Here is a 576,716-nt window from a genome sequence, read left to right on the forward strand (position 1 = left end):
TTGGCTTCAATGTTAGATCTTCTCATCAATGACTATGTCATATTAAACCTTGGTTTGGAGGTCTCTTGAATAGGAGATGGAAAAAGGAAGGAGTCACCATGGTTGTGGCTCCAAAAATGAGGCTGTAATTTAACCATCAGTCTGAGGCAGCTAAGTCTGCAAAAGTAAAAATGCGAACTCTGCTGTTGCTGCTACAGTGGCCAGGGATTTGGAGGTTTTTACTTTGGATTAAAATCAACACCTTGACTTAAACTTGGAAGCTGACTGAGAGCCAGTGTAAATTAAAAAGTTAATGTCTTGGGCTGGAAGTCATCCAACTGGCTCTGGGAAAAGCTGCACACCAGACACAGGCCCAAGAAAGCTTCCCTGTTATCTGCATAGTGAGCCTACTTTGTGAAGATAATGTTATTGTGATGAGCCTGGATGTCACTGAGTAGGGCCACATGATGCTACACACCATGGTTTTGTCCTTTTGTAATCCCATGAGAGGATTCTGCTGTTATGCCCATGCAGTGTCCATGGCTCTCTCATCTCGCTAGAGTACATGATTTTCACTTGGGGAACTCTCAATTTCATTCCATGTGGAGAATGCTGACTCACTTCAACCTAGGCTAGAAAACCAACCTGCTCCTTGTCAATTAGAAAATGTCTACTGGCCACAGACTTGGATTAAAAAATTGACACATAACCCAACCTAGGCTTATTAGACTCAAATTTTCTGGAATTACTAGAAAGATGTCCTGCTTTGGCTGGGCTGACCAAGCTGCAAGAAAATAAGGTCACTCTAGATTCACAGAGTGAAGTAAAATCAAGAGACAGGTAATTTCCAGGTAACACATTTTGAACCCCTGGATTTGGTCATTCCAAGTCCAGCAGTTAAAATTCTCCTTGTGTTTAAGTCAGTTTGGGGTGGCATTCTGTCATTTATCACATAGGTGATCTGAACATAATACTATACCGAGCTAAATAATTCCATAGATCTTTCTCCTTATTCCATAAGTCTATATCTCATGTCCCACATGGTTTGGAAGTTCCCAGGGGGCCCTCAGAAGGACTTGAACTCCTTTATGATTTATCATAATGCATAGCACATCCCTGAAATATAAGAGGTACTCAATAAATAAATGATAATTGAGCTCTTCCTCCCTCAATCATCCCCCAGTCAATTGCATCATTTCTGAATTTGGGAGGCCAAGGTTCTAAGTGAGTACAGACTAGTGGTAGTGTCTGGGAGTTTTATTTGTTTCTTTGGCTTTTTGTTTTGTTTGCTTTCTTTCTCACAAGTGAAACTCTGAGGGTGTGTTTTTAGAAAGATGCGTTGAGCTTTTTTTGTAATAAAACAAACTCACCCTTCAAATACATCTCTGTATTAGACATCTCTGTATCTCAGCACCCTCTCTTTGCCAATAAGCTCACTTCCCACATTCCAGACCTTCTATCACGTGACCTAAGCATTGCCTTCCATGTCAAAGATTCGAGCAATCCTGGCATAAGTACTGCATACCAAGCTCAGTATTTACTCTTAAACATGCGCTGGGTGGTTTACTTAAATGCTTTAAATTTTTAAGATCACCATTCTTTGCTTTCTTGTGTCTCAGGGAGTAAGTAGGTGGTGCTAAATTGATAGTTTAAGGTCCAAAGTGGGCATGAGCAGATAGATTGCTTCAGACATTACTTGAGTTTATCTACTGACTCCAATTGGTTTTTCTCATAAATAAACAAATGCATAAAAAAAGGCATGGAAGTTGTCTTAGGTAGTGACCCAAGCAAGATCACTGTGGTGGGGTGGGGATGACGGTTGTTTGGTTCTACTCTAGTCTGGTGATGCGATTAAGAGTGTTAAATTGCAGCCCTAGCCGGTTTGGCTCAGTGGATAGAATGTCAGCCTGGGTACTGATTCTGATCAAGGGCATATGTCTGGGTTGTGGGCTCGATTCCCTGTAGGGGGTGTGCAGGAGGCAGCCAATCAATGATTCTCTCTCATCATTGATGTTTCTATCTCTCTCTCTTCCTTCTCTCTGAAATCAATAACTGTGTGTGTGTGTGTGTGTGTGTGTGTGTGTGTGTGTGTGTGTGTTAAATTGCAAGCCGCTGGGTTTGAATCACCACTCAATAGCTGTGTAATTTTGAGTAAAGTGTATCTCCTCTCTGTGACTTTGTTTTCTAATGTGTAAACTGAATTCATCATAGAATCAACCTCATTGGGTTATTTTGAGGATCAAGTAATCCAGGACACGTAAAACATCTAAAACAGTGCTGGCTAGGTTGTCAAACACCTGTACATTGCAGAGGAATGGAAGGATGAGCCACTGCTCCTTCCATCGGGGAAGAAAACCCTACTCAATAAAAGACAAATAAAGCAAAACAAAAACCAAAAACATTCTCTCATCTCCTCCCAAGTGTTTCTCCCTTCTCTCCCTCACAGGATGGAGAGAAAAACAAGGCAGCTCTGAAAATAAACAGGCAAGGGCTGTGTCTCTGTGGGTAACGTCTGCATACATCTTCCCTCACTGCTCAGAAGCTCAATGCTGACTCACAGACTGTGGGATACCATCTCATGTTTATCCTGAGGTGCCATGTTTATTTTCTCTGCTGAGACCTTAAAAGAATGGTAAAAGTCACTATTGATGAAAACTGAATACATATTTCTCATTCTCAGGTAACAAAGTGCTATTCATTAGAAGCTAGCGGATTCTTTTCCTTTTGTTTGAGTATCAGAAACCAGTGGGACTGGGAGGAACACGAGCAGCCCATCCAGGCAGGAGAGCTCCCGTGTCAGTACCAGCACCAAGGCTGCCCGCAGACCAGGGAAGAGCCTGTGCCATTCCGGAACTTTACCTGGCTCTGCTCAGGCACCGATGAATAATTTATTGAAGTGGAGCTCTGCCTCGGACTCATCCTCCAACTACCACAGAAGAATCTAGCTTTGCCCTCTCCGGAATTGATCCCACAGCATCACTGATTTTTCTCATTTGCCCTCAAACCTGATTTTTTTTATCTTTGCTGTCCCACTATTTATTTTCAATGCCAGTGCCTGCATTCCCATTTCTCCATTGTCCCTTTCCTATTTTACTGCAAAGAAACCATAAGGAAAAAAGGGTGCCAAAATAATGTAAGGTTTTTCTAGGGAAAGCTTAGTGTAGGGTAGTAATAGTCACATTTAACTCTAAAATGGGCCACCTTTTTATGTAATAGATATGCAAAAAACCCCATTGCTTCCAAGTCAATAAAAATACATCTCATATCCTAATATGAGAAACATCAACTTGGAAGAGAGGCGTTAGGGACACAGGCATTTGCTACTTCAAAATCAGTAGCTCTGAAGCTATTCAACAGGCAGCCCTGGGGATTGAATGAGCTTCCTTGAGCCTCAAGCTCCAGATCTGTCAATGAGGATGCAATACAGGCCACCTGAGCGGGTGGCTGTGCTGACCAAAGGTGTTCACATGTGCAAGGCTCATGACTTTTTAGGGAAACAACAATTGTCGTTTCCTCTCTCACACCACCATTTTCTCATTAGTAAAAAGATGATAATTTACCTGAGATTAATTTAATTTGCTTCAGATTCTATGTTCCTTCCTAGGATTTTCCTGAACTCCTACATTATTTTTTTAAATATGTTTTTATTGATTTCAGAGAGGAAGGGAGAGGGAGAGAGAGAGATAGAAACATCAATGATGAGTGAGAATCATTGATCAGCTGCCTCCACCATGTACCCTACTGGGGATGGAGTCCACAACCTGGGCATGTGCCCTTGACTGGAATCGAACCTGGGGCCCTTCAGCCCTCAGGACAATGCTCTATCCACTGAGCCAAACCAGCTCTGGGTCCTATATGATTTTTTAAATCTAAACACAGTCTGCTGGAGTATTCTCTCTAGCTCTTTTTATTCTATTCAGGCCTTCTACTGATTAGATGAGGCCCACCCACATTAGGAAGTGCAATCTGCTGACTCAAAGTTAACCAAATGTAAATTTCCTCAAAAAACACCCACCATATTAACACATACATTTAACCATCATAGAGGTTCATATGAGACATAAGGATTTTTAAATATAAAGTGTCTTTTAACAAGAGGGACAGAAAATGTAACCAATAGAGAACTGTTGAAATTTTAGAAGACCCTATTGACATTGAAGTGAAAGAACAAGTCTCATAGAAAACTGGGGGGAGCATATTCAAGGAATATGTACCAGTGAGTGCTAAGAGGACTAGTGTGGGAGTGTATTTCTGTAAGAAACAGGGAAGGGATCAGTGTGGCTGGAGCAAGCAGCAAGAGCACAGGGCAAAGGATCAGGAGCTGAGGTCAGAGTGGCATTGCAGAGTCAGGTCATAAGCCACTGAAGGCACATTGGGCTTTAATCTGGGTGTAATAATCAGCCGTTCCATCTGGGCAGAGAATTAACGTGAGTTCATTTTGGAATATGCTTTTATTGATATGATCTCAATTAAAATAGGCCTTACGGATAGAAAGGCAGGCACTATTTCAGACATGTTTCAGATGTCATTTGAACTAAAGTTCAAAGCACCTAAGTGGATTTATTGAAATTCATAATGCTAGCAAGTGATAGAGCCAGATCTGATTCTCTTTGCTCTCACATAATATGCTGACATCGAGGTCATCCTGCCCCTTCCTTTAACCTGTGGTCTCCAGGTTATTATTTGGTGTTTTAGAGTTTCAATTATTAGAAGCATTATTTAAAATTCTCAGAAAGGGTCAGATTCGTCCAAATATAAAATGATCCAACTCCTTTCTTTTTGGTGAGCTCAGGACTAGGATTTGTATGCAGTAATGGAAGCTATTTCAACCTTCTTCTAATGATCCTTTGCTTTAAAATGTCAGCTTGTTCATTTCCCCAGATTTCAATCTACTCAGTGAAATAAAGAAACATGTTTTTTTTATTTCCTTTTCCTTCAGTTAAAAGGGAAAGAAATATTTCCCTGGATGATGCTATGACAATATTCAACAGCAGCTCCCTGGGGAGGAAAGATAATTCAAAATCTTAAATAAGATATTCAATTTGAGATTAGCTAAGTGGTTATTTGGCTGAAAGGGGTTTGACAAACAAGAAACACTTCTGCATCTTCAGGTAGAGGAAATATTCCGTTGGCTTTAATTAGCAAGGGGACTTTTCCGGCACCTCTCCACGATGAACCTTCAAGCACTGAAAGGATAATTAAAATCTCTGCAGGTTAATAGTCACAATAAAGTTTCATTTAAAGGAAGTGAGGATTCCAAGCTCACGTGCAAAATGCCGGTGTGGGATTCCCAAGTGTATTTCCTCCGAGATCCTGGTTAATATACAGACTGTAGTCATGCATTTTATTAACAGTTGTGGTCTTGATCAATTTGCTTTGAAATCACACAGCTCTCAAGCCTGGTAATTTTCGGCTTGGAAGAACATACATCATGAATAAATGTTGGCACTGAGTTTCTTCAAAACTCTCCAGGAAGCACATTATCTCCTGGCACAGAAGAGACACTCACAGGTTAGAAGGGAGCCCTTGTATTTGGCGTGTCTTTGTTGAGATTTCTTTGTGAAGAGGTGGTGGCTCACCACCAAGGATTGCTGACAAAATCACAAGGAGGGTGAGAAAGATGAGCATTTTGGCAGAGGGAGGTAGTGGGCACCCAGTCTCTATTATGAAGTCTCATTTTACATTTTGTAAATGTGAAAGGACATGATTCTCCTCCCTCCTTTGTCCCTTTATTCCTGGCTGTTTTATTTTGTTTGTTTGTTTTGCCTGTTTTTTGTTTTTCGAATCCTCACCTGAGAATATTTTTCCATTACTTTTTAGAGAGAGTGGAAGAGAGAGGGAAAGACAGAGAGAAATATCAATGTGAGAGAAACGCATCAGTGGGTTGCCTTCTGCATGAGCCCAGACCAGGGCCCGGGCTGGAGAGGAGCCTGCAATCTAGGTAAGTGCCCTTGACCCGAATCAAACCTGGGACCCGTTAGTCTGCAGGCTGATGCTCTATCCACTGAGCTAAATTGGCTAAGGCTTCCTCACTGTTCTTATCCCTGGTGTGGGAGAAGGCTTGAAGCATGACAATCAAAAATCTATGAGAGATGACAGATACCAGACAGCAAGAAGTTTGCTTATTTTTTAGGTACTTCATCCAGAAAGAAGTTGAGTACTTTAGACAAAAGAGTCATACTGGAAAAATATGGCTTCTGTGAGGCCAACTCAGCCCTAGGGGAAGAGTGATAGAAAAGAGAGAGAAACGAAAGGGAAGTGATGCCAGGTGGCCACGGGGACTGCAGGCGCCCATGTAACTAGAAAGGGGCACAGAGAGTGGAGCTAAAAAATAATTCCTCTGTCCTCTGGATACTGTGAGGATGGCTGGTGGCTTTCTAAGGGGCTGCTATGCCTTCCCACATTTACAGAGCACAATCAACTTCAAAAGACGGCCTTGCATATACCATTCATTCACCTTCCAGTTCTTGCAGTGATGTACAACCAGCTCACACAGCACCTGAGAACCCGCTGCTGAACCTTTTCCCGGGCACCACTGAACTTTGCTACTCACTACTCAGCTCCGTGCCATGTGCTCTTTGCCTCACTTTTCATCCCGCTTGCAAGCCTCCCTTAGATGCCACAGATGGCACTATCTCCAAATCCTGCAGGGACTGTCCATGTCCTTCCTGATCTCCCAGCATTTGGCAGCGTGAACTGATTCCATCTTCCCTGTCCTCTGGCAATACTGTTATCTCTTGGGCCTCAAGTAATTCCAGACTCTTTCCTTGGTCAGTTACAATAGGTCTGTTTCTTCCCTCCTTCCCTTCAACGTAACTATTTCTCCTGAGTCTGAACTGAGCCTTTTTCACCCTTTCTCCCTTGCCCAACTCATTCATTGCCTGGTGTATATTACTTTTCAGTGCAGATTCTGACAATATTGAGACTCACAGTTCAGTTCCCCCCCCGCTAGCGTTTTCATATGGTGGGACTTCTAATATCACAAATTCAACCTTTCCAGAGGCAAATGCACTCTCTCCATCTTTCCTCAGACTATCCATCGACATTCTTATTTTTACCGATGATGTCATCACCAGAACAGTCCCATCTACCATATCTGATGATCATAGGTAATTTATAAATGAGAAAAATTTGAATGTTTTTCTTTCAGTTCATGGTGGGGACAACTTAAGTCCTGATGCACACTGTCCATTTCCAAGGGTAAAGAACCTTTTTTTTTTCTGCCCAGGGCCACTTGGATATTTATTTATTTATAAAATATATTTTATTGATTTTTTTTTACAGAGAGGAAGGGAGAGGGATAGAGAGTTAAAAACATCAAGGAGAAACATCCATCAGCTGCCTCCTGCACACCTCCTACTGGGGATGTGCCGCAACCATGGTACATGCCCTGACCAGAATCGAACCAGGGACCCTTCAGTCCGCAGGCCAGCGCTCTATCCACTGAGTCAAACCAGTCAGGGCCACTTGGATATTTATATAACTCACTTAATATAAATTTATGTTGCTATGAACAAAGCTCATAAATTTATTGGTTGACTTGGCAGGGCCAGACCAAGTGATTTCATGGGCCTTATAAGGCCCTTGGGCCAGATATTCCCACCCCTGATTTAAAACAACTGAATTTATTCATATGAATGAGTTAGGGCCTCCCTTTGCCCAAATCTCCCATGAGAACACAGTAGTCAGGCATAAGCCAGACTATTTGATATGCTCTTAGAGTGGGCAATGACTTGTAACCTCCTCAAGTACCAGACTACTAATTTGTATCTGAAAAAGAAAAAGAAGCTATATTTGTTCTTCAGGACTATCACATATTTGTGTGACATTTCTTACACAACAATTGATAGATCCTCCCTTCCCCCAACTGGTGGGTGGGGTATGATGTAACCTGCAGCCCAGAAATACCTGAGTGACTAACCAGGTACCTTATATGGACTATACATTGGACCACCAATCCACACCTGCCAAATACCCTAAGCCCTCGTCCTATATGGACAATGCAGTAAGCCACCAATCAGTGTTTGCCGAGTACACTAAGCCCCCCACCCCTTCCCATTCCGCCCCTCAAAAGGCATGCCCACCCCTGCATGTGTTGCTGTCTTCCCCTTGTGAGGCAGCCCGGCAGGTGCTTCTCCTCTAATAAAGCCTGTAGTCCTGGTTTTAGGCCTCCGTCTGATCTTTCAATGATCACCTATCAACTTTCCTGCAACTTAATCTAAATTTATGTTTCTATGAACAAAGCTCATAAATTTATTGGTTGCCTTGGCAGGGCTAGGAAATGCATTAGAAAGAGGTGTGAGAGATCATAAAGACAATATCATCTACAGAAGAAAATTGAGGCTCAGCAAAACTGGTGACATGGACAAGGACACTAAGATTTCTTCTTAATGGATTCAAATGGGGCAAACAGCTACCCAATTGCCAACCAGTGCATATTCCAGGGACTTATGCTGATGGCATGTGATGGTTAAATAATTTTATGTGTCAATTGGACTACGGTGCCCAGTTGTCTGGTCCAACACAGACTCTTTTTATTTTAGTGGAGAAAAATAAACCCAGTAGCCCAGCCCTCCTGTACCAGCAGCTGCTGCAAGGAGGGTAGACTTTTTGACCTCTGTTGATCTGAAGGTATTTTTCAGATGTGATTAACATTTAAATGAGTGGACTTTGAATAAAGTAAATTACTCTCCCTAATGGGTGTGGGCCTATCTAATAAATTGAGAGCATTTAAGAAAAAAGACTGACTTCTGTAGAGGAGGAAGGCATTGTGCCCTGTCAAGAATATAACAAAAACTCTTCAGAATGACCAGCTTGCTTGTCTTGTGGATTTCGGACTTGCCAGCCCTTGTAATCACATGAGCCAATCCGAAATCTATGTACATGTCCTGTTGGTTGTTTCTCTGGAGACCCATGTGTAACACAAGATGCTACTTCATTGAAGCCACGCTTATCGCCTATTAACTTAAATGACCAGAAACAGGAACATTTATGCTGTCGTTTGCTACTGGTACTGCTCACTATTATTAGAATTCCTGGCCAGTATGTGTTGAATTCTCACTACATACAGAACTCTGCACTAAATATTGTTCATGGGTTATATTTTTAAACCATACATTAGACATTTGAAGTTGCTGTATATTCATTTTATACAATTGGCTTTAGGGAGAAAAAGAAAAAAAAGGAAAAGAAAGGACAGGAGAGAAAAACAATAAATAAACAAACACCTGGACACACAATCAGTAAGAAGATCGAGGACACCAATCCAGATTGAACCCCAAAAGTCCCACTGGTACCAGAAAATGATCTTAGGGGCAGGATAATCCATTAGTAATGTGTGAATTCAGCCTCTGATACTAGTGATCCTCTGTCAGGGCCAGCCTGACAGGGTTGAGCCAGGCTGAGGCAGGGAGGTGGGAACATCTGGCCCCCAACAATCCTCATAGCATTACTGAGGCAATTTGTAAGTAGCTGGCCTCTGGTGAGAAATGGGTTAAGCCTAAACTGAAAAAATAAGGAGCATGAGTCCTTACACAGAGACACTCTACAAATCAAACCTCCAGGTTGGCTGGATTCTTTAGAATAATTTGAGTATAGAGGGTTCACACCCCATTGAGGCATTAGGAGTTTTACATAAGTGAGGTTTTCTTATTTGCATTTAAAATGGCTGAACCATATGACTTTAAATGGCAAACCAGTTTTAAATAATTGTCAATGGATTCCCCTAAAATATACTATACTAGCCACCCATCCTCCCAAAAAGAGACTCTGAACATAATTCAAATGCATGTTTCTGACATAGGATCACCATTATGATGACATCCCTTTGTTCACAGAGACACCTCCCAGAACTAATGATGTATTTAGGATATTGTTCTTGCACTGCAGAGCCCTGAATGCCTGAGATTTTATATTTTTGTCTATGTCTTATACTGTCGGCTAGTACTGCTCACCACAGCTGTAAGTATGCCTCTTGTATGCAAGTTATCTAAATCTGAAATCATTATCGTTGCCCAGGTCCTCTTTTTCAAATAGCCTTACTATTCTCCAGACTCCACATGTCATATTACTGTTTAGTTCCTCTTTGTCTCATGTTGTTAAACTATTGAATCTACTTTCTCCTATGAATTCCTATGGGATTCATGAATACATGTAATTCTCAAACAAGATTTATTAAAATGTACGTGTTCTCCCACCTCCCTCTGATCCACCAGTCTAAAAGAGATCTTTTGGAAAACAGAATCCAGTGAATGGGTAAAGATCTGGCCAGAGATTGGATTAAAGCAGCAGTCTACATTGATTTTCCTAAGAAAGAAGCCTGGGAGGTGAGTGCCTGCAGGAGTGGAGATTAAAGGGAAAGTTATGGGTCAGATTTGGCTGTGACAGGCTCCTTAAGCAACCGTGAACAGCAGAATAATTGGTACATGTAAAAAGTGCTCTTGAAAATTTTTACTAGTTATGAATCACATCCCAATGATATCCCTTGACAAATGCCAGTAAAGGTTAGACATTTTTTTTAATTACTAGTGATGCCTAGACTGCTACTTTAAGTTACACACCTTGGGTTCGGTCTTGTAATGCAATAGTTATTCGGATTGAGTTTGGTGAGCAAACGGATTGAGGGCCATTGCACACCCTCCAAGCCTGGGTTTTGTGCCTCTTTACTTACTTCCCCTGGATCCCTTTCTTTCTTTCTTTTCCCCCACCCCCCACCCAAGAATCTTGGCTGTGTTCTGCGTACTAGTAGATGAAGACAGAAGAAGGTATCACAGAGGAAAGAATAGAGATTAACAAAACAGTTTAGGAAAGAGAGTTTAATCTGGATACACGAGTCTTTGCTACTAATTTGCTATGTGTCCATGAAAAAATAGCTGACCTCAGTCAAATGAGGTGAGTGGCCAAGTGCATAGCATGATACACAATGCCCAATCAGTAGTCAAGAAACATTGAGGGAATGATTTCTAATTTCCCTTCCCGCTCTAGAATTTTGAGTCTATGATTCTAGAAAATCAGTACTGGCAGACTTGATTCTTAATACAATTGTCCCCTGGGCTCTGAAAACTTGGACGCAGGCTATTACTTTCTGCTTCCCACATGTGGATGGATGGCAGATGCATTTGTAAGGTCTCTGCAGTTATGCAGAGTGGGTCGCTGTAAGATGCTTACTAATCCATCCTGGAGTTGTTTTTGTTTGTTCCTAGAAACTGCCTACCATACATTATACTCTGTGTATCTGCATATACACAGAGTCCACAAATCTGCTTGTTCACAAAAAAGTTTTCCCTGAAAAAGAGTTCAAGGTGAGTTGGTGGCCTCTTTAGAGTTATCCCCTAACACCACTGAGCTGGGACCCAGATCAGTGCTGATAACAAAGAAAGAGGAATAGAGTGGAGAACCTGCGGGGAGAGGGGAGAAAGTGCAGACAAAATCTATTTGAAACTAACATATGGGCAACTGCTCTGATTTATTTCGCTTTTCATCGTGTCACTTTCTGAGAGGACATCAAAGAAGCTTGGAAATCACCAATCCATCCCGAGTTTGGATGAAGTGGAATCCACTTGGTCCCAGCACCAATGCTACCCGGATAGAAGAGTCTGTTAGGAGCCACCAGCTCAGGTCTCCAGCCTGGAGAGGTTGGGACACTTTCAGCTGTGGGTCTGGTGTACCTGGGACTAGCTCTGGCTGCTGTATTTTACTGAATCCCAGCTACTCTTTTGTCTCCAACACACAGTTCACACCTAGATGTCGGCCTGCATCTCAGTTTTTTGCTTAGACTCCAGACCCCTAACAGGGCACCTACATTGAAGTTGATGCCCTGACTTGTATCTGCCATTCCCTGTCCTGCAAGGTCAGACCTTGCCCACCTCCTATTCTTAAAAGACTGATACCAATGATTGAGGATCCCCAGGTACCTCTTGGATTATGGCCACCAGCCTGACTTCTGGTTTAATCGCTGCTTGGAATCTTCAGGTAACAAGTTCCACATTTGGGATTTTGCCTCACACAATCTAAATGTTGTCTTTTTGGACACCTCACAAAATTCAAGAAGCAGCCACTTACCTGGGTCAGTCCTGCCTCACCTGTCCTTTCCAATCTTGATTTCTTCTTTCTTCCCATTTAAATAGCCCCATGATGCATCATGACTGAACATGTCAAACCAAGCAGATTTTTCCTATTTTCAATACTACTGTGGACTGTCACCCATTATAAAATAAAAACAACTCTTGGTCACATGTTCCCATATACATCAGAGGCACAGAGCTTCATTCGGAGTTACTGCAAAAACACCTTCACTCCATGGGACAAAGTGGGGAAGGAAGGGCTTGCTCTGCAATCAGGCCACTGAAAGGAAACCCGTGCACTAAGGAATCCAGTCTCTAACGGGCTAGGGCCAGTTGTCGGCAACCTGCGGCTCGCGAGCCACATGCAGCTTTTTGGCCCCTTGAGTGTGGCTTTTCCTAAGCCTTAGGAGTACCCTAATTAAGTTAATAATGATGTACCTACCTACATAGTTTAAGTTTAAAAAATTTGGCTCTCAAAAGAAATTTCAATCGTTGTACTGTTGATATTTGGCTCTGTTGACTAATGAGTTTGCTGACCACTGGGCTAGGGCATACCACATGCGGGCGCGCACGTACAGTGCGATTGAAACTTCGTGGCCCATGTGCAGAAGTCAGTATTTTGTGGAAGAGCCACACTCTAGGGGCCAAAGAGCTGCATGTGGCTTGCGAGCCGCAGTTTGCCGACTGGTAGGCCGTGCCTGTGTCTGTGGTTTACATGCAGCACTTTGGCTTACAGGAGCAGAAGGGTCTCAGGCTCCTTAGTGTCCGTATTTGGAAAACACTTTCTCCGTAACCACTTCTTTACTGAAGTTAGTAGCAACTGTCAGTTCTTTCCTCCAGGGTGGCTTAGGTGGCTTATCTTCCCTCGTACCACCTCAAGTAAGGTCAAAAGGAATATCAGTCTTTATGTGTGTAACTCAGTAGTAAGGGCTGAGACGGGATTTGGTTGGTGCTTTCAAAAGAATGATATCTCTTTTCCTTGTGTAAACACTTTCCCACCACCGTATTGGAGCAGGGAAACATGTGACCTTGCACTTTACTTGTTTTGAACCATCACCAACGTGTGGCTTACCTGTAGCAGCGGAGGGGAGGGTGGTAGAATGGAGACAGGAGCACGCATGTCCATTAGGAGTCCTGGGTGGAAATTGTGATTTAGTACTTGATGAACTATGTGACCATGGACATGGAGTCTTAAACTTCCCAGAACAAGGTTTCTGCATTATTAAATGAATATTCCTACCTTAAAGCATTTGCATGTTTAAAATCATTTATTCTTTATGACATAGGAAATGTACCACACTTCACCAACATTTTTTCTCTCCTTTGATAGCTCATTGGCCCCTACTTATATCAAACTCTTCGTACTCTGTCCCATAGTCCCAATACCCTCATAATACATTGCATATGAAAAAGAAGAAATACTATTTATGGCACATTTGGAAATAATCTATAAATTTGGAATATATACAAGGCAGAACAAATAACTTTCTGAATTGTTTATCTGATATATTTTTAAAAAATCAATAGTTATCTGTTCTGGATTTCCTGGGAGCATTTTCAGCTTATTTCTATAGGAAAAATCTCATCTCATGTTAATGATTATTTTCCTTGTTCTTGCTAATCTAGCAATTCACCTAAAAAAAATAAAGCATGTGTGTGAGAGAAATCCATTTTACCAACTTATGCCTACCCTCCTTCATGGATGCCCAGAAATCTGATTTCATAAATCCCAAGAAACATCAATTCAACCCCAAACAGGAAAAAACTTCTGCAAAGTGAGAAGGACAAATTGAGTCTTTTCTGGGTTTTGTAACTTGGCCAGGCATGTCACCCAGGATGGCCGGTCTCTTGTTATGAGCCTTCTGCAATGCATCACACTGAAGGATTTGGTAAACAGTCCTCATTGCATTTTTCTCTTAGCTAATCCAGCTCATGAGACAACTTTGATTTGGAATCAACCCAGTTGTGTTTCTAAGCTGCCCAGGCCTGAGGCCTGTCTAGTTTTGGAGTCTTGACCCACCACCTACTAACCATAGAGATGAGTGTTTGTGTGGTTTTGTCAATGAGAAATACTAGGTGAACACAGAAAACTACACCCAGCTGGATTCAGCTGAATTCAGTCATATAAAAATACATATAACATGGTCGTAAAGGAGGAAAAGTAATAATAAAGCTGGCCTCACAGTGCTTATAGTCTGTGGGCTAGTTTCAAACAAGGTAAAAAGAAAAAAATACATAGAACACACACACCCCTCATACATCTACCAGCTACCTCCATTTGCCTTGTGTGTTTTCAGCCATACCATCCATTCAGTGGTACAACTTTCAGATTTCACCTCTTAACAGTAACCACAAGCTGTGAGCACTCCATTGCCCACCTTCACAAGCAGTGAGCCTCGGGTATTTTTCATGGGAAGTGTTTTATTTGTGTATTTCTTTACCATTTAACATGAATGAAACTGTGATACCATTTTTATTAGGTTTTACTATGGTCTACGGAAAATGTTTGTGTCCCCCACAAAATCCATATATTGAAAATCTAATACCCAGCGTGAAGGTATTACAAGGTGAGGTCTTTGGGAGGTGATTAGGTCATGGAGGGCAGAGCCGCCGTGAATGGGATTAGTGCCTTTATAAAACTGTATGAAATAGACCATCGAGATCCCTTGCCCTTCCCACCATGTGAGGACCCAGCGAGAAGGCATCATCTCAGAACCAGAGAACAAGCCTCCTGAATCTTTTGGCACCTTGACCTTGAATTTCTAAGCCTCCAGAACTGTAAGAAACAAATTTGTTAGTTGTAAGCCACCCAGTCTCTGGCACTGTGTATATAATAGTAGACTAAGACAGGCTCGTATCTTTAATGTGACACTGACTCGTTGAACAGACACAAGAGAAAGTTTCTGCCTTGTGTCCTGGTCCCAGTTTTTTCTAAGCCCTCTGGTTTTTACTGTGCTATTTGGCATAATGTGGTGAGTTTTAGGAACATGTGTGTTATGTAATAGAATTGACTATAAATATATGATTCCCTGGGGAAATTCCTGTGGAAGCTATTTGGTCCTTAAACTCAGAAGCATCTCTAAATGTTGTTGAGATTCAAAGTTGTTCTGTTTTCTGGTTGAGGTTCCACAACTGACTTTGAAAAAGTTGGTACAATGTATGTGTCTTCAAATGGCTGGTTTCTTTTTAGCTTTCAGATCTCAGAGAAGCCAGGGACCAACACCCTCTCTCCCATCCCCATCCCCGGTCACTCTGCTCTCTCCTATGTTTTATTTTTCCCTATCAATGTCTTAAAATGACCCTATATTGTGACAGCACTGTATAGGTTACATTAAACAATGTTTATCTGTTCATTGTTCCTATCAGACTACCTGCTCCTGAAAAAGTCTGAACCACATATGGATTAATAAATATCTGTATTCTGAAAACCAAAGATTACTTTTCATGTGTTGAAAATGAAAACTATAACAGCTTTTTCCTTGTATGTGTCCAACTGGAATTATTTGATGTTCCCTCACTAGGAAGCATTAGCCTAACAAGCATTTTCAAAATATTATTAAGTCCTAAGAAATAGATAAACAGATTACATAATAATTCAGAAACCAAACAGTCTGGTTTTCACATTGCTTTCTAGCAAGTTTTTTTTTCTTTTTCTAAACTGCAACTGTTTTACTTTAATTAATATCTAAGAATAGCTTCCTGACTTCAGCAGCTGGAGGGATAACAGAGAGGGAGGGTGAGCATGTGTTCTTGACAAACACCTGAGAGTCAGACCCAAGATGACCCCTAGGAGCTCGCTGCTAAATAAAATGGACTTGCTCCCAATACCTGCAACTGAAAACACGGGGTTTTGTCAGCAAACATTTATCTAGTGCCCTCTAATGGCAATGCCCAGTGCTAAAGACTGAAGGAGTGAGATGAAAAGTAAATCAAGATCTTCCCCTAGATGAGCACAGAACCTGGCGAGAAAGGCAGAACGTGGTGCACAGAAACACAACACCAAGTCTTAAATCCATGCTGTTTAAAGGGGACTATATGACCGAATGTCACAGAGAAACAGCATCTACTGTTTATAAGTGCCTTTGGGTTGGGGCAGATTTGTTGGCTTTCATGTGGACTGAACTTGAAGGTGCTGTGCCAGTTACCTGCCTGTGTTCTCTCAAGTCCACTCCCCACTGCTCCCTGCTCTGCTTTGTATTTCAGGGAACTACATTTCCCAGGCTCCCCTGCCCCCGGCTGGTGGCTAGGAGTGCTCAGTGGGAAGCATCCACTGGAGATGGAGTCCAGAGCTTGGGAAGCATAGCTGACTATCGTCCTGTACTCCTCTGTGTCTCCTCCATGGTTCCAACAACTGCCAGACACATCCTTCCTTCACCTGGTGGTCCTAGGTCCTGGCCTCTGGGAATCCTTGTGTCTTTCCAGCCCAGGGAAGGTAAAGGCTTCCTATTGATGCTAAACTTGGGGTCATCTCCCTTTCCCCCTTTTTGCATCTTGGCTATTCAGTTACTCAAGCAAAAAACTCCCTGTATCAAATCCCCTCTGTTTGAAATCTCTAGTAAGGATTTTGCTTGACTGCCTAGACCCTCAGGGACACAGGAGACAAACTGCTCCTGGTGGGGAAGAGCGGCCTAGGGTCTGGCCTGGAAGAGAAGGAAGGTTCAGAAAGCAGATTTAACCTGTGGGAAGGAAAGGTTAAAGGCCACCTGACAACCACAGGAATCCTGCATGCTGAGCCTCATGACTCTTTGGGAAGGCTAAGGAGGATGTTATGTGCCTACACACATATTTCAATCAAATATAAAGGCAAAACATTGCCCAAAAAGGGATGTGTTAGGCAAGCCACGAGGCCAATCCACCAAGTTTAAATCAGCTTTTTGAGACTCTCAGGAATGACTCATCCACTCTGAATATCAAAGCTGGGTGTCTTGGTCCTTCAAATGAGATTCATGAGGACACTAAAGTTTTTGAATGTTGAAGAGCTTTGCTTAAAGTCACACAGCTGGCACAGCCAGAAGGAGAACGCCACTCTCTTAATTCCAGGTTCAAAGGCAATTTCACACTACCATGGGAGCCTTTACCATTCCCCAAGTTCATTTCAAGCAGGTTTGGTCCTTCAGTAACTCCAAGCTTATGAACAAATTTGAATGGGTTTGTTCCATAATAATCACTTCTAATGAGCATGTTACGTATTTCAAAGTAACCAGTTTGGAGTGATTTTTAAATAGAATAAAGCAAGAAACATTATATAGTCAACTGAAATGTAGACAGAATTCAGGTGGTAGAATATATTCTACTTTGTTAGCAAAAAACAAAACAATAGAAAAATCAATCAATCCATTAATCAATCACCCTTCCAACCTGTGACCTTTATTATAATCTCATAAAATTAGCCTTTACGAAATCCTTCAGGTGTGGTCCAGTACCATACTTTGAGAAACAAGGAGGTAGATCAATTCTATATCAAGACTGAATATTAAGGTTTGGGATAAAATAAACACCCTGAAACCAAGACTTTAGAGACATTATCTGTTTAATAAATATGATTGTAAAAGCAATAAACAAGAGCAATTATACATTACACTACATAGTATTTAACAAAAAAATACATCAAAAAAGTCATTTGAAAATTAGAAGTAGTTCCAATACTATAAGAAAACTTTATTTCTTTTTTAAATTGGCTTCCTATAAAAATAAGTTGGCAAATGAGGGATTTCAATGCTCAGTTGGAATCCTGGAAAAACACAGAACAGCTGCCAAGCACCCCATTGCTCTCAAAGTTGCTGTTTTGAACTTTTGAAGAAAAAAAAGCAAAGCAAACCTTTGCATTTTGGACAGGGAACCCAATTAGGAATAAGGCAAGGGAGAAAATGTGGGCTGGGTAGTTCAGGGTAGAGCATGCACAGCTTGCCTTCTGAGATTTGGAAAACATTGCGATGTCAGATTTTTATCTTGCCCTGAATCTTACCCTCTACATCTATCCTTCCCCACCCACTCTTCTGGCCTCAAGCCCACCACACTCTGCCTTGTGTTTGTACCTGCTGTTAGCGAGTAGGTAGGCACTTGGGTCCCTCCCAACTATAGACTGTTATTACTAAGTTCTCTTCGGGGACTGAGCTGGAATGGCCTAGAACAGTGGTTCTCAAACTTCAGTGTACTTCCCAATTGCCTGAGGGGCTTGTAAACACAGATTGATTGGCTCCATCCCTGGAGTTTCTGATTCAGTAGAGATGGGGTGGGGACCCTAAACTGTCATTCTAACAGGTCCAAGGTGATGCTGATACTGCTAGTCCAGTACCACACTTTGAGAAACACGGAGCTAGATCTTAAGAACAATGAGATTCCTACTGAGCAGTACCTTGCCTCTTGAATCTCCTACAGGTAGGAGAGGCATATGAGGACCTGGGAGATGCTGCATCTAGAGCTGGCCATCTCTGGTCACTTCCCAGAATGCCAAGCATCTCATGTCCACCTCTGCTCTTCGTTAGGACTTACAAGCCCATTCTTCCCTATGTCTTCTCATGTCATCCATCATTCATTTATTCCTTCAACAAATAACCATCTTTATAGATACTCTAGGCAAGGCACTGTGCTAGTTTGAGTGTTGGTCCCTTTTTCATCATTTTCCAATTAAAATGAACAGAACTGCAACTCTGAGGACTCCCTCAGCCTCTTTTGGTTCCCAAACACTTGGTCTTCCAGATTAAATTTGGGAGGGTCTAACTGAAGAGGATCAATAAGGATGTTTCCTATGGGATAGGAAGCCTGGCAGGTCAGGGAGCAATTGATTTCTACAAATAGATGGCCGCCTCAGGCACAATCCGTTTCCCAAATCCATAGAGGGCATCTTCAACCATAAAAATTTCTGCTTGATTAACCTCTAACATCAGCTTTGCTGGTCTTCCTCTGCCTGGGCTACCGAAGGGCCGGGGCCCTCAGGATCTTTCGGACACCCAGGGCCCTGTTATACCCTATTGTTGACCAAGAAGGAGGCCGCGCTCTGAGTAGTTTTTTCAAAACTGTTTTCTCCTGAATTTTAGTGGGCTTTGCCGAACCCAGAATATTCCAAGGGCTTCTGCTGGACATACTCTCGTTTCCTCCTTTCTCGGGGCCTTCTCTCCTGATTGCCCGGGGAAAACTGGAATTTCTTCATGCTTTGAGCCAATCGCTTAAGTTAGTGGGCTAACCCCTCCCCTTTATGCTATTAATGCTGCCTTTGCCAATCCTATGATACTCAGAGATCTGGGAGCACGTAAGTGAAACGGCTGGGATCATCCTATACAATCAAAATCTCATCCTTATGTAAGACAAGACCTCTATATATTTTCAGACCTTGAACATTGAACCCATTAACCTGCTTCTTCTGCTGAAACGGTTTTATTTTACAAATATTTTTACTCTACTGGGAGACAAGAAATACTGGTACAGCAATCATCACAGAAGGAAATTGCCCTGCCATACAGTAACATGTTCAAAACATTTCTCACAAGAATCTTCTAAAACCTGCCTGCACGAGAGTTTTGTGAGGGTGTGAGGATACCACCATTCATTGGAATGCTTTCTTTGCCAATGCACCTGGCCAGATTTGAACTGCTTTGCAGACATACCAACTCTTTCACACACATGGTATGTGTCCAGGTGGGAGAGGACAAGGGTATTTGGAAGAGGAGGAGACAGAGGGTGCATGAAGCTGAACCCTGCAAGGCAGGATGCAGTTGGTCAGTGAGTACGAAAGCTGGCATGCTTGGGAGTGTCCAAAATTGACAGTGACGAGGAACTTGTGGGCGGTGGAGGTAGGGGTGGCAGAGGCTAGACCATTATTTAGGGAATGTCAGGGTTAAGGTCCAGAATCTAGCAACATGTTTGGGAAGAAAAGGCAGGAACAGGTGAAGGGTAACTTGGGGACTGGAAGGGACAGATATAAAGACATCTACAGATCATGACCACAGGGACAGCATACAAATGAGAAGGCAGGTCCATGGGTAACTAAGATTCTGTTTTCCCTATAAACTGGAGGAGGAGTAAAGAAAGCTGTAAGGGAAGCAGTCATAACCGGAAAGGCTGAACAGGAAACACAGGTCCACTTCTGACATGCTTGCCCTTGCCTGGTGCCCTTCCCTACTCTGCCTGCATACAGGGAACTTCAACTCAGAGCTTCATCCCCATGGCCACACAGGATGCAGAAAGCAGCCTGTGGCCACTGCTGGCCAACACAGATAACTTGGAAGTGGACATGGCAATAAGGAAGATGGAACAGAGAAATAGCTCAGGGTTTCGAACTTCTGTGCATGTCCTGGTGTCTTGTGAAAAGGGGCTGGGGTGGCTAACCCACCCATCAGCCGGTAGAGCTGAAATAGCTGTGAAATCTAGAGCCAAGAAGAGTTCCAAAAATGCATGCAGATTTCCTTGGCCTGTATATGTTAGGAATTTTCTACAAACACGACGGATCAGAAAAAGAGAGAGAAGAAGAGAGGGGGAGGGGAGTGTTTTTCCATGAAAAGAGCACCTGTCCACTGCCCCTCCGAGCGTGTTCTCAAGGTACCGTCCACATGCACAGGCTTAAAGCTAACAACCCTTGTCGTCTGTGTCTGGAGAATTAAAAAGTCCCGATGCAGTGAGTGTTTGTTTGTTTGGATTTTGATTGTTTTTACTTTATTTGTTTGGTTTGTTTGTTTTTGTTTGTTTTTACTGGCGTCCTCCATTCAAACATTTACATAGGTAGGGATTTCGTTTGTGCTTTGATTCTCAGCAACTATGGAAATACTTCCTGGCAAAATAGGAAACAGAACAACAGAGGAAAGAAAGAAAACACAGAGTTAGTGGTCATGAAGGGTGATGCACTTGACAAGAGCGAAATTCTTTCCTGATGGGTGGCAAGCAGGTCGCCTGGAGCCTCTGGGGGTTTTCCTTAAATTGCAAAGTGTGCCCCAGCAGATCCCCGCTTTGGCGTTGAAGGTGGAGTGGCGTGTCTTGCTCTTTGCAATCGGAGAGATGAGTCACCAGGTTGAGCAGGAGGGGAGGGAGGGGAGGGTAAAGCTACTCTCCTAAGAGAAAACGTGCAACACTTACTCACTTAATGACACTGGAAACAGAAAGGTGTCAGAGACTTTGCAATGTCCTGGCTAGGGAGGGAGGGCTACTTGGATAAAGGAAAACAGTGGCTGTGCTTCGGACCCAGTGGAAATGGGATTGAAAAGCAAATGACCCACCGAGAGGCAACCTGGAAGCTCCAGCAGTGAATACACAGGGTGAACGCCTCTCTGGGCATGCAGACAGAAAAGCCTTTTTCTTTCCAACCCAAAGCAATTACGCATTTATCGCCCTGTCTCCCCAGATAAAAGAGAGCGGCTGTGAAAACCGGACACCCTCCGGGGCTGCAGTGGTTATTACCTCCAGCACCAGCCAGTCATTGCATTTAAATTTCCCCTTAACACAGCCACGGGGCTGTCCGCTATCGGTTTAAAGACAGGGCGATGTTTTCATTTAGGTACTCATTTTTCCCCCAAGTGACAATCTTATCAGGGCCTGCTAGGTGGCTTGGCATCATCACATTAGAGTGAAGCATGAATGGTTACATAGTAATTTATCCGTCGGAGTCAGCATTGCAGGGTCTAGGTGGGAACAGTTACGGCTTCAACTCCTGTTGCCAACAGACAGGAGGAAACAAGAAGAGAAATGGGTCACAATGGTGGCCTCACGCATTTGTCTAACTTCTTGGGAAAGTTTCTCTGCCATAAATAAGAGGGTCTCACAGTCACCCTGGAGACTCTATTCCTAGCTGTTGGATTTGCATGCTTACGTCACAGGCTCTATTGGTATATGACAAAGCCAACTTTAACACTTCTGGTAGGGGGCAGGAAAAAAGGAGAAAGAGAGCTGCCCATCTAACCCTCCAGTAGCTCCCTCAGGAAAGCCCACTCCTGGGCTGTTCTACAAACTTGGTGCCTCTTGTCCTTAAAATTCTCAGGTTCTGTGTTTTCTGGGGGATGATTTTTAGATGACTGCTAGATGTTTTTAAAAACCCCAGGGTGATCGGGCTGTCACTCCTCTAGGGCAGGATGCCCTCCTTAAAGCAATCTCATGGTGAGGCTGCCATATCTTGTTCTGGTTGTCACGTACCCCATCCCTCACACCCTGCCCGGCCCTCCAAGCCACCAGGGCCAGGCCTGGGGCCAGCCCTTCCCGAGTCTTGTCAGAGCCAATGTTTTGCTCTTTGCCCAAGAAAGCTTATAGCCCAACGTTTTAGCAAGGGGTTTTGCAAAGAGAGGAACAAAGCCACGAGGGGGAGGGGGACAACTAGAGAGGAGCAGGGAGGCTTTTTTCCTCACTCCAAGGGGAGGAAGCAAGGAAGGAGGTATCTTAGCTGCTTCTCTGAGGGATGTTAGTATAGAAAACAGTGGTTATGTCAAGCCAGAAAGGGGTTAGAGAGAGAGTCAGCCGCTGACTACTCAGGCTGAAGGGCTGACAGCTACTGGGAATCATTTACCTATGAGCTGGGACTCCACCTTCTCATCTATCAGCGGGCCAGGCCTCCTCAGTTCAGTCTGAGAGATATGGGGCCTGCTTTCAGTGGGACTGACTCGACTGACCATCTCCCGTTCTTTCTCATTTTGCATCTGGGCATAAACATTAATCCCGGGGATCTTCCTAAAACATTAACAGAAACCATCACTGCCGTGCGCGGGAGACGGACATCACGTGCGACACGTGCTTCTGAACCTGTCCCGGAGAAGGAAGGGGGCGGGGAGCCAAGGACAGAGGCACACGTACCTTTTAAACTTGTAGATGACGAACACGGCCAGCCCCACGAACACCACGGAGAGCAGCATCAGCATGGCGGATCCACTGTGGGTCGGGGTGAGGTCGATCAGTGGGGCTGGGGGAAGCAAGGCATGGGCATGAGCAGGGACGTGGGCAGGCGGGACACGGCGCTCACCTAGAGGCAGGGGGAGTCCCAGAAAACCTCGTGGCACCTGCATACAAGATGCACGTCACACAGCTGACACGTGGGTGTGTCAGAGCCTGCCCCGGCCTTCAGAATGCTCCAACCAGCCTGCCGCAAAGGGACAGTGAAGCCAGATTACTTGGATTCAAGGCCAGCTCCACCACGAGCAAGGTGTGGGATCCTGGGCAAGTCATTTCAACTTAATGTGCCGCATGGGCTGAGATGAGAACAGCAGTGCATATCTCATGGGGCTTTGGTCAGGATCTAATGAGTTAAGGCATGCAAAGCATTGATAACAGTGCTGGGCCCATATGAATCTTCTATAAATATTAGCTTTTACCACTACTGCTGCCGCTATTTTTTTCTAATCAATATTTGTAATAATATACTTAGCCAATTTTCCTATAAAGTGAATGTAAGCATTTCCTTCTTAGCAATGCAGATAATCAGAAAATCTACCAAGGGAATATGTATATGAATTATCCATTTTTTCTCACTGCTATCCCAGTCATTGTCATGTGAAAGGAAGAGCTGAAAAGTAGTCACAGAACACGCTAATGTTTTTCACACACAGAAAACTGGTAGCTTAGTGAATATATCTCAAGGGCTGGGGGAGGGGTGTGCCATGGGTGTGGTTTCTACAACCTCTGGAAGCCCTGACAGCTTGTGCTGGGGAGCAGCGGCCTTCTAGGTGAGTGGAATTCACCTCTCGGACCAAACAGATGCCTTTGCTGCCATAGAGGATTCTCCCTCCAGGAGCCTGCCCTTAGATTGCAGGTCCAGGGAACATCTCTCTCCGCTCCCAAACCTCTTCCATCTCAGGATCAAACCTGTTGTACTTTAAAACTTTGTTTCCAATTAAATTTCGCCCTCTTGAAAACTGACATTTTGCAAAAATAGTACAGCTCAAGCATAAAAGACAAGCAACATGTACCCCTTAGAAGCCTCAGTGCTGACCTTTTAATATCCATCAATTGAAGCAAAGCCTGATACTCAGAAATGTGGGTGACCTTTAAGCACCACTTTCTCTGGCTTTTCTCCATTGAGGGCCAAGAGTGCAAAGTTTTGGTCACTAAAGTTCAAGAGCAGGTGACTGTAATACAGATGATCTCTGACAAGGCTCGAGGCTGCTCTAGGCTGTCTGGTTATCCTGTATAGTAAAAGGCTAATATGCAAATAGACTGAATGGTGGAATGACCAGTCGCTATGACATGCACTGACCACGAGGGGGCAGATGCTTAATGCAGGAGCTGCCCCCTGGTGGTCAGTGCACTCCCACAGGGGGAGTGCCGCTCAGTCAGAAGCCCTGAGCTGGGCTCACAGCTGGTGAGCGCAGCAGTGGTGGTAGGAGCCTCTCCCGCCTCCAGGGCAGTGCTAAGGATGTCCGACTGCCTGCTAGCTTAGCCATCAGTTGAACATCCCCCAAGGGCTCCCAGACTGCGAGAGGGCACAGGCCAGGCTAAGGGACGCCCCTCCCCAACACTTCATATATACTCAACCCTGGGCTTGCATTTCAGTGAGGGATAGAAGAAATTTTAAAAATAGTTTTCAGGCAGGGAATTAAGGCAAGATCAATAGCACAAGAAGTAAATGAACAAATGGCACAAGTTAAAATATTAAGTTTTAAAATCATACACTTTGAAACTTGGATGACATGTATACACACATATCTGTATATATGTGTATATATGCATATTATGTGTGCCTAGAGAAATGAAGTCTCATGGATCCACCACCTGTTTCCATGACCATAAATCAACAGTATTATCATTTCCTTTCTACCTTCATCCACTCCCCACAACCCCCAACCACTGGATTATTTTGAAGCAAATCTCAGGTACCTTACAAATTCATATACAACTCTAAAAGATAAGGTCTCTTGCTCTCTCCACATTATCACGATTAAGGAAATAAGAATAGGAAGATATTTTAAAGGCAATCTTCTAATGCAAACCTTTACTTTGGGAACAAATGGAGACCCAGAGAGGACGAGGATGGTTAGGATGGTTAGAAGCAGGTTATTTGCTAACCTTCTAATTCCTAGCTGACAGCTCTTTTAGAATAAGCAGGATATCAGTGTTGTGCTATAACTAGGAAGAATCTTAAGGCTGCTTTAAGGGTTTGGCATTTGAAATAAATGAAAAGCTGAAGAGAAGAAATTACTTTGGCTAGCCTCTCTAAGACAGAAAGCCAACACACACACACACACACACACACTCTCTCTCTCTCTCTCTCTCTCTCTCTCTCTCTCTCTCTCTCTCTCTCTCCTTCCCTTCCCCCATCTCTAGCTTAACTCTTCCAATTCTAAACCACTCCCACTCAAATCCACATTCCTAAGCAAGCGGCATTAATACTGTTTAGTAATTAGCACATTATTTTGGGAAATGAGCTTCTGTGTCCCATATTCTAAAACCCACTCCTCTCCCTCTCCCACCCGTTCCACACTTCACAGAGGCAGGCCAGTGGGCAAGCAGACGCAGCAGGCAGAGGCGGGAGGGAGACCGATAGCATTGCCCTCTGTATTCTTCTTGCTGAGCTGCGCCTGCATATAAACAGGCCATTATTGCTCCACACAACAGCAGCTGCATGTCTTAGTTTGCCCAACACTTAGGTGCGTTTGTATGTTTTGCTGAGGAATGGAAAATTGTGATAAATGGGCTTTAGCTTGTTGTGTGGAATTAGCAAAACTTAATCCCTCTCCAATTGCAGCATAAACAAGGTGGAAGCAGAGGGGAAAGTGCTGAGCAGTTTATCTGCCATTATTCATGCACAGAGCAACAAGGACAGGACAGCACTGCAAGTCACCGAGCGTTTCTCAGTGTGGGCGCTGGCAAACACAGTTCTAAAATCCCATGAGGACCTCAGAAATGCACCGAAGTTTCACCTTCTGTGCATGAACACCTAGATTGATTATAATAATAGCCGCGGTTACAGTAATAACAATAGTCTTGGTATATAGCAAGAGCTAAATAAATGGTCATCATAGATTGCATGTGTGAGAACAAAGTCAAAATTCCACATTTAGGGTGAATTAATTGATAGATATGGTCCCTTTTGTGGAGTCAGATTCTCTTCCACTTATGGCTAAGTGGCTTAAACTGAATCTAAGTTCCCTCATCTACATAATGGAGATAAAACACGTTTATTTTAGAAAGTTGTGAGAATAAAGTAAGATAATATCTTTGAAGCCTTAGCATAGTCGCAGTGATGGCGAACCTTTTGAGCTCAGTGTGTCAGCATTTTGAAAAACCCTAACTTAACTCTGGTGCCGTGTCACATATAGAAATTTTTTGATATCTGCAACCATAGTACAACAAAGATTTATATTTTGATATTTATTTTATATATTTAAATGCATTTAACAAAGAAAAATCAACCAAAAAAATGAGTTCGTGTGTCACCTCTGACACGCGTGTCATAGGTTCGCCATCACTGGCATAGTGTCTGGTACATGCCCAATATATATTTTTTAATATATTTTTATTGATTTCAGAGAAGAAAGGAAAGAGAGAGAGATAGAAACATCAGTAATGAAAGAGAATCATTGATGGGGCTGCCTCTTGCATGCTTCACACTGGGGATTGAGCCCGCAACCCAGGCATGTGCCCTGACCAGGAATCGAACCGTGACCTCCTGGTTCATAGGTTGAAGCTCAACCACTGAGCCACATCGGCCAGGCATGCCCAATATCTATATATATAAAAGGCTAACATGCAAAGTGTCTCCTCGGGAGTTTGACTGGGAGACCAGAAGTTTGATCACTTGTTATGATGTGCGCTGATACCAGGGGGTGGCGCAAACATGAAGGGTGACCAGCAGTGGAGGTAAGGAGGCGAAGAGTCAGAGGGAACCATGCAGTGGCGGCATGCGGGTGGTGAGGGAAAGAGGAGGCAGGGAGGCAGGGAGGTGGTGAGGCGGGGAACCTGATCAGTCCTGAGAGCTGGCCAGGCATAGGGACCCTACCCATGCACGATTTTGTGCACTGGGCCTCTAGTTTTTAATATCATCATGTCATTGCTACCATATAGCTGAAAGCGTATTCTATAGAAAACAAGCCCTGAAAGATGACGAAAGAGTTCTGTGGTCAAATACTTTTTATAAGTGTTAGATGGGAATTCCCCATCTTGGAGATTCATGATGCTCAATAGTGTATTATGTTGAAAGTTCACAGCAATCGTGCATGAACAAAACTAATTTAACTTTAGAGTTTCACACACTCATTAGACCACAGACCCATGTGCCACACAACACATATTAGGAAATGCCTCCTCCTGAGCACCACTTTCTCCTTTGCTGCAGCCTTCGCTCTTTGTATGGTTATTTCCAAGTTTTAAAGTCCACACCATGACTAGGAAAGCTGTGCAGAAAACCCTTGTTGCTGTCTGTATTCACTCTCATTCTATCCAAGAGACTTTCTTAGAAAGCGTGTATCTGCACTATGACCCTGACACTTTGAACTGTTATTACATCCCTAATCCAGAAGTTGGTGCTATCAAAAAGTTGCAAAAACAAGTTCACCACAGCTTGATTTTCTTTTTTTCTCTCTTTCCTCCAAAGAGAGCCAAGCTAGGCTTCTAGTGACATGCCTTGAATATCATAAAATCCATGTGGTCTGAAATACCTTTTTTAGAAATTGAGATGGTATGAGCATATAGAGTAAGATTATCTAGAGTGCAGAAAGGTTTACATGTACAGAGCACCCTCACTTGGCCAATAGGTCTTTTCTCTGGTTCAAATCCAACCCAGTTGGGAAGTCTTAAGGATGGCTATGCCCTACTGAATTGAAGCCAAGATCTTGGAGGCCAGATTGAGTGGGAATTCCCGGGGAAGCTCTAATGACTCATGAAGCTCTGCTGCTAATTCTCAACTTTGGATGAGTCTCTAAGAACATCTAGTCACCAGATGCTGAGGTCACTTGGCCAACTAATAACAACCATGGGTACCACAAAGACCAAGCTCATCACCATGCTGAACAGAGAGGAAGAGAAGGATGCCTTTGTTTTCTAGGATTGAAAGTCAAGGAAGAACCCTACTTCCTAAGTAAATAATTTCTCAAAGTATAGTTAACAGACTGCCTGAATAGAATCATGTGGAGAACTTGTAAAAAAGCCGTTTCCAAGGGTTCACTTGAGAAAACATACATCAGTTTCTGAGAGTAGGTCCCAGAATATGTAACAAGCTACATATGCATCTGTGTTTGAGAGTACCACATAGAAGGCCCCACCTACTGCTACTCATAAAACCTCTAGTCCTTGTCTTTAGTGTGTGCCTGAACTTTATATTTTCTGGGTCACTAAAAGAAAACAAAGCAAAACAAAACACAAAAATACATGTCTTTATTGCTAACAGTGGACCAAGCTGGCTATGGATAAATTGCATTGCTGGGTCAATTCTCTACTTCTATCTTGTCCACGCCTTGTACAATTTGAGTTTGAAGCTTATCCCACCAAGAGGTGACATCTACTTCCTCACCCTTGAATCGGAGCTAACATTATGATGTGATTTGGGAGTGGAATGAAATGGAAGTGATGGTATGCCAATTGTGAGCTTCCAGGCCTTGAGTACTTTCTCTTTCTCTGCCCCTCCCAGAATCCTATCGCTGCCATGTGTGAACAAGCCTGGAGAAGCCTGCTGAAGGATAAGAGAACACGTGGAGAGGAGTTTAATTATTCCAACAGAGGCCATTCTAGAGCAGCTTACATCTAACTGACCCCCAATATATGTGGGGCAGCCCAGCCAACGTCAATAGAGCTCTCTACCCAACAATCCATAGCTGATTGTAGACACACAATAAACACAGACCAGAACCACCCAGCTGATTCACAGTCTCATAAGTAGTAACACATGCTTATTGTTAAGCCACTGAATACCTAGGTGTTTGATTACATAGCAATAGGTCATGCATATCTTCTTTCCTCAAAACTGTTCTCTTTCTACTAGTGAAATATCCAATGAGCAATTCTCACCTTTGGGTTCTACTTTATCCAATTCTTTATCTTGTTCTGGACTTCTGTCCCCACTGGTAGGGTAGCAGGGTCTAAGTATGATGACCATGAATGTTCACTTCTAAACCAGAACACTTTGAAAATGAAAGGGAGTGCTATTAAAGCTTATGCAGACACAACAGATATAATCCAACAGTTTTGGCCACTCTAGGTTTAAGGAACTTGGTGTTTAAGAGGTAGCTTTTCCTAGGTTCTGGAATCTTCTCTATATTTTATATGTATTTTCCTGCCTTCTTTGTTTCACTGCCAGTTTTTCTTGACTATCTGCCTTGCCCTCCCCTTGGGAAACAGTATCATCTAACTACCATTTATTCTATCTTGATGTTTGTGTATTGCCCATGAGTTGTTCATCTGATCACTCCCTCCCCCTTGACTACCTCTGCCCAAGAGTTTCTAGATACATCCTCAAGCTTGGCCAATTCAGGCCAGTTACTCTGTCCTCATTTCAGGCCCTTTAATGAGGCCAGAGAATCAGGAAATGGTGAAGACAGACTCTGTTTGAAGCTAAGGAGCAACCTCATTGCGGGTCCCTGGCACATTTATGAAAATATCACATTCATTTAATTACACTGGGGATAGGGATATGTTTAGATATCTTCACATCTGTTATTACTTATAACATCACAACAGCTCAATAACTGGCAGAAGCCACTGGGTCTATGTGTCTGTGAAAAAGCCTAATTATTTATAGAGGGGGGAAAAAACTGTATTTAGTTTTGTGAAAAGTACAATTAGCATGACTTTAGTCACAAAAGACTTGTAAATGACAACTGTGTAAATAATAAGAAAACCAGAGACTAAAGAGACAGATCAATTTATTGGCTGTGGAAGAATTTCACTAGTACTAATTGCATCCCTAAATGGAAAATGTTACTGCAACAATTTGTTTCACTTTACAGTTCAGAGCTCCACAATCTGGCATCTGCATCTATAATCACGCGGCGTAGATTATATTGTATTTTCTAAAGCTTCTTGACCAATGTTAATTCTACCTTAAGTGGCAGGGGTCTTCCTCCATGTGAAACTCTCACATGGGATTCACAATGTACCCTGACCTAGGCTGGAATTCTGACTTCCTTAGCCCCTCCAACATTTACTCATAACATAGCCAGTGACAGCAACGGCAGCCTGGAAATATTAATTCTCTAATATCTCTGCGATACTATCTTTTTTATTATACCTGAAAAAGAAATTAAACCAGTCAGCAGCAACGATGGAGGCCGAGATAACAGTTTTATGAAAAACCCACACATACCCTTGACAAAGGACAGTTTTCCTAGAACAGAACGGCTTACACAAGACAACTGCCAGATGGGAGGGGGTGGGTGCAGTTACTGTGTATTATTATTTTTTTAAAAATTCAACCTGGGATTTGAGGCTCTTCCCTTGAGAAATATTAACTTTTCTCTTTTTAAAAGCCTATGTCTCAGAAACTCCAGAAGGGCAGTGACCCCACTGAAAAGCTAAGGGTTGATGAGTACCCTCATTCTCCAAGACATGCAGAAATATAGTGAGATGCAGATGGATCGTTTTCTGCTCATACTAGCACATTAACGGCATCTAGAAAACATCATTTGTTTAACTTGCATAAAACTCGTGGCTCTCCAAGCACATCTGCCACTAAGACTCTAGTGCGACTCAAATCATTTGTCAACTGCTTCATGGCCACAGCGTTTGGCTGGCCTTTGCCATTCATCTAGATTATGGATGTGGTCTATCTCAGATCCAGAGACATGCTTCATTTCTCTCCCCTTACTCCCACTGTCGTCTACCCAGGCTGCCAATTAGGTTGGCACCAGATATGCCGAGAAATTAGATTTTAATGTTGATGACGAATTTCCTCCTACTCTTAATATCACAGCACCCCCCCCCCCTTTTTTTTAAAGCATGCCTCTGCTTTACTGGATGCTCTGAGTTATAAATCAGATTTATTGCTAGAGATAGATGGGCCCCTTTCCTTGTTATGCAGATGAGTTTCTGTCCCTGGAATGTTCTGTGAGAGTGGTTGTTGAGATTGTGAAGGGCAGGGCTGCCTGCATGGGCATCATTCTGGGAACTTGTTAAAATTGCAGATTTCCAGATATCACTCCCTGGGATTCTGATTCAGGGTGTGTGTGCGGTGAGGCCTGAGAAATCTCTGCTTTTGTGAATCTTCCTGGGTAGCAGTGATGCAGAGTTAGGCGCAGGAACAGCGTCTTTATAGCAGGGATCTACACGGAGTTAGAAAGAGTCTCCCCAACCACAAACAGGGTTTCATTTATCCCACATGTACTGAGGGAACCTGTGGGCTCCATCTCTACTAGTCCCTCTATGTAGAGGTCCTGCTCCCCAAGTTTCAGAATATTTGCCCAACAAATAAATCCTGTGAAATGCAAATGACCTTGGAAGTGCTGTTGTTTGTAATTTAGTATGAATCACTCTAGTTAGGTTTTATGTTCTCAAATAAGATGCTAGCCCATTCTTTAACGTCTATTTTCATGAAGAATCTCATCTATTCTACCAGGGAAGAATCAACAAGGTTTTAAGTTTCTTCTCCCCTTCCCCTAAACCACCCCCCCCCCCCCCCCGCCCACATCAAATAAATTACCACCTGTTGCCACTGGGGTTGAAAACTTCTTGTAAATATGTAAATAATTTATTTAAAAAGAGAAAGGATTATGGATTGTTGCCCAAACCTATTTTTTAAATCCCTTCATCTGCCCCTTCTTCCCTTTTCCATGTGTATCATTTTATTATCTCAAAGCTTCATTAACAAAAGGTTTCTCACTAGCATGCACGGATGATAAACAAAGTTAATAATATATAAGGCATATTTGTCTTCCCTGAATTTCATCCCTTTCTCTTTCCCCGACTCATAATTTTACCTTCAGGAAATATACCCAATGGGAATATTTGAGAGCACGTATCTAGGTGTTCCAGACCATGTCCAACTATGCCTCACTCAACATATAAACCATGTGATATCACCTTGCTGTGCTTCTGCTCAACACAGCATTCCAACTGGGTGTGCTTCGTTTTCCTTCCTTTGGTGAGCTCCTATTCAACATGAAGGTTCGTCTATACTAGTGATGGTGAACCTTTTGAGCTCGGCGAGTCAGCATTTTGAAAAACCCTAACTTAACTCTGGTGCCGTGTCACATATAGAAATTTTTTGATATTTGCAACCATAATAAAACAAAGACTTACATTTTTGATATTTATTTCATATATTTAAATGCCATTTAACAAGGAAAATCAACCAAAAAATGAGTTCACGTGTCACCTCTGACACGCGTGTCATAGGTTCGCCATCAGTGGTCTATACTGAACCTTCTATATGGAATATTTTTCATCCTCTTGATTTAGAATGAGTAAAGCTTCATGCGATTAGTATTTGTGCCTCATGTCTAGCCAGTGTGGAGTGAGTGAGGGTTCTAATTCATTTCATATCCCTGGATGAACCATCGTTTTAAAGGAACAATGACAAAGTGAGGCACAGAATCATGTGATAAACAAGAGAATAAATCTAAACTGGAACTTATCCTTGAGTAAAGTCCAAGCTATAAGAGGCCATGAGAAGATTATTGGCATTTTAGGGATATTTTTGTAACGGGTTACGTTACTTTTCCATAAGGACCTACAGAGGTGAAATGTTCTGCAGCAGTTTCAGAGCCGTCCTGTGAGTCTTGCTGGAAACAAACAAACAAACAAACAAACAAAAACCCTCTCTCTAAGATGACATCATAGCTCTTAAAAAAAGAATATAAATAAGTACAAAATCACATAAATAAGTGAAAAAATAGAAGGCAGGGTAAAAGCATGGAGGAGAGAGAACTCAAGGGAGATGTCACAAATGACATGAGGAAGGGCCAGCTTGTCTGATAAAGTGATTATAGTGCGCCCTAAGGTGTGTGACTTGAGCTCTTTCATGAAGTGAGGGTGCTCTCTGATATTTAAAACATTCCCCTCAGGGGCCAGAGCAGGAAAATAATGGCCCTTAAATTACACCTGCTTTAGTCTCTTTCAGGAACAGCTCCTCAAGCCTGCCCTACTCCTGTTGTCTCCGGAATCTCTTCTTCCAGAATACAGAACTCTCATTGTCCTTCAACCTTCCCCTTCCCACAATGTGCATATCAATGATTATAATATGTAATGAATTACATATTCTGGCACAAGAAAAACACAGAGATGGGTTTTCTCTGGATGCTTATGAGATAAATGAATGCTAGGCTATTCATTTATCAATTACTTCATAAGACGCAGCATCTCATAGAACAGGTTCAAAATTAAACTGAATCTGTAGGTAAGTGGGGAAACAAGATTTTGAATATATCTCTTCAACTTAGAAACTGATGATACATCTAATTATTTATAAAGCAATATTTATTGAGCACCTGATATGTTGCAAGTTCTCTGTTGGGTACCAAGGTAGAGACAATAATAAGATGTGCTAAGCTGTGTCCTTAAGAAGTTAAATAAGAGTGATGATGATGATGGCAACAATAAAGATTTTAAAGATTTTAATAAATATTTTCATTTATCCCTTGTCTGTGAGCTCAGACAAGGGATAGATGAAATCCAGGGAAAGGTCTCTAGAAAAGATTCATGCACATGTTGACATTGAGTTGAGCCTTAAAATAAAAATAGACTTAGGAGGTGTAGACAGATGGAGAAGCGGGAGAAAGAGTCCAGTTTGGAATAGAATGAGGAAAGGTACACTTCAGTCAAACACCAGTGTGTCCAGTCCAACATCCAGCTTGATAGATGTCTACTCCCTTTTCCAACTCCCTGGGTTGTTTTGTAACATCCTAGCCTTTTTCTGCTAAACATCCATGCCAGCTACCATCAGGTTCTAAAAGCCAAAGAGAGCCACCCTGGCCATGGCCCTCCCTCAAACTTCCCGACAACACCTTCTCATTCTCTACCCGTTCTCACACATTTTCACATCTCTCCCTTCTGCAAAGAGAATTTCAGAAACATATCTGTCAGAAGTGGTATGGTCTCAAGAGTAATTGCACAGAAATGGAGACGCAGAGGAAAGGCTGAGAATAAACAAGGACTGCTAAAACCAAGTTTAGCTCAGCTTAGATATCAAAGTTAATGAATTCCCCGATAGACCATGAGAGCGGGGGTGGGAAACGAACTCAATCCAATCTCTAATGACACCCAGGTATTTGGAAATGCTTACCTTGTGTTCCCATAAAACTTAACAGGGAGCTGAATTTGAGACACAAAATAAGGATAGTAAATTCCTGAAAGGAGACAGTTCTTTTTCCTTGGAGACAAACCAAATTATGCATTGCCTCTTTCACCAGCAACATATTCTGGCTCAAACATTTTTAAAAGAAGGCTGCTGAACATCTGCTGAGCAATTAATGGAAAGCAGCAGTGTGCTATAATGGTCCCTGGGAAGGTATTAGCAATCCTGCTTATGAGACATGAAATGTTGCAAACAGTGGCCCTTTTTCCTTTTTTGAAAAAAAAAATTGTATTTTCTTCTGCCTGCTGCAGGAGGAAAAGAAGAAGGGAAAGGTAGCTGAGGTGAAAGTTCTGCATCAAATACTCTTCCTCCTTGTTTTTTCTTTTCCCCAGGTTTCTTCATACCCATAAATAGGAATGTGTTCATTTTAACTTAATAAAAGAAATTGTGGCAAGTGTCTCAATGCACTGACTCCCCCACCCCACATGCCAAGCTTTCTATGTGCAAAGGAACTTTCTCCACTGTCTCAGTAGATATACTCTACCACCCTGTTCAAATAGTTTTTAAAAAATCATACAGTTGCAGCTAACTTAGTAACAATCTCCAACAGACAACTTGGCCCACATATATTTTACTTCTCTATCACAATTACTGAAATACTAATCTTAACACAAACATTGTCTTTAGTATATAGAAGTCTGGCTGAGTGAGCTGGTACCTGTGGGTACCACCAGTTCTAACACTATTGTGACAAGCATGGCTAAACTCAACATAACAGAAGTTTCCAAGACCAAGTTATTGAGTCAGCCCTTCACATTCTTTTCCTTTACTCTTCAAACTAGAGCTAGTTATTCCAATACAAGTCTACATTTACTCCAGCCCCTGAGCCAGTCATAACAGGAAGCTCAATAAGCCAGTTGATTGGGTTGGGAATTACAACGCCAAAAGGTCCTACTATTAAACCTAACAGGGAAGAGCCTCGAACAGCCACAATGGTTGGAAATCAAATATTTTTCTCACTCTATCCAAATTGGCCCCGTTTAAGATTGGGCTTCTGCCTTGAACTGTATTGTTATTGTCTTATTCTTTGGCAACCTCACATCATACTTATGTGAATTGCAGGGCGCTCGCATTCAAATCTCAGTGTGCTAACCTGAGCTCCCAGAAACATCCCTCCCTTTGGCTGGTCCTTCTTCCCAGAGATCTGAGTCCTGCTCTCCAAATTCCCCGTTACAGAATAAACTATGAACATTAATTAGGGAAATTTTCCAGATCTTCCAAATTTTGTATTATTCCTTGCCACCTGGAGCTTAAACCAATCACAATAAACCTGTCATTGCTATGGGGAATGGGCTGTTTCTCCCACATGGATTCATGGATGACTTTGCTGGATCCCTTTCTCTGGCCAAGCCACTGGCCAAACCAGTTTCAATTAAATGCCGACTTTTTTTATTCTTATTTTTCAGCTTGATCCCAGCTCTATACCAGATGTCATTATAGGAAAGCATCCTTAAGAAACATTTGAGATAAGATTTCAAATTCAGCAACATGATCTGACCATCTGACCATCTTTGGAATGTGATATGACAATGAGGTCAATAAAAACCAGGCACATAACATAACTGATAGATGAGAGGTTTGGGAGAAGAAACGAATGAAATGTTAGTGGCCTCTAGAATGATAGGCTGGGAAAGTAGATTAGGTCTCTATTCTGATCTGTGATGCTCCCCTTTCTAACAGAGACCCCTGTTTAATAACAGGGGAGTGTTTCCTAAGAAATCAAAGCACCCAGCTGAAAACAAAATATACTGCCTGAAGACAGTGCTTATTTAGAAGGTGAGCATGCTGTAAAGCAAATTTTGCCTCCCAAGCGATGAAGTAGATGAGGTTCAGTCTTCCCCCTAAACAGATTGGACCATCATTTAAATTAAATAAATAAATAACCTTTTGTTTTTCGGTTAATACTAACCCAAGGATATTTTTTCCATTGATTTTTAGAGACAATAGAAAGGAGGGAGGGAAAGGAAGAGAAAGAGAGAAAAACATTGATGTGAGAGAGACACATAGATTGGTTACCCACATGTGCCCCTACTGGGGCTAAGGACCGAACCCTCAACCCAGGTATGTGCTCCTCACCAGGAATCAAAACCATGATCTTTGGTCTGCAGGCTAACGCTCTAACCACTGAGACACACAGGTCAGTACAGTAAACCCATTTAAAACTATTTCAAGTAGTTACTTTCTACTGATTTGACAAAAGTTGTCAGTGACATAGCTATTAGCATGATGTTTCGGACATTGTTCATTCACTTTAACCAGCTATGTGTAACAGTCATGTGTCAGTCACCACTATTCACCAAAGGCCAAAGGTCAACCTTCTTGGTAGGAAACGGCCAATTTAGATCATCAAATGCCCTGAGATAAGTAGGCAGACCTTTAGCTAAGGGGTTGCTCTAGTAGGGGCTACTTAATACTTCTGATTTCTTACACTTTATTTCTTCAGGGCATTTTCATCAGCAATATAATTCAAAACATGACATTTGTTAATTTGCTTCCTGCCCAGCTTTCCCTTGTGATGGAAGCTTCATGAAGGCAGAGACTATTCCATTCAGAGAACACTGCTTGGCTCAGAGCAGGCAGGCACTCAGTAAATGTCTGTTCAATGGATGCATTAGGATAGCAAGCTGTAGAATAACAAATCAACTTGACTCAGTCCTCCTTCCTCTTATGAGTCATCTTCCTCATGTGACTCTCAGAATCAGCCATACCTCTGCTCAAAGCCTTTCCAAAGCCCAGCAAAGGAAGTACACACTGCCAAGCCTGGCGGAATTCCACACGCTACCTCCATATCCCATGCTTAGGAAGATTGACTTAAAATTTGTTTTTATTGATTTCAGAGAGGAAGGGAGAAGGAGAGAGAGAGAGAGAGAGAGAGAGAGAGAGAGAGAGAGAGAGAGAGAGAGAGAGAGAGAGAAACAACAATGATGAGAGAGAGAGTCATGGATTGACTGCCTCTTGCACACAACCTGGGCCTGTGCCCTGACTAGAAATCAATCCATCCCTGACTGGGAATCAATCTGTGACCTCCTGGTTCATAGTTCAACGCTCAACCACTGAGCCACACCAGATGGGCAGGCATAGTGACTTTTAAATATTCATTCTTTTAAGGCAGAGGGATTATTTTTTAACAAAAAATTATGAAATCATAATAAAAGGAAAAGATACAATATAAAAAGAAAAGAGGCCAACCTTCTTGGCCTTCCTATAGACCTAGGCACCCCTCCATAGTCTCCAGGAAACCAGAGACTAAATTTGGCAACTCTTGCTCTTTGTCCCTACCTATTCCATGTTCCTTCCTTGGTGCTTTGGTGCTTGGAATATCTCTGGCATTTAATCCTAACTATCCATCCACCTTCTCCAAGATCCTTTCCTGTATCATTTTGACTGGGTATAATTTATTTCTGATTTACGCTTCCTATACATCTTTGTTAATAATACAAGGAGTAAAAAGAAAAACACACACAATAGCTTACTATCTGCCAGACATTACTCTAAGTGCATTACTTAAATTAACGCAATCCTCACACAATCCCACTGACATAGGTGCTACTGGCATCTCTAAGGCCCAGAGAAATGAAGTCTCTTCTCAAGTTCTACATAGTGAGTCAGTGATGGGGCCAAGATGAAAACCATTGGTCTGACTGCAAGATTGAAAACTCTAAGTGCTTAAGTGTGCCCTTTTGCCTCCCTACCTGAGCATGTACGCAGGTTACTCACTGACATATCCCACCACTGCCCATCCCCCCCACTCCAGAGCACCACTACCACTGCTACAGCAAACTTTGCCCCATCACAACCAGATCATATATATTTTGGGGACAAAGATCATCTCCTACTGTACCAGCAAAGTAATTTGCAAAAATAAGTACTCAATAAATATTAATTTAATTTAGTATTGATACAACCAATGATAGCTATTTCTATTTACATGGGATTACCGGCATTATCATTGAGACTTCTATATAGCCTTAGGAAGAGGGTTTATTTCTCCTACCTTCTATAGGTAAAGAGACAGAAACTCAATGACATTAGTTAATTTGTAAGATCATGACCAACTTGTGATTCAATTCCTGGCTACAGCCCTGTACAATTGCTAAGTCCCAGGAATTTCCACTGACTACTGTATCTCAAAACTTTAAAAAAATATTTGTAACATGAATAATTTGAAAATAAGGTTTTGCAGAAAGACCGGGAAAAAATGTTATTTGTAGAATTAACTTTATTTTTAAGATTTCTGTTCAGATGAAACTTGCTATTATTTGAGGAGTATGTATTTAGGTGAATCATTATTGGTTTTCGCCAGGACTAAGAAAATGCACTTTATTCTGTTGCCTTTCTGATAAGGAGAGACACCATATAGTTTTGCTATGGTAAAGGATTGAGAATCCCCTTTACTAGAGCCACTAGGAAAGGCAGGGGACGTGCAAACTGACCTGCTGTTAAGTGTGCTGCGTGGACGAGGACTTGGATCCCGGGTTTCAGCTCGAAGTGCACCGAGTTCTGGTTGAGCTTGTGGATCAGTAGCTCCGATATCTGAAAGAAGCAGTGTCATAGTGGGTGCCACCAAAACTGTCATACCGACTATAAACACATGTGCTGAGAAATATGTATTGCATTTACCAAGGCATTCCCAATAGTATGCTAATGAATTATATAAATAAGTTTTAATAGGATGCTTTATTCCAGAATATGAAGAATAATAATTATTATTTTTTAAATATATTTTTATTGATTTCAGAGAGGAAGAAAGAGAGAGAGAGAGAGAGAGAGAGAGAGAGAGAGAGAGAGAGAGAGAGAGAGAGAGAAACATCAATGGTGAGAGAGAATCATTGATCAGCTGCCTCCTGCATGCCCACACTGGGGATCTAGCCCCCAACCTGGGCATGTACCTTGATGGGGAAGAGAACTGTGACCTCCTGGTTCGTAGGTCAGCACTCAACCACTGAGCCACACCAATCGGGTAGAAATAATTATTTTTAAGCATGACCTGACTTTACATGCTAAATGCTACAAAATAGGTCAAATAATTAGTACATCAAATACTTTTTACAATTAAAAACTATCCTGTGATAGCTTAGAAAAGTCATGCCCAGTTTTTAGAATCTGTTATATACAGAGCTTAAAAGAAGCAGACATGTACAAGTTATACGTTGTGGTGAGACTCATATACAAGTATTTTATTAACTGCTAGATTCCACCTTATTCCTCCCTATGCCGCCCAACCCATGCCTTGTGGTTTTAACAGAATAGCTACTTTATGAATATTTATTGAATGGCAAATGTAGTTCTTCTAAAATAATACATTATATAGTTGAAACAAAGTGCAACCACAACTTAAGTAATGAATTGGCTGACCCTTGTTGCAGGTGTAGGACATCAGCTGACTGGCTACTTGGGCTGACATGTGTACTAGACAGATGCAGGGAATTCTGGGCCTCAAAATATCTAACCCCCAACATGGGGCAAAGAGCTTTATTTAGAGCAGGGGTGGGCAAACTTTTTGACTCGAGGGCCACAATGGGTTCTTAAACTGGACCGGAGGGCCGGAACAAAAGCATGAATGGAGTGTTTGTGTGAACTAATATAAATTCAAAGTAAACATCATTACATAAAAGGGTACGGTCTTTTTTTTTTTTTTAGTTTTATTCACTTCAAACGGGCCGGATGCGGCCCGCGGGCCATAGTTTGCCCGCAGCTGATTTAGGTAGTAAGAGTATAAGGTAAGGTTTTAAAGTCAAAGTAAAACTGTTCAGTTTAAAGTAGAAAACCAGCCAAAACCGGTTTGGCTCAGTGGATGGAGCGTCGGCCTGTGGACTGAAGGGTCCCGGGTTCGATTCCGGCCAAGGGCATGTACCTGGGTTGCGGACACATCCCCAGTGGGGGATGTGCAGGAGGCGGCTGATTGATGTTTCTCTCTCATCGATGTTTCTGACTCTCTATCTCTCTCCCTTCCTCTCTGTAAAAAATCAATAAAATATATTTTAAAAAATAAATAAATAAATAAAGTAGAAAACCAAGCTCAATTTGTTTGGTTTTGCTTATATTTTTGAGCAAATTATGAAAAGTTATCAACACACTCCTATTATTATTATTATTATTATTATTACTACTACTAGAGGCCCGGTGCATGGGTTCGTGCACCAGTGGGGTCCCTAGGCCTGGCCTGTGCCCTCTCACAATCCGGGACCCCTAGGGGGATGTTGGAGAGCTGGTTTCGGCCCTATCCCAGCAGGCCAGGCCAAGGAACCCCAGTATGCATATAAGATCTTTGGTTAATCTCTTCCAGCCCTCCCCACTTCTCCCCCCTGAGATTCATCAGTCTGTTCCATGTTTCCACGCCTGTGCATCGAGAGTCTGCCCCCTGGTGGTCAGTGCGCGTCATAGCAACTAGCCAATTGGTTGGTAGTAGATTAGGCTTTTATATATATAATTTTATTTAAATCTGAACCCAAGGATGTGCTTTCATTCCTAAGAGGGAGAGAGGAAGAGCTAGCAAGGAGAGAGAGAGAGGGGGGGGGGGAGGTGTGAGAGAGAAAGAGAGAAACATGGATCATTTGCCTCCTGCATGCATCCTGACTGGGGATTGAACCTGAAACCTGGATATGTGCCCTGACCAGGAATGGTACCCACAACCCTTTGGTGCATGGGAGGATATTCCAACCAACTGAGCCACACTAGCCTGGGCTCACTCCTATTATGATTTGGTCACCTTGCCTTATTTTTAATATCCTAATCATCAATTTAGTATTTATTTATGTTACTTTTAAGTCTAATTAGATGCTTCCTGACCATGATTCTGCTAAATTATTAAATGTGTTTCCTTTTATATTTATAGAATTTAATTTAATCCACTGAGTCACAGAAATGACGCATTTGATTCTTTCAGCAGTTAAGCAGGGTCAGGTGGTTTTGTTTTGAAGCCAAGTCCCTTCTGGAAAACTCTGCTTGGTCACAGAGCGGACTGCCCTGCGGATGAACTTCTTTGCTGGAGGACTGTCAGTTACCTGTAGCTGAGCACCTGGGATCCGTGCAAGCTCAGCCTCTCTAACGTTTCCATTTGGCAAACCATGCATAAAAACAAGATCATCATACAATTATATCGAAAACAGCTTTGTTCTCTATATTAGGCTGTTCTTTTCCCTGGGCACTGGGTATCTTTCATTATGCTCCGGGTTTACAGGAAGAGCGGGTTTCTAACACAGACTGAAGAATGCTTTTCCTCTGGGTTCTCTACATTATTGCGACACCCAGTTCCCACTTAACCTTGTTCTTCTCATTCAATTTGTAAGGTCTTTATAGGGATTTGACCCTGGATTTTCAGTGGAGGTCAATCATAAACGTTTTGATTATGAAATGAACACATGTACACATACAGAAATGTGTAAATATGTATGTATATATATATATATGAAATATGTAGACAGTAGTAATCATGTATGTATAAAATATGTTTATCATGTTATGTAGATACGTACATGTACACACTTATATTTATAGGAAAATGTTTTAATTCAAATAGGAAAGACTTATCAGAGGTAATTAAGGAATTGCTCTGTGTTGTAGAGTCCGTCATGTGGACAAAAGGGAATATGTATTTGCCAGAGAAAGACTTTTCTTTTTCAACCAGGTGGAGTGATATAGATTTCTTATCCCTGAGAATGTTTTTTCCCTCAAGTGAGTAATATAAATAACTAAACAAGAAAATAAAGTTCATCAGAATGTCATACTTGTAGATAGTCCCTTATGAATATGATGAACTTCCCAGAATTTTATTTGTTTTCATTTATAACATTGCTTCATTGGCTTTATCTGTGTCATTGACCAAATTAAGCAGGCTATGAAAAAATCATCCAACAGCAAAAGGTATGTTTCATGTATTTAACTTGTGTCAAAGGACATGCAATGAAGAACACATCGTTTGCAGGAAAGAAATTATACATGGAGATAAAACTAAATAAAATTCACCTTGCATACAAGAATCATTTCAATTACAACCATGTACTTCTCTACTCACATAAATGAGTGTCAAACTGTTGACAATATTTTAAATGTTTTCCATGCCACTTACAGAAGTGTTTGTCCTCTATTGTTTTCATCGGGTCAATGGTATGTGTCTTAAGTATATTATCTATGCATTGCACAATTTATATCGGTACAATTGCATATTTTTATTGTTTTGTTTTGTTTTTCTAACTCCGAATCTTTCAGGTGTTAGTGCTGGTATCTGCTTGGGAAGGAACACGGACCTTACAGGATATACCTCAGTTTTTAATATGTGAAGAGTTGAGTCTAGACTGCAATATTGTTTGACTCTTAGTCCCTGGGCATTTTCGGCAGAAACATTTTCCTTTAACCAGCTGAGGAAGAAAGAGAGCAAAAGATATTTGGAAAGAGGAGGAGCTGGGCAGGCTTAGGAGGTTTTACAGACACATTTCATTCATTACTCTGCCATCTCTTAGTCACCAGTGAAGCACACAGCTTGTAACTCCAGTCCCATGTCAGCTGACCAGCATGAGCTATGGGAATCAGCAACTCCTAACTTTATCGTCAGAATGGCCACAGTCTGTTTACCAGTTAATATAACATGCAATGTTTGGGAGAGTCTTCGGCTATGAAAGGAGTAAAATAAACTGGAATCTCTAGAAAAGTGTGGTGAGAAGGACAAAACCTTGCATGATAAAGAATCAAGTGAAATAATGTGTGCTTGCTGGGAGATTGGACCCGCTGAAGCAAGTTAAATTTACTTTTCTTTTCTGTCCAGTGAGAGTGTACTGTCTTAGGAAATCTCATTTATCCTTTGTTCTGTCACCCCCCAACCCCCTCTGCTGCTGACCCACACAGTCCATTTTCTGGTCTCCTTCAGCTAAATAATCATGACCGAAGAAACAACTTATTATCCTTGGCATCTGCCAAGTGGTGGAATACGCCTGTGCTTCACATATAACTCACACTTCACCCAAAGTACCACTTCAGAAGACAGTGGGGATTCCAGAAAATACTTGGAAAGCTACCTTCAAGAGGATGCAGGGGGAGGGACCTGCTGAAGGGAAAACACCAATCTTCTCCATATCTTCTTCACCAAGTATGAAATTTAAGGGTAGCAATGACAGCAAGCGAGGTGAGGCTGAAGTCACTAGGTTAAAATCTCCAGGGCCCTGAAGCACTGAAGGTCCCTTTCTTGCTCAAACTGCAGGTCAGCAGTGGTGCTGTGCTCATTGTGATCACCCAGGGCCGTGGTTGGCAAACTGCGGCTCTCGAGCCACATGCGGCTCTTTGGCCCCTTGAGTGTGGCTCTTCCTAAGCCTTGGGAGTACCCTAATTAAGTTAATAACAATGTACCTACCTATATAGTTTAAGTTTAAAAAATTTGGCTCTCAAAAGAAATTTCAATCATTGTACTATGATATTTGGCTCTGTTGACTAATGAGTTTGCTGACCACTGACCCAGGGATACAGGCTGGTGAACAGCACCCTCAGTGCTGCATTCACAGCACCCTAGGAGGGCAAAGGAGTTTGCAGATGGCATTCGGATACTTCAACTTGGAAGTGATGCATCTCACTTCTGCTCCCAAGTCATTGGCCAGAATTAGTCACATGGGTCTGCCCACCGAAGGAAATTATGGGAACAACCCTACCATGTATCCAGAAGTCAGTGAGTTGGAAATATATAGGCAATAATGGTGACGGTTACTGCACAAATAACACATTCAACATCTAAACCGTTTTTAATAAAACAAATTGGGGGCAAACACAGACTCAGATTATTAGAATGGTAGTGTCAAACACCGAAACATGAAAAAAGAGAAGTAGAAGGACAGCAAAGCAGTTGATAAATTTATAAAACATGTAATGCAAAGAAGTGGTAAATGTGAAACTATAGATTCAAAAGGGGCTTTGGCAGACTTATCAGTGGCAAAGCTACATTGGGCTAAAATACTAGCGCTTATCTCTGAAGTTGATAGAAGGAATGGAAACCCTATTAAATATAAGTAGCATCCTGGTGCCATATTTAAGGAGAGACTTTCCTAGAATGGCCTTGGAGCTGACCTACTCAATCAATCTTGATTCTGCTACATGATTAAGGTCCCTTCAACTAGCAATTGAAGAATCTTTTTTTCAATTTCAACAGAGGAAGATCTTCCCCAACTCATACAATTAGTGGGGAAAGCAATGGGGCCAAATACTAAATCTAGTTAACACTAGCTCATCTATTTCCATTCTTTCTTCGCCCAAGATAATCAGCGTGATGAAAGTGCCTAAGAAGTTTCCTGGGTGATATAAGGAAGAAATAGATCAGCCATACACACTTCCTCCTCTCGTATTCTTCAGAACCAGCTCTATGCTCGGTCTCCTTTTGCCAAGTTACTTTTGGGCCAAATCTTATCTACTCTACTTTTAGTTATGGTTTCTTACTTTAATGATCTTTTTGTGAACTCCAGAGGATTTCTATGGTTCAACTCCTCACATTAATAAATCCAGACAAAGTAGACTCTGTGGGCATATAAAAAATAGTCTGTTTATGAATTATATTTCAGAGTAAATGTTTACTTCCTTAAAGTGCTGCCTATAGACTGTCCCATTTTCAGAGACACCTTTCCTTTCCCTGAATCTTAGACTCTGCATCTGTGGTGAAGTGTATATGAGAACACAAACAACTGAGGCTCAAATACATTGTTGGTGGTTGACATTTTTCCCATAGTCCTTTTCTTCCTTTTAAGTGTTTTCATGCCCTTTACAGATTCTGCAAAAGAACCGGTAGGGTAGGCTCCCTATCTCTCCAGCCAAGCACCCCAAACAACTTTCACAGAGGAGGATGCTCTTCCCTCCCTCCCGGGAAGCCAGATACAAATCTGCTTACCTCTGATGATTCAGAGAGAAGGAGGCGCAGCCATGGAGGGGAAGGACTGCTCTATATCTGCGCAGCTGGCCTCAGGGTAGCAGAATGTGTTGTCCCTGATGAGGCCAGCAAAGGGCAAGCCAGCTTCTCCTCACTCACTGGAAATCTGAAATCAAGGCGGGTGGAACCCTCCCAGACAGAGGTCACTTGATTAACCCGGCCCACGTTACTTGATAACAAGGTCAAGTACTTCTCACTGTGAGGGGATTTTCAATTTATTTCACAGAAAAGATAGCTCAGTCTAAGCCATCATCCCTCTCCCCGGGGAATGCTGATAGAGGAAGCTAAAGGAGGAAAGGCAGGAGCCCTTTGCTGGGGCCTTGTCCTTACAGTCTCCAGGGTTCATCTGGCCAGGGTCCCATTTCTTCCCCTGCTGGGAGGAGGGGGGGTGGTCCTATGCTGTATCTTTACAAGAAAGGGGCCAGGGCATTAAGAGGAGGGATAAGGTGAGTCCTTCCAAAGTTCCACCTGGGATTCAGTGTACAGCCTTCAAATAGGGGGTAGGGGATCCTTTGGTTTCGTTTGGCTTTGAATTCATTTAAAATTTCTGTATAATTTATTACAAAGGGAGTCAGTTGCTTTGGCCTGCCCAGTGTTCCTTCTCTCTTATTATGCTTTTCTTTAAAGAACCATGTCCTTTATTATTTTAGTCCTTGATTTAGGAGCCCCTTCCACCTACATCCCTGATCCAGGGAGGGTATAACCCAGAGGTCCTCAAACTTTTTAAACAGGGGGCCAGTTCACTGTCCCTCAGACCGCTGGAGGGCCGGACTATAGTATAAAAAACAAAACAAAACTATGAACAAATTCCTATCCACACTGCACATATCTTATTTTGAAGTAAAAAAACAAAACGGGAACACATACAATATTTGTATTTGCATGTGGCCCACAGGCCGTAGTTTGAGGACCCCTGGTATAACCCATCAGAATTGACACAATCTATCCCTCTGACCATTGGGCAAGTTAAGAGATGCCCACTGCACCCAAGTCAGGCCAGTGGGAACTGTCAACCTGGGCTCTCGAGATACAATCAGGGAGGCACTGGATGGGATTAACAGCTGACTCAACAGCAGCTGGGAGTGCCTGTGGCCACTGTTGCTTTCCTAAGTGTTAGCTTCATTATTAGGCAGTCTTCCGACATGGCAGCAAAGAACAGGAATAGAAAAAAGAGGGAGAGGGGAAGAAAGAGGAGCAATTTGATGATACTTCTGAGTGACCCAGAATTCACCCAGGCCTGAACTATAGCCTTAGATTTCTCAACTAAATAAGCTCTTAACTTCACTTTTCCCCTTCAATGTGTTTGAATTGGATAGCTGTTAATTGCATTCAGAAACACACACAAATGCAAAACATATCTCATTCATTTCCTAGTATAGTGCATCAGCCTTGGTATTTCTGGGCCCACAGAAGTACAGTGGTATCCAAATCCATGTCTGTAGCATGGGATGTCAGGGGGAGGAGAGCACTAGACTGGACAGCCAGTTGCAGAAACAGAACTATTAAGAGTTGTTTCACCTCAGGCAAGTCACACCTCCACCTTGGGGCCTGAATTCCTTCATTTTAAAGCCACTGAGTCAGAGAGAGAGAAGGGTCAAAGGACCCCTCTTCAGAGGAAAACTACAGGTTTCTGATGGGCAGCCCATGTTTCTCAGGTGCTTAACACCTGGCCGTTTTATATGTTGATCCCATTACTGCCCTTTTCACCAGGGGTACCACCATTCTCCCCAACTAAGAAACTGATCTCATGTGCTTATGTTGGCATTTGCTTGGTTGCTATGTTTAGTTTAGTTTGAGCCCTTAATGAGGCTGAAACACTGGCAAATTCCTTAAACAGAGTTACAATCTCTGGCTTGGTGCTTTGCTTTCCTTTAATGCTACAAATCTGCATGATGACTTAAATGTGTCATCCTCACTCCAGTATAGTCATTCATACATGCTCTTTCTGTTTCTTACTGACCTTGTTCGCTTGTGTAATTTCATTCATTAATCTTTTCCCCCTTACTTCCACCATCCTCTTTCTTCTAATACATGCCCTGACTGTATCAAGTAGTCTTAAGTTATTTTTACATTTTCTATATTTTCTCCTCCTAAATGGCCATAAACCTAACCACCATCCATTTAGCAATACTGGACATCCACGATAGGACAAGTACCTTGCCATATCGTTTCTTTAATGATATCTCAAACATCCTCTGAGATGGATGTTTCTTTGGCTGAATTATTGAACTTTTCTGGTCCTATTTTCTTCATCTATAAAACAGACACAATGACTATCACAGCTTAAACTAGAAACCTGGTTTACATTTCTCCAAACCTGTGCTCTTTCTAATAAAGTCGTTGGACTCCCTATACATGTGCCAAATGCTAAGTCACACAGCCTTCAAAGACGACAGCCACCATCAGGTCTCTGATTAATGAATGGTCTATTAATACCTGGTCTCAGGCTACCTGGGGACCATCCCTCAGCTTTCTGACAATGCCTTTGTAGGGGGCACTCAGACAAGACAGAGAAACAAGAATTACAGAGAAAATAGACAGTCAAAACAAGATACATCCTTACACAAGCAGAAGAAGTTTCACAGAACTTACCCCTCTTCTTTCTACATGTCCCCCCCCCAAGGAAAACATCTAGAATGAATTATACTTTCAGAGAAAAGTGGAAAGAATGAGAAATATAGATGCACAGATGATGTTGTGGCTAGAGAATTTGCTGGTTCTAAACCTGGACTATCCCATACTTGCAAAGACTATGATCTGGACTTCATGGATAATCAGTAAGAGGAGGACCTAAAGGCCTCAGATCTCCTTTCCCGGTAGGTTCTCATTAGTAATGCTGTAATAAGAAATAATCCATTTTTCCCCTCCAACTAAATTGCAGGTGCAGGTAATAATTTGTAGAATATGATGGGATGCTGAGTGGTGGGCAAGGTCAGATGCAAATCTGATGGGTTACCTGCTGCCCCCGCTTCCATTGCAGTTCACTGGGAAGTTGGGGTCAGCAGGGCTTGCTTTCCATGACAGCTGTGTTTATTATTTGCACCTGGAGAAAATGACAGAGGCGAGCCTTCTGCCAGGTGACAAGGTGGCGGGGGAAAGAAGAGTGTGTAGGAGGCAGCCCATGCTGTAATTTGGGGTTGTTGTTAGTCAGGCTGTTCTAGGGGATGCTCAACGCATCTTGGAAATCTACTGATCATAGGACTTGATTATGGGTTCATTCTAAATAAATGGAAAAGTTCCAAGTACTAGAGGGGGAAAAGCCAATATTTACCTAGTGCCCCAGAGAAATCCTATCTTTAATCTATTGGCCAGAAAGAATTAAGAAACTGAAATCATATAGTTTCTAACAGGATAACGAAGACTGATCATTTTAACTCAATGGGCAGAGAAAAAGAACAAGAAAAATAACAGCAACATAATAATAATATCCACTACAGAGATTGGAGAGACTTGAAGTTAAAAGGAGGGGTGGAAGGAATTAAAGGGGGCAGGTAGGAGAGAAACACACAGAGATACACACAGATATAAACACACACAGAGTTACATTAATATTCCAGAGGTGGAGGTTTCCTGGAGCCGATATTATTCATTTGTTATCAGCACACATTAGGTCATCATCTTAACATAGTGTGATAAAGAGTATTCATGATCTGTACAAAATTTGTACCTTTTATAAACAACTAGAGATCTGGTGCATGAATTTGTGCATGGGTGGAGTCCAGCTGGCCTGCCCTGATGGGGGCCCATTGGGCCAGGCCGGTGGGGGGGAGGGGCTTTGGGTTGTTGGCCGGCCGGCCCCACCCCCAATCTGGGTGATGGAGGCTGATTGAGGACAGGGCCTGCTGGGGGGATGGGGGCGAGAGGGGGGGTCCCTGACTGGGGCCCAGATCAGGCTGGTTGGCTGCCACAGTGCCCTTCATAGCCACCAGTCGTTCCGGTCATTCTGATTGTTTGGGCATTCTGGTTGCTGGGTTTTTATATATATAGATATCATGCATATGAAGTCATTTAATTCTCATGATACTCTGGTGATGAGAATAAGTAAAATAAGATATAAACAGGTTCAAATTCTGCATTTTGTTCAGCCACTTGCCTTTTTCTTAACATCTTGGACAGTTTGTCATGTCAATATGCATAGACTTATCTAATACACTGTAAATGCTATAGAGCATTCCAGTGTGGATATACTCTGAGTAACTTAGCCACGGTGTACAACAAACACTTGGCATTGTTTTTTTGTAAAGCTGTAGCTAGATCAACAGGTTATGAAAAAGAAATGGAAGACCAGAAAGTCTAAGACTCCACCAACAGTTGGTGCTCTTGCTCTCAAGCCCAGATCCCTGAGAGCTGCTGTGCGGTGGTTAGACACTAGCAGGAGTGTGATGCAGGCCTCTGGGGAAAGCTGAAATGTCACCTGGGGGACTCACCTGCTCCAGATCCTCTGCTGACCTTTTGTTCTCTCCTGTTGGATCCTGATATGGCAGGACAAAGAGCTCAGCAGCCGTGGGTAAACCAGGGAGCACTGCCACCAGGATGTGGGGGCTCGGAACCCCAGTGGCCTGAGGGGGAGACACGGAGGAGCATGTAAGTCCTGCAGGAAAGATGATGAGAAAGGGCCAAGCATCCAGCAGGGAGTGGGGGTGGGGTGGTAAGAAGACGCAAGGGGGTGTGGGTGAGGTGTGCAAGCAGGGTCCTGGGTGCACCTTGTAGGAAAGGATGTGAGAACCAGCACTGGGCTGCAAGTGCTGGCTCAGAGTCAGACTGTGTGAGGTTTGATCTCAGCTCCATCCCTGTGAAACCTTAAATACTTTATCTCCTCTGTACCTCCATTCTCTCAAGTAAAAAGTGGGGAGACTGGCAGTACTTATGAAAGGATGGTTTTGAGAATTAAGTAACTTGGGCCTAAAGCATCCCTAGTCATGCCTGGGGACTCAAATGTTAGCTCTTCTTCCTACAGGACATCTCCGGTGAGTGGACCTTGTGAGGAGAAGACCCTCACTTACTAAACGTTATCATCTGTCCCTCACACCTTAACCCTTTTTAACCAAACTTCCTCCTTCCTGGTAGAGTTACTCCTTCAGATGGACCAATCACATCTGGTTGAATGACTCAACCTAATATAACTCCCCCATATCACACCCCTCAGGCACCTACTGACTTCTCTACATCACAAGAACCTGAGGACCAGCCCGTTTCATGAAGCACGTTGAGCCCTTCCCTTTGTCATGCCGAATCCTGTTAACATTACAGTTACCACTCAAGGATTTCCTCTTAGTTCATTTGCTCTATTTTGAGCTTATATCCCAGCGTTTCTTGAGTCCACTCTCCAGATGGTCCTAGAATCGATCGATAGCTCCAATCCCAGCCATAATCTTCCTTGGTCAGTTAGAACACCATTGTTTCACTAGGACTTCCGACATTCATGTCAAAAAAGGACCTTCTCATTTTCAGCCATAAAGTATCAATTCTACATGTGGATGACTCAGGGTGGTCCTTTCCCAGACACCCTGGCTCGAAGCCTTCCATTCGCTTTGACATTATACTCCCCTCCATGTATTATCTTTCAGTCTGAGAGATCTTGACAAGTCAACCTCCACAGCAATGATCCTATTGGTTCCCTCCTGTTTAAATACCCGCTGCTAATATCCCAATTCAGCATTTACATACTCTCTCCCCTCAAGTTTTACAATAATCTCCCCATTTCCAGGAGCTTGGCTACTACTTTCAGATTTAGTTTCCTTCAGTCCAACTCAGACTGTGTTTGCCTGTCTAAATCACTGCAGTAATTCCCACTACCAACTGGATTGAATATACATTCAAAGTCGTCTCCAATATGGTCCTCCTCTTCCTTTCCAAATGAAATTAACCACAACTCACACAGTCATCTTATGCTCCAGCCAAATGGAATCATATACAATTTCTCAGAATTACAGCCTTTTCCTGAAAATGTTTCTGCATGTTCCAGCTTCCTGAGAATGTCTTTTCTCTACATTGGCTGCTGAAACCCTACTCTCCTTCATGAGTTTTCTTTTAAAGTCTGCTTGCTTCTATATATTTTTCAAGATTTCCAAATTAGGTGACTTTTTTGTTTGTTTGTTTCTGAACTCCACCTTGATTTATAACTTTTTCAAAGTTGTAAGACCTCCCACTTATTGGGTCCTTCCCATGTGCCTAGCATTGTGCTAAGCAACTTAATATTTTGTAATGCAGCCTTCCATGACAACTCTTTGATACAATTCTCATTATGCCCCTCTTTGTTGGTAAAGACATATCACAGGTTGGGGTATTCAGGAAGCTGACTTGAGTTTAGTATTTGGGGTGTTTATTAAGGGTGCTCTTGGGATCAACAGCTATGGGAGTGAAGGGAAGGAAGCAAGAATGAGCAGAGGGAGAAGTTGAGCTGTGATGAAGGCCCATGGCAGCCTCGGGTGGCCTTACAGGGAGTGAGGATGGTGCTTCAGGTGTGTGTGAGGTTAAGCCAGGCCCTTCTCTAACTGCATCAGTCACTGGATGTGAGCACTGGCATGACCTGGAGCAAGGCAGGTGAAGCCTCTACCCACAGCACTCCTAGCAGTTAAGACAACAGTCTTTTCCCGAATGGGGATCTGGGCAATGCATCTCTATTTCTGTCACAGGACAGATGGCAGATGGAGGAAGGGGAAACAATGGCTCAAGGCCACATAGGTAGTGAATGGTGATGATTAGTCTGGGACTTTGGTCTGACCATGAAGCCTCTGTTCGTCACCAGTGCTCTACTACCTCCCCTTTCCTGACAATGATCACACAGCAGTTCCTATCACAGCCAATATTATGCTGTTCTATGCCCCTACTAGATTTTTAACTCAAGATTGTCTAAACCATCCTTATCATACTAAAAAATGCATAATGAAGGCTTTTGGTGAAAGATCCCATGGTGAAATGTCAACAGAAAAACCCCATTTGATGAGAAAAAGGTGATTGTTGAAAGTATCGCATATGTCTCCTTTATCCCCCATTGACCTCTTCCCACCTGCTCCTGCCCCCCAGCACATGCCCTCACCCTTCTACTGTCTGTGTCCATTGATTATGCTTACATGCATGTATACAAGTCCTTTGGTTGATCTCTTACCCCTCCCCTGCCTTAATTCTGTCATGTAATGAACAAGAAAAGAACAAATACGTTGACCGCAAGTTGTACCTCTTGTTGGGTTTATTACGGTAAACTTGGCAATGTAATACTTCAGGACTTAAGAAAATGGCCAAAGACAGGGTGGGGCGCTAGGCACCAGGGGCTGGGTCAGCTGCCTCTTGGGACTGGGGAACCAGGGAGTTTTCAAAATTGCCTCTATCCATCACAGCCTGTCCTGAGGGATGTTGAGCCTGTTTACTTTGCATTGGGCTGATTATGCTATACGTCAGCCTAGAAATATTCTTGCGCAGTCATTTCTAGCCCACTAGACAGCTGGTGGAAAGGTGGAGGCCCAGGGCATCTGGTCCCCAGACAATAAATATGAAGAGAAATCAGCCTGAAAAACTGGTGACTGCTGAGCTAATGCCTGGTTGATAAATCATGTGGGGACACTGAACAGCTGCCTGGGAGATCTATAGGGACATGGATCCCTAGAACGCTGCAGACTGAAGGAGGAGGGCAGTGAGTTCATTGAATGGCAGGCATCAGTCATCTCTCTTGGACAGCAGAGGAGAGAAACCAGTTATCACACCAGAGCCAAACAGGGCAGAAGGGCTTATTCCAGTGGGTCCTGTGGTCTAGCAGCTGCACCCTCTGGTGGCCATAGTGTTTAGCCACCCATAATGCCATGGATGCTGAGTCCTGAAGACAAAGGTTGAGAAAGGCATGTACCCAGACGTGTTTGAAGATACCCCTTCCACAGCACAATGTTCCACTTACCCCTGTTTCTCCATATAATAAGACAAAGGATGGAAGCAGAGTGGAGTGGTTATGAAAGTATGAAATCAAGACTCAAACCTTGATGGTCTGAATCCAGAACCTGAATTTTAACTGTTATCTTGGACAAGTTATTTCTCTAAGTTCAGTTTCCTTGTCTGTAAAATGGGAATAATCATACCATCCACATCCTAAGCTAGTTTTTTAGTGATGAAATGTGTTAAAATTGCAATGGCACTGAGAAGAGTTTTGGAATATTGTAAGTGCTAAGTAAATACCAACAAAAATAATAGTATGAATATGGGACAGGCCAGCTGTTTGCCAAAAGGGTGGATGCAAGATCAGTTTTCTGAACAAGGTTATCTGAATGCCTTTAGCCCATATCTCTTTGTGGCATTTACTATCATGTATTGGGTGCAGGAGAGAATGTACAAAAAGGTACACCTACATTGACTTTCCTTTGCGGCTAAGAATATACCCTAGGAAAAAGTCTCTCAGCTCTGATTTTCTGGGTGTGTGCAATAATTCCAAGCAGCTCCATAAGCAGACATCCCTGCTCTGATCATTCATGAAAGTGGAGTACGCACAGGGCAGTGTGTCTAAAAGAAGGTGTCTTCTCGAAATGCCAGTGACATTTGCTTGGAGAGGGACACATCGCGTCACCTGGTTATTTTCCCAGCAACCCCAGGAGCTGTGTTTCACAGGTAGCAACCCAGACACTGGACTCAGAGCCTTCAATTCAACGTTCTACCTTCATCACTTATTCGCTTTGAGGCATTAGGCAAGTTAACCCCTCTGAACCTCAGTTGCTCAATCTGCAAAATGAGGACAAATAATACCTTCCTGTCAGGGCTGTTGCAGGCAACAAATGCCTTTAAAAGACCTGGTCCTAGAAGGATGACTAACCATCATGTTCTGAGTGCTCACTGTGCCGTTATGCTCACCGTCTGTGGAGCTGGAACCCAGGGCTGCTCTTCCTAATTGGATTCACACTGTGTCTCTCAGCATTAAGACACGTAAAACCAGAAGCTGATTTTATATGTACTAATGGCTCATCATGAACTCTGCGATATGACTGTGTCACAAACTCCCACACTCTTCTCTAAGTAGAGTTAATGGCCACATATTTGTTTACCGCTTCACCCCCCGGAAGCATCTATTATGCATCTGCAATCACGGAGCTCAGCTCTGCAGATATCAGACAGATCTCCCAGGGGCTCCAGGTCTCTCCTGTCGTTTCTTTGCATAAGGATTCCCTCACCGTGAAGCTCTTCAGGGACAGTCCCTTCTCAGCCTGGGCAAGAGAGAACCGTGTGCACTCACTTCCACCAGGGACTTTTTGATGACTCTGCTTATGTCCCTCCTCCACTCAGGGATGTCCGGGTTGTAGTCGTCCAGGTTTGGAGAAAAGGACAAGCGAAGAGATCGAAATTCCTCTGGGAACACAAGAGTAGGGTGATCACTGTAAGTCAAGTAGTTCTCTCAAGAAGTCTGTATACTTTGCATTGTGTGCAAAGCCCTAATGGAGGGTCCATTTCCTCCACACTCACCGGAAAGACCCGGCTAGAAGGCAAATTCAATATCCCATCCCTGTTATCTCCCCGCTCTTCTTTTTCCAGAACAAAGCCCTAGGCCCTGGTCCCTGCTCAGCTCCGAAGCCTTTGTCCATTGTCCCTCAGTTCCAGACTCTGTACTCCTGACATGAAATGACCTGGAGCACCCTGAATGCACCTCAAGTTCATGACCCTGGGCCTTTGCACACACTATCCCTTGCCTAGAATGCCCATGTTTCCCATCTTCCATGCAAACTTAGAGCATTTACTAAATGAGTGCCCTCTCCCATCTTGTTTTAATTTTCTTTTTTATGGCACAACTGCATTTTGCACACACTTTCATTATTATTACATGATTGCATACTTATAATTATTATTATAGTCATTCTGTTGTTATTTTTTATCTTTATTGTTCAGATTATTACAGATGTTCCTCTTTTCCCCCCCATAGCTCCCCTCCATCTGCTTCCCACCACACCCCAGGCCCTCCCCCACCCCTCGCCACTGTCCTCGTCCATAGGTGTAAGATCTTTGTCCAATCTCTTCCCTCACCCCCCACACTCCGTCCCCCCGAGAATTGTCAGTCTGCTCCCTTTCCATGCCCCTGATTCTATTACATTCTGTTGCTATTTGGCGTTTGCATGAAAGTTTTATGTAATGGAATTTAAAGCTCCTCAGTTCAAGGATTTTCTTAGTTGTCTCCCTGGTCCCTGAGTTAGTCCCACTCCTCCAGGAAGTAGGTGGGATGACAGAAGCGAGAATTTTATGAGGAGAGAGTTGGAGAAAAAGCCACAGGAGCTTGAGCACCCCTGACTGTGATCACAGACAGGCTCTGCAGTTTGTGGGAGGTTCAGAAAGACTGTGGGAGAGTCTTCCAGCCACAGTCAGCCAGAGGGGTCCCCTGTGCCCCAGGAATGGATCTGCCCTGGACTTCCTGTCTTAGTCACTGGTGGGCATCTGCACATGGAAGGTGTAGCATGGTGCTGCATTTCAGAGCATAGCCCAGAACCTTAACTCAGCTCAGCATTTGGCACATGGCTCCGCTTAGCATGTGGAATACAATTTAATAGATTCTTACCACAGCCCCTCATCCCACACAACCCAATAGTGACTTTCTCTGCTGCCTCATGTCCTGCAGGGTCCCCACTCCAGGCTCCTGTCCTTCCCTGGGTTCCTCAATCTGCCCACATTAGCACCATGCTTTCAGGTCCCTAGACCAGTGATGGCGAACCTTTTGAGCTCGGAGTGTCAGCATTTTGAAAAACCCTAACTTAACTCTGGTGCCGTGTCACATATAGAAATTTTTTGATATTTGCAACCATAGTAAAACAAAGACTTACATTTTTGATATTTATTTTATATATTTAAATGCCATTTAACAAAGAAAAATCAACCAAAAAAATGAGTTTGCGTGTCACCTCTGACACACGTGTCATAGGTTCGCCATCACTGCCCTAGACTATAGCATTCTCAACTTTCTTACCTTTCAGGCTCTCCTGGGAGAACCCCCTCCCACCAGCCACTTTGGTATCCTCCCTTTCACCAACTCAAACACCTTCCATTATATGACCCTGCTTGTCTTTTTCATATTTCTCGCTGCTTAAATTATTTTGTTTTTATTGTCTGTTTCCCACTGGAATATAAACGGAATGAGGAAAGGGGTATTGTATTCCTGGCTCTATGAAATAGTTTCCTGTTCATGGCTTTTCGATTCCTATCTATAAGTCATTTAATGATTAAATTTTTTTGTTGAATAAATAAATGCATGAATTAAAGTGCAGGCTCTCTGTAATTTCTACATTTACTATTTAACATTTCTTGACTTAAGCGGTTCCTTGTATTTGGGGGTTCAGCAACAAGGGCAATGCTGCGTACACATTCAGGAAACATAAACACCCACTTGCATTTCCTAACAATGCTAGGACTCCTGGGACCCAAGTTTTGATGACTCCTGCACGGTAAGGTGTGCATTAGCGGCAGTCCAGAGATGTCTATTTTCAGAGTTTGACTATTTTATGAGTCACTGGTTACCAATGTGAATCCCACCATGTCTGTTCTGATGGAGAGCAGTGAAATGCATACTAATTAGTAGCCTGGTCAATGGCAGTGCTAGAAAATCACCCACTGAGTCCTAACTTTTCACTTTAAAGATATGTTTATGTCATTTTCACTTCCCCAGAACCTCTTATCAAACTGTAGAAACTTCATCTAAAAGGGAAGATGTTTATCTTAATAAAAGGACACAAATGATGAAGCTCCCTCTGAAATTACTTAGCATGTTAAACAGTGGGGCGGGGTAGAGGGGGATGGCTGAGCAATGTTATACTTAAGTTCATTCAACAAATAGGGGATGCATGTGGGAGGACTGAGAAGGGTAAACATCAATAATACATATGCACATCCACATCCACACACATCCAAATATACAGACATACACACACACACACACACACACACACATATATAGTAGCTTCTGAGAGAGAAATTCTACATATTCATATATTCTTTATTGTATTAAAAGAGTAAACCTGTGCCCTGAAGCACATTAAAGGCAATAATAAAAAGGAGATTTTCTTTCCTCTGGTCTATTACGTGTCTTTAGGTGGATAATCTTTCCTCTACTTCCCAAATACGATGCCTCCTTCAGTGTGACCACGGTGGCCTTAATGTTCCCTCAACTTGACTACATTCCAGACAGGTTCCTTCCTGAGTATAGGTCCCTGACCTCTCTTTTCTAAGAGCATTTACTTTGGCAAACTTGGGATTGCAAATTCTTTCTCTGCCCCTTTGAGATATAAATCTTCTATAAGCCATGAATAGCTTTCTCAAGGACCAGGGAGCCATGCCTTTGCAATGCCATCATCAAGAAAATTAGCCCCCTACCACTGAGGGTGGGACAGGAGCCTCACTTTCTAAGCACCAATTAGCAAACACTGATGTCCTAATTACATTGATAATCCCCCAAAGTCCTCTAGTACTTTTCCACTAGCTCATCCCAGAGTTTAAACATCTCCCTGCCTTTTGTTTAGGTTGAATTAAATCTTGCCTAACTCCATGTGCTGCAATTTGCCTTTAATATGTCAAAAGTGTCATTACAATTTTCTAGTCATTCATATGCAACTCTGGACAACTCATCTGACTAAAGACAACTTTTAAAAAGTGTGATGGTTCAGGGACTTGGTTAGAGGAGGGGAAACCACTTCACCTTTTTCAATGAAGATAACCCATCTGAAGGGGTGACTCTCTTTCGGATTATGCCTCTTAAGGAGTTTTAGGAAGAGGAACAACTAAGTAGCAAAGTGGTGGAAAGTGGTTATAAATGCTCCCTCTGAATTCAGAGTCTTAGACTCTGTTTACTATACTTACCTCATATTTTCTCATTTGTAAAACAAGGATAATTATAGCATATTCCTCATAAGTCTTTCTCAACTCTGTTCAATAAAATAGATCATATATATCAAGTGCTTAGAACAGATGCTGGTAATGGTTCCATCAATGTTAATTATTAGCACTACCATCATTATTGGATCTGTCACTGAACAGCAGAATAATGTTAAGTCAGTAATTTCCCATTTCTGGGCCACAATTTCCTATCTGCAAAATGACTAGTTGGACCTTGTAAGCCTAGAGAATACATAGATTTAAAGTTCTCTCTGTTGTTCTAGTAAGAAAATATTTGATACTCTTAACCAAGTGGACATCTGTGGGAAGAATGGGTCAGTGACCTAGTGACACCTGTGCCATCCAGGAAGATGAGAGAGGAAAAAGAGCATCAGATGGAAAAGACATGAGGGCCAGCGCAGTCAGGAAATCTCAGAAGCATGAGTCCTTGGTATGGATGTTCTGTGTTGGAAGCCCAGTTCCACCACTTACTAGGCGGGGCAAGTTATTTACCCCTCTGCAAAAAATAAGAGTAATAATTATACCATCGTAATTAGCTAGTTCTTATGAATAGGAAGAACACAAAAGGGAGCGAAGCATTGCCATCTGGGCAGCTTTACCAGGAAGCTGCAACTTTACCCTCCCCAGAGAACCATGGGTCCACTTCCTCCAGATCACTGGGGGAAGGGAGTGGACAAAGGGGGAATGGATGCATGAGCAATAAAGTTGGGGTGACATAGGGAAGGTGCCTATTGGTCTAACCTGGGAGCAAAAATAATTGGCTAGAGGAGGTGGGGCCACTGAAAGCCTGGGAAAATTGGGGGATACATAATCCCCCAAACAATGGAATACTTCACTCTCTTTTGGCTCTCTTGTTCCTCTGGCTTGGCTCCTGCTTCTTTGCATTTACCCATGTTCCCTTCATAGCCATGTGGCAATGGGCTGATAGACTGCAGCTGGGAACACAAGCTACAGTCCAAGTTAGCCTGGGCTATGCAAATATGGAACAGAACCTTGAGCAATGGTTGTAATCCTAGTGCTGCTAAAGACACAGCTGGACTTCTTCCTTGACTGGATGAAGGAAAATGGGATCTTGGGAAATCATGGATGTAATTTCACACAACTAAAAAGCCACTCAATCTCCTGTGCGAGTCTCAGAAAATTCCTCTCTTGTGACATGGCAAGAACCACACATTCACCAGCAACAGATGGGGATGCAGAGAGCTCCCCACCAATAACAATAATATCACCTATCCTACACTGGGGTTGTTATGAGGATTCAATGCAACCCAGGGCATAGAAATGGGTAAAGAAGTAAAGAGAAGCCAAATTTTCCTCCTGATTGAACTCTGGCTGGGCCATTGCCTCACTGATGGGACCTTGTGAGGAAAATCGCAGCCCTGGTCTACTTGCACTTACTATTGGGCTTATCAATTTCTTGGCAGGGGTGGGGGGTTGGGGGAAAAGGGAGGGGACATTATGAAATCTAACACCCAGCTATGCAGGGAATATCCTTCTCAGACATGTTCCAAGTTGCTTACAAATTACTCTCTGAATTTGAAGGTCAAGTTGGCAATATGAGAAATGAGAAAAAAAACCTGCATCAGAATCAATTAATTCTGGAACTGGGACAATTGATATTATCTGAACCACCAGCTGGTTTGTCTGTCTATCTATCTATCTATATATCTATCTATCTATCTATCTATCTATCTATCCATCCATCCATCTATCCATCTATCTATCATCTATTCTCTCTCCTTCCTTTCTCCCTCCCTTTTGTACACTCTCTCTCTGCACAGCATTTACTGTCCCTATCTTCTTTAAAATTCTTTTTTTAATTTTAATTTTCCATACTGCATATGTACCACTTCCATATCAACAAAAAAAGTTCACATTTTTGTTATCCACTAATAACAGTGCATCCATCTGAATATCCTTCTATGCAGAAAAAAATTTCCCAAATGAGCTCAATTTGTATAAACTGTTTTTTCAATCCTCATTTTCAATTAATAATTCCACCTTTCCAGTTCAGTACATGTTCATTCCATCTAATAATCTGACCATATTCAACTTCCCAATGGATTACAAAATTACAGTGACATGTTCAAATCAATATCCAGTATATGACATCTGCCTGTTATGACCCTTCCGTCTCTTTTAATCTAGCATCATTTTTATGATACAGATTTGTGTAAAATATTTTCAGAGTATTTAGATATTGGTAGATTCCTTAACGTTGACTTTTGTAGAAAGCCTCAATATTAACCATTTTCTTTTATAATCGGTTTTAGCTATTCAAACAACACCAAGATGCCAAATGGAATGGAAGAGCCTTACACATAATGAAGCTCACCTTACCTAAGGTGAGTGAGCGAATGGACACTCTATGTGCACCAGAGACACGTGGAGAGAAAAACAAAACAAAACAATAACCCCTCTGGGGTCTTGTGACTACTATTTTGCTGGTGTCTCTTCCCTAAAAGAGGAGACCAGACCTGACTCAGCTCTTTCTCAACCACTGTCCTCTGTGCTCTGGTTAGAGGTCATAAGCCGGATGGCCTCTGGCACTCTGGTACCAAGTAACCTCTGAGCATGGGGGCAGCAGTGAATCAATGAAGACAGAGTACTCACCATACACTGCAATGGTCTTGGTGTCTTGCAGAATGGCATTCCCAGCTGAGACCTGCACTGTGATGGTGTTCATCCCTTCGGAGGTAAACTTGAATGATATGCTGCCTTCCAAGGTGATCAAGGGCTAGAATAAACAAAAGCATGGAGTAAGGGCAAAGCTATATATATTATTGATTTCAGAGACGAAGGGAGGGTGAGAGAGAGAAACATCAATGATGAGAGAGAATGACTGATCTGTTGCCTCCTGTACACCCTCTACTGGGGATCAAGGCCGCAACCAGGGAATCAAACCTTGACCTCATGTTTCATAGGTGGATTCTCAAACACTGAGCAACACTAGCGAAGCCAAAGCTCTTCAGTTACAGATGAGACAGCCATCAGCAAGCATCTTAAATCAGTGGAGGCTCTTTTTGGTGACATCTGAGTCCATCCATACCTCCCCATCATCTCAAGTCCAGAGCAGAAAGGGGCTATAGAGCTATGGCCCCAAGTAGCCCTGCCCATGTCTTCTGAATTTGACACTTCTCTCCTGGTACCATACTGAGGGCTGGGAAGATTGATATATTGTGCTTGTTGATGGGATACATGTGTCTTTGTGGATAATCTACTCATATTAAGCAGATCCTTTCATTCAAGGAAACATTCAGATCAGACCAAAAGAGAGGGCCATACGAACCCCGATTTAAGCAGCAGTCACTGAAAATCTACAAACTGCCTGTTGTTTATCTCCAGGGTATACTAGTCATAATAAATTGCAATGAAACACAGCAACCGTGAACACCAAAACCACAGTAGTTAACAGGAGTGGCCTGGCATGGCTGGGCTTCCTCTGAGAGGCCTATCAGCATTTTATGGAAGCAGCTTCCATGGAAAAAAGGACTAATTGGATGGTGGTTTGAGGACTCAAACAAATAAATAAATAAAGACAATGACTTGGACCAGTGCCTGTGCTACAATTGGATGCCGGGCTCCTGAAGGAAAAGATAATTAGCCCATGACCTCCCTCAACTCACTCCCCACAATCATTTCTTTCCTGTCTTTTCTTAATTAATTTTAAAATCAAAAGTCATTTAATTCCCTGGATGGCAGAGGGAAGATGAAAGCCAGCATAAGAAGGTTGCTCAACATGATCTATTGAAAATGTGGTTTTCTGCTAAAAGGTAAATAATAGGAGACGGAGAATAACATTGTTTAGGACTTTCACCTTCCAAGACTAGCTTTCAATAACATAGATTTCTACTCTCTCCCTGTGGGTCATGTCCTCTCAGTTTGGGATGAATTTACATGTATAGTTTCAGAAATAATAAAAAATGGGCTTCTTTTCAGCTGAGTTAATGTTAATTGTAGAGATGAGAGATTCCTTCCACTGTCAGGCTTGTAGCAGGGCTAGAGGGGAGTGTTCATCGTTGGCCTGTGCAAAATTGTCTAGAGTTAAAGCCAAAGTTCAGCTCTGGGGTAGAACAATATTTGCATTAAAATAAAATGCATTGCGTCAGAACAGTTAAGTCATCAAGAGACAGGGACTCTGCTGGCAGAAGATGAGGCTTCCAGTCCAGGGCAGTCCGTCCTGTGCCCTATGCTGGCGGACACTCTGGGGCCTTATTTTAATTTATGAGAATGGAGTGAGTTCAAAACTGAAACAGAGCACACGTCCAGGTATAAGGAGAATAAAAGTCCATGTAGGCATCAGAAGGCCTTGGAGCTGATCCCTGCATGAAGCAGCTGAATGGGATTGGAGCAGGCCACTCTGCCCACCTCTTCCTCACTTTTGTTCATCTGCCAAATGAAGGACTCAGAGTAAATTAGGTGACGGTCTCTACTGGTTTAAAAATGGCTGCTGACTTTTGATCACAGGGGATGTTTTGGGAAAACAGAAAGGTAAAGCTGACTAAAGAAGTTGGCATGTCTGATGCAGGGTGAGGAGGCCATCTGGGGAGCTGGGTGGTAATGGGTGTTGGGGAGCACAGGGGACTTGGTTGGAAAGTTTGTAAGGAGGACATTCTGAGAAAAGGGAAGAGTGCTGAAGACAGCCTGCCCTATTGATCAGAATTCCAACTTAGGGGAGTGCTGAAGGTGGCATCCCTAATTTTTCTTTGACCTTTCTAAACAAGTCTGTGCACTTGCAGACCCCCGGGTGTTTACTGGAATCCTTATGCTTAATCTTGGGTGTCCATGCTTAAAGGACACTGCAAACACATGTACCCTCCCAAGATTACTTATCTTATCGATTGTATCTAAAAGATAAACTTTATCTCAAACTGCTGTTACAATAAAAGCCTAACGAGGCAGGCGATTGAGGCTACCTGGTTCCTTTAGCCAGGCAGTCCCTTAGCCCTCTCTTTCACAGCAAATGTTGTGTCAGAGTAATCATTCATCCATAGCTCAGGGTCTGCTGGTCAGCCCCAGCAAATGGGCATCTGTTGCTTTTGCCTGGCCCATATCCATTCACCTCTTTTCCTTTTGGGAACCATTCCCTCCCTTGTCTTGGTTCATGTGGTTCTCAGGAGGCTGACTTCCACACCTCTTTCCACCCCAGCGCTGTGACCAAGGCCTGGCCAATCATAGTCCATCCCACGATTTGTGTTAGAACTTTGGAGAAAGAGTTTGTTTTCTCTGCTGAGCTGTGAGGGTGTAAGCTTGGGCTTCTGCAAAGGGTCACTGCAAAGGATTGTCCAACTAGAGAAGGGCAGTTACACAGAGGAAGGCAGAGGCAAGAAGTAGGGGATGGCATGGTGAGAGAAAGAAACAGAGACAGGCAGAGAAACAGAGACAGAGAGACAAAGAGAACACACACATTGATGCTCTAAGGGCCTGCTGGCCCCGAGGCTAGGAACCCCCGCCCCCAGACTCTTGAGTTCCACAAGCCATCTCATTCCCTTTCTGCTTCAGCCAGTTGGAGTTGAGCTGCCACCAGCTCCCATGCGTGTTGTTTCCAGCATGACCCACCTCCGTGTTGTTCCCGTACCACCACACGTAGGTGAGGGTGCCCACTTGGCTGGGCCACAGCACGGCGGTTGCATTGACCTCTTTGTTCTTCGTGGTGACAAAGGGCAGGGCCAGGTGCACATGCTCCAGGGGACCTGAGGCACAAGAGGAGAGAGGAGGGATGGAGAGGGAAGAGCTTTCTCTGCTGCAACCTCTCTGCTCTGGAGAGAATACGCATGACTCATTCTAATGCCTCCAGAACACAGCAGTCATTTTCCTGAGGAAAGTGCTCTGGAGTTTTTGCTACCTTGGAGAAAAGGATATATTGTGAATAACTACATCTCAACATTTTCCATTTACCGACTTTCTTCCAGGCCTAAAATGTCTGAGTTGTTTATATGTAAAAGTTTAAAAATTAACAAATAATTTATGAAGTCTTAAGGCGAAAAGGCATAATAGGAGGTTTCACAGGGAAACAGAGAGTCTTTCCAAGAGGTTATATGCTTGGTGATAAACCAGGATTGTGAAAAATCTCATAGACTCCATGTTGCGTGGTGAGAGAAGGAGGATAATTATTCTTTATTATTTACTGGATTTTAAAGATCTGTGTGCATGTAAATGTGTGTGTGTGTGTGTGTGTGTGTGTGATTGTGTGAGTGTGTATGTGTGTGTGTGTAGGCTTGTCTGTAAAGCACCTGGTTAGGTAGCCATGGAGTAAACTGTGTTTGGTGTTGAGGTAAGCTTGTCCAGGACAAAGGCATGCCTGAGTGGGCAGAGAGCTCTCTGGTTCTCACTCCTCAGGATGTGCTAAACTAAACAAGGGATGATGCTATCCATGGAGGCCCCTTAGACCAGAAATCTTAATTAGATGAACAAATCCACAAAGATACCAATATCCTCCTCCTAAAGAACCACTCAGACCTTTCCTAGGACCCTGACCTTCCCTTTGAGTCGCTGTTCCCAGGAAAAATGTGATTTCCTCTGAGGTTGAAAATGACAGAAATCTATCACCTCCACCATTATTCCACAAGGTGCAGAAGAAGGGGGTGCCTCAGGCCTTTCCCCCTGCTCAATCACCGCCTCTTCTGCTTGACCTTTACATGTGTTTCCTGGTATACCGTCTCTGGCCTTTTCTCCCTCCACATGCTCTTCCACTGAGTCATATCACCCATACCCTGACCTTCAACTGATGACCACATGCTATGGGCTCCAGACTCAATTAGCAGCCAAAGGGTTCTGAGAAACACATGATTCTCCCCATTCTATATTCTCCATCTGTCGAATAAAACCAGTGTTTATCCAGGGGAGCAACCCAGAAGTAGAAAGTCAATCTAGATTGCTTATTTCTTACCTCCCACATCCATTTAGGCCACCATTTATTTGGTTTCAGAAATATGTCTCTACTAGAGCTCTTCTCACCTACCCCAATCCTGCCCTGATTCATGCACTAACTATCCCCCCCCTACCTCTACCTGGACCATTACCACTTTCTCACTGACTTCCTGCCCCTAACCTATCCCTACCTGATCCACCTGTTGCCCTACATGTTCAATGCCTGCCTCCCTCAATAACACATAAGCGGCACCCAATGCCAGGTGTCTCAGCACCTAGAATACAATGTATGCTCCAGGGTGAGGGTGGAGCAAGCACATGGACCTTGAGGGAGAGGTGGCTCTCCATGTTGGAGGAATAGTAAGAAAGCCTGAACAGCTGCAATGCAGAGATGGAGGGAAGGAGTGGAAGCCAATGAGATCTAAGAGGTATTCAGGACACGTAGCATGTCAGCCTTGTAGGCCTTGAACTATATGCGTGTGTTTGTGTAGCTTCATTCTTGCATGTATCTACGTTACATATGCATACAAAGCATGGTGATGGTGAGGTACCTTCTCACCCTCCAAATTGTTCTCAGAGAGATTTTCCTAGAAAGCCATGTGGATTATGCTATTCACTTGCTCAAATTAAAACCCCCATTACCTAATTATAATAACAATGATACCTAACACATATTGATTTAACATTTGTGGGACAGGGAACACAGGCTGCCAACTTTGGGAGTATAAGAGCCCTGTGCGTTTACCTTTAAAGATAAGGCTAGGACAGTTTCCAAGACATAGCAGATACTCGAACATTCTCTGGGTAACAAATGATATAATTTCCTGTCTCTGCTTTTGTCCATGCTTCTCTCTCTTTACAGAATTTGAGGTGAGGCTTTGTGACCAGCATACAGAATAGAATTGATTTTCTCGCTTAGAAGCCATACGATAAAAATTCGTTGGTCATAAGTCAGAATAGTTCAATGAGGTGACCAAAGGAAGCACTACTGAGGGACAGCTGTGCACCACACATTCTGCTAATGGTTTTTTATTTCCCTTTCATCCTCACAACAACCTCACGGAGCAGGCACTGCCATCATCCCCATCTAGAGACCAACAGAGAAAGGTGACCTTCCTTGATTCCAGGTTGTGAACTAAAGCAGCTCGATTTCAGGGCCCATGCTCTGCCAGCTGAAATTGCTCGATAAAACTCTCCCATTTTAACAAAAGAGCTAGGAAGAGTCACTAGTTACTGACGATTTAACTATGATCCAGGCACTGGAAAAAGAACTTGACACATGCCCTCAGACTTTGCATGGCTCCTGCTAGTCCCCTGTTGGCTCTGGAAGGCCATGCCGTGTTCCACCCCAGGGCCTTAGCTTTTACACCTTTCTTATGGCACCTGTCAGATTTTTAGATTCAGTTCCAGGGTCCCCTCTTGTCCTGACTCCTCAGACCAGGGGTCCTCAAACTTTTTAAACAGGGGGCCAGTTCACTGTCCCTCAGACCGTTGGAGGGCCGGACCATAGTTTAAAAAAAAACTATGAACAAATTCCTATGCACACTGCACATCTCTTATTTTGAAATAATAAAAAAAAACCCAAAACAGGAAAAAATACAATATTTGTATTTTCATGTGGCCCGCGGGCCATAGTTTGAGGACCCCTGCCTCAGACAGATCTGAGTTAAATGAATCCGCTGGAATGCAAGTACTACACCAGCTCGGTTAGTTCCATTCTAAAGGGGTTAATTTTCTTGGTCTCTGTCATATAGGACTTTTAACCACATTTTAAAGTCAGAACACACAGGAGGGATGATGTCTGTGTGTCCTGTTAGTGACAAAACTGAATCTTGTTACTAAAATATGCTCATTCGTCCATTTTAATAGTTTTTGAGTGCTACCATGTGTTGGGCATTGTTCTTGGTGCTGGGACACCTGGTACTAGATGGACGTTACGTGTTAATGAGGGGGGCAGGCATGGGGTCAGTGAGAGAGTGCTGTCTTTGGCAGGCTGGTCAAGGAAACGATCTCAGAAGAAGAAACGACATTTGAGCAGTGACCTGCATAAAATACAGGAGGGCACCAGGTGTCTATTTGTGATGATCTGGGGTGAGGAAGGAGCAAGTGCACAGACGCTGGGGAGAGCGCCTGCCCTCCATGTGTGAGGAATAGCAAGGATGGGCTGCAGTGCAAATGGAGGGGACTGGAAGCCCCTGCGATCTGAGAGGCATTCAGGACACTCAGCATGTCGGCCTTGTGCAGCCTCAGGTGTGCATGTGTGTGCTCGCATGAACTCATTGCTGCAATATTTACACGTTCCATGCTCATACGAATGTGTGCTATTTATCTTTCAAATTCCCACATCCTCTTGTATTCATTTACTTTTTAGGTGTCTAATATACTACACCTACTTCCTGCTGCCCCAAAGCCTACTCTCTAACATCTCTTTTATGCACATAGAGTGCAGTCTGCCCTAATGGATGGACGGAAGTGAACCTCCAGCCCTTGGAGGCCCCAGAGGGCTTGCTGCACTGAGACAGGAGCTGAACAAGCTGGCTGAAGCCTCTCCATCACAGAGGTGCCTGCAATACCAGAAAGGAACGGCAGGTGGCAGTGCATCACTCCATATGAATCTTCCTGGCAGGGTGGCAGAGGGGACTGCAGAATTGTGTGAATGAGGTTTCCCTGCTCTTTTTTCTTGTTTAGTCCTCCTGTGCTGCATGGAACAGCTGACGTCTGAGACTGGACATCGTGTGTGTGTGTGTGTGTGTGTGTGTGTGTGTGTGTGTGTGTGTGTGTGAGAGAGAGAGAGAGAGAGAGAGAGAGAGAGAGAGAGAGAGAGAGAGAGAGAATGTGTGTGTGTGTTCTGGAGATCTCCTCTGACTGCCAAATTAAATATTGTGTATGCATCATATTTCTGTTTGTCTGAAATGTTTCAAAATCCACCAGAAGAAACAAAAGCATAAAAGTATAAAGATGAGAACCTTGATCCTTGAACTTCAGCAAGCATAAGGATCATCTTAACATGTTCAAAGCAGGTTATGCTGCCACACTTGTGGGAGTTCTAATTCACTGGGTCTGGGATGGGGCCTGGGACACGACATTTTTGTCATGTAATTTCTGGGCAGGTGACTCATTAAACCACACCTTACAAAATCCAAGTATGGCATTTGCTGGCCAATATCATGCTCTGGGGAAAAGTGGCAAAGCTACACAGGATCACTAAGATGGGGCAGAGGGGCACCTGCAAGGGCACCTTTGTAAGGCACCAGCTGAAGAGAGAGGTGTGGGAAGGACTAGGAAATCCACTTCATTTCTTTTACCTTCCATTCTGCAAATTTGCATTTTTCTGTGATTATTTTTTTCCTCTGCAAGACTGGCTGAGCTAGGGCAGAGTTCTGAGCAGAACCCTGCATGTCCTCTAAATGCTCTGTCCCATCCAAGGCAACCCTGGCTGCACCTCAGGGGAGGGGTCTCATTAGATTGTAAATAAGCAGAGCACAGTGAATACTCTCCCCAAGGGGTTCAGGCATTTAAGGCTTCAACTGATTACCCAGCCCACCCACCCCCATGCCTAGCAACCTTAGTTTCCCTTAGTTTCTCATGGCCTTTGCAAACCCCTACTGAAAAGCCTCTGATTTGAAATCAAATCACCTTTCTGATCTGGAACGTGGGTGTATGTGTGTGTGTGTGTTCTAGATGGGCAATGGGGGGAGAGTCCCCAGGTGGAGGGAGGCAGAGTCCAAGGCTGAGGGAAGGGAGTTGGGTGAGAGGGCAGAGGGTAGGCCTGGCAGGCAGAGCCGAGTTGCTGCTGTGAACCCATTAAGTCAGTGGTTCTCAACCTTCCTAATGCCGCGACCCTTTAATACAGTTCTTCATGTTGTGGTGACCCCCAATTTCACTGTTACAAATTGAACATAATTAAAGCATAGTGGTGAATCACAAAAACAATATGTAATTATATGTGTGTTTTCCGATGGTCTTAGGCAACCCCTGTGAAAGGGTTGTTCGACCCTCAAAGGGGTCGCGACCCACAAGTTGAGAACCACTGCGACTAAGTCCAAGTGTATATGTTCCTCTGTGATCACTGACACTCAAGCTTTGCTAGTGGACAGGGCGCAACAGATGAGGCTCCACAGAACCTTCCAGAAACAAACTGCTCAGAGGAAAGGAGTGACTGGGCCAGGAGTTCAGGAGCCAGGAGTTCAGCCACTGCACCTCCCACTCAGTTCAGGCTCAGTTTTTGTATTTTTTTTTCTTCTAAATGCCCACCCCTACCCAACCCTGGCACTGTGACACTGAAAATTGCCAGTTTGAGATTTTAGGAATACGAGTCAATGATGGTCTTGTTTTGATTTCCTATTATCATTAAAGAGGTCAAAGTCACAGAACATCTCCGATCCGTGTTTCCTCCACTTGAAAGGCCCGTGCTGCCTGCCAGGGTATCAGGGTAGAGAGGTGGGGAGAAGAGTAACACACCCTGTGGCGTTCAGGAGAGAGGCGCTCAAGAACATGCTGAAAACACTCCTGATGTGGGTTTTGGATGGATGTGAATTAGTGAAAGTTGTAAAATAACCCTCTTTAATACAGTTAGTGCAAAAGAGTTAATTTTTGTCCCCAAGGCCGGGTTTAGAAAGGGGTTCCATTGTATGAGGCATGCTAACCCAACCTCTTAATCCAAAGTGAGTTTAACAAAATTAAAACCAGAAAACAAAACTTTCCATTACAGATCACCTTCCACCAAGGTTAAGGTCAGATCATTTAGTGGCTCAACTAGGCTAATGAGACCAAATAAAATGCAAGTGAACAGGAGCTCATTTCGCTGAGCACTTGTGGCTTCAGCAACTTTGGGTCTTTAGCAGAGGCCAGCTCTGCGCTGTTTCCCTGCCAGGATTTAATAAACCTGGGAGAGGGCTGGGGCCTGGAGGGACCCCTCAGGGATATGAGCATTTATACCATTTCTATGGGGAGAAAGAATCCACGGGGCAAAGGGAGAAAGAGCTGTGGATGACTCTGTCAGAGACCAGGAGACACAAAGCTACTGCTGAATTTTATATCAGTATTTACACGTGGTTAGAGTACAGTAGCTGTTTCATCCATATATGGGATGTGGAATAAAGCTACTGTAATTGTTAAGGAGAATAGCTTTCTAACAAAAACCCCCCTTACGGAACTGTGGACAGTGATAGGTGGCTAGGAAGACAAGCATCTTCAGCAAATGTGTTGTCACTTGGTTGCAAGTTATCTTAACAACCAATGCTTGCGTTGCATTTTTTAAAATTTTATGATCATTCCTATGATATCATCACTTGAGATTATTTGTTGGTCAGAGGCAACTGCAGAAAGTCTGAGCAGACAGCTGAGGAACGGCAGTCAGCAGGAAGGGAGCCCTGAAGTGGGTCTTGAACCTACGTCACTGACTAGCAATGCACTGCTCCTAACTTCAATACGCATGCTCCTTCAGGACAATCTGCAAACACGTGGAAGGAGGAGAAAGGCTGATGGAGACTTAGTTCCTCTAACCCCGAGCTGCTGTTGGCAGTGACAATAACCTTCACGATCAAGAGCTGGGATTTGAGGCGGGTAGGCCCGAGTCTGAAATCCGGCTCTGCGGCATGGTAGGTCTACAAATTCAAATAGATTTTTTAAACTCTTGGGACCCCACTGTCCTTTGAAAGTAGGGTTTCCAATAGTGCCTGCTTCACAGGGTTGCTTTGAGGACTGAGCTTGCACACATAAAGAGCCTGACTAGCACAAAGCCTGGCGCACCCTAAGAATTAAACATTTTTAAATGAAAAGAGGGAGGTGGAGTTGGCAACCTGGGAACCTTGCAAAACTTTGTTTAAACCGAAAGAAGGTGGAGTGTCTCTTCGAAGTTCCTCTGTCATGAGGTTCCAGAGAGACAGAAGGAGAGTCACTGATAGACCAGGATTCTTCAGGAGCCCAGCGATCTTCTGGGGACCCTAAACAGTGTGTCCTCCCCTGGACCACAGCAGCTTAAAACACTTCAGTCAGTACATTCTGCACTCAGTTTGGTTCAATGGGCAAAGGGCAGGTGAGAGGCATGGGATATTGCCTGGCCTTAATACTCTTGGCCTACAACTTGGAATTCACTTGAACAAGGCCATTCATATAAAAGAGCTACAGTCATTTTAAAGTAAACTCTTTCTCTAGGAACTTAAACAAGTCCTTTACCTCTGCGGGGACATTGACAAACCTACTATAAAAGGCATTCATGGCACCGTTATTACTCAACACGACTGAGGAGCTGTCATGGACTCATCAGACTTAGCGCACCCTTAGATCCCGCAATGGGCAAGAGCATTAACGTTTCTTGGAGCTGTTTCCTAGTGTACTTTCCTTATCATTGTTTACACTCTTTCCCTCTATACCACCTTCTCCCTAACAACAAATCATCCCCAGACCAGGGAACGCACTTTTTAAAAAGGAGCAAAATATTAAATAAAAGAGAGAGAGAACTCATGGACAACAGTGTGGTAATTGTAGGGGGGGGTTGTGGGTGGAGGTGGACAAGGGAATAGGGGGGATAAGTGGTGATGAAAAGCACAAAACAAAAAAATATTTAAAAGAGAGCAAAACTCTAAAAGAATATTAATAGTGAGATATAATGTAGGAGAAGAATAATCAAATGGGGAGAAATTCCTTTACTGATGCTAATTATCAATGCATTAGATTGAGCCATGCATGTGTTTTCAAACATTTCTGACAAAAAGCAACAACCATATTCAATCAAATAGCTTAGCAAGTTTCTCAAGCCAAACCCCCAGACATAGGGATTGTATTTCGGGTGCTCAGGTACCTCAATGAGACCCAGTAAGGGCAATGAAAAAATCTGAAGCAAAGCCGAGTCCAAGATTATTCAGATTCCACTCCCTGATTTCCTTCTTACCTCCTCCCCACTTGGCTCTCTTATTCTCCTTTCCCCTCCTGCTACAATGTAACTAACTAGTAAGCTTCCTCTAGGTATGAAATTTTAGATCACATTTTAAAAGGGCACAATATTTAAATGATGTCATAAATCAACAACAGTAATAACATACAAGTTACATGTAAGTACAGGACGGCGCTGTCAGACCCGAGACTGTTGTCCACCCGCACGGTCACTCGGAAAATTCCCACATTGTGATAAACGTGTTTGATCCCGTCTTCCATGGAGCTGAGGTTGACATACGACACTGCGATGCCATCACCGAAGTCCACTTGGATGAACGTCCTCTGAACGTCGCCCTAAAAAACAGCCCAACATCAGAAGAAATGGAGTCTGTACGAGGGTGCTTAGCTTGGGGGCTGGGGCTTGTCCTGGTTGCTGGCTCGGGAACAATGGCAACCCTGGCTCCCTCCAGGAGCTGGGAGGATATGTCTGTGGGTGACAGAATCCCTGTGACAATCTGCAATAGCCTAGTGCAGCTGTGGGCAAACTACGGCCCGCGGGCCGGATCCGGCCCGTTTGAAATGAATAAAACTAAAAAAAAAGACCGTACCCTTTTATGTAATGATGTTTACTTTGAATTTATATTAGTTCACACAAACACTCCATCCATGCTTTTGTTCCAGCCCTCCGGTCCAGTTTAAGAACCCATTGTGGCCCAAAAGTTTCCAGGTTTGAAAACTTAAGTGTCTGATCATCAACTCCAATTTGATAGCCAATTCCTCTGGAGGCTTTGCCTATAGCATGAACTCATTTTTTTGGTTGATTTTTCTTTGTTAAATGGCATTTAAATATATAAAATAAATATCAAAAATATAAGTCTTTGTTTTACTATGGTTGCAAATATCAAAAAATTTCTATATGTGACACAGCACCAGAGTTAAGTTAGGGTTTTTCAAAATGCTGACACGCCGAGCTCAAAAGGTTCGCCATCACTGGCCTATAGGCTTACCATCCATGTGAATAAAAAAAGTGTGCACAGTTTTAAATATGCCGCCTACCTGACACTGTCACAGAACACTTCCCATGTGCTTGGATCCCTGAGTCCCCTGCTTTATTTCTGGTTCCCTGACCATGCTGGGAAAAGGATAGGAGACACCTTGCCTTAAACCTGATATGACATTAGGCTCAGCCTTGTTATTATTATTATTATTATTCACCTGAGGCTATTTTTTCCATTGATGTTTAGAGAGAGTGGAAGGGGGGGGGGAGAGAGAGAGACATTCAGGTGTTTTCAAAGAGAGAGAGAAAGAGAGAGAGAGAGAGAGAGAGAGAGAGAGAGAGAGAGAGAGAGAGAGAACACACACACACACACACATTGATGTGAGAGAGACACACCAATTGATTGCCTCCTGAATGAGGTCCCAACAAGGGCCAGGGATAGAGCCTGCAACCAAGACACATGCCCTTGATTGGGAATCCAACCCAAAACCCTTTGGTCCAAGGGCCAACAATTTGACCACTGAGCCAAACCGGATAGTGCAGATCTATTATTATTTAAGATAATGATGGTTAATTTTTTTATACTGCAGCATTGTTTACTATCAAAATGATCTCATTCTTCACAGAATCTTAGTCTGGAGAGAAAAGCAGGCTTTGTTCAGCTAGCTTACAGATGAAGAAACTACAGTCAAGAAAGGTTTAATCACTTGCTCAAAGTTAACAACTCTAGTTAGCACCAGTCTTGAGATTTGAACCCATCTCTCTGGGTTGCATTTCATTCATTATCTGTGGCTAAAGAATTGACAGCTCCTCCAGGCTTCAATCTTAGCATGGCTTTCACAAGCGAGATGATTTCCTGTCTGTCATTCTACCTCCTTTGGTCTATGAGATGGGCATAATACCTTCCTGTCTTAACTCAACCCACTTTTATAATAGAAATGGGAGTAATTAGTGATGTGTAAAATTATATACTGAAACAAATGACGATAAAAACAATGCAACTGTAGAAGACCTGCAATGCCCTTTTAATGCTTATTTACAATCACAGGGTGCTAAATTTTCTGCAGGTGGGCAGGAAAACATAAGGTCTATACTTTAATACACTTTTATTTGTTTGTTTTGTTAGCTTTTCCCATTTTCATGGGGAAGAGAGACCCTTTGAACTAGAAATGTATTTTCGATTAAGTGAGGTTCATATGGTATCATATTTTGAAAAGGCCAAGTTGAAAATGCTGACATTTAAAAGATTAAATCACAGCAAAAGGAAAAGCAGTTCAAATCCTATGAATCTATGGGACCTGCTCTTCTGATCTATGCCAGGCCAGGCATTGTGAGGGGGACACACCACAGCTCTCAGTAAGGACATGGGCAAGTATTCTTCCCTAGGGTGGGAAAGAAACTCCATTCCCAACTGCAGAACAAATATCTACAAGCCTAGACATTGTTCAATGACTTGGATTCCCATCACTAATAAATATAAATGTCAACCATTCTTGCTGACTTGTCCTTCATTTGGACAACCAACGTGGACTGATCTATTTCTCATTCTTTTTTCTGGTCAGTTTTCACTCCCATGTTTTCTGAATTTTCAACAGAGTCGCTGCCAGCCAACCCTAGAAGAGCCCACCTTTAAATCTACTCACATTATTTGGGACAGGGAGATAGCAGGGATAGTTAGAGTTACCCATGTAATAAAACAAGCAATACAGTTTCTGAGAGAGAGGGGAGGAAGGGAGGGAGGATGGGAGGGAGTGAAGACATAGAGGGGAGGAAGGAGAGAGGGAGAGAGAGAGATGATTCTTTGTGGGGACAGAGTAGACTTCAGGGCATCAGCATTTGTGAGATCTGGGCCTCCTGATGTGGGCACAGGCCTCTGGGCTTCGTACTCCACACTAGGATGCAAGAGCCTCAAGGGGTCTAGTCTGACAGTTGACGGAAGCTGTTGTCGCTTTGCCCACTCAAGTGTTGTTCCATGGATCACATGCCTTTGCCTTCAGGGGCTCTTAAGGGCTCTGTAAGCCCAATACCATTTTAACTCCAGGACTCTGGGCTCACCTGACATCACATCAGCTTCTGAATTCCTTGGGCTGTAATTATAATCTGAGGCAGGGATGCTAACTCCTTTCAGAGATTAAGAAACAGGCCTAAGGTGTTTTATATATATATATATATATATATATATATATATATATATATATATATATATATATATATATATATATATACATATTATTGATTTTTTTACAGAGAAGAAGGGAGAGGGGTAGAGAGTTAGAAACATCAGAGAGAAACATTGATCAGCTGCCTCCTGCACACCCCCCACCGGGGATGTGCCTGCAACCAAGGTACATGCCCCTGACCGGAATCGAACCTGGAACCCTTTAGTCCGCAGACCGATGCTCAATCCACTATGCCAAACCAGTTAGGGCAGGGCTAAGGTTTTTGAGATTAAGAAATGGTGCCAAAGTCCTAGGTCACCATTTGATTAGGCAAGCTGGCCTGGCTTTAAATGACTGTCTGCCCATCCATCCATCCACCCACTCACCCACCCACCCACCCAACCAACCAACCATCCAACTATCCAAACAACCATCCATCTAACCACACAACTGACAGATATTTATTGAGTGTTTATCTTGTGTCTTGCCCTACATGAGAACAATAGATATGACCAAACAAACCAAACAGATTCGGTCCGGGGTTTCATGAGCATACAGACTACTAGTGAGACAAATGGCCTTTAAATAAATAATCTCAAAAGTAAACATAAAGACATTGTAGGGGGTCATATGAAGGAGAGGGCCTAACGTTATAAACCTATACAATAGCGAGAGGTGGCATACTGAAGACCTGATCTGATTAAGAACGTAGAGAAAGCTTCTTTCCCAGAAGAAGTGATATTTGAGCTGAGGAAGCTTAAAGCAAAGGAATATACGAATCAAACAAGGGCGTGAGTGAATGTGATGGAGGCAAGGCGTCCAGGCAATGAGGACAGAGGAAATGGACATGCAAGGGCCCCGTGGCAGGAGTGGGTGGCATCGTTGGAGGAGGCTGGAGATACAGACACAATAGGACCATGTTATGAAATGAGACTGGAGGGGAGAAAGTAACATGTTAGGACTTATGGGTCAAGTTTCTGATTTTGATCTTTTTCCTAAGAGCTGGGAAGCCATTCAAGTGTTTTAAGCAGGGGCTTGGGGGATAATGTCATGATATTTTTTAATTCAAAAATATCACTCTGGCTACAGTACAGAGGCTAAATTAGAAAGAGGCGATTTCTGGGAATCCAATTAAGGGAGCTCAGGGCAGATGATGGTGCACTGAAATATGAGTTGCAACAGGAAATTATATGCACCTTCCTGGCAAAATTAACTCCCATGGTTTATTAGTTTTGAAATCAGGGAATCTCAACCTTTGATATCAGCCTCTCTTACAAAAATTAAAGGAAAAACGCTGATGTCCAGCTACCATCCCAGACCCACCTCCTGGTCAGGACCTCTGGGGAAGATGCCAGGCCCTGCTGTGGTCTGAGAAGGTCTATAACTGATGCTTGGATGCACCAAGGGTTGGGGCCCTTCGGTTCAGATTCTTCAACATTAGTTTTTCGTGGGATGGAATTCTGAAGATGAACATATAGTCCAGGACAAGCTGACACTGTCCTTATTTTATTTTGGTGGGATGCTAAAGTTTTCCCAGGACGTTTTCAGATGCCCAGTGCTAAGGGTGCATTAATAAAGTCAGGCAGGAAGATCTGAACCCATTGTTGGCGACTGGTACATAAGCACAAACAAAAGTTCCAGGATCCATGCTCACTGGTCTAGGAAAACGAGCTGCTAGGTAAGATGAGGGCAGTTCGTGTAAACTTCTAAGGGCCGAGGTGTGTCCTTCATGACCGTATCCTCAGTGGCTAATACAGGGCCCACAGAGGGTTCTTTTTCGCTGAAGAAAAATTGGATATGGTGCATCTCTAATGTTTGTTCACCAAAGTGCCTTCTTATGTATTACCTCATTTGGCTGTTAGGAATCCTGGGAGACAGTGAGGACAGGTGCCATTCCTATTTGATATTCCAGAAGAATAGGGTCACAGACGGGCTAAGTAAGATGCTTAAAGCCCCTCAGCTAGAGAGAAAGAAAGGGTTTAGGATGATCTGTGGTTTAACGCTACCCATGCAGCTCAGCCCTTGTTGAGCTTCTTTGATTGAATGGTACTTGAGATCCCTTTCAGAGTGAGCGGAAGGTGATGGCAAAGGCAGGGCATCCCTTTCTTCTTTTCTTGTTAGTCTCTATTCCTGGCGCTACCTGTTTCCCCCCTGACAACACTTCTGTTTACAAGTAGAAGGATGGGCTGTCAGGAGGTCTACACAACGTTCTTTTTCTTTTTTGAGAATTTTTATAAGAGTTTAACTGAGCCAAGCTGCTGACAATTGCCAGGAAGCAAGATCTCAAATGCTCCCTCCATACACCATTCTTATGTCCCCCCCCCCGCCTCCCCCCCCCCCCCCCCGGTGAAGCACTTATTATGCTCAAGCCATAGAGGAGATAGAGAACATGGTATTCGGAATGAGCAGCTGGGAAAATCTTGTGTATAACTGAGTAGCTTTAAGCTAATAATTCACAAGTCATCATTCCTGAAACAGGACCTAGGCTGGCAAATACCTAAACTATCATATACAATTCTTAAGCCTGAACGCCATTCAGTCACATGCCCTAATATAGATACAGAACTGAGAATACTAGCTCAAAAGAAATGCCAGAGAAAGGCACAAAAGCCAAAGGAAACCCATATGGGGATTCTCCAAGGGCAACACTGACTCTGTGATAGAAAAACAAATACATCAAATGGCCTCAGTGAAGCCAAGATTAGCCTGAGGAAGGAAAGGTGTGTGAACCTATCAGTTCCTGTAACGTGGCTCAGAGAAAAATGGGAAAACAAATGAGGCAGTGACTCAACAGGGACAGCTTCAGACCAGAATGAGACTCCCAGATGCTCCCAATTGTGTTAGGGACCTGGGGCAGGTAGACACCGGGCTCATATGTCAGAGCCTGGTCTCTGCAGAACCTCAGCGTGGGCCTGACTCAGGCGTCCTTAAAGTTTATGCAAAATAAGTACACTGTTGAGGAGTGACTATAGTAAAATCTATTTTTGTGCACCATTGTAAGTACTAAAAGCCTATGGGTGTTTGTACAGGGGAAGGTGCCAGCAGATATAACCCAGCCTGTTAACTCTGGCTGAGGGTGCAGTGAGGTGAGGGGCAGGGAGAGCAGCAGGGTTAAGAGAGAGGGGGAACAAATGAGGGGAAGAAAAGATTTCACCAGATTTAATAGGGGGTAGAGTATTACATAGCACAAGAAACAGTAAATAAAACAACACACACACTATTTGGTCTCTACTATCACTGTAAACATGTAAATCTTGGTTAAGTATATGAGAACTAATTGGAAGGTAACACAGATATAGGTTAGATTGATGACAAGATACAGCCAACTTTGATATTGGATTTTGGTTGTTATTCCAATGCTCTTTGGAACACAAGTAAGATTCAAAATATCATTAAGAGCATTGAATGACAGAAACAAAAATCAGATATTTCACTCTCAAGGCTAAAGATATTTAGGTTGTGGGAGGGGGAAAGAGCATGAAATGAAAGTAGCCCACCACTGGCTTGAGCAACCCTTCTTAAGGTAGGAGTGGACTGAGGTTAGTACAGCTGTGGGCAAACTACGGCCCGCGGGCCGAATCCAGCCCGTTTGAACTGAATAAAACTATTGAAAAAAAAAGACCTTACCCTTTTATGTTATGATGTTTACTTTGAATTTATATTAGTTCACACAAACACTCCATCCATGCTTTTGTTCCGGCCCTCCGGTCCAGTTTAAGAACCCATTGTGGCCCTTGAGTCAAAAAGTTTGCCCACCCCTGGGTTCGTAGGTGTAGACTGAGGTTAGTAGGTATAGACTGAGGTTAGTAGGGGTAGACTGAGGTTAGTAGGTGTAGAATCAGGTTAGCGAGGTCTTGACCAGAAGCAGGAAAGGAGACAACTAAGGTACAATGTATCCTGGCCGTCAAACAAAACATCCCACCAGCCTGTGGACATGAGCATATGGAGAGAAGTGCTATCTAACTTGTGCTATTCAATCCAAACTCTGCCATGTGACTTATTTCATAAAGTGTGCAAGTAAGATTGTTCTACAACATCTCCTGATGGTCATTAAGGGAGAATAGAGAACATTTCTTGAAACCCTGAGCCAGAAATAATAACTTCTGTATATATAATATCTCATTTAATCTTCAACCCTAAATGAGTCAGACTTAAAAGATGGCTAAGATTTGCATGGCATCACAAGATGAGGTTGAATCAAGCTGTTCTTAACTCCAAATTCACCATGCCTACTACTTGTTCACAGAAGACTGTCTACTATTCTATTGTGCTCCTTCCCAGGTGGGTGCTGAAGAATGGAGACACTCACATGTGAAACCAGACAGCTTTTGTAAGCTGCAGTAACTGAAACCCTTTCGAAGTTTAGAGGAATGCCAACATGCATCAAATTCTTCATTAAGTAATGATGGAAGAGGAGCCCAGTGTAAGATGCCAGGTTCTACAGATGACCATGGAAGTGTAAGGTGTGCCTGCAAAGATCCCGGTTGGCATATGTTCAACAAAGAGTGAGATAAGTCTATACAGGAATCAAATACTGTATCTGTCCTGGACCTGCTATTTTATAACAGTAAACTGAGTCCTTCTGGTACAGGCACATCAGTCTATGATAAAAGGAAGTTGAACACGCATGTTCTCATGCTGGTCCTCTTTAGTATCCCTTCCAGAAGGCACAACTCTTGCTGAAAGCTGGGGCTGCCTCACTAAATCCGCTGGGAGAGAGTCTTTCTTGGATGTCTGGTTCAAATCATGCCCTATGAGCTTCTTTTCCTTTTTAAAACCGAGCCCTGGAAAACAGTATCAAGATATCTAGATATCTCATCATTGCGGAATACAGAGTCAGCGCCTCCTCTTCCCTATTCAGAGATGGCTTTATAGCACAGGTGTCTCTCCAAGTGCCCAGAACTTGGATGCCCTGAACTGGAGGGAGAACATTCACAAAGGTGAGGAGGGCAGTGCATAGGTTTTATGATCTCACCAGAGACCTCAGGTGTGACAAAGCCAGGGAGACCAGACTAAGGACCCACCCAATCATTTGATTGGATACATGCTATGTCACCTTTTCTCTGATGAAATGCAGATGGCTGCGCTCTTCTTTGAGGACTCTGATCCTTGGGACTTGCCTAGCTCTCCATATCAAGAACTTCCCATTGGAACATCAAAATAATTTAAATCTTCACTTGCAAATAAGCCATAGCACCCTGTGTTTGAATGCACAGCAAGCTTCATAAGTTCCCTTTTGTGTCTTCTGCACTTGGTGCCTGGCTTAGAATGGAACAGAATGCTTGCCATACGGCAGGAGGAACACTTGGCTTGTGTAAGCAGATAAATGACTATGATCCAAAGCCTCTGCACTCCATCTAGACATCGTGGTGTAGCGAGGTCAGGACCTTGGCCACTTGTGTTTTGGAAACAGTTTTCAGGTGATAAAGGACATTGCTATACCGATACCTTTGCATGGTAGCTTTAGAAATCACCTCAGCAGGCTTTGGCAGGAAAACTACGGCACTGCCAAATAACTTAACTCTTACAAATGCTTTTGAATGACTGTAAAAAAATCACTCTAAAAGTAAAACAGTATGGTATGTAATAGAGCAAATTGTGCAATAGAACAAAATTTACACCGTAAACACAAGAGCAGAAGGAAAATTTCTTTAGGAATATACCTATGTAATGAATTTTTTTGGCAGTAAAATATATAATAGAAATATGTTAGTCTTATTAGAAAATAAAAATAAAGAGAAAAGGCATGGTGTCTCACTGAGAAAATGTAAACAATAAATAAAATGAGGGGTAAAAATTCAAATCACCCATAATCTTATCACCCAGAGATTACATTAACAGATTAGTGTATACCATATTAACCAATGAGAATGTACCATCATCACCACCACAGTAACACTGAGATCACTGTACTGTTTTATTTTATGCTGTCACTGAACTAAAACTCCCAGTAATGAGACAGGTTTTCTCTTTGCTTGTCAAGGCAGACTGAAGTTCTTTGCAAACATCTAGTCCCTGAAACCCTAGAGAATAGCAACGCACCAATGGCTGTGGACCAGTATTAAGGGGAGAGGGAAGTGGAATCTTAGAAAGAGTTCGAACCAATCCAACCTGAACTTCAGACACTAGGCCTCTGACTAAAGACAACCTATATTGCCTGTCTCATTTCCGTCCTTCCTTTTTAAATGGCAGCAACAAGAAAGAAGAAAGGAAGAGGCTCAATTACCTTTCTAGAGTCAAAGAGAATAAAGCTGAATGGAGTAAGGAATAATACATGAGAAAGTCTCTGAATCCCCATGGCTCGTTGAAATCAGCTCTTGCTCCTTTGTGTGGAAGGAGAAAAGAGCTGAGGTTTCTCGCTCAGATCTGGGCTGGCTGAGACATTCACACCTGCCTAGACATCACATTGCCTGCTACCTCTTTGTGCTATCGCTAACAGCCCCAATTCTTCTTCAGATGAAAAAGTAGGTCACATTCTTTCAGGATTTCAACCAAAGAGCGTCTCACAGAAAATTTCAGCGGGAGTCATCTTCCCTACCATCGGAGGGCTGGCAGCGCCCTGCAATATTTATGAAGCGTTATTACGTTATGGTCACTCCCATGCTGCCATACATCTGTCAATGTATGTGGAGCTACCGATCACTGAAATCCATCAAACGAGGACACAACCTCACGCCTTGAAGTTAAATCTCACAGAAGCAATACTCATGAATTCTCCTTATTAAGTTTCAGGCTTTGTATGTAAATGAAAGTATTAAAACAATGAGATACAGATCAAAGTCTTCATTTTGGTCTCTCGCCTCAGATTTAATTTAAAAGTCTTAAATTATGCAGCGAATTGCATCTCTTTATTCTTATGGCTGTTTAAAATGTATTTAATTATCTTCCCTAACATGCAGAGACTACTTCTGCCTAGCAGTCCTCTCAAACGAATGCATTCCAAATCGGTTTCGCTGAGTTCTTAAGAATAATTAGGCCCTTCACCATCCATCCTGTGCCTTCAGGGCCTTGCATTGGGTTTCTCTGGGAAGCCGGAGTGATTGCCTTGAACGTCTATAGGCTCATTAAGTGCTCATTAGTGGTCCAGAGGACATCCATCTTCAGCAAGTCTCCAGACAGAGTGATGCCACTCCTCACCAAATGCTTGAGTCTCAGAAAACACTTTTGATCAGCTTCCCGAAATTCAGGGGTAATTGGAAAGCAGCTTCTTTGACAGAGTTTTATGAACTCCACCTCTCCCCTCTAGGTTGGTCCCTTGATCAACTGTTCTTTTTCCTTAAAGAACCAATGATGCGTGAATGCATTGGTGGTGGTGGTGGTGGTGGTGGTGTGTGTGCGCGCGTGTGTGTGTGTGTTTTCCTCTTGCGTCTCGAATGGAATCAAGGCTGGCTCCTTTACCCTATGACTTCTAATGAAGGTTCTCTCATTAGAATATATTGGAGAGAAGCGTAAAAGCAGCAGGGATGGGGTTCCTGACAAGGCACCTTTTTATCAACTTCAATAGTTATGTGGTTCTTGGAGTAATCCACCAGGTGAGCCACGTTGTGGGATTTGAAGACGTTGGTTATGGAGTCACTTTTGTCACTTAGATGTGGCGGGTGGCCTCACATGCTATTTGCAGGAAGGGGTTCTGCTTCCGGCACATGTGAAAATCTGAAAAATTCTGACTTGGGTACATCTTTTTGTACATGGAGATACAAGCTAGCATCTCTGTGCTTAGCCTTTGATTATCTCTGGTCGATAACAAGTTTTCTTCTTGATTCTGGTTTTAGCAAGGTTTTCATTGATAGTCTTGTTAGATTTAGGACATAAGCTAGTAAATAATGAAGGAGGGGATTTAGGTTTCAGACCAAGACTTTAATAGCTCTTGGATGTTATTCAAATTATAAGCAAATTATATTCAAAGGTTGGGCTTTGTGACCACTCTGGAAGCCTATCCAAACCCAGACACATTGAGTTCCTAACAATCTCTGGGGCACAGTGAGCAGAGATGCTAGAGCTGCAACCAGGAATGGCATGAGCCCTACCTTAGTAATTATTTATAATTTATTGGGTGGGTAAATATTATTACAATAAAATGTAGTAACTTAGTTTTTCATTTTGTTTTAAATGGACACAAAATATTTATGTTCTATTTCATGTGGTGAGTTTTTTTTATTTTATTTAAAACTTGATATAGCAGAGGTCTTAGTTAACCCAAAACATGATTTCCACCAACTGAACTATATATGTATACTCATGAATGAAAAGTACATGGTTTGAAATCAAAACTTAATGAAATATTTGATAAAGCACAAATAAACACACACACACACACACACAAGGCTTACTATTTGGTGGGGCAGGTAACTCCTCAGGTTTCTAATGCTTTGGTTGGCATGCACACGAGATGGAACCTACATGGAGGGGTTTGTATGCAAGTCACTGGGGGCAAAGAAAGGAGGGTGGCATCAGCCTCTAGCCCAGCCTAGCCCTATGGACAGACACAGCCTTATAGGAGAAAGAGAAACCATGAGACACAGGCACAATCATTGGTGCCAAAGTGACAAAATATACCGACGTGGAGAGGTGAGTCTCCTGCCCACTTCTGTATTAATCACACTGTAGTGTCATAGCAGAGGGTAGCAGAGACCTCCTGGTCCCTCTGGCACTGGAGGACCTTCTTCTTTAGGGCATCAGAAGCATGGCATATCTCCCTACTGTTAGGAAGAATAGGCATGAAGTAAGGGGGCATGGATAAGACATTATATTCAAAGTAAACTGAGGAGCATCAAATTCAAATGAGAAACTGACTCTTAGAAATTTTCAGGAGGACATGGAAACTCCATGTATTACCAGTGACATATGTCAGAGATTTTTGTTTCTTTTTGTTCTAGATTAAATTTTAAAAATATTATAGCATCATTAAGTTTGGATGGTAAACTCTTTGAGTGCTGCCTTCATATCCTGTGCTTTCTGATATTTTTAAAATAGATCAAACAGTTCCAGATACATAGTAGCCATTCAATGATGGCATGGTCTTGCACAGAGGGGGAAACTCAAGAGAGGATTTGACTTCTCTCTTGGCTTAAATAGTTTTTAACAAACTGATCTCACGCATGAACCTTTTCAGACAATGAGGGGGAAATCTTGGTTTAGATATGGACTAGTGTCTCAGAATATAGGAGCAGCCATAGACCAGCCTGGCTTGGACACTAATCATTTTACCTCTTCTTTCTATTCCTTGATCTCTGTCAATCCCTGTCCGCAGCCAAGCGTTTATAGGGAGCCTTACCAACCACATAAAGTTCTTTCCCAGAAAATTGTTCTTTCCACCATAGAAACACCATGGACAGGCAAGATACCATGGAGCCTGGATTTGTGGTATTAGATAAGTTACTTTTCCTTTCTGTGCCTCAGCTGGTCATCTATAAAATGACAATGATGATAATCTCTACTCATATAGGGCTGCTGTGAGATCTAAATGTGACAATCAGTGAAAGCATGCACAAACCGGACTACTGAGAGTGCTAAGTGTGGCCTATCTGAATTGTCCTGGTGCCGTTATTTCAGTGCTATCCAGCTACTCAAGGACATCCCGCTTCTCTTTATTCTGCACAGATTATCACATGCATCGTCCATGCTTACGTATATAATCCAGAGATGGAATCTAATGAAAACAAAAAAGCTAAAACTGATGAACAAAATAGATCTAGAGACATGGAAGCAAGGGAAAGACTGAGGAATCTCAGAGAGAAAAGTGGAGGGGGGGCTGGGAAGAGATTAACCAAATAATTTATATCCCTATATGCATAACCTGAGGACACAGACAATAGTGAGGTGAAGCCTGGGAGGGCGGCAGGAGCCAGGTGGAGGGGGTCAATTGGAAACAGGGTGACATCTGTAATACTTTCAACAATTCAACAATAAAGATAAATTAAAAAAATAATCTAGAGATCAATAGAGAAACTGAAGTTGTTTCTGCAAGAGGAGCTGGTGAATCATTAGCACAGAACCCTATGGTCAGACATGAGGTCCCCAGGGCCTCCTGATGTGGGCGCAGGCCTCTGGGCTTGGTATTCTGCACCAGTTGACAAGAGCATCAAGGGGCCCAGTCTGACAGCAAAGGCAGCAGATTGCTTCCCTGCTGTTGCAGCTGTACCCACTCAACTGGAATGACCTGACTTACTTTTTTTTCCTTTCTTGTGCCCAGAAGGCATGCATTTACATATCTTAGAAGCAGATTCCCCAATCTGTTCCCACTTCACTCAGCCAAGTTTGAGGTGCCGGATAATCTTACAAGGAAAGCAAAGCTGTACAGATAAGAGCCTGGCCTCTGCCCCAGGAGGTGCACTCCATTTGTACAAAGGCTAGAGCTGACCAGGAGTGAGTTCTTGTTTCAGACCTGGTTCTGCTGTGTTCTTAGAAATAAAACAGAAACCTGAGCTTGCCTTTCTAATCCTTAGAGACTACTTGCTTTTTTGCCCGTATCACTTAGATATTGTCCAATAACCCAAGGATGGGGAAAAAAGCACAGAATATCATACTGCTTCTCTGTGCTTCCCTTCCCGCTGGAAGGTGACCTTGTCAGTCCCAGCTGCCTCGGTTGGCCCCGAAACCAACTGTGATCATCCCATCCCTGTGAGTCCATAAGAGCAGTTGAGCCAACACTTTCTGTTTGAACTTCCACGGGGAATCTGAAATCTGACCTCTTACACAGTGTGGTGTATGAACTGGCAAAGTTCTTGCGGGAAATACTGCAATGAAAATCATGGAAAAAATGTCTCAGAGAAGATGAAATGATAACCACAGAAACAATAACCAAAAGCAGAATACAATAAAAATTTAAATAATAACATTAGAAATATGTAAATAAAGCCCCAAAAGATGTATATAAACTAAGCCATGATTTCTTGGGGAAAAAAATCACTGGCTCTGGAAGGCAGAGGGGAGAGGGGAATCGGTCCTACCTCTTCCAATTGCACCATGAGAGTAACATTGTGCCCTTGCTCGGCTGTCAACTTTCCATCCGCCGTGACGATCCGGAGACCCCGTGGGGCCTTCCCTGGACACTTCTGTGGTTTGGCCGTGTACTGTTCTCTCACGCCATCCGTGCAGTTATTGGAAACCACCTTCCTATACCTACATGGAGAAGAGCTCAAGTTGTAATCCAGCTCATTATAATTCAGATCACACTCCCAATGTTTTAAACGGAATCTGCTGCCTAGCCCTGAGGGCTATCAATAACTACATTTCATGTTGCTTTGAGGATTATAAAGCACCCAACAGGAAGGTGGATCATCATAGCAGCATATTGGACCTATTACTAGCACTTTCATATAGTTCTTTCATTCATTTAGTCAGTCAATAAATCATTTCACTTCGGCGCTGCGGGAAATGCATAGCAGTAGAAGACATGGTCCTTGCCCTCACTAAGTTTATAATCTAGTTGAAGAGATATGCGGATAATCTAGGAGATACTCTAAAGGTTACATAATTAAGGGTTAGAATGAGTAATATATATATCACAAGGGAATTTGCCATTCAGAGAAAGACTAGATTGTTATTGATGATGACATGGTTTAACATTAGATCTTACAGAGCATGATATAGTAATGGCATAGTTCAGAAAGTTGGCTAAATTTGATCATTTCTATTCAATATTTCCTGTGGGGTTATACTGGCTAAATCACTGAAACTTCATATTAAGGAGACTTCACTATGCAGATTGAGTCAATCCTTCCTACACTTTTGCTTATTTCTTCTTATTTTCACTTTAATAATATAATAAATTATCCTATAAGTTTACTCCATACAATTGATCAGAGTCATAATAAATTAAATCTGTGGTTTCAGGATGATTAACCTTTAAGGCTTTGCAGGTTCAGTGTTACCTATTCATCATCTTTTTTGTGCGGTGGTCCACAGTAACCATTTTATGTACTCATATATAGGATGCCCTTCCAAAAATGTATACACATATATTTTTTGATAGCTCAATCAATGCTTCTTTCTTTTCAGATGTAACCCATTGCAATGAATAATTATTCAAAGTGTGTATCCATTTTGGGGGGACACCCTGTATTTGATTACCCAAGATTAGTGTCTACAATTAGTGGTAGAGTTCAAACTGGAAGCAAAGCCCAAGATCTTCCTCTCTTCCAGACCAGGTATGAAGGGCCAGATAGTACATGCTTTAGCTTTGTGGGCTATATGGTCTTTGTGACAAGCGTTCAACTCTTTGGTTGTAGCATGAAACTGAACATGGAATGAATACAGCTGGGTTAAAAAAACAACAACAACACCTTTATTTACAAAAACTGGCAGTGTGCTGGATTTGGCTCGCAGGCTATTGTTTTCCAACCCCTTCAGAGCTAGCCAAAGTCCTTTCCTCAGGTTCGGAGTCTCAGAATTGACTACCTAAGCCCATGGTTGAGAAAGTCAAATTAAATACTGTGTGAGAAAGTGCTGTGACCACTATGTGTCTCTACAAGGTCAATTATTAATCTTTAACTTACCTTGTAAGGTAGTCGTGTGGGTTAAATGGATTAATGTACACAGAGTACTTAAAACCACCCTGGCAATTAGCAAGTGCTGGTGAAATGTTATTTCCATTTAACAATAATAATGTTATCAATTATTTTTATTTAATATTATTATTTGACCTGTTAACAACCTTTATGTTTTCCAAATGTCCTTAGGATAAGTCACAAATGCCATAAGCTTCTGCCAGAAGCCCTCCACAAGCTAACTTCATTCTCATTTTCTGGACACGGTCTCCCCCACAGCTCATTCTGCTCCAGCCACACTTCTCTTTTCAATCCTATTGAAAGTATTTATCTTCTTTTGCTCTTTCTGCTTCTGTGCCCTCCTGTATGTTCCATCACTATCATGCTTTCAGTTACATCTTATCACCTGTCTTTTCCTGACTGTGATAGTAAAATAGTAAGATGTAAGAAGCTCATATTTCTTTAAAATAGATATTTTTATTGACTTCAGAGAGAATGGGAAAGGGAGACAGAGATAGAAACTTTAATGGTGAGAGAGAATCACTGATTGGCTGTCTCCTGCATGCCCCATACTGGGGATCTAGCCTGCAACACGGGCATGTGCCCCGAATGGGAATTGATCTGTGACCTCCTAGTTCATAGGCCAACTCTCAACTAATGAGCCATGCTGGCCCGTCAGAAGTTCATTTAAAAAATATATTTATTTTTAGAAACAGAGGAAGGGGGAGGGAGCTCGAGAGAGAAATATCGATGTGAGTGCAGAACACTGGTCAGCTGCCTCCTGCATATCCCCTACTGGGGATGGAGTCCGCAACCTGGGCATGTGCCCTACCTGGGAATCAAACCGGCAACCTTTCAGTGCATGGGACAACACCCAATGAACTGAGCCACACTGGCCAGCACAAAGTTCAGATTTAGAAAGTTCTTATTGCATTGTAGTTTAGTCATAGGGCTAAATTCTTAACAAGACTTTTCTTACTCATCTTCAAAATATCCCTAGTAAGGAAGGGATTCTTACTCCTGATATAGGGATGAAGATGTTAAGATTCAAAGAAGTTAACTCATTTTCTCAAGATGACATAGCCAGGACCCCGGACAATTTGTCTCTGGAACACATCTGCTTTTTACTGCTGCACTGTACCTATTCTTTAAATGGGGCAAGATCATCCCTCCTCTAAACTCCTTGAGGAATCCTTCTGATTGACTTGATAGGAATCACGTATGCCTTGCAGGACTGTCTTCCTGTGTATGACTGTGAACTTTAAGCTCCTTGAGAGCATCCGTGTGCCCTGCATATGCAAGCCTGGTCATCAGGAGGTCCACACTGGGATGTGGTTCCATTTTAAATATTGAAATAGCCCTTCAGGCACCTCACCCACCAACCCAGCTGTGCAGATCCCTCTCTTTGGAATCCCTGCTTCTCCTTACAATTCAGCAACTGAAGGATTCACACCTAGCACAAGTGGCAGCCTCAAACCGCCACTCCTGCCCTAGCCGGTTTGGCTCAGTGGATGGAGCGTCTGCCTGAGGATTCAAGGGTCCCAGGTTCGATTCCGGTCAAGGGCATGTACCTTGGTTGCGGGCACATCCCCAGTTGGGGGGTGTGCAGGAGGCAGCTGATCGATGTTTCTCTCTCATTGATGTTTCTAACTCTCTATCCCTCTCCCTTCCTCTCTGTAAAAAATCAATAAAATACATTAAAAAAAAAAACAAACCCGCTCCTTCACCGAGATCTCCACTCCTTGGATACTGGAGCATAGTGGCATTCTGGTACCAGCAATGGTAGCAAAAAAATAACTGTCAAAGTCACATAGTGAATATGGCATCCCACTGAATTTAACTGTGTGTCAGTAACTCCCTGTTTGTGAGGTGAGGCACTACTAGGCAAATGGAAGGCAGATTATAATTTTTAATCACTTAGCATCCAAGCACACCTGTGACGGTCTTGGCAAGCAGCTATAGAGGCATGGGCTCACCATCGCCACTGTCATCATCATCTAGGGAACATTCCTTTTGTTTGTCTGGGCTCTGCCCCATCATTGCCTCAGGCTTTCCTGAATTCTGTAGCAACAGGAGTTCTGCTTAAATCCAAAGCACGGATCCTTCCCCCTGGGATTCTGCCACAGAGAAGACTTGGTAATTTTTTTAAACGCTCATTAAAAACCATTCTGAAACTATTTCATTTCCTGGATGAAAATGGAATCGCATTAGCCCGACCAGACCTGTCCTGGAAATTTAGAAGAAAATTGTGTATAAATACACAGTTAATTTACTCAAGTAAGCACACACCTGCTTTTTGCAATACAGAATGCTCCTATTTTCATACCCGCAGCTGTCCCTGGGTCTGAGTTACATAAATGAATAATGCATTTAATATGTTATTAAATGGGGCTGCTGCCTCCACAATAACAAGGCAACTTATGATTATGTTGGACCTAAGCTCTGAATATTGCTGGGATGCATTTAGTGGATAAAGCACTCTTCAATCTACCAAGAAGAAAAGCGATCTCTAATGGCAGGGGAGTCTGTACAATTACTGGAAAGGAAACATTCTGCAAGTGTGCCTTTGATATTACCGACCACTCATCAGTAGATAGTGTCTTATTACTTCAACAACCCCGATTCAACTATTCTCTTCTTATCTTGATACTCCTGTCACCTTTTCCTTTTTACCTCTACTTTCTTTGATTCTGCTTTTGTTAATTCTGCCAGTTTTAAAAAAGATGAAGGCCATAGTTTCTCTTTGTGAGAATAAAACTGTTATTTTATTATTTAGCAGGCTTTTTTTAATCTTGCGATTTGGGGTGGAATACAGAGGTTTATGACTATTCAGTCTATGCTGAGGTGACAATATAGTCATGCTCAGCCCATAGAAATCCTGTCTGCTCTTTAGGATTACTGGGAGGAACTTTTAAAATAAAATGAATGATGCCCTGGCTGGTGTGGCTCAGTTGGTGGAGCATCATCCCATGCACTGAAAGGTCACCGGTTCCCACATGCCTGGGATGCAGCTCAATCCCCAGTGTGGGGCATGCGGGAGGCAGCAGAACATTGTTTCTCTCCTCCATTCCTCTCTCTAAAATCAATAAAAACATACTTTTAAAAACTAATAAAATAAAAGAATGCCAAGAGAATTCCTCCAGGAATTATTATTTAACCGAGAATTCTGGGTATCTGTGTGTTTTGTTTTTAAGTCCCCTTCATGATTCTAGTATGCATACAGATTACAAACCACTACCCAGGTGGTTAAAATGTAGGATCAAATTGCCTGAGTTAAAATTCAGGCTCTTACATACCATATGAACTCGGCCAATTTACACAATCTCTCTCCAATATAAAATAGGGGAAAATTACAGGATTTTTTCATGCATCTCCTGGGAGGACTAAGTGAGATTATGAATTCAATAGGGCTGAGGATAGAGTCTGGCACACTGTAAGAACGTAACAAATATTAAAATATCAAAAGTTAGTAAAAATCATTAGTATTTACATAATTAAACATTAACTTGTTATTATCCAGCAAATTCCCTAAAAACGGAAACTATACTTCAAATAGAAGCTGCGCTATTATCGCCAAGATTATATCAAGATCAAATGTGTCCATGTCAATTCTTTTCTTAAAATCATTAAAAACTTACTGTGGGCTTATTCATGAAGGGTACAGTTCAGGCCTCAAACAGAGGTGCACGATCCAGCCTAATGTCATTTTCTAGCTTAAGCCCTCCCATTGTCCACGACACTTGCCCAGCTCTGGCAAGCTGATGTCTACAAGCCTTCTTTTGCTTGTTCTGTTCATTCTGCCTAGAATGCTCTTTCCTCCTGTCAAGCTCCAATTCATTCTGTAAAAATCACCTTAGAAGCCACACCTTTCTGTAGAGTTGTCTCTTCCCTTTTCCACAGTAGTTACTCCATGCAGTGACCAGTGCAGAGCTAGAACTCTAGGTCTTCTTGTAGCCGAGGCTGGTCTTATTGACCCTGAAGCTGGGGAGTCCTCATTTGTGCTCATGAGAAGAATTTAAATAGTTTACTTTTTTGGATTATAGGTACTATATGCCTTTGTTTTCAAGGGAAAACTGCATTGTTATAATAACACTTGACTTAATGCAACAAGAAATAGAATAAGCCTTGGGGCGATAAACGGGGGCTAGTTCTGGGTACAGTGTAGAGATAATACTTAAAATCTTCTTAGACCCAGTGTACTCATATTTAACAATGATCTTGTTCAGGAGACAGAACATCAACATTTAGAAAGAATTGGGCTCCATGGCTGACTAAGCAGGTTGTTCCCCTTAACCTAAGTTAAGTGGACCTTGGAATTAGGGGACTGTCATAAGGCAATCCTAGAGGGGTGGAGGAAAACTTTTCTTGCAAGAAGCAGGATGGAAGTACATGCCATTTCATTTCAACAATAAATGGAAAGTGACTTTGTTTTAAATGCCAACTTGATGAAATGGGGCATATGGCAACACTAAACGAAATGACTTAAAATTGAGAATCATGAGAATGACTCATGGAATCCACTAACTAAGTCAACCAGTTGTACAACCAATTTATATAAAGAACTTTTCCCTTCTTTTGAGCACCTGCAATCCAAGGAATCCTGATAATCATTTCAAATTGGCCATGGACATGGCAGAACCAGAGGGGATCTCAGGCCATCCAACACAACCTCTTCATTTTGCACAAAAGGGAAAGCAGGTACAGTTTAGAGAGGTTCCCAAGGTCACACGTGGGACTAGTACCAGTTCTGGGCCTCTGGACGGAGACTGGTGTTCTCTTACCACTATGCCTTGCCACCTGGCTGAGAACTGGTAACACCACTAAGTGGACAAGAAGAACTATGTGAGAAACAAGCTCTCCGCATACAGTGACTTCACGTTTTTCATTTCCCAACCCAGTACTATCCATGAACACAACATCTAAGAAAGGCGCTCTGAAACATCAACTTGGTAGCGACAATGACTGAGTCTCTCTGGGAGACTGCACCATGCTTTGCTAGAAAACAGCTCTGTAAGCCCCTGCAGTGTCGAGTCTGTAAATAATGCAAGCGATGTCCTTTCTGTGCACTTCAAACACATGCACCACTTTGAGGACCAGTTATTGTCCATGATACACACTGAGGAGATCAAACTGAACATGAAGTCCCCACCAAGCACAGAAATGTGGTCACCTGGGTAAAAGCCAGTCCCCAAACACCCTGGAAATAGAAACTCCACCCTTTACCCTCATACCTTCCATTAGCCTGCAATGGCAGGGTAGCCAGAGTCTAAGTATTTACATGGCTTATATAGGGAGAAAAATGTTTATAGAAAGCACTTAAAAGTATTCCAAATGTATACTGATAGTATGAAGATTACTATTTTGCTAGAATTTATGTATGTATATAAATATGTTTTTTCTGGACCCACTAAATTAATGCTATTTTCCAATCATTTTTTAAGCTTCCTGAGTAAATATCCCTGTTGTATATTGAGAAACTAATCATCAGGAACAATAAAAGCTTTCATTTTACATTCGTCCAGGAGGAATTCACAGCTCGTCTAAAAAAACTCCACAGGCAGAAATGTCTATGCTCACCTTTTTTTTTTCAACACATCTAGAAATATCTCTAGCTTAATAGCAAGAACATAATCTCTCCCTTGAGAAGATTATCTTGGTTTCTTAGAATACACCAGACCAACACCCACTTTATATTTACAGAAATTTTTATGGTTGGCATGAAACAAGTAACGTCCTAGTTAATTTAGCAGCTTAAATTTGCAGCACATTCCCTGGATCCCGCACAGTAGAAACAAGATATAACCACATATGAGTACAACTGAATGAGCTTGTGCTTGTGTATGTGCAGACTGAGATATATACAGACTCTGATAGAGAAACAGAAAGAAATGATTTGGGGGTTATTTCATGTAAGAAAATATACAAATGAATATTGGTTTCATGTTTTACAGATGAGACAAGGGAGACTTAGATTAAACACATCTTAGATCTCAGTATTAAGTAGTAAATAAATGTCTGAACTATATATACACAATAAAACAATCCCCCCCTTTTTTCTTTACTGCAGAGGAGCCCTTAGCTGATGACTATTGGTGATGGTATCGGCATATTGTAAAGTGACTACTGTTTGCTAGGCATTTTGCTATATGTTCATAATATCTCTATATATAAAAGCCGAAGATGCAAAGTGATCCCTTGGGAGTTCAACCAACAGGAAGTTTAATCTCTCGCTATGACATGCACTGACCACCATGGGGTGGCGTGGAATGACGTAAGGCCCCGGCTTGCCAGCAGCTAAGAAAGGGAGTCCCCGGCCGGCAGCTGGCAGCTACTAGGGACCCTACCTGTGCGTGAATTTCGTGCACTGGGCCTTCTGTAGTATTATATTTATCCCAACAGCAAATGGAAACATTTTATATACTAGGAAACTAAACTCAAAGAAAGGAAGACATATGCTAAGAATGGTAAATGGCAGAGGTTGTACTAAAATCCTTTTTTGGCCCAGCTAGTGTTGCTCAGTTGTTGAACGTCAACTTATGAACCAGGAGGTCACAGTTCCATTCCAGGTCAGGGCACATGCCCAGGTTGTGGGCTCGATCCCCAATGTGGGGCATGCAGGAGGCAGGAGATAAATGATTCTCTCTCATCACTGATGTTTCTCTCTCTCTCTCTCTCTCTCTCTCTCTCTCTCTCTCTCTCTCTCTCTCTTCCTTTCTGAAATAAATAAAAATATATTTTAAAAAATAACATTTGTTTAATGCTAAAATAGCTGTTTTTCACCAAATAAAACATCCCCCATTATATTTCATTCTCCATCCATAACAAGCTTAAGCTCCAGCACCAGCCTCTTTGCTTTCCACAAAATGGCTAATGGAAGGTGTGAGGGTAAAGGGTGAATGAACAGAGGCAGGGAGCTTACAGTGGAGAACACAGCCAGACTCTCCTCACACACTTTTCCATGGACCAAGGATTAAGGACTGGTGGCTACAGCCACCTGGAGGGACATTCTGCACCCATTTCAGCTCTTATTCCAACTATATCTTCTCAGTCCTAGCCAAGAACTAAAACAAAACCTGCACAATTATTCTGCACAGTGAAGCTGATAAATATTTTGGCATCTCCTCAAGATAGCATTTCTATGGAGCATGATATTAGCCGATGCTAGAATGTTTCCATCACGGTGAAGTGAGTGAACCTGAGAACACTGCTATATATACAGGGTAGTAAGCTGACTGTGAAAGTGAACAGAACTATTTATAAAGTGGGGCATTTAAAAAAAGAATAAAAGGAAAAGGAAGGTTTACCTGCATGCTTTCAGCTAAACTGTAAGATAGGTGATGTTGGGAGGTTTGCTTATTTAGCTTGACTGATAAGAAATGATTGTTTACTAGACCCATTCAATTCAAACTCTGACTGCATGACCACAGGTGTGCTCTGCTGTAGGAGACAGGGTGAGAAAGTGAGGTGTCTGGGGAGCAACATTTATGGAAAGTCCACGCTCAGGTAGACCTTGCACCTGTGATGCCCTGTGCTTCATCCCTGCCCAAAGCTAATACAGATTCTGTACTGACTCAGCAGGCAATGCCCACAGATGGGTTAAAACTGGCATTGTAGCAACTTGGGATGCATGGTGGCTCCTTAATTCTACAGGCATGGTGGCCCTTTCACCAGGTAGTCTCTTGGTTTCTTTTTTCTGAAATGACCTTCCTCAACTTGTTAATGTGGGTAATGCTCCTCACCCTTCCTCTCAGCTTTGCCTTACAGAATCTATGGGCATTTATATTTTAAAGGAGAATGTCAGTTAGTACAAATGAATCTCTGTTGTGTGGGACCCCAAGGAGGTTTGCAAGCAGGAAGCTAGTATTTTAGCCCATATGGGGCAGATATCTGGCAAAGCCTGGATACAAAGGTCCAAGAAAGAACCAGGCACTTGGGTGGAATTTGCTTTACAAATCAGCAGAAACACCTCCAATTGCCAAAAGAGACTAATTATTGCTGTATGCTTTTAACAACAATCATGAAAGTATGAAATATTAATTGCAGCATTGTTTATAGAAGAAAATAGAAAATGAGCAAAATGTCCAAAAAGAAGATGCCTTAGAATCCCAGGTGCTTTAATAGCATGGAATTAAATGTACTTAGAGAAGGCAACCTTATATAATCCAACTTGAAAAGATGTTGAAGATATGTTTTTGAATGAAAAGTGGGGGGAAAAAACAATATACCTAGTAGGAAATCACATATAAAAACAACCTCCCCAATTAATTTCATATATTTTTTCTTGGCATAATTATCCACTGGCAAATGAAAAGTGTTTGATAACACACATGGCAATCAGATCACAGTTGTGTGGAAAAGAGGGCAGGATTGGAGTGATGATCTAAATGGACTTTTTAAACATAGAACCTGTGTATACATTTCTTTTGTAATTAAATATTTTCAATGAAAAGCTAAGTGCTTAATGACAGCACTGTAGCGGCTATAGCATTAAATACTGAACCTGTGTTTAGATGCCAATGAATCAACACACAGCCAAGTGACATCTCAGGTGAGGGGCTAGAGTGACAGTTAGAAAGGCAGAAAATTCCTTTCCAATTTCATCCACATTTTACCTCTTGCCAATTCTTGCAAAATGCAGTGTGTTTAGACAACACACTGACCGCTGAGGTTACTATTGTCTCTCTCTCTCTCTCTCACACACACACACACACACACACACACACACACACACACACACACTAGCCCATTGAGCCCTCTGTGGGTGGTCACTCCACTTGTCAGCATCTTACTCTTAACAGCAGGGATTTATCAGACCTGCTGATGGCTGGTATTTATCACATGCTCTCTTTACACAAGCTTACTCACTGAGGCTGGTGCCTTTTTGCACAATGTTTGCCTGGAATAGATGAAGGCAGTACATGTGGTAACTTAAAAATCCTTTAGGATCAGATGCTATCATGTAAAACCCACTGACATGAACCAACCTCTTAGAGTGAAGGCCGAGCCCTGGGAGTAAAGCTTGTCATTCTGTGATTAATAAACATAACTGCATTGGCGAAAACTAATGCACCTGGACGCTGATCACTGAATCACACTTTTCAATTTAATTTTATAGGGAAGAGATGAAAAATGCCATTGAATAATTTATGCATCTGTGACATTTCATTTTACATATGGTAAGTCAGAATTTATTCGGATTTCAAATACTGATTTGCCTAAGGATTGGTGAAACCTATTTAGAGGTAGCTTTAAAAATGTGTGTGTGTGTGTGTTCATTCTGCCTACTGAGTAGCATCTGGAACAATTTAGAATCCTCTATACTTCAGCCTCTTCTCATCAATACCAGAGAGAGAGTAATATAACTTCCTTGACTGATTGAAGTAGTGAAAAGAAATCGATTCTGAAATTAGCTGTAGGGGTTTCCGATGCCCTTCACAAGCTCTAAACATGCCGGTACATACAAGCAATATAAGTTTAAGTTATGTGTTTAATGTTATAAACTTAGTTATAACATTAAGTTTATCTATTCCATCAGCCCTTTTCAATTGTTTCCCAAGGGTATTAGATGCTGATGATCTCAATGACCCATTGCTGAGAAAATGTTATTTGTATTTTTCTTAGATTTTGTGTCATGGATCAAAGAAATCACAACTTATTCCTTCATTCAAAGGTTCTAGGAATCCATGACATCAGAGAAAATTATATTTGAGGTATTCGTCCATGTTTTTTCCCTTCCTGTTGAAGAGCAGTATATATTATTTTGGAAATATTTTTTAATTACATATAAAAATATAAAATTTTCAACTAAAGGTAAGTGCATAAGAGAAAACCCGCAAGTCCCCATTCCTGTATGTAGCTGGCATGAAAAGTGAGGAGTTGTCAAGTAGAACTGGCCTGCTGGTGAGATGCCTATACCTTACTCTCTCCTCCCTCCCATTTCCTCTTCCTCTCTTCTTCCCTTTCCCTCTTTTTAGTTTTTTAACGTCAAATTTTAAAATATGCACAAACTATAAAATATAGTATGATAAATCCCCATGTCTCTTTAACATCTTCAAATATTACCAGTATCTTTTCCTTTTTTAACAATTTATAGGAAATCTCACACATTATGTATCTGTAAAAGATAAGGTAGATTTATTTATTTATTTTTGCCTAACCAAAATACAATTATCATAGCTAAATACATAACTATAACATATTTTGTTAATATAATATCATAAATATAAATAATTAAATTTAGATATAACCTGTGATGGTTAATTTCATTTGTCAACTGGAATAGGCCACAGAGTGCCCAGAAATTTGGTCAAACATTATTCTAGGTGTTTCTGCCAAGGTGGTTTTGAGTGAGATTCACATGTAAATCAATATATTGCATAAAGCAGACTGCCTTCTCCAATGTGGGTGGGCCTCATCCAATCTATTGAATGTCTGAAGGGAACAAAGAAGCTGACCCTCCCCTAAGTAAGAAAGAATTCTTCCTTTCTGGTGTCCTTCCCCTAAACATCAACATTTTTCCTGCCTTCACACTCAGATGAAAGCAGCGGTCTTCCTGGGTTTCAAGCCTGCTGGCCTTCAAGTAGAAAGTACACAGTCAGCTCTCCTGGTTCTCTTGCTTTCAGACTAGGACTGCAAGCATACATCAGTTATCCAACGTGCCATGCACCCTGCAAATCTTGGGATTTGGACTGGCCCATCTCCATAAATATGTGATCCAATCCCTCATAAAAATAAATTCTCTATCCATTTAGCTAGCTAGCTAGGTAGCTATGCTATATAATAAAAGCCTAATATGCAAATCGACTGAACTGTGGAAAGACTGGTTGCTATGATGTGCACTGACCACCAGGGGGCAGACGCTCAACGCAGGAGCTGCCTCCAGTCTACAGGCCCCAGGCCAGCCAAGGTGGGTGCCAGTGGGAGGGGGCCCCCAATCGCCCCACCAGTCACCCCACAGATCGACCCTGATTGCTGGCAAGGCCTAGGGACCCAACCCGTGCAGGAATTCCATGCACTGGGCCTCTAGTCTAATATAAAAACATACCCCTGGAAAACCCTGACTAATACATCACCTAATCACAAGTCCATACTCAAATTTCCCCAAATAGCTAAAATATGTCTTTGTACAGATTGAATTAGCACCCAAATATATCACATACACTATTTTTAAGTCTATAAACAGTTGCATTTGTGGAAAAGTCATAGATTATTTTCCATTTTATTATATTTCTTAAATAATACTGGATAAACTCCATAACACAGAACATCAAACCCAAAACTTTAGAATCTGATTCCAGATTTATAAGGATTTGAATGCATGCCTTCAACGTGCCAAGAACGGACATGGAAAGAAAACATTTCTGCTAATATACTCTTGAAAAGTCAATGAGCTTCTTCTCTGACTCTAAGTCCCACATCCCCACATCTACAATGCAGAAAATGCAGATATGAAATAGTTACTTGGCCTTCCTCACAGGGATGCATGGAGGGTAAAATGTAGTCTTTATTGAGGAGTTCTGAAATAAAGTATTAAAAAATAAATTAATTTACATATTATCACCATCATCTTCGAACCTGTTTTACTTCTTTATTTACAACTGGGGTTTTATTCTCAGATGAAATGTGTGGTATTAATGCAAATCTGTGCTTCCTTACTAAAATGAAAGAAAGCAAATAAATTGTGCTGTAAAGAAATAGGCCTGGTTTTTTATCAGAAGTAATTCAGTACCTTTAACACATGCTGAAAGCAGCAAAGGTGGACCTCTCAAGGTCACTGCTCCAGACACTCACCCAGTACTGTTGAGATAACTCTGTCCCAGGCTGCAATCCTTGGACAGAGAAGATGGATTGAACCAAAACGCTGGCAGGCACTGACCATTGCTGTGTCGCTCATAGCCATAGTCACTGTTGGGGAAAGATCCAAGAGAAGCCTTTCAGTAGGTGGCAAAATTACTGAGAACAATTTCCTGTTAGTCCACAGGCAACTTCAACTCCAGTCACTTAGTCAAGAAAGAGGTATTCACTAAATTCCAAAAATGGAAATTTTTTCCAGGTAATATCTATGTTACCCATGAAGGTATCCTACAGAAGCCATTTTCAGAAATGCTGACTTGGAGGCAAGAGGGATGCCTGTGTAGAAATGAAGGCTCAATGACCAATAATTCTTTCTAAAGAAATTATATATATATATATATATATATATATATATATATATATATATATATATATATATATGATATTTAATTGATTTTAGAGAGGGAGGAAGGGAGAATGAAAAGGAGGTAGAAACATCTATGAGAAAAAAGAAGAACATTGATGGGCTGCCTCCTGCACGCCCCATACTGGGAATCGAGCCATGCCCTTGACCAGGAATCAAACTGGGTGACCTCTTGGTGCATGGGTCGATGCTCAACCACTGAGCCACAATGACTGGGCTCAATGCCCAATGATTCTAAGTAAATACCTTGAAGCTGATAGAGCAGATACAATTTTCATTAGGAGGTTACACAATACCGATCGTGGTTGGTCCAGAGGAAGCTATAGCTAGCGAACAGGCAGTGGAGGAAGCTCCACCCTCGGTGTAAAGTTTCACTGCAGAGTTTAACACAGCAACATGTGGCATGGTGCTCATTCATGTTGATGTCTTTGGGGTGCTCTTCCAAGACATCTGGATCTACTAAGTAGAGGAGCCAGGTCTGTCTGTGCACAAGCCATATGCTTCAAAGTCACAGCAGGAAAGGAAGTGTCCTTCAGGAGTGTCCTGAGAATTTCCCCAAGGAAAAGTTTTGTCCTGGTCCCAACTGGCAGTACTAGCTAAGTAAGAGGATTTAAAAATCCTCTCTCTAGTTGGGAACAGTCAAAGCCCTTTCTCTCGGCCTCTTCTCATTCTTGCCCCCAGGGGCCTCCGAGTGGCCTGACATCCTCGGCTTCTGGAAGATGAACCCAGGCAGAGGCTGATGACAAAGTGCACCTCCACATGCACATACAAATTGCAGGCAGTGACCAGCAAGCGCTCATATGAACTGGCCCATCTGTGTGATGGAGGTGAGATGCTGGCGCACAGGAGCTGGGAAGGGAGAAGAGGCTCAGCTTAAGGGGCCTGTCACCAGGTAGCTGGCACTTAAAATTCTGCACATACCAGCTGGACTTGGTGCTGGTTCAACACAGCATGCGTAGGAAGCCTTCAGAATTGATGCCCACAGGACACCCAGTGTTCATTTCAGATAATTAGTTTACAACTGCTGGAGAATGACAGGCAAGGTCACCCGGGGGACTGTCCAGGGGAGAGCCAAGGCAACAGGGAACATTCAATGACAACCACCTTTCATTATGCTACAGTCAAGTGGGATCAATAACGCTCTAGCTACTGGTAGAAACTCCTAAGGTCATGGTAAGCTTTCCAAAATACTTTCAGAAATTATGCCATTACAAAAATCCCCTTCGGACAGAAAACAACACAATGGCCTCATTCACAATTCATTTCCCACTTCTCAGAATACATGTCAGTTTGTGCTACGAGAAGCAGATTCCAATCTCAAATGAATATAAGATTTGGGCCAAGACTGAGGGGTATGAGAGGTGGGGGAGGGGAGGTGGGAAACCTGATTGCTTTCCTTCCCCTGTGTTTCTTTTACTCTAGACTAGCTTAAATTTGAAAGAGAAAAACAAAAATGACCGTGACAACAAACGCCTAGCTTATTTTGGCACCTCATGAAAAAGATTCCCAAAGGAAGACATATTTCCCGGAGAAATCAGGGAACTGGGGCATCTCACCTCACTTCTTCCCAGTGGTTTTTATGAGAGGATACATTTGCTCCCTGCACAAGAATGGCTGTTTGATAAGGCTAAACTTCAATTGCAAAGGTGAAATGCTCACTTCCTTTACAAATCCCCTTTGAATACAGTGGATGAAGGAGAAGCATTTTGGCTTCAGAAAGAGGGATGGGATGAATAACTTAAAATTCCCAGGAACATTTTCCCTGTCAAGGTATTTCAGGGTGTCAATCCTGAAAGGTAGGAAAGGGATAAAGTATTTTTGTCATTGGAATCATGTTGCAATGACTAAAACACAAGTCATGGCTGGGGAGGCCCCTGTAGAATTCATTGTGAGCTCCACTGTAATAAGCTCTTCTGCCCTCTGGCTGAGCCCAGAACAGAGCATTGGCTCTTGCCTTACCTGTCTACCCACAAGTGAGGAACAGCCTTTGGTGATCAGTCTGAGTGCTGGTGGCCAATTTTGCCAGGCCTTCCCAGTGCTACTTATTCAGACATCTCCAGAGGTCTCCCATGAGAGCAGACTTACTTTTTCTAAGATCTGTGATGTGTGTGTACATAATACCTCTCAGATATTTTGGTGATCAGAGATGTGACCAGTGATTGCTACACAGCTTGAAATAAATTCTTAAAGGAATGACTTTGGTTCTCAAGCAGGACAAGTTTCAGTCATTGAACACTGACCTACATATTTAGCAATTGCATTTTCTAAACTCAAAACATAGAAAGAAATATCAAAGAAAAGGAAAAAAAAATAAAGGGCAGGGGGGAGAGGAGCAGACAAGGAAATGGATATAATCAATGGAGTTCCCACCCACTCATTCTCAGTAATTTTTCAACCTCACCTGAATGCGAAACACTGGCCTAGACCAAAGCAAGGGAACTCCTGGCCTCGTGAGCCATATTTCTGCTTCCCAAATGTTACAGGAGATTCACACTGGAACTCTTTTACTTAACATCTAATCCTCTCAGGACTTTTCCAGTTTAAATAAACCTACTCCCTGTAAAGGGAGACTTGCACCTTTAGTGCTAGGGTCACGGAGCTGTAGACTGGCAATGTCAGCAAATGGAGAAATGCCTTCTATGCTCACATAAGCAAGAATCAGCTGATCACCGAAAACTTCCAGGGATAGAAAATTTACTGCCTTTTAAGGCCATCTTTTCACCCCCAGGATCCCTAGATTCTAGAAAGCTTAATCTTGAGCACACATATGTTTGCTCTCTGAAAAGACACTCCTTGTTTCCATCGTTGCCATCTGAAGCAACTCAGGGTGTTTTGTCCCAGGATCTATCACACAGAGGAAAATAATTACCAGCCATCTTTGGAATCCTCTTTAAGTCTACAGAAATGCCTGGTTTTTCCATATGCACATGTACAAGTACACCATGATGTCTTCAAAGGTAATTTTATAACAATAGGAGGCTCAATCTAGCTAGGTCACTATTATTTCAAATCACAGCTTTCATTAAGGACCCCGTAAAAAAGCACGGGTTGAACATTCTGGCTTAGAGAACCCCAGTTCCTACACTTGAATGACTAGCTTGCCCCCAATAAACCCCATGGCTTTTGCTCAGCATCCAGTTCACAGCGTTCATAAGATAAAGCTAACTGTAATAACACCAACAGTTATAACAACAACTAGGATTTGATACACTGAGGGACTCCTTGGGATAAAGGCACCAGCTCACCAGTCGAAATCGGCCTCTGTGCAGACACAGGGTTCAGACTCCATGGCTCCTGCATACTTTCCTTGCATACATTTCCGCTCTGACTTCCGCTTCTTATATATCCTTTTGGCTCCCATGATGCATGCTTCCCCCTGGAAGGAGACAGGGATCTCAGGTACTTGAGCACAACACTGGGATCTTCCCTGTGCCACACTGGGCAGTCCAGGGAGATGTTCTCAAACCTCAGTGTGATCTGGACTGAGGTGGTCTGCTCTGTGCTGACGGCTTTTTTGTTTTGTTTTGGTTTTGTTTTTTTGTTAATCCTCACCTGAGGATATTTTTCCATTGATTTTTAGAGAGAGTGGAAGGGAGAGGGAGAGACAGAGAGAAACATTGATATGAAAGAAACGCATCAATTGGTTGCCTACTGCATGAACCCCCACCAGGGCCAGGGAGCCTGCAACCAAGGTATGTGTTCTTGACTGGACTCAAATCCAGGACCTTTCAGTCTGCGGGCCGACACTCTATCCCCTGAGCCAAACCACTAGGGCTGTCAGCTTCTTCTTTTCAGTGTCAGCAGCCCTAGAATAGAATGTGACTAATAAAGTCAGTCTGAAGAAGCATGGAGGGTGTGTCTAAAAGTGTCCTTCACTCCTGGCGCATTCAGCAAAGCTCTCCTTGGCATGGTGTTAGGCGCAACGCTGTGAGGGGCACATGGATCATGAAGACTCAGCCCCATAAGTGTATTGCCAACAAACCTGGGATAATTACATTCAATCCTCCTATTGGAAAAGATGTATGTTCTTGCTCACTCGTGAGCATATGAAAGTAGAGCATTGCCTAAGAAATATAAAGATCCCTTTTGCCCCGATTTATGCTGCTTCTGCCCACGCAGCTTTTTACACTGATTTTATATCCATCTATCAGACAAGCGAGAAAACTGAATTCAGTGTTTCTCTACAAAATAAAAGCTTTGAACACACAAAGCTCCTGCCTCCCAAAGGGGAAAATATCAGCCATGTAGATGAGTGATAATTTTATTTTTGCATCTCTGAATGGAGTGGGCGAGTCAGCAGATGCATCTGGCACTGCCAAACACAGCTCCCTCCGCACGTCTGAAGGACCGGAGCACAGTTCTGTCTGTCTCAGCTACTGCAACCTGTCCCTCTTTCAAAACTCACTTTAACCGGCTCCATTCCACACATACATGTAAATATATCACAGTCTAGGCTTGGGGTAAACGATGTGTTATTGCCTGAATATGGCGATGGTTTTGCAATGGACCATCCTTTCAGGGCCCTGGATGCTGTCTGGCTTGGGAACTCAAAAGAGAGAGGCTTTCAGACAAGCATTCTGATATGAGCTAAATAGCTGAGGGGCCAGGAGGAAGGAAAGGTTCCTATTAATAATTCTGCATTCTTGTACCATGAGTACCCTGGAGGAGGCAAGAATCAGTACCTGGTCCCAGGGAGTCACAGGAGTGGGGAGGAAGGACACTCCTGGCATTGCTCACAGAGCATAAGCTTGTTATTTTATGTCTCTTGTTTGCTTTGCTAGATCAAATTCAAGACCCTTTGCTCACCCCTGCCTCCACCCTGCATCCATATGACATGCTCAGATAAATTAGGTTTAGATGCCCGTGCTGAGTTGGTATTTCATTTTGAGTTGTAAGTCTAAGCCAAACACATTTGAATTTTATCTCATTATATCCCAGTACAATAAAAACAGAAATTACTTCACAACAAGCTATAAAATGTAGAGTTTGTTCACTGCTGTCGAACACAAAACACGTAAGAAAGCACAGAGGAGCATTCTGGCTTAGAGAACCCCAATTCCTATACTTGAATGACTAGCTTGCCCCCAATACTCCCCATGCCTTTCGCTCAGAATCTGCCCTCTGCTCTCTCCCTCCTACCTGGCTGTGCAGCTGCCAAGGTCTGTAGTCCTCCTCGGCACACCTTCTATCAAAAATGGACTTGTAGTCCACTTTGACCAGCTGCCATTCAGAGCGGTGGCTGAAGTGTCCAAACACTCTACAGAATTCATAAAGATAAAGATAATTGCAATAATAAAAATGCCAATAGTTATAACAACAGCTAGCATTTTCCCAGTGTCTACTATGAACTTAGCAAAATGCTAATAAGTACATTGCATTGATCATACCACTTAATCCTCAAAACACATTTATAAAGGGGGTGACTATTATTGGCCCCACTTCACCTCTGGGTAACGTGAGGCTCAAAGAGTTTTGTTCATTTGTAAAAACCAATGTCAAATCACTAAAGAACTAGTAGAGCAGAATGTAGAGTGTTTAGCGTAAAAGACCACTTCTATATATCATACCAGAGAATGGTTAACAAAAAAAATCAATCAATCAATCAACCAACCAACCAATAATGGAGAAAACAATCACAGATACTGCTTTCTACATGGTCTGAGATTGCACTTCTAGGCTGTCTTGCTAATGTACATGATTTTCATGCTATTGAATTTCCTACCAGTCGCTAGGGAAAGTGGGTGGCAAGGCCAAGTGCTTACAACTGCTTCCTACACTGTGCATTCTGCTCTGCTTACTGAAAAGACACAGGTATTTAATGAGGTGTTTGAATCACTAATCGCAGATAAGGATAAAAACCACAAAGCAGCCTTTTTGGTCAGCATCTTTTATCTGTTTTGCAAATATAAAAATTAAATGAAGACAAATTATGGAATATATTGCTAATCTAGCTATGTTTACCATGGCCAAAAGTGTAGCTATTAGGCATATTAAATATTTATTGATTTATTTTCTATCATTAAAAAAAATAAAAAGAAAAGGGGACAGAAAATTTAGAAAATCCACCAACGCATTGCTTTGATTTTTACAGTGTCATGTCCGACAGGATCAACTACTTTAAAACCTTCCCTCTGTTTCCTAGGTCTAATTTTCTAGGGGAAGGAAAAGGCACAGTTTCATATTTTAAATTCAAAGCCAATGTTTTGAACCCCACAGGCAGGCAAGTCATTAATCAAGTCTTTCACAAATTAATGATCATCTCTTTCCAGACAAGAATGAGTGCAAATGCAATTTCCCAAGAACAGATTGTTCTCAGGGTTTCCCTAATATGCCTCACAATTGGGTTAGGTAAAGAGCCAGGGAAAAAGGAAAGCCTGCGTGGGGGTTTGCTCAAGCTCTGAGTTCTGCCTTAAAGTGAAACCATTCCTTATATGCCCATGTCTTTCTATATATTGAATTTGTTTATTATTAAAGTTTTAAATGCATAGCTTTCTTTTCAATTGCAATGATCTCTTCGAATTTCCCTCAGCCCATGCAGGAGGGGAAGAAATGAGCTAGTTTGCCACCCACCCTCAGTGTGGGACTCCCCATAATTAGTAAAAGCCAGGAAACTGGTGCCCATACTTTTCTTTCCTCTTTACGGGGGGATCATGAAATCACATGTTCGGACTTTGCCGGCAACTCCAAACCTAACAGCAGCAAAGCAAACAAACAGCTAAAAAACATGTTTCTGGATGAATATCAAGACGTGTTCCACTTACGTCATGATTAGAGTCTCTTCCCCAGGCTCACCCAGAACCCCATCCACAAAAAGGGGAATAGATGTGAAACTGTATTTGCTCCAAGATCTCCCTTCATCAAAACTCAACCTAATGACAGAAGGGAAAAAAAAACAAAACAAAAACAATTACAGTCCTCAGATCTCCAAAGGAAAAATAAAAATCCTTTCTAAAGAAAGATACTACCAACCAGGAGAGAATCCATTTGAAAAGTGCCTAAGGCATTGTCAAAGTGAGCCGTGAATAAGTGTCCTTAATTACATGAGAAGGTAGAAATACAGTTAGCCCAGCGATTTGGGACCCGGGTGTATTATTACATTAACAAGGGGAGAGCTGCATGAAATGAGAATAATAATGAGTCTTTGATAGAATCCGTTTTTAAATTTGGATATTTTATTAGATCTTAGATCTCAATGTGACTCTCTCCAAAACCTCAGGGTAGTCTAGTAGTGAACCTTTCAGGTGACTCTGAAGAGCAATGGCCATAGGGGACCTATTTAGATGGACTTGAGCCAGCTGCCTCCAAGCATTCAGAGCTTGACAGAATCTCTCCAAGCGATCAGAGCCTTACAGAATCTCTCTCACATCATTATAAATCCTGGTTGACTCACTGAGTGAATGAATGGGTGCAGAAGGACAGACTCTTGATAGCAAGAGGAGAGAAGTCTGCAACTCTGAGGGTCACGCAGGATGTTTCTTTGGCTCTGCCCTTCCCTATGGATGCCTTCCACCAGGCTAAGCCTCTGTTTCTCTTATTTCTGCAGCTTTCCCTTCGGTCACCAGAGTAGCTACCAGAGGAGGGAAAATCGGGCTTTTGACTTGGAACAAGCTCGCATGTGGAGAGAGTCACTTTCAAAAACACACATGAAGGAGTTAAGCTACTCAGAGATTATACCTGGAGCAGCATTTTACCCACAATTGTACTAAAAGGATAAGGCACTGGAGAGGGTATTGTCACATTTAAAAACTACAATGTAATTCCTCTCTCAGGGGCAGAGCTCATCCTCCGTTTTTCCCTCCTTCCCTCCCTCCCTCCCTCCCTCCCTCCCTCCCTCCCTTCCTCCCTCCTTTCCTCCCTACTTCCCTCCCTCCCTTCCTACCTCCCTCCCTCCCTTCCTCCCTCCTTTCCTCCCTACTTCCCTCCCTATGTCCTTTCCTTCTCCAACAGGCCACAATCTTATTTTAAAAGAGCAAAGGTGTAAATTATGTTCTAGTAGACCTTGACATTTTACAACAAACATGATCACAGTCTGATAGCCCGACTCCTAGCCTTCACAGTGAGGAACCGCAAGGAGTATGACTCATGGGCAACAGGTGCCTTTACCAGAGATGTCGAATTGGAAGAGACGTGTGCTTCATAGCAACTAAGACTCCACCTTGATCCAGATACAGGACACTGTGCTCTTCTTCAAAGATCTGGAAGAGGAAACCACATCCACATGGACACACATCCATGTCCACACACATCCAGAGTTCAGATAATTCGTCTTCACATGAGGAGAAAAAATAATCCCTCTCCTGATTGAACAAGGTTTCCCCAAATCTTTCGGAAGACCCAATAATGAACAATGCTTCACAAGATGGGCTACATGTACCCCTGGAGTTACATAGAATTGTTTTAGGTGCACCACAAAACAAATGTAAAGAATAGTTATGTATTGATGTTTATATTCTGATCTCATTTTGTGGCATGTTCTATTGATTCCCATTGATAATCATGTCAGAATATTGGATAACTCACACTGGGTAACATTCTAAGGTAGAAGAAACCTTAGAGATACTTTAATCTCACATTCTCATGCTTATATACGAGGCCACTACGGTTGAGAGAGATGTCGAAACTTGCCTACGAGCATGTATGTAGTGATTGATGGAGCTGGAGCTTGCAGCATTACAATGACCTTCCAGATACAGTTCTTTCAAACTTTCCAACTATTCTAGAAAAAAGGTGTTCTTGTTCAATTAATAGGTCTCTACCAAGTTATAAAGTAGCTCTGATGAAAATGGAATCATCATATTTGGGTACATGTGCCATTGGATCTTTTTCTAAACGTGGAGAAACCAATGTGAAGTCAAATGGAAATAGAGTGAAAGCAATTTCTAAGTCCTCTCTATGTAAGATGCATGCTGGCTTCTCACAGTCACACTGTTAGTATAGCTCTGTCTGTGGTTACACTATAGACATAATATTCTTCCCCTTTACTTCTTTTTTGAAATTTTTAAAATGTTTATCAAATTCATTGGAGTGACACTGGTTAATAAAATTATATAGGTTTCAAGTGTACAATTCCATAATAGGTCATTTGTATTGTATTGTGTGATCACTACCCCAAGTCAAGTCTCCTTTATTTACTTCTTATGCCCATATAAAGGTATATCCTATCCAAGGACCATAGAAGTAGAGACTTACTTTGCTTTGTTTTGGGTTTTGGAAGGAAAAAAAAAAAAGGATCCTGGCTCTCTAACTATTCTCTAGAGGAAAATTAACAGTGCTCATTGCCTCTAAGATCAAGAGCCCTGAGGTTTTTAGGCAAATTTCTTTCTTGCCCTGCCCTTCTCACAATATATGAATCCCACTGAGGACTTATTAGGGGCCTGGAATTAGGAAATAGCAATTGGACCATAGCATGGAGATCTCTGACTAAAATATAAAGCAGAGTTGTTCTCATTGCTCTGTGATTACCTGTGCATTAAATTTCAATTTACGGTGCTAGTTATTGTATGATAATTAAATGTCAGTGGGTTATTAAAACATATTTATTGAAGGGTAACAACCATGCATTAGGCACATATCTTGTTATGATTGCAAAAGCTCATTAAATGCCTGTTTTATATGCTATGGGTATCTAATTTTCATTCAGAAGAAAGAGAGAAAGCATTTAAGCTAAACACATTGGTTTAAAGTGATTCCATTTCTACTTTCCCTAGCATATGCACGGTGATGGTTATTACTCTGTCTTTTGCTCATGAGATTTAAACATCTCAGAAAACCACCTGGGTAATTGCTATTTCTATATCACTGCATTGCTCTCTATTCTGACTTCAAGGCACGGGGAATTTATGGAGATAACCTAGCATTAGGTATATAATCTACCTTCTAGGCGCCATGTTCCCTATATGATAAACTTTAGGGTTCTGGTTTTCTTTTATGGGAAAAATTCAGTCAGATCTAATTTGGTTTCACTGTCCCTTATAAACTTTCTTCTATAAAGGCTCTGCAAATGGGTCATTTTTATTGAATGGCAAGAAAAAAATCAAATTGTAAAAAGATTCACTAACCTCAGAGACTTAAGACTAAATAAATGCATTGGAAAGCTTTAGGATTTATATGTAGTTGAATAAGTTGTTATGTGTAGGAGAATAAGTTCCCAGAATGGAATCGAGTTGAGCAAATTTAATGTCAGTTAGACTTCAGCAACTTGACCCAGCACGCTTTCTTACCTGCCTCCACGTGTTCCCTGCATCTGAAGAGACAAACATGCTGATGTCGCTGTCTGACAATTCAGAACCTATGTTACCTAGAAAGAGCACAGAGCCATGAGTGGACGGAACTTTCTGCACAAGCTAACAATGAGCCACATGGGCAGTCTGCATCGCCTGAGATGGACTGAGATTGCAAACATATCTGAGCAGCGTTTTTCAGCATACTTGATTCAGGGTCAATAGCTTAGGTGCAATTCGAAAAATATCTTTAGCTTGCTCATGAAGTTCCCAGCAGAGATATCTAGCTTCTTAAAATAAACACAATTTACAGCAGCAAGCAAACCAGGTGAGCTTCTTACCTGAAGCCACTATGATGCTGGGAGCTGTCTCTCGGCTGGCAATGATCCCTGATGTGTAGGGATTCTCAGAGACCTTAAGGTGAAGGTGTAGTGAGCAGTAAGGCTGAGAAGAGGAAAAATGAGTGTCATGAAAGCACACAATCTAAATAGTCATTTCAATCTCATGTTCAGAGCATCTATCCAATCATCCAACCATCCCATCTATGCATCCATTCATGTACCCTTTCATTCACCTGTTTTCAATCCACAAATACCTAGTGTCCACTAAGAATAAGATAGCTGCCAAGCTGGTGAAGGGAAGGCCTCTTCATTTTAAATTGAACTGACTGCCTTCATTGCCATTTGAGCATTTACCAAAACATTTGAGCATTTTATTTGTAAAAGGCTAGGTGTAGCTTATGAAAGAGTTACATTGACTCAAATTTGGTCTTGACTATCATGGAGTGTAGATTTTAAGATCTTTTGATTGATTAACATAAATAGAAAATATTTTAATACCATAAGATCAGTACAGATAGAATATGAGATTCTACAGGGTGACAAAATGATGTCCAACTTTTGATCAGGAAGGCTCCAAGGAGAAAGTGGTGCCTTGGGCAAAGATGGGCAGGTTAGGAATGGGTAGGTAGGTAAGATGTTCAGAATAAAGGACATTTCAGTCACAAAGAAAAACCACAAAGAAAAACACACAGAAGATTTGAGTTACAATACAGTATATAGTCATACAAAAGAGGAGAAATAGGACATGACGTCAGGAAAAAAGGTTTGGTGAGGCTGGGAGAGCTGTTAAGAAGTCAGCCGGCATCTCTTAGCTACTCTCCATGTGAGAACTTGGTCTCAGTTGTACAAAAGAAACTGTATGATGTGTGAGACTATCCTAATGTCCAACAGACAATCAACAGGGTATTATCAGAATCAGTATTATTCAATAGAAAAGTCCTCCTTGTAGGCAAGATGTACCAATAACAGCAATTTCAATGAAAATTTAAGAGACTTGTTTATTTGTGTGTGAAAATCTTGATCAAATTTTCTGATTAATATATCACCGGTTTTGATAATAAATCTTATACAAGCTTCATTTGGAATAGTTCTTATACTGAGTTGTCAAAAACTAAGAACTTGTGTCTGAATCCACACTTCTTTTCATTGCTGAGGAAGATTACTTTCTAATCTTATCCACTCGAGTTTTTGGAATCACCAATGTATCTCTGTTATTACTTTGATTCTGCTCTCTAAGTCGCAACCAGCAGATACTCAGAGATCTAGAGAGGCAGTGATTAAATTTATATCAGATAGGGTAAAATGACAAACTAAAAATGAAACTCAGCAAGAAAAGCAACCAAAATACTGGTGAACTAAAACAGTGGACCACAATAGGGTCTTTGTCTTCCACCGACAGAGAGAGTAAACTCTCAAGGAATGACAATAGTAATATATTATCAGTTTTACATGAAAATTTCATGTAAAGCTTTCAAAAAAAGGGAATTTTTACTTTATAATGTTCCAAAAGAGTAAAGAAGATTCCCCTCCATAAGAAGAAATAATTAGACCCAAACACTTGGCTCCCTTTCATCCAAGAGAAAGACCAGAATGGGTATCGTTAAATTGCCAAGGTCCCAGGTGCTAAAACAGGATAAAGCAGAGGTGTCAGGCTCTTTTTCCATGGAAGTTTTGCTGACAGCGGCAGCTTATCAGGCTCTCCCTTCTCAGGTCTACAGCGCTTTATTTTACTAGTCACCATCCTGTACCTCACGTACCTCACATATGGTTCAATCCCCCCAAGAGATACACTCTGCAAATAAAGAGAAAATGTCAAGTACTCCATTGCATCATCTGTGAAACCCAGCCTAGAATCAAAAATGAAAGTTTGAATGAAGTAACAAGCAATGCTTTCATGTTAGGAAGTGAACGATACCACTCTTCTACTCAGAACACTGCCAGAAGTACCCAGGCTTATCTGTAAACCACATCATCAGAGTAATATGAGCACTTCCATGGCATTAGAACCGCATCACTCCTTGGGACATGCGTAGGTAAATGGGTTGAATGGAGCACCTCTGAACCACCCAACAAGGCGGAACATCCCTGGACAAGGGAGCATCCAGCTTGCAATCTTGAGCGGCCACTTGCCACAAACTTCATCACTCAATGGTCTGGAAGATTGTGAAGCTCAGTTGCCACAGGACACACAGTTTCTTTGCTATGGGGACTTGCCATTGCAAAGGAAAGAGTGCATTTCCAAATGACCATATCAGCACAGCCTGGGGCTATGGCTTTCAGAGCCCAAGAGAAGTTATTTTGAGAAGAAAAGACAGCAGTTCATGCAGTAGCGGCAACATTAGAAATGATCTCTCTGGTGCACTTTTTCTCCGTGTTCACATTTGTAGTACTGGATTGCCCCCAGCTGGTATGAGGAGAATATTCCGTGGCTTTATTTTATTTCTCCCATTTTTTTTTCAAGGAAGTTAGTCTACATCAATGTTCAATGAAAAACAATGGTAAGTGATTCATCTCCACATGTTTAAACTTAAACGTTTATACCTGGCCAGTTTTGGACATGTGTCAAAGTCACTAAAGCTTAATAGAGAGGTTTATTATAATGGCTATTGAGCCACTACAGACTCCTGAAGGACAGAACACAGTTCTCTGATTCTTCTGTACTTTTTGCCTGGATAGGGGACACTCTGTTCACATCTGTCTTCTTTCCTTTCTGCCTTCCTGCCTTCTTTTCCCCCATTAGCACACAAGTACCACATACGTGAGTATCTCTCCAGAGTTATCTCCAATTCAGTGCCATCAAAAAACACAGCTTATCCCAAAGGCACTTCTCTCTTTTTCTTATTCTTCCACATTAGGACAATATAGAACTGTGCACTAAAACGACCATGACCTAGCACCTGACTTACAGGGAATGGAGGGACCAGCATACATGTGTGGATGCTGCCCTTTGATATGTCTCTGCATAGTCACAGGGCATGGAATGTAATCAATCAATTCTAGGAGCAGCTGGGTCCTTAATCTGTAATCTTTGCAGGGTGAGATACAGACTTTGAGAGCCTGATGCCAATAAAGGACTCTTTCCCAAGAAAAAGGGCACACAGAATTTTATATCCCATTTCAGAGAGTGCACAAACTCCTGAAGTCCATGGTGGACTTCTAGGTCCCAATTACCTTTCTTTCATCTTGTCCTTTTATGTCTTATTTTAGCAAATAAAACTCCTTTGGCCATTGCAAGCATTCAATAAATATCTGTTGCATTTAACTGATCTGTCTTCCTAGCACTGTGAATGGCCAATGCAGAATTACTAAATGATAGAAGATATTTCCCCACCATGCAATAGATCAACTCAAAAAATGGATAGATTACTTGAGGATCAACCAGCTTCTCATTCCACTTCCTCTTTCCCTGGAACCTCTGTATCAATAACCTTTAGGTCTCATCTTCATGGTACCATTATCCCTGGGGATCCTAATCCTAGGATTGTCCTGAAAACCCAGATCCGAGGTTTCATAAATAATAAGGCAGCAAGTAAATTCCCAAATAATAGCCTCCAAATCCGCACCCCCCACACACACACTTGTTTCTGACTTTGAGCTGGAGCTGGGAATCCATTAGATCTTCAGTAAAGAAGAGGGTCAATGGCAAAGAAGAGCGAGGCCCCTGGACCAACTGGCTGGGTATGGGGCATTCAGCCCCACTCCAACCCACACAACACACACAGTCAAGTGTGCAAAGGAGTGGAAAGCAGAGGCGAGAATCTCTAGGATAGCTGGCTCCTTAGCTGCAACCGAAAGCGGCCAATGAATCCATAGAGAAATCATAGTCTCTCTCCATAAAACACTAGGCTTCCCCTGGGGGCTCAAGGATTTGTCACAGGCTCGACTCACATCTTGCCTCCCAGGAGCCAAATCTTGAGGCTTTGGAGGCAGGTAGACCGTGACCTGTAATACCCCATCTAATTGTGCTACCCAGTCTTCAGAGGAGAGAAATCCCAGCTGAGCCCTCCAGGCAATCAGTCTGAAAGTCCTAAAAATACAGCCATAAATTACCCTGGATGTCTTATTTCTAAAGAGTACATTTTAGCAGGAACATTCCTTTTGGGCTGTAATTCTGAACTTGCTCCACATTTCTAACAGCCCTGGGAAATCTCTCTTCTAATCACTAGGCTGTGCTTTTGGTGACACTGTCACTTTCCAAGTGCTCACAATTCAAAATCACTTCTTATCTCCAGCAGCTCCCAAGCCGAAAGAAGATTTCTAACCGTCAGGGTCTCCCGTAGCTCAAAGATTTTCTTTCCAATTTTGTGCCTTTGCCAGGTTTTATAAAATGATTTTGGTCTGTCCTCCCCACCCCCTTTGTTATTTCCCCTCCTCACCCTGCTGCCTGTTTTCTAAAACTCAGATTAAAAAGACATTAAACAACAAGGTTAATGAGGGAGGGAGGGAGGCCAAAAGACTCCTGGGCACTGTCCATCCCCATCCTACTAGCTCATCTTTACTCTGTCTTAATGAGCCTGCTGATTTTGTCACCTCTGGGGTCAAGGTGAGCCCAGGAGCTTCAGAAGGTGGCATTATAAGTCCTTTCCTGTGACTCTCAGTGGAAGGGAGGGCATCCACTAAAGTTCAATCATAAATCTCAACAACACAGTCAATGGAGCCTCTGCTTCAAACAAACACAACGCCTGCCACAGCACCTGCGTTGAGCACCTACATTACGGCAGGTCTGATTCTTGAGCTGATTCTTGGCCAAAAAGAGAGCAACAATTCCTCGACTTAGGTAGCTCACATGTTAGCAGGGGAACACGGACAATTACACGTGCTGATTTCAAAGAGTGAGAAGGCTCACGCAAGAAAAGGAGCTGGGACAAATACAACTTGAGAAAAAGTTTAAGTGTACTCTCTGAACAAAGGTAGTCAATCAAGGATCTGAATTTTAAGAAAAAGCCAGGCCCTAGCCGGTTTGGCTCAGTGGATAGAGCGTCAGCCTGCGAACTGAAGGGTCCCGGGTTCTAGTCTGGTCAAGGGCACATGCCCCGGTTGCGGGCTTGATCCCCAGTGGGGGGCATGCAGGAGGCAGTCGATCGATGATTCTCTCTCAACACTGATGTTTTTGTTTCTCTTTCTACCTTCCTCTCTGAAATATATATATATATATATATAGTATTGATTTTTTACAGAGAGGAGGGGAGAGGGACAGAGAGCCAGAAACATCAATGAGAGAGAAACATCGATCAGCTGCTTCCTGCACATCCCCAGTGGTACATGCCCTTGACCGGAATCGAACCCAGGACCCCTGAGTCCGCAGGCCAACGCTCTATCCACTAAGCCAAACTTGGGGGGGGGGGGCAATAAAAATATATTTTAAAAAATAAGGAAAAAATAGAAAGGCCAGACTAGGAAAAGGGCATTTTGAGAAAAATAATGATAAATTAACAGTCTGAGACATGAATGAGCACGGTAAGTTAATGGTAGGGGAACAGGTAAGTTCCTCCCCACCATGTTTTCTATGTAAGGAAGGAAGGGGAGAGAGGCCTAGGACCAGGCAGGAGAAGTAGCCAGAGGCCAGACCATATGGGACACCTTGGAGGGAATACTTGCTAAGGGAAAGTATTTGCATTTCATTTGACCTAACTTAGTCATAGAAGGTTTAAGTAAAAGAGAGACATGACCTGAATGTTTCAAGCACAAGTTGATCCCACTTACATAAAAATGTAGGAAAGAAAACCCTACCATAAAAGAAAGAGGTTAGTGGCTGTCTAGGGCCAGAGGTGTGGATAGTGATTGCCAAGTGGAACAAATGAATTTGAGGAGGTTATTAAAATGTTCTATCTTGATGTGGTAATGGTTACATGGGTATATAATTAGTTAAGATTCATCAAAGTACTCTCTTAGAAAGGTACTTTTTATGTATGTATGTTTTAACGCAATAAAGTTGGATTAAACACACACACACACTCACACAGGAGACTGCCAAGTAGAGACAGGAGGAGCAGTTAGGAGCCTGTCACTGTAGGGGGAGTAGAAATCATGATGGATTCTCTGAGGATGGTCTCAGCATTTATACTTTGGGGGCAGAGCAAAGACTTTCTAACACTGGGATGGGGTGGAGCAGGGAACACCTTGCCAAGTGCTTTGTGGAAGAGGCATTTCTAATGGTTCATTTATGACACCAGAGGGCCCAGGGAAGCCTCTTCATATGATGGCTAATTCTCTCATGGACATTTAATCTCCAACATGCACGAAAGGAGAGAGGACCACATTAAGGCAATGGTGCAGGCCATGCGCCTTGAGCAAAATATCAGGGTGCTCCAACTTGCCATAGTTAAACTAGGAAGGTGGCCCTGTTTTTCAAAATGCTGCTGAACTATGCCTCGCATAGAGAAGATATTCAGTAATAACTGCCCCGTTTACTGACTGTCACTGGCTTTGTGCACTCTCTGTAACAACTGGCTCCCTAGTCCCTCCGTAAGTTGCCAGTTAGAAGGATAGAAGCTCAGTGGGAGGCTGAATTGCAGCCCGCTTTCCTGATGCACAGTGACAACCATGATATCCTCTGCAACTAATAAGGTCACCCTATGGCTGCTGGCATGTTCTCGAGTAGGAGGCGACCTGCCTACAGTCACAGGAGATGAACCTGCAAAGTGACTGTTCCGACTTCATGGGACACAAAAAGCAAGCTGAGTGTAGATATTGTGAAAGTCAGAATTGTATGATGACTGTGAATACTGATTCATAATTTCTTTCTCTCTCTCTCTCCCTCTCCCTCTCTCTCTCTCCAAGCTCTTACTAAAACTAAGAGGTCTTTCCTCCAGCTTAACATACTAGTCTCTCTTTTTTGTGTGAATATAAATACAACTTCTAGATTGTTTTAAAGGCGTTAGCATTTGATTATACTTTGTTTTGAAAATAATCTCTTCTTCCCCTCCTTCTTCATTCACTCAGTATCCATTCCTGGGTGAAGTATGGGGCAGGCACCAGCATCACTGAGGGGAGTGAAATGTAACCCTATAATCTTTCATGTATTAGTCTAGTCCCTTTCAAGTAGACCTCACACTCTGTGTAGGCAACACCCATTTTTTATCCCTCTCTCAGACCCCAACATATAATCAAATTATAAATAAGTTCATGCTGATCTATTTATTCCCCAAATGTTAGATAATTAAGAGAGAGCCATACTTCAAAATAGGGGTCAGCAGACATTCTTTAAGTATTTTTAAAATAATAAATATATTAGGCGTGGTGGACCATAAAGTCCTGCTATGACTACTCAACTCAGCCACTGTAGCACACAGGCAATATATACATGAATAAGAATAAAAATTTATTTTAAAATACAAGTGGTGGGCCATATTTGCCTCAGAGACCATTGTTTGCCACTACCAACTTTATATAATGCAGCATAAATGAATGGAACATATCATAAAGAGTTCCAATTAAAATTCACATCAGTAGTTCATACCCTTGTTTGGGGCATAAACTCCTCTGAAAATATGAATAAGCATCTCCTCTAGAAAATACGACTACCAAATTTTGCATTCAGTTCATCTATTCTACAGCGGAATGTATGTGTCATTTGATCTGTAACAAGTTATCCGTAGGGAATTAAAGGTGTATCCCCCACCACAGTGGAAGCTATCAGATTCTCCCTTAAACTACAATGTGAGCTCCCCATCAGAATCCGGGGCACAACTGAACATCCTTGGAATGAGTAAGAAACTTTCTGCTTTTCTCTGATCTCTCTGTTCCATCTCAAAAGGCAGGCCAGTGACTCTTCTACATGCTGCCTTCATGCTTGTCCCTGTCCCCTTTGGTTCAGCAACTAAGCAAGGAACCCTGGAATCACCTCCCTCTGTTTGTTAACACCTATTTCCAGCCCCCACTGACTGGGACATTCTGCCCCAATATGAAGACTCACCAGTAAGCAGTGCACAGGGTCCCCCCTTAAATCCGTGTCCGGCGCCTGCAGCAAATGCCAGTCTCTGCCTTTGTTATAGGTGATGAACGTCTTCACTTGGTTGTCAATCTTCTTGTTAGCCAAGAACATCCCCTTTATCCCTGCTACCTGGGAAAAATGGACATGGCTGAAAAATACATCGATTTGAGAAGGGATGTCTTTGTTTACTTAAAAGAACAGAGGCCGACTGTTTAATTCAGCAGTGAGCACTTGTCTTGGAGGGAAGAGGGGGTGAGGATGGTAGAAGGAGGGGGTGATGATTAAGTATAATGACTCCCTGGACAGTGAGGCAGAAAGCAACAGAGCTGAGCCCCTATGGTACGGGGGGCCTAATGCAACTGTGATAGAGAATTTTTATGGCCCCTAAGGTAGGTTGGTAGTAACTTGCCGTTGCCTAGAGATAAACTTTGATGCTTTCAGTTTTGCTATTCAATAAATGATAAATGAATAGAGGCTATTTTATTTTATGTTACCCTCAGCACCCACAGTCTTAAATATTTTATTTCATTTAAATCTTGTAACAGCTCTCTTGGGTAATTATCACCTATTCTATGTTACACATGGGGAAACTGAGGCTCATCCAGGTTAAGTAACTTGCCCAAGGTCACACAGCCAAAGGAAACACTGGGTACACAGGATAGTAAGTGGCTGGGATTTCAACCCACAACTCTATGTCTTCACAGCCCATGCTCTTAAGAACTATCTAAATCATGGTGCTCTCTAGAGCTGTGGGCGATTAAAAGAGGTCAGTGAAAGCTAATGATCCAATTACTATTTTTTCCTGTAAGAGATTGCTCTACTAAGCCACCAAAATACATTGAGCAAAAGAGAACTGCTCTTAAACTTAAGGAAGTAATAATCTCCCTACATTGTTGACTAATCCCTCCTCCATGCTCATAATACTATTGTTCCCACTATAAACAGTCCTTATTAATTATTTGGCTCTGAAAATATGACTGCCTTCTCTGTTCTATAAGTTATGAAAGAGGTAACAATTGGTAAGTTGCCCAAACTGTGCTCTAACAAATCATGAAGGATGCATTATATCTTTGGGTGTTTTTGTGTTTATTAAAAACATTCATGCATATTTTACTCTGCTTGGAATTATGACAACCCAGGAAAACTGGAGGGCAGTGAGGAAAGGGTCTGCGATATGTTAAATTGTGCATTCCAAAGCTATGCACAGGTGACCTCACTTAACTCTCACAGTAAGCACATGATACAGTTATCATTACGCACATTTTGAGGATGAGGAAACAAACTGAGATTAATTGGCTTTCTGTTGCACAGACAGGGATGAAATGTATAAGCTCACGGGCATATCTGAGCCCATTTCATTTAACTCAGGCCCTTTATATTACCTTATAAAGGTTTTAGGCAGACAAGTACAACAGCATTGATCCTTGCCATGCACCAAGAAGTATGCTCAGTACTTTATACATAAAAAACTTTCAATGTTCACTGCAAACCTGCCACCACAGCTATTATACCCATTCTATGGATGGGGAAACTGAGGTATAAACAAAAATCAATTGTTTAAGATAACAGAGCTGGGGTTCACTCACACCCGGATTTTTTGACTTCCGCTGATCTTCCAACAACTACAGCTCTGAATTTGTCTGTTCAAAGAGGCTGGGTTTCAATCAGTAGAGGATCCAGGGCTTGCCTTTGCTTTTGACACATTCAAACCTCATTAGCTTGTACCTGCTGATCTGGCATCTGGGGTAATGTAGAGTTGGGCCAACTTCATACACTTTTGGAAGACAAGTGTGTTATGCAAGTAAATCTTGAAATGAGGGCCTGGTAGGAATGCTTTGAACTACTACTTAGGGCAGCAAGCCTCATTGGGGGCAATCAGCAGCAGCCAGAGCAGTTTCTTGATCCTCCACAGTATGGGAGGCCTGCACTCCAGGAGCGCTGACCTCCCAACAATGGCATGTGAATTACAAATTGCATTTAGTTATTCACTCACTATACCAGCTCCTGAAGGGTGACTCACCAGGGAAACCCACATTGATTTTGCATATGTTCCGGAGGCTGCTACATATTTCACTACAGCTAAACTGCCAGTTCTTTAAAAATTAAATTTCACAGATCAGAATTCTCACAAAGTCGCACTGGTCTTCCCTCCTCAGGGAAACCCATACATGAGAAATGGCACTGTCTTACCCATCAGACATGCTAGGAGGTGACCATAGGTACAGAGGGGATAGAAATATTGCCTCTCCCCAGAGTTTCATTGTCCATTCCCCTTCCTGCGCTGCTCCTCCTCTTTTGGTCAGAGCAGGGCTCTGTACATTTAGCAGCTGGTTCATTTGCTTAGTGGAAGTGGTGACTTTATTGGCCCCCGACTGCTTGGCATTATCAAAGGCCACTTGAGCTGAGAGCTGTGCTTTGTAACTCATCTCTGGCAGCTTGGCCTTCAGGTTTATCTTGAGGAATAAAAACCTGGCAAAGCGCAGGGAATGTGTGACAAGTGGGGATAGAGCTGGAGAGGGTCTGCTTATCTCCCTCCTGCGGCCAGGGCATTGCTCCATGGAAGTCCCATTCGAGGTGTGTTTTTATTGTTTGCTTCTTTGGACTTGTCTGCAAGTCCTGGTTTTGTTTTTAATGTAACAGGTAATAAGAATTCTGCATTGGAAGCTATAATCACAATAACAGCACCCCGGATTTCATAAGCACTTATGAAATGTTAGGCATTACACGACAGGCTTTGCAAGCATGAGCATTAATCTGCCCATGCAGTCTAAGTGGCAGAGTCAATATAATCCTCATTTTACAGAGGAGAAAACCAACATTCAGATGTGGCCAATCACTTGTCTAAAGTCATTCCCTAGAGAACCTTAGAACTGGACTCCAAGTCAGTCTGTCTAACTCTAGAACCCATACACTTCTGTACTATTTCCTCCAACTTCTCTCTCAACCCAGAGCATTCAGAGAGAAATACCACCTACGGGTATCACACTTACAGGAAGCTGTGTTTTATTCATTCAGTAGTACATTTACTCAATAGTTGCTCAGTAAATATTTTTGAGCTTCTATTTATCATGCATTCTTATAAGTACTGGGGTCATAGTACCCAGGGTGTCTAAACAATTATATATTCATTCAAGAGACCTTTTTTGAGAGTTAGAATATGCAAGGCATGGATTCTTTGGTGTTTTAACGGAAGAACCCAGTTATCCCCTTTTACTTTTCATAGTTCATACCATAGGGTCCTTCCGGTCCCAATCTTTCATATGTTGCATGTGGAGGCTAAGTTGGGAAGATTCTTGCACAGAAGCTTTTGCTCTTTTCCATCTCTGATGCTCAGATACTTCCTCCCACCCTCTCTGACTCTGACTGAAATTACAAATCCAAAGGGTCAACATGTGAAGAAAATGAAAAAGATGAATCAAAACCTGTGACAAGAAAAAGAACATATTCATGACCTTGATTTCTTTGGTCTTTGAGGATAGCATATGTTTCCGTTCTGAAGAGAAGATCCAGGAGAGACATAGTCAGCGGGAACAGGGGTGCCTCTGCCACCAGAGAACCCATTGCCAAAAAATATCTAAATGTTCTTTCCTCCCCCTGGGCCTTGATCAGACAGCACTCCTCTCCCAGGGAGACAATCACCTTCAATAATTAGATGGCACGTTCCATGTCCTGTAATAAATATGGCCTGGATGGGAAAGCCCTTTTCTTTCCCACCTCCTGTGCTGGATTGTATGAGGCAGTCTTTCCCTAAGAAATCAGGGTATTAGATATGCTTGGTGCAGACCAAGGCCCCTAGGTGACCCCATGAAGGCAGGCTGGGCCCAGGGTGAAAGCCCACCCTTCACCTCGCCCCTACACACACACACATCAGAAATGTGGCCTCCACCACCCTGGGCAAACCTGGGGCTCCAGGCTCCTGAGCAGACATCTCTTTGCCCTTGTTTACATATCTGCTGGGGCAGAGGAGGCTCCCGCCCCCCCCCCGCCACCGCCCCGCCCCCGGCCCTGTCCAACACCTGGCTGCACTGCCATGGGGAACAGGGAGTGCATGCCCATAACTATGGAGCTTTCTCTTTGAAAGAGAGGACATTCATAACGTGGAGAAGACCCCGTGTGCTTAACAAAACACACACCGTGTCTGGCATGGCACCCAGTGTGGCTCACTCATGTGCGCACGCATTCTGGGCATTCTGAATTTGCTGGCCAGGTGGCTTGACTGCCAACACAAACCTTTCCGCTTGGCTGGGTGGACTGTCATTGTCCATTAAGCCAAAGTGCTCTTCATCATCATTAATTAATATTCCCTTCCCCGAGGAGGAAGGATCTTGTCTAAAGCTGTCAGACTCCCTCTCATCATCCACACCAGATGAACACACTAGGAACCACACGTTGCAGACACGCTCGTCACAGCTCTCTTGCTCTGGTCACCATCAGGCATGCTGTCTTCTGTTAGCCATCCACATGGTACCACGGGAATGCTGTGCTCTACATGAATGACAGGATTTTAAGACACTTGTTTCTAGGCTGCTTTTACACAAACACATCACTGGACAGCACTGAGGGCCACATTATTATAACACTGAATTTAGCTACAGCTGCAGGCTCCGGTCTTGGTTCAGAAGGTAGTGAGCAGGTCTGGGACAATCATCTTCTCATTCTGTTTATGTTGGCTTTTCCCCAAACCATTTCCTTTTTCCAGTCTAATTTCTTCTACTGCTAAGTCCAATACTAGTCATCCTGCCCTTCAATGTCCTTCTATCTTACAGCTTTTACTTGGTCACAATCGAATACAATCCCAAACACTGATGTTTCCAGAGACACAAAATAGTTTATAGGTAAGAGTTTGCATACTCTAGGCTTCAGATCCTAAATCCACCACTTACTATCTTTGTAATCTTGCAGAAATGATTGTACTCTCTCTGCCTGCATTTACTTATGTGTGAAATGGGAGGAATTATAGTCCCTCATATATGAATTGAATTAAATATTCACTAATGTTTTTTTACATAGTGCTTGGCACATAATGGCATCCAAAATATTAGTTATTATTATTATTATTATGCTCTTTCATTTAAAAAAAATCAGTTTCTAGTACTCTTGCTGTGTAGCCAATGGCTCATTTTTATTGATTCTCTTGAATGGAGTCCATGTTCAATTGAATAACTCATACTGAGGGAAATGTCTGGTGTTTCCATAACTAAACCATATAATCTACCCCCACAACACTTTGTTCCCAACATTTCCCCTTCTCCTATCTCGTCACATACACATGTTCTAGTGTAGAGAGAACTACATTTGTCACAAGGGTCCAATGTGTGTGGGAATAGAATGATTAATTCCTTCTGCATTTCCCACAAAGACTCATCAACAATATGTATCCTTGATACACAGACTCGTCATACATCTACACATTATAGTTTCCCTCTGCTAAACTAGCTTAAAGAGCATACAAATACAGGACTCGCAGGTAATTGGCAGGCATGCAAAGAACACATACCAAAAGTCACCACAGTTACCCCCAATGGTGAGCAGACATGTACTAGTATTCTCTTATCACCCATCACCTCCTATGCTGCTCATCTCTGCTTCTTTTTAAATCAGCTACAGATTTTCTTACTTTTCATTTATCTCTAAGTGCTCATCATTCACTGTAAGTCTCCTGGGGAATTCATGCTGGTTGGTTCTCAGCTTCCTGCTAGCCAGAACAATCACATTGAAGGAATGTTGGTGCCAGGTTCTGTGTCAGCCAATATCCCTTCTAGCTAGGTAATCAAAAGATCTGGCACTGCCATTCTGATCACATCCATTTCAATTCAAGTTGCAGTGAACTGTCAGGCTAATAAAAGAACGATTCTTCTTCCCAGCCCCAGGATGCAGAGCACCTTTACATAATGCAGTTGCACCACTGCTCACAGTGACACTAATAAGAGCCCGCAGATCTTCTACAGATAGCCGAGAGAGACACAAGGGGAAACACAAGGAATTACCAAAGAATGGTTGCCGTGGCCAGAGGTCAACCAGTTTCTTCTTCTCATTCTGTACCCGTGGTAGTGATGTTTACATTCAGAAAACCACTTGAGCAAACAGTTTAAAATAACAGGACATTGCAAAGTCATTCCTGTCCAAACCTGTCATCTCTTCTATCATCAAGGGGCCAATTAAAATGGTGTCTATTTTTGCAGTAAACGAAATTTATGCAGAGAAATTTTTCCACATTGAGTTGAGAAGAGCGGAGGGCATAATCAGAAAGGGAAGAACTCATCCCTTGGTCATAATCAAATACAATCCCAAATACTGATGCTTCAGAAAATGTTTTTGTGGGTTTTTTTGTTTTTGTGGGTTTTTTTTGGGGGGGGGCACAAGGAGGGGGAGCCAGGACAGAGACAAGATCAGGGAATCAAGCTACTTTGACTTCAGATCAGCAAATACCACACATGGAGCAAGAGCTTTCCATTGCAAGTGCTGGATGAAAGCAAGACAACACATGGCATTTCAATGCAACACCCTTAAAGTTTAAATGTTTATAAGACATTTACAAATGAGGAAAGAAATGTAGCAATTTACACTTGTTTATAAGGAGACAACTCGTTGGTGTTAAAGAATGTCATATGGCCATGCTAATTGCAATATGGGAGAAGTAGAGATCTGAAATAGTGGAAATGTGTTAGACATTTAAACAATGTGGGCAGATTTAAAAAAAAATAGGACATCATACTGGGGCTTAAACTTATTGGAACATAATATTAATTATGCTATCTATAATTTGTTGAGTATTTTAGGCACCGTTCACAGTACTTCAAGAAGATTAACTTGTTTAATCCTCAGAGAAACCCTGTCAAGTAGGCACCCTGTTTATCTCCATATTTTCAGTAAGGAAACTGAGTAGCAGAAGTTACTGGATATGTGTCAAGAATACATATCTGTGGTATAGCTAGGATTTAAACCCAGAAAACCTGACTCCAACATTCATACTCTAAGTCACAATTTTATCCAACAGTAATTTGAAACTAAATCACCAGAAAATGTAAATGTTTTCCCAAATACATGTTTAGTTTGAGGCTGAGATTTATGATACTATATTTATCTGGGACATGAGCAGAAAAGGAAGTGGAAGAAACTGTGAATATATTAAAAAAAAGTTTGCAGAGTGTTTTTCTAAAGATATACACACACTACACTCAATGCTCGTCTACCACAATTTCCATGACAAATCCCCAGGCTCTGAATTGGGCATATAGTGTGTTATCATGCCTTTATACATACAGAGAAGTTTAACTACTAGGAGAAAATCCCTAAGAACTCCTAGCGGAGAAAGAGTATAGATAGCATTCAGAAAATTAAAATGATAAATTTGAATTTCTTCAGAGACATTGGTTTATATCCTTGACATACTTGATACGAATTTCTCCTTATAAAACCCCTTGACCTTCAGAGCTTACACTCAGCCAAACAATAGCATCATTGTGACTACACATATTTGAATCGGTTTTAGAATATTTTTCACATAGAATATAGGCATATGATTAAACGTCCCACATTCTGAATGTGTTTTTAAATGGGTCATTATAAGCCATTATAAATCATTCATAGCATAAGATAAGACTGACAAATGGCTAAAATCCATCCCAAAATAGCAGCTTTATTCTACCTAACTGTGCCTTAAATGGCAATTAGAGTATTGGTGTTTGCCATAAAAGCTAACTGATCCAACATACAGCATTTTATTTTCAATCTTGGTCATTTTGAGAAACAAAGGGCCAAAGTTCCTTTAAGGAAGCCTGGGGAACTCTGCTCTGTCCCCCTCCATCTGTCATTTAGGAAAGAAAGAGCTATTACTCTTATCTCACTCACTGTTCCTCTGAGAGGCAGGCAGTCAGCCAGTGGAGGTTATCTAGTTGGAAAGGTGTTCAAGTCCAAGGGAGTGTCTTCTGATGCAATGCGAAGGTATCCCCTCTCTTATTTTCCTCAGACAGAGATAAGGGACCACTGTCCCCTTTGCTCTACATCAGCGGTTCTCAACCTGTGGGTCGCGACCCCTTTGGGGGTTGAACGACCCTTTCAGGGGTCGCCTAAGACCATTGGAAAACACATATATAATTACATATTGTTTTTGTGATTAATCACTATGCTTTAATTATGTTCAATTTGTAACAATGAAATTGGGGGTCACCACACATGAGGAACTGTATTAAAGGGTTGTGGCATTAGGGAGATTGAGAACCACTGCTCTACATCCTGATACCCTGCTGGCCTCTCAAGACTATTTTCAAATCGCATATTCTGTGAATCTTGTTGAAATACTTCTTTTTAAATATATATATTTTTATTGATTTCAGAGAGCAAGGGAAAGGGAGAGAGAGAGAGAGAGAGAGAGAGAGAGAGAGAGAGAGAGAGAGAAACATCAATGATGACAGAGACTGCCTCCTGCATGCCCCCTACTGGGTATTGTGCCCACAACCCAGGCATGTGCCCTGACCAGGAATCGGTTGTATGCGACCTCCTGGTTCATGAGGTGATATACAACCACTGACATACAACAGCATCCAGGCTCTTGTTCAAACCCTGTAATTGCTTTACCGCTTTCCCTGATGCTCTCCAAGTCCTCTGGGGCTTCCTGGCCTGTGAACTTGGTGAACAAAAGATCCTTCCCAGAGCTGTTCTGTGGGTTGCATTACAAATGTTCTGCAACTCACTCCCTCTCCCAAATTGAATGAGGCCACATAATTTGCTCATATCAAAATGATGAAGGAAACAGCCAGTTGGGCCTTCATCAGCCAGTGCAGGCACTGGAGTGGCTCAGGACCACACGTGCCTTGTGACATACCTCATAGAGGTCGATCATGACATTGCCCTCAGGGCCTCTGCTGCTCTGGACATTCTCCAAGGCCAAGGTGAAATAGACACCCCTGGTGTCTGAGATGTAGAGGTTGTAGGTGTCGTTTTGGTTCCATTCTTGGACCGCTGCAAACACTTGATTCTCATCTGTGCTGATGACGTGCATGTCCTAAATAAAACACAGGAGAGTGAAGAAGAATTTTATAAATAAATCTGACATGCATCCAAACAGCGTAGAATCTAATGAGGAATACCGAAATAGGCACTTCGGCAACTGTAAGGGAAGGTAGAGATTTTCCTTTCACGTATTTGTGATGTAATAATTAATTAGTTAAGTGTTATTCATGTATGTCCTTTCTCTTGTATGGCGTTAGGCAGCAGTGTTATGAGAAAATAGGACAGAGAGATGCTTGGTAGCTCAGTTATGATTTGTCTCATTAGATAATTGAAGAATACTTTCTCAAATATGTATGACTTTGGAGAATCAGTAATTCTGATATATTTGCCAACTACAACATGGTTCATGCTCAGAAGGATTATATGGAGTTTATTCCTTCATAAAAATCTGGAGGATCAGAGAGAAACCTGACAAGCTCTGCACATTCCAGTGTGGTCCATGGACCAGTACGGGCATCACCTGCAAGTGTGTTAGACACACATAACTTCGAGTTTCACCTATTGAATCAAAAATCTGCATTTTAATAAGATCCATGGGTGATTAATATGCACAATAAAATTTGAGAAGCACTGCCCAAAGGTTCAGGATCCCCTGGAAGACCTTGAGGAATAATGTTCACCTGAGAAAGCAAAGCACTAATATTCATGTTAATGTGTGTTCAAGGTCTTAGCTGCTAATCTAAACCTTTACTCTTAGTTCAGCAGGAAACCTTAAGTAAAAGAAGAAAAAAAGAGAGAGAGACTGCATAATTGATGATGTTTTCATACCCTGGTAGTCCTGGAAGATAAAAAGAAGACAAAAGTAATGTGGGGGCAGTGAGAAGATGTCCCTGGGGTGGGAATTTCAATTCCTTCTTCCCCTATTCTGAACTCCAGAGAAGTGAATGTTCAGAGAAAAGCAGACACAGACCAAGGCTTGCTGTCTCCCTTAGGAGATGTCTGCCCATGTGCTGTTTGCCCAAGGTGGTAGACATTGATATAACTTTCAAAAACCAAAAATCAAAGCAAAACAACAAAATTATACATAAGCACAAAGAACAACAAGGAAAGATTCTTGGCTTTTGTGTAGCTTAGTACTCAAGTTTTCCCAGATGAACCTTCCTCTACCCTTGAAAAGCTTTAGGAGATCTGTCAATCTTCCTTGGTCAAAATTCCAGTACAGCAAAATTCTACCTACCTTCTAACCTGATTTTCTCCTTGTAATATATGCCTCTGTTCTCTCAATCAATCAACCAATCATTCAACCAATCAGCAATTCAGCTCTGACTGTGCTTTAGACATAGAGGAACAGTGACTCCCTCTTTTTCAGCCTTGATGAAAGTGAAATCAAATCAGTCCAGAAGGAAGAAGTCTTTATCTATAGGGCTTTGCATTCCTCAGGCCTAGGGTTTGGTTAAGCTTTTGTAGAATTAACCCAGAGTTGGAAGGCCAAAATAAATCCTTCCCATTGAATCAATGTTAATCAACAACAAAAACTAAATTTTGGAATAAAAGTGAGCCATTGCATGTATCTATCCAATGTCTATTTACATTTTTTCTGATCATTGTATCTCAATCTACTTTGAAAAACATCCTCATCCCTCTCAGACAAATTCCTTCTTAACCCAGTCTCTCTTGTTTTCTTTCACCCTCAGCACCAGAAGTGGGCTGGTAGGCCCAGCATTCAGAATAGCTAATTTCCCTGATGATAGCAACTTGATCAGTGTTGAATATATGACCTATGCAAAATCAATAACACATGAATCTGGAACGAAGCTGGGACTATTAGAGTGGGGGGAAAGCATCTCTTACTATTGGTTTGTAAATAGTAAGAATTTTCTAAAGTCTGGATCTGTAGAAGATGACGTCAATCCTGAAGAAAATAGTCTAGAAAGGTAGAGAAGAGAGGCCACACTCTGTGACATTCTTTGTCTTTGAATGTGGACAACGTAAAAGCCTGCCCCACCTGTAAAGTTTTGGGTTCAAGAGGACAATAGAGCAAAATTATTTTAAAAAATGGATTCTGAAATAAACTGTTTGAGTCCAAATCTGGGCTCTGTAACTTAACTATGAACTGAACGCTGTGCCTCAGGAGTTCTCATGGGCCTTCTCATGGGAGTTCAAAGCACTGAACATCTGCTCCACTTAGCAGTGGTTTTCAGATAAGCACGCTTTTACATCCCCTTTGTTGATTAAGCAAGGTCCATGTGGCCTTCCTGTTCACAGCCAACGCTAGGGTGCTCACTAACATACTCTACAAAAATTGGTTCACCCAAGGGTTTTGTTCCTTTCCAATGGAGGGAATTAGCTGTGGAAATTATGCCAGGGCCAGTCAACCATGGAGAGCAAAACCTTCTATGGCTCCCCATTTCCTATAGGATAAAGACCAGATGCCATACCCTGGTATTTAGAATCCTCAAATAACTACTCCCAATCCAAGTTCCCTTCCATGTCAGCGGGATACACTGTCATCCCTCCATTCAAGTTAAGGTACATCGGCAAGAGCCTGGCCCCTACAAAACTCATTCCTGTGCCTTTGGAGTCAAAGTGAAACTCTGAAGTCTGGGTCACAAGAGAAATCTCATTAAATAATTCCAGGGGCTACAGTACATCCTCTAAACTATGCCACACACTTGAACCTTTAGTTTTTGGATGTTGAACTGAAAACGTAGACACATAAAGTGTTTCTGTCACTCAGAGTACTAGTCATATAACCACAGCAGATAATAATAGCAGATTAAAGTGGCCACCTCTGGATAAGGACCAAGATGAGGTGTCCTTCTCTCCATATAATCTAATTACATACACTGAACAATTTAAGAAATATATGTTTTTATTGACTTCAGAGAGAGGAAGCTAAAGGAAGAGAGATAGAGAGAAACATCAATGTGAGAGAGAAACATTGACTGATTGCCTCGTGTACACACCCTGACTAGGGAACGAACCCACAACCTAGGTATATGTACTGACCGGGATTTGAACAGGTGACCTTTCAGTGCATGGGGTGATGCTCAACCAACTGAACCGCACTGGCCAGAACCTTTGAATTTTTTTTTAAATGAAGTTGGTCTTAAATATTTTAATTGGAAGATTTGACATATTTAAATGACATCTTCATTATTTCTTCTTACCTACATCCACCTCCTCTATCAGGAAAACATGCTCTTTCGCTCTTTCTCCCAGGTAGCATGTTATGTTGAATGCTTTTCCTGAGCCACAGAATTACAGACCTAGAAGTGATCCTTGAGATCTTCTACTACAGTCTTTCCCAAAGTCTGTTCCATAGGAAAGTGGCATTGTTAGATTTTTAATAGATTAAAAAATAGGTCCTTTGGTAAAATGGTTTGATTTATGCTGAATTACTAGTATATAAGTTTCTTGTTAACAAGATGTCCTAGACCTAGAGCCTTCAACATACCAGCTAGCTACTGTTACTCTCTGGTCAAGGAACAAAGAATAGATTTTATTTCTTTTTTTTTTTTTAATGTATTTGGTCATAGAATTAAATTTTCATGAATCATCTCTAAGGACATTTTATTCTGAGTATCACATGTGAGAACATATGGTTGTGAGTCCAAACTCCTTATTTTAAAAAATGTAAGAAAGAACACAAACAAAAACAGGGAAAGAGAAATCGGTAAACCAGCCAGGTTTCAAAGCAGGGTAGTGGCAGATGTAGGTCTGGAATTCTGTTCTTCTGCTGTGAATCAAACAGCCTTTGCACAACCCAGACCCCAGTTTGCATCGATCTTCGACCACACAGACAACTAGATCCATACTAATAATAATATTACCTTGCTTTTATAGAGTATCTGTCCTCCGAAATGCTCAGAGCACTCTCATATGTATTGCCTCATTTATCTCACTTGAGTAGCTCAGAATGAGCTCCAAGTAAGTTAAGGGAAGGAAACTGTCGCTATCTCTCCCTGTCTGGTGAGACTCATGCTCTTCATGGTGACAGCGATATCAGACTCCCCCCACCCCCCTCTCTGGTCATCTTTACCATTATATTAAACCTGTGTGCGTGTGTGTGTTTTTGACACAGCTCTGCATAACCATGGTGTTTCAGGAGCTGACGCAATGGCAGTGGATGATAATTTGAGCACAAAAGTGCTGGTTTGTCTCAATTGCTTTGGGGGACACGAAGCTTTGTTCATTTCCAGCCACAGCAGCCCCGGCTTTGATAGAGGGCCGTGAAATATTCGCACCGTCACTGCGGATCACTCCACGAAGCGGGCTCTTTGAAGGGGTAATGGGACTGTAATGAGGCATCTCATTGCCTTAAATAGTACACACCCACTTGGACCAAAGAATACATTCATTTGCTATACGGGGACGAGCTGAATGAATCACTACCCTCAAATGAATCATTACCCTCTACCCTCAGAGCTCAGGCCAGGCTGAGTAATGGGACAGGCTCATGTGGGAGAACAGGGGGAGGAGACAGATAGCCGATTCAGGTGTAAAGTCAAACTTGTCCTTCTAGATTGGTTCCATGCCACCGGGGGCAACTGCCACCAGTGATCTGCGTGACGGCTCTGAACGAGAAATGCAAGGAGTGTGTTTCCTCACATTCTCCAATAGGTGCAAGGATGTTTCTTTGACTTTAAACTACCATTTCTGGGGTTCCTCAGGTCAATGGGAATATTTTTCTTGATGTTCTCAGCTGATCAAAATTGGGGGAGGGGGGAAATACTACTATCTTCCAATAATAGAATACATTAATTTATCCCAAGAAAAGAAAGGTATAATACAAAGTATGCTAGTTTGGGAGTCTGGAGACTTAAGCTCTAGCCTCAATGCTGCTTCAAATAGAATTTCGTTTGGCTGAGACTTATTCCACTTAAAAAAATGTATTTCTAACAGTAAGCATGAGATGAGTGACTTGAATCTGCTATTTACTAATTTCATCTCAATTCCCTCATGCATTTTGAACAAGAGTATCTCATTGCATTGAGTATAATTCTCCCCTTTAAAGGTGTTAAATCTTGTAAGCCAACTGCTTTAGTTGCTGGTCAATCAAAGAAACAGCAATTGATTTCCATGCTCAAGAGACAGGAAAATCAGGTCCGTTGGACTTAGTGAGGTACCATGTTCACCTCTCTCAAGGGCCTTTCTAGGATATTAGCAAGGGCAATTTTAAGAACACCCGCCCTAACCGGTTTGGCTCAGTGGATAGAGCGTCGGCCTGCGGACTGAAAGGTCCCAGGTTCGATTCCGGCCAAGGGCATGTACCTGGGTTGCAGGCACATCCCCAGTTGGGGGTGTGCAGGAGGCAGCTGATCGATGTTTCTCTCTCATCGATGTTTCTAACTCTCTATCCGTCCCCTCCCTCTCTGTTAAAAATCAATAAAATATATATTTTAAAAAAAGAACACTCAGTTTCCCTTTACATACTGACTTTACCCAATTCTCATCTAGGCACACCCCAAAGCTGTAAGCTCTTGTCTCTTTGGTAACAATTTTAAGCCAAATCAAGATCAAGGAGGATTTAAATGTACACAGGTAGAGACATATAGTTAGTTCTGGGCAATTACCACTGTCATGAATCTCTTAGCAGCTGAACATAATAACTACTAACATGAATATAGTTCTTGGCAGTTAATAGCGCAATTTAATGTGTATTATTATCTCTAATGGGCTGAGGCTTACAGCTCACCTTTCATGGTGCTAGGGGTAAGGACAGAGTGATGGCCAGAAGGAAGAATTCTTCCTGGAGAAGCCAGAGCAACTAGCTACCATTGGCTCTCCTAGAAGAGGAGCTCTGCAATGCCCTTGTGTTATATCTGTCACCTGATTTCCTGGGCAGCATACTGGTGTTAGGTCAGACAAGCATACTACAAAGTTATGGATTAAAAATACTAGAGTCATAAAAACTCCATCAAAAGTAAGTGCTTTATGTACTTTGTTCAACCCAAAGGTTTCAAAGTTGAGCTGTAACTATACTTACACAGTCTCTGTCTTATAGCCACACACCTCTGTTGCTCTAAAATCAAGGTCCAATGCATTAACAATTTATGGCCACTTTTAGTACACACAATGGCAGCAAGACCACAGGTCTGAAACTTTGAGCTCCCAAGTCAGCTTGACCTCCACTAGGTGGTGCTCCATATTAACGCAGTGCCTCAGAGTGTGTGGAAAGAGCCAGGGACTTGCACAGATGAGGGTCTCTAACTCTTATCAGCCACTGTTTAGAAAGGCATCTGTCTTTGGGCAAGTCTGAAAAATTAGCTGTGACTCAGAACTCTAAAGACAACCTGTCTCAAGTTCCATTGAAAGAGAAAGCAAAGGTTGGATACCATATAGGTGTGTCGCCTCTCAGTAATTAATAAGAAAAAAAAATTGAGATGGAAACATATCATACCCATTGCACTGAAACACTGTGTATCCCAAGTGTATTTTCTGTCTTGCTAGAAAACCAATACCTACTGCTTGAAAATCTTTACTATTGAAAAGCAAAAGCAAATCAGTTATCAATTTATTTATTCAGATGCTCCTATAGGATGAGAGAGAGGCATGGAGAAAGAGAAAGGGAGAGGGAGAGAGAGGGAGGAAGAGAGAGAGAGAGAGAGAGAGAGAGAGAGAGAGAGAGAGAGAGAGAGAGAGATGGAGTGTGTGTGTGGGTGTGTTGTGTGTGTGTGTGTGAGAGAGAGAGAGAGAGAGAGAGAGAGAGAGAGAGAGAGAGAGAGAGAATATGCTGAGAAAGGATAGTGATAAGATTGGCGAAAAAAAAAATAGTGACGCCAAATGAACTTGAGAAACAGAGATGGTAGATGAAAATAAATACATGACAATGAGAGATGGAAAGATGCTTGGGAAAGAGGGAGGCTGCAGGACTATGGGAATCAGAGGAAACACTAAAATGAAAAACAATTCAGGTCATACCTTGGGCAGAGCGTACTTGGGCAGCTTCATCTGGGCAAACGCATTCCTTCGGTAGGACACGTAGTAATGCGGCCGTCCTCCCGACGTCAGCTGGACCAGAAACACACAGTTGTAAGAGGAGCTACTGTAACAGTTACAGGCCCTGGAAGAACAGCCACTAAACAAAAGGAGGTCGCTGCCAACACATCAGTGTGAATGACTACCGTGGACAAGTGTCAGGAATTGGCTTTCAGTTCAAAAACGACTTAAACAGTGCATGTGAGTTGGTCAGATGCCCAGATGGAACCCACTGTACAAAAATACAATTCTTCAATTTGCACTGTGGCTCAGAAGCCAGGAAACATTGTCAGTGATTATGAACTTTCAAAGATACAAGCCTCGAGGGATATTGGATCCATGTCCATGAGCAGCCCAGCTATCTAGCCCCAAGACTATGGCCATGCAGACAGGTCCCCAGTCCTATCAGAAGGAAGCGGTCCAGGTCCCACATCTCTGGGCACTGATTCCAGTGTGTGGCTGTGACATTGATGGCTGTGAGCATGTCCAACACACAGCAGGGCTGACCCGTTAGGTGGTTCAGAGAGCTCTGTCTCTGAGAATTGATTCTGAGCAACCTTCCCCAAGTTTGTCCAGCACACAGAGTCCAATGAACCCCATGAGTGTGAGGGAGGGTGAGTAGGGTGTGTTGTCTACCCCAGCATGAGCACCATTCAGTGCAGAGTATTAAGGGTGCCACTGCCAATCTCTCTCTCCGTTGTCACTCCTTTCCCCCCAGCTTTATTGAGATATTATTGACATATACCAGAAATTTTCAACCAGTATTCCCACCACATTTTAAAAATATGCAATACCTGACTATTTAGTCAGGGGCACTGACCTTTTTTCCCTTAGATTTTCAAGTTAAAAAATGACAACAGCCAACACAACAGTAACTATCTGCTGTGAATGAGTCATAATTTTACCTAATTTTTATCAGGTCCGCAAAAAATATATTTTGTGTGTCTCAGAATGAAAAAGGTTGAAAATCGCTGACACATATAAGAGTGACGTGTAAAATGTGATGATTTGACACATATATATTGTACAGAATAATTACCACAAATAAGGTTAGTTAATACCTCCATGCCTTCACTTAAGTAAGATTATTGTATGTATGTATGGATACCATTTAAGCTCTTAACAACTTTCAAGTGTCTAATACAGTATCATTATGTATAGTCACTACGCTCTATATTAGATCCCAGAACTTAGTCATCTTATAGTTGGAAGTTTGTATCCTTGACCAACATCTCCCCATTTCCCTACTTCCTAGACCCTGGAAACCACTAATCTACTCTATTTTTGAGTTCCTATAGCCACTCTTAACCCATATAAGCCTCTGGAGTTTGAATGTCAACTGGAGTTTGCATATTCAGAATGCCAACATATGCTTTGGGTGGCTGTTCACCAGACACATAAAAAAATAAGTAAAATACCCATCAATATGTGGCCAGATCACCTACTCCCCCCAGTGATGAGTTGAAGGGTCACGTTCACAGTGGCATGGGTAGAAAAATAAGAAACACTCTAAATGCAGAACTGATTCCCATATGTAAGTCATATATGTAGATTATAAATGGTTATTAGAAAACAGAAAAAAAAAGTTCCAGGAAGTAACCCTGATAGAGAAATAATTTAGAGAGAGAACCAATGTGTGTAACCATTTCAACGTCACTTGATAATTGATACTGAAGTTATCAGAGTACTCATTACTCATTTTCCTGAAGAAAAAGAAAATGTGTGTGTGTGTGTGTGTGTGTGTGTGTAATCATTTGTGAAACATTTTTAAAGTACATAGGCTGATGTTAGGTATTTTGAACATTTATTTGCTTCCTTAAATCATTGGATTAAATATTCTAAATTATGGTTTCTTTCTCAAATATAATAGTGTGGATCAAGCTTAGTGAAATCATAAGTATTTGTGTGTGTAGGTATAAATATATATGTATATATAGAGAGATTATACACACACACACAGACACACACACACACACACACACACACACACACACACTAGTTAACAATTATACCTTTACCATTTTTAACATGGAAAGAAAGAACTGAATTTTTCACAGCATTGTCCAAATAAGCCTAAGATGTTCCTTAAAAGCTGATAAGAAGTGAAGCATACTTGCTTCCTGTCTCTTCTAAACACTCATGAAACCTCAGCTACTCAAGCTGTTTCCATTCTCTGAGGAGGTGCCAAGCCTGTCTGAATATATCTCATCTAAATTCGCTCCATCCTAATCACAGTCAGGGCACGGCAATAATGGCTGATTACTACCACCTTTTCTCTGCTCCCACCACCTCCAGCCACCCCACTGCTTCCTCTTCCTAGCTGCCTCTCTATTTTTAAACTGGATATTGGGGAGGAGGCTGATGGGCTGGCCGTTCTCCTGGTAGGAAGAGATGGACATTTCTGCTCAGCCCCGCTGATGGCTGCTGGCTACTGGGAGCTCCTCAGAATGCAGATGAGAGGGATGAACAGCACTCTGCGCTGTGCCTCCCTGACCCCTGACCTGGGCTGATAAGGTCCTCCACACACTGCCCAAAGGAACTCATTAATATTCTGTTAGTAGAGGAGATCTGATGCTTGGTAATGATCCTTTTGTTGAAAAGATAATGTTTTTTGTTCTTTTTCCGGAAGCAGGCAAGCGGGGCTGCATTAGGGACAGAAAAAGAAAAAGGTCTTTGAGACAATCAGTAGAAGTGGATCTTTCCCACCTGAACAAACACGTAATCATCCTGCACAATCAAGGAGTCCGGGTCAATGTAGCCCGGGAAAGGTCTATTTCTGTTGGCCTCGGTGCAGTTCTGCATGCGGCAAGTCAGGTATTGCGAATCTGGAAAAAAACAACAACAGGGGAGGGTGATATGCACACAGAGAATTAGTCTGAGTGTATATTTTCTATTTCCCTTGCTACCTCCAAGTATTTAAATAAACCTCATATTCTCTGTTAACCACATTATTGTTGTCATAATCATTGTTATCATCGCTGTCATTACGATTTTACTCACTTGCTATCAACCCACTACGCTGTTTCCCAGTGCCTATGCCATCCTAAACACTAAATTCTCCTTAATTCATTTCTTTCCCGTTTAAACCAAATGAAAGTATTTTCAAAAACTGGCAATAATACTTGAGCTTTCTTTTTATTTTACTGATTTTAGAGAGAAGAAGGGAGAGGATGAGAGAGATTGAAACATCAATGAAAGAAAAGGAATCATTGATTGGTTGCCTCCTACAAGACCCCTACAATAAGGGATCAAAGCCCACAAACCCAGCATGTGCCTCGTCCAGAATCAAATGGCAACCTTCCAGTTCAAGGGTCAATGCTCAACCGCTGAACAACACTGGCCGAGCAATACTTGTGCTTTCATAGTATATTTTCTCACTAGGCTTCACTGCCACACTTTGACTGATTAACAAACAGGGAAATACACACCTATATATGCAGTCATCCATCATCTCACGCTAGAAGTGCTGCTGTCATAAATAAGAGGCTCTATGTCAAGATAAAGGTTTTCCTTCTACTACTAATTGGAAGTGAAACAGAATACAGAAGGGATTCCTGAGTCAAAAACTTTGTTCTCATCTTATAGATGAATTAATTAAGACCTCAATGTCCATCTAAGTCTCTAAGCAAGATGATAAACATATAATAACTCATAATTTTGAACTCTGTTGGACATATATTGTATCAGGGAGACTGTCCTTGCTTTCAACCACAACTATTCTGTTCTCTCTACTATTCAGATGTCACTTGGTTATTTAAAACTCCTTTGGCCTCCTTGACTTTAGAATAAATTCAAACCCTCCACTGTCTACCGCCGCAACCTCCCCTCATGCTAATTCCTTCTTCTCCCCAGTGTGATTCTTCTAATCTGTCCTACTTTATGTCCAGAAAGTGGGCCAAACTTCCTACCACTTTATTTTCATTTGTATTTCCTCTACTTAAAATGTTCCTCCTGCCTTGACCTGTGTTTGCAGTGGTTAGAGTGTTGGCCTGCGCACCATAGGTCTCGGGTTTGATTCCAGGTCAAAGGCACATACCTGGGATGCAATACATTAATGGCACATAGTACACAATAAATATTCATTGAAACATGCCTCTTCATTGGACTGTATCTTTTTGAATGAAAAAATCATTTTACTTTGTTGATGCTTAATGAATTTGATTTTAACACATTAGTGATGTATGCAAAAATCCTTTCTTTCAAATAAATCAAAATATATTTACATGAAATGGGGGTAGCATTACCATATACAGTTGGATATAAGGGTTCACTAATTTCCTTTAATTAAAGTTCCAGGACATTTACTGAAGGAACCTGGGTATCCCTGAATTCCGCTAGGAGAGTCATGAGGGGCAACCAGCACACGTGCTCCATCTGAACAGTGACTGATGGGGGAAAGCTTTACCCTCAACCTTCCTCCATCTGGCTGCCACATGTATAAATGACAAATGGGGATAGCTCTCAAGTCCTTTAATCCATCTAGTTCTGCTGAAATCACTTCCAATGATAAACTAAAGAAGAGCCTTCTACTGATCCTTTCCTATCCTCTTTTACAGACATTATAATAGTTCCATTTTAGGGCATAACTCAAGGTCTTTGTCCTTGAAGACAATTTCTGGGACTTAACCCTTCCAAGAACAATCCTCCCCACAGCACACGAAATCTCTGCCTCACAATTTCACACTCCACCAGACCCTTTTACAATTTTTAGTTGACGTCTGTTTTTCAAAGGTAGCTTGGGGTCATAGAAACAATGGAAATTGGTGACTATGAGACTTGTGCTTAAGTTCTGTCGTGTGGTCACTTATTAGATGCATAGTTCAAAGGAAATCACTTAGTCTTCTTGAATCTTGCCACCTTCATTCATAATGGAGATGCCAATGTCAACTATCTTGTAGTGTGGCTGTAAGAATTAACTGAAATAAATAAAACATATGCTAAATGTTTTGAAACTCAAACTTTTACAAAGGCCAGTTGTTACTAATATTGATAAAATCCCTGCTTTCTCTTTTGCTTTCACAAACATTATATCAGTATTCAGCACATAGTAGGTCCTTCAAAAGATTGGTTGAACTGGATTTGAGTACTCTAGCTGTATCTCTGCATCAGGTACTGTTGGTGTCCAATACCCATTCCTCCCTGTTTCTTTGCTGGAAAAGCCAAAATGGATTTGTTGGCTCATCCTTTCTTCACGTGATTCAGAAGTTTCCACAATCCTCTTGGGTCTATTCCCATTCAAGGTCTACCTACTTTCTCACCACTGGTTGAAAGGGACATTTAAATCCAGATCTAGTAAACAAAAAGTGAGACAGTTCTTTTAAGGAGCTTCTATTAAAATCTTGCTTCTAAAGAGTATATAAGGTGTTACAGAAATGCTTAATATAGTTTACATTATAAACAGAGGTTACTAATTACTAATGTTTTTTCACTGTTCATTTTTTAGTTTTAAAAAATAGACCATGGTTGTATAAGATGTTAACATTAGGAGAAGCTGGGTAAAGCTGTACTGTCTTGGGAACTTTTCTGTTTATTTAAATTTATTCCAAAATAAAAGTTTCATAAAAGTAGGTTACCAAAATATGTGCATATGGACCCGATTTTGTGCCAGGTGTATATATAGATATCTATAGATGTATGTTTGCACAGGAAAAATGAATAAAAGATGTATATGAAATGTCAACAATAGTATAGAGGCAGCGACGTGACAGAGGCAGACAACCTGCATACAAGCCTCTGGTCAGCACCCCTCACCTGGGTCGGGTAGGAGGTCATGGGGGGCTTGCTGCAATGAGCCCATCCTTGGGCTGACTGTACAGAATGTACAACTGGGTGATGCAACAAAAGCCCCAGGAAGAGGTCTGGAGAGCATTTCTTGCTCAGAGTGAAATTTCCAGCCCAAGGGCAAGGCTCAGTGTCGCACTGCCTGCCCTTGGTCAAGTGCTCTGGTTCCTTCCCTTTCCCCTCCTAAAGGCAACAGAACGAAGCTGGCTGCGCTTCCTAACCAGGGACCAATCACTCTCACTCCCCTCCCCTCGGGCTGGCGGTGATAGCATTAAGTATGATGAACTCTTTTCATATTCAATTCCAGGGAGTGCATGATGTGATTCCATAGGAAGTATCGTGTAATTTGGCATTAATTAACGTCAATTAATGTATGCAACTGCTCGACTTTAGAATTAATTTCATTACTTTCCCCACACAGATGTTTTCCTTGCCGTAGGTAATTAGGACACAGCGTGGCTCTTTTCAAGCACTCTCGCTCTGCAACAGCTGCTGTTTGGAATAATGGAATCCCCATCCTCCCAAATGCGTGAGTATCTCAAGGAAGCTGCCTTTGACAGGCCAGGCTTGGAGCAGAGGAGCAAGGGTTTAGCTGCAACCTCAGAGCCTGCTTGCTTGGTAAACCCAAGCTAACACTTGGCCTCTTTAAATTCTGATCTGTGAAGTGGGGATAAAGAAGAGCCATCATGCTAGGGGCTGTGACACTTGTACTAAGTATGTTTGGTCCAGTGCGTGGCTGGACTGTGCTTAAACAGGTGCCTGTAGTTATTGAACTCCTCCCTCTTCCATTACCAGGACTGCTCACTGTGTCTTAAGGGAACCAACTGTAAAGTATTGTACAGACATTTCTACCAGAGTCAATGTTTGGTTTAGGTTAAAGTTTTCTTAAGTAACTTTTCAAAAAGCCATGAAAAATATCCTCCTTGAATAATAAATAGGTAGCAACTATGCTGGGCAGGCAGTTTAAGGTGGTGGCCAGGGGAGAATTGGACGTGACCTTGGTGCCCAGCGCATGGGCCAGCCTGCCTGTGCCGTGTTGTCCTGCGTGCCCTCCCTCCTGCTGCAGTGACGTTCTAGATCCCACCTCTATCTCCAACAAACTGTGTGACTCTGCGGTCACTGACTAAGTGACATAATGAAGGTTATTAGAGTTTTAGAACTAAAAAAGGATGTCAAAACCAGACTATTACTTTATGCCCTGACAGGTCTTTATTATGCTTTACCCCTTAAAACCTGTTTCCTTCCATTCCTGCCCAGAAAAAGCTCCCTGATGCTGGCAAGTCTGTGACTTCAGGCCTTCTGCTATGTCTAAACAGCGTGTCCACTCCAGGCTGAGACCCTATGCTCATTCACAGAGTTCCCCCAGTTTGATCTGTCTTTTCTGGTCCTGTTGCCCTGTCCATATCCTTCCTGGGCCTTCGTCTGCGGAGTTTCTCTTAAAGCTCAGGCAGACCACTCCCTTCCCAGCCTGCCTCCACTGATGGCATCTGCAGTAGCATTAACCTCCGGATTAACCAAAGGACCTCTACTCTGGGTCAGGAACTATTCTAAATAGAGCACTTGCTTTTTCTTTTGTAACTTCACCAAAAATTGCACTCCCGACATAGGGATGAGATTTGTAGAAGCCCATATGCTAGTAAATGACAGAGCAGAAACTATATCTCACAGATCTCCACGACTCTATCCATTGATTCTCTCAGTCAACAAATCTTTAGTTAGCACCAAGTCTTTATATATGCTTTAATACTGTAAAAGGGTAATTTCAAACAAAACCATCAACTGCGTAGGCAAGCATGAGTACTGTGAAGCTCCCTCCACAACCCCATTAATTTTTAACTTTAAGGAGAACATACCTCTGCAGATAAATCTTTTAGTTCGTTCTATGGTTCTATTATTTGTTTTAGAACATTCTTATTAAAATGTTCCCACCCAATACACACAGGTGTGCATGCATGTGGGCACACATGTGTCGACATGCTTGTGCTCATTCCCATCAAGGCTCTAGAGCCCTCTCTGGCATGTGCCTGTTAGAAACTGAGATCTTCAAAAGCGAAGCTCTAGCCTTGGCCGCTGAAAGACTATGCAGAGGAGAAGACATTTCTGTGAAAACTACTCACTTAGACCAAATGGTCTCCTTTGGTGTGAGGAGCTCGTAGCAGTGGTTTCTTCTAGGAAGGCTCTTGATTTTGGTCTAGTGTGACTTTCTAAACCTTGCCTTTGATTGTTAGCCTTTGGACATTCAGGAGGCCACGACTACTACAGAGAAATTTCTGGGATCATATTATTTCACGAAGCACAGGGTTAGAAATTGAGGACATGAGAAGGAAGACAGGGGCATGCCAATTCCCATGCAGGTGCCTTTAACATTGAATATCATACTTAGACTGTGGTAGTAGTTTGGCAAAGATCAATAAGGTACAATCTCTGCCTTCCACAACACTGTCACTTAAATAGACAAAGACATATGACACATTTTGCTGCCCTCTCTCTATTCTAGCCACCTGGCTTGCCTGCTATCCCTCACCATGCCAAGCAGGCCCATACTCCATATCCTTCACATGTCCTATTCCATCTGTCTCTTCCATCAGGCAGACACATAGCCCTCTCCCTTACTTCCATAAGGAACTGGCTAAAATATCAAATGTCACCTTACCAGAGATTCCTCTGTTTTGTTTTTCTTTCTAGAACTTATCACCACCTGGCATTATCCATTTGTTTATGATCTGTCCCCCTAAGTAAAGGGTAAACTCAATGAGAGCAGGGCCTTTACAATGGCCCCTACTATCCATCATTCATGCCTAGAAGAGTTCCTACCGGAGAATACATGTCCAACAATATTTATTGAATGAATGAATAATAGGTCTGGAGTGAGCCAGACCTGGCTTCAAATTCTAGCCCGGAAGCAACAGCAAAACCATTTAATCATTGCAGGCCATGTTTTCCTCAGAGTTAAAATGAGGAAAATAACAACACTGCCTACTTCCAAGAGTTGGTGTAAGTAGTGCAGATGCGAAGTATCTCTTGCAGCGTCCCAGGCAAATGATAGGAATACAAGGCATGGGACTAGCATCAATGTTGCCTGAGAACATGCAGGAAAGGAGACGTCTAAGAAAGTGCCCCAATCTTTATGATGCTCCTTTTTTTTCTTTAAAGCAAGAGCTGGAAGCATTAGGAATTTCCCAAACACTTGGATGTTGCCACACACACATTATGTGAACTGGTGCTGCTGTGCACTGGGGATCCTGAGAACCCAACAGAAACCCAGACCTCTGTCCTGGAGTTGAGGCCGGGGGAATGACATCTGTCTCTTGTGCACGTCCATCCTCTCATCCTCAGGATGGACTGAAAGGGCACAGGTCTCTGCACAGATGGGTGGACAGGCAGGATGCAGGGGAAACAGCACAAACTGGGTATGAAGAACCAGATGTGAGAGCTGCTCAGCTGAGCCTGTGGTCGCACGTCCCCACTCAGGTCTTCCATTGCTGTGTGTGGAAGCTCGTGTTACCTTATTTCACGCTTTGCTGGTTAGTGTTCAAGTTTGTCTCTCGGCTACTAAATCAGAGAGGCCAAGTTGAAATCAGGAGTAATTGAGACCTAGAGACTTTTGCAGAATGAACAACGGGATCAAAATGACATTGCTAGAGAGAAAAGCAAAGTGCCTGGTGCCCCTGTACTAGCTAGTCCTGATGCTTGACATGAGGATAGGAGGACAGAGGCGCCTGTTTGGTGTGTGGGCAAGTGGTGGGGAGCTATCAGTCTGAGGCTGAGCAGAAATGCAAACTTCTAACCTCTTCCCTTGAAGCTATGAATAAATTAACTGATTGAAAAAGACGGTAAATGAAGGCTCTGAGGGGTCCAACAGGGTCATTTTGCGAGATAGTGATGGGACTTTGGCAGGAGTGGGGGGGTGGTAATGTTGATATTTTTCAATTTTTATATAAATGCCGAAGTGTCCATCTTACCTAGACCATGAAAGAGAGTTTATGTCTTTTGAAGTTTCACTGGAGAGGAGATATAAATAGCCAAAAAAAATAAAATAAAATAAAATAAAAATTTTTAACCTCACTCATAATTCAATGAATGCAATTTAAAACAATAAAGATAATACCATGCATTCTACTCAGTAGATAGATTCTGTTTAAAAAATTGTTCATAGTGTCCTTGGTGACTGAGGGCTTGCAAACACAGACATTCTCATTTTGAGAGAGTGTACATTGATGCAACTATTTCAGAGGGCGATGTGACAACATCTATAGCAAATATATATATATATGTATATATATCCTCAAGTCCAGATGCTGGCAACTTCTCTCTCAGCAGTGCTTGCTCCTTATGTAAGTTTGCATGTTCACGGGTGTATGTGTGTCAGCACTGTTTGAAATAGCCAAACATGTATGTATCTATTAACAGGATAGCGACTTACTAAATTATAGTAAACTGTATAAGGAGGAATCTATGTAGTGATTCCTCATGAAGGGGCTAAATTTGTATGTGCTGATATTGAAAGAGTTTTAACTTGCGATTGTATCCACTAGCACTGCACTGGAGTAAGAGTTTTGCAACATGATCATCTGTGAGTGTGTGATGTATGTGTGTGCACACATGCATTGATCTACATCAGCCCTGGATACACTTGAGTACTGCTTATCCTTCTTTTGTCCTTGCTACCCTTGTTGGTATAAAAGTAATCTATGCTTATAGTAAAAGCTCAAAACACCCCATCGCTAATCTCTTGAGGACTGGAGAGAACTGAGGTCTCTGTCACCTCCCCACAGCATTTACACTGAGTGGCCAGATTATTATGACCGGCCAGATTATTATGACCACCCCATCAGTACTTCGTTGGGCCACCTTTTGCCTTCAATACTGCGGCGATCCTTCTTGGCATTGACTCCAGGAGATGTTGAAAGGTGATACGAGGAATCTGACACCATGCCTGAATAGCACTGTCCAGTTCTGTGAGATCTGATGGTTGTGGAACCAGCTGGCTGATGGCTCTTTTAACTTTGTCCACAAATGCTCAATTGGATTGAGATCTGGTGATTGTGGGGGCCACCTAAGCAAGGTAAAGTCTCCCTCATGGTCTTGAAAGCACTCCTGCACAATATGAGCACCGTGGCATGACGCATTGTCTTGTTGGAAGAAGCCATCTTCACTGGGATATGCCATCAACATGACAGGATGAACTTGATCAGCAATGATACTTAGGTATGTTGTGCTATTCAGACGTTTATAATGATCTGGACCTCTAGCAACTTCAGCGCGGAATTATAGCTAATTTGCCTACAAACTTCAGGTGGTCATAATAATCTGGCCACTCAGTGTATTTCAGCAGTGTTCACCTTTTGCAGGTTTTGATACATAGGCTGTTCCATGTAGAAATTAGACTGGAGGGCTGGAAATGGTAAGTAGAAATGAGGTGTCCAGTTCTCACCCAAGACCAGAATTGGTGGGATGATAGTTATATAAAGTTGTGAGTTTCCTTTTATTTCAGCTTGCGAAATTCTCCTTTGTGGTTCATTTCAGGAAGAATTTTTAAGCAGTTATTTTCACAGCTGCTTAAAGGGCCATGGTTGTTTTTCCCTAGTGAAAGAGATTAGTCCTTGGGCAAGTTGTTGCAAGGTTACTTACTCATGAAAGTAGACCTGGGGCCAGTGATGGTTCTGGCTCCTTTCTGTGCTAGGCCTGGTCACCACTAGCATGGAGACTTCCAAGTCACCAGTTCAGCCTTTCATTCGGGAAGTGAGAAAGGTCAAATGTGATACTACGTGTTCTTTTACAAGATGATGTTTATAGATGAGAAAAAATATAGAATTATGAATACATGTGAAATTGCCATGTGAAGAATTCTGATACAAGCCATATCCTCTTTCTCCAAAATCACATATATGTATAATATGTAGCACAAAATTGCAGGGAGTTAGTGAATTTTTTATGCTCATCCATTAGTCCCAGAGGGCTCCAGATATCCTATGGTTAAAAGCCCCAAATCATGCCTATATCATGATATACGCATATATATTTATTAAGTCAACAAACTTTAAATGTGTCAGGCTCTGAGCTATGGTTCCCACACAAGCAAATTTAAATAAGACAAGAGTTTTTACAAAGTTTTCAATCCAACGGTTTGGTCCCCATTGTCTCTGTAACTATGTACATTACATACACATACCCAAATGTGCCTATATTAGGCAAGTCAATAGAATGTAGGTTTTCTTCTTACTATTTTGATGTATGGGTGGCAGGTTTAATGTACTGTGTGCATACAATGCATGGGTGGGTGTATACACATTCACGTACTCACACACGTACACACAAACACACACGTGTGATTTGTAAACATTAACATGTTTGTTTCCTGGATGAGGACCTGCCAGTGTGTTCTCAGTTGAACGTGGGGACCAATAACAAATGCCACATTCAAGAAATATGTTCAAAAGTTTCCAATAATACCTCCTATGATTGATTGTAATTGAGGCTGTAATTCAGCTTGTCTCCCAAGACAGAGGTGATACAAGAAAGAATAACATCCTTGACATGACTGTAAACTACAACACATCCAGGTCTCACAGCACAATGGGCATGACACATCTATGCCAGCCATAGACCCTTGTAAGCCAATGCTTCCCAGAGCTCACCTCCCTCACATACAGAGACTTCCAATGAAACAGATATTAATTAAAATGTCATTTAGGGAGATGTGAAATGAGACTAACACGAACCTTTGAGTAACAAACCCACATAAGCATTTGCAACCCATCCCATGGGGATGAGCCAAATAAGCAAGTGAACAAATTTTTCCTGTGTCACATGTCTCAGTGCCTTGGCTACAAAATCCCTAAAACCATTACAATCAGAGAAAACAAACATGCAACAACAATGTTCAAATTAAAAAGTATTATATTATTTTTGCACATTCCCTACAAGACCCATAACCTAGAACAGTGATGGCAAACCTATGGCACGCGTGTCAGAGGTGACACACGAACTCATTTTTTTGGTTGATTTTTCTTTGTTAAATGGCATTTAAACATATAAAATAAATATCAAAAATATGTCTTTGTTTTACTATGGTTGCAAATATCAAAAAATTCTATATGTGACACGGCACCAGAGTTAAGTTAGGGTTTTTCAAAATGCTGACACGCTGATCTCAAAAGGTTCGCCATCACTGACCTAGAATATAAACAATGAGTTCCATATACTTAAATTATATACTAAATAATAATGAAGAAATAGAGAATCAAGAGGGGTTTCAATCAGGGAATGGGAAAGAGAAAACATATAGATATTGGAATTCTTGGAGCAAATGACTCTCAGCTACATTTGCTAACACCTTGCTACTGACTGAGCTGTCTGAGCTCTTTCCTTCCTCCTCCTCCTCCTCCTCTCTATTTCTTTTACTTGGTGCCAGGGTTACTGTGTTGGAGAAAGAGATACCAAGAAAAAAGAGAGAGAAGAAGGGAAGGACGGGGGGGAGGGAGGAGGAGGGAGGACATGATACCGAGAAAATTTCATTTTTTACATTCGGTCAGGTCAGGCTTAGATCCTTTTCTTCAATCGGTAGGTAATTTTTTTTTTCTGCTTTGTTTTGACAGGGATAACTTTTCAAATTAAATCCCTTTATTGAATTTTCACTCTTGAATAGTTTCTGAAGATGCTGCCTTTGCAAAAAAAGTAAAATAAAATAAATAAAATTAGAACTGATATATTTCATGCCTCGCGCAAGCTGGGCCTGAGATGACAGTTTGACATTATCAACCTCCATGCCTGCAGGGAACACAGGAATAATGTTGGGTGGGAAAAAAAAGCACAGATCAGGGAAAGTGATGGCCTTGTCGTTTTCAGGATATGGGGTTATGGGCATTAAATGCCACAAACCAGAAAGCAGCCATGTCCCCAAAAGTTCAGAAAGGAAAGCAATCTAGGATTACATCCAGAGCTTTCTAAACAAGGGTGTAGTCATGGGAGACAGACCCTGAAGCTCTTTCATTAGTTTTTATTGTGGGACTTTCTGACCCTAAGCATGTTCCACTACCAGCCTCATCAGCTTCACCAGGGAGCTTGTTAGGAATGCAGACTGTTGGGCCCCTCTACATCAAAATTTACATTCTAACAAGGTCCATAGGTGGGATCTGTAAGTGAGGTTAGGTAGCCAGCTGGTTACCCTGATACGTGGTCAACTATGCATTCATTCATTGAATAAATATTTATTAAGCTCTATCTACATGTAGACACTGTAGCATGTGCTGGAGACAGAGTATTGAACAAAGGGATACATGCCCCCTGCACCCATAGCACTTACTGATGGAGAGGGAAAACACTGTGATCCAATCATCACGGAAATGGAATGTGCAATTAAAAACTGAGATGAGCCCTAACCGATTTGGCTCAGTGGATAGAGCATCGGCCTGCGGACTCAAGGGTCCCACGTTCGATTCCGGTCAAGGGCATGTACCTTGGTTGCGGGCACATAACCAGTAGGGAGTGTGCAGGAGGCAGCTGATCGATGTTTCTCTCTCATCAATGTTTCTAACTCTTTATCCCTATCCCTTTCCTCTCTGTAAAATATCAATAAAATATATTTAAAAAAAAAACTGAGATGAGCACAATAAAGAAAAATATTAGAGTTGGATGAAAGCAAACAAATTGAGAAACTGGTTTGGATTGGGAGTTCAAGAAAGACTTCCCCTGGGAAATGATACTTTCCAGGATTTTGTTATAGTTCTCTGGGTTTACTGGATGCTATCTTTAGGGGAAGCTGGTTGAAAAGTCCAGGGGAACGTGACTATTCTTTACAACTTTTATGTGAGTCTAAATTTATTTCAAAGTGAAAAGTTAAAAAAAAATAGAAATGGATGCTTAATTTGAGATCTGAAAAACTTATAGCGATTAATTACACTGAATTCATCAGGGAAGGGGGAGGGCATTCCAGGCAGAGGAAACAGCGCCATCTGGGCCTTAAACTAAGACCTAGAAACCCAGATGGTCCAAGACTTGAAAGCAAATTCAAGGGTTTGTAGGCAAGGAGTGAGGACAGGGTTAGAGTGAGATGTGGCTGAGGAAATGGCCAGGGACCAGCTTATGCTGCAGCTAAAGGTCAAGGTGAGAACTTGGCTCTTTATCGCCAGAGCAGTGGGAAGTCAATCAAAGCTCGAAACAGATGACAGGATTGCTTTTACCTTAGGAAAAGGCTGCTCAGGCTATGGGGTAGTAAGAAATGAACCTTGGGATCCAAGATAAAATAATCAGCTGCAGGGCAATGGAGGTGTCTCCACTCATTCTGTGCCAGGCACAGGGTGGGGCAGATGCCATGATATACCGCTACCCTGCCTAAATTTAAAAAGGAGGAAGGTGCTGGTCCCTGACCTATCCTCTCATTGATTCTGCCAAAGCATATATTCATTCTCCGAAAGGGAAGCAAAACCTCTAGAGATGCAGAATCTCATGGTGTGTGCAGAGTTGCAGAGCACATGCGATTTCTGAAGAGTCTGGGCTGCAGGGATGACCGGTGACTTTTGAGTTGTCAGCTGGTAAAGTGCAGGTATCGCTGCTGTCTTTGTGTTCAAAGAGCTGAGGACAAGTAGACAGGTGCAGGCGCCAGTGACAGTGATGCTTTTGAATTGTGAGGGATACTTTTTAGATAGGAAATGTCTCCATAACTAAATTAACATTCTCTTGCTCAGTGTCGGACAACCTCTAACAGCCTCATTGCTTGGTGGTAACTGTAGACAGTCCATTCTCTTTCTCTCCTCTACATTTGGGGCCTCTTTCTTCCTCTGTCTTTCTTTCCTCATCCCTTTCTTCTATACATGTTCCCTTTCCCTTCATCCTTTTCACCTTTAGTGCCCAATCTTAGACCTAGTGGTAACCCGTCAACTCTCAGACCTTCAGGAGAACCTCAGGACCAGAGAAGAAGAAGAAAAGGTATATTGCTGTTGTTTAAATATATTTGTTAAACTTTCTATGACTTGATTTCCTCATCTGCAAAACAGGAACAACAACCCACAAATTGTGAGGATTCCTTGTGCTAAAGGAGATAAAGTGTCTAACATAATTCTTGGTCCGGGGTAAGTGCTCTGTAAATGTTAGCTACTATAGGACACATTTTTGTTAACTTATTTAATTTACAGTGAAGAAGCTGAGGCTTAAAGGGTCTAAGTAGATTTTTCAAGGTCACACAATTAGTGAGCAGGCTTGATTTTTTTCAGACAACGGTTTAAATTCTAGATTTGCACCTTACTTTCCTCTCGGTCATGTACCTAAAGCCATGATCTTCACATCATGTGGAGTCCTTCACTGTGGATGGCCTAGCTAGGGCTGCTCTGAACACCTAAGGTGCAGACTTTGCCCTCCTGCTGCTTCTCATAGGGACACACAGGATGATTCTTTTCTCCCCTGTGCCCTCTAAATGCTTTGTGTGTCTCCGAACAAGACAGGGAGACATTGCTCGAACGACATCCAATAAAATAAGGAAACAGGAAAAACCAATCAAAACAAAGCAGCAGCAATCACAACAATAAAACATGGTAGAAATAAGGAATTCTGACTTTTCACATTACTAGGAAAGCAAAAGAGCCTGATTGAATGAGAGTTGTCAAAAATGATTAAGACAATTCTGAATTACTAAAAGCTGGAAAAGTCCTCATGTCCAAATGAGTTGGATTATTGCCAACGAGTTTCCTGAACAAAGACGTGGTTCGTGGTGGATTGATCAAACTAGTATCACTGTGAACACCTTGGAAAACTTGATTTACTTACGACCATCCACAGTTCTTGCCTCGAGATGCACAAGATCTGGTTCCTTGTTTGAGCCCATCACAGACCTAAAAAGTGAAGGAACATGAAAAGGAACATCAACCTTAGCAACTTCACACATGCCTTAGAGAAGCTCAGCTGAGCCTGCGTACTACTGATGTCCACAGGATTCTAAAACCACCATCCTTGGGGCACATCTACCCTGTTTACTTGTAAAGTCTGACAGCAAAATTTCCACTTCACATAAAAACAATAATGAAACCTTTCTTCAGTGGAGTCCAGGCTTGACTTGGGCAGAGATACTGTGTGTTATTAGCTCAGGCTTTTCAATAAGTCCTACGCATGGCACGTGGTCTCCAGCAACCATCTCCCTGACAGTGTATTAAACTTTCAAGACTTATCAGGCAATGCCAGGCAGGTGGTTTTAGCTGCCTGACTTGAACAGCGATTGCATAGCAAAGTAATCTAATTAATTCTCTCATTTGAAATTTGCAGAACTACCTACTGTTACCCTATGAACTATGAAAACAAAACACATGACCTAACCAATGTGAATGCAGTATAGCAAAAGAATAACCATTCTCTTTACTGTTGGACCAATGTCAGGGACAAATACAGATGTATCACTATGGTATGTGCCCGAAACTATATGTGTAAATAAAATAAGGGCCTATTTAAAATGCCTCAGAGACGCATATTATGTAGTGTAATCTTGCAGCGAGCCATATTAAATCGAAAACAATTATTTTGTTACATAAGTAATACGGGTGATCATACTCTCTCTCAGACTTCTATACAGGAAGATGAATTAAATGTGGGACCGTCTATAATTTGCTCTCATCAGGATCTGCAGAACTTCCATTTAATTTGTTTCATTTCTACATGGAAATAGTCACATGCCTCAAAACTGCACCTCTGACTGCCCTGAGCTAGTGCAGCCCGGCCATCACATTCATGCGAGAACATACCAATGTTACCCATGGACACAGACAATAGGTGGTGGACGCCTGGGGGGAGAGGGGACAGGATGTAAGGATTCGATGGCAGAAAAAAGGGAATATATATATAATACTTTCAACAATAAAGATTTTAAAAAATACTCATCAGAGTCAGGACGCAGTGGGGCCCTACCTGATGGGTCCCATCTCACTTCTGCTGCCCCATCTCCGGGCACTGCCCCATCTCCAGGCACACTGAAAGATTGCCAATCCCCCAGAAGTGCCCGCTAGCTGCTCAGCCCTCTGTAAGCCTCGGGAAGTTTCTGTCTTCAACTTGAAATGCTCTTCTCCAGTTTCACCTAATTTTCTTTGACTCTAATTTGAAGACACAACTGAAAATCACTTCCTCCATTGAATATTTCCCAGTTACACCAGGAAAATCATTCTCCCCCTACCAAGAAATATTTTGATATAAATCCTGTAAGAGTTCGTTATCATCATTTTTGTGTCCTCCCCCAGATCAAAGCAGCTCCTTCTCCAACTTGCATACCCCACCCCACCCCCAGCCCCAACTGGGAGCTAGTGGAGACTTTTTTCTATATGTAGGCTTGAGCTATACTAGTTAAATGTTGAAGGAAAGAAGGAAGAAATAAATGAATGAAGGGACAAAGGAAGGGAAGAAGGAGAGAAGACAGGGAGGGAGGGAGATTGTATAATGGTTTGTGAGCTCTTCAAAATAAGTAAATTAATCATTATCCTAAGGGCATGCCCATAACTCTTCTTACTTGAACCCATTTTTCCCAGCTAAAGACTCTGAAACCTAGGTGGCTTAGTCTCTCTTCATCTGAAAATAAAATAAGTCTCCTGAAGGCCCTATTATCACTGTCAGTAAGTTTTCTGATTGATAGATGGCTTGAAATTTAGTCTATGCTCAAAACATTAAGTCCTGCTTTCTTCTTCCAGAAAGCAGAAATGCCCTAATAAGGGTTTATCATTGACCCCAAAGAGATAAGGGCACATGCTTGTGTGAATTTCATCACTGGAATCTGAATACAGGCAGACAGTGACACCTTCACCCCCAGTTCAGTTAAGTTTTGCTGGGACTGCTTGTCCAGGAACAGTGGCCCTCCACTTCCATACTGAAGCATTGACTGGATCCAGAGCTGACCTCTTCTGACAAGGCCAAGGTCACCAGCATTAAAAAGCAAACAAGCTCCCTGACAGGCCTCAAACTAGAAAACCTAATAGTTAACTGGTTTTGCAAATTACAACTGGGTAGTTACCCACTGTTCACCTCCCATGTTGCGTGCTCAGAGTTCCTTTCTTGAAATGAGTAGCACCAGTTATTCCTAGAAGACTGGCATCCCTGAAACATGTTATTGAAACTAGCAAGTGAACCTATCTGCTTGGCTTATGCTTAGTGTCCATGGGAGGCAAAATGATGACTCTGCACCCAGTTGCATCGTTTCAAGTGCTCATGGCCCCAAATCAGCCGTGGGCAAACTACGGCCCGCGGGCCAGATCCGGCCCATTTGAAATGAATAAAACTATTGAAATAAAAGACCGTACCTTTTTATGTAATGATGTTTACTTTGAATTTATATTAATTCACACAAACACTCCATCCATGCTTTTGTTCCGGCCCTCCGGTCCAGTTTAAGAACCCATTGTGGCCCTCGAGTCAAAAAGTTTGCCCACCCCTGCCCCAAATCAATAAAAGCAGTAGCTTCTGAAGATCTTTTGATGTATGTAAGGGCAGCAGCTGTTGTTTCAAGGGGCTGTCCCTCTTAGTTAAGGAAATGAGGCGGGGACAGCACAGAGGCCTTTGTTTCTCCAGCGTCTGCTGGGCCAAACCAGCTCCTGTACCCTGCTTGAATACTTGTCCATCCGTAATAAAACAACTGCAACAACAAAATAAAACTCTCAAGCCAAAACCACCGAGTTTCCAACTATTTTTATTTGCTTATGTGCTCTCACCCATGTTCTTGCAGTCTAGGAGTACCTCCAGGTTATAAAGAATTATTGCTGCTTTTATGTGTAGCACTAGTGAATTCTCAAAAGCGGACACCAAGCCATGCTAAATGTCTGCGGAGGTACTGGTTTTAATGGTCCTGGCATTGACCAGGCACCTTACAGAAGCTCATGGGTACACTGAACAACGTATCATTCTCTAGCCCATTTATAAATGTTGATTGGAACTGCAGTTTGGTGGTTTTCTGTACATTTTAAGACCACATATTGTACTTGATGATGATAGATAGATAGATAGATAGATAGATAGATAGATAGATAGATAGATAGGTAGATGGTTGCTAGGGGCTGGGGAAAGGGGAAATGGGGAGAGGATGGTAAGTAAAAGGGCACAAGCTTTCCATTTTGAAATGAATAAGGTCTGAGGGTCTAATGTATAATAACATGGTGACTACAGTTGCTAATACTGTGTTTATAGTTGTAGTTTGCTAAGAGAGTAGAAATTATGGATTCACACTCACACACAAAAAAGTTAAACATGTGAGGTGATGGATGTAATAACTCAAAGTACCCTTGCACAGTGTACACATTATACACTTTAAATATAATTCTATTTGCCAATTTTACCCAAATAATGCTAAAAATGATGATAAACCAAAGGAAAACAGCATAAACATAAAATTTAATCCAAAATGTTCTCTTCATCTTATTTTCAGAGTGAGATGTCAAGAAAGGCTTCAAGCCCTATCCGGTTTAGTTTAATGGCTAGAGCATCAGCCTGTGGACTGAAGGGTCCCGGCTTCATTTCCGGTCAAGGGCATGTACCTTGGTCGTAGGTGCATGCAGGAGGCAACCAATGGATGTGTCTCTCTCTCACATCGATGTTTCTCTCTCTGTGTCACCTCCCCATCCTTCCCACTTTCTCTAAAAATCAATGGAAAAATATCCTTGGGTGGGGATTAAAAAAAAAAAAGAATGGCTTAAAGTATGTCTAGCCAGTAATAAGTACAGAGTGTGGGGCATCTTTGCTTGATGCTTCTAGCCTGCCCTGTGCACATGTCCCAGTCATGCTTCATGGTTGGCTGGACCTCTTTACATAAATGCTTCTCTGATTTCTCTGGGCTCCAGAAAGGCAGCTGCTCATTTTTTATCAGTAAACTGTCTGTGCTTACCAGAGCATAGAGGGGAAAAAAAGTTTCCTAGATAAATACATAGGTAATACTTTTACACGGGTCCATATTTCCTATATATCTATCTGATCCATCTGGTTGGTCCTTTATGGAAAGGTCCTTCTCTTCTTTCCCTTTGGTCAGAAAGAATCTCTCCATAAATATGAGAGGAAAAACGTGGTCCTTTCATGATATGAAAAGTCAACAGGGCGGCTGTATCTTTATATCTTCATATATCTTTATATCTTCATATTGCCTTTAGGTCTATTTGAGAGAATTCCCTTCTAGAACTGAATTTCACAGAAGGGAAATCTGCAGGTCTTTGCGTGTACTTGCATCTGTGTCTAGAAAGCCTTCTGACCTCCTTCTACCTTGTTAACACTTACAGTCATGGCTCAGCTGCAGACACGTGAAGTTGAAAACAGGCTTCCTAGCAGGGGTGCCACTTAAGCTAAGCTGGTTCACTTTTGACACTTCCAGAACCATAGGCGTACATTTGCACGGCATAAATGAGGCCGGGTTTCAACTGGTGACTCATTTGTCTATCCCTCTTATTCACAGACAAGCTCAAACCTTTCTGAATTTCCATGTAGGCACCAAGCATGCCATGTATAGATATCCAATACATGTTTACTGAATGTTTTTGGATACAGAAGAAGTGCACAACCAGCCATATCCACATTTATCACTTTATCTCTGTGTGTGTGATATTTGGCAAGTCACTTAACATCTCTGTACTTTGATGTTTTTTCATGTATAAAATGAGGCTAAAATACGTTTTCCTAGAATATATATCTTAAAGCACTTAGCAGATTCCTGGCACATAGCAAGGGCTCAGAAATGCACCCGATTTCTTTCTTCTCTTCTTTCCCTTTCTTATTCAGGAGGCATATGGAGAATATTAATACTCATCTCAAAATTAAAATTAATGTTGGTAATAAAAGCTTCTTGAGAGATCACGGGTACCCTATTAGCAGAAATGATTAATCATCATAAATCAATAGACAAAAAAAAAAGAGTCAACAGCTCAGAGATGAGGTACACGAATGAATAAAAACACTTATGCACTCAGTGAAACATCTCAATGCCCTGTTATGTGATAAGAACAAGAGCTACAGATGCTCTGCCCAGAGAAGCCTCCGAACTATGAAAGAGACAATAACCCAATGAGATGGGGTTCTAATATACAAGGTGCTCTTGAAGACACGGGATTGCTGTCCTTTCACTTGCAGAGAGAGACCTGGGGGAGAAGGAAGGAACAGGAAGTCTTTAGAGTAAATGGATTGAATCTTAAAGGAGATGTAATAGAGAGGGGGTGGAAGAGCATAGAAGCTAAAAAGGTCCTAGGTTAGAGAGAGGATGACCCAGATAGGCATCCGCTAGTAAGTCAATAGCGTGAATCTAATGTTTTCAGAGGAGAGCAGTAGAAGATACAATAAAAGGCTGCGCAGGGGCCCTGTGTGCACCACGTTTTAGGTTTTGTATTTGATGCAAAAGGCCATTGAAGAAAGTTAAGTGCTCAAGTTTATAAACAACTGAAAAGAACCGTGTCCCCATCTATCTATGTGTAGTCCTACCTGTCAAAGCAAAGTGTAAGGGGAAGGCCCTCAGGCCATCCCAGATCCAGCTCTGTTGATAAAAACAAGACAAAGCCAGCCTCCTGTATCTACACTCAGAGTATCTTCAGCTGGCATCACACATAGGAGACATTTATGAATAAAATCTGAGACTTACCAATGTCAAGAATGCAAATAAAACATCCCCTCCCTGGTCCAGTCCACTGTGATGTGAGCAACACAATGTTAGCTTTCTGAAATACAATCGCCAAATGCAGCCTTTGTCAACATGTTCTACAGAGAGAGTCAGAAATGTCACTGGCTTATCATTCTCCTGGCATTTTGTCCGAGTTTATACCAGTTTACTGTAGTGCTCAATAAATGCTGCAGAGCCAAAAATGCCCTATGAGATAACGGCAGAGCAAGCATTAAAAATAAACATGGTGATGGGACAGCACCTGTTTATTGGGGTTGAGATCTGCAGTAAATGCCATGGAAGGAGTGATGAGGAATCTGCAGAGGGACAAAGCGGGGGAGGTGGAGACACCTGTCTTCCTCTGTCTTGTTGTAGATGGAGCACTCCTGGTCCCACGGGTCTCTCCATAAACAAAGCCCATTGAGGCAAGTGGTGCTGTCTGCTACAGAGGGAAGTAACAAAGTGCCCACAGGTATTAGCAACTGGACACCCGGACTTCCTCTTCTGTAGTGAAGCGTTTCCCCTTCCCTCGCCACTTCGGTTAGGTCTTAAGACAGATATCATCAAGAGAGTCCAGGTGAACACGGCAACTTTTATTCTTGAGCAAAGCAGCTTAGCCTGAGGTCTCATCTCTGCCCATCTAAGGGAAATGGGTTAGAAAAAAATACAACACAATCTGAAGGTATCATTTTAACCTTGACCTTAAGCCCAAGAAGCATGCTTTCTTTCATCTGGTCTCCATACTGTCACACTGGTTACCCAGAAAGAAAGGTAGTTATTATAGACAGACAAGTAAAAAGATGCTAATTTTTTTTTACTGACAATCAGCATGGCCAACAACTTTGAACTCATCAAATTCTGTATTTTGTCATCCTTACTCCTAGAACCAGAAGCCTCACTGTTAATTATATGAGGTCTGCAACAAAGTACATCAGGGAGAGAAGAGAAGGGAAGGGAAGGGGAGGGGAGGGGAGGGGAGGGGAGGGGAGGGGAGGGGAGGGGAGGGGAGGGGAGGGGAGGGGAGGGGAGGGGATGAAAGGGGAAGGAGGAGGGAGGAGAGAGGAGAAAGGGAGAGAGGAGAGAGGGAGAGAGGAGAGAGGGAGAGAGGAGAGAGGGAGAGAGGAGAGAGGGAGAGAGGAGAAAGGGAGAGAGGAGAAAGGAGAGAGGGAAACCAGGAATGGGGTGTCTGACCCAGAATGAAGGAATATATAATGCTTAGGATGATTGTGGGAGATAATGATATTTGCTGCACAAAGTGTTTGATAGAAATAAAGTTGAGTTTGAAGAGCCATGCTTAGAAACACGAAACATGCCTTGGCAGACATCAAATGACCAGGTCTAAATTGGTCAAGACAAACCATTCTGTGCCCATGCTCCCCTCCCCTTCCCTACTCTCCCTTGTCTGCATTTCCTGCTTTCTTATTTCCCAACTTTTTGGCTCCTCCCCTTGTTTGTCTGTTTTTTGGTGTGTTTTTTCCTGAATACAGATGAGGGGATCTAGAGAGACATCAGGAGGATGACAAGATCACCCTCCTGACCCCCCGTTTGGAAATAATAGTGTGGATAAGATGCAGAGAAACACATTTAAAATGATCAAAGAGTTTGGGGTGGAGGGAAAGAGTAACTCACAATATTTTTAAATAAGGTTTCTTATTATCTTTTTAAACTTCAGTGATATCATACCCCATGTATTTTTAGCAACTTGTTAATTTTAGTCAATTTATCTTGGAGACTGTGCTATGCCAGAACATAAAATTAATGAGATAGATCTCTAACTACTTCTTGCAATCTATTAAATGAAAATACTCAATTTATCTAAATTCTGTCTATTGATTAACCGAAAGCAAATAATAAAAAAAAGCATACCCATGGAAAAAGAGTTACTAGAGATACACATTCTAAATTCCTAATGGTAGCCACCTCTGGGAGACTTTAGAATTGGGGGTGATAGTCAAAAGGATCATTATCTTCAGCAGCAATTTAAAAACCTTTTACAAGGAAGATGTAGTTATGGATTATTCTTAATATTAGTAAATCTGCATTGTTAATAAAAACAAGAATATTTCTTCAGTCTGGGAAACAAAGTTCAAGAGGAGATGTAATCATTGTGTGCAAATCACAACAGGAAAAATAGAAGAGTAACATTTATGTGAAGAGAAGATCTGGAATTTTCTCAAATCTCAGAATACTTACAACCCTGACACCATCTTACTAAGACTGCTAGGAAAGCTAAGCAGTTGAAGAGTGTGGCAGTGAAAGACAATGCTAAGGACACCAGGTGTGTGTTCCTGTTCATCTTCAATTCAGACAGAGAGGAAGAAGGTATGGTGGTCTTGTTTGGGACCAGAAGGGCCATATTAACAGAGACAAGGAGCGAAGAGAACCTTTCCACTACCTGTTTCTTTCCATTTCTGTTAAGGACAACGAACTGCAGAATAGAGGGTAGAGCAAATATGAGCGTAAATTAATGGAAACCTGAGCATTTGGATGTTGGAAACTATCTGACCCAGAGAAATTAAATTCCATAAAAGGATTCCAAGAATGACACTCTCCAATTTTTTTTTTGTTTGAACATATCAAGCAAGGGGAAAAAATTAGCAGATGCCCAATACAGGATGTGTGTTGTAAGCTGTAGAAATATACTAGAGTATGTACATATTAACTTTAGAAAATATACACAAAATAAAAACTAAAACAGAAGCAAATAAATCAGAAATTGTAAAATTTTCTTCCCGCATTTCAATGAATCATCTTGTACATCTCCTAGGGTGTTGTTGCAGGTAACTTGCCATGGAGACAATTGCTCTAGACTGAAGATGCCTGGGGTAGCCTTGACACTGAACAGCAGCCGGGAAGACAGTAAAACCTCAGTGGAATTTGTTAATGAGTGCATAGTATTGACTGAACGCTGACAATGTGCCAGTGACTTTTCTAGGTCCTGAAGGTTTAGCAGTGAACAAAACAGAGCAAGGTCCCACCCCTCATGTGGCTTATATTTCAATAGAGAAGATAGTGTGTATAAATATAAATAATATAAATAGCATAAATATAAATATAAATTATATCAGATGGGGACAATATCTCTTGAAAGTTGTATAGTAAAAATGTTAATGTATATGAGCTATAAGGATGCTTTAACTACATTAAAAAATATATTGTGTTTTTCATATGGTGCTGATCTGTGGCTGGTGTACATATTTTAAGTGTGGGACTGATATAATACAGGCCCTGTGAGGCTGTGCCCTTGTTGATGACCTGTTCAGCAATAGTCAACATCTTCAATAAGGATATTGTGTGCCTAGGAAATTCACACGTGACACAAATTCAGGGAAAACATAATGGTGAGATAAAAGAAAAGCAGCATTATCTCTGAAAGCAATTTACCTGCTCAAGGGCATACAATTAATAATGATACAATCAGATTGGAACCTACGCTTTCTAACTTCTCTACAACTCTATGTACCAACTGTAAAACAGGATAATGACAATAAAACTTAAGATTTGTGGAGAGTATTGGTGAACAGTATGAGTTAAGGGTCCTTTAGGGGTGAAAAGTTTGCTGGAGATTAACCAGCCCTAACCCCTCATGTCACAATTAAGGAAACCAAATCCTCAGGAGAGCAAATGCCTTGTCCAAGGTCACACCACGCACACAGGGTCAAGGATGGAAACACAATCCAGGTTCCTGACTCACTCCAGTGATCCTTCTCATGGGAAAACCCAAAAGCCAAGAACCCCTTTTCTTTTGACCTCTTTGTATCTCAGGGAAATCGTGTTGACTCAGAAATCAATGTGTTTGTCTCACACTAACAAATATCGGATAAATAAATGGGGCAACTTCAGTTATGTTGACTTCCTGCAAGGATTTTGTGTTGCCATGGGATGAATGTTTGTGTCTCTCCAAAATTCAGATGTTGAAATCTAACTCCAAGGTAATGGTATTAGGAGGTGGGGGCCTTTGGGAGGTGATTAGGTTATGAGGGTAAAACCCTGATGAATGGGATTAGTGCTCTTATAAGAGAGGCCAGAGTGATCCCTCACCCCTTCTGCCAGGAGAGGACAAAAGGAGAGAACAGCTGACTGAAACCCAGAAAAGGCCTTCATCAGAACCCCCTGGAACCCTGATCTCAGACTCCCAGCTTCCAGAAAGGTGACACATAAATTTCTGTCCTTCAAGTACCATCCAGCCCGGCCAGCATGGCTCAGTGGCTGTGTCAACCTATGAACCAGGAAGTCACAGTTCGATTCCTGGTCAGGGCACATGCCTAGGATGCCGGCTCGATCCCCAGTGTAGGGCGTGCAGGAGGCAGCGGATCAATGAATTCTCTTCATTGATGTTTCTATCGCTCTTTCCCCTCTCTCTATCTCTCACATAAATAAACAATAGATTTTAAATTTAAAAAAAATAAAAGCCATCCAGCCTGGGTACTTTCTTACAGCAGCCAGAAGAGACTAAGAGGTGTGTTGGCAATTAGGGTAGCACAGGTAGGAACATTAGAGAGTTCCGTGTCCTAGTGCTTGGAAACAGGCTGAATATTACGTTTAGTTTATACCTGCAAATATCAGGGCTTCTAAGCTTGAAGTTGGGAATTAAATCCATCTTCACAGCAGAGACAAAAATTCCTGGGCTGTCAAAAGGAGCTAGTCTCCTTGGTACTTTGCTTATTTACAAAGCACCTGTGGAGTTCTGAGTCCAGGTTTGAAGGGATTTGCAATGGGCAAACACCGAGATGAGATCCTGTGAAAACACTCTGAAGGCTATGCCAGTTTGCCTTTGAACTCTTGACTGCTTGACCAAGAAAACCAATGTGATGATGAAAAATACACCTTTTAATGTATCTTTTTTAAAAAATATGTTTATTGATTTCAGAGAAAAAGGGGGAGGGAGAGAGAAATAGAAACATCAATGATGAGAGATAATCATTGATCTTGCACACCCCACACTGGGGATTAAGCCCAAAACTCAGATATGTGCCCTGGCAGGGAATCAAACTGTGACCTCCTGGTTCAGGGGTCAATGCTCAACAACTGAGCAGCACCGTCCAGGCTTAATTTACCTTTTTAAAAGAAATTAATATTGTACTATCAGTGTAAATTCCTAAAGTTAGAGTTGAAAATCTATTAGAATGATGGAAATAGGAGAGGTGGGAGAAGAGGGGGGTTTATAAAGGTGGGTAAACAGGGGAGGAGAGAGGACAGGGAAGGTGGAGGAAAGAGTGAAAGAGAAAATGAGGAAGAAAATATAGAAGAAAAAGAGAAGTAGATGAAAGAGTTGGAGACATGATGAGGATGACAAAGGGGAGAGGAGGAGGAGGAGAACAAGAAGGAGGAAGAGGAGAAGGAGAGAAGAGATTCCATTTTCTGTGGCTATTCTCCAGTGGTCTCAGTGCCTTTCTGTTGGTTGTCGTCCACCAATCCACCTCATTGGGAAATATGCTTGATTTCTTTATTAATATATTTGGCATAATTGATATAAATCACACTTTTTATTTTTATTTATTGATTTCAGAGGGGAAGGGAGAGAGAGAGATAGAATATCAATGATGAGAGCAAATCATTGATTGGCTGCCTCCTGCATGCCCCCCACTGGGGATCAAGCTTGCCACCTGGGCAAGTGTCCTGACTGGGAACCGAACTATGACCACCTAGTTCATAGGTTGGCACTCAACCACTGAGCCATGCTGGCTGGGCCCACACTGTTTTTTAAAACTCTAATACTAAAAGCAATATGTCAATGGATACATATGTAATACCCTTTGTAATACTTTAAGCAATAAAAAAAAATAATAAAAGCAATATGTCAAACATAATGGAAAGTGTGCTGAAGTTTAAAAAGAAAAACAACAACAACATTCACACAATCCTTCCATCTAGAAATAACCACCTTTAATGTTTTGTTGTTGATCCTTTAGTACTTTTTCTCTGTGTAGGCATTCCTTTATAAAAAATAATTTTTGCATCATACTAATAATATAACACAACAAAATTTACTATGGACATCACTGTTTTTCTAGCTTCACAATATTCTATAATATACTTAAGTCACATTCTGACCATGGGGTATTGGTATTGTCTATACATGACACTGTGCTAATTATCTTTGTAGGTAAATATTAGCATGTCTCACTGAACTCTCAGTTTTCCAATTGGAAGAATTATTAAAAAAGGGAATTTCACTGGCTTGAAGAGAATAGATATTTGTTTAAGACTCCTGATATATTGTCCAACTGTCTCCTGGAAAGTTTATACAAATTACACTCCTAGGAACAGCATATAAAGCTGTCCATTTCCCAAGTTCTCACCAAGGCTAAGCATTACCTTCTCAAAAATTTAATCAATTTGATAGACTAATAAAAGCCATGTTATTTTTGCTCCAATTTTTATTTTCTACATGTGAGGTTAAATATTTTTATTTAATTGCCACTTTATTCTTTTATAAACTGCCTGTCCATATTGTGGGTCTACAGAGATGGTATCATTCAAGGTTTTCATTTATAAGAATGCTTATTTGTTTAGGATAGTTACCCATTTTCTGTACCATATTTTTCATATATTTGAAAATAGGTCAGTTAGAAACCTGGTTTCTTTGTTCAGGGAATTAAAATCACTGTGAAACAACAGAGGTCAGCACCTCTCAATAGGTTTGTTTTGTTTTGAGGGAGCAGCAAGTCTTGCATTTTTTCTTGGCTAGGACAGAGAGACAGGGAAAGGGAGAATAGTGTGTGTGTGTGTGTGTATGTATGTGTGTGTGTGTGTATGTATGTGTGTGTGTGTGTGTGTGTGTGTGTGTGTGTGAGAGAGAGAGAGAGAGAGAGAGAGAGAGAGAGAGAGAGAGAGAGAGAGAGAACCTGCACATCACCCTCCTTATGGTGAAGATTCAGTTTCAGTGAGATGCCCAACTAAACAAAGAGGGGAGGATGCAGAACCCCTGGGGGGAATCCCCACCTCTGAGACCAATAAAGGGAATGCATCACTGGGAAAATGCATTTACTTCTGAGATCTTCATTCCAGGTCAGACCCTAAAATATTCCTTTCAAAAGAACTTTATTAGGCAGGGAGGTTTTGCCCTTATTTAACAGGTGACATCTTATGACACAGTAATATCTACCAGGAATTATCTAGCTACCAGCTCCAATCAAGGGCAGAGAGATACCTGAGACAAAAAAGAAACAAAACATAATCCAGTATTGGGCTTATTCACCATCTTTTCCAGTCACCTTATTGGTTGAGAAACTACACAATGGTATCAGTAAGCATCCAAGAGGGGGCAATTATTCCTCAGAGAAGAATCCTATATAATAAAGAGCTAATATGCTAATTAGACCGGACAGCACAATGACCATCCGGATGACCTTCCAGACGAAGCCGGGGTTGTGAGGACTGAGGCAGTCGGGGCTGCAACTAGTTCCAATATATAAGAAGTGATCACAATAGAAAATGTCCATGAGAACGCCACAGTAATAATTGCTAAAAGCAAAATCAACTGATAAACACTAAAATTAGTGGGTAAAATTCATATCATTAAAGTATCTCCCAAAATATTTACTAATTATTGTGGCAATCTTAATATATGATCACACAATTTTTGATACTCCTCCTGCCAGGATTTGGAGCTTAATTCTCCTTCCCTTGAGTATGAACTTCGAAAAAATAAGGGCATGAAACAAAGAAAACAGTAACTGCAGTGGAGAAACCTGGCAGATACCACTTAGGCAAGTGGTCAAGGTGAACATCATCAATAATGAGATATATTGATGCTTGTACTTCTTGATACGATGTCATAAGAAGCATACATCATTTCTGTGACATACTTCCTGACAATCTACAACCCTGTAATTATGAAAAAATACTAGCCTAACCCAATCTGAGGGACATTCTACAAAACAACTCACTAGTCAATAATTTTATAACAACTGTGAATGGTGTCGGGTGATACTGGAAATATTGGGAGAACACTTTGTAAAGTATATGATTGTCTAACCACTATGCTCTACACCTGAAATTAATACAAAATAAAATTGAATCTAAATGGTAATTAAAAAAATAACTGATTAGTGATCTCTAAAATTATTCAGTTCATCAAAGGTAAGGAAATACTGAGGAACTGCCACAGATTTGAGGATATGTGAGATTGCAGAAATATGATAAATAAATGCAATGTAGGATTCTGGGTTGAATCTTGGATTGGAAAATAGGACATTAGTAGAAAACATATAGAAACCCAAGCAAGATTTCCATTTTAGATGGCATAATATGTTAATGCTATTTTCTGGTTGTGAATATTGCACCATGATTATATGAGGTGTTAATATTAGAGAAAGTTGAGTGAAGAGATATGGAAACTGTCTTATCTTTGCAATTCTTCTGTAATTCTAAAATTATTTCAAAATAAAAAGTTAAGGGGAAAAAAACTATGCCAAATCTTGTAAGAATATACTTATTTATAGCAAAGCTACTATAAATACTCAAGTGATCTGTTTTTACTAAATCAGATCACTGTGATGGACTGATGATGTAATTTCATCATGTACAGCAGATAAACTACTGTAGCATTTCAGGCTGTCATTAGTTCATGATTCACAGACTTCAACGATCACAAAAATAAAGTTATATTCTTTTTTTAAATGATGATTGGAAAAATGGCTCATTGCTGAAATGTTCTTACTCTTCTTTTATTCAGAAGTAGAAAACAATATGGACATCCAGAGTTTTTATTTATTCTAGGTCTGCCCTGGTTATTATGGGAAGAGCCTGACGTAGGCTGACAATATAAATATGGTGGGTACAGGAACTGTTGAATGTGAGGTCAAGTGTGGGGTTTGTGCTGATGTGGCTCTATGCTATATCTATTTTGGATTCTACCTCTTGGCTATTGAGTTACTCAGGAAGGCTAACTGCTCATGAGAGACACATGGAAGAAATGGTGTGTTCTCTGGGTTGGTGATGCAGAAGGGACTCCAGGCACATAAATATTCTAACAAGTTTCCTCCTGTCACAATAGAGTCATAAAGTTGCTCTGTTCAGCACATGATAATGACTTTGTAATTCAATTATGGGTAATATTTGTCCTCTGGGATTTATTTGCCTTAAACTTCAGCCTTCATGTAAATCCCTTTACCATAAATCTCATAAATGCTGCAGCAGGTTCTGTCCCCCATCCCAGGGCACATCTCGCCATGCCTGTGAAAACCCTGACAGCTTTCTCTATGTGATGGAATTGCTGTGTTTGAGGTGTTGCTGTTTTAAGTGCCAGAGCCAACCATAAAAAACAGTGGGACAGGTCCATTTCCTCGGTTACTCTCTTTATAGAAATATAAATCCTGATGGACAGATAGAAAAGTTCCAGTTCACCCAGAAGGCTGTTTTCAGCCATTTAACTAGAATTTGGTAGAAGGGAGTCCTGCAAGTCGTAGGAGGTCTGATGCAATGGTTTCTATGTTCTGTGAGAATCCTGAGATTCTGATGCACAAACACATCAGGGCCAGTCATCTACATGGATTCACTCATCTGATAGTTGTTTTTTGGATCTTTCTCAACCTGCTCTGCCTTTCATTCCTGCCTAGTCAAATGAGCCAGTCTTCTGGGTCTTCTCTACGCTCCTGTCTAGAATTTATGGCCCCACATCTTATTAGTTATCTACTAAGACAATCCTCTCTAACCCAACCTTTGATTTGAAAAATAAATATCTTTGGTTGCCTCACCCTCAATATCCATTCTTCATTTTTCACTCATCCCGCAAATATTTATTGTGCACCTATCCCATCAATTCCAAAATGCTCACTTTTTTTTCATTTTAACATCTTTTAAATCAGTAGTTATCTTACAACCATTGTGAGATACATAATAAAAGGGTGCACCTTCATTCAATGAAAATTTATAAAGTTCATGATATATGGTCTGTGCCAGCCACTGTTCTAGGAACTTACCTATCTTAGCTCTTTGGTCAATTTCTTCTTATCTTTGGCCCATCAAAGGGCAAATCCTTTTCCTTAGGAAACATTCTCTAGAGATTTCCCACCACATTATAGATTAATTAGAGGCCTTGTGCACAAAAATTTGTGTACTCGGGGGAGCGGGGTGGTCCCTTAGCCCAGCCTGTGCCCTCTCTCAGTCTGGGACCCCTCGGGGGATGTCTACTTGCTGTCTTAGGCCCGCTCCCCGGGGGGAAAAGGCCTAAGCTGTCAGTCAGACATCCCTCTAGCAGCTCTGGAGTCCTCGGGGGATGTCCACTTGCCAGTGGGGAACAGGCCTAAGCTGCAGTCGGACATCCTTAGTGCTGCTGAAGAGGCAGGAGAGGCTCCCGCCACCACCGCTCTGTTGGCAGCCATCAGCCTGGCTTGTGGTTGAGCAGAGCTCCCCCTGTGAGAGCGTACTGACCACCAGGGGGCAGCTCCTGCATTGAGCATCTGCCCCCTGGTGGTCAGTTTGTGTCATAGTGACCAGTCATTCCCAGTCGTTCTGCTGTTAGGGTCAATTTGCATATTACCCTTTATTATATAGGATAGAGGCCTGGTGCACGAGTGGGGGCCAGCTGGTTTGCCCTGAAGGGTGTCCTGGATCAGGGTGGGAGTTCCACTGGGGTGTCTGGCCAGCCTGGGTGAGGGGCTGAGGGCTGTTTTCAGGCTGGCCACAGCCCCTTCAGGATGGGGGTCCCCACTGGGGTGCCTGGCCAGCCTGGGTGAGGGGCTGATGGCTGTTTGCAGGCTAGCCAAGCCCCCCAGCAGGGACCCTCACCCCATGGGGGTTTGGCCAGCCTGGGTGAGGGGCTGAGGACTGTTTTCAGGCTTGCCACAGCCCCTTCAGGGTGGGGGGCCCTACTGGGGTGCCTGGCCAGCCTGGGTGAGGGGCTGATGGCCATTTTCAGGCTGGCCATGCCTGCAGGCAGGCTGGAAGCAGGTATCTGGAATTTATTTATCTTCTATAATTGAAACTTTGTAGCCTTGAGCGGAGCTCAGGGCCGGCAGTTCAGGCGGGAAGCATGACTTCCTCCATTGCTGGGGGCAACCCAAGCCTCCTGATCACTCCAACTTCATGGCCGCCACCATCTTAGTTGGATTAATTTGCATACTCACTCCTGATTGGCTTGTGGGCATGGCTTGTGGGTATAGGGGAGGTACAGTCAATTTGCATGTTTCTCTTTTGTTAGATTAGATATGCATATATATTTGTGTGTGTGTGTACATCATTTCCCTTCCTTTTCATCTCTCCCACTCTTCTTCTGTGTTTCAACAAAGATGTGTTAGTAGTGGTTGACCTTACATTTCAGTATTTTGGTTATAGAATATGGGGAGGTGGGTAAAGATATGTTTATAATTGTTTGTTTGGAAAATGACAAGTAATACAAATAAATATTACAATAATTAATAAATAATAAGACAAGAATAAACTCTGTTTTGTATACTCACAACTGTAAGCCTACTTTGCCCACCCTTGTACAGAAGGCAGAAGTATGACTCAGTTAGAAGAGAAATGTCATCCAAACATAGATAATGTGGCATTTTCAATTTGTTCTCATTTTGGGAGGAAGATGTGTCACGTTTTAAGTTGTATAGAGAAAATCCTATCAGGCGAGGAACAAGCATAATTTTGTTTTTGTTTTCATTTGAAAGTTATATGTGGTTAAAAAAGATGTGCACAGGTGCCAAGTTTTCAAGGGGTAGACTGTAATGTTCCATGCTGGATCAACCTGGCTGACCTACAACTATATTCCCCAGAGTCTCTGCATGGTTGCAGGTTAGGAGGGGCCAGAAGGAAATGTGTGTGGGATTTAGTAGATCGGAGAGAAGCAGCAGACTCTGAAGGTCATTCTGGTTAAAGGTGGTGAGAGGCAGTGCAGAAGTAATGGTAGTTATGAACGTGTCCTTGCTCTTCCCTTCCCAATTCCATGTCCAGCTTGACCCCAGATCTTGGCTGCAAACTCACAAAGGGGCGGCTATGCAGGGGCAAGATCCTTCCCAAGTACTTCTGTAGGGGCTCCCTGGAAGTTCCACCTCAAGCTACAAGGCCCTCAAGAGCAAGTTCCCTTTATCTTCATGGCCAAGAGTTAGCTCTAAAAATTACTCAATGGATGCAAATTAAATGAACTGGGTAAAGAAAGTTGTCAAATAATTGAGAAGGTATAAAACAGAACAGTAAGCTGATTTTCTATCCATTATTCCTGATTCTGGGGCAACAAAGAAAAATAGATTTGTACACATTAGAAATTCTCATTGAAAATTAATTATTAAGTTGAATGAAAAAATGAGGCTGCCACATTTCAGAAACTCATGAATACCTAACTCTTCTCCATTTCAGTTTTAAATAATAGTTAATATTTATTCATCATGTATTACACATGTTTAGAATGCAACCTGAATTCTCACTTTACTCCTGACAAGTCTATGAGGAAGACACTAGTATGATGACTAATATATATTCCATCACCATAACTTAATAACATATAACATTAGGCAAAATTATTTGACCTCTCTGGGATTTTGTTTCTATATCTATCTTAATTATTTCTCATCCTAAAAAGAAAATGACAACACTTCCCACTAATGGACACTTCTTGTTGATACCTTCCCATGAACATACTCCCTTCTTTTGTAAAAGTTCCCCACCTTTTCTGGGGTTTCACCATTCCTTACTTTCTATCCATGTAGTTAATTGGAATTGATTGTACCCCCTGGTCTAAATGTGAGCATGTTACCTAATCAAGTCCCATAAGTTTTACTCCCAGGAGTTTTCCTGGAACAACAAGAAAATGGTGTTTTCTTTTCCATTGGAGTGAATCTGGGAAGATGTGAGGTGCAGAGGCCACCAGGAGGTAAGAGTCTGGCTGAGAGTGAAGCTAACACAGTGGACAGTAGAGCTGAGCGGTGGGGAGAGATGAAGACCCGATGACTTTAGTGAGCCTCTGCATCTAGTACGGCCTAGATAAGACCGTCTGACTTTCCAGACTCGTGAGCCAATATCTCCTGTTTATTTATTTTTTCCTAAAAATAGGTTGGATTTTTCTATCACATCTTGAGAATGAGTTTTGATCAGTAAATTATTTCACATTACTGATTTGAGGCGTGCTTAAAAATATATGTGCAAAGAGGTTGGCACACAGCTTGGCGCACAAACATTTAGCAAATGTGACTTGTTGCCAAAGACATGGCATGGGAATCCATTCGCATAAATGGCACTGGGCCATGAGGAAGAATGAGGATGTGTACACATGTTCAAACATATTAAGGATGGAGTTATCTCTCTGCTATGTAATACCACTGTCATATGTCCTCTGAGGGACATCACTGGAACAAGGCTGGTGTTCTAGAATAACAGAGGTTCATTGTTGAGCCAACTCTTAGTTTTCCATGTGTGAATTAGTCACAGAAAATATGTAATGACCAGACATCTGCCCCTGTTTCCAGTCAGCCCCCTATATGTCAGAGAAACATAATCAATAAGGTAAGTCTGAACCTACTTTTAATTAAGCAAAGCAGCCCTAAGATTGCCTTGTCTTTTGCATAGATGATAGATTGCTGAGTGGGTTATAATTGAAACTGTCTTCTGTTGCACTGACCTAAACTTGAATTAGATCCCAACAAACCACATTCTTCAAGTTCTAATAGCAAATTTGGCTTTTGGTTAGGGCTTATTCACAGCATTTGAGTACTGCTGATGCTACAATACCATGTTCCTCTTCAACGTCAAATTCAACACTTGAGGTCCTTAACTACTGAACTGTTATACTAACCGGTATTACTGGAGGATGTGGATGGGAAATAGGTCTTGAATTTGGGGCTGATCTTGGCTACTGAAAACAAGAGCCATAAACCCAGACAGACCAAGTTCCAAAACTTGACTGTATTGCATATTATGTATTATGTTGGATAAACTACGTAATTTTATCAAAATGAGGGTAAGAATCCCTACCTCACACTCTTATTTTGAGAATTAAGTAGTATGGGTTATCAAGTGCCTGAACCATTGTATTTACTTAACAAATATGAATACCTACTATGAAATTTTATCTTGGGGACAATCAGTCCTCCCATCTTAGATCCCCAATGAGAATCTATACTCCCATTTGATGTTAACCAAATAGATTTTTTCCTTTTTAGGAGTCATCTAAATCATGGACCCTCATCTTTGAACCATGAAGTTTGACTGGGTCTCAATCCCATCTCCTATTTTAGTTCCTAGAGTAGATATATGTCTGATCAAAACAAGTAATGCATTACCTTATATAACCCTGATCCAAGCCAGGCCACTCAGATTCAATCCTTGGACATAGAGGGGAAGAGGCAGACGGGGTTGATGGGGAGTCAAAGCTGATGATATCCCTCATTGCCACAAATTAGGGAAAGCCAACTTGAGAAGGCAGCCAATAAAACTGATAGATGTAGAGAGAGTCAGCCACTCTTAATAATATTATTACTATGAGTCAGTGGGCACTCAAGACAATTCTTAGGTGCCAAGCATATAACCAATTTATAAGAAACATCTAGTTTAATAAAGTAGGTATTGTCCCCACTTCACAGAGAACAAAACTGAGGCACACAGAGATTAAGGAACTACCCCGTGATCTGTTACTTAGCAAATGGCAAAGCTGGAACTCATACTTCCTATCTCTGAGCCCCCTAACCTTCGGTCTGTACTGCCTCCCAATATAACTGATTTCTGAAGGGTGATATTGTGTTTTATAATATACCCTATACATGTAACTTGGTTTTGGAAGCAATTTGTACTTCTTAGAGGAATACTTACATTTATGTTAGCTATGGTAATACTAACAGCAACCACTGAGATAGTATAAGAATAAGCTTTTATATTCTATAATTATTTTATAATTGCCAATGACTACTTTCAGGCAATAGTAATGCCACCCACGCCGAAACCAGTTTGGCTCAGTGGATAGAGCATCGGCCTGCGGACTGAAAGGTCCCAGGTTCGATTCCGGTCAAGGGCATGTACCTGGGTTGCGGGCACATCCCCAGTAGGAGATGTGCAGGAGGCAGCTGATCGATGTTTCTCTCTCATCGATGTTTCTAACTCTCTATCTCTCTCCCTTCCTCTCTGTAAAAAATCAATAAAATATATTTTAAAAAAAAATAGTAATGCCACCCAAAATAAAGATATATCTCAAATGTACTAATTGATGAGGAAAATATGTCCATTGATCTTCATTTTTCTCTATGGGAAATGCTATGTTACTACTCAGGGTGACAACTCAATTTAGCACTAGAAAGTTTCCTTGAGTCCCTTCCACGCCCCCACAACCAGGCTCCAAGCTGAAATTATTAAAGGAGCTTCTTTGCATTACACCTTCTGAATAATCCCAGACATCCCCAAAGTTCCTATGTAATTTGAATTAACTGGTTTCCAGCAGCAGGTCTAACATATATTGCTTTAATTGACACCTTGTCTGCCAGTCCAGAAAGTTGAACAGAGTTAGAAAATACAGACCATGTGGACAGAGACCAAGAGATTTTCATTAATAGTCTTATGCACTGTGCAATTCACCAGGTCTCATGCCCTCTCTGGACAAAAACAACTGAGCTTAAAGAACCCCCAGGGTCCATTTGCCAAGACCAGCCGGAGAGATACACATGCAGGCATGGTGGTCAAAAGAGCCTTGGGTTTTCTCTACTCATCTGCCTGAATGGGCCTGATTTCTAGGGCTCACTCCCCCAGGCCAGAAGGCCAAGAGGCAGAGGCTACAGTGCACTGAATTGGTAGGGCATAGATATCGGAGACAGACAAGCTGTATTTGAACCCTGGCCGTGTCGCTTTCTGGCTGTGTAACCTTGGCTAGATTACTTAACCTCTTCATGCCACAGGTTCCCCATCTCTTAATGATGATAACGCAAAGCTTACTTCATAAAATTGTTATGAAGATTAAATAGCTTTGCATAAAGCGGATCACACTGTTAGGGCTTGAATGGGGAAGATGTACCTTTCTGTTTCCCAAGGCGGAGGGAGGGGTGCTGTTTATTTTACTTAGCAGACAGATGGATTAGAATTCTTACACAACCATGTGTAAAGTTTTTATAAAGATGGTCCCGTTATGACATTTGTTTACAAGGGCTTCCATAGATAACCACACTTTCAGATAGAAGACCCTCATTCAAAGACTAGAAAAGAATGGATTGCAATTAGCACCCGTTGAAGCAATGATGGGGCCCATTCACCTCATGATGCTGTGTGGAAACAAGACCTTCAGTGAGCCATGGAATATTGTGTGCCATGTGCCACCTACATCTGAGGTGTGTGAAATATTCTCATCTCTGTCCTTTTGCCTTGTCCAATTTTTTAGTCAATGCTTTTCTTTGTCCCTCTGGGTAGGAATACACTTCCATTCAGCGCTCTATGAATTGTAACTTTCTGCCTTCTAATGCTGGGTTCACGTGGAGATATTTTCAGTACTTTGGAAGGGGGACCTGAGGAAAGGTTTGTCCCTCACACCTTCTCATTGGCAAAGCACCAACTCCATTTCTAGGTTAAAGTAGGACCACAGTCATGTAGGCCTTCACTTATTTTCCAAGGCCATTCTGGCACATATAACACCAAGTGAAAGAGAAACTAAACAAACAAAAAGCCATGGACCCTCTTTCCCAAAATGACTTTATAATTTCCAGGCAAAACACACAGAGGTGCAGTGACTCAGGAATAAGGGACACAAAGAGCAAGAGACAAAGAGAAGTGAGGATCAGAGGAGGGAGACTCAGGGATCGCTAGGGCTGAGTTCCTGGAGAAGGGAGAGGCCCACGTGGACTCCAAAACAACTCTCCCGCCACTCCTGAGCAAGAAGAGGGGAATGGCTGCTAAGCACAAAAACCTCCTTCGGTTAAAAATGCCTTTCTTAAATATATTTTTATTGATTTCAGAGAGGAAGGGAGAAAGAGAGAGAGATAGCTACATTAATGATGAGAGATAATCATTGATCAGCTGCCTCCTGCACACCCCACACTGGGGATTGAGCCCACAACCCTGGCATCTGCCCTGACCAGGAATCGAACCATGACTTCCTGGCTCATAGGTCGATGCTGAACCACAGTTAGAGCCATGCCCGCTGGGCTATAACTGTATTTTTATGATGGGAAAAATGATATTCCACACAGAAGTCTCTATGTGTTATCTTTGACCAGTTTATTTGTAAATGGTTGTCTTTCACTTTTTCAGGCAGTTTCACACTCATTTTAAGAGATTTCTCTAATGCACATCTCTGGCTTTCAACTCCCACGGGGGTTTTAGGGCCGTGTTTGAAAATGAGAAACACAAAAATGCATTCCTCCTCGAAGTGCATGCAAGTCCAGAGGCTGATGGGAGGCAGTGTGATTTCAGGAGGCATGAAGGGAGACACCTGTCACTGTCCTATTCCCAGGAAGCGCCTTGGCTCCGGAAAGGTCATTGCCCCTGTGATTATGGATGACGTAACAAGGCATCCTGACAAGCTGCTCTGGGCTAGTGCTTTCTAGCCCAGTTTATAGCAGCAAACGTCTGAAACAGTCTCAGTGGCTTTTCCATGGGCAGATTAGATATATCCGGGTAAGGAGCCGCATCTTATGGCAGGGTTAGGATGTAAACTCCCAAGGGTTTGTCATGTAATGTCAAATTACACTAGAATGTTGCATACTTTGTTGTTACGTTGCGTTTCCAGGTCATAGAAACACAAAAGCCGAAGGAGCTTGTGCTATCCCCCTTCTTGTCACCTGTAGTCACCATGGCCATGGAGGGAAGCCATCTCTAGTTTAATCAGGAAGATGGGCTCAGGTTGTTTAACAATACATACGTTACTTTCTCTGCCTCTTTTTCATTTGCTGTCTGTCTCTCTCCTCCCTTCCTCTTATCTTCTCTCTCTCACACACATATTTCTCTTCCCCCTTGCACTTATCCACCAATATACACAGTCTATTTTTGTTCATTAAATAAGCCTAGACTTTATCTCCAATCTATATCCTTAAAGGAAAATGATACTTAACTATTAAAAAAAAATGATGACATGTATTGTTAACTGCATCCCCTCACATGAACAAAGAAAAAAGGCACAGAACAGGGTGTGTAAGCTAATATTTATGTCAATGCAAATTTATGGGCTAAATGTTTTTGCCCCCCTCAAATTCATATGTAGAAGCCCTAATCCCCTAAGTGGTAGTACCAGGAAATGAGATCTTTGGGGGGGGGTGGTAAATAGGTTTAGATGAGGCCATGAGTGTGAAATCTCTTGATGGAATTAGTACTTTTATAAAGAGAGGAAGGGAGACCACAGTGCTCCCTCTCTTTTTTTTCCATCCTGTGAGGACACAAAACCAAGGCACCCTCTGCAGTATCCTGCCATATTCTCTGAGACATTCCAGCCTTCACCAGGAAGAAACTATGTCAGCACTTTGATCTTGAACTTCCCGGGCTTTAGAACTCTGAGAAATCAATGTGTTGTTTAAGCTCCCCAGTCGACGTCTTTTTGTGAAAGCAGCTTGATCTAAGAATATATTTGGTAATTCATGGAACATTCTGGAAGGCTAAGTAAGTAAGAATATTTGTTGCTTCCCATATGATAAGGAGAAGGTCTAGAAACCTTGGAATCAGGAGTGGGAGGAAGATCCGCTTTTAGACTAAACAAGACCTACTTATTTACAATGAAAAGCTTTATTTGGACATGTAAAAAAAATGCATGCATAATGGTTTCAGTAATAAATGTCACTATTAAAATGTTAAGTGTCTGTCTCATAAGTCTCATCCGAATAGAACAAAACACCAGTTCCAAAGCCCCTGCTGCTCACTAATCTCAGTCATCTTTCTGGGGTTTATTAAGTAATCTGTGATACATCTCTAATATCCCCTTAACATGTTTGCTACACCAGTGCCAGGTCCTGTCCGAGGGGGCTGTGGGCGTATCCCAACCAGAACAGGCCTCATGTGAGAGCTCCAGTGAGAAAAAGAATCCAGTGCTTGTTTACTAGGTGACATCTTAATACGGTCCAAAATAAAGCGAGACTCACCAGTAGAACCTGTTGGGTACAACCCCTTCCTGGATAAGCTGCCACCTTCTCCCAAACTCGGCGGAGCTGTATAACTGCAGAGAAAAGAAATGACTTAGCACCACTGAGTACACAAACATCAGTTCATCAGAACAGTAACAGTAATAAGAGCACCTACCATTTAGTGAGCATCTGCCACAGACCAGGTGAATGCTCCACATACCACCTCTACTCCCCCCATACATTCTGCAAGGCAGATATTAATATCCCCATTTTACAGGAGAGGAAACTGAGGCTCAGGAGGATTAAGTGATCTGCTAGAAATCGCAAGCCCTCTAAATAGTAGAATGGACTGGGATTCACACCCCATTCTGCCTGGAGAAAAAGTCGCCCGAACCACTTGACCCAGCATACACAGAAGTGCAAAGTCTAGTCCTGGCTCTCAAAGAGCAGATGATGCAACCTGACTCTGACTTCAATAATGAGAGATGCATGAGGCAGCTGGTGATAAAAGGATGCTGAGGAGTGAGGCTCAGCAGCCAATCAAGGACGCTTTTCAGACCTTGTGGAGATTCCCTTGGGATCAGAAGGAATGACTGCATTCAAACTGACAACTATAGGACAAGCATTACTCACAAAGGGAACAACATAGGACAGAGATGTGAGATATGCAGGGACAAGATATGAATAAGCCTGGCTTATCCAGATATGTTTGGATGAAAATGTTGAGGGCAACTTGGAAAAGGCTTTGAATGGTAAGTTAGGGAGACCAGAACATATCCTGCAGACAAGAGAGGCCAATGTTAGTCTTCATAAGAGTAACCAGAAGAACTTCAGGCTACAACAGCAGCCGGCATTGACTAAGTTCTTACTTAGTCATCCAAATGCTTCTCGTGTACTATTTCATTTAGTCCATACCCCATCCCTGTGATATATGAAGTTATTTTGACCATTTTACTGATGGTTATATAGCTGGTAATGGTTCAAGTCTATGTGCACCACTGTGTAAGCATTCTCCAAGGGCAACTGCATAGAAACACTGCTCAGGAGACAGGGTCTAACCCTCCACTGTTCCATCCCTCCTAATGTCTTTCTTCTCCTACCTCCTGTTGTTCCTTGCTCACATGACACCCCTGCTTCTCTCCGATATTCTCTGCAGCACCATGGAACCCTTTTGTGCCTCTCCAAGTATCCTCTGATGGTAGCCCAGAGATTCCTAATGCTGTAGGCATCCTGGTTTCCATTGGTCTCTTGGCTACTGTCTTGAAAAATATCATTTGGAACATTATCTTTCTGCTATATGCCTGGTCTGTAACCCACTCACAAACTCCAAACTCCCACCATTGCATTTGCCAAATCCCAGAGTGAATGAATAGTGAGTCACTGTACTGAGGACCCTGCTAGCCCAGCCTTGTCCTCCTGCCCCAGCCCCAGCACTCAACAAAGAGTCAAATGACTCACCAAGTGACTCACCAGGGCTGCAGATGCGCCCGGCATGTCCAAGGAACAAGGCAGCTCTAGTGAGTAAGCACTGACCCTTGAAAAAGCTTCCTACACCATTGTGTCCATTGGATCAAAACACATCCTACAGCCAAAAAAATCGGAGATATCTGGCCACTAAAGCAAGCAGTTCGATTGGCTCCAACTACACAGCATTTGGGCACCCGGCCAAGGAGCATCTGTGGCTTCTTTCTTTCAAGTCTTATTATTCTTTTCTGCCCCATTATGTCTGGGGAAGAAAGTTTTCCTGGGTACATTTCATGCCTGATTCATTTTAAGAGTGTGAAGGAGAGAAGCAGACACAGCTCCCCTCATAGAGATAACAGAGGAGGGCACCGTTCACTCTTAATTCAAACCCAAGCAGCCGGAGGACCCAGGTCCTGTGCTGTAATCCCAGCAAGTCCTGAACACCTTGCACTTTAACATGCAGACTGCTAGGTCAACAGCAAGCACCTGATCTGGGACTTCTGCTGCTCCCTCTCCCCTCACTCTTATCTTTTTTAAAACCCAGAACTGCTTTGCATGAGTTTAAAGAGAACGTAGTGCACACCATTGTGTATGCCTCTGTCTATATATAAATATATATATATTAATATTAATATTTATATACAAAGATTTATGCCAGTGTCACAGCATCAGGGTGATTTAAAATAATAATTCCGTGTGAAGGCTGATTCACATATATGCTGAAGATCATACATAAACTCTGAGAAATCAGATGGCTACTCCAAGTGATTGCTATCCATGCTCCCACACAGAATTCATTCCCATGAGGAACTGCCGGATGCCAGCATCTATATGTGTGTATTTCTTTCCCTTCTATGTCTTTTTAAATGGATCCCCCAGGCTTGGATTCAAACCCAGGGACCAGTCAGGTATGTCCCATAAAATTTGTTTTTATCTTCTTCAAGGGGCTGCTGTGTTATCTGTGAGCATCCAGAGGCCCCTCAAGCAGTGGATGTACCGAGTAACCCAATAAGCCAAGCTTCTCTTAGGCAGCTCAGTGACATCCTTTTCGGGTTCTTCTCTCACAAGATACCCTCTGCCTTGACTCCTTCCCATCCACACCTGAGCACACTCCCCCTGCCACGCCTCCATTCAGGCTACCCACTCTGGCAGGGGTGGCTTCCACATGTGCCTACCTCAGTGACTGCCAGTGGTCTGTTTAGGCCCAGATCAAGGTCACCTTCTCCGTGAAGCCTCTCCTACACACTGAAATCCATAGTGGCCTCATGTCCAAAGAACTATGGTATAGTAACAAATGTTATAAAACTACATGGCACATGTTTCTATTTAATTTTATTAGTAGCCTTTCAAGAGAGTCTTCTATGAATGCAAGGCAGAAACTCCTTCCTATGTAAAAATCACCCTAAACTATCTGAGACCGCACCCACGTCTTTGATGGGAGGTCACAAAGCTTTTTTATGTCAGGAATCCCATCCCTGTTTACCTGCTCAGTGCCTAGTACATAGTAGATGATCACGGGGCAAAAGTATCAATTGAGCACCATGCAAATCTCTTAGTGATGATTCTACCAAGTACCCAGACTTGCTTCCATGGATTCATAGTTAGAGGGCTATACTTACACAAGTCAACAAACAAAACTATAAATATCAGCACTTGTGAAACTCCCAAGGATTTGCAGCAAGCAGCTCTTGTATATTCATTCATCCCCTACACAAAGCTGCTCTGTGTCCTCCACATACCACTTCACAGATTTGCCCCCTGAGAAGTTAATAGTCCATCCTGGTGTTCTACCAAGAAAAGGAAAAAAAAGGCTCAAGCCATTCAAAAGTTAATGTGTTAATTAAACCTGCAGAGTCTGACAGCAAAGTTCTCCACAGAGAAGGGAATGAAATCAAAGACTTTTACCAATGACTCTCTGGGCAGTAGTAGAAGGCTTTGGTTAGAACGACTCAATGTCCTTCAATAAAATTAATGGAGTCACCCTAGCTCTTTTGGCTCAGTGGATAGAGCATCAGCCCGCAGACTGAAGGGTCCTAGGTTTGATTCTGGTCAAAGGGCATGTACCTTGGTTCAGGATCAATCCCTGGCACAAGACGGGGCATGTGTGGGATGCAACCAATTATGTGTCTCTCTCACATTGAGGTTTCTCTCTCTGTCTCTCTCCTCCCTTCCACTCTCTCTAAAAATCAATGGGAAAATATCCTGGGGTGAGGATTAACAACAACAACAAAATTCATGGAGTCATCAGCACCTACATAAGATTTCCATCCCTCCCTGTATGTCTTGGCCTCCACAGCTCTGAGGACTGTCAGGACGCAGAACTGAGAACTACCATCAGGACTACCATCAATGTCTATTGCATCAACAGCAGCAGAAACTGCATTCTCCAGCAATGCTGAGCCTGGAGAGGACCTCAGAGAGGACAACAGGGCATCTGAACCGTTTTAGGAGAGCAATGTTCACCTACGAACCTTTGGTCATGACCAGCAGAATGTGATTCGTGAAGGGGGTGATGTTTTGTTTTGTTTTGCTAATAACCCTGGTACAAAATATTGAGGAAAAGACTGAAGGAGCAGAAACAGTATAAAGGGAGGGAAGAAGGAACCAAGGCAGAAAATCCTTCCTGCCTAAAATCATTCCAAACTATCTGAGGCCCTTCCTTGCCTTAGTACATAGAACTCATAAGCTCACACCGGAGGCTCAGCTCTGCCCAGGATCCACCAGCAGTCTCAGGGCCTGACCCTCCATTCTGTCCTTATGCTGGTCTGGGGCGGTCAGCTCTTCCCCTCCCTGCTACGCTCCTCTCCTAATGAGGGTTTTCCTTTTTTTGACATTTCTCACATTGGCTTGTTTTCTTGCCACCTGCCTTTGTCTGCTATAAGAAGAGGGTAGATACAAAATACAGAGGATTGCAGAGGATGCTATTGCAAAGGTTAGTTTTTGTGTGTTTTTTTCCTAATATTCTCCCCAGGATATGTTTATTGATTTTTTTTTTTTTACAGAGAGGAAAGTGGGGGGGGGGGGACATCACCAATGTGACAACGAAATATCAATTGCCTCCCAGACACACTCACAAGTGGGATTGAACCGCAAGCATCTGGTGTATAGGACTATGCTCCAATTAACTTAGTCACCTGGCCAGGGCAAGGTGAGTTTTAAGCTTTTAATCAACTGTTCAGTCATCTCTGGGGCCACACTCAGGAGGCCTGTAGAGCTGCAAGTTGGATGAGGGCCACAGGGGACACACAGCATAGCTTGGGGGCTGGGAAAGGGTGAGACTCATCGGCTTTGCTCGGGATTCTAACCTACAGCAGATTCAGATGGGGCGAGAGAAGGGGGTACGATAGTTTTCAACTTGGCTTTCCCATCCTCTTAGCATCTTTCTTTGAAGAGAAATTCAACTTCCTTATGTTGATACGAAAGCCTGCCATTGCCACCATCTTCCGGCTGGAACGTCTTCTCAATGTCCCTAAGCTGCATCAATACAGCCCCTCCTTTCAGACTGTTAGGAACTCATTAGACACTTCCTTTTGCAGCTAGAAAATTGGTCCAAGGACACAACTGCATAGGAGAGAAGAATGGCAACGCCTTTGGTTGATGGGATTGGAAGTGGTTCCCCAGAAACTTCCCCATGGCGCCTTCCCCAGGCAGGAGGCTGGTCGCTGGGTCTCCTCCACAGGCTCCTCAAGACGCTCCACATCCGCCTCGGTGGAACACTTCCTGCTGTCGGCTCTTTTTAAGGTTTCCTGCTCCTTCCTCTTTGCTTCTCTGCCCTTCACATTTTAGAGGCAGGAGGCCTGCAAATTGCACTTCTTGAAAAGGCTGACAGAAACCCCTGCCAGTTCTATTTTATTTGCCTCATCCTAACGCTGCCCTGGGGATGGTCTGGGTACAGAGCTCTCATCCAGCTCATGATTCTCCACTTCTCACTGAAAGTTACTGCTTTCTTTTTAGCAAGAAAGAGATGGTACCTTCAGGACTTCAGATGAATTCCTAATGCCGGGCCTGAGGCATGGCAAATATCAAGCTCTTTCCTCCCCCGGCCTCCACAGAGGGAAAGAGAGAGCCACAAATCACTCCGAGGGGAAGCTGCATTCTCTGCTTCCTGAAATAATTTCATGAAACTTCACTAAATGCTGACATGAGCCTTTTCATTGGTGGGTGGGTACAGGGATGGATAGAGAGAAAATCATGGTAACCATTCCAGACCAATACCCCTAACCCCACCAGATGTAAGTTCCTCAAAGAAAAAGCTGGCTTGTCAGGATGTATCACAGACCTAGTGATGTGCAGTATTTGGTTCAGAGTGCTATGGTGGAGGATGTTGGAGAGGAAAATTTGGGAATCTGCCAAAGCTTTCTAGGTGGGCCTAGGAGTGCAGTTAAAATTTCTCATGCACCAGGAGGCCGCTGGTTTGATTCCCAGCCTGAGCACATACCCAATTGTGGGCTCAATCTCCAGTAGGGGGCATGCAGGAAGCAGCCAATCAATGATGTTTTCTCTCTCATCTATGTTTCTGTCTCTCCCTCTCCCTTCCCCTCTCTCTCTAAAAGAAACAATACCTCCCCCCGCCCCACCCGCAATTTCTCAATATGAAGATGTAGAAGAACACTGTTGCAGGGTGAACAGGTCAGTCTGAGCAAATTAACAGAGCAGCAAGCTCAGAGTGGAACAGAGCGACAAATCAGTTAGAAGGTGACTGCAACCAGGCAGGGAAGAGATGAGTGTTTGAATTAGCCAGGGCCCCTGGATATGAGAAGAATAAAATGGATCACTACTTAAAAAATAAACAAACAAAAATAAACAAAATTAAACTTTAAAAATAAATCTGACCAGATGTGGAGAAGAGAAGGTCACTTCTGAAAGCCCCTTCACTTGGCCTGAGCAGGGGGAGAAGTACATGCAGAGCCCTGGGACTAAAGCCGGGAGGAGGTTGGAGGCATAGATGCACAAGGGTCACAGTGCTGTATCTCTCAAGGTGCCAGAAGCTGGTCTGATGAATCACAAGGGGCTGATGGATGCCAGGCAGCCAGCCAGGGACATTTCCTCTGGCCACAGGTCCCTCCCTGTCCCTTCTTCTCCTGCCTTGACCATGATCATCACACAACAGCCCTCCCTCTGCTGCGAAACTCAGCTCTTAGAGTGGGCACCTGTCAGAGGGGACCATGATTATCACACCACAGCCCTCCCTCTGCTGTGAAACTCAGCTCTTAGAATGGGCACCACATGCTAGGTTGGACAGGAAGGCACCTGACTTCGGGTTTCTCTTCCTCTTGGCAGCTTTGAGATCCTGGCTGGGGCGCTGAGTCTCTTAGAACACTGAGTGTGCCATGTGTAATCCACACTTCCAATATCCTATTACAATGAAGGTAGAAGGTTGGCAAGATAACATTTTTAATTTTTTAAAAAAGGTGAAAAAAGCCCAGCCTGTGTGGCTCAGTGGTTGAGCATCAACCTATGAACCAGGAGGTCGAGATTCAATTCCCAGTCAGGGCATATGCCTGGGTTGTGGGCTTGATCCCCAGTGAAGGGCATGCAGGAGGCAACCAATCCATGATTCTTTCTTATCATTGATGTTTCTGTCTCTCTCTCCCTCTCCATTCCTCTCTCTGAAATCAATAAACACATATATATACATTTAAAAAGAAGGTGAAAACAATAGAGACATAAATTCACAAAATGTGCCTATTCTTTCTTCTCCCAAAACCACTTCCCTCCTTGGCAACATCCTTGGTTGCGACTACTCTTGGCAAGAAACCCTGAGCACTGCTAGATTTCTAAAGGGCCAGCCTTAGAGATAGGCATTTTTCTGGGCCTCCCTTGGACTCATTTAAGAAAGAGATCCATGTTCTGAGGCCAAATGTCCTTCAAACTTCCCCACTAGTACCTGGATTAAGGAAGCGTCTTAATCTATTCAGACAAATGGTGGTGGGTAGACCGGATCGAGAGAGTTGGCTAAAAGATGCACAGGCAAACATGTAAATCTATTTTAGAGCTTCAATAGCTACTAAATAGCTTCGTTGTGCCTGTCCAAGCCTGAATACCAATTAGTCCTTTTCAAATGTCCATTAGTCCTTGTTCTTGCAGCCCATTCTCTCAAACCATTAGGAATAGGTGGATCCAACTGTTCAAGGTAGCAACTGAAAAATAATGACACAAACTGGTTAAACAAGAATTCTAAGGTGAACACAAGCCTTCCTTGTTTGCATATGATGGCATTTCAGCTCGAAAATTTGTTTTATAAACAAGCATTGGGGTTGACATTTAGCAAGCTCCCTGATTTCCACTCTAATCGCCAGTTTTGTATTTGGATACTTAAATTATGTATATATGCATAAGATTAGAAATCAGCTCTGACATTGGGAAATTTCAAGCACATGGAAATCCCGCCACCCAGCATGGTAAAGAATGCTCAACGTATTCCTTATAAATAACTGAGTGCCTTTTTACTTAATGCAGGGCCTTGGGAAAACGTGATGGCATTAGGCAGATATCAGTTTCCTAAGTGTTTGTGCTTGTGCAGGAATCATTTGAATATCCCCAGGGGGTGTGGATTTCAAGGAGCCACTTATCTTTTATTTCAATTAGCCCTTTGACATTAAAGGGCTGCTAGGTGTCTTTAAAAACCAATGAAGTTACTGTGAAGACAAATACTGTAATATTTAATGGTTTACTGTTATTATAATCAATGGTATTTCCTGAGCACTGCATATCTCCCCTACTCCATTCTTTCCGGTTTCATGGTACCTTTTAATGACTAAGAAGGCATTGCACGTTGACTAAAGTGCCTCTAACTTCAGGTACTAAAAAGACACTGAACAACTGTGAAGGCAGCCTTGTGTGTAAATCCAGCAATGCCATACCAGGTTGCTTATCTCTCAGGTCTTTGAATAATACACTGGGTAGCATCTATGCCTGCTACGTTCCAGGCTCAGTGGTGTTTTATGTATGTTATTTCAGCATCCACAAACAGTCCTGGGAGAGGCAGGTGCTATTATTATTACTTCCACTTTCCAGTTGGAGAAAGTATAAAATTAGGTGACTGCTGAGGGTCACAGGGCCATTAGTAGGGCCTGAGAGAGTAGAGAGCTGATGCTCTCACCTAGTTTGCCATTTTGTCAATCAGTGGTGAGAAACCAGAATGACTGATTGTGGAAAATATTGGCATCTATTCCCTTATCAAGTAGTCATTACTTCCCACGCAATGCCCAGCATTCCAAAAAGCCATGATAAGCAATACCCTTCTCTTAGGATCCAGGCAGAAGAAGAAAGATTAAGCCTGACCAGTGTGGCTCAGTGGTTGAGTATTCACCCATGAACCAAGAGGTCACTGGTTCAATTCCTGTTCACTGTTTCTATTCCTGGTCAGCACACGTGCCCAGGTTGCTGGCTCCATCCCCAGCAGGGGTGTGCAGGAGGCAGTCAAACAATGTTTCTCTCTCACTGATGTATTTATCCCTCTGCCTTCCTCTCTCTCTAAAATAAATAAAACATATTTTAAAAAAGAATGCTGACTATTAATATTGTGTTTCAATTATGGGTGCCAGGAATCTCCAAATCAAAACATGCTTCCCCCTTTAAAACCATGTTCTGGTTTTATGTGCATCTTAGCCATATATACCAAAATATTGAAGGTGAGGCCCACATTCAATTTAAAGATTTATTTCTTTCATAACCTGTTTCTTTGGAACATACAGGAGATCAGGGATCATGCAGGTGCACGGGTGGTATTACTGCTGACTCCCAGAGCTCCAAAAGAAGTGAGAATATAAACTTGTGAGTTTTCCAGAACTGCCCAGAATGAAGGATGGCCCACCAAACTGTCTTAAGAGTTTGTACTCCCTCCACAGAACTGATAGCTCATTTGGATGGATTTTTTTAATCACAAAATGATTTCACATCTCCTGAAATAAAGGAGACAGAGCAACCCATGACCAGGAGAAAAATAAAGACACTGGGAAAGACAGCAGGAAAAGAAAAAAGAGATTCGGGGACTAATACAAGGTGGCAGATGAGCTTCCGGCAAAGCTGAAGTATACATACATCCTTGGACTTTTCTCCTATTCATTTTTTCTCTCAGTCACATCTGCTCTTTGTTTTCTCTCATTTCAAATGTTTCCCAACACATCATGTTTAGTGAGGTGTTTAAGACAGACTGAGAGATGCTGTTGGAGGCAGTGTTTTATAGCACAGTTTGTACACTACTTTATTGCCAAATTAAAATAAAGATGTAATCTGGCAGACTCAGCCTGCTGCTAAGCCTGCCTTGGGTGGTTTTCTGTATTGAGGCAAGAAGATGGGGTGGGGAGGGGGGGGGCGGGGGACTGGCAATGAGGTGAAGAACTCTATCTCCATCCTCCCACTCACTTCATTTCCTAATGCAAAGAAAGCAAAATAATAATAATAATAATAATAAATGAGGAGGATGTGTGGTCTCTCTACAGCTTAAATGCAAAGATAAAAAAAGTACAGAAATAAGTAAAGGAAAGCAAGATTTTCGCACTCCTATAATAAGTGGTTCACTTTTTCTTTGGAAGAAGTATAAGAGGTAGGACCTTCTATGATCGCTATCCCTCTTCCCATTGGGTATAAAATGTCTGTAATGCCTGTCACGTTAATTTGCTTGAGATTTCAGGGCTTTCCAAAGGTTCCTCCTCACACAGACCCTTCAGAGGCCAGGGAACTCAGTTCCTATTTCTAATACTAAGTCCTCAATCGGGCTTCCCATTTGGTCAGGCTACTGCTTTAATTTTACTTAATTAGCTAATCTATTTATTTATAAATTTTAGGGGGGGGAGAGGGAAAGAGAGATAGAGATAGAGACAGAGACAGAGACAGAGACAGAGATAGAGATAGATTTGTAGATCCAATTATTTATTCATTGATTGGTTGCTTCTTGTGTGTGCCCTGATTGGGGAATGACCCTGCAATCTTGGCATATCAGGACGATGCTCTAACCAACTCAGCAACCCGCCAGGACCCCAGCTACTTTTCTTGGAACCTCAAATGGAAAAAGGCTCTGAACCTTTTCCTCCCAGTCATCCCAGTGGGGCCTTGAGAGCCACATGCCAATTCAAGAAAATTTTTACTTCTTGGCCACCTCCCAGACCCTGACTACCACAGAGAGATGTCTCTCTCTAAGAGAAAAGACTACAGCCATATTTTATGGATTTTGAGGGCATTTGACCATACACATTTCTCCCTGATTAAATCTTAAACAAAAATACACACACAAGAAAAACAAACAAACAACAACAACAAAACCCTGGCTTCCTATGGAACTGATGGCCAGCAGAACTGTATCCTGGGCCAGAACAGACAATCTGCTCAACAAAGTCTTGGAGTGTCTTAAAATGCTCACATCAAAAAGCCTCCCCCAGGGTTCAGGCCTTCAAGATGAACTGCAAATGGAGCAGGACAGCGCAGCCCACATGGGCTCCATCCTGGGAGCCAGCGACCCATGCTCTGTGCTCGTCCTCAGGGCCTTGCAGGTCTTATTCGTGGAAGGGAAGAAAGGCATTGACAGGGAAGTAAGGGGGAAACGAAGGTGGGATGTATCCAAAAGTGAGAGTGTATGCCTGCAAGGACTTGGAGGGGCACACAAGGAAAGAAGAGAGGAGGATTCTGCTCGGGGGTGAGTTCTGAAGGAGCTGCCACCTACACAGGATACTTTCGAAGAGACAGTACCTTTTATCTGAAAATCCTGTCCACCTTACGTGGGTGTAAAAGAGCATCCAGCAGAGACAACTAGCACTGAGGCTCAGCTCAGAGCTGGGAGTTTTGTGGCAGCAGCAATAGCAGCTGTCACAGAAAAAACTGATGAGCAGTCCATGAAAGAATAAATGTTCCTTTTCCCGGGCAAACATGGTCATTGGTCTGCCAACACCAGCATGGGGCCCTCCTTGGTGCTCAGAGCCACATCTCATTACTGTTAAAAGCTCCCTGATTCATGGGTAATCGCCAGCTATTATTTCCATATCACTGACCCACCTGAGTGGCCACAGACCCTCTCCACTTGACTTCCAGCCAACCCCATTAGCTAATGGCTCCTCTGATGGCTACAGCCCCACTCCTCATTCTGTGACTCAAGCCCTGAGATGTGGAGTTCTTCTACAACCCCTCCTTGCACCAGCAGGTTACCCCTCTTTCTTCCAGCATGATTTCACCTTCATTCTCTCCTGGAGAAACAGAAGTCTGCCCATCTCAAGATAGCATCCTTAAATATGAGATTCCTACCAAGTACTACGTAAGGCCTTCTGTCATTTACTGAACTTTAACATATGGTAGCAAAGTGTGGGTTTTCTCTGTGGGAAGATTGGTTAGCTTCTACAGCACAAAGATTGTTAATGTTTCTTCCAGCTCCTAAATGACAGAATTTATTTGGTGTATGGTCACAAGACACTTTTTGGTCCAGTCCATAATAGCTATGCTATCATCCTAACTGGACTTCTGGCTTTTGACGATGTATTACCACAATTCACTATGATATTTCTACCAGATTAACTTTTGTAATCTGTAGCTCTGAACCCATCATTCCACTGACCAACATTTTCAAAAGATGCCTAGTGAGAAGAACAAAAATTACTTTGCCTAACAACCAAATAGCCAAAACAATAAAAAATAATCAAGATTGTGTTCTGGAAGTGTATAATGAACTTTACCAAATTTCAGTTTCAGCCAAATAGTCAAATTCACAATCCTGTAAACAGGGGTTTTCTAACTTTGTATTAATGTCTGTGACATTCCTCTTGTGTAAATGTGTAACGCCCCCCCCCACAACCACCCCGAAGAAATATGACATATTCATGAATGTCTAGGTAAAATAATTTCATGAGATCATCACTCCTGCACTTTGGGCTGCCCATTTCATATAATCCATCCAGCTATCTTGATTGGGCACCTATTAAATGTGGATGAGGGCATGCTCTTTTGGCCTCTTTTAGACTATTGGTGAACTCATGTGTATTTAATCTTCTCTCCCCAGATGGATTATGCTCCTTCTCAAGTGATTTTATAGCAACACTACAGCATACAGAACACCTCAAATGGATGTGGACTTTAATATTCATGTTTTTTCCCCAATCTTTTTGGAAGTGCCCCTGCAATTATAATCATCTGTATGAACACATTTTACAGCAAAGGAAGCCAACACTAATAGCGCTCACTATGAGTGGCTGAGCTGGGGCCAAAGCTCAGAGGTCCTACCTCTTCCAGCACTACCCACTCTACCACTGTGATCCAGGAGGCTCTACTTAAAGTGCTGGGACCTGAAGGGTTACATCCTGGGGCATCTCCTCCACAGGATTGTAACGATGCACAGGGTTCCCTTGGCCAGGTAAATCTGGCCTTTGCTGTGCCTCTAGCATCGCGTGGAAAATTAACCAACTATCAGATAAAACGCAATAACGCAGCAGATTAAATGACTAATATTCTGTGTCTGGAGCTTCTCAGCCTCGCCCGTGGCCACTGCGCCATCCAGGACCAGATGCACTGTGGCCTGACTCTGGGAACGAAACTGTACATTCTGCTGAAAGGGCAGCCAGGCTGCTCAAGAGGAAACGACTCCTAATTGTAAATCTTTTCTATTTTTAGACTTAATGTGCATTCCATTTGGCAGGAAGGGCAGCATGAATAAAACTGCAATACCGAGAATTTTAATTTGCTTCCTACAAAATGCTCTGTCAGTAGAGACCTGGGAAAGGTGCTTCCAGCCTTCTGCCCCTTCAGGAAGAACCCCACGCATCGCCACCCTCTCCAGATAAAACCCGAGGGCATCCCCCTCACTCACAGAAGCCCGATATGTATAATTTCTAACACATGAGCCCTCTAAGGAGAATTCTAAGAATGACTTCACTGAGCCATGCATTTCACAGACAATATTCCAATATCTCCCTATGTTCCTTTTTGGCTTCTATGGCTAGAGTCTCTCTCCCATTTGCCAATGTATACTGGTATGTTGTTTCTTTTTCATTTTATTTTAATTGCATTTTATGTTGGTAGCCTTATATTCTACCAGGAATGTAAGGTCCTGAAAAGCAGGGGCTATATGTATTTTATAGTGTATCTGTAGTATAGGGTACATGATATATTTTGTAGTATGTATTCCATAGTATGGAATACATCACACACCCAAAGAGAGAGAGAGAGAGAGAGAGAGAGAGAGAGAGAGAGAGAGAGAGATCAAATAGCAAAACCTCATGCAATGCTTTCTTTAAAAAGTGGAACTCTCCTTCAATCCAACCACCAAGAGAAGAAAAGTCTTGAGATAACCTGTTTCTGAATGATGTTCTCTGTGGATATTATTATTATTCCTCTCACCATTTTAGAAAGTTCTTAGTGTTCTTAGCCTTTGGCGGGGGGTGGGGGGTAGAGGGGTCATCCTTCCTTTTAAGGGTCTTAAAAAACCTATCCTGGGTCTTTATCTAGAAAAATGATCACCTCTTGATACACACATAACTCATTCTCAAATTCCATGACGGTCTGGGGCTCCTAATGGCCTGAAACATCTACATTAAAAACTGCTTCTTGCCCTAGCTGGTTTGGCTCAGTGGAGAGAATGTTGGCCTGTGGACGGAAGGGTTCCAGGTTCAATTCTGGACAAAGGCACATGCCCAGGTTTCGAGCTCAATCCCCAGTAGGGGGTATGCAGGAGGCAGCCAATCAATGATTCGCTCATCATTGATGTTTCTCTTTCTCTCTCTCTTCCTCTCCCTTCCTCTCTGAAATCAATAAAAATACATTTAAAACAAACAAACAAATCAACAAACAAACACTGCTTCTCCACATTGAGTTCCTTAGTGGCTGGCTTTTCCCTTGTGTGCTGGGTCAGCTGTTTACAAGCTCAAGCCAGTGACCTGAGACCCGCTCTGCTGCCTCTCATCCCCCAGGCACCCGGTTCAGGCGACTGCACAGAACAAAACTGGTCATGGGGAAGAAGTGTGGAGATGATCCACTAGGGGCTTCTCCCAGGAGAACCATGCACTGTTGTCTCAAACAAGGTTCCGTGCTCACCTTCTGGTCTTGGCTGTACGCCAGAATCCAGTCCTCCTGCTTGGGGTGGAAGAGCAAGCTCTGGATGTAGAAGCTCAGCCGATACTTTTGATAGGTTGCTCCTTCATCTGAGCTGATCAGTAAACTGCTCTCAATCTCCGGGTCCGTGAGTAACATAATCTGCAGCAAAGAATTGTTGGGGAAAGATAATAACAGGAAGTTAAATTTATGAATTTCCAAAACTTAACAATGAGCTACAATTTTGACAAGGAAGGGAAAAGGGGCAGGCAAGGAACACCTGGGGACTCTGTCAGGGTGGCTCTCCTACCTTGACCCAATGACACCAAATGAGATTCACTACGGAATGAAGGAGGCAGCACAAGTTGGAAGGAAGAGAGAGGAAACAGAAGACTGCATTTTCTTCGCTTCGATATGGCTCCTGGATGTTCTCTTTTCCCCAAAGTTATTTCCTTCATCTGAACTATTTCCCACTGTTCCCCTGACCTACTTTGCCTTGTTTACTTTAATTTGGGGGGGTGGAAAGATTAAAGAGCAAGACTTGTAACACCTGTTGTTGGAGAGGTGGAAAGACATGGAAAGAGATGGAGTTCACAGGATTTTCTTGCTTGCATAGGCCTCTTGTTCATGTCAACAATATCCCATGCCATCCTACGTTTAGCCTGATTTTTTTTGTTAGTCTTGTGTCAAAGGCTGGGTTTTCTACAGCCTTCTCTGTGAATTGTACAAAGGCCACTTTATCCTATTACATAATTTACTTAATTTATTTTGATTACTGTCCACATACCCTCTACTAGAACTTTAATTTCATGAGAATAGAAGTAGTTGATATTTCTCTATTTTTCTCCCCCATAAGTGTGTTCCCAGCAGCTACAGTAAGACCTAGGTTATATTATACTAGAGGCTTGGTGCACGACATTTGTGCACTGGGTGGGGGGACCCCTCTTGCAGTCTGGGACCCCTTGGCAGACATCCCCCAAAGGGTCCTTAGCGCTGCCTCAGAAGTAGGAGAGGCTCCCACCACCGCCGATGTGCTCTCCAGCCATGAGCCCAACTTCTGGCTGAGCGGCGCTCTCCCAGTGGGAGCGCCCTGACCACCAGGCGGCAGCTCCTGTGATGAGCGTCTGCCCCCTGGTGGTCCATGTGCATCATAGCGATCGGTCGTTCCGCCATTCAGTCAATTTGCATATTAGCCTTTTATTATATAGGATACTCAGTAAATATGTGTCAAATGAATGAATGAATGGGAAAAGTTTACAGAGTAGTCACATGGACCTAGAAATATGCCAGGCACAGTGTGAGCACATATGAATGGAGGTCCCTGAGAAGAGTAGCTGGATCTCCCCATCAGTCATCTTCCTGTCTACAAGAGACTATGCTCTGACTGTTAGAAACTTAATAGTGTCAGCTGCTTTGCACTTCCTCGCTCGGGTGGTTCATCTTGGTCAGAACAGTAATGAACAATCCACAAAAGGAACACGATGGAGAAGCTGCCCGAACACTGATTTTTTTATTCTCTCATGCTATACCTCTAGGAATGCGTGATGAAGTACCTCATTCCCCACTCTCTGCAGGTTCCTTTCACTCAGTCAAAGTGCACATCTAATGCCTCCTGACAGGTGGCCTTAATGCTACCCTCTGGCTTCCTCCCCATCAACGTATTAATTGACACTCTCTGAGTTTGGTTCGGAGAAGCATGAAAGATGTGCTTAATGTGTGGCTGTATGAAGAGAAATCACTGCAGCCCAGGGTTTTTAAAGATTACCAGTGGAGGAGGCAGCAGGTCTAGGATAGGAAGAGCAAGAGAGAAAGGAAAAATAAAACAGAGCCATGTCATATAAGAGTAGAGTGCCAGGCAAACACACTGAGATTTCTCAAGCATTTGGAGGCAGTCATATTAAAACCTTGGGATAGTGCACTAGCTGGTTTGGATCAGTGGATAGACCATTGGCCTGTGGACTGAAGGGTCGTGGTTCGATTCCAGTCAGGGGCACATGCCCAAGTTGTGGGCTTGATCCCCAGTGGGGGGTGGGGTGGTCATGCAGGGGATCAATGATTCTCTCTTATCATTGATGTTTCTATCTCTCTTTTCCTCTCCCTTCCTTTCTGAAATCAATAAAAACATATTTAAAAGAAAAAAAATGGGGGGATAGTTAGTATCATCTTCAATAGTGGTGTCCTGCAATGTCACTGCAAATGTTACATGAGGATTGCACACCAAACACACTCAGCCTGCACTGTGTTTATGTCAGGTGGGGAGAATTGAAAGCTCCTTGCTGTTCTTTCAACCTCCCTTCTTTTTCCTTTTTCTTTTTTAATTTTTAAAATTGATTTTCAGAGAGCGAGAGCAAAACATCTCAAAACAGGGACTGACTACCTTCTGCATGCTCCCTGTTGGGGATCGAGCCCACAACCTGTGCATGTGCCCTGACCAGGAATTGAACTGGCAACCTTTTGGTACATGGAACCACACTCAACCTCCCTTCTGGAAAAGGAGAAGAGGGATGTGAGGCAGGCAGTGTAACACTGTGGCTGCCGGTGCATACGGACAAGATGGAAAGCACACACAAAATTGGAGACTAAATACCTCTCAATCCATGTTCTGGTCAAGCCACTGTTCCCCCCCATAAGTTCTGGCAAAGCTATCGTTTTCTTGTCTTGAGTTTACCACGTAGATAGGGTTCCCGCATTGGATGGCTGGCATGGAGCCATCATCTAACTGTTAAGTACTAACTCATATACATGGCTTCATTAAAATCTCTTGCATGCATTAAACAGGGATGTTCATATGGCACCTAAATTCACAAGAATATTTCCAGGTGATTTCATATTTACTAGCACAAACAGGTGTTTTCCAATCAACAAATAAGTCACCAAATGATCACATTGCTTTGTGTCTCCAACCACAATTAACAATAATATATAGCATGATTTCTGCACTACTGCCCAAAGTAATTTCCATAATAATATGAAGCGGCTCAATTTTATAGGGCATCTATTTTCTCAGCAAGGTGATTCCCCCCCCCCTCCTCTGATATCCTATTTCCCTGTTAAGCAGAATATGTTTTCCTTTCTTCCCACGAGTGCAGACCCCACCACTGCTTCTCCTGGCAGACCACTTCAGCAAAATAAAAAAACTGGGCCCTAGCTGGTTTGGTTCAGTGGACAGAGTGTTGGCCTGTGGACCAAAGAGTCCCGTGTTGGATTCGGGTCAAGGGCACATACCTTGGTTGCAGGGTCCTCCCAGGCATGGACTCTAGTTGGGGCTCCTGCAGGAGGCAACCAATTGATGTGTTTCTCTCACATTGATGTTTCTCTCTGTCTTTCCCTCTCTCTTCCACTCTCTCTAAAAATCAATGGAAAAAATAGCCTCAGGTGAGGACTAACAAAAAATAAAAATAAAATAATAAAATAAAAAACTGGGCCTCCAGAATATCCCCAAATCAAGCTGATTTTTATTTATCATTTATTTAACATATCTTTGACAGTTATTTATGCTCCAAGTTATGAGACTGTATAAGATAATTCTGCATCCAGGTGCTATTACATAAGGGAGGGCAGAGGTAGAATAATGCAAATCTCTCTCAAACACATGACTACTTATGGGCGAGTAAATGAAACTCCTGGCTTCCATGGCAGCTTTTTCTGGGTACTAAAAACATGTAGACTAAAATCTCACCTTCTCTAAATGGCCCTCACCTAAAACCCTCTGTTTTGGAATTTGACATTTTACAAATGACGGAAGATGCTAGGAAATACCCCCTATAAGATTTATAAGTGCCTGTATTACACAGACTTTCCATGGGTTCTTCTTTCAAACCTCTGCTCAAATCCACTCAAAACAAACAGGTCAACTGGGATCTATTTCTAGTTAGCCTTTTTTATTGCACAAACAACTCTGTAAGACCTCCAGTAGATGAATTGAAAATAAAAGAAAAATCAACTGCTCATGACCCTATCCTTTCAACAGTTTAAACAAGGTTGATGCTTCTTTCTACTTTATCCACATCAACATACCCTATCATAGATTTTTTATTCTGATTTTTAACAATATTTTAATTTCATATTATTGCCTATATTCAAATCCAACTGAATGAAAAGCACACAAATGCATGCACACATAATAATATACTCCACTATAAACCATGTGTTACTTAATCAAAACCGTCAACTTCATTAGTTTACAACCAGCGCAGTGGTTGAACCATAGAACATATTTAATAAATTATTGTTAACTAAGTAAGTGAAAGCTTATTATTTCAGTCTTTAAACATTTTAATAGTTTTATTTCCAGTGGGTTGAGGTTTGTTCTGTCATTTTGTAGGTTACTCAAAATAAGTAAGTTAATAAGTAAATAAAGTTTTTAAGCAAAATATACATAGAAAATGTTTAACCTATTTGAAAAAAAGAAACAACGTGAATAATATGTGTGATCCCATTTTTAGACAGGAATGATGTCATTTATAAACAAATATGTTCTATCCCAGAAGGTATTATACTGTGAAATATCAAAATGGCAACCTCAAATTCATTAACACTCCTCAAAAATGTGTAGGTTACACTCCTTAAACATGTCCAATAATCACTGCTTGCTGGTTCACACTGGATCTCTCCTCCTCTGGTTCATTGTGCGACTTTAAGTAAATGGTGCTTTGTTGTGTTGAATCCTCTGCATTCTGGAATATGATCTGAATGACGGGAATTTTGGAGCACTTTGTAAAAGGCATGAACCCAAACTCTGCACAATTCCTGAAGTGAGCTCTCTAAAAAGAGGGGTCATTATTTGTCTGACATACCAGTAGAGCTTGGGCTCTAGTAGAAGTCTATACATCTTTGTAAGTGAACGAACAAGTGAATGAGTGAATAGGTGAATCCTCTTCATTCCTGAGACCCTGGGAGTCTGCGTTGTCCTAAGTAAACCCCTGCTGTTCTACTTGGAGGCAAGGAGGTTAAAAACAAGGGGAAGTGTGTCTTTAACAGGGAAGTAATTATTCTGTTCAGATCAGCCCACGGGTATTAGAGCCAGTTTACTTATGCCTTGCAGGGTGTGCAGATGCTGTGTTGACTGCATCTGCAGATGAATTGTTTTCTATAGAACGTCAATAATGGCTACACAGGCTCCCACCACCCAACCCCAAGCTATCATTCATCATCCACTTCTGGAGAAGGAAAAAACTTTATTTGCTTTTCCAAGAGTTGACAAATGAACATGAACTGCAATCTAGAGATTTCAACTATGTCACTTCTCACTTTTTTTTTTAGTATTAGTCCTTCGGACATGTTAGTGTCATCAAAAATTAAATGCATCTTCACTCTCTTTGACTTGCTCCAGATTCAACATATGGGTACATGATGTAACTCTACAAAAAGGTTGGATAGGAACTTTTTGATCCTGCTAGGTTGTCTACAAGGGACATTGCTCCTCCAGAAATGTCACTATTATTTAGTTTTTCAGACTCTTTTCCTAGGTGTGTTGTTTTTGGAATTCCATAATTTAATAGGGTGGAGTTAATAAAGAGCAGCTTCAATATCTATAAGCATACACTTTATCTCACCATTTCTTCAGTCCTAAAGCAAAGACTGAATATTTATTTTATGTTTTGTTCATTTTTTCCCCCTCTCATTTGTCTACTCCTTATTATCTGTGGATTGGAATCAAGAGGAGATAATGTACTGATGCTATGTCTCTTGATTTGCTCAAGGCTTAAACCCAATTCAGATGACCATATCACAGCTGCATAATAAATACTTTTCATAATGATGATAATGAAAAATCGCAATAGCACTAATTGGGCACTCCAGTTAGCTACCCACTTTAGCCAAACAAAATTCTACCTAGGAACAGTATAACAGGCTATTTGCAGGCCTCTGGCTTCAGTATTAAAAACAAATTAAGCAAAGTGTAATCAGAGCAATTGAATAGTTTGCAGACCACTGTGGGTGATAAACTACCTATTCCCAATGTGAGCTGAATGTTTATCTTTCCCAGATGAATTGAAAGTGAAAGCAATGCATGCTTATCTGTTGACAACTGTTGGGCAGGCAGTAGTGGGAGAAGTTACACAGGATTTCAGAATGGCCCGTGTAAAGGAAATCACTGAAATACAAACAATAGCGAGAAAAGGAGATGAAAGTGAGTAAATGGAAAATGTTTAAGTAAGTGAACACCGAGAAAAAACAATCTGTAGAAAGATGGACCCAGTGTGCAATCACTCGTTCTAAATGCTACTCCCAACCCCCCAAACTCAGTGAAGCTCACCTTCTGCACCATTAACACAAAGTAGGCTTATTTGATACTAAAAAAACAAAAAATGTTTGGGCAATAGGCCATCTACCTGTGTGACCTGAACATTAATTCAGTGAAATTGCTAGGACAACTTGGCATTGTATTCTAAATAGTTTATTCTGTGAGTTTACTTTAAAAACTTTTTTTAAATGAGGGCCTAATGACTTTTTATTTTTTAGGGGGAAAATTAGTTTTCAAGAAGTGTATAATAATATTTCAGTTCTTCATGTCTCTTACTAGCCTTGTCAGAAGACCCTACTTATTAATTATTGTGTAACATTTATGGTAATTCATTCAATACCCCTTTTGACCAACTATATAGAGTACACAGGAGAAGAGTAAGGTTCACCAGGAATGACCACATATGGGTTACACTCCTTGGAAGTCAATTCAAGAAAAAAAGTTTATATAAGATTTCTTCTCATTTCTCTTGGGATTACTGAACACAACCCTTGCCTGGGTCAATCTTAAAGGAAAAAAAACACCGCTTCACTGCAAGACTCTGCTTCCAAGACTGTGGATGGCACTGACCTCCCACAAGGAAACACAGGCCCATGTGTTTGGACGAGTTGATCTGAAGGACTACCCACGTAGCCCATGAACCACAGACCTGTTTTCCATAAGAAGAGCCCTGACCAAATCCTAAACCTGATCCCAGCCAATGTTGCCATAGTTGTGTGCACTTCCTCAGAAAAGAGAGAGTGTGTTTAAGTGACAGTCATTCATACCACTGGAAGAAGAAGGAAAAACAAACCATAAATAGATACTATAATCACAGAAAATACCATGGGGCTTGACTTCAAAGACAGATTTGAGTGTCATCTCTGCCACTCTGGAGAGCTCATAGCTCACTTAACTTCTCATGAGCCACCATTTTCTCATCGAGGGTAATGCTACTATAAAGAAGTGTACATTTATTGAGCATCTGTTGGGTGCCAGGCACACCACTAAACCTTTACAATATGTCACTTCATTAAATTGTTAAAACACAGTTCATATATATATTATTATGTCCATTCGACAGTTGGGGAAGTGAGGTCATTTTCTCAAGGCCATGCAGTTGGTCAGTGGTAAAGTCATCCATGTGTAAAGATATCTTTACACAGATCGTTGCATAAGTCTGTGTAAAGATCAGATCATCTGTGTGAAAGTGATGCTGAATTTTGAGCAAATGTTATTATTATGACTTCACCAAGGATGGCACATTTAGCACTATATGTTCTGCTAAAAGGTGATAGTTGAGTTCTGAGGGAGGGAGGGAGGGAGGGAGGGAGAGGGAGGGGGGGAGAGAGAGAGAGAGAGAGAGAGAGAGAGAGAGAGAGAGAGAGAGAGAAAGAGAAAGAGAGAGAGAAACCTTATAAGTATCTCATAAAATATTGCCTAGCTGGGAAAAGGGGGGGGGGGTTCCAATGCAAGCTAGGAGCTACACAAAGGAGACTCTCTATAACAAGATAATTGGTAAGAATATTCTTGAATAAATAAATATTTTTTTGCTTTAAATATAAATTTATGGTACCAAAATACTCAGCCCTGTTTCACAATCAGATTTTCACAATAGCCTTGGCCTCCTTTTTCTTATCCTTCTATCATTGCTCCTCCAAAAAACTGTTTTCCTGTGCTTTATCATAGGATGGGTGAGGGCTTGGCAAAAAGCTCTGACTTAATGATAGTATAGGGAGGGAAACAAACATTTCCCTATAAGCTACTTCTCAGGGAATTTTATATTAAAACCAATCAGAACAAAAGCAATATAACCCTTCTCCTAATAAACTGATCCTAGGTTTAATTAGCAGCAAAATATTAGCTCATTTTGCTGGAGAAGTAGCCATCATCATATTAAGGGGATAGTAGAAAACACAAAATATTCATTAATGCTTAGCATGGTATCATCTTGTTTTTAAAAATGGCATTTTAGAGGAAAAGAATGATGTACAAATTTGAGAGACGTTTTTATTATTGCAGTTGCTATGGAGACTGATCAAATACCTTGAGAATATTTGAGCCATGTTAAATATCCCAGCATTATTCTGTGGCCTCTGTTCAAACTCAGTCAGAACACACTTTTGTGGTCATTACAAGTCCCAAACAAAATTCTCTCCTAAATCCCCAAAAACCTATAAATGCCAAGAGGCTACATTATTTTAAAATGTTAGCTGCTATCAGAAGGAGCTGAGATACGGTGAGAAATGGGCATTCATCTTCTTTGCTGATGAAAAACTTTACGAGAAATGATGTTCATTTCATGATAAGAAATCTCTTTATTCTAGAAATGATAAAAGGTGAAGAGGTGGGGAGAAAGAAAGAGCAAGAAAGGGAAACTTTCAGTACATTTTAACCTCAATTTAGGTGAGGGACACAGCATTTTTGGTAAAATCTTAAGTTGTGCATTTGATTGGAGAGTCTGAATAAATGTCAAGTTGAAAGTCAGGAAAATGAAAAGAAGGGCCCGCAGGAATGAGTTCCTTCTAAAAATTAGTGAACAGAACGTACTCACATTCTTCATTCCTTGCTGCACTTGAATCATTACCCTGACAAGTATATTTTAGCTTTACTTATATTAGTGCTTCATGGTGAACAAGCAAATACGGGCAGGGTGTACAGGGGAGGATTAACAAAGCCTCAGCCACATGAGACCTTGCTAATATATTTGCCTATTAGTTCCCCTGAGAAGACCATGGAGATACCAGAGGTTTCTCTCAAACAGAATGGGCAGGGGAGTAAAGCGAAAATCGAGAATGGCCTGGGCCCCTCCGCTGCAGAGCTCTCAGGAAGACAGGGCTGGAGTGGATCCATTAGGAAGAAGTGCCTCCTGTTAGCAAGGAGATCTATTTCATGCAAATTTTTCCTTCATTCTTCAAGTATTTAATGATAGACATTGATCATCTCAAGTTGTTTTAGAGAGACAGGAAAGGGGGAATATGCTTAATAGACATGCCCCTGAGTGTAATTGCATTAGCAGCTGCCTTTGCTCTCTCCTTTTCCCTCAGTCAGAACAGGAGATAGACATGTAGCATTTTAAGACATTTTTTTCATGATTTTATTTTCTAGGTGGTTCTATATCTTAGCTAATTGCAGCTCAGAATGCATGCTACAGAAGCAGCCGGATTGGCGCATTTTATAGAAGAGGAAAGGACCTCTGCTGCACTGATGAATAGCTATGTGACACACTACTTCACCATAGTGGCTTAAGACAACCTGTGATTTTGCTCATGGTTCTGTGGGTCAGAAATTTGGGAAAAGCTCAGCTGGGTGGGCAGTTCCAGGTCCCTATGGCATCACCGTGGTGGCTGCAGCTGGAGTTTCCACCTCTACGATGGCTTCTTCACGCAGGCATTTGGCCTTAGCTTCTCTCTTTCTCTCTACGGGGCATTCCATCCCGCAGGCTCTCTCTCCTTGTGGCTTGAACTTTGCATTGCAGTTTCAGAGTAGCTGGATTTCTTGATGGGTGGTGGGCTTGCCACAGTGTGAGCGTCCCAAGAGAAGCATGTCAAAGGGACTCAAGTGAAAACTGTCAGGCTTCCTATGACCTGTCCCCAGAAGTCCCAGGGTATCCATTTTGCAGCATTTCTATTGGTGAAATAAGTCACCACTTTTAAGTTAGACTGAAAGGGAGGAGAAAAATAACTCCATCTCTGAAGGGACACGCGCACACGCGCGCGCGCGTACACACACACACACACACACACACACACGGGATGGCAAGTATAATGGCAGCCACCATAGGGCTCTATGATCACAACAAGTTCATATACAATTTGTCACTTGTAATTAAAAGAAGGGGGAAATGAGAAAAAAATTATTAGTTTATATGCAATATGAATAACAAGGTCTTCTCATAATCATATCTGAGATACAGATAACTTGAGGTTATCAGGTTTTTCATTGGGTTTTGGCGATGAAGTAGCTCCGTTATATGTTTAAAAGCTGTAAATTCCTAATCTGGCATCAATTCAAGATGAATGTGTATTGAAGACCAAATGAATTATGTTGTTAGTCAGTCTCAGAAATATTAAGAGACCCAAGGTCAAGGAAGGCCAGTCTGAGGATTTTCAGGATACATCAATTACCCAGGTTAAATTAAGAAGTACAGATCTGTTAAATGTCTATTAAAATGTACTTAACTAACTCTTTAATAGGAAAGTCCATATCTAGGCATTATAATCCCATCATGTAAATTAGGATATGACATCATTAAAAATGGATTTCTTAAGAGCAAAATATTCTTTGTCCCTTTATGTTCACAACAAAAGCACCAATATCTATTTCAACATAACCTAGCAATTCAAAACAGAATACTTATTGTTCTCATGGATCTTAACATAAACCAATTGATTTTTTTATAGTCTTGGACCAACAAACACAACAAAAGGTCATTTGGGTCTGAGGATGAACGGATGAATGAGAAATATGTCCCAGAAATATACAGCAAGTTTGATTTTTATCATGCGCAGGCCTGTGTAAAACCATCCAACATTTTTATTTTGTGTTTCTTATTCTATATGCATCCTGCTACTATGCAAACCCTATAAAACACTCAACTGCTCCAAGTTACTACCAACAGGGAATCCACACTTTAAGAAAATAACCACAAAATTATATCTCTTGAGTTTAGTGGTATTTCTAAGCACCCTGATTCCAAAGGAATATAAGGGTTCTCAAAAAAACCTTCAAAACAAAAAATCTGCCATCATAGAACATTTGCAAATTACATGATCTTTAATGTATTCGGGTTAATATCTTGTGTGTATCTAATCACAGTTGCTCAGAAGTTAGCATCCTCGCCAATCAAAAATGATTCTTAATCAAGGGGCTACCGTGCAAACCAGTTATAAAATGGTCATTCTATCTTGTGACCATACAGAGGCATTTTAAAACCCAGATGCATATTCATGATGGGTTCAACATGCCCACAAAGATGCTATCGCTTACAAAGACCCTACCACTTCCAAAGTTGGCTGATCTTGATTTAGAAGCTACTTTGACCCTATGAGAGACTGTTCAGAGACATTTTGGTTTTCTTGGAATGGATCACAGGCAGGGTGAACATGTGTCATGATTTATCCTGGAAAGTCGTAGTTCACTCCTTCTGCACCATCATAAATATTATTACTGATGCACATCTGTATGGCTTGGATGATAAATTATATACTTGTCTTAATGAGAGGAAGATTTCTGAATCTTGTACCATTACAGAATATCTCCCAACAGTGAATTTTCCAGGTAATTGAACCAATTTTTTAAAAATACTGACCATATTTAATGACAAAGAAATCCTCAAACTGATGGACAGACTGGCACCTTCCTTAACAGGATATATCAGAATCAGTTAGCTTTCCCTGAAACTAAGGGTCATGAGAATATCTCTCAATTAATCCATTTAAAGGATAGCAATGCTTTCTGGAAATACTGAAATATGCTGAGCTCTCTCCTGAAAATTAAATAGTTTCCATACTTCTAATCATTCTTATCTCCTCACCCCATCCCTTTCCACTGTCAGAGAGGCTCCTATTAATATAATTGAATCCTTTCTCCCACATTTCAATCTAAAAAATGTCTTCTGACATATTTTATTAAATTAAGACATTTCCAAAGTAAACCTAGCCTAACACAAATATATTATTTTCTAAAAAAATATCTTGATCACCAAATGAAGTCGCACCAGGAAAACACTGAGTGGCTTCCCAGTCTGAGACATTTTAGACTTTTCCTAGTGAGGACCAGCCTATAATACCGGCAGGTTCTTCTTTAGAGCCCCCATCGGCCACGACCTTGGTCTCCGAAGGCCATACTTTGCATCAGGCCACAGCTTAGTCTTGCCACTGGGGAGCCCCTCGAACCTGGTGTCTCCTCAATTCACGAACAGCTGGTACTGAACCTGACTCCTTCAGTTTGGAATAAAAGGCTGAAGCCACAGAGTGCTCTTGGGGTGCAGGTTTTTAAGCTACCTGGCAAGTGTCTAGTTGTTGGAATGTCTGTGCCAATGCTACAATAACTTTGTTTCTTTTAAATTATTCATCCCATTTGTGATAAAAAGTAGTATTTTTTTCTCAAGTACGAGTAGGAGTTAACATGTATTCATTACGGGAAAATGTAGAAAATGTCCTCCAGAAAGTAGTTACAAAAAATAAGAGAAAAATCACTCAAATAACACTACACCGAGATCATTATCACTAACGTTTTTAAGTTTGCTTTCTCAATCTTTGTTCCTATGTATATATGGGTACACATATATACATAATTTTGTGTGTATATATAGAAAGAGAGAGAGAAACATAAAGAGAGAGAGAGAGAGAGAGAGAGAGAGAGAGAGAGAGAGAGAGAGACACTACCACATGATACTTTCTGCTTTTTAACCTGCTTTCCCCAGTTTAAAACTGTACTGCAAACATTTTCCAGGCTATTAAAAATTCTTCTGTGTTATCATTTTTTATTGGATACATTGACTTTGATTATATGGCTAAACCACTATGTAATTAATCTCTTATTAAAAGGTTTCCAAATTTCACTAATATAATCTTATGACCTAATGTAGATTAAAATTTCTGTACATCAATTATTGTTTCTCCAAGTAATCTCCTCAAAGTAGAATTTATGGGTCAAAGCATATAAATGTATAATTTCTTTTGAAACATATTACCAGGTACTTGCCCATTACCAACACTAAGACTTTTTCTCCACCCCTCCTCCCACCCCGCTTTAATTTTTACAACATTTTCTAAGCTGACTGGGGAACGAGGTACATTTCATTTTGTGTCAATACACATTACTAATAAGAGTGAATTTTGCTTTCTTTCATCCCTTGCTTCCTTTTGTCATTTGTGTGTAGTCATTTAAATAGCCTTATTTGGTAGATTGCTTGTTCATACTTTTCCTTCATTTTAAATTATCATTGTTTCTCTTTTACTCACTGATTTTTATATTGCCATTCCTACATCATATTCTATTTAGAATATTCTGCTTAAGTATATTTTATATCTCCATCTAAAAAAAAAATAAAGTATCATTCTGTATATATTATCTACACATACACATAGGTGATCCCAGGTGAGTATTTCAAGCTCAATGACAGTAAAGAAATCAGAAACTTTAAACTTTATAAAACTTCAATAACTGTGTTCCCTGAATAAAGAAACTGCAGAAAAAAAAAACATTTTTCTCCATTTTTGACTGTTATCAATTCATAGACAGAACTTTCATATCACCCATTTATCATAAATTGTAAGCTGTTAAAAAATAGCCCACTGCACAAAGAAACTCAAATTTGTTAAACTACTCGTCAAGAAGATGGCATACATACATGACGTTTCATTTAAGAATTACATAGCACTTACAGATGTGAATTAGGACATTCCAACTGGGCACTGAAGAAACCTCAAGGGAGTAACATTAGACAAGGAGGGGAATGATGATTTCTGCATGGTAATTCAAGAACGTTTTTGGCATTTCTATGTCTCACGCCCAGAAGCCTGTTCCCAGATCTGCATTTTAAACATTTGACAACATAATAATCCAGGTCTTTTAACCAGTGAAGCAAGGCCTGGAGTGGTTATTGAACAACATGTTTAAATTTTTTAAAGAGAAAATGTAACTAAGTGGAATTTTCTCTCTTTGATACAATTTTACTAAATGCAGTCTTATAATCTCTCTTATCTATAGGATATTTCAATAAAATTATAGAAATATCTTCAAAATTAACATTTTCAAAATCCTTTTTTTAGTTATTCTGAGAACAAATAGAAAAACAAGATTTGGGAAATAAGAAGTTTTTGTGTGTTTTTTAAAGCAATTGTTCACTCTCTGTGGATTGGCCAGATGCTTACCATTCAACCATTCATTTCTACTTTTTCCCCTCTAATATATGTAAGTAGTTTTAGGCACTAAGGGATAGCTACTGTGCTTAAGACTGAAGATTAAATTATGAATAAGGCACTGAATGCCCTACTATCCTGCGAATTCTTCTACAGTCTGCCCCAAGACAAAAGAGAAAATTCAGTGGGAAAAGTACACGTGTATAGGTCCTGACACAAAGTATTGTGAGAATGACATTCCTGTTGTTGGAATGAGGGAAAACAACATAGAACATCGGACACTTAAGTGGGTTTTGAAGGATGTCGAGGTGTTGACAGGGGCAGGGAGGGTTTTCATGGTGGTGGAGTTAACATAGGCACGGACAGAGAAGCGTGAACATACACAGCATGTTCAGATAACAGCAAGCTCATTAGGGTGGCAGACGGCAAGTAATCCAGTCTACAGCCAAGTTGAAAGAATTTCACTCGTCATGCACAGGGGGTGTCAGAGAAGTAGCAAGAGAACCTATTTATTCTGAGTCATACTTACAGAGTCACGATTTTAAAGTAGAAAATAGAAAGACTATAGCTCCCTTCAGTGATCACTTTGGAGGTAATACAGAATGTGGATTAAAGAGAAGAGAACATGGTGCTGGGAGCTTCTGAAGACATTACTGTTGTGGTTCAGCTAAGACAAGTGTGCCAAGAACACTTTAATGTTAGACCTAATAACATATCCCGAAGCTGGGCAGTGAAGTGTTAGCTGAAGACTTCCAATCCACTGGGATCCCAATCATACTTCAGAGTTATTTCCAGACAAATCTGTAAGTACTGGAGATTCTGGAAAAGATTTTTCAGAAGCACACAACTTGGGAAATCACAGCGGAGTCTGACAATCAACACTCTTCAAGGATCCAACAGGAGGGGAGAACAAAGAAAACATATGTCTCCCCACTTCAACACTTGCCAATGTAAATGAGCATATGTGCCTTTTTCAATGTTCAACAAATTCCTCAAGCCACAGAATGTGGAGCTGCCACGAAGGAAACCATCAGGCGAAAAAGAATCATTTCAGTGAGAGACTTTTTTCCTTGGCCAAAAGCACAGTGACGTGCATTGGTTAAAACCCCATGGTCCATAGGCTGACTTTGACTGGCACCCAAGTTCTGTTGCAAGTAGATAGCATAACATGTGTAATAACATTTGCCATGAATTCAAAGACAAAATCTGGTTTGTTCTTGGAACTTCAAAAGAACTAGTGCTCTGAGGAATGTAGTTTGGGAACTATCAATTGACTATCTACATTGCTGGCTCCTAGGAGGCATAGAACATTTGTTAGTTCATTCTTGTAACACACGCATCTCCCTCTTTTTGCTTCAGAATATGCTTTTCAGAGACTTTAGCAAATGAACAGAACTGGCTTTCGACTTTTTGTGGCCTTAGCTCAATCTCATTACTTTCAAATTTCTATGTGAGAACCAGGTACAAAATAGTAAGAATGGGAACAGCAGGGACAGATCAGGTGCCGCTGACACTGGCCTCATGGGCGGAAAGAATGCTGTCTCTGATTGACCCTTCATGTTTGGCGAGGTGACCAAGTCAGCATCTCTTCTGAACCCCTTTTTTTCTGTTATCTTTGGCATTTATGAAAAACAAGATGTTTTTTACACGTACTCAAGTTACCCAACATGATCAAGCTTAAAATGTGCCATGACTAGAGGCTGAGAAAGAGGTCCAGTCTTCTAAATGTGACTGTTCCCAGGCGGTGGGTGAACTGCTTGAGGAGCACAGGGGGAAGCCACTGGAGTGGGAATGGGGTCCATGTCTGCCACTGTCCAATTTGGGGACCTTGGGGAAGTCACATAACCTCTCTGAGCTTGAATTTCAACATTTTAACATGTTGAGTTGGAACTAAAAGGTAATTTCTAGTGACTCTTGCAGTTCAAATATTATATAATTTTTGGGGGGAGGGTGGGTAAAAGGTACATTCTAGTGAGATTACAGGTAGATCAAATGTTAGTGAATCAAATCCTATGTACCTATAAATGATATTATCTTTCCCCCAAACACCACGCTTCATCTTTAATTAATCTTGGCACTCAATTCTGGCATTTGAGTCTTAAGTGTTACCCTAATTCAGCAGAATGTACAAGGAACCTATTTAAAAGAAGGCAGTGCTGCTTCCTTTTGTCAAGTGAAGTATTTCTTAATTCACATGTTGGCAGTTCATATTTTCTGAAATCAAGGTAAACCTATGATAACAAGGACAGCAGAAAGAACGTTTGTGCTAAATGGAAGCTTTAAATTGTGGAAACGTCAACATGCTTCTAAATCTAAGGTGGCACATTTTCAAGAAGATGTAAATCGTCTTGGCAAACCACATTTTTCAACAGTCCTTTTATAGAATTTGTCTTATCCCTGAAGGTAAATTCTTCTAGTACTGCATTATCGCTGTGCACCCCATCCCACCAAGGCTCAGTGGCCAATGATATGATACTGGTAAGATTGTATTTCCTTCTCTGAGCTAAAGTGTAAAGGTCACTTTGTTTATTAAAGCTCAGCCTTGAGGCTAAATATCTTTCTTCATTGTTCTTGGAGAAAAGGGAAGAGAGGGAAAGAGAAAGACAGAGAGAGGGAGAGGGAGGAAGAGAGAACAGGAGAGAAGGAGAGAGAGAGAGAGAGAGAGAGAGAGAGAGAGAGAGAGAGAGAGAGAGAGAGAGAGAAAGCTTGGGAAACTGACACTTTTATTGATGAATTCATCTGAAACTAAGTTCCCTGGATCCTAACAAAATTTAAATGGACTCATCTATAGCTAAACCAGAGTTTCACTTGGAACCAAGATTATATCTTACATAGAAGAGATAGTGCCTTTTCTGATCAAATAACAACCGTTTTTCTCACTGATCTATCATCTTTACTATAAGAGATTCAGTAAGATTATCGACTGGGAAAAACAGTGCCATTTTGCTCTGGTTCCTTCTGTCTGCATGTAGCTCTTCACACACCTCTGAGCATTTTGGGATTCAGAGGCAATAGAATCCCACCCACACTTCCATTTTTCAAATACATCACTTGGCTAAAGGATGTTGTGCTCTGAGACTCATTGAAAAGTAAACCGCACGATGCTGCTAACTCTTGGGAATCTTGACCTGAAAAACACCCCATGCTTTCCATTCACAGCACCTATACTTAGGCGATTTTCATGAAAGCGGCATGCATTTTCTTCTAAGCTCTGAATACAACCCTTTTCCAATTTAGTCTCTTGCTGAGGAGTCTTTGGGCTGTGCCAGAATAGATGAGAAACAAAAGATAGAAACAAACAGCCAGGTGCAACCATGAATTTTTAAAGCGGGTCTGTGGAAAAACATGCAAAACAAAACCCCTCCAGCCACGCTTGGGGTAAAACATCAATCTGAATATTATCCAAGATCATCTCTATTATGTGTCTCCACCAGCCCCAGACAGATGGCCAATTTGCTTTTACCACATTCCAGTCCATGAAGCCAGGCGCTCCCAGTTGATGGCTTCTGCAGGCTGGGGCTCTGTCAGGCCACCCAGGGAATGGTTCGTCGCTAGAGTGGCACTGGGGTGTAGAAAGTAAAGACAAGCACAATCCTCCAAATATATGTATTTGAAGAAAAAGGCACAGTAGGTACAGATTGGACTAAAAAGTAAAGCTATCTGAAACAAAAAAAAATATTTCTTTGAAATAGGAGGTTCCATTTCTTAAGGGTCCTTAAGGTTTTATTCTTCTGTTTCCTGCAAAGAAGCCTTGGATTCTTAGATTAAGGCAAAGATCGGTAGGCGAAATGACTGCATCACATCCGCACACATAGCACTGGGCTAAAGGGATGGAGCAGGGCCTGTCACAAGGATTCAGAACTGTCTACCTGTCCTATTTGCTGCAACTCAGGCAAAGCTTCCGATTGGATGCAGCATCGCAAATGCCTCATCTGTAACCCACCTACAGTGAGCGGTGTCCTCTAACACTTTTACCCTAAGCCAAGGCTCCAGCCACTCAAGCAAGAAATGGTGGTCTGTTCATGAAGATTAAATGCACACACAGGTCTCACCCACTATATTAGGTCAATGCTCCCTTCCATGAGTCATTCTGAAAACAATGAACAAGTATTCCCTACACAATACTTACATAAAGCCAACATATATACAAGACTTTCTAAAGGTTACTGCCTGTCTTCCAGAACATTTCTAGAATTGTAGACAAAACCATATACAAGGGGTTACTCGTCCATCTGTGTAGGTCACCAATGAATCACCAACATCACAGAGGGACCAGCAAGTAACTAGGCTTTAGGTCAGTCTTGAAAAGAAACAGGAAGTCTCACATGCCCTCAGCAGGCTGGGCTAGAGCACTGTCCTCTGCCCTTCAAAAGGGTACTGGGTGTAATGTTGTCCCCAAATGACTCGGTGTTGATGTTGTTTATCTGTGTCTCCTCTACTGGACTGTAGTGTCAATGCCAGACACTGAATCTTTCATCTCTTCTAGTACCTTCTACCTAGTAAGTTATCAATACTTGGTGGTAGAATGGATAGGGAGAGGGATATATATACATATACATACATACATATATACATATACATATATATATATATATATATATATATATATATATATATATATATATGGAGTTTTTATTCAGAAATTAACTCATTAGGTATTTAGATGAGCACTTAATATTCACATGTTACTATATAATAAATGTGCCATTGTTCATCATTTTAAGGAGAGCAGCTGGGACAAGAAAGAAAGGGAAAGAGGAAAATAAGTAAGCAGAATAGGGACAAAGGGAAAGGGAAGAAAGGAAAGAGAGGGAAGGAAGGAGAAAGAAAGTCTCCAACTAACATCGTTGGGGTCATTAAACTAAATCCCGGTATGTGCTTTATATATTAACCATAGTCTATAATTTTGATGTGTTACTAATTCATAAGATATCATATTAATAGTGAGCATTCAATAGCCCTTACTATATGCTAGGACCTGTTCTAAGGGCTTTATATATATTAACTCATGTACCCCTATAATTCTATCAGTCAGGTACTATTAGTATTATCACTTTATAAATAAACTAGAGGCCTGATTCACAAAATTTGTGCAAGAGGCTCAGCCCCAGCAGCTCTAACAGCCGTGGCCAGCCCTCACAGCCCTGGCCGGCCCTCACAGCCCCGGCTTAGTCTGGAAGGTCATCCTGACGGTTGTCCGGACAGTTGTTTGGCTATACGGTCCAATTAGCATATTAGCTCTTTATTATATAGGATACACTGAGAAACAGAGATGTTGAGTGACTACCCCATGATCACACAGCTGCTATTAGTATCACTATTTTACAAATTAATACACTGAGGCACATCGAGATTAAGTGACCAGCCCAAGATCACACAGATTATAAACAGTTTAGCTGCAGAAGCAATGTGTTACCCATTATGCTATAGAGCCTCATCTTGGATTTGTAAGCATGTATTGAGCACACATTCAAAGTCCAGGTCACTTGGTCAGGTGCATGAGGGGTACACATGTCTTAGCCACTGCCTTATAATGTCAGTCCCTTTGCATGGCATTCCTTCTATAATAGAAAGTGAATGTCTTGAGAGTAAAGACAAAGTCCCATAAAGGCTGTAAGTAATGCAGAAGTAGAGAGAAGACATGTTTGAAGATTGGGTAGTTACAGAAGAATTGTGAGGTCGATACTGTAAGCCTGGCTTCAGGGAGGATTTGCCTGTGGAGGAAAACATGTACAATGTAATAGATGCTTAGCAAAACTGACTTTAAAGAATTTTTTTAAAATGCAAGAAAATTCCGGTTTTCTTTGTTTACAGATAGGAACCATTTTATTTTATTACATTTTGGTGGGGAATTTGGATTTTTTTTTTCCAGTCTTGTTGAGAAACAATTGACATCCATCACTGAATAAGTTTAAGGCATACAGCATGGTTTGAGAATGAGGGTAGGATTCTTGAAGAAGCAGATTTATGACAATACAATCATCCCTCTAATTAAATATGCCTTTACAAAGATGTATAGTTTATGTTATAAAAGGAGCACATAATTATTTGGAAATTATTGAATAGTGGGGAAATATTGGGGCACCAAACTGCACTTATGACTAAATGTATTATAAGAAGCTATAATCATTCGCCTATGCACAAACAGAAACACACACAATCTCGATGCCTGGCAGGGCCTCTCCCTCTCACAATGCTCTGCACTTTGGAACAATTAGATTCTGTCCCTTTGATAGTATGGCTGAAAGTGGTGAGAATCAAAGCTGGTCTGGGTACTAGAAACACTTCAGGATCTCTTCTCTAGCATCTATCAGCTCTTTAGGCCTCGTTATCTCAATGACACACCTTGGCCTCTCTCCAGCTAGTTTATTGTTTATTGATTGATGTGAATAAGGTAGAGAGAGTAGAACATTCTTTGAAACTTGTAAAAAACTGATAAAAGAGGTTCTGAATGTAGTATCTGTCCGAATCATAACTGCCAAGGGATTCTGTGAGATAGATTATCTTCCCCTCAGCTCCCAATCTAGGCTCCTTGGCAAAGAATTGCTGGAGAAAGTTTCCCATTACAGTTGATTTCTACAGGGACATTTTTCATACCAAAATCTCCGAGCCTCTACTGTACAGATGATTCCTGTGAGTGAAACTGACATGCAACCATTTAATAGTCAGCCTATCATACAGGTTAAATTTGAGGAGGAGATGGGGCCAATATGTGGGGATAGCATCAAAGAAGGTAGGCATTTAGAAACCTGGCATTTCATCAGGAAGACAAAGTCAGTTGGGCAAGGCACAGGTAATTCAAACAAACTGATGGGAGAGACAATGAAAAAGTACTTGTCATAATTGCTCCATCCAAAAAAAAATCTCTTTTTATTCAAAAAAGAAGACAGTGTGCCTGGGGACTATTTCGGCAAGTTTCCTTATCAGTTGCAGTTTAGAAACATAATTAAGAACTGGGTGCATAGCAATAATTAATCTCATCCTCTGGGGAGAAACGGTATAGTGCAGTGGTTCTCAACCTTCCTATGCCGCGACCCCTGTGAAAGGGTTGTTTGACCCCCAAAGGGGTCGCGACCCACAGGTTGAGAACCGCTGGTATAGTGAAATGTTGCTTCAGGGAGGCAATGAAGGATGATACTTGGGAATCTGGACAGCTGGGAACAATGCTCAAGAAGGAGAAACTCCTAGGTCAGTGATATCATGGATTCAGATTGTATGATTCTTGGATGTCATCCTGGACAAGAGATGAAGAAAGGTATGATGGCTGCATACATACCTGGAAATTCTACATTAGCTTTGCTCTGGGAAAGCAAAGCATCTACAGATGCCCCTGAGATCCTCTGAAATCACAGAGCAGGGAATTTTTCTCATCTTCAGAGGGCTTTGTTTTTAGATCACCCAAGCAAAGTCCTCCCTCAGAAATCTCTGAGTAAACTTTAGATATGAGGTCTAACGCCAGGTGGGAAAAGGGATTTTCATCTCAGAATCTACAAAGGGAAAGGTATGAATGGGAGAGTTCTTGAAACTCTTCAAGAGGCAGATATCCACCTTCCCCTTGGCCTTTTATATCAGGACCACATATTTATAACACATCATGATAATTTTTATTCCTGGTCTTCCCAAATCTCAAGTTTTCAGATCTCCATAAGTTTGGACTTAAACTCTTTGATCCGCTCCCTGGTTCAAGTGCACTACAGGTCCTTCCTCCTGTCTCATCCTTGGTGGATAATATAGAGCTGATGCTACTGCCAGGTAGTGGGTTACGTTTGCTCATTAATTTCTCTCAGTCAGTTCCTGGGGGATAGGAATGCATCTTCTTTTTCAGAGGTTGCTGCCCCCAGGCTCCTAACTCCTGACACTGCCTCCACTCCTGCCTCTCTCTGACTCTCCAAAAGAAATGTCTGATCAAGTCCATTTTTCTAACTAAAATTTCCAATGCATGTCTCTCCCTTTCAGCATGACAGTTAAACTCATTATGGTAAACAAAACCTTTTATGGTCTGCCTCCTGCCTCCTCCTTCAGCCTCATATAACTCTTTTTCCCTCATCCACAATTCTAACTCTAAGGAATTGCCTGATGCCTATGAATGCTTTCTCAGTGCAGTTTGCTCAACAGATATACTTTCTTATCCTCCACACAAAGAGAAACTAATTCTTCTTTATTTCCTTAATTCCTCTGAGACATCGCTTCCCTTGGAAAGCCTTCCCTAACCCTCTGCCTTCCTTAAATCTGGGTCAAGTGCTCCTCTGAGTGCTTTTCCTGCCTTCTGTGAGGCATAACAATTAGAAATTAAGTATTCACTATATAATATGCATTGTTCACTAGATCACAGACTATGGAGAAGATGTATCCTGGCCATCATATTGCTTACTTAGACTAGTGCCTCACATACTGTAGATGTTTAGTAAGTGTTGGCCGAATCATAAAGAGTATGGCCTTGTTCATGACAGGGCCGGGAACTTGGCTCAGGACCATAAAAGCTCTACAAATAGAATTGAGGGGCTTGAAAGCAATTGAAAATCCTGTGGTAGGATTTGTCTCTGTCTCCCTTCTTCAAATATAGTTTCTATTGCCTTTTCAAGACCATCATTAACATTTCCACCTCAGAGAAAGAACCGAGTTAAGTCATTGAGGCCACTAGTGGAGGGACATGGGGTGACTATGGGCCATGTTCTATCTTCAAGAGATGGTTCTTACCCAACCTAGGAATGCCACTGATCCACGGACTATCTCTGTGGGTTCTGTCATCCGTTTCAGAGGTGGAAGAGAGGATGGAAGTAGGTGTGGAAGGATAGTTCCTTGTTTTCTGTTGTTTTTTTGTTTGTTTGTTTTTTCACTCAGAAGGTACCCATTTCTTCCCTGCTTCAGGTATGCTGGGTACCTCTACCCTGAAGATCCTATATGGAACTTCAAGTATAAATGTCACTCAAGTAAAGCTGCATCCTAGAAGTTTGGTTGAATAAAGTTAGAATTCCATTGATGATGCCTCAAGGATAAGCAAATACCACCATCTGAAAGTGGTTTTGAGATGGGAATGGAAAGCCAAGCAGGGAAAATTGAAGGCATTTAAAAAGAATGTGATCCTTGTTAGAGAGATGCACAGGTTAGCAGGGGAGCTACTAGTTAAGAGGTCCACAGACATCCTTCACTTTCATAAGAGGCTAATCAAAATGTAATTGTTTCAAATTAAGTCTTTATAAAACTTTCATTTCTTTATCATTTCAGATTTGAAAAGTCCTTTTTAAGAGCATAAAACCCTTTATATATATATATATATATACACACACACACACACACACACTAGGGGCCCCGTGCACGAAATTCGTGCACTGGGTGGCGGGGTGGAGGGTCCCTCAGCCCAGCCTGCCCCCTCTCACATATTGGGAGCCCTCAGGCGTTCACCCCCATCACCCTCCAATCGCCGGATCGGCCCCTTGCCCAGGCCTGGTGCCTCTGGCTGAGGCGTCCGGCCCGGGCAGCGGGGACCCGCAGCTGCAGCAGCCCCACGATCGTGGGCTTCGCTTTAGGCCCAGGCAAGGGACCCCTAGCTCCTGGGACTGCCAGCTTCGACCGTGCCCAGCTCCCATCGCTGGCTCCACCCCTACTTCCTGCTATCACTGGCCAGGGCGGAAAAGGCGCCTGATGCTCCGATCATGGCTGGGGGGCAGGGCAAAGGCGGCCCCAGGGCCGCCTTTGCCCTGCCCCCCAGCTCTTAGCTCCCCCCTGGGTTTCCAATCACTGTCATTGGCAGGGGGCTTCTTCCTGCTTTCCCTTTCGCCTCCCTGCATTGTGCCTACATATGCAAATTAACCGCCATCTTGTTGGCAGTTAACTGCCAATCTTAGTTGGCAGTTAATTTGCATATAGCCCTGATTAGCCAATGAAAAGGGTAGCTCGTACACCAATTACCATTTTTCTCTTTTATTAGTGTTGATATGCCTAAGCAAAGGATGACTGGCCAGTAGCTATTATGTGCACTGACCACCAGGGGGAAGATGCTAAATGCAGGACTGCCACCTGGTGATCATTGCACTCCCACAGCCAACCTCCTGAGGCCTGACAACCTCCCGACGTCCCTCCCCACCCACGCCTGCCTGCTGGCCATACCATAGACCCTCCCCCCAGTCAGGCAGCCCCAATCGGCCCCCATGGACCCAATCACTGGCCAGGCTGAGGGCCCCACCTGTGCACAAATTCCTGCACCAGGCCTCTAGTGTAGCTATAAGAAAGTATTTATCCAAGGACACATTCTCCCATATGGCAAACAAAAGACAGAAAAGCAGCTTAGCTACACCAACAATATTTTGTACAAAACTGTTATTCAATCAATAAAGAAAATACTTATCACTTATATACTACAATTATTACAAAGAATAGTAACACATTTAAAGTTCATTTAATGAAGGAAATAACAAATACAGAATACTCTGTTTAATAAGGAACTTGGGATTATAATGTAATTTTGAATACTTTTTAAGTAAATTAAAAGAAAGAAAGGTTCTATGAGCTTCTAAAGATAAGCTTCAATTATCTAGAAACTCCACTTAAATAGAGCACTGAAATCTCTTAGCAGGGTGCACCCACAAGAAAAATTAAAATATGTGCATCTCTTAATGAACATATCATAATAAAGACACTACCACCACCACCACCCCACACACAGATAATTAAATCTGAGATTCTGAGAAAAAAATCTCATTGTTTCTAAAGATAGATAACTCATTATGGGATACACGTGAAAAAGAAAAGGGTATGCATCTATATTTACTTTTGCAAACCAGCTCCTAGCCATTCAATATTTCTAGAATGACCTTTCATTGATGCCCTAAGATTATGTGCAAACTATAAATATGAAAAATTAAATTTCAAAACCATTTGTATCAACCTCAGGGTCCAATTGTCATAACCTTTTAAGCCTCTCTGAGCAGGGGAGATGGATGACTCCCCAGACTTTCCAAAGGACTTGAAAAGGTGTTTTATTTCAATATGCAGCATTTGAGTTCATTCCCTATAATCACTTGCTAATGGACATAATAGCGGCAAATCAGACTAAAAAGACATTTGGAGATAACAAACCAATTGATTAGATTAAGTGATATTATCAAATGAGTATCAGAAAGCCTGATAAAGATGGCGTAGAACTACCCACAGAGATTTGAAAGGATTAACTTAGTCCTTGATGAAGTATGTGCCTCAGTCTTGTAAGGCTTGAAATCTATTACCTTCAGGGCTCCCACGCAGAAAGCCAGCAGCTGCAGATTTTGACTTAGTTGGACAAAGTAAAGGTCAAGTAAAGAGAGCAGATTGCAGTAGACATCAAAGAGCTAGAAAATATTAAGTAGAAAGGACCCCCATAGCATTAATATGAGATCAGAAAGTTACTATCCATTGAACTCATTTAAAAACATAATCCTATGATGCTAAGTGTTTTATTCCCACCTGCCAGGAAGATTAGAGAAGTTGCCCAAGGCCACTCGGCCTGCCTGTTGACTGGCTTGTCATTCAGAATTCCCAATAAGGAACTAATTTATATGCTCACAAGGCATCTGGGGATGGCATTCATTCGGTTTTTTTGGTGTGTATATTTTCTCTGGATGGACACACACACACACACGCACACACAGAAAAAAGTGATATGTATTTCACGTTTCACAATAATCTAAAGAAAATAGTGCTTCTTGAAGCAACCTCTACACTTGGGTATTCAGAACAATACAGAAACTACAAATTATACAGCGAGCAAAGTCCTGTGGGACTAGAGCCCATTTGATGGGAGAGGAAGCCTTTTAAGGAAAGAAGAAAACTCCATCTTCTCTACTACCCATGACAAAAGCATAATTGCTTGGCTCTTTTCAACATCCTGTCCCCCTCACTTACTATCACGCTATAAGTGGAGCTGAGACACTGTATTTTAATTTCCATAGCCCTGAACGGAATATCAATAAAGGCACTGGAGAAAAGCACATATGTTTACCATCCCACTTCTCTTGGAAATTCAGCACAATGAGATTAACTCAGGGGAACCCAACTCCTTTTCCTTTTCTTTCCTCGTCTTGCTTTAGATTACTTCTGTAGCGGCTGGGCTTGTTTTGTAATGTAGGTCAACAACACTATCAAAAGGTTTTCTGCTAACATGACGATCTGCTTTGGAGAAAGAAGAAAGGAAAGAAGCCAAGGAGTAAGGGATTCCGTCAGTTACAAAGCAGGGCTGGCTATAAAAACATGTCTCCTCATGTCCGTGTCTGGATAGAGACCAAATACTAACATAAAGGGGAAGCTGCCCCTTCTGAAAATGTAAACTTCTGTGTAAATGGCACTGAAGACATGGCATAATAAACTGTCCCACTGGCTAAGCACTGGGACTCTGGTTTACATCTCTCCCTCAGGAGCCTGAAGGCCCTCTTGCCCGCCCCTCCTCTTTGGGCTCAGATGTTGAGTTTGCAGATCTAAGCAAGAATAGTGAATTCTCTTGGCTGCTGTCAATTTCTGGCTGTGGTTTCGCAGGCTTTTCACTGGGAATTAAAACAGAGGTCCTGACCACTCAGAGTCATCAAGGCTCCCTGGAAACTTTCTGCAAGAGTAGTGATATTAACAGCAACTGCCCTGGCCAGACTCCATTCCAAGTAATTGCATTTCACCAGGCAGTTTGAAACCAAAGCCTCTTCGCATGCTGTCTTCTTGGGCTCCTCTGCCAATTATATACCAGCTGCTGAGCTCCAACCACTTTTGGAGCTCAGTCATTTGGGGAATATGCACTGTGAGCCTCCTTTGTCATCTGCTGTGATTCCCCCATTCGCTTGCCATGTCAAAGCATTCCATACTGGTAAGTCCTTCCCCTTTTCCAAGTCCAGCTTAAAACTTTTTCTTCCACAGGGTCCTTCAAAGTCCTGTCCTGTAGGGATGAATCATACCGTCTGCCAGCTTCCTCCCCGAAATGCTGCGTTAAAATATTGAGTTCAGCTCAATAAATATGCACCTCTTTGTCATGTGATTTCCGTCCCCACCCCCATGCTATCTATGAGCTAACAAGATACCTGTTATTATCTCTCCTCAGAGATGAAGAAATAGTGACGGCCAAAACTCTGCAGCTTTGCATGTACTCAGGAAAGAGTATATTTAAGGCAAAGTAATGACTGATGTCTTGATGACTTTTGCTAAATGGGATGGTAATTAAATCAGAAGACTCTGTTGCCTTCATCCCAGTTAGGGATCTTTGCTTCTTCTGAAATTTCTCTGTTCTAAAGGTCGCACTCTGCACATTTTGCAAAAACCAAGCATATATATGTAACTGCAAGGTTTCAGGCATATTCTTCCTACTCTCCCCTTCCCCCATATACTTGTTTCTCCATATCTCAACTAATGTGTCCTCCATATAAAGCATACATTCTCTCCCCAAGGTGACATTTTTCCAAAAAGTTGTCTCAGAAATAACTACCAAAAAAAACCACATTGATCTTGTACATCTGAAACTTATTTTTCAAGTATTAACATATCTGTTCATATATGATTGCATTTTGCTCTTCTAGAGGCAGGAGGATGAGTACTTTCCCCACTTCTCAGATGTTTAAGAGTCTAACTCAGCTGTGGGCAAACTACGGCCCGCGGGCCGGATCCGGCCCGTTTGAAATGAATAAAACTAAAAAAAAAAAAAAAAAAAAAAAGACTGTACCCTTTTATGTAATGATGTTTACGTTGAATTTATATTAGTTCACACAAACACTCCATCCATGCTTTTGTTCCGGCCCTCCAGTCCAGTTTAAGAACCCATTGTGGCCCTTGAGTCAAAAAGTTTGCCCACCCCTTCCGAAATGAAACAACCTCCTGACTCAGAATAAATGGTTCATATCCCTCTGGGCTTCAATTTCTCCAAGATGGGTCCCTTAGCCAGGTGCCCTGACCTGAAACAGCAGGTATAGACTACCTTCATGGTGGGGGGGGGGGGGGGGGGGGTTGGGAGAAAAATCCCTCCTTCTTTGCCATTGGACTTTGAGGTTTTTTCCCTATAAAAGGCATTTAAGAATGAAATGTCCTATGGATTCTGAGTTCACAAAGGAGAAGCAAACCTCGAATCTTGGGAGGAAATCAGTACCTAGTACATAGTCAGTACTCAAAGGTATTGGCCACATGCTTTGTGTGTCATTTCATTTAATGTTCACCACCCACTCATCCCTGTCATCATCCCTTTGCACTAGAAGTACAACCTCAAGCACACACCCCCACATCACGGAGGCTAAGATTGGGGTGGACATTGGCTGCCTCTAGGAGCCAACCTCAACCATTTTTTGCATCACCTACGTGTAGGCAGGATGGAATTACTCTATCCCCTGATTCATCTGCTCTATCCCACTGCCACCTAGAGTAGTCATGCTGCTTCTTTTTGTTTCCCTACAAAATTTTAGAGCTAAACCTGGATAAGAAAAGGAAATAAAAAGTATATTAAACATGCTCAAAATAAAACAGAGAGGGTTTCAAAGCAGTTGTCCCTTTAACTGCCAGTTGTAAAGAAAACAAGATATGGGCTTTGAGCCAAGTAATCAGACACTGATTCAGTCTTTGCACATTTCTTTCTAGCCAAGGCATGTTTTCTCCCCTTCTTATTTCCCTTCTTTCTTCCCTAATTTCTCCCTTCTTTCCTTCCTTCCTTCCTTCCTTCCTTCCTTCCTTCCTTCCTTCCTTCCTTCCTTCCTTCCTTCCTTCCTTCCTTTCTTCCTTCCTGTTCTTTGTCTCTTTGGGTGGGAGAGGAGAGGCTATGTAAGTATACCATTTTTATTTTTTTTAAAGCCTCCCAGATTAAAAATCTCCTCCAAGTTCCTGGATATCGGAAATGAAACTTGACCTTAGGTTGGCACAGGGACAGAAGGTGCTGGGGTTGGAGAAATTCATTCTTCTCTTGGCTGAGATGCCCTGCAGCCAGGATGCCCTTTGGAGAAGGCAGCAGGGTCCGACCTGCTGGTCTCCCAGGAAGGCCCCCTCTCCTGCGGGGATCCCGCTGGCCCTGTTCAATGCCACTTGTCACTGCAGACCCTTGAAAGGCGCGACTGCCAAACTGCAGAATGGAGACGAGTGACAGCCAGGCTTTGGCGATGCTGGGGCAGAGGAAGGCTGAGCTGCTGAGTACAAAGGAAGGGCCTAGAAAAGGCACACCGGACAGTGTCCAAACCATTTACTCTTCCCTTTGATCCCCAGCCTTTACACACTCCCCTTCACTCTGACCAAAACCTCCAGAATCTGTTTGGTAGGCTGACATGGCACCTCCTCGTCGAAAGTGAGAGAACCCTCTCTGTGCATCCATGATTTTCTCTTTTCAAACGGGAGTCCTTTCTTGCTTTGTTTTTTATTTCCCTCATCTAATGTTTACGGGTGAAAGAAAAGAGGCATCTTTCTCTCTTTTGAGAGGTGGAGAAGGGTTCAAGTTCAGTGATAAGGCCAGAGCTCACCTATTCGTGCCTTCCTAAAACTATCCTTTAATTGGCCTAAACTCAAAGCAATGATACCCCCGCTTCATTCATCTTGCAGACAATGGCACATGTTAGAATTTATCCCCAAATCTGTTCTTCAAAAAATATCTGCATTTGTCCCAAGTTTCTCTCTCATAGAGTCTTTGAATAGCACTTTGTATCGAATAAGTTTGTGTGGGCTGCCCGCGTTTCATACCAAGACAGAGGCACTTGCTGTGAAAAGAAATGAAGTTAGAACCCTGGAATAATGGAGTGGAACTCTCAACAAAAAGTTTTTATTTCAAGAAGCACCCCTCCCTGAGCTTAACAAAGGTCTTTGGAAGCCTCCCACCACTCTGCAAAGTTAAATTGTTAGTAAGCACCCCTTCGCCATGAAGTAATTGGGACTTATTTATCTCAACTCCTATGTATTTGATTCCTGGGTGGAAGAGCAGAAGGGGGAGCATGCTGCCTGCATCCTGAGCTTCCCTGATTCACTCTTCAAGGCAGTGGCTAACCCATGTCCTCAAACCCCAAACCCCAAAGATAACCTGAGTACATCTATGTGCTCTTGACCTTTATCCCATCCAACAGTCAAACACATCACACAGTTGTCTTTCTGTGAGAGGAATAATGAAGCCTGTTTTAATGTTAGTCCAAGAGACAAATGGAGAAATTTCTATCAAAGTTCCTGTTGTCCAATAGGGGGCAGCTGGTTCCAAACACACAACAATATTTTATACTTGTGTCACCAACACCAAAAGATTGACTTATTTTATTTTTATAAAGAAAAATGAAACCAAGAAGTTCATTGGGGGGAAGATGGATGGGAAGAGAGCAACCAAAAGAATTGTATGCATATATGCATAACGTATGGACACAGACAATAGGGTAGTGAAGGCCTGGGGTGGGGGTAGGGATGGGCTAGAAGGGGCCATATGTAATACTTTCAACAATAAAGATTTAATTTAAAATAAATAAATAAAAAGAAAACCAATACCTACTGTGAGTACAGCCCCCACTCTGTTCAGTAAAGTGCAGTCCTAAGTCTATATGCCTCAGAAGTATGGGGAGGTGGAGAGGCGATATCTGCTTTTCAAAATATAGATCCTCAGGGCTTCTGAGCCAGCATTTCTGAGAAACAGACCCTCAGAATTTACATGCCAATAAGGTCTTTAGATGAATCTTTAAAAAAATAATTTATTATTGATTTCAGAAAGGAAGGGAGAGGGAGAGAGAGAAACATCAATGATGACAGAGAATCATTGATTGGCTGCCTCCTGTACACCCCACACTGGGGATCGAGCCTACAACCTGGGCATGTGCCCTGACCAGGAATCGAACCGTGACCTCCTGGTTCATAGGTCAATGCTCAACCACTGAGCTACGCTAGCCATGAAGTTTAGGAACCTCAGCACTAATTTGGCCACTTCATTCCACTGATCTCTGAAAGGCAGGTGGAAATATCTTTCAGAGGGAAATCCAAAAATATCAAAACGTTTGAGCCATGGCACTCTTCCATAAAGGCTAACAGACAGAAATACCGTTACTGCTCACTTCAGTGAGTGGACGCTATTCTCTCTCATGTACCCTTAGGGGAAACAACTGTGGCCCTGGAGAGATTATACTCTTTAGTTAATGCATAAGGATGGTGACTGTTAACCAAGAAGCGTGGGGAAATCCCCCTGTGTTCAGGTCCTTGTGTGGTTACCGCCTACACAACCTGGACCACCCTCTCTGATCCTGAGTTTCCTCAACATCACAATGGGGTTAATATACTCACACTGCTGATTTCAGAGTTTTGTTTAGTTTGGTTTCTGCATCAACTATCATCATACGTGGGACTATTCTCAGTACATTCCACATATGCATATCTTATAGCTTCCATGTGTATTATAATTACTGACTTGAGAAGCAGGAAGCATTGCTGTTCTATTTCTTTTTTGAAAAGTGTGAGTCTGGAATACTTCAAGCTCTGCTTAGCTCAAAGAGATTACTAGTTCTGATTAGATCTAGTTTATATAATTTCCTTTCTAACACTTCTCGTTACATACCTCCCTCTAATAGTTTTAGCAGTTTCCTTTATTCATTTGGGGTAGAAAAAAATAAACAAGGAAGGGAAGGAGTTATTCTCTAGGGCCCACATGTCCAATCTTAAAGGATAAATGCAATTTCCTTTATTTTTTAATTTTATTTTTAGTTTTTTGGCCACTGATGCCACAGAGAAGAGGATCTGCTTCCTAAGAAACTGCAAGGGAGTAGTAACTCATACAGAAAAAGCAGGTGCCTAGAAACTTCCCAGTGGTTGCTTCAGAGTAAAAGGCATGACAGAGTCACAGATATATAGTCAGAGCCCATGAATAAAGCTAGGCCAGGGGAAGAAGGCCTGGCCAGCATGGACATGAAGAACCACTTCTCAGTTGTGATTCCTCCAAGGAGCATCATCAAGATAATGGGATCTACAATGGCCAAGCTGTCCTGCTCATGTCACTGACCACAGGTGTGATAAGCAGGCTAGATGTATTTCTGATATGCACTGCCTACCTTGGATAATAACAAGCCAGAGTATACGAATACATATTGTGAGTAAATAGAGGCAGCCTACCAGGCCACCAGGAGAGCTCAGAGTCAGGACAAGGGATAATGCCAGTTACAGGAATGACAAGCAGAGTTGAAAAGTACTATGAGGGTCATTTTATCCATCCTCCTGCCTTAGAAAAGCTGTCCTGATTATTGTTGGCAACTCTAATCTTGAAATATTGAGGAAGTAAAATATTCTCAAACTTTCTGTTATTCATTCATTCACTCATTCATTCATTAGCAAGTGTTTGTTGAGTTCTCACAGGGAGCCAGGACTGGGGTTAAAATGAGGTTTCCTTCGGACCCTCTATGTGGAATTCTTTTCAGATTTGTAAGAGCATCAGGCTTATCCTGCGAAGCTGCCAAGGCCGTTATCACGAAATGATAAGCAGGAGGCTGAATGGTTTTGTACAAGCTGACTAAAAATGTGACATACGGTTTGCCTCCACAGTTTCTCTGTGCTTTGCATTTTATCTGAGATTATGTAATTCATATTTAAAACATGAGCTTTATTAAAGGTCTATAGAGAAATCAGTCCTTGGCCTCACGAACACTAGTAAAAAGTAACCCTCCCAGACAAGGACACGGGAGCAATGTTTGGAAAATGGTAAACTATGATAGAAGAAACATAGGCCAGAATGCAAAGTCTTGGGTTCTAGTTAAAGGCTACTTAATCGCTAATTAGTTCTCAGATATCAAATACCATAACCTCTCCTATCCACCTCATAGCATTTTTATAAAGATAATTACACTCAGGCATGCAAACACACAGGTACACACTTCTGTAAGCATTTTGAGACTATATTCTATTTTAAATATGTAATAAGGTGATCTTGGTACTCCTTTCATATAAGTGAGCTTTGTGAGGGAGAGCAAGAAGAAGTGAAGAAAATAAAGAAGGAAGGATGGAGGGAGGGAAGAAGCGAGGGAGTGAAGGAGAAAATAAGAAAAGAAAATGAGAGAGGAAACAAACTAAGTAGTTGTAGACAGGTAATATTCAATTTCAACACCACTCTCTTCCACATATTTATTTCTTTGTTATTCCCCTGAGTTGGGTTTATACGGGAGGAACATAATGAAACATAGGTGAAACTTGGTGTTTATGATAAATGGAGCCAAATGGCTTGGGTTTGATAATCTTCTGGGCTTCATCATATGAGCTTAGCCAGTTTGCACTGGCTGCTGGGTAATGGAATGCTGACATGGATCTCCTGGGAGCCAGATGACTTCCCACTCTCTGCATTACATTCCCAGGCTGAACCAAGACTGGTGGGTGGCAAATGCGAATGTTGTGGCTCTTGGGAAATTTGAAGCCCTCCTACAAGTATTACCTTCAGAAGTCTATAAAATTTCAAATAGGAAAGAGGGGGAAAGGGGGGAGGATAATATAACTGCAAAAACCCTTTTCTCTGCAGACCAAAGAATGAGCCGTATTCTCTCAGCCAGGTTATGTGCAGGGGGAGTGTGGGAGGAAGAACAGTGCAGGGGGAGGGGGAGAGAGGAAGAGGCTTTCTAAAAGAGGACCGCGCTTTCCGTCAAACTTTAACTTGCTTAGAACTGAAATTGTAAACTAAACAGGGAAAGAAAGGCAAATTTCAAGCTCCATTTCCTTTTAGCAAATCGGGACTTCTCCTCTCATTCTGAGTACAGCAGCCTTATTCCTGGGTCATTGTGTTTACACTACGGTCATTGCTATTAAAATTACAGGGTCAGTATTCAAATGTCAGCATTATCATACCCCCGCTCAACAGAGGATGGGGGAAACAGAAGTAAAGAGTAGAAAGAGCTGCAAAGGAGATGATACACCTCTGAATACTGCCACGTTTGTTTCCCTCCATTAGCACATTTTAAGAATACTGCTCTGCCAAAAAGAGCGATCATTTTATGATGAACATCTGTGATCACAGACCAACTACTTCCAGCTCTAAAAGCCCTGATCTCTAATTCCATTATAAAGAGAGACTCTAGTGCCCTGGCCGGGTTGCTCAGTTGACTGGAGCATTGTCTCAATACACCAGGGTTGCAAGTTCAATCCCTGGTCAGGAAACATACAGAAGTCACCCAACAGATACATAGATGGGTAGAACAACAATTCAATAATCCAATGTTCTCTCTCTCTCTCTCTCTCTCTCTCTCTCTCTCTCTCTCACCAATAAATATATTTACAAGGAAAAATAGAAAGGAAAAAGAAACTCACATTTACCTAAAAAGCTACCATTCTAGCACTGTACTAGTAATTCATGTAATTTGAATGTGGAGGGCTGGGTGCCTGACTCCCACTGTTTGGGACCTTGGTCTCTCTATCAGCTTGCTGAGGAGCAGGCCAGCTATGCATAGGGCAGAATGGCCTGCAGTTAACAACAAATCCCCATCATGTTATGATTGGAGTGCTTTCCTGATAGGTGAATCTGGGATAAAACTGCAGACAATGTCCCAAAATTTTGTGTAATTCTTTTATTTATGTATGTCGGGTCCTTATTTTGTGTTGATACAAAAGGTGATCTAACTAAAAACTGTTGTTAACTCTGGTTGTCTGCTCCTTTTTCTTCTACAGAAAGCATGCATTTCCATTTGCACTCTCTTCTTGTTTGGAAAGGAAAAATAAGCAGCTTAGGACAAAGAGGAATGCAGCCCACCAGTTAGACTGGGCTTTGAGCCAGAATTACAGCAAGCACTGCAGGAGTAAAAAGCAATAGATTTTAATTGGTGCCTAGGGGTGAAGGTCAGCTCTCTTGGAACAATGGGTGTCTATGGTGGTAATTAACTGAGTCCTCCAAGGGAGTTTGTAAATGTCAGTGATGTATTTCCAAATGGAAGCACAGAGGTCTTGAGCCTAAGAAACAAAGACAGCATTAGCTAGTCAAGAAAATATGTAAATCTGCTGGTTAAATAATGCATTAATAAAACATAAGGGGTGGACACGCACAAACACACCACATAGTGTACATTCAAAAGAAAGTAGACGTTCCAATATCAGACAAGGGCCTTCCTAAGATCCAACATCTTTTTCCTAGCAGCAATCGGCTCTTACTGGACATGCTCTAGAATTTAACTGCTGTAATTCTTTGAGTCAAGCCAGAAGGGTGGTTTTGCTCCTAAAGCTACAATCAACCCAGTAAAATGTGGGTTTGTTGAAAGAGAAAGCATCAGCATTTAAGAAGTTCTAGCTATTCTATCTTTCAACAGAATCTGGGCCACTTTTAGAAAGTGGTGGGGGGAAAAAAGATGAGCCGCTAGCCCCTCCCATCCTGATCCCCCAAACGTCTGACTGCTTCTTATATTGCCATGTTTCACTCTAAGCTTCTCACTTCACTTCCCCATGATCCTTGATAGTTACTTACTTCCCTGATCTGGGCACTCTCCTAAGTATTCAACACTAGAGGCCCAGTGCACGACATTTGTGCACTGGGAGGGTGGGATCCCCTCAGCCTGGCCTGCACCCTTTAGCAGTCCAGGAGCCCTCAGAGAAGCAGGCCTAAGCCATCAGTCAGACATCCTTAGTGCTGCTGCAGAGGCAGGAGAGGCTCCTGCCACTGCCACTGTGCTTGCCAGCCATGAGCCCTGCTTCTGGCTGAGCGGTACTCCCCCTGTGGGAGTGCACTGACCACCATGGAGCAGCTCCTGCATTGAGTGTCTTCCCACTGGTGGCCAGTGTACATCATAGCAACTGGTCATTCTGCCATTCAGTCAATTTGCATATTACCCTTTTATTATATAGGATGTTTAATGAGACCATACAGGGTGCTCCCCCCCCAAAAAATATATACACACTTATAGGTCAATTTTGAAAATGAAATATATTTTAATAAACAATGCCTTTTATAAATATTCAAAGTATGTGTATACATTTTGGGGACACTCTATGTTTTCTAAATCAAGATTTAGAATAAACAATCTGTCAAAGGAGCACTTTTAGGATGCCAACAAGTAGGACATGAAATATATATTACTCATTTATTGATAGTTCAAGAAATGAAAGGCACAGTACCTGTGCCAATGTGAACCCTATGCTCATTTCTACCTACACACCTCTCCCTTCATCTGCCTGTCTTTGCAGACAGGACCCTGTTTTATGCATGTTTGTATCTATTGCCTAGCACTCAATAAATATTGGTTCACTAAATCATATTTTTCTGTTGTGAACGTCATACCAGTCTATTTCATTGGGCAACTGAAGACCTCTCGTGCTGCTTTCCTGAATATTCCAGGTTACAGTCCTCTCTAAACCCTTGTCATCTGATGATGCTGTGTCAATATCAAAAGGCAGTTTATTAGAAGAGTCAAAATAGGCCAAGAACAGTGCCTGACTCATAGCAAGCATTGGAAAATGCGAGTCTCATTGCTATCATAATTATCTGTTTCAGATGGTATGGTCATGCCTTATTGACCCAAGATCAGCCGGTCTCTTCTGTCTTACACTATTCTTTAATTGCATCCCTGCACTGGGATGGGAGACTACATAAGGGCAATGCAGGGGTCATGCTTTTTTAAAATATTCACCAATGTGCTCGCAAAGAACTCGGCACAGACAGTGAGTTCCATGAAATATGTATCAGTTGAGTTTGGAAAATTCACCCCAAATCTTACTGATAATTCTAACTGACCAAAAGTTGTTTAAGATAAATGATGAATATTGAAAATCCATAAGGTAAATTATAGTTTTATTAACTTAATATTAAGAATGTTACCACTGCCCATTTATTGATTTTATAGGCAACACAGAAAGAAAGTTTATAACAATTAAAAAGAAATTGTGCTATTATGTTAGAGTTATAGTATAATTGGATCATGGAGACTGAAATATTTTGGGGTCTAATTAGTCAGTTATGTCAGATATGAATGGAAATTAACATGTCTTAAGAGTCAAAACACATGATTATCCATTTAATATTTGCAAATCAATCACAGCTATATTATGCACTGCAGTCTGTGAACAGTGGTTTCTCACAACACATACACTGAAAAATAGTTTTCATTTGTTTCTCCTTCTCAAGTTGACAAATACCTGCTTCTCTTTAAGGCCTTCCTTGAGTCCCCAAAGATAGAGTTCTGTGTACACAGCTATTATGATACATAAGTTCTGTCCTGTAGTTAGCTGTTTACACATTCATCTCCTCTCCCAGACTGCACATCCTTAAAAGCAAAGACAATGCCTTATATTTCCATCCCACTTCCTGGTTCTCAACCAAGATCTGCCACAATATACACATTTAATAATTTTGGTTGAGTTGACAAACAACAGCATAAGGCACGACCATATAATTTGAAAGAGATAATACCAATGATAAGGAGACTAACATTTTTGAATGCTTGCTAAGAGTCAGGCACTGTTCTTGGCTTTTTTTGAGTCCTCTCATAGCTACCTTTTGATAATGACGCAATCATTATATTTTATAGATGAGGAAACTATCATGGAGAGGTTAATAACAAACTAATCTACAAAGAAAACCTTGTTTAAAGGCACACAGCTGGTTTGTGGCTTAGCTGGAATTTAAAGCCAGGGAGATGGCTCTAGGATTCACTCTATTAACCATGACACCACAGCTAGTGACTCTACCCGGCAAAAATTCACAATGACCATCTTCAATGACAAAGTGCTGCCTGGCCGGTGTGGTTCAGTGGTTGAGCCTTGAAGCAGGAGGTCAAGGCTCAATTACAGGTCAGGGCACATGCCTGGGTTGTGGGCTCAATCCCCAGTGGGGGGCGTGCAGGAGGAAGCTGATCAATGATTTGCTCTTATCACTAATGTTTCTATCACTCTCTCCCTCTCCCTTCCTCTCTGAAAACAATAAAAATATTTTTAAAGTGTAGCTCCACAGTGACTGCAAATAGGTGTTGAGTTAGTACACCTAACATATGCAGATACTACACATAAATAGAAGAGAACATTCTACAGAGGAGTGGGGAGAGAGAGCATTGGAAGGCACAAGTTCAGTAACTGCAGACAATGACACTTGAGTCTGCCCTTGGGGAGCTAGGGAGCCCAGATCTAGGTCTGCCACTCCCCCATACTTGAGTCATAATTGTGCTTTCCTTCCTGGCAAAACCACTTTCAGCTACAGCCATCAACATCCTTTACCCCTTTGAAAGCACTCAGGAAGAACAGAGAGATAAGGGCAAACTGTACTCCCTCAGAAAGTCTTAATAAGTTCCTGGGAAATTGGCCCTCCTCTCTCTCTGAGAAATCTCAAGAGATTCTAAATCTCCTGCTGAAAATATTTATGATTTCATTCTTTCTTTTTCTTCTGCCCAATGTCTTCATGGTGCTCCTCGTATTAGGTTTCTCTCATTACTATTTTGTTACTTTCAATGCTCTGTACCAATCTCTGCCATCTTCCCCCCGTGGCTTAACAACTGTGCCTTTCCTCATATACCTCTCTTATCTGTAAGAGGCTGAGAATTCAGGGTGTTTTCTTGTCCTGATTCTTTATTTTTTTTTTATTCCCCCTCATGGTCATTTTCTCCTCTATAGGCATGCTCATTTCCTGGTGGCAGATGCTGTCAATCATGGCAATACTTGGTATTCTAGTCCCCAAACACACACAGCCCCAAGCAGCCAAGAAAGAAGAGATCGCTCTTTCATTCATCAAATTACACATCCCCTACTGCAGGCCTTTTTACCTACAAATATCTAAGCCCATCCTATTGCCAACAAGCTACAGTATTTTGTTTTGCAAAAGTTATTTTAAGTCATTGACTTGGAGGGTCAATGAGAAGGGTTTAGAGTCAGGGACCCAATCAAATGGGAGGTAGATGTCTAGAGGAACAGAGGGACAAAAACCATCAAAAGGAGATTTGGTCAAGAGAAAGGTCAGGTCAGAAAAAGGAATGTTTACATGGAAACAATTTAGCCCCTGAGTCTGGTGGTACTCTCTTAATTTCACCAGGGAAGAAAAAAAAAAGTAGTTTTATTAAAGATTCATCAATATTAACTTTGTTTTCCATGACAGCACCAAGAGAAAACTTGGGCAGATCTGATCTATTGCAGTGAGATGTCCCCACCCTAGTAAATATGGCAAATTTCCGGGCGCTGCTGGCATTCATCTCCATCCATCATGAGAGCAGCACGGGCTATCCACTAGAAACAAATGTTCTAGATACAGTATGTCAAACACCAGATGATGGAAACCTCTGAGAAACCACAGGGAGCATGCTGGAAGCAAACAAACCAGAATGTTGAAAAGACCTCTGACCATTTTTCCGCAGCAGAGCGTAACTTGGAATCAACCTGAAATAATGCATTTGACCTTCACAAAAGGGTAATGGATGGACAGTTAACATTAGGCCAGCCAGGCTTCAGAGAATGCCGGTTCCAGCAAAGACAGATGATGAGGCAAACATACATAAATACGTAGGTAGAGATATAACTGAATTTGTAAGTCTGCTTAAGCAGATAGTCTATGATGCACATTTGAAGAATGATCAGCCCGTATGCAGGCTTCCATTCATTGCTGACAACTTCTGCTCACGTGGCCACAGAGCAACCTGCCTATGAGACCCCGTCAGTGGTGTAAGAAATACGCAATGTCCAGATCAGTCTTACTTCATAACAATCTGGAGACCCATACAGGCTATCTCTATCCTATGACCTTCACTTGTTAAAAAGGAATAAGACCAAAAGGCAACGTTTTATTTATCTTCTCCGTTTTGGTAAAGAAATAACTTCATGAAGCCAACAAGAAGGCATTATCTAAATGTAGAAAACGTTGATGTGTGGATCTATCTATCATCTTTCTACCTATTTATCTAGCCACTACCTGCATTTTTTAATAAAAATAGTAAACTCTGCATTATAACATCAACATCATATAAACTTGATCATCATACAAAGATAATTTTTAGATGAGAAATTCATGATTAACAATAAAGTACTAGATGCATATTATATGGAACGTACTAGACACAACATCTTACAAATGAGGGATAACAAATATGTACTATTATGCAAGAAGCTTCTTTCCAACAAAAACGTACTTAGTCCTACTTAATGATACATGAAATAAAACAGTAAACTCCTAGTTAAGGTGATCGGTTCTGAGAAACCAGGCATATTATGAGGTGCTTTTTTTGTTGTTTTTTAAACAGTAGTGTTAGACACAAATATGATTCAAAAGAGGTACTCCATATGTAACATGCTGTGCTGAAATAAAAAGACTGTGGCTTTATTAGCTTTTTAATTTATGAATGTTATCATAGGTGCTTTGGTTCTATAAAATAGTACAAGGTACATGGCTGTTTCAAGTGTTGTTCAGTATATAGAGGAGGGATGACCTAGGATCAGTGTGGGTTCTTTTTCTCCTCCCAACTGTGTTCTGTGGAGCCTAGGAGTTCCAGGGAGCTCCCCAGGGCCACGTTAGGGCAAAGAGGGAGCTCACTAGTGGGCACAGCCCTTGGCACTCTGCCTCTATTTCGAAGAGAACACTTTGTACTTATTATTCTATAACTTGTTAGAAACCCAGGGGCTTGGATGACTATTGGAAAATCACCCAGAGAAAAAATAGAAATGTGGCATGCCTTCTTTTGGGATGCTGGAGAATGGAGCAACGCCTAGTGGACTGGAACAGTATAAACACTCAGCTGTACCTAGGCAGGGTCCCTTCCTGTGGCCACCTCTGCCCTGGTTAAGTGTAGGGGGTCGTAAGCATGTGTTCACTAGCAAAGTCACCTGCACTGGAGTCTGGAAAATGCCATGTCCACTACTTCTGAGTCTATGCATCACACTTCTTTATGAATGAAACGTACATTCCTTTTAAAAGATTAGAGGCAAAGGCATGATCTTGTGTACAAAGAGGCAAATAAAAGAGTTGGGGTGGAATGAGCAAGTTTTGAATGTCCCCGCGGGAAATGTCAGGCACCCCCTTTGATGTATTATGCAATACGCTGATTCCCCGTGGCCTCACCAGATAATGTCGGGTGAGTGCTCTGCAAAGTCTCGGCATTTTAAATATTGATCATGTTCTTTTTGGCTAGAAAAGATAAAACTATACCTCCTGGCCTAGACATGACTGAAACCTATAGGGATTTTTTTTTACTATCTTTGTTTATTCTCTTGAAAGAATTTTATAATTAGAGAAAATAAATGCGTCAAAGCTGGTTTCACAATGTACTTTCCTTTTCAAGATCCAGCCTAGGAACCCCAAATCCAGCCGCAGTTCAATTCAAATCCTCAGCCATAAGCTAGACACCCATTCTATACCAACACCCATGCTTGGCATGTTAGGGGCTGCAAAACTGATCAAGGCACTTTACCCCATCTCGGACTTTGCATTCCAAAGGGCAGAGGTCAGATGTAGTCAAAAACGACTATAATCAGAAGTGAGAGAAAAGTGCTAGAATAGAAAAGCAAATGTCTTGGAGATAAGAGTGAGAAAATCTCACTAGTGGAATTGATTAGATTTTATAGAACAGCTGGCATGTGAGGTTTGCTTTAAAGGTCTAATGCTCTTAGTTTTTTCATTCAGCAGCTACATGGAGCCTCACACAGGCAAGTCACTCAACTTTCCCTGACTTGGTTTCCATACCTGTAAAGTGAAAAGGCAGAATCTGACTCAGTGACTCCATAATTTTCCCTAAGAGACACTGGCAGACTCTATCAACCACTTCTTCCCTGTCCCCAACAGGCACATACATGATACAGACCACCCAAGCAAATGATAAGGGGAATTAAGGAAGTCCAGCATGGAAAGAGAAGGCAAGGAGTCAATAATTAAATGCTTATTTAGAAAGTGCCACATATGGTATAGTAATGAAAACCCAAACATCTGGAGAAAAGTGTTTAATGTTGGCATGTACCAAGAGACCCAAAAGAATGATCGATGCGTTCTGGGGAGTCAGGGTCCTATTTATAGGATGAAAGTCTTGAGAGGCTCTCTCAGCAGAATTACATTCATTAAGTGGTGATAACACAGAAAGCGGAAGGAATAGGAATGTGAAGGGGGCACAGCAAATATAAAGAACAAATACGCTCTGGATTTTTTCTTTGCTGGGAACATAGGGTGCAGAGAGTACAAGGATTTAACAACAGAAAGACTGACTGTTGCACACATTTAAAGAAAACACACTTTTTGCTTCTTTTGTCTTCCAATGAATTCTACTTGGGATTGTGTATTCTTTAATCCTTGTAGATGTTAACATCTCATGAAGGGAGAACGGCTAAGTTTCTCTAATGGGAAAGTATTGCTGATAGATACACACAGAGGATAAAGAAAGTTTTCTTTTTAGGCAGAATACCAATAAACTCGGGAGAATTTAAAAAGGAGGCTGAGCTTTCCGCATTGATTTTTTCTTTCTTTGCTACATTTGAATTGTTCTTCTCATTTACCCTCTACAACCCAGCTGTTTATTTTGGGCATCAGTTAAATCATCTTTTCTCATAGAGGATTATATGTATGTACCCAACATACCACTGCTGACACCAACAAGCACTGGGATTTACCATGAAGTCAGGAGCTGGGGCGGGGGGGGGGGGGGGTAGAATGCTCTCCTTTGGAGATACAGGACAGACAGCTAAGCCTGCCTATCCTCTGCCACTAGGATGCACCTCATCCCTGCTCCTGTGAGCCTATCTTATACATCAGAAGTCAGGTGCAGGGTTCCTTCTGGAAGGCAGTATAAGATAATGCTGGGGGGAACTGGAAGGAACTTAAGTGCCTTTGTCCTGCATAATGAATAGAGCTTGATCTTTTTCCTTTTCTTTTCCTCTCTCTTCCCCAGACCCCCTCCCCCTCGTTTTTTTTAAACATATTTTATTGATTTCAGAGAGGAAGGGAGAGGGAGAGAGAAACAGAAATATCAATGATAAGAATCATTGATTGGCTGCCTCCTGCATGCCCCCCACCAGGGATTGAGCTGCAACCTAGACATGTGCCCTAATGACGACCAGGAATTGAACCATGACCTCTGGGTTCATAGGTCGACGCTCAACCACTGAGCCATGCAGGCTGGGCCCTCCCTCCCTCCCTTTTTTATTTTTTTAAATATAAATTCTCATTGATTGGGAAAATATATTACCACTTTAAAATGTTGTGCAGGGACTTTCTCTGGTCCAAGTATGTCCCTTTGGGGGGAAAATATGTATTTCACGGTGATGAATTCACTTCATCAGTAGAAAAACTGTACACAAATATACTGCTAGGATAATACCTGGCAGCAGCCTTTCTATGTCTCTGAATCAAGATTTCCTACCCTGACCTATGACGAGATTACAGTTTTCACGGTAACCGACCCATCCAGGGAAAGCTGCTGTAATTTACAGCAGGCTTGCAGCGAAACAGCCAGTGGACGATCATCAATTTAAACTGTAAATAAGGGCCTGCTTTGTTCTGGACTCGGATCCCAGGAACGCCCCTAACAAACTGCCTGCAAAGCCAGGGCAGGCCGGCTGCCTGAGACCGGGTGATTGAAGAGCCCCACTGGTCCTCAGGAGCAGCTACAAATAGCAACGAGAACAGGAAGGCAAAACAGGTTTCTGGGACCGCAAGGCAGTGACCCCGATGTCAGTTTTATTCCAGTTGCTCCCACAGATATGAAAAGCAAATAGAAATATCTGGTACAAAAGATGTTACCTGGTTTCGGAGCTCCCTAGGGAACTCAAAAGAACTAACACAACCCTTTACAGAAGCCCGCCTCTTCACTGGAGGGCACAGAAGTCCTGCGGGAATTGGGAGGAACTTAAGGGCCTTTGTCCTGCATAATTAATACAGCTTGATCTTTTCCTTTTCTTTTCCTCTTTCTCCTCCCCCTCTTTTTAAATCTAAAGCTTCACTGATTGGGGAAATATATTCACACTTTAGAATGTTGTGCAGGCACTATCTCTGGTCCAAGTATGTCCCTTTGGGGGAAGAATACGTATTTCATGGTGATGAATTCCCTTCATAAGTAGAAAAACTGTACACAAATATATTGCTATGTCAACTTTATCAGTTTTTGAACCACTGGAAAGACCTCCATGGTCCTCCAATATTCCTTAAATCTATCAACATCACGGAAAGTGACCCTGAAGGCTTCAGTTATCTGTAGAGGAAGAGAGGCAAAGGTCCCTTCTCTTAGGTTCTCTCATAAATATGGTGACTTAAATAGCTCAGGCCTGGCTCTGCTTCTGGAATGGAGCTGTCCCAGAGGAAACCATTGTCTCATAGTCATGGGCAACCCCTTCTCTTTCTCTGGACTTAGGGTTGGCCAAGTCTTGCTTTCGCCTGTGGCCAAACACGCTCTCTAAAGTCCTCCAGATAGCTCTAGATCAGTGATGGCGAACCTTTTGAGCTCGGCGTGTCAGCATTTTGAAAAACCCTAACTTAACTCTGGTGCCGTGTCACATATAGAAATTTTTTGATATTTGCAACCATAGTAAAACCAAGACTTGTATTTTTGATATTTATTTTATATATTTAAATGCCATTTAACAAAGAAAAATCAACCAAAAAAATGAGTGTCATAGGTTCGCCATCACTGCTCTAGATTCAGGTGCAGTGGGAGTGAGACCGGGGTACTAACATGAGTGGACTCCATGGCAGGGCACCTTGCTGTATGCTGTCTAAGCTTTCCTTTCAGTCTCAGGAGCTACCTACCTTAGGACTTCAGAGTCTCACTCTTCAAGTCCTGCTCCTGAAAACACTCTTGGAACCTCTAGGTCATCACCTATTCTGATGCTAATGAAAAGACTATGCTTACTTATGATATTTGACATCTTATATATTTTAAAATATATTTTTATTGATTTCAGAGAGGAAGGGAGAGATAGAAACATCAATGATGACAGAGAATCATCAATTGGCTGACTCCTGCATGGGGATCCAGCTGGCATCCTGGGCATGTGCCCTGACCAGGAATTGAACCAGGACCTCCTGGTTAATGCGTCAATGCTCAACCACTGAGTCACTCTGGCTGGGCAAAATCTTGTAATTTTAAATCATATTTTCTTCTAATGGACATCATTAGATTAGAACAATTCTCAGACCTCTTCTAGTAAATGTCTTTGTTTTGCCTAGATCAGTTTACAAAGGGGAAATGTAAATGACTCACCCACAGTCACCTGCAAGGTGGAAATATTCTCGAGGAAACTTTCAATGCAAAAATGTCATGTTCCATTCATTACGAAAATACAGGACCTCTGAGGGTGGAATGCTGGTTTATTTCTCTTTGCAGCCTATGGTGCTTACAGTTTGTTGATTGCTAAACAAAATTTATTAAAAATGTGAACTAGAGGAAAAATCAATAGGGTTTACAAGAATTGATTCAAAGCTAAGCAAAATAACTAAAGCTCATCATAAAAATAAAGGATAGCCCAGCCAGTGTAGCTCAATGGTTGAGTGTCGACTTATGAACTAGGAGGTCATGGTTCAATTACCGGTCAGGGCACATGCCAGGATTGTGGGCTGGATCCCCAGTGTGAGGCATGCAGGAGGCAGTCCATTCTCTCTCATCATTGGTATTTCTTTCCCTCTCCTTCCTCTCTGAAATCGATAAAAATTTTTTTTAGAGAATATAAGTTCAGCTCCTCAATTTAGTTCTATATACAGCAGATCAAAATTGTTTATATCTAATTATTGATGATGGACCAATAATCAGCCAGTAAGGGGGTGATAGGAATGTTCAGGGTCTATCTCTCAATATTGAAGATGACATTATTAAACTGTGCTGTGTAATACTGTGGCCATCAGCCACATGTGAGTACTTGCCTTTAAATGAATTAACATTACATAAAACGTAAAACCCAGTTCCTCGGTCACACTAGCCATATTTCAAAATACTCAAGACCCCAAGTGGTTCCTGTTTACAGTACTGGACAACTTAGAGAAACATTCCTATCACTGTAGAAAGTTCTAATGAACACTGCTATTTATAGAGGATAATCACTACTGTGACCTCCAATAATTATATGAAGGAGGAGGAAAAAGAAGGTGAGAAAAGAAGAACAAAGGGAAGAGAAAACATTGATTAAGCTTAACTAGTCTGTGCTCAACACTGGAAATGACTTATTTCATATAATATTCACAATTCTCCTCCTGAGGTATGTCCTATAATTATCCTCTATTTTACATTTGATGACACAGTGCTTGGAGAGAGTAAGAAGATCACCATAGTTGCACACTTGCTAATTGGCTTAGCTGGGTTTTTACTCCAGCCATCGGACCAGAGTCTATGGGCACCTGGCAAGTTCTGCTGCTCCTATTGAAGAACTTGACATGTTTAGAGCCACAGGGAACATTATACTTTGCATAAGTGGTTCTTCATCCTAGACACAAACCAGAAGCATCTGGGGAGTTTGCTCAAGGTACCTGAGCCCTAATCCAGAGCAATAGGATGGGACCAGGGCGTGGACATTTGGGGACCGCTTAGTGCTTTGAATGTGCAGCCAGTGTTGAAGATAACTGTTTAGAGTTGTTCTCATCTACCTTCCACAGTCTGGGTAACAAAATGAAGGCCCTGCCCAAGGCCATTAACAGTCACTACTGATATATCTGAAATTTTCTTATTTAAAAGCAAACATTTTCTTGCTAAGAAAATATCTCTTTTGGAAGAGTAATAGGAGCAGTATATCGTACTATGACTGTCAACCAAGAGACCTGAATTCTAGTCCCAACTGTGCCCATAACTCTGCCATGGGAGCAAACCACTTCTCTTCTTTAAACCTTAGTTTTCTCACCTGTAAAATTAGGGTGTGCTATATGATGATCTAACGGGTTCATTCCAGCAGTAACTCCATCCTGGCATTTGTAGGCAGGTTGCATAAACTTTAGAAATACAACTTCCAACCTGCTATAGTAACAATGTACTCACTTCTATTCTAGTTCATTTATTTACTCCATGTCAATGGAAAACGGGGGGACATCAGACGAAAATCCCATCTTTTTGTCAAGGCTCATTCTGATTCTCATCGCTGATTGGTCAGAGGTCTTATGAGAGAGTCAGCAGCCTCCATCTAACAAGACTCATTGCCTGTAGTTGCCTTTTGAAAATGGTAATGATATACCTACACCTTGCCCTCCTTACAGTCACAGCTGCTGATCTGAAAATTACAATGTCAGGCATTTTACCACCTTAACGTTCATCAGCTCATCTATACATCTCTTAAAGCTTAACTGTAATGGATTTTTAGGTGGCTAGAGAGGTTAGCCAAGCAAAACAGAAATCATATCATGACTAAGTAGCATGCTGAATATACATTTCTTACCTTACGCTTGTTGGTAGGACACACGTAGAGATAACTTAAAATTGTTTTCAACCCAACTTTATCATTCAGCTTCTCATAGGTTGTCCCATAATCGGTTGACCTATAATTCAAAAGGAGCATTAATGAGGACAGAAGGATACGTCATTTGGCTGCTTGTCAGTATAATGTATGTTTTCCATAGTAGAATGGCTCTAGGGAAGTTGCTAAGTGATTCATGCAGTATATAATGATGCTTAATTATGTACACAGTGGCATCATGTGATGATTAACATTTGCATTTAAATTGAATTGATAAAAATTAAAACTCCATCTCTCTACTGCTCCTTAACCCTTGATGCATGCACATTGCCTAAAGGATGTGGTTAATTTTAAAAGCTTAAGAGATGAGCATTTCCCTTGTATTGACCAAAGAATAAAGAAATTTTTTTATTTAGATTTGACATTTCCAAACTTATGCTTTTAATCTTTGGCACAATGGAAAAGAAGATTCTCCTGATTTATCTACAAGTTGTGTCTTCTTCCATGAGTCATAGAATATATGGTGGGTCAGTCCTTTCAGAGGTCATTCGGTCATTTCCTGTTATTGAAGAGCAAGAAAATGTCTTAAAGTGTGAAATTTCACCATCTTACTCAGTGGCCTTTTCCAGGGTTAAGCAACCTGGAGGTGAGAGGACATTGCTTCTTGGCACTGACCCTATCTCTGTGGAGATTCTTTCATCTTTATCCAGTCATTGGTCAACAACTTATTGATTCAGACTGAATAAATAGGCCTTAATCACCTTCTCTAGGAAAAGCTATTATATATTTCAGAATTGTAATTGTATTAGACTATTATTACCACTGTGTGCAGCAGAAAATATTATCTGTGTTTGAAGAAATTGGTTGAATGAACTTAAGTGACCTATTCAAAGAAAATAGCTGATAGGTGGTCAGCTAGAATTTGAATCTAGGGATTCTGACCCTCAGTGCTGTGTTACCAATACTATGCCACAGCTTTATTTTTTTTTAATTTAAAGTAAACAAGTATAAATAAAAGTTCCTTTCAGCCTACTTTTGACATATAGGAGAGTCCTGATACCATTCATTCATTCATTCATTCATTCATTCATTCATTCATATATGTTTATAGAGCTCCTAAAAATGTACCAGGACACAATACATTGCTCCTACTCTCAAGAATCCAACAGCTTTACATGAGAGGCAGACACATATAAACTTATGATGTGTTAAGTGCAATGATACTGATAAGAATTAACAAGGCTTAGAAAATAAAGTTGGTTTAATTAGAAAAATATAAAAATGTAATTACCTTAATTCATTTCTAATACTGATAAAGTTATAAATTCCTATAGGTCAGAAAGGCTAAACAGAAGTTTGTGGTAATAATCTCATCACCATGAATTAAGTGCCTACTCCAGACCAGGCACATCAGCATGAAAGCTGTGTAACATGTGATTCTGGAATTAAGGAAATAAAAATTTATTCTGGTTGAGGATCCAGGGTATTTTCACCCTAAAAAAAATAAACAAACATATATATATGCTGACTGTGCCGAGTGATCGGGGCCGGTGTTGGGTGCCAGCAGCGGGTGTGAGCGGGGCCAGCACCAGCAGCACGTGCAAGTGCCAGGCAGGACCATGGTGCACGGGAGCAAAGAATTTTCAGTAACCACTAGAGGCTCGCCCCAATGACAGCAACTGGCACCCTGCCTTTGTCCGGTGCTCCCGCTCACCTGTTCCACCATCCCACTACGGCTGACACCCTCCATGTTCCATGCTCTCCCACTTGCTGCCAATGCCCGCCATGTTCCAAATGTGCCCCCTGGTGGTCAGTGCACATCATAGCAACCGGTTGTTTGGTTGTTTGGTTGTTCTGCCGTTCGGTCTATTTGCATATTTGCCTTTTATTATGTAAGATCACCAATCTAAATCCTCTGAGGTATCTGCCATGACTTCTTGTGCTGTCTCTTGCCCCTTGATTTTTCAAACCTCAAAAAGTAAAATAAAATGTGTGAATTCTCAATTCCAGCAAAGCTACATGTTTAAAAATTATTCTACTCTAACTATTAATAGACATGGAGAAAAAAAAAAGATGCATTTTCACAAACCCAAAATGGCATAGACTAGCAGTTGCTCAAGGTTATCCCATAGAACTAGAATTAGAGAGTTGACATGTGTCATGGATAAAACTATCGATCAGTTGGGATACATTGGCATAATGGTACCGAAATGAAACCATTCCAACATTTGCAAACCAGCTGGCAAATATTTGCAGCACCAAGTTCTCTGGGTAGCACTCGTGCCAACCTCACCACATGATTTATCCCCTGGAGGCCTCCTAGATCTCTTTACAGTCAAGCAATCAGAAGACGGTGGGCTGGCAACGCAGAGGTCCTCAAGGAACTTGCTCCAACACTAAGTGGAGCCCATGTTTTCATTGGTCAATTCTTTAGCCAATCCCAATGAAGGCGACAGTGCCCTTGGGGAGGCACTGCACCCTGGAAGGCAGTTCCTAGTGGCCATGTGCAAACCCCATTCACAGCCAACAGATGTTTCAAGTTATCTTTCCATGGTTAACTGTGGGAACTGTGTCTCCTAGGGATATGGGCTCTGAAAGAGCAGAGGAGAGACAGACAGTTGAGCAGCAGGCTGCCTGGTGAGCCCAAGTACAAGCTGTTAATAAGTTAAAGTATCATCCCTAGGGATGGGGACAGAGCAGTATTATCCAAGATTTTTAAAAAATATATTTTATTGATATTTTACGGAGAGGAAGGGAGAGGGATTGAGAGTTCGAAACATCGATGAGAGAGAAACATCAATCAGCTGCCTCCTGCACAACCCCTCTGGGGATATGCCCACAACCAAGGTACATGCCCTTGACTGGAATGGAACCTGAGACCCTTCAGTCCACAGGCCAATGCTCTATCCACTGAGCCAAACCGGTTAGGGCTATCCAAGATTTTTTTTAAAAAGTTACGAAATGTTTGATTAAACAAAATTTAATGTTCCTTTACTTCAGAACTTGTAAGTTTCATTATTCACATATACATAAATGTTATTATTCTAATAAATACTGTGAACCGCTTAAGTGCATATGTCATATAGCATTTTCCAAATATATTTGATTATAAGATCCATTCTTGAGGTGTATGTAATGAGATCTGAACAACATACTTTGGGGGACACAATATCAGTTTAAAAAAAGGAAAAGAAAGATTGTGGATCTTGGCTTTACAAGAAAAGGGGAACCATAAAAATATTTAAAACCAAATTTGCAAACAGAAAGGCCAGTCTATGCGAACCATAATGTTACTATTGTTGTAAAGGCAAAACACCACCACCAACAACAAAACCCGAGAAAACAATATTTAAAAATTATGCATCATACAAAGACACAAATATATTTAAGATGCAATATAAGTGGCCTTGATGTCTCAATCTGTACCATTTTTTAAAACATTCCAAAACAAACAAAATTTTTTTCAGGTTTTGTTTTCAGGTTGACTTATCTACAGATGAGAAACAGAACTCCTGCCAGCACCTATGCTGTAGTAGAAAAAGCTAAAAGCTTAAAAAAAAAAAAAGCACTCCAGGAAAATACATATGTAAGGCATTAAATCAAAGCTGGAATGTGTTTGCTTTTGAGCTTTAATCCCTGCTTTACCCTCTTTACAAACATATCCTAAATAGTGACTTTTAGAACATTTGAAAGCGTGTGTCTTTATCCATTTACCATATGCACAGAGCTAAAATGAGTTGCTTCAAGGGGTGGAGGAACCACGGTAAAGGCATGGCACCTGTCTTCCAAGAACTTATGATCACTTCCAGATAGCAGTGTCCCATCATGCTTGAAGGGATCAATACAGGATGTGACTAGTTTCCACAAAGAGCAGCAGAAGTAAAAGGTGGGATTGGATTTCTTCTACTATAACCTTATACCATCAAATGAGATAATAAATCAGCAAAAAAATTGTCTGTAAACTAAATTAGGCCATAAAAAGTGCCCAGCACAATGGCTGGCATATAAGAAACTATCTTTAAATTATAGCTTCTGTTATTCATGTTATCACTCCTTTGTTTTTTTCTTGTTTGTTTGGTGGTGTGTTTTTTTTGTATTCTTTGCCTAACACTTACTAAAATCCATTAAAATCCTCAAGGTAAATCTCAACCTCTGAAAATGACTGAGATTTAGTTTTCTGAGAAAAGAAAGCTATTCGTGAAGCTATTACCATTTTTCAATGAAGCCGAATTTAGAGTATTATATCTTATTTTATTTATTTGTTTTTAATATGTTTTGATTAGAGAGAGAGAGAAAGAGAAAGAGAAACATCTATGGGCTGCTTCCTGCACACTCCCTTCTGGGGACTGAACCCACAACCTTGGAAATGTGCCCTGACAGGGAATCGAACTGGTGACTCTTGGTGCATGGGGCGATGCTCAACCAATGGCACCACAATGGCTGGGCCATACTGTCATGTTTTAAAAGGCATGCATTAGTTTCATGTGGGACTTGGATTGGTGAAGTAAGGATAAGAACTGAAATTTACAAGTTAAAGAATTACACTGCTTCTATAATAAATGTGCCAGGATCCCACTGCTTAATAAACAATTATGCTTCACAAACCTAACAGATAATACAATTGAACATGATCTAAGCACTTCATGTGCAGAGTCCTATGAAATGAACATTGATATTAACCACATGTTACAGATATGGAGGATCCAGAAGTATATCCAGCCTCCCAAAGGCCACACAACTTGGAACTTGCCCCACTAAACCCCATGGGACGCTGCCACTCTCAAAGGCTACAAGAGTTGAAGAGAATATATTTACAAAATCTAGTCCTGCATTTCTTAGTAAAAGAAATATGAACTGAGACTGTTCAAATTCCGACATGGTGTAGATCAAAACCTGGGTTTTCTTCACATCCAGTAAAAGGGCAGAGGAAAAATCGATTTTAAGAAAAGTATAAGCAGAAACTCACCCAGCGATCCAAGAGGAAAAGGAACTGTGTCATGTATCTGGTCCACCCTGGCTTCTGGAAAGGCTAGAGATATAGGCCACATGAGTGGGCCCACCTCTTAATGATCTCACGATGTCTCATGCAGGTTACCAAGATACCATGGATGCAGAGCACTTGGCATCAAATCGAATCTGATGCAGAGCCTAACTGAGTAACCATTCAGCCCCCTGGTTCCCTCAACAAATAAACTCCAGATCTGCTATTTCCACATTTACTTTTTTACCTGAAGGTCTGAAAGATAATAATCATTAATCCTTCTCTTTTTTTCTGCCTGACCCCTACCTCTGCTCATCCTAGTCTTGCTATTCCCTATACTTCAAAAGCTCTTTCCCCAGATACCTCGACAGATGGCCTCTCACTTCTTTCTGGACAATGGTCACGCTGTATGACACAATAACCCCTCCTCTCCCCCCAGCACCCGGATCCCCCTTAGCCTCTTCCATTTCTCTTTGTGCTATTTACCCCATCTGATAGATCAACTTGTTTTTTGTTATCTATCTTCACCCACCAGATGTAAGCTCCATGGGAGCAGGAAAGATGTCCATTCTGTTCACTGCTGGCTTCATAGCTCTCAGAAGAGTACCCCGGATGCTCACAGTGTGGTTCTGAGTAAATCCTGACTTGACAGATGCTTGCTGTTCTTGCATGGCCAATTGGATTTCTACTAAGTCAGCAAGAAGCTCATGCAGCCTGGCAAAAGACTACTACTCCCTGCTCTTAGCAGACACAATCAGCTATGTGGGCTGAAGTGGGATGAGTGGGCATGTTCCATGCTCCTGTACCTTTCCATCAAGAAACCTCTGCCTGACATCCATGTCCTGACCAAGTCATTGACCTCAAAGGCAGTGACTATCTTTGTTCACCTTCTCCTCCCAAATCTCCATTCTCCAGGACAGTGTGGACACATAGCAGATGCCCTCTGCACATGGAGGGTAAATGAATGCATGATGAGTAATGGGCACACTCTTTGAACCAAGGATGACCAAGGCTACTTCTTCAAAAGGTTCTAATCTAGAAAGTACCCAAATGCCCTGAGCTCCTCCTTCTCCACCTTCAGATCCCAGAAAGAGAAAACATTCTACCCCAGACACATCAAGCCACATGGCCAAGGTCACAAAACAAGAGACAGGGGAAACTCTGAGACAGGAAGCGCCAGGGCTTTACTCAAATCAGCACCAAGGAGATGTCCTGCAGAGCAGCGTTCGCCTCTAAATCGCAGCTGTGGCGTGTGTTTTGCTTCTTGCCTAAAATCGTGAAGAACAGCCCCTTTCACTGCACTAGTGCATTTGGCAGCACAAAAATAGCTTCCAAAGCCAAAGGCACACGGGCTGCATCGCAGACTCTACTCTTGGATAACACAGGATGCACCAGGTTAAAGCCATGGGAATAATTTAGGGCTCAGAAAATGTGTGTGAGTCGACATTTAAATAACTTCATTATCATTCACTGGCAGATTTTTTTAACCTGTCAGCCCAACTAATAATCTATGCCCATGCTGTAGCAAACCCCTGTACATTTTAAATACAGTCACCAGATTCCGGTAGTCTGCTCACTGTCAAGCAAAGATCTCCAAATGCATTTTTCGTAATACCCCGAGAATATAATAGGCAATCTACATCAAACGATGGCGGGGAGCTGAAGGCAATTGTCTCCTGCTTTCGAAGGATTCTGCCCTGAAATTCCTTCGCCTGGCAGCCTAACCATAGAATTTAAACGCGCTGATGAGACATTATGGTGCAGCCGAGTTGAATAAGCTCCCCTCTGCTTCTTGGATTCCCTGAACTTTTCAGGTTAACTTGCAGAATTAGAGGGGGAGAAGTTAAACTGTGGGGTTAGGAGGCAGGCCGTGTCAATGGGATGCAAAGGAATGACCACTCTGCCATATGTCACAGAATTTAGAATTTTATTTTTCAATGTAAGACATGGGTGGGTACCTACATGTTCACAGGTTGTGAAAGTTCTCTCTTATCTTCCTGGGCTTTCTGGGCCATTGTCCTTTGGTGTTAATGTTTCCAGTCACACGGGGCAGTTGAGGTAAGAAACTGAATGTTATTTGCTTGTGACGGGATGCATGCTGCTCCACAGAAAAGGAGGTGATATAGTATATAGCACATTGCCACATACATGCCATATATTTCTGCTGTAGATAAAATTGGAGATCTAAAATAATGGTAACAATAAAGATAGGGGTTAACCTTTACCTCTGAAATACCTTCCAGTTCATTGCTGAGTATAAAAGTAACCCAAACTGGTTGGCACTGATAACTGGATTTCTGACTATTTTGCTTAAGAAAGGGAAGGCAATTCCCTAGCTGGTTTGGCTCAGTGGATAGAGCGTCAGCCTGTAGACTGGAGGGTCCTGGGTTCAATTCCAGTCAAGGGCACATGCCCAGGTTGCAGGCTCAATCCCTAGTAGAAGGTGTGCAGGAGGCAGCCGATCAATGATTCTCTCTCATTACTGATGTCTCTCTCTCTCTCTCTCTCTCTCTCTCTCTCTCTCTCTCTCTCTCTCTCTCCCCCTCTCTCTCTCTCTCTCAATAAAAATATTTTTTTAAAAAAAAAAGAAAAGGAGGGCAAATTAAAGGTCTTCTGTTCAGGAACAGGTATAGGAAGAGAATTCTCCTAACTACACATACACACGGGAGCGCGCGCAGGACTGTCTGCCTCCAGTGTCTCTCATTTGAACCTTCCACTTCAGTTTAAGTTCCATACTGGGCAGGCCCCGACCATATCTGCGGTGTCTGGGACTTAACCTGTGCACAGCAGCAGAGGGGAAACTACTGCTTGTTCTCCCTCACAGATGCATCCTCGCTCATTCTTCTGTGTCTTTGCAGTGCAATACCCTCTACTAAACAGACACACCGGTGCTGGGGGCCAGGGCACATACTCCTTCCCATCTTTAGCGATCCTACTCCACAGGCACCTTCTTGGAATGCCTGACAATGCCATCGCCAGTAGTCTTTCTTCTTTCTAATTTCTTCTACGACATCCCAGACCCCTCTACACTGAAACTGCAGATGTTCAGAGTTTCCTGTGCTAATAGACTCTGCTCTCTAAAGGCAGGGTGAGCTCCTTTCACCCTTCTTTCTGCCCATCAAAATCCATTTGTCTACTTCAAGCCTGGATGTACATATCCCTTCCTCCACTGAGCTTTCTCACATCACTCTGCGAAGTGAAATGATTCCTTTATAGCCCATGTAAGCACACCTGAACCTCTCCCACAGGCTGTTTATTCTCTGCCAGGTATTACCCTCATAGGGATCTGATGTTTCCTACCTGCTGGCCATCTACTAGAGAGCAAGATGCATTTCCGCCCACTCTTCTATCCCTCTCTCCACCATTGTAGCTTTTGCTATTATCCAAAAAGTGCTCAAACAATGTTACTGCTTGAACACACTGCTCTGAAATGTTCTCCTCTATTATCAGAAGGTATAATTTGAGAAATTCCACATTTGGTCTTTTCGTTTCTTTTTAGAGGGTGAGGAAGAAAAAAAAACAAAAACCCAAAAAAACATTCAGGGCTCCCCGGTGAGTTTTTGTGTCAGATGGTTAATCATGACACAAATGCAAGAGAAATCAGGTTCTTACTTAGAAAGAACTCATACTAATGTTTTTGTAAAATGTACTATGCATCAATTTCTTAAAATATTACATATAAACATAGCGATGTGCCGGGAGCCGGTCCATCCTTGCTGTTTCAAGGGACCTGGCATATATGGCATACGGTTCTTAATATGTTTGCTCACCTTCTTGGCGCTGTGTTTTAACCAAAGTCACCTCTCCGAGAAAGGTTGAATCCCCAGGTAGGGATTTTCCCCTGAAGTTAGGGAGGGAATAAAACCCCTCAACTAAGTGCCAGGCGGGTAATTAATCCCTTTAACTACGAACAATCATGCTTAAACTACATAATCTTTTCTCCCTGGAATGGAGATAAGAAACGCCCTAACCTTTGTAATAGAGATTGATAGGATTGAATCAACTGGTATAAATACAGTTGTAACAAGACAGAAACACTCAGAACTTAGAACAGAATCAAGAAGACAGAATCTACACGGGGCCTAGAGACAGAAGAACTTTGCTGGAGAGAGCATGCCGGAGGATCCTGGAGAGGGACTGGCCTCGGAGCCTAGAGACAGAGCCTAGCGGGAGAACATGGCAAGGGATCCTGGACTGAACCTGACTACAGAGATTGGAAGGAGAACCTGACTGGAACCTGGACACTGAGCCTGACTGGAGAGCCTGGACAGAACCTGGCTGGAGAACCTAGCAAGGGAACATGGCTACAGAACCTCGCTGGAGATCCGAAGCAGAGCCTCTCTGGAGATCAAGACCAGAACTTGGCTGGAGATCCTGGCTAGGCTGCTGATCAACTGAACGCTGTCTCCGTGTCATTCCTTCTTCGCCGACTCCATCCACACCTTTGGGGACCCCTGGACCCGCTGGGGCTGGACCCCGGCATCTGGCGCCCGAACAGGGACCCCTTAGGTAAGCCCCCCCCCCGCCCCCCGCACTCAGGAAGGATAGGACTCCACCGTAGGAAGATGGTGGATAGTCTTCGCCAACTCCATCCACACCTTTGGGGAACCCCTGGACCCGCTGGGGCTGGACCCCGGCATCTGGCGCCCGAACAGGGACCCCTAGGTAAGCGCCCCACACTCGGGACGGATCGGACTCCACCGTAGGAAGAGGGTGGATAGTCTTCGCCGACTCCGTCCACACCTTTGGGAACCCCTGGAACAGGATTCCCTTAGGTAAGCCCCCCCCCCATTGAGAACCTCCACACTCGGGATGGATCAGACTCCACCGTAGGAAGAGGGTGGATAGTCTTCGCCGACTCCGTCCACACCTTTGGGAACCCCTGGAAAGGATTCCCCTAGGTAAGCACCCCCCATTGAGAACCCCCACATTCGGGACGGATAGAACTCCACCAGGGTGCTACAGACTCCCCTATAGAGGATAAGTAGGGTAAGAAGGTGGATAGTACAGAACTTAGATTAAGAAGATGTGCCATACTGAGTCTAAAGAAAAAAGACTCTGTATTGATCTTTTAACATATATGCTTGTTAGCAGAGGAATTAAGGTTACTCCCAGTCAGACAGAACATTTTATACAAGAAATACGTCCATGCTTTTCTGAGGAAGGAAAGGTGCCGGAAAGGTAAATGTAGAGGCATGGGAGAAGGTAGGCCCAAGGAGCCTTATCCTTAACCCCACTGCAGCCTTTCCACCCAGGGAAAGTGCAGGATTGGCAAGCTCTCCCTGGGGTGATAGATCAGGACTCAGGTAATAGCAGAAAGCGCCAATCCTACTCTTAAAATGGATACAAGAGAGCGTTTCAGGTTTTTCTTTTTAATGCCTGCTTTTAAAAAATAAAAAAGGGGGAATTTGCCGGGAGCCGGTCCATCCTTGCTGTTTCAAGGGACCTGGCATATATGGCATACGGTTCTTAATATGTTTGCTCACCTTCTTGGCGCTGTGTTTTAACCAAAGTCACCTCTCCGAGAAAGGTTGAATCCCCAGGTAGGGATTTTCCCCTGAAGTTAGGGAGGGAATAAAACCCCTCAACTAAGTGCCAGGCGGGTAATTAATCCCTTTAACTACGAACAATCATGCTTAAACTACATAATCTTTTCTCCCTGGAATGGAGATAAGAAACGCCCTAACCTTTGTAATAGAGATTGATAGGATTGAATCAACTGGTATAAATACAGTTGTAACAAGACAGAAACACTCAGAACTTAGAACAGAATCAAGAAGACAGAATCTACACGGGGCCTAGAGACAGAAGAACTTTGCTGGAGAGAGCATGCCGGAGGATCCTGGAGAGGGACTGGCCTCGGAGCCTAGAGACAGAGCCTAGCGGGAGAACATGGCAAGGGATCCTGGACTGAACCTGACTACAGAGATTGGAAGGAGAACCTGACTGGAACCTGGACACTGAGCCTGACTGGAGAGCCTGGACAGAACCTGGCTGGAGAACCTAGCAAGGGAACATGGCTACAGAACCTCGCTGGAGATCCGAAGCAGAGCCTCTCTGGAGATCAAGACCAGAACTTGGCTGGAGATCCTGGCTAGGCTGCTGATCAACTGAACGCTGTCTCCGTGTCATTCCTTCTTCGCCGACTCCATCCACACCTTTGGGGACCCCTGGACCCGCTGGGGCTGGACCCCGGCAGCGATGGAACACACAATATGCATTTATCATTTACATGGGTGAAGATCCCCAGACATTTCTGATCCAACACTTCCATCTTCATGCTGAGGTCACCCATGAATAGACTGCATTACCTTACACTCATAACCAACTGCGTCAAATGGTTTATAAATAATAACAGTGACCATCTACCAAATGCTCAAAACATACCTTACTCTGGGCTAACAAGAGCTTTACAAGGATTGTCTCATTTAATTATCATAATACCCTATAAGTACTGATATGACCCACGTTACAGATGTAGAGATGGAGACTTAAGGAGGATGACCAACTTGCCCAATGCCACACAACCATCATACTAGAACCTGGATTCAAACCCAGGCAGTTGATTTTTGAAGCCAGCATGCTTAATGCAGAGACAAGACAGCTCAGCCATTTATGTGTTGTGCTCTTTGTAGAAAGATAGAATCATTTGTCTGGAAAGAAATGAAAATTTCCAGTGGAGCTCCCAGAACTTAGATCACCTGACTCCCAAACAAGGAACCACCACTGTTCATAACATCTTCCAGGTATCATCCTAAAGTCCATTTTCTTTTTGAAAAAGAATCACTAGCCAAACATCTAATAAGCCAATATGAGGGACTAGTTCTTTAAAACCAGGCACAATGTGTAGTCTCTATGAAGCTCATTCATTCAAGAATTCTGTATGTTGTTTCTCCCAAGTTCCAGGCCCCCAGCTGAAACGGCATATGTATACATCTTCCTTGCTTTAGAATCCTTGTCAGAAAATGAATTTGAGCTGGGACTGCTCATTGTCCTGTGCTGTTTCTCCTCTCGCATGGCACTTGGGTTGGCTAAAGGAGCACTGGGAATGCCTCGCTGGGGAATAAGCAAATATAAGTAAAACGTTTATCAGATGAAGCCAATGTTACTCGGTCCTCCTAGCCCTTCCATCAGAACATACAAATGAACATTATACAAAATGTATTCCCGGAAGCACAATCAACTAAATATTTAGTGGTGCCTGTGGGCTTTACTTGGTTCCCTGGTATTAAGATGATCCAATTATCCTAAAATGTAAACGTTGTTTTCGGAGTGTCATGTCACCTTGCTGTGTTTTATCCCAGAGATGGTGGGAGCCTGAGTTTCTCGTGATGGTACATAAGTGAGCATTTGCTGCCTTCAGTTTACTGGGAAATGAGACATTTGCTTCCTCGTATGTAATGGGAGAGGACTGGAACAGCTGATCTCCAGGCATGACTGGAACATTCAATAATTCCCATAGCAGCAAAATTCTACATTGACAGGCCTACAACAGACCTCTGAGATGTTGGCCTTAGAGATAAATCTCATGGTAACATTGCAGGAGACACCCGGGGTCAGGATGGAGGTACATACTGTCTGTTACATCCTCTCTGTTTTCCACTTAACTTTTTTAAAAATATATTTTATTGATTTTTTACAGAGAGGAAGAGTGAGGGATAGAGAGTTAGAAACATCGATGAGAGAGAAACAATGATCAGCTGCCTCCTGCATACCCCCTATAGGGGATGTGCCAGCAACCAAGGTACACGCCCCTGACTGGAATTGAACCTGGGACCCTTGAGTCCACAGGCCGATGCTCTATCCACTGAGCTAAACCAGTTAGGGTTCTACTTAACTTTTTAAGGGTAAAATGATTGAGCCTGGTTAGAAAACACGGTGTGTCCATTATTGTGCATCATTATATCATTTTAAAATATCAGCTTTTTATTTAGTTATTTTTTAATTTATTGGGTGGCACTGGCTAATAGGATCAGATAGGTTTCATGTGTACATTCCTGTGATACAAGACCCGTAACTTGCAGCTTTTTAAAAAATTTTAGTCCCTACCTATTACTTTGAAAAAAGCTAAAATTTCTAGAATGACAGAGCTTCAGTAAGGTCTTCGATGATTTCACCTTGGTTCGATTAAAAGAAAAAAAGCAGTGGGAGAATTTAAGCCCTAGTCTAATTATATATTAAACAGATATGGATTTATCCTCATTGAAACACCTGTCCTCCACCCCACTCTCCCCTCCTGCATCCTTGCTTCCCCCTTTAGTAACTCTTTAACACTTTCACACGACCTCTTGGGATCAATAGAGCGCAGTTTCCACAGAACAGAGTAAGTCCAACCACGTGAATCTGCTGATGAAGAGGCTCAAACTCAGAGAAGGCGAGTCACGCATTAGTTGGTGCCCAAGGGAAAAGAGAACCCAGGTTTTCTGATTCCTGTGCAATGACATTTCTCAAAATTACAAGTTATCAAATATGAAAGGGACCTTCATCTTATCAAAGAAATTTAATAAAGCCTAGCCATCTTGTCATCAATATTCTAAGAAAGGAATGTAATACTATATATGAAAAAGTTCCTTCTCCTCCAATACAAAAACAAAACGAAACCCAAAACTAGAGCTTAGATGTGTTAGAAACAGCATACAACTGCACCTTAGAATTACATCAACCAAACTGAAAATTATGGTCACATTTGGGAATGGGGTGAGGACTAGGGATGATTGTCAGGCAAAGAGGATATTAACAATTAAATAAATACATATAATGCTTACAGAGATGTATCCCAGCATCCCTCGTGGAATAGAGTGATACATTAGTCATCAATTAATCCTTATCCTCTCCAGTCTGCATGCAGTGATATCCAACCTACTCAAAGGTAACATTACCTGTTTCGTAAAATCTGGGCGGTACAGCTGACTGGGGATGGAGTTCTAACTCACACTATTACTCCAGACCACATAACATTTGTCCACAAGTACCCAGGAGAACCACCAGATCCCAGTACCTTCAGCTTTTCCAATTTTATTTAAAAAGCGAAGTAATCCAGGAAACACTGGTAGTCCCATTCACAATTGGATCCTAGTCCCTTCTCTGAATTCTTAAGTGCTTCACAATGAACACAGGATAAACTAAAACACTCAGCTCCTTCCTGGCTTTCATCTTTCTGTAGCATCAGTGGTACCTGAATATTTGATAATGGGTGCTACAAAATGTTCTCCAAACATCCAAGACTGATTCTTCAAAACCAGTCATAATATGTAGTGTCCATTAACCTAATTTAATTGTTAGAAATACAGTGTAGCAAAACAGTGTGATGTCCATTCATTCCACAGTTATTTATCCTGCACTTCCCATGTTTCAGGCCTTGTTCTGGGCACTGGCAATAAAACACAGAAAGGAGAAAAAGAATACAAAATTGCTGTTCTTGTGAAGCTCAAATTCTAGTGGAAAGAGGCAGATTGCAAACACGTTAACATACAGTTCTTCAAGTGATGGTAAGCACCACGAAGCAAAAGGAAAGAGTGAGGAGGGCCTACAGTGAAGATGGCATGTGCCACTTTATACAGTGTAGTCAGAGAAGGCCTCTTGGATATGGAATTTGACAGTAAATCTGAATGATACAAGTGGGAAGTGCCTATGTCCAGATAAAGTGCCACAGGCAGAGGGGACAGCAAGTACAAGGACACGACTTCAGGCCCAAGCTCAGGGTGCCAGACTTATGGCAAGGAGGGGAGTATGTGGGGATCAAAGGCTATAACCAAAGAGGAACTTGTTTATCAAAGTTGGCCACTCACCAACATAACAGCGCCTAAAGTACATGGAGTCTGCCTGCGCTGTTAAGTCTTTGGAAGATCCTGAGAAGGGGAAGATCTCACTAAGGTTTTTGTAGAGCGAAGGTTCTGGGTTTACACCTGGGAGCTTAGTTTCCCAGTCTGTAAAATGGGGATCACAATGGTAATGGTCTCATGGCATTGCTGGAAGGGTTACATGAGATGCTCCCCAAAAAATGTTCTTGGCATGTATTAAGTATGTGTCAGTGTAAGCAGCTATTACTGAGGTTGATGGTTTAGTTCAAGAAAATTTGCTTCCAATGAATAGAATTTGGGAATCTAAATTGAAGATCCAAAGGCCCGAAATTATCTGGGACTTGATAGATCACTGACTTAGAACTACTTATAATAAACCCTAGAGGAAGAAAAAACACAGGAAAAAATATGAATGCCAAGTGGGATGCAGCAAGATTTCTTAAAACTGAGATTGCTTTCCTTGATATATATTCCTAGAGGGGCCTTAGCAGGACATGTTGGTAACACTGAGCCTGGGTAATATGTATACTGGGCTTCAAGGATTGTTATAATACATATTTGAAAATCAAATCTCATCCTCCCAAAGCATCAGAAAACCCTGCTTAATGGAGGTGAGTTGGTAGCATATTGTTTTGGAGAACTCAACTTATTTCTAAATAGAACTTATCTCTGATACCATGACCCATATTTGTACTAAAATTTTTGTAAAGAATTTTTGCCCTAGAACTTCTTATTTCTCATTCCCCCATAGCACTCAAATTTATTTTCTACGTACTTCCTGCATTTTACAATCTTATTTTTCAAACTCCATTTCTCTCATTCTCTCAAAAATAACACGTCCTCCAATTCACTTCCGTTAAGCAGCACTTTCAATTTTCAATAGCTGGCTCCAGTTTCTAATTGCAACACGAACTCCTTCAACTCAAGGCCTCCACACCTCTCTCCCTCCAGAACATTTAGTGTTTATATGCCTACCTTACAAGAAAAGTGATTAGGGGGTCACCCTTTCAAGAGGAGTCAACACCAGGGCTTGTCCCAGTAATGGGCTCTGAAGGTGCCAATGCAGGCTTTGCCAATGACCTGCTGAGTGACCTTGGGCAAGCTGCCCAACCTCTCTGAGCTGTTCTTTAATAATGCTGATTGACCTTACAAGGTTGCTGAGAGGAATCATTAGTCAATCTGATTGTGAAACATTTTGTCAATATAGAGTGCTTTATAAATATTTACTAATACACAATGAGCTCACTGTGTCTGAGATCTGCATAATCACAGAAACCTCTGTCTGGACCCCAGAATCACAGTCAACATTATGCCTAAAACAGTTTTCTTCTCTTACCATTTATAAATACCTTCATTCTGAGATGGGGTAGGTTTCTTCTCCTAAGTGAGGGGAATGAATCAGATCAGTGAAGGTTTAGTTATCTACTACAGCCTGTATTTTATCATGAAAGACAATCAATCCCACCCATAAGACTATTTGATATTTTTAGATGAAAACAAAAGAGAGTATTGTTGTAAAAAGTGACACTGTAGTGGCTACTTTAGATGAAACGGCCTTACAAGGTCTCCCTGGGCCAATGACATAGGCTGAGGAGGGGGTGAGTGCCGGGAACCGGTCCATCCTTGCTGTTTCAAGGGACCTGGCATATATGGCATACTGTTCTTAATATGTTTGCTCACCTTCTTGGCACTATGTGTTTTAACCAAGGTCACCTCTCTGAGAAAGGTTATTTCCCCAGGTAGGGATTTTCCCCTGAAGTTAGGGAGGGAATAAAACCCCTTAACTAAGTGCCAGGCGGGTAATTAATCACTTTAACTACGAACAATCATGCTTAAACTACATAATCTTTACTCCCTGGAATGGAGATAAGAAATGCCGTAACCTTTGGAATAGAGATTGATAGGATTGGAATCAACTGGTATAAATACAGATGTAACAAGACAACAGGACACAGAACCTAGACACAGAACCTACACAGAACCTAGAGACAGAAGAAATTCGCTGGAGAGAACATGGCAAAAGATCCTGGACAGAAACTGGACACAGAACCTAGAGACAGAACCTAGCAAGAGAACCTGGCTGAAGAACCTAGAGACAGAATCTGGCTACAGAACCTGGATAGAACATGGCAAGAGAACCTGACTAGAAGCTGGTGACTGAACCTGGCTGGAGAACCTGGACAGAACCTGGCTGGAGAACCTAGCGAGAGAACATGGCTACAGAACCTGGCTGGAGAACCTAGCAAGAGAACATGGACACAGAACCTGGCTGGAGATCCTAACCAGAACTTCGCTGGAGATCCTGACCAGAACTTGCCTAGAGATCCTGGCTAGGCTTCTGATCAACTGAACACTGTCTCTGTGTCATTCTTTCTTCACCGACTCCATCCACACCTTTGGGGACCCCTGGACCTACTGGGGTTGGACCCCAACAGGTGGGTGTGCACCAGAAGCAGAGAAAAGTACAAGTAAAAAGGCCTTTAAGGTATATTTGAGGAGCCACAAGAAAGGCCTGTGCTTACAGCTTAGAGCAGGGGTGGGCAAACTTTTTGACTCGAGGATCACAATGGGTCCTTAAACTGGACCGGAGGGCCGGAACAAAAGCATGGATGGAGTGTTTGTGTGAACTAATATAAATTCAAAGTAAACATCATTACATAAAAGGGTACAGTCTTTTTTTTTTTAGTTTTATTCATTTCAAATGGGCCAGATGCGGCCCGCGGGCCATAGTTTGCCCACGGCTGGCTTAGGGGGTGGTGAATGGAGAGAAACAGGCAGGGGCCAGATCACATAGGCTTCCTCCCGAGTACAGGGTAAGAAGCTTGGATTTTCTCGCCTGTGAGATGGAAAAGACATGGGAGGGATTTGATCAAAGGTATGTCAAAAACTGACAACCTTTTTAAAGATAACTTTGGCTGCTGAGTGGGGGATACACTAGAGCAGTGGTTCTCAACCTTCTGGCCCTTTTAATACAGTTCCTCATGTTGTGATCCAACCATAAAGTTAGTTTCGTTGCTACTTCATAACTGTAATGTTGCTACTGTTAATGAATCATAATGTAAATATCTGATATGCAGGATGGTCTTAGGCGACCCCTGTGAAAGGTCATTCGACCGCCAAAGGGGTCGCGACCCACAGGTTGAGAACCGCTGCACTAGAGCATGGCAGAAGTGGAAAAAGCAGTGAGGTGGTTGGGTGATAAGTTTGGCTTGGACGAGGGGCGTGGGTCAGGAGTCATTCATTCCTGGGCGAGGTTGGTTAGGGAGGAATACTTGGAGGTAACCATGGCATTATCATTTGCACTAAAGCATAGTAATCTAGAATTATTTCTATTAACAACATAATGATTTCTATTTACAAAATGTCTACTTTTAATTTAGAGTAATTTCTTCAATGTAGGCTCTTCTTTAGCATAATCTTTCCTTAACTGTCCCTCTATTTACTTTATTTTATATTTCATTTACAGTTTACATTCACTATTATTTTGTATTAGTTCCAGGTGTATAGTGCAGTGATTAGACCATAATATACTTTACAAAGTGATCTCCCTGATATTTCCAGTACCCAACTGGCCCCATGCATAGTTATTACAATATTACTGGCTATATTCCCTATCCTGTACTTTACATTCCCGGGACTATTTTGTAACTACCAGTTTATACTTCTTAGCATAACCTTGATTCCATGCCTGATTCTCCTGTTCCCTTAGGACAGGGCAATTCCTAAGACACCATGGTTACTGATACACTGTAAGGAGTGTGGCAACTTTGAGATTGAGGATGTGGTTTTTATAATCAACATAAATAATTCAGCCGTGTATTAGCTGTGCTTTATTGTTATCATTTACTTCCACTTGAACTATAGTTTGGGAGTTATGGACATTTTATTATAATTAACAGAAGCTCATCCATCACTTGGCATCCCTGGGATCTACCAGGTTAGACAACTTGCTATTCATAGCAACAATCATGATTCAAACTGAGAATCAATATTTTCTCCCCCTGACATCGAACTTTAGGTCAAGCACAGGATCTGCAGATGGATTTTTACAGGAAGTGACCTTAAAGCACGTCCCTAGAGATTAATGCCAGTGTGGTGGCTCTAGGCGATGCACCCTCTGTCTGCTGCCCGGAAGGAATATAGTGGGTAGTGTGAACTGTGTGTGGGAGCTGCACAGAGGGGTGGCAGAGGAAAGACAGACAGAATGCCCAGATGTTTCTACACCAAGGTGCATGAGCCTAAATCTCTCAAAATGAAGTGGGATCTCCCCAAATCCTTGAATACCAACTGAATCAGTCTTTCCATCCTGGGACCCAAAGATGTGGCCTATGCATGCCATGAAATTTTTCTAGAACAAACTCTGGGGGACAGAGATCAGCCCTGTACAGTCTCCTTGGTATAGTGCCTAGCATACGGCCTTAAGTAATCAGGCATTTACCAAATGTTTCTGATAATACTGTGGCTAATGAGACTCAATTGCTAGTTTCATATCTCCAAAAGCATGTCAACCCTGTTTGCTTAAACTATTTCTGAAAATCTTGAGGCAGACCTTTTCTTTTTGCCACAGCTGGGTTTTATACAAATTATGAATAATAACCAATCGTCCTTAAAATCCAGGGAACAAATCTCAGGCTGCTTAATGGGCTTTAAGAGAAAATTCAAGCATCAATGTGTTTTTGAAAAGGGAGAACTTGGTTCAAAAAATGGGCACAGCCCTCAGCAAAAAACACAGGCAACGTTTGGTGACCAGTGAAAAATAAAGATTTGATGTACTCAGCGTGACAAAATTCCAGGACCTGTTGGTAGTACAGTGGGGCCTTGACTAACGAGTTTTTTGAGATACCAGCTGTCTCTTGGCCAATTTTTTGCACTGAGTTGACAGAGTAATTTGAGTTAACAAACTCCTTAACGAGCTCGGTCTCAGAACAAATTAAACTTGTAGGTCAAGGCCCCACTGTATTCTGGAGAATGACCTGGTGGTAATTTTCAGATTCGGGAAGAGTACAGTCCCTCTGGGAACCCAATCTCATTGTGCAGATTCAACACACACCTCCCCCTAAAGATGAGTCCACTGAAGTATACAGAACCCCACTCTGCTGCCAGGGTGCAGAGAAGAAAAGCCATGGGAGAGGACATGCCTGAAAAAAAGCAGAGGATTATTCTACAGCACCTGGCAAGGGATTCTTATACTAGTAGATACCCATCCCTATTTTAAGATGGTGAAAACAAGGCTCCTAGAATGGAGGGAACTTGTCCATACTCACACAACTGATAAAGGGCAGAACTTGGTGTCAAAGGCCAGTCTATCTGAGCCCAAAGTCTGTATCTGAAACCTATATCTTATACTGTCTCCCAAACATACCACCCAGGAGGGAACTGAGTACTGCAGTTATTTCCAACCCTCACTCCCTACCAATCCATGTCCCCCTGGAATAAATGATCAGCTCGTGTGTGACCTAGGGGATTTGTTTTTGGCAACTTATTAAACCTTTATGAGCAGGCCAAGAATAGACAAGGCTCTGTTTAAAGATCCAGATTAGAACCAACCAATATTTTCAAGCTGGAAAATTTCCCTAAAGTGTCTCACACTTCAGCCACATTGTAGTTAAAAAAGTATTAACTAGAGTAGCTTTGGGACTAAAGAACTAGAAAATATCTCTTTATGTTTTTAAAAAATGAAAAAATCTAAAAACATAATTTGGAAAACATTTCTAAGTTGAAGAGTTCCTAAATCTTAGGTCATCAAACTACATCAAAGGGCCAGCTCTCTATAGGAAAGTCTCCCTGACATTTATGATGGGGTGGGGGGTTGTAGAGAGGAAGAAAGCTTGTTATAAGTTCAGATTCCTGGGTCTCTTCGTCAGAGCTTCTAATCCAACAGGTCCTCGAAGTGCTCAGGAATCTACAACGCCCCGGATTTAGAACAATACATTTTGAGAAAAGGTTTAGAGTGTCTGAAACCGTATAGGATGAACAAGGAGTAGGCTAACAAATGAGTAGAAGAAAGAAAATGGTCTGTTACTTTTGTGTGTGTGTTAGGAAAAAGAGAGTAGAACAAAAATAGAATTCCGCTCTGTACGAGTACGCAGAATCAGGTGCTACCCTAAGAAGCAAGCATTATCCTCCTTTCAATAGCACAGTGACTCTCTTTAAAGAGGACAAAAAAGAACAATGACTTTCCAACAGAAAGGCTACAATGGTCCAGTGGGAAGACCTTGACTTTGGAGACATCTAGGCTTCATTCAGATCCTGTCTGGTTCATTCACAAGGTGGCTATAAGTAATTTCTGCATCTTCTCGAAGTTTTAGTGTCTTTTTCCGCAAAATGAGAACAACAGTACCTAACACTTAGAGTTGTAGTGAGAATTAAAATAACTACTATGATTTTGGCTTGTTTAAGAAATATCTATTCTTCTGTGTGCTCCATGATTCGAAACAAAAGTTCCAAGGGTGACAAATATATTCTAAGTTGACTAATCCCGCCCCTGGTCTTTAACCTTTCCAGAGAGATGAGCTTGTATCCCATTATATTTTAAAGGCCAGAAAAGGAAATTCATTAACATCTCTTAGTCATTTGTTCCAGTAACATCATTTATATCAGGAATGCCTTCTTCAAATTCCACTTAATAAAACTCAAGCCTATTATCGATCTACAACATGTACTTACAGAGAAGAGGAAAAAATGAAAATGAGACATTAAGGTGGTTAAAGACCAATGACCTTAACAGCAAGAGACAAGAAGCTGAAAATCTGCTGCCATCCTAATTCACTATCTTTGGAATAAACTTCTTACTGGTATCCTATCAATCATCAGAAGATTGGCAATAATTATGGTGGCAATCGTCCTTCAGTAGTCTTGTATTTGTTCAGGCAACATGTATTTACCATGTTTGATTGTATGCCACAGGCCCTGTAAATACCTTGAACACTGAATGAATATGAATTGGTCCATTTCCCACTGGCACCTCTGAGGGCAAGCTCACCCAAAGTGAAATCTGAGTTACTCTCTCTTTCAGATGCCCAATGGAGACTAGTAAATACCTAAATTCCCTGCCTCTGGATCTACTGTGGCTGCTCTTGGGTTGTCTATGCATCATCCTCATCTTCACCAAGATTCCTGCAGAATGACATGCAATTCACTTGGTTCTACCAACCTGATCCTGGGCATTCATACTGTTGGTAATATGATCTTGAGCAGGCTTTGAGAAACTTTTCTATAAATGGCCAGATGCTAAATATTCACATCTGTCATGCAATTATTTAACTCTGCCACTGTAGAAGGAAAGCATAGACAATATGTAAACAGATGGGCCTGGCTGTGTTCCAATAAAACTTCATTTATCAAAACAGGTGGTAGGCAGATTTTGACTATAGCTCTGTTCTAGATTCTAGATTCTCTAGACCAGAATTCCTAGTTGCTGGCCTTACCTTCTTATCCTGAGATTACTTAAGCGTGCGCGCGCACGGGCGCGCACACTCACACACATGATCTAGGACAGGGCATGGGAGAAAAAAAGAAAAGCTGAAGTTCTCCAGATAGAGGACTTTCCTAAAGACTTTTAATAAGAATAGGGCAAAAAACAAGTACATTGTCTGGAGATATAGCCTGGGGCTAGATTTGAAGCTCTGTGCTAAATTATCCCCAAAATGAATAAACAAAAAAGCCAGCAAAACCGGCATAAACTCAAGTTCCATTCTGATTATACTGAACAACTATCACCACTTACACATTAAAAGTTGTATCACTCTGTCCACCAAAGCCAGGTGATATGTAGAAATAATTGTTGAAAGACCCAGAGGGGTTTGGCATAAGGTGTCCCAGGCATGCGTGGGAGATATCCACTCAGTCTGCTCTCCTTGCCATTTGTAGAAAATCATTGAAATTTCAGAGCAAGCATATGTCTTTCAATTTGATTTGATTTTAGAAGAGCCACTTGCCACAGACCAGAGTGATGTGTCTTATCTGCATAAGCATGTTATGAGCCACAAGAGTACTTCTGAATGAGGGGTGAGATTCATAAGTTTAGAATATATTATCAGAAATGTGAATAATACCTTCACATTTTCCTGCTTTGAAAGTGTTTCCTTTCTTTTTCATCTTATAGATCCTATGCCTTGTTCAAAGATTGAATGGGACATAGGAGCTAATGTAACAGTCATAAAAAAAAGAATTAGCAAATCTGTTAACTGAAGGTCCAGGTCGTATCCCTGTTGCTCTCTCCTCATTTCTTTGACTTTCACTTTTCTGACTCACCAGGGTAAACAAAATAAGAAAATAATGCTGTTTCTGACCTTGAACAGGTAAGCTGACCCTTCACACAGTGTCTGGTTTGTTCAGTTTTTATATGTTGGCATCTCTAATCAAGATAGAAAGTCATGCTCAAACTTGATAATACACCCATAGCTAGAGCTCTGAGCCAATCAATTATTATTTTTTCTGCTGAGAACATCAGTTATTTCTCAGGTCACATCTCTATAACACTGTTTCCTTCTTTTTAATTCTGTGTGCTAGGAAAGTTGTCAAAACGTATTCTTCTCTCCCTTGATCCTTTTCTTCCTCTCTCCTTCCTTCTTTCTTTCTCTCATTCTAAACCACACTTATGACATTCCACCATGTCTTATGGGATGTGGGGCTTTTGGAATCCAGCAATGTGAAAAACAATGACATTCTATGCCTTTGTAGATTCTGAATAATGCAGCCACAGCCTGCTGTGGAATGAACACTTTCTTTCCCTCAAACAGAGTGCTGAGATTCTGAGATAAGATTATCCACTTAGAGAATGAGGCACCTTAACCTTCACATTCTTTTTTTCTCTTTCTCTTTTAAATTTATGACACCATTTAGGGAGATTTCAATTCCCATTAATAATATGTGCAATTGATCTACATTTAAGAGAATTTAATCATGTCTTGGTGACAAATTTAGCTTAAAGCAGAGCTTCACTTAGGACTTCCAAGTAAATTTCTGTTGAAAAGGTCAATCTCTAACATTTGTCAGTTAAAGCCCATACCAGACAAATTAAATTTCCCTCCACTTGTCTGGAGCACAAAGACTGTCAATGCCAAATATCACCAGTGGTTGTCAATTAGGAAACCCACCCAAAACAACAGAAACCCAAAACATTTTTTAAGAAAAGACCTGAGATCAACGGAAGGACTTGTATGCATGCATATAAGCATAACCAATGGACACAAGACACTGAGGGGTAGGGGAGGCCAGGGGAATGTCAAAAGGGAAAAAAAAGGGGAGACCTATGTAATAGTCTTTGTAATACTTTAAGCAATAAAACAAAATTTTTAAAAAAAGAAAAGACCTGAATATGGATCTATTCAAGAGTTAAAATTTTTGTCCTTACTGAAAAGCTAAAATGGTAATGAAAAAAAACAAAACATGATCTTACTGGATAATTACAGTCATGTCACTGCCACAAGCATCTGAACATCTATTGTTGAGGAAGGACCTGGGGGAGGCTTTAAGCCCTCACTAAAGCAACTGCATCTCTCAGGGGAAACAAAAGCACCTGAACCATGGAAATTAACATGTAATCATCATCAAGGACAAAGCTTGAAAAACATCATGGTGCCCATGTGGTGCTGAAGACAGAATGTGTTTTGGAGAGGTGAAAGGCCATGTTGTTTTGGATTTCTGGAAAAAGGTTCATGGAACAGAAAGGATTTAAATAGTCAATATAGACAGACAGTGCTATAGTGATCTCATTATGGGTGCTGCTGTGTTTTGTTTTGTTTTTTTCTTTTTCATCTCTGTTTTCTCATTTTCTACATGAATTATTATACTAAAAAGATGATTTAAAATATTTAAAGAGAGAGTTTGGACAAAAGAGAAAATAAAAGAATTATTCTACAATTTCCACAGGTCAGTCTCAGATCAAACAAGACTGGATGCTCTGGTTTCTCTGCTTGTTGGCCCACAATTAGTAAATCGCTCATCATTTACTTTGAAGAAAAGGACTCATGGCCAAACATCTACAGATGATTTTTTCCCTTGGCGTAAGCAGCGAAGGACTGAGATTTGGCAGATCTTACAAAAAAAAGAATGCATTCATTGTTCCAGCAAATCAGGCTATCTCTGAGCACCACGGGGGGCAGGGGGGTGGAAAGGGAGTAAAGAACACCTTCAGGAGAGGGAAAGCTGGGATGGGGTGCCCATTGCTTCATTTACATGCCTATCTTCTTTTTTAAAATATATTTTTATTGATTTCAGTGAGGAAGGGAGAGGGAGAGAGAGAGAAAAATGTCAATGATGAGAATCATTGATTGGCTGCCTCCTGCATACCCTACACTGGGGATCAGGCCTGCATATGCCTTGACTGAGAATCAAACCATGACCTCCTGGTTTATAGGTCAATGCTCAACCACTGAGCCATGCAGTACATGCCTATTTTCTAATAACCAGGAAGACCTGGTGTGTTGTGTTTTTGCTTTTGTTGAAATCCTTAATTTCAAATATTACACACTCACATCCTCGTCTTGAGTTGAGTGACAACCCTAATTAAGCTGTCCCAAGATTACAGAGGAGGCAGTCTTTTCCAAGCACCCTGTGATTACTATCGATCTGTGCAGCTCGTCGAAACTCAACATTACCAGGCTGGTCATGAAAGAAGGATGGACGTTATTAAAGATCTTGAGGAGCTGCTCTGCAGGTATCATTTATTAGAAGTAAACTAAATATACCGACTTTCAAGCATACAGAAGGATGATGTAGCAGATTCATTGCCTTTCCAGAATCTTGAACCTCTAATGTCCGAGAGTTACAGACAGGATTAAGTGGTAAGTACCTACTCTCTCAAAGTGTGATATGGAAGCTCAACTTTATTAGACAATACAAATAACTGAGCAAAGCTAAGACTGGAGTCGTTGGACTCAATAACCAGCAGTTATTTATGAAGCTATCATGTATCCAGGACTCTGCCAGCCACTAAACAGAGAACATTCAGAAAGAGAAGACCAGGATCAGAGGAGAGGCCCCTGACTTTCTTTGAAAAAAACAAAACATGATCTTACTGGATAATTAGAGTCATGTCACTGCCACAAGCATCTGAACATCTATTGTTGAGGAAGGACCTGGGGGAAGCTTTAAGCCCTCACTAAAGCAAATGCATCTCTCAGGGGAAGCAAAAGCACCTGAACCATGGAAATTAACATGTAATCACCATCAAGGACAAAGCTTGAAAAAAAATTATGGTGCCCATTTGATAGCAATCTTTGTAGATTAAAGAGTCAAAGTCTTCTGAAATATCAGTTAAAACAGATTCACAAACACTAATGAAGTACCAATGGACACATCAGTTACATAAGAGAAGATTAATGAATTAATGATAATTAATATTAATATCAACTAATAATTGCTCATGCTTACAATATTTCAACAAATCCAGCACAATTCAGTAAGTTGTTAAACCAATATTAAAGTTAATAAGGTAAAATAAAATTTAAAAATGTGTTAATTGAGAGGGCAATGGGGGGAAAAGGAGAACATATGTAATACTTTCAACAAAAAATTATTTTTAAAAATGTGTTAATTTATACTATTTTGAGATAGCATCACCATTTGACCTCAGCAATAATTCATACAATCTTCCTTATAGTATTTTCGGTTAAAAAGAATAGAGATTAAGATAGCAAAATTGCAGCTGACATTCAATAACCTTGGATTAAAGGGTTATTGGGAAATGAACAATGTTATTACTGTGGCACAGAGTTAAAACACTAAACTTAAATGTAAACTCCCAATAAAAAAGGAGATAGAAAGTGCATGGCACACAGTAGGCTTCTAAAAAGTGGTTACTGTCATTAGTAGGACAAATAATTAGCTTACAAAAAACTTGACAAGTGACACAGAATAACCTTAAATAAGAAATCTAGTGTTGAGCATTTCAGAGATTTACTTTTATAAGCTACAGTCTCTAATGTTTAAATGACTATAATTTTCATTACAAATGCATTGTTTCCTAAAGTGTGGGCAGTTTACTGAATACCCTGTGTTTTTTTTCTTTCTCGCCCATACAGATACACTATATTTGAAGATGAAGTAGCTATGTAGGAAAAGTCACAAAACTGTGTGCTCACCAGGCTAGTTTTCTACTTTTTCCTCTGTCACTAACTTACTGGGTGACATGAAGCAAATCCCCAACCTTTTGGACCTTGGTTTTAGCAACTATAAATGGGGACAGGTCTGGTTTTCCTCTGCCTTCCATGGTGTCATGGAAGATTCTATATGGTAAAGAGCATCTGAGAATGTTCTTTGAATTCTTAGGCAAAAAAACACAGAACATAAACCCTTTTCCATTCTTCAAAAGCTAGAGCATTATATATCTTATAGACTGAATGAAAATAATAAAATGTTAGGGCTCTAATAAAGAGATAAAGTCCCCAGTTTTCTAACTTTATAGCCTCTTGAGTAAGTTCCGGGTGACCAAGGCCTGCTCAAAATTATAAGGTATTTGAGGCTATCCTACTCATTAAAGAGATAAGAGCCTTTTCTTTTCTTCTTCTTTTTTAAATGCTAGAAAAAGCATTGAAAGAAAGTCAAAAGATGAAGCCATGAGCAGTATAGGGGAAGTCATCAAGACTGTTGAATCTCAGAGGGAAGGTGGGGTGGGTAGGAAACATTGTCCAAAAGCCAGACCTCTTGCCCTGGTTGGGTGGGAAAAGATTAACTAAAGAACTTATATGCTTATTTACATAACCTATGGACACAGACAATAGTGTGGCAAAGGACTGGTAGGGGGGCAGGAGGCCTAGAAGGGGTCAACGTGGAATAAGGGGGGGCACCTGTAATACTTTCGACAATAAAGATTTTTTTTTTTAAAAAAAGACCGCCTTGTTTACCAAGGATGTGGTGTTAGGAAATGGTAGATAACCAATAAGTATTCCTTGAATGCAAGTTTTCAATCCTACTTTTACTCTTGATAAATCAATGAGCCTTGGTTACATGACATAAAATGAGGGTAGCACTATTTTGCTTTGTTGGCCTCAGAAGTTTCTATCCCATGTCCAATTGAAGTGTCACTTCAGTGGCCCTATCAGATAAAAATAACCTAATCTCCACTGGACTGAATATCCTATTTGCATACAAAAAGAAAAATACAGGCAATAATACATGATATGAAACCATGTTTTATTTCCTTAATTAGGTTGTAAGTTCTTACGATTTTATAGAAGAACCCAAGTCCTAGTGCTCACCACAAGCATGTCGGACACTGGAGGGATAGAACAAAACTCATATTCAAGAAATTCATTAACCACAGATGTGAAATAATCTGTAAAATGTGAAAGCATTTCAAATTGCTAGGTGCTGTTTTTAGGGAGAGTCCTATATAGCAAAAGACTTGCTGGAGAAAAATTATTCACCAAACATAAAGGTCATTCCAATAAACTCTTCCTTTCAATGGGTGGTTGATTAAAAAGAACAGAATGCCTGTCTTGTGTTATGTATTCATAAAATAGACATAATTCTTCTATAGCTTCAGAGAATGATGGAAAGAGTCAAGATGTTACTGAGACTGTTGGCTGAGGCATCTTGGGACTCATCCCCATTCTCTGGTTCTCCAGGCAGCCAGACATTGTCCAAAAGCCAGACCTCTTGCCTTATGACTTTTAGCAGCTCTACTGGGCAATCTGACCTCTGCCCCTGCCTACTTTCCTGTGGGCAAAGCATTGGAGAACCGAGATTCCAGGGCCTCGCCACCCCAAGAGCATTCCACTGCCAACAGCAGTGGCACCATCACCTGTGAGCTTGTTAGGAGCACAGCTTCACACCACACACATAGATAATGACATATGTAGACCCCCAGGTAAGTGGTGCACACAGTAAAGCATAAGAAGCAGTGCCCTAGGCTAAGGTGGTATTAGGAAAGCCTGTTATCGTCATTATTTTACACCGATGTTTCTCAAAGTGCATTGTATCAAGGACCAGTGTCTGGGATGAATAACCTGAGTGTTCGTAAAAACACAGATTTCTGAGCTCTATCACATATCTACTGAGTTGACTGGTGTGGGGAGAAGCAATCTGAATTTTTAAGGAATCAGTCCAGGTGATTCTGATGTACACAGCATTATTCTTGGAAGGAGTCTGATTCTGAAGACCTTGGGTCTATTTCTCTCTCACCCTCCTCCCTCTCTCATTCAGAAATCTGACATTTCAGGTTGACTTTCTATTCCCCTCTATGTACACAGATTGAACCTTTTTCTTATCTCTAAACCATCTGAGGACTGTTTTCCTTTAATAAAATGGCTACACTCCTGATTAAGGAATGTGATAAACCTACTGCCGATTACCTAATTGATCTGACAACCTGATTAGACCCAGAAAGGGGAAGGTTTCCTCAGTGCAGCCTCATAGGAAAGGAGAAAGCCAAACAAAGGCCCATGTAATTAAAATATGATCACTGGTGATGAGTATGTAAGATCAGCCCTGAGAGGCATTAGTGATGGCAAACTTTTCTAAATGACATCTGAGAGAAGACAAAGGAACACAAGACAGTGAAATAATTAGAGTACTACTAGGGGAGAATGCTCAACAGAAACATAGGGCACTTGGCTCCATTGCAGCTCACCAGAAACTTTGAAATTAACAAAACACGCTCATGATTTTTGGTGGGGAGAACATAGTTACTGGCCCCATCTGTGACACTGTAAACAGCCTCCCCACCCCCCATAGAAGCCACTTACTGGCACCATTTGTGATTACACAAATTATTTTTTTCTATACAATTATGCTGAAAGGAAAATCTTGGATACATATTTAAATAGGATTTGAGTAAGTTGTCATATGGAGCAGAGTTCAGAGCACTGATGCCACCTTGTCATCTTAGTAACCATGCTTGTTCCAGCAACAAAGTCAGCACTCAACATGTGTTCCAGTTTCAAGGATTATTCCTTTACTATTATTCATGATCTGTTTTCTTCTCTGACTCCCTTTCAGTAGAGCATATCTTCTGAACTTGGGTAGCCCCCAGGCCTTCAAGAACAGAAAGGAAACATGGCAACTGTGTTATTTTACACAACAAAAATATCTAGGTCCCAAGAGTATGCTGAGAAATAGAATATTACTAGCTAATTAAGATAAACTGTCACACTGGAGTGTTTGATTAAATTAATTAATCAAACTGATGATGGGTCTGGAGGGAGTAGGAAGCTGTTTTTATAGTGCACCTGGTAAAGTGTGCTCTTAGACAGCGGCCCCTTAGAAATTTAAAGAAAAAGTATTTTTGGATGAGAGATAAGTATGTTAGTGCATAGTAGATAGAGTGAGCAGAATGAATGACAATGCCTATGTAAAGTAGATACCAAATACACAAATGAGTGCACAGATTTGACTCTAGAGTTCCCTTGACCCATATCATACACTAAAGTAATTGGAAGTGTTCATTCAGATCTTCTTTAAATTGAATGCAGTGATTTCCCCTTTGACAATTATACAAGGCTAGAGGCCCGATGCACGAAATTCATACAAGAGTGGCCTTCCTTCCCCCGGCTGCCAGCACCAGCTTCCATCTGGCACCCGGGACCCGGGCTTCCCTTGCAGTCCCTGCTTCCTCCGGAAGGACATCCAGTCTAATTAGCATATTATGTTTTTATTAGTATAAATAACAAATTGAAACAGGCCAAACAAGAATCAACATTAAAGACTTTCATTTTAATTTAAGATTCAACTGAACCAATTCATCCATCCATTCTTTTTAAAATACATCAAGGAGAATTTAAAGACCTCCAACTTAATTTGACAATCTACTCCCATGCATAACTCACTTCAAGGATTATAGAGTTCTTTTATTTTCTTCTGGGTAGGGGATAGACCATTCTTTCCACTATAGCTTTCTCAATTTGGTAAGCTTCAACAGTGCCATAATCCCAAGCCTACCATTCTATGCCAGACTACATATACATGTGACCCTGACTATGCATGACACAAAGCCTTCTCCATATCTGTGAGCCAAGTCTCCAGGCATTTTATACCCTATATTAATTTGCTTTCAGGTTAATCTGCAGATGTGAAATTAAATGGAACAGACCAAGATTTTCCCAATAGTCAAACTGACTGGTCTACCTATCAACAGGTCACCAACACTCCTTGGTGACCCTAGAATTAAACAACTTTCAAATAGGATTGTAACTGCATTCTATTCCTCTGATTCAAAAATAAACTTTTCTTCTAAATTCTCTAGAATTTGACTTATTTTAAACAGATGTGGCTGTTTACCCATTTCAAGTAGTCCCTAGACAATGCCCTCAATCAGAGCAGAGTATCAGTTGGGAAATCTCAGTGACTCTGTCATTCTTATGCTCTATAGAACACCTAACACGTTTCACTATTCCGTGTGAGTATTTATCAAAGTATTCTTACAGTTCAAAGCCTTTAAACTTGAATAACAAATGTTGTAAGCACATATGTTGGGACCTAATCAAAGGCCCAGGATTCATCCGTTCATTTACTCGCTTCATTTATTCATCCATTCCAAGGAGTCTCTTTCAGACAAAATGTAAATATATAAATAAGTATTGTTCATACTCTTCTACAGTTCATAGTGTGTACTAAAGGGATTTACATAAATTAAACCTCATATATTATCTACAGAATTCCATGTTTCAAATGAAAAAAAGTTTGGTCTTTTTTATAGTTTCTAAAAACCCCTCAATAAATCACAGGGGAAAAAGACCCATTTGAAAATTTTATCTATTGTCCCCTACTCTCACCCAAGGATTGAGTTATTATTTTTCTAGAGCCGGGCTCAAAGGATAAAGTTTTTGTCATCAGATACCAAAGCTGGTCACATTCATAAATACTTTAACAAGTGAATGAAGTCAACAAAATAATTGAGACAAACTTTTGATATAAAATATTTAGCTTAGCTCAGAATTTATAATGATACATTCATCATAAAGTTATTCATCTATTTTTTCCTTCCCTATTTGTCTAAAAGCACCATAAGGTTAAGGGCTATGGGTATTTCTGATCATTAATGTATTATCTTCACCAGCACAATGCCTGGCAAATACTGTACTCATTAATTATTTAGGGAATGCATGAAATGAATGAATGAAATTAATCCAATATACTCTTACACACAAAAAGTTGTGAACAGACATAAACAGCCTTCAAATTAAAAAATTACCACGTGCTTTGTCAGTCTAGTTTAAAATAAGTAGAAAATTACAATAGATAATTTTAAAGGTCCAGGAAAAATAATCTCCTTTGTGTTTTGGTTTATTTTTATTTCTAGAAGATTCACAGGAAAAGAAAATGTGAATAAAAAGAAATAGGAGAAGAAGAGTAAAGGAAGAATTCAGCTCACATGCCAAAATAAACATTTTTATTCAATACTTCATGGTCTTCAAAAATAGATAATTACGTGCCCAGCTTTTCAGGCCAGCGGCATGAGGCTGAATACATCATCAGTTCTGCTATCAAACATGAGTTTGCAAGTAAACAGGAAGTTTGTCTTAGAAAATGAAGCTTTTTGTTTTCATAGAAGTTCTTTATTAATAACAGAGATGGACTTGCAACTACTTACTACAGCTGTGGCTCTCTCCCTGACATATGGAGCTCCTTAAAGGAAGAAAACAAAACACAAGTCTGGGATCTCTTAGAAAATTCCATTCCATTTATTTTCCGGAGGGGTGGGAGTGAAAAAGCAGGTGGCAAGTTCATTTTTATCTAATAACGTTTGATCATGTGACATGTTTTCTTTCTAGTTAATATAGCTCAATGAAAAGCAAATTGGGGAAACCTGTCAGCATGTGGAGTGTGTGTATGTGTGTGTGTGTGTATGTGTGTGTGTGTGTGTGTGTGTGTGTGTGTGTGTGTGTGTGTGGTGTAGACAACAGGAAAGTGTTTGAGGTAAAGGTGAGGGAAGAACTTGGTCTAGTCCAGTGGTCGGCAAACTCATTAGTCAACAGAGCCAAATATCAACAGTACAACGATTGAAATTTCTTTTGAGAGCCAAATTTTTTAAACTTAAACCATATAGGTAGGTACACTGTTATTAACTTAATTAGGGTACTCCTAAGGCTTAGGAAGAACCACACTCAAGGGGGCAAAGAGCCGCAGTTTGCCGACCACGGGTCTAGTCTGTTACATGTCCCACACAGGAAAACTTTTAAGTCAGTAGTTCCAATCCAGGCAGAGAGCAGTTTAAAGCAATTATGTAGGCTGCAGAGACCATCTTTATTAAATGAGACCTGGTGATCTTAGGCCAGGTCCTTAGAAGAATGAGCTTACAAAAAATAACCCCAAGTCTGACAGCGGCAATGCTGGGGACCTCCGAAGTGGGATGACAAAGACTGTGTGGAATACACCTGCGTAGCCTATGAAGGAAGAACAGGAATTGAGGGAGCCAGATGTCAGACCAGGAAAAGTAGTTGCTCAAGACTTTCAAAATTATACCTAGTTTTCGATGCATGGAATACCAGGAAAACAAAGCTTTTAAACAGGTAAAACAAAAAGTGACTTGTTATTTTTCTGACATGATTGATATTACGAAGGATCCCAAATTCTGGAAGAAGAGCCAGGGATGTACCTTTTCCATCAATTCAACCTTGGTCTGAAATATTAGTATTTGAGGATCCCACTATAAAAAAGCAATTTTTGTGGTTAGACTTTTCTACCACCTCCATATTGTTTCCACAACGAAAACTTGCCTATCTGCATGTCTGTATGTTTGTGACTTAAAATGTATTCTTCCTTCCCTTCCAACATCCAAAATCCTTCTAGGGAATTCCCTCTCCACCACTGATAAGGGTCAGGGGTGGAATGGTCAAAAAACAAGCGTCTACTTCTCACTGTGGAATTCTAAGGGGTGGGAATCCTCTTCCCTTTACTTTTAGGGTCACAGAATGATCCTATAACCAAAGCTTAGCCAATGGGGCCCACTAACCCAGGATTTTGAACTTTAAGTGAGAACATAAGCATGAAAAAAAACATGGGGGGGGTTGGACATTTGCTATCAGCATCCTGGCCTGATGGTTACTGAAGTCTCTTTTTTTCTTGTTCTTGTTCGGGGTTGGCCACCACCCATTCCTAAGTTGGGACTTCACCCCAACTGATTGTATAAGCACCAGTTCTCCTGCAAGTAAACCTCCCGCAAATTAAATTAGCTGCATCTAGTCCCTGATGCTTGCAAATAGAAAACACTGCCTGACAATGTTTATTTGCACAAATAACTTCAAAAAAACCATGCCATGGCCAACATTTCAACAAGCTCCTAGCACATCATGAACACCTCTCACCCTCGTGGTTCTTTTATAAAAAGATTTTTAAATGTCTCCATGTTTCTACTCCAGCCTTGTCATTTGCTCTTCATATTTCTTTAAATCCGTGCTGATCAACTGCTACTCTCCCCCAATGATGTCCCAAACATCATTTATTAAAATAAATACACCTACAGCACTGAGCCTGCTAATGATCCTCCCACCTAATTAGATGTCTGACAGCCAACATCTTCAGCAGGATTTCTGTCCTTCTGCTGGGCTTTCTATGCAGGAGTTTTATAGATAGATTAGGCAGTAGTTAACCACCCACATCCATAATCTTTGTCCTCTGTTTATTCATTAAAGAACAACCATTCCCAAATCCACATGGTACAGGGAGCCACAATCCCAGGGTCTAACAAATGGCCACAAAAATGCAGGGATCAGAGGACATTTTTGCATGGGGTGCCAGAAGTTGGTTCTCAGGGTGCAGATCTAGGTTACACGGCTGAGGAGATGTAGGTGGTATGGCTGACACAGCCAGAACCAGCCTTGTGGGAGAGTGAAAGACTGGGGCTGCTAGCCTGATTACATAATTCTCCTTCTCCTTCTCTCTCTCTCTCTCTCTCTCTCTCTCTCTCTCTCTCTCTCTCTCTCTCTCTCTCTCTCTCTCTCTCTATTCTTCCTTACTTTTTTCCCAAGGAAAGGGCTCCTGGTTTTATTTATCACTCTGATGGTTTCCTCCTCTGTTCTAAGCCATTGACTTCTGCCTTTATCTTTATGGTTACCTTTTCCCATAAACCTTAAAAGACAAGTATTTGGACTCTGTCCCCAGTTCATGCTTAAGGGACCTACTGAATGGTCTTGACTTTTCTTATGAGATTAGTGCTGGCTATTCTTCTTTCTTTCCCTTACTTTATAAATTAGTTCTTTTTATATTTATATGTTTCTTAAGTGTTTACCCAGCAGATTTTTACTCCCATGTCATTCATTTCTCAAAACAATCTTTCCCGGCGGTGAAGGACACAACCCAATGTTTTACTAGTAGGTAATGGTACTGTTGGGATGAGAAATCAGCACCAAATCATGATTTTTTGTTTGTCTTTTGCTTTTCTCCCCTGTAGTAGTTAAAAACCAACCTGTTTGTCCTTCCTTTCGGTCTACACATGAACCCAAGTGGCAGCCCCCACTGAGCCCTAGGGGCTTACAATAGGGTTTGGGAAGAAAAGTGAAATATGCCCTATTGGGACTGAGAATTCAACTAGGCATTAATGGGGAAAGAAGAAGGGAAGGGATGGCAGATACCAAAGAAAGTTAAGCAAGCAACACCCAGCCCTATTACATCATCCAGCCCTCCTGCCCCTACATGGTCAATCTCTCTTTACAGTAGCCACACCATGAGTGGCATAACCATGCAGTCAGTTGCCTAGTCTATAATCCTAAAAATCATCCAAGGCTATTCGATCTCACTCCTCTAGCCCCCCAACCCTCACGGTCCACCTCATATCCTTTTGATTCTACCTCTTTACTATGACTTAAATCCATTCTGCCACCAGGGAGTATTACCTTTTTGCTAACATTTCTATAGTTGTTCCTGAATTGGTGTCCTTGCTTCCAGGATACCACAAAGTATCTTCCTAACAACACATTCCAAGAGCTCTCTATGTAAAGTCCCAAGGCTTTCACGAGGTCCTTCACAATGTCCTCTATCACCTGACACCAGCATGGCTCTCTAGACTCAACAATTACCACCTGACCAAATAAACCCTCCCTGCTAGGTACAAAGAAGTATTTTTCAATACCCCTTTTTATTTCACTAGCACATGCTTTTGTTCATTATAGTGCATAGATTTTTCTCCTTGGGATGTTGCTTCCTTCCTACTCTTACCTTATAAGGTCCCCTCTATTGGAATACCACTCCCACACACACCCAAATTGTGGCTTCCCATCCTGAGTTCTCATGGTTGTCTCTCTTACGAGTTTCCATTGCACTTAGTCTTTGAATCTGAAACTGTGCATTTATCACACTGTTTGTTGACTTATTCCTCTGTTTGTAACAAGATTGTGAGTGACTTGAGTTCAGAAACCATGTTTTAGTCAATATATCCCCAGTGGCTTTCACAGTGTCTGAGAACAATGTCTGTTGAGCAGAACTGAAATCAAAAGTCATATTGCTTATTTGTGGTAAGGCATGACAGTCATAGCCATGTTCAGATATGTCTGTCCGGGAATCTTTAGTGTCTCTAGTGTTAGAATAGTAGCTAAGCTGTCAGTCCTTCCCCCAGGTCTCCTTGGCCTCACCACTATAATGTACTTCGCTCTACTTCCAACTGCCTGTGGCTTTTCTCTAGTTGCAGGGCCTTCTCTTCTCCTCCAGTGACTGCAGAGGCAGGCAGGAGGTGCCACAGAATTATCCCCTGCAGCAGTCCTCCCTCAACCAATGACAGATAGGAGTTGGGGAATAAATAATCAAATTCTATCAACCTTAATATCGCATAAGAAAGGAGTGTAAGTTCTACACTCCCCGACTTTCCCAGTGAGATTAAGCTCCAATCACCCACAGTATTGACTGGCTGGAAAATGCGCCCTTTATTGGCTGGCTTCCTATGCCTGCCTCACTTCCCCACTCTCTAAATGTTGTTTCCAGGGATCATCTCATGAAAAAATAACTTGCTCCAGAATCCTACTCTCAGAGTCATTTTCTGGGGAACTCAACTAAGACAGTACACAATATTATTTTTAAGTTTAAAAACAGTTATATCACTCTATGAATTAGGAATATTACCATATGAAGAAACTGAGGCACAGAAAGGTTAAACTTCCATTAAGTTGAGGCTGTGTAACTGAAGAACAATAGGCCACAAGGAGGGCTGTATGGGGGTTTTCTCTACCAGCTTTGATCTTCCACTGGTCCTTTTCTCATCTTTAATGAAAACGTTCCCATGCCAGTTGTTAATGGTGTCCTTCATCCAAAAGGCTGCCCTCTGGACAAGGTTTATAGCCCAGCACCTAACATAGGTGAGCTTGGCGACTCAGTAAAGATGCAAGCTACACGCCACCCCTAAGAACACATTATGGCCAAACAGAGATCACTCCAGAGTCTTGGAAACAGTATCACCATCATGATGTTCACCCAAGAATGATACGCAAGAGACAAATTTATCTACAACATGAGAGACAAGAAGAACACATTAAAATGCTCAACTTCTTAAGCAATCATAGCATTCAACTTTGAAAGATGAGATTTTCACTATTATATTACAAAATTAACAAAGATTAATTTGAAATAATGTATAAATCTTGTGTAACTTTAGAAAAATAGGGACTTGGTATATTTTCAGTGGGAGTATAATTTGGTAAAAAATATTTAAAAATTAATTTGATCTTCAGCTGGGTGGCCCAGTTGGTTGGAGCATTGTCTCATACACCAAGAAGTTTGCAGGTTTAAATCCCTATCAGGGCACACACCTAGGTTGTGGGTTTGATTCCTGGTTAGGGCACATACTAGAGACAATCGATGTTTCTCTCTTTCTCTCTCTCTCTCTCTCTCTCTCTCTCTCTCTCTCTCTCCCTCTCCCCTTCCCCTCTTTCTAAAAATAAATTTGAAATTTTATAATAGAAAGCCTACTTAATATAGACCTTACAATCTGATCCAGTGATTTTTAAAATAATCGCTAAACTATAGATGTGCCTTAATAATATAATTCACACCTACATATATGTACATATAACAAAATTATTTAAGGAAAATAACCACAATATTTTTGTTAGAGCCAATTAAAAGAAATCACCTAAATGCCAACCATGAGAAAAAAAGTTATTCAACTACATTTTAAAATACTTAAATGTTAAAATTTTAGCTTTTGAAAGCTACAAATGGCATGGAAAATAATACATAAACTTTAAAAGTTGGATACTCTGTATTTTTATATAAGATACAAAGTTACGATTTTTAATTTTTAATGTTCATAAACCCAGAAAAGAAGACAGGAAAAAATGCTTCAAGTGATTAAGACTTATTATAATTGATAATGGGATTACGGGTGACTTGTTTCCAAACTTTCTGCAACAAACACATAATTTTTACATTCAGGTGAAATGATTTTAAAATATGTATTGACTATGCCTGGGAAGTGAATCTATGGGTGGTTATTCCTACATAACAGGATACCAGGCATTGAATCAAAAATAAACACCAGCCGGTGAAATAAACAAAATATTGTATGTAGTATTTCCTTTGCCTGATGCATCTTCCAAATCTAGATGGTGCATGCCTCCTTGCACATTCCATTTTAATATTTTCAGTCATAACACCCACCATTGGAGAGTCTGTGGTGGTTAATGGATATATGCTAATTCTAAGGGCTCATGGACCCTATGAAGGCATTTGTTTCTCCATTTTCAATTAGGGTGGCAACTGACAAGCATAAAAAGCAGCAAAGCCAAGGCTATGCATCTGGTAATGAACTACTTTCTGAATTGAGATAAATGAGGTTGACTGTGCGTGCCAGTTGCTTCTTGTCATCTCCAAGATTTCCAGCAGAATAACCTTTAAAAAATAAAAAATGCAATCCAAGACACTCCTGTTTTGTGTTGGCCCTGTGTTGATTTACCACACCACTGTTTCTTCATTTTCTCTAAAAGTTTGTAAATTAATGAACTTTGTTTATTTTGGAAGCTCTAACTGACTCAGCAGAGCTTTCTCAGAGACAAGAAAGAGTGAAGATTTCAAAAGGAAAGCAACAACTAAACCAAATGTATTTTTAATTACCTTTAAATTACATCAATAACAACATTCTCAGCGGGACAAAGAAATCAAATCCTACTTACTATGAGACAGCTCATTAGCCTGGGTAAAGGTTTCCCTTCCTCATTGGCTTGGTTTTGTTTTCGGGACCTGACTGCAGATATTTGCAAATTTCATTAATGAGGTCCATGGTTGTATGCATAGGACTAGATTGTTGACTTAGTTTTTGGTTTGTGCCTGTCTACTGTGGTCTCTCTGAGGCAAGTAATGGGTTTGCATCATTGCCGTTGTTTGCCATGTAATAACATAAAAACCATCCTTCTTCTCCCAGTCCTGAGGGAGACAAAAAGAAATCAGGACTCCTAGTTCAAGGAAAACATGGGTTCTTCTTGCTTCCAGATGAAGCAGAGAGAAGTTAGTTGACATTGCCTAAGTTCACCTGTTTGCTACTGGAATCATGGATATCATCCAGCTCCTTTAAATTTCTCCCCGGAACATTTTCCATGTCAACACCAAGGAAATTGTCTATATAGTAAAGATAAAGCTCTGCCTATTCCCACCACTCTCATAGGCAGACATGATATCTGCAAATCACACAGATTTACATCAAGTTTCAAATTTAAACTTGATCTCAACATGTATTTGAAGAACAAAACAAAACTTCCTTTAGTGCTCATGTGCATGGTATATGCTCAGGGCTTTATCAAAATATATAAGAACCCAGAATGGTCTTATAGGAGCTTCCCGACTAATGGAAAAGAGGAGAGCCATATGTCAATGCCTCAGGCCCAGAAAAAAGAAAAGCACAAAGTGCCACAGAAAAGAATGCATCTGAGGATCGAAGAGACAAAAAAAAAATCACACTCCTGGGCTAGATGGAAGACAATTACCCTGGATGCTTACACCACGCCTTCAAATAGACCAGCAGCTGTTTTTGACAGAACTTCAGGGTTTTAATGGCATCCAGAGGCCCCCTCCTGTCTCTTGGACAAACCCAGGAAACCACAGAAAGATGTTCAGCAATAGAGGTGAAAAGTAAGATTATAGCTAAATTATGCCAAGTTTGGAAAAATCCTACCTAGTTATTCCACAGATGGTGCCAAGGGATAGACCCCTGTTGGCCAACTTATATTCAGACATCTGGTCTAGAAGTAGGGGGAGGTTGGGAGCCATGACTCTGCTGCGGTGAGCCATATAATTTGCTAACTGCAAGAAGTAAACATAGCCCTCACTGGTTCGCTCAGTGGATAGAGCATTGGCCTGCGAAATGAAGGGTCCTGGGTGCAATTCCGGTCAAGGGCACATGCCTGGGCTGTGGGCTCGATCCCCAGTAAGGTGTGTGCAGGAAGCAGCTGATCAATGATTCCCTCTCATCATTGATGTTTCTATCTCTCTCCCTCTCCCTTCCTCTCTGAGATCAATAAAAATATATTTAACACATTACGCGCCCTGTCAGTCACCGGTGACTGACACTATACTTTCCTTCCGGAAGACAAAACAGGCTGGGCGCTTAGCGTATTAAAAGTAAAAAATAAAAGAAGTAAACATAGATTATTAAGCAATTTTAGATAAAAGTGACATTATACTAAAATCAAAAACAATCTCTAAAAAGAAGTATTGAGTGAAAGAAAAAATACAAACTATAATTACAGACTAATTAGAAAGTAATGAAAGTATAAACACTATCAAAACAAGGAGTCTATTACAACTCCACCAAACAGATAAAATAAATGTGTTGAACTCAAATGTTTTAATAATTCAATAGTTAAAATGAAAGTAAAAAGGCAAAAATTAAATTTAAGAAGCTACAAGTAACCACAATCCTTACAAAATCAGGAGAAAGAAATTAATACAAATAAAGGCAAAAAAGGATGACTTAAGAGAGAAGAAAAACATTAAAATTGCTTAATAAATCCAGATGCTGCTTCCTAGGGAAGCAAATTTAGTATATTAATAGTAAGCATTTACGTGAATCTGGTGAATATAATAAAGGAAAATAAATAAATAAGTTGGAGAAGGAAAATATAAGCATATCGTGTTTAAATAATATATAAATTTCTCTATTTAACTTGATGTTAGTATATTTTAAAAATCTAGATGAAATATATACATTTCTAAGAAAACAGATATTATCAAAATATAATAAAGGACTTGAAAAAATTACCAGAATTATGGGGAAAGATTATTAAAAATTAAACTATTAGTCCTTCGTCCCTGACACTCCTTTTACCTCCAAAAGGCTCTAGTGTAAGGCTATTTGGGCATTAATTTAAATACTACTACGGGTACATGTGTACATGTGTGTTCATGTATTTTTGTGTGTGTCACAAAAGTGAATTATAGTAAATGTTGGCCAACTCTACTATTAACCATGGAAACACTGAAGTTTAACCTTAGGAAGCTTTAGGATGCTTTAAAACAATCTCACAATTTATTGCCAGTCTCTCCTACAATCTATTGAGAACTCTGTACTATTTCTGAAGTTATAACTAAGTCAGTTTGTATCCTCTTATAACCCCAATCTCATTTATCTCATACCAACACTTTTCTCTCGTTTGGGGAAGTATTTAGGTTCAACAGTTATCCTATATAATAAAGGCTAATCTGCAAATTGTCCCTTCAACCAGGAGTTCAACTGGGAGTTTGACCGGGAGTTCGACCAGGGGGTGGGGCTGGCCCAACAACTGCCTGCGGCCCCTCCCCCAGAGCAGCCCCCCCACCCTGATCTGTGATGGGGCTGGCTGGCCAAACTCCCACATCCCCTCCCCCCAGCAGGCCTGGAACTGCCTGATCAGCTATTGGGGTGTGCCAGCTGGACCCCACCCATGCGTGAATTCATGCACCGGGCCTCTAGTTAAGTTGTAATAACAGGTGAGACTAGTTTAAATCCATACTTGTTCTGCAAGCATCTCTAGTCATTAGAGTGTGGAATGTTCAGTTGTAACACCCTGGGGAAGGAGCTGAGTGTGCAATTAAGGCTTGTGCCAAATGATCAATTTGCCATAATATAAAAGAATCAGCCTCCAGATGAAAAGGTCATACGGACCCAGAAATGCTATTTCACCATGCCTCCTTTCCAAGCCAGCAGATGGACACAGACTGAAAAAGAAAGATGATACCCACTTCTGCCAAGTGTGTATGAAAGCAGGCGCTTGAATAACTTTGCCAGTAGGAGTATATTCAGTGCAACTAGTGAGAGGACAATTCGCTACAGTTTGTGTGAACTTTTGCAAGATTCCTCATTAGGAATTACTAGATCAGAGGACTTATCCCAGTATGACATACAACAGTAACACATCTGAAAGGACCTAATGTCCGATACTGGGGGCACTGAAAACATTAAATAAATATTGCCACATATCAAACCAGTGATGTACATTGTCATTTACTGACATGGAATTATGATTAGTACACACTGATATTAGAAAAAAAGAAAAGTATACAGATCAAACGTATTATGATTAAACTAGCTATCTATTTGTGTCTATACATACAGAAATAAAGAAGCAACACACACACACATTATCTTAGGGTGCTGGGATCATGTTGTACAATACATCTGCAGGTATTGCTTTGATGTGGTGGCTGGTTTGGAGGAAGAATGAGATCTCCAGAGCTCGGCACAGTGGGGAGGAATCCATGCTATACGGCACAGCAGGAAAATGACTTTCAAGTTCTCTAGCAATTTTCAGTCCTCCTTGGCATTTTTTTTTCTCCCCCATCCATGCCATTCCTTATTAGCGAAGTAAAACCACTTGTCTACATGCATTACTGGAACAACTCTGCTCTCTGTGGCCCCTATATCTGAACTTGGATGTATTCGGCCCCGCTTCGCGTGTGCAGAAATTCTTTTCTATGGCCGAAGCGGAGGGCAGTGATTGAAAACTGGGCTCTGGAGATCAGGACGCTGATCTTCTACTAGGGTAACATTTGGGATAAGCTACATCACAATTCTGCACCTCTGGTTTTTTTATACATAAAATGTGGCTAAGTGCAATGCTGACTCGTGGGGCTTCATGGGATGACACAGGCAAGGTGTTCACCGGGTGCCTGGCACAGAGGAAACTCTCTGTAAGTGCTCCCGGAGGCAGAAGGTCACACACAAGTCCTCATCCCATCCCTCTCCCCCATCTGCTGCTGCAAGAAGTGTACAGTGTGTGGATTTATTATTACCAGTGAGTCATTGATGCAAGTGTCTCCCGTGAAAGACACATGAAGCTCTAGGAAGTTGTTTTGATTCAGCACAGGTTTTCTCCACTCGACCTAGCCAGTGATCATTATCTATAGAGCATCTATGCACATACTATGATGGTAATACCCCAGTTTTGGTCATCTGTGTGCCACCTCCCCAGGTTCCACCTGATCCCTGGACCACCCCACGTGCTGTTATTCATGTCACTTGATCTAAGGTAATAACCATGACTTCATAGGGCTGATGTGCTGTTAATCATCACTTAATGTGCACAAAATAAGTGGTAAAACCTAACATTGTAAATATGTCCATTTATGTTTCAACTATGAAAATTACCTGCATTTAAAGCTGAATCAGAAGACTTGAATTATAGTCCCAGAGTATTGGTTAATACACTCTTTTTTTTCTTTTTTAATTACAGTTGACATTTGGTATGATTTTATATTGGCTTCAGGTGTACAGTACAGACAATGATATAATTTACAAAGTTATTTATAATTATATAATTTCAGGTTAGACAATTATATAATTTACAAAGTGTTTGTCCGGTAATTCCAGTACCCACCTGGCACTCTACATAGTTATAACAATATTATTGACTGTATTCCCTATGCTGTACTTTGCATCCCCATGACTACTTTGTTGCTACCAACTGGTACTTCTTCATCCCTTTCCATTTTCACCAAGCCTCCCAAACCCCCTCCTGTCTTTGGCCAATACATTCTTGAGGTTTGCCCTTGGATAAGGCATTTAAACTCTAGACCCCATTTACCTCATTTGGTCCATTTCACGGGTCTCTTGTAAAAGCCCGGGGAGAAAATATGCATGAACGTGTTTTGTAAACTGTAAAGCACTGCACAAGTGGACGGTGTTGATTTTCAGTAAATGTCCAAGAACTATCTGCTGCTGCTGATATGTATAGATTTAGCCTCCACAACCAAGAAGCTGGCTTTTCAAAGAGAAAAGAGCTTCCTTCATCCCTCAGCTCCCTGGTGGATGAGTCACTCAGGACTCCAGCAGGGCGTGCACCCCCGGCCAGGGGAACACTGGGTTTCCCTACTGGAGCAGCACAGATTGTCAACATCTCCCACAGAGTCCAGGAAGGTGAAGGAAACCTGCAAATGCCCTTTTATTATTTCTCTTGACGTTTTTTTTTCCCAGTCACACAGCCTCAGTTCTATTTTCTCTGCAGATTATCTTTATGCCATCAGCCTCAGGAAGACAGGATCCTGAACTCAGTATTGAGCAGTGAGGTCCCCAGAGACAGAAGACTTGACCCCACTCATCACTGTCAGAACCTGCGGCCACAGCACAACCCCTGGTATATCTCTGCCAATCCCAGGACTCCTGCGGCTGTTCACATTTCTCTAGGCCAGTGGTTCTCAATCCTGGTTGCACATGGCAGTCACATGGGGAAATGTTTATAAATACTGACCTGGACCTCGTCCCAAAAAATTTAATTAGGAGCTCTTGGTGGGAGTGGGGCTCAGGCATCAGTTTATATTAAAAGCTTCTCCAATACGAACGCTGCTTGGGAATCACTGCTCTAGGTTAACCGTGGCCAGATGGTAAAGCTGCACCGACTGAGCATGGAGAGAAGTAGGAGTAAAATCTAATTAATAAGCTTCAGTTGGCTAAATCCCATAAGGCAGAATAACCAAGTCAGAAATGAAATGAAACAAGAAAAACATGATAGCAACAACTCCTGACAGTCTGCCCACACCACCTTTTCTCACGAGATGATCTTTTCATTTCTTGCACAGGAAGATTTTGCTAAATTGTAGATATCTGGTCTTCACCCCCAAATCTATAGGAACCAGTCTCTGGGGGCCAGAAAATCTGCAATGTACGGGCTCCCCAGGGCATCTAAATCCACAGAACTTTAGGGCCACTGCTCTGGATGCAATTACATTGAGTAGAGACTGCACAGTCCTGTTGACAGTGGAATCCTGGTTGTGCGAAAATGACTGAACTATTGGAGCTTTAGAATATAAGCACCCAGACGCTTCCATAGGTGGCCAGGTGTAGGACTGGCATTGCTAATTTTTTTTAAAGCTTCCTAAAAACCTGCAATTGAGGACGAAGAGGGGCCGCATACAAAACCTAACAAGCTCAGGGGAGGCCTGCATGGCAGGCCTTGCAAACTCAGACATAAAATAACCACATTGAAATGAAAACTTCCTAAATAAAGGTGAGCCATGGATGGTAGGCAGTCCTGGGTGGGTATCTTCTTTGAGAAAGGTCAACCTTTACCATAACTGAGCCTGTCTATTGCCTTTTTGCATTTACAATTATATACCTTTGGAATGTCAGAGTAACCCCTTTACTCCAGACCCCTCAGGGCACAATCACAGCACAGAGACCACAGAACCCCTCACTATACCTTGTTCCCCGCGTACCATCTCTATGTGTTGAAATGCTAATTGTTAGCTATTCTACACCCACCAATGTAACAGAAGTGTCTATTTGTATTCCTTTTTATCCATCTTCAGAGATTTCCCCTCTTTCCTTTGTCCTGCTCCCTAATCTATCACCAATGGATTTTATGTAACGCCCTTGCGTCTTCCCTTTGAGTCTGGCGTATAAAATAAGTGGTAACGCTGCCATTTTCTAGAGCATTTTCTCAATCTGTTGAGATTTTGCTTCCCGATAGTTGCCATGAGTTGTCAAACAAACTCATCACAATTCTTAAGGTTTGGACATTTCTTATGTCAATACAATAGACAGAAAGATGGTGAGCCTCTATTACAATGGCAGTGCCCCTGGGCCTTACAAAGAAAAAAATGCAGGGACCACATTGCTACAGTATCTTCTCTTTGGCCAGTCAAGATAGCTCCTCTTGGATGTCCCAATTACACCTCAAAATCAACTTCTCTGAAACTGAATGTATGATCTTCTCCCTCCAAATGGCTCCTGCTCCAAAGTGTCCTCTCCTCTACGTCATTCTCTTTAGACTGAGAAATAGAAGGTCTCCTTTCCATAAACCTGCCTTTTGCACAGAAGGGGACACACATTTAGAAAGTGTTTAAAGCGGTGGGCACTAGAATGTTCATTATTCAGTGCTGGAACCCAAGGCCTCCAGGCTTTAGTAAACAAACTTTTGAACACTGTGGATGGACTTAGAGGCAACAGAAATGCTGCTGGAACTGAAATATACTGATTCTTCACCTAAAAGTCTTATAAGTAAAGACCCAGGAAGGGACTTCATGGATTTTCATGTAAATGTGATGGTGTTTACATCTCCAAAGCCCAGGTGCACAGCCTTCTCAGAAATGCTGGCCACTGGGGATTCAGAGAATGGCCACAGGATGAAATGCAACTTAATTCTGTCTGTTAAGGAGAGAGGAGCTCACCCTGCTGGATGCTGTGGGTGGTGAGGCAGCTATTGTGGCCTGAACAAATGGAAACTCAAGCCAACCACCGCTTCAACTGCCTGGTTTGCTTTTCAGTGGGGCTTTGAGGCATATAGACAGATGGAGAGCTGGTCTGATCTGAGTTCATGACTTAACACAGAAAAGTAAGTTTTTCTGTAAGTGTTAAAGGCAGGGAGGGATGAACCCCCAGACCAGGCCATCCATTTCCACTCTGTGGGGGGCTACTGAAACTGAGCACTTGGGGGGCAGAACCCTAAGAAGTGCCCTGTGTCCAGACCACATTCTTTTAGGTGACAAAAGGGAAAACAAGAGTCACCTGCCACTGATGGAGAAAAGGCAATCAGATCTCATCCTTGCTTCGCTCTTAAGTTCCCTCAAACCAAGACAACCAACAGGTACACCCAGTCAGAGGGAAGACCACAGTGAGTCCCCATCTCCCCCAACTCTGTGATTGGCTTCAAATCACTGTCCTCAGTCATCTCAATAAGCACTTAGAAAATAACTCAAAGCCGATTAAAACACCTTTGATGGAGCTTGCTCCCTCAAGCAAACCATAAACTCCCAGAATTTACAACATTTGCTGGGGGAAAGGAGGAAGATGCTGGGTTTTAAAATCAAAGTTATTAACTTGCTATTAATACTGTTTCCCCCCTTTCTCCTGTTGGAATAGCGATAGCTAAAAATTCCAGAAACTGTAACAACCTGCTACATTTTAAGGTTCATGCCATTATATGAACTCTCCTGAACTTTTGTGGGGTGACTTGTGTGTTCTAACAAAAAGCCACAGGACACTTTCCCCTAAGGGCCTAGGGCTGTGCGATCAACATTTATACTCACAGTGCAGAGCAGTGAGATAATACTGTATGTCACTCTCTTCACAGTCTAAATTCTGGGGCATAGACCAACTAGGTCAGTGAGATAGATGGGGGCCAATGGCAGCCACACCATCATTAATAAGTAGAGTAAACGTGGATATGACCCGTATCCTCTCCAGACCTCAATTTCATCGACAACTGTAAGAGGCATGGGTTGATCTAGACAACTTTGAGGATCCCTTTCTAAAATACAATCCTATCATCCTATTAGCTCCTTAGCCAGCAGAGCATTAATCAGCTACTTCTAGGCTTATGTGACTGGCTAAGGTGAGACCCAATTCTCTCTCTGCAAGTTACATGAGACGGAAGTGTGCCTCTCTTTGGACTGACCTGATGCCTGACCCTTCACTTTCCTTCTCCCCTCAACTCATGCTCATCCCTGATCTTGGATTTAAACTCTCTTGGCTCTTTGCTTAGTTTCAGATTAGTGGTGCTGTGCGCTGGCAGGGGTGGGATGCACCATTTCCAATCCTGCAGATGAACGGAGATGGAACTATGAGGAGATGGGACTATGACAGGGGCAAGGAGCCAGTCTCTGCAGAGGGAAGTGTCAGCTTTTAATCAAGCAGGAGCCCAGTGGCTGCTTATCTGCGGCCCAGACCTGCAGTTAGAAACTCCTTCTGGATAACTCAAACACAGCTCCAAATCCTCCTTTCTAACACTGAACTTGTAATCTCCTCCCAAATGGGTCCCCTGCCAGTTTCCTCTCTCAGGGAATGGTTCCGTTATCTATCCTATTAGGCACTCCAGGCACCTCGCCTCCACCCTTGACACCTCCATCTTCTTTATCTGGTTGATCCCCAAGTCTTATCTTTTACCCCTTGAGCATTTCTTAAAAAGGAACAAACCAATGCATTTGACCCCAATATGACCTTGCAGTCTTTCTCCTGATTTTCTGCAGTACTTTCCTACATGATTTGGCAGCATTTCATCTTGGATCCTTAGAAATGCATGTTTGACCATTTCTCTCCCTCCGCACGGGACTCCACTCCCATCCGTTCTCCCTTCCCTCCTGCTCTCCCCACCATTTCACACCCTTCCCCATTCCAGTCCTCTAGGAGATCCCAGTTCTCCTTGTCATGACTCTTCCCTCCACAGGCCAATACCTCTGCTGGAATCCCCACACCTTCCCTCCCCAACCCACCCCACTTTCCAGGTCAACTTCTACATACCTCTTCTTCATTCCTTTCTCAAAAAAATCCATCCTGTCACTCTTGTCTAGCTTGAATTCTCTAATCACACATTTTAAAATATATTTTTTATTGATTTCAGAGAGGAAGGGAGAGGGAGAGAGAGATAGAAGCATCAATGATGAAAGAGAATCATTGGTCAGCTGCCTCCTGCACACCCCACACTGGGGATCAAACCCGCAACCTGGGCATGTGACCTGACTGAGAATTGAACAGTGATCTCCTGGTTCATAGGCTGATGATCGCGTCCGGCCAGGCTCTAATCATACATTTTCATAAGTACAAATATCCATACAGCTCAGTATTTAACTATGAACACCTTTTTATTTTTTAATTTTAGTGGAGTCTGTCCTGAACTTCCTGTGAGCAAAAATCATTTTTTATTTTGCTCTCCCATATGTTCCCAGGGTCTGGTACTAACACACTCCAACATATTTACTAAGGGAATGAAACAGACAGTTGCCAACAGCAATAGGTTTTACTTTTCCCCATCACACCATCAGTCATCCAGGTCCAAGTCCTTGCTTTTAATCTTATGATTTTCCCTGCTAGAGATTTCATTTCTTCCACGCAAAGTTGCCTGTACCCATCCCTTTACTAAGAAGCGTCTACTTTTCCAAAATGTTCCCTTTTTTCCCCCCATCACTACATATGATGTCCCCAAAGGGCCCCATTTCTTTGGTGAACACTGACATTTCTTTCTCTCAGGTTCTGCTTTAACCCAGGAAGCCAGCTGTGCTTATTTCTCTCTCTGAACTGTAGCCTGTGCACTCCCATGTCACCCCCGCCCCCCAAGTCTTGATTTCTTCCCCTAGATTTTCCCTGTGAGCCTTATCTGTTTCTTTTTCCTTTCTCTGCATTCTTACTAGATTTATTGGCTTGACTACCCCCTACCTATATACACTTCCTACCCATCCAATTATGCAAACCACACACTTTTCCCTGCCTCTGAGCCTGGAGCCACATGGCTCCCTCTGCTTGCCTTGGTCTCCCTTCACTTCTCACCTGGCCAACTTTTCTCAGCTTACAGTTCTCCCCTGACCAGCCAACCAAAGACAGCCTTCCTGTTCTCCCCTGTCGGGGCAGCACTGGCTTTCCCTTCCAAATAGGAGCTAGATCATCATACTGTGAATTCTGTGATTTCCTTTTTAGCATGTGTCCTCCTCAGGAAATGCTAAGCCTCTGTGGACAGGTAGCACCACAGCTACCAGCATTACTAAAACCTTGCAGTGTCCCTGGCACATAGTAAGTGCTCAGGAAATATTGCTGGATGTGGAATTATTTCAACTAATGAATGGGTGTTTTGGACTGGTCTCTGAGCCATAGCCCTAAATCTCTCGAGGGCAGAGGTCATATTTCTTATTGTTTTGTGTTCTCCATGGTGCTATATCTGCAGTTAGGTAAGGCCAGAGTTTGTCAATTCTGACACTATTTACTTCCGGGTACACTAATTTGTTGTGTGGAGCTGCCCTGGGTACTGGTGATGTTCAGCAGCCTCCCTGGCATCCACCCACTAGATGCCAGCAGCACCCCACTCTCAGTCAAAATAATCAAAAAATGTCTTCAGACATTGCCAAATATATCCCTGGGCAAACCCACCCTCAGTTCCCCACTAACATCACTGCCTTAAGTGCTGAATCCAATCAGTGTTGATCAATGAATTGCAAACTGACTCGGCAATCTCTGGGTCCTAGAGACCCTCAAACTCTCCCAGGGGTTGTTCCACTGCAGTCAAGGCAGTGAACAAATATTTGAAATACCTGACAGCTCCTGTGAGCGGTGCTCACTTCAAGTGTCAGAAACAGAAGCCAAATTGGCTGGGAGCCTGTGCTAACTTCTTCCTCAGCAATTGTTTTCTCAATAGCTGCAGCTCATTTGGAACATCTTTGGAACACTAGATGAATTCCTATCTTGTTTACTATTCCCTGAACTCACCAATTAAGTTCTCATCGCTGTGACTTTTTTTTTTTTTTTTTTTTTTTTTTACCTTCCTGCCCGCTCCATCCTCCTGTGGGGGGAGAATCTGCACCTGTTTTATCACAGGGCCTTCTGCCAGACACAACAGCACCTGAGCAAGGTGGCTTCCTAATAACACACATTTGGTTGGACTCTTCCATTGACTGTGCTCTCACCCACACATTGTCTCACCAACAATGGGGGGGAGGGAAGGAGGGACGGAGGGGGAGGGGGGGAGACACTCACAGAGAGAGAGAGAGAGAGAGAGAGAGAGAGAGAGAGAGAGAGAGAGAGAGAGAGAGAATGAATTTGGCCAAGAGTAAAAAAAAAAAAAAAAAAGTGATTATCTCCTTACCAGAAGTTTCTACATCTGGACTCAGATGCAGAGAGAAAAAAACCCAGGCTGAAAAAGTTTTCTACTCAATTTTAATAGTAAATAAAAATTATATTGTGATAACTATGTATGCTATCAGATAGGTACTAGACTTACCAGGTGATCACTTCCTAATGAAGGATGGTAGCAATCATCTCAGGGAGAAACTGAAGTTTAACTTTAACCCTGCTGTTTGGCTTCTGTACTTATTTGCTTTGTTTAACAATAGAAAAGTTACTTTGATTTTCTGAATTATATAAATCATCCCATTCGATTGAATGTCTTATTGATTGTAATATGAATACCCCATTGGTTGTGGTCATACTGGTTTTAGAAAGCACATTCCTCTGTACCTGGGAACCACAACAGCACAATTATCCCAAGGCCCAAGGGTTCCAGATAATGTGTCTCTGTCAACTCAGTGGTCCGAAGACCCAAAACTATAATTTATCGTTGTAGATAACTAATCGGCTCAATCTCGCTTCTGTAACTGCTTTGTGCAAACCAGGGTCCTCATTCCAAATCTTGGGATGTAATCGATACCTTTGTGATCTTTGCCTATATAAATCTGGTGGTAGGCCTGGGGAGGGAACTGCGAGATTTGGAGTGCATGGCTCCCTCGTAGTCCCAGATTGCAATAAATGTGACTCTTTAATTCGACTTCTTGAGGCGTCCTTCTGTGATTCGTGGGGTATATTACAACATTAAGGTATATAAATATCTTATCACTATGTTGTATACCTGAAACTGATTGAAAATTAGTGTTAAAAAAAAGAACAGGGGCTTTCATAATGACTGCCTTGGACACTGTATAACCTAGAATGAATGTTAATGTTCTCTGTAATACCGACCTCTTAAACACAGTCTGATAGCAATGCCCTCTTCACTCAGGGAAGATAAATATTTGATAAATCTTACAAAGTGCAGGAGTGATGGACTTAAATCCAGGTCTCCTGCTTTTAAATCTTATATACTTCCCACCCTGGCCCCACCAGCTCTTACAAGGAGCAAACCTAATTGGGACTCCCCATCCCCTGTGCTAAGAGTAGAGGTCATTTTTTCTCTCTCACACTCCTGAATGTAGTCTGCCCTGGGGAAGAGTATGTGCTGGGACCTCTAACCAGGAGCCCGTGAGGATCCCGGGGAAATACACTGCTTCCTAATCAGATACCTCGGTTCAAGTGCTTGGCTGGATTCTGATATGCGAGTGTGTGAGCCACAGTGCCATGAAGCATGAAGTGAATAAACAGTAAATTCCCAGAGCCACTTCGTTCAGGGGATGTGTAATAGTGTTGCACAGTGAATGGCATGAAGCTGCACAAAAGCAGGGGATGATTCTATCTCTTGCTTCCAGCAAATAAAATAAAATAAAATAATTCTACCGAATAGAAGCAGCAGAATGTGAGTGGAATGCTCATCTCTGTCCTGGTTTGCTCAGGACAACCCCAGAGCATTCCTGTTATCTCAACATGATTATTCTCAGTGCCCCCTCTCCAAGGAGTCCCAATCTGAAAGCTAAATCATATAGTCATTCTAAACAGGGCTCCAGTTTCACCATGGATGTGATTGGTTTCGTGTATTAAGCTTCGTGTATAATCCCATTTACGATGGTCATAGGTTTCCTCCCATAGACTGTTTATGGTTTCAGATAGGTTTGAGGGAGTGGGTGACAAATCCTCCACCTTCTTCAGAGGCTATAATATTAAATCCCCCCCCAAAATGAGTCTTCCACTCACATCACTGGTACCCCGTCACCACAGTCGGCCAGAACACAGGGACCAGGGCAAAGAGAAGCAGGCGCAGAGCAAGAGCTGCAGGGCAGAGCCCCCATGCCCACAAGGGATGCAGGACCCACATCCACATTCCCACCTGTATCTGTAACCAGGTGCCTAACAAACCTGACTAGTGACTTTAAACACGTTTGTTTCTATCTTCCCTTAAATATTAGCCTTTTGGAGGAATCTTGCCCTACTCCTAGATCAAATCTGTGGGAGGTCCCTGGGCTTTTTGTTTATTTTATTTATTTATTGTTTTGAGAGAGAGGGAGAGAGAGAGATTAACCAGTTGCCTACAGTATGTGCCCCGACAGGGGATTGAACCCATAAACTTTTGGTCTAAGGCAGTTGTCGCAACTGGTGGTCCGTGAGGTCTGAAAGGTTGGCGACCGCTGGTCTAAGGGACGGCACTCCAACCAACTGAACCACCTGACCAGGGACTTTTTGTTTATTTCAATGTAGTAGATATCTCCAAAGTCACTTTAAAACACATGTGCTATCTTAATTCCATACATAAAATGTCCAGTGGAAGACAGAGATAAAAAAAGCTGTATTTGACTGTATTCTATCATCCCCCTTCTCCTTCCCTCTTTCCTACCTTCCTATCCTGAACCCTCCTCCCCCTTTCAGGTAGGAAAGGGCTGTGGGCTGCTGCTCTCTACCTCTAATCTACTCTCTTCAGGAGAGCAGGACAGGGAAAAGGGGGAAGGGGGAAGGGCCATTCTAATGGCTGGTTGTTTTCCAGCAGAGACGCTGGGTCTGGCAGATGGTGAAAGAGACGCTTTTCTTTGGTGAAGTCTTTAGGGCCCCTGGCTGAGCTCCCTCCCTCGTGTTCATGACCTGAATGGTTGTATCTCTAGTCCAAGTACCAACTAGAGAGAGACCCTTCCCCCAGATGATAGTCACCTGGCAACCCAACTCCAACCCTTTTCACGTTTGGCCTCCTGAAGACCTGAGAGGAACCCAGTGACATTCTTTTCCTCACCAAACACTCCGGCTTCTCCAGCCCCAATGCACCAAAGCACAGCACCCTCTCTGACCCAGCATCCTGCAGTGGTCAACTCCTGCCTCTCCCTCTAGATTTCCTAGGCAGAGGTCAGACCCCACTCCACAAAACGCTGTGTCTCCGTCTCAGATGCCAGTGTTTGTATTACAAAATTTGGGGGGTAGAGGTGAAACTGTCCTGAAGCCCATTCCTTCACCCCATGAACAGGAAAGAGTCCAGCACTCTGACAACTCATTCTCAAGAAACCATCCTTCACCCAGCTCCTCACATGCAATCCTACTGAATGCCTCCGCCTCCCAGGTCCTTACCAGGCTCAACCAACGTGACCCATCTCCTGAAATAAGGAAGATAAGATTGAGTGTAACTTTGTCTTCGATCTCTTTGTAAGGATGCCAACCTACAAAATTCTCTCATCCTCCTGACCTCTTTGTATATCCTCTATCTGACTCTTCTGTTTGATTGAAAGCTGTCAGCATCCTGACAGGTTACAGAAATCATCTCCCTTGCAAATCAGTACACTGGAGGCCTAGGCTGAGGAGGAAGGGGAGCCTCCATCTCACACTGGACCTGAGAATCAAAACATCTGTAGCACTGGTACCTCAGTAGAAACTATACAGACTCAGGAGAAACTGTAAGAAACTATAAACCCTCTGTGAGTATTAACATAAAGGATCTGGTGCCAAGATGATCAAACCAGGTAAGCAGGCTGGCATCCCTTCCCTGCCCATTACAAATGCAGTCTGAACAATGCTTATTTCTTTCCCCTGTTGGCTAGGTTTCCAGGAAAACTATAGTCTCTCAAGGGTCCTACCTCATACAATTCAAGCACCTTACCCCCTCAAGGGAAATCTAAGAAATTGCCTTCTTGTGTGTTGTACTGTCTACAGAGTTGAGAAATCCCCTATGATCTGCTGAAATTTGGAAGTCCTAGAAGTTAAAACCACCATGAAATACATAAAAAGGTCAAGAATCTGAAAATGCCACTTGTAAATGGACAGTCTTACTGAATAGACAGGTCTCCTCAGGTGGTGAGCAGGAGAGCTTAAGAAAGAATGAAAGGGATAAGTTATTTTGGGCTCTTTAATTTTGAGCCAAGGACAAATTTTGATTTCCTTGGAGCATTTTCCACATGTCACGTGCTCAACATACAGCCACCACTGAGCACGAATGAAGAACCTCAACAGAGTAAGAGATTATAGGGTTGCCTTGCGAGGGACATGGTGGGCGGTGAGACTACCTAAACTTCAGCTCAACAGGAAGACTGCAGCAGGCTAGGTTACCTGGACAAATCCCCTGCTCCCCTTTGAGGGACTTATAAGGGTAAACAAACAATACATACAGGTACAACTGCTGATCAGAAAGTCAAAGGACAGAGATCATAAAACGTAGAATTGTTCAAAGACTTTTTTGTGTGTTCTTTTTTAGAGGCTTTATTTCTTAGAGCAGTTTTGGATTCATAGCAAAACTAAGTGGAAATTATAGAGAGTTCCCATATTCCCCCGGTCTCCAAGCACACACAGTCTTCCCCACTACCAACATTTGCACCTGTGTAAACTTGTTATAATGGATGCACCTATGCTGGCCCATCAACCATCACTCAAAGTCCACAGTTTACATTAGGGCTCATTCTTGGTGTTGTACATCCTGTAGGTTTTGACAAATATACATACTATGTCATGTATCCTGTATTAGAGTATCTTACAGTATAGTTTCACTGCCCTAAATACCACTCCTCTCCTCCCCAGTATTCTGTTTTGTTCTACCTATTCGTTATTCCCTCACCCCAAACCCTGGCAGCCATTGATTCCTTTTTAATCTTCACATTTTACCTTTTCCCACATGTCATATAGTTGGAATCATGTAGCCTTTTCAGATTGGCTTATTTCATTTAGTAATACGTATTAGAGGTTATTCCCTGTCTTTTCATGGCTTGATACCTTATATCAGTGCCAAATAATATTTCATTGTCTGGAATTACCAGTTTATGTACCTATTCACCCACTAAAGGACATTTTGGTTAAATACACACTTTTGCAATTATAAATGAAGACACTATAAACATCATATGCAGATTTTTTTTGTATGGACATGTTTTCAAGTTATCTGAGTAAATACCAAGGAGTAAGACTGCTGGGTCATAAGGTAAGATCATGTTTAGCTTTGTAAGAATCTGCCAAACTGTCTTCCAATGGCTGTACCATTTTGCATTCCCAACAGCAATAAATGATAGTTCCAATTACTCCATATTCTCCCTAGCATTTTGTTTTTCCAGTGTTTTGGATTTTAGAAATTCTAAAAAGTGTATAGTATAAGACTATTGTTTTAATTTGCATTTTCCTTATATGATGTTGAACATCATTTCATATTCTTATTTTCCACCTGCATTATCTTCTTTGGTGAGGTATTTGTTCATACCTTTTGCCTGCGTTTTTTTGTTTGTTTTGTTTGTTTGTTTTTAAGTGAGTTATTTCCTTACTGTTGGGTTTTAAGTGTGCTTTTTATTTTGGATCACAATCCTCTATTACATATGTCTTTTGCAAATATTTTCTCTCAGTCAGTGTTTTGTCTTCTCACTCTTTTGAAAGGACTCTTCAAATGATCATTTACTTTTTCATTTTAAACACCTTGTTCTAGTGAGAAATGTATGATGACAGGGGTGTATGATAAATTGCTCAATGATTGAAAGAAACATTTTAGTCAAATGGATATGATAAAACTACCCATTCTGGTAAAAAAAAAAAAAAGCAAAACAAATCAACAATAAAAGTTCCAATATTTGTTAAAATTATAAAAATTATACAAATTTCACTACATTACAGCTACATAAATATAGGCATACATTCAGAAGCTATTTTGAAATGTATGCAAAAGGCAAACAAAAGAAAAATAAAGGGAAGTGTAAGAACAAGAGGATTAGGTGGCATGGAAGGATTTTGTTGAAAGAGTTGCCCCCATCACCCTCTCTATCTCTGCAGATGCTCATGACCCTGCTGACATCACTGAGCGGCAGATGAGTAGGAACCCCTGCTCAATTAAGGTAACATGATTGTAATGCGAATTGTTTTCTCTACAAGAACAGTCACCAAAATGCATTCCTTGTGTAATTTTTGTAAGTATCCAGGGCTTTATAAGTCTTTATTCTGCTTTCAACAAACATCAGATATTCTGATCTATGCAAAGTAATTATTTTGCTCATTCAGGACATACCTTTATACTACAGAAATGCCTGCATACTTTCTAAAACATAGCTACTTCAAAAATTACTAACATTATACTTTAACTCTTTTTTTAAAAAATATATCTTATTGATTTTTTACAGAGAGGAAGGGAGAGGGATAGAGAGTTAGAAACATCAATCAGCCGCCTCCTGCACATCTCTCACTGGGGATGTGCCCGCAACCAAGGTACATGCCCTTGACCAGAATCGAACTTGGGACCCTTCATTCTGCAGGCCGACACTCTATCAACTGAGCCAAACCGGTTAGGGCTATACTTTAACTCTTTGAACCTATATTATATATTATACAGCAAAAGGGTGGGGCAAAAGTAGATGTACCGTTGTAAGTACACAGAGTTTATTTTGGTATTATTATTTATTATTATATTATTTTCCATATGAACAACTGTTACCCTACTTTTGCCCCACCCTGTATGCACTAAAATATATCCATCTGTAATCACTGAGTCCTCACAAGTTAAAAATATCAAGACTCTGGCAGTCGTCCTCTTTGGAAGCAGGCAAAGCTTCAAGATTCTGGATCTTGTCTTCTATAGGTTTTCTGTTGAGTAGCACAAAGGTCCCTGCCCCTATCCCCTCTTCCTCTGCAGCAAGGAGCTTCAGACTCCCCCAGCGATCCTTGCAGCCAGCCAGGTCATGCTGCCCCCTCTGCATGATTAGCTTTCCACAAGGTAGACTAGACTGTGCACACTCTGCCTTGAACTCCTGGGTGGGCCCACCACCACACTCAACTGGCTGTCCCTACTGCAGCAACTTCACACCCAAATTACACTGGCACCCTGCTTAGCATGAAATTGACTTGAAATACAGATGCTAATTGACAGACCCTCTGGATAGCCTCAAACTCCCATTAAGACCCCAGGGTAACAGCCTGAGTTGCTCCAATCCCGAACAGAATTTCCCCCCTCACACAGTTGCCTCTATTTGACAATTGCTTGAAAGAAATAAGAATGTTTCAGGCTAGACAACCAGTTTCTCCTTTTATGTCTAGATAACCTGAAAACTGTTCATGTAGCTTTTCACAAATAATTGCTGTGAGTCTATTTCTGTGTTTTTATGGTAAAAATTGTTCCTTCCCAGCAAAACAACACCATAGAAAACCACTGTCCAGTATCTGAGGGGGTAACACTAGAGTCCAAGGGACAGTAGGTTCCAGGGAGACATGAACGCAATGTTTTGGTTAAGCTTTTCTTGATGAAAAGGAGTTACAAGTGTAGCAGGGTCTCTACAATAGCTGGGTTCCTGGAAATCTGGGCACAAACCAAATGTTTTATATGAACACACTATTAGGGTTCTGTCATTAAATAGATTCTAAAATAAAACACTTCGAAAGTGAAAGGTGACTTTTTAAAAAAAGATAACTTCCTTGTTGGCAAATCTGGAGGCTCATATTAGATACTGCCCATTTTTGGATAACACAGGAGGAGCTCAGGAGACAGCAAATTCATTTATACCCAGCTAAAACATACAGTTATAAGTAAACTAAGAGTGAAGTCCATCAAGGCATTCATTGTAGTAATGAGAGAGTAAAATCAATGTAAATTTTAATCAGGGGATTTAGTACTTTTAAGATAAAAAATACTAAAGTAAGATCAGTTCAATAAGCAATTAAGAATAGCTATTTTTGCCAATGGACACAGACACTGGGGCCATGGGGGCTTGCCCGGGATGGGAATGGCTGGGGGTGGGGGAGACATCAATCGGGAAAAAGGAGACACGTGTAAAACTTTAGACAATAAAAAAAAGAATTATATTATCAAAAACAGAAAACTCATACAAAAAATAGCTATTTTCAAAATAATATGTGTCCCCTGAACTGAAAGCTCCGAAGTCAAAGAGAGCACACTTTTTAATACTGGCTTCCTCCTTATCAGCCTTTTAATATAACAGTCACTTTACCTTTCTGAGCCTCAAGTGTTTCATCTGAAAAGTGGGGATTAAAAAAAGAATTACTGGAGTGGATACTGTGACAATTAAATGAGATGGTCTGTGTGACATGCTGAACAAATGATAAAGTTTAAATGAGTATCACTCTCTATTATTATTATTATTAGATTGAACCATTTTGTAGTTCAAAAATGGCCACAAATTATAATCTTGTATGATTAAAATTAATATAACAAAACATTAGGAAAGAAGACAGGATACACAAATAGACTGTCAAATCTAACAGTTAACCCTGAAGAAAGAGAATCAGTAAATCATCTAGTAGTAGTAAGATATTAGACCAACCATAACCATTCTTCCAAAAATGTCTATGTAGAAAGGCAGTCCAATCTCCAGGGCGGAGGCAAAAAAGAGGCAGGAAAAGGAAGGCTGCCCCAAACACACAGAGGCTAGTTCACAGTTTGCTCCTACCCACCCCTCATGTCTACCTTTTCTTACTTTTTTTCTTTAGCAAAGAAACTTTCTATATCTGTCACATCTTTTTCTCCAGTGAGAATGATTGTATATACATGTAATTTCATAGGAAAAGAGAAGAGTATTTTTTTACTTGCATTTACATGCAACTAAAGAATGCTATTAAAGTATGTATGCTGATGACTAGACACATTAAAACATCCACAGGAAAGGTGCAGACCTCACAGGTGAGAAATCAGAGCTCTTCATGTTCCAGGATGGCTTACCTTATACCAGGGACTTGGAAGGGGATTATATGGAAGACCAGAAAAGAATGAATTTTTCCAGAACAAAATATTTCTCTTTTTTTAATATATTTTATTGATTTTTTACAGAGAGGAAGGGAGAGAGATAGAGATTTAGAAACATCGATGAGAGAGGAACATCGATCAGCTGCCTCCTGCACATCTCCCACTGGGGATGTGCCCGCAACCCAGGTACATGCCCTTGACCGGAATCGAACCTGGGACCTTTCAGTCTGCAAGCCGACGCTCTATCCACCGAGCCAAACCGGTTTCGGCAAGAACAAAATATTTCTAAAATCTCAACTGTTCATCCTTTTTCCATCTGCTTTTCACTATACATTATACATCTAAAATGAAAAGTAGTGAAATAAATGATGCACAGTCATTAAAATTCCTGAACTAATAATTTTGAGGATGGTGTCAAATGATGATTGCTAAGAGAAAAGGGATGGGAAGGCCCCCTTTTGCTTAAGCAAATGAATTAATTAAAGGGTTAAGACCTATTGGCTAGAAAAATGCCAGGAAAGGTCACTCCTAGCAGAGTCATTCTGCTGCGAGTCAACAGTCATGGGCTTACCCTGAAAAGCAAAAGGCAGGGCTGCCGTATATCTGAATACAAATTGTTTGCAGAACCCTCTGCTGGCCTTGCCTCATTTTGCCACTGGGAATATGCAGAAGCTGGCATGTGTAGGTTTCTGCATTAAGTGTGCATTAGTGCATCTCATTATAAATGACTGTCCTTGTATTAAAGAAAACAGCAGCTCACAGGCATGACACCCACGCAGGAGAGCACTGTCTGTGTCTGTGTCTCACGTGCTTGAATCAGCTACATCTTGTTTCATGCTTTTCACTTTTTAGTCCTCACCCAAGAATGTTTGTTTTCCTTTCTTACTTTTTTTTTTCTTTTGAGAGCATCAGAAACATAAATGTGAGAAACATCGATCAGTTGCCTCCTGCATGTGCACTGACCTGGAATCTAACCCACGATCTTTATGATGTACTGGACGACACTCCTACCAACCAACTCACCCGGCCAGGGCTGTTTTGTTTTTTCTTAATAGAATCTGGGAAGACATAGTGGCACTTAGGAGTCAGGTGTGTGTGTGTGTGTTAAAGTTAAATTTATTGGGGTGACATTGGTTAATAAAATTATATAGGTTTCAGTATACAATTCTATGATACATGATGTGTATATTGCACCCAAGGTCTAGTCTCCTCCTGTTACCATCTATTTGATCCTCTTTACCCTTCACTACCCCACACCCTCCTTCCCTCTGGTAGCCACCAGGCTGTTCTGTGTCTATGAGTTTTGTGTATCTTGTTTGTTCATTTGTTGCTTTCAGTTTTTATCCCACATATGAGTGGGATCATGTGGTTCTTGACTTTGTGGGTGTTAGTTGTTTAAATCACACTGTTAGGTAAGGTTCCTAAGTGAAATTGCTGTCAAAAGTCTAGGAAGCCTCCAACGACCTCCTCCACAAACCACACCTGCTCAAAGGCTGTAGTAACCAAGGGCATTCTGTAGGGAGTCTGCCTTCCAAAGACAGGGTAACCTGAGCCGATTTCAAAGGAGCTTTGCCATCAGAATTTCCTAGAGCTGAACTGTGGTGACCACCTATGAGGCATATGAATGCAGATATTGTGACCTCAGGATCTTCACAAATTATAGGTGGAAATCCTTGTCCTGCCCTTCCTCTCCTGGCAGACCCTGAGGGTTCAATAACATTTGGGAGGAGGTCTGACTTAGATCCTACCTAGAGAATCCCAGAAATATTCTTTTGGATCTGTATTCACTTGGTCACTCAGTCATTCATTCAATTAATTTTAATGAGTCTACCTAATGTACCAGGCGCTTCAGTGGGTGAGGGGCATACAAAGAAACCTTGTCCTACCATCAAAGGGTTGAGAGCGGAGGCAAGACAGGAAAATAATGAAATACATTCAACGTGATGGAGCTAAAAGCAACTGCAAGAGCAGGGTCCCAGAGCTCATCGGGGAGAGCACGGAAGGGGGCAGGGGAAAGACTCGGTAAGAAGAGCAGAAAACTCTGTCTTCTCCTGCTGGACTCCAGTGTGAAGTTCTTTCTCTGAAAGTTGGCAATTTCCCCAAATGCGCAAATACAGATGTTTGCTTGTTTCTGACTCCTGAACCGGAGACCCACCAGCTCAGAGGCATCATCACAGGACAGCCTCCTGCAGTTTGCATGGCTCACGCCTTATGAATAATGGAGACATTCGAGAATGATTTTGGTTTAAGATCAGGGATAATTCCTTCTTGTGGGGCTGTGTATGCCAGCACTCTGCCCTGGTAAATTGTCTGCAGACAGCACAGTCTATCACAATGAGCACACCACTGTTCATTGTATCCTGCCTGCCAGGCTATTTATTAACTACTATCCATTATTTTAAAAACACTTCTGGAATCAAAGGGAAGAACAAAAAGAGAAACAAAGGGGTGATGGGAGATAAATGCACCACAAATCCGGGGGCATTTGCCAGTGAGATAGGAAAAATGCCTGGGGCGGGGTGGGGGGAGGGGGGTTGGGGGATCAGATTCTTCCAGAGCAGCAGGAATATCACAGGCATGCATGGTCCCAGAAGGCTTGGGGACACTGACAATTGTGCTCGGGGGGGTGTCCTTATGGGGAATGATGCATCAAGCAGATCAGCTGTCTACCCGATGATCCCTCATTCTGGAGCAGTGACATGATGTGAATTTTACCACCTCCATGCTCAACACATACTATGGTATTCATATGCTCTACAATTATATTATTATTTTGAAGAATTGTATGACGTTTTTTAAATACCTGGAGACACCCCAAAACAGAGTAGAAATCACTGCCTTGAGTGAAAATAACTTCACATTTGGCTGCTGATAGCTCCCTGGATACCATTCATTTTGGCATCTAATCACCCTTCCTTGAAGCATCTCACAGCCTCCTGTCAACTGTGTTATTACTGGGACCTTGAGTTGTTATTTCACAGTGTCACTGGATCACTGGGTGACAAAGCAAAGGTACATGTTGTCACCTTAGAGGAGTGGTTCTCAACCTTCCTAATGCCGCGACCCTTTAATACAGTTCCTCATGTTGTGGTGACCTCCAACCATAAAATTATTTTTGTTGCTACTTCATAACTGTAATTTTGCTACTGTTATGAATCGTCATGTAAATATCTGATATGCAGGATGTATTTTCATTGTTACAAATTGAACATAATTAAAGCATAGTGATTAATCACAAAAACAATATGTAATTATACATGTTTTCCGATGGTCTTAGGCGCCCCCTGTGAAAGGGTCATTCGACCCCAAAGGGGTCGCGCCCCACAGGTTGAGAACCGCTGCCTTAGAGTGATAGTGATCTTTCCCCTTAGCCTGCACCACACATGTGCATGCCTGTCTACCCTTTGATGTTTGCTCCTTGCACAAAATCACACTTTCATGGGACTCAGGAACTAAAGAATAAAAATGTTAATCATCTTAAAAAAAAAGGCAACAATTCCAAAGAATCCAGACAGGTTTTATTCTGAAGACATCCTCAACCAACATGCAAAGTGAGCCCATCTGGTCTTCCCTCCTTATAATCAGAAGCACCTTCAAGGTGGCAATTTTTAACTTGTTTTTGCCAACAGAGTTACAAACCAAACAAATAGGAATTAGCCTCCAATTCACACCACCTTGCCGGCACTGCCTCCTCATTTCACATTGTCATAGAGCAATTACCAATAGTTGTGATTCTGAAATCAGTCCAAGACCCAGGCCTCAGCAATTTGCAACATCTCTGTCAACTTGCTCCATCCTGATTAACATGTCTTCTTTCACGTGACGAAGGGGTCTAAGTTTATGATTTACATGGACATCATGACTGTGTTTCTTCAGGACCAGATGCAGAAGAGATTACACGGTTAATGTGGATGATGACTTTGCACCCTGGACAATGTAGAAGACTTAAGCTATGACAAATGGCAAGATGGGAGAGCATGCTCCCTGAAAGCTAGACACTCAGAAGTAACTGGCAACATTAGCAAGCAGCCCGGTCAAGGAAAACAATGGATCAAGAGTTCATTGATTCTATGTCCCTTGCACATTAAAGTCACTTGGGTAGCTTTTAAATTACCTATGTCTGGGCTCAGTCACAGAGATTCTGATTCAATCAGTTTTCAGTGGGGCCACGCGTATAATATTTTTAAAAGCTCCCCAGGAGATTCTAATGTGCCCAGGATTAAGAGCCCCTGGGTATAACATATACTTAGTATACTGCCAGGCATATGACCAATAGAACATAAACTAAAATAAAATCAGTGACTTATTAATTCACTATTTCATTAAAGAGATAGGTATTGAGAATTCTCGAAGTGGCAGGCACTGTTCTCTGCTCCCATGCTACAAGGCAAACATTTGCAAACTAAACACTTTCAAGGAGTCCTATATCCGATGAGCTACAATGACTGGATGGCTCCATCCAGCATGCCCCCTGCCCTGGTAGGGGAAAGTACAAAGGTCAAGTTCTTCCTGATTCCACTCCCAACTAAAGATACCTAACACCCGCAGGGCACTTTACAACCAACAGAGCACATGGACCATCTTGATATCTGGTTGTCAGACAGTTGTAGCAACCTTAAGAAAGAATTTTTGGAATACCATTTTACAGATGAGGAAACTGAGGCTCACAGAGGCTTTTCAGTAAACAATAGCAACTCTTTTTCCCTTTGCAACCAGAAGGCCTGAGTTTCAGTTAAGTTTCTATCACTTATAATTTAAAATATGCCAGACAAGTTCTTAAATTTTTTTTATTTATTCTTTATAGTAACCTGATTGATGGAATTATTATTATCCCCAATATATGAGATGGAAATCAAGGTTCAAAGACAGAAGTTAACTTAGTCAATGTAATTCTCCAGTTTCTATTATTTCAACCTGGGGCATGGGTTCTCTGTGTCAGTGGCCATGAAAACCAGGTTTCCTAACCTGCAAAACCACAGTGTGTTGCCTGCCTCTGTCCACCTCTAATCATCTACTCAAGAGTCTTGATGTGTACATTTGAAGAAAAAACATCCTAGGAGGAACAGGAGTATGAATGTTTTCCTATTACAATTCTAAAATGTATGAGGACATCTGCTTCAAGCAAGGCAAATATTAGGGGCAACATTCTTAGAAATATGGAATGTAAAAGTGAGGTTGAAAATCGGAGCCCCTCTAGTACACACTTGTCTTCTTATAAATGAGGAGCCCACGATTCTATGAATTAAAACAGTTTGTCTAAGATACCACAATTAGTGGCAGTGCTCAGACTGCAACAAGAGGGGCTTACACCAACTCTCGGGCATGCACAGGACATACTGCTCACTTTGCATAAAACTCCACACAGCAACGATCTCTCCAGTGGATGTAATATTTTAATCATATTTGCAAGAGTTTGAGGAAAACTCAAGTTGATGAACCATTCAATTTTCATTTAGAATTTCTAACATTTCTAGAAAGTACTTAGAAATTTCAGAATTAAATTTTAAGGACTGGCAGCCTGTAAACTTCATTCTTTTGAATACAAACCCCCTATGATCCTCTGATTAGGGCACATTTGAATGCTGACTATTCTTTAGTACCTCCTGAAAATATGCAAAAGTGATCTTTGCAGAACAGTGTAGGAAGCTAAGTATTCTTAAATACTGATTAACAGGTGAAAATCTTAGTTCCCCTTTGTTTCTAACTTTCAACTTGGCCCCAAGCCATCAGTTGTGACATAAGGACCCATAAGGACATCCTTGAGTCTTTTCCTTCCTGTTTCTACTTGAGTTACAAGTGATATCTTTCTTGTGAGTACTAGTTGCATGATTTTCTTAGGCACAACTACAGGATGGTTACTAACCCGTTTCCTCAGATCCTACACCCAGCAAACAGCACAAAACTGAGATGAAATGTGGTGAAGAGACATTCAAGTACAAGACAGGAGCTTAGATTTCTGTTAGCTGACCTAAGAGCAGGCTTTCTCTTACCCCCAGTACATCTTTGGTGAATCAATACCAGCCCCTTCAGGCATCAAGAAAGAAAGAATGTATGGAAAATGCTATGAGTAGAGGAAACTTAAATTTAATGAAATCCATTATGTATCTGAGGCTTCATATACATTTTTCCTGAACATAAATCTATATGAGATGTACTTATGGGCAATTAGGTTTTCATGGATAGTTGAAAACGAAGATATTGTTCAAGGATCCACTGAGCTCTGATTTATTCCACAGATCAAATGTGGCCTTGATGATTATAAGTTTCTCCCTACCCCCAGAGGAGAATTATATCCCCATTCCCTTAATACAGTGGTTCTCAACCTGTGGGCCGCGAACCCTTTGGTGGTCGAACGACCCTTTCACCAGGAATCGCCTAAGACCATCGGAAAACACATATATAATTACATATTGTTTTCGTGATTAATCATTATGCTTTAATTATGTTCAATTTGTAACAATGAAATCGGGGGTCACCACAACATGAGGAACTGTATTAAAGGGTCGCAGCATTAGGAAGGTTGAGAACCACTGCCTTAATAGGAAATATTAACTGAAAAAATTGTTCTTGAATATAATGCAAGCCTCAGCTATAATAGCATTGTGGAAAATCAAAATAATAGACTTCTCAGATATGGCAGAGCACTTCCCTACCCTGACAAAACACTAGTGGTTCTTGGGGACCACCTTGCTTTTTTTTTTTTTAGTTTCTGCCCTTGGTTAATACAATGGACCCTCAATCTAATATTAAATTAGCATATGTGTGCTCCCTTGAATCTGAAATGCTGAAGTATTATTGGTCCAATTTACCAGATGAAGAAAATGGGATCAAAGAGAATAAAATTAACTAAGCTTTGAATAGATTAAGTAACCAACTCAACAATATTTATTCCATAAAGATAAAGAATCCACAAGAAAAATAAGGCCAGTTTTATTTCCAATGGGTGAGTTTTGGGGACTACTGAGTGGTCGAAAGTGTCATATCAATGAAGAAAACAGGTCTAGGAAGTGGGGGGAAGAGGACCCAAAATCCACAATCTTGGTCTGCTTTCTCTTTCTACAAGGCCTATTTCAAGGGCTTGACACACCCCACACCCATCATCTTGATGTTTGCCATTATAACTGCACCTTGATCTTTGCCCTGCTACAATGGGTCTTTGGACTGAGAGAACGGGCCCTAAATTTCAGTCTGAATATATCCTGTAGAGTTATACCTGGGGAAGATGAGGAACACGAATAAATTCAGACCAAAGAGCAAAGGTGGCAATTTGATGTAGCTCAGGATGTCATAGTGGCTAGTGAACTTGAACTAATCAAGGCTGCATGCAAGCAGCCACCTCAGCTGTTCCCTGCTGCCTGGAGCACTGAAAGTAGCTGACTTCACTGTTCACCTTCCTCATCCTACATGCTTCCTGGTGATTGAAGGAGCAATTGTACCATGTGCTTTGACTGCCCAATGAATAAGTAAGCATGGTCCTTTTGAGCAAGAGTCTTACAGTTTTTGGATTTTTAAAAAATATATTTTTATTGATTTCAGAAAGGAAGGGAGAAGGAGAGACAGAAACATCAGTGAGGAAAGAGAATATTGATTGGCTGCCTCCTGCATGCTCCCTACTGGGGATCAACCCTGCAACCTGGGCATATGCCCTAAAGGGGAATCAAACCATGACCTCCTGGTTCATAGGTCAATGCTCAACCACTGAGCCACATGGGCCAGGCAAGAGTCTTATAGTTTTATAGATACTAAAAAACTGACCCAAATGTAAAAAGTGGGTACAGACAGAGTGCACAGATTCATATGTCATCTCAGCATGGGAGTATCGGCCTCTGACTTCTGCAGGGTTGCCAAGAAGGGGAACTCCAAGGCCAGACTTCCATCAAGAGTGCAGCAGGCATTAGAAGCACTTGGTGTCAGCCAAAGTCTAACTGCCAAAGCTATTACAGGCTGGGACTCATTGGGGCCGAGAAAAAGGATAGTCTCCATGTTATAACATTTGTTTGTTAAATTTTTTAAAAAATATGTTTTATTGATTTTTTACAGAGAGGAAGAGAGAGAGATAGAGAGTTAGAAACATCGATCAGCTGCCTCCTGCACATCCCCCACTGGGGAAGTGCCCACAACCCAGGTACATGCCCTTGACCGGAATCGAACCCGGGACCTTTCAGTCCGCAGGCCGACGCTCTATCCACTGAGCCAAACCGGTTTCGGCTGTTTGTTAAATTTTTAAGAGACAGTCATTGGGATTGCTTTCTGTAACCCAGAAAGGGGAACTTTCCCATGCAAGGTAGAAGGAGGAGTGGAGTTTAAATTCTGACACTCATTTTTTTTTTATTGATTTCAGAGAGGAAAGGAGAGAAATAGAGAGATAAAAATATCAATGAAGAGAGAGAATTATTGATTGGCTGCCTCCTGCACCCCCCATACTGGGGAACGAGTTCACAACCTGGGCATATACCCCAACCAACCGGGATTCAAACCGTGACCTCCTGGTTCATACTCCTTAGAGGTGAGAAGTGATAAATTCTCAACAAGGAGAATGACAATAGCAAATGGAGAAAGGGTGACCCAGAAAGTTGGGAAATGATGGCAATGAAAGAAAAACAAACAAACAAACAAAAAACCCACAAAACCTGATATCCCAGTAAATAGTAATTAAGTACTAAGGGTTTTCAGACCAAAAAATCTTGCCCCTCCACAAAGAGAACTTATTTATCAACCTGTAGGCATGGCTAATCCAAGTCCCCAATAGCATCAAAAGGTACGTGTTTGGCACACTGCAGTGAGTACACATTTCCCAATGAAGGTGGGTCAGAGTTGTGGATGGGAAAAGACAGACTTGTGAAGTCATCTTATTTCTTTCAAACTCAGATAGTCAAAGCTAAGTTCACACTGGCCCGACTCACTGTTCTTATTTGAAAGGCGTGATGAAGCAGGGCATTCAAAGATCAATTCTTTTCAAATGCTTTTTTAAGTCTTAGTCCCCAGAAATGCTGGCAGAAAAAAATATATACATTTTTTAAAAGAAAAATAAGTCCTGTGCCTTTCATGAATTGATTGCCTCCCCGGCTTCTGGCTTCTGCAAGCTTAGCTAAGAAGTCATAATCCTCCACAATCACAGATTGTTTGAAACCAATAAAGCAAAGGTGATGACCTTGCTAATACATCCCAGCAGGAGAAAGAAATAAAGCTGTGCTGAGGAATAACTCTTCGGCACACCATTTCCCTTTGGAAAGAGGAGAACAGAGCTGAATGTGCCCTGGCTTGATTCATGGATGAACAGTGTCTCGGAAACCTCACCTGAAAGAAGGAACAGGGTTTTCTAAAATTCTCTACTAATGCTACTTGTATTCCCCTTGTCCTGTGATACAAAGGGCAAAGCCCCCTCCCTGGATGCCAGCTTTGGTGACATGCATGACTCCCTGGTCACTGCTCACAGCTGAGCCTGGTCTGCCATTATAACATATCCCCCTGCCTGGTGACATCACAGTGTGCTGTGCTCAGGACTGATTCAAACGGGCACGACATGACAATAGTTTTTAAACAACACTCTAATGTGAACAGAAGGCAAACAAATGAAGGGACACTAACAGAAATTCACTCATCCCCACTTTACCATCACATCAGTTTCCAACACTCACGGGACCCCCATTGCAGACATGCAGCACAACGTGTTGCTCGACATGCTGAAATCAAATTGATATTTGTCACCTACTGATGGGCAATGATAATAAACGAGAACAAGACCTGACATCTGAGTACACTAGCTTCTGTTAACCTGGGATGGCCTGTGAACTATAGCAAAGAACAAGCTTCGCATCAATTAGTTAAGTCCACAGATGACACAGGGAATTTTTTAAAAATCTTCTTCCCCAATATATGTGTCTTGGTGCTCCTTTTCAGGGAACACATATGGACAAATAATTGAACTTGCTCCTGAGGATGCAAAGGTGAATAAGATAACAAGCAACCTTTAAAAATAGTCCCAGGAAGGGTAATAAATATACAGAAAGTGCTTACAATTCAAAATGATACATTTGAAAAGGAGAAGATGGCAAAAGTGACAGCACATGAGCGGTAATGTATTCTGTGTGGAAGAGGGCGGTCAGGACAGGGATCACACAGGAGATGGTCTGTGTGGGTTTCAAAGCCTGGGCTCTGGAGACAGACTGCCTGGATTCCCATCTCTCCTCTACTGCTCAGCATTCTTGTGACCGTGTGTACAAGTTTCCTCACCTATGAAATGGGTATAAAGATGGTACCAAACTCACAGGGTTATTGTGAGGATTGATTTAGTTGATATGTATAAAGTGCTTAGAGGAGTGCTTTGCACATTAGGAAATCATCAAAATTAATGTCTATCATTACTTATTAGGTAAAGCAAATAAAAGGGAAAATGTGTTTCAAGCAAAGACTAGAAAAATACAAGATCCAAAGTGGTTGTTTTGTATTACCAATGCATATTCAGCTCAAGTGTCACCATAATCCCAAAAGATAAATACGATTACAGCCGGTTTTTCTGATGAGGAAACGAAGCAGAGAACTAAAGGAGCCTCCCCACCATCTCAGAGAGCGTGGACAGAGCCTAGATTCACACCCAGGAAGTCCAACGCCCAAGCCCCAGTGCTTACCTGCTGATGGAACAGCCTTTCAAGAGCACATGCTGTTTGGCAGATCCTACAAGTGGTTCAACGTCCCTGGGAGCATATAATGGTCTTTTTTATTGAGAATTCTAGTAAGTGGGATGGTCAAAGCCAAGAAATATGAATACCCAATAGAAGAGGAATTGGAGAAACCAAAGACAATTAAATGTCCACAAAATTAAACTAAAAAAAAAGATGTTTAAATATAAATGGAGCACATTTTGAGCAAGGGCTCCAGAGCAAATTGTATTTAGAAAAAAATAAAATACTACTTAAAAACTAAAACAAAACGGTGACCAGAAAGGAAATTAACATCACACCAATATGATATCTGGGGTTCCCTCCCCACCCCACCCCCACCCTCGCCCCCACCCTCGATGACTGTGGGATGTGGTTAATATGCAGGTCTTAGGTCTTGGGTGAGGAGCTGCCTGGAGAAAATCTACTGTAACCAGAAGAGAGAAGGCTGCTTAGTGTTCCTGAAGGTACAGAGGTGAGCTGTCACATGTATCTCTGAAAGTGGGGGACCTGATAGCAGATCCAGGTGCCCCCAACACATGCAGAAACACAGCAGTGCCTGCTCCTATGGAGCTCAGTGGATTTCTAACCAGGAGCTTTAATAAAACGCTCTTCTGATTAACACCACCTGCCATGACCAGTTCCCTTTCCCAGAGTCCCCTGGGGGGCTACATATGTTCTAAGGTTCATGTGAAAAGTCGCACTTCTCTGCATCCTATTATTAAATGTTTCTTAGGCTTTAATACATGATCCCATGGAGGGCCCTGCTATTTCACTGTTTGCCTGACCCCAAACCCCAGTTTCACTCTTTTCTTGTTTTAGCCCAGACCCCATCATCCACCATTCTAACCCACACAGTCCTTTTGCTCGCTTCTGCTTTCTCAGTGCTTCTCCTAAACTTCATAGCCAACTGCCTTCTTGATTATTTCTCAAGCACAACCCTCCCACTGGGACCCAAGCATTGCCTGCACAGCACTTGTGTGTCCCTGAGCCAATAGTCCCTCTCCATGTCCATTCAGCAGTTCTCCCAGTTTTCCAAGCCTCTTCTGAAGTCCATTCGCCATTGACCGTACACCCCAATGGCAGGAGCTCCCTCAGCTCTGGGTTTCTCAGAAAAGTTGCTCTATGTGAGAGCCCCCTCTGGCCTCCCTGATTGGTGAGAGGGATGCTCCCCCTCTGCCCAGCCCTCTCTCCACCCTGATCTACCGTGGCTGGGTAATTCCCCTGTGCAATTTTCAAATTCATATCCTCTCTGCCAACTGATTCTCTACCAGCTTTATCGCCCCGTTTTCCTACATTTTCGCCCTCTTCCCACTGATTTCTCACCCTACAAACCATGGTCAGTGTTGTCCTCACTTAAAGAAAGTCCCTTTGGTCTATGATCGCTGTTATGCAACGTCCTGTTTCTTCATTTATTTCCCTTTACAGCTTCTTCCATCGAAGAGTTGTCTTACAGACAATAGTGAAGGATGGGAAGGGGACAATGGTGGGGGTGTGGAGTGGGTCAGTGTGGATAAAGGGGAGACATCTGTAATACTTTCAACAATAAAGATAAGTTTTAAAAAATAAAATAATAAAAGTAAAAACTCTATAAGAAGATTAAAAATAAAAAAAAGAGTTGTCTCCATACCCTTTTCTCACTCACTAGTTGCAGGTGCTCAGTAGACCATGTCAGTAGAGCAGATGTGTGCATTCAATACCTCACTGTCAACTCTGCTCTCCAAGACAAAGGCAGGAAGCCATTGAGATATGTCTCTTCCTCTCACCTTTCCCACTCATCCAATTTGCCCTGTTCATGTTTACTTTGTAAGATCAATTGGAATGACCGCCGCCCCCATATTCCATTCTACAATCTTCATGCCTACAAAGTCAGCTCCCTTTCATCTCTTACTTCTTATCTCAATAGCCACTGTCCTCATGCTCAGCAGTTTTGCTCTTTTCCAAGTGAATTCTCAACATGAGACTAAGGTCATTCCCCCCCTACAATTCACCTCCATCAAGTGTTTCCTTTGCCCCAAATCTTTCTATGGTGTATTACTGCCTCTGGGAACACACAGTACAGAAAACTATGCATTTCTATGTAAAACTAGCCATTTCTATTCTTCCAAAATCATCTCCAAGTGCTCAGCGCACACAAAATTGTATGGCAATCTTGTGCGGTTTCCTCAATATGCCATGCTCTCAGCACCTAAAGGTGCCTAGAATATAGCACAGACGCAACCAAATATCTATCTGATAAGCAGTGTAGGACAAAGTTACAGAATACACTACAGGATTGCTGAGGAAGGAACCACTACCTTTGCTGCGGTGTAGGGAAGGAGGTCAACCTTGCCACACACCAATGAACATATGCTCAGTATCACGAATAGTCAGGGAAATACCCCCTTAAAACACACAGATCAGGCCACCATTTCCACCCAAAAACTAGTAAAATTTTAAGTACTGAAAATACCCAGTGCTGGTTAAGTCATTGGGAGATATACAATCTGTCATTGCTCATGGGTACGTGAACTGCTCCAACCTTCTTAGGAAGTAATCGCCGGTACCTACCAACATTATAAATGCATGTATGTTGCTACAGCAGTATCACCTTTGGTACTCTAGAGTACTCCACAGAGGGGAAATTACCGAAACGCAAGAACCTGCTTACAAATATGTTTATTGAAACACTCTAATAGCAAATATTGTGGAAAATGAGCTAAAGATTCATTTAACAGGTAATGGAGAGGCAGTGTAGCACTGGCATTCAGAGAACACGCCCGGGAAGCAGCTCTGCCAACTTACCGCTGTGTGACCATGGGGCACATTTCCTTACTTTTTCTAAGCCTCATTTCTCTGATATGTAAACCTGAGCTACTGGTACTGCCCGGTCTCTAGGGTTGTTATGAGGATAAAAAAGCCCTGAGGACACCTGAAGCGCTGCATAAGTTAATTAAGTGTGCAATCGTTTAGTTCAGTACACAACATCCACACTATTTGATGCTCGTAGACCTGACCCATTTTTTTAATGTATTCCTCTGGACACGCACCCGTGACTCATTAAGTGAAATAAGCAGGTCGTCAGAGTCCTATGAATAGTCACTCCTATTTTCTCACACACAAATGTGACCCTGATATAAGTATATATCTGTTGGCATTTTCGAGTCGGGTCATAAGGATATGAATAGACTCAACCAAAACTCTAAGCATCACACATCTTGGGGAAGCCAGACCTGAGTGGGAATTAAGACTCTATTCACTTTCTGTTGTTGTTTCTTCATTGGCTCATTAAAATAGGCCTACATTCTATTTTACTTTTCAAAAATAGCAATAAGGTTTAATAAAGTAAATGTGTAATTCCAGGAACCACAAGGCGCTCCGTGTGACACAGTTATGGAGATGGGAGAGAGAGTTATAACGCTGGACAGAATCCACGGACCAGATCCAAAGCACCTCCTCATCCTGCCGGGGATGTGGGTCTCCGGGGGCCACTGGGGCTGCACCGGATGAATAACAGGCTGTGTAACACGAGCAATTCTCCTGCCGGGAAATGACCCTACTCTAGCTTTATTCTCTTTCTTTTTCAGGGTGGGTATTTCTGTTTTAGATCCTTGTCTTCACAGGTGACCGCAAGCTGGGTTTTGTAGCAAAACTTCCGTTAGGGCAGGATTAACAATCTTTCCCGAGCTGCCCTTTGCTTTTCTCTGGATGAAGAATAGGAAGGGAAAATAGAACACTAGCTAATAGGAACCACCACGGCGCTGGCAAGGTCACCGACTTCAGGTCAGCTTCTGTCAGCCTGAAGCCTGGGTACTCTCCAGAGAACACTGGCCAAAGCCATGCCATTCTCTCCACAAACACTCCACTGGGACAGGTCTCAATAATCGCTGTGGGACACACCCAGAATGGGACAAAGTGGCTCCTGGATAAGGACACAGGTCTGGCTCCCAGTGCAGAATCAGAGAGACAACCTAACCCGCTCTCTCTACTTGAACCGTATGTTCCTTTGTCCCACGGAGAGCAAGAACTGCTGTCTGACTAGTGCATAATGTTGGAGATCTGTTCAGGAGATTGTGTGTGTTTCATGTGGATCTGAAAATAAGACACCACTGAAACGGAAAAGAAGTCAGCTGTGTCAGGCAGGCTGTCACAGGGAGGCGCTGGCGGTTGTGGGCCCCTTTAAGACAGCTGTGACAGCAAGCTTTGGTCCTTCCAGAATTGCCTGGGGCTTTTTCACCAGCTAAGCCTCTGTCAGCACCTCGCTGATTACCCTGGCACCAGACAGGAAAAGGATGAATAGATTTCTACTCAGAAATACTGTATCCAGATTTTGATGTTTTATTTATCTCAGCCCTGAAGCTGATCTTGCTTCAATCTGGTTAAACCGCCAGCTCTACCAAATCTCAAAGCTTAATCCACTGTAAGGTGAAGACTCTGAGGGGTAGTTCATTGTTCCATGTTGGCTCATACTCCTTCCTTCTCAGGTTGACTCCCCCGAGTGAACCACAGCACAACACAAAACCAAATCAACAGCATGCTCCAGGATTAAGGGGTAATCAATAACAAGTCCAACAGGGAGTGAAAGCTCCCTCACTCAGTACAGAGGCCTCTCACTCTGCCATCCAGGGCTCATTGACCCAGTGAGGTTAAAAGACCTAGGACTTCACCACAAGGTCAGCCACCTTTGGTCTCTCTCCTACTCTAACACCCCAGAGGCATTTGCCACTTGCCCCCTGTTGACGATTCAGCTGGTCAAAGTTGTGAAGAATAAGGGCTCAATTGAAAAGTACATGTGCCTGTTTGTTGAACAAGAAGCCATTTCCCAGTGGCCCGGTATTTTTCAAGAATAGGGCTCAGAATGTCAGAGTTCTTTGAAAAACAGATACATATAAGATTAAAATTTTATTTGTTCTGTCCTGTCCAGGTAGCTTAGTTGGTTAGAGCATCCTCCCTATACACCAAGATTGCAGGTTGGATTCCATTCAGGGCACATACAAGAGTCAATCAATGAATGCATAAATAAGTGCAACAACCCACCGATGTTTCTCTCTCTTTTTCTCACATCAATTTCAAAAAAGTTTAACATTTTATTTGCTTACTTGCTTAGGTATAGAATGATCAACCATAAGGCAGATAGGACTCCAGATGACCGATAAGCAGTGAAATGATTAAAGTTTATTAAATAGCATCCTTATAACTGTGTGGGCTATTATTTACTAACTGTGTGACACTGAATATACTGTAAAAGTAAATTAAGAGGATGCATATCTAGCACTCAGCATCATGCCTGAGACATGGTGATTATTCAATAAAAGCTAGTTTCTATCACTGTTGTCATTATTAGCGGCTCTGTTGCTATTATCCTTAAACCAGCAAAATGCTGTGTTTAAGGGCTTAAAGTCTAGTTGAGAAAATATACACATGAGCAAAGTAAAGAAGCAACACTCACATCTTTGTTACAACATGCATGGTTGTGTGACAGTTTTTAGTTTTTATATTAGATTTATCTCCTTCTGGGATCTGGCAGTTCTGGGTGGCTGCTTAAGTACCTTTCCCATACAATGACACATGGCAGGTTATGAGCAAGTTCACAGACCTCTCTCGCTTTAACTGCTTTAAATGTCCACAGACCTTGGCCCTAAACAATGAACACCTGGAGGACAAAGTCTATATTCTGTTATCAATGTATCCACCCATGTTCCCTCTCCTGGACAGAACCATAAGACTAAAGGAGTTCAACAATTATTCTATGTTGAATAAATGAATAAGAGACAGAAATATATATTGGTGACCATGCAGAAGAGATAGAATTGTAGTGTTCACTGGTCTGTTCAAAAACAGATACTTAGTGAGCATCATCTATGTGTTAAGTCCTGCACTCAGTGCTGGGCTGCCATGTGCCTCTACCAAGCCCCCTGATTGTGGGCCTAGGCAGGTATTCTGAGAAGAAAGTACAAGCTGGTGTGGGAGAAAATGAGTCAGTACTAACAGTCTGCAGTCCTTCAAGGAAGGCTGCACTAGATGGCTACTAGTAGAACCATGAGGAGATCTAGGCTCAATTCCCACCCTTGACCCACCTAGGCCTGTCCCATGTCTCCTCTGTATGAGCACCCCCCAAAGAGGTTCCCCAAAGACCAGAGATGGGCATTGTGAGCTGCCTGAAAATGCAAGGTTTATTCTAAATATTATTCCTTCTTCCCTTTTTGCTTTTCTAAACTATATTTTCATTGAGGCTTGTGCTCATCTATCAAAGCATTATAATAAGTAGTCCTAATAGATGTTAGAAAATAAAAACATGTGGGTACATTATGTGTGTATGTACATATGGGTGTATGTATATCATATAAATGTGTATATGTGTGTGTGTGTGTGTGTGTGTGTGTGTGTATCCTTTAGTGAAATTGATTCTAAGATTGAAAAGTCAGTGGGTCATTCTTGCCACACTCACCCAATCTTAACCACTGGGGTTGCTCCCTCAGAAGAAAGGCCTAATATTACTGAAATATCACGTCATTTTTATATAGTCCTCCCGTAAAATCAGAAAAGTACATTCTTCCCTGACTGGGGCATGGGTAACAATGCGCCCTGAGAGAGAAAGGAGCCCTTGAACATGAGCTTCCATTGTCTAGGACAAACTGTTCCTCACGTCCCTCCGGCATGCCCTTCCCACTGCTCAGGTGAAGAGTTATAGCTGCTAAAAGCCTGTCCCATGGAGACAGAATTGCACACCTTTTAATTTTCTAATATGCCGGCTACACTTTATGTGGCAGGTGCACTGCAGTATAAAAGCCGGCTTTTACTTTCATATATTTAAATACATTAGAGAAATCTATCAACGAAGCGTAAACTTACTCAGAGTTGCTGCGATTCTGATGAACGGGGACTGAATTTAAACAATACAGCAGGTGTCAGGCCCTTAATGCTGTCAATAACTCTACTTTTTGAGGCTCTACCAAACTTCCCACATTTTAATTCAGTTACAAATGTCCTTGTGATATAAACTCTGCATAATTGACCTCCTTAGTTGGAGGAGGAGTTCAATGCCTGACAACAAGTAAAAGAACAGAATCTAGCATTTTCCTTGGTCTACTAGAGTCCTCCTGAGGTGCAGAACAATTGACTTGGGGCTGCCTGTATATACTGTCAAGCCAACTGGAAAACAGATAGTAGGTAAAAATGAAATTTCATGAACAATCCCCTGGCAGGGTATGGTAGATTCTTTGGGCTGTCTATCCAATCCATGATCCTCCTCTTGTATAACAACTACATTCCCCAACAGATGCAGGCTATGCAATGAAATCGCTACCCTGTAAATCAGCGGTTCTCAACCTGTGGGTCGCGACCCCTTTGGCGGTCGAATGACCCTTTCACAGGGGTCGCCTAAGACTATCCTGCATATCAGATATTTACATTATAATTCATAACAGTAGCAACATTACAGTTTTGAAGTAGCAGCAAAAATAATTTTATGGTTGGGTCACAACATGAGGAACTGTATTTCAAGGGCCAGAAGGTTGAGAACCACTGCTGTAAATCAACCTTCCCTCCCCAGTCACTGTGGACTAGACCAGGGGTGGAACCTGACACTGATGGGGGCGGGGGGGGGGGCGTCTTTCCCTCTGGACCCTAGCTCTGAGATTGAGAGCTGGTAACCAATCTTCCCAGTCATAGGAACTGACAGGTGATATAATGCCCATTGATCTTAAACAGTGAACACCCACTAGTTTTATCTGCTCAAAGATGTGGACAAAAAGGGGCCACATGCTAACCTGACAAGCTTAGGAAAGGCCTGCATGGAGGCCTTGCAAACTCAGAGACCTAAAATAACCACAAAGGATGGTCTGAAATTAAAACTTTAACTAAAAGCAGTTTATAATGGGTAGTCATGCCCTACAGCAGTATCTACATTGACAAAGATTAATTTAGACCTTAACAGAGCCTATTGTCTTTTTGCATCTAAAACAACAGATGTCTGGAATTTCAGGGTAACTTCCCATTTTTGAGAACCCTCAGGGCCCAAAAAATGCACCAGAGTGAAGACCATAAATTCCCTCATTGTTATTGTCATCATGTTAATTGTTGGCTGTTAACTATTCTGTACCCACCTATATGCAAAAGAAGCATGTGTCTATTATTTCATTTTTTATCTAATCTCAGAGGTTTCCCAGCTTTGCTTTCTCCTGCCTCCCTAATCTATCACCAATGGAACCCACTTACTTCTCCTCCTTTGATTGTAAGGTATAAAACCAGGTAAAAATCTGCCATTCTCTTGAGAGCATTATCTCAGTTCTTTGAGATTTCTGCTTCCCAGCTCAAATAAACTCTCACAAAAAAATTCTTCACATGTTTGAATGTTTCTTATATTAACAAAGACCATTCCCTTCTTTTCTTAGTACAATCACTCCCATTTAGTGTGTGTGTGTGCACATGTGTGAACATGTGTGTGTGCGTGTGTGTGCGTGAGAGAGAAAGTGTGTGTATTTTGGGGATGGGTGATCAGAAGTGATATCAGAAGTTAACCACTGTTATGATAAGGGCACCGACAGATCAGAATAATATAGGAGAGCACATGAGAACTATGTAAATTAACTGAAGTCAAACAAAGTTAAGTTAGGGGCCTGTTACCTGCTGCCTGACATGGAGCTGGGCTGACCCGAGATGCAAGCAGATGGCAAGGCGCCTCTAGGACAAAGAAACTTCCAGCAAAGATTGATTAATAGCACCTTACCCATACCTTATGGTTTACCCATACTCTAAAGGGAACGCAGATCACAAAATATACCTTGTAAAGGAAAGCTTAACCCCAACGTTTCCATGCCCTATTTCCTCATACCAGTAATTTTCCACAGGAACTACAAACAGATATAAGCTCAATCTCTAGAGAGAGTTGGGGTCTCTCTTCCTTCTCTTGTGAGGAGGGTCCCTCACTCTATCTATGGATTGGCTTTTCTTGCTTATCCTCTCTGCTCAATATACTTGCTTCTGCTTCAACCTCTTGTCTGGCTCAAGTCTTAAATTCTTTCCTGCATTAAGCCAAGAATCCCTAGCTACGGGCTCAAGTCTCCCTTAGGGACTTGCCCCTCCAGCATCTAGAACAGACTCAGAGCTTGACCCCAAGCCAGTGATCACCGCATATTATCTCTGGGGTAGTTTTTATCCTCTCCCAGGTTCAGAGACTATCATTTGACCCAGCACTGGCCAATCAGAGGCAGTGCTCTACTGGCCTTCAGAGATTGGTTCAGGTATGGACCCATGACACAGACTGCTCCATTAAGATCACAGATCAGTGAGAACTGTGGGGACCAAAACTCATAAGGGCAACCTAATGAACAGTTTAACAGCTGTGGGCAAACTAAGGCCAGCGGGCCGGATCCGGCCCATTTGAAATGAATAAAACTAAAAAAAAAAAAAAAAAAAAGACCGTACCCTTTTATGTAATGATGTTTACTTTGAATTTATATTAGTTCACACAAACACTCCATCCATGCTTTTGTTCGGGGCCTCCGGTCCAGTTTAAGGTCCAGTTTAAGAACCCATTGTGGCCCTTGAGTCAAAAAGTTTGCCCACCCCTGGTTTAGCACAAAGATCTGACTGTGACCAGAGGGAGGATTGTGTAAAGAAGTAAGGATCTGGCCTGCCTGCAGATAAACCCCAACCATGGCCTAGGGGAACTGAGAGCAGAGGAAGGAAGGGTAAAATAACCAGAGATCTTCTCAACTTCTCACTTAGGAAAAAAGGGGGTGGGGGAGAGCAGTGGTGGGCATGATTAAATAACACAGCAATCATTAGCTCGTTTATCTACTTACCTCCAAAGCGAGCTCTCAGTGATGCTCCCCAGGTTATAGTCGTAGAGCTTTGTCAAAATGAGAATCACCTGAAGGCAAAAGAAGAAATCATGGTTAGTCTCAAACAATTACAATCTCATGGAAGTGAAATGGCCCAAGGGAGGGCTTAGGATTCCTTTAATGGGCGCTTAACATAATTGAATGAATTGTTACTGCATTCCCTTATGCTGACTGGGGAAGGGTTTGCAAGTGAGTTCCATGAAACTGCTCAAGCCTGATCCCTTCCCCAACTTTCTCCCTTCCACTCCCACAGCAAGTTACCTGAATGTCTAGACCAGGGGTCCTCAAACTACGGCCCGCGGGCCACATGCAAATACAAATATTGTATTTGTTCCCGTTTTGTTTAGTTTTACTTCCAAATAAGATATGTGCAGTGTGCATAGGAATTTGTTCATAGTTTTCTTTTTTTAAACTATAGTCCGGCCCTCCAACGGTCTGAGGGACAGTGAAATGGCCCCCTGTTTAAAAAGTTTGAGGACCTCTGGTCTAGACCTTTCTTACCCTGGTGGGCTTAACACCTTCTGGGAAGACTTGCAAAGCTCTGAAATATGCATCCTGCAAGGTAGCCACTGAGCTGAGGGTTTGGAGAGTGGAAGGTCCTAGAAGCTGTACCACACGGACAGGTTACTTAGCTTCTCAGAAGCTCACTATACTATCCCCTAGAAAGCGTTGCTGTGAGTAGTTCAATTAGGTAAGAAATGCAAGTTATCCTGGTTTAGCATGAGGTTCTTAAATGTTAGTTCCTTCCCTTTCTTCTCGGCAGGCCTGGTTCTATCAGTTTCTTCTCATCTCCCAATATTGGGAAAGCCACTGGATGGCAGAAGACCCAGGGGCTAAGCCACAGCGTTTTAACAGGCTCCAGTCTGTGTTTTACGGGGTCCTGAAGCCTATGGAATTTGGGGAGCCCTCCAGAAGAAATAGGATATAAGATTATGATTTCAAACTTGAGGGCAGGTCCTGCGAAGGACCTGTCCAATGAGGGGCACTGAAATGCAAGCTTCATTAACGTCACGGTGAATCTTCCTCTGATTCTAACCTATTGCCCCCTCAGAGAAACCCAAACATTTCAGTTCATTCTTTCAGAATTCAACAAACACTCACTACCCATTTATTAGGAGCCTGGCATGTTGCCTAAAGCCAGAGGAAAATACAAATGCAGATGAGGCCTGGGAGTCTGTGGCCCAGTTCGGACAGGAATGAACCCAGGCTGGTGTGGCTCAGTGGTTGAACATCAATCTATGAACCAGGAGGTCACTGTATGACTCCCTTTCAGGACACATGCCTGGGTTGTGGGCTCAATCCACAGTAGGGGAAGTATAGGAGGCAGCCGATCTATGATTCTCTCTCATCATTGATGTTTCTATCTCTCTATGCCTCTCCCTGAAATAAAACCACAAAGTTGTTAGAGAGCTGGTATACCTCTTCTCAGCCCCACAGAAACTCATGCCCAGCGTGGCTGCCTGTTTGGGCACCTGCAACAATGACCAGGGTCCACCTGGTGATGGGAAGTCCATGAGCAGCAGGGAGCTTGGGGAGACTGAACAGAGCAGTGTGTTCCTAAGCACTGATATCCTCACCCCTTCTTCTTACATAAGGAAAAGAACCAAATGGGGCTGCTGTGTTTTCTGTTGAGGTTCATATTCCTCGTCTGATAAACATAACCTAGAACATCTGGCCCAGTAATTGCTGTTTTCAACTCAGGAGAAAAATGGTGACACCGATTTCCAGGATTTTGTCTGCAGGCCAAGGGATCAGTTCTAGCCTCAGTGAGAAGGGAACATTCTAACCTTGATTTTCAAGGCAGCGCGCTGCCAGGAGTGCTGAACCCTTCCAGGCCGCACTCCGCTAGCACTGGCCTTGATCTACTTAAGCATCAGGGAGAGATTCTGAAGGCTTCTTTCTCAACAAGCAAACTGGAACTCCAGGACTTAGGTTTGTTCCAAGTTCAAGGGAATGCTGAGGATCTGGGGACCTGGGCTCTAGGGCCTCCCCTCTCCTACACCACCACACAGGCTTCCTTCAAGGAGCTGTTCAAAACTTGCTTCTTTAGCAAAATGTGAGCATGTGTGAGGTGCTAGGCACCCTGTGGGCACATCAGATGGCATGCCTACGGTTGGGGCATATGTTTAACAGATCTGGGTGCCAATTAAATCGCTCTAAGTGCTAAATTTCAATCACCGCCATCCCAGGAACACTGATCAGTGGCAGCGGGGTGGCTGTTTGTTTGAAGACACAGAGCGATGTTGCTGCTCCACCTCGAATAGGTCTATAAATCCCCCGCGGAGGAAATGGGAGCAGTGAGGGCATAAAGCATCTCCAGGTAGTTGCTCTCTTGATACAATACGGCAGCGAACAAAATAATGATATTCCGCTGGTCACAGGCTGGGTCTCCCATCCATCTGACAAGGGAATTCAGAGGAACCCCAGCGAAGGAACCCTTTCACCCAGCATGCAATGGTGTGGGGCACCCCACCCACATGAACAGCCATCAGTGAAACGATTCACAGGCAGGCGGGCGTGAGGTACCAGTGACTCTTCTTACTGGGCTAGTAAAACAAAAATGCCAGTGATAGACTACGGCAGTTCATCAATACTGCACCAGAGAGGTGTCCTTCATGGTATTTCAAAGCTTATAGGCTTGAGTCAACCTGATCTCTTTGTTTTCAGGATGGCTACAGTAAGAAAGAAGGGAGAACTTCTAACTTTTCCTTATGTTTTCAATCAATTCCTTGAAATCTCCCCCCCCCCCTTTTTTGTCCCTTTACTGTCCACGTGGGTTATTTAGTGCATTACTCCTGGATAGTGATGTGCCATTATATGAGTTCTGCTTGGCTGTTGTTTGCTTGCTTTTCTGTCCTGGTTTATCAGTAATACTATTGGACAGAAGTAGCACTACCCAAACCACCACCATTAGATGAGAAAATGGGAGGAATGCAATTGCCTGCTTATTCTGGTTCTACTGTCCACCATGTTTTGTGTACTTTTCAAGCTTAAAAAAAATCAATAAAACTTTTTAAGCAGGTAAAATGTTATATGTACTAAAATAATATATAAGCAGTCATTTATTTTTATTCATTCAGCAACAAGTTTCATGTAGTACAGAGTTAGTTCAATGTATCCAAGTCCAAATGCATAGAATTATAAACCTAATCAGTGAGAGCAAGGCTGTTTAGTTAAACACATTCACACAAAATGGAATCTCCACCAGCATCTCATTTCTCTATATCTTGTTTACACTATTTAGTACCAAAATTTCCCTGATTCAAAACAATAAATGGTGAGCTATATGGTCACAGCTTTTGGGGGGTTCTTCTCTAGTTCATAGGACATTTTAAATAGCTATAATCCAAATATCTATGGCTTGAAAATTTCTACCTACATGGTACCAGACCTCAGTGCCCAGGTATTTCTAGGATCTTTCACAATTACATCTCCAGGTAACCCCCAGGCAGTCTAGGAGCCGCTGTCACCACAGGCCATCTGCGCTGTTCTTTTGCGGTGGCTCCATATTCATTGCTTACGAAGCCTCCAGGGGAAAACTTCCCTTTGTCCATACTTATATGAAACATGAGCATCCACAGAGCTGCTATGCAAGGCACCCATTCCTGAAAGAGGGGAGGGAGCCGGAAACAATGCCAGGCTCTGTACAGGGACCAGTGAGGGTCTTCAAGGGAGTGAGCCTGGGCATCCTCCCCAGCGCTGAGTCCAATTTTTACCACCTGTGCTCACCACACTATTATCCTTCTTCCCCAGGTCTTCTAAAGTTCCTACTGAGTCATTACCAATGCCAGCCTCTCCCCCGTCACGTCACCTCTGTACATAGGTGTGAATGAACCATCACATCAAGAAAGTGCTCATTACATTTCAGACACAATGGAATATTATTCAGACATAAAAGGAAGGAAATCCTGCCATTAGCAACAAGATAGGTAAAGCTTATTTCTAAGTGAAATAAACCAGAGGAAGACAAATACTGTACAGTTCCCCTTAAATGTGGAATCTTAACAAAAGACAAATAACAAACAAAAATGATTTTGTAGAAACAGAACTGAATGGTGGCTGCTAGGGGCTGGCGGAAGGATAAATGGGGAGATGTAGGCCAAAGGATGCAAACTTTCAGTTATAAAAAGAATACGGCCGAACCGGTTTGGCTCAGTGGATAGAGCGCCGGCCTGTGGACTCAGGGATCCCAGGTTCTATTCCGGTCAAGGGCATGTACCTTGATTGCGGGCACATCCCCACTGGGGGGCATGCAGGAGGCAGCTGACCAATCTCTCTCATCAATGTTTCTGGCTCTCTATCCCTCTCCCTTCTTCTCTATAAAAAATCAATAAAATATATTTTAAAAAAAAAAGAATACGTTCTGAGGAGCTAATGTTCAGCATGGTGGCTACAGTTAATAATACAATACTGTGTATTTGAAAGGTACTGAGAGTAGATCTTAAACATTTTCAGCTAAAAAACAAACAAATCCTCAGAGCCCTGGCTGGGTAGCTCAGTTGGTTAGAGCATTGTCTCCATGTGCCAATGCTGCAGGTTTGATGCCTACTCAGGGTACATACAAGATCAACCTATGTGTAAGTGGAAAAACAAATCTATGTGTCTCTTTCTTTCTGTCTTTATTTCTCCCTCAAAAAAATAAAAAACAGAGTTAACGATATGAGGTGATAGATGTGTTAATATCTTGAACATGACTATCATCCCACAATGTATATGTATAGCAAATCATCACATTGTATACTTTAAATATATATCATTATATTTGTCAATTATTCCTTAATAAAGTTCTCAAAGAAAAAAAAAGACCATCACAGAGAACCCTGGGGGTGAGGGGAGAGTGAAAAGGAAAATGTCAATCCTCTCCTACCCCAAACTTTTTTCTGTGCTCTGTGTCAGAAAAAAAGCATTCACAAAGACACCAGTATGTAGAAGACTAATAAGAATGTTCTAGTATAAAACAGCAAATGCCAGTAAAATACGTTCTCTGGTATCGAATGGCAGGCAAGCCTTATTTTCAGCGATGCACTAGAATGAATCAACAGGGCAGCAGACCAAGGTCCTACCCTGCATGCCCCATTCTGCCAAGTATTTAGACATGTGACAGCTTTGAATGCAACAGTAGGGCTTTATTTTAATGAACATCCTATATAATAAAAGCTTAATATGCTAAGTGTCTGGTCATCTGTTCAACCAATCAAAGAGTAATATGCTAATGATATGCTAAGGCCGCTCAACTGCTCGCTATGACATGCACTGACCACCAGGGGTCACATGCTCAATGCAGGAGCTGCTCCCTGGTGGTCAGTGCGCTCCCACAGGGGGAGCACTGCTCAGCCAGAAGCCAGGCTCACTGCTGGCCAGTGCAGCGGCTGTGGCCGGAGCCTCTCCCGCCTCTACGGCAGCACTAAGGAGTGGATCTAAGCTGTCAGTCAGACATCCCCCAAGGGCTCCTGGACTGTGAGAGGGCACACACCAGGCTGAGGTGAGGGAACCACCCCCCAAATGCACGTATTTTGTGCACCGGGATTCTAGTAAGACTATAATTTAGTAAAAAAATCCATACATTTAAGGAAACCCCTAAAACACCTTACCGGTAACCTGATTCTACACAGTATACTTCTGAAAACATCCGCATTAATCAGTAGACTGTAAAGAACCAAAATCGATTCCACACTTCAAAAGTATCAGCATCGGAATTCTCCCTTTATTTTCTCAAGGAAAAAGCAGAGTATCTTGACTCTTTCCTTTGAGAACTTAAAAGGATGCACCTCAGAGGAGGGGGGCCTATGGAGAGTTGAGGGGGAGTAAATGTATTTCCAATTCCCTTCATCCCCTAAGAAGGAATGCACATATCCCCCTATGAATATTCTCTCCTAATTATTTTGCTTAGGAGTAGCTATATGGTTGGAAACAGAGGGTTAATGGGAATCTTTCATGGAGGAGGACTTGACTAGCAAGCTGACTATTCTTCTAAGCTGTGGATTTGGGGTAGCTCTAGGAGAACTACTGGACATTGAAGGAGATCTGAGTTCCTCCAGGACACTTGTCCTGGCCACTGCCCTTCACCTCATCTCACCTCCATTGAAGGGAAATCTTGGAAAAGTAGGCCACATCTTCTCATTTTTCAATTGTTAATGATTTGCAGTCTTCTGTTCCCTCTCTGCATCCAACTGAGGAAGTGGAATCTAATCGCAGGGGAAACAAAAGAGTGACCTTGGGCTTCTTGGCAATGCAGGCTTTGGGGACAGGATCCCAGAGTATCTTTCATTCCTGACTGTCTGTATTTCCAAACCCCAAATAATGAAGAGAGTATAAGGAGGCTTAGTCTATAAAACAAGACACGTTCTTTTGTATTACTCTCAGACACTAGTGATTCAGTGATGGCTTGGCAGGGTTTTCTGTCATTGTCACACATGGGGGCACCATAGGTCAACCAGGCTATCCTTCATAATTCCGCTCCCTGGGTGGGCCACAGTCTGGCTGAAAATGCCAGCAGGCTGGAACAGGGGCTGAAGCTGGCCACCTCCATCCTTCCCCCACCACTTCTAGCAGGCCCTGGGGTGTCCTCATCCCCCAGTCTCCAATGTCAGCCTCTCTGCTTCCAGAGTTCGTTATGGTGGACATGTTTGCAGATGTGCATGGAAGTGAATACAGGGACGGAGAATTATAAGGGGCCTTAAGAGACCTGGGACGATCTTTCAGGGGAATTGAAGAGTTGGGTAAAATATAAGGGGGTGTGTCCAATAGCCAGAAATTTGGTTTGTTTTTTTATTGTTTTCTTTGCACTCCAGTTTTAGGGAAAAGAAGCAAACCCCCACAGTGGTTTTCCAAAAAATATTCTTGTTCCATATTGTGTCTATAGTGCAGTAAGCATTTATTCAACTTTCCGACTTAAACGGAGGTTCTCATTCACTAGAGATATTCTTTAACAATCCGATCAAATATATGCTATGCACATAAAACAATGAGTATAACTTTAATGATATTACTGATCTCCTGAATCCTAGGGGGGGTCATGAATCCAAGATTAAGAAGCTTCTATAATTCCCAGAAAATGAGAGCTTTGTTCAGAAGAAAGATTTTTCAGCTCTAAAATTCTGCACATTTAATTCAATAAACATGCATTAAGCCTTCTTAAGAGGCAGGAATAAAAAATATGTGCTGCGAGGACACAAAGGGAGCATGAGACTCGGCACCAGTCCCTGGAAGCTCACGGTTCAAATGAAGAGGCACACGTGCACACAGACGGTTACAAAATGAGGGGGGAAGGTATGCAGCAAGAGAAAAAGTGTTTGTATCTCCTCGAGAGCAAGGAAGAACAGTATCATCAGGAATGAGTTCTTAGAAAGGACGCTTTGACGACAAGTCCCAGAGGACGTGTGTGATTCTGGTGGAGATGAGAGTATATAGAGATGGTATTATTTTTTTTAATGCATTTTTATTAATTTCAGAGAGAGCAAGCGAGAAGGACAGAAAAACAGAAACTTCAATGATGACAGAAAATCACTGATTGCCTGCCTCCTGCACACCCTATACTGGGGATAGAGCCTACAATCCAGGCATGTGCCCCGAACTGTGACCTCTCAGTTCATGGGTCGATGATCAACCACTGAGCCACACTGTCTGGGCTATAGAGATGGTATTCTAAAGGAAGGAAGCATGAGAATAGACATCCATACTGTGAAAACTCCTGGAGCAGTCAGAAGAGAGCAAGTCCTCAGGTTTAGCTACACCTTAGAGTCCCAAGCATGTCAAACTCGCGGCTGCCAGGAGACATGCAGCCCGCCGGCCACGAGTTTGACATGCTTGCCTGGGTTTAGACGAAGAGTGGGGACACACAGAATATGAGACTAGAGAGATATCTGGCTCTCTGGCGGAGGTCCTTAATATTAGGATGGCAGGGTACTCTGTAGAGAAGAATAAAGTCTTTGGAATCAGGAGACCAGGTTTTGAGTTGTGGTTTAGCCACCATATCTGTGATAGTGCCTTGTGCAGCAAGAAACAGATCAGGAAAAGTAATACACAATTTAAGAGACGTACTCTTTTTTATAGCAGGAGGCCCGGAGTTTACATAGTTCCAGGCGAGTTTAGCCAAGCGATGACATCCGGACCCACACCACAGAGTCAACATTGGTGCTGCGTGTCCTCATGATTGCAAGGTGGTCATAACACTTCTCTGCAGCACAAGCGGACATAGCTCCACCCAGCAAAGGAAACAAGAGCCTCTAGAGTAGACCTGCTTTTGTTTTGTTTGCTTTTAAACGAGAAAAAAAACCTCTTTTCCAACAGCCCTACAGCAGATGCTGTGGTCTCAATGACCAGGAATCAGCCACATGCCCACCCTGCAGCTGCAATGAAAGCTGGGAAAAGAAGGCGCTGGTATTTCCACTTGGTATTTTCTATGGCAAGAAGGGGGCTCTGCCAACAACAACTTGGGAGTGGCTGTTGGGTAGCCATGAGTAGTGTCTGCAATGGTGAGACCTTGAATAAGTCAAATAGTAAACAAATTTCTCTTATCTTAAAAGATTAATAAAAGAGATCATCTAACTCTCCCCTTAGTGTTCTAGAACTGTGGAAAAGAAACCGAATAAGAAGTGGAAGAACTCTGAGTAAATGTTAAACGACTAAGCAAATGCAAGGAGTTGCTATTATTAACCATATTTATTGGATGCCTACTCTGTGTGCCAGACAAATTTCATTATTAAAGATATTTCAAGTAATGAATATTTTTTTTTTCTAATGAGAAAATTGAGTCCCACTGAGACGAACTTAAATTACTCAGTCTGTGAGTGGTGGACAAGTTTAACTTACATTATATACAGACTCAATCATGGTGCTTCATTATCCCCAATCTATAATGCCTGTGTCCACCTGTAACTAGAGACTAGGCAGAACCCCTGAGGAACCACACTTCCTGTTCAAGTCCGAAGTACTGGACACCTGTTATCCATCAGCTGCAGTGCTGGCCACACCCTCCTTCTCTCTCCCTCTGCCTTCTTCCAGACAGTCCTGGAATATTTTTTTCCTTATAATAGACAAACTTCATTCTTAGCTCATTACTGACCTCATGTCAATCCCATTAGCTCTGTCATTTTTTCATTTATGTTTAAAATTTTTGAACTTTGGTGAAATCCTTTTTTAGGACTCGATCCTTCCACTTAATTCACTACAGAATGGGGCTGTCCCCAGATCGAGGATTCTTGATTTCCACAGAGGGGTTCGCAGTGGCATCATTTTCGGAAGATTTAAGTGAATGTATAATAGCGCTCCATTTGAGTCATCAAAGGGAAGAGGAATCAATAATTACTAAAGTGGATTAATAAATCCCAGAGGGGAGATGAAAGGTTGGTATGATGGCATGTGCACACACAACCACACACATGCACTTGAAGTCGTAAGACCAAAAATCCAGGAAATGCAAACAGAAGTTGAAATAGAAAACCAGTAAAAAGAATGGGATGAACTGGGGGGGGGGGGGGGGGGAGCCAGCCAGAAAGCAGTTAGATTTTTGCTGCTGGAAAGTCCTTAACCCCCAAAGACCTCCTCCCTCCTCCTTTTGTAGGAGCCCACACATAATTTAATGTCATGTTTATTTATGTAAAATCCTCTGCATGACACTGAGACGGTATGAGTTAAACAGCCACTGTGCCTCCCTGGAGAACTTAAAAGACCAGGCAGCCAGCAGTGATGATGCAGATAGAAACAGAGGCATACAGATAACCTAATCAACGCTGGGCACAGAGCAAATTGTAGCATAGAAAAGAGCCTGTGTGGAAAGTGAAACATTTTTTAGTAAAATTTGTTGGGTCCTCCTTCTGAATCTGTTTCCCTGTAGAGGTCATTTGCTGCTGAGGTGCAAGGCTATGAGCAGCAAGACCAACACCCAACCTCAGGAGCACTGTCCCAGGAGCTCCCACGTGGAAAAACTCAGCTCTCACTCTATCTCTTCCCCTCTGTCTGCTGAAAGTCAAGTCCTTTCCTGTTAGTAACAAGAAAGGAAATGCTTGTAACAAAAGGCAATTACTAGTATAATCCTGGAGCCAGGTCACTGTACTTAGCAAACAAACCCAAGTTCATCAAATCCACTAGACCTAGGTTGCTTTTTCATGCAAATCTTGAAAGTAGCACTTGCTTTCCTCTTCCCCAAGGGGAGGGACACTATCAACTAAAAAAAATATATTAATTTCACAATGCCAAACCAAGCAACTAAGGACAATGCATTCCTATGTATCTTTCTTCTTTTTCCTCCTCCTCCCCCTTTTTTGAATGATTAAAAAGAGGATAATGGTCCAAACATATATCTATACTTACTGAGTAATGTTGACCAGTTCATAGCCTTCTGTTTCTATGTAAATTACTCTGCCCTAAATTTTACTCTATTTTAAGCTTCTGCCTCACACCACGGGAAGTAGGTAGATTAAATTAAATGTTGTTGTTGTGTGTCTGTGTTTTTTTTTTTTCTAGAAAAGAGCCACATATCAGCACCAATATAATTCTAAAAAAGCATCAAAATCCTACATAATAAAAGGCTACTATGCAAATTGACCAAATGGCGGAACGACCAGTCGCTATGATGCACACTCACCACCAGGAGACAGAGCTGCCCCCTGGTGGTCAGTGCGCTCCCACAGGGGGAGCATCGCTCAGCCAGAAGCCGGGCTCACAGCTGGTGAGCATGACGGTGGTGGCGGGAGAGCCTCTAAGGATGTCCAACTGCTGGCTTAGGCCTGCTCCCCATGGGCTCCCAGGAGCTCGCGGACTGCGAGAGGGTGCAGGCCAGGCTGAGGGCCCCCACCTCCAAGTGCACAAAATTTGTGCATTGGGCCTCTAGTGATTGTATAAGGTATGAGGAAAATGCATAGACAAGACTTATCTGTGCAGGGATAGTAAAACGGAAGGTTAAATAGATGTGGAGACTTATAGCCAAGGCTTCAAGACAGGAAAGCAACTGAGGCTAGGAAGTGGGGGACAGAAGCAGGAGACCCAAAGGGTTGTTTGGAAAGAGAGCTCCAATTCAAGTAAACCAAGTAGAATATCTGTGCTAGTCCATTACTTCTCAGATAAATAAACAGCTATCCACCACATTCCCTTTATTCCCCTTCACAGTGCTTAGAAGGGGTTGGAAATAACACCCAACCTTCTTGCTTCAGATCAGTCCCTATTCAAATTAGGACACCTGGTACTTAGAATCACAGAGGATGCAGAGAACTGTTATTTCAGAGTCACAAAACAATAAGAAAGTATTTCTTGCATTATCCTCCCTCTCTGGAAATCTAAAGAACAAACAGAGGGAAGCTGCTATATGCTTAAGTACCAGGGGTACAACCTGAGGTTGGTAGGAGAGAGAGACAGGATGTGAGGAAGGGAGAGATTCCCTTTCAACTTCCTTGATGCACTGGTCAAAGAAAGGGAGATGCCCAAGCTCCAAAATGACTATCTGTATGAATTACAGACATTATCTGAACATTAAGACTCTTCCTATGTGAGAACCCGCACACAAAGTGAACACATCATTAAGCAGCAAACTGCCTGCTAAGGATGGGGGGCCCTTCTGCTCATATGCTTCCTTATAATAAACTGAAATGCAAAGAAATGAACCAAGACTTTCCCTTTTCTTCTTCTTCATCTTGGTTTTATTCATCGGTCTGAAGAGGTTAACTCAATTTTTAAAACATTATTTTTCAAGGTTAACACACCATACTTAGAGGAAGCTAATAAAGAAAGATACACATAGTATGGTGAGCCACGTGTCAGAACTTGAACCTCCATAAGGCACTGGAATAGAAAATAAAAAGAATGTGAGCTTTCATATACAATATTTTTTTGTCATTTTCTCTTCTCATTTACCATACAGTGCAACTAACAAAAGCAACAAGAATAAAACACCAGAGATAGTCAGGTGCTAAGTTCAAAGATTTTCCTTTTCTCTGAGGAAGTCTTAAAGTAGGCCAGGGAGGAAGAGAAACATCTTATTCTCTTAACACATTGTGTGCCGCATAGAAATCTATAAGACATACGCCAGGGACCGCACGTTTTTGGGCAAACTGCATGTTATTTAAATCACCATAATGCACTTTAGGTACTGTTTTTCAATAATTATAACATTTTTATTTACAAAAACAATTAAACAATTAAAGTTCCTAGTACTTTTTTAATGTATGGTACTGTGTAAAACATTTTCCTCTATGAAGAGGAACCAAACAAAATTTACATAAGTATCTAGATTCGCTTATTTTTCCACGGGCGTGAAAAACGAGAATACTCGTGAGTGGTCCTTAACAGATGTTGCACGAAACACGAGAAAACTCCTGAGCGGTACAAAATGTGTTAAAAAAAGAAAAGAAATAAACAATTGACTCCTCTATTAGTGCATCTTTTGTTTCCCTTTGTCTAAGTGCTAAGGTTTGATGGAACACAATTTGCCTGAAAGAAAATTCAAAGCTTAAAAAAAGTTGATTTGAAAATGAAATTTACTTGAAATCCCAAGTAAATCATATCTATCTATATATAAAATCCTAATATGCTAATTGTCCCACCAATCATTTGACCAGTCACTATGATGTGCACTGACCACCAGGGGGCAGATGCTCCGACCAGTAGATTAGCTTGCTGCTGGGGTCTGGCCAAACAGGACTGGGCGAGAAAGGCTGGACACACCCTTGAGCCCTCCCGCGGTCCCTCCTCAACCTCTATTGTGCACCGGTGGGGTCTCTTAGCATGGCGTGTGCCCTCTCGCAATACAGGACCCCTCAGGTTTCGGCCCAATCCCTGCAGGCCAGGCCAAGGGACCCCACCAGTGCACAAATCCGTTCACCAGGCTTCTGTCAGAGGGAAAAAAAAAACCTATCACAATTAAGTGATTCTTATATATCCCTTGTCATTTAATCACAGAACCAAAATGCTTCTACATGATTCCAATTCTAATCCTTTACAATGGCATCTAGAAGGTTGGTGCGTGGCTTTAAAAAAAAAAACAAAAAACAACTTAGCATTTGACCACTCTTTTAAAAGAAACTTAAGGCAAAATTGAAAAGTTCTTGAAAGACCATCTAACTCCAACCACCTCATTTAACACAAGGTATATGTAGGTTATACTTTTAGACGAATCAGTTCTTGAAAAAGAAGCTTCGGAGAGTAAAGAATCACCTTAGCACACCATATGCCATTTTAGTGCATGAAGCAGGAGTTCCCGTGTGCAGGAGGGAGCACTGGATGGGGCCAGTTCTGCGATGGGGATTTGGAAGAGGCAGACTGAGGCCTGCACCAGTAGGATCATGCCGGGAGCCGGTCCATCCTTGCTGTTTCAAGGGACCTGGCATATATGGAATACTGTTCTTAATATGTTTGCTCACGTTCTTGGCACTGTGTTTTAACCAAGGTCACCTCTCCGAGGAAGGTTGTTTCCCCAGGTAGGGATTTTCCCCTGAAGTTAGGGACGGAATAAAACCTTTCAACTAAGTGCCAGGCGGGTAATTAATCCCTTTAACTATGAACAATCATGCTTAAACTACATAATCTTTTCTCCCTGGAATGGAGATAAGAAACGCCCTAACCTTTGTAATAGAGATTGATAGGATTGAATCAACTGGTATAAATACAGTTGTAACAAGACAGAAACACTCAGAACTCAGAACACAGAACTCATGAGACAGAATTCAGAACACAGAACTTAGAACACAGGGCTTGGAAGACAGGACCAAGAGAGACAGAGCCTAGGCACAGAACCTACACAGAACATTCTCTAGAGACAGAAGGACTTCACTGGCGAGAGCATGCCGGAAGATCCTGGACCGGGACTGGCCTCGGAGCCTGGAGACGGAGCCTGGCGAGAGAGCATGGCAGGGGATCCTGGACTGAACCTGACTGCGGAGATTGGCAGGAGAGCCTGACTAGAACCTGGCTACAGAACCTGGCTGGAGATCCTAAGGAGAACCTCTCTGGAGATCGAGACCAGAACTTGGCTAGAGATCCTGGCTAGGCTGCTGATCAACTGAACGCTGTCTCCGTGTCATTCCTTCTTCGCCGACTCCGTCCACAACTTTGGGGACCCCTGGACCCGCTGGGGCTGGACCCCGGCAGGATCAGACATAGATCCAGGTTTAGAGAGAATGAGAGTCATACAATTTGGGGGCTTCTCTTTAAGAAAAATTATGCAAAAAAATGAGGCTTCAAAGTGAATATTTATTAGATTGGGAAAATAGATCATAATACATTGCCAGTGCCAGAAATGCAGGTATATGTTTCTTCTGAGATACCTCCAGGCAGATTGGCAGGAATGAAGACATAGGAATGTTTTCTGATCGCAACCTGGCTTCCTCTCTCTGCCAGGAACAATCTATACCTCCCCCAAACTCCCAGAAGTCACAGAAGCTCATGCCTATAAAGGCTCTGAATCTTTTTTATTTAAAACTATTTTTATTGATTTCAGAGAGGAAGAGAGAGGAAGAGATAGAAACATCAATGATGAGAGAGAAACATTGATTGGCTGCCTCCTGCACAGCCCCACTGGGGATCAAGTCTGCAATCCGGGCATGTGCCCTGACTGGGAATCGAACCAGGACCTCCTGGTTCATAGTTCTACACTCAACCACTGGGCCAGGACAGCTGGGCAAAAGGCTCTGAATCTTAAGCTTCATTAGCTTCAATGTAACTCCACCTTCAAGTGGGAGTCCACTTTAAAAGCTCATCAAATCTTTTTTTTTTCAAATATTTATTGTTGAAAGTATTACATATGTACCTTTCCCCCCCAATGACCCCTTGTAGCCCACCCCAGCCCCCCCTGCCCTGCCCTTCACCATCCTATTGCCTGCGTCATGGGTTATGCATATATGCATATAAGTTCTTTAGTTGATCTCTACCCACCCCCTCCTTCCCTCTGAGATTCAACAGTCTGTTCCATGCTTCTATGTCTCTGGATCTATTTTGTTCATCAGTTTATTTTGTTTATTAAACCTCTTAAGGGGAGGGATCCATTTCAGCAGACATTGGCTATGAGTCAGAAGATATGAACTTGAGCCTGGGCTCCGCTGCTAACACACCGAGACCCTGAGGAAGCCAATGCATCTCTTTGGGCTTCAGTCTTCTCTGTGGTTACTTATATTACATGAATGTAGGTCTCTTGCCATTAAAATACCATTCAATGATGATTACCTCGACTACTCAATCTTCAGTGTTCCCAGGCTTAGTGAATGCTATTTATATCCCTAAAGCTAGACCACTGAGTCTTCCTTGCAACTATCCTCTTTTTTCTCCCCAAATCTAATCAGTCACTAAGTCCTACATACCCCTCCCCTCTAACCTCACCGTTCTGACTCACACCACCTCTCACCTAGAAGAATGCAATGCCTCTGACAAAGGTCAGCATCTCCTGTTACTTCCCCTAAACTGACCCTCTACACTGCTACCCCTATAATCTTTTACTAAATAGCAATCATGTCATTTTCTCTGCTCTTAAAACACTTCCGTGGCCTCCTACTGATCTTAAGATAAAATTTAAATTTCATAATGTGACCTACAAGGTCAAGTATGATATGGCTCCTGTACTCATATTCAAATCAACGTCATATCAATGCCCCCGTTACTCTCACAACCGCGTCAACTTAGACATAATGTGCTCCCGCTGACCTAGAGAATGTCAATATCTGCTGATGGTCTGACTCAGTATGGTGATATTGGATTTGCACTTTGCTAGGCATAAATAACATGTTCCGTTACATGAGCAATTATGGTAGAAGGCCTCTAGAGTATAGTGGGATCACAATAGTCTGAGTATGTTCAACACAAGAACCTTGTCATGTCAACAAGTTCCAGTTTTAGGAATGATCTTCCAAACACTTTCAATTTCCTCCTGAAAGTTTAGGCTAATGAAAGGATTAACTGGTACAGAAAATCCAATGCTATCTCTCCTTGGGGAGGGCTGAGTAGATGTAAAACATGTCTACAACCCAATGCAAAGGTTGATTGACTTCTCTGTCCTTTCATTCAAAGGTGCTTGCTTTCATGCACAGACGTGTGAGGCACCTGAAGGTTGGCCAGGACACTGCAGAGACCCACTGTCCCTTCTGTGAGTTTCTAGAAATGGACAGCCCTGGGCAAATGCAAGTGCATCAGGGTACAGATCTGAAATCAGTCTGAATTCCAGGTCTTTCACCCATTTCTTATGAGACCTTCAAAATCACTTCCACTCTGCAGTGAGGGCAAACCCAAATAAAGTCAGAGGCAAGGCCTAAAGCTCAAAGTTGAGAGTCCTGGAACTGGTACAGAACCCATTTTCATTCCTTATATGACCTTAGCCAATTTGTTTGATTTTTTTTTCATTTCCCTATTATATGGAATAGATAAAATTAGAATGCCCTTTTCTAACTGGATTATTATCACCAATTTACTTAATTGACCACTTTTAAAAATTCTGTCACTTGGCTAAGCATTTTGCATAACATTCCTATCTAATAAAAGAGAAACATGGTAATTAGCCGTACCTCCGCTACCCTTCCCATTGGCTAATCAGGGTGATATGCAAATTAACTGCCAGCCAAGATGGCAGCCAGCAGCCACGCAGCTTGAAGCTAACATGAGGCTTGCTTGCTTCAGTGACGGAGGAAACCAACGTGCCCCACCTGCCTTGCCAGCCTCTGAGCTTGCAGTTTGAAACATTGTTACAAATATAGAAGCTAAATAAAACCCCAGAAACCTGCTTTCAGCCAGCTGGGATCTCAGAGCTGGAGTTGAAACAGTGTTTCGATTATAGAACCTAAACAAACCAGATACCTGCTTTCAGCAGCAGAGGCCTCAGAGCTGGAGTCAGAGCTAAAGCTGGCCCAGAATAAATAAATTAAAAAAAAAGAGAGAGAGAAAGGAGCAGTTGGGAGCTTCAGTCACCCACCAGCCTGAAAACAGCCCTCAGCCCCTCACCCAGGCTGGCCAGGCACCCCAGTGGGGACCCCCACCCTGATCCAGGACACCCTTCAGGGCAAACCAGCCGGTCCCCACCCGTGCACCAGGCCTCTATCCTATATAGTAAAAGGGTAATATGCCTTCCAGCACCGGGATCAGCGGAGCCGAGAGGCCTCCCAGCACCAAGATCAGCGTGACAGGGGGCAGCACCCAAACCCCCTGATCGCCCTGCGACTCTGTGTGTGACAGGGGGTGGGGCCACAACCTACCTATCCGCTCTGCTCTGTTTGTGACAGGGGAAGGCGCCCCAACCCCCTGATCAGCCCTGCTCTGTGTCTGATAGGGGGGAGCTCCCCAACACCCTGATCGCCCTGTGGCTCTGTGGCTCTGTGTGTGACAGGGGAAGGCGCCCCAACCCCTCCCCCCACGGGCCCTGCTCTGTGTGTGACGGGGTAGAGCCCCAACCCCCTGATCAGCCCTGCCTTGAGTGTGAGAGTGGCGGCGCCCCAACCCCCCAATCGGCCCTACCCTGAGCGTGACTGAGGGTGCCATCACAACCTCCCAATCCACCCTGCTCTGTGCATGACAGGGGGTGGCGCCCCAACTCCCCAATTGGCCCTGCTCTGAGCCCGACCAGGGGCTGCACCTAGGGATTGGGCCTGCCCTCTGCCACCCGGGAGCAGGCCTAAGCCAGCAGGTCGTTATCTCCCAAGGGGTCCCAGACTGCGAGAGGGCACAGGCTGGGCTGAGGGACCTCCCTCCCCCCCCCCCCCCAGTGCACAAATTTTTGTGCACCAGGCCTCTAGTTTATATATATAATCAATCCTATAAAGTGAATGCTTATTTCTTCAATCCTTCACTTATTCCTTCCTCCCTCCTCCTTTTCTTTTATTTTTTTTTATTTTTCATCATTTTCCAGATGGCAGATTTGACAGTTTAAGGAATTTGCCCAAGATCAGCTAGTGCTTAAGTAGAAAAGCTGCTGTTTTACCCCAAATAAACTGAACCCAGAGCTGAGGTACTTAACGCAGCATGGCCTTTATGGAGAGGGAAAGATAAGAGCTTCAAAGAATTTCAAAACTTAAACTTCTCGCTTTCTATTAGCTGGATGTTAGGCTCTGTCTGCCCATCTGTTCTTTATCTCTCTCTCTCTCTCTCTCTCTCTCTCTCTCTCTCTCTCTCTCTCTCTCTGTCTATCTTTCATCTATTTAACTGACCACCGTATATTATTTTTTTCTGAGTGCTATCCAGGATGCAAAAAGACAAAACAGACACCTCACTACACATTGTAGCTGGGAAGAACAGCACTGAGCTGACAGGTGAGAAGGGGACGCTTTAGAAAGAAATGCTGTGGGAATAAGGAGCAAGGCCCGCTGCATGTAAATAGGGCCTCTTGAAGCTCTTACAACCAGCCGGATGCTTTCCACACAGCACGCCATTTAATTCACTTCAGAATCCTGGTGAGAGGGTCCGTGTTACTCTCGCTAAGGAGGTGGGCTGGGCTAGATGCAGGTCACACATAGTTAAGCCTAGAACTTCTTGGTTTCTGAGCTCCAGTTGGGGCCTTGAGGATGGGCTGAGTTAGCTCTTCCACCATCCTGGTCTGACAGGTCATGTTTCCTGCTTTCTCGCTGAGACCACCATGGATTCTGGGCCAGAGAATCACACCTCTCCTTGCCCACCAGCAGGTGTACAGCATGGAGGGGTCAAGTTCAGAACAGAAGAGAGAAACATCCCAAGAATCTACAAGATCATCTATCTGCTCTTCTGCTAATGAAGGACTCATACACTGAAAGTCACTCAAATGCCCCAACCTCAAAACAGGAAGTAGGGCTCTGGTTAAGGAAGGATAAACATGCTGGAAAAAGAATGCTATCACTATTCCACGTGGGAAATCAGTTAGAAAATGGATGCGTGTGGCACTGCTGCTTCTCTCACTTTTTAATCCTTTAAATCCTAAATCCAGACACCAGTGAAATTTAGAAACCCAGCACCCTGCCTGCCCAAGGAAATGCAAATCTCCCAAGAAAGAACTGAATTGCTGGCGCTGTGACAGGAACTGGCCATCAGGAGTCTCTCTCTCTGCAGAGAAAAGGAGCCACACATTCCCAATGTTGAACAGGGGTGTGTGGGGGGTCCCTGGGCCCACGCAGGGGGCTTCAGTAAGTAAAAGGGAGCAGCTGGGGGGAGGGGAAGCGGAACTCTCTCCAGGGATGCTGCAGGCAGCAGTAGGGGAAAAAAGAAATCTGTTTTCCTGAAAAGGGAACCTCTTCTTTAGAGTTCCTCCTTTTCCCCCTCTCTTTAAACTGTCCAAGATTAATGTGGTAAAAATAAAATGCCCACAGGCTGCTTATTTTGACGCTTACTAAAGCACATAAAAGTGAAGAATTAGCATGGAATGAATAATTTATTTAGAGCTGTACTGTTGTTTTAAACAAATCACTTCCATGAAAGCAATGTGTATTCAAGCAATAAATCATTGTTTAGCACTCTGTCTCCAGGAAAAGATACCACTCCGCAGAATTATTGAATGGCAGTGCCTGGCAAGGGAGGCAGGCAGACTGAAGATAAAGGTGACGTCCTTGCATAATGGGGTTTCCATTGGATCTGGAGGAGGCTAGGTCTGAGTGAGATTCAGTCTTGAGACCCTTCCCTGCACTCACAAGGTTTAAATGAGCACCTACTTGTGCTGATGCATCAGATTTTATCTAGCGCAGTACAACTTATTATTAGGTCATAGTTATTTTTATTATTATATTCTTACAGTGACTATGGGCCAAACAGAGAGCCCCAGTGTTTGGGATATACCAACTGAAACAAAACAATGATCCCGGGAGTTGATCACTATCCTGGGGGCTTCACACCACTTTCTACAATGTGACAAGTATTAAGACAATAGTCCATGCAAAGTGCTATGAGCACGTGACTGGTAGGGAAAGAGGAATCTGGAAAGATTTCACACAGACCTCAGTTTATTTAGTCCAGGGGCTAGAGAAAGGGGAAGAACATTCACCGCAGATACCTTTGTGGGAACAAATGAATGCAAGAATGAAGCCCATGTGATTTTGGGTGGAGAGGGTATGCTGATGTGGCAAAACGCAGTGAGGGTGGAGAAGGTAATGAGCGATGGGAGACAGGAGAAGAGGTTTAAACGGGAACCAGCAGCCCAGCCAGCGTGGCTCAGTGGTTGAGCATTGACCTATGAACCAGGAGATCACGGTTTGATTCCCAGCCAGGGCATATACCCAGATTGTGGGCTCAATCCCCAGTGTGGGGCATGTAGGAGGCAATCGATCAGTGATTCTCTCTCATCCTTGATGTGTCTCTCTCTCTCCCTCTCCCTTCCTCTCTGAAATCAATAAAAATATATTTAAAATAAATAAAATAAAATAAAAGGGAACCAGCAGAGGCAGGATGACCTTTGAGGTCCCTACACACGCTGCCTCCTGGATAAACTGGCCCTAGAGGCCAGAAACCCCACCAGCTTCTGTCTGCAGGCAAGGCTGCTGAGGCTGTTCTCGCCCAGCCTTGCTATCTACCAATCCATGTGCATCAGAACCACAGCAAGGGAAAGTGTTTCAGGTCAAAAGGCAGAATGACCCTGGTCCTCTCCTTACGGTCCGATCGGATGTGTTACTCTGCTATGGCCCTGTTTGGCGAAGTTCTCAGAATGAAATCATAATCATAATTGTTGTTTTTTATGTTTTTGGTTTTTTTTTTTTTTTCAATTGATTTCAGAGAGGAAAGGAGAGGGAGAGAGAGATTGAAACATCAGTGATGAGAGAGAATCATTATCGGCTGCCTCCTGCTCGCCCCCTACTGGGGATCAAGTGGGAAACCCGGGCATTGCCTTTGGCCAGAATCGAACCCAGGACCCTTCAGCCCACAGGCCAATGCTCTGTCAGCAGAGTCAAACCGGCTAGGGCCATAATCCTAGTTTTTACTGGGGGAAGAGACAAAGCAGTTCCCACAGGACTACACTATCTCAGGTTACAAATTTCAAAGTGTCTTTCCTTCGTTCTTAAGTCAATGCCTCAGACCTAGCCTGACGTCTGGCACTCTAAGCTGTGAGGCCTGCAGCCTTGCATTACTCCGTGAAACTGGTGACAATGAGAGCAGGCTGGTCATTCCTGTCACTTACACACGGCAGGCTGAGTGCTTGGTGTCCAACATCTGGAGGAAGAAAAAATCTTCCTATTCTATCACCTGCATCAAAGGTTCCTGAATTATCCCATTTCCCTCTGGCTTAAATACTACTAAATAAAAGCATGGCATCTGTAAAAAGTATAGAGAACCAGTACTTGCCAACTCTATCGTAAGTGGTTTAAGAAAGAATGAACTTCCAGCCCCTCCTAGATAGTTTCAACTTTGCCAAAAATTGCTGAAAGCTGAAAACACTTCTGGCGACAAGAGTGAAGGTGACAGGCACCGAGAAATGTCATGAATTTGATGCTTCTCATCACCTTCATGATATTTGCTGCCTTAAAAAAAAAAAAAAAACTATCTTGGTGTCAGCATTTTATCAAGCTCAGAGAAAACTCAAATGTTGCTGGCTTCCAGCCAGCCCGAAATGTTTCACCCTCAGGAAGAAATTAATCAATGAACAACTCTCTATTGAATGTTCACTACGTTCAAGGCAGAGCTGGCAGACCCGTGGGAGACAAACACACACACAATGCAATTCCTGCCATCCAGGAATTCACAATCAAGGCAGAATCTAATTGTCACTCACTTGTTTAGAAACACTCAGGTTTCCCTCTCCTTGATAGGAATTAATTCCCTGTTCTTCAATAAGACACCCAAGGTTCATTCTCTATAGCAGTTGTCGCCAACCTATCGGACCTCACGGACCACCAGTGGTCCACGGACCACCGGTTGGCAACCGCTACTCCAAAGGTTTCCTTAAACCAGCAGTCACTAACCTTTCGGACCTCACGGACCACCAGTGATCCGCTGACCACCGGTTGGCAACTGCTGCTCTATAGCATGCTTCTCCTTTCTAGTTGCAATTGCTGCCACTTCTTGCAATATTCCAATCCTGAGCTCCTTGCTATTCTTTGAACCGCCATGAATTTTCAGGCGCCTGGGGCTCTTTCAATTTCTACTACCCAGCTCAACTGTCATCTCTTCCATGAAGCCATCCTAACTTCTCTGGGCAGAGTTTCTTGCTTCATCTTTGCTTCTTTAGAATTTTGTTTCTAAGCACATCATTTTTATTACTGTTTACCTATATTTTCCATTAGACTGTGATCGAATTGTGGCATTATTTTTATGTATTTTTTTCAAGCTGAACGTGAAAGAAACTCCAGTATATGGTCAATGAATAGAAAAGCATGTTTAACAATATAAGTCCATATGGGACAAATGAAATCATATGTGCAAGCCTACTGCCATCCTTGAAACGTAGCCGAGTCTCAATAAGTAGCTTTCTTAGAATCATAAATGTCCATTAAACATCAAACTCCAGAGAATGATGGGCTGCAAATCTACTGCAAATTGGTGCTAGCACATTATCAGAAGTTCAGATTTAGGGTGAGCATGGTGTGTTTGTGGTTCATCATGTAAACCACCCTTGTCAGAGATCACAGTGACATTAAGCATACATAGCTGGAAAAATAGACAAGAGTCATTTGTGGATGGTACCTGATGCCAGGCTGAGCAATCTCTAGAAGTCAGTGTTTGTGGTGAGCAGTTAAAGGTTTCTGAGCTCAGAGCTGATCATACAATATTGGAAATGCAACGTGAAATCTCACAGCGATGTAAAAAACGGTATCATCCAACTTATTCCTAAAGGACAAGAGAGTAAATATTTTAGGCTTATAGACCATACAATGCATGTCAGAACTACCCAGTTCCACAGCTGTATCATGAGAGCTGCCACAGACACTATAGCTATATATGGGTGAGCTGTGTTCTATGACACCTGTAATTACAGAAGCAGGGATGGGCCATATTTGGCCCTCAGGTTGTAGTTGGCCAACTCCTGCATTAGAGCAATAAGTGGCTGAAAGTTAAGAAGACATTTAAGAGTCTATTTAAATGTGCTGTTGTACAATTGTGGAGGTTCATACCAGTGAGGCATATGAAAATAATTACAGGATTAAAAAGAGGGTGTATTAGATACTGTAGGGAAAAATGAAGAAGAATCAAATATAATATTTTAATATTTTGAAAAGACTAGGATAATAGAGGAAGAGTCAACATAACAGGATTTTAAATATCTGGGGGAAATTCTCCTAAAAAAGTTTGAAAGGAAGCAATTTGAAAAGATGCTCACATGGGAGCCAGAAACTTGAGAGAATCAAAGAATTTGGATGCTGGGGGAACTGAGAGATAGTTTAATCCAAACTTGTCTTTTTTTTTAAAATGTAGCAGGATGGGTTGTGTTTAAATCTGATCAGTAAGCAGATGACTGTCAAACCACAGAGTTCCCAAATCATATTTTGTTTGTCTAACACAATATTGGCTCTCAACATGTTTAAAAACAAAGTGGATCAGTTGCCCGCATTTAAAATTCAGAAGTTTAGCCTGGCTGGCGAGGCTTAGTGTTTGAGCATCGACCTATGAACCAGGAGGTCAGGGTTTGATTCCTGGTCAGGGCACATGCCCAGGTTGCAGGCTCGATCCTTAAGAGTGGGGCATGCAGGAGGCAGCCCATCAACAATTCTCTCTCATTGTTGATGTTTCTATCTCTATTTTGCTCGGTAGTTCGGTTTGTTCATTAAAGTCCACATATAAGTGAAATCATATGGGACTTGTCTTTCTCTGACTGGCTTATTTCACTTCTGTCTGTTTCAAAAGTGGATGAGAAAAAGTGCTACGTCAACCAACTTTGGCTAATTAGTTTTTTCTACTTGGTGACTGTAAATCAATGACAAGCAAACTTCTAATACGTTCACTCTGGTGGAAGAGTTTGCTGCCACTCACCATCCATCACTTCTGCCTGGGAGTAGCCTTGCTGAGCTTTGTCTAAATGGCATCCAGTTCTCCTGTTACATGCGTTCCCTCTGTTCTGCAGCCTATGGGAAAATAGCTCTTTGTAAAAAGCTGAATGCTGAGTGAGACCAATTGTAATGCATAGGTTTTATTTTCTAACCTGTTTATAGATTGCAATTTGCAAGGTTATAATGGCATATGCTGTCAATAATTCAAGATGGAGAATTACAACTGTTAATGGGTAAATTCTTCATTCTTCGTCAACACTCATTCCATTAAGAGATGTAATTTATTTTATTGAAGTGTGATTCCCTGAACTTTGAACTAAAGGTTTCATTTATTTATGGGGGACGGGGAGGGAGGACACAGAGTGGAACATTGTAGTTTCTTCACAAGCTCCAAGGGATTTGAACCAATCAAAAGACCACAGTTCAGAGAAGAAAGATTTTTGAAAAGTCTATTTTCAAGGATCCCAGTGATCTGAAAAACATGTTTGTGTTGTCAGTATACTGGAGGCTTAGGACCATTCCCCTGACTCCCTCCACCGAAAAAAAAGAAATAAATAAAACAGGAGGCAAATGTTCCTGGAATGCACCAAATACTGGAAACTAAAGGGATTTCAACATGTTTGTAAGAATGTGTTTGCTACAATTGTGCTCTGCCAGGAATCTGTCCACATGCTTTATTTGGGAGAATAGTTAAATCTGAAATCCAGGAAACTGTGATTGCTGAGCTTGTACCTGGGTTTTTAGGAGGTTATAAACTTCTTTGAGTACTTGAAGGCAGCTATGGACGCTACACACACCACTTCTAATAAACAGTGGCTCCCTACAGCATTCTGGGGCAACCTTCTGAAGCTCATTTATCTAACTCTGGGTAATGAACTCTGGTTATAGAAAGGCAGGTGGTCTTTCTCATTCTACCAATGTGCTTTTTTTTTTTCTTTTTTTTTTTTTTCTCCAAAATAGAGGATAGAGACAGACAACGTAACTGCTTCTTTTGGGTGCTTCCTAATCTCAGAGGATTCAAAAGAATAAATGATTTTTCATCTTTGAGAATTATTTCCCTGTCTCCAACTTTAGACTCAGGCATATAAAAATGGCAGTGCTCAGAGAAATAATATTGTCCAAAGAGAAGACAAGTAGGACAGGGCCCCTCATCACAGTACCAGGAGGCATTACAAGACTGACTGGCTGGTTGATTGTTCTTCCTGTCACCTTCTCTCCTGTAAATTCACTCCCAACTACTTGATTCTTCTATGTCCATTAGTTTTGCATCTCTCATGGAACTTTTGTGAAAAGCTCAGAAAATGTGATAAGCACCCAATATTCTGAAGGCAAGACCCATTCAAACCCACTGGTTTCCACCATTTTTCCAAATCCCAGGTCACCATAAATCAGACTCCGATATATTAACCAAAACATGGCAATTATTTATGTAAAGATTTTGGTACCTGGAAGTGAGCAGGAATAATTAAGAGAGTTACAACATAGTCTTGGATTAGATTATCTATAAGAGACTGAATTGCAGTCTTTAAGCCCAAGAAAGGCCATCACTGAAATCTGATCAAGGGAAATACAATCTTAGGCCCAACCATGACTTAATGCCTATAATTCTCACTGTGCTGACTTATAAGAATAATATTAATATATTCATAAACATTAACATATAAAAACATAGCATATTAATATGCATACATATGTTTGGGGGATATCCTATAAAATAAAACCCTAATATGCAAATTGACCAAACTGTGGAACGATTGGTCTCTATGATGTGCACTGACCACCAGGGGGCAGACGCTCAACACGGGAGCTGCCCCCTGGTGGTCAGTGCGCTCCTACAGGGGGAGCGCTGCTCAGCCAGAAGCTGGCCTTGCTGCTCCTTAGCACTGCCTCAGAGGCTAGAGAGGCTCCCACCACCAATGCTGTGCTCGCCAGCCAGGAGCATCTCCAGCCTTTACTGCAAGAGGGCAGTAAGGAGCAAGGGGTCTGAGACTGCAAGAGGCCCGGACTGTGAGAGAGATGTCTGACTGCCAGCTTAGGGGAATCAGGCCTGGGCTTAGGGGATTCCCTCAGGGGAGTCAGGCCTGAGCTGGCAGGCGGACATCCCCCAAGGGGTCCTGGACTGTGAGAGGGCGCAGGCTGGGCTGAGAGACACCACCTCACCACTGCACGAATTTCGTGCCTTGGGCCTCTAGGAGGTATATAACTAGAACTAAATAAATATTGATATAAAAGACTTGCTAACAAAATTAGGCTCTGCCTGCCAAAGTAAGGATCATGCTTCTTCAACATACTGTGCATTAGCTAAGACATCTAAGGTTACAATTTCACAGTGCTATGTTAGCCCGTGAAATGAGGAAATGTAACAGAGGACTGTGTCCAGTTTCAAAGATGAGCAAACTAGACTTTAGGAGGATAGTGGGGGGAAACTTCTCTTTCATCAAATTATTATCATTTCCAGAAATTTATCTGAACTCAACAGTTAAGAAAAATACCTTTGCAAGCAATCAATTGGTAAGACAAACTCTCTGCTGTTGCCTTTTCTTTCTTTCTTTTTATTTATTTATTTATTTATTTATTTATTTATTTATTTATTTATTTATTTATTTATTTGGTTAATCCTCACCCCAGGATATTTTTTCCATTGATTTTTTTTTTTTTTTTGAGAGAGAGAGAGAGAGTGTAAGGGAAGGAAGGGGAAGGTTAATAGAGAGAGAGCGAGAGCGAGAGCGAGAGAGAGAGAGAGAGAGAGAGAGAGAGAAACATTGATGTGAGAGAGAGACATCGATAAGGTGCCTCCCACAGGAGCCCTAACCAGGCCAGGGATCAAACCTGCAACCTAGGTACATGCCCTGGACCAGGAATCGAACCCACAGCCTTTTGGTGCATGGGCCTGTGCTCTAGCCACTGAGCAACACCAGTCAGGGCACCTTCTCTTTCTTTATGGGTTTGATTTTGCTCTCAGTTCCTTAAAGGGATCAGAATCACTGGTGAAAGCTGCACCCAGGACAATTAATCATCTTAGAAAAGACCAAGCTCTGGCTGGCTGATCCCAGCTTACTAGGCATGCATTTAATATTATTTAAATATTATTGGAGTTTGGGTAAAATTCACCCATTCATATGTTGTTCTCCCTGGTGTTATTTTTTTAAAGGATAGGAAATAACCAAATAAAGAACATTTCATTAGTTCTGAAAGCTCTTTGATCTCAGAGACCTTATGATATTTGTCTTATATCATGTTTCCCTAACTTCCTGGCACAGGGGTATTTTAACTGGCCATCTCATTAATGAAATACCAAAGCTGCTCAAAAAGGACATTCAAACTAGCGCTAACTTTCAAACATTCATCTTGGCAACTGTGATATTATTTTCTGATATTATTTTCTAAGTTATGGACAGTGGACAATCCAATGTATAGAAGTCTAAGAACCAAGACAGTGTGGTTCTCCTCTTTCAGGAGAGGATGGGGACCCCACCACAACCAGCACTGTTTTTTTCTGTGATGTCATTCAAGTAAAAAGTAATTCCGGCTTCCCAAGATTTTATCTGCCTTTTGTCACTACTAGAGTTCCCATAAGCAACACACGCCATGGTCTTTGAAACCAGACTGTGCCCACATTCATAGCCATTCTTATGAATAGTAATCGCTGGTAAACATTCATTAAAATTCAGAGAGCGCATCACCCTCTTGGTGTTGGATTTGACCACAAAATTTCAAATCAAAGAACTCAGTACAGAACAGCAAGAGCAAAACAGAAGCCTAATCACGCAACAGAAATCGGGAGGCATTTTCCCGCAGGGGAACCAAGGGCATAATTCTGGTTGTCCAATCTGTTAAGGTCACATCGAACTTGGTATGCATACGTAGAGTGATAATTAATAAGATGACAACACTTCTTTTTTAAAAGGCAAGTTAAGAATTTTTAAATGTAAGAGCAAATGACTTTCACCAATTTCTGGGTTAATGGAAATTACCAATGCACTTAGTCTAACAGAGGAACTGGAGTGTGTTCATATGTTAATAAGGGATGACATACTTAAACAGGCTGATACATTTTAATCAGTCATAAAAGAGAATCATAAAACTTCTTTCAGTGGGAAAAAGAGTCCCATGGAAGCGTTATTTTTATAATCAAATGGTGAGATTTCAAGAGGATAGAAAGATAATTAATAGGGGAGAGTTATCAGTTGATCTCTTTTACCAATTTAGAAATATTTCCAGTGATTCATGTTTATTTACTAACACGTAAATGGCCTAACCAGTGTCTCAAGTATTTCTCAAGTTGCCCTGAAAAGCCTTTGGCATAGCAAAACCAATTTAATTTTTCAGAAATGAAATAATGCTCACCATCCTTAATTGTATGAATTACCCTTCTCACCACCATTCATGTGGTACTACGAGGCATGGCAGTGAATTTTCTCTCTCTGAGCACCCACTTATCAACACATTTCAAAGATGCTTTCATCCTGAAACCTCACGGACACACGAATACCATGAAAACGTTAGCAAACATGAACTATTATTAAGTTGCTTAAAAACACAGATGAGCACGTTTTCAGAGTTCTATGTTTCCCAGGCATGTCCTCCAAATCCTTGCAAGTGGATACAATATATGAACTCATTTAAAAATCAAGTTAAAATTACCAGGGGCCTTTGACTTCGAATTAGAAAGTGGATTTTTCTCTCTCATAAAACATACCTCATGTCTTCTATCACAGAATCACCAGAATCATTTATATTCAAAGGCGCGCTAAACGCCCGGAAAGAAGAAAGGAAAGGAGGAAGGAAGTGAGCATAATGCCTCCTATGTGGCATTACATTAAGTCTGTGCATGTACCCTTATCTCATTCAGCCTTCACAACAGCCCCATGGGGTACCTATGGTTACTGGAAATCTTACAGACGATGAAATGTGGCACAGAGCGCCCCTTTCTCCAAGGGCTCAGTCATTAAGCATCAGAGTAAGAATTCAAACCCTGGTCTGTTTGTTCATAGATCTAGCATGTTCCATCTACACCCTTGGATTCTACTGCTGATTGGGATGTAACAATTTAGGTGTGTGTGTGTGTGTGTGTGTGTGTGTGTGTGTGTGTTTTAGAATCAACTACATATGAGACCACAGCCTTGTCTAAAATGAATTTTGAAGCACAATGTTGTTTTTTAGCAGCTTGACTATAATATGCAAAGTGTGATTTTCTTTGCATCTATTCTACTTGGGGTATGCTGAGCTTCTTAGATATTTAAAATTTTAAAATAATATTTCAGAATGTTGAGAATAGATAAATGGATAAATTTGTTTTTACCCCATGTCTCTCTCTCTCCTCTTTCTGATTCCCTATGTACACAGATTTTAAATTGTTTGAGATTTTCTCACAAGTCACTACATAGCTACTTTATGTTATTTTATGTTATGAAGAGAGAGATATTTTTCTCTGTATTCCTCAGATTGGGTAATTTTTATTGACCTATCTTCAAGTTTATTACTCTGCCCAGTCTCCTCATCTAATAAATATTTTGATTTCATAGAGTATTTTTTCACTTCTAGAATTTCCATTTCACTTTCTTAGATAGGTCCCATTTCTCTTATGAGATCCCCATCTAGTCTCTCAATATAACCACCTTTTCCTTTAACACATTTGTAACCAATACCTTGTAGTCTTTATTATCAATGCTAACATCTAGGCCATTCTCAGGCTGGTCTCTCTTGAAAACTTTTTCCCTTGACCACAGATGAGTTAAATCTCCTTTGGTTTTTGCCTGTTGTTGCTCCCTTTCCAATGTCTTCAAGAAGTTTTTTGTGGGGTTTTTTCCCCATTCTGAGTGAAAAATATTTTTCTCTTTCCTATAATTACTAGTAATCCTTTATTGCTTGCTCATTGACCATTGCAGGTATGTTGCAGAGGATGGGATTATGTTAGCTTCTCATTTAGATTTTTTCTCTTAATAGGCTGTTAAAAAATTGTGTCACCACCTAGACCTCATGGAACTTTAGCTTTACACTTTATCTGGGTGACAGTTTGGATTTTCACTTAGGGAAAATTCCTTAGTTCTAGTACATACTCTTTATCCTTATGGCGTGTCCCTTCTATGTTTCAATGGAAGGCTCAAGGTATTTACTAAGCCTTTCTTTTAAAAAAAAATTTTTTTTATTGATTTCAGAAGGAAAAGGAGAGGGAGGGAGGGAAGGAGGGAGGGAAACATCAATGCTGAGAGAGAATCATTGATAGGTTGCCTCCTGCATGCCCTACACTGGGGATCAAGCCCACAACCAGGGCATATGACCTGGCCAGGAACCATGACCTCCTTGGTTCCTAGATCAACCACTAAGCTTTTCTTGTTTTGGGCAGAATTCAAACTCTAAACTCTGTTCTCCTTGCAGTAAGAAGCAGCTAAAACCCTGCTCGAGCCCTTTTAGTTTCAAAGCTGTTTCTGTCTGCTGGCTCCTCAGAATTTGGGGGTGAGCAAGTATTTGCTACAGATTTTGACCCTCCCGCTCTGTGGCTTCTTCATTTCTGAGATACCTCCAAACCACTAGCTTCTCTGGACACTCCAGTTTCCACCCACTCACAGCTTAAACATAGCAGCGTCCCAGAGGTCCACCACCCTGTGCATAGGGATGGGAGGGTGCCCCAGGGGAAAACCTGCATAAACATCCATCTCACCCAGAGCAGTTCCTTTCGCTCATGAGTTAAATCCCCTCAGTCTCTGCCTGTTTTGATCCCTCTCCAATGTCTTCAAGTAGTTTTTTTTGCCCCTTCTGAGTTTATAACTATTATCTATAGAAGGGCTAGTCCCATCCCAGCTAGTCCTCTAACACCCAGAGCTTATTCTAAAAAACAACAAAAGGAAAAGCTGCCTTTCACACATGCTCTGCACTTTTTCAACTGTTTTTTTTGTTGTTGTTGTTAACCCTCACCTGACAATATTTTTTCATTGATTTTTAGAGAGAGTGGAAGAGAGAGGGAAAGACAGAGAGAAACTTTGATGTGAGAAAAACACATTGATTGGTTGCCTCCTGCACATGCCTTGACCAGGGCCCAGGCAAGGGAGCAGCCTGCAACCAAGGTAGGTGCCCTTGACTGGAATTGAACCCTGGACCCTTTGGTCCTCAGGCCAACACTCTGTCCACTGAGCCAAATAATCTGGGGCAAGCATGTCAAACTCGTGGCCTGTGGGTCGCATGCCTCATTTATTCAGCCCGTGTTTTAAGTTTGACATGCTTGGGCTAGGACTTAAACTCTATTTTATTTTAAACAATCTTTGGAAGGTGATTATTAGTACAAATATCACTTTGCCTACCTATATTCTATAATGCTTTTAATTTTTTTCTGATTTTTTTCAAGGTTGATTCCTTCAGGGCCAACTTCAACAAAGAGATAAAAACGGAAATATACTGACACCTTTAGAGTGAGGCCATTTCACCAGACTTATCCTCCTTTTCTCTCGCCATATTACAGAAGAATATGAGAAGCTACCAATCTGCCATTTCTTTCCATGCCCAGTGAGTGTCCTGTATCATGTACAATTAAATCATCAAAAGAAGTAATGGGAAAAGTAGGGTGGACCTCTCTCTCACATGTTAACATTGTAAGACACCTTTATCCTACAAAACAAGGGTCTTGCCATACACACATGAAAGCAGGGGAAAAGGATTCAACTAGCCCGGCTGATGTGGTTCAGTGGTTCAGCATCGACATATGAACCAGGAAGTTACGGTTCTATTCCCAGTCAGGACACATGCCCAAGTTGTGGGCTCAATCCCCAATATGAGGCGCGCAGGAGGCAGCCAATCAATGATTCTCTTCATCACTGATGTTTCAATCTCTCTCTCCCTCTCTTTTCCTCTCTCTGAAATAAATAAAAACATTTTTTAATATATATTTTTATTTCAGAAAGGAAGGGAGAGGGAGAGAGAGAGAAAAATATCAATGATGAGGGAGAATTACTGATTGGCTGCCTTCTGCATACCCCGCACTGGGGATCAAGCCCCCAACCCAGGCAGGTGCGCTGACCAGGAATTGAACCGGGGGCACCTTCAGTCCACAGGCCGACACTCTATCCACTGAGACAAACAGACTAGGAAAAATAAACAAACAAAAACCACACACCATCTTTTTTTTTTAAAAGAAAGGGATCCATCTATATACTCCCAAGATCTAAAAATCTGTTGGTTTAATTTTTTTTTTTTTCAGAGAGGTACCAGAGGGCGGTCATTACCCATATCTCAGATGACAAGGAGGATGGTAGATGAAAAATATGTTATCTCTGCTTTCTATTGGCTAAGGTAAGGCTGCTTAGTATAGCTTGGAGCTAGAGGGTTGAGAATTATGCCAATCCCTCAGCTGGACTTCTCAGTATCCAGGAAAATCTCTGTCCACTGCTAGAGAGAAACCCATTTCTAGGGAGCCGCTGTTGAAAAGTGGGTAATCACTTTAATTTTTTTAGACTTCTCTGCAAGAGGGCAGCCTTTTAAGAGTAAAGTAGGGCAGCTCCTAGGCATCTTTTGCCTGCTTTTCCAGAATTATGCACTTGTATGATGCCTGGGAATCAGCAGAGTAGGGAAAACGCATTAATATTTAACACCCATATAGCAGTTTAAACGCTTGCAATGCCCTACAATAAATAAATTCAGGTCTTGAAATGAGCCTTTTTAAAAACAATTGTGCACAGAAATATCTTTAGACTTTGTAATAACTTCCCAGGGGAAACACCCAGAAGTCCCTTCAAGTGAAACTATAGTATACGCAGCAAAGTGGAGGAGAAGGTTCTATAAAACACGATCTTGTACTGATGAGACAAGGATCAAATGTCCCTGGGAGGGGCTCTTTCCTCTAATTGAAATGATGTTAGAATACCGCCAGTGCCTTCCCTGAAACTCCCCTTCGGGCTCTCCATCTCCCTTGGCAGTACCCTCATTCTGTCAAGTTCACTAATAGTGAGCAGTAACCTGGATGTATGGGGAACATACGCTCTTGCACTCCTCCTCTCCACCATCCATCTTCAAGCCTGGTCTATTCCTTGTCCCCGTTCAGCAGGACATTGCTGATAACTTAAAGCTCATAATTCAGTTTCCCAGCAGAGCCTTTTCCCAAGATCCCCCGTCACTGTTCTCTCTCCCTTATCACATGAACTTCCAATTTGAAGCAATTGGTCCTGGGTACACCTTCATTGATACAATCCATCCTAAAGCCCAGCTTCTCTTTATGTGAACCTACTTCCTTAATTCAGCTTCATCCATGTTGCTGTTAATAGTAAGGGTCATGTATTGAATAGACACAAAAAGGGTCACTTTGTTAGAAATTCTCTTGCCATGAAGATGCCTCTGAAATAGTAAGTAGCTTCCTTTTTAAAAAATTTATTTCATTGATTTTTTACAGAGAGGAAGGGAGAGGGATAGACAGTTAGAAACATCAATGAGAGAGAAACATCGATCAGCTGCCTTTCTGCACACTCCCAACTGGCTATGTGCCTGCAACCAAGGTACATGCTCTTGACCAGAATCAAGCCTGGGACCTTTTAGTCCATAGGCCGATGCTCTATCCACTGAGCCAAACTGGTTAGGGCTGTAGCTTCCTTTCTAACAGTATCTGCTCAGAAGCAAGTAGAGGAGATAGTCTCTGTAGGTCCCTTCAAACCTAACACATCTTACCTTGTCAAGCAAGCTTTTATCCTACTCTGAAAACTCAAATCCTTCACACACTACACAGCTCTAGAAGGATACTTCAAATTTCCAACTGCTCTTTCTTCAGAATGAATGTTGCTACTGATGTCATGGTGTATGACAGTACAAAGCACACAGGCAAATAGGGACCAAATGATTGCAATGAAGAGTAGTAAAATTTAAGGAGACTGGAGAGAGCCTAAGCCTTCATTTGCCATTTCTACCTCTATCTTATTCATTTTTCATGCACACATACAGTTAATACAATATGCCTACATTTTAAAGACTGTAAGTAAATCAGATGCTAACATAAAATAGGCAAACAAATACAACCAATTAAAATACAAAAATAATTATAAGTCCATTAAAAGAATGTATAATTTAGACACTTCTCTTAATGGAGGTGAATTACCCTTTTGCAAAGTGAATAATGACCTTTTAATTTATGCTTTTCATAGTTAGAAGTGTTAACAAAATAAGCTTTCTTAAATAGAGTCTCATCCATAGCCACTGATCACTGAGCTCAGTTATTCTCCATCATGCCGAAAAAAAAGCTGTCACCTCTTCACCTGTTCAGCATTCCATGAGCCCAACTAATCTGCCTTATGCTTATGTTCAGCCATTTGTCAAACACCAGCCACAGCACAGAACTTTATGTCCCATTGCCTTTGACTTACATTTTATATTCGACATGTAAGGCCCTTGGGATATAAGAGAGCTTTCCCCCCAAACCAATGCCGACTCAGCATGTGTTCTAGAAGCCAGAGTGTTATTTTAGCTCTCCTGGTTCCTGCTTGCAGAAGGCAAATGGCTCAATAATTCTCACTTGACAGGCTGGATGGGGAGATGACACACTCATCCTGGCCTTTTCGCTCCTCAAATATATGAAACCCAAACCTGAAACAATGAGAACATGCGTCCAGCTGGATTTAACTGGTGAGTTGAGCTGAAAGGTTTGAAAGGGCACAGATCTTAATTGGAGTGGGTAATTCCAACTTGAAAATTGATTTTCTCCAAACAGATCTTCTCTGTGTGAGTTCTCAACGTATGCCTGCCAGCGTCACTGACAAAAGTAGTTATACCTTTTGAAACAAAGTCAACAGATCCAGAGAAAGGTGAATCCATGATTTTTATCCTTGCACATCACTAATAATTATCTGTCTTTGATGAAAAAATCATCACCCTAGGGGCAGAGCTGGATTTGAAGTCCTTCATATGTTACAGAAAACACTAGAAGGGATAAGGGGAAAAGAATACACGGGGAGAAAGAAAACAGACAAAGAGAAAGAGAGAAAGACAGGAGAACAGGAAAAGAAAGCAAGAAGTTGAGGTTGCGTAAAGTCATTTTTGCATTTTCCTCTGCAGTTTCATCTCAAATCTATGCAAACGTCTCATTAATTTCTACATTTGGAATCTGATTCTGATGGTAAAAGTAAATTACTCTTTTGGGCCTTTTTATCTCCACTTGTACCAGTGACAGATCTGAAAGAGATGAAATATTTTTTATGCAATTAAATGTCGTATGTGACAGCGTGAATACTATCTCAATAACTTACGAGTGAGGAGAGTACAGGAAATAAAAAGGTAAGGACTGAGCAATCCACACAGGATCACAATGCACAGGCTGTTGGAAGCTTGTTAGTCATTTGCTTCTGGGTACATCCATGAAGAACAAGAGTCTGCATGGGCTCAAAAGCACCGGCATGGACAAAGGAGCCCCTGGCTTCCTTCTACTTCCGTCTATGCTTCTTACCACTCACGGGGCTCAGACTTCCTTCCTAGTCATGATAACGAGGAACCGGAGTGGTCATCTGTATGGGCTCAAGCCAGGAAAATAGAGGCCAATTTTAGACATAGTAGAAACGGATTACAATGGAGTGAAAAATAAACATTTACCATAACTTCTTCCAAGTTGAGAAAACTACAGAGGTTTCTAATGATGTGCATTGCAGGCCCTTATGCTATACTTTCCTGTCAAGCCTATAATATTTAATTCCTTACAGGCCTTTCATGTCAGGCCTCAATACTACATCCTGAGCCAAGGTTCTGTGCACCCCAGTTTCCCAATGGGGCTGAACCCTCTTCCCACCCGTCTTTTCTTGGAAGGCCTTCAAGCATGGGCTCTGGCAGTAGACTGCTCGCTCACTTGCTTTGGTTGGTGATACCAACTTTCATGGAGGTCCACTGGTCATTTTGATTACTACACTCACAGTTTAAGCCTCAAAGCATCCCTGCTACTATTTACCATTTCCTTTTCCAAGGTTAGAAATTCGAGGTTCAAATAAATAAAGGTTTGACTATCAAAGATGTAAAGCAAATGACGAGGGCTGAATTTTGAATTAAAATCTTTGGCAACTAGAGAAGTGCATTAAAAAATGTCCTTAAAGCTAAAAAGTAGAAAATATTTTTATTCATTCTGAAACAAATATAAGTACCAATTCAGCATGGTATCATGTCCCAATGTTCATAGCTAAAACTATCGGCACTTTATTCGAATGTGTTTATGAGAAAAAAGTACTCTTTAGGAAGTTAATAATAGACAAAGTACTGATAAATTTTATCACCCATGAATGTGATATGAAAAGGGAGAAATAATATATTTAAAAGAGAAAATTAGAAACAAAAATATTTTAATTCATAATCTTGATAAAAAATAATAAGCCCAACTTGCTATTCATATAACCCTATTAGAACTCTAATGAAACCTATTCCCAAGGAATTTCAGAGAACCTATGTGATACTGAAATTCTCCTACCTAGAGAGCTGATTTTTTTGAAGTCAGCTCTTTATGGCCATAGCAAGACAAAAATCCTTAGGAAACATGCAGAATGTCTTAAAAAAATAGGCATTAGAGGAAAAATAATAAAATCAAGTATCTGTTTATCAGTATGTTATTGTAAGTCATTAGGGGATAAAAATAGGATTATATCATATAAATAGCCAATAAAGATTACAGAGATACAATTATAGTAATTTAGCCATATTTAAGCTAGCAGACACTTTGGGAAAAGATTCTGAAACTATTTTTCTTAAAAATGCTACCCATTTAAGTGGTGGTTTTGATTTTAGCAGTTGATTAAAACTATGTTGGACAGAACTATATGCCGACTGAGCTGTTTTTGCCCTGAAGTAAAAGTAATAGTTCAGATTCAATTTAAATGTTCCTGGCAAATATGCTATTTAACATTCCCTGAATATGAAAATGCTGGAGATGGTTGAACAAGTCAGGATATCACAATCAGATATGGTGCTGACTATTTTTGAGGACAAGGGTGAGATGAAGATGCAATAGCTCAGTGACAGCAACCTGGCTAAGAGCTGACAGATACCCTAGAGGCAGGCCCCAAGATGTGATGTGCCTCCTCTCCACCCTTTGTGCACAGAAAGCAAAGTGAACCTATCAGTCTACCTCACGAAATTAAATGGAGATACAATAGAATGATTATTAATTATCACAGGAAGGATGATACAGTACATGTGGGAGGGTGGATATTAGGAGTTACAAAGTGAAATCAGCCCTGGCCGGTGTGGCTCAGTGTGGGTAGAGCATCACCCGCACACCAAAGTGTCTCAGGTTTGATTCTTGGTCAAGGGCACGCACCTGGGTTGCAGCTTAGATTCCTGGTCCTGGTCTGGGAGCCTGTGGGTGGTGGAGACGGGTAGAGGGGCAGTTCTCCCTCCCTCCTTTCCACTCTATCTAAAAATCAATGGAAAAAATATCCTTGGGTGAGGATTAACAAGATCTTGGAGTCAGACACGTGCCTTGGTGGGCAGAAAAATGAATGGGATCCATTCAGTACGTTGTATTGTTCTTATGTTCTGGGGAGGATTCCCACAGAGGAAGCTATGTCAGGTTACGCTGTAGGTTGGGAAGGGTAGGGGACAAAAGTCGGGGCAGGCTTGGAGTTTCCTCTTTGCGTTGTCAGGTGAAGCATGAGAATTCAAGTTACCTGAAGTGATGCTTTTCTGGAGCATTCTATTACTCTTCCTAAGCTAGGGCAACCTGGGCATTAGACACTAATATTGTCCCCAAAACTTCACTCATGGTCCAAACAATAGCAGGAGCATCAATAGTACTCACAACGGCATCAAGGATGATAATGATACAGCACTGAAAGGTAATTTTCAAAAACCAGTAAAATCATGGCTCATACAGATATAAAAACAGCACGGGTTAATTATTTTAACGATTTTTTTTTCAACTCACAATGAGGGAACCTGGCAGATGTTGTAAGTGGTCAAAGGAGAAGTCCAAAACAAAACCAATTTATATGGGTTAAAAGAATGCTGAAATGAATATGCAATGGAGACAAAACTATCTTCAGAGGATCGGGGGAGTCAATGGAACCTCTACAGCAGCGGTTCTCAACCTGTGGGTCGCGACCCCTTTTGGGGTCAAAAGACCCTTTCACAGGGGTCGCCTATGACCATCGGAAAACACATATATAATTACATATTGTTTTTGTGATTTATCACTATGCTTTAATTATGTTCAATTTGTAACAATGAAAATGCATCCTGCATATCAGATATTTACATTACGATTCATAACAGTAGCAAAATTACAGTTATGAAGTAGCAACGAAAATAATTTTATGGTTGGGGGTCACCACAACAGGAGGAACTGTATTAACAGGTCACGGCATTAGGAAGGTTGGGAACCATTGCTCTACAGGTAGGACAGGATTTGCTTGTCTGTAGACACAAATGGTTTCTCATTGCTATCATTTACCTGCAACCTAAAGAACTGTAAAATAGCTGGCATAAACTCAGAATGAGATGACTACCAGAAGGGTGTGCTATAGACAATGTTTAGTTTGCCATTGAGGCCCAGCTTTTTTCCCCTAAAACAGTAAAGTATTTGCGCTAAAACTGGAAATCCAGGATCCTTAGAAATCCGAATTCCACATCCAATCTCATGCCTACCTTCCTCACAGGCATTACTCCAACCACCACCCACCTTTCTTAGCACTAACAAACCGGAAGCATATTGTTTTCAGGGTTACAACTTTCCCGTCAGCAAATGAGGGGTCCCAATGCTGGAACAGCAAAGAAGCAATGAAGGGATCATTCCCTGTAACGTGATCAGGGCCTGTCACCAACATAATATGATTGATTAGTGAAGACAGTCTTTGGGAAAATGATAAAGCCAGATTTGTAAGAAACTTAAACTCAGTATCTCTAACACTCAGGGAACCTTGCCCGGTGCCCATATGGCAGTTATAAAGGAATGTCCATGATGTTTTCTAAAAATGAAAGGAAACATGTTTAACATCACAAGAGAAGCATATGGGACTCCGTTTCCATGGCTATTTTTTCCTTGGATTTTCCTTTCATTTAAGAAAAAGGAAAGAGTAGGAGGATTGCATGACCATGTTTTTACATCCCTTCTTTCTCTCTAAATCTGCACCAGAATAGCCCAGTGTCTTCAAACTGCTGGGTCTAGGGTAGCCACCACAAAGCTGGCACCACAAAGAGAGTCTGACATTCTTTGCCCCAGTAGTTCTAACTACCCTGAGGGCAAGAGCTCTGCATTATTTCTCTTTATTTTTGTGTGACTGGCACACAGTATGCACGTGATAAATGGTTGTTCAACTCAGCCTTCACCTTGTTCTCAGTCTTCATCCGAAGCTGCTCACTGTGTGCCCACCCCCTGCTCCCTGGTCCCGCTCCTGCTGTCGATGCTGCTGGGCTCTGACCCATGGTCCATGCCCGCAGCTGTGCCAGGCTCCTCGCACCTCACTGCTGGCACTGACCCCCTGAATCGGACCCACGGCCTTTCTCTCTGACTGTGGCTGGACTGTGCTATGATGAATAGGCTGCTGCAAAACAATCCCCCAACTGAGCCCCCAGCAAAATAACAGTCCCGACTCATGGCATTCCCCGGCACTTTACACTCCTACAAGCAGAGGGCGTGTTCCAAGTTGCCTGAAGAAAAAAACAATAACCAAGACAGAGAATGTCCTTATTCAGGAAACCTCGCAAAGGATGTCAGATGTCCGACAAATAAATGTTATTGTACCATGAAGGTTCCTCCCCAATGTCTACATGTACCCTGTGGTTTAAAGTGTGAGAATATGACTTTGCCATTTCTGCAGTAAAAAAGAAAAACTATACATAAATCCCAAGCTGGCCTGCCCTCCACCACTTAAGAGCACTCTTTCTCCAGGGCCTCCCATGATGCCCCCCTTCACAGCTGCAGGGTGGGGAGAGGAAAGAGAGAGAACTTGGCATTGGCAACCAATCATTCTGGTCACTTCTCAGAGATTTGGCTGAGACTTTCATTACTGTTTTTAACCTAGGAGGAGCTATCACTTAAATGCAACAGATGAACAGCCTCACAAACCAAAGAAGAGAAGCCAAAGGTATAAAACCGTCTTATATCAATGATGTTATAAGAACTACAATGTTGCCCAGGCCGGGTAGCTCAGTTGGTTAGAGCATTGTTCTGATATGCCAAGGTTGCGTGTTCGATCCCCAGTCAGGGCACATACAAGAATCAACCAATGAATGTATAAATGGGTTGAACAACAAATCTTTCTCCCTCTCATCCCTCTCTCCCTCACTCCCTCACTCCCCTCCTCCCTCACTCCCTCCTTCTCCCTCTCTCTTCTTCCTCTCTAAAAAAAAAAATCATTTAAAAAAAAAGAACTCATATGTCATAATCACACCCTAACACACACATTCATACCCACTGCCTTCCCATGACGTGTTAGCCCTTTTAGTAATATATGCCTGAATCCAGGGGTGTAGACTTTTCTGTGCAAAATCTCAGCTATGAGAAGCAGCTTAGTTTCTGACAGCCCACACTGGCGGAGCGGGGTCAACAGGACAGCACTAATAAGGCCGGCTTGGTTACCTAAACTACTGGGGTCACTCAAGTCATCCTTTCTTGTCATCAGGATTCCCAACCTCTGGCTTCTTTCACATCTTTAATGATCAATTAAGAGACACATTTTGTTTTTTTGCGAGGGGACCTGGGTAGGAGTGGGGTGAGGGAGCAATTGAGCACAATTTCATCTCAGACTCCTTTTATGTTTAAAAGTGCACTTTAATATGACAGCCAGTCTTAAACTACCTTTAAAGGCTGATGAATTGACCTGAAATAAAAATATGCTGTATTAGATCCTCTCAGATACACCGTTAAAGCGAAACGGCCATTATCTTTTTTACATTAAGGGAAGGGCAGCCCGCCATCGCTTTTCATTTCTCCAGTAGATCAAATTGAATTATTCATTAGCACTAAATGCTTCCAAATTCCCTCCCCCACACACATACCATTACCTCATTTTAACAATGAGCGGTTTCTTCTCTTCTAAAAATAACCTCTCTGATACATGGAACTCCTGAAGTTTTGGGCTTCACAAAAATTAATTCCTGCGGTTCGTAAAGCAACAGGCTCTAGAGTGGAATCAGACAGTAGAGACAATAAACGAGCAATTAAAAAGCAGCTCCCTGTCTTGTTTCTCAGGCCTCCCATTTGTCACTGACTATAGAACCTCCGTGCTGAATAATCACCGGATCTGAGCTGGGCAGGGAATGACTCTAAGTAAAATCCTAAGAAATAACTGGTCACAAGATTTCTAAAGTTCTCCATTGGGTCAAATGAAGGCAGGTTCTCAAACGCCTTCCCAAGAGCCTGCGTCAACTGACAGCTTTAGATGTACACTATTCAGGCTTAATGGAAACACAAATGTAATGTCCAGTACCTTCAGACCAGTAAATATGCACGTATACACACGTCTCATCAAACACACACACATACACAGACTTTCACATATACACTGCCAAACACACACACAAACACACATACATCATACACACATATACACTGCCACACACACACATACACCCATCAAGTACACACCCTGACAAACACACACACACATCCCCTTATACACACAGACATTTCCAGGCATAAGCACACATACTTCCAATCATATAGACACCACCCACACACAGACACTGATACACACACATAATGCCAAACACACAGACACATCCCATAAAATACACATACACACATACATTTTCCATCAAACACACACACAAATACACAACAATACCACCAAACTCACACACTGATACACGCACACCCATAAACAAACTAACTTATCCTCTAAGATCTGATTTCTAGGCACCGGGGTCTATATTTCAGATGAAACCCCATCTCCCATCTTCTACTATGATCACTCTGCACCTGCTGGGTCCTGTTTCATTAACTGCAGCTCGTCAGAGCCACATCAGAAGGTGAAAATGCATTGCCTCTATTGCCATGGATAGCCCCATTTGTTTCATTTAAGAAAATGTGTTTAGTCACCGGCCTTCGATTACACCGCTGACACAGGACCCGGAGTTCGGGGCACATATTTTTTCTCCCACCTCTTCACTTGGTCAGAGAGAATCCCTGAGTTGTCTTCTAAGATGAACATTCATTTGCAGCAGCAGAAGCTGGGCTCCTTCCAACAGCATCTCAGCTCCCGAGACTTCTGAGCCATTCTCCTTAGCTCAGGCAGCCGTGGCTTCGACTCCCTCTCCTTCACCCAGGCCTTCCCTGTCCAGCCCAGGACTGTGCTCAGATGTGACTTCTGCAGGGCGGGAACGGGATGTCTCCAGTATAACAATGTCTTGAACATAGTCGTTCCTTAAAGTTAATGTGTAATGGAGTCCTAGGCTGAGGTTCAGCATAAACAGAAGCAGAGAAGCAGGAAGAAGCAAGGTGTAGGTAGTAAATTTCAAAAGTCTGGGTGTGTCTGGAATGCAAGTTGAGTAAGGTAGAAAACAGCATGAAAACGTGGCTCTGTTAGGTGTATGTGTTTGGATGACCAGATGTGGAGGTAGCTAAAACGAAGTTCCATTGTTGTCTTCAGGCAATGAGCAGTGAGATGGAACTGGTCTTGGTCAAGAATATATGGCACATTTCAGCGTAATGATGCCAAAGTCATATGCAGAACATAGTAGGGACAAGTCTGTTGATGGGAAGCCCAGAAGAAGGCATTTCATAGTCTAATGAAAAGCAAAGCCCTAGTGCTGACTGGTGTCGCTCAGTGGTTAGCGTATCAGAAGGCACACCATATGGTTGTGGGTTCATTTCCCAGTCAAGGGCACATAGCTGGGTTGCTGGTTTGATCCCTGGTGCATTCAGGAGGCGATCAATTGATGCTTCTCTCTCACATTGATGTTTCTCTCTCTTCCCCCCTCCTTCCCTTCCTTCCACTCTCTATAAAAATCAATGGAAAACAACAATAACAAAAGCAAAGCCATGGAGTTTCCAGCTAGGATTGCAGTAATAGAAATGAAAAAGAGTGAAACAGTATAAGAGACAGGATTAGGCTCTTTATATCAGGGGCTTTCTTCATGTCCCTTTAGCAACTATTGATTGAGCACCTACTGGGTGCACGAGTGAAGGCAGTTAAACTTACCTCTAAAAGGATTCATGCCAAAAACGTCACCCATTGGTTATAATTGAGATTTGAGTTGGGGGAAAAAATAATATTTTTTCGATGTGTCAAAAAATTTGAAGGAAAAATTCCTAAGGTATATAATTTTATGAAATGTTAAACAGCCAACAAACACAGCACAGACCACTGGATTTGTCTGCCAAATCGGGCAAAAGCACAGCCCCGAGAGAATTAAAAAATCATCTTCTCATTATTAAAGCAGCCCCAGAGGCATCGCCACAAAAGGTGTTAAGCTATTAGTGGATGGTTTTGAATATAGCCCCAAGTAATAAAGCCATGTTTCAATTTAAAATGTTACATTTTTCATGCTTCTCATTAAGCCAAACTCATATCTCTCCCAACAATTCTAAATTAGTAAGGTCAGACTATCTAGGAACTAAAAAGTAATTAGGGAGTGAGTGCATCTTCCCAGTCTCCTTTAATTACTCTGTGGGACCCAGGCCCTGGGAGAGCGCCTGCCTGTGACTAATGCAGGAGGCTCTGACAGTCACTCTTTGAGGCCATTAGATGCTGTCTGTCTCCCACTATGTAACTCCTTCCAACCCACCTGCTGAAGCAGAAACTGTAGCTAATGAGTCCCCATTTCTACAGCTGCAAAAACCTGGGAGAATTTAACAAAACACAGCATAACTTTCCTGAATATGCCACAGTACCTGAATTGTATATACGTTGGAGGTGCTATATAGGAGCTGGGATAATTATCTCTACAAATCCGGGCTGCATTCTGCACAGAGAACTCATCAGGATCTATCCAGAATTCAGCCAGGAGTTTCCACTATTGTCTCTGCATCACTAAACACTGCAGATTTTAAACCCTAGCACAAAGAACCTAGGTTATTTTTAAACAAAAGTGTAACATGCCACGTGACCTTTGTCCCACTATTTGCTGAATACATCATTCAATGTGAGGTGGGCAGACATTCTGACAGAAATCAGCTTAGGGCTGAATCGTGGGGCCCACTCATTACTATAAAAAGTTGTTCTACAAAATGTAACTAGCTCCATCAATAAAATATTTGCACCTTGCATTTACCTAATGGGGTAACAATATAAGAACATATAAGTTTACGTAAAGCTAAAGTATATATGTGCTTACCTATTGATCTATCAATCAATCAATATATCCATCTCCTGGAGACATGCTATTAAATATTTAAATAAATAAATGTCCATGGGAGAATATTAGCTCTGATGCTTTCTTGGGTGTTTCTTCCAGATCCCAAATTCTAGCCATTAAAATGTGCCATTCCATTGCACTATAATCCTCAGTGTAAGGAAGTTATCAGTGGTAACTGTGTAACTGAATGGGGTCTCTAGCCCACTGTGAGGGAAGGTGGATGGCATGGAGACCATGTGTCAGAGAAGGTCCTACGTTTGTCTCAGGACCACTGTGCCCCTCACTATATGATTAATAGGACCCTGGATATTTGGGAGGAGGGAAGGGATGTAGGAAGGAAGAGAGATAGGAAGAGATAGGAGTAAGAGGGAGGAAGGTAAGTTTTAAGACTATAGAAACTCATAATTAAAAAGCAATTCATAAAACTGTAGTTAATAATTCAGTATTGTATGCCACTTAAAAGTTGACAAGATCTTTTTTGTTTGTTTGTTTGTCTTTTATTAATCCTCACCTTGGGAAATTTTTTTCCCGCTGATTTGTAGAAAGAGTAGAAGGGAGTGAGGGAGAGAGAGACAGAGAAACATCAATGTGAGACAAATGGATTGGTTGCCTCCCGCACGGGGTTGAACCTGCAACACAGTTTCCACCTGACCTTGACCACTGAGCCCCACCAGTCAGGGCAAGAGAATAGATCTTATGCATCCTCACCATACACACAGAAAAAAAAATTAATTGTATGAGGTGATGAATGTTTTAATTATCTTGCTCTTAGCAATCATTCTACAATGTATATGTATCTCTCCTCATTTTTCTTATTTGGGTAAGTTGTGATCAGACAAAGAAATAACAGGAAGATTTATTTGGTTAAATTTTTCTGTAATTATACAATAAAATCTCTTAAGGGTCTCAATACATATTTTTTAAAAAATATGATTCAGTGAAATAAGTTGTGGATAGAAAAAGTAATAAAAGTTAGAATAAATTTGGACATAATTCAAGAATAATTTTGCACTCGGATTGTGGATTGTTTGATTTGTGAATTGAAGTGCTTTTTCCAAGTATGGATACCACAGATTTTATATATATATATGGTATGAGCTATTTAAAAAAAAGAAAGAGACAGGATTCCAATCTGGGGTTAAAGCTCACTTGGAGGCCTCAACCATATATAAAAATTTAGCAAGAAATGTTTTAAGTTGAAATAATGTTTAAGGTTTGCTTAGTATATATGTGAATTTTAGTGAACCCTGCTTTATCGAACTTTCTAAAAGTATTTTTATTGATTTTAGAGAGAGGAAAGGAAAGGGAGAGAGAGAGAAAGAAACATCGATCTGTTGCCTCTTATACGAACCCCTACTGGGGATCGAACCTGCAACCCAGGCATGTACCCTGACCGGGAACTGAACTGAAGACCTTTCAGTTGATGAGAAGAAGCTCAACCAAGTGAGGCACAGCAGCCAGGGCTAGCCAACTTTTTTGATTAACCATTTTACTTATCCTGATCAGGTCAGATAAGGGAGTTGTTACTTGAAATCCCTTGGTTTGGGTACTTGTTATGTGCCAAAACCTCTGCAAAATTCTAATGTATAATCATCTCATTGAATTCATACAAGAACCTTCTGGGGTATTCTTTCATCCAGAAAAATGTATTAATCACCCATTTTGTACCAAACACTGTTCCAGGCGCTGGAGGTCTGTGTGAGCAAGAGAGACCAGATCCCTGCCCTCAAGGAGCTTTATTCTGCATGTGTGTGTGTGTGTTGGGGGAGGCGGAATATACATAGTCAACAAAGATTTCCCATTTGGTTCAATTATTTGATATTTACACAACAGAAACTTTTAAGGGTCTCTATCCGTTTTTAAAATGTACAATGCAGTAGAGCAAAAATGTACTTTCATGTGTGTAGATGTTAAGAAAATAACAATAGGAAAATCTAAAATACCATGGCCCTCAGCAAGGCTATTCCTCAGATGTGTCCGTGTAGTCTTTGTATCTTGCATGGAGCAGCACCACTTTTGAAGATGTCATCTTCTATTAAGATTGTGTTAGATAAAACCTTATATACTGTTCACTGTTTTTCAATTATTTGGGCAATGAGTTCCAATTTTAATTTTTTCACAGAAATTCTTCAGCTCTTCTGATCAATTCAAGGCACAAGTGTGAACGTTGCAAATGAGACAAGAAATCACTACTTTTATGCTTGTTTCTCTCTAAAACAGCCTATAGTTGCAACAGGATACTTGCGAATTTAGTAAGCAGAACACACTCGATTTGGCAGTGCAGGGAACAATGTTATTATGCTTACAACTATGGGTGAAGTGACTGGAATTAAATGGAAATTTAAAGTTTGTACTCAATGTGCAAAGCAAAATAAAATCCCCCATTTTGAAATGTTAATTGAGTCACTGAGAAAAGTACAACAATGTACAAGATTTTAAAAAATATGACTGAAAATATCACAACCCCATAATATAAATAAGCATCTTTTTACCTAACAAATAAAAATTTAAATGTACTGAAAAACCTATTTTTCTTACTTTAAATTAGGATCCCATCTATTGAGAAATACAAATAAAGGATCAAATGATGGTTGCAATTCAATCCATTCAATGGATTCAACTGGAAAGAACACCAGTAGGAAAACCAAAAGCTATCTTGAGATTGAGATGTGAGCTGTTGAAAGTTGTTTTAATGTAAAACTACTTAACTATGGGAGCCAGTGTATTCTCATTTCTGAAAAACTAAACTAGCATAAACAACCATGGCATCAAACATATTTCTAAAAGCAGTATTCGTCATCCATAACACCTGTTTTCAAATTTGTGTTCATCAAAATAACCTTGTGGCTGAAGTTACGGATTTTATAAGTACATGTTAATCTGAACGTATCAATTAGTTCAATGAAATGCAGTTTCAATCTTTTTTGGAAGGATAGAGTAAGGGAGATCTCACAAAAGGTGGCATTTATAAAATAGGTTCCCAGCTAAATATGTTTGAAAGCCCAGTGAACCAGAAACATTGTCAAACAGTTGCTCTGCAGGACAGAAGGGAAGAAAACTCCAGCATCCTTGATCATGCTCCACTGATTTGAGGCCTAGTTACTCACTCAGAAGGCAGAGCACTTTCCTCCCAGTTTTCTCTTAATGACTCTTGAAAAGAAAATGCCATTCAGTTAAACACCCTGCGTCCGTGAACATTCATCACTCAGCTCATCTCTCCAGCAGATGTTTATCCACAGCTCTGAGATGTCGAGTGCTGCGCCATCAGCTCCCATCTTCCTTTAGCCACTGAGCACAGAACTGGGAAAATCAGCCAGGCTCAAGAAAGCTGAGTGAGAATTAATGGGATAATTTAAGTTTACCTTAGGGCTGCGGTCATTCATGGAGGGCTCACATCTCTGCACAAGTCAGCCCTCTCTTGTCTTTTCTAAGGCTGAGCTCAAAGCTCTGATGGCCACAATAGGCTAGCCAGTGGTCAGCAAACTCATTAGTCAACAGAGCCAAATATCAACAGTACAACGATTGAAATTTCTTTTGAGAGCCAAATTTTTTACACTTAAACTATATAGGTAGGTACATTGTTATTAACTTAATTAGGGTACTCCTAAGGCTTAGGAAGAGCCACACTCAAGGGGGCAAAAAGCCGCATGTGGCTCGTGATCCACAGTTTGCCGACCACGGTAACAGGGCAATTCCTGCACACTGGGCTGAGCAGAGAGAGGAGCCTTGGGAGGGAAGAAAAAAAAATAATTCTGTTCTAATCACCAAGCAATGCAACCAGTTCCCAATGAATAGCAACTCCTTTTATTGGCCTCTCCATTTTGTTTGCCATGGACAAAATGAAGTCCCCATTCTGGATCTGTTTTAGTCCCATTCTCACTCTTACTGAGCACCATCAACCTTGGAATAACTTGGCCAGTTCCTATTTCTCAAACCACTTTTCACTCCTTATTCAAAGGATGCCTGGTGCAGGAAGAGTGGACCCACTGGAAGTCTGAGAGGCAACCAAGAGATGGAAGTCACCAGGAGCAGATGACAAGAAACAAGCCCTTCCCAAAACTGAAAGAAAGAAAAGCATGTTCTTGTGCTCTTAATGGAAATCAATGCATGCCTCAAACTGGCCTCTGCATGTGTGTGTGTGCGTGTGTATGTGTGTGTCTGTCTGTCTGTCTAGAATAGATCCCTCTCTCCCTTAATTTCTCCCTCAAATGTTGCATCCTTGCTTCTTCCCTGCAAGCAGCCTAATGATGGCTCTTTGAGATGCTCTGTGGACCTTAACCAATCTTTATAAGCACACGGTTTACCTTGCAGCCAGCCACAACCTCTTGAAGAAACCCATTCTCTGGAGATCTTGACAAGTCCCCACCCCTTAGAAACCTGGGCCATGGAGGTGCTGAAGGATTTGTCAGATGATCCAAAGAAACACTAAGAACACACAACAGAACTTTCCATCTTCTCCTTACACAACTCCCCACCTGGGCTCTTTTAGGTTGGAAGACACTGAATTGAAAAGGCAAACCTGCTCAAACACTGAGATTTCACAATTTTTATTTTTACAATGACCAGTGAGATAAGGACACCCTTATTTCAAACAGGAAAAATGAAATCACAAAATATATTTAATGTTTCATCCTTTTTTTTGCTAATTTTTAACATCAGAAGAAATTGCCTGAGGATGACATGCCCACCATGTGGGTTTGGCCAGGCAACAGATCACTAAGAACTTGCGTCCGGCCCTTCCAGGCTGGATTCCTTGTTCTGCCCCTATAATTCCTCAATACCTTTTTGTGTCTTTGCCATCATCTGTCAGTGTGTCCAATTTCCTCTCTTAATTGAGCTCCTGAAGAGCAGGGAAATAACATTCACTTCCATATCCACCAGGAGCTTGCAGGGTACCTAGTACACAGTAGGTGGCTAATTAATGTTCAATTAATGAACAAAAAGAAAACTAGGTACTGCCTCATACCACCTGGTGGTCTCCCTTCACAAAGCTAAACTATGTCTGCCTGAAGTAGGCTTGGAGGAGAGCAAGGAATCAAGCCTGTAGGAAAAGTTGGGTAACATTTAACCCAGAGCCCACATCTCATTGAAATTCATCAAGAAGCCTTGCAGAAGTTAAAGTAAATGGCATGAAAAGGTTTCAGATCTAGCCAGGGACTCCACAGAGCTCGGCAATGAAACCTGCCACCAAGAGGAAGGTAATTAGTTATGAGGTAACTGCAAATCACAGGTAACCAGCAGGAGACTCACTCTTCCTTCGGATGAGCTAATAAGGTCACTGCCCACCCATACTCCATTTCATTGCCGTCCTCTCCTTTCCTGCTTTAGACCTGAGGTTAACATTAATAATGGGCTGTCTGCATATTTACACACTGTAATTAAGCCTAGGTGAAACTTGAAGAGCTCTTTAGGGATATTTATTAGAATGCAGAGCCACCCCAGCTTGTAGCTACCATTTGCCAGCAGTTGGAAGATAGAAAAGATAGAATTAAATAAAACACTGACTGCAATGACACTATAAATTCCCTTTAGGCCTTCTCCTGCCCACATGCCTGACCTCTTCATGCTGCAAAGATGTAGGTCTAGGTTGCTGAAGATTTTGTTTCTAATGAGCTTATCAGGGCTAAAAAGTCGCTAAAAATGTGTAACTCTTACACATCCTGCTAGTCCAGAATCTCTCCATTCCCACAAAGAAGGTCCACTCAGTTATAGCCAATCATCCTTGGAGGTGGCTCCAATGTGCTGGTTAATGGAAGGAAGGAAGGAAGGAAGGAAGGAAGGAAGGAAGGAAGGAAGGAAGGGAGGGAGGGAGGGAGGGAGGGAGGGAGGGAGGGAGGGAGGGAGGGAGGGAGGGAGGGAGGGAGGGAGGGAGGGAGGGAGGGAGGGAGGGAGGGAGGGAGGAAAACATAGGGGAAGAAAAGGAGGGGGAGAGAGGAAACATCATTGATTATGTGGCATTTTCCTTCACTCTTTCTCTGTCCTTTGCTTAGTGATGCAGGGCACCCCCTCTTAGGGGCGCTATTGTTCATTTCAGTGGATAATTCAGAGACATTAAGATGCTTCAAAGTGTCAAAGTTGGCAATTTTCTGTGGCAAAGTGAGGAACTAGGGAATGCTCAAATGCTGTTTTCTTCCTTGCAGTCTCACCCCAAGATATACTGAAGCATAGCTTCCTTACTTTCCGTTACCTTGTTTTTTTATGTGTTTTTTAAAATTGTATTTTTATTGATTTCAGAGAGGAAGAGAGAGAAACATCAGTGATGAGAGAGAATGATTAATTGGCTATCTTCTGCATGCTCCACACTGGGGATCAAGCTCACAACCTGGGAATATGCCCCGACCTGGAATCGAACCATGACCTCCTGGTTCATAGGTCGATGCTCAACCACTGAGCAACACCAGCCAGGCACTTTCTGTTACCTTGTAACAGTGGTTCTCAAAGTGTGGGGCCTGGACCAAGGTCTTGTGTCTGCATTAAGGACTTGTTGGAAATACCAAGTTTGGGGGCCTTATACCAAAATTTAATTTAAAAACGTGTTGGAGCCTAGCTCTCTGTAATTCACCAAGCCCTTGAAATGATTCTGATGCACATTCAAGATTAAGAACCTCTATTTTACAGAATGTCTATAGAAAGAAAAAGTTTCACTTCATAGCTAACCAGCATCTTCCTCACTCTAGGATGCAGACATAGGTTTCTGAAGGATTGGAGTGTGGTCAGCATCAGCTTTCCCCTGCAACAACTAAGACAAGGCATTGTTATATAAAACATCACGTTCAAAATTAAGATCAGTTCTTTCCACAAAACGCCTCAGATCCTCTCTGACTAACTTCTTTCAGGCAGCCACACCCTCTCACTAGAGCATCCCCTGTATCTCCAAAATCACGGGTAGAAGAAGTGCATTAAGTTTAAGAAGGAAACCTTTCATTCATTCAATTCATTCTATAAATACTGGCTGAGCACCTACTATGTGCAACGTACTATTATTCCCTTGTAGAATATTAGCCAACAGAGCCTGGGGAAAGACAGGCAACAGATGGACCCCAATTGGAATGTTCATTAGACGGTATGTCAGAAAGTGACAAGTGCTACAGCAATCGCACACATATAAGTAGAGCAGGGCAAGTGGGTTAGAAGCTACAATTCGAACTAGAATTAGTTAAATTTGGTTTCAGTGAGAAAGTGGTATTTAAACCAGTTCTAGAAGAAGGTGAGGGAGTCAGGCATGCCAGTAACTAGGGGAAAAGGCCGAAGCAACCTGGGACAAGGACATTTCTCCCAGAATCAACTTACAGAGAATTGATAGGCTATATTTGAAAATAATACCTAGATCCTGAACTGATTTTAAAATAATGTCTAGAATAATACAGTAACACGTGACACATGGCTCCCTGGCTCTCTAAATGAACTTGATCCTAACAATGAGGACAGATGGTTGGCGTGGAATCACCCCCCTTACCTTCTTGCAAGCAGGAAGAGTAAGAGTTTCAGTCCTATCATTTCTGATTGCAGGTGACAAACATGTAAAGGTCTCAAAGAAATACCTTTGGACTAGAAAACTTTTAAGTTGAAATTAGACTACTAGTAGCTGATTATAAATTAATAGGGAAACACAACTGGACAAGCAGAACTAAGAATATTATAAACAGAAAGAACATTTAAGATGACTTACACTGTGGGATATTAGTGTGTCTATAAATCTACAATAAGTAAGGCAGTATGAAAGGCTAAACCAATAGCAAAGAACAGAAATTTCAGAAATAGGCTCCTAGTGCTAGAAACGTGATTTATGACAAGGTTACACAGCAGAATAGTGGAGAAAAGATGGTATTTTCAATAAATTGTTTTGGGTCAACCAGATATATCCATATGGAGAAATATAAATACTGACCTTTAACTTGCACCATAGACAGAAATCAATTCTAGGGGAATTGTATATCTAAATGTGGAAGGCAATACAAAAAATGTTTCTACAAGATGATATAAGAGGATATCTTTGTGACCTTGGACTAGACAAGGGTTTTTAAAATAGAACACAATTCACACACTAGAAAGGCAAAGAATGGTAAATTAGCTATTTTAAAATAAGAAACCTCTACTTATCAAAAGAAATGTTTAATAGAGTAAACAGAGAAGGCCTTGAGCGGGAGAAGATATTTGCAATACATATAGCTGATAAAGGTCTCATATCCAGAATATATAAAGAATATTTCAGTCCAAAGAAAAAAATACCTATCAGAAAAAAGAAACTGTGAACAAGGAATTCAAAAAAGAGAGAGCCAAGTGGCTAATAGATATCTGAAACAATTCCAAATTTCATTATTTTTTAGGGAAATGCAAATAAAAACCATAATAATATTCCTGAACATACTGGAATAGTTAAGACTAGAAAGATATGAAAACATTGTACTGTTGAAAGGTGGAGCCACTGGAACTCTCACACACTGCTGGTGGGAATATGGTTATTGGTTTCAATACTCTGGAAAACTCCTTGGCAGTGTCTATTAAAAGTAAACAGCGCTTACTCAATGACCCAGGAATTCCATTTCTGGATATATTCAACAAAAACACATACAGGTGGGCAAGAATGTTCATTTCAGCAATATTTGTAGCAACCAAAAACTAGAAAAAATTCACGTGTCCATAAACAGTGAAAACGATACATTAAGGGTAGATTAGTTATACAATAGAATACTATAAAGCAGAGAAATGAGAAAATACTGCTACACAAAACAAACACAGATAAATCTAAGAACTACTGAGCGAAAGAAACCAGACAAGACATAATACAGATGGTTTCATTCTATTTACAGAGAGAACAAAAACAGGCAAAATCTAAAATATTGAGTTAGGAGTTAGCAGAATGGTTAGCTCTGAAGGAGGAAGGCGGGGATAGTACAGGGGTGCCTGGGATGCTGGCAACATTTTGCCTCTCCACAGGGTGATGGTTCTATAGGCACATTCTCTTTGCAATAATTAATTTGGCAGTGAATTCATCATTTTTGTCTTTATGTACATAAGCTGCCTATATATATAAAAGCCTAAGCAACCGAACCACCGAACAACCAGTAGACCGGTCGCTATGATGCGCACTGACCACCAGGGGGCAGACGCTCAATGCAAGAGCTGCCTCCTGGTGGTCAGTGCACTCCCACAGTGGGAGCGCTGCTCAGCTGACCAACCCATCCCGGTGGCCCATCCGCCCGGTGGCAGCCACTTACTCCCTCAAGCAGTACTGTAGGTCCAATCTCTGGAGAACGGAGAACGGGCCAGGCACTGACAGACCGGCACCACTGGCCGCCTGGAAGGTGGCCACTGGCACCCAGCTGCTTCCCCTCCCTCGATATAAAAGTGGTCGCCAGTGGCTCCCGACAAGCAGCGTGAGTGTCAGTGGGATGGATCTGGATCCCAGGCTGGCAAGGGCATCCCACCACCAGCCCAGAGGGCTCATTGTGCCCCCCCCAACCCCCCTGGAAATGGGCACCAGACACAGGGCTCTTGGCTGGTGAGCACTGCTGTGGCAGGCGTGAGCCTTTCCCTATCTGGACTGACTGAGCGGGAGCCCACAGCAGGTGCAGCGGGGCAGGGATGAGCAGGGGCGGCAGGCAGGAGCGGCAGGCAGCGTTGGACTGCGTGTTCTGGCCCCATCCCTGCAGGCCACCCCAAGGGACCCAACCCATGCACGAATTCGTGCACCAGGCCTCTAGTACTTTAATAAGAAAATGCATTTTAAAAACAAAAAAGTAGCCTTGGGACAAAGTAGTTTGGTGAATTGAACACCCAACTAAAAATCTGGGAGTTTCGGGTTCTAGTCCCAGCTCTGTTACTTAATAACTTTATAATATTGGGTAACACTCTTCACCAATCTGAATCTTGGGTTTTGCATCATTTCACAGGGTAGTTACACATATTAAATGAGACAATAATTGTAAACTGTTTTATAAACTCTTAAGCACCATATAAATATATGATGCAGACTGGTGTGTAAGTTGTAGATTCAGAATGTATATCTAGATGGCAACTACCAACTTTCTATCAATAAATGAAACTTTTTAAAAATTATGAGATTTGTCATTATAAACACCGGATTCAGATTATTATTTTTAACACTGGAAGATCTTTCAATGTGCGGCTCAAATCCCTGATAGTGACACAAGTGAAGCTGAGTAGCGAAGTGCTCCTTCCTCCATGGACCATACATTGCTCACCAGCCTTCCCCGATTCATTCCTACTGCTGGGCTGGTTATTATAGAAATATAAATTTGGAATCCACAAAAAATGTTATTTAAAAAATTAAACTTGTCTAATCCGATGGCAGAGTTCCAACTGAACCAAGAGATTCCGGGTCTGCTGGACATGGAGCCTATTCCCTCTGCCTTTCCTGCCCCTGTGCTACATACTTCAGTCTCCGCAGACTCCTTCTAGAAGCCCTGATAGCCCAAGTGGGGAAAGTGCCATTCCATCCAAATGTATCTCTGAAATGTCTTCAACGCCAAAGGCACGTACAGATGGGCTGTGCATTTGGTTTCAACAGCAGGTATCTGCCAAACGTGCCCCGCATGTGGTACACCATGCAGAGTCCGGTGGGGCATGACTCTGCCCTTTCAGAACTTACGACCTACTCAGAAAGGCAGCTCCAGCCCAGGAAATCTGTTGGCTTGACAAGGAAAGTAAATGCCAGGACAAGAGCTGCAAGCAGAGTGCGTGCTCCGGGGTTTCAGGAGGGAGCAATCACTGGACTGCAGAAAATCCAAGAAGGCTGTTAGAAGGAATGACGTCCTTGAGATATGGACCTAATATTCAAGGACCCAAGGCCATTCTGCCCTCTCTTCCTGGGGAGAGTCATCCCATGTCCCCTATGGCAATGGCCAATGGGTTGGGGTCAACTTGGGATGAGTGTTTTTTGCCCACATTATACAAGTCACTTTGCCCAGACAAGAATGACTGAGAGGAGGTAGGAATAGGACAGATGCCTTCACTTTTATGCTAAATAAATGCACAACCTCTAATCTCAGGATTTCACTAATGGGCTTTTTATTTATTTTTTTTTAAAAAAGCTCCTTTTGTTAGAATTACATGCAATAAATAGACTGTAGTATGAAATTAGAACAATCCTCAATGACTCTGGCCTGGAGTATTTTGTTAAACACTAATGCCCTGATGTGTGCTCTGGAATCCAGTCTGGATTATCTGTCCTCTGCGGTGCATGGGGTATCAGAGAGAAAAAATGTCTAATGTCCATGTGAGGAGTTAAAACTTCTGTTTCTATTGATGTTAGCATATTAAAGACACAAAACAATTCTTCAATGAGGAAATCTATTTAAAATCTGACATTCCTAAATATTGTTGTGATTCACATTATCTATCAGCACTGATGGAATCAATGTTCCTCAAAAGGTACTTTTATTACATCTAAAAATATAATAATTCCTGAATATCATTAAATATTCTGGAAGGATCTGAACAAGTAGGGAAGAAGATTCTATTTTGGAAGAATCTTCATAGATTAAACTAGCCTGCTTGGAGCGGCTCTTCTTCTCACCAATAGGGAATTGTAAAGCTGAATAATGCTCACAAAGTTACCTGATGTGAAGCATAACATGTTACTAATAATAAGGGCAAATGACTTCTGTCAGGTATTGTATAAGGGAGTCACAAAACTGAAATCAAAAGGCAAGGAGGGGTGCACTGTTATAAATGGCTTCCCAGGAAGTAAAAGGAACTGAAAATGTTAATACAAAATGAACCAAAAAAAGTCGGAATAATTAGGCTATTGAGAAAACTAAATTTATAACAACCCCAGCTGAAAATCCCAGTTAAAACACAGAAATTTAGAACTATCAGCACGGCAACATCTGTCTACCAGAAGGGATCAAACCCGAGAAATGCCAGCTTGGGTAGACACAGTTCGTGAAGGTTCAAGCAGACCCCAGATATGTGGCTAAAACTTGTAGAAAGATTTGAAATATCAGGGATCTTTTGAAGATGATGCCCCTTATTAAATCAGGTGACTCAAATGACAACACAAGCCTCACCATGGTATGAGCTATCCTAAGCTATTTGCAGAGAGAGGCGTGATAGTATCTAGTTTTATAATGTCTTGTGTATTTAAATGTAGAGAAAATAAAGAAAATCAGATATGCCAGAAACAAGACCACAAACAAATCCAAATGATTACAGAATGTGACAAAATGGTTCATTTCTGAGTCACAAGGGTATTCCAAGGGGAATGTAAAAATCAGGCACATTGAAGGAAGATAAATTTGGTCAGAGGAAGGTTAATTTCTGAAGGACCCCAGGTGTCAGACTGAAGAGCTGGAACTTAATTCCACAGGCAGTAGGAAGCCCCAGGGGCCTTTGATGGGATAAAAACAGCTCTTCAGGAAGGTGTATCTGACAACAGCAGTAAGCAAGTGCCAGGGCCTAGAAGTGGGAGGACCAGTGAAGGGATTGCTGAAATAATCCTGGCATGAAGAGATAAGCCCTAGGACGGTTCAAGGAGGTCAATTGAATGTCAGCCTTGAGAGTTACATCAGCTGGTCTTCACAAACTTTAAGTTCTTCCCTCTCCCACTCAGGACCCCATGATTCCCAACCTAAAATTCCACCACTGGCAAACACGGGAGTGTGGCCAGGACACCAGGAGGGAGTCTGGAGCATCCTTGAAAGGGATAAATGACTCCAGATCTCCAAGGACTTTCATACAGTATGAGTGAAACTTCAGTTACACACTGGAATGTTTCTCAAAGGTTTAGTGAGATGGAGAAGAATGTATTCACCTGAATTTCTTTAACAATAGGAATGCCTTCAGTTGAATACAGCAATGGATTTATGTGGATGGGATGTGTTGATTAAAGCTTGAAGCAGAGGCTACTCCTAAAACAGTGGTTTTTTGTTTTTTTTTCCTGAGAGAGAGAGAGAGAGAGAGAGAGAGAGAGAGAGAGAGACAAAAAATGAGCCTGGGAGATGGTACCCTGTGAGGTGTGACATCTCCCCATAACCCTTCACATTGGCAGTAAAGTTACCAAATTGATGTGTGTGGACCTGTACATCTCCAGATATAAACCAATGGAATAGCTGAGAGTCAGCAAGCCTGAAATCCAACTTATGCATGAGATTAAACTTCTATGAAGTCAGATGTGAGAGCATCTCTTAAAGGAGCTCTCTAATGAGTCCTTTGACAAAATGAATCACTCATGTCAGTGCCTGACTATCCGATTTTCTTATAGAGGTGGTCCTGCAACTCCTCCCTGAAGGCTTGACAAGCCAGAGAAAGCTGGGTCACGTGACTTGTAAAATATGTACTGTTTAAAAAAGGGCTGGGGATGCGGAAGGAAGGCTTGAAAGCCTGCCAGGATCTGGGTGAGCGATGTGCCTCCTCTCACCTTGATAATGATGTTGTCAGGGGCCGAGTGAGGGATGAGCGGGGTGATGGTGGCTCTCTATTCCTCACTAATGTCCCCATCCAAGCATCCTTTTTCTCACTTACGGTCTCCTTGGCACTGCCTCTATTTACATGGCGTCGGGATTAATCAGCCTGGAGTTGTTCAGCTGCAGGAGCCTGGCAATCCGTGTAACTCAGCGTGGCAGCGTGACATTATCACCGACTAAGCACTATTCGTCCCGTATGATCCCCACCTCCAGGGAACCTGCTGTGTGATAGGACTTCAGGTGCTGAAGTCATAAACCATCACCCTCAGCCCCGAGCAGCTGCATGACACCTTCCCTCAAGGACAGCGCAGAGAGCCATGCGGTGCACCCGCCTGATTTATCAGCAGGATCGGCAAGGGCACTGCGGGAGTTTTAATCACCGGCTGCTGCAGGGAAAGGTACCCATCTCCACTCCTCTGGCAGGTCCTTATATACACAATTTCCTGAGACCCGAACACAACCGACAGGCTCCCTGGCAAACCTATTTCTGTCAAGGTACCCATATCGCTGCATCTCAATTATCTGTCGGCCTGCTCATCATCCCCAGTGACAATGTGAACGCCCCAATGGCAGGAGCAGGGACCTGCCTATTGCCTTGGATCTTCCCTCCCCGCTAATGTCTGATACAAAATAACTTCTCAAACTATGTTTGGTGAGTGAATAAAAGAATGAATAAATGAGTTTCGGTGACTAAGGTGATGGTGATTTTACCGAAGAAAACACTAAGTTGGGGTTTAATCTGCTTGGCTTATACTTTTTAAAATTTTATTTCTCACAAGTTGAGCCAATTAATCAGTTAATGATGGGGAAGGAGGTGCTTTCTAGATCAATTGACTCCTGCCAAGGTGGAATGAGGGGTCACTATATTATTACCTGGTAAAACCACTCAGTTCAAAAGGAATGCCAAGGTTTAGGTTAAAATATACCAGGAGGCAGCAGTACATAAATGTTCATCAGACTATCCTTAAATGTTGAATTTCCTATTCTTTCCTAATTTGAAATAGCAGACAGGGAACAGGAAGTGGTTCATATGCAGACAGATCTGGGGTCGACTCCCATCTGTATCAATTCCTACCTCTGTAATTTTAGCAATGTGATTTCCTTGTAGCCTCAGTTTCCTTACCTGTAACATCAGTCTAGGTCACAGGCAATTGCAGTGACTACTATAACTCAGATGACCTAATGAACGTAAAGGTTGTACTGCCTGGGACTTAGCAGGTGCTCATTAAGTGGAAGGCTCCAGTTTTAAGCAATCCAACCTCTTGACAGAGAGAGATTAGCAATAGTTGGTTTGTGTGAGTGGTTGCCTACGGTGACTGAATCCTTAGGAAACCCAGCACAATTCAACTCAGCACTGTTATAGGAAACAACCAGCCAGCCAGCAAAACACGAGAAACTGGAACATGAACTCCAGCAACCCTGTGCCACATCTGCTGATGTACCCCCAAGTTCTCATCTCCAATCAACCCACATGCTTTCTCCCCTGATTTTCTTTCTTTTTTTAAAACGCCCAACTCCTTGCACATTTTCATGCTTTCTCCTAGAACTTTCTCTTAAAGACATGTTTTTATTGATTTTAGAGAGGAAGGGAGAGGGAGAGATAGAAACATCAATGATGAGAGAGAACCATTGATCAGCCGTCTTCTGTACACTCCCTACTGGGATCAGCCTGCAACCCAGGCATGTGCCCTGACCAGGAATTGAACTGTGACCTCCTGATTCATGGTTCAATGCTCAACCACTGAGCCACACTGGTTGGGCTCTCTCCCCTTCTTTTCACTGCAGGGGCATAGCTGATGACATATACTTACTTCTAAATCAAAGAAGCAGATGTGTGACCTTTGCCAAGTCACTTACCTCTCTTGGCTTCTCTTTGCTCATCGTTAATATGAGTCAGTGGGACTAGATGAACTCTAAAGTCTTTCCGCTAAGGAGCTGTGATGCTAGGAAATGAATACTCATAGTTCCTAGGTAACAAATCAAGAAGTCAGCCCCGTTTAAGATCTGAAGCCAAAAGAAGCCCTATAATTCTCTTAACTTTGCACTAATGCAAAGAAGATTAATATGTATTAAGCCCATAGGATATACAGACACTGTGCTAGATGCTCTGATATGGGATTTCAATCAATAGCTATACCTCATTAAAGCAAATGTCCTAAGGCAAGTCTGACTTTATGTGTGTTTATGAGGATGTTTTGGCCATTCACTGACAAATTGGCATTTTTCTGTAATTCTAGGAGAGTACCACAAAGGCATTTGCATTATGGTCAATATTCCCTTCCGCAGTCAGGAGGGTGGGTTTATAGATTTGGGAACACAGTAGTCAGGAAAAGGTGCACTAAATCTACCTGTCACAGGGAGCTCACAGCCTCCTGACCATACAGCATTCAGACATTCAAGTGCAAAAATCAGTCTTGATGTCCCTCTTCCTGCAACTAGTTCCCCCAAACCACAGTACACAGTGAGCATACTAAACGTTAGCTGACCCACTCCCAACAAAACCCCAAGGCTGGAAGGAGAGCCTTTCCATGTTATACCCATTGCTAAATTCTCAACAGGTCGTTCAATTAATCCAATAAATACACATTAAAATGTTATTTTGTGTCATGTCAAAGGTAGGTACTCAGGATATAGGAGGAGGAAAAGAAACCAGGCCCCGATTTCACAGCCATTACAATTCAGGGTTCGGAAACAGACATTCATCAAATACAGGTGCACACAGTTGTGATGTATGTATGTAAACACACATGTCTCTACCCCACTCTTCACCAAGTTCTAGGTTGGTAGGTAGGTCCATTAGCTATTCTCTACTTACTAGTACTAAAAACGTAAGCTGGATTCTTGGCAAACATCTTGTGTAACATATCTGAAGCAAGAGGGAACACCATGGCAATTGGCAGGGTTGATAGAAGGAAGGTGTGCTTGAAGTGCAGGGAGTGGATAATACAGGTGCCTGAGGTGAGCTGTGGAGGGGTATGCAGACCCAGAAGAACTGACAGATTCTAACATTCTTTTAACCATTTCGTCACTTGAAAAAATTTAAAGGCATCAAGAGTGGTAACTCTGTGTTGCTTCTTTTAGCCATAAGAACATCTCTTTTATTGGTCAAGTACCAGGTGACCTCAGATGATCGTAATAGCATTATTAATAGTAATGACAATTATTTATTGAGAATGCCTAGAGACCTGGGCTAACAACGCTACCTACAGTACTTCAACCTTCTATTCATGCCGTGAGGAAGGTATTATTTTTACCTCTATGGGGCAGGTAAGAAAAATGAGATTAAATATCTGGCTTGAAATCACATTAAGTAATTGAACCCAGCCAAATCCAGAATCTGTACTATTTGAAATCCCTCTGTGCTTTCACCTATGTCCTGCATTTTGTGTCTCTGTTCTCCACACCTATAGCTCTGCTATGCAGACAAAGAGAACTCACAAATTTGACAGGTATAGACATATACTCTTAAGATGACTTTAAATCTAATTTCACAGATATGAAATAGCAACTTTAATTACTCAGTGTGGTTTTTTTCTTGTTTTTTTTTTTTTTTTTTTTTTTTGAGGAATAGTAAAATGTCAAGATAAAAGTATATGCATGGCCAAACCCACCTAATTTTGAACAGAAACAAAACTTTGCCAAATTAATACAATAATCATTTTAAGAGTAAGATATTTTACACTATACGGAAACGATTTTAAAATATAGGGAAATGGATATAAGGGGATAAAACAATATAAGAGAGAAGAAAGAATGGCTATTGAAAAACTAAGGAAAAAGGTCACAAAATCACAAACACAAACATGGACCTGGAGAAACACCAATAGAAGGAGTGGCAAGGGCCACAATGTGGAGATACATAGGGGCACCTAGTCTACAATATTTGTGCAATTCACCTGAATCTCAGAATTTCTTCCCTCTCATTGTTGTCCTTAGAGAAACAATTAGGCATATAACTACTGTTTCTGCTTCTCAAACTGTTCTTTGCCCAGAAACTAGTTTGTTTCCCAATGGGAAAGCTGAGCTAACCTGGGGGCATTATGACCTACGCTGCAGCAGATTCTAAATAGCTGAAATCACGCCAAAAGTCAAAAGTTTCCCCAAACTTTTTGAAATATTGACACAAACTCTCCTTCTCCTAACCCCTGAAATCACAGGAGATCATGAGACCTATTAGGTATATCAATAATTTTTTCTTCCATGTATGGCTAGGCTACCTCATTTGGTTTCATTAAAAAGTTGCTTTCCACTGATCCTTTCTAACACCTGCCAGATTTTCTCCGGTATTTCTAATGCATTTTTTCTAGCCATGGGCCATAATACTCATCAAATTAGCAATCTGAAAGCAATTGATCACATCCATAGTCATTTTAGGAATCAATGCCGAGGGCTTGGAGGCACAGAGTAACAGCATTTGGCACACTGCCTCGAATAACTTTATTTCCATTCTTGTTGAAAATGACTCACTTTTTTAAACAGTTTCTATTATGTTGGTTGGAAAGAACTCTGCATTAACAGCTCCCAAATATGAATGCCGCCCAATCCACATTTAGTCCTGGCTTTCAGGCCCTTTTTCACTGCTTCAGACCATCCTGCCTAGGCTTCCCTCTGACACTTCAGAGCAGACTTGTGTTCCACACTGAACTCAGCATCCTCACTGCTTCCCTTCCCTTCCATTTCTCAACATCTCCACCCTGGGACCCTGTGTTTCTGCTTTCCAAAGTCAGAAATCTGGACCAACTGATATATTATTCCTCCCATATGTTATTTTATCATGTTCAGAATCTCAGACACTTACACAATCCGGTGGTGCCAACGGAGAGAAAGGATAGCCAAGTGGCATCACTGGCATCCTTTTGATGGTCCAACTCAAGAGCAGAGCCTCCCTGCTTCTCTGTGGGACTGAGCCCCTCAGGGATTGCACTCTGAATCGCATCTATTACCCAAAGCTGCACTCAAGACACATAAATACACATAAGACACCCAGACATACATCTATTAATAAGACTCCTGTGGTTGCACCAATTAACAGACACCAGCTGGAACCAGCTTAAGCAAGAAAGAGAACACAGAGGGACCATTAATACCTTCATAACGACGCGTGGCATGGCTGAAAACAGACACAAAAATCAGGATGATGCTCCTTGTCCATAACTTTTGTTGATTTCTCTCCGCTAATTTGCATTTTCCCCCTTTCCTGCTCCTCAGTCTATATGCTGGGTGGCAAATGCCCTTCCCAGAACTCTCAGTTTCCGCCAGTTCTAGATCCTATTGCTTGCTCTCAGTCCATTCCACATTCCTGGGAGGGGAAATCAGGTTGACATCAACCAGCTGTAAGTTAGGAGAGGTAAGTCACTATAACCAAGTCTGCTGGGAACCTCCCGTCTCTGTCCACAGACATAGGAAGATGTTTCTAGAAGAAAGGGGTCTTGTGAATTGGGTCATTTCTCACAGTGTCCAATGCCAAAGGGACATGACAATAGAGCTGGATTAATCACTTAAGGCTCCTTCCCCCCACCCCTTCACTCAGCATGACATCACACCTTCAAACTCCCTGCTGCAGCCATCAATCCAGAAATAAAAAGTTGAGCCCTGGAGGACGTTCCCCATGATCACACCTGTCCACCCCACAACCTATTAGGAGAAGAAGCTGGTCCTCTTTCTTTTTGAAGGAGACATGATTCCAACAACCAATGTAATGTGCTATCTCTTTCCCCATTTTTATTTCCCATTGAGCCTAGGTCTCAACAGACAGAAGGGCAAGAGTTTGATTCTTGTCTGGGGCACAGCCCAGGCGGTCAGCGTGTCTGGTTGCTATAGCCAACAGTTGATGATGAAGACCTTGAATAAAAACACAGACTTATCTCAGAGTGCACACTAACCTCTATGTGCCAGGAACTATGTGAAGCTCTTAATCAGTTTGTAAATATCATGTAACAACTGAATAAAGTAGGGAATCTCTCATGTTATAGCCAGAAAAACTAGGAAAGAGACATGAAATATTCCTATTAACAACATAATAGGAGTTTAGCTGGTTGTTTTTCCCTCCTGGAGGTTTACGAAGTTTTTGCTGCTTTTCTTAAATCCTCACCTCATTCCCTTATTTTCCCAGTTCTTCTGTCTACAATGCAAGTGGGTTTTCTGCTTCCAAGAGAATTTTTCAGCTCTGGGGAGTTAGGGTGCCTGGAGCTGGTGAGCTTCCAGCTACAGGTGGCACACTAATCACTCCCAATGCTTGGGGAGAAGGGAGATACAATTTTAAGTCAGTTAATCCTCTAGTTCACCGGTTGTGGGTTGGGAAAACTGTTAATTAGCTTCATAAACACATTTGGAAAGAGATTTTCACAGAACAGCTTGGTGAGAAGGCAGGCAGGCAGACCACTTCAACAGGAAAGAAAAGCTCTTCTTTGTCACATCTGGAAGCACCCTGGTTTAGTCTTGGATGTGCAGTAAAGATCTCATAAACAGAAATGGTGGGAGGGGAAGGAGGGAGCTCAAGGCTATTGAGTGAATAACTTGGCCGAGCTTCTAGAACAGCCCTGGGCAAACTACGGCCCACGGGCCGGATCCGGCCGTTTGAAATGAATAAAACTATTGAAAAAAAAAGACCGTACCCTTTTATGTAATGATGTTTACTTTGAATTTATATTAGTTCACACAAACACTCCATCCATGCTTTTGTTCCGGCCCTCCGGTCCAGTTTAAGAACCCATTGTGGCCCTCGAGTCAAAAAGTTTGCCCACCCCTGTTCTAGAATCATAGAAGAGTAGAGAGTGAGGAGCACAGAGGCTATTTGAGGAAGTGTTGGTGAGAGGCAATTATGAGCTTGCTCCCTTTCCTTCAATTTATACTTCAATTTACAACAGCACTAGCGAGTCTAACAGAGAAAACAGAGCATCTCTCCAGCGCCATTCAGAACCTGAAGGATAGAAGACATACCTGTCTCTCCGAGGGAGATGGGCTATTAGGACATTGACACCTATCCTTTTTTTTTTTTTTTCTACCAGAACTCCTTTCACTATTTCCTCCCAGAAACACCAGGTTTTACTCTTTCTTCTTTTTAATATATAGTGAGTTATCTCTTTACCCACTGTTAGTTAAACATATAAAAACACTAACCTGACCTCAAATCACTTTGACATAATCAATGTAATCCTCATGGTGTTGAAGGAGTATCACCCAGAGGCTGAATGATTCAGCTGTTCTGCATAATTAAGAACACGTCGATATAGGTACAATTTTGGTTGGGCATTTGTAATATCAAAAAAATCTTCAGATATTGATTACCACATTTTTTATTCCAAACCAATCTCCCCAAGGATGGAAGACACGGCTGCGTAGGCACTCCAGGTTCTCTACATCTTTACAGATATGGAGACTTAGACTCTGTCATCGTATTACTGACATTTTTGGGGGGCTACCAACCTGAATCTATGCCAGTAACCTAATGTACATTCTTGATAGCCTCTAATTAAGTCACTGCCCCTTTCTCCACAATCTGGTCTTGTAAGACTGGTTTACCTAAATACTCACATTTTTTTAAAAAAAATATATTTTATTGATTTTTTTTACAGAGAGGAAGGGAGAGAGATAGAGAGTTAGAAACATCAATGAGAGAGAAACATCAATCAGCTGCCTCCTGCACATCTCCTACTGGGGATGTGCCTGCAACCCAGGTACATGTCCTTGACCGGAATCGAACCTGGGACCTTTCAGTCCACAGGCCAACGCTCTATCCACTGAGCCAAACCGGTTTCAGCCTAAATACTCACATTTTACAGAGGCCATCAACCATGAACAATTCACAACCTTCGGAGGGGGTTGTCAGCACTGATACCAGGCTAGGCCTTTAGGTGTGGTCTAATGGCCCCCATCCCAACACACAGGGCTTTTTTGCAAAGCCCATGAAAGGTCCGGAAGTCCCATCCATATTTGGGAGACAAAGAAACCAAAGGGGTATAAAAAGAGAGCTTCCTCCATATTGGACAGCTCAGGATTTGGAGAGAAACAGTCTCCCCTAAGTCACTGTACTAGTACATTTGAAACATCTGAAAATAAATGGGTTTTTCCTGTATCTCCAAGTACTCCTGTGTATTCTCTGGTCACCTGGTAAATTCTGTAACATTACTGCAAGGCATCTTAGGAGTACCTTGCTTCAGTGAATGCTTCCAAAAATAAAATCTTTACACACAACTTTATGCAGGGCTACTCTTTGCAGGAAAAGCACCGGGAGATCAGGGGCTCTGCTTCCCTCCCAGAATGCCTCTTCCCACTGATAACAAAAAGTACCTTCCACTGATCCCAGGGACCTAGAGCCCTACCATTCAGTCAACATTATACAAGCAGAACCATGCTTTGGTTGACGAATGAAGTGAAAACCTCATATTTATCATTAGTTGCAGATTCAAAAATAATTGTGATACTATGCATGATGTTTAGTCATCTGGAGCTCCATCGCTGATGAGGTTTTCCACAGAGGATGGCACAGGGCTCAATGATTGACTGCAAACATCACCTATAATTTGGGCATTTCCTCCTTTCACTTGTATTTGCCTGTCAAGGTAAATCTCGTATCTCAATTAAAAGGCATTGCCACTGGAGGATCATTAACTCTCTAATGTGATTTACAACAGACTGGTTGTTACAGGAATAACACTGCGAGAATTCTGACCCTCCTAGAGCTTTACCCGGATGGTCTCCCTTAATCCTCATAAACTTCCCATGAAACCAACACAGTTCTTATCCGCATTTCATATCTGGAAAGTCATATTTATTGTAAGTGGCCAAACCAGGATTTGAACCCAGACAGTGATTCCTGAGCCCACATGTCTATAATGGGCCATAATGTTCTACCTGCTAGGGACAGAGTGACATTAAAGCCTACTCCATACGCACATTTTTTGCCAGTATGAAGGGAAACATGTTTGGTACTTTGGTAAGAAGAAATGCTGCGTCTTAGGTCCTTTCATTTTAGACAAAAGTTAGAGAGTGCATTGGTGAGGGACAAAAAAGGAACTTGAACCAGTATTAGCATACCTCTTGTTTGCACATACATATACACATGCATGGTATATTGAGGAGGGAGCTACTGATAGATATACTAGTATAAGTGAACTGAAATACTCTGGCCCACCACACCTGTAGGTGACCTCATCAAGATATTTAGGTTGCTTGGCCCATAGATTCATTGTATCCCTCTGAACTGGTTCTACACGAACTGTTCATAATGGTGATTTCAACAGGAGTGAGAATGACAGATGTCAGAATCAGCCGTAGTTTCAGATCTAAGACTCGGGACCGACCTCCTTAGGTAGCGCTTCCTCCTAAACATCCCCTGTTGAATTATAGACACTCACATCACCCAACTCTCATCTGGGTAAAGGGAATCTCTGGGTTAAGAAAATGTCAAGTTCTAAAATATTTAATTTGGCACTGGAATCACCTTCCTTTATTATTCAGGGTTCCATTTAAGGAGAAGGCTCCGTTTTTGCTGGTTTTCTATCTGGTCATGTATGTTTTAAATTAGGAACTAAATAAATGATGCTCCTAGAGAGAACAGAGAGGTCCCTGTGCTAGTTTCAGGGCCACACACAGCACTGGTGGGAGCTCAATAACAATTAAGCAACCACAATATGTTTGCATTTCTATCTGGCCTCTGGATCCAAGGAGGCTTGAATAAATATTGGCATATTTTCTAAATGAGCTGTGGGAGTAGAGGAAAACCCAATGTCTTTCTCAGATAAAAATCATTTCCACACAAAAACACAGGGAAACTTGGTGCAATTCTCAAAATATTGAATATTATAGTGTTATTCTTACACACAACCAATCCAATTCTGATAACATCCCTTTGAGGTAAACACCAACAAAGGATCATTAGTCCCAGCCCAACTGACTTGCAGCTGTGATTTCTTCTCGTCTCACTTTTCACTGCAGAGCTGGGTTTCTATGTTGGGCTTTTATGAAAAAAAATTATATTTGAATGTAGGGCTAAAATGTCTAAAAGTCATTGGTGTAAATAAAGGAGAAATGAGCTGGGGGTCTGAGTGTATCTCATCTGCAAGTGAAAAATGGGACTCAAACTGGCTTCATATCAGAGGAGGATTACTGCTCCTGTAACTTCAGTGCCAAGGCAGAGCCCTGGCTGCAGGCCCCCTGGGTCCTGGTGCTTTGAGTCATCAGAAATCTCCCTTCCCAGCTTCCATTCCCACGTTTCTCTAAATAGGTATCCTTCTTGTCCAAGCTCTTTCAGAAGGTGACAGCGATAGCCAATAGTCATGAAATGCTTCACCTACAGTAGATGGAGAGACCCTTTTTTCCAATGGCCTTAACAAGAACTGTTAAGACAGGGCCATTAGATAGGGCCATGTGCTCTCTTGGAGAAGCTGCCATGTAGGAATATATGTATTTTAGTTTTTTCTCCCTAAATACAAATTATATCATACTACACATCTGTTCTGAATGTGCTTTGTTTCTATCACATAAAAATACATATTGCAGATATTTTTGTGTCAATATATATAGATACAATTCATTCAACTTTTTCATAGTTTATATTGTACAAATAAAATATTATTTAAAAATGTTACCAATAATGAAAATTTAAGTTACTTGTTTTTTTATTCCTCATCGAGGAGGACACGTTCACTGACTTTAGAGAAAGAGGAAGGGAGGAAGGGAGGGAGGGAGGAAGAAACATCGATATAAGAGAAAAATATGGACTGTTGCCTCCCATATGCACCCTAAATGGGGAATCAAACCCGCAACCTTCTGGTATATAACCAACTGAGATATATAACCAACATAAAAATATAAAGCTTTAAAAAATTAAAATCCTTGTTCCAGTTTCAAATCTGAGACCATAATAAAGATTCATTAACCTTAGAATGCACTCTCTCAAGCAAAGAGATGAAAGTCTTCAAAATTTCACATTGCCATCAACCCCAAAGTACAGCAAAATCTTAAGTTCACCCTTGTAATTATGCTTTAACAACCATGCTCAATAAAAAGTCCAAACAAACCAGACAGCCCCAGGTGTCCTGATGTGATTTAGAAATTGAGCCTGTAGGTTCCACTGTCTTTGAGTCTGATGTAATCATTTCTGGCCTTGTTCTGGGAAAAAATCCTCCAGTAACGCAACAGAAACAAAAACTGTAAACAGGAATAATAGTAATGAATGAATCTAATCTGGTAGGAAGGGGCCTGCAATTTAGCAAATTCTAAAGACAAAGACCTCAAGGGGATTCACTTACTCTGCAAATATAAAGAAACTTGAATATGATACAGAATAAAGTTGGCAAATGAATCTTCTCTCTTATGCTAATTCAAACACGTTGCTAGTAAATTCTTTCTTTTTTTTCAATGACAGTTTACATTCAATATTATTTTGTATTACCTTCAGGTGTACAGCACGACGATTAGATAGTCACATACTTTACAAAGTGTTCCCCCAGATATTTCCAGTACTCACCTGGCACCATACATAGTTATGACAATACTGTTGACTGTATTTCCTATGCTGTACTTTACATCCTGTGACTGCTTAGTACTTCTCAGCCCCTTCACCTTTTCAAGGCCATCCTAGGACTGCGTGAATGTACTGGGACAGATCCACAGTAGCTGCAGTTGGCACAGGAAGGCAGGGTTGCAGCTCTCGCACTGTGTATGGGAAATCCCTGGTTTAGCTCCGGCTTAACACTTTTCCAGTGGGGAAGTGACGACTGACCACTAAACACCAATGCTGCTGTGGGGGGCACAAACTGAATGCCATGTTAGAGATCCTTCAGCTCTCCCACAACGAAACCTTCTTGTTCAAACACTTCAGCTAGATTTTCCGACCTATGGTATCCAAGGCTTCTAATTCATTCCTCTTTATCTTCTGTCACCCTTCCAATATAGAATTATATTAAACAAACAAACAAAAACATTTTCCAGGAGAAGGAAAAGAAAAAGAATACTCCAAGTCAAGGCGATATGATAGCCAGAAAACATTTCCAGCAAAATACTGAAACCTCTTGATCCTCAGTTATTAAAATCTAGTCTAGGCTACGAGCGGAAAAGCATCTAAGAAGAAGGAAAAATTCTTTATGCCTGTCTTCAGGGGGCAGGAATTAGGAATGCGTTCTGTAACAGGTCCTTTCTGTCATAGGTTTTTTTCAACCTGTGGGTTTTATATTGGAAAGTAAGTCTCATAACATTGATTTTGCCATTTGAATGGTTCATGTTCTCCCTTGCTGGGTAAAATGATGCTCTTTCCATGAGGCATAAGGGAAAAAGAAAATAGCTGCACTGAATTTATAGGAAGAACAGCTCGCTCTTCAAACACACAAAGCAACAGTATTTCTGATTTTCTTTAAAATTATTAACAAATTAATGATCCGTCTTAGTGTGTGGTGGGCTTTTCCCTTCCTTCCATGCCAAGACAGTTGCTAAGTGTCTATTTCCTCCCTTGCTTTAAAATGTTCTAAGTTATCAGTCTTCAAGCCACCCTCCTCACTGCCCAAATCTGGCCCTATCTTAATTAACCCTTCACCTCGTGTTTCATCACCACCCCTCTTTGGCCGACCCCTTCCATAAGAAACAGCCTATAAAGCTTACCAGAGTTGTCAGTTACATTTTTAATTGTAGGATTTGATGTTTAATGTCTGTCTACCTACTAGACTAAAAAGATCCATGAGGGAAGATCTCTGTCATTGTGTGGTTCAATAAATAATGAATTGAACTAAATTGTTCCTCCGAAAGCCCTACTCATTTGTCTCTGGGTCTTTGATAATATTGTCTGCATTACACTGAGTTTTATGAGCTCCATAAAAGTAGGGTTACGTAGCTTGTTCACTTTTATATTCTCCCAAAAAGCACGCACACCTTTCCCACATCAGCTTCCCCACCCTTGCTCACAGCAGCATCCAACCACCTACAACAGTCAATGCTGGTTCCTTTCTAGTTCTCTTCTCCCTCTTGCCGAAAAATAAATAAATAAACAAACAAATAAATAAACAAATAAAAGCCCTGTGATGGAGAACTGTTTATAATGAAGTCAGGGGATCTTTCATTTTTAAATGTTTGCCTTCAACATTTTTCGGGTGATTTTCACCTGGCTTCCAAATCTCAATTTTACCTAACCAAATGCATGCCTGGAAGAAGGAAGAGGGAAGAAGGAAGAGGAAGGAGGAAGGAGGAGGAAGGAAGAAAGAAGGAAGGAGGAAGGAGGAAGGAGGAAGGAGGAAGAGGAAGGAGGAGGAAGGAAGAAGGAATAGGAAGGAGGGGGAAGAGGAGGAGGGGTGAAAGAGGAGGGAGGAGGGGGGGGAGGAGAAGGAAAAGGAGAAAGGGAGAAAGATAAAGAAATAAAAGTAACCTACCCTGCATGTCTAACATTAGCATGATTCTTTATTTAGCCTCAAGAATTTAAATATAAACAAACATAAATAAACAAGCAAACCTACACACATATACACATATTCATACACAAGTATACAAAAAGCTAAAATAAGATATGCACTTTGCCTTTAAGAAATGAGCATTATAATTTATAAAACAAACAAACAAGAATAGGCCCTGCTTTGAAAAAACAAATATTTTAACTTTTAAGGGAAAAGTCACAACTAAACAAATGCAATAATTTCTCATACGTGATATATCACGTATGTGGCACAAAGAAGACTGGGGCCAATTTTATACTAAGGGATCCACACAAGCTTCAGAAAGGGTTGTCATTTGGTATGAAATTTTAGGAATGCATGAAACTGACAGGCCTGTGAAAGAGGGGATGTTAGGCCGAGAGAGAAGACTGAGCATGTGAGGGACTTCAGGCACTTCAGCATGGGTAAGGAACGAGATGCCAGACTTTGAGGGGTGTGGAACCATATTATGAAGGACAGTCAATAACAGGTTAAAGAGATGGACTTTATCCTACAATGGAGGAGTATGAGAGGAGATTTTTGTTTTCTGACTCTACAAAGCTGAAATGTGCATGAGATTCACATGCCTCAAACACTGAAATTCTGATCCAAAATACCTAATTGCATTAAACCAGACTTAGGAAAATGAAATTCCATAAGGCGTCAAGCTAACTATGGTGGTCCTCACATAAGTACTCTGAGGCCCATTACCTTGCCTAAGTTCACAGCAACTAGGAGATTGCAGCTGCCACTGCTGACCAGAATGAAAAGGTCGGGAAAGTCAGTGACCTTTTCCTACGTTCCTAGTGTATGACTGGGAGGCGTACTCAAAGCATGCAATATCTGACTTGAAGTCCATATTTGTAGAGTCTTGCGGGGCATGAACAACACTGGGCTCGGCCGTGCATACTGGTCTTCAATTCAGCTTATCATCAGTTCTCCACAGAAAGGAAGAAAAACCAACCTACCCATTAGGCACAGCACGCAGAGTTCTTAAGGCTCACATCAGTTTTAGGGAATGAGGGCAATGATTTATTTTAAAATCAGGAGGGGGGAATAAATTTTAGCTAAAAGAAAATGTTTAAATAAGTAACAATATATATTTGTCTTTATACAGTGCAGTCCTAAAATGTAATTTCAATATATTTTTATAAAGAGGTCCCCAAGGCAACGTAAAAGAGCCCATAATAGTTAACATGAAACCCAGAAAGAAAGGATGAGAAAATGCGAAAGGATTGAAATCTCTTTTCAATTGGGCATTGGCATGTGTCTTATGTGTGTGAAACATCTATTTCAACAGGAAGCAAAGAATCTGGGAAGAGGAAGGACTTTGATTCCAGAGAAGAGATCAATTAGTAAACTCCTGTATTAACTGCTAGAATTTAAAATCCATCCAGAAAATGCAATTTTTCATTAAGACCAGTCTCCCATGGAGGATCCACTACATTCTAGACAACCCCTTAGAGTAGAAGGTGCAAGAAAGAGCATAAACAAAGAAGTCTTAGGCTATCTCAAATAGTCCTTAAACAATGATGGAGTCAATATACATAGATGGACTTCATACGGTTTCTAGAAAAGGCCTGTCTGGCTATTCCATTTTATTTTAGATGGAACCCAGATGTCAGCAGAACAAGTAATTAAAGAAAAAACTACCTTGGGTGACATCCGTAAACTGACATGATGTTTAGTAACCCCTTGCACTATAAGACTGTCTATACATCACAGACAGGTGACTATTTGGTTTCTATGGCTCTGATAAACTCACCTACATCCTAAAACTTTATTGTTAGAAACTGCCTGCATTTTACATAATGAAAACTTATTATTCTGATAATCAGAAGAACATTGTTATATATATATATATATATATATATATATATATATATATATGCTCTTGTATTCAAATTTCCCCCTTTGGCACCCAAAGCCCTTCAGATCTTGGTTACAAACAACCTTTACAAGGTTCTCTCAATAGAATCCACCACACTATAGTATAGGCAAAATGTACAGACCATGTGTTCCTTCAGTGCATTCATTGCCAAATGTTGCCAACTTCATATCCTTGCTCAGGTTGTTCTCTGTGAACGCAGCCATCCTCACCTGGGCACATCTTCCTGTTCCGGTAGTGCTGCTACCCAGTGGGCCCTTTCTCTTTTTTAAAGCCCACTGACACAGTTCCGTAGCTCTCTTATTAGCTCCATTATTTTCAACATTATGTTTTAGCTATTTTTATGCATTCCCTATCTCCATCATTAAACTGAAAGTACATTACAGGGAATGGGTTTTGAGCACAAAGCATTGCATATAATTGGTGCTCAGTAATGCCCATAAGCTTCTTAGTAAAACATAAATAACGTTAGCATATCATCTCACTGTCTTTCCACTTACTCTGCCTTACTTTTCTCTTTATAGTACTTAACACCACTTAAAATAGGATACCCAACATTCTTTTGTTAGTTCGGTTTTCAACTAGGATGTAAGATCCATGAAAGCAGGAACCTGTCATTTTATTCCTGCTATATCTCCAGTGCCTATGACCTGTGTGGGATGTAATAGTTGCAGGGTGAATATTTTTTTTTAATATATTTTATTGATTTTTTACAGAGAGGAAAGGAGAGAGATAGAGAGTCAGAAACATCGATGAGAGAGAAACATCGATCAGCCGCCTCCTGCACATCCCCCACTGGGGATGTGCCTGCAACCCAGGTACATGCCCTTGGCCGAAATCGAACCTGGGACCTTTCAGTCCACAGGCCGACGCTCTATCCACTGAGCCAAACCGGGTTTTGGCCAGACTGAATATTTTTGAATGAATGAATGAATGAATAACTGATACTTATGAATAAATATTTTATGTGATGAAAAATGTCTCATGATCTTCAGAGTTGAGTTATCACCTCTATGATAGTTTAGTTAAGTGCAGCTTTTCACACTCATTCAGATTGTAGGTGACAGAATTCTCTTGGATGGAGTGGAAAAGACACCTGTTTTGATCTAAAGGAAAAGCCATGGACAGGACACAACCAGCAAACAGAGCCATGGCTTTCATACAAGAGGAGTTTTGACAAAGCCACACAAGGTCACAGAAATGATAGTTAACAGGGATTTTGTGTTTGACAGTATATGGTTTTAAGGACTCTAAGAAAGAAAGAAAAGGCAACATAGACCCAGTCAGTGTGGTTCAGTGTATTGAGCATCAACCTTTGAACCAGTTCTATTCCTGATCAGGGCACATACCCAGCTTGTAGGCTCAATCTCTAGTGGGGGACATGCAGGAGACAGCCAATTGATGATTCTCTCTCATCACTGATGTTTCTATCCTTCTCTCCATCTCCCTTCCTATCTCTGAAATCAATAAAAATATATTTTTAAAATGTTTTTAAAAGGCAACACAAATCATAAACAGGTTATTATCTTATTTAAATCAATGAAGATCATGCACTAAGCATTTCAGAAGCCTGTGGATACAACAGCTGGAGGTCACAGACCCACAATCCTATAGAGAAATTCAGATGAAATGATAAACTACACCAACTTCTAGCCTTTCACAAGCAGAGGGCAATGACAGCCTGGAAGCCTATGATGCCACTGAAAGACACAGCAAAGGGATTCCCATTCGTGAAGAGAACAAATACCTACTAGTATCTATTGATGTCAGGGACTCCGCTGGGCCCTGGGTGCACAAGGGGATGAAACAACATTCACACAGAATTTACAATCTGGACTCATGCTGAAATGTCCTTTCCTTGAGTCCTTCTTGGCACACAGAGCCAGTGGCAACAGGATGTATAGGGTATGAGACAAAGGCAATGGAGGCAAAAGGAAGTTGGATCCAAAATTCAGCCATTTAAGAAGCCTACCTGCCCATTATTTCACTTCTGGCTTTGGATTCTGATGAGTAGTGCTAAAACATACTCATTTCTACATTTCTATTAATATGGAACTCCATCTTTTATAATGTAAGAAATCCCCCCACCTCTTTTTTTTTAAACCAAGCATTGAAGTTTATCTTTAATGTATTATTCAGGTTGGGGCAATGACTAATTAATCAGAACCCTTTTGTACTGGGAGAACAGAACGAGGCTCTTGGCTACATAATACCAGATGCTCCCAGTCAGATTCTGTCAAGAGGATAACATGTCAAACATTACTGTTAATTATGCATTTAAAAGTTGCAAGAATCTAAAATTAAATCTGGATATTTAGGAATCTCCCCTGCCCCACCCCCCGCCCCACTTTTAGCATCTATAGGATGCTGCGAAAATTCCAACTCTGGCTAATGGCTTGTATGAAGAAAGAATAATCAGCAAGAAATGCAATATGTGCCCGGTCAGTGTGGGTCAATGGTTGAGCATTGACCCATGAACAAGGAGGTCATGATTCAATTCCCACTCAGCACACATGCCCGGGTTGCAGGCTCGATCCCCAGTAGGGGGCATGCAGCAGGCAGTCGATCAATAATTCTCTCTCATCAATGATGTTTCTATCCTTCTCTCCCTCTCCCTCTCTCTGAAATCAATAATAAAGAAAGAAAGAAATGCAATATGCCTCAGTTTATGATTTTGGCTTCAAGCCCTTTTAATAAGGGCTTAGTATATGAAATTGGGTTTATTGTTCCACAAGTACACTTATCCTGAGAGTTCCAAGGAACTTGGTTTGTTAACTAATGATCCTGCAAGAAGAAATCTAACCAATCAGAAGTCTTACATTTTAAAAACTAGCCTCAGGGAGAGATTTAGCCCAAACAAATATATTTGTTAGTTGGTTCATCTTTCTGAATCCTTGATAGCTGATGCTTACATATAAAGGTCAGATATTTTCTTTCATTCTGCAACTCTCTATCTGGGGCTGACAGGCTTTCAGAGAAAATGGTCACTTTTCAGCCCTGACAGAGAAAACCAGATGTGAGATATGAAACAAATAAGAACAGGAGTGTGGGCTTCAGCCATTAGGAACATTATTCTTTCCCACAATCAGAAGAGGTTGGTTTCTGTGAGGAGAAGCATTGAAGACATTGCTTTCTGATTCTGAAGGATGTATTTTGATTGTAGAGCAGTTCAATAGAAGCTGCGGTGATAAAAATGCCACTCCATTTAGGCTGTATTTCTGGAAACTTCTAGTCCTGCTAAATAAAAGTGGGCACAAAAAGCTTTTAGTGGAAGCTCTCTGCAAAACTGGGTTCCGGAGTGAATTTCATCGGTGAGAGTTCAACTTGTCAGCAGTTGAACCAAAGCTCCTCTCCTGTTTATCCGTGAAATGGATCAATGGATAGTTCAGCCCATTCTTACAATCTTAAGCAAATGTGACTGGGATGTTCTTTTTAGAACCAAAAGTACAGCCAGGAACTACTTAGGATAATGTAAAAGGCTTTGCAGCTAGACAGCAAACTCTCCATGGTGCAAAGAAGAGCAGGATGGATTTTCCCATTGCTCAGATATCATCCTTCCCTCCACATCCTACAACGATCTCTGTGAGTCATACTTATTCATTCATTTACTCTTTAAATCTTTCATTCATTAAATCATTTAATATAACCCGGCTGGCATGGTTCAGTGATTGAATGTCAACCTACGAACCAGGAGGTCACGGTTCAATTCCCAGTCAGGACACATACCCAGGTTGCAGGCTGGATCCACAGTGTGGGGTGTGCAAGAGGCAGCCAATCAATGATTCTCTCTCATCATTGATGTTTCTTTTTCTCTCTCTCCCTCTCCCTTCCTCTCTGAAATATATATATATATATATATATATATATATATATATATATATATATATATATAATTTTTTTTTTACTAGAGGCCCGATGCATGAAATTTGTGCAAGGGGCTTGGCCCTCGCAGCCGCGGCTTGCCTCAGCCCTCGCAGCCCAGGCTTTGTCCGTAAGGTTGTCCAGCCATCTGGTCTAATTAGCATATTATACTTTTATTTAATTATAGATATATATATGATGTGGCAGGTTCTATGTGAAATGAAATTCCTTCCTTCCTTCTTCCCTTCCTCACTTTCTTTCTTCCCTTCCTCACTTTCTTTCTTCCCTCCCTCCACCCCTCCCTCCATCCCACAGATAACCATTGAGCGCCTAATATAAATCAAATATTGTTTTACCCATTAGGCATATGTCAATGAACAAGAAAAGCAAGGCCATTGTTCTCAAGGATCCTGTAGTTTAATGGTGGCAGCACACAAGTAAAGAGAAATAATAAACAAGAAAATTGCACATTTTAGCTAACCTTGTGTTATGAGCATAGCAAAATAGTACATGGTAACAGAGAGTGCCCGAAAATGGGGTAATATTTTATAACTTTCCAAAATACCACTGAAATTTTACCAGTAGTGACAATATCTGGGGGCTGGCAGAGGTAATGGCAATTGCCCAGACCCGCGCTGAGAGCTGCTTTGGCATGTAGAAGGTGCAGCGAGCTCAATGTGTGGCTAAAGTACTAAAAGGGAACTTACGAGAAACTCCCAGTACAGGGCAGAGGTTCTCAAAGTGTTTCTAGTTGCCACCACCTTATCAAATACATGATAACAGTTTTAGACATTTTCCCCAGAAAAGCACTACGCCATGCTCACAGGCACACACCACATATTTGGTGTGTTATCTCACAAGTTTTGTGGATCCCATGAAGCCCATTTGTATATCTACTGGAGACTCATGGACCCTTGATGTAACGGAAGAAAGAATGAGTTTTGATGTTATGATGCTGCTCTTAAAATCTGGTTCAACCAATTTGTATTGAGTTGCATGTTTGAGCCAAGCATTTTCAGATACATTAATAATATAAATTTACAGAAGGAAACCAGAATCTCAAAGATCAGTGAGGTGCTCAAAACATGCTGATCCATGAAAGGGCTGGAACTTGAACCCAATTCTTTTGATGCTGATCCTATGTCTTGCCACCAACCTCTCCCTTTTTCAGAGACTAAGTGAATTGTTGTGACAGGCTTTTCAATGACATAAGTCATTTCTATGCCCTGCACTGCCTTGGTCTCATGAACTACTGATGTTGGATAGACTTGCTTTACGGAGTCACCCTAACCAGATTTGTTTCTCTTCTAGACGTTGCCTGGGCTTGCATTCTTTTTTATTCATGCTTCAATTGTTGCATCCAGCACCTACACCTTTACTGTCACCTGCAAGTTTCATTAGCAAGCCGCTTATCACAGCTCTTCCAGGTCATTGGTGGGGCTGTTCAATAACTCTGGTCCAGACCCACCCCTGTAGAGGCCTACAGGTGGCAGGATACACTCATTTATCATTTCTCAGCAGCTGGGAACCTATGGATAACCTCAGACATGAAGATGACATTTTAGTCCAAATCAAGGATCATTTTCAAATTTTGAGATTCATCCAATCAGATGAATCTCAATTGATCAAGCCCAAGAGGTAGGACTCACTGATTCTCAGGGAAGTGATTGTATACATGATCAATTACCCAAAATGTTTTGAAAAGGGGCGCTATGAGTAATGACCCTGGATAACAGACATAAACTGAAATCCTCCAGGACAAGGCACCTTAGTTCTCTGCTTCTCCAGATTCAAGTACCATTCACTGAGCACTCCATAGGTGGTAGGTATAAATATAAATATATGAGACAGATGATAGTACACAGATAATACATAGATGATAGATAGATAGATGATAGATCTTACTTCCTTAAAAGATAATGCAAAGACCTAAGTTGAATTCTAGCTTTCACAGTCACATGAAAGCTTTTCAGAATTATAGAAATTCCAAATCTGCTCTAGCCTCTCATGAATTTGTTTCTGTTATTTTTTAAATGAAAATTTTTCCCCATCGAATGTTGTGGATTATACTCTGGTAGAATAGACTGTTTTTAGAATACCAGTGATAGGAAAAGGCCTGAAATCAATAGTTACACAAAATAATCCCTTTTTCTCATTTAACTTGAGAAAAGTCGCAGCAAAGGCTTTTTTACTGAAAGCCAAGTGTCTATTATTTTAAGGACATAATCAGGACAAAGCAGGAAATCAACTACTTTTTAGGTGTGAAAAAATCATGAGGCGGTGACATATGTAACTTGGGAAGGCATTTCCTATGTGTAAATTAAGTTCTACAGTCAAAAGCCATTGCTTCTGCCCCATAAATTATAGCCCTCATTCATGAACCCTACTGCTTAAGAAACCTGTCCTGCCCTAACTGGTTTGGCTGGATGGATAGAGTGTCGGCCTGCATACTAAAGGGTCCCAGGTTTGATTCCAGTCAAGGCCATGTACCTTGGATGAGGGCACATCCCCAGTAGGAGGTGTGCAGGAGGCAGCTGATCATTGTTTCTCTCTCATCGATGTTTCTAACTCTCTATTCCTTTCCCTTCCGCTCTGTAAAAAAAGCAATAAAAATATATTTTTTTAAAAAAGAAACCCTGTCCCATGCCAAAATCTTCTATTTAAAACTCATTCATTGTGATTCCTCTTGCAGAGAAATAATGCATTAGTCTTTACAAATATGTACCTGCCACTTAAATTTTAAAATGCATACTTCCTGGGAAATCCACTTTACACACTTATAATTTATTATACTGAAGTAAGAACAGCTTTTAGCAGGTTTTTTGCCATTACTGGAAGCCTTTAAAAATCTTTATTTCTTAAAAAAGAATTAAATTGCAGGTCACATTTTGCCACAGGTACATGAAATTGGATAGGAAAATGTTGAGTAGGTCATTGAATGTGAACTGCAGAGTGAGCCAAATATGAATATTTACTCATTTCTATTTGTGTGATTTTTGTCTTGAATCAGAAAAAAAACATTTTTAGTCTATTGAAAAAGTGGCTCCAACTGAAAAAGGTTGACTTGCAACTTTGAAGAGCTGCAATATTTAAAACTCACACATGGTAAGCAATACAAAGTCCTCCTACAAGTTCATTGAAAATGCTTGCAAAATCTGCCCAGGGCAAACGAAGAGATAATCAAATGATTCAGAAGCCAAATAGGTTCCATTAACAAAAAGCAAAAACAAATAAGCATAAACCCTGGAGACTCAAAAGGATTTTGGTTTCTTACCATCACTGCTAGGAGTTTGCACAAGTTCCTTCAATCATACAAGCTCACCTCCTGTGGCACAGAACTTGTCTACATTTATGAAATGTAAACACCTATTTGGTAAAGGGCATTTCTATACAGAGTTCCTATGGAGTCAATCACCATTCAAATCAGTAGTTCTCTATTCTAGTTGCACTTCAGAATCCACTAGGGAATAAAAAATGCCAATACCTGGGAACTTCCCCAAACGTGTTCTGTTTCAAGAGCAGGATGACCTATCTTTAAAAAGAAATAAAAGCTCCCTAGCTGCTTTGATATGCATCAAGCTTTGAGGAGCTTTGCTTTAGTCCAGTGGTTCTCAACCTTCTTAATGCTGCGACCCTTTAATACAGTTCCTCATGTCGTGGTGACCCCCAATTTCATTGTTACAAATTGAACATAATTAAAGCATAGTGATTAATCACAAAATATGAAATTATATATGTTTTCTGATGGTCTTAGGCGACCCCTGTGAAAGGGTTGTTCAACCCCCAAAAGGGTCGCGACCCACAGGTTGAGAACCGCTGCTTTAGACAGTATTTATTTTGAAATACCAAATGGGAGTAGAAGGATATGGGATGTGGTAAACAAAGGGGAGGCAGAAAGTGGAAAGCTTCACAACAGGTAAGATGCAAGTGGAAAACTAAACATACATATGTTCACACACATATACATACCATGGAATGGTCCTCACACTGTAAGAAACTACTTTTTCTCTAAATTTAATTTTCAATTACAGTTGGCATTCAATATTATTATTTCTGTTGTTCATTTTATTTTATTGGGGTGACATTGGGAGCTAAAAGTATTCAGGATTTCAGTATACAATTCTATGACACAACATCTGTACATTGCTTTGTGTGCCCACCACCCAAAGTCAAATCTCCTTTCATCACCATATATTTGACTCCTTTAAAGGGAGTCAAATGTAAATATTTTTGACATTAATATATTCACTGTGATAGGTGATTAGGACACAATGATGAGCCCTGAAACAAAAAAGAATACTAAGGAGTAATGACTTCTGTAGGAGAAAATTTCATAGTTCTGTGAAAGCTGGTAATCTGGGGCTTTTATTGGGGGGTTTCCTGAGGACATTTAAGCTGAGATCTGAAGGAGAAGAAACCAACCAAGAATAGGGGGAAGGTTTCCAGGCAGAGAGATCAGCATGTTCACAGCATCATGCAACACAAAGCAAACGGGCAGGTTCCATGGACAAAGAGAAGGGAAGTCTGGCTGGAACAGAGTGCAAAAGGGAGAGGTTTTAACTGGGAGTCAAGGGAAACCAGGGAAACATCTCATTCCGGGCTTTGCTGAAAGACTAACATGACAGCTCAGGGCAGGGAATGAAAGGGGTCAGCTAAGGCTGAGAACTCTACACTCTCGGACATTTATTGATCAAGAGCCAAGTGGCAACTACAGGGCAAGAACTACGCACTAACCGGAGTGGGTTCTGGGTTGTCAATCTCAGTCCCAATACTTATTTCCTTCTGAATTGAGCCAATTACTCACCATCTCTTCACTTTATGTATAAAATACTAGTGAGGTGGACTCTCCTCCTTGGGCCTACAAGGTAACAATTAAGTGAGATCATCCTTGCTGAGGCCATGTCACTAGGACATATTAATATGTGTGAGCTACTCTCATTAGGACTCACAATAATCTACCATGGAGTCAGAGACCAGACCCGAACAGTTATCTAGGATCCAACAGAGGGTGTACTACTGACCTTGGGGGAGCTTAAATAAAAATGCTGTAAGAACACAGAGTGAAAGGGATTGATTATGAATCAAGAGACCGGGAAAGACTTTGTGGGGGAGAGACATCTGAGAGAGACCTGGGTGAACAAATAGCATCATCTTCCTTCTCTCCTCTGGTTCATGTTGCCCATTCTCAGAAGCTGGTGGTGCCTTCTGGGTTCGAAACAAGAACTAAGCACTGGTGTCCCTCCATGGGAAGCCAGAATGCAGAGGAGAAGCGAGATCTGGCCCAGGAGGGGGTTGGGGACAGGGACACAAAAGAGCAGTTGGTAAGCTCAGTTTACACAGACGGGATTTAAGAAAGAAGAGTGCTGAACACATCCCAAGGTTTCCTGTTGCTTGCAAAGGTGACTCCGACTTGTACATTTTTATAACTTATGGAAGAATAACTTTTTAAAACCCTTTTTAAAATTAATGTTTGTCTTCCGTTTTATCACCTCACCAGTGGGCAGGGGTGTCGCTGAGAGCACACTGGTGCTGTTGTAAGGGGTGCGCTGCAGGCTCTCATGTGGTGACGGAACTCGTCCATTAAGGCACAGCATTCTGTGCTTTCCCCCTACCCAACAGCGGCGATGGCAGTTCTTTCCAGAGAAAAGGGAAGCCCACCTGGGTGGCAGGAGATGGGGGAAATAATACAGCTAGATATTTTCAACTAACACCTGGAGTTGCCTTGAGTTGCTTCAGAAATAAAGAAGATATCAGGACAGGCCCAACACTAGCCTGCTGAGAGCCCAGCTAGCCTCAGCATGGGTGGCATCGGGGCAGAAACCAGGGAAATATTCTGTTCAAAGGAGTTGCTCTCTGACCCAATCCATAACTCCCCTTTCTCTTCCGAAGCCTGAGGTTGCCCATGAGGGATTACTTTGAGAGATTACCCTTCTTTGCACACCCTCCTTGGACAATTTGAGCTCTGGCCATGGAGAAATAGAGCTATTGAATTTCAGGAACCAGTAGTTTCTTTATAACATTTGGCAGAAAAGAGATGTGTGAGTTGTGAAACGTGCTCCTTGTAGACACTGATGGTTACAAAGTACAGGTGTATGGGGGGCTTTAATCACAACAAACATGCCATCAGCCATTATAAAAATGTGCTCTGGAATGGGAAACCCCTTAAAGGAGCCTAGATGAAGCGATGTACTCGTATGGTTCAGTGAGTTGAGCAATGGGCCTGGACTCCAGAAATTGCAAACGACCACAAAGTCCTAGAAGAACGAGTCACTTACAACACTCAGCTCTCTTGCCTCTCAGGGAAAACCTGGGGCACGGGCCCACTGCCTCACCTTGCAGCTGGCCCAGGAGAACTAGGGCCATCAGCCTGCCAGACTCAGATATAATGCCCTTCCTTTGTCACGGAGCTTTCATTTTAATTATAACTGTTCTCTGCCAATTACGGGGAAACCAAATAATGTACCATGTGTTCTAATGACATAGAGACTTGATTTTGCAGAAGGAATGGCTCATAAGGACAGCAGAAAACTGCCTCTAATCGTATAATCAGCACAGAACTACTGATAGCTAAATCAAAGATTTATGGAAAGTAAAGTATTATTCTTTTTCATTCAACTCATTTATCAGTGACACAGGGCAAGAAATAAGGGAAAACGTTGATTTAATTGGCTGATACAATGGTGAAATTTACTCTCTACTCAGCCGAACTTCTCTCAGGGTAGAGAGAGAAAGCTGAATCTCCATGGCCCGATCAGTGTACAACCACTTCATGGAACAGATGTTCCACCATCCCCCAGAAAAAAAAACTGGCCATAAAATGAGTTTCTTGAACACAAATCTCAATTTCAAGTAATCATTATGATAAAGCCAGCAAATGTAGTCTATTATACACACACAAACATAACTCATTGAATAACTTTGTTATAAAAAGAAATCAAATATGTTAATGTCCTAACTTTCATATAACAGGCATTCTAAAACAGAACCAAACTCTGTCTCTTGGGAGTTATAGTCCTAAATCTTGGGCTCACCTTTTCCAATATGCACCTCCTCTAACAAGGGCCCAACTGCACTCACTCCCTGAACCCAAACAATTATTTTTTCTCATTTTAAACTAGAGTTTCTATCCACGAACTGTGGATGTTTCTCCTATCCTCCCTATCTTCTTCCCTCTCTCTGGAAATCCCGGTTCTTGCAATGCATACCAGAACTGAGCATCAGTATCTTATTTGCCAGTACATTCTACCCTTTAATAAAGGGCAATAACAAAAAATACATTTTAAATACGATTTGTTTTCAATTTGGAAATCTAAATTCTATATAGACAGTTCACTTTAAAATTAAATACTTAGATAATACATGAAAATGGAAGTTTATTACAATTAACAGTGTAATACCAATCCTTCTGCCCATTTTGTTGTTTACAAACAGCTGTTTCCTCAAATGGTAAAAAGGGCAAGGGACCTCTCTGGGGCCTTTTTAATGAGGTTCTAATTCCACCCATGGGGGCTCCACCCCAAAACCTCACCTCCAAATACCATCACATTGGGGATTAACTTTCTTTTGTTTTTAAAATATGTTTTTATTGATTTCTGAGAGGAAAGGGGAGGGAGAGATAGAAACAATCAATGATGAGAGAGAAGCTGCTTCCTGTATACCCCACAATGAGGATTGAGCCCACAATCCAGGCATGTGCCCTGACCGGAAATCCAGCTAAGAACTCCTTGGTTCATGGGTCGATGCTCAGCCACCGAGCAACACTGGCTGGACGGGGGATTAACTTTCAACAAAGGGATTTGGAGGAGAGAAAAATATTCAGTCTATAGAACCTTAAGTGAAAGGAACCATTTGATTTGCAGAACATTTTTGTTGTTGATGATGGAAAATAAGTACAAAGAAACTTTTAAAAATGCAGCTATTCAGGAATAATAACTTTCCTATAGCCCTCAGCACTCAAAATGTGTCCATTGGCCCCACTTCAAAGATATCTGAGATACCTCAAGTCCTTATTCAACACGACAGAGAAATGGGAGTTTCTGGTTAATAAGCATTCTAGCTAACAGAGGATTTTTATTTAAGTAGTCAACATGGATTGCCATTCAAAAATATAGAATGTGTTAGCTCACTAACAATACAACTATCTTGACTGTACTTTTTCTGATGACTCAGAAGGCACTTCGGGCTGCCTTATATAATGTGTCAGGGAGCAAGCTCCCCGATTATTGAGAATTGGAGTTTGAATATCAGCCTCATTATTTATCTATTTGATCTTGAGCCAAGTGCTCCCAATCTGTATGTTTCAGTTTCCTTATGCGTAAATGGGGACTATACTAATACTTACACCACAGAGTGATGGATTTGTATATATAGAATTATGTCTGGCCCATGGGAACCAGAAAATTGAAATGTTAGCAATCACAAATACTGCAAATATTAGACAGTTTTACAATAAAGTATTGGTTGACACCAAATTTAGGTTTATCCCTTATTTTCAAGGAGCACAACCTAAAGCGATGTGGATCTGAATGTTTCCTATCAAATGGCATGAAAATAAATACAATTTTCAACGTTTTAGAGAAAACTAGGGAAATCGCCATCTGGAAAAGCACATTGCTAATAGTGCTGCCTGGGCTTTTGTATGTGTGTATGTGTGTATGTGTGTTCTTTTTTCATGTGCTGAAACTCTTCCCTATAATGCATCTTGTGACGGGAAACCAATAAGCCATTTTTATGCTTTCATTGATCTGAATTTGTCTCCTATGACTAATGTCTGTATAAAAATTCCTTCGCATAATCTAAATCATCTCTAACACGGAACATAAAACCTGTCTTTGTTGTTTCCTCAGTGGAGCCTCAGGTTACAGGCAGGCCAGCCAATAAGCTCAAAACAAGGCCCTTCACTCCACAGGGCGAGTTCCTACAATGAGGCCCAAAGCAAATCCCCACACTCACATTATAAAGACCCTAGGTCAGCAAAAGTGGCAAATGCAAACAGTCTCCTTTCGCTGAAACTGTGACATGAGATGGCTAGAGTCTCCCACACACTCTTATTTGTCAATGTTTTCTGCTTCAGTGTGACTTTCAAAGGAAAACAATTACACCGCTATGTTTTACACTGTTTACAGACATTGTCTCCAGTTGAGACAAAGGCTCTATGCTGCCTGGTAACACTCAGGTGGCAAAAGAGATGCTCAACATCCCAGAAAAACAAGAAGCCCAATTTGCCCTGGAGGTCATAGCTGACAATGGAAGAAAAAGTTTCAGAAATGCTGTGGATGTCAGTTTCCAGGACCCGCAGGCTTGCTGTTGTGAAGAATCCAGGGGATTCTGTAGAAAGGACAGGCCTGTTTAGTGCTTTGGTGATGAGCTTTACAGTGTAAGGACCTTTGGAGGAACAGGCGATGAGACAATAACGAATTCCGTAAAATGAAAGGGACCTCCGACGTCCATCTGGACCATCGTCCTGCCATTGAGCAGGCTGATGCTCCACAAGCCCACACAGGGGCAATCCTGCTGTATTTTATGTTTTTGGATGTCAAAAAAATTAATTTAAAAAAACCACTTCAGTCGTCTACTCACAGACTCGAGAGTAGATGTTCTACATACGAAATAAAATTCAATTTCAAAGTACATCAGGATGTCAGTGATTTGATTATCATGAGGGTCAGAGCATGCTTCTGACAGACGCAGGGATCTTTAATGTATCATTTGCCCTCATCCACACAGAATCCTTATCAGTGACAGCACAGAGCTCTCCTGTAACTAACAAATCCCCTGCCAGACCTCGTCACACACATTTGCGTGCGCACACACAACCACATATGAACTCATGTGCGGTGCAGTATTAAAATGTAGAGAGAAGGATGGAGATGGCAATAAGCATGTAGGAAGAGAGGCTCTACCCGTCTTCGGTGCTTTTTATCTGATTGTCAATAATTCATAACCCATCCAACCTCCTTTTTTCTCATCTCTAAAGCTGGGATAATGGGACTGAGGAGGGTTCTTGTGAGGGTAAAATTAATAGATGTGAAAGGCCTTTGAAAAGTTATTATTTGCTATAATTTTTATTGTGTAATTAGTCAGGCCTCAGAGGTCCCAAATCTGCCAATGGAGACTGTCAGTCCTACTCTGCCCTCAGCCCACACAGGATCCTGGATCCTTTTATTCCCCAACAAGCCTTGAGGTCATAAGAAGCTGCCCAATCCAATATCTTTGCCAAGGACTTTACTCTTTATTTGTCATAATTGTGACCACAAGACCCAACTCACAATTTTTTCCTCTCTCTTTTGACATTTGCAATTATATTTACCCTAAGGTACACACTATCTTTTTTACATAAAAACTAATTACTGGCCGAAACTGGTTTGGCTCAGTGGATAGAGCGTCGGCCTGCAGACTGAAAGGTCCCAGGTTCGATTCCAGTCAAGGGCATGTACCCGGGTTGCGGGCACATCCCCAGGGGGTGTGCAGGAGGCAGCTGATCAATGTTTCTCTCTCATTGATGTTTCTAACTCTCTATCTCTCTCCCTTCCTCTCTGTAAGAAATCAATAAAATATATTTTTTTAAAAAAACTAATTACTGCATGTATCTTATTTTGGCACTTTATTGCAGTGTATTGTGTTTGGTTATCTTTCTCTTCCCCAAGATTTTGAAGGAGTTTTTTTAAAAATCATATTAATGTTATATAACCTCTAGCACCTAGACCAGTGCTTTAAAATGCTCAATAAATGTATATTGAGTCGAGTACTCAATTTTGCAAACACACCTTCTCTTCCTCATTCCAAGTTAGCTGAAGCAAGTTTACTGACTGTGTTCCACCCAGATGCATCTATGAACAAAAAATAACAGTATTGACTGATGAATATAAGAGTTATGATAGTGATGTATTTCACAAAGAAAAAGAAAATACAACACTAAGGAAAATTAAACGTAAAAATGAACCAGTTCAAACTCTCTACCAAGTAATCTAATGGTTTCCAACATAAAATTTTACCACTTATTATCATTTGCATCAAGTGAAGAATGTATAAAAATGAAAAAAGATATTTGTTCATAAATATCCATAATGGATGCTTGTCACATGAAAAATTAAAAAAGCAAATTCCCAAGCAAATGTCACCATGACATCATAGAAAAATATTACATATCTAATTCAAATGATTATTTCAAGCTTATAAAAGGCAAAAGGAAGAACATGACTTTAAGACTATTCATGATTTTTTTTTCATGGTAAAGCTTTTTATAAAGACCCTAATCATTAGGTTATTCAACATCCCTTAAAGGTCAATGCAAAACATTCCATTTAGACTGACTAAAATAGAAAAACTATGTTTGAAAAACCAATGTGCTTCCAATTGCAATATAGTAAAAGCTCATGATTCAGTATCTTCCTTTATGCCTTTCTGTGGGCAGTTCAGAGCAAAATCCAAGGCTCCAAAGTAATAACTTTAAATATAGTTTCTGATATAATTATTCTTTCATCTCTTAAGTAATTTGGTTGTTTTATTTCACTCATATAATTTATGGTTTCATTTTATCTGCATCATCTAACGTAAGATATCTTTAAATTATTTTGGAAATAAGTAGGGCATAATAAATGCATGAATTAATCATTAAAACTTTCAAATATAGCCCTAGCTAAGTAGGCTAAGCATCATCCTTTAACCGAGACATTGCTGGTTTGATTCCTGGTCAGAGCACATGCCTGGGTTATGGGCTCCATCCCTAGTGGGAGGAGTGCAAGAGGCAGCCGGTCAATGTTTCTCTCTCTCCATTTTTTTCTCTCTAAAATAAAAAACAAACATATTTTTAAAAATTGCAAATATGCAAAATAGAGATTGATTAACAAAATAAGGTTAAGACAATAAAATCATGAAACAAATATTAGAAGCTAATCTGAATGAATACTAATATTAGTAGCTAATCTTTATTGACTTTTTACTCTGTATCAAACCCTGTTAAATGCAATCGATATTTTATTAGATGAATCCTCACAACAACCCTATAAGGTAGATATCAACAGCTCACAGTTCTTCATCTATCCATGAGGAAGAGGCACACAGAATGTAAGCCATCTGTCCAAAACCACACAACTTGAAGGCGATATGTATAATTTTAAATGCAGGATTATTAACTTTGAAAGCTTATATTTATAACAAACAATAACATTCATAAAGGAATAACTATTGAATTTAATTTCTTCTAAAGTTGATGGAAAACTCCAGTCATCTCTTTATTCTTCACCATGTTTTTAATATTAAAATTTTTAAATTTATTAATACTTTAATACTATTTTTCTATTAATTTAAACAAAGTATTACAGATGAGTGAGGTAGGTGAAATTAATTTGGAGTGCTGCACATTTAGATTATAATTAGAGCTCACTAAAGGCACTTTTTCATTAAAATACAAATGAAAACAGAAGATGTAATGTTAAAACACCATAGAAAGCTAAAGTTAATGACAGCCTACCAGCCATAGCTCAGAATAATTAACACGGCCAGGATGAGATATGATGTCTGAATTTCGGGGTCAAGAAAACAGAAGTTAATTGTTTAAGCCCCCCCCCCCCCCCGCACCCCGACACACTGCCATTCCCCAGATGTGGCCACTCCACAGGTGCATGGTAACTACCTGCAAATCACCTGAATTCACATTGCCTGTATCACTTCCTTTCTCCTTATGTTAGTCTCTCTTCTCTCTCCACTTTCCATAAATTCAACAAGGCCAGAGATATTGTACCTTGAAATGTGAAGTCAGTGGTAAGGATATATAAAGGCAAGAGTTTTACCCTGGTTCAATGTGGCATTCTGTGTTTTCAAATAACTTTTTTTTGCCAAGGGGAAAATTCTGAACTGCTTGTTTCAAACATATACAGGGATACATATTCCTCCATAAAATCAGACAGTCAGACAGTGAAAGTGGGTGACTTTTCTTTGACCATAAGCAGCTTACCAGAGAAATGACTGCTAGACACTAAGAAAGTTGGATAGAAGGGGTGTGTGTGTGTGTGTGTGTGTGTGTAATTATGTGCATATTTAAGTACATATGTTACATATACACATATATTGTGCATCTACCTATTTATGTAAATATATGCATATGTAAGAAAATATATTGAGTTATTTCTTACCAGTGAAAAAATAAGAGCTTTTGTGTTCTTCATATGATTCTCAATTTTCATGTTTTCTAAAATGAGTATGTAGTAGTTGTATTAAACTTGTATTAAAAACTTTGGGAGGGAACATTACATAAGCACTTTATATTATTTCTACAAGAGGAGAACACACCAATATTATAATCACCTGGCAAAGCTCTGCAGAACAAAACAATCAAGAGCACTTAAAAATTTGTCTGTTTGAGGCTTTACTTTGCTTAATCCCTTTACCTTTTTCATCCAATCCCCCAACCTCCTCCCCTTTCACATCTGTCGGTCTGTTCTCCGTATCCATGAGTCTATTTCTATTTTGTTTGTTAGTTTATTTGGTTCATTAGATTCCACATATAAGTGAACTCATATGATACTTGTCAATAGTATGTTGATTGCCAGAGAGCAAAGGGGATGGGGGAATTTAGAAGAGGGCAAAGTGGGAATAAATGGTAACAGAAGGAGACTTGACTTGGGGTGGTGAACCTACAATACAATATACAGACGATTTAATATAGAATTGTACACCCCAAACCTATATAATTGCATTGACCAATGTTGCCCCCAATAAATTCAATTTTTTTAAAAAAAGAAAATGAAAAAGAAAAGCTCGTGGTTTTTGAATTCTGGTTTTAAAAAAGTAACTATGTGTACCATATGCAGAAAATTAATTCTCAAACAGTAGGATGTGTGACAGTCAAAGATATTTAACATGATTAAATATCCTTTTTGATGATTTGAAAGACAATTAAAATCTCATGGTGCCTCAAGGTCATAATAATAATCATAAATTCTCACTGACTATGAGTCTAAAGTAAGCCTGGTTCTTAGAGTTTTCATTTTTGCATTTCTAATAAAAAGAACTTGGAGCTTGATGTGTTTATTGAGTCACATATTATAAACATAGATGAATATAGATAAGATTTTGATCTTAATCCCCAGCTTTCTCATATCACAGTAAAGTCCCTGAATGAATTTGCAACTTCTTCCTCAGTTCCCTACATTCCATTAAAAATGGAAACTCACTGGGGTCTTGTTCAAGTTAGTAACTCTTCAGTGGCAAAGAAATCTGAGTGAATTTTTAAATACTTGAAATAAATGATGAGTAGGCAAAGGGAGGGAGAGATAGAAACATGTAAAATGTTCAGTAGCAGTTAAAATCTTGCTAACACCACATTGAAGTGAAAGACATCTACCAATTATCTTCATTATAGCCCACTCCACCCCCACTCCCTCCAATACCTAATAATTTTTTGGTCACAAGTGTTTAAAATTCTCTTAGGCTTTAAACTCTCCCTCCCCCAAGTATTTAAACACACATTTAAACAGGTATCTTCTAAGAATAAAAAATTTTGGCCCTGGCTGGAGTTGCTCAGTGGTTGAGCATCTACCTATAAGCCAGGTAGTTACATCTTGATTCCCAGTCAGGGCACATGCCAGGGTTATGTGCTGGATCCCCAGTGTGGGGTGTGCAGGAGGCAGCCAATCAGTGATTCTCTTTCATCATTGATGTTTCTATCTCTCTCTACCTTTCCCTTCCTCTCGGAATTCAATAAAAATACATATTTTTAAAGTACTCCTAGCTGGACCGTCCATCTTAGAATCCTCCACTGAACTGGAAGGGGCATTGGAAATTACTTAGTGTTATATGTCCTCCCCATCTCCCCTGAAACCCACAATCAATGGACACATTTGGCTTGATTGATTCCGGATCTCCAAAGCCTGCCGTCCAAAGCCATACCTTTTCTACCTGAAGGAGAGAAACAGTGAGGAGGAGGGAATCCCTTCTGGCTCACCACTGCCAACGGTTCCCAAGGACACAACGCTCAGAGCAAGAAGCCATAGCCAGTAAAGTGACGCTTCTCTGAAGCCTTCCCTCCAGCCAGCCTCCTACAAAGCTCATGTTTATGCTACCAGCCTGCTGCACATTGAGCTGCACTTGATCTTGCAGGGACCTTAGCAGGGAAGAGGTGCTGTTCTCAGGAACATCAGCCTCAAGGGCAGGACATGTCCCAGTAGATTTTTTTAATGTAGAGATTTTTATGTATGTTCATTCCCAAAGTAATTCTCAGGTTTCTTTTTTAAATCCAACGATGTTTTCTTTCCAAATAACCTCACTGCAACAGTGTTTCTTAAGTTTTTATTGGCCAGGGCTCCATGAAAAACCCACTGAAGGGAAAACCTCTCCTTTGAAAAGTGTCTTTGCACTCAACTTTTCAGGCAATTGCGAGAGATTATGTAAATCACCTGGAAGCCTCCTAGAAGCCTCTGAGGGACACCTGTCTTAAGAAAGACAATTTACTCTCCCGCCCCCCATCATCCATTTCAACCTGCCTTGGGGTGAATCATTTCACCTCTAAGGCACTTGCTATGGGGAAGAGTATGTCGTCTATAATTGTTAAGGTTCAATGACAAATACAATTTCTTTGTTTAAGTAGCAGTGAGGGCACTATCTCCTTGGAACATAGTCTCTCCAGATTAATCCACTTCCTTGGATCTAAGACAAGCATGTCAAACTCGCGGCTGGCAGGCCACATGCCTGGTTTACTAGTAAATGAGGCATGCCGCCTGCTGGCCACGAGTTTGACATGCTTGATCTAAGAACCACACTCAGCAAGCCACTTCCAAGTTAGCAAGCACTTTGTCACTCACTGGCCATCACTAGGGCACAAAGACTGGTCCTAATCCTCATCTCAGGCATTCAAGTCACCGGACAGAAACCACACCACTTATTCTGACAGGAGGGCATTGAACATGAAGAATTGGTAGCTAGGTATCAAGTTGTTAACTAGGTAACCAACAGTGTCAAAGGGTATTTAAGGTAATACCTGGAGAACGCTAAGAAGAAAATGGGAAGAGGCTGAAATGACCAAAACTCAGGAACTCAGACCTGTGAGGACCGGATGCTGCAAGGCTCCTGTGGCATCTCTGAGAGGCACGAGGAGGTAGGTTGGTCCTCCCCGAGTGGGAAAAACTGCGCACTGGGTTCAGCTGCAGTTGCAGGAAAGCACTTCTGCTGCCCACAAGAAGCGACTTTGCAAGGGAAATGCTCCTGGTAACAGGAAGGCAGGGAGCTCACCAGAAGCAAAAAAGGAGTTCTTCCTTCCCCTCCACCTTGCCGGTTCTCTCCAGCGCCCTCTATGAGCAGAGCCTACCAGGAACCTCCAGGGAGAACAGAAAGGTCATTGGTTAAGCCCCGCCTCTGCTCCCCAAAGCCAAGCACAGAGAGGCAGGTGTGGAGCTGATAAAAACTGGCCAGCCAAATTAATTTAATGAGAGCTGCCAATTATTTTTTTTTTAATTTTCAAATCGGCAATTAAATTATGTGTCTCTACCTAACCCACACAGATGACTTAGGACACGTAAACAAACTAACAACAAGCACAGAACACTTGCTACATGCTAAAGAGTGAGATGATTTGAAATGAATCTGTACTATTTCATTTAATCTCCATAACACAAAATTTCCTTCCTTTTCTCTTTCTCAGTCTCTTTCTAAGTATATAGTATATAGACATATAGATATATGTGTGTATATATATACACACACATACACATACACTTATAAATATATGTATGAGAAAGAAAAAAATAGTAAGAGCACAATTGCATAAGAGAAAAAAGTGAAAGCACATGCATTTATTTGTATCAACTCTAGAGACCTAGTATAATACTCATTTCTACACAAAACAAAACAGAACAGAACTAGCAAGACTGGGGAAGTTTAAACAATGACCCCAGAAGCCACATGCAGATTTGACCCTTAACCCTGTGATCTTAACTATGTGACCTAACTATCCAAAGCCAGCAAGGGACACACCGGATCTCTGTCGAAAAGGCCACTTCCCCGGGAGGGTGCTCAGTGATATTCGGTGACACTGACACAGAGGCCCACTGTGCCCGATGCTGCAGGGTTACTAGAGTTCAGCGAGCGAGGAAGCACCAGGACACTCTGTCTGGGAGAGGCCCGCTGCGCTCCCATTAGAACCCATTCACTGTATGGTCTCAATTACTTTTAATTACAATGAGCTACTGCTTCAATTACATGTAGCACAGATATTCTTGTATAATCCTTCCCTAAGGATACCACTTTAAACAAGAAAAAGATTAGGAGAGATGGGATCAGCCAGGGTGGAAAGGCCATGAATAAAAGGGTAAAGAGATGCAACTAATTTTCTAAGGAGCACTCACCTGATGTTTAGAGTTCTTTAAAAATGCATGAAAAATACAGCAAAAGTGTGTGTGTGTGGGGGGGGGGGGAGCCTCCATAGGCATTCATTCCATGCATTTATTCTATACAAATAGTTACCCAGTGCCTATACTTTGTCAGACAGGGATGAATCAGGTATGGCCATTGTCCTCAAGAAGCTTATAATCCAAGTGAGGGCAGGGGCATGGATTCAATAACAAGTACCACTTGTTGGGTCCTAATACTGGCCAGTCCCTTTCCCAAGTGCCTAACCTGTACTAACTCACTAAACACTCACAACAATTTATAAAGCAGATATTCTTAGCATCTCCATTTCATAGGTAAGGAAACGGAACCACAGAGAACATGTAATGTTCCCAAGTCACAGGGCTCATAAATGGTGGAGGCAGCATTTGATTCAAGGCATTCTGGCTCCAAACCCTCTGTGCTTTCCTAGGCCAGTGATGGCGAACCTATGACATGCGTGTCAGAGGTGACACGCGAACTCATTTTTTTGGTTGATTTTTCTTTGTTAAATGGCATTTAAATATATAAAATAGATATCAAAAGTATAAATCTTTGTCTTACTATGGTTGCAAATATCAAAAAATTTCTATATGTGACATGGCACCAGAGTTAAGTTAGGGTTTTTCAAAATGCTGACACGCCAAGCTCAAAAGGTTCGCCATCACTGTTCTAGGCCATACTGCCTCTTTCAGTAACAACAAAGAAATGGTAAATGTCACAGAGCACTATGGACATTTAGGGACTGGATACTTTCTAAATTAAAGGACCAGAGAAGGTTACATAAGAAGCAAATATTTCATCTGGGCTGGGATATCTACACTAATAAAAGAAACATGCATATTGGTGTCACTCCACTATGCCCACCAGCCAATCAGATGAGTGTGCAAAAATAAAGTTTTTTTTGTTACATGGAGAGGCACTTCTGCACTAGCTGGAGAACTTGGTAAAATCTGCTCTTGAATCATTCTCCCTTCCACACAAATCACATGTTGGGTGCATTTCCTACCAAGAAAAGCCACCGCCGACTTCCATTTTTCACTCCTTAATATCTCTACAATTTCAATTTTCTGGCTAAGATTTTCTTAGAGGGCTTTGCATGCACTAAATTATTGTCACCAGTCATATTAGATGACTTCTGATGCCCTTTTTTCAATTAAGAAACAAAGTTCTATTACATTAAAAGTGTAGCACCACCAGGAAAAAAAAATCAGGAAAATGAGAAAAGGCTGTAATAATTTTAATTTTTATGAGAAGAAGGCCAGTGTTAACTAACTTAGAGCCAGAAAAGGGGGTTCTTGCCTGGAGTAAGTAGTAGGAGAGTTTGGGATAAGAAAGCATTCATTCAATTCTGCCCAGTTCTAGCTCAGCTTGCAGAGAATTCAAAACAAGATTAGAAAGAGAAGGTAATTTGTCACCCAAGGGAGGACAGCCTGTCTTTGACATTGAATTATTGGGTAAGGACTTTGCACTTGAAGTCTTTCTGCAGAACATTCTTGCACAAATCCCAGTCTGAAGTGTTCCCTGGCAAGGAACAAATACCCAAAATCATGAATACTTTTGATCTGGATACACTCTCCCATTCAACCAAGTTCCCCAGCACTTTCTCAGCACCCGATCTTCTTGCACAAGTGGTTCTCTGCAGTTTTCTACCCCATCTGGGTTTTGGAAAGTCTTCACATTTTGAATTACCTAAAACTTGGTATTTGATATTCTTCAAGGACCACCACTGAGTTTGACTAACTGACACACTTCTCTTCCTAGCTTCCAAAATAACCATGTCCCATATCCCATAGTTTAATCACTTAGCAAGAGTAGGATCATTTATTGTTTTACAGTAGTTATATTTAGGTAAAGTGCTTTCTGCAGCTGGCCTTAAATCACCGAGCCCAGTAGCCACATTTCACTCTACCACATCCTTCATGAAATACATAAAAGACACTGAAGAAGTTAACTGATTCAAAATGAATGTTACCATTCTTTGGGAGAGGTTCCCAGGTGCACCAACACTGACTCTATCTGGAATTGGGTCACTGGTGTAACTCAACTAAGAACTGCACAGCTTTGAAATAGCCGCATTCTAGAATGTTGGTCAGAGTGGAGGGTTGCTTTGATGCCTCACCTGATCTTAGCATTTATTCCTGTATAAGATATCATGGAAGTGGACAGCAATTGCTTGCTCTAGTAACCACCATGAGCAAAGACTTTTTTGCCACATCTTTCAGTATGAGTCAAAGAGTGAGACCAGAGAAAATCTGCTAGATGCTGAGAAGTCAGGTAATCAACCCTCCAAAGAATCTTTGACCTCCAATTCTGGAATATGAATAATGAAAAATTGAGGCAAGAGATTCTCCAGAAACAAACCGGCAAGGTCCCATGTGAGAAATGAATTCCACTGGACTAGCATCCTTGGTGAAAGGTCAACCCTGTGCAAGTCAACACAGATGCCATATAAGCGTGGCCAAGAGGACAGTTCCAGCTCTGAGCTGACAGGAAACCTGGATTTACTGGCCAATGACGAAGGCTTACTAGACAGACCCCAGCTCCTCTTTTTGGCTGGTTTACAATTCTCCGCATGAGCTGCACCAAACTAAAAGATTAATCAAATGAAAAATATGATAAAAACAATGAGAGACTTAGCTCTTAAACCATAACATAATTATGCTCATGCAATCCAAACACTTTCACCAACCTGAAATTCCTCAGAGACCCAAAGGAATATATTACAAACACTCTGGTCATAAAGCCCATGTTCCCCAGCAATAAAATGGTTGCAATAAACATTTGGATTCTTTTCCATTTTTAGAACCAGTTGAACAACCTGCTTCGTTTGTATTTTATTAACACCCTCAAAGTCTTCCAGTGAATGACGAAACCCCCAGTGCTTTTCCTGAGTGGCTGACACTGACCATCAATGTTGTTTTCAGTGTGTAGTCTTCCCATGGCCAAGTAACAGTTTTCAGTTAGGTTCCTCGGCTCTAAATCTCTCCCTGCGACATCTCTGCAATCTACAGGCAGCTAGTACAATGATCTCCCTCGATCCCATGTCATTCCAGTATTAACCAGAAGGGGATCTGAACACCAATAATGCCTCCAATTTAAAGACAACTTACTTCTTTAGATTAAAAAATAAATCACATAGTTTATGAGCAACCAACCATAATCCCTTCTCCAAGTCCTTGTGTCTGGTATAGATAAGATTGTCTACAATCAAACAAACAGTGGATCATTCTATAAAGAACTCTGCACATGAAAGATCTTCTGCAGTTCATTATTTTTTTCTTTTTTAAAAAATTGAATTTATTGGGGTAATGTTACTTAATACAATTATATAGGTTTCAGGTGTACAATTCTATAATACATCTGTATATTGTATTGTGTGTTCACCATCCCAAGTAAAGTCTTCTTGCATCATCATTTATCCTCCTTTACCCTATTCTACCTTCCTGTACCCCTTTCCCCCCAGGAAATCACCATGCAATCTTAGGTAGTTCTCAATTAAAACATCAAGGAAGTATTATACTTACAGAGAAGTGCTTTGCATGTGAGAGCTAAAAGATGCCCCACTGCTATGATAATTAGAAAAGCAAGTGTTACTGTGTTCTGCTCTTTACTCATCCTTAAAACTTGATGATTTCAGAAATAAAAAGCACACACAATCTCCTAAATTAATTGTAACCTGATGATACTGACTCATCGCAATGGCTTTAAAATAACATTTCAAATAAAAACTTATAAAAATGTACAAAGGCACCCCAGGGTGCCATTGCATACTGAGAGCCCTCCCTCTATTCCCTGATGGATGTCTCTCGTGATTATAGCTAATATCAGTACATTCCTGAAGAGATAGTGTATCAAGTGTATTACTGTTATCATCTGATTTAAGTCACACAATTATATTAGCAAGGATTATTGGTGTTCTCCTTTTATAAATGAATCAACAGAAGTCCAGAGAGGTCGGTCAACTTGATCACAATGCTACTAAGTACTGCAGACAGAATTCAGTTTCAGGTCTGTCTGATTTTAGAACCTGACCCCTAACCACTCTGCTAAACCACCTCTTTAATCTTTCCTCTTTGTTCCACAGGAGTACAATCTTATCATAATTTTACAACTCAGTTCATGCTAAAGGTAAAAAACAGCTCCTGGAATATTTTCCTGAAACAAGACTCCAGGTCAAGCTAACCCCAAGTAAAATTATCTCAGAGGAAATCATGCATTTCTTCAAGGACAATTTTCTATAATTTACTGAAATTGAGTTAACTTCACTGATTTTTCTATATGATGTGAACAGCATGAGAATTCAGGGGCATGCCTACCACTATGGTAAACCATTGTGTCTGTGATCCACAAGACCTGACATTTGAGAATTGTTTTCAACTACCCCCACCTCAACTCTGCTTCCTGTGGGCGAAAGACTTAAGAACCTATTCCTTCAGTTCTTCTTTCTCTGTCTGAATTCTGTAACAACTGAATCCTGCTGTATTCAGAAAAAGTTAATCACATGTTATGCATTGACTGCTTATGGCTATCACTCAGTCTAGTTCTGTATGTAGCAGATTTTTAGAGCTAGTAAATATACCAAACACCAAGAATAAGAAAAGAAAAGAATGTGCGAGGAGAACAAAAATCGAGTAAGAAAGAACAACATAAAGCATATCAACAAGAAAAAAGGAAGAGCTCCTCAGTGATCACCAGCCCCATCTCTGGTCACCCAGGTCCTGGGTCAGTACCACCGAGAGGAATTCGCAAAGTAACACCTTTCTGTGAGCTAAGGGGACTCACAGAAAAGTGCTGGAAAAATCCCTGCTTGTCTTTCAACTTGCAACAAAGAAAACACACATGTTTGCATTTCTGTGTCTCTAAAGAAAAAAAAAATCAGCGTAAATCTGATCCAGGAGACCCCACCGAGAGGCAGCAGCCCTTTCCCACAGGGCCTGTTGGAAGCAACAGTGCCATTTCCAAATTGTGCAATTTGTTGTGGAATTGCACAGTGTTCCTTCATTTTAATTTCAGGGTTTGCTTGTTTTTTAACTACACCTGCACTTCCAGAAACTCTCAGAGCAGAGAGGTTCCTTTTGTCAAAGCCTGGTTCACAGCTGTCAGAACAGGGCTCCCACTGCCCTCGGGGGCTCCGGGACATGGCCTCAAATGGGTGGAACTTTATTTTCACTAAAATGAATTTATATTAATTTATTTTAATTTTTGAAGATTTTTTTTAGGTGTACATTTATTTTTACTTTATTTATTTTTACATCTTTATTGTTGAAAGTATTACATATGTCCCCTTTTTCCCCCATTGACTCCTCCAGCCCACCCTCACCCACCCCACCTTGCACCCCCACCCCAGGCCTTCACCACCCTACTGTCTGTGTCCATGGGTTATGCATATATGCATACAAGGTCTTTGGTTGATTACCTCTCATCCACCCCCCCCCCCCCCGCCTTCCCTCCAACATTCTGCACACATTTCAGATACAGTTCTGTGCAAAGGTGAAGAGTTTGTATACTGCACAGAGAAACAGGTGGATTTTTAAAAAATGAATAAAGTCCTTAAAATCCCAGAGCTGAATATTTAGATGTGAGAAGAGATCTGTGGGAGTCAGATGCTTCAATATTTGAAAGAGTTTCATATTATTAAAGGAAGGGTAACAACAGAGAGGTGAAGAGTTTCTCCTCTGGCTCATTCCTACTGGAGAACTTAGAATTTTGGTGAGCATATTTGAAGAGAATAATTTAAGTCTAAAGCAACCATCTATGACATAAAAGCATGGAGGGCTATCACATCTTATAACTCTCATACTTCAAAATAAGTAAACTCCTGGTTTGGTTTTGTTGCACATTTTTCCCCCATTAAACTTTCAAATAATTTGATTTCATTTTTTGGCTTGAATTTGTTCTCATATTATTATCCCAATCCCATTTCACATGCTTTTGAATGAACACCCTTCATGCCTAAGGCTCGGCCACTTGAGGTATAAGAGTGTCATGGGTCATACTCTTTTTTTGTTCTTATGTTCAGAAGTCTTAATTATGTTCATAACCATTTTGTGAACTCAAGTAATCCTTCCAACCAATTACCACCCCGATTCTAGGAAATGGAGTATATCTTTAGAAGATTCTTAACCTGCCCCTAATCTTCAAAATGAGTCAGAACTATTCTAAGGGAAGCCCTTTCTTCTTCACAAGGAATTGGCATCTTTAAAAGAAAGAGGTTACATGGAGTAGAGTTGCATAAGGGCACTTAACAGTAAACATTGGTGGGAAATGGGACGGTGACCCATGGCAGTCTATTGAGATTAGGGCCACAAAGGGGTCATACACAGGCTTTGGACATGATAGTAGGGTGACAAACATGTGGTCTCTGCCCTGATATCAAGGGCATAATGTAAGAGAGGTGTTAAATATTCACCCAGGAATAGGTAAATATCATATATCCCCCTGTATTCTGGCTAAGAGATCATTTTAAAGTATATGTACTGTATCTAAAACTGTAAGGAATAATACCTAAATGTTTAGAGTGGGGAGGGGGGTTGTAAATGAACAAGAAATATAATATTTATTATTAGAAGCCAAATATTCATTTAAGTCAGAGTTTGCATAATGACCACAGATGTTAGTGCACATATGTATGTGTATTTATGGGAGAAAATAGAAAAAGGGGGAGAGAAAAGAGAAGAGAAAGGAAGTAGAGAGAGGAGAGAAGAGGGGGGAGGGGAAAGAGGGAGAGGTAATGAAAATATTGAATTAAATTTGCTGTATAAATAAAAGACTTGAAAAATTAAAATGTAATTTCATCCATTAATGGTCAATGATAGCATACAATAGAGTTACAAATACCAGCTAATCAAATACACTGTGTGGCTTCTTCATCTGAAAGGTAAATAGAAGTGCACTAATGCATTCTTTGATGTTATTTCTCAACTAACTTCCTGCCCCATCATGAGACTAAGTAAATGGTACAAAACCACGAACATAATTTATTCAAAAGATATTGTAAATTTACCTAAAAAAGAACACAGATTCCAAATTACCTGGGCCTTTGATCTACCCCCTTTCTTGAAAAACATTGGGATCCTGATTTATAAGATCCCAACTACAAGCTTATTAAAAACAACGATGATCATCCTGATGAAAACTCAAGAGCATGCAAATTTTCAAAAGCTCAGCTTCCGAAACTGTGCGCTCATCTCTCCATACCAATGTTTCGTCTTGATGAGAGGTTAGGGCAGCATGAAGCTCTCAAAGCCTCTGTTTTATTGGAGAGACTTTAGGGTCCAAGTACATGAAATCTTAGGGACACAAGAGGCAAGTTCTTAATCTATTCATATTTGAAGAGTGAGAGAGGAGACAGGGAGAGATACAGAAACAGAGATGTCATTCAAGGTTTCTTCCAATTCTAGGCTTTCCTAAATCATATCTCAAAGAACTCTGGAAAGAACATTTGTCTGATTTTTAAGGAAGCTTGATAATCCCATTTAGACACAATGACCAACAAAACCTGGCTAAATCATCAACACAATATCTGAACTGACTTGGAGCGACTTATTATGCAGTTTAATGGTTAGTCTTCTGCAAATAAATGTGAAATTTACTTCCAAAACCCAGAAACATAAGTAAAGCTCATTTTACAGTTTGTCTTTTATGGATGACTCATGCCGTCCTTTATTTTATTAAATGCTTAAATAATTTATTTACTATCAAATAGCATCCTAATCAGAGACTACAATAAGGGAGACACAATGTGACTATGGGGAAATGTAGGAGAGAGAAATGCCAGGGTCTCTTTTGAAGGGAAATGGGGCAAGTAAATCAAGTTCCCATGAGCATTTGCTCCACTTCCCACCTCAGAAAATAGGGTTTAGTGACACCCAAGCATATGTCACGCACTGAAGATGTGTCTTAAAGACCCTCCTTGGCTGAACCCTGTAGCAGCACAAGCAGAATTCTGATTTTTAATGGCTACACAGTGTTTTTCTCAGGCTTTCTCCACAATGAGCATTTTGTATTCTGCCGACACAATTGCATTACAGACACTGGCTCTACATTTTACAATCACTCACAAAGCAATTGGAATTTGACAATAAAACAAACCAAGGCCTTTTCCCCATTACCAAACAAATTTCTAAGTGGGCGCATTGTTCACAAGAAGAATGTGACTGAATAAAGACGCCCAAAGCCTGGAAGTGACTTGGGGTTTCAAGCACTTCCACAGATACCGTCAAAATGAGGATTGCAAAGCTTGCTTTCACAGGGAAGAGAATTCAGGCCCCGGAGAAGCATCCGGGTAATCTCACATAAGCACAGCTCCTAGGGTGCTCACCGCTTTCTAGAGACATATAATCACTTCACTGTTTCACAATTGACACCGAAGCCCTAAGCCTGTGGAGTACAGTGAAACGCAGACAGGACCACAGGAAGTCCAAGATGTGCGTATACAGGTGCAAAAGTAATCCATCCTCAAAGCTCCAATGTGATAGATGATGCATTTAAGGACATGGATGGATTATTTTTGGAGGAGTAAGTAGGGGGTGTCTAAACTCATTAAGTGACTACAGTTTTTAATAACTGAGAGAAGATTAATATGAACAGCTTCAAATGCTGATATATTCTGAAATTTTTACCCTAGATTTTATGTCTCTTCAAGTAATAGATTTATCCAGCTCTAAGTAATAAATCAGATGGGAAGATCATGAATTAGGAGTCAGGTAGGTCTAGATTCAACATTTTGGACTTTTCACATATTGCTGCGTGACTTGAGGGAAACTAACCAATCTCCTGGGGGTTTGATTTCATTCGTTTATCATTGGGGGGAAAAAAACTATTGGGAAAAAAAGTGTATATTAAAGTTATTGGGTGAATTAAGTGACCTATCAGCATGGTTGGAAAAGAGAGTGCTCTATTAGTCACACTATTTAATTCCATTTGGAAAATATTACCAGTAATAGGAAAAGCACTAGACTGGGAGTCACAAAATTTGGATTTGATTTTTATTCCTCCATGACTTCCTCTCTTTTACTTTATAAATAGTCTTGCACTAATCAGTGGCTAAGCTCTAAAACACCAATAAGTATAATCACCCCAAATCAAATTCCTATATTTTTCTTGTAAGCATTTGAAAAACTTGTCATTTCTTTGAGCATTTTGCTTGTTAGTTTTATTTTGTTGATATACCTGGGAGACAAAGTCGAAATAACATTAGGGAGGCAAACACATCACCTAGGAAACTCAATGACTGACAAGCAGCCTTCACAGTGGCTCACTGCACTGCATCTGGATTCAGACTGGGTTGGGAACTTTGGGGTTTTTTTTCTTCATTGGGTAGGGGATGACTGGCACCCTGGTGGGTGCGTGATAGCTGACTTGAAATCAGCTAGGGTAGCTTTGGCATATAGGGACAGTAGTGTAAATGGAAATGGAGGGCCCAAAGGTGTAATATAGCGGGCATATTGCTCAATTGTCTGCCTCACCTATTCTCATAAAGTCAGCTCTTATAGCCACTACCAGGGAAACGGCAGCCTTTGGCCAGCATGCCTCTGGGTAGAGTTCATAGGCAGTAGAAATAAACCAGAACAACAACAGTGCCTCTCCTAGTCATTTAGGTGCAGAGTTTAAGTTGCATCAATGGTAGGGCCTCATGAGCAATTCTACTGCAGTCCCTGGGGAGGCCATGGATCCTCCTTTTCCGGCACCTTCCTTGTCAGCTTCTCCTTAGATTTCAGGAGGGAGATCCTGTCCTCTCTAATTAGTGCTCCTTTTATCTAAGCTAATTATAGAAATTGACTATTAACATTACTATAATTTATTACTAGTACTAATATTATTGCATGTATTGCCTGAATTCATACTGTCATGAGGCTCTAACTTAGAATCTTATGATATGCAAATGTCACTCCTGAAAAATAGTCTATACTAATCAGTGGCTAAGCTCTAAAACACCAATAGGTATAGTCACCCCAAATTAAATTCCTATATTTTTCATGAAAGTATATGAAAAACTTATAAACTTATCTTTTATTTAGCATTTTGCTTGTTAGTTTTATTTTGTTGGCATCTTTGCTAAAATAAAATGAGAGTTAAAGCTAAAGTTTTCATAGAATAAACTAATAAATTGTAAAACTGATGTTACTTGACATGAACTAAGGATGTTTATTGGGATAAATAAAAATGGTATAGATTTTTCTAGTTTTTATGTGCTTTCCACCAAAAACATACTAACAATGTATTTAGTCTATTCCCCTGAGCTTCAGGAAAGACTAGTCTAAATTAATCCAGGCATATCAAAATCTATCTCATCTTGAAAAATCTGTAGAAACGAATACATATATTCATGTGCTTTAAAATCATCTAACACAAACTGCTTGTCTCTGAGGAGTCTGAAAACGTGTCTTTCTCACTGCTGGGTCCCATCACTAAGTACAGAGTCAAAACTTGAATGAGGGCTCCTATTGGTTATTTTATGACAAATAAACAAATGAAAGAATAAAGTGAAGTAGAGAGTAAAATAATCCAATGAAAAGACAACAGATTCAAGTCTGATGCTTTTGGGCAAAAGCAAACCAGTTCACCCAAGTATAAAATGGATATAATGCCACCTGTCACCTCTACATCTTCCCAAACCCCATCTGTATTCACCTAAAGCACTGAACTGATAACAGGGCACAATACTAGATTCAAGTTACTGGAAGTTCTTAGTCTTAAAATAAACACATCAGAGCCTAGCAATGCTTATTCCATTCATCTTTAAAATTTGTAAAGGATCTAAAACTGCTAAAGCTCGTATAAGACTTAAAATCCTAAAACAGGAAACTAGGAAAAAAGAATCATCCATAGACCTACCAAATCCCTTAAGTCTGTATTTATTTCACTTCATGACTCAGCAAACAGTGACAGTGCAGCATTACAGAGTGAAAAGAGGTGGATCAACTGTCTAGAATCCAAGCAGAGGGGCGCTGGCCTCTCTCTGGGATGCACACACCTTCTCGATCTTTTTTCCTGTCATTCTGGATTCCTTGTAAGGAGGGGAGGAGCAGTACCAAGAATATTTCTCCACCAGTAGCCTGTCACAGCCTATCCAACCCTAGAGAGAACCCTATGGAAGCATAAGCTTAATTGGGCACTATGAGGCAGAAAATAGAGTAGAGGAGAAAATGGAATGAGAGGTCTCAGCCTCCAGTTACCATGTAAGCTAGGGAGAAATTAAGTGTTTCCATGGTGTAACTACTTTTTAGCATCATCCCCACAGGAAGAGTGCACAGAGTGGTTTGGATTTGTGTTGTGGGCTGGAGATCACTACTTTGCTGACCTTCCATTTCTCATACATAAAATGATGGTTGTAGTAATGATATGATGATGATGATGATGATGATGATGATGATGATGATGATGAAAATGATGGCAACTGACAACAACAATAATACTTTCTATCTTCCAATACTTCTGAATAAATGAGAGTATGCAATTACTTTACAAGTTTTAAAGCTGTAGGTAGCTGTTAGTCTTTTCCAACTGTGTGGAACTAACATTAAACCTGGATGCTTAGCTGGGGTTGGGAGATTGTGGGCATGGGCGAGATGGTAAAAGGCTAACTGATAACAGCCTCATTGCCTGCACTCTTAATTTTGACCAACACCTTTATTTTGCCAAAGCAGGGTTCCAGAAATGTTGGCCAGTAAAATGCTGAGCTGGGATGCAGAACCCAAGCCAGGACACCAGCAAGGCTCTCATTCGGTGTTTTTTTTTTTTTTTCTGCCTTTGATACACAAGAGCTCACAGATTAAATGACAGGGAGAAATACTGTCAGGAGAAACCCTGGTAATAGGATGGATGGACCAAACAGCATGGCCAGAAATGCATTCTAATGTACACATACACACACACACACACACACACACACACACACACACACACACACACGTACATGTGCGCAGGAGTGAAATAAAAGGAGAAATATCCAGTGACCTAAAAGAGAGCAATCCTATGGGAAAAAACTATCCTGTCATGGGGATTCTGGAGAAAAGAGCAAGAGAGATCCAAACTGTCGGGTATAGTGCAACTTGGAAAAACACCAACAAAAGTAGTTAATACAGCTGCTGCTATCCGTTACCACATTTGGTCACAAATCGTGTCCTGAGGCTGCTGCTGACATAACTCCTTTCCTAATCCCTTCCTGCCTGTGCAATGGAGCTGGTGAGTAGCCTATCTGAGCCTTCTCTGATAAATCCTATAATCCTCGCCTCTTGCGTGTGAGTGTCCAGCATCAGTGATGAGTGATGCCTTAGGATTTAAAGTGAACACTCTCCCACTCCTTTTTTTTTAAATGGAATCAACCTTCTGATGGTGGCAATTCATGGTTTCATCACATAATGGGGTCATATAAACGGGAGGGGAATGTCTGAGGTTAAGATGGGACATTAATTTCCATTTCCAGGAAGATAACTCTGTTGATGTTTCTAAACCTGTGTCTCTGGCTCTCTGACAGGCCTGTGAACTCAGGAAAAGGAATGGAGTGTCTCTTTTAGAGTCATCTTAACAGTGAATGCAGGCATGGGCTTGAAATCCCAGAGACCTGACTTCATCTGCTGCTGCATTAAGGTGCCAGGTTAGAATAAGTCACTGAGAGTCAATCACCTTCTGCAATAATGCTCACCACAGAGGCCCTTGGTTGCTGAAGATCTAGTAACCACCAGAGACCCCCACCTTCCTCTAACAGCTGGACTCTGCTCCCTCAAAGCCAAAATAGTCCATATAGTTGCATTTTAATTTCTTCAAATCACTTTATTTTTTTAGATGGTAAAATGAAAAAACTCTTAGTATCCCCCCAATAGCTAAGTAGGTGCCATACAGTTTCATAACCCATCACTCACTTCCTCATTATTTTGTCTTTGTGTATGAATGAGTGAGCCCCTCGGAAATGCCATCAGAATGCACCACACTCCGCACCTCAGTACATATAAGAGCACCTTCCAGGGCCAGAAAATGCCAGTAAATCCAAGAGGATTCCAAGAAGAGCTGCAAACATGATTTAAGAGGATTAAAAATTGATTTATGAAGGCAGATGGTCTCTCACATAAGCCAACTATAGAAATGTGGTAGAGAGGGCACATGCATACACCCAGAGTTCAGATACACTCCTACATAGGAGGACTGGAAACCATGCTAAGGGCAATGGAACAACGTGAGCTCAGAAAAGAGAGTGTTCACTGACTGTTACATGCACCCTCTGCTAGACTGCAGGATGCCAAGGACACTGAAAGAGCTGATGTTGCCCAAGACTGAGCTGAGCTACCCCTGCGGTGAAAAGCCGGGAGGTGAGACAAAGATTTTTCAGAAGATGGGTGTCCATGTCTATGGGAACTGAGTAGTGTAGACCCTCACTTATCTGCAAAGTAGAAATGATATCACCTGTACTGAAGAGATATGAGTTAGTGGACATAGCACAGGGCTGGGCATATGCTAAGTGCTGAATTCATGACAGTTATTCGTGTTGACTCTCAATGGTATCATTCTTCAAGCCTGGGATGTGAAAAAGCTGCAGTCCAATAAGCCTGCCAGCTGAACGGCTCTTAAGATTCTTCATTCTTCCTACTGAGTCCCCATTCAATAACCAAACATGTACTACATATAAACAAAGAACTGGCTTCTGAAGTTAGTAACCTGACATGAGAGACCTACCACAATTTCATTTTGACACCTTCTTCTCTGAATGACCACAAGATGCCAACTACATCATTTTTGTGGCTTTCGATCTAAAAGCCAAGTATAGGACTTGAGAAACAGAAGGCTCTTATATTGTGCTCTAAGCACTTATGTCAGACAAATCCTGGAAGCATGGAAAGCTTTTTGGGTAATATTTTCAGATTCATGCCCCACCCTGTATAGGTAGAATCGGAGATTAGGATGAGTATTGAGCAGGGAAGGATACAGGAGCAGACTGCCAGAGAAACTTTTTTTGACTTGGAGGGAGGGAGGAACCCTGAGTTAGAGAAGCAACATGGTTAGATATAAATGTGGTCCCTAATACAGCCTGCCCTGCACCGTTTGGAGAGAAAATCTTCTGTTAGGGGAACAGAAAAAGTCTCTTAGACAGGTTTGGTGACCTGTGGGCAGGAGAGACTTGCCTGATATCTTTCTGGAACATGGAAGAAGCAGTCTTTCAGAGTGTCCCACAGTAACATGGGGCAGCCCATGGTGCGAAGAAGATGTGGAAATTCCCCTCCACCTAGTGTTGGATACAGAAGTTTCCTAAGGGCACTGGCTGGTTGTTAGACAAATAGTGAATTGACTGTGGAGGAGTCAGGGCAGATGGTCCAAGCGAGGGATTAAAACCAGGCTTGGGGGACAATGTTGCACACATGAGCCTATTCTCCCAGGAGAGAGATCTCAACATGTAACACACAAAAGGAACCAGGTCATTTATCTCACCTGTAATTGCATCGGAGTCTACATAGAAGACCAAATGGTGACACTTTCCAATGGAAATCTGTAAGCATCAGAGGTTACACACTGACCTGATGCCCCCTCTCCACCTCCTCATTCTACACGTAGTCCTTGAATTCATAGTCCTACTGAGTCCAGGTGAAAGAGAAAGAGGAGGGGTGCAGAAAAAACACTGAAATAATATGTTCTCTAGAGAGTTGTACTTAACCTCAGAGCAACAGACAAACTACAAATGAGTGAGATAAATTCAAGTGGCATATGAGTATAACTTCCTTAAGCAGAAATGGGTCCTGCTAAGCCAGCAATATTCATTTATTGAAAAATAAAGTTATCCGTCTACTCACCTGAGTCACAGTGCATACATTTTAAATCCATTCTATATGTAAGACCAGTGATTTATCAGTGATGAGTTTTACAGTAAAATAAAACTTTAGAAAGTTACCAAATGGCTAAGGATAGGGCAGAAATCATAAGGGGAAAAAAATTTACCTCTCATCTAAGAAAGCATGGTAAAAAGTGATTCAGCTAAAATATTATAAAGCCAAATATGAAAAATAGTATGCGCCCTGCTTACAATAAACCATGTAACCCAAACATAGTTATTTCCAAATGCTGTGTGGGATTCAATTTGCATAAAAACCCAAGAATAAAGAGGCACCTCATTACTTGCCCAGGAATTTTATTCCTGTGTTTATGAAACCCTCACTGCCTATTCCCCATTTCTATCCAAATAGAACCATCTCCATTACAAAATAAGCTAAATTAACACAGTGACTCATATTTGCTAATAGATGAATTTACATCTTTTCTAGTGTTTGCAATCACCTTAAATGGAAATAATATATGACTAAGTTATAGTTGGGCTGCAAAGCAAAAAATAGATGAAGTTAATTTTCTCCCACATATAATAAGCATAAGATCTTGAAGGCTGTGTGCTTCACTTCAGTACGTGTTAAAAGGTAAAATGGATTGGCTATGAGGTAAGCCACATAACTAGTCCCACATCATGTTTACCACATAGTGTTTCAAAGAGTTTCAACATCTTAAATGCCTCCACTCACTCACCTATAAGTGGTTAAAGAGCTAACTGCAGGATTTCAGAGATTATGTATACAAAGACTGAGTATGAGCACACAACTTGCCATAGCATATGCACTCAGTAAAGGTTTGCTAAAATTATCAATATTTTTAAAGGTCAAGTTCCTAATATAACTAATGAGAAACACATTCTTAACACAAGATTTTCTGTCCATGAACTTTTTCCCCTTCATTCCCCACATCCCCCGTAGGTATGGCTCAGTGGTTGAGCATCAGGAGGTCATTGTTTGATTCCCAGTCAGGTCAAGTGCCCAGGTTGCGACCCAATCCCCATTAGAGGACGTGCAGGGGGCACCTGATTGATGATTCTCTTTCATTCTATCTCACTCTTCCTCTCCATTTCCTTTCTCTGAAATCAATACGAAACCTATTTAAAAAATTTTCCCATATCACTTTCCCCATTTGCTTTTCTAAGCTATTGCAACACTAATTGCCCCCCCATACTGTATTAAACAATTAATGTGCTTTTAAAACAATAATCTCTCTCAGTATAGAAATCTTTGCTCAAAGACACAGAAACACACTCTCACCATATCCACTTGAGAAGAATGCAAAGTTCTGGAAAATGACTGGTCAGTGTTCGGACTTAGTTTTCAATTTAAAAAAAAAAATGAATAAAATCCTTTGTGCCCAGAAGATGGGTCCAGAAACCTTGTACACTTTGTATTTTATTTTAAACAAGGGAACCAGAGATGGGGAACTTACCAAATTTCTGGAATCAGAAATGTTTGCTTTTCAACCCTCCTTTCCCACATCGTGTGCCACAGGATTCTGACCTTTGGGGCTGTATGGATGGGTCTACCTTGCCAATGGGAGGAACTGGCAGGAGTTCCAAGGCCAGAAAGAGGAAGAGGCCAAAGGTTTTATCCCTCTTTCCTCCTGCCTCTCTCCCAGACCACTGATGAGCATGTTTCCCTTTCTGTTCCTAGAACTCTCCTACTCTGCCCACCCCCCTACCCCCTACCCCCATCCCCGCGTTTTGGCCACGGGCTCCCTCTCCATTCTGGTCACCATATGCTCTCCTTGTCCCTTCAGGACGAGAGGGGATAGCTGCCCACTGTTGCTAGTGCTTTAATGCTTCCCATTGCTGACTGGTTTCCTTTAAGTCTGACAACAATCCTTGAAAAGGCCCTGCATTAAAGATTCCTTGATTTCTATTTGAATGTGCCATCTCTGTGTTTCCATAATCAAATCATACAAAATTCTACATCACTGAGACATTATAAAAATGACATGAGATAAAATCATTGAAAATGTCCCATTCTGTGCCTGTTGCATAGTGAGGTGATCAGTGAATATTTGTTAAATCCTACACATGAAACAGCATATCTTCCCAGTACTACTGTGATAAGATTCTTCCCTGTGCAGGTCAAGTCTTAGTTGTTTATATGTAGACACTCATTAGATAAGCTACAGAGTGGCTGATTTTTTTTGTAATATCTGTCTTTTTAAATTTTCTGGCATATGATCCAAGTTGTTCTATATATATTATTGATTTCAGAGAGGAAGGGAGAAGGAGAGAGAGAGAGAGAGAGAGAGAGAGAGAGAGAGAGAGAGAGAGAGAAACATCAATGATAAGAGAGAATCATTGATCAGCTGCCTTCTGCATGTTCCTCACAGGGGATCAAGCCCGCAACCTGGCATGTGCCCTTGACAAGAATCGAACCCAGGACCCTTCAATCCACAGCCCAATGCTTTATTCACTGAGTCAAACCAGCTAGGGCCAAAGTTTCTTTATATTAAAAACTACTGGCAGGAAGTTATAATATTTCTCATTAGACTTTTCTTTGCCAACCTAATTCTTTTCATCTTTCCTCCCAAGACAATCCATCTCAGCCCTTTAATCCTGTGACTTCTCGGAACATCTAGAGAGTCACTCAGCAGATAGTAAGGGGCCCAGAAACAATTATCATGTTCCAGGAGCTGCCTGTCATACTAGAGATCTAGTCAGTTTTCTCAATGTAGTCTAGTGAGCTGTTCCTATGGTCTAGATCAGGAACTGTATGTTTTGTTTTATTTTGTTTTGTTTTGTTTTCCCCATAAGGTACTTAGGCTATCTTTATCTGTCATAAAAATAAAGAACCTCTTATATGAGCGTGTAGCATATGGCAAGGACATATGTCAAATTCTGAAATTTACTGCTCTCTGCTTGGGCTCACCTAGTGTCTTGATCTTAGAGATGACACAATTTTATAAAGACTGAGGGACTTTAACGAATGCCTTGTGACATAGCTCCCAACACTTTTAGAATGGCTCTTTCCTGGAACTGAAATCAGTTCCTTGGAGATATCAATGTGAAACTCCATAGTAAAGAGAATTAGATCAACTTTTCATAACCTTTACACATGTACGCTTTCTCCATGTGATCCACATGTATTATCCTTAAAATGTATGTATTAATGTTCCTGTTTTAAAAATAAGTAAACTGAAACTTAGAAGTGTTAAATATTAAACCCAAGATCACTAAGTACATGGCAGAACCAGGGATGGAAATCAGATTTTTAAACCCTAAATTTCATTGTTCTTCACTTAGTAACTATTTACGAAAAATCAACCATGTGCAAGGTACTGAATTAGGACTGGTATGCGCTTCTGCACATCTTGTCTAATAAAAGAGAAACATGCAAATTGACCGTACCTCTGCTACACTCACAAGCCATACCCACAAGCCACACCCACCAGCCAATCATAGCAACTATATGAAAATTAACCCAACCAACATGGCGACCGGCAGACATAGAGCTGGAGCAAGCAGGAGGCTTGGTTGCCCCGGTGATGGAGGAAGCCAAGCTTCCAGGTGGCTGTGGCCTCGCTCAAGGCAACGAAGTTTCAATTATAGAAGATAAATAAATCTCAGATACCAGCTTCCAGCCGGCCTCCACTGAGAGCTTGGGTGGCTAGAAGCCGTGGCCAGTCTGCAAACAGCCATCAGCCCCTCACACAGGCTGGCCAGGCTCCCCAGCAGGGACCCCAATCCTGAAAGGGCTGTGACCAGCCTACAAACAGCCATCAGCCACTCACCCAGGCTTGCCAGGCACCTCAGCAGGACCCCCACCCTGCAGGGGGTGTGGCCAGTCTGAAAACGGACCTCAGCCCCTCACCTAGGCTGGCCAGGCACCCCAGCAGGACCCCCACCCTGATCCGGGACACCCTTCAGAGCAAATGAGCCGGTCCCCACCCATGCACCAGGCCTCTATCCTATATAATAAAAGGGTAATATGCAAATTGACCCTAATAGCAGAACAACTGGGAATGACTGGTCACTATGACACACACTGACCACCAGGGGGCAGACGCTCAATGAAGGAGCTGCCCTCTGGTGGTCAGTGCACTCCCACGGGGGGAGCTCTGCTCAGCCACAAGCCAGGCTGATGCCTTCCAGCACAGTGGTGGTGGTGGGAGCCTCTCCCACCTCCTCAGCAGTGCTAAGGATGTCCGAGTGCAGCTTAGGCCTGCTCCCCACTGGCAAGTGGGCATCCCCCGAGGGCTCCCAGGCTGCCAGAGGGATGTCTGTCTGCCAGCTTAGGCCCAATCCTCCAGGGAGTGGGCCTAAGCCAGCAGGTGGACATCCCCCGAGGGGTCCCAGACCCCGAGAGGGCACAGGCCAGGCTGAGGGACCCCCCGAGTGCACAAATTTTTGTGCACCGGGCCTCTAGTACACATATAATAAGATATAGTGTCCATTCCATTAGAAAAGTGCAATTGCTTGAGAACAATCTATAGTTGAGGCACATAGAAGGTCATAGTTGTTCACAAAGTTCTATGACGTTACAGAGGAAGTAAAGAAGACTTCCCAGAGGAGTCAGAGCTGGGTTCAGTCTCAATGTGCAGATATAAGTCTTCCAGAGGCAACTTAATAAACGATTTTCCTTCATCTATTAACTATATGCTACATGATGTACCTCTCTATATTTTTTTTTTAATATATTTTATTGAGTTTTTACAGAGAGGAAAGGAGAGAGATAGAGAGTTAGAAACATCGATGAGAGAGAAACATCGACCAGCTGCCTCCTGCACACTCCCCATTGGGGATGTGCCCGCAACCAAGGTACATGCCCTTGACCAGAATCGAACCTGGGACCTTTCAGTCCGCAGGCCGACGCTCTATCCACTGAGCCAAACCGGTTTCGGCTACCTCTCTATATTTTAACTCAGGCTCATATCCCATCTACCTTTGATTGAGTATGTTTTGTTGTTTTATTTTTGAGGAAGGGACTAGTAGAAAACACAAGTATTATAATTCTTGTGAACATACATTTCCATGTCCTAAAATAGGACTCTTTCCATAAGCATGCCCCTAATCAGTAATTAACTTTTAATCCCTAATGTTAAGAAATGTTCTACATGTGAGGCAATGTGGCAGCCACTTACCACATGTGGCTATTTACATTTAAAGTAACTAGTGTTATTAGAAAAACAAAGGTAGATTAAATGAGATCCCTATTATGGAGGAGATTAAGGTTAGCTGATGAAAAACTAAACAATAATAACTATTTAAAATGACATTTCTAAAAAGGGAGACTTGCAAGGAACAGTTTAGATCATTTATGTATTTGGTACTGACATGTCTGAACATACCAGAGAATTTCATGAGCCAAGAGAAGTTCTCTCAAAGGAAGGATAGGATTTGGCTTCTGAATTGAATACACTTATATGAAAAATAAATAAATAAATAAATAAATAAATAAATAAATAAATAAATAAATTTGCATTAAGTAAAACTAAAATTAAATTAAAAATTCAATTTGAAGCCACACTAGTCACATCTAAACTGCGGACAGCCAAGTGTGGCTAGTAGGTACCAGATTGAACGGAGCAGGTATAGAACATTCCATCACTTTGGAAGTTCTATTGAAAAGTTCTGGTATATGTTTGAAAGGCATTTTGCTTACAATTGTTGAACCAAGGAACCATAGGTTTATACAGTAAACCATAAAATAGAAAACCATGAAGACATCATAGCTGAAATTATCCTAGATTCACTTATTCATACCTCTTATGGATTTAACTAATATGTATTAAGTGCCTACCATATGCCAACCATTGTATTTGTAGTAGTAGGTTTAAGGAACAAAATAAACATGATTCGGATCTCATTTGTCTTAAAACCTAGAGGGAATACTAATAATAAAACATATAATTTCAATAGAATGTGATTGAATACTTCCTCCTACCCCAATTTTTTTTGCAATCACAACAACAAATGACAACTCTCTTATATTTCCATGTGCAAAGAGAAGCAGGCATTTTTGTGTCCTGAGTGATTACCATTGTTCTGAATCTCATAAAGCTCCTGCTCACTAGAGAAAAGTTTTCTAAATTTCTGTAGGTTTTTGAGGTGTGAAGTTTATTAACAAGCACTTGTATTTTTTACCTCACATAGATTCAAATGTGAGGTTTTTCAAACATGGGCACATTTTATAAAATGCAATAATAAGAAAGTAAACAGTCTTTTATGTAGGCCTTATAATAGATTTAAAGCTATCCTGTATCTAGGGACATGAGAGAAAAGAGCAGTCAATGAAAATCTCAAAAAAAATAAATAAATAAAATGAGCTTGAAATCATCCTAGTGGGTTGAGGAATAGTTCTTATCTTCAGCTGTTTACTCTGAACATTACTCAAAGGAGCAAGCACTAGTTCTAAGCCGCAACTTTGATGGTTAGTGCGCTGGGTGTTGATTATTCTCTCCTGATATTGTTTTAAGATTTAATTCCTACAGAGTATTCAGGAAAAAGAACAAGGAAATACCCATATAAAAGCAAAAGTGTATTTGTCAACATTCTTAATGTTACTTCAAAATAAGAAAATACTAATTCTGAGAATCAATGCATAAAAAACAATAGCCTCAAACTTAATGCTAAAAAAAAAAAAAAAAAAATCCAGAGACAAGTCTCCCATGGACTCTGTGTGTGTGTGTGTGTGTGTGTGTGTGTGTGTGTGTGTGTGTGTGTGTGTGTTTGTGTATAAATTTGGGGAAAGTTGACTCAATGTTATTTAAAGGAAAAATAATTTGAATATATTTAAGTATGACAGTCTCCATTTAACTACAAGTTTCATCATGCTTTAACAACTCTCAGCTGACCCAGTTTGTGCATCTATGGAACCTACTTATTCCCTTCGGTCTGTTGAATATGTGATTCCTGATTTATAATGATTCTGGGTTTTTTTTCTTTGATTTGTAATATTCACTGTATGCCTTCAACATGGATTGAACAAAACAGAAAGGAAGTACCTTAAGAGACTATCTATACTAATAAAAGGGTAATATGCTAATTAGACCAGGAAACCTTCCGGGAGACCAGACGTCCTTCCCGACAAAGCCATGGTGGCGGGGATGAGGCAGAGGTAGTTAGGGGTGAGCAGGCCGGCGGAGGGGTTGCAGTTGGGGGCGAGCAAGTTGGCAGGGGGGGATAGTGGGGGCAAACAGGCCTGAAGGGGAGGGCAGTTGGGGGTGACCAGGCTGGCAGGAGGGGCAGTTGGGGGCGATCAGGCAGGCAGGCAGGCAGGTGAGCGGTTAGAAGCCAGCAGTCCCAGATTGCAAAAGGGATGTCCCCCACAGGGACTGGGCCTAAACTGGCAGTCGGACATCCCCCCGAGGGGTCCCAGATTGGAGAGGGTGCAGGCCAGGCTGAGGGACATTCCCCCCCCCCCCAGTGCAGGAATTTTGTGCACTGGGCCATTAGTATATATATATATAGTTCACCATTCCCCCCAATGATTAGCATAATGCATTACATAATATGTATTTGTTATATCAGTAAGTAAAGAATGAATGAGTAAATGAATGGATGAATGAATGAATGGCTAAGAATAATCATTGTATTTTAGGCAGTCATTATTGAGACTTCATTATCTTATTATTCATTCAAACACTGTGTATAGAAAGAAACATTTATGGACTTGTTCATGCAAACAAAACTGCCTGCCTCACCTTCTTGCAGCTAAATTTGAGGAGAACTCTGAATTCAGGAAAGTCAAGGGTTAGGTTTCTGGACCAGAAAAAGAGAAACAAGCAAGTGTTATCAAGTGAATACTGGTTTCCGGCAGCAGCAGCACGGTATTGAATGGCATGCCGCCCATACCTTTAATGATATCACCTCTTTTGAGTTACACATAAAAAAGGAGCTGTAACTGGGATTTGTTAAAGGTGTTTTATTTTGTTTCCTATATCTCAGTAGGCATTTCATTAGGTTTTTACTTCAGCACTAAAAAGAAAAAGGAAAGAAAAAGTCTTGCAACACCAGAGGAGTCTGAATATCTACCTATTAGATGCAAAATGATGAATTATGGTTCTTTACCCTAACTCAGTCTTTTCTACTCTGACAACTGAAAAGGTTAAAAATGCACACACAATTAGAGGTAAAAGCATTTTAAAGAGCATATATATTTTTAAGTTTCTACAGGTGTTTTTTTTTTAGCAGAAAGATAGCCTCTGATCACTGTCCACAATGTTTTATCAGCATTATGCCTACCTACTGAGTCACAGAAATTGCTGTAATATTGCCTCCAATGCTTTCTATCAATCTTACTCTTCAGTGGTGCAGAAGCACTTTCTGTCTATCTTTTTCTTTCTACCCCCATCTCTCACTCTATTTCATACTCCTGCCTGGGCAGTTGTCCAAAGTTAGAACGAGCTCAGGAAAATAGGATTCGGAAGTATCGTGTACTTTTTATAATTCTTTAATCACTACAGCTAGACATTGTTTCATAATTTAAACTTGGGTGTTTTGATTTCATTTGATCCCAAGCACTAAGCAAATGGGGTCTGCTGGGCAATTAATCATTTTGGCATCACATTTTCCACAAAGCAGTATCAGAAGCAAAGGCACAGGAGCCACCCTAACCCTGCTCTCGTGTGCAAATAACTGGCCTGAGTTGGCTTTTGTTATTGTGAAGGGCAGTGGTCCAGACTCAGTTTTATTAATATAGAGCATCCCAGAAAAGTACATACACACTTTAACAGCTCATAACTCACTTCATTTTCATTCATTTTCAAGTTTAACTGATTTGAAATAACGAGTGAAGCCAGACTACACTTGGAACCAAGAAATATATCCTAAAGTGCCACTAGACTTTTTTTTAAAATGGGGATTCATAAAAGATAATGTTTACTGTATAAAACACAGCTGACGAATTGAAGGCACCCAAATACCATAGGAAATGATTCTTGATGTTTTTGATTCCATTGCTTCACGTTATCAGCAGTGCCGGGACCAGGACGGTCATCAGTTTGAAAACAGCATTGACAGAAAAAATTATATTCATTTATGCAGATTTTTTTTTAATTTTGAAAATGAACTGTACCTTAATAAACACTGACTTTATAATCATTCAAAGTGCATATACATTTTTGGGACACCCTGTGTATGCTCTACAGACATAAAACAGTAGAAGGCTTGACCATCCTGAAGTCCTAGGTAATTCACAGAGCATGCCACACTTTTCTCATGCATTTCTTGTTACCACAGCTTCCTGCACATAAGCACTCCTTGTCCAAAAATACTGATTTTGATCTTCTTACTTTTAAATATCACAGAGTGCCTAAAGCTAAAAAACTCCATGTTTCTTTGCTCTCGGTTCAATATGCTCAGTGGGAGAAATTTGTCATCGGAGTTGTTGCTGTTGGAGAAATATAGAGATCTCCTCTCCCCTCAGTCCCCGAAGCATCTGTTGCCCGGACTTCTGTTTATATTAATGAAATATGCCATCTGCATTGCGTAGGCTTTTCCATTTCAGTAGGAAGCAGGGGAGGGGATCCCAAAAAGGAATCCATTATCTATATAATGACCTTTTGTGCTTTTATGCACTTGACTCAAAGACCAAATCCTCTGACCACCTGTGGCCACTGCCATGGGCACAATTTTAGAGAAGGACAAATTCGAGTTCTCAACAGGCCATCATTTATTTCATTATGAGTTGACTCATGGTCCACTCCTCTATAAACTGTAGGCATAGTTTTTCCTCTGCCCTAATGGATGGTGGGTGAGTCAGAACCTTTTAGCACAAAGGACAGAAGTCCAACTCCATCAAGCTTAAACAATAAAAAGGATGTATAGCCCATTCAAGGGGAAGTTCAAAGAATGAATCCTCAAATATGACTGCCTCCTGATGCTGAAATGTTGTTAGAAACCAACCTCTCCCCACGTTTCAGCTAAGGCTTCCTTGCTATTAGCTTGTACTCAAGCAAATTCTCACTAATTAGCCAATTCCTTGCACAAGGTTGATACCTCGCTTGCTTAGCAGCCCTAATTTGAATCCTCCAAAGTAGCTGGATCTGAATCACAGGACGGGAAAGAAGAAGGCAAAATGTCAACTATTCATTGTGGGTTTTGAAGTATGCTTTCAAAATCGTGCAGAAGAATGAGGAAGGGTTCAGAGATGAATGACCAAAGTTATTAGGAAGGACACAGATACAGAAAAGAAATATTAAAAGTGCTGTCATTATTCACTTCCTGAATCTTTCTGCTTTGTACATTTCATGCAGTCATCTGAGGTAGACAGTTGGTTTTTAAAAAAGAATATGGTTTATATAAGATTTTCCAATTAGTTAGTGGTTATCAAATTTAACCCTTCAAGAAAATTATGAAGCATGAGATATGGAATCAGAAATACCTTATACTGTGGCTGACATCTTGAAAAAATTAGTTTCACTGGGCCTTCTTTTCTGTTTTATTAGTAAAATGGAGAGCAATGTGCTACTATGTGGCATTGTTGAAACAATCAAATCAAATAATCCAAATGAAGTCTTGGCCATGAAACAAATCTCAGTTTTCAAACTTTTTTCTTTTGCAAATAAAATGTCTAATCATCAGAGTGCTAAAATTAGTTGTCCGTGTCCCAGAGCTGGTCCTGAGGAGCAAATATTTGTAAGAAGTTAAGTCAAAATAACTTCCAAATCAATAAAATAATGTGTATTGATTATTAATACACATGCCTGGTTGTGAGCTCCATCCCCAGCAGGGGGCATGCAGGAGGCAGCCAATCAATGTTGTACTCTTACATAGATGTTTCTCTCTCACTCCCTTCCCCTTCCTCTAAAAAAAGATCAATAAAAATAAAAGACCATGCAGCGGTGGGAAGTGAAGGAGGCTGGAGAGTCTTGTATATAAAGTACAGTGGGGCCTTGACTTACGAGTTTAATTCATCCCGTGGTAGTCCATTTAGAGCTAAGACTAATCCAAAATCTGCCACCCATTCAGCAAAGCCTTTCCCAGGCTGGCCCAGTTCACTCTGATGTCTAGCTTTTCAGAGCACAAAGCACACACCATTTAGGAACAGGTGTTTAATTGCCACCTTACTTTGTAACCTATCACCTATGTTATCAGTGTTATTAATTCTGCTTCTATTGGAGATACCTTTGCAAGTGAATGTATTTAGTGTCAAAAATAATCAGAAGCCAAATTCTTTGCAGGTAGGTGATGGTATTAACTACCTTGTATCATTATCATCATAAACTACATCATACACTTTAAGAGGTCATAAAGTATCTCTTATAGTGTAATACACATAGCAGGTACTTGGTTTGTATTTGTTTTAAATGAATACATGCATGGATAAAGAAACAATCGAATAAAAGAAATTTACTTGCCTGCAGCCAAGTGCCTAGAAGAGATGATTGTATAGTATTATATTACTCTATTCTCTGAAGGTGAAAGTCTGATTTAGACTGGCAGGCTCAAAATATGAAAAGGGACATTCAGACTAAGGAAATCACAACAGTGATACTTATTAGTTTATAGAAAGAGACCAAAGACTTATAACACAGGTCACTTGAAATAGGTATAAAGGAAAGACCCAGCAATTCACAGCGGTAAGCAATCTCATAATGCACAGGATAACCTAATAGATCATTCCCACCTGTTATTTCTCTAAGGGAGCATTCTTTCCATGAAACCAGAGATGGCTAACTTGAGAGGCAAAGCACGATTGTGTAAACCAGCCATGCATCCCAGGCACCAAATTGCTACAACTGAAAATGCAGAAAGCAGGCTCACCACATCCATTTAATTTCTATAGAACATCCCTTCTTGTAACATGCTCCTTGTAGGGGAGACCACAGTGAGAAAATCCCTGTGTTCCAGATTTCAAGCCTCAAGTGCAAATAGCAACAAGCATTGATCTACAGGGAGGAGCCCTGGAAAGTGGGCATGTGATAGCATTGCTTAGGGACAGGATGGAGAAATGAGAAGGATGGCCAGTAAAATTTCTAGCACTTTGAAAATGAAATTCAAGTGAGAATGTGCTATGGCATAATGAAAATCACAAATGTCTTTGCAGCCAGTATTTAAATTTATAATGCACCACTTACTACTGAGCCTGTGTAATCTCAGTCAGGTTACCTCATTTCTCTGAACCCCAATTTCCCTTATACATGGAGAGCAGAATCTCTATTTTTCAAAGTTTCCATAGGATGGCGTCAGGTCATGCAGAAGTTATCTGGCATATACTAGCAGCTTTGAAATACAATTCCTTTCTGGCTCTTAATGTGGAATGTGAAGATGATCCATAAAATGTACAGATTTAAGGAGTCAGGAGTTTCGAGCTGAGTTGTCCATAAAAACATACACATTCTTGCTCTAACCAGTTTGGTTCAGTGGATAGAGCCTTGACCTGCAGACTGAAGGGTCCCAGGTTCTATTCGGTCGGGGGGCACCTACCTTGGTTACAGGCTCCTTCTCGTCTTGGGCTCTGGTCAGGGCTCCTGTGGGAGGCAACCAATTGATGTGTTTCTCTCACATGGATGTTTCTCTCTGTCTTTCCCTATCTCTTCCACTCTCTCTAAAAATCAGTGAAAAAATATCTTCGGGTGAGGATTTAAAAAAAAAACACATACCCATTCTCCCTGTCCTCCATTAATTAGGCTTTCACAGTGCAATATCCATTCGATGCTAGGTTTGGGACCTTCCTATATAGCTTTTCAGCTCTTTCAAAAGCACAATAGAGTAGGCTAGATGATGCCTGTTATCATATTGTTATCTATCTATCTATATAAAAGCCTAAGTGACTGTTATGACTGGACGACCAGACGACGGGCCGATAGCTATGACATGCACTGACCATCAGGGGGCAGACACTCAACAAGGAGCTGCCCCCGGTGGTCAGTGCACTCCCACAGCCAACCTCCCACGGTCCCTCCCCACAACCCGCTGACCCGATTAGGTACTGGGCGAGATGGCCCGATCGGCCAGGAGGGACCCTACCCATGCACAAATTCGTGCACTGGGCCTCTAGTTTAATAATAAAGTGACTACTTGTGATTTAACCACCTTATAAAACACCATTCTAAAGTAAAAATCACACAGTAGTCTTTAACATCATGGCAATTGCAAAAAAAAAAAAATCATTTAGAGAAAAGACAAAACTTGCCTAACAGTACATACAGTACAATACTAGTTATTTAAAAAACAAAAAAACATGCATTTTTATTTCCTTTATGTATCTCTATGCATAATAAACCTAAACTATCTGGAAAAAAATGCATAGCATTTTCCTTTGGCAAAAGAACTGTGGTTTGCACACAGGGAGAGCAGACCAGAGCAAACCAATATGTTTATTGACTGCTGTTATCTTTTACAAGAAAATTTTGCTCATGTATTAATTTTATAACAAAAAAGGAGAAAAAGAAATGAAAGCAAGCAAACCACATGCAGAGCTTGGCTGGTGCATGGGGCACATCCCAAGGGCAGGGGGAAGCACCTGGATGCTTCTATCACTGTGGATGTTGCAGTCTGCACTTAGTGCCAGGCTTGAGAGGGCTATGGAGCCTGGTCTGGCCTCATCTATTCCAGAGGCCACGAAGAGGGCAACTTGTAAGGGAAAGTACCTTTGCAAATTATATCCTACTTCCATCTCGTCCTTACCCCTAAGCCCAACACAACTAAGTGCCTGTCTTCCCTGACCTTGTTCAGCCTTTATATTTCTTCTCTGTGTTTTTTCCTCAAGTGAAACCATCAGAAGCCTTTCTCATTCCCTTCCTTTTACCCCCCTCATTCATTCAGAAGGAGAACTGCTGAGCAGAAAGTAACAGAGAGTTCTGCTCTGATGTCAGGGTTCTGCTTTCCTGACTTCTAAGCCAAGAAAGGTGGGGGGAAGCTACTCAAATTAATTACAGATAAAAATAAGGCATTTTGTGTGTGTGTGTGTGTGTGTGAGAGAGAGAGAGAGAGAGAGAGAGAGAGAGAGAGAGAGAGAGAGAATCCGAAGATCCGAAGAAGAAAAGAACACAAGACCCTAATCTTACTAGTAAATGATTCATAAATGAATAGCTCTAGTACTTAGTTATTTTTTATTGAATCAAAAGCTTGGAAGTTCATTTTCTTTAGCTTTGATATTGGTCAGACAATAGCATGATGGCAGTTTCAGGAAAACCTCAGTATCATTATAAAATATCTATCATTGCTTTATGGGCTAAAAAACAAAAATGAGGGAAATTTTCTTGTTTCTTGGTCCAAAGTGAGGCAGGGATTTGGGACTTGCCTTACAGGCTGAATTTGCAGCTGGGGATTAGCTATGAATTGGGCATGAAGTAGACCAGGAAAGAAAACTCAAATTGGAATAATAAGTAAATCCTCGATGTTGCTGATGTCATTCTAGACATTGTTTGGGACGCAGACAATATCAGTCATTCTGACAAGCCCCTTCTGTTCACTGTTACTGCTTTCCCAGTGATGGTTTCATGAGGAAATACATTCCTTTATATCCAACATTTCCAATCTCTCCTTTTCATATTCTTCTAACTTCTAAGAAATTATGAAGCAGAGACAAACTGGCAAAAAAAAAAAAAAAAAAAAAGGAAGAAAACAAGCAAGCTAACTGAATGAGGCCCAAAGTGTTTACTAAAGAGCTAAAGGAGCCCGGCCAGCATAGTTCAGTGCTTGAGAGTCAACCTATGAACCCAGAGGTCACGCTTGGATTCCTGGTCATGGCACATGCCTGGGTTGTAGGCTCGATCCCCAGCGGGGAGCCTGCAGGAGGCAGCCAATCAATGATTCTCATCATTGTTGTTTCTATCTCCCTCTCCCTTCCTCTCTGAAATCAATCTATATATATATATTTAAAAATAGCTAAAAAAAAATCCCAACTTTTACATGGTAAAAGATTCTAAATGACGCTTCATTTCCAAACTAAAAAATGAAATGACAGGTCCTTGAATTCATAGTTTCCCCCCCCAAAATGATGTTGATTACTTAGAATACATGCAGTAATATTACTATGGTAATGAGGCAGATGACCATCCTGTTCAATAGCCAGTAACACAGAAACTAAAATTGACTAGAACTATTTGAAAGTAAATTAAAATAGAGAACCTTGAAGTGAATACATGGAAAGTCACAAGGCAGAGGATATGAGATGTGTTCAAACTCACTTCTATACCCCAGCGGTAGCCCAGAACCTAGCACATGAGATGCACTCAATAAATACAATGTAGAGTAAATTAATGTCAATATTGTAAACAAGACTCAGGTCGGTCCAGAGTTGAAGATGATATCACTGGATAATTTTTAGAATATTTAATTTAACTCAAAAATACAGAACATAGCTTTCAGTTTAAACTTGGGAGACCCTGGAGACAGAAAATAAGGGTTTAACTCTGTGACGTACCATTCATTAGCTAGATAACTTGAGCACCATACTCTGCCCAAGCCTCAGTTTCCTCATCTGTGAAATGGAGACAAAACTGAAACTGATCTATGAAGGTTAGAATGAGGGTTAAATAATGAAATGTATGAAAACTTTGCACTGTGCTTTAGTGTGAGGCTGCTTACAGAATATGTGTCATTACTGTACTTGCTGAGCAGGGCAGCCTCAGAATAAGAGGATGTGCGTGCAGCTGGCCTCGACCCGTGTGACATGTTCCAACACTAACTGTAACCACTATTTCCAGTGCAGACAAACCGCAGTTAAATCTACCTGAGTCTTATTCCTTCTCCAAGTCTGATTCCAATGTCAGCGTCAGGCAGGTAGTAGTAGAAGGCAGCTGATATAAAACAGAATCAAAGCTGGTCAATTTTTAAATTAAATTGATGGTTGCCTCCCAAGTTGGGGACTTTAAGCTAGCTCCAAAGTGTTCATAATGGAGCATGGAAAACTGAAAAGGAAGGTAAGCGTATCATTCATACTTTTCCTGGGAACTGGTAGCCAATTGGATCTCAGCTCTGGTCTAGTTACAAGTGTGGGCAGCACCGAAAACAAATTTTATATATATATATATATATGGCAATACAGTTTATGAGTCAGTGATCCAGCAACTTGAGGAGTTATGTTATAGCCAAACAAAAAAAGAGGGAGAGAAAAGAAAAACATCCAAACATCCCAAACTGGTAAATAACCAGGCAGACTGTGAATGAAATGTGCAATTTTCTCTTCACAGACCCACAGAGCAGACAGCACTTCTCCCAGATCAAGGGAACCGTCAGCCTTTCTGGTCAGCTAAATGCAACAGTGGACAGCTGAATTCTCGGGATTGCCCACACCTCTCAGCTTTCTCAACAACAACAAAAACGCCCATTTTCCTTCTTTCAGAAAGTCCTCAAAGCTTCACCAATTTGCTCAGCCAGAAATTTGCGCAGATGAAAGTGACAGCTGGCCACTTCAACATGAAAATTGCCTTGGTCATGCTATTGGAAGTTGGGAGTGACTTAAGAGCATTCCACCGGGCTATGCCTGCTCTCACTTTGAGAGCTTCCTTAGAAAGGGCAGAGCCAAGGGGGCTGCCTCTCTGAATCTCCTTGTAATGACACAGACAACTGACATGATGCTGCGTTAAAGCTTGCTAGATCAGCTAGATTTTATGTTACCAATATAATATTAACCAATCATAAGCAATGACTAACCAGAATGAGTCCATTCACCCAGCATCCCTGAGTATCACATGATTAAAATCAAGCTAGATTACCTCCACAATGAATAACTAAAGGATCTATGGACACACAATGACACAAGAGTCAATATAAAAATTATCAGTATGAGAAAACCCACTGGTATCTAATATGCAGATACTATGATTTTTGTAGGCTTTTTAGGTTTATTTTTTGGGGGGTTTCCTGACCAAAATATAGCCATTGCACAAAATTATGTCACAGTTGCTAGAAGAATCCTTAACAACAATGTAAACCCTCTCTTCAATTTTTGGAAGGAAAAGAAAGGTGGGGCGGGGGGGGGGTAGACTCTCAAGAATTAAGCACATTACCCACCACTTAATATTTGCACACCTGGATCTAAAAATCAGGATTCTTTGGATGTGATTTTCTTCTTTTCCCAACAACACTGTGGCTTATTTTGCAGAATGATTGAAGATACACATGATTTGTTTGTTTCTTAGAAATTGCTACGGAACTCTATACAAATGTGCCCTCCACAGAAGTCAGGTCGTTTTATTAAGTTTCCTGGTCCCAAGAAGCAATATCTCAAACCCTGGCAAGACTTCCCCACCTACATATCCTGGAAAAAAACAGAGGGGTTATCCATACTCAGTCTTACTGCTCACCCATCTTCCTGGCAGCGACAATACCATCTTTGTATACAGAATAAACTGCTTAGTGTTTTTGAATATGTGCTAAAGCTGAAAATTTGACAATTGAGGCAGCATCAGAAGGCTGGGAAACTAATAATAATGGCCAATAAGAGGAGAAACAGGCGTTTAGCCAACTTGAAATTCTGTATTTATTGGTCATAACAGGAAAACGACATCAGAGCCACAGACATCTGGTCGCTTGTGCTTAATTGAATCACTTATGGGGTTTTTTTCCTTTTCTTTCCTCTGCTACTAATAACTGAAACTTAATGGGATTTTAACATTTCCAGCAAGGTGGCACACGTCCCCAACTCTCACGGAAAGGTAATTGACCAAGATTGTATTAAACCATCATTATGGGAAATGCTTCAGGTCCCAGAAGAAAGGCGACTGATGCTTCTAACCTGGAATGTGCTTCCTGCCTTTGTCCCGAAGGTAATTTGCCAATAAACTAAACACGTTGGCAAATGTCTATAACACATGATTAAACATGATTCAATCTGATTAAATACCTACTTAAGGTCACATTTATCTCTGCTTGACTTTATTATCTCCTCTCTGACCTGCGTGTCCTTCTCTTCCCTTCTGCTATGCATCTTTGCTTTGGAAGAGTCCCTTGAGTCAGTATATTCCTTTTCATTTTAAGCTCACTTTAAAGCTGACCTCCTCCCATGAAACCAACAATCCCTTCACCCTGTCTAAAAACAACAAACATGGGAAGGGGGGGAGGGCAGGAGGGGGGTGGGTAAGAGATCAACCAAAGGACTTGTATGCATGCATATAAGCATAACAAATGGACATAAGACACTGGGGGGTAGGGGAGGCCAGGGGATTGTCAAGGGCGGGGAAAAAAAGGAGACATATGTAATACTCTTTGTAATACTTTAAGCAATAAAAGAAATAAAAACAACAAACAAACAAAAACCATGATAACACCTCCAATGCCTGCTCCTAAATTTCAAAATTGCAATTAAATAAAATACTTAGATCATCAGCCCAGAAAAAGCTGCCTTCCTTAGACTTCTAGAACATAGGGCCAGCACCTTTTAAAATGTTCCTGTACCACTCAGAATATTGAGGTTCATAAACAAGAAAAGTCTTAGACAGGCAGGTAACTCCTCTATTAAAATTCTTGGATTCTCAACTGTAATCAGATTTTAATGAGGAACAAAAAGAGTCTGACCTCCTGTTGACCTTTAAGAGAGAAGAACCCTGTGATCTTTTGCATTCCAATCCTTTGCTCTAAAGCCATTTTCAGTCTCTGAGATGAAGTCAGAAATCATTCTTAGGACCCTCGCCTTGAACATGGAGATCCTGTCTTCCTGCCTCTGGCCTCATTATGAAACACCAAGGACAGGGGACACAACCGTACTGCTCATTGCCCAGGCACTTCTTTTGATGGATGTGGCTTTTATCTCCTCTAATTGTGGGCATTTCCCTGTATCACAGTGATGAGGGAGGATCTGTGACCTCAACATAATTGTATTAATGAATCAATTCCAAGCAGAAGGGACACAGTCTGTCCATGACAGAAAAAAGACTCTTAAAAGATTAGTTAGGAACTAATGAGCAAATTGGGAGAATACTGTAAGCACTCTGCTTGCCATAAATAGCAACAGCGAGGGAACAGTGTACAACCTAGCACCGTGGGCAAGTAGCCTTTCCTCCCCCCACCCGCTCATGTGAGCCCAGCAGTGGTTAACATGATTTACAGATCTTTGGTGGCTTTGGCAGCAAATGAAATGCCATCCTCAATCCTGTTTGTGACAGGCCAATTATTCAGAGGAGATGTGTCATTGCAAAAAATGCCCAGGGTACGCTGGCTCTTCAAGGAAGGTTGCTGAGAATGAGCCATATCTTACCAGGTAAGAAATGAACTAGTCAGGGATTCTATGTTGCCATTGAAGGCATATTTTCCCCCTTAGGTCTCTTGGACCAATGAATGCATTTTCACTTGCCTATTGCATTCCAATACTTTGATTCCAGAGCCAAGGTTTAGATTCCACTTCTCCAGGATATATCTGCTTGACCCTGCATAGGTTCTGACTCCACCAGTACTTTGATCTCCTTAGACATGTTGCTTATAGGCATTTCTGTATCACCAACATGTCTTTTAGGTTATTTGCTTCAGTGTTTGTGTCTCTATTTTGAATATTTTCTCATGCGGCATAACCTTGCCAACTGTCCTGTTAATTTTCAAGATAGGAAGGAAATGGAATCATTTCCTGAAGATAGCAGAGGAGCTTAATCAACAGAACAAGCTCTAACCAAGTCTTTCGTACACACACCATGTCTTTCTGGCTCTCTGTGACTTCATTTACGCTTCCACCTTGCATGGACTGCTCTCCTATCCTGCCCTCATGCTCAAATTCTGCCTTCCCATGTGGCTTTGTTCAAAGTCATACCCCCTTCCCTGGTTTCTTCCAACCAGTAAGTAAAAACCGACTTAAACTCTGAATTTGATGGCACAATGTTTTATATAATAGGAAGTTGGGTGCATATGGCAGAAAAGACTGGTTTTTGAGTTAGGCACACCTGGGTTTAAATCTTGCCTCTCTCTTTCACCAGCTGTGTGAGTGTGGGCCAATAACGGATCACCTTGGAACCTTATTGTAATGTGCCTTCAGCTCTTTCCAGGATGGAATGAAAGTTCTGCAAAGTAGCTTGGAAAGTGACTGGAACTCAGGAGGTTCTCCATACCCATGACTTTACTTTTCTTCCAATGTTTCTACTAGAGCGTAAGCTTTTCAAGGTAAGCATACAGTTTTACAAATCTTTGAAGTCATGAAAGAAATTCACCACACTTACATCTCTGCTCAAGATTGTTAATCCCTTCTTCCAGATAAAGATAAATTTAGCCTAAATCATTCCCCTACATGAGAAAGAACTTACACAAAAGCAACAAGTGCCTCAAGTGTCCTTTGAGAGAACAGGACATAGGGCTGACACTACACTACACTCCCCTTTCTCAGTTAGGGAACCTGCAGAAAGCAGAGTGAACTCTCGCTGGTATGGACAGGAGGAAAGGCAAAACGGGCAGTGGAGTCAAGATTCTGGAGTCATCAGACCTGTGTTTGACTTCATCTCCACCATCTGCCAGCTGTTTGGCTTTGCCAAGTTTCTGAACCTCAGTTTTCTCTTCTGTAAAATAAAAGTAACAGTTCCTCCTGAGGATTAAAGCAAATGAAGAAGTTCATATAAGACGCTTATCAAAAACAGACAAGCAAAGTAATGAAAATCTTCACTATAACATAGAGGATTACTGAATAATTGCCAGTATTATGTTGGTAGGACACATTTTTCTGTCTGGGACTTCACTGATTCTAATACCCCTTTAACTCAGAGGTAGACTATTCCCCCTTAGACTCCTTGCTTCAGAATGCTGATGCACACTGTTGATCAACATTCGTTCTCTGGCATTGCTCCTTATTGCCCTTTAGCTATTACCCCAGTATCTGATGAGTTTCCTGGATTTTACTCCCGGGTAGTCACTCTCTCTAGGGACCAGGCTTTGAGGAGGAACATTTTCAATTTCTGCAAACTTTTTTATAAGGTGGTTGCTGAAAAACACAAAATGCACAATAAAAATTTCTTTAAAACAATCAATTATTTCCAAATAAGCATGCTCTTTCCCAACACCAGTCTCTGAGCATGAACTTGTACACACATCAAGGCAATATTGAAAGTTTCAGTTCAGATTCCCCATGCCAAGCACAAGTCCAGGTGGAGTGGGTTCCTTCAGCTGGTTGCTACTGACAGCAGACTAGATGGAATTGTTCTGAAGAACCACACGCATGATAATAGCTGTCTAGATACAGCAAATAGATATAAGCAAATGAATGGTCTTGGAGCTGTCTGCTGTCACTCATTTAAAAGAGAAACTATCAGAGGCCGACTACCTTTGTTCAAAAATAAATTTAACTAGAATTTAGTTGTCGTGGGACGAAAGAACATGGAATAAATCAGTCAGGCTCACACAAGAGCTGCCATTTCTTCAACACTGAGAGAAACACAATGATCGGGCTCAAGTGCACCCTGGCATGAAAAGGAAGGAAGAAAAAAAGAATGTACAAATACCTCTGTTGTGATCAAAGGCTCAATGCCAGCCTGAGCAATATACAATTGCCTTTGTTCATTAGGGAGAAACCAGGTAGAGCTGGCTTAACTTATTAATCAGGAAAATGTTTCACATGAGCACGATTTAAGTTTTTATATTTGATCCACTTTCCCCATTTATTTTGAAAATGGGAGTGTGGACTTGTCATCCTTCATTCAAGAGGCTTTGCTGAATAAGCCCCTTCAAAGGGAGATCTTTAAGACCCTTTACAGCTGTTCTAATGCTCCTTTCTCACTGCCCCTAATAACCTCTTTGATGCCTTGGTGGAAGTCCACTTTGGTTATTGATTTTAGCTTCCCGTCACTGGCACTATTGCTATTGTTGAGTTCTACCCCAGAGACCATTGATCATTTTCTGAGGTTCACAAAAGCTCTGCCCTGCTCAAGTGGCAGTTTCTGTGGGTGTCAATGTCAGTGTATTTATTGGAAATGGAATTGTATTGTTACTCCATAACTACCGCCAACTTAATAGAGTCTTCAGATATGTCCAAGTCCTCTATATATTCCTGAGAAAAAAAGACCAAACTATCAGGGAAAACAAATGAGCTTCACATGCCATAAAGGACTGCCCAATTGGAAGGAGTCACCATGTCACAGTCCTGAAGGAAACTTCGTTGTGAGTTAAGAACCCAAACGCTCTCAGTAGAATGACTAATAGTGGGAAAATCTGGAAAACCTAGCCATTCAATAGCACCTGGGGGCACAGTAAATTTTTCAAAAAAAAAGTGGGATCCTGTGGCTGGTTTATTTGTAGAAGAAATAAGTTGACTCTATAGAGTTACAGACTGCATAGCAACAAACAAGTCAGCATTGCTTGAAATCAAGCCCAATATTGCAAATACCTTTAAAATGGAAAATATTCTCCAAGCAATGACAATGTTAAATAATTTCGAGGTAAATTATATTTTAAGCGATTACCAAAAATCTTCCAAAATCTACCCAGAAGAGCAACGTCTGGGGAAAACTTATTAGAGTTGCAAGAATATTTCACCACCACAACGGTGGCCTCCCACGGCTGAGATTTTCCATGCAGCTCATACTCCATGACAGAGACAAGAATACAGAGGTCTTAAGCCTTAGGACTATCTGATCTCAGCTTCTGCTCTCACTTTTGGCTCTTAGACACCTGGAAGCTGATCTGATTTACTTATGGACATTGTGCCCTAGAGTTCCTTACAAACAGGTAGTTATTTTCTTAATCTTAAAAGGGCTATTTTTTTTATTGTGGTAAAATATACCTAACATAAAATGTATCACTGCCCAGCCAGTGTGTCTCAGTGGTTGAGTGTCAACGTATAAACTAGGAAGTCAGGGTTCAATTCCCAGTCAGAGGGTCAGGGCACATGCCCCGGTTGCAGGCTCAATCCCCAATAGGAGGTGTGCAGCAGCTAGTTGATCAATGATTCTCTGTCATCATTGATGTTTCTCTCTCTTCCTCTCTGAAATCAATAAAAATAACCATTTTAACCATCTTTAAGTGTGGGATTCAGTGGCAGTAAGTATATTCACAATGTTGTGTTATTAACACCATGATCTATTCCCAGAATGTTATTGCCATACCAAACACAAACTCTAGATCCACAAAACAGTAGCTCCCCATTCCTCCTTTCCCCCAACCCCTCTTTCCTCTGTTTTACTTTCTCTATGAATTTGCCTATCCTAGATACCTCCTATAAGTGCAAAAAGTTCAAAGTTGAACTCACTTTTCAATGCATCCTTATTTGCCATCTCCACACATAGGTTATTAACACCACACACAGGTTGCAAGGTCCTGCGCATTCTCTCCTGCTCCGTACACTATGCTAATTCTGAGCTAACTATCTTGCATTTGGGTTCTTCTTTTTATGCCTGTCTTCTGGCATTGGCATGGCCATTTTATTGGCATGACCTCCTTGCCTGGATCTCCCACTGAGAGCTTTCATACATTTCTGCCTTATGCTTAAACAAATAGTGAGAACCAGCTTCATCCCACAAAGCACTATGCCACCCTCTCTTCTCTCATTTCCTAGGCTACGTGTTCACTTATACAAGATAGAACTTAATTTTTAATTTAGTCCACAGTCTCCAGACTCAGTCCCCTTTAACACTGGAGGAATTACATGCTATTTGTAGCATGTGTCCGCCATGTGCCTAGCAATCTTTAGCACACAGACAGTAGACAACAAATACTTGTTGCATGATTGATTCAGCCACAGCTGGCCTGAAGCATATCTCCTTACAGTCAATGAAATAAAGGGCTTGCTAAGCAAATTAATACCGTACACAGAGAGAGTTTGGCCTACTTTAATGTGAAAATCAACACACTATTTTAAGCAGCACTTCCGAGGCTGCTTCCATTCAAAGAATAAATGTGGTGATTGTGATCATTGTCTGTCTGTTAAAGCATGAACAAGATCCACCAAGATCACCATCTTCAACAGCCCTGTTGTTACTCCATGGGAGTAACCATATTTCAGCTATGATTACCTCTCTCCAATATATTTTAAGAACAAAATCTAGAGAAATGAGTCCTTGCACAGCTTACTTCAGCATGCACACACAGGTTTTTTTCTTTGTTTGTTTGGTTGGTTTTTTAAACAGTCACGCCCTGCCATGGTGACACAGTTGGTTGAGCATCATCCTGAGCACTAAAAGGGTTGCAGGTTCGATTTCTGGTCAGGGCATATACCGGGATTGTGGTTTCCATTCCCGAAGGTGAGGACTTTTTTTAAGTCACATTTCTGGAAGAGTCTTAGAGAAGTTTTGTTTTACCCTTGTCAGGAATATAAGCTATCCTTAAAGGAGGTCGAAATCTGGAGGGCACAATGGACTTTTGTGGGAAGAGCCCCTCACTCAGGCCTGTTGCATTTCTTACAACTTCTCTTTGTGCCTCCTTCACTGCTCTTGGCACCTGAATACGAACACAGATTTTTAAAATCTCTAAAAAATCAGAGCTCCAGGAATTTGCAAAGCACTATGGGGTCTAGCAATACCCTCAAAAGGCCTGAGAATGCTAAAGGGATCCCCATATTTCAATTCGTTACACACTTTCCTCCTCCTGTTTCTAACAAACATGAACAGCTTACACCAATGCTCTTTCACACCAGGTGAAAGAAGGAAAAGTATTCACAACTATGGATTCCAACAGCCTCTGCCACAAGTTGAAAACATTTTTGTGTGAGTCACTGAGACCCTTCTCCCTAGTTCCTTCTGCTGCTATTGCTACACTAAAAATAACAAAGGGGTCAGAGGGTCTTAGGTCCTTGGGCAAACTGGCATACTTGCACTCTATCAGGAGTGGGGGACGGGATCAGAAATAGATGTGCAGAAGGGACAATTCATTCCATAAAAATAACTATCGTTTTCCAAAAATAGTTTATAACTTTTAAACTTTAACTTATTAACTGCTGCTGACCAGTGTTCCTTCCCTCCACCTCTGACCACAGTGGTTCATTTAAGAGTCGCATTCCTCATTCCACAATCGCTTACTGTCCCTGAACAGCAATGTGAGGGGTGGGCCGAGTGGGCCATGGAAAGGTCAGCAGGGGACAGACGGTTATTGTTCTCAGATACATAACAAGAAGCTCTGTAGGATTTTAAGGGGAGTGAGAAAAACAATTGATCTTTAAAAATCTAATCTGGCTGCTCAAGGTGTATGTCTTGGGCCACTAGTTAGTATGATGGTGGTTTTGCCTAAGATAAGGGTCACATGACACAATGAAAATTTGGAAAGGAGAAGTTGCTTTGAAAATCACATCCATGCCCTCCCGCACGTAAATATGTACAAATACATCTTTAAGGGCGGGGCTTGTCCTGTTTACCACTGTGATCACTGTGCTGGACAGAGAGCCTAACACACAGTAGGTACTCCTGAGTATTCATGAATTAAATCCAAACAGCCAAAAAAGGGAATGTAAGAAAAAAACTATACAATGACAGGTGAGTTTTCATTGCAGTAAATTTATTCTGAAGAAAGTAAGTTTCTCAGCTTCCTTTAATCATTGTATATCTTTTCCAAGACTTGCCAGCATTGTAAAATTACTTGCATTGTTCATTCATGTGACTCTCTTCCCTACTGGAATAAGAATTCCAGAAGAGTGATGACTATACCTATTCACCTCCCTTGGCACTACGCACAGTGCTTTGCACATAGTAGGTGCAAAATTGGACACCCTGAAGTGTAACTGTGGTCTACATTCTCTTCTAATGAAGCATGCAAGAAGTAACAGTGTCATCCACACAGATCAGGATTCCCTCCAACAAGGAGAAAGATACACAGACAATTATATGACTAGACACAACTTTAATTGTATGAAATGAAGTCACTGGACGAATCCTGAAAGGACAGTGATCTAACTATCTTCCCCACCCAACAGCAGCCAGTCCATACAGGTGCTCATTCTAGAAGCTCAGAACATGCACTGAGCATTTCCTAATGACTCTGGCTAACACTGCATGAGGTTAACACTGTTTTGTCCAGAGAGCAATATTTTACAGTGTTCTAGAAAAAAGAACAACATTATAATGAAAAGACATACAGGGGCAGGCAAAAGTAGGTTTACAGTTGCAATGCAAATAATAATACAATAATTAATACATAATAATACAAGAAAAAAATTCTACTTCATGTACTCACTACTGTAAAGCTACTTTTACCGACCCTACATAACAGTCAGTAAAGTGCCTGGCAGGTAGGAGACCCACGATACTTGATAGCCACTGTTGCACTTTTCAAGTGTTGTTTTTTTTTTCTTCAAGTACTGTTAAAAAGCACATGTCCTTTCATAAAATGATCCCCAGGGAGTTTTAGAATCAGAAGTCAGAAGATAGATTAAATAAGGTACCAAAAGCAAAGAGGGAAGAAAATACAGATGTTACATATGGTTGTTATAGCAACTAAAAGCAAACCCTGATCTCCCTCTCATTTTTCCCGACCCTTCTGCATGATCCTGTTTTCAGATAAATACCCTCTAGTTTTTCTTCTAAGTTGTGCATCAGGATAAAAGTAAACTGTGGTCCCTGTTTAATAGCAAAGACCCTGAAGTCCTAGCACAAAAATAAAAAAGAAGCAAAAAAGAGCTGAAAGGAAACGATGACTTGAAATCAAAAAGGCAGAAGCTAACAATGTTTACACAAAATTTACGGGGGCATTTTCATCAAATCTTTTCATAGAAGTGGCTTGTGAACCCATCTACAAGGGAAGGGGCAAAGAATCCTAACTCTTCTTCATGCAAATGTTCTGTTGAAAATCTTAAAAACCAAAGGAAATTACAGAAGAGAATACAAGCAATAAATCTTTATTTTTTTCAGACTCAAACTAGGGTTCCACGCAGCCTGTGGTTAAAACAACATGCATCAAGTTCAGATTGCATGCTATTGAAGCAAAGCTTGAAAGCAGTAGGTTTTACCAAATTTGGGGCTGTAATTGTCAACACTGTCATACAAAACATACTTCAGCACCAGGCTGTGAGATCATATCATCGTAATTCTGGAGAATCACAACTGTTGCCATGAGAAGGAGCCTTGAAGACCTAAGAGATTGGGTGCAGATAACAAAACAAAGATTCAGAGAAGGGATGAGACTTGTTGAAATTCACAGCTGGTAAGTGACAGGCCCAATCTATATATATAAAAGCCTAAGTGACCATTATGACCAAACGACCGGAATGACCGGTCACTATGACACTCACTGACCACCAGAGGGCAGACACTCAAAGTAGGAGCTACCCCCTGGTGGTCAGTGCACTCTCATAGCCAACCTCCCGTGGACGGCCAACCTCATGTGGTCCCTCCACCAGGCTGGCCAGGTGGTCAGTGCACTCCCACAGCCAACCTCCCGCAGTCCCTCCCTCTGGCTGGCCAACCTCCTGCGGTACCTCCCCCCTTCCACCCCATGCAAGAATTCCTACACCAGGTCTCCAGTTAATAATAATATCATAAAATCCTGAGATACAGCAGAAGCTATTCTAGATGTTTCATATATGATCATTTAATCCTCACGCCCACCTTTATTATGATGTCCATTTTCAACACATTAATGGAGACATGGGGAAGTTTAGCCTCATGGTCCAGATTACCCAACTAATAAATAGGGGTGTCAGGGCTCAAGTCCCGGCCATCTGATTTCCGGGTTCATTTTCTTAGCGTCTTTGCAATACTGCCTCTACTCAGGAACCGATATTACTGAGAAAGCCACTCAGTCGTTGTCCTCTTCTAGCACCCAAGTAGTAAAAGATGACAAGTCAAGTTTCTAATAAAATACTCTTATTCTCTTGGTCTTTCCATACATCCTACAACCCAACACACAATGACTACCTCCCCACACTCCACCATACCTCCTCTATTTGTCTTTCTCCCACTTGCAAAACAAATTTGGAAGGACCAATAGGTTCCATTTGGGAACAAAGTCCCTTCAAATCCCCAAACAGACAGGTTGTAAGACCATGGTTTAACCACCTGTCCTAATGAAAAAACATGCCCAGTGTTCCATTTTGGAAATGAAATGTTTTACCAATAGAAGAATCTGGGGCTTTGTGGTCACATTGCTCCCCAGAGAACCCCTAATTCTGGAGGGTGGGAGGGAGGGAGGGAGGGATTGAGATCAGTTGCCTTCTCTATGTGCCCTGACCAGGAATCAAACCAACAACATTTTGGTGCACAGGACACGATGTTCCAACCAACTAAGCCACTCTGGGCTTAAAAATAATTTTTAAAAGTTAAGATCCCAAAGGCAATTTGATTGATTGTTCATGGATGCACTTCAGCATGAGCAGACACATCTTAAAATTTTAGAAGACTTGTCATTTAAGCCAAAGAACATATATGGAGCAACAAATATGTGCCAGATCCTGGAGAGTAGAAACCTCAGTGCGTCTACTTGTTCCCTGCTCTGCGCTGTCCTTCACTCCAGACTGGCCCCCATGAAGAGGCTGGATGACATCTCATTGCTGCAGAGTGCAATTGTCAGGGCAAAAGTTCTCCTTTCCTACACTTTCTATTTTTCCTCCTTCTCTAGCCACACAAGATGTGTTTTTGTGCGAGAGAGAAATTCCTCTGGTGCCAAACACGTGAGGGTAAACAAAATCCATCTCCCTGGCAAAATTTCTCCAATCTAATTTGTGTAATTACCTATCTCCCTAATGATGTGCTTGTTTACAGATTAAAGCTATGAATCTCAGCACAGAAATAAGATTATATCTGATGAATTAAATTCCCATTTGCTTAAATAACCTGGATATTCTTTCTTTCATTAAAGAGAAATAAATTCCAAGTAGAAAGGAGGACATTTAAGTCACTGGTTTTGGAAAGACACATACAAACACAATTTAAAAAATCAGAAACCAAGCTGGTAAAAAGCAGAGGGGCACTCTTATTTTTAGCCTTACTGATGGGAGATTAGCTTATTTGAAAAGTCTGTGGGGGGAAAGCCAAAACAAAACACAATTTCCATTATTGTTTATCCTCCTAAAATCTTTCCAAATGAAATAAGGACAGTGCCACCTAGACCCTATGGTCTGGCTCTGAAATCAATTGGTGACTTAGCAGTGAACACCTAGCAAATCCTAGGGAACCAAAGGTGAGGGGAAAGGAAGAGAGAGATGGAGAGAGAGAGACAGAGATAGACAGAGAGAGAGAGAGAGAGAGAGAGAGAGAGAGAGAGAGAGAGAGAGAGAGAGAGAGAGAGAGAAAAGGGAAGACAGAGGAAAGAAATAAACAGACAGTGGATCCTTAAAGGTAAGGTCAGGCCCTCATACAGTTACAAGTAGACTTAGACATTAGGAAGCCTGTATACATTAGGCAGCTCCATCACAAATGATGCCTTTGATGCGATCCATACCCACAAAACAAAATGTAACCAATTGGTGTAGACTAGTCTTTCAGCAGGCCATTCTTTCAACTGTTTCTAATGACTGCAGCCCTTTCTGAGAAACCTAGAGGCAACAGGACATCAAAATAATGGCCCCAACATAAAGCTAATAATAATACCTGGCACGTATTCAATCTGTTATGAACCTAACAGAACACAAAGCCTTATGCACAAGCTCTCATTTGCCCCTCAAAACACTCCTGTGGAGTCATCATAATGGACCCCATCATAATGGAATTTGAAGAAATTGAGGTCTCCAGTGTTTAGTTTGTTCAAGGTCACCTGGCTGGTAAAAGGTGGAGAGAAGATGTAAACCCAGGTTTGTGGCTCTCTCATGATACTCTTCACCAGGGGTCCTCAAACTTTTTAAACAGGGGGCCAGTTCACTGTCCCTCAGACGGTTGGAGGGCCGGACTATAATTTAAAAAAAAAACAAAAACAAAACTAGTCGGCTGCTAAGCAACAGGCAGCAGCGGCAAAAACACCCAGCGGGCCGGATAAATGTTTTCGGCGGGCCGCATGTGGCCCGCGGGCCATAGTTTGAGGACCCCTGCTCTTCACCATTACATACCACTCCTCCACACGAACAAAGGAAATGCCAAACCAACATTCAAATTCAATTCAGCAATAAAGCAATCTTAAACATGATCTCACAATCATATAATTTCCATTGGTCTAGCAGTCAAAAGATAAGTTGTAGCTATGTTTATGTAAACATACCCTAAATATCTAAAGCTTAGGCAACCAAAATTTCTTTGCAAAATCTGTGAAGTAAGGTTTACCACCAGCATCACAATTCTCACCTACATATCAATCCAAGAAACACAGGGTTTCCAAGAAGCCTTTTAAAAAGTGTACCATGTTAAAAGTTGTGAAAATCCAAGCTTCTAATTTCATGATATATGCAGTTTTCCTGTCGGCAATAATTTCACACTATCATTTTTTGTGGTTTCTTTGCGGTTGACTTTTAAGTGTTGAGTTTTCAAATAAATGAACACAGAGTTGTTATTATTGGACCATGTTGTCAAAGCTCTGAATGTACCCAGAGACTGTCTGTAAGGTTATTTTTGAAGTGAAATGCATTCTGCCACCTGCTTTTAGTAGAAAAATCCTTCTAATGTGAAAGGAAATGCGTGTGCGCGCGTGCGCGCGCGCACACACACACACACACACACACACACACACACATATATATTCCTGTCACTAATTGTTTCCAAGACATTCTCTCAAAAGGTCCTTCAGTATCCCAACACCTAACATACAAAGAACTTTCTTTGCATTGGGCATTGTGTAAAATGCTATACCTACATGATCTCTTGTAACACTCAGATCAACCCTGTTAGGTGGATGCAATATTAGTTTCGTTTTATGGGAGACATTAAATGACCTATGCGATGTTTCACTGCAAGGAAATGGCAGAACTAAGAATTTAAACCCGGTCTCTACCCACCACATTGCTCTCTCGTGTTCTGAACACTTCATAAAAATCAAGGGCACCCACACCCTGAAATCCTTCACAACGTATTTAGTTCAATTAATGTCGCCCTCAGATTTCTCATCTGTGAAATGAGGGCATTGCAGGCAATGACCTCAGAGATCTCTTTGCTTTGTCAGGGACCCAATAGTTAACAATGCTCAATTACCAAAAGCAAGGAATGATAGTATCCAGCAAAAGACCCAGGTGCACTCAAACAGAATACAGGAGAGTCTGTACTGAGTGCCCCGTGGGCTAAGTTTTATCTTGCCCACTTTCCCAGAGATGGACATGGAGGGGAGGAATTATTTAACATGAAGACAAAGGAAAATCATTAGTCTTCTCTGGGTAATAAATTTCAACGTTGTCTCCCTGGGCCAATTGTTAGCACGGTTACTATTCCCCAAGTATGCAGTGTGCCTAAGGGGGGTTATTGCACTATTTCTCAATAAGGTGGTGGTTCTATAAGGCAGACTTGCAGACTTGCTTTGGGGAAGTGCTCAGATCATTGACTCAAAGCAGCTCCTGGCTCTTTATCCCGTGATATAAAGAAGTGACTGTTATTGTTTCCTGTCTGCATGCATGCTCAAATCCTCCATAGTGTGGAGTGGTGACGAATACCTGCAGATGGTTCCTCTGGGTTCCTAGTTACGGGCCTAACTGGGTCTATTTTAAAGTGTGGCTGTAGCCAAGAGGAGTCTTTGCCTTTGATCACAACTCCCCAGGTGCCTGGCTTTATGCTGAACACAGGAGTTTCCCCAGCACAGTCCCAGGGGCCCTGCCCTGAGGGAGCTGTACTGAAGCAGCACTGTCACTGTCTTTGGCACCGTCCCTCAACCTCAACTTCCCTGACTTCACCTTCAAAAAAACCTGTGTTCACCTTCCTACAGAACAGCCTCATCTTTTCTCCTGCCTTGCGATGTTGAGGTAAACTGTGCTTGAATACTTAAAACACTAAAAAAAACTCCCTCATTATTCGTTTTTAATATATTTTTATTGATTTCAGAGAGGAAGAGAGAGGGAGAGGGAGGGGGAGGGGAGGGGGAGATAGAAACGTCAATGATGAGAGAGAATCATTAATCAGTTGCCTCCTGCATGCCCTACACTGGGGATCGAGATCACAACCTAGGCATCTGCCCTGACCGGAAATCTAACCCGTGGCCTCCTAGTTTATAAGTCGATGCTCAACCACTGAACCACACAGGCCGGGCAAAAGTACTCCTTCATTCTAAAGCATGGGAAAAGACAGTGGAGGAGGAAAAGAGGCTGAGCATCTTATGTTATCCTCCCCAACCAACCTGATTGCTTTAGTCTTCCAAAGCCTTCCCATCCGATTTTGGGGAAAGGGATCCTGGGTGAGTTCTCTCACTTGCTGTCTCCAGGGACCATTCTCCATTGTGCTGTGATGTCTGATTGCAGCAGAGGTTTGGGTGAAGGGAAGATATTAAACTGTGAGCCCCGGTGATAAGGATTCTAGGAAAGTTCCCACAGGGGAGTGATTTTATGAACCCTCCCAGGGACTGTGGTGGGAGGTTGGATTTTGTGGCCTGGAGAACCCACACTGCTAAGAGCAGCTGAAACCACAAGAGTTGTTCTTGCTTAAATATTCAACTCTGCTCAGAAGAAGACATTCCAAATCACCTTCACTAACTGACATTTCTCAAGCACTAGTGTGAGAAGGGCACGGCGGCCAGAGGAAGACAGGCGTCATCTGTTCCTGAACGCTGCTTAAAATGAGTTTGAATATTAAACACCAAATGTATGCTCAGCAGATTTACCCAGAGGCTTTATTTACATGCCATTTGTGCAATGATCTCTATTACAATGTCTCGGCAGGGTTCTAATCCAGGCTCTCTACCCTCGTGAAGGCCTCTGGGTCTTGAGCACTTCCGCCCTGTGGTTTGTCTTACATGCCATTTCAAGTCCTTCTCATGACTAGATCACAGGATGGATCATATGTGCAGGTTCACAGAGTGGAGAAACCTTTGTTACTGTCCTGTCTGGCATTTTCATTTTGGAATGGAGGCAATTAGCCCAGGGAACTAAAATAACTAACAAGACTCTTATGAGGTTCACAGGAAATGTGCAGTGGACATGGGGCAACACCAGACACCCTGACTTCTACACAGGCCTCCCTCTAGGTAGGTCCAGGCATTGCTGACATAATGGATGTGAAGCTTCCCACCACAAAAGGATGATGTATATAACAGGTAAAAGGTATCGGTATTGATTACCCACATCCTGTGACAGATGTGTGCTGGGGTGTTATCCAGCATCTAGAAGGGTTCAGGAATCTGGATAAGGGATACATGTAAATTAATAAAAAGACTAGACATGAAATATAAATTTGGAAGGCATTTTGGGGAGCCAGATGAGACCTAGCTTCAGTAACCAAGATCTCTGAATCTCTGGAATCCTAGCTCTTTATTAACACAAATTGCCCTAAAGCAAAGCAGAAATAGATATCAAAGGTTAAGGTCTGGTATACAGTAGGCATTGCCAGTTTGGGGGAACTGCCCTCGGCTGTCCCAGTAGCAGGCAGACTTTTCAGGTTTGGGGAAATGCTTTTAGCTATTCCAGCAGCAGGTAATATGTAGATATTTAGCCCTGCTGAATAAGCCCCAAGTTCCATCAACCTTTTGATGAAACTTCTTGCATTTATGACATGCTGCAATTAGCCTCCAACAGATGTGTGTGGTGGCCCTGCCCTCTGTAGTGTCATCTTTGTTTTTAAGATTTTTGAATTGATTTTTTAGAGAGAGAGAGAGGAGAGAGGGAGAGAGAGAGAAACATCAATGTGAGAGTAAGACATCCATTGGCTGCCTCTTGCACACTCCTACTAGGGATGCAGCCCACAACCCTGATTGGGAACTGAACCTGCAACCTTTCAGTGCACAAGATGATGCCCAACCAACTGAGCCGCACCAGCCAGGGATGTAGTGTTATCTTAAAATAGAATGTGTGAAAATGGCCATGCTGCATCAGCCTCCGCAGTCACGCACGCAGCTGCTCACACAGTGCCTCACCGGAAGGCTCCCCAGATAGGTGAATTCTACAAGTAGCTTTCTAACCAGACTCTCCTGCTCCAATATCTCATCCATCCAATTCACTGTTGCCATATATTTTTTCTTCCAAACTGAAATGCTGATCATGTCACTCCCTCATACCCTCAGATTCGGCTTTGCTAGGTACTGCACCATTTGCTAGTTTGCCTTTCTATCCGCATCTCCCTCCTCAACCTCCTACTCGGTTTTCCCTTCCTTTCCTCCTGTGCCTTTGAGCTACCACATGTGTCAGTCCTTCCATGTGGAGCATGTTCTCTTCACTTCTGCACCTGAAAAATTCCATTTACCATTTATATTTATCAGGGACATCATACGCCACCTCTTCTTGGAAGTCTTACTGATATCATCACCTCACCCCACCCCCATCTGGCCAGGTTCTCCTCCTGACAACTACCTGCAGAGTACACTTGCCAAATTGTATTTCAATTATTTATCCCCCACCCCCACTTAGTCTGTAAGACACTTGAGAGGACTATTTTTTCCTAAGGAAATGAACATACATTGGAAGCCTGCTATTTGACAAGTAATAAAGAGCATTCAGCGACATTATCTTCTTTGATCTTCAGGACAGCTCTGTGAGGAAACTTATCATTATCCCCATTTTACTGATGCTGAAATTAAGCTTGAATGACAAATTATCACACAGAAGAGTAGCTATCTGAACCCAGTTCTGCCTGATTGCAAAGCCCATGCTCTTTCTCTACTACATATACTTACCTGTTGCAAGAATGAGTCAGAGAAGGCTTGAGGGAGAAAATAGCATATGAGCAGGTGTCTTGATAGGTAGGGAGGTTTAAACTGGGAGTAAGAATCACAAAGCCATGCCTACTATTGTCCTCATCTGAGGGTCTGGTGGGTTATTAAATGTACTGTCAAGAAATTGTTTTTGTTTGTTTGAAAACCCAATTCTCAGGAGGTGGCTATTACAGATTACAGGGAAGAAATACTCCTAGTAGCCTTATACTTGAGTTTCCTGGCAGTCTTTGGTCTTGGGTAACTGTCTTCTTCCTTATCACCCCTTTGCACACCCACACAAGGAGTGAGTCCCGAGAGATGGACTATTTCTGTATTCTCAGCCCTACTAGTAGTTAAGCACATGGTAGGGTTTACTGATCCAACAAAAAAGGCACAGCTAATAAATATAAAACAAAACCCTGGGGCACCACAGTCCACACTTTTCACTACTACTCTCTCCTTCTTGAGTATCAGAATGGTTAGCCATAGAGCTAGGCACAAGTTGGCCCCATATAAAAGGACATACCCATGTGGAACAAGGCCTGAATTTAAAACAGAGCAGGACCCTGCAGCTAGCTGGTCTCTGCCAGACAAATAAAAGCCCATGGCCTTGTCCCAGTCTGCACTCAGCAGTGAGTGGCTGAGGCCCAAGGCAGGAGCCAAGTTCAGCACCATCTCATAGGGGACAGCTCCACCTGCTGAATTCCTGGATGTTCCTCTCCCCCTTCAGCACCTTTTCCTCTAACTTGTGTAGGAGTGGCCATGATTTTTGAGAAAGGATTGCATCCCAGAAGAGATAGGAAGGCATCATGCATCCAGTCACTTGACAGCATTTTGTACAGAACTATAAGGATATACGTGTGACAAATATCCACTCCACCACTTAAAAAGGAAACAAAGGAATGAGTATGTCAGTATACCATGGCTTTCTGTAGTGCCTCTTTAAAAGAATTAAGCCATCAGGCTGCATGTTGTTATGTATTTAATTTATCTCAATACATAAGCAAGGTGGTAATGATCCCTATCTTCCTGTGGATGAAGTGGGAGGTGTGAAGACATTCTGATACCATCAGCAATATGATAAACACCAATGTGGACAGTAGGTGGTATTGGGAGAGGAGCAAGCAATGAAGAAAGCAGACTGTTTGGTAGGAAAAGCTTGGGAAAACCCATTAGGCATTTCAGGATGGTACAAGATACTGGAACTACCAAGAATAGTGAAGTGAAAGTCACTGAATTGAATCACCTAAACAAGAAAATGAGGACATTGGAGAAAGGCCAGCGACCAGCAACTTCTGGGAAGGAAACATTAGGCCAGTCATCCCAGATGGGCAGATTATAGAAATGGTCTCATCTAAAGGATATAAAACCTATTTATTATCCTAGTTTTCTCTCTCCTTTGCAGTCCAAATACTGCATTTTAAGAAACTCTGTCCAACACTAAATCACTGTGCAGGAAAATTAACCAGCATGCACCAAGTGTTTTATCAAAGAAAGAGAATAGGTCTTAATTAGAAACCCATGATTTTTTCAAGCAATTTAGCATAATTAAAATGTAAGTGGGACTAAAAATATGAAAGTCCATTATAAACACAAATAAGTTGGCTATAGGGTAGTTTCAATAATAAATCAAGGTCAGAGAATTCAAATGTGTTCTGATTGAATTAAAACATCTTAACTAGAAAGGCTCTTTTTCCAATGAAGAGGAGAAACTATTGCAAAAAGGAAGGACCCCAGATCCTTTGGTAAACAACTGTCATTGGGCTCCATTTTTAATTCAATGCTATACCTATTATGGGATTTGAAAAAGTTTTACCATTTTTTATTCAAACATGAAATCTGTGCTTAGCTATACAACTGAGACAAGCATTTGGTTTTCCTAGAAGCAATCCTATAGTTTTATTATTCTCTTACATGATAGAATTTGCCTCAACATTTGAAAACAAAGCAGAGATACTGAATGAGATTTCCAGCTACAGGCTTAAGTATGTCTGATGATACAAATATAGAGGCAGAAGCAGAGATATGTGCATGTATAAATGTCCTTCACACACACCCACACACAAACATTAATTTGCCCAATGCCCATGATAAATTGAACCTTCCGTATTTATACCTCTTTAGATAGAGATTTCTGAGAATCTATAGAGACATACATTGTACATTCGTTTCCCTGTGACAACCTGCACTCTATGTGTTGCATAATAATGCTCATATTATTAAATATGTTTTCCCAAAATGTTTCAATTAATCCTTAAGAAATAAGTAAGCTTTTTTTTTTTTAAGTTTCTCCCTCTCAGGAAAAAGTCCTGATCATAACCTTTCAAATCCTATGAAGAATCCGTGGATGAGCCAGCAAGCTCTAAGCTCATGGAGGAGCAGGACTATTAGTGATTTTGATCATGAATAAATCCCAGTGAATGGCATTCACCCAACATGTATTAGGCACTCAATAAATAACGGTGGAATACACAAACAACTTAGGCTACTTGAATGTGTCAGAGTGTCCTAAATGCCGATGAATATAAAGGCTAAAAATTGAGCTATTTAGACTGCAATTCTGCAACTGTCTGGATTTAAATCCCCATTATATCTTCTTCTATCACTGTGGCCTTGGGTGAGTCACTTATTTACCAATTTTTAAAATATTTTAATATATTTTTATTTTTCAGGTACAGTTAAAAGACAATATTATATTACTTTTAGCTGTATAACATTGTGATTAGACATTTATATAACTTATGAAGTGATCACCCTAATAAGTCTAGTACCCGTCTGACACCATACATAGTTATTATAATATAGACTATATTCCCTATGCTGTACTTTATATCCCGGTAACTGTTTTTTTGCAACTGGTATTACGTACATCTTAATCCCTTCCTCTTTTTTTACCTATCTACCCACTCCCCTTCTATCTGGTAACAATAAAAATGCTCTCTGTACCTACAAGTTTTCTTTTTGTTCACTTATTTTATTTTGTCTTTCTTTGTCTGACTTATTTCACTTAGCATAATATCCTCTGAGTCCATCCACATTGTCTCAAATGGAGAAATTCCATTCTTTTTATGGCCAAGTAATATTCCATTGAATATATACCACATCTTCTTTATCCAATAACCTACAGGTGGGCACTAAGGTTGTGTCCATATTTTGACTATTGTAAATAATGGTCCAAAGAACATAGGAGTGCATATGTATTTTCAAATTCGTGTTTTGGGTTTCTTCTTGTAAATACACAGAAATGGAATTGCTGGGTCACATGTTAGTTCTGTTTTTAATTTTCTGAGGATTCTTCATACTGTTTTTTATACTGGCTGTGCCAATTTGGGATCCCATCAACAGTGCACAAATTAAAACCATCATTGTGGTTTTAATTTGCATTTCCTTAATGATTAGTAATGTTGAAAATCTTTTCATGTGTCTATTGGCCATCTGTATGTTGGAAGTATCCCATTACCTGATATCAAACTATACTATAAGACCACAGTAATCAAAACAGCATGGTACTGGCATAAAAACTGACACATAGATCAATGGAACAAAATAGAGAAACCAGAAATAAACTCACACCTACATGGTCTATGACAAAGGTGGCAAGAACATACAATGGGGTAAAGACAGTCTCCCCATTAAATGGTGTTGGGAAAACTAGACAGACACATGCAAAAGAATAAAACTGGATCACTTTCTTACACAACATACAATAATAAACTAAAATAGATTAAATATTTAAATATAAGACCCCAAATCATGAAACTCCTAGAAGAAAACATAGGCAATACTAGTAAACTCTGACATCGTCTTAGTGATGTTTTTTGGATATGTCTCCTCAGGCAAGGGAAACAAAAGGAAAAAATAAACAAATGGGTATACATCAAACAAAAGAGTTTTTGGAAAGTGAATGAAACCATCAACAAAACAAAAAGGCAATCTACTGAATGAGAGAAGATATTCGTCAATGATGGATCTGACAGGGCGTTAATATCCAAAGAATATAAGAACTCATAAAAATTAATACCAAAAATTTTATTTAAAAAATGGGTAGAGGGCCTGAATAGCAATTTAACCTTCCATTTTTTAGCTCCTTATTTCTAAAATGGGAATAAAGACAGTCTTACTTCATATTGTTGCCAATATGTATATTAACAAAAATATTAGCTGGCATATTGTAAACAGCAGATAAGCGTTATTATATTAACTTTCACCTGAGCCTTCAATAAATAGCAGCCCTTAACCATCTTTAATTAAAATCCTACTATGTCCAAACACACCTGGAAAACACAGCAACTCTGATGTTACCCTTTCAGGTAAATGTGCCTGAAGGAACATGTAGGTTAAACCCTCAGTTTTCTCCTTGTCCTGGTACTCTCCGTTCGGTCCCTTATCACAATGTAATTTTATCTCTCACAGTATAACATGGCCTCATCCTTTCTCAAATGTTCTGGCCCTGGTGGGACCTTTGTATCATGGGGGCTGGTACTCAGTCCAGCTCCCTAAATGAGGAGCATGAGGTTACTTTCTCCCTCAGGCCTGAGGCAACAATAGCCTCTACCAGTCAAAAACTCATCCTGGCAGCTGGAACATCACGCATCATTAAGAAGCCTCCCCAACCCTCACGTCATCAGATTTAGATATCTCTTTTTCTTGGAAGTATTGAATAAATCCTCTGAAAGAAGGTGATACCCAAGTGAGGACTTAAAGAATGAAATAGGTTTAACTGGGTAGAGACGTGGCTTATTAAGTCTCTAAGCAGAGGAAGTAGATGAGCAAAGGGACAGGAAAAGGGAATGAAAGGTCCACATTGTGCCTGGGAATTTGCAGTGGACAGGAATATGTATGCCCGTGAGGCAAGAAAGTCCAGCTCAGAGGACCACCCTAAAGGTTACATGCAGAGGACAATTTCAGCATCTTCATGGTGCCTCACTGCTTACATTCTCTCCAATTCCCCAAATCAGGGGTGGGCAAACCTTTCCTGTAAAGAATCAGAGGATAAATATTTTTTAGACTCTATGAGCCATATGGTCCTTGTCACAACTACTCAACTTTGTCATTTTTTTAAGTATATTTTACTGATTTTTTTTACAGAGAGGAAGGGATAGGGACAGAGAGCTAGAAACATCAATGAGAGAGAAACATCGATCAACTGCCTCCTGCACAACCCCTACTGGGGATGTGCCCACAACCAAGGTACATGCCCTTGACTGGAATCGAACCTGGGACCCTTCAGTCCGCAGGCCGACGCTGTATTCATTGAGCCAAACCAGTTAGGGCTCAACTTTGTCATTTTTACAGGAAAGCAGCCATAGACAATATGGAAATGAATGAGGGTCTGTGTTCCAATAAAACTTTATGTCAAATAATTTTCAGGTGCCACAACCTATCAGTCTTCTTTTTATTTTCCTCTGCCATTTAAAAAGGTAACAGCCATTCTTCACCTATGGGCCATATAACAACAGGTGATCGACCAGGTCTGGTCCCTGGGCTGTAGTTTGCTAACCCCTCTGGTTCAAATAAACTACCTCAAACCCCACCTGCAAGAGAAAGATAAGTGACAGTCTTTCCCATAATGGAAAATGTAACTGTTGCTTCTTTACAGATATTTCCAAGACCTACATTCGAGTAAGAGGTATTAGGGAACTTCAAAAGTTGGTGAGCTTTAAAGGCAAATATAAATGTCTTCTTTTCCTTTCCCTAAGATTTTAATCTAAGAGAAATATATATTGAGCAGAGTCTCATACAGAAGATCAAAGCAGGGCTTAGGTAACTCAAAGAGAGCTTGTCTTAGGCCATACAGGCTGCTATAAGAAAATAGCATAGACTGAGTGGCTTATAAACAACAGACATTTCTTTCTCAAAGATTAAGACACTGTAAGAGCCAGTGTCTGGTGAGGGGCCACTTCCTGGTTCGTAGATGACACATTCTTGCTGTGTCCTCACATAGTGGAAAGAGTAAGGGAGTTTCTTAGGTCACTTTTACAAGGGCACTAATACCATTCATAAGGGCTTCATCCTCATGATCTCCTCCTAAAGTCCCTACCTTCTAATCTCATCACTTTGGGGGTAGGTTTCAACCTATGAAGTGTAGTGTGGGACACAAACAATCAGACCATAGTAGAGTTCATCCTATTTTTTAAAAAAATATATATTTTTTATTGATTTTTTTACAGAGAGGAAGGGAGAGGGATAGTTAGAAACATTCATGAGAGAGAAACATCTATCTGCTGCCTCCTGCAACCAAGGTACATGCCTTGACTGGAATCGAACCTGGAACCCTTCAGTCCGCGGGCCGACGCTCTATCCACTGAGCCAAACCGGTTAGGGCTCATCCTATTCTTTGGGGATAGTCATTCATATGTCTCCGGACATACTTGTCATCAGAATTCTTATGTAATTTTTGTCTCAAAAATGATAAAATTCCTGAGTCACTTAATTTACTATAGTAGCACTAAATGCTAGGCAAAAATTACTAAGTCATAATGCTTCAAAGCAAGATCTGGACCTTGTAACATCATCTCAAACTACAGTCTGAGAGTCTGTGCATGGAAAGGGTGGAACATCAAGGCCATGGAAGTGTCTCTTCAACCACTCATGGGCTGGGGCGCCCGTTCTGACAATACACACTTCCTCTATCTGTAGCTATGCCTTTCCTCAGGGCATAACTATGTAAGTAACACTGGTGAGGAATATTCTTCTATATTCTCCCTGAATGATCATACTATAGTCTTAAAGTGGTGACCATATAACTCACCCTAATGCACCCCAGTCCCCCACATTGGTTTGAAAAAGCATGACCAAGAAAATGACATGAGCACCAACTTTAACTCTAAATTCAGAAATATTCAGAACCACCAAGGAAAAGTGCATCATTATTTAGTTAATCAAATACTGATCTGAAGAGAGAAGACAGCAATGCGTTAAAATTGTTCTGTGCATCTGAATGTGTGTGCAAGCACACCTGGGTGTGTAAAGATTCAGGGGAACAACTGTTCCCTTTGGAAAAAATCATAATCCTTTGGCCAGTTTCAGACCAAGTACTTACTAGTAATGGGACATTTAAAACTGGGAAGTCTAATCTGATATTTAAACACACTATGAGACAGTTCCAAATACCTTGGGCACTCAGATGATAAAGACAGTGTCATCCTACTCACAACTTGTTGACTGTGCTAACAACCTAAAATTAATCCAAAAGTCAAAAGGAGTTTTAAATGGGCAAGAGTGGCCTCTCCTTCTGCCCAGCCCTATTCTGCCTGTAAAACTCCTAATCTTGTAGAAAGACACAATTTAAATACCACTTCCTTTTAAAGAGTTGCCTCCCACTCTCAGGAAAAATTAGTTGTCTCCCACTCCCATAGCACTTTGCAGAAAACTCTGCTACAGCGATTATGCACTTATCTCACTAAATTGCAATTATCTGTTTTTGTGTCTGTCTATTTCCACCAGAATATGCACCCTCGAGGGTAAAGATCAGGTCGTACTCATCTTTATATTCTCAGAGTTCAGCACAGTGCTGACACAACAGCCACTTAAAACATGTTTTAGGATTTTTGTTATTAAAGAAATGCATGCCCGTGGTAAAAAATTCAAAACAGTTCAGAGTAGAAAAGGAAAGGTTAAAAGTTGTCTTTCCACCACTCAGAGCATTAGGCCCATTACCCACAGGAAATCACTCTTAAGAGATTCTTAACAATGCATAAATACAATATTCCTCTCTTGCATCCCACACCCAGCTAACCCTCACATAGGACTCTCAAAGCTGTCTCCTAGGTAAGGTCCGCTGATTCTTAGAGCAACATGACACCGTGGGTGCAAAACCCTGAAGGCAAAAGGCCAGAGAAGTAGTGGCTACAGCAAAAAGGGCACAGTCTGACTAGGAATCAGTTTTACTGGGCATTTCTTTTGAGTTGATAACTAAAGACTTCTCTCCACTCACTGACACTTTTCCTCTTTTCATCTCTGTCTCTTTCTGTGATTTATTATGTCGCTGCATGTCTTTCTTTGTCTCTCCATCTGCCTTTCTCTGTCTATGGTCTTTCTACCTCTTTGTCTCTCTTCTCTTTATGTTCCTCTCTCTCAATCCACTTCTGCTATTTCTGTCTCTGCCCGTGTCAACCTCCCTCGCCCTCTCTCTCTATTATTCTTTCTCTGTTTCCATCTCTCGGCTTCTGTTGTCTGTCTCTTTCTCTTGGTTTATGTCTCCTTCCCAAAGGTTGTCTTCCACTCAGCTCTCACATCAGTAAACACCCTTACCATAGCCTTACAACACTAATGTTTTACTTTTAGGAGTGGACACTTACATGGAGTACATCTGTGTTTAAGTTGCCGTGAATGTATAGAGATGCACAAGGGTACACACATCTATTGCCAGTTCTGTTGGGAGTATTATCATTAGGCACACACTCTCACTCTTGTGTACATATATGATGTAGGAATTGATAGCAAGAGCAAGACAGAGACTTAGATTTAAATTGAAATACATGCTCCTTTACTGGGATCTGAAAAGGACTAGAATTTGCAGAAGGTATACCCAGGTTGGAGAGGCGGCCTCCAGATCTCCCTGGAATCGGGAGGATGGTAAACAAAAGGCCTGGGAGGCCCTGCTACTGCACACCCTGAGGAGAGACAGAGTGGTCCTGCTGCTTTGCAGACAGCCTGGGTGTGGGCTCTCTCCAACCACAGGGATAGAAGCAAGTCAGGCCACTTGAGTGTAGGCTCTGGGTCTACTGCCTGGAATTCAGTTCTAATGAGACCAAGATCACTAACTCACTTGTTCTTGCTTGTTTTGTTTTTCTCATTTTTCAAATAACATTTAAAAATAACTCAAGCAAAGCATGTTTATTGAGAAACAACAACAGCAAATCTATGGACATACACAAAAAAAATCACCTACAATTCCAACATTCATCATAATCACAGACAAACATTGTATTGTTTTTTTCTTTTTGCAAAAGTGGAATTCAATAGCATATAGTAAAATTTTAAAAAATATTGAGCCCCTACTATGTCCAGGTATACTTCTAGGGACTTGGAACATACAAGAAAGCAATTCAGACAAGACAAAACAAAAACAACAAAACTGTGACTTCATGGTGCTTACATTTGTACAATTTTTTTAACCTGCCCCTGCCCGCACCAACCCCTCAGCATTCTGTCGGAGGTTTCCCAATTCAATATATATATATATATATATATATATATATATATATATATATATATATATATATATATATATATATATTTTTACATAAGCAATATTTTAATGGCTGAATATTCTACAACACTCACACAACAAGGTAATGGGTTATTTATTCTATGAGGAAAGTCAGGTTTCCCCCATGAAAATAGCAAAAAAAAAAAGGTGCACATATTTAGCAAGCAAGTTGTGATATTGTGATATATAATATTAAGAAATATGTATTTGGTCTTAGTCCCCTTCTGGCACAGAGCTCCTAAGACCCTTGGTATTGCCTATGATAAAAGTGAACAGGGTTTCTTTTGTTATGTTAATGAAGTGACTTTTTGGAATGTACTTTAAGATGGGGACTGGTAACCAGGAGAACCAACCAGGTGATTGGAAGGTTGGAACCTCTCAGTCCCACCCCCTGGACCTCCAGGAAGAAGAGAGGGGCTGGGGGTTAAATTGATGGCCAATGGCCAATGGTTCAATCACTCATGACTATATAATAAAGCCTCTGTAAGAGTCCAAAAGGACACATGGGTTGTAGCAATTGGGGAAGAATGCCAACGCAGAGAGCATGGAAGCTCCTCGCCTCTTCCCCATCCTTGCCCTAGGCGCCTCTTCCATCTGGGCATGCCTGAGTTATATCCTTGTATAATCACCTGATAATCTAGTACGTAAAATATTTCTCAGAGTTCTGTGAACAGCTGTAGTAAATTAATTAAACCCACAGAAGGGGTTGTGGGAACCTCCCCTCAACAGACAATCCATCAGAAGCACAGGCGGTGACCTGGGTTAGCAACTGGCCCCTGAAAGACTATGCTCTCAGCCCATGGAATCTGAAGCTATCTCTGGGTAGATAGTGTAAGAATTGAGTTAAATTGCAGGATACTAGCTGGTGTCTGAGAATTGCTTGTTGGTGTGGGGACACCCCCCAGTCCTCCCCACACACACACTGGAAATTGGATCCAGAACGCTATGACAAGTATTATGTGCAAATAGCTAGAGATGATGAGAGAGATGCCAAAAAGAGCAAGACAGGGTCCCAGCCCTCATTATAAGAAAATGAAACTGGAATGAAAGACCATAAATGCAGAAATGGAAGCAATATCATAAGTAACACATTACAAATATCATTTAGCAGGCCATACTTTAGCATTATTATTACTAACAGAAATATAAACAAACTAACAAAAATAACAATAATAATGATGATGATAGCTAGCCCTTTAAGCATATTTATATCTATTGTCTCCTTTAACCATCAAGAAACCATACAGAAAGTATACCATTATAATTCCCAGCCTACAGATGAGGGGAACTAAGGCACCAAGTTATAAAGTTAATTGCCCAAGTTCACATATCTAGTCTATTCTCGAGTGGAAACTGAAACCAAGCACTAACGTTATGTTATATGTAAAATAATGCACTCTTGTAGCCACCTAAGACATGCCTTTCCCATGGGCATACGGATAGTCAGGAAAAGTAATTGCCTGGAATATATTCAGGGATAGAAACGTCACCATCTGGCAGAGAGGCATCATCTCCCTCTCCTCGGGGGACCATGTACTGCTCCATGCAATCATCCTGCTTCCTCCATGGAGGTTTCCATGGCTCTTCACCATTGGGGCCACTGTTTCTATTGAGACACTAATGCAGGGTGTGGGGCTTCAGCCTTTATCTTGGGGAAATCAAGCACATTGACATGACATTGTGCCGACAATGGAAGGGGTTCATGGGCACCGAAACTCACACAGGAACCTCAGGGGAAAGATTTTCACGCTTCCCTGTCCCTAGTAATCTCCCAGGGAGTTTATAAAGCATAAAGACTACTAGTCCCGATCAACAGACTCAAAAGCAGGTCCCGAGAGGACACACTGTGGGATATGTGGCCCTAGGTGCCTAGTGACAGAGTCCATAGCTGCTCAGATAAGAATTCCTCCAACAATTCAGCAAAATGCAAGTCAGGATAAACAGGGCTGCAGACAGGTCCTACGCAGAATGACAACCAGGCCTGAAATAGCCTTGCTCCTCTTTAATGATTCGAATCAAGAGTGCATGTTGGGAGTGACAAATTATCACACAGGAGGAGTTGACATTTAAACCTAAGAGTGCACGCTGGAAGTGATGAATAAGGAGAAGACCTTTCACTTTTAACCACACTGCCCATAGGCCTTGGAGCAGAAGGATGACCCACAATTTTGTGTCTCAATAGCCCTGCTGCTCTGGTTACAGGAAGATGACTGGAGGCATCAATCCATTGGCTCCAGGGCACAACATGATGAGGTGGTTGTCTGATCGCAGGTTTCTTATTAGCACTTTCTTTAAAAACTGTACAAGCTGTCCACACTGTCACACCAGGGTCATTAGCCAGCAGGGAGAAACCAAAGGGCATATCCCACACATCCTCCCAGGAGAACAAGGCAACCCTCATTAACAACCCCAGGTGTCCCACTCCTGGGGAAAGACAGACGTTAGGGCTGGAGCAGCTTTTTACCCAGTAAAGTGTATCAGGTCAGTGGCCTGAGATCCAGGCCACGTGAGGGGGAAAGCCCTAAGCTGGGGACCTCCTGCCAAGTTCCCCTACCACACTTCTGCAGTGACCAGCGGAGTTCTCTCTAAAGAAACTCAGAAAGATACTCTTACAGAGGTACAACACGGTCAAAAAGAAGAAGCTTTGGAACCAGGAAGAGCACAAATGAAATTCCAGCTCTGCCACCTTCTAGTGGGGCGGCCTTGGGAAAGTGCCTAAGCCTGGACTTCCACAGCGTTAGAGGAGGAAGAGCGATACCTAGAGTTTGTAAGCCTGGTGTGAGGATGAAGTGATATAATGCGGTGATGCTCTAGAATGTACTTCCAGGGAAGCTGTTTACTAAATGGGTGGTTATTTATGTTACTATTGCTAAGAGGGACTTCTCTTATAATCACTGTATCTTATCTGGCTACAGAGAACTATCCCTAGCATTCACTCAACTCTCCTTTGCTCCCTTCCCCCATCCCACTCTCAAAAGATAGAAGAAGCCCTAACCAGTTTTGCTCAGTGGATACAGCATCGGCCTGTGGACTCAAGATTCAATTCCGGTCAAGGGCCTGTACCTTGGTTGTGGGCACATACCCAGTAGGGGGTGTGCAGGAGGCAGCTGATGGATGTTTCTCTCTCATCGATGTTTCTGACTCTCTCTATCCCTCTCCCTTCCTCTCTGTAAAAAATCAATAAAATATATGTTTTTAAAAATAGAAGAAATGGAAAAGGCCATATCTGGGAACTCAATTATAATCCTTGAGCAAAAAAAAATAAATCCAGTAGTATCAACAGAGACCCCTTTAGTTTGACTACCACTGCTCTCAAACACTGATATTCGAGGTTCCCTTGACTGAGACAAGTTATGTAAATGAGATTTCATCTGCATAAAACAATTAAAGAGGAAAAGGTGCTACTCCCCTTTCTTCCCCCAATCCCTTGCTGTAATGAGCCGGGTCATAAGTAATCTGATCTCTGAAGTCCATTAGCAGTGGAACACATATGGTGACCCTCTTCTACCTGCCCCACCCCCTTTCCACCTGGTAATCACCATACTGTTGTGTCAGATTCCATCTTTGTTTCCTGCCAATGGCTTGACAGCTTTGTCCGTCATGACTGAGTAGAGTGGGCACTTCTCAAGAGTAACCATGATACCTCCATGAGGCCTGGCTTTACCTCATGCCGACCATGTCTCTTCACTGCCATCCCTTTGGGCCACTTTGGCCACATTGTTTGACTGGTTTCCCCTCTGGGACACACGGATACATTCTCTATACTTTCTAGCCAGTAAACTGAGACACACACAAAGACAGAACAACTATCTATATACTAGTATATAAAAGCCTAAGCGACCAAACAACCGAATGACCTAATGGCTGGTTGACCGGGTGCTATGATATGCATTGACCACCAGGGGGCAGATGCTCAACGCAGGAGCTGCTCCCTGGTGGTCCGTGCTCTCCCACAGCGGAAGTGCCACTCAGCTGACCTACGGGCACCAGAGGCTAGGCTCACGGCTGGCAAGCGCAGCTGCAGTGGCACAAGCCTCTCCCGCCTCCATGGCCAAGCTGAGGGACCCCACCGGTGCACGAATGTATGCACCAGGCCTCTAGTTTTACATAAGGGTAGTGACTTCACATAAGCTGGCAGGGAGCCAAATTAATTTACCCTCCCGCAATCTGGCCAGTAATATTTCTAACCAAGAATTTAAATAAAAACGTCCTTTTATAAAAAGTGTGTGTACACAATGTCAAGGTAAAAAAAGAAACAATGGTGATTCCAGCTGAGATTTAATGTGCAAACAAATGCAGTCATGTCTTTAAGTGGTCATATAAATTTTTATTTTCTTTAAGGCTTGGAATATACCATACTCACTAGAACATGGATGTATATACTCTTTGCTTAAAGCATATTTTAATGACTATTTCTAAGATTAAAACTTGATGCAGGCTCCACCCCAGCACAGGCCCTAGTCAGGGCTTGTGAAGGAGGCAACCAATTGATTATGTCTCTCTCACATTGGTGTTTCTGTCTTTCCCTCCCTCTTTCACTCTCCGTAAAAAAATCAATGGAAAAAATCCTCAGGTGAGGATTGACAACAACAATAAAAAAAGATTAAAACTTGAGTTAAGCATAGTTTACATTTAACATAGGTTAATTTCCTGGATACAGATAGGAATTTTTATATCTCTACTCTCAACCTTTATACACACCAGCCATTCAGGTAAAAATATCCTTGTCTAATCTCCATCTCTTAATTAAAATTTTCTTTATGTTTTGGGGCTCAGTAAAAGCACCAGCTCTGTAATGAAGCCTGAAGACCACCCCACTCAGAAGACATCGTCCTGCCCCTGAACTTCCACAGCATGTTACACCCTCAGAATACACTGCTCTTCTGCTGCCTCTTCACCGGATTCTTTAGGTCCAAGACAGAAAGTTCTATGAGGGCAGGCGTTATTTCTTTTCATCTTTCCACCTATGTCCCTATTATCTTTGCCTGACAAATATTAGGACTCAACACATATTTGCAAAATTAGAACGAAATAATTTGTGTACCCCACTTAGCATAATGCTGCCACACAGTCATTATCTCTTTAAATGTATGCAATTATTATTCTCTTAAATAATAAAATTCCATTAGCATTTGTACCCTAGTCTTTTCCTGGGGTCCCTCCCGAAAAAGGATGTGGATATAGTTCCCAGAGTCAATATTCATGTCAATTTACTCTAGAAAACCCAATTAAATATTTTAATGGGAGTTTACTTTTTAATTTCATATTAAGCAATTCTTTGTCCAGAGATAGCAAGTTCCTTAATATAAAGTTATGATACAATAAACCCAATAAATGGTTTTGCTGCAAATTCACATTGAAATGAATACCTGTTTGGATCTCAAGTGACTAGATTTCCTATAAAGAGATATGTATATGAGCCATAGGAAAAGGAAGAATCATCTATATAATAAAAGCCTGAACAACCAGGCGCTATGATGCACACTGAATACTAGGGGGCAGACACTCAATGCAGGAGCTGCCCCCTGGTGGTCAGTGCTCTCCCACAGGGGGAGCACCGCTCAGCCAGAAGCCAGGCTCACAGCTGGGGAGCGCAAAGGTGGTGATTAGAGCCTCTAAGGCAGCGCTAAGGAGCAGCGGGCCGAGTGGTAAGGAGCAGCAGGCAGAGAGGCGATAAGGAACGATGGATCCCAGACTGCAAGAGGGCGCAGGCCAGGCTGAGGTACGCCCCCGCCCATGTACGAATTTCGTGCACCGGGCCTCTAGTATGAAATAAAAGGCTTGCTTACTGACAGGTCAAGGGTATGGGTCACTATTATTTCATTTCTACATCCAACACTACTAGTGCACTTCACTTAAATGTAGTAGGTGCACAATCCCTACAACCTGAACAAACTATTAAATTAAGTTTAACCTGTAAGGGATTTCAGTGGTACTCTAGTCTGTTAGTACCATTGTATAAGGGACAAAATTGAGACCACACCATTTTAACAAGCTGCTACTACATTAGTAATCTCTGCTATAGTCGGGACTATAATCTAGAATTCTTCATCCCCAGTAGAGAATTATTTCTATAACTAACATATAAACTAGTATTTATTAAGCACTTATTATGTATCAGCCACTTCATGTACAAGTCAAGTCTTCAGGGGAAAAAAAAGCTGCAGAAGATGTTCTCTCCCCATATTTTAGTTAAGGAAACTGAAGCTCAAAGAACTTAAGTGTCTTGCTCAAGGCAAAGTGCTGGTAAGCAGGAGAGCTAGCATTCAAATGCAAATCTGTCTGCTTCCAAACCCACTGCCATCCATGTCACACCACAGTAACATTCATTAATAGCACAGAGCACTGATCAGAGAAGGGATGGTTGTGGGCTTCTAGAAAAAGCTAAAATCTTTTTTAAAATCTTTAGAGAGAAATCTATGTCAAAATGTATAATCAAATCAAGTGTTTATTTCTAACCTCTGTATAAAGTCAGGTATGTAATTAACTTAGAAAAGGAATTTGTTCCTGAAAAGAACACCAGATCTGATCATCTGATCACTGAAGGAAGGCAAGCTACCTCGTGCTTAATGAATCACCAGTTGCAGATCCCATGTCTCACCAAAGATGAAGAGGTGGGTGGATAAGAGAACAACCAAACCACTACTTAAGGTAAAGAGTGTGATGTGACAGGCACATTTTACAGTCCCTGCTTTTCTACAAGTACCTGGAACTTCGAGCTAAGACTATGCCTCCTCCACCACCATCTGAAATCCATCTGAGATAGGATTATTGAAAATACAGACTCCAAAATGTCTGAATTTTTCTGTCCTACCTTAAGAACTTTTTTAAACTTTTTTTTAAAACTTATCTTTATTATGGAGAGTATTATAGATGTCCCCTCCTTATTCTCCCTCCCCTCCCCTATTGCCCCCCCCCCCCTTACTGTCTTTAAGACAAGCCATTCCATGGGGTTTTTGGAGACAGATCACATTGGGTGTTGGTCCCTGGCTTTGCCACGGACCTTTTGTATCCTTTAGGCAGGTCCTTTAGCCTAAGGAAGCCTCAGTTTCCTCCTCTATGTAACGGGAATAACATCTACTAATAACACATTTTTGTCAAACTTAAGTGAGATGATGATGGAATGCAAAGCACCTACCTAAAGGCCTGACCCAAGATGGGACTCAACTCAGTTTATTCAATAGGGTGGATGGTAAATGTCAAGTCCTAGGACAACTGAAGGAAATAGGTACATGGGAGTCAACCAGGCTCTCATGATCGATGAGAAATGCAGCATTAAAGATTCCATAATGGCCAAATATGTCAAGTAAAAGCTTCTGTTAACAAATCTTATAACACTGTTTCCAGTAAGGAGGGGACACGGCGGTGAATTGAAATATTTAAATTGACTCCAGCATAAAAATATGAAAGAGATATTAACACTTGCCACCTACCTATTACCTAACAAGGACTTTATAAGGATTAATGAGTGTGGCACTTTGAAATTTTTTTGGAAATAAGGAATAAACACATGCCCCATCACACATACATACATAGACAAATATGTATATATTTGAACAAACTAAGGATGCTGTATAAATTTAGATCAGGGCACAGCATGCCTGGGATGAGCAGGGTAGCAACAATATGTTCTTGCTTATGACACCAAGCTCATGACAAATGATTCATACCCAGCACCTTTCATGCCAGAAAATCCCCCCCAGGTGTTCCACCAACTCTAGCAAACAGTTCCCATCAAGCTAGACTGCAGAGGAATCACATCACACCCAGGATGAGGCAAAACAGCCCTGTCTTTACCCAACTCCACAAGTCCAACAGCTGGAGGGGGCGGAAAGGAGGTGAGAGAACCATCCAGAATTCCCCAGGAGTCTGACAGGCAGCCTATAATTACCATACATTTACACCTCCCATGCAGGTATTCTTGTCATCAGAAGCCCCACTTATAAAGGCTTTTAGCTGAAGGTGAGATGAATTCCTAGGATGTGTATTGCCTGTGGCCCTGAATGGATTGGGGGGTGGGAGACTACAGGGGAAGACAAATTAAAAAAAAAATGAGAGTCCCTATGTTCTCTTCAGGTTTAGGTAGTGGATTCTAGCTATAGCTCTAGAGCAGTGGTTCTCAACCTTGGCTGCACATTAGAATCACCTGGGAATCTTTTTAAAATCCTGATTTCTGGGCTTCATCCTCCGGAAATTCTGTTTCTTTCTTACTAATGTTATGGCCCCACCCCACAACAAAGAAACAGAATTTCCGGAGGATGAGGCCCAGAAATCAGGATTTTAAAAAGATTCCCAGGTGATTCTAATGTGCAGCCAAGGTTGAGAACCACTGCTCTAGGCCCTATGGGGGATGGGAGGGGGTGGCGGTTGGATGATGTTTAGAAGCTGTTGATGGAGATATTTTTAAGAATCTGTTTTCTAGAGTAAAGAGCAGTGATCGGCAAACTCATTAGTCAACAGAGCCAAATATCAACAGTACAACAATTGAAATTTCTTTTGAGAGCCAAATTTTTTAAACTTAAACTATATAGGTTGGTACATATAGGAGTACTTAATTAGGGTACTCCTAAGGCTTAGGAAGAGCCACACTCAAGGGGCCAAAGAGCCGCATGTGGCTCGAGAGCCACAGTTTGCCAACCACGGCTCTAGGGGGAAAGTGCTGAGATGAGCGTGCCAAACAGGTGTACTGCACTTGACAATCACAATACCCTCTTATGTAAAACACAAACAAGAACTCGAACTCAGGTCTCCACTGCTTTTGATGTCATAAAGTTGGGAGGGGGCAGTTTCTTTCTGCCTTTCTTCCCTTGAAAAAATATTTAAAACTTTGTCTCACCTGTGAATCTGGGCCAACTTTGTTTTGGAGGACTTAGATACAGATTATGTCTCCTTCTCCACCATCTGTACATACACACCAAAAAAACACCCCCCCAAACCAATTGGTGTTCAAGCAGGCAAGAAGGAGAGGGCAGGGAGAAGGTGTCCTTACAAGAAAAAGAGGCTTAAGAGAGGAGAAAACTCATTAGTTAACATGATTTGAGTACTCAAACCTCTGACATATACCATTCTGATTGTTTCCTACATTGTCTCAGACTTTCCTGCGTGTCTCCCATCCAAGTCCTGACCCTAATAAGCCCTGCTGGGCTTATAAGCACCATTAAAAAAAAAAAAAAAAAAAAGGCTGGCAATGCCTGGCACCATTTCTTAAATGGAGTTTAAAATTTGCCAAAGATGTACTCTTCTTTTCTCGCTCTTTCCAAGATCTTCCAAGAGACAAACTAAGGTAGAGGTCTAATGGGTGAGTGATATTTTATAGCTCGAATTACATTAAAAGCCAGAAATATTTTGAATCCGAAGTCCTTTACTCCTTGATACAACAGATGTAATACGTTTGATGTGTTTAAAATCTCCCCTTAAAGCCAGAAGCTTTGAGCTAATCACTTAAAGCAGTGCGAAAGTTATTCAATTAGTTTAAGATTCAAGTTCAAACTGGGTGATTAATTTTAGTGGTTATGGTTTGAAAGATATGATAGTTAAGGTAAGGAAGGAGGGCAAGGGTCTCCGGAGCTTGAACGAAAAGGATTCAGCTTCAATTATTTGATTAAACCAGTCCTGCAAACCATGTAAAAACCACAGCCTCAGTCATGAAGGCTAAATTGTAGGAATACCCTGCTGACGCTCTCAGAACAGAGACATCAATATGAAATGCTATTTATCATGATTTGCCTTAATACAATTTATATGTGTGTACCCAAGGACTCCATAATGACAGACTATTATTTTAAAATGTTCCCAACTTTCATTAAAAAGCCGACGATGAGCACAACTCACTAAATTGGCACTTCCCTGGGAAGGTTTCTGGCAATTACATCACAACTGAAAACATTTTGAAAGGTATCGGGCGCATAGGCTGTGCATATTACAATTACTACAATCTCACTAACCGGATGGAAGCTGAAACTTTGATTTATTTCTTTTCATTTTACTCATCCTTGGCTTTTATGAGCTTCTTGTCTGCTTAATGGCAGCCTAGAGAAGTTTCCACACTTTTACATCCTTTTCAGCTGGCTCTTTACTATTCCAGCTCATTGAGGTTTCCAGGTGCAGCTCCAACGGGAATCGCTACCTGGGATTCCAGACAGACAGGCTTTTCCAAAAATCGAAAACCTTCAGGGACTGGACCAATACTCATGGACTTTCACTCCCCCCAGTGTCAGCCTCCTGGAACCCAGGAACCCCTCTCCCACCCTTCATAAGGCGGGGGTGGGAGGAGCTCAGTCTTTATTTGTGCTCTTCCCCAGAGGAGGTCAGGCGATGGGAGAGAACAGGGAGTTGTTGTCACTGGGATATATCTGATCTTCCTGGAACTGGTTTTGCCAAGAAAACAACCACCCATTCACAGGCTGGAAAGCCCCAGCTCTCCAAACACACTGGCTGGTGCTGTGAGAAGATGCTGGGGGTTCCCCTCCTGAAACGTGCACCCACGGGGTCCCCAGAAACAGACACCACCTTATCTACCCACTGCACTTCTCTTCCCTTGTTGGGGGGAAACGGGGGCTAAGGAGCTCTGCATAAAAATAAAAGAAAAAAAAACCCTCCAATAAAGTCGGATTGATCTTATTTGCGCTCATCCGTAAGTCTAGCAAGTAAAGGGAAAGTCACTTGAGGGAATGCCTGCCTGCCTGGAGAGTTAACCCTTTCACCACCACATGCAGAATACTTTATTTAAGCCCCGCTGCCTGCTCTTCAGATCCATCCTACTACACCAGTGCGGCCAGAGAAGCAGGAAACGGACTTGCCTGCTCTGTGTAAACCTTTGTTTGGGGCATGGAGAGGACTCTGATGGTTGTGGTGGGAAGGGGGAGGGGGGAGTGAAAGGGGGGAACTCCCTGTAGGTAACATGAAAACATGAACTCCCGAGGCGAGGGGGTGGGGGGGGGTGGGGGGGGGGCAGGCAAGACTAGTTTGCAGCATCTTTTCAGTCCAGAAACCCCATTCTCCAAATTCACCATCAGATCACACAGCCGATTTTAACCCTTTCCTTCTTTCGCCCCCGCTGTGCCCTCAGTCCCCTTCTACTCACGCTGCTGTTGTGGCCAGACCAGTGGACCATCGCCTGGTTGTGCGCCGAGTCGCCGGTCAGGGCGAACGTGGTGCTGGTCAGTCTCAGCTCCTCCATCCGGAAGCGGGTGGCTTTGTCCGGGTCCCGCTCCGGAGTCCCGGGCTCCGGCTGCCCTCCGTCCCGCAGAACTCCTCGGGGGCTTCTCCCCCAGCCCTCTCCTGGGTCCGCCTTCTCCCGCTCCGCTCCGCTCCGTCTCCTCCGGCCGGAGCGGGGAGCGACCGCCCCGGGCGTCCCGGGGTCCCGGAGCCGCTCCAGGGACAGCGCTCGGTCTCCGGGGGCCACGGCGAAGAGGGGGCGCCCCAGGAGGGGCGGGGGCGTGGCAGGAGCCCGGCCGCGCGGGCCCTGGTGACGGGAGCCCCCTGGGGTCGGCACCCAGCGCGGGCCGGAGCCGGGGGGCAGCTGGGGGCAGCAGGCGGCGCCGCCGCAGGCGCCCGGGGCGCAGAAGACCAAGAGCCCCGCGCCCGCGAGGAGCGCGCTCAGCCCGGCCGAGCAGCCGCCGGCGCCAACTTTTCCCATCGCGGAGCGGAGCGCGGCGGCGCGGGTCCCGGAGCGGAGGTGGCGGCGGGCTCCACGCGGGCTCCACGCGGGCCGGCTGGGGAGGCGGGCGCTCAGGACCCCAACTCCATCCAAGTTGGGCAGCGGCGGGGCGGGCGGAGGCGGCGCCGGGCAGGTGGCGGCCGCTCGCCCAGGCGGGGCTGGAGCCGAGCGCGGTTCGGACGGAGCCGCCGCCGCCGCCACGCGGGGGTGGAGCCGAACTGAAGTCGCGGGCGGAGCGGGCGGGAGGGCGCTGCCGGGGCTCCGGGCGCCGCGTCCCGCTGGCGAGCTGCTGGCTGGCTGTGTGCGCGGGCGGCTGCGGGGACGGGCTGCGCCACCGACCCTCCCCGCGGGCGCACTGCCGCCGCCGCCCGCTCCTCCCCGCCTCCCGCTCGGAGCCGCGCGCCCCGCAGGGCTCCTGAGTCCGCGCGCGCCTCCCGCGGGGGCGGCCGGCTCGGAGCTGGCGGAGTGGTCACTGTGTTGGGGACGGTTCCCGCTTTACTGTTTCCATCGGTCTCTGCGGCTTTCTCCCCCCTCCCCACCCAGGGCTTTTCCACTTTAGAAAAGGGTTCTAGCTGGGCTCCTGGATTTCCCTTCCTCGTCTCCGTGCGGTGGCATCCTGACCTGCCCGTGAGCAGAAGCTGGGTCCAGGCCCGAAAGGCGACAGCGGAAAATGATGTAATTAAATGATGAGCGGGGGCGGGGGAGGATTCCCATCAATTCTCAGGTTCAGATCCCTTTCCTGACCTCCAAAGGCACTCACTGCCCGGGAACCCCAACTCCCTGCCTGTGGTGGGCGTGCATCTCGGCTTTCCTAGGGGACTGCAAACTCACTGAGGACAGGAAGACCCGATTGTGAGCAAGTTGGAAGCTGGGACCAGTTTATGTTGTTTTTAATCTTGAGGGTTTGACACAGTGCCCTACATGGTAAGAAATGTAAGTCATGAATCCAATGAGTATGTATTGTGGGTTCATGTATTATAGACGTATGGTATGTATTATAGATCCATATGGGATTAAATGCAGGAAAGGAGGCGTGGCGCTCTATGGATCCGGTCATTGGTGCCTAGCCCAGCGCTGCTAAGCCGGCCCTCAGACAAGGGGCAATTTCTGGCTCTCCTACGCGCTTCAGCGGTTCTCAACCTGTGGGTCGCGAACAGTGAAAATATATCCTTCATACCAGATATTTACATTACGATTCATAACAGTAGCAAAATTACAGTTATGAAGTAGCAACGAAAATAATTTTATGGTTGGGGGTCACCAGAACATGAGGAACTGTATTAAAGGGCCAGGGCATTAGGAAGGTTGAGAACCACTGAAGTGGTGGCATTAGAAGCCCTTTGAAATTCTTTCAATTCCTAAAATTATGCAGTGGCGTGATTATAATGTCTGCCCAGCCCCGCTCCCCTGCTACTGTTCAAAAGTTCAGATGAAGATTTATAGCAGGTGAATGGGCTTTGAAAATGACAAAGAATTTCTCAATCTCCAAGCCTTTTTCAAATAGAAAGTGTGCTTCTAAGGGTTGAAATACCTTCACATTTCTTTGTAGTCTTCATGTGCCTACTAACGCTTCCCCTCAGACGGCAACTATTACATTATTCAATGAAGACTGACTGACTGAATAAATGAATGCCACAGCAAAACAGTACAATTTCCAATTTTGAATTCGATTTTTGCCCATTTTCCCACTTGCAGAGGTAACCTTACTGAATTCTGAGTTTGTGATGGGACCAAGTTGAAATTAACAGAGTGATAATTATTCTTTAATTAATAATAACCCTTTATTTTGAATGCTTTCCAAGAGGATTTCTTCATAGCAATCCAACCCAGAGCTGTGCTACAAAAAATAATTTAAATTGTTGTTCTTAGGACAAATCCTAGGAGGGCAGGCTCCTTGCCTATAAATGTGTGTATTTAAAAGGACAAGCAAGGGTCCTCTTTGTCATTGGGGGAGACACACTCTGTGCTTCCAAAGGCACCTTTAGTGCACACACCTGAGCCTTCCTGTGAAAGGAACACTGCCTGGCAGGTGTGGCTTCTAGATAGGGGGAGGGGAGAGCCAGAGGTCCTCTCTCCTCCCCAAATTGCAAGTGCTCTTTGTCAGAGCCCAGGACAGCTGTTTTCCTCTTTCCGAAAGGTTTTCAGAGCTTTGCACGATCATTTGCTTAATGCCTCCTTTCCATGGCCTGCTACCCTTCTTTCCAGTCTGGATACCTGCGTGAGAATTCCTCCAAAAGAGGAAAACCAGATTCAAGAATCAGAACCCAAATAAGCTCCCATCCACATATAGGACTGGGACAAGTGAAATAGAAGAAAAGAAATCAGTGGATTAGAATTTTCTGGTCTTCATCTATCATTGCGAAATGTAGATTTCTTTTGGTTTCAAAATTAAGTTGTTCCTGAAGACCTGGTACAAGTAGAGTGGATTTTTCCTCCCCAAAGAGTTGACAACTTCCATCTTTCAAAACACACCTATTACAATGACCCCTTTAAAGTGAAAGCATTTACAGTTCATTTGCTGAGAATTCATAGAAGGCAGACACTTTTTTACTGCCTGATTTTAATTAGTAATTTGAGAAGCAGGTTACACAGATATGGATGAAATTGGCTCCAAGTGTTGTATTGAGTGTGTTTTTTTTAAACAAATTTATTTTTATATATTATGGCTCTGATCCCCATGACTTTCTGGTTAATAAGCAGAAAGGGAAAGTGCTAGAAATTTCCTAGACCATCCTTTTTGTCCCAGAAGACTTGAAGAAATAGGCTAATTATGGAGGGAAGTGGGGTAGTCTATTCAAGGTGTTTTTATTCCAACAACCCACTAAGCACCCTAATAGGTTTTATTAACACAATGCATGAAGCATGGGTCATTTACTAGGAAAATACTTGATATCAAAGGCCAGTAAAGAACATGGATCTGTAATTCCAATAAGGAGTCTTTCACTGTGCATATGAGTCTAGTTACCACCCTTCATCACCTGGACTAGCAATAGAAACTCCTGACAGCTCTCTCTACTCCATAATTGTTGTCCTCCAACTTATCTCTACAATGGCCATCATCAAAGTGTGCAGAAAGAAAATAATGGCCTTATTGCCCGACCAGTGTGGCTCAGTGGTTGAGCATCTACCTATGAACAAGGAGGTCACAGTTCGATTCCCCATCAGGGTACATGCCCGATTGTGGGCTCAATCCTCAGTGTGGGAGGCAGCCAGTCAATGATTCTCTCTCATCATTGATGTTTCTATCCTTTCTCCCTCTCCCTTCCTCTCTGAAATTAATTTAACAAAGGAAAACAATGGCCTTATTAATACTTAATTACTGATTAACATATTTACATATGTTGTGTGTCTCTGTGTGTTGTTTTTTCAAAATTTACTTCAGTTGAAAAACCATCATTTTATCATAAAATAACACTTTACAGATTACATTAAACTACTCAAAGTCACAAGGCAAGTTAGTGTAAGAGACAAGGCTTCAATCTAGGTATCTTATTCCAAATATATTTTTGACATTATGCAACACTATTTCTACTCCTAATCCAACTCATAGCAGATAACATTTATTGATGATTTACTATGTGCCACGCTCTATAATTAGAATCATTTTCAGTAATGTTGAGCAAGCAATTTTGGAAATAAGTAAGCAAGTTTGTTTAGGCTGAAGGGAAAATGTATTCTCCAATTAATATTTGCTTTTATTCAATGGAGGGTGGAGAGGAATGTTAAAGAGAGTGGTGTGTTTGCTGCACACATACCCTTACTGCATGAACGACACGAGCTGTCACATTGGTTTTCCTTTCCCCCCTTTTCCTTGTTCTCTCCACATCTGATGGACACTTTGGCCGTGGCTGCACTAAATCACATTATATGTCTCATCAGTAGAACAATGTCTCTTAATAGCTCTCAAAATACTTGGTTCCCCTTGGATACCATTGAGACAAGGTGTCTTGCATTTCAGACCAATTTCGTGAAGAACAAAAGAAAGAAAATGGGAGAATAACGTGCAGACTCTTCTCATGGCCTGCCAAAGGGGTGATGGAATTAAAACAAAACAAAATAAAAACTTCCCTTTAAAGTATTTTCAGGTATCAACAAATACTAGTCCAGTGATTGTACCTCTTCTCATACACCCAATAGATGTGGCTTTAAGAGAAGGGGGTAAGCCCTCTTAACTGTAAAAATAAGTCTAAGATTATCATCCTCACTAATAAGGATGTTGTCAAAGTTCATTCAATTTCGTGCACTTCTTAGAGATAAGAATACTGTTTTGTATTTATGTAACTCCTATTTCATCAGACCTCTAAACAGTGTTTCCCCCCTCATTTAATAAATCTTGCAGCAGCTCCAAAAGATAGGTAGGGGGCAGATTTTGCCTGCATCTTACAGAATAAAAATGAAATTTATTTAAGGTCATAGAATTAGAGAGAAAAAACTTGGAACTAAATTTTGTTGGCCTTTCCCCCCCCCTCCATTTAGTTCTAATCCACCCCCAATTTGTATCTATATGAATTAAAATTCCACATTATTTTTTGTTTAGCTATTATGCATTGCTTATGCAATTATTTCAGGTTTCAAAGAATAGTTTGTATAATTCAGTAGGAAGAGAAGCATGAAATAATATTACTGTCATGGTGTGAACTCATATATGCATATATTTTTCCCATTCAAAGAGTCATACTTAATGTGAAAGAGATAAAATGTACACTATGACTAGGTTTATTTAGAGACATATTATTAGACTTTTAAAAATACACTTTTAGCCCTAGCCGGTTTGGTTCAGTGGATAGAGCATAAGCCTGAGGACTGAAGGGCCACAAGTTCGATTCCAGACAAGAGCATATGCTCAGATTGTGGGCTTGATCCCCAGTAGGGGGCATGCAGAATGTTTCTATCTCTCTCTCCCTCTCCCTTCCTCTCTGAAATCAATAAAAATATACTTTAAAAATAAAATAAAAAATACACCTTGACCAAAGGTCTTAGACTGTATTTAAAATTTTCATTATAGTCTTAAAATGATCTGGAAACTATGAAAAGTAACTTTTATCATCTCCCTCTCTTGTCCTCTTCTCGTCTGTTCATCCAACATAAAAAGGCTTTCAGGTATAAATCCCAAAACCAACATCATAACCCTTTTTGATTCCCTTCTCCTTGAAAGTGTAAAGAGAAAGAAACACACTTGGAGCACATTTCACTTCTGTTCTTCTGGGAGTCCTGACTAGACGCAAGAAGACAAAAGAAACAGAAAGCTAGCCCCCAAATAGGTTGAGGGCTGCTGAGATGACAACCAAAAGCTCCCATATCACAAGAACTCTTGGTTATTTTTGTCTCTTTTCCATAGAACTAATCCCAAAATGGATGACGTTAATACTGAAGCCAAGTTCTATAGATTTCTAGGGCATAACATCCCTGCTGAATACAACCCTATAACACATTCAGCAACTACTGAGAAGTAAGATCATCATGAGGTGTTCTCAGAGCACAAGAGTAACTTGCTCCCTAACTGATTTGGCTCAGTAGATAGAGCATCTGCCTGCGGACTCAAGGGTCCCAGGTTCGATTCCGGTCAAGGGCATGTACCTTGGTTGTGGGCACATCCCCAGCGCGGGGTGTGCAGGAGGCAGCTGATCGATGTTTCTCTCTCATCAATGTTTCTAACTCTCTGTCCCTCTCCCTCCCTCTCTGAAAAAGCAATTATATATATATATATATATATATATATATATATATATATATATATATATATATATATATATCTTGCAAAGAAAAGGCAGAAACAAATCAAATAACTAGCACCATTGGGCAGATACCTCTGACAGTATGTTAATCTCTGGTAACAACACAGTAGTACATGGAGGAGGAAGGGAGGAGAAAAGATCAAAGTTTATTGTGTCTATCTGCCTCTGGTGCTTGGAGGCAGTGCAGTGTGGGGCATAAATTACTCAACTTTGAAGCCAGATCCTAGTTTTAAATCCTGTATATGACATTCTACTAGCTGGACAATAGCGTTGGACTTTCTGAAGTTCTGTTGCATAATCTGTAAATGGAAGTTATGTCACCTTCCTTGTGTGAAGCTGTTCTACATGGCGCAGGGCAAATACTCCACACACGCCAGCTGTTGTTTAAGTTATTTCTGCTTCAAGGTGACAACTGTTCTCTATGTGCTTCCCTAGACTGGAGACAAGTAAATTTCAGTCAATTTTTTAAAAAAGGAAGTTTATTTCCTTCTAGATACAGCACAAAATTTAAAGACCACCATACTTCATAAGATATAACAAGACGATTAAGGAACGGGGGTTGGAACTCAGAAGTTGTGCTTTGGAAACAGATGGAAAGGATGGAATAAACTGCTGAGTCTTGGTTCTCGTCAAGCAGGCTTCCATGTGAAATCAGTGTACTTACAAGATTTTTCTTAGTTACTGTAGCTTCATAATAGATCTTGATATCTTGTGTGAAGTCTCCTACTTAGTTTTTTCAGATTGTGTTAGAATTACCTTGTTAATGAAAAGAGAGATGATAGAGAAGAGAGAGAAATGCTGGCGTTTTAATGGGATTGCATTGTATCCATAAATCAATTAGGGAAAAAGTAACATCTATAAAGTATTGAGTCCTCCAATATATTTTCTTCATTGACTTAGATTTTCTTTGCATTCTTTCAGCAGTATTTATAAGTTTTCAGCGTAAAAGCACTACACTTCTTTCAATAAATTATTCCCAGGTATTGGAGGTATTTTGTGGCACTGTGAATATTATCTCTTTACTAGAGGCCCAGTGCACAAAATTTGTGCACTCGGGGCGGGGTGTGTTCCTCAGCCCAGCCTGCACCCTCTCACAGTCCCGGAGCCCTCAGAGGATGTCAGTTGGACATACTTAGCATTGCTGTGGAGGCGGGAGAGGCTCTAGCCACCGCCGTTGTGCTCCCCAGCCATGAGCCTGGCTTCTTCTGGCTGAGCAGCACTCCCCCTGTGGGAGTGCACTGACCACCAGGGGGCAGTTCCTGCATTGAGTCTCTGCCCCCTGGTGGTCAGTGTGTGTCATAGCTACTGGTCATTCCACTGTTCAGTCAATTTGCACATTAGCTTTTTATGCCTGTGGGATCAGGCCGAAACCTGCTCTCGCATCCCCAGATTGCGAGAGGGCGCAGGCCAGGCCGATGGACCCCACCAGTGCACAATTGGGGCCTGGGAGGGACACAGGAGGTTTGGCCTGCTGGGGAGGGACTGCAGGAGGGCTTCAGGGCATGTCCGGCTCATCTTGCTCAGTCCCAATCGGCCAGACCCCAGTAGCAAGCTAACCTACCAGTTGGAGCATCTGCCCCCTGATACATGTCATAGCAACTGGTCGACTGTCTGTCCCCTGGTGGTCAGTGCACATCATAGCAAGCAGTTGAGTAGCCTTAGCATATCATTAGCATATTACACTTTGATTGGTTGAAAGGCTGACCAGACGACTGAACACTTAGCATATTAGGCTTTTATTATATAGGATCTTAATTTTCAATTAAATGTTGATAGCATATTGAAATAAAATTAATTATTACATTAATTTTATACCTAGGGCTGTGTTTTTGCTTATTACTTTTAATATTTCTTAGACTCTTTTAGAATTTTTATGTTCCAGATCATATCATGTGCAAATTAAACTTCTATATCCTTTTTTTTCAAATATTTCTAACATATACTTTATTGCTTTTGCTTTGGCTAGGAAGACAAATATAATATTGAATAGAAATGGTAGCAGTGGGCTGACTAATATGATTGCAGTGAGCTCAGAAAAACAGAGAGAAAGGTTCCATTATTTCACTATGAAGTATGTTGTTTATTGGGATTTTTGTTTTTGCAAATGATGCTTTGGCATTAAATAATTTTGTTTAATTTATAGTTGGCTGACATTTTATGAAACAAAAACTAGGTTTTCATTTTATTACACACTTTTCTGCATCTTTTGAAATAGCCACCCATTTTTCTCCTTTGTTTTGATTATTGAATGTTAATCTAATCTTGCATTCCTGGAATAAGTTCCCCTTAAATATAATCTATTATTTTATTAATGAATCTTATTTGCTTATAATTTTTTTTACAATTATATTCATGATCTATCTTATTCTTTAATTTTCCTTATTCTTTAAATTTGCATTGCCATTGCCAGATTTTGGAACCAAGGTTATGTTGGCTTCATAAAACAAATTGATGTGTTCCCACTTTCTCTATCTTCTGGGGGGATGTGTGTAAGATTGGTGTTAGCTTTTCCCATAGGTATTTGGAGGAAATAACAGATGAAGGGATCTGGAGTTTAATTTATGGAAAAATTGTATTTACATACACAATTTCTTTTATATAGTTTTAGATGTAAATATAGATATGTATTAAAATTTTTCATTTCTTTTTGCATTAATTCTGGTACATTGTATTTTTCAAATAATATATACATTGAATCTGAATTTTTCAAATATCTTCCAAAAATTTGTTTCTATTGTTTACTTATACTAGTCCTATTGTTTTGCTACCTGTTAGCTTTATATTAATGCCCTCCTTTTGATTCCTGATATTGGTAATTTTTTGTTTTCATTTATTTTTATATATTTACATATTTTGAAATATGTTATTAGGGTTGAATATATTTAGAATTTTCATATAATCCTTTAAAATCATAATTTTATGATTTTGAAATGCTCCTTCTAGTTTCCAAAATTATTTCTTGCCTTAAAATTGACTGTATTTTTCGGATGGTTAGTGATTCTGAGCATTTTCTCATATGTCTATTGGCCATCTGGATGCCCTCTTTGGAGAAGTGTCTATTCAGGTCATATGCCCATTTTTAATAGATATTTTTGTTGTTTCCTTGGTGTTAATTTTTATGAGTTCCTTATATATTTTGGTTATTAGCCCCTTATAAGGTGTTTAATTAGCAAATATCTTCTTCTATTCAGTAGGTTGTCTTTTCATTTTGTTGATGGTTTCCTCCACTGTGCAAAAACTCTTTAGTTTGATGCAGTCCCACTTGTTTATTTTTTCTTTTATTTCACTTGCCCATGGAGACAGCCCCCCCCCCCCAAAAAAAAATACTACTAAGAGCAATGTCAAAGAGTTTACTGCCTATGTTTTCCTCTAGGATTTTATGGTTTTGAGTTCTTACATTAAAGTCTATTCCATTTTGGGTTTATTCTTGTATAGGTGTAAAAAAGTGATCCAATATTATTCTTTTGCATGAGTCTGTTCAGTTTTCCCAATACCATTTATTGAATAGACTATCTTTATCCCATTGAATATTCTTGTTTCTTCTGTTGTAGATTAATTGACCATATAGGCATGAGTTTATTTCTGAGTTCTCTTCTGCTCCATTGATTTATATGTCTGCTTTTATGCAAATGCCATGCAGTTTTAATTTCTATAGCCTTGTAGTATACTTGGATATTAGGCAGTGTGATACCTCCAACTTTGTTCTACTTTCTCAGCAGCATTATTTACAATAGCCAAGATATGGAAGCAATCTCTTCCTGTTTACTGACTTTTTCTTCTATACTCTCCACTCTTAAGCCAATTCACTGAGTTTTGCATTTTAGTTGTTATATTTTTCATTTCTAAAATTTCCACTTGGTTTTTCTTTGTATCTTTTATTTCTTTGCTATGCCTATGTATTTGCTGACACTTTCTATTTTTACATTTGTTTTACATGTATTCATAATTGATCATTGGAGTATTTTTAGATGGGAGCTTTAAAATTGCTATTAGATAATTCTAACATTTTTGTCACATCTTGATGTTTGTATCTATTGTTTGTCTTTTTTTTTCATTCAGATTTGAGATCTTTCTGGTTCTTGGTATGAAGAGAGTTGGGTTTTTTTAAATTGAAACCTGGACATCTGTGTCATTATGTTACGAGACTCTGGCTCTTGTTTAAATTGGTGGCTTAGCTTCTTCTTCCAAATAGGAAAAGAGACATGCTGTTTCATAACTGCCAGATGGGAGAAAAAATTCAGGTTCCCCTCAGTCTCGTTGACACCATAGGGTGTCTTCTCTGTTACTGGTGGGTGGTGTGGAGGTTCTGGTTCTTCACTTTGCCACACTCATACCTCGCTGTCTGGGAGAGTAGGAGTTCCTAGTACAGTTCTGCATAGTCTCTAATGACTCCTGAGAGAGGGGGCCTTGTTACCACTAGACAGTGGTGAAAGTCTTCACTCTCCCCTGGACCTTCTGTAACACCCTCAGCAGGCAGAGGAAGGGACTCCTCATTACTTCAGTAGAGGAAGTCCAGGCTCCCTATAACGTCTTCATTATGGAGGAAGGAATGTCTCATTACTGCCTGGTGAGATGAAAATCTTGGCTCCCTGTTCTGTCTTCTGTGACACCTAATGGAGGTATATTACCTGCATAAGTGCTCTATGTGTTTGCCATCCCCTTGGATAACTAGGCTGTCTGAGAGAACATTCTTCCATGGTTCTACCAGAAGAATCAGAAGAGAAGCCCATGTGTGAAAGTATATTTCAGGTCTCCTCTGCGTCTTATGTGCTATTAGTGGCCTGGTGCACAGATTCGTGCACATTGAAAGGAAGTGGAGCGGCGCTCCCTCCTCTCTGGTTCCTGGGTGCATCACCTGAGAACCGCCGCTGCCAAGTCACCACAGCTTGTCAGTAAACCAGATTCGGGGCCAACAGTGCCCCAGCAACAACATAACCTACGGCCAAAGGTGGAATCACACAGCCCTGCAAGGAATCAGGCTCCCTCCTCTCTGGTTCAGGGGTGTGTCACCCGAGAACCACTGCTGCCACTGTAGCTCGGCAACTCCTGTGTTGAGCATCTGCTCCCTGGTGCTCAGTGCATGTCATATGTACCAGGTGGTCGGATGGTTGGACAGTCGCTAAGCCTTTTATATATACAGATTATCTCATTAGCCTAAGCAAGTCACATGGCTGAGCCCAAAATCAAGAACCCAAAAGCTCACTCAATCCTCTATGAGATAAAAGCAAGTCACACAACCAATCTAAGGCATCCAGAATTCTAATTAAGTAATGGAATCAGGGTAGGACCTCATGATTCCATGATCTTTATTCATTCTTGACGCTACAGTTCCCTCTTTTGCCAGTTTTGGACGAGTATTGACCAGCATTTTCTCAAGGATTGCTTATGAATCTTCATCTCCTCTCTGAGTTGCAATTAAAAGTGTTTTATACTATTATGCTCTTTTCTTGTGCTTTCATCCTTTTTCTCTCTGAGCATTAAGCTGCTTACATTAGTCTGACATAATTTCCAATTAAATAATATTTTGTTCTATTACACTCTTTTATTTAATTCTTAGGTTCAAAATTACATTTTCTTTTAAGTTTTAGAATTTTTAATTGACTACTTTTTATAGACCGCAGGATTCTTCTGGTGTTATTCATACTTTCCTCTGTTTTTTAGAGCATATTTATTCTAATTATTCTCAAGTGCCTGTTTTGTGAATCACCTGTGTATGGGCCGGTTTCTATTGTCTTTCTCTCTCTCGGTTTTTTAGTCTTGTTTGGCTCCATGCTTTGTACTTTTATTTGGATCTCAGAGAAAATAAAATTATTTAGAGGCTCTGGACAACATTATCTTTATAATAATTGTATAAACATTTCTTCTGAATTATAGATGGAATACACAAACTTTATCTGGCCCTGATTATCCATGGCAGGATGGGTAGACATGGGACACTGGAAACCCGAGCACCTTGTTTTCGCCCAAATACATCTTATCACCAGACCTCATCCTCCCTTGTGGGTCCCTGAAAATGCCTTTTCTCATGACACCACAAGAGCCCCACTTCCACCAGTAGCAAGAGTGCACTTGGAGAAACACTGTCCCAGAGAAACAATTCGTTAAAATTGGGGTGATCAGTAGGTGTTTCCTGAATAGTTGAATAAATAGGAAGATTGATAAAATATATGGAACCACTTGCAGTTTGGTAACAAAGTTTCTAACTAAATGTAGCATCAGGATCAGAAAGGATGGAAGGAAAAGTTACATTTTTAAAAATCTTATATAAGAATTTCAAACTTAGGAATTTTCTCTCTCTTCCCAGTGTTAACTCCAAAGCAGTTCCAGAGCAGAGGTGCCCTGCCATCCTGCAGTCCTACATCAGGGGCTCTCAGTCTGTGGTCCCCCAACCAGCAGTGATGCATCACCTGGGAACTTATTGGAAATGTAAATTATTTGTTCTCACCGGAGACTCACTGAATCAGAAAATGAAAGTTTTTGGACTTTCCAGGGGATCGCATTGCACACGGAACTTTGAGAACAGCTGCTCTACAATATGGATTTTAATAAGTTGGCAAAGAATCACATGGAAAAGTTCCTTAAAGGTGATGTTTCAACTAGGCACCAAGGTACAAGAGATGAACAATTACAAAGTAACTTTCCAAATTAATATATGCAAATGTTCAAAGGAAATGATGTAAACTAGTACAATGTTTGGAACTTTCTGCATATAAGTGTGTGTGTGTGTGTGTGTGTGTGTGTGTGTTCCTGAGAATACAGAAAATGTAATATATGATTTCTGTGATCAAAGATTACCAGTTTAACTCACATCCATGAAATCTGGATAGTGCTGGAAGGACTGTTTTGTGGCATTCTTGTAATAAGCATGCACTCCAAGAATCGGTCAATACACAGGCTATGTATTGGGCCAGCAGGGGGCCATGTGAGAGAATAATATCCAGTCTGGAGTCATGTTGGGTCCAGTCTAGTGGTGCCACCAAGAAATTTCAGGAATAAGAGCTTCAGATCTCAGCAGCAAAAACTGAGAAATAACCCCTGATATCTAGGGGTTGCTCAAGTTAGAGCAAGCCTCCATTCACAATATAATGCCAGGCTACAAGATCTATAGATAGATGGGCCCAGTAAAGAAACTCCAGAGTCTCAGCCAGCATCCAAAGAGAAAGGATCACAACAACAACAACAACAACAACAACAACAATCACAACAGCAAACAAAACAAAACAAAACAAAACAAAACAAAACAAAACAAAACAAAAAACAAAGAGAAAGGATCAGCTCTAAACAGTTGCCCAGGAAGCAGAAAAGTAGCTGATGAGACTTCCAATTAAACAAGATGACACTTTTCTATGCCACCCACCCCTCACCCTGCTCCAGCTGTGTAGGAGTCAGAAATTAACTAGCAAAGCGGTGAGGCCAATGCAAGCACTAGGGAAAGAAATAAAAATAAGTCAACCATGCCCCTCTCCAGGAGGTCCAGGCTTCTGCAGGCTGGGAAGGTGAGGGCATTTAATGTTAGTCAAATCCCAAGTTTGCACGAATGTCTTAACATTCTCATGTTTGAATTAGAGTCAGTCTGTTATGTATAGCGGCTTTAGGATCTTTTAGCCAAAAGAAGTGAGCAAAAGTATCATGGGCTTGGAAGTTTTCAACCAGAGGGCGCAGAAACATTATCAAAATTAAACACACATTAGAGAGATGCTGAGAAACAAAAATAAAGCTGTGTTTTGACCATGTCAGGAGCTGTACTTGCTCAGCATACTGTTTACACATGGATCAAGCCTTAAACAATTTGGTTCAAGTACAAAAATTCTAAAAACACACAACAGAGCCAGCTTTGTGCATGTGAAGAGTATTGAACAGCAAGTCTATGTGTGGACATATGCCCAGCTGCCCCTAAAATCATTAACTGTGAATTTTATGGTTCAGATAGCTTATAAAGAAATGGAGCAATGTTATAGAGGAGTAATAAATATAGATTTTCTGCTTTTGTTTTTCTTATACTCTCTTAAAGTATTGGGTCTGCTCCTTCCTAGCATGTAGTATAGAGTGAGCCACTAATTCTTTAGGCCTCAGTTTCCTCACCTGTGTAATAGAAGACTGGGGTGGATGATTTTAAATGTTGGCACTTAAAATTCCATGACATCATTATAAAAAACAAATTGTGTGAAATGTACATTTAGTTCAGGCTCTTGCCATTAGCTTGATGACCTTTAGCAAATTTCTGTATTTGTCTATGTTACAGTGGCCTTACCCAAAGAGTTCCTGCCTGGTAGTCCTAGGAGCTGGCTGTGCAGCTCCAAAGGCTTTGGTAGAATAATGGTCTCCAGAGATGTTTACATTTTATCCTAATTCCTGGAAACTGTGACAATATTAACATCTTTGTACTTGGGAAGAGGGATTTTGCATGTGTGGTTATGTTAAAGAACTAGAAATAAATAGGTTAACCAGGTCTGCCTAATCTAATCACACAGGTCCTGAACATTAAATAACCATTCCCATTGTGGTCAAAGGGAGCAATGTGCCCAGCCTGTGTTGTTCAGTGCTTGATGTCAACCTATGAACCAGGAACTCAATGCCCTGTCAGGACACATGTCCGTCCAGGTTGTGGGCTCAATCCCCAGTGTGGGGTGTGCAGGAGACAGCTGATTGATGATTCTCTTTCATCACTGATGTTTCTATCTCCCTCTCCCTCTCCCTTCCAGTCTGCAATCAATAAAATCTATTTTTTACAAAAGGGAGCAATGTTTTAAAACAATGGTGAAAGATATGAAGAGTTGCTGGGTTTAAAGATGGAGAATGAGAACCACTAGCCAAGGAATGTGGGTGGTCTCTAGAGCTAAGAATAGCAAGAAATGTATCCCCCCACCCCGAGAACCCCCAAAAGGAACACAGCCATGCCAATGCCCTGATATTAGTCTAGAGAGATCCATTCAGACTTTTGACCTCCAGATAACAAATTTGTATTGCTTAAGCCATTACATTTGTGGTAATTTGCAATGGCAACCAAAGGCAATGATTACAACTGTGAATTTTTTTTGAAGTTCAACTCCTTATGCAAATACAGGCTCTGGTGGTGATGAAGATAGATATTCTAAAAGGATACAAAATGAACATTGATTTAACAAACATATACAAAAATGCCACCAAGAGTGGGAAGGCATTCTAAAGGTTATCCAGCGAACCTCCTCCTTCCTCCACAGCTCATTCTTCTTACCCAGATGGTACATTCTTTTCTTGAATATCTCATGCACAGAAATTTAGCAAATACTTAGTCACCAATTCCAGAATCTCACCATGTTTATTACTGCAAAATTCATTTCCTCTTAATTAGGACAGATTTTTTAAAAGTACATAATTATTTTATTCTTAGTTGGGCTACCATAAAGAAAAACAAAGTCTCCTCTACACATTAATATGGGAAGCTATTCACACATTAAATAAGCTTTGAGCCAATGCCAAAGTATATCTTTTAATTCTTGCTTTTAGGTAGCAAATGTGATTTGTTTTGATATTGGGGTTATTCAAATTATTCCATAGGTGGTGATTATCAAGTGTTTCTTCTTTTAGAACCCACCCCTTCATACTCTGACGCTGGGCCTTGGGACTGGGCAAATTACATTTCTCTTTTGCTGTTGGCTTCCTGATAGGCTTCACCACCAGGGGGAGCTAGAAGGAGTCTGTTAGGGGAGAATGACCAATGAACTTCTATTTGCTATTTGTGTTAATACAGAATCTGTTCAGCTGGGCAGTTGCAGCTTGTTTTGGTGTCAGGATTAGTCCCATGCCTCAAAACCAGTGTCCTACTGCCTGCTCTGGAGGTCTGTGTTCCATCTTGATGGGAGTGCTTCTCTTGAGATTCTGAGATACCGGTTCTGGTCCTTTGTGGGCCCCTCCTCTGAAGGCTGAGTCTCAGCTCTGTGGGGCCCCATCTCTCCCATCTTCTTCCTTTTGTTCTCCCAGGTCTGAGGGGTGGTAGCTGTTTCCTCAATCACTGGCTGTGTCATACCTTGGAAGTATGTTTTTGTTTCATTCAGTTCTCTAATACCTGGGTAACAATATACTATATGAATGCTTTTTGTTAAAATAGGAAGGAGGTCTTGGTTTGCCTTCTGACTAGAACTTGACTGATATTTAAATGGAAATGTAGTTGTGAACTTGACTTTGCTAATGGTTTCCTGACCATTTCTGACTCAGAAATCAACGTAGGACAATGTTTCCCAAGAACAACATGGAATGATATGGAATGATTCATTCACTATTTGAAGTGTTTAAAAAGCCCAAAACCAACAAATAACAATACTGCATGTACAAAATTATGTCATTTAATATCTCCAATACTATATATATAAGTTCATAACCCCAATGCTCAGCTAGTTCAGATTATCATTTATTCCTGTTTTGCTATAAAGTCCCTTTAAACTATTCCTAATCTGAACATTTGTTCTTCAGAATTTTGCCACAATTGAGTGTCCTTTCTCCCTTATTATCAGTGACTTCAAATTCTTTGAGCCAAAACCAAAAATATTTCATCATCTAAATTGTCCCTGTGTAGCTTCCAGGCTAGAAATACAAAATATAATGGTGAATGCATTTGTTTTTGTGGCTTTGGCCATCTTTCAGAAGGTCTTAGGTTTTATTTAGTGTCAGGATGTTTCCGATTTGGGACTTGATAATGATGGTTGCTCATTGGCCAAAATGAAAAAAAAAAAAACTTAAAAATTAATTTCAGGTAGGATACTGGCTTATCTTTGTGGTATAATGTTGTTAGAATTATTGTTTGTTTCCTACTCTCCATAATATGATCAATAAAATATGATGCTATGCCTGGATTTCTAGCTTTCGGTTTGCCTCTCCCCACTTCCCCTCCAAGATTCTCTTGTCTGGTTCTCATGGAAAGGAGACGGTACTGACTATTGAAAGGCATGTAATCGGCAGAGACGTAGCATGTCTTAAGATCTGTGTTCACTTCTCTTTCCCTCCACCACTAAAGGTTCTGACAGTTATTTCTAGACTGCGCTCGAAAAATTCAGGAAATGTAATTATGACACTGGGGACCACCTGCTTCATGGAGTTACCATTTTAAAGAGAAAAGTGTGAAATGAGACACAGTTTCCTAAAACAAACAAACAAAAACACACACACACAGACACTAAGACAGCCTCCCCCTGCCGTCCCCACCCCACTATTTGCACTTTAAAGAAATAAGGCAAATAATTTTGTAAAGTGTTCAAATATTACTTTCAAGGAGGTGGGGGGTTTCAGAAAAATTGAGATGGAAACAAATACCTAAGTAGTCTAGTAGATCATTTTACACTCTTCCATACACTTTTTTTCTCATTTCATTTGTTGGATGTATGTCTGACTGAAGAGCTTTTACTGCTTTAGCACAGTAAAAGAGAGCCAAAGGAGATAGGAGTGAACTTAAACTGGAGTTACTTAAATTATGGAAATGTGCACCTTCTCTGACAGGTGGGGGATGGGAAGAATACACAAGCAAGGGATGATGGGAAATGTTCTCCACAGCATGTAATTGATGACAATGGAGTTTGTTGGCTAAGTGATTTTAAGCTTTAGAGCTAGATAAAGGTCAGTTAAAAGAAGTCTAAATATGGTCCCTATGACATTTTTTTTCAGGTTATATTTCATTATGATGACTGTTTAAGACATTGATGAACTGATGTTAGGGGAAGCCCTTCCCTGTCCCAGGACAATTCCTCTCAGGTAAGAACCCATTTTTCTTGCACAGGTCAATTATGATAATCACTAGAGGCCCAGTGCATGAATTCATGCACTGGTGGGGGCCCAGCCGACCTGCCCCAATGGGGGCCATTGGGGGTGGGCTGGCTGGGATGAGGGGCCGTGGGCATTCTGGTTGTTCTGCTATTCAGTCAATTTGCATATTACCCTTTTATTATATAGGATGGATTCTGTGCTAAAGAAGATGTTTAACTTGCTGCTCCTGAGATCCAAAAGGGAAAAAAATCCTCTTGTTATAACTCTGATTTACTTCTCTGGAAAGTAAAGATTATAATAGTGGATAGATCAGCTTCCATTTAGCATAAAACACTTAGAACAGTTCTCTTCATGTAGTTCTATAGAAATAACCACATTTAAAAAAAGAGCCACAGGCCCTAACTGGTTTGGCTCAGTGGATAGAGCATCAGCCTGCAGAGTGAAGGATCCTGGGTTCCATTCTGGTCAAGGGCACATGCCTGGGTTTTGGGCTCAATCCCTAGTGGGGGGCGTGCAGGAGACAGCCAATCAATGATTCTCTCTCATCATTGATGTTTCTATCTCTCCCTCTCCCTTCCTCTCTGAAATCAATAAAATTATATATTTTTTAAAAAGAGGCACAGGACCTGGTATAGGAAAGAGATGTTCATTCCATCCTTGTTAATAGTTTTATTGATGTAGATAGTCTTTATTTTTCTCTGTCTTGTAAACTATTAAAGTCTATATCACAACCCCTTTATATTATCTCCTTATAGCAACTACTATTAAAGATTTTTTTATGCAGGTAGTAAAATACACAAGCAGACCAATAACTAACCAACAAATAAAATCAAGCCTTGCTCCTCTCAGTCTGTCTCTGTTAGAAGAACAAAATAACTGCTAAAAAATTTAAAAAAGAAATCCCTTATATTTGACATTCATTGTTAATTTTGGCGATTTTAACACATTTTAACACTTGGGATTGAAATCATTTCAGCTAAAAACCTTCTCAATTGAGACGCCTGAATTCATGTTTATTATTATCTTGGCAAGAAGACCCGGATCAGCTTTAACACCGGAAGCGCATTTTTCCACAGAGTCAAGGCAATGTGGGAGGCATCGCCTTGGTTAGGAATCTCAGGAACTCTCCTGAAATTTATGAAAGGCAACATCAATATATCAGGTATATACAATGTGCTCTACAAATTACGTTTTGGGGAGCATCTTTGCCTTTAAGTAACAATACCTAATATGTATGGAGGGTTGTGATAGAAGGCAACATGTGACATAATTCATATTAGACACATAGAAAGACCTAAAGATTGAGAGGAGACAACTGTCAGAGCCATCTGAGGAGCAGGATTCAGGTGGATGCAGTATTATTAGTAGCATGACCTTGAAGTTTGGGTGGGATTTCAATGGAAGAAAAGGATATGGGAAAGCTGTTGAGTTGTGTTTGGATTCACAAACATGGTATAGCTGGCAAATACTGAGGCTCCATCCTTAGGTTATAGTCTGTTTAGTTTAATTAGGAAGGCAGAAACTAATAGTAATAGACTCAAATGTTTCATTAGAATGCCTTTGGCACACAGAGAGTACTCACAACTAAATTCAAATCCAAACATCCATCTTATAAACCATGAAAAGGTGATTAAAATCATGACTGGGTCAGATCCTTATTTATTAAGCTATATAACATAGATAGTTCTGTAGCATGATCTACAAGTTCAGAACCCTACTGGGTGTCATTGGCATTAATGTCCTAGATGATAAGCAAACGAGCAATTCATTCATTATAAAAATAATGCCATTGACCTATATGCTCAATAAGGCATGGGCTCTGAGATTCTGTAGAGAGGGTGGCACTCTGCCAGCTGGTGCTCTTATAACAAAGACCCACATTCACATAATAGCCATCACAGTAGGTAGTCTGGAATTTAATAACAATGTGAAACTGGTTTGTCTATGAGGCCATGGGATTGCCTACCAGATGGCCTCTGAGCTCTAGTCTCCAGTTCTTGCTGAATGAAATCATTAATGACTGATGACATAAGCATCATACTTTCAAATGTCTAGTCACATAATGATGACCTTTGCTCCATAATTTTTTCTTTGTTATTTTCGCTGAAATGATAGTACCTCTGAAGGCCAAAAGGCCAGTAAGAGGTTAGGTTGCCAGGGATAAACTTGGAATTAGTTTGAAATGGATTTTTCTTTTAGGATCAGATATGACAATTGAATGAAATGTCTGTCATACAGCCAGAGAAAAATAATAAGACAGTATGAATATTCTTCTTCTTCACTTAATAGTGCTCTCTTCTGACTATGAAGTTCTGCGGCCTTCCTTCCTGGTACCATGGTCTTCAAAATCTCCACATTGGTTTTGAAATCTAAACTGATCATGTTCCCTCTCTGCTTAGAATCCTTCAATGGCTTCCCATAGTTCTTAGAATAAAAACACTGTACATGGAAGTAAGGGGCTGCACCATTGATGTAGCCCTTCCTCTATAGACTTGTCTCTTATCGCATCGGCCTTAAGTCTCTTTGCTCAAGTTGTTCCTCTCACCCGTTGGTAACTTTCCATACAGGCCTTTGCACATGCCATTGCTTAGCACCACTCTTCTTCACCAGGCTTTCCCCTATTTATCCTTCAGCTGCAGTACATTTTTCTCAGGGAAGCTTATCCTGACTTTCCTGACTAGCTATCATATCATCATATCCTACCCTCATATTATAACGTGCTTATCATACCCTCAAAGCATCACACACCTCTTCATCTTGAAACTTATAACAACTATCTCAATTTCTGTGATAATTTAACTTGGTCACATTTTTATTTAGTGTCTGCCTTTCTTAGTAGACTATCAGCTCCACAAGTACAGGGGCGGTGTCACCTTTTTCAATATTGTGTCCCAGAACAGGGTACAAGACTTGGTGCCCAGTAGGTTCCATAAATAATGTTCTATGCATTCAATAAAAAGTGAGCACGATGTTACTAAATTTATGACAAACTACTAAAGTGAAAAAATGAAATAAATAATAATGGTTATGCAACCAAAAATAGAATCCAATAGAATAAAAAAAGGTAGATTTATATATGATAAAGTTATAAAACAGTTTCAATCTTCTACAAAGAAAAATTTCCTTGTGTGACTCAGCTTTTTTGTGCCCACTTCCATAAAATTCCAAGTTTCCAGGGACTACAAACTCATTTATGTAGCCAGAACTACTTTTGAGATGCCAGAGACTTAGTGGAGAGTTGTTTAGAGCTATAGGAAAATCAGCTCTGGGAAAATAATTATATCTATGACTGTATGTGCATACTTCTATAACAGTGGTTCTCAACCTGTGGGTCGCGACCCCTTTGGGGGTCGAACGACCCTTTCATAGGGGTCACCTAAGACCATCGGAAAACACATATTTTCTATGGTCTTAGGAACCGAGACACTGCTCCTCTATCCGTCTCCAGGGGGGTCTGCCCACATGCAGATACGCCCACATATGAGTACCCGGCGTATTAAAGGGTCGAGGCATTAGGCAGGTTGAGAACCACTGTTCTATAATCTATCTACAGAGAACTATAGAGCTATAGATATACATATTTGAAAATACACATCAAGGTATGAACTGAAATTATGGTATAGTTATGGTGTAACCATACCAAAATTGGTCAAGAATAACTAGGCCATCTTATTTGTATAGAAATGATAGAGCCAAAAGACTGAATGTTAACTGAAAAATAAATTCACAAACTAGGGTTATTTATGTCATTTTAGAAAACAGTGTTCAGAATGAAAAATAAAAAACAAACTTAAGGAAAGATTTGTTTCCACTAACATTCTTGAAAGCATCAGTTTGAGTGTTGGGGAATCCATAATTTGAGGAAATGTACAAAATTTGAGGAAACGTGCAACAAATATACTTTATGACATCTGCCTTAGACATCTGATTGTAAATACTTCATAGCTTTATAATGTCCCATGATTAAGTGTGTGTTTTTTTAAAATATATTTTATTGATTTTTTTACAGAGAGGAAGGGAGAGAGATAGAGAGTTAGAAACATGGATGAGAGAGAAACATCGATCAGCTGCCTCCTGCACATCTCCTACTGGGGATATGCCCGCAACCCAGGTACATGCCCTTGACCGGAATCGAACCTGGGACCTTTCAGTCCGCAGGCCGACGCTCTATCCACTGAGCCAAACCGGTTTCGGCGATTAAGTGTGTTTTAGCAGTTAACTGAATAATGTGTTACAGAATCAACATGAAAAAGTTGCTTTAGCTGGGAGCTTTGAAAATACATCACAACTTTCATGGCATTTCTTGTATATTAGGACCAAACCCCAAGTTCTCCTGGTGACACCAAAGAGGGAGGAAAAGAGCCTTGAGTTGTTATTCACTATTATTTCCTCTTCTAGGAGAAAATTCTATAAAAGTTCTGATTACAAATACTCATCTAGGCCACAGATTTGTTTTGATGCCTGTGGTAATGCCCCCAAAGGTGTCCGCATCCTAATCCTTGGACTTGTGTTAATGTTACCTTACATGGCAAGAGAGACTTCGCAGCTGCGATTGATTAAAGAATCTTGAGATGGCACTTGATGATGGAAGCAGGGGTCATAATCAGAGAGAGAAGCTGGAAGATGATATGCTCCTGGCTTGAAAATGGGGAAAGATGCATTTGTCTAGAAGTCAAAACGGCAAGGAAAGGATTCTCTTCTAGAGCCTCTAGAAGGAATGCAGTCCTTCTAGCCCCTTGGTTTAGTCCATGGAGGCCCATTTCAGTCCTGAGCACCAGAACGAAGAGATATTGTTTGTTTTGTTTTAAGCCACCATTCATGGTAATTAATGACAGCAGTAATAGGACAGTAATACAGTAATAAATTATATATATAAAATATATATGGATATATATTTGGTGCTCAGTTTTAATTAATATATTAACAGAGTGAAATAACCTTAATGTTAAAGTGACCTCAAAAGTGAATCAAACAAATAAAACCCAGCAAATGTTTTTTGAACTCATTCACTTACAAACTTTTTCGTAGTAAAAAATCATGTCCCTTGCTCTTCTGGGAGTGTGTAAATATAGATAAATTTGCCTTGTAACCCTAATTCTATGTCTTGTAGAAGTCCAATCCCCCCTGGCACTGAAGGAATATAGAATTTAATTGGGGTGATAAGGAAGGTTTAGAAAAGATTATAATACAGAAGAGAAGTAATGTGGCTACAAATATTTATGAGAGAATGAGAGAGAGAGAGAGAGAGAGAGAGAGAGAGAGAGAGAGAGAGAGAGAGAGAGAAATTGGGAGAACCAGGAAGTGGCTCTTAGATAGATGGCAATTGTAAGGGTGAAAACCATTAGAGACAAAGAAAATAGTGTGCATAAAATGTGAACTTAGGAAAACATGGGGTAGAAATAGAGAAAACTTGCAATTTTGAAGATAAGACTGGAAAGGAAGAAAACAAAAAGAGCCAATTGAAACCCTGAAAGCCAAGTTTAGAATAATTATATTTTTTAATTCTGTGGGCAATGGAGACATTCATCAAAGTCATATAACATAAAGTCCTTTTCTTCTCCCATTAACCAATGTTAAAACAAGTAGTTCTAATTTTTTTTTTTTTGGAGGGAGCTCTAAAGCAGAGAAAACATAACAGTTTTCAAGTGCTTCTCAAAATCTCCCATTCTGGGAGAACCTAGTGAAGTAGCAAAGACTTATTAGCTCTGTAAGAGTGGGAGTTACATGCATGGTTGGGGATGTAAAATAAAAATTTCTTTCTTTGTAAAAAGGAAGACCTAAAGAGACAGAGATAATTCTTCACTGCTTCATATCTTACTCCATCCTTGACCAGAAGTAGAAGGCCATGGTGAGGAAGAGTGTGGGCTTGTGTGAGTGTGACCCACACATGGCCGTTAGATGTAGCCAAAGACTGAGTTCTGGTCATGGGATGTAAACAAAGTGATTGAGCCATTTCCAGAAACAGCACAGATAAGAATCTCTCATGCCTACTCCTACGTGGTCTTTACTTTCCCTCTGGCTGTCTGGGATCCACAAAACCACTATGATGACCTTGAAAGCTACATGTTGCATATGGCAAAGCCTCCATCTCGTCTGTGTCAGAAAGGAGATGTGAACTTGTATTTGGTAGTCAGTTGGCAGTTTATGACACAGGGAATAAGGTAACAGGTGACATTTCCTACTAGAACTTTCTTATATCTTCTGCTAAACAACAGATATCAGATATCAGAGGCCTGGGGTTAAATCAGTTAATACTAGTGGTGCTCTAAGACACTTATTTTCACCTTTACAACTTGTATATCCCCATATATAAAGTAGGGCTGATATTATGAACAAAATTGTGGAAATTAAGTGAAATGTGAAATGCTAAGAGGGTGCCTCATACGTAGTAGATATTTACTTCAACTCCCAGAAAGAATTCCTTCTGTTGAAGAATCCCCGATGGTCACACATCTATTTATCACCTGCATCTTATAACTTACTAGAAGCCCGGTGCACAATATTTGTGCACTCTGGGGGTGGTGGTCCCTCAGTCTGGCCTGTACCCTCTCGCAGTCTGGGAGCCCTTGGGGATGTACGACTGCCAGCTTAGGCCCACTCCCTGGCCTAAGCTGGCAGATGGACATCCTTAGCGCTGCCACGGAGGTTGGTGCTCCCCCTGTGGGAGCACACTGATCACCAGGGGGCAGCTCCTGTGTTGAGCATCTTCCCCCTAGTGGTCATTGTGTGTCATAGCGACTGGTTGTTCCGCTGGTTGTTCCACCATTTGGTCGATTTGCATATTAGGCTTTTACTATATAGGATTGCTCTTTTTAAAGACTCAGCCTGGACTATATTACACTTGAAATCTGTTAGTACTGTCTCCTTCTAAGTGTGTCTCATTTTATAAAGGAAAAATTAAGGCACTAGTTAGAAAAGGAGCTCTTGCCATCGGATCTACCTACCCATCATGCTTCAGCTTCACCTCCTCCACAGAACCTTCAATGAGAACCTTTTTTACATACAGATACCCCTGCTTCCTGACTACCCAAAGCATTTTATTGCTTGATTTATACATTTTGCTTAGTAATACCTACTTTTCATATATGCTATTTCTGGTTTCAACTTCTCTTGATGGAGGTAAAATTTAAGTAGTTATATAATGTATTTTGAAGTGTCTTAGATGATTATATAAATATACATAATATACATTCCTTCCTCCCACATCATTCTTCCCTTAGAAAGCTTTGATGGTTCCCTGTGGCTGATTTTTTTGTTGACCCCTAATTACCCATTCTTTCCTTCTTAGATAAAAATAGAGCTTTATTCCTACATGGGGCCATTTCACTAAACTTCATTTCCTTTCTCTATTGGACGTGGGTATTGCCAGGAGACTAAGTGAACTATTTTCCAGTTTTATTTGAATGTTCAATTAACACAGGACTTGTATTTTCTCTGTTGAATAGCAGTGTGGGGGAGTAGAAAAGGCACATGATTTCAAGTCATGAAGCCTAGAATCAGATTCATAACTCTCAGCCAGTTGGGAGTCATTTACCTAGGATAGCTTCAGCTTACCTAATTATAAAATTGGGCTGATATTATCTATTCTTAATTTTTCCCAAGGTTGTGTGTGATCAGCTGGTGTGCTCAGGTATTTCACAAGTGTTACAGATTGCAGATAACGGTCCATAAAGAATTGAGTCAGAAATGGATTTTAGAAATTATTTATTTAGTGCTATCATTTTACATAATAGAAAAAAACTGATTGGAAAAAAAGCAACCCCCAAAACCCTGAAGCCCACAGAGTTGAGTGACTTGCCCAAGGTCACATGACCCTTAGAGGCTGGGTCATCAAATCCTCCAGATCTCCTGATTTTGGGCCTGAGCATTTTCAACTACATCATCCTCAATTTATATCCTAAGGCTCAATCAAATCCTTTCGTCCTTTCTCCTTTTACTGGAAAATGAATAACAGTGAAAACTATAGCTCTGCGTCATTTATTGAGTCAGTTGAGCTCAAATTTATCTCCAAAGTCTGTCTACTTTATGATCTTTCCTGAATTCCATTCTCCAGGCATGAGCGGGAAGTCAATCCTTTCCCAGCCCAACTGAATACCATTGGGAATTTTTTTAGTTGTATTTTTTTCCTGTCAATGTCACTTTTAATGCACCAAAGCCTACGTTTAGGGTAATAACCAGTCTGAAGTTTATGAAACAAAAGATTGATGTCAGCTTCATAAAACTCAGGCAAAAGCAATATCTTCTCTACATCCTGTTATGCCTTCAGTTCTAGGAACCTTTACATTGGTGACTATCTAAAAGAGTTATAATTAATATCAGAGCAAAAATAAAAAATAATAATTGAAAATATCTTCTCCAAACCACCATTTTTGTTAATGCTCTTAGTTTATTTATTGATTAGTGTCAAGGAAGGGTATACTTATTTCTTTCTCTAGGTTACAAGTATATTTTCTCTTTTATAAAGAATGTGAAGGCTTCTGAGTATGTGGCTTAAATGTCAACGTGTTGTTCAGAAATCACCTGGCTTGTTTATGCAAATCGAGCCTTGGAAAGCTAAAATGCATCGCCACAGCTAACCCATTCCTCAAAACCAGGAGTGAGTTTGTGAAAAAGACATACTTTTTTTGAAATACTAACTTCCGGAAGGAAAGTCAGCTATACGGTTTTCTAGAAGTCCCTCTCACATCATCGATTGAGCTATTTTTTTTCTCAAAAAGTCAAAGAGCCTATGATTTGGTACCACTCAAATAGCTTTTTCTCTCAATTCTCTAATTCACAACCATAATAGATTAATCAAGTTGAGCAGGTCATTATTTCCTACACACTTACTTTCACATTTTTCATTAAAAATATTTATTTATTTTCTCCCACTTTATTGAGATATATTTCACATATACCATTGTTTAAGTAGAATGTATACAATGTGTTGATTTAATACACTTACAGATTGCAAAATGATTTACCACCTTAACATTACCATGAGAATGTTATGAACGGGATTTACTTTTCTTAAGTACAGAAATATTGAGAGTCTACTATTTGTCAAGCTTCATTTTAAGCTTCTAAGTTGGGAAATGACACTATTGGACTTATCTTTGTTAAATGACAATCCAGATTAACACAAATTTATAGCCTGTGGTCAATGTTTCAGTCAGCAAGAGACTGCATATACAGTGGTGTTTCCATCAGATCATAATAGAGCTGAAAAATTCCTATTGCCTAATGATGGCATAGCTGTCCTAATATCACTGCACAACCCATTACTCTCATGTTTGTTGTGATGCTGGTGTAAACAAACCTACTACCCTACACTTTCAAATAAAAGTCATATGAAAGTATAGCGCATACAACTATGTACAGTACATAATACTTGATAATGATAATAAACAAGTACATTACTGGTTTATGTATTTATTATATTGTACTTTTTATTGTTATTTTAGAGTGTGCTCTTTTACTTATTAAAAATAAGTTTGCTGTAAAGCAGTATGCTGTGTTATGCTGGCAGCAGCCCTATACATCTTGTGTTTACCACTCTCTGAATTGCATCTTTTTTGTGTGTGTGCTTGATTTTGTCTCATGTTGTTTTGTACAGTAACATGCTGTACAGGCTTGTAGCCTAGTAGCATAGACTATCCCATAAAGCCTACGAGTGCAGTATACTATACCCTCTAGGTTTGTGTAAGTACTCTATAATGTTCACAAAACAACAAAATCACCTAACAATGCATTTCTTAGAACATATGCCTGTGATTAAGTGGTTCATGACTGTATATATCTTCTGACTCCACCCTTTATGGAATAATTTAATGGCTCTGCCTTGCTTTGATGCTATTTTACTTTGGCAAGTCCCCTGGTAATTATAATCTGTAGCTTGTGTTAGGAACCACAGATGTGATGCAACCTTGCACAGTATCAATTATAGGCAAAGAGAGTGAACCCTGAGAGTCAAGCGACTTACCCACAGGGATGCACAACGAATCTTATTAGTGCCAAAGCTGTCTCTGGAACCACACACTTCTCATGGCTGATATTATACTCTTGACCATGACCACCTTGTGCTGCCTTTTTCTTCACATTACCAAGTGAAGACATCTGAAGCCCCTCCCCAAACCCTGCTTCACATTAGAGTAAATACACCCTCCTGAACCGGAGCCTCTCGCCTTCGCTTCATTCAGTTTACCCTGATGTGCTTGGGTTGGAGGGAAAGAATTTGTTTTCAAGCAGAACTGAAGTACATTTCACAATAGAGATGCTTTCACGTGTCCAGATTCAATAATCAGCTGGCTGGGATCCCAGAGCTAGCCACATTGGGAAATGTCTACAAGGACAGACCTCTACGGAACTGCCTCCCTCTCTGGGCTTCGTGAGGATGAGGTAGACAACACACTGAAAGCTCTCAGCACAGCAGGTGTTCAAGCAATGACCACAGTAAGAGTAGTTTTACTACCACTAGTGATGAGTATAACTTTTAACATAACCGCAATGCAGTTACCAGCATTAGTAAATTTAACATTAGTACCAAATTTTCATCTAACACTCCTGATGTTCCAGTTTCATCCGTTGACCCAATATGTGATCATTTAGAGAAGGTTTTCCCTCCAAAACAAACCCCAGTCAAATATCACATTTGGTTGTCAGGATTTTTCCTATACATACATACCTAGGATAATGTTTAATTTATAAATCAGGCACAGCAAGAGATCAGCAACAATAATTAATAATGAAATAGAACAATTATAACAATATACTGCATAACATATTCAAATAAGCCCGTTACAATGTTATATCAATGCACGGAAACAATTCTTCTAATTAAATCAACCTAGATTGGCAATGTGTTTATGTATCATGCCAGAAATTTCATACAAACCTTAAATGAGCACAACAAAATATAATAACTTGCATATTTCAGTCTAAAAATGAAATGCTATAATAAGGTGTTGTTTCACACACAAAAACCATACTGTTTTAGTTTTTAAATGTAGCTTTCAATTAAAAAAAATTTCTATCCTCAGTTGCATATTTCAAGTGCTCAGTAGATACATGTGACTAGTGGCTACCATCGTGGACAGAGTAGGAGAGGTTCTAATTCCTGAGTAAGGAGACATACCATGCATCTCACTAATCTAAAGAGTCCCAGGTTTGACTCCCATCAAGGGTATGTACCTCAGTTGCAGGCTCGATTCCTGGCCTGTGTTGGGGCACATGCGGGAGACAGCCAATCAATGTGTTTCTCTCACATGGATGTTTCTCTCTATCAATCTCTCCCCCTCCTTTCCACTCTCTCTAAAAATTAATGGAAAATTTTCCTTGGGTGAGGATTAACAACCACAAAAAAGAGTCCAGTCCTCTTGCCTCAGTTTGAGAAAAAATGGGAAGGACCATCACAATTTCCTGGAGCATTATCTTGGGCTTTTCCTGTGACTGCCTCATAGCCCGACTTCTCCCTCTGCCCAATCTCACTTCCTTCACTCCCTCCACAGGAGTTTATTCCAAGAGCATTCCTCAATACATTTCCTCCAGCCCAATCTCCATCCCGGAATCTGACTCCCAGCAATAAAACCCGTAACACTTGTGTCCAAGAGTGGTCTGAGAGAGCCAGTCTTCCTGACATTTTGGAGCCTAACCACCCATCGGCAGGGTGACAATGAGGACCTCATCAATGGCGTTATATGGAGAATGGGTACACCCAGGCTCAAGAAAGCAGTGCAACTTTAACAATGTTACCAGTGATGAACTAGGAAGGTACAGTGAAAGGAAATGCACCAGCAGAGCATACATCAGGTATTTGAGGTCACTGTTCCCGGATGCAACAGATGCTTTGAAGAAATATTGTTGAAGCCTGAGGGCCAATTAACCAGCCACTAAAAGCTATGAGTGAAAGCCAAAGGACCTCTATGCTCAAGGTCATTCAACCAGGTAGTGGCAACACTGAGTATAGACTATTCTAGGGCACATTTCACTTCCTCTTCCAACCTAATGTCTGAAAATGGAGAACCTACAAGTTTCTCTGGTTAGTTTCCTGCTAATGTTTTAGCTGAAACCACAACAAAAATAAATAACAAGGATAATAATAAAACAGAAAAGGTCTATTTTTCTAACTTCTTCCTGGCTCCTGTCGTGTGTATATTTATTAAATCTAAAGTTTCACACACAGGACAAAGAACACAAGTAACTGGGTGGATTTCAGAAGGCACTGTGCACCAAACAAGTTCATGGAGCCCCACTATTTCTAAAAACTATAATGTTTTAAGGGCCCACCACAGGATCCAATAAGAGAATTGGAGAGCCCCCCCACAACCCCCACAAAGCAGGGCCAGGAACACTCAGCAGGGAGCCAATTGCATGATACAACAAGCTTAATTAAAGCACACAGCAGTGAACAAAGCCTGAACACCTGCATCACTGGGACCTAGGATTTGCTCAAAACAGATAGAAAAAGAAAAGGAAATGTCAATACTTTAGTGAGCGCCAGGAGAGATGTACTGTGGTTGCTCTAATGTCCCATGAGAGAGTGTCTTCACACAGTAGCCAGGCCTGAAAATTTACAGCTGTGCAACTGGTTTAGTTTTAGGACTGAAACATATGAAAAGAGGTGGTGGGATGTGCCTGGTGATTGCTAACTAATGCTGTAGGTGGAGATGATGCCTGTGGTTCAGATGCAGAGAATGGCTGTGTTCAACCTTGGGACACCTGTAGGTACCACGTTTTGTGCCATGCACAGAGGTAGCAGAGAGAATGGCTGAAGATGCTACATTTGAAGACAATGACCACTAGAAGCATCAAAACCTCAATTCCTTATGAGCATAACAGGCAGAGTTGTGCTCTGGGGAAAAGGAGACCACTAGGGTTGAGGGCTGGAGGAGGACTTCACATTGGCAGTGAAACTGGGCTCAGCTCACCCAGGCCCCCAGATCCTCACTTACTGGTCGACTGTACTCCCTTTCTGGTCAACTTTTATTGGGTCTTGGGGTCCTTTCCAAGGCATTCCAATCTAGGTTGCTGTAATAGCATCCTTTCCTAAACTTTCAATTTCAACTTAGACATTTTCTAGAAATTGTGACTATAGATCCTGTTTCTGAAGTTGCTTCACTATGTTTTCAATTGTTAAGTGTCAGGTTCACGTGGAATGCTTCTTACCAGTCCAGACATTGCACTGATTAATTTTATGCTCTTGCTTATGTGACTTCCAAGCTCCTGTGTCTCCCTAACAAAGGCCATCGAACACCATGTATTCGCTCCAATTTCTATACCTACGTATGTCCTTTCACCCCAGCCATAACTCAGGAAAAGATTTCTTCTCCCCAAATTACTAACATTGCTCTTTTTAACAATGACATCTGCAGATGCTGGATTTTAAATTTACCAGTTTTCTTTATTCATACATTCGAATGATTCAGCTTCTGAATGATTGAGGAATTCTGCTTACCTATGTATAGTATAATGGGGAATCTCTTCACTCCTCTAAGCCAGCCTTTATATCACATGGATTTAAATATCGCAGTTCACTCTAGCACAGTTAGTCATCCAATAATTGGAGGCTGCTCTGAGAGCCTCTTAATTTCCTCAAGATATAGGAGAAAAGATATATTTATTTTTAAATAGTATTACAACCATTTTTTAATTTTATATTTTTTTCTAACAAATATTTAACAACTAGCTCTCCAGGGACAACTACTCTAATTTCTATTTTTGGTGCATTAATTTCCATGGTGTATATACTCTCGCCATGTACAACTTCAAACTACGTACTTGACATAACTGAATACAGAATTGAGACAAGAAGCTCACAATTAGCTGTTGCAAATCAATATGAGCTGGCCCAGCACACCAGTGAATAAGTATTATTTAACAATGCACTTTCTGCTGCAACAACATACAGATGTCATCATTTTTCACTGGGTTTGTAGTTGGAATAAGAAAATAAATACACACTCTCTTCCAAACATGAATATATATATGTATATATATATATATATATATTCATATTCTAATAAGGTGTAGGTGTAAAGCATAAGGGGAATATTTTCAGAATCCTTAGTGGAAAGGTAACTATTAGTGGGGATATTGTAAATTCATGAAGAGAAGTGTGTGTTATCACCTTGTACAAGGAAAAACAAGACCCTGGCAGGTGTGGCCCAGTTGGTTTGCCATCATCCTATGCACCCAAAGATTGCCAGTTTGATTCCAGGCCAGGGCACATACCTAGTTGTGGGCTCTAGCCCCTGAAGGTGGTGAGCAGGAGGCAGCTGATTGATACATAGCTCTGACATTGATGTTTCTCTCTCTCTGTCCCTCTTCCTCTAAAAATAAAAATCTTTTTTTAAAAAGAAAAAAACAAGGATCTATTACAAGACACATTCACATGCTAAGAATATTGCCCTTTGATGATTTAAAAGACAACAAACAAGTTTCCACATGGGAAACACTTTTTTTACTTAGTTCAATTACAGGCAGTTCTTGACTTAGACTGTTCAACTTATGATTATTCAACTTTATGATGGTACAAAAGCTGTATGCAGTCATTAGAAAGCATACATTGAATTATTATCTCTGCCAGGGTTAGCTATCTGTGTTCCAATACTCTCTCATGATGCCGGGCAGCAGCAGTGAGATTATTTTGCCCATATGTGGTCTAAGGTAAGTGTTCTGAGCACATGTAATGCAGACTAAGCTCAGCTATGATGTTTGGTAGGTTAAGTGTATGAAATGCATTTTCAACTTATGATATTTTCAACTTAATATGCCTTTATTGAGACATAACCCCATAGTAAGTTGAGGACCATCTAAGTATTTTGAACAGTACATAAAGGGCTGTGAATTTGGACAGTTACTCTCTGTTCATTCTCAGTTGGAGTTGTAACATATAAAATTACTTATCCAACACAGAGCTATGTGCTACGTACCCTGTGTCAGGCACTGCTTGGGCGTGGTGCAATTGAGAGAGAAATAGACAAGGTCCCTGTCCTCATGGAGCTTGCCATCCAGTGGGAAAAAGATACATCTGCATATTCACCTGTGAAGCTGTGAGATTAATTATACCTGCTATGAAAGGGATGTGCATGGGACTGTGGGAGCTCATGCCTGGGAAATTGAGGTAGTATGGGAGGGGTAGTGGTCTGAGAACTTTTCTGTGAGGATGTGAAAATTAAACAATAACATGAAAAGCGAGTGAGTTTAGTTAGCGAAAGAGGAACATATTGGAAGGTGCAGGAAAAGCTAACTGCAGCATGTTGAGACCTGGGAGGCATGGAGGGCTGTGACTCTTTTTAGGAAGATGACCAGCGGGGACAGGATGCAGGGAAGACAGCCAGAGATGGAGCTGGAGAAACAAAGGCCAGATGAGGCAGGATATGGTGGATGCTGTTTATGACCTTTATTCTAAGAAAAGGTAGGAGGCCAAGTTAAAGGAGAATGATAAAATTAGAGGTGCCCTGGGGGGCCTTAAAACTATGGTATTAAGTGTATGTCACAGGGAACTTGCCTTGATTCCATTTAAAGCATTTCTGCTCTGGGTGATATAAGGAAATACTTCTTTGAACATCTCTCCTATTTCTGAGTAGCTTTTCACAAAGACACCCTAAGAATGTCATCAGATGCTTTTATCTTTTTGGCACCCACCTGGAAATGATGCTCTAGATTACCCTGCCAGGTGGGTGGGAAAACCTGGTGCTTTTTGTCTCAGGGGACAATAGAGACTCCTTCAGTGCTCCCTCCCAGCCTATGTTGTTAGTTGCTGAAATTCAGTGCTTTGAGAACTCATAGTTTCAAACCTGAGGGACATGAAGATGACATGTGGGAGGTGAGGTGGGGAGGGGAGTGGCTGTCTGTGGGAAAAGCAGCCAATATGTCACAAATTTAGAATTTGGAGGAGAATTAAATTAGCTCCTCACAAGCTTCCCCACACCCCCCAGCACAAATGTTCCAATTTCATTGTGCAGGTTACATTGCATAGAAATGGACTTTTCAATGGTTAAATATCAGTTTGAAGTTAACAACCTGAGACTTAACCAAATCCATAGAAATTACAGAAATCAGGACCTTGAGGCTCGTTTCACACCAAGAGTGAGAGAAATTGGACAGGGAATTTGCTATTGATTCTTGGCAGTGGCTGCCTCCTCAGATCCATCCTGAGGGACATGTTTGATGTCTGTGTCTCCTCAACTCATACTTTCTTTTACTGTGTCACAAGCACTCTGGCTATGCGTCTTTCCTATAAGTCACTCGATGTCCTGACCCCCAGATATTATCAGAGGTGCCCAATCAATGCCGGAACCCTAGGTGGTCACTTGGCCCTCCCAGGTTCCTGACAGACAACCGAGTATGACAGTGAGCCAACAGTGGTGACTATGGTGTCAATTTAGCTTTTATTACCAGCAGGTTGAATCCACATTACAAGCACATTGGAACACATACACACAAGTATTGGGCATTAATGAACCGAAAGTCCAAGGGTCTCAATTGTCCTCTGGTCCAGGCTATTCAAAGAGCATTGGTTACTCAGAGTACCAGAGCCTCAGTGTCCAGGGGTGCATGTTTGCAAGGAAGACCGATGAACTAGCTCGAGACAGCAAGGCCCTGGAATAACCAATGGTCACCAAGCCAGACACACGAGCTGTGAGCACGGCTCATTCGCAGGAGGGTGAAAAGCAAGTGTCACTGTTCTTAGTTTCCCTTTTATGTTCTTGGAGGTGTCTCCCTTCATCTGCACTTGTTAGATTAGCCTGTGGTTTCTGAGATTAGCCTCAAAGTCCAAATCAAAATGTTGGGCAAAATCCACGAAGATGCTTGGTCATCATATCACTTATACATGTGGGTTGCCTCTGTGTTGCTGGCAGCCCAGCACTTGGCTGTTGGCCTAGACTTCTATGTGTTCAGATGATAAGTTGGAGTTAGTGATCCTAACTCTGCTCTTCACATGGTCTGACCTGCTCCTCCATCAAAATAAAACAAACAAAAACACTCCCTTGCCTCAGCCAATCCCACCACACTTTTTTTACTTCTTTCTAATATTTATTGTGAATAATTTCTTTCATTCCCATTGAGTAAAGGAAACTTTCTCCAGAATTCCACATGAGGATAGTATACACTGAACTCCCTAACAGCTGAGGAGTCTGGCTGTAGATCCTTCAGGCTGACCACGGGCAGGCCTTGTGGGGAAAGTGATCCCCCCACACCCGACTCTGTGCACAGCTGCCCACTGCAATGTCCTGGAGGAAGTTACTCTCAAGGATCCAGGCCCAGGCCCCTCCTTTCAGAGGACTCCTCCTTAGAGGCCTAAGCACAGGCACTTCCTGGGACCTTCTGTCATCACCTCCTCACCAGGGACCTGGGCTGAGGCACTTCTGTCTCTGACTGCCTTTTCTTCCAGTCCCAGATCTTCCCCCCTCCCTCCCTCTGGGCCCTGAGTCCATAAAGAGGGGCCTTTCCTGCTTCCCTCGCCTGGGCTACCTGTCATCGCACCTAAGCTATTGCCATCCTGTGGAGGATGGGTCACTGCAGAGCTGGCGCCATTTGCTTTGCCTCCTGCCTGAACAGTCTCGGGAAGGGAATAAGGGCTCCGTTGGGAATTTTCAATCTGGCTCACTGTGTCCTTACCAGGCAACTAGCCACATGTTCTCCATCATGTTATAGAAAAGGTTTATGACCCCAAATATGTGAACTATATGCATCAAGGTCTTGAGCTAAATCAATGTCTCCATCACCTAGCACTGTGGGTCCAAGGAGAGGGGAAGTAGCTTTCTACGAGAGTGGTGCAAGTGACATAAATATGGCCCTTAACACTGCTCAGAATTTTAATAAAAAACGACCACATTCTGATAAGTCAATAGTGCCATGTATATGCATAGATTTCACAGTTTATGGGGCTCTGTGGTAAAATGAATAATATACACCCCTCCTACTGAGATGTGCACTTCCTAATACCTGGTCCCTGGATACATCACATAACAAGTGCGGTCACATTATGACCTAAATTAAATAAACACATAAAATAAATAAATACATAAAAAGGAATGTACCATCCTAGAATTCTATCCCAGGGACAACATGTCTCAGAATTCACAGAGATTTTATAAATTTTTAGACATTTTCAAATTAATGAATCTGGAAAAATATGTTGTCCATATATGTTCTATAAAATATACTAAAAGCTGAAAAACATTTATCCCAGGTATAAATATGGAACTACAGAAAAAAAAAATGAAGGACATAGGCAAAGGGAATAAGAGGATATCGCAGATTAGCTTTCGTAGAAAAGTGCACTGGGGGTATTCTCAGAAGCAGGATGGGGCAGAGGGATGTGGCTGCCATACAGTAATAACAAGAGCCTCACTCAGCTGCTCTCTTATCTCCTGTTCACTGGGTGAGGCCTGTCCCAGGAAGTGGAAGTTATCTTGGACAAGATAGCTCTCTTCAACCAGGAGCAAATGTGAGAAAGGAAACAAAGTTTCATGCTGTCAGTTATTAACATTACCAGGAGCTGAGTGAAGGAGTGTTTCCAAAGCAAAGAATTTAGATCTGGGCAGCGCAGTACCCTGTCTATTACAGTCCACCTCTTGGGCCCTTGGATCTACTTGTATCTTGTCAGTTCTAGAAGCAATTTCTGCAACATTCTGTTAGGCTGGTCTTTGTTCCTGGGTGAAATGTATAAGGGGAATATTTGGGGTAATCATTAGAGCCCTAACTCCCACACCTGATTTCTACACCAAAACGGATACTCCTCATCTTCTTAATCTTCCGTTAATTTCAGAATCCTCTCATCCTAAGGCCTTTGCTGCTAGAGGTGAGTTATCTAGGGGTGACAGACCTCTCATCCTAAGGCCTTTGCTGCTAGAGGTGAGTTATCTAGGGGTGACAGACCCTCCTCCTTTCTGGTGGAGTTACCAGGGCTTCCTCTGGGGTCAGGTTGCTATGCTAGTTCATTAGCCATCAAAGCATAATAGTAGTCTTAACTCCTTCTAATGATCAGAGCCCACGCCACAAGCCTCGGTGACTCCTTTCCTGTACTGATGACTTTAGGAGCTCAACATGTTCGGGTGGCAGGGACCATCTGCAACTTAGAAACACTACTGTTGTCTGGAAGTGGAGACCTCTGCACCTACAGAGCCCGGGACTGGATTTCTGGGCAGGCATTGGCTTTACAGGGCTGAGGTCATCACCGTGACCTGAGGACTCCAACGCACCAGAACCATCCTCCACCTGCCACCTGCTCCAGCCTCCGCCTGGGAAGGAAACAACCATGTGCTCTCCTTCCTCTCACCTAACTGAGGACTAGAAAGAACTACACACAGGCAGGAAGCTGTGGTGCTTTGCAGTACTTGGAAGAATGACAGAATAAGTTATCTTTTCCGACCTAAAGAGCTGCAGTGAGGGAACCGACGGACGTGAGATGTTTGCCACAATAGTCCGCCTCCCCTGAAAGGCTTCGTTTCCCCCCAGTGTTGCCCGGGTCCACCTTGGCTCCCATGACATGGTTTGCTATTTACTGATGTGCATCGTGACTAAAGGGAAAAGAAAATCAATAAGCTGTCCGTCCAGCATCTGATGCTAATGGTATTTGCCTTCTGGTGCACCCACCTCCTCCGCACCTCAGGCTCCTGCTGCCTGGCTGCCAGCTTCTATCACATCCTTGCTGTTCTTGGTGTGCAGTGAGGAAAGTCAGGAATGCCACCGGGATGGCTTCTTTTCCTCTGATTCTCTGCATTCTCCCCCTCCCTAAGCTTTGTAGCTAGCATATGGCTGAAGATAGCTGGGAAGAACAGTGAGAAGGCAGAATTTGGAATTTGGTGACCTAAGGCTCTAATCTATCAACATAGCCTTGGCAAGGCACATTACACTTCTGGACTTTAAGTCCCTCATTTTCAAAAGAAAGGAGTTTAACTGAAATAGTATCAATTTTCCTTTCAGCTAAATACTTTTGTGATTCTATATTCAAAGATAGTTCAGGAATTTTAATTTGTCTAAGATTCACCAAAGGGAAATAAATATGTATATGTGTTGGTGTGTATGTGTGTGTATATGTATATGTAAGTATACTTACAATAAAAAATGCGGATGACCTTCCGGACGAAGCCAGGGCTATGAAGGTAGCCAGGATCCCGGGTGCCTGCCAGCATTTGGAGGGAAGCCAGGGTCCTGGGTGCCAGATTGAAACTGGTGCCAGCAGTCAGAGGAAGGAAGGCCTACTCTTTCACGAATTTCGTGCATCGGGCCTCTAGTGTATATATAAGTGTATATATAAGTGTATATATAAGTGTATATATAAGTGTATATATAAGTGTATATATATAAGTGTGTGTGTATATATATATATATATACATATATATATATATATATTCCTGAAACTTTCTAAGGATGAGATAGACCAGATTCATTGCTACTGTTTCTGCCACTTGACATCTATTTGATCAGATCTGGGTTAATGATTGATGAGTAGAATTGAATTTATTTAGCCAGCTAATTTTATGGATGTGATAAAATAAAAAAATGCATTAAAAGAAGGCAACTTGGGAGGAAATATCCAGGGAGTCATGTAAATATCTGAGTGGTCTTCGTTAAATCTCAGCTTCCTTTCTATAAATTGGAGACATTACCTACCTTACAAAATTTTCATAAGATTACAGGAATTAATATTTACAATCACACAGAACAGTGCCTAAATATATTAACTGTTCACACACTTTGACACTTTCCTCGGGTTTTGAACGTAACCATAATTGCAAGGTCAGTAATTATGTAAATAATGTTCATGTTGACAACGATTAGGAAGGATGTTCCTCATCCCCCTTTGGCTAATACGCCTCATATACAGGGCCATGAAAACACTGAGTTCTAAAACCCCAGCTCCTACACACAAGTAAAATAAATGAACACTAATGCTTAAATTCATCAATAACATAAAAGCAAAGTGAAGGATGGGGAAATGGAATCCAAAGTTTGTAAGTGTCATAAAGTCCACTTAAATTTTTTCTTTTATAGTTCTTCTTTATTAGGTCCGATCAAAGAAAACTATGATTTCCTTACAGCCATGAAGGTTTTTTTCTTGTAATTATGTCATGTTGTATGGTGTGTAGTTCTAGTTGAATTGTATTATATATTTTGAGTAAATTTTTGCATGTTGTGTGAGGTCAGAGTGAAAATTTCTTTTTATTGAAAATGCATTTTCACTTGTTTTGGCTTTTTTATTTCACAAAAAATGTATTCCTTTACACAATGAATTACCTTCACCTCTGATATTTTTACCAAAAATTAACTGAAAGGACTGTGTGTGTGTGTGTGTGTGTGTGTGTGTGTGTGTGTGTATACATTTGGTCTAACTGTTCTATTCGGTTGATTTTTAATGCAAATATGACATTGTCTTATGGTAATTCCTGAAGTAAGGTACTGGAGTTCCTCCAATGTTTCCTTTTCAAGATTATTTTGTATACTTAAAGTCTTTTGCAATTTCATAAAATATTAGTATCAGTTTGTATCTTTTTAAAAATGCTGCTCAGATTTTGACAGGGCTTGTGTTGACTCTAGAGATGAATTTTGACAGAACTGACATTTTAACAATACTAAATCTTCCAACCCACGACTATGCCATATATCTCCATTTACTTAAGTCCTTTGAAATTTACCAGAGCAATATTTTGTAGTTTTGAATCTTTATTGTTTCAAGTATTACTTATGTCCCTCTTTTTCCCCCATTGACCTATTCTAGCCCACCCCAGGCCTTCACCAACCTATTGTCTGTGTCTGTGGGTTATGCATATAATATTCTACAGTTCAAGCACATATTTTGCTCCATTTATATCTATATATTTCATGTTTTAATGTTGTAAAAACTATTGTTTTTAATTTTTTCAAGTATTTATTACATATATAAATGAAGTTTACTTGTGCTTATAAAACTTGTATCAGGTGACTACAACATTCATGTGGTCGGCAAACTCATTAGTCAACAGAGCCAAATATCAACAGTACAACGATTAAAATTTCTTTTGAGAGCCAAATTTTTTAAACTTAAACTATATAGGTAGGCACATTGTTATTAACTTAATTGGGGTAGTCCTAAGGCTTAGAAAGAGTCACACTCAAGGGGCCAAAGAGCCACATGTGGCTTGCGAGCCACATTTTGCCGACCACTGTCTTAGTCTACTAGGTTTGTTTTTCTGGTAAATTCCTTGGCAGAGCATCTGTGAATATAGGAAAATTCAATCTTCTTCGCTAATCTGTAGGCCTTTTATTTATTCTTTGTGCATCATTAATGACTAGGACCCCCAGTATAATAATGCTGTATAGAAATAGTGAGAATATATTCTCAAATTGTAAGGATATGGTCTTCATTCTTCAATCAGTAAGTACTATTTTAGCGGTGGGTTTTTGATAAATGCCCTGTATCAATTTTAGAACTTCTTTTCTGTTCTTTGTTTAATTTATTTAATGAATTTGTGTTGAATTTTGTGAAATGCTATTTTCAGCATATAATCATATGTTTTTTCTCCTTTATTTTGTTAATATGCTAAATATAATTGATTGTTATTTAAATGTTAAACCAAACTGACTTCTTGGAATAAATACTATTCAGTCAATGTATATTATCAATTTTACATTTTGAATTTGATTCTCTAATACTATCTTAATTTTTTTGGTCTAAATTCATGAGGAACCTTGGTTAGTAATTTTTCTTTATAATGCTTTATCTGGTTTTTATCCCAGGATAAATTTCTTTAGGATAAATTCCCAGAAGTAGAATTGTTGGGTCAAATAGCAGTCCCATTTTTTAATTTTTATATGTTTTTATTAATTTTAGAGAGCGAGGAAGGGAGAGAGATAGAGAGATAGAAACAAAAATGAGAGAGAAACATCAGGGATCAGCTGCCTCCAGCATACCCCCCCCCCCCCCCCCACTGGAGATTGAGCCCAAAATCCAGACATGTGCTCTGACTAGAAATTGAACCAGTGACCTCTTGATTCATGGGTCAACACTCAATAACTGAGCCACAACAGCTGGGCCTATTTTTTAATTTTTTGAGGAAACTTCATAGGGTTTTCCACAGTGGCCACACCAATCTGCATTCCCATCCACAGTGCATGAGGGTTCCCTTTGCTCCACATCCTCACCACCACTTGATTGTTGATTTATTGACACTAGCCATTCTGGCAGGTGTGAGGTGATATCTCATTGTGGGTGTTTTTTTTTTTTTTTTTTAAAATAGACAACAGAGCTCTCTTTCACTCTCTGTAAACACACACACGCACGCACGCACACACATACACACACATGCACGCACACACACACAGATCATATGAGGACACAGTGAGTGCTTTCACCAGAAACCAAATGTGGAACTTTGTGAGCTGGGAATTTAAATTCTAATTTTCATTGTCATGAAGCCAGGGATGCAATTTTCTTCAGAGCACATGTCAGTTACATGTAAGAGGAATTATCTCTTGAGAGAATGTGGGAATGATTGCAGTACCGTAGTAGTGAGTCATAGACATAACTCTGTTAGAAAGGGCACTGCTTAAAGGAGTCCTCTCAGAAAAAGACCCTATTGTATCCACTGCTGGCTAGTGTAGGTGCTATAACTTCTTGCAAGAGAGACGTGACTACCCAACTATTCTAAGATTTTATCTCCCAACCTTCGGGTTATGTGATATGCCAGATCACATGGCTGTTGGAGCCCGGGCGGGGGGGGGGGGGTGCGGGGGGGGGGGGTCTTATCTCTTGCTTCATGCCTACATAAGAGAAAGTAAGGAGGCATAGAAGGAGGAAGGATGACTCCTAATACTCAGCACAGTGCTGGATAAGTAATGTCCAATAAAATAATTAATATCATTTTCTTTATGCATGTAAAAACAACCTAGAGAATTCAGGGCTCAAATATTATTATAACTCCGAGGCATGCAGAATACAAACATTCAGCCTGTTGGTTAAATCTGGTCAGTGGGTTATTTTGTTTGGCTAATGCAGTATTTTAAAAACACCTTAATTATTTGCTGATATCTAAAAATAGAAAGATTTCACATACATATCTGGATTATTGTCTTGTCTTGGAAAATCAAAAGGTCTGGATATAGTATGCCTAAATTTTTCCACAGCAACAATCAGCTGAGCAGAACAATAGTTACCTATTGGTTATGAATTTGAACTTTTCCATTTGTCAAAGTCTCTACCTTTTCTCCATTGCAGTATCTGTCTGGTCCTTGTAGGTGTCCAAATTCTAGGATTCTAATGGATGTGTATCAAAATATCATCAGTTCTATGATATGTTAAGTAGGTTTTACACACAGGTGGGCACGCAAATACACACACACACACACACACACACACACACACACACAAGTTACTCCACCAAAAAGTTTAGAATGTTTCATAATAAACCTCCCCTTCCTAGAGCATCACAATTGACTTGTCTCCAAGAAATGTTTAAATAAATAAACCTGCTTTTTACATTAATTTAAGCCATGTTTTCCAAATGTTCTCCCAAAAAGGCCTATTAACAGTGGTAAGAAGCAGTGTTAATGTAACACAATTGCTGTCTGCTGGTATAGATACAAATAAACCTGTGGGTTCATCAGAGGGAAAGATTCATTCTTTATGTTATACATTTCTAATATTTAGATATATTTTCCAAAATAGGGTTTCAGCATGGAATTAATATATAATCTAAGAGTTACAGGGTGGGTATAAATATTGATGTGAGATGTATGTTAGACTCTCATGAAAAGTGAGAGTTCTGGAAAATTAACCCAAGTACACCATTCCTTGAGATGAAGGATGTCTAGGAAAATAGCACATTGTAATGAAATCTTAATATTGAGCTATTTTTAGCTTTGTGTGTTTCTCCTTTTCCTCCATATTTTACCTTGATAGTCATACAGTTGACATCAAATGTGCCTCTTTTGGACTCATGTCTCTGAGAACTGCACATTTTCTTATTTGTAATCAAAAGGATTGGAGGGCTGGTTTGCTTTTCTCCTCCCACATGAACTCAGGGTGATCAGTAAACTTTCACTGAAATATTTTGTCTACTGATCTCAATTTTTTCTCTTCCCCTGGAGGAATGTTATTCAGAAAAGCGTCGTGTTGCTCCGCACAAATGGAGTTACTTGGCAAGTTTTCTAATTACATCAATAACCTAAATGAGACTGATTAAGTTATTTGTTGCATATAGTAGACAATCTGAAAAATAAAGAATAATATAAAGACAATGAAAAAGAAATCATCCTGCAATGATGTTAGGTAATACCTCTATATATAAAAGCCTAAGTGACTGGCCATCAGACTGACTGGCTGGTAGCTATGATGCGCACTGAACACCAGGGGGGTAGATGCTCAACAAGGGGCAGAAACCACAGGCATGGAAACATGGAACAGACTGATGAATCTCAAAGGGCAGGAGGGGTGGAGGGAGGGAAGAGATTAACCAAAGATCTTATATGCATACTAGAGGCCTGGTGCATGAATCCATGGGGTCCCTTGGCCTGGCTTGCGGGGATCAGACTGAAACCACTCTCTGACATCTCCTGAGGGGTCCTGGATTGTGAGAAGGCATAGGCCAGGTCGAGGGACCCCGCCAGTGCAGGAATCCGTGCACCGGGCCTCTAGTTTTAACATGCTTTCTATGACCATGATGGCATGAATGTTAATTTCCCTCAGCTGAACTAAACTTCAGACAGGTTTCTTTCTGACTATGGGCACCTGCCTTTCCTTTTCTTAAGACATTATGTTAAAAATTTTGCAATTGTAAATCCTTTCTCTGCCCATTTTAGATGTATCTCTTTTAACAGTTTCTTGACAGTTTTATGACCCAGGAATGTCTTTCTCAAGGACCTGGGAACTCTCCCTTTGAAATGTAATCATCAAGCAAGATATGGCTCTGTCTCCCTGACTCTTGGAGGGTAGGAGCCTAACTTCAATAGGAGCCAATTAACAAACACAGATGGCCTAATATCATAGACCAATCTCCCCATTATATTCTTTTCTATAGCTCACCCAGTTGTTAAAAGTTATCATTACCCTTCTAAATTCAGTTTTAATTTTTTTAATCCTCAATTGAGGACATGCTTTTATTGATTTTAGAGTGAAAGGGAGGAGAGGGAGAGGGAGAAGAAGAGAGAGAAAGAGAGATATCAATGCGAGAGTGAAACATCCATTGGTTGCCTCCTGCGCATGCCCTAACCAGGAATGGAATCAGCAACCGGGGTATGCACCCTGAATGAGAATCAAACCTGCGACCTTTTATTGAAGGAGATGAGGCTCCAATTAACTGGGCCACACTGGCTGGGCAACTCTCCTACGTTCAATTTTAAACAAGTGCTCTAAGTGTATAGCAAGCATGTCAAACTGGCAGCTACAGCGAATTATTTTGCGGCTTAGCCAATATAACGGTATGTAAGAAACATTTTAATAAAAAGTTCATAACTTAGTTTTTACAATATCCTGTTATTCGTCATTATTAATAATGAACTACAATGTTCGCTAATGACTGATGACTATAATTGTGTTGCATTCATTTCCCTTACACGCCTTATGAGCAGGTGCACCATTTCTCTCCACTAATACTAGCAGCAAATATTTTAGCAGCTGATTTGCCACATCATTAGTCTATTAGTCTTGTGTTGACTTGTTTGGTGTGCGCAACAGGAAATATTTCACTTTCAGAGAACAAGAAAAATAGGTAAATTTGCATTACACTTATTAATTGTGCAGTTATTCAGTGCCTGATAAGTTAATGTTCAAGAAAAATATTAATTTATGTTAAAAACTTCTATTATTTTATATTAATGATTTCTCATTTATTTCAGCCCTTTGTATTCAGCATGTCTCTACTGAAATAAACCTATGTTTCTATAAAAATTGAAGCTTTTGTTTTTTTGTGGCCCACATCAACGTAAACCTTGTTTATTTGGCCCCTGTTCGCCTTTGAGTTTGACATGCTTGGTGTATAGAGATCATTGGTGCCATTGGATTTCACTTAGATTGAGTCGTCTCAGGCAAAAAACATATCCTGTTAACTCGAAGAAGCCATTCTACTTACCTAGGGAGATTGCATCCTTTGGTTGGAAGTACCGAGTCGAAAATCCGCATGTACCTTTAACTCCCCGAAAAGGTAACTGCAGCTGGAGTTTCGCATCCGCAGATTCAACCAGGGGCGGATGGAAACCAGTATGTTCAAACTGGGCTGGGACTCGCAGTAGGGAATCTGCGGCTGGGAATGCGAAAATGCTATTTCCATTCCCCTTAGTGAATTCCCAGTTGCAAAACCAACGGAGAAGCAGGGCCAACTGTACTTACTGCAAACAAAACGAAACAAAACATCCTTCTCTGACGGACCCGCGCAGTTCAGACCTGTCCTGGGTAAGCAATGACCCATAAATATGGATGACTCTTACTGACGGAATGTTGCACTGTTGATTACTAGGCCCAAGGCGATGGTATCTGGAGATGGGGCTTTGGGAGGTCAAATAGGTCATGAGTGGGAGCAGGGCACTTACAAAAGAGGTCACAGGGACGGCCCAAACCCCCTTTGCCTGTGAGGACACAGCAAGAGGGCCGGTCATGAACCAGGAGACAGGTCCTCACCAGATACTGAATCTGTGGGCACTTTGACCTTGGATTTTCCAGCCTCTGAACTGTAAGAAATAAATGTCTGTACACCGCCCAAACTATGGTATTTTGTTATAGCAGCCTGAACAGACTAAAACACCGTTACATGTGAACCAAGTTGGCTTTGGGGATTTGTTTCAATAATAGGCATAAATACATGTAAGTGCACAGTATAACAGCATATTTTCCCCGTTGAGATTAATTCCAATTCCTCAGGTGGAATCGTTTCTCTCAGAAGACAACACACTGCTGATTGGGTGTTCTGGGGCTGAGGAGTTATTTTCTGTGGCAGGCAGTTGTCACCTGTGATGACTAGCAGATGCATCCTTCAGAGGGTCCTTCAACCCAGAGATTGTGTTCTTGCTGTTAATAATTTTTAATCAAATTCACTTACGTGGGAGTGGGGCTCCTCCCTTCCTGTACCACAGCACAGGAACAGCATTTTGATTTAATGCGGCATACGACAGTGTTCTGATTTAAGGCCCCTGCAATCTTTGTTCTCATTTTGGAAGTGTTTTTCCAAGGGCTGCAACCTAGGGAGCATTTCCTGTTGGCCCCTCGTAGGCTTTTCTGAGTGTGAAAGGATAGAGGGAGGAGAGTTGGTCAAGCGTTTCCAGTAGCTTTAGAAATAGAAGGTGTAATTTTGCTACACAATCCTGACACTTGTTATCATTTATTAATCCTCAGACTCGCAGACATTATTTTAAAATGGAAAACATATTTGCTTACCAGCGCTCGAGCAAGGCTTGCAATTATAAATCTACTTAATAAGAGGAAAAGAACATGAAAATAATGAATAGAAATTCTAAATGAGGTTTTTCAATAGCTTATTGTCAGCATGCATGTGGCCCAACTGTCATGAACACTGAGGAACGATCATGGCATGCGTTTTAGAAGCTGGAGAAACTTTTCACAGAATGATGTGCACCTAACTTGATCACAGAGTGTGAGATGCAGGATGACCAGAAAGGCATACATTTCATGAATCAATAGGAAGCTTATTGAACTCAAAGATATACTGACTAAACAGAGTTAAGTTTACTGGCCCATAAGTTACTAATTAAAAACAAAACAAAACAAAACAATTTCCAGGTGAAAATATTATGAGATAGAAGAGAACTAACACTGGTCTATTTATTATTTTTTATTTTTGCGGGGGGGTGGGGAGGGGCTGGTCATGGTAGGAAGAGTTGTCTGCTCCAGCTTGAGGCCTTGGAGATCCTCTTGCTCTGAACTCATCAACATTCAGATTATGTGATGATTATGCAGGGAACATGGCAAGATTAAACATAGCCCAGCTTCCAGGGTCAGTTCTATGCCCTTAGAAGACTTTGTAAATAAACACATTTTATACTAAAACACATAGATGTGCTATACATTCAAATGAGAAATTTGCATGCATTTGAAAAATATAAGTCAACATTGCAATGAATTTTGCTGATAGTTTTTAAGTTGCATAGATGTGCCCCACTCCACGGGCACTTGCCTCCCCTCCCCTCTGCCACCAGGAAATGTCAGAGAAGTGGAATGGAGCTGCCTTTTCTGCAATTATGGGATGGCGAAAAGTGGGACTCAGAAAACTAAAGTGAGTTGTCCAGACCACACGGCAGAGCTGAGGCTGCCCCCGCCCCTTCCCTGCTTTGGCCTCCTGTAGGACCTGTCCACTGACAACACTGGGGTGGAGAGGCAGCACCCAGGGTGCTGGGCAGATCTAGGCTGGCTGACTGCCCCCGATCTCACTTGCTCCAGCCTGGATCTCTGGATAAAGACAGATTCACTGGATGTTCCTTCAGGGGAGAAATTAGTCCCTGGGCTACTGGCGCCTGATTCGCTGTCAGATTGACTTCTCATTCCTCCCATCTCCTGTCTCCGCCCTCCTGGAACACTCTCCCCCTAATACAGAGGCAGGTTCCCTTCTCTCTGCATAGATTGTTTTTAAAATATTCATTTATTTTTAGTTAACAAATAATTACTTATAATATTGTGTATTACATTTCACCCCATTCCTAAGTGTATACCCAAGAACAGTTAGTATGTATGACCACGTGAAAGACATAAACATAATATTCACATTACAAATTGAAAGCAGCCAAAAATGTCTAACAAAAGATAGATGGAATACAGAGCTAAGTAAGCCAGCCGTCATCTCTGCCCTCTGGGGGCATGCAGTTGACTCTAGAGAGTAGAATGAGTCTGTCTACCTCACACACACATCCTTTATGAACCCCACCTCACAAGAGGAGTTTCACTTTCCTTTGTTATGGTACACTTTTCATTGAGGAATTATATACATGGAGTAAGGTGCACAAATCTTGAATGGGCGGCTTGATCATTTTTTATATTTATATATGCTATTTTCCATGACTCTAAGGATCTTTCATTCTCTTTCCAACCCCAAATACTCCCAAAATTAACCATTATTTTAACTTCTACTACCCTCTATGACTTTTGCCCATTCTTTAAATTCATTTATGTGGAATCATATAGTGTGTTTTCTTTTAAGGCACTGACTTCTTTGCTTAATATTATATCTGAGTCAGTCACTCATGTTATCGCATTAGTAAAGGTTCAATTTTGCTGCATAGCCTTTCATTGCATCTGTATATTATAATTTACTTTTTTATTCATTGTGGGCGGACATTTGGGCTGATGCACATTCTCATTCATCATGGTGAGAACAAGTGCCATGTACCTGTTCTCTCTCCTACTGAGTCCTTCAGAGGAGGAGAAAGACCCTGCATTGCAGAGTCAGCAAAGTGTAACTTAAACAAAATATATGTAATAAATATTTAATGGGAATTCCAAATAATTCATCATCTTGCCACATCTACATCTGTCCTCACTGTACGTTTTCCTTATAAAAACTACACATGGACACTTCTTCCCCTTTTTAACACGGGAAAAGTTAGACATTTGTGTTCTTGTTGAGCAGCTAAAGGAACAAGCTTGGGTTCTTACTGCAACTAGATCACAGTTGTATCCATGAGCATCTTTGTGACGCCTCATACAGATTAGATTTGTCTCATTGGGAGAGCATCATAACGCTTGATATGTGTAGGGTACATTTCAGTTGACAGCAAATGTTCATGCACATCATTTGATTCTTGAAAAAATATAGAAGGTGGAAAGCTCAGATCATTTTTCTCATTTTACAGAGGTAGAAACTTATTATATTAATATTTATTAAAGTCTACTCTGTGTCATCACTGTTCTGAATGTTGTAATATAGAATCGAGCAAAGCATATCCCCATCAAGAAATTAATAGTCAATGCAGAAGATAGATGTATAAACAGACAAATAAAATACAAAATGGTATAGGGACCCTAATAACATCATATCATTTTACATGCATGAAAATAATGTTATGTTATCATTATTGTTATTTGTGGACTTTTTTTATAATGGGGAAATCAGAGAGAGTGTATAGTAGAGGTGAACCCTGGAGGAAGCGGAAGAATACATCAAGAAGATATTGGGGAAAAGGAAGGGAGACATTTTCAACAGAAGTGACACTTTGTACCAAGGCCTGTAGGCATTATGTAGTTTGCAGCATCAGCCCAAGGTCAAGCAACTATTGAAAGACAAAGCTTAGGTTCAAATCCAGTGCTCCTTCTACAGGACATTTCTCCCCAATTATGTGTTCAAACTCTAACCAACACAGTGCTTTCAGCTTCCTGAGCGAAATACTGCCTGACCAATTGCCTCTAAAATGGGTGCTCAGAGCAAGCCATCATTTGGCATTCTTGATTTCATGCCATATTACTTTTGGGAAGTAATCGCTCTGTACTGACAAATTGCAACAGTTATGAGCATAGTAATAACATCACAAGAATAATCAAATGCAAGTGAAATAAAAATGCATCAATTCAAGCTGGGTTTTAGCTCTTATAATGTTCATTCAAGTTTAATGTCCTTTATGATTTTCTGGAAACTATGATAGACTGGCTTCTGCAATTTGATTTTGTTTGGAATTTTATGTTCCCAGCCTCATCTTCAAATTGTTAAGAGAAGGAAAACCCACCCACATTTTGTCATATGGCCATATAAAAAAAATCTAGAACTAGGATAATCAAGGTTGGGTAGTTTATATCCATGTTCAATCTATTATTATCATAAGGCTCAGACTGAGCTAGTGTAGGTTTATGTATAAAGAACCTTCAAGAAGCATTTGCTCAAAACTTAGTCCATTTCTTACTACTTTTCTGAGATTTTCAGAGATGTTGGGATCTTGCCCAGTGTTGGTGGTCCCATTCTCACTGCTCTGGTTACTTTAATATTTTTGGCTGGTGACAGTTTCTGCTATTGATTTTTCTTTTCTTTTTTTTTTTTTTTTTTTTTTACTTAAAAATGGGGAGGGGTGGAATATGACTGGAAGTGGGGCCACCAGATATGTTTTGAAGCTTTTTCTAAAGATCTGAGATTGGAGGTTTCCGGTCACTCCTCAGTGTTGCCCGTGGTTGGCTTCCACGTTTCTCTCTCTTCCGTTGTAAATGGGGTGTCTCTGAATGGCTGTTGTGTATTGTAGTTAAATCGGCTGCAGACACATCCTGTAAATAACCCAATGAAAGAAGATGCTATAGCTGTGGGACAACTCATATCAGCAAACAAAGACTTAGCATCTTCCTCGCTGGCTTTTCTCTCACTATTTGTCTATATAGGAAAAGCCAGCAAAACCTCTAAAATTGTACTAAAATTGGCTACATCATGCCCTAGGATGTCTCATCTCACAAAGTGTATCTTGTTTGCCTCCGTGCTGAGCATGTATTCCCTGATATACCTAGGTCACCTGTGTGGAAGAGAGGATGGTCTCCTTTAGAGCTTCACCTGTTAACTCTTGATGGAAATAATAGAGAATTCACTCCAATTTACCTATTATGCTGTGACCTCAGATGCTTTGTGCAAACTAAAGCTGGAGACCATATGCAGCCAAGCACCTCTTCTTTTTGCCTCTGTGAGGTATTTGTGTGATTGTTTTTTAAACACATATGTAGAGTTGACTATAAGGATGCAGTGGTGTCTCATGGGTGGAAGAGGAACCTCTAAATGTGACTCATAGGAAGCATCTCTCAATGGTGAATTTCACTAACTCAATGTTTTCCTTTGGTTTTAGCTCCTTCAGGTCATTGCCTATTTTTGTAAATATCTTTTCATTAAAACACAGTCACACCCATTCATTTATGGCTTCGGAGCAGAGTTGAATAGTATGACAGAGGCCTTATGTTGCCTGAAAAATCTAAAGTATTTACTCCTAGTCCTTTCCAGGAAGAGTTTTCCAACTCCTGCTCGCTCTCTCTTTTTAAATTGATTTTTAGAGAGAGAGGGGGCGAGAGAGAGAGAAACTTGGATATGAGAGAGAAACATTGATCTATTGCCTCCTGCACTGACTCCACTAAACCAGGGATAGAAACACAACCTGGGCATGTGCCCTGACCCGGTATTGAACCCGCTACCATTTGGTGTATGGGATGATGCTCCAACCAACTGAGCTACCTTGCCAGGGCTCCTGCCATCTTCTAATAACATTCAGCTACAATGATCTCACTCCCTTGCATTTTTACAGAAATAAAATGATAATGGGAGTTTAAGTATTGGAAATTTTTCTTACAGTTCAAATGAATCAAAGAAATAGAGTTATCCCACTAAATTAACCCTGTCTGTAGTCATAAAGAAATAATTATTTATATTAGAATCACTATTACCATTATTATTACTAACATGTATTACCTATGTAAATGTCACTATGCAGAACACCTGACAAATATCTTGTCACTTCCATATCAACCCTATGAAATAGGTAATGTTGTTATGCTCATTTTATGGGTGAGAAAATTGAAACTCAGCAATGCTGCATAACTTTCCCATACTTCCTCAAAAACCAGAGTCTAAGCCTTAAGCTTATGATTTTAACTACACAGCTTAGCAGTCAAATGCAGTATGTTCCATTGAGTTCCAGTTGATAACTTTAAATTTATTTGATCACCGTGAATCCAACATTTATTTGAACTCCCACTTACTCAAGGCACTGTGATAAATATTGAAAAATACAGAAACATGAATAAGACACAGATATTTCTTTAGGGATGTAAGTTTTGGTCAGCATGTGCTCTCCTTGAAGAAGTAAATGCTCCATAAATGTTAAAACTTCATTCTCAGTTCCACCTGACTCTTTCCTTAGTTTGCTTTCCTCTAATCCTTAACTAAATAAACTGGTTTCAATGGAGGTCGGCTACCTATCTATATAATAGAGGAATATGTAAATTAGCTGGGACACGGTAACGTCACGATCGAACAGCAGGGACCTGAGGCTGCATGGGACTTGGCCGGGGTGAGGGACCTCAGGCTGCGCCCCCTGCCCTGGCACTGGGCCAGGGGACCAGGGGCTTGATGGGGGTCAGGCCGGCCGGGTCTGGGTCTCCTGTGTTTTTGAAGCACGTGCGGGTGGTGGGCAGGGTCTTGACTCTAGGTCCTGTGGTGCGCCCCAAATTCTGACAGGAGGAAGATTTTCATATACATTTTACTAATTTTCTTTCATCTCTGAGACTTCTATTATAGAGAAAGGGCAAATAGCAATATTAAAATATTTTCTCTAATTAATTCCCTTTTAATGTGCATGAATTTTGTGCGCCAGGCCACTAGTTAGGAGGATAAAGGGATATGGTTTTGAGCTAAGGAACATCACAATATTAGAGGAATAACAATATGCCGCAGGGCCCAGCTTAGGGAAAGCTGCATGAGCACCCTGAGTATAAGTGCCACTGAGAGATAAGAGAAGACCAATTGACTCAAGAGGCCCTCAATGATAAGCTTGCTTATTGAGCGATGTAATCAAAATCCAGCTGGATGGGAGATTTGGTGAGGTGAGTGAATACAATGGTTGTTTCAAGTATTTCTAGCCTATGTTGCTGTATTTGGAGGGGCCAGTTGATTAAAAGGCTGTGTTGGGTCCAGAATCTGTGAAGTGCATTTGGTGATGTAGCTCAGGCAGCTGAAATGATAAGAATGACAGTGTGACCTCCAAGAATGCTCTTGGAAAGCAGTTTGAGAAGGTGGTCATCTTTGTGAGTGATCTTATTCTGCAGGCTCCTCTGCCTCTCAGGTGGGAGGATTCCTCCTCATCTCTAGTCCATTTGATATTATCTTGGGACACAGTCACAGGCCTGTCTCACACCCCGTCTCACAGCACCAATGAGACCATTTCTGGACTTGGAACTCTCCCAAGATGTCTAATTAGAGAATTTCAAGCCAGTGAAAGGGGGAAAATGCCTTTCTCTGCTTGTATGCTGCCAGCCTTCATTTTCCTTGATGTCTCTGTCTCCACCATCCTAGGTCTCATCTAAAGATGCCAATTGGAAAACAAGGGCTTTGAATCCAATCTCTTTAAAATTAATGTTTAAATAAAGCATGAACTCTTAGTCAGAAATGGCTACAGTACTAAAACCATCAAGAGAAATGAAGAATGACAGTTTAATTTCACTAAATACTATAAGAGAAAAGATGTCAGCCACGATGACTAGTGGGCCTGCCCTGGGTGACAGTGATAGACTATGCTGAGAAAATTAAATTATTTTTAAAAAATCCTTTCCAGAGTTTACATGCAAAACCCTGGGAGTGGTGCCCTGGCCAGTGTTGCTTAGCAGTTAGAGCATTGGCCCATACACCAAAGGGTCTCAGTTTTGATTCCTGGTCAAAGGCATGTATCTAGGTTGTGGGTTCGCTCCTGCCCCCGGTCAGGTTGCTTATGGGTGGCAACCAGTCAATCTGTCTCTCTCACATTGATGTTTCTCCCTCTCTCCCCCCTCCCTTCCACTCTCTGAAAAGCAATGGAATAAATATCCTCATGTGAGGATAGCAAAAAACAAAACAAAACAACAATGCCCTGGGAGTGGCTCCTCTGGGTGATGTTTTGCCTCTTTTCCCCTTATTTCAGTCTACCACATAGGATGAACTGGACTTGTGGTGTATTTATTTATGAACAGCCTCTTCATGTTCATCTTGTTCAGGCTGTGTGCCCTCAGCATCCTCAGTTCATACAATCTTTGAGGACGATGCTTGAGCAGTGACAAGTGAATTTACAAGGCTTAGGACTTCTCCATCCAGAGGTTTCTCAATTTAGAATCCGTCAAACATGTCTGGTGCAAGAGGTTTGACATTATTGAAATAGGCAAGTAAGACCTACCAGGTTCTTACTTTCACTTGGAGACAGGGACTGTAATCTTGGAATGAATTGCCCTCTGCAAAAGCAGGGCAGGTGCTGCAGATAGACAAAGAGACTCCACACAATGGGGAGACAATGATAAAAATGGGAATTTCAGACGATTTGACTTGTATATAAGTAAACAGGATGGCAAATAGAAGAGTGAATTGCAAGGTAATGATGATGTGTGGAGATCTATAAAGGTTAGGACACCGATTAATCAGATTCTACAGGAAATGTTTAAAGGGTACACCCTGAGATGAACACCCATGGAAGAAGTGAAGGTAGAAGACTTTTCAGGAAGAAATTGAGTTGTGATATAGTCATAATAAAGGACTTAGCTGATATTATGGGGAACCTCAAGACTGAGATGACCCTGAAAATGTGTTCCAGTTTTGGGAAAGGGAGTGCTGAGCCGTTTACCTCCACACATACCCCCAGGGAAGAGGATGCCATGTTGGGAAAGGTGTTTCTATTCAGCCTATGGGAAGAACTTGTGGTTACCCAGCTACAAAATCTTCTCTCCAAACCATTGGCAACTCGAGTTCTGAAGTCAGGGAATTGGAGGGTGCAGTACAGCAACATGGAGGCTTTCCTGTGAGTCACTCAGATTCACTTCCTTCATTTAAGTCCTGGAAGGCACTCATTCAAGATTGTGGTGGCCTCTTTCCCTAAAGTAAACTTACAGGAAGAAGGACAGTAGGGCCAATGACTCCTACCACTGCAGTTTGCCTTAATGCCACAACTATACTCATCGCCTCTCTCTTCTATTATTCTCTCTAGATTCCTCTTTGCTTGTCTAGGTGACTTACTTAGTGGGTTAACCCAAACCTTTATATCTTAGAGCCTGAGACACTTTTCAGGCTATGGCTACTGTACTTGTCTATTAATTACCAACATTGGTAGCAAGAGACATCTCTGGATGGTTAGGGAGAAAATCCTGTTTATCCCTACCTCCTAGGTAGAAAATCATCTCTATTTCCTCCCAATGAACAGGGTGATGACCACTGTCATGGTGGTGACACTTTTCCTTGTATGTTGGTCTCTCTGTTCACGGGGCCCAAAGTGACTGGGTGTCAGCCAAGGTCTGTTTCTTTAAATATTCATAAATTACTGCAAGTTACATGGTCTTGCTCCAAAACCCCAGAATAATACATTGTGAATCTTCTACTTATGCCTGCCCGAAGTCCTGAGCATGTTTTCTTACCACATGTTCTCTAGAAGCAGGGCTGCTTGCAACAGAGCTTGGTCCTGTTGCAAGGCCCTGTCCTGATGCCTACAGTGTTTCTAAAAGTAGAATATACTGTCAACAAAAACTAAGATGTGGAGACTCTAGCTGTCAGTGATAAGGCAGTAACTTAGCATCTCTCTGAGCTGTGGGCTTTGGCCCTTTTACTCACATCTGTGCTGTTATTTTTGGGCCACGGGGAATCGTGGCCTGGGAAGGCACAGCTCCCAGGGCAGGAGGGGAGAGGCTGCAATGCCGGAAATGTTTGGGGGGGCTGCTTTTGTGGCCCCGGGGAGCTGCCCCTACCTTAGGGGCGAAGGAAACAACCTCAGGAGGCCTCTAAACAATGACCTGCCACAAAAAACAACAAACAAACAAACACAACCAAAACAACAACAAAAAACCCCAAGATGTAGCAAGTTTTTGAATATTCCTGGGCTTTATTTCTCACTCTGGGTCTCTGGTCTTTGGAAGGGAAAGCTGGGGGCAGAAGCACATACACAGGTAAAGAGAGATCTAAAGACCTTGGATGTGGGCAGAGCTCTGCTTCAGCATCCCTCTCAGGTTCAAATGTGTCCCTAAGAGAGGCAATGTGATTGGGTCAAGTGCCCCTATTGGCTGTTGTACTGGCTCACTCACTCACTCTGTAGACTCTTGGATACATTTAGACATGGCCTCGTGGTTCTAGTTGTAGAGTCATGTGTTACAATGCATGGTCACCTATCCTATCTAATAAAAGAGAAAAATGGTAATTGGCGTACGACGATACCCTTTTCATTGGCTAATCAGGGCTATATGCAAATTAACTGCCAACTATGATTGGCAGTTAACTGCCAACTAAGATTGGCAGTTAACTGCCAACAAGATGGTGGTTAATTTGCATATGTAGGCACAATGCAGGGAGGCGAAAGGGAAAGCAGGAAGAAGCCCCCTGCCACTGACAGTCATCGGAAACCCAGGCGGGAGCTAAGAGCTGGGGGGCAGGGCAAAGGCGTCCCTGGGGCCGCCTTTGCCCTGCCCCCAAGCCATGATCGGAGAATCAGGCGCCTTTGCCACCCTGGCCAGTGATAGCAGGAAGTAGGGGTGGAGCCAGCGATGGGAGCTGGGCACGGTCGAAGCTGGCAGTCCCAGGAGCTAGGGGTCCCTTGCCTGGGCCTAAAGCGAAGCCCACGATCGCGGGGCCACTGCAGCTGCGATTCCCTGCTGCCCGAGCCGGACGCCTAGGCCAGAGGCGTTAGGCCTGGGCAGGGGCGGAGCCTGCAACCATGGGGAGCTGGGGGTCCCCTGCCCAGGCCTGACACCTCTGCCAGAGGCCTCAGGCCTCGTCAAGGGGCCGATCTGGTGATTGGTGATCGGAGGGTGATGAGGGTCAACTCCTCTGGCTGAGGCATCAGACCTGGGTGGGGGGGGGAGCTGGGGATTGGGGGGATATGATGGTCCCCTTGCCCAGGCCTGAAGCCTGGGTCAGAGGCGTCAGGCTTGGGCGGGGGGTGGAGCAAGCGATCAGAGGGAGATGGGGGTCCCCTGCCCAGGCATGATTCCTGGGCCAGAGGCCTCAGGCCTGGGCGGGGGCCAGAGCCAGTGATTGGGGGGAGATGGGGGTCCCCTGTCCAATCCTGACACCTCTGGCGGAGGCGTCAGGCCTGGGCAAGGGGCCGATCAGGCGATCGGAGGGTGATGGGGGTCAATGCCTGAGGGCTCCCAGTATGTGAGAGGGGGCAGGCTGGGCTGAGGGACACTCCCCCCCCCCCACACACACACACCCAGTGCACGAATTTCGTGCACCGGGCCCCTAGTGTATAATAAGCCTCCAATAGGTGTCTGTGACTGACAGTTATGCTGAGGCTCTTAAAAGAGACACAGTGACTGGCCTGAATCTTGTACCTTGCATGGTTTGTTTCAGTACAGGCTAGTCTATTTTGTTTTAGTTTATTTGCACTTAGAGTTGTTATTTTAATTCCTCCTCCTCCTCCTTCTTCTTTTTATTTATTTATTTTTTTAATCTAATGTGTCTTGAAAGCAAGCCACCATCTCTTGAACACAGATTTAATTTTTTTGATGAGTAGGGATTTTAAATGGTAATTACCACACATGTATAGTAATGAAAACAGATGCTTCATATTTTCTCTCTTAATTTATTTCTTAAAATAATATTTCTCAAAACAAAACTCAGATAATACCTGCCCAGTAAGTCTGGGGCATGGCCTAGGAATCTGCATTTTCAGTAAGTACCTCAGATATTTGATTGATGTCAAAGTTTGAGAACCACAACTTCACAAAGTAGGTATTATCCACTTCATTTTATTAATAAGGAAATTGAAGCTCTAAAAGGCTAAGAAATTCCCCTGAGATTATACAACTAACACTGAAGGTGTCTCGAAAGTTCTTTTCCATAAAAGGAAGTTTCCACTGATGCAGTGTTTACCATGTGAAGTTTACTTGTTCACAAAAATGTTTACTATCAACCCGAAGCAGATTTCAAGGAGAGTTCTGAGGCCTCAAAACTTTCCAGAAAAGCCCGGTACTTCTTAAACTCTTATTACTTCTTGTTGAGATAGCCTCAGGGGGGTGTGATTTCTCAGTGGCTCTGCACAGGATTCATGGGCACCATTACCTCTTCACTCCCTCCTGAGGCGTGTGAGACTAAAAACCCCCTCCCAGCAGCCTTCTCCCGTTTGCCAGCATCTACTGGGCACACACAACTCCCTTTCATTTCGAAACTGATAACCCAACCACACAATTGGGAGAAGAAAATCTTGTCAGGCATGCTGATACACCTGCAACATTAACTTTAAAATTCAGTTTATTTCTGCTTGCAGTCAAGTTTCTGTTTCTTTAAATCGAGAGCACTCATTAAGTCCCTGTATCCATATCTTCCTGTGTCACCCAAGACTCTGAGTGCACTTTAAAATTTACTTTAAAAAGGTAAATAATTCTGAAATACAAAATTCAGATCTCTTTCTATGTACATTACCTAACAACAAAAAATAATGAACAGTTAATAGTAACTTCTGTGAGTATAAGGGCCTCAATGGAGTTCTCCTCTATTTTTCCCTATTCATCTTTGTGTCCTTTAAATAAGAGAGATTTATTTTATACTCTACACATAAGGATGGTTTTTCACCTTCGCTTTGATAATAGGGGGTGTCTTGTTCCATCTCCACTTCAAAGAAGGTTTGATAATTTCAGAGGAATAGTTGGGCATCTTGGAGGCAGGGCATGTAAGTACAGATCATATAGTAGACTTTGATCAACATCATTGATATTAAGATCTACACAATACCTAATGCTCAGGGTAAGCAGCAAGAAGTAGCCCCAAGAGCTCCCAATAAGTTTAAGAGGCTTTTAATTCTGTGGACCAAAATAAAAGTAAGACAATTATTCAATTACTAGGTATGCTCCTTTCAGCCCGATACAGGATGCTTTTATCAAGTCAATGGTACCTGTATTATCCTAGTTTTGTTTGGGATACAGGTTGAGCTATTTGTTTTCCAAATGATAGCCTATTCAAGTGAACTCTGCTTTTTAAGAACTGTGTCTGGCCCTCCACATTCATTTCCTTTGCCAAATTGTATACCTACCTGATCTTCATTTCCAAACATGGTCGCAAACTTCCTTTGAAGTTATAAAACCTGTTTGAAGCCAAGAAGGTACAACATTTGGGGCACATTGTACCCGGGGTTGAGATGCTGTTGTAAAGATTTAGGTGGAGGGAAGTGATGAATTCTGTATGAAATCTAAGCCCAGCGCAACTGGGATAGGTGCTGGTTTTGTGTATTTCTGTTTAGAGTATAAAGAACAATCACACAGCAGGCCACCTTGCTTTACTTATGTAGGTAGTTCTTGTCCTACCTTTCTTAGCAATTCCAAACCATGTGAGGAAGAGAAAAGAGGTAGGGAAGGGAAAGAAAACGGTATAATTATGGGAGAAACTGTTGGAGAGACAGAAGCAAGAGAGATTTCTGGGGAATAGGAAGATTTGGGGGAAAGATCTTTTACATAAATTTTTTTTCAAAGAATAGGTAACTAAAAATAAAGCTACCACTAACAATAGCTATCATGATTGAAAAGAAAAAAATGTGTACCAAGGGGAGAAATGCTGCTCAGGTGTTGCCATGAGTGAACCAGCTTGGGCAAGAGGGGAAACTGGGCCTCAGGCAGCCAAACATGGTATCAAATTGTCCATAGTTATCTTTCCCACTTTGATGAACATTTTGTTCTGTTTACACTATTGCCAGCCATCAGAATCGAGGCTTATTTTCCACAAGTGCCATAGCTGATTTGTGTACTTTTTAAGCTTATTTATGTTTATTTTTTAACTTTTTATTTAGAAACTAGAGGCCCAGTGCACAAAATTGGTGCATGGGTAGGGTTTCTAGAGGCTGCTGGCTGCCAATCGGGGCCTTCCTTCATTCTACGCCGCCCCCTGGTGGTCAGCACACATCAGCAAGTGATCGAACTCCTGGTCGGTCAAACTCCTATGGGGACACTTTGCATATTAGGCTTTTATATAGAGAGATTCAGAGAGGTCCAGTATATGCTTTACTCAGCTTCTGCTGATGTTCACATCTTTCATAATATCAGTGCAATGATTAAAACGAAGGAGTTACCGTTGGTATCGAGTGTCAACTAAACTCCGGGCGTTATTTGGATTTCACCATTTTCACCCCTTTAATGTCCTTTTTCTGTTTTAGGGTATCACATTGCAATTACTTGACATATTAGGTATTATATATACTGAGTGTTTGTTACCATCCCCCCCCCAAAAAAAATTCATATGTTGAAATATAAGTCCCAATGTGATGGCTTTGGAGGTGGGGCCTTTGGGAAGTAATGAGATCACTAGGGTGGAGCCCTTATGAATGGGGTCATAAGAAGAGGACAAAGAGTTAGCTTGCTGTCTTTTCACCACGTGAAAAAACAACCAGAAATTAGCCACTGGCAACCTGGAAGAGGGCTCCAACCAGGACCCCACCATGCGGGCACCACAATCTGGGACTTCTAGCTCTCAGCACTGTGAGAAATAAATTTCTGTTGTTGATAAGCTTCCCAGTTTATGATATTTTGTTACAGCTGCTCGTGCTGATTAAGACAGTTCTCTATTATCGCATAACAAATTGCCACAAACTTAGCAGCTTAAAACAACACATTAATTATCTCCTAGTTTCTGTAGGTTGGTAGTTTGGGCACAGCTTCCCTGGATCCTCTGCTTAGGGTCTCACAAGGCTGTAAATCAAGGTGTCAGCTGGGTTGGTCTCATTTGGAAGCCAGATGGAGAAGAATCTGATTCCAAGCTCACCAGGTTTTGGCAGAATTCATTCCCTTGAGACTACAGGCATACCTCAGAGATATTGTGGGTTCAGTTCCAGACCAATGCTATAAAGTAGGTTGTAATCTTTTTTTTTGCTGGCGGATGGTCTTGCCTTCAATTTGTAAAGAAAAGCAACATCTGTGAAAAGCAATAAAGCAAAGCACAATAAAACGAGGTATGTCTATATGGGACTGAAGGCTGTTGGCTGGAAACTATGCTCAGCTTGTAGATGCTGTCCTCAGCTCCTTGCCTGGTGGGCCTCCCCAAATGGCTACTAACTTCTTCAAAGGCAGGTGAGTGAGTTTGCTAGCAATGTAGAGTCTGTATAATGTAACAACCACAGAATGACATCCCATCTCCTTTGTCCTGTTTTTTTTGTGCATTTTTTTTAAGAAACAAGTCAAGGAGATGGGAGGATACAAGGGTGTGACACCAGGAGCTGGGATCTGGTCACCTTTGGCTGTGACCTCTACAGTTGTCACATCTCCTTAGTCTCCTCTAACCTCTGATGGTTACCCAGTCTTCTTGTCCTTCATAACCTTGACACCTTTGAAGAATACTGACCAGTTGTTTTGTTGATTTGTGTACTTTTAACCATTGTGTTTAGAACAGTTATTACAGTATTTTTCTCAGAAAACTGTGGGCACAGACATATTATTTACCCTATCCCCAAATAGTACACTGCCGAGTAGTAATGTCTTTTGTATCTGCCTCTTTGTTTTTATTTCCTGATACATGTTGGAGAAGAGACCATATCAAGCACAACAAGAAACCACATCAAGAAGTAATGGAATATATATATACTAGGGGCCCGGTGCACGAAATTCGTGCACTGGGCGTGTGGGGGGGGGAGTGTCCCTCAGCCCAGCCTGCCCCCTCTCACATACTGGGAGCCCTCAAGCATTGACCCCCATCACCCTCCAATCGCAGGATCGGCCCCTTGCCCAGGCCTGACGCCTCTGATAGAGGGAGGCGTCAGGCCTGGGCAAGGGACCCTCATTTCCCCCATCACTGGTTCTGCCCCCAGCCCAGGCCTGATGCCTCGGCCAGAGGCGTAGACCCCCATCACCCTCCGATCGCCTGATCGGCCCCTTGCCCAGGCCTGACGCCTCCGACAGAGGTGTCAGGCTTGGACAGGGGACCCCCATCTCCCCCCGATCACTGGCTCTGGCCCAGGAATCATGCCTGGGCAGGGGACCCCCATCTCCCTCTGATCGCTTGCTCCACCCCCCGCCCAAGCCTGACGCTTCTGACCCAGGCTTCAGGCCTGGGCAAGGGGACCATCATATCCCCCCAGTCCCCGGCTCCGCCCCCCACCCAGGCCTGATGCCTCGGCCAGAGGAGTTGACCCTCATCACTCTCCAATCACCAATCACCGGATCGGCCCCTTGACCAGGCCTGAGGCCTCCGGCAGAGGTGTCAGGCCTGGGCAGGGGACCCCCAGCTCCCCGCGGTTGCAGGCTCCGCCCCTGCCCAGGCCTAACGCCTCTGGCCTAGGCGTCCGGCCCGGGCAGCGGGGACCCGTAGTTGCAGTGGCCCCGCGATCGTGGGCTTCGCTTTAGGCCCAGGCAAGGGACCCCTAGCTCCTGGGACTGCCAGCTTCGACCGTGCCCAGCTCCCATTGCTGGCTCCACCCCGACTTCCTGCTATCACTGGCCAGGGCGGCAAAGGCGCCTGATTCTCTGATCATGGCTGGGGGGCAGGGCAAAGGCGGCCCTAGGGCCGCCTTTGCCCTGCCCCCCAGCTCTTAGCTCCCCCCTGGGTTTCTGATCACTGTCAGTGGCAGGGGGCTTCTTCCTGCTTTCCCTTTCACCTCCCTGCATTGTGCCTACATATGCAAATTAACCACCATCTTGTTGGCAGTTAACTGCCAATCTTAGTTGGCAGTTAATTTGCATATAGCCCTGATTAGCCAATGAAAAGGGTATCGTCGTACGCCAATTACCATTTTTCTCTTTTATTAGATAGGATATCCAGAAGAATGATCACATCTATTATAAAAATCATAAAATTAGGGGCAATAAATCTGACTTAGGAATCATGGTGAACATTTGTTTTTTTCCCCTCAGGGAAACCTCTGAGACTCTCAGTTTCTGCAATTCATGTGTCGAGAACACCATTCTCAGCCCCAGAAGTGGGTACACCTGTTAAACCTGTCAGAGCCCCAGCCCACCGTGATTGGTTCAGGGTTTGGCCCATGACCCAGTCAGAGCTACTGAGGTGCTCAAATGAAACTCTTTCTAGGGCTTTGGGGAAGGAGGTAGGCATACTGTGCTAAGAGATTTTACCTCATAGGAGATAAGCCTGGAATTGTGGTAGGCATTCTGCTATGTGTATTAGTTAATATTGAGTTTTGCTGTGAGAAGGAAACCTCTTTAATGCCCACATTCTACTCACCTCACCTATACATCTCTATTAAGTAAATATGCAACATGCTCATTCTCCTTGAGTAACACTGTTTAGCCTCCTATATTGTTTCTTTTCTCCATACCTAGGCAAGTAACATATCCTTGAAGGTCAAGACTATGCCTCCATTATCCCATTAAACTTATCTGGATTCTGCCTAGCTCCTATTTCCTCCTGTCTCTGATGTGTCATCAGATCCTCTCAGATTCATGCTCAGTTTGTTTTTCTCAGTTTTTTCTGTGGGTTTTATCTTCTCCTCACAATGGGCTATATCTTTCATGAGGACAGATAGTAGGTATTTCAACTTTTCCCTGATTAGTCAAACACTAAAAAAACCAGTGCATTCGTGAGGTTATAAAGAAATCACAAGAAATATTGCTCAATAAGATGAGTAATCATCTGTCTATTTTTGTTGGGAATGCTGCAATTATTGATTAATAAAAGAGTTTTCTTACTTTGAACAATAGTTTCATTAGAGCTTAATAACACTGGTCATATTCAATTTTCCATATCTTTATCACCTGTTATATTCGCTTAATTAGTGCTTCCTTAGTTTGGGTTTAAATTCTTTCATATATCATCTATATAACTATCTATATACGTACTATTTAAGCTTAATTCTCTTTCCTGACATCATGCAAACAGTAGTTTAAAAAGTCTCTCTTGGCACCACCCAAATTCTCCTGCAAGTCATCATAGCTACACTGCCCATATGGAAGCTAGGCCAGTCTTATTTTGTTTTTAATATATTTTATTTATTTATTTTACTCTGGTTTCTTATGCCCTAGATACGTGTTTTCACAATTAGATACCATTCTGGTGCCAGTCAGCTTGGGGAATCACTCCAGGTTCTGCCACTTACCTTCTGCACACACCATGGCTCCTACCTCTTTGGGTTACTTTCTGTACCTTTTGCTTTGAATCTAGACTCTTTCTTTCTACCTACCTCATTGATATTGATCATTCAGTTCACAGTTTGCCTGGCTTTTTCATTGGACTCCTTGCCATTTTGACCATGGTACCTCATCCTCTTTCCCTGAGCCCGGTCATTGTTCACCAGAGCAGTGGCTATGAGATGGGGGAGGATCAGACCCATTTGGCTCAAAGAAGTTAGTAACCATGAAAGCCAGTCATATGTTATCACTCTGTACAGCAGGAGTGGAAAGAGTGTTTTCTTAGAATCAAACCCAGTTATTTGTGTGTTTAATCTTCAGAAATATACTTAACTTCTTTAAGCTCCATTTTCACATGTAAAAAAAGTGATTAATATATACCTCCTGGGCTTTATTTGATGATGGAAACTATGAATTAATGTTCTTATTCTTCCTAGCATAGAAAAACTCAATCCAAGACATTTCATTATTATTGTTGTTTTTTATCATTACTACTATCAATATTTACAATGGGCCTGAGTAACTAGACCAACTCCCAATCCTCCATTTCTTGGAAGCTTCTACAGAAGCCAAATAGTGTTGGCTGCTGACTCACCTATCCTGGCACCGGAGATCGCAGCTCTGCAGGCTGTCTGTGTGGGCAGCTGTTTCCTACAGAGGGAACTATGACAGCAGGGAACCACAAGTCAAAAATTGAAAGAAGAAATTATTATTTTTTCTGTGATGACTCTTCATTAAAAATCATACAGCAGTGCCTAATAATTCAGAGCTTGTTAAATGGGAAAAAAAAAGAGAGAGAGAGAGAGATAGAATCTGTAGATAAGAGGCACAAAGCAATGTGGGCAGGTGATGATGGCAGAACCTTCTTTAGGGGAGGCATGAAGAGTGAATGTAGTGGAGGTCATCCTTGAAGAAGGACAACTGAGTGGAGGTCTGATTAACTTCATTATTGAGGCAGGTTTTCCTCCGGAGCATTATTCACAGTATTTGAAGTACTCACTCCATGTCCACCAGTTTTCTACTTTTCACTTATCATCCATCAGGCAAGTAGAGGTTTTAGAAGGTTATCTGTGCTTGGTGAAGGGAACCAATCAACTACAGGATACAGCACACTCTTGTCTGACAGTGGGGAGGTGAACATTGCTTGGCCTTTCTGTGAATTGTAATGAACAGTAAGATGTTGTTGCTGTCCTCACAAGCTACTTTCTCAGAGCCCATGCAAAAGTCTGTTGAGTGCTGTGGCCTGGTGGTAGTGGAGGTTGTGTTGGTAAGGGAGCCAGGGAGCAGAGTGTCCTGCAAAGTGATTAGGATGAGGATTGGGGCAGGGTTAATTTCTCTATCCCAGTGGCTTAAAATCCAAGAGCATTTGCATGCTAATTTCCCTGTGCATTAAAATTGATTGCAAGGAGACAAGCAGTACATAATTGCTTCTGGGGTTCTGATTGTAACATTTTGTTTATGTGTGTGGTTTCTGGCCAGGCATCTATAGAGAATTGGGGTGAGAGGCAGTTAGTGAGTATGTGGCAATAAAACTCATCTGAATTTTATTGGAGGCTGCAATCCCCCAAAACTTGAGAAGGGCAGAGGATATAATAGAAATGGGACCTAGGTTTGAATCATATATGTGGTTGAGTTCCAGCTCTGCCTTTTACTAGCTGTGAAATGTTGAGCAAATTATTCCTTATCTAATCTTCAGAAAAATGTAAAAATCTAAAGCTTAGAAGTAGTAAAAAACTTTTCAAGTAGATACCTACATGATAATGAAACCTACTTCATAGTTGTTTTGAGAATCAAGTTAAAGGGTACTTATGAAAGAGCCTGCATTAGTTTACAATTGCTGCTGTAATATTTACTCTATGCTGAGTGGCTTAAAAGAACACAAATTGATTATCTTACAACTAGTGGCCTGGTGCACGAATTTGTGCACATGAAAAGGAAATTAATTATAAGAGATATTTTAATATCGCTATTCACCCTTTCTCTATAATAGAAACGTCAACCAAGTTTATGATTTACAATGACAGATCAGAACATACACATGTAATTGGCGCCAAGAGCTTTATATGTATCACACATGTGTGAGTCAACTTAGCCTTTTATAGATATAGAATAAACTTGCTTAATTAGACCTGCTTTCTGATTTAGCTAAATTTTTTCCAGCCTAGTGAAGCACCCAAACTTCTCTTTCAGGTAATTGTCAGCAACACAGCAGTAAATATCAACACAAAGCAGATTATTACTGTAGATCACATAAGGAGAACAAAGGGTAAAATATTTGACTGCAGCAGTGTTTGACTATATTCTGCACAGTGGGAAGTCATTTTCAAGGTCCACCATTTCTTAGTTCTTTTCAGTTGGGTCAAGTTTCTAAGCTTTCTAAATCTCCCTTTTCCAGCTAATGAAAAGAAAATAGGATTCCACCGAGTCTCCTATCTACCTTCTCAAGGACTTCTGTAAGGATCAAATGAGATGAGACACAGGGAAATGCTTCACAAACATTTGGTTACAGTGTAAAGTGCTTCCACCTGGCTATAAAGCAAGTTATCATAGCGACTCGTTGGAAGGTGGGAAGGACACTTAGCATATTAGCCTTTTATATAGATAGATGCTGTAGGGTAGAAAGGCAGCACAGGTCACAGGGAGCTAAAGTGAAGGTATAAGCCAGGCTGAACTCCTTTCTGAAGGTCTAGGCAAGAATTCACTGTGTTGCCCTTTTCAGTAGCGCACAGCTGCCCACTGCAATGTCCTGGAGGAGGTTACCCTCAAGGACTCAGGTTATGGCCCCTCCTTTCAGAGGACTCCTCTTTGGAGGCCTAAGCACAGGTACTTCCTGGGACCTTCTGTCACCACCTTCTCACCACAGAACCCCATAAACTGTGAAGTCTATGCACATGACACTACTGTATTGGCTTATCAGGATGTGGGGCTTTGTGTTGACATTTTGGGGAGGATGCAAGCTATATTTATGTCACTTGCAGAATTCTCATAGAAAGCCACTTCACCTCTCCTTGGACCCACAGTGCTAGGTGATAGGGACATGATTTAGCTCAAGACCTTGATGCATATAGTTCACATATTTGGGGTCATAAACCTTTTCTATAACATGATGGAGTATTAGCGTTCAGCTGCCTGGTGAGGACACAGTGAGCCAGACTGAAAATTCACGACAGAGCCTTTATTCCCTTCCTGAGACTGTTCAGGCAGGAGGCAAAGCCAACGGTGCCAGTTCTGCAGAGAGCCATCCTCCCGCAGGACGGCATGGGCTCAGATCCCATGACAGGTAGCCCAGGCGAGGGAAGCAGCTTTCTGAAGAGGAGCCTGCAGGGAAGGCCCCTGACTTTTTATGGACTTATGGCCCAGAGGGAGGGAGGGGGGAAGAGCTGGGATTGGAAGAAAAGGCAGTCAGAGACCGAAGTGCCTCAGCCCAGGTCCCTGGTGAGGAGGTGGTGACAAAAGGTCCCAGGAAGTACCTGTGCTGAGTCCTCCAAGGAGGAGTCCTCTGAAAGAAGGGGCCATAACCTGAGTCCTTGAGGGTAACTTCCTCCAGGACATTGCAGTGGGCAGCTGTGCACAGAGGCTGGTGTGGGGGGACCACTTTCCCCCATAGGCCTGCCCAGCTGAGCCGTGTCTGCCTGTAGTCAGCCTGAAAGATCACTCAGCATTTTGGTCTGGAGCCAGACTCCTCAGCTGGCATGTTAAAAAACAAAGAAAGAAATATATAGATTCCCTCAGAATAATTGTTATAATACCTTGCTGTCAGAAAATAGGTGCTTTTGGGTGGCCTGAAAGCATTACTTGTATGTGGAAGAAATTACCAATGTGAAATTTCAGGAAGTGATGCACCTTTGTTGACATGTTACATGCTGACCTTTCCTATGGAATTTCCGTGGAATTACTATATAATTGGGAATAGGCCTGGACTTAGAAAGTGGGTCCCCAAATTTTTACCTGGAGTCTGTGCTGCTTCTTGATGACTGAAGGAGGGGTCCTTATTTTTTCTAGTTTAAGGAATGTGGTAGCAGAGAAACAAGAAATACTTTTTTTCTGCGGATATAGCTGATGTGAGCAGGAGCTACAGAATTGAGTTTAGAGGAAAATTGAACTAAGGGGAACTAAATATTTTACGTTCACTTTCTTCATTCCCATTTGGCCAAAGCTGGTAGCACATTTTTCATGACTTTGTCCAGTTGACTTTTAAATGACTCGGATGATGGCCCTCTTACTACTTCTCCTGGGGTCTAATTTTATCCTGCGATGGAGCTTACTGTCAGAGAGTTCATGCTATGATATTCTTGTGTGGAATTCTGGAGAAATCTTCCCTTCCTCAATTTTTCCTCCATAAAGCCATCAATAAGAATAAAAATTTGAAAGCAATAAAAGAAAGCAGTCCTGAGACCCATTAAGGTAAGGGAGTGTTTTTTGATTCCTCACACGAGGATATGTTTCTATTGATTTTAAAGAGAAAGGAATGGAAGGGAAAGAGAGATGGAAACATCCACATGAGAGAGAAACATCAATCGGTTGCCTTCTGTATGCACCCGGGCCAGGGATCAAACCCACAACTCAGGTATTTGCCCTGACTTGGAATCAAACAGGTGACCCTTAGGTGCAGGGGAGGATGCTCCAACCAACTGAGCAACCCAGGCCAGGTCAAGGGAATGGTGTTTTGTTTGTTTGTTTGTTTTTTGGGGGATCAGGTCATTCCAGAACACAGTAAAAGAAAGGATGGGTTGAGGAGACACAGAAATAAAGCATGTCCCTCAGGATGGATCTGAGGAGGCAGCCACTGCCAAGAATCAATAGCAAATCCTCTGTCCAATTTCTCTCACTCTCGGTGTGAAACGAGCCTCAAGGTCCTGATTTCTGTAATTTCTATTGATTTGGTTAAGTCTCAGGTTGTTAACTTCAAACTGATATTTAACCATTGAAAAGTCCATTTCTATGCAATGTAACCTGCACAATGAAATTGGAACATTTGTGCTGGGGGGGGGGGGGGAAGCATGTGAGGAGCTAATTTAACTCTCCTCCAAATTCTAAATTTGTGACATATTGGCTGCTTTTCCCACAGACAGCCACTCCCCTCCCCACCTCACCTCCCACATGTCATCTTCATGTCCCTCAGGTTTGAAACTATGAGTTCTCAAAGCACTGAATTTCAGCAACTAACAACATAGGCTGGGAGGGAGCACTGAAGGAGTCTCTATTGTCCCCTGAGACAAAAAGCACCAGGTTTTCCCACCCACCTGGCAGGGTAATCTAGAGCATCATTTCCAGGTGGGTGCCAAAAAGATAAAAGCATCTGATGTCATTCTTAGGTGTCTTTGTGAAAAGCTCCTCAGAAATAGGAGAGATGTTCAAGGAAGTATTTCCTTATATCACCCAGAGCAGAAATGCTTTAAATGGAATCAAGGCAAGTTCCCTGTGACATACACTTAATGCCATAGTTTTGAGGCCCTCAGGGCACCTCTAATTTTATCGTTCTCCTTTAACATGGCCTTCCACCTCCAGCCCATGACTATCTTTTTTCTTAGAATAGAGGCCATAAACAGCATCCACCATATCCTGCCTCATCTGGCCTTTGTTTCTCCAGCTCCATCTCTGGCTGTCTTCCCTGCATCCTGTCCCCGCTGGTCATCTTCCTAAAAAGAGTCACAGCCCTCCATGCCTCCCAGGTCTCAGCATGCTGCAGTTCCCTTGGCTTTTCCTGCACCTTCCAACACCTTCCTCTTTCGCTAACTAAACTCACTCGCTTTTCATGTTATTGTTTAATTTTCACATCCTCACAGAAAATTTCTCAGACCACTACCCCTCCCATACTACCTCAATTTCCCAGGCATGAGCTCCCACAGTCCCATGCACATCCCTTTCATAGCAGGTATAATTAATCTCACAGCTTCACAGGTGAATATGCAGATGTATAGATGTATACCCCCCCACACACACACACACACACTGGATGGCAAGCTCCATGAGGACAGGGACCTTGTCTATTTGTCTCCCTATTGCACCATGCCCGAGCAGTGCCTGACACAGGGTACATAGCACATAGCTCTGTGTTGGATAAGTAATTTTTTATGTTACAACTCCAACTGAGAATGACAGAGAGTAACTGTCCAAATTCAGAGCCCTTTGGGTGATTGTTAAAATTATAGATGCTCCTCAATTTATGATTGGGCTACATCCCATCTTAAGTTAAAAATATCGTAAGTCAAAAATACATTTAGTACACCTAGCCTATGGAGCATCATGACTGAGCTTGGCCTACCATAAATTTTCTTAGAATATTTATATTAGACTACAATTGGGCAAAATCATCTCATTGCCTCTGCCCAATATCATTAGAGAGTATTGTAACACATACAGCTAACCTGGGGAAAGATCAAAATTCAATGTATGCTTTCTAATGAATGCATAAAGGTTTTAAACCATCATAAATTTGAAAAGTCATAGACCAGCGGGCAGTATCACAGGGAGGAAATCTAGCTGACTACTGTTGGTATCTTGGAGTCCCACAGGTTGAATTATATATGGCTTTGTTCATTGGGCATGAGAGATGGTTAGAGGCACAGCAGATAGAATTCTGGGCAAAGAGGGAAGGCTCTTTATCCCTAAACCTGTGGTGGGAGTTAGAAGTAAAATTACTTGATGGAGAAATGCTAACACTCATAGAAGAGAAAAACGATAATTTACTATATAGAGACACTGTGTAGGGACACTGGAGACATTTTATTTTTAAATATATTTTTTATTATTGACAGTATTACAAATATCTCCCATTCCCCCCTTTTATCCCCTTCCTCCCAACCCTATCTCCCCCCGCACACAAGGTCTTCACCTCCCTATTGCCCATGACCATGGGCTATGTATGTAAGTATATATGTTATTCGGTTTATCTCTTCTCATCCTGCTATCCCCACATCAAGGTATGTCAGTCTGTTCCATGCCTCCATGCTTCAAGTCTTATTTTGTTGGTCAATGCATTTTGTTCATTAGATTCCACAAGTAAGTGCGATCATGTGATATCTGTCTTTATCAGATTGGCTTATTTCATGTAGCGTAATATTTTCCAGGTTCATCCACGACTGGAGACATTTTAAATAGGCAATACAGATGCAGTCACTATCCAAATGACTTGACTTATTCCCCCTAAGCACTTGTCAAAAACTAAAATAGGACACTTACTTTTTTCTTTTAGATTTAAAAGAAAAATGCATTTCAGAGAGAATGGCTAACAAAGTGTTTAACACAAAGTACTCCAAGAGAGAAATCTGAAGGCAAAACCTATCAATCTTAACTACAGGGATGAATCAAGAGAGGAATGGCTTTCTGATGCGCAGTGAGATGTTATGATTATTAATGTAGCAGCAGAAACTTTTGAAAATGCTTCAGCAGGCCACATAGAGGGTATTCAAAGCAAACACCTGCTGCTTTTTGGATCTCATTGCCTGTCACCTAACCAACCATACTCTTCCTCCTCACTAACCATAACGCAGGGGTGCTTGGTTCCCAAATAATAAGTTAAACTACCAATAAGAACCCCAAGAACGAGTAGTCTGTACTTCCTACCCTTCCCACCACTTGTACGTTGCATTCCTGTATCTATATATTTTTGTTCTTTCTAAATGTTCTAGAACGTTTTCAGTGTTTGTTTTTGCTACTTTCCCATAAAATTGCAGGATCCTTAAAACAATGAAAATAGGAATTCTATTCTTATACTGCATTCTAAATGGAATTTAGATAAATAGATCTTATTTCTGAATTATAATATTGCATCTTTATTGTATCTTTATAATGTTGTTTAAATTGTTCAGATTATTTTTACTCTGTCTTCCCAGAACGATGATTACAGTAACAAAAATATATTGTCTCAGGCACTTTAGAGATGCAGAATTGATTAGGACCCAGTCAGTGCTCTCACAGAGGTCTTAGGAAAAGGAAAATAATACAAGGGGAGACTGTTTATAAGGTAATGCGAGTTATTTATTTCATCTACAGCTGCCTACAATGCCTGAACATGAGCATAGAAATTAAGAGCAAGTAGAGCATTTTCAGCATCTCTGTAGTCTCCAACATCCAGAACAGTGCTTGACACAGGGTACATGTCCAGGTATGTCTGCGTTTCTTGAAACTTTCATACAATTCTATATACTGATCGAATGCCGTTGGCATGTAAAGATTCATAGGACACATTTGATCACTCAGCTCATTGGCAGTGATGAGATGACACATAGTTCATAACACTGTAAAAGTTTTAAAACTGAGTCTTTAAAAATATTGCTGGCTAATGACCTTCTTGAAATTAATAATGTCCCTTGATACACACATACTTCCTACACATGCCAAACATAGAGGAAGCCCAAGTTTAAATAGGAACATGAGACTTCTTAATACAGTAACACTCAAGGGACAGTGGCATGTAAAACTGGCTTTAATTTATATATTCTTTTAATTTACATTTTAGTGATGCTACATACTGTCGTTTATAAACAGAGATACAGGCCTTTCAACATCCTTCCTCGTTTGATTGCATATAAAAATGATATCTGAATCACAGGCATTTTCTTTTCCACTGTTTTTCCTGATGCATTTGCTTGTTGAATAAGAATGAAAAAAGTACCGGATGTTACAGTGTATTAAGAGACATTATCACAAAACCGACTCACAAAGTCTCAGAGGCAGTAATAAAAAATAGCTGATATAAAAAGCAGGGAAGTGAAGTCATTGCCACAGTATTTTCATAAGTGCATATCATAGACCTTTTGATGCAGGGTTCTGAAAACTATAAAAGATAATGTGCCTTTTAAAAAATGTGTTTTCTTATTTCAGACTAAAGCTGTTGTTCGCTTCAGTTTCTGATTATGCAACATGGTATCATGGTCTCCATGACAACTCTCCCCTCAACAGCAATTGAGGTGATGACAAAGCATTTGTTCCCGTGATCCTCTGAGGAAGGACTGGCCTCACCTGGTCCCGCTTATTTCTTTTGAATTCTCCACACATTGGGTACCACTTTAATTCTGGGTGTGGTTAACATTCCACTAATCCATGATTGCTCTATACTTGTTCTATCCTTTGTGCTCTTAGATGTCCAGTCTATGAATGACGAAGACCAGAATCCCTAATACTTAACTTAGTCTTCTTCTAAGCACTCATGGTATTTTGTACACATGTTAAATTACTTTGACAAAAAGTAGACTCCCATTAAATCCAGTCTTGGCTGTGTTCTACAATGTTCTGAATCATATACCCTGTTTGCCCTTTATTTGTCAGTTAATGTTTTTCTCCTAGCTCACAAGGCCCTGGGCACACTGAACTTCTTTCAATTTCTCAAAAACTACCATCAGAGACTTTGGACAGTTCCATTCTCTCTACATGTAACAACCACAAGCTTCTCTCTCTTCTTCACTTCTCCTCTCCCTACTTATATTTCTCTTAGCTTCAATTACACTTAGAAGCAACCAAATGGGTGTTCAATTCTTTGTACTCTTAAAAAGATGAGAAATTCATATCTGAATTCTTTCTCTTACTGGAGGTTTGACCTTGAAAAATCTGCCTAATATTTAAAGCTTTCCTCTCATTCACCTTCTATACTACTACTACTACTACTACTACTACTACTACTACTACTAAATAATAATGATGATAAATAGTTATGAGGATTATGAAAATAATAGGATAACACAAATAATTTCTTAGAAATGGAAATAATAGTATAATTCAAAACTCTTTCTAGTGTTCCATGAATAGGCAAAGTAGCTATAAAGCAAAAAAGACACAAACAAACAATATTACAAATCAGAAAAGGTCTACATTAATACTTTATGCATTTTTTCAACATGAACTGCATAATACAAGAATGTGGGGATAAACCACCATCAATCACAATAATTAGGTTATAAAAATTTCAGGCTTGAGCAAAGGGAAATAAATAGGTGTTTGCAGGACTTGACAATTGCTCAAACGCAAACAAAGAAAGCACACAAATCAGCTGGTGCTCACTGTGAACCTCAGGCGGCCACGAAAACAGCTGATGAAACTGAGGGGCTTTGATGACTTCAAACGTGAGTCAATGCAGAGGTTGAGAAAGCCCTAAGAGGCTGAGCAGTGTGAGTCATATGAACCCTCAAAATCAGTCACCCAAACCTTTTTCCTAGAAAATTTCTGCACTGATGAGAGGTGCTACATAACAAAAGAAAGTCCAGATAGCAGTGTAAAAGGAGCCATCAGAAAATAAAACATATTTTGAACATCACACCAAAACAACAAAAGAGGGTACCCTAGAGCCACAAAGTGAGAACTTATTTTTTTATATAATGAATAACAAGAAGATTAAAATAAAATTTTATGCAAAGTGATGCAAGAAGAAGAGAATAGTAGTAGAATGATATTTCCACATCAAGGAAAGCATGCCAGAAAACAGGATCATAAAAATGATGAGGATTGTAACATATTTCAAAGGAAAGTAACTACAAAAGGATAATGCCATAAGACATGAAATATAAGTCATAATTTGAAACGCTTAGATCTTAAAAAAGATTTATAAATAAAAAATATAAAGAATTCACAAATTAAAATTATGAATGAACAGAAGACTAAATGATAATGCTAAGGAGGAGAAAAAGAGAAGGAGGAGGAGATGAGAGAGGGAGAAAGTGGAGGAGGAGGACGAAGAAGGAGAAGAAACATAAAAATGATTCGTGAAGAAGTGGTAAATATAAACATGGAAGAAGGAACAACTTGATAAATAGGTGTCTCCAAGGAAGAATAATGAAGTTATAGAAAGAAAGTGAATATTAAAAATTATAATTCAAAGTAACTTATTTGCAAATAGGTTTAAAATTACATAAAAAGGCCCATTGTATATGTATATTCTCAGAATATCCCAAACTGAGAGCTATTTAGTAAAATTGCCCAACTTTAAAGGAAAAAACAAAACTCTGGGCACCCCATCAAAATGACCACACTTATAAGTGAAAAAAGTCAGTTTACCATCAGTGTTGTCTCTAGTAACACTTTATTTTAGAAGAAAATGTAGTCGTCCATAGTGACACTTTTAATATTTCTAAGGAAAGAAAATGGAATCCAAAGATTTTATGCCATCCAAATAGAGTTCCAAGCATAAAGATGGAAGGTAAATTATTACCAACTCTAATCCTGAGATTATAATTATCAATAATTCTTCTCAAGAATTCAACTAAAAGCTAAGCTTCAGATCATCAAAATATCTAATTAGACATTACCATAAAGACATGAAAATTTAAAATAAGAAAAAAGTTGGTCATTTTTATAAACAATCACCACATTGTGTGTATGTGTGTGTGTGTATGTGTAACTGTGCTGAATTCTCTTTTTTCAGTTTCACTGAGATAGAATTGAAAAATAAAATTTTATATTTTAAGGTATATGCAATATATACCTTAATAAACATATATCATGAAATAATTACCAAAATTGAGCTAAGTAACACATACATCAACTCACATAGTTACTTTTCTTTTGGTGAGGAGACATGTGATCTACTTGCTCTCTTAGCAGATTTTAAAAGTACAGTATATTACTTGTAACTGTAGTCATCCTGGTACATTACATCTTCAGAATGTATTCATCTTATAACTGAAAGTTTGTACCCAGGACCAACATCTCATTATTCCCAATCTCCAGCCTCTGGCAACCACCTTTCTATACTCTTCGGCGTTTGATATTATTTAGGTTCTTTGTGAAAGGGAGATCATGCAATACTTCATCATGGTGGATGTGCCTTACAATGTCTGTTGAATTTGGTTTGCTAATATTTTGTTGATGAGCTTTGCCTCTCTGTTAATCATGAATATTGTCCTGTAAGTTACTTTTCTTGTTGTGTCCTATTCTGGCATTGGTATCAAGGTAACACTGGCCTTGTAAAATGGATTTGGAACTGTACCTAATCTTCAATTTTTTTTGGAAGAGTTTGAGAAATATTGTCATTAATTAAATATTTGGTAGAATTCACCAGTGAAGCCATCTGGTCTTGAACTTTTGTTTGTTGGAGGTTATATTTACTGACTCAGTAATCTAACTAGCAACTTGCATGTTCAGATTTTCAATTATGTTCATGATTCAGTTTTGGTAGTATATTTCTAAGTTATTTAATTTGGGGATGCATAATTATTTATGGCAGTTTCTTATGGTCCTTAGTATTCTTGTGTTGTCAGTTATAATGTCTCATCTTTCATTTCTGATTTTATTTATTTGTCTTCTCCCTTTTTGTCTTCTTTAGCATACTGAAGGGGTTGTCTAAATTTTTATTTACCTTTTCAAAATCCAGCTCTTACAGCCATGGATCTATTACATTGTCTTTTTACCCTCTATTTAATTTATCTTTGCTCTGATCTTTCTTAGTTTCTTTTCTTCTAACTTGACCTTAATTTGTTTTTCTTTCTAGTTCCTTGAGATGTGACATTATGTTATTTGATTGATATATTTTTTAATGTACAGATTTATTGCTATCAACTTCCCCCTTAGAAATGTTTTGCTACATTCCATCACAGCATCTTAGATCATGACAATAACACCTTAGTCAAAGCTGAATATCAGAAACTCATGGGGCAGAGAGTTCTGGAGAGGAGGTCCCTGACTCCTGAATCACATTTTAAGACCACTGCCTCCTGTCCTTCCAGATCACTTACCTGCCAATTCCATTTTACCAATTATACAACTCACTGCAATCTTTAACCCTTTGGTATTATTATTTTTCACTATTTTTATATTTTCACTTGCTTCTCATTTGATTTACCCTCTAGGTTCTATGGTCCATTCCATTCTGTCCTACAAACACTATGAATTAACCTATCTCTCCCCCTTCATTGTTCTCAAATGAAAAATTCAAATCTGATTAAACCTTCTTCTTGTCAATTTCTACCAAATCTTTATTTCCTGCACTGACTGTTTCTAACCATTTCACCTGGCTCCTTAGCATTTGCATTTAGAAAAAGGAAAGTATAAACATCAAATGACCAACATATAACCATTGATTTCTTCCATAAACTGCTCTTCTCCCATTTTCTTCATATCAGTAAACAAAGACATAATTTTCTATCCATTTACTTTAGTGAAAAGTCTTATTCTTCTCACTTCTCGTTTTCCCTTAACAAGCACACTTTACAAAATTTATACTTTCAGGAAGAGCTAGGAGCTTCTTTCTCTCATTAGCCCCATTAAATATTTCTGGGCTCTCAATCCTGTTCCATTGGTCTGAGTGTCTGTTTTTTTGCCATTAATATTAAACTTAAAATGGAGAATTCAGCTTCAGACCTGAGGACCAAGTAGAGCTTTCTCTTTCTTTTCCCTTTGAAACATACTCAACCCACATCAAATGACAATGAGAACCTGGTAGGTGGGTCGATTAACTCAATCAGTTCTAGTCTGGTCCACTCAAGGAACTGGAAATACAAAGAAGATCCCCAAGGCTTTCTGCTCCATAGAACATGTAGCATAGGCAGATAATTAACGGCCAGGAAATTAGATTTATGCAGGCAGGTAAGCCACTCCTCTTGTAGAAAAGAGTGAAGTGTGGAAGGAGGATGGGAAGCATATTTTCAATGCCCTCTTCACATCCCTGGAAACAGAAGAGCAGGATAACCAGCATTCCCCATGAAATCCACAGTTCTTTTCAGTTGACATCCAGAGAAGACAGCAACGAATGCATACAGAACTAAGAGTTAGAATGAGTTTTTGTGGAGTAACTGGAGATGTTCTGCATGTGGGTATCAGTATTAGAGGCCTGGGCTGTGTGTGGACCTTTCTGGATGTCCCGTACACAACATGAAACATGAATGCAAGATTGGACTGTGATGTGTCTGCTCATGATACTATGTGGAGGTTGGAGGTTTGAAAGGAGAACTGAGAAAATGCTGAAGATAATATTCTCTTCTTAATTTTACTGTTGGCACATGACTCTAGGTTACAAAGGAGACTAAAGGATTATTAAGAATAACAACTTAAGCTGTTATGAATTTTGTGTGTTTCTAAGCATCAACCAATGTTTACGTACTTCTGTATATGGATACTAAATACCTGTGTCATAAAAATCCATTGAGTAGTTAATATAATTATTAATAATTCTTAAAGTATTCATCATATGATTGTTAATATATTGGCTTACTCTGGTGGCAGGATACCCAGGATATAGCATGTTACTCCTTAGTATACTATTGCCAATATGTTATTACAGTTGAGTACAAGACTTAAAATGAAATGTTATAAGGTTGTTTATAGTATGAATGAAAACAAGCTAAAGTCAATATCATAGATGTTATTAAACTTTACTCAAATAGGAAAAGAAAACAAATTTGCCTCATTGAAAACATATCGAGTTTTCCTTTCCAGAGAATATTTTACAATCTCACTGGTGAATCATTTCACTAAATATTTTTGAATATCAGGTGTTGCTCAGAGATTTTTCCTGTAGGAATATATATGCACTGAATATTTTGAGATTATCCAATTGGCACTTTCCCTCCCCAAATTAACATTGTCACACATTTCCTCAAAAACATTAGTATTTCCATCTTGATGAACTCTTTTGGCAGAAATAATAATTTCAGATGGCAATGTATTGATGGGTTAATATGGCCACTTTATGAAATTTATAATAGTGTATTCTGGTTTTTACAAACCAACAAATATTGAGACATTAGTTTTCCTTTTTCTTTTCCTTTGTGTATGTGGGCAACATAAATTAATTTCACACTTGGCATCCCAGTTAATCCTCTGTGTGCTTGATTTCATAAAGAAGGTAAGCTGGGTGGCAGTTTTTGTTTTGTCAACACATTGCTAATAGAAATTCATGTAATAAAAATATCCTGGTTTGAATCATTTTATTTTTATAGATTCTGTTTACTAGTAAATTTTGACTCTTTTTATCTTATTTTCTCTTTGGTGCATCTGTGAACTGACACAGACTAATTACAGGATTGGCAAATAAAGAGAACCACAGGATATCAGATTTTTAGGGACCCTGGAGACCAGGTGGTTGGTTCTTCAGTTTGCAAAACTCTCAGTGATCCAAGGTCACATTTTAAGTTAGAGACAGAGTAAATATCAGGTCTCAGTTATGTGAACTGCAAGGTATTTTTGTTATACAGTACTTTTAGAAATATTTACAAAAAAAGAGAAGTAGATGAACATGCATTATTTATATCAATTACCCCTATTGTGTTTTAGAAACTGTGCTAAAGCTCTGAGGACACAGTTGTGAGGAAGAAAGACACACCCTGGCCTTGGAGTAAGAGGTAAGACATTAAGACATCAAACTATATTACACATACAGTTAGAATCTATTGAAGGGTCTAAAGCAGTGATGGCGAACCTATGACACACGTGTCAGAGGTGACACGTGAACTCATTTTTTTTGGTTGATTTTTCTTTGTTAAATGGCATTTAAATATATAAAATAAATATCAAAAATATAAATCTTTGTTTTACTATGGTTGCAAATATCAAAAAATTTCTATATGTGACACGGCACCAGAACTAAGTTAGGGTTTTTCAAAATGCTGACACGCTGAGCTCAAAAGGTTCGCCATCACTGGTCTAAAGCAAATGTTGGACAGGGTCAGAGTGATGATGTATTAGGTTCTTCTCCCTTCAGTGTGGATAACTGAATAGATCAGGGGTCCTCAAACTTTTTAAACGGGGGGCCAGTTCACTGTCCCTCAGACTGTTGGAGGGCCGGACTATAGTTTTTAAAAAAACTATGAACGAATTCCTATGCACACTGCACATATCTTATTTTGAAGTAAAAAAACAAAACGGGAACAAATACAATAATTGTATTTGCATGTGGCCCGCGGGCCGTAGTTTGAGGACCCCTGGAATAGATGGACAAGACTGCAGTCAGAGAGCATGGCAAACGATGACATGAGTTATGATGTTTGAGTTGGGGAAATGTTTGGGAAATATTTCAGAGGGTGAAACCCTAATTTGGTGTTGGCTTGGAAATGCTGGGCGAATCAAGGGTGAAGTCAAAGGTAATTTCTTATTTTCTGAATTGAGCAGCTTTGTGGATGGTGTTGGTTTTCATTGTGTGCGAAAAGAATGTATTCAGTTGTGGTGACACCACCCAAAGAGAGGTGTCCACTTAGCAGTGGTAGGTCAAAGACTGGACTGGCATAAGCCCTGGACTCATTGGATCATAGATAGCTAATGGCGCCATGATAGTGGAAGAATCTCAATGGATCAGCTGTGGAATAAAAAGGAAGGTGGCTTCAGGGGGCAACCCTCAGGTAAGTAAGGAATGAACAAAGGAAAAAAGGAGGAAATTCTGCAGAGGAGAGTGCAGAATGGTCAGAGATTTAGGAGGGACAAAACCGTTAGTTTATGAAAGAGGGGATAATGGTAAATACAGCCAGAGTATAAGAAAGATAACAGCTGAGAAATGACCATGGACTTTTTAGCAAAAATGAGATTTTTTTTACTTAGGAGTGAGAAGTTCCTGTGACATTACAGGGAAAGGAGCTATTTCTTCTATGCAGCACATATTGCAAACGCTAGCTCAGTGCAGCGTCAATGGAGCATGTAGCATGTAGGGGAAATCAGATTATTATATGAGCCTTTAAGTCACAGAGACCTGATTCCAGTCTGTCCATGACCAGGAAACTAAAATGATAAAATTTCTGTTGTGTGTCTCAAAGAATTACTTCTGATCAAGTATCAGCCAGAGAAGTCTCCTATTTGGGGTGGCTTATAGCTTGCCTATATGGGGCCTTTGGTCCAAATTACTTTTCCTAGGAGAGTAATTAGAAAACCCTGCCCATGGGTGTCCTCCTTGGGGAGTAGGAAGGCAAGAAGAGGGAGCATGCTCAAAATTTTGTCTCTTCTCTTTGTGCCCAGGGGGGCTTTGGCCAACGTTCTAATTCTGAAGCAGGTGCTCAGAGCTGGAGCCGCCCGTCAGGCCCAGCCTATAGGCCACAGCCGAGCATTTCAGGGAGCCATCCCTACCAGTGTTTTGGAAAGATTAGTACATGACAGGGAAGGGTGCAAACAGGCCTGTGAGGTTGTTCTGCCGCAGACTGACACCGCACAGTTTCCTCTTAGAGAAAGGCTCCGGGGATTTGGCAGGGAGGGGCTGGCACTGTGTTTCAGCAGACAATTCTGTTCCGAACACCTGTGAAAACAGGCTATTCTCCCCTCCCAGATTAAATGGACTCTTATTTATCTGGTTTTATTATTGCTCTTCCACACACACACAAAGCATGAGGGCTCTTAGGGATACGGTGTTTGCTTTCTCAACGCCTTTTCATGTTTCTGTAAACGTCACTGTCTCTAATTTTGCACCTGAAGGTCAAAGAAATGATTTGGGAGTGCAGAAAACAGAGTTCTATTTTATGGGCTCTGCCAGGAAGTCAGGAACAAATTGGGACTAGAAGAACTATGGCTTCTAAATATATTCCACCATTTTCTGATATCTTTGGGGAATTTGGCAAAGACCTTGGCTAATTTTCTGCACTTTAACTGAAGTTAGTTTGATGTGTAATGTTTCTGCTCCTTCTCAAGAAACTTCATGGATGTTGTTGCCAATTCTATCCAGTTTAAACTCCTCTGACTGGATGTCTATAATTCTCTCTCTCTCTCTCTCTCTCTCTCTCTCTCTCTCTCTCTCTCTCTCTCTCTCTCTCGGCTTGTTTATTCTATTTAAGCCACCATTATTATTATTTTTTTTCAGAGAACTCTCTTTTTTCCCCCCTGGGCAACCTGGTCTCTTCAGCACCAGATCTCCTTGTCAATTCAACTTCTCCTTTATTTTAAAAGCAAAATGTAGTTTATAATACATGAATATTTGCTATGGGAAAAATATGAAAAGATATTAGAGACTGGCTGGTTGCTTACCAAATCTGTGTTTCTCCACGGCCCAGTGCCATGCATGTCATTCACTTTACGTGAGGTGGCTTCCGGGTAGTGGCAGGCAGGAATGTGTGTGGTTTCTCCATCGCCTCTCAGTGCCCCATCTGCCGGCTGGAAGGAGGCAGCATCATTTTAATATCGTATGTTGAACATGGTGGGACCATCACCTGGAGACCTGTGATCTCTGAGCCACTCAGGACAGTTCTAGTTAGGGACACCTATGCTGGATTTTTCATGTAAGATGTAAGAGAAATAAACTTTTATTGGAACTCCGAGATTGGGGACCACTTGCAACGGAGATATCCTATTCTGCAAAATGTATTTCAAAGTTGAGAGAGTGAATTGATACTGTGTCTCAGACTCTTACCTGCAATTGACCGGAAAAAAAAAAAATTAACACCACCCCCTAAAAATAATTATTAATAGAAGTTAAACAAAGGGAGAGGCTGAGAATAAGGCAGTGGTACTCAAACTTGTCTGCTTATTAGAATTTCCTAGAATTAAAAAATAAGCATGCCTGGGCCCCTCCCCAGAGCCATTAAAGCTGATTTTCTGAGAGAGAGGACCTAATTCCGAAATAAGTCTAATATGCATCCAGGATTTAGAACTGAAATTGGTAGCCTTCAGAACAGGTGACTGATAAAGAAACAGAAGACTGGAGTGGAGCAGGCAGCTACAGTGAGATTTGAGTCTAACTTAGATCCCTAGCACCTGAAACAGTCCTTGTGTGTCAACAAAATTTTGAGAATTCTTACCAGAACACCCAATTGCAAGAAAAAGTACAATTAATATTTATAACTTTCACTATTTTTTTTTACTTAAAAGAGTTGCAGACTGGTGACAAAGGGGACAAATGGGCTGCATCTGGCAAATGTTGATATTTCAGGTGACTCTGAAATTCAGGACAGATGTAATTCCCAAGAGTTCCCTCTGTCAAGGTAGCCTGAGTGATAAGAAAAAACAAACAAAAAACAAACAGAAAAGAAAGGAAGAAAGTAACCATGCACAAAGAAAACCAAGTAGGTCTAAATGTCATTTAAGGAACATAGAAAAACTACTCACTATTTCTTCAGTTTTTTATGTTACTACATAAAAATCATTTTAATTCAATAAAACAAGACCCAAAAGACAAGAGGAAAGGAAGAAAAAAAGGAGATAGAGCAAAAACTGCAGATCTGGGTAACAAACTCAAAACAATAGGAGAAAAGTAATAAATGAATGGAAATTCAAAGATACAAAATATATATATATATATATTACAGAAAGGAACATATTTAAAATAATCACAATAGACATATATAAAAGAGAAAAATAGCTTGATAATCATAGTCCAATATAAGGAAAACTGAAATATTTGAGTAAATATTAAAAAAATTAAAGAAAAAGAGTACTTATAAGGTAAAAAAAAAATCTGGTGGGTTTCAGATTCTTTAGAGCAGCAATATTCTGAAGATGAGAGTGTGACCCAAAATATTCAAATGCAAAGACAGTAGGCAGGCAATCCCAAACATGAACTAGCTCAGGGAATCCAGCACCTGTGCATCCTTCCTGAATTAAAAATGCCAGTGATCAAATCCTGTGATTTAAGATATATTTTTTAAATCTATTGTTGAAAGTATTAGATATGTCCCCTTTGTACTCCATTGACCTCTCCAAGCCCACCTCCCCCGCCCCTACCCCGCCTTCAACACCCTATTGTCTGCTTCCATTGGTTATGTCTATATGCACAGGAGTTCATTGGTTGATTTCTTCCCCTCCCTCACCACCCTCTGTGCCTTCCCTCTGAGGTTTCAATCCCTCAGGAATAGATAAACTATGCAAAAGGACTGAGGGTGGGAAGTTAATGGATTTATATATAAAACTATATCAAATGATGCTAACAGAAGAGACTTAAAAGAAAATTAACAGTGTGAAATTGTAGGGCAACTTAAAACACCTCGAGGTAAAAGGTAAGGGGGAGCAGACCATTTTCCTCATCCTTCACAGTAGGAGTGAATTGATGCTGTTAAACTGAAACACAAGGTTAAAGAAACTCATGTTGGGGACAGAGAGATTGGTAGAAGGAAAATCATGTGTGCCTGTCATTTGACAAAATTATGCTTATGGCAAACTAACTAGCCTGAAATTTCATTGAAACCTTGGAATGTCTTTGTATCTTTCAGTAGCCAAGGTTCACTACCTAGTTCATGGTTCATTGATGAAAGTAAGTAGAGCCAAGTCCTCCCAGAGTGACAGATAATCACCGGTCCTTTGTACAACTTTATCTTCCAGGAACTAAGGGTACTGCTACCATGTACTCTTTCTCCCGTGCCTCCACTTTCCACGCCTTGACATGAGTTCAGTTTCTCGAGCACCACCAGCCACCAGCTCTCAGGGTTCTCCACTTCCCACAACATGCAGCAGGAGCATAAGTGTTACTTTGATGACAAAAAAAACCCACACCAAAACACACACACACACACACACACACACACAAAACCACCACCACCACAACAAAAAAACCACAACTCAGCACTCCTAAGGATTGGAGTTGCCCTGATCACCATAGTAACAAGACAAAATGTAATTTGTATAATGTATTTGAAAATGATGTGGTACAGAGGCCATACCTGGGAGGAATAGAGCAAAGAGTGGGAGTGGAAAAATGAAGATTTTAGTCCTTTATAAAATAATGCAAAAATTCAATTATAGAATATCAGTTTTGTATCATTTAGAGTTCATTTTATAGAGAGGTTATGTGACTTTTCCAAGGTAACTCAGTAACTAAGCCTGGGGCTTTAGTCTATTTCCTAAAGTCACTTAAAAAAAATAAACAGTTGCCTCCAGAGGCAAAGAGAAACTAATTTAATGACACATATTATTCTCTTACTTTCAAAAAAATGTATTGGGCAATATTGACTATTGCACTCTGTCTACTGTCCTTCCAGAAGCCAACATTTACATGGGAACTTTATTTGGGAGGCGATTCTTGGCCACAGTGATACGTAAGTGGGGAGAGGATATAGGTAGAAGGAGGCAGTCAATAGAGGAGGCTTTCTCCAACAGGGTACCACTGGGTGTATGAGGCTTATTCCTTCTGAAAAACTCATGAAGCCAATATAATACATGTCTCAGAGCTATTTCACCTGAAGAATGAGGGAATTTGTACATTACTACCTATTACTCATTTGTTCAAGTTGGCTCCTAGATAGTACTGATTCCTGGAATGTTCAGCATATTGGACATGTAGTCAGAACTAGCATAAACACCAGAGAACACAGTTGACCCTTGAACAATACAGAGGTTAGGAGTGCTGACCCCCGCATAGCCAAAAATCAACATACAACTTTTTAAAAAAATATATTTTATTGATTTTTTAAAGAGAGGAAGGGAAAGGGATAGAGAGTTAGAAACATCAATGAGAGAGAAACATCGATCAGCTGCCTCCTGCACACCCCCTACTGGGGATGGACCCGCAACCAAGGTACATGCCCTTGAACAGAATCGAACCTGGGACCCTTCAGTCCACAGGCCGATGCTCTATCCACTGAACCAAACCGGTTAGGGCTCAACATACAACTTTTGACTCTCCACAAACTTAACTGTTGAAGGGCCTGCTTTTGACGGGAAGTCTTACCAATAACATAAATAGCCAATGAATACATAGTTTGTATGTCATATGTGTTCTATACTGTATTGTTACAATAAGCTAGAGAAATGAAAAATACATTTACATAATTTATTTTTTAAAATCTGCATATAAGTGGACCCAGGCAGTTCAAACCTGTGTCATTCAAGAGCCAGCTGTACCTTCAAAGAGATGCATGTGATAGTAACTGGAAGGGAGTGTGGTTCAGACAGCATGGATGCTGGGCAGCACAGCATCTGCTATAGTCCATTTTCCGCCCCTGAATCAGTCAGTGGTGTATTAAAGTGGCTTCATTCTATCATGAATGCTTCAATGAATGACCTATTGAGAGAGAGAGAGAGAGAGAGAGAGAGAGAGAGAGAGAGAGAGAGAGAGAGAGAGAGAGAATGAATATAGTTTTTACAGTAGCAATTGTGGCCAAGACTTCCACTGCTATCCAACATCTCTCTCCTCTACTAAACATTCTAAAAATCCCTTTCAATTTTGCCTTGCACTTTAGCTCCTCTAGATTAATTAGCCCGTGGCATAAACCAGACCCGTATCTCTACAGGGTCTGATCTATTTATTATGCCCTTGTTAAGCTCTGGCTGTAATTGCCCATTCGTGGTTATTACTGAGGACAGAAGTACCAAAATATATCCCAGTGAATACCCTAAATTACAGTCAGCTCTTTATTTCCTTTATGTAGCAGCAACCAGACTTCATGATAATTGGGAAGATTACTACCATCGGAATAGCAACTCTTTTTTTTTTTTTTTTGCCTGCTGATATAATAACAATAAGAGACCAAATGACTAACAGCATCTGTATTCTCAGGTTTAATAAAACTTTTATTTTATCCCTTAACAGAAGCATTCTCATCTTAAATTGAACTTGCAATACTGTAGAGAACAGAGTTCCCAAATGTGTCACCAAGAGTGATAGTGGATATATTCATTCCTATTCACTCTCCAGTTTCCCACCCACATTTTTTACCTACTAGGGAAATTGCCCCATTCACATGATGGCTGTTGTGTCAAAGTATTAAACAAGTTTTAAAGAGCAGCATCTCAACCTTTCAAACAAAGGCACAGTCTCAGCTGGTGCCTTAGGTCAACTTTTAGAAGGTCATTTCACTGTTCTATTAGTAGATGGTAGTATGAGTAAATTCCATGATCATTTGCATTTTGTTCGTCTCCTTCACACTAAAATGGACATCATGATATTCGGCACATCCTTGGCAGCTCCAATCATGGTTTTATTTGATAAGCTGTAGCCGTCTGCTTAACATATAGAAGAAAGGGAAACATAGTGCAGGCTGCCTTATTCATTCATTCACTTAATCCTTCAATTCTTCATTCACTCATACATTCCTACTTGCTGTTTTCATTCATCTAGTTAAGTGAAAATGCACAGGAAACTATCTTATGTGCAAAGTTCAATGCACTTTTTACATGTTCTTACCATAGTAAACAAATGAAAGTAAGGAATGGAAATGTTGGACTATGGTATGGTTAGCTTTAATAAATTCTATAAAATAGCTTCTCCAAGTGGTTGAACTAATCTAAACTCCCAGCACTGTTTAAAGTTTCCAGTTGTCAGCTTTAGCTCAAGCGGTTACTTCGGATTCTGCTTGTTGCAGACACATAAAGTTTCCAGTGGCTCCCATTTCTGCCAGCATTGGTATGAGCAGTCTTTTTATTTTATTAATCTGGTAGGTTTGTAGTGGTATCACATTATGCTAATATTTACATTTCTTTGATGAGTGGTGATGTTGAGCAACTTTTGATATACCCATTAGCCATTTAGGTATCTACTTTTGTGAAGAGACTGTTCAAAATTTTTCCCACATTTTAATTAGGTTGGTTTTTTTTATATCTGATGTTCAAAAATTATTTATATACTATGGGTAGAGGTGTTGAAAGATATAATCTGTATTCAAATATATTCTTTAAGTCTATGGTTTGTGTTTTCACATTCTTAATGCTGTCTTTTAATAAATAGATGTTCTTGATTTTATTAAAACCAATCTATCTATCTATCTATCTATCTATCTATCTATCTATCTATCTATCTATCTATCAATCATCTATCTATCTATCATCTATGTATCTAGATGTCTCTAATTATTTTTCAGTCTATCCATTCTTCTGCCTATTTACTAGCTATCTCTTTATCTACCTATCATCTATCATCTATCTTTCTATTTTTTTAGTACATTTTGAGCTTGTTTAAAAATTCTCAGCCTGCCGAAACCGGTTTGGCTCAGTAGATAGAGCGTCGGCCTGTGGACTGAAGGGTCCCAGGTTCGATTCCGGTCAAGGGCATGTACCTGGCTTGCGGGCACATCCCCAGTGGGAGATGTGCAGGAGGCAGCTGATCGATGTTTCTCTCTCATCGATGTTTCTAACTCTCTATCTCTCTCCCTTCCTCTCTGTAAAAAATCAATAAAGTATATTTAAAAAAAAAATTCTCAGCCTATCTTAAAGGTTGTTTAGGCCTATGATTTATCTCCAATTAAATATTGTATATTAGAAGTTAAGAATATGGCTCTTATGAACATGTAATTGTTCTGGGATATTTAATGCAAAATCTACCCTCTTCATCACTGAACTATTAACCATACCTTTTCTCATATATTAAGTGACCATTATATGTTGATCTCTTTTGGGACTCCATGTAGTCTGTCAATCTAAATGACCATATTTCTGGCAATATAACACTGAAATGAATGTTACGTTTTATAATAAGTGTTAAAATCTGGGAACATAATGACTGTAACTTTCTTTGTCTTCCAGGTTGTCTTTGGTCTTATAGGCCTTTTGTATTTCCATACAAATTTTAGATTCAGCATGTCAGTTTTCACACATTTACAGATTGCTACTGTATTATAATTTAAAGAGAAATGTTTTGAATCTATGGTTGAATTTGAGGAAAACTGATACCCTAACATTATTAGATTTTTGATTCATGAATATCAGTTACCTCTCAGATGATTTAGTTCTTTAATTTCTCACACCAATATGTTATAGTTTTCAGGGTAGAGGTATTTTTTATTTTTATTCCATTATTTTTCATTACAAGTATGTATGTAGAAATGCATTTGATTTTGTGGTTTGAATATGTATGCAAATACTTTGCTAAATTTGTTTATGATTTTCATAGTTTGTTGGTAGACTTTAAAAAAATTTTCAATATAGGATCTTATGATTAAAGGATTGAGAGGGTTTTCTTATTTTCTCATATTTACAGATCTATCTATCACCTACTTCTCAAATTACCTATTATCTCTATCTACCCTGTTGCCATGATGCACTGGCCTGGACATCTAGTACACTATTGAAGGAAAACTCCTTTCTATTCTGATCTTGCAGTCAGTTTTCATAAATGGGCATTAAAATTTGTCAACTGCTTTTGCTATTATGATAATATATGTCTTTTACTTTATTCTTTTAATATACAATATATTAAACCATTTTCAAATGCTTAATAAACATCACATTGCTAAGAGAAATCCCATTTGTTAGGATAACATATTAATATGTTCCTATTTCTTTGGATTTGATTTGTATCATATCATATTCATTTTCTTAATATTTCATTTAGTAACTTTACATCTGTGTTAAGGCAAATTATAATCCCATGATTTGATTTCATTGAGAAAATTCAGTTGAGTGTTGATATCAAGGTTATGACCATCTCAAAACAGTGATTGAGAAGTGTTTTCTCTTTATCTTTTCTCATAACATTAGCATTAGTTATTCCTTAAATATAAGAAAGAATTTACCAATAAAAACAGGTCAGCCAGAAAGTATGGAGTGGAAAATATTTAATTATCTAATATTTAAATATCAGTTAACATTTTTTAGTAGATATAGGACTACTCATGCTTATGTTATAAACCCTTCAAGATTTCATCACTTTTGTTGCTTTAGATAGTCAATAACATTTTACACACATATATATTGTCCAGTGTGGTATTTCTTTATTGCTTTTCATTCTTCCAGCCCCATTATAGGGAGCATCTCTCCAAATCTTACAGACATTAAAAAATTTTAATATATTAATTTAAGCAAACGAAATACTTAGAAAATAAAACTGACCAAATATAATAGTAAGATAACAGAATGCTGAAGTTTCTTATATGTGTTAAAGAAGTTGAGAGTGTCATTAAAAAAACACCTCTCCACCAAACACATTACAAATCCCATGTGGGTTTATTGGTGATTTAAAAAAAATATGGTTAAGAAAACAATATCCTAAATTTTGAGCAGGTATTTCCAAAGAACAAGAAAAGCAGTCAATTCCTAATTGTATTTTTCTGAGGTCAGCATAGGTTTGATTCCAAAATCTAACAAGGACATTACAGGAAAGGGAATTATAGGCTATACTGGAAGTCCAACCAATGTCACAAGACAAATGAAAAAGGGTATGGATTGAAATGGAGAAAATGAAACTGTCGCTATTCTCAAATTATTTGATTTTTTTATAACAGGGAAATCCAAATACAACTCTAAAAAAAGAGATTAAATTTAGTAAGTTAATTAAATGAGGTACCTTAATTCAAGGTCATTATAGACACACATAATGTATTTTATTCAATAGCCTTTAAACAAAGAAAAATGATAAAAATAAACAAAGATGCTCATTTTCACTTTTAAAATAAACTTTTCTAAAACAGTTTTAGAATGACCAAATAAAATTAAAAAGATAAGATAAACTGTGAAGATAGCACAGGCATTTTTCATAAGCCCAACAGCCAGTTTTCCTATTATTTTTAACACAGTACAATACCTTACATTTGTTACAATTAATGAGCTAATATTGAAGTAGCACTATCTAAAGTTCATACCTTATTAAGATTTCCTTAGTTTTGTTTTTTTAAAACCTAATGTTCTTTTCTAGTTTTAGAATCCCATCCAGAAAACTGCATTGCATTTCATTAATTGTCATTTCTCTTTAGGCTTCTCTTGGCTGACAGTTTTTTGGACTTTCCTTGTTTTTGATGACCTTAACAATTTGAAGGAATTCTGGTCAGGTTTTCTGTCTCTCAATTGGGAATTGCATTTTTTTTTTCATCATTTGACAGGAGTTTCCTTTTTCATGCATTTTCTTCAGCTCCTCTAAGGACAGTAATTCTTGTTCTAGGCAAGAGAAAGACAGGGACTGATGACCTAGAACAAAGGTCTACTGCACCAGGTGTCACCTACATATGTGATTTATTTCCTGGCTGATATTCTTTTGTTATTTGGCAGCAAAAGAGAAGCACTGAGTGGCTTGTTCAGTTCACCCTTGACCCTTTTTTGATCTGGATAGTCCTTCTCCAAATGTCTTTCTACGTGTCATGCATTCTCTCCTGAAGTTCGTGAGCTTCCATCTAGCCAGATGTATAGCAGATTGTGATGTACCAGCAGAGTGGTTAGTTACCTGTACTCTGGAAAAAACTTGATTATTTTAAATAACCAGTTCTGCTATTTACTAGCTGTGTGGCCTTAGGCAAATAACTTTAGCCCTCTAAACTATAATGTCCTAATATGGAAGATTAGCAGATTATAGTAGCTAAACCAAATGGCATAAAACACACACTCCTCAGGGATTTGTAGAAATAGGAGCCTGCTCATCATCACATAGTGTATAGGTACCTTTCCTCTCCCCTTGTCTTGTCTTTGTGTAACCTTAAGAAGACTGTTGGAGGACATAAAATAAAATATGTGGTAATTTGAAAAGCTGCATTAATTTTTAAGTTTAATAAGCAAATGCTAGGTTGAAATAGGACTTAGTACTTCTAACAGGATTTTGTAAGACCCCCAGTGTCACCTACCCAACACCTATGCCATTGTTTTAAAAAATAATGTGGCTGTGTGCAATGTCTCCCAGAATGTCTTTAGCTTTATTTCTCTCTCTGACATCATATTAAAATGTACTTCTCACTTTAGAGTCTCAAAATGAACATTCATGTCTACCCCTTGCCACTCTAGTTTTCCATCAAACCAAGGTCTAAAAATTTGGATTGTATTTGGAGAAGCAGATACTGAATCACAGTGGTTTATTCAACTTTACTCTCAGATGTAGAGAGAAGGGCAGGGGACATAAATACCTAAATTATGATAGTCTTATCAAGTTGGGCAGAGTTGGAAATAATGACTCCTGGCCAAAAAAAGCTGTAAGAAGCCAGACATAAACTCCCAAGAATGCCATCTCATTAGAAAACAAAATGCACTCATTGTCAGAGACACAATAGAATAATGAATCTTCGGGATGGCTTCTGGGAGTTTTGCTAAGTGAGATAACATAGTCATACTTTATAATCATAGTTACTTTAAAGATTTTATAGAAATTACTTTTAGGTAGTATTCTGAACTACTAGATATATCTTAAAATGTTTGGGATGAATTTCAATGTATGAATTATCATTGTAGATTGCTATGGAGAGGTTTCAAGGATAGGAGAAGCTCAGATATCTTTTCTGAGGATAATTTGAGTTTCAACATCTAATTTCAATTCTGTGTTTCTATAATATGACTCAGAATATTTCTGAAAGAGAATTATCAATTTAAAGATTCTTGCATTTATGATCAATTAGACTTCCCAGGGACACTTAAAAGTTCTTTTCAATACTAAAGATCCCCGCTCCAGAATAGTTGAATGCCTTACTATCCCACAAATTAACACATTTTACAGAGACATAGTGCCTTAAAAAACAAAACCTAGGAGATTGTAGACTGGAGGTAACAACAATACAACTAAAGTTTTAAAAAAAATAGGAATGGTCTGCTGTATAATGGCATTTTTAGTAAACCAGACAATTACAGGAATGTTATGGTGTCACAATCTATAAAAATAAAAGCATAATATGCTAATTAGACTGGATGTCCTTCCGGATGACCTTCCTGATGAAGCCAGGGCTGTGAGGGAAGCCTGGGTCCCGGGTGCCAGAGGGAAGCCGGTGCTGGCAGCTGGGGGAAGGAAGGCCTACTCTTGCACGAATTTTGTGCATCGGGCCTCTAGTAATATCATAAGAAACCTAGGTTCTTTCAACTCTCCCACCCTAAGTATATGTATGATGTAATTTCTTTTTGAAAAACATACTTTTTATTTTTTATTAAATTTATTGGTGTGACATTGGTTAATAGGATCATATAAGCTTCACATCTACATTTCTATGATACAAGATATGTATATTACACTGTTTGCCCACCATCCAAATGTGATTTTTAACATTGGCAACATGTTTCTCTATTTCAAGCATCCATTCCTCAAAATGATCTTTACATTATATGGATCAGAAGTAGGTGGCAAATAAGCATAAGAAAAGATTTTCTACATATTTATTACATTGAAAAGACTCACCATGCCAATTGTTGATGAGAATGTGGGGCAATGGATACTCGCATACATTGAAAATGGGAATGTCAAATCATACAATTATGTTCTAAACATTTGGTGGTTATTTAAGAATGGATTCACACAACAGAATGTTATTCAACCCTCAAAAAGAAGGAAAACCTGACATTTGCAACAACATGATGAATGTGGAGGGCATTATGCTAAGTGAAATAAGCCAGATAGAGAAAGACAATTACTGCATGGTGTAACTTATACATGGAAACTTTAAAAAAAAACTTAAACTTTTAGAAACAGAGTAGAATGTTGGTTGCTAGGGACTGGGGATGGAGTAAATGGGAATGGGATGGTAAAGGCTGTAAACTTTCAGTTTTAAAATGAATAAGATCTGAGGATCTTATGTATAACATGGTGATATAATCCATAATACTGTGTTGTATAGTTGAAATTTGCTATAAGAGTAGAACTTAAGTGTTCTCACCAAAAATAAGAGAGAAGAAGGGAGAGAGAGAGAGAGAGAGGGAGGGAGAGAGAGAATGTAATGTCATGGATGTGTTAATTGACTTGATGGGCGGATTATTCCATGATCACATTGTACACTTAACATATATTAGAATTTTATTTGTCAATTCTACCTCAATAAAGCTGAAAAAAAAGCTACATATATACTTACAAATGAACCCCACACTCTACCTTGTTATTGTCTTAAGCAGGATGAAAATATGTCCATGCAAAGACTCATGCATCAATGTTTATAACAGCTTTATTTATAATAAGAAATTTTGAAAGCAACATAAATAACCATCCACACGTGGATGAATAAACAAATTGTTATATAGCCATACAGGGCTGGCCACCCATTAACAAAACAAAAAGAAATGATTGAATTTTCAGCAACATCATTGATAAGATTTAAAAACAATACACTAAATGAAAGAAGCCAGAAACAAAATACAAATATATGATTGTATTAATATAATGTTCTGGGAAAGGCAAAACTATAATGAATGAAATCATATTGATGGCAGTCAGAGACTGGAATTGGGGAAGGGAATTACTAAAAGGTGCACAGGAAGTATTTTGGGGTGATGGAGAATTTGTATGTAGTGAACAAAGTGGTTGTTATAAAAATGTGTATCAAAACCCATTAAATTATACCCTTTAAATTGTTGAATTTTATTATATATGAGTTATGCTTTAATTGAAGTGGAAAAAAAGAGGGGACAATTATTCAGTCAAGAGACTTATCAGTCAATTGGACAAAGGACTCAGATTCAAAGTCCAACAAATTCCAACAGAATTGTATAGAAAATAATAAAATATAGAAGATAAAGAGAGACCAGAATGTAACAGATATTTGGGCATAGCAAAAAATTTTAAGAATAAGTACAGTCAAAGATGGATAAAACAGGATGAAACACAATATTTGAAGATAGAATGTTTTAAAGAACCTACAAATTCAAGAAATTCAGCAAACACTAAATAGGGCATACGTGTGTGCGCACACACACACACATACACACACACACATCACACCACATTTTGGCGTATCATGCAAACAATGCTGAAAATCAAGGAGAAAGAAATAATACTAAAAATAACCCAAGATGAGTAAAATACATTATCTTCAAAGGAAAACAATAAAACAGCTAATTTCTCAATACGTATGATCAGGTTGAGAAAATAAAGTAATGAAAGAAAATAATTTCTAACTTAGAAGCAGGTAGCCAGTGAAAATAATTTAAAAATGAGGATGAGGTACTTGCTGTTTAAGAAATGTCAAGTTCTAATAGGAAAACAAGTAGCAAAAGTAATAATTTTCACTAGGTTGCAATCAAAGGATGCATTCTGTTATTTCTAATATGTCCAATAAAATTTATAAAAATTTAACATGTTAATAAATGACAGAACAATTCAAAATATATTAATTCAAATAAAAATTAAAAATAAAGTCAGAAAACATAAGCTAAATAGAAAATTCAGATTGCAGATACAAACCTACATATCATCAGTAACATTAATTATAACTGGGTGAATTACTTCAAGTATAAGTTTAAGATTATTAGATTTTTCAAAAACAAAAATCAACTGTATCTTGCTTACTACAGACAAACCTTATAATTAAACTAGAGGCTCGGTGCATGAAATTCGTGCATGGGAAGGGTGTCCCACAGCCTGGCCTGCACCCTCTCCAATCTGGGGCCCCTCGGGGGATGTCCGACTGCCAGACATCCCTCTCACAATCCAGGACCGCAAACTGCTAACTACTCATTTGACTGACTGCCTGATTGCCCCTAACTGCCTCTGCCTGCCTGCCTGATCACCGCCTAACAGCCCTCCCCTGCTGGCCTGATCGCCCCCAACTGCTTGCTCCCCCATGCTGGCCTAATCTTGCCCCTAACTGCCCACCCCTGCTGGCCTGATTGCCCCTAACTGCCCTCCCCTGCCAGCTTGATCATCCCTAACCACCTCTGCCTCAGCCCCCGCCACTGTGGCTTTGTCTGAAAGAAAGGCAGGACAACTGGAAGATGTCCAGTTGACCCAGTCTAATTAGCATATTACCCTTTTATTAGTATAGATGTCATAGCAATAATTTAGAGAAGAAAAACACCCACCTTCCCCCATGTAGACCAACAAACAGATCTTATAAGGAGAACAAAACATAAAGTAAAAGCTGAAGATGCTTTTGTTTATCTGAAGCAAAATATTTAATAATAAGTTTCAACTAATATTTCTATCAGTATTTATTTACTTTTTGGAGTATTTATTTGTGTATTCATTTATTTACTTGCTTGCTTCAGACATTTAAAATTCTCTCATCAGAAAAATCCAGTTGACATGTTACTTAGGCATAATGTTCCCACTTATTTCCCCAATGTTTTAATGAATATGATTCTCTATATTTGTCCTATTAACAAAAACAATTCCATATGCAAGCCAGGAATTATTTGAATTCCATTTGTAATTTGGAATGCTAGCACAAATTCTATATGAAATGCAGAAACACAATTGATATATTTAGGCTTCCCATCATAGAGTAGCTTTCAAGAATGGCACCATTTTCTCCCTTACTATACCCAGACCATGTAGGATTTAACAAGAGGAGACTGTAGTTTGTAGCATAAGAGGGATTACTCTTTTCAAACCCATTCGTGCAACTGGTTTCAAAAAAAAATGCCTGATATCACAATTTTAGCAATATGGAAAGAGTTAAATGCATTTTAAAAGATTTTTTTCACTAGTACTCTAACATGTTATAAAGTTATAAAAACAATTGCAACAGCTTTTATTGTCGGAAGCGACTTCCCTCAATGAGCTCTACCTGCTGGAATCTCAATTATTACATGTTGAATAAAAAGCTTTTATTTGAAATAAGCCTCTCAAACTGGTTCTGGAGCAAAATCTAGATCCTAAGGGGAGACCACTGGGACTATATTTAGAATTTTCCACTCTTTGGGAGGGCTTGTGTTCTGAGCACCTTGTATGCATAGTAACTTGGGGCAGTATTCAAGTGACATAGTTATTTCCAACAATTCTGCACCAGTTTTAATCTCCTTATTGTGAGTTAGCTTTTTCCTGATGAGTTGCAATCGTCCAAGCTTCATAACAACTTTCCATTCTCGTTTTATCTCTGTTTTCAGTATGGCACAGGTGTATGAATGCTTATTAGT

The 576,716-nt window shown here is 41.3% G+C and overlaps 1 protein-coding gene across 4 annotated transcripts; it reads right to left on the reverse strand.

The window, feature by feature from the left end:
* Positions 1-17,553: 17,553 nt before the first annotated feature.
* SORCS1 (sortilin related VPS10 domain containing receptor 1) lies at positions 17,554-481,471 on the reverse strand. Of its 4 annotated transcripts, none has more exons than XM_059661340.1 (27): positions 480,536-481,471; positions 316,903-316,970; positions 237,076-237,175; positions 189,796-189,954; positions 175,339-175,412; positions 150,541-150,605; positions 136,705-136,823; positions 133,942-134,031; positions 126,890-127,069; positions 118,048-118,194; positions 110,133-110,235; positions 109,792-109,868; positions 107,675-107,766; positions 106,333-106,440; positions 104,711-104,828; positions 102,817-102,947; positions 99,145-99,258; positions 85,816-85,987; positions 71,878-72,064; positions 63,524-63,657; positions 60,578-60,701; positions 54,333-54,445; positions 49,552-49,683; positions 38,661-38,760; positions 22,809-22,914; positions 22,525-22,685; positions 17,554-20,805 (listed from the first exon to the last, which is right to left on the reverse strand). In XM_059661340.1, exons 1-27 carry the CDS (start codon positions 481,088-481,090, stop codon positions 20,741-20,743), a joined length of 3,594 nt encoding a protein of 1,197 aa, XP_059517323.1. In that variant the 5' UTR covers positions 481,091-481,471; the 3' UTR covers positions 17,554-20,740. The 4 variants fall into 4 exon arrangements, with proteins under 4 accessions (XP_059517323.1, XP_059517322.1, XP_059517321.1 ...); XM_059661338.1 differs by lacking the exon at positions 17,554-20,805 and adding an exon at positions 20,945-21,082; XM_059661337.1 differs by lacking the exon at positions 17,554-20,805 and adding an exon at positions 20,992-21,678.
* Positions 481,472-576,716: the final 95,245 nt, after the last annotated feature.

Source organism: Myotis daubentonii, chromosome 13, assembly GCF_963259705.1.
Source record: "Myotis daubentonii chromosome 13, mMyoDau2.1, whole genome shotgun sequence".
Classification (NCBI taxonomy): Eukaryota; Metazoa; Chordata; class Mammalia; order Chiroptera; family Vespertilionidae; genus Myotis; species Myotis daubentonii.

Coding starts and splice junctions, on each gene's coding strand:
- SORCS1 (XM_059661340.1), bottom strand. CDS start 481,090: ATGGGAAAAGTTGGCGCCGGCGGCTGCTCGGCCGGGCTGAGCGCGCTC. Junction 72,065..85,815: donor TCATGGTGCAATTGGAAGAG/GTAGGACCGATT, acceptor GCTGTTTTTTAG/GGCGACGTTCAGAGGACGTT. Junction 49,684..54,332: donor TCAAAAAGTCCCTGGTGGAA/GTGAGTGCACAC, acceptor TCTCCCCCTCAG/GCCACTGGGGTTCCGAGCCC.